This window comes from Elephas maximus, chromosome 11 (assembly GCF_024166365.1).
Source record: "Elephas maximus indicus isolate mEleMax1 chromosome 11, mEleMax1 primary haplotype, whole genome shotgun sequence".
Lineage (NCBI taxonomy): Eukaryota > Metazoa > Chordata > Mammalia > Proboscidea > Elephantidae > Elephas > Elephas maximus.
In genome coordinates, this window is record NC_064829.1 from 13,074,903 (window position 1) to 13,528,507 (window position 453,605).

Below are 453,605 nucleotides of genomic sequence, written 5' to 3' on the forward strand. Positions count from 1 at the left end.
AGAGCACCCTTGGCTTTGTGCCGTGTGCCCACTTCCCCTTACTCAGGTCTCCCAGCTTTTGTGTTGTCCAGCAGTCGGGAGCTCTAAAATACTCCATTAACTGTATTTTCTTCCTACCACTTAAGTAAGCAGAAAAAAAGAAAAATGTAAATTAAAAAAAATCCATAATTCCATGACAAAGATAGCCAATGATAACATTTTATAATGTAGCTTTTCTGCCTTTTATTCAATTTTTAAATAAAATTTGGATCATTTTATTTCATTTATTATTTTAACTTTTTTTTTTTTCTTTCATTTCGCAGTGAATTTGGGAGAGCAAGCCCACTTCTCATCCTGCCCCAACCTCCTGTAAACACTGCCTGGAGGAGGAAGGTCCTCTGCCATATAAGCTCAGAGCTGTGGCAAGGCTTCATGACTGTGCTACCACACCTCACACCTCCAGGAGACAGCCCGCATGGGAACTCAGTAGGCTGTAGCCTTGTGAACTAACTCAACAGTGAATCCACCTTCTTAGTATTGGTAGACCTGTGGGGACAACCTGGGAGAAAGGAGCGAAGCAAGTCTGCTCCACGTGTCCACCACGAAGGACACGGCCTTGCAGATTAAGGGGACAGTTAGGAAAAGGTTCCTGAAGGAAGAAGCTCCTATGGATCAGGCAATCCAGTCCCTGAGAAACGATTATGTTGTGGAAGTGTGCGTATGTGTTCCAACAAGCATGCTTTGGATGATGGGAAAAGCGGCACCTCTATGATTCACATTAGTGGGGGATACCTCAGGGGAGACTGCACTTATACTACCCACCCACACCCCGGCTCTTCATGGAACTCAGACTGCAAAGACTCCAAGCCCTACCCCTCTGGCAGTGGTATTCCAAAACCATTAACTCAGACTTAGGAAGGAAATGCTGTGGGAAGATGACCAATTCTACACAGGACAATTCTTGGGGGTAAGGGTTGTGGATTTCTGGAAAGATGGGTGGAGATAAAGGAGATGCTGTCCCACAGTGTCTGAAGGGCTCGAAGCACAATTAGGAAGTGCAGTGTGCAAAGAAAGGGGTCTCTGTGGAGGGCTTAACTTTTTGGATGGTTTTCTTTTGGACTACAAGGAAATTAAAATTGAGCATGCAGTTTGGCTAGCCCTCAGTTATTCAAATACTCATCTGTTGCTGTAAAAATATTTTGTAAATGTGATTAAAGTCCATAATCAGTTGATTTTAAGTAAGGACTGCATGGTGCCTCACACTTGTATAAACAAAAGAGGACTTGCCGAATTCCAGAAATCAAATTCATTATTCCACAAATCTGCCTCATCACAAGAATCGTCTGGGGATTTTGTTGCAAACAGAGATTCTGGGGCAACGGCCTACAACTACTGAATCAGATTTTTTAAGTATAGAGGCCTATCTGAATCTTTTTCTTCTTCTTTTTTTTATTATACTTTAGATGAAGGTTTATTCTCCCTTCTCAACCTTAGGTTCCCTATTAAGAGCTTTCCTGTCCCCTCCTGCCTTCTAGTCCTTAACCCTGGGCTGTCGTGCCCCTTTAGTCTTGTTTTGTTTTATGGACCTGTCTAATCTTTGGCTGAAGGGTGAACCTAAAAAGTGGCTTCATTACTGAGCTAAAAGGATGCCTGCCGGGGGCCATATTCTCAGGGTTTCTGCAGTCTATGTCAGGCTGGTAAGTCTGGTCCTTTTGGGGGAATTAGAATTTTGTTCTACATTTTTCTCCAGCTCTGTCTGGGACCCTCTATTGTGATCCCTGTCAGAACAGTCGGTGGTGGTAGCCAGGCCCCGTCTAGTTGTACTGTACTCCAGGCTGGTAGATGCCTTGGTAATTGTGGTCCATTAGTTCTTTGGACTAATCTTTCCCTTGTGTCTTTAGTTTTCTTCATTTTTCTTTGCTCCCGAAGGGGTGAGACCAGTGGAATATCTTAGATGGCCGCTCACGAGCTTTTAAGACCCCAGATGCTACTCGCCAAAGTAGAATGTGGAACATTTTCTTTATAAACTGTGTTATGCCTATTCAACTAGATGCTCCCTGAGACAATGGTTCCCACAGCCCGCAGCCCAGTTATTCAGTCTCTCAGGAAGTTTGGATGTATCTGTGGAGCTTCCATGACCTTACCTTGTACATGTTGTGCTGGCTTCCCCAGTATTGTACACTGTCTTACCCTTCACCAAAGTTACCACTTTATTGTCCAGTGTTTTTCCATCCCTACCCTTCCCCTTCCTCATAACCATGAAAGATTGTTTCTTTTTGTGTGTAAATCTTTTCGTGAGTTTTTATAGTAGTAGTCTCATATAATATTCACCGTTTTGTGACCAACTTGTTTCACTCAGCACAGTGCCCTCCAGATTCATTCATGTTGTGAGATGCTTCACAGATTCATCGTTATTCTTTATTGTTATGTAGTACTCCATTGTGTGTATGTACCGTAGTTTGTTTATCCGTTCATTTGTTGATGGGCATCTAGGTTGTTTCCATCTTTTTACTATTGAGAACAATGCTGCAATGAACATGAGTATGCATATGTCTATTCGAGTGACGGCTCTTATTTCTCTAGGATATATTCCTAGGAGTGGGATCACTGGATCATACAGTATTTCTATTTCTAGCTTTTCAAGGAAGTGCCATATCTTTTTCCAAAGTGGTTGTACCATTTTGCATTCCCACCAGCAGTGTATAAGAACTCCAGTCTCCCCGCAGCCTCTCTAACATTTGTTATTTTCTATGTTTTTGATTTGTGCCAGTAATGCTGGGTGAGATGGTATCTCATTGTGGTTTTGACTTACATTTCTCTAATGGCTAGCGAGCTCATGTGCCTGTTGGCTGCTTCAATGTCTTCTTTGGTGAAGTGTCTGTTTACTTCCTTTGCCCATATTTTAATTGAATTTTTTGTCTTTTTGTTGTAGAGGTGTTGGGTTTTCCTGCCGATTTTAGAGATTAGACGTTTGTCGGATTTGTAATAGTCAAAGACTTTTTCCCAGTCTGTAGGTTCTCTTTTTACTCTTTTGGTGAAGTCTTTTGATGAGCATAAGTGTTTACTTTTTAGAAGATCCCGTTAACGCCGTGTATTAGGGCCTCTAGCGTTGATCCTATTTTTTCTCCTATGATCTTTATAGTTTTTGGTTTTATATTTAGGTATTTGATCCATTTTGAGTTAGTTTTTGTGTACTGTGTAAGGTATGGACCCTGTTTCATGTTTCACGCTTTTGCAGATGGACAACCAGTTTTGCCAGCACCATTTGTTAAAAAGACTGTCTTTTCCCCATTTGATGGACTTTGGGTCCTTCCCAAAGATCAGGTGACTATACATGAATGGATTTACATCTGGGTTTTCAATTCTGTTCCATCGGTCAATGTATCTGTTGTTGTACCAGTACCAGGCCATTTTGACTATCATAGCTGTATAGTAGGTTCTGAGGTCAGGTAGTATGAGTCCTCCTACCTTACTCTTCTTCATCAGTAGTGCATTACTTATCCCAGAGGCCTACCTGAATTTTTAACATATACCCCCAAGTAATTTTTGTGACCACAAGCTTGAGAAACACCGATTGAATATAAGTCCTGACCCACCTTGATTTTGTTCACCCCTGTCCTGCAGGGGTGGCAGAGAAGAATGCAACTGACTGCATTCCAGTCCAACAGTGCTTGAGAGGAGTATTAAGTGTGTGAAATGCTGTTTTCCCTGATAGGGGATAGGAAATGTGTAAGGTAAATTTCCTTGGAGAAAAGGATTAGGGAGCAGGGGAAGAAGAGCTTGGTGACTGACCCACGAATCCCTGAGATTCTCTCAACGCAGTAGAACTACTCAGTAAACCTTCCCCAGAGCTTCACTGCATCTGAGGACTTGCTTCGTGCTTCCTCAGTCTATACTTTTTTTTTTTTTAATTGTGCTTTAGGTGAAAGTTTACAGAACAAATTTATTTCCCATTCGAAAGTTTGTACATAAATTGTTTCATGGCATTGGTTGAATTCCCCAGAAAGTGTCACCACTCTTCTCATTTCTGCCCTGGGTTCCTCATTTCCTTTCATCTGGATTTTCTACCCCTTCCTGCCTTCTCTGGCCTATATGAAGAAGAAACTGGGCTATATGAAGAACACAGCACCAGGATTGGAGGAAGACTAATTAACAACCTGAAATATGCAAATAACACAACCTTTCTTGCTGAAAGTGAAAAGGACTCAAAGCACTTACCGATAAAGATCAAAGACTACAGCCTTCAGTATGGATTACACTCCAACATAAAGAAAATGAAAATTCTCACAACTGGACCAATAAACAACATCATGATAAATGGAAAAAACATTGAAGTAGTCAAGGATTTCATTTTACTTGGATCCACAATCAATGCCCATGGAAGCAGCAGTCAAGAAATCAAAGGATGCATTGCCTTAGGCAAATCTGCTGCAAAAGATCTCTTTAAAGTGTTAAAAAGCAAAGATGTCACTTTAAGGACTAAGGTGCACCTGACTCAAGCCATGGTGTTTTCAATATCTCATATGCATGTGAAAGTTGGACAATGAATAAGAAAGACTGAAGAAGAATTGACACCTTTAAATTATGGCGTTGGTGAAGAATATTGAATATACCATGGACTGCCAGAAGAACGAACAAATCTGTCTTGGAAGAAGTACAGCTAGAATGTTCCTTAGAAGCGAGGATGGCGAGACTGTCTCACGTACTTTGGACATGTTATCAGGAGGGACCAGTCCCTGGAGAAGGACATAGTGCTTGGTAATAGAGGATCACCGAAAAAGAGGTAGACCCTCAAGGGGATGGATTGACACAATGGCTACAAGAATGGGCTCAAGCAAAACAATGATTATGAGCATGGTGTTGGACTGGGCAGTGTTTTCTTCTGTTGTACACAGGGTTGCTATGAGTCAGAACCAACTTGACAGCACCCCAGAACAACAACAACAACCTGTCTTCTCATCTTTGCTTTTGAACAAATGGTGTCCTTTTGATCTTCTATAATTGATTGTTCTAAGGAATACTCAGTGTATGCTTAAGGCCTGGAATCAAGGAAGGGTGCAGGCCTCTGGCCCAGGTCTTCTACTGGCCTTTGGAGAAGCCTCCATTTTGACTTTTGAGGCAGAGTCCACAGAGCTCTGAGCATTTGCTTGGACATACAATCCTGATACAGTGACCCAGCAACATCAGAGCCCCTTAATGGCTTTTGAGCCTTCCTTAGGAGTCATTTTCTATGTGCTGCAGCCCCACAGGAGTTTTCAGTCCCAGCCACTGAGCCTCATCTTGAGATAAAGTTTTCAAAGTTGTCTGCCCCTTTGTTACACAATTGTTTTCCAGAAGGGTTTGTAGCAATATAAACTTCTATTGGCAGTACACCAGTGACTATGTTCATATATGCTTGCAACACTACTATCAAAGTCTTGTTGACTTTTGTTTATGTTTCTCTATCCACTCCCTTGGAGTACCTGGGTGGTGCAAATAGTTCAGTGCTCAACTACTGGCCAAAAGTCTAGCAGTTTGAGCACACCCAGACATGCCTCAGAAGATAGGCCTGGTGATCTGCTTCTGAAAGGTCACAGCCTTGGCAACCCAATGGAGCAGATCTACTCTGCACACATGGAGTCGCCATGAGTTGGAACTGATTCAATGGCAACTAACAACAACAACAACAAAATCTGCTCCCTTTAGGAGGTAAGGCCAAGATGGCAGAATAGCCAGATACTTCCTGTGAACACTCTAACAACAAAGATCCCCCAAAACAAGTGAAATGATTATATTTACAACGAGCTAGGAGCCCTGAACATCAAAGGCAAAGTTAGAAAATGGACTGAGCAGCAGGTGGAGAGAGAGAGACGGTTCAGAAATGGAAAGGAGCTGCCAGACGTGAATCACTGGATCCCTCAGGCAGCATTTCTGGAAGTGGCTGCGGAGGGCTGGTAGTAGTGTTTGGCTGCAGTTTCCTCAGGGAGAAGCAGCCAGCTGCACAGCATACTCACACCTCCAGAAAGAGAGAAGAATGGTGCTCTCAGCAAAAGCTGACTACTTGACTATGTTTTACTGCGGCCCCCACCCCCAAGCTGGCTTCAGTGGCTGTTGATTTCCCTGGGCCTGAGATAGGCCCTGTTGAGTGCCTAGAGACATCCTCCTGGCCTTGGAGAAGGAATAAATTTGCAACGGGGGGAAAAGATAATTTGTCAGCTCCACTAACCAGGGGAGCTCAGCACAGAAGTGGCTCCTGTCCAGGCATAAATGGTCTGCGGACTTTGAATACATTTCCCCCCTGCATGGACCTGTGTGGGCCCATTTCAGGATAATAGGTTTTTGTTGGCAGGCTACAACTGTTTTAGCTGTGCAGTGGAGAGGTGGGTGTTTGATATTTGACACTGTTTTACCTATTAAACAGAGTCATCACCTGCCCACATCAGGGGCCTATGGACTGGTTGCTCCACTCAGGTCACCCAGCCAGCTGGAACAGGGGTCCAAGGATAACTGGTACCTCCTAGTCCTTACAACAAAAAACACTCGGTGCCCACGGTCCATCTGCAAAACCCATCCACTTGTACGCCCTAGGGAAGAGGGATGCGCTTTCCTCAGAGACACTTGGGGGATGATTCTCAGCCCCCTGCCATGTTCAGAGCATGACCCTCTGCTGCAACCAGATACCAGTACCTACACAATCACCCCTGCCCCTCTAAGACTGTAGGACAGAGCCTGTACCACACACTTGATGAACAGCTACCTGGACAACTGAGCTGAATTCATACAAGAAAAGTGAATGGACTCCTAGGCTGATATTCCTGATAACAGCTCTAGCCATCTGGTGACAGGACGTCAGAGCTTCAAAGGTGAAAATAATCAAGCTAGCTCACTCAAGGAACCCATTTGGGCATATTGAAACAAAACAAAGTAAGAAGCTAGGATATGGTAAGCAAACATAAAATAAAATAATACAATAACTTATAGATGGCTTGGAGACAACAGTCAATATCAGGTCACATAAAGAAACAGACCATGATCACCTCAACAAGCTCTCAAAACAAAGAATCAACGAATCTTCTGAATTACTGGATGCAGAATTAAAAAGACTAATATACAGAAGTCTTCAAGACATCAGGAGCGAAGTTAGGAAGGAGATTGGGCAATACACAGAACAAGCCAAGGAACACACAGATAAAGTAGTTGAAGAAATTAAGTAGGTTATTCAAGAACATGACGAAAAATCTAATAAGCTGCAAGAATCCATAGAGAGAAAGCAAGCAGAAATTCAGAAGATTAACAATAAAATTACAGAAGTAGACAACTCGATAGGAAGTCAGAGGAGCAAAATTGAGCAAGTGGAAGGCAGAATTGGTGAACCTGAAGATAAAGCACTTCGCACCAATATATGTGAAGAAAAATCAGATAAAAGAATTTTAAAAAATGAAGAAAACTTAAGAATCATGTGGGACTCTATCAAGAGAAATAACCTATGAGTGATTGGAGTACCAGAACAGGGAGGGATAACAGAAAATACAGAGAGAATTGTTGAACATTTGTGGGCAGAAAACCTCCCTGATATTGTGAAAGATGAGAAGATATCTATCCAAGATGCTCATCAACTCCACATAAGTTAGATGTTAAAAGAAAGTCACCAAGACATATTATAATCGAACTTGCCAAAACCAAAGATAAACAGAGAATTTTAAGAGCAGGTGGGGATAAACAAAAAGTCACTTACAAAGGAGACTCAATAGGAATAACCTCGGACTACTTGGCAGAAACCATGCAGGCAAGAAGGCAATGGGATGACTTACATAAAGCATTAAAGGGAAAAAATTGCCAACCAAGAATCATATATCCAGCAAAACTGTCTCTCAAATATGAGGGCGAAATTAGGACATTTCCAGATAAACAGAACTTTCGGGAATTTGCAAAAATGAAACCAATATTACAAGAAATACTAAAGGGAGTTCTTTGGTTAGAAAGCCAAATAATATCAGGCATCAACCCAAGACTAGTGTACTGACAGAGCAATCAGATGTCAACTCAAACAGGGAAATCGCAAAAATAAATCAAGATAAAAAAATCACCAAAAATAGGGAAACAGCAATGTTATTATGTAAAAGAAGACAACATTTAAAGAATAAAGAGGGACTAAGAAATGCAGTCATAGATCTTTCATATGGAGAAAAAGACAGGTGATAAAAAGAAATAAAAGTTAGGTTTAAATTTAGAAAAATAGGGGTAAATAATAAGGTAACCACAAAGGAGACAAACTATCCTACACATCAAAATAAAATACAAGAAAAAAATAGAGACTCAGCACAAAACAATCAACAGCAATGAATAAGAGGAAAAGACAACATATAAACTACTCAGTACAAAAAATTAAGTGGGTAAAAGAAACTGTCAACAACACACAAAAAAAGACATCAAAATGACAGCACTAAACTCATGCCTATCCATAATTACCCTGAATGAAAATGGACTAAATGCACCAATAAAGAGACAGAGAGTGGCAGAATGGATTAAAAAACACCATCCGTCTATATGCTGCCTGCAAGAGACACACCTTAGACTTAGAGACACAAACAAACTGAAACTCAAAAGATGGAAAAAATATATCAAGCAAACAACAATCAAAAAAGAGCAGCAGTGGTAATATTAATTTCTGACAAAATAGACTTTAAAGTTAAATCCACCACAAAGCGTAAGGAAGGACACTATATAATGACTAAAGGGACAATATACCAGGAGGATATAACCATATTAAATATTTATGCACCCAATGACAGGACTGCAAGATACATAAAACAAACTCTAACAGCATTGAAAAATGAGCTAGATAGCCCCAAGTTACAGTAGGAGACTTCAACACACTACTTTCAGTGAAGGACAGAACATCCAGAAAGAAGCTCAATAAAGACATGGAAGATCTAAATGCCACAATCAACCTACGTGACCTCATAGATATATACAGAACACTACACCCAACAGCAGTCAAGTATACTTTCTTTTCTAGTGTACATGTAATATTCTCTAGAATAGGCTGCATATGAGGTCATAAAGCAAGCCTTAGCAGAATCCAAAACATTGAAATATTACAAAGCATCTTCTCTGACCATAAGGCCATAAAAGTGGAAATCAGTAACAGAAAAAGCAGGGAAAAGAAATCAAACATTTGGAAATGGAACAATACCCTGCTCAAAAAAAGACTGGATTATAGAAGACATAAAGGATAGAATAAAGAAATTCATAGAATCCAATGAGAATGAAAACACTTCCTATCAGAGTCTTTGGGACACAGTGAAAGCAGTGCTCAGAGGTCAATTTATATCAATAAATGCACACATACAAAAAGAAGAAAGAGCCAAAATCAAAGAATTATCCCTAAAATTTGAACAAACAGAAAGAGAACAACAAAAGCAAGCTTCAGGCACCAGAAGAAACCAAATAATAAAAATTAGAGCAGAATTAAATGAAACAGAAAACAAAAAACATTGAAAGAATTAACAAGACCAAAAGCTGGTTCTTTGAAAAAATTCACAAAATTGATAACCACTGGCCAAACTGACAAAAGAAAAACAGGAGATGAAGCAAATAACCCAAATAAGAAATGAGATGGGTGATTCTACAACAGACTCAGCTGAAATTAAAAGAATCACATCAGATTACTACGAAAAATTGTACTCTAACAAATTTGAAAACCTAGGTGAAATGGATGAATTCCTAGAAACACACCACCTACCTAAAGTAGCACAAACAGAGATAAAACAACTAAATAGACCCATAACAAAAGAAGAGATTGAAAAGGTAATCAAAATACTCACAACAAAAAAAAGCCCTGGCCCCGACGGCTTCTATGCAGAGTTCTACCAAACTTTCAGAGAAGAGTTAACACCACTATTAATAAAAGTATTTCAGAGCATAGAAAAGGACGGAATAGACCCAAACTCATTCTATGAAGCCAGCATATCCCTGATATCAAAACCAGGTAAAGACACTACAAAAAAAAAAAAAAAATTACAGACCTATACCCCTCATGAACTTAGAGGGAAAAATTCTCAACAAAATTCTAGCCAATAGAATTCAACAATATGTCAAAAAAATAATTCACCATGACCAAGTAGGATTCATACCAGGTATGCAGGGATGGTTCAACATTAGAAAAGCAATTAATGTAATCCACCATATAAATAAAACAAAGACAAGGATCACATGATTTTATCAACTGATGCAGAAAAGGCATTTGAGAAAGTTCAACACCCACTCATGATAAAAACTCTCAGCAAAATAGGAATAGAAGGAATATTCCTCAACATAATAAAGGGCATTTATACGAAGCCAACAGCCAACATCATCCTAAATGGAGAGATTCTGAAAGGATTCCCATTGAGATCGAGAGCCAGACAAGGATGCCCTTTATCACCAGTCTTGTTTAACATTGTACTGGAGGTTGTAGCCAGAGCAATTAGGCTAGATAAAGAAATAAAGTGCATCCAGATTGGCAAGGAAGAAGTAAAAGTATCTCTATTTGCAGATAGCATGATCTTATACACAGAAAATGCTAAGGAATCCTCAAGAAAACTACTAAAACTAATAGAAGAGTTCAGCAGAGAATCAGGATACAAGATAAACATACAAAAATCAGTTGGATTCCTCTACACCAACAAAAAGAACTTCGAAGAGGAAATCACCAAATCAATACCGTTTACAGTAGCCCCCAAGAAGATAAAATACTTAGGAATGAATCTTACCAGATATGTAAAAGACTTATACAATGAAAACTACAAAACACTACTGCAAGAAACCAAAAGAGACTTATATAAATGGAAAAACATACCTTATTCATGGACAGGAAGACTTAACATTGTAAAAATGTCTATTCTACCAAATGCGATCTATAGATACAAGGCAATTCCAATCCAAATTCCAGCGACTTTTTTTTATAAGATGGAGAAACAAATCACCAACTTCATATGGAAGGGAAAAAGGCCCGAATAAGTAAAGCATTACTGAAAAAGAAGAACAAAGTGGGAGGCCTCACTCTACCTGATTTTAGAACCTATTATACCGCCACGGTAGTCAAAACAGGCTGGCACTGGTACAACAGATACATAGACCAATGGAACAGAATTGAGAATCCAGGCGTAAATCCATCCACATATGAGCAGTTGACACTTGACAAAGGCCCAAAGTTAGTTAAATTGGGAAAAGACAGTCTTTTTAACAAACGGTGCTGGCATTAACTGGATATCCATCTGCAAAAAAATGAAACAAGAACCATACCTCACACCATGCAAAAAAAAAGAACTCAAAATGAATCAAAGACCTAAATATAAAGTCTAAAAAGATAAAGATCATGGAAGAAAAAATAGGGGCAACGTTAGGTGCCCTAATACATAGCATAAACAGTATGCACAACATTACTAACAACATAGAAGATAAACTAGATAACTGGAATCGACTCAATGGCACTGGGTTCTGGGTTTCCTAAAAATTAAACACCTATGCTCTTCTAAGACTTCACCAAAAGAATAAAAAGATTACCTACAGACTGGGAAAAAGTATTTCCAATCAATGCCTGATCTCAAAAATCTACATGATACTGCAAAAAAATCAACTACAAAAAGGCAAATAAGCCAATTAAAAATGGGCAAAAGATACGAACAGGCACTTCACTAAAGAAGGCATTCAGGTAGCTAACAGATACATGAGGAAATGCTCACAATGATTAGCCATTAGAGAAATGCAAATCAAAACTACAATGAGATTTCATCTCACTCCAACAAGGCTGGCATTAATCCAAAAAACACAAAATAATAAATGTTGGAAAAGTTGTGGAGAGAGCGGAACACTTACACACTGCTGGTGGGAATGTAAAATGGTACGACCACTTTGGAAATCAATTTGGCACTTCCTTAAAAAGCTAGAAATAGAACTACCATACAATCCAGCAATCCCACTCTTTGGAATATATCCTAGAGAAATACAAGCCTTTACACGAACAGATATACGCACACCCATGTTCACTGCAGCACTGTTTACAATAGCAAAAAGATGGAAGCAACCAAGGTGCTCATCAGTGGTTGAATGGATAAATAAATTATGGCATATTCACACCATGGAATACTATGCATCAATAAAGAACAGTGGTGAATTTGTGAAACATTTCATAACATGGAGGAATCTGGACAGCATTATGCTGAGTGAAATTAATCAGTTTCAATAGGACAAATATTGTATAAGACCACTATTATAAGAACTGAAATAGCTTAAACACAGAAGAAAATGTTCTTTGATGGGTACGAGAGAGGGAAGGGAGGGAAAGAGGGAGGAAAAGGGGTATTCACTAATTAGATAGTAGATAAGAACTATTTTAGGTGAAGGGAAAGACAAAACACAATACAGGAGAGGTCAGCACAACTGGACTAAACCAAAAGCAAAGAAGTTTCCTGAATAAACTGAATGCTTCAAAGGCCAGTATAGCAGAGACAGGGGTTTGGGGATCATGGTTTCAGGGGACATCTAAGTGAACTGGCATAATAAAATCTATTAAGAAAAATTCTGCACCCCACTTTGGAGAGTGGCATCTGGGGTTTTAAACGCCAGCAAGCGGCCATCTAAGATGCATCAATTGGTCTCAAACCACCTGGAGCAAAGAATAAAGAACACCAAAGACTCAAGGTAATTATGAGCCCAAAAGACGGAAAGGGCCACATAAACCATAGACTACATCAGCCTGAGGCCAGAAGAACTAGATGGTCCCTGGCTACAACCGATGACTTTCCTGACAGAGAATGCAACAGAGAACCCCTGAGGGAGCAGGAGAGCAGTGGGATGCAGACCCCAAATTCTCATAAAAAGACCAGACTTAATGGTCTGACTGAGACTAGAAGAGCCCCGGAGGTCATGGTCTCCAGACCTTCTGTTAGCCCAAGACAGGAATCATTCGCAAAGCCAGCTCTTTAGACAGGAATTGGAGTGGACAATGCAATAGAAAATACTGGTGAAGAACAAGCTTCTTGGATCAAGTAGACACATGAGACTATGTTGGCATCTCCTGCCTGGTGGGGAGATGAGAGGGCAGAGGGGGTCAGAAGCTGGCTGAGTGGACACGAAAAGGGAGAGTGGAGGGAAGGAGTGTACTGTCTCATTAGGGGGAGAGCAATTAGGAGTATATAGCAAGGTGTATGGAAACCCTGGTGGTGTAGTGGTTAAGAGCACCGACTGCAAACCAGAAGTTTAACAGTTCAAATCCACCAGGTGCTCCTTGGAAACTCTATGGAGCAGTTCTATCCTGTCCTGTAGGGTTGCTATGAGTCAGAATCGACTCAACGGCAACGGGTTTTCTTACCAAGGTGTATGTAAATTTTTGTATGAGAGACTGACTTGATTTGTAAAGTTTCACTTAAAGCACAACAAAAATTAAAAAAAAAAAAAATCTGCTCCCTTATTTATTAGTGAAAATTTCTGTTCATTGCCAATTTGTATTTATTATGAACTGATTGTGGTTTTTTTGACTATTTTTCTACTGTGATATTCTGTTTTGCTTACCAATTTGTAGAAACATATTTAAAATAAATATATTAAATCCCGTGTTATACATTTGACAAATATTTTTCTGTTTTGTTCATATGTTAGCATAGAAAATTTTAATTTTTTTATATATTCAAATCTATTTAATTGCATTTGCATTTGGAAAGTCCTTTATCCCTCTATGAATCAGATAAATGTTTAAACTTTCTTCAATTTTTTTGTTGTTTATATTTTAAAAATTTTTTTTATTGTGCTTTAAGTGAAAGTTCACAAATCATGTCAGTCTCTCACACAAAAACTTATATACACCTTGCTACATACTCCCAGTTGCTCTCCCCCTAATTAGAAAGCCCGCTCCCTCCCTCCACTCTCTCTTTTCTTATCCATTTTACCAGCTTCTAACCCCCTCTACCCTCTCATCTCCCCTCCAGGCAGGAGATGCCAACATAGTCTCAAGTGTCCACCTGATTCAAGAAGCTCACTCCTCACCAGCATCCCTCTCTATCCCATTGTCCAGTCCAATCCCTGTGTGAAGAGTTGGCTTCAGGAATGGTTCCTGTCCTGAGTCAACAGAAAGTCTAGGGGCCATGACCACCGAGGTCCTTCTAGTCTCAGTCAGACCATTAAGTCTGGTCTTTTTACGAGAATTTGGGGTCTGCATCCCATTGCTCTCCTGCTCCCTCAGGGGTTCCCTGTTGTGTTCCCTGTCAGGAAAGTCATCGGTTGTAGCCAGGCACCATCTAGTTCTTCTGGTCTCAGGCTGATGTAGTCTGTAGTTTATGTGGCCCTTTCTGCCTCTTGGGCTCGTAATTACCTTGTGTCCTGGGTGTTCTTCATTCTCCTTTCGTCCAGGTGGGTTGATGCCCATTGATGCATCTTAGATGGCCACTTGCTAGCTTTTAAGACCCCAATGCCACTCTCCAAAGTGGGATGCAGAATATTTTCTTAATAGATTTTATTATGCCAATTGACTTAGATGTCCCCTGAAACAATGGTCCTGAAACCCCCACCCCTGCTATGCTGGCCTTTGAAGCATTCAGTTCATATCTTTTGCCCATTTTTTAATTGGGTTATTTGTCTTTTTGTAGTTGAGTTTTTGCAGTGTCATGTAGATTTTAGAGATCAGGCGCTGAACAGAAATGTCATGGCTAAAAACTTTTTCCCAGTCTGTAGGTAATCTTTTTACTCTTTTGGTGAAGTCTTTGGATGAGCATAGGTGTTTGATTTTTAGGAGCTCCTAGTTATCGAATGTTTCTTCTGCATTAGTAATGTTTTGTATACTGTTTATGGCATGTATTAGGGCTCCTAACGTTGTCCCTGTTTTTTCTTCCATGATCTTTATCATTTTAGATTTTATATTTAGGTCTTTGACCCATTTTGAGTTCGTTTTTTTTGCATGGTGTGAGGTATGGGTCTTGTTCCATTTTTTGCAGATGGACATCCAGTTATGCCAGCACCATTTGTTAAAAAGACTGTCTTTTCCCAATTTAACTAACTTTGGGCCTTTGTCAAGTATCAACTGCTTATATGTGGATGAATTTATGTCTGGATTCTCAGTTCTGTTCCATTGGTCTACGTATCTGTTGTTGTACCAGTACCAGGCTGTTTTGACTAGTGTGGTGGTATATTTCTTCAATTTTTAAGGGATTTTATATTTTATTCTTTAACTCAAATATCTTAGGCTGGGTTCTCTAGAGAAGCAAAACCAGTGATATGTATAAACATATATAGATAGATTTATATCAAGGAAATAGCTCACGTGCTTGTAGAGGCTGGAAAGTCTCAAGTCTGCGGGTCAGGCTGGAGGCTTATCCTGATTCATGTAGCTGCAGGGGCTGGGGAACCTAAAATCGGCAGGTCAGACAATAGGCTTCTCGTTCACAGGCTGAGGAGGCTGACGAATCTCAAGATCAGCAGACAAGCTGCTAGCTCAAGTCCCACGAACTGGAGGTCAGATGAACAGGAACTAGCTGCAGGATCTAGACCGAGCAAGAGCCAATGAGCTTTGCCAGAAAGTCTACCTATATTGGATGCAGGCCACACCCCCAAGAAAACTCCTTTTCAACTGATTGGCTGCTCTTAACAGATCTCATCATGGAGGTGATTACATTATTACATAGCTACCAAAATATGTCATAACTGCCAAACCACTGAGACTCATGGCCCAGCCAAGTTAACACACAACCTTGACAATTACACTCCCCGTATATATATTTTTTATATTTATTTTGGTGTCTGGCATGGGGATTAAGCTTAAGCTGATATCCCCCCACCCCGCAAATATCACCATCCAAGTTTTTTAAAAAAAAAATCCATGCATACTCCATTAAAATGCTTCCTTTTAAAAAGCTTGTTTGTGGTAAAATATGTATACCAAAAAATTTGCCATTTTAATCATTTTTAAGTATACGATTCAGTGGCATTAACTTCAGTCACAAAGTTGCGCAGCCATCAACACTATGTATTTCCAAAACTTTCTCATCATCTCAAACAGAAACTCAGTGCCCATCAAGTAATCAGTTCCCATTACTTTCTCTTCCCAGTCCCCAGTAACCTTTATGCATTTGCCTATTCTACATATTTCTTGTGTGATCATACAACATTTGTCTTGACTAATGTCACTCAGTATGTTTTCAAGGCTAATCCATGTGGTGTCATGTATCAAAATTTAATTTCTCTTTATGGCTAAATAATATTCCATTATACAAATATACCAAAAATTTTTTTATCCATTGATCTATTTATGAACATGTGGGTTCTTTCCACCTTTTGGCTATCGTGAATAATGCTACAACGAATAGTTTTGTACAAGTATGTTTGAGTCCCTGGTTTCAATTCTTTTCAATTCTTTGGGTATACAGCTAGGAGTGGAATTGCTTGGTCATGTGGTAATTCTATGTTTACCTTTTGAGGGACCACTAAACTGCTTTCCACAGCAGCTGCATGATTTTACATTCCCACTAGCAATGAACAAGGGTTCCATTTTTTCCACATCTCCAACACTTGATACTTTCTTTTTTTTTTTTTTTTAATAATAGTCATCCTAGTGGGTGCGAAGTGGTATCTCAATGTGGTTTTGATTTGCATTTCACTAATAACTAATGGTTTTGAGCATCTTTTCATGTGTGAAGTGCTTCCTTTTTCATGTATTACTACTTGTATACCAAGGTCTGATTCTTGGCTACTATTGTGTTTCATTGCTCCTTTTTTCTGCATCAATACCACAGTCTTATAACTATTGTATTAATTATACATTATCTGATAGGGCAAATTTCTCTTTAGTCCTTATTTAAGACTTTTTCCTACCTATTGTCTATTATTCTCAGTAAATTTTTAATTATTTTTGTCAAGTTCTCCCAATGATCCCATTGTGACATTCAACCCCAGTGCCGTCGAGTTGATTCCGACTCATAGCGACCCTATAGGACAGAGTAGAACTGCCCCATAGAGTTTCCAAGGAGCAACTGACGGATTCAAACTGCCGACCTTTTGGTTAGCAACTGTAGCAGTTAACCACTTACTCCACCAGCGTTTCCATTGTGACATTAGGTGTAATTGTATTAAATCTAATAATTAAGTGGGAAGAATCAATCTTTCCCTCCAATGAGGAAAATGGACCGTCTAACTTTATTCACACTTACTTGTTATATATCTCGCAAAACTTTTAATCTTTTTTTTTTTTTTTTTTGGTTTTAACAAAGAGAAATTTATTTTCTCACAGTCTAGTGGGCTATAAGTCCAAATTCAGAGTGTCAGCTCCAGGGGAAGGCTTTCTCTGTCTGCTCTGGAAAAAGGTCCTTCTCATCAATCTTCCCCTGGACTAGGAGTTTCTCTGCACAGGAACCCCAGGTCCAAAGGACCTGCTCTGCTCCCAGTGCTTCTTTCTTGGTGGTATGAAGTCCCCCCCACTCTGCTTGCTTCCCTTTCCTTTTATCTCTGGTAAGATAAAAGGTGGTGCAGGCCACACCCTGGGGAAACTCCTTTTACCTTTGATCAGGGATGTGACCTGAGCAAGGGTGTTACATCCCACCCTAATCCTCTTTAACCACAGGCAGAGATTATGATTTATAACACATAGGAAAATCCCTAAATGGAGGACAACAACACAGTATGGGGAATCATGGCCTAACCAAGATGACACATATTTTAGGGTGACATAATTCAACCCATGACATTCCACCCTTTGGCCTCCAAAAATTCATGTCCTTGCCACATATAAAACACATTCACCCCATCATATCATAGCAAAAGTCTTAAATCAGCTCCAAGTCTAAAATCCAAACATTTCTCTTCATCTGTGAAATCTAGAATATAAGTTATCTGCTTCCAAAGTACAATGGTAGAACAATTAGGCCCAAGCTAGACATTTTCATTACAAATGGAAGAAATTGCAGGGGAAGAAGGCATAATAGGCACCAAGCAAGCCAGCAGAACACATTACATTAACCCTCAAGGCTTTGAAAATAATCTTCTGTTGTCTAAGACCATTTACACAAGGGCCCTGCCCTCCAGACTCCAGATATTGGCCACACTCTCCAGATTCTGAGTGGAGGCCACTCAGCCCTGGGCCTCAGCTCTGCCTTCTGGGCCAACTCAGACAGCAACTCTGCTCCACTGGTTTTAGGCTCACCATTCTTCTAGTCCATCTGAGTGGCGACTCCACCCTTAGAAACACCACAGGCCTTGGCTCTACCAGCTGAAACACCAGAAGTCAAAGCCATACCTTTTGAGACTAAGGCAGCTTGGCTTCCTGTGTTTCTTGTCTCTTCAGCTTCTGCTTCCTGGTTCCTTGGCCTCTTGGTCCTCAGGCATCATGCCCACATCTGCCCTGCTGGGACAAGTGTTCCCAAGCTCAATAGCTCCACCGATAAGTGCCTGGAGGCACCTCACGCCACCAGGAAGCCTCCTGCGCATAGGCACTCAGCTCTTTTGCTTCATGGGTCAGCAAGCCTAGCTCTACCAATAAGTGCCCAGAGGCACCCCACTCCACCGGGAAGCTTCCTGTGCACAGGCACTCAGCTCTCGCACTCTGTGGGTCAGCTCTGATGCTGTCTGGCACTGGTCTCCTGGTTCTGTTGCTGCCAATTCGCTGCTGCTGCCAGTCCTCTGCTGCTGTTCCCCACCATCTGTGCCTTCTCTAGTGTTAACAGTTCACCTCACTTCCTTCTGAGTCTTCTATCCGTTCACAGTTTCAAAACCTTTTCCACATTTTAGGTATCTGTTAGAGCAGCACCTGACTCTCTTGGTACCAAATTCTTAGTTATCTAGTGTTGCTATAACAGAAATACCACAAGTGGATGGCTTTAACAAAGAGAAATTAATTTTTCTTGCGATCTAGTAGGCTAGAAGTCTAAATTCAGGGTGTCGGCTCCACGGGAAGGCTTTCTTTATCTGTCGGCTCTAGAGAAAGGTCCTTCTCATCAACCTTCCCCTGGACTAGGGGCTTCTCCTTGCAGGAACCCCGGGTCCAAAGAACGTGCTCCACTCCCAGTGCTTCTTTCTTGGTGGTATGAGATCTCTCCTATATTTAGTCTTAATAAATCTTATTTTTATTGTTAGCACTATTGCTAGATATTTTATTTTTTGTGAGTATTATGAATGAGGCCTTTTCTCAAAATATTTTTCAATTATTTGTTACTGAATCATAGGAAAGCTATTTTTAAAATATTTCTCTGCATACTGACACTAGTTGAGTTCTCTTATTAATTCTAACAAGTTTTCCACTGACTTTTACTAAGGTTCTAGTTAGTTTATTATCATTCACAGCCAGTTTGGTTATCTGGAATCTTCTTTCTCATTAGAAAAGCTTCTTATTTCTCCTTCATGTCCTACTGCCATGCCAGAACTTATAGAATAATATTAAGTATTAGCGGTGATAACAATTGCTTGGTTGGTTTTTGTTTGCTTTTTTTTCAGTGCACATTTCTTTTTTAGTCAGCAAAACACTGCTTGTCCTCAAGCTTTCTCCCAGAGAACATAACTTTAACCTGGCTGCTGTTCAACTATTGCCCAGTCAAGAGAAATGGTGTTTACAGGTGATAGTTTGAAGGGTATGAGTCGACCCTCTGGTAGTTTCATTTTTATCCCTGGACAAAACCAGGTCACTAGAGAGCCACATACTTGCTTCACAATGTCTTGGCCCTGCAGAATTACCTTCATACAACAAGTTGTTGCCTTCATTCCTTGAGTTACGTTAGAAATTGTCTTAGTCATCTAGTGCTGCTATAACAGAAATACCACAAGTGGATGGCTTTAACAAAGAGAAATTTATTCTCACAGTCTAGTAGGCTACGAGTCCAAATTCAGGGCATCAGCTCCAGAGGAAGGTTTTCTCTCTCTGTTGGCTCTGGAGGAAGGTCCTTGTCATCAGTCTTCCCTTGGTCTGGGAGCATCTCAGCACAGGTACCTCAGGTCCAAAGGACATGCTCTGTTCTTGGTGCTGCTTTCTTGGTGGTATGAGGTTCCCAACTCTTTGCTTGCTTCCCTTTCATTTTATCTCTTGTAAGATAAATGGTGGTGCAGGCCACACCCTAGGGAAACTCCCTTTACATTGGATAAGGGCTGTGACCTTAGTAAGGGTGCTATAATCCCACCCAAATACTTTTTAACCACAGGTAGAGATTATGATTTATAACACATAGGAAAATCAAAAAATGGAGGACAATCACGCATGGCCTAACCAAGTTGACACATATTTTTGGGGAACACAATTCAATCCATTACAGGAATATTATAAAATAGCCTTTAAAATCTACTGTCATAATTGTTTTTAAGAATGCTTTTGGGTCAATTGTCTGTGACATCACTTAGTAAAAGTATAAAGGAAATTGCACACTAGAAATGTCTTTAGTACTACAGTCCTACGTGAAGTAGTTGGTATAAGTTGCTAAGGTTAGATTTCAGGGTTCCTGTGTCCAAGTTGGAAACCTGGTGGCATAGTGGTTAAATGCTACAGCTGCTAACCAAAAGGTCGGCAGTTTGAATCTGCCAGACACTCCTTGGAAACTCTAAGGGGCAGTTCTACTCTGTCCGATAGTGTCGCTATGAGTCAGAATCGACTCAACAGCAGTGGGTTTGGTTTGGTGGTTTGGTGTCCAAGTTAAGGTCTCTGGGTAGCGCAAATGTTTTACACTTGGCTACTAACTGAAAACTTGACAGTTTAAATCTACCCGGTGGCAGCACAGAAGAAAGTCCTGGCAATTTACTTTGTAAGATTACAGCCATTGAAAACCCTACGGAATACAGTTCTACTCTGAAACACATAGGGTCACCGTGAGTCGGAATCAACTCGACGGCAATGGGTTTGGATTTGTTGGTCTAGTGTCCAAGTTACACAACCTGAGATGTCATGGGTCTCACTAAGTGGCCCAAACAAGGGCTCTGGAGCAGTGAAACCAGGTTAATACATCAAAGTCTGGGCCTAAATGTCTAAGCAGATACTCATGGTCATGTGAAAGCCAGGCATGTGTGATATGGAAACTGGGAACAAATCTGAGTGAAAAAGTCAGAGGAAGTCTCTGGACCAGAGGAAAGGAGCAGGCGGGAAAATGTCCACTGTTAGTAGAGTCCATTTATGTGACACGGGAAAGCTATACACCTATTCTTGAATTCAGAATCCTCTCACTGAAAAGTGCTTTCTGATTACAGCATCAGTTTTTATTAACGATTACTACCTGGAATAGCCATATGAAAATTTTTCTGAATTATAAAAAAAAAATCTTGTCAGTCTCAGGAAACATCTAGCTCAATTTGCATAACATAGTTTGTAAAGAAAATGTTCTACTTTGATGAGTAGCATCTGGGGTTTTAAAAGCTTGTGAGTGGCCATCTAAGATACTCCACTGGTCTCACCCCATCTGGAGCGAGTGAGGATGAAGAAAACCAAAGAAACAAGGGAAAGATTAGTCCAAAGGATTAATGGACCACAACTACCACAGCCTCCACCAGTCTGAGTCCAGTACAACTAGATGGTGCCCGGATACCACTATTGACTGCTCTGACAGGGATCACAATAGAGGGTCCCAGATGAGGTGGAGAAAAATGCAGAACAAGATTCTAACTCACAAACAAAAGACCAGACTTGCTGGTCTGATGGAGACTGGAGAGACCCTGAGAGTATAGCCCCTGGATACCCTTTCAGCTTAGTAGTGAAGTCACTCTTGAGGTTCACCTTTCAGCCAAAGATTAGACAGGCCCATAAAATAAAAAGAGACTAAATGGGCACACCAGCCCAGGGGCAAGGATGAGAAGGGGGCAAGGGACAGGAAAGCTGGTAATGAGAAAACCAAGGTCAAGAAGAGGAGAGTGTTGACATGTCATGGGGTTGGCCACCATTATCACAAAACAATATATGTATTAATTGTTTAATGAGAAACTAGTGTGCTCCATAAACCTTCACCTAAAGTACAATTATGACACACACAAAAAAATCTTGTCAAAGACATCATCCATTATCCAATGTATCAAACTTAAGGTCCCAGGTGAGAAATGAGAAATTATATTCAGTTATTTACTAAAGGAAAAGCTTAGACTCCTTTTTCCAATTCAGATGCTGGCGCTTTTTGGGTAATAGGGAAACAATAATATACTTCTGTATATTTTTGTTTCCCTTTTCTCCTCCACATTGCCAAGAAACTCAGAACAAAATTTGCCCCTTGTCTTAGTTAACTAGTGGTGCTATAACAGAAATACCACAGGTGAATGACTTTAACAAAGAGAAATTTATTTTCTCACAGCTTAGGGGCCTAGAAGTCCAAATTCAGGGTGTCAGCTCCAGGAGAAGGCTTTCTCTCTCTGTTGGGTCTCGGGGAAGGTCCTTGTCCTTAGTCTTTCCCTGGTCTAGGAGCTTCTCAACTCAGGGACCCCAGGTCCAAAGGATGCCAGTACTCCTAGTTCTCATTTGGTGGTAATGAGGTCCCCCGTCTCACTGCTCCCTTCTGTCTTTTGTATCTCAAAGAGATTGATGTAAGACACAACTTAAGGTTGTAGATTGAGTCCTGTCTCATTAACATAACTGCCTCTAATCCTGCCTCTTTAACATCACAGAGGTAGGATTTAAAACACATAGGAAAATCACATCAGATGACAAAATGGTGGACAATCACACAATACTGATAATCACAGCCTAACCAAGCTGACACACATTTTTGGCAGACACAATTCAATCCATGACACCCCTCAATCAGAGGAATTACATGTGCCCTCAGAGTTGACATATTTGTTTCTTATTCATTGTAATGGTTCTAATTTCCTCTTTCTAGCTTATGAGTCTTATCATTAATATTTTTTGTAGGCCATTCCAAACCTCTTTGGAAAAAAGGCTGAGTACATATGGTATTTTGTTTTCTGTTGTTAATGGCTCAATGGGGGCTGTGGCTGAAGATTTACCATAAGGAGACCCAGTGTGGGCACACTATGGAAGGTGATGAGGCAGTCCTACTCCTGCAGTTAACTAAAATAGAGATTGCAATTCACTAGATAAAGAAATGAAAGAAGCCAGCCAGGTTCAGCAACAGAGGCCTAGACAGTGATTCCCCATCTAATGGAGGTAAGTTGCCATTCAGCCCCTAATATTAGACTGGCATGGATTGCTAGATCTTACAATTTTTCAAGAGAAGCTAGACATCTAGATTTTAGTAGGGATTCTAGTTTTATAAATGCTGGCAACTAATTCAAAATATTTAAAAACACTCTGAACCAAGGCACTATCTATGGACCAGCCATAGGCCTTTGCACTATGAGACATCTGGGAACAGGTATCAGACATTCAGTTACCACAGGACAAAGCAGGAACTTTGCCACCAGGGAGCTGATGTCATAATAGCACCAAGAACCACAGTGGCTTAAACCTTAATTATAAAGGAACTGGGTCTGAAGCCAGAAGTTTTGAGCTCTGTCACAGATTTTCTGGGCATGAATTAGTAGAAAGAGCCCTGGACTTGGAATCTGGGAATGCAGCCCTGGGCTCAGCAATGCCACCAATAGATCATGTTCAGGGTTGGAGAACCCATTTAATTTCCCAAGACCTTCAGTATACTCCCTGCATGAGAAGGAGGTTAGATGAGACATATGAATCTTTCAAATTCTTTATTTCTGTAAGTCTCTTAGAAAACCCAAAGACATGTGAACACGAAAAGAAAAAGAAGTTTCTTTTCATCTTTAAGTATTGTATGTCTACAGAAGAATGATCTAAATTTCTAATGTTGCTGTATACACTCTCTAAATGGGCTGAATTTTCAAGAGAAAGTAAAAAAAAAAAAAAAAAACAAGATTGATAAACAAGAGACAGTGGGAATTCAAATCTCCACCAAAGCAAATTCTAATTTCACATCTCCCTGGCCACAAAAACAAGGCCGCAATCTGGGTAACGCTCTATTTTGGGGGAAGGGTAGAATTAATATTTATAATCTACTATCAGGTGATGTGTGGACATATACTCTTGTTATATCTGGTCCATTTTTGTAAATTAAAAAAAAAATAATCACAAGCCATCAACAGCCAACTGTTTACAGTGTTTTCAGAATACATAATTACTTTAATTCTGTAATGGTGGATTCCAGCTCTTCCTTAAGGGCACCACAGAATTCACCCACCTTTTCCTCTTTTCTGTAAAACTGAAAGGTTGGTATGCACACGATTCCACACTCTTGAATCAGCTCCTCGCACTCATCGGCGTCCACTTCCAGGAACAGCACGTCATCGTACTTGAAAGACAGGGCGTTGAACACGGGCTTGATGATCTTGCACGGCCCGCACCACGTGGCCGAGAAGTCCACCACCACCAGCTTCTCCCCAGCCTCTTTGAGCACGGCCTCAAACTCCTCCTTGCTCTGGATCACCATCACCTTGTCGCCTTCCAGGGGCCTGGTCGTTTCTTCCGAGGGCACTGGGGTGTCACCTTCCAGGGACTCGATTGTTTGCTCTGAGGGTTTCACAGCGTCGCCTTCCAGGGCTTCGATGGCTTGTTCCGACGACCTCGGCGCGGCACCTGCTGCGGGCTGGCCTGTGTCTGTGGGCTGCCGGGTGGCGGCTTCCTGCTCGGGCTGCAGCGCTGTGGGCGCCTCGGGCACGGTGGTGACCTTGGGGGCCAAGGCCTTCTCCTGAGCCTGAGGTGGTTCCGAGAGCTCCAGGACCGGGAGAGTGGCGTTGCTGGACTGGACCTGTAACGGACTTTCTAAACAGAAAAGTCATAAAACAAAATTTCAAAGGAAGGAACAAAAAGAATCTGATCATATACTCCTAGGAAGATGATTACGGTGGGTGAATCTTAAAGAAAAAAGTGCTTCATGACAGCTTAGGAAGGTTGATGGCATTTTTAAGAGATCAAGAATGAAGTCGGATAAACGATGTATTAATTTGAATAGTCACATTCAAGAGAAGGTCATGGGGTATGAGATTACATGTAGCTTTATGTAGGGTTTGTTTGTTTGTTTTTAACTACATCTTCTCTGCTGGGCTCAAGGCTGCTGACTACTCCCTAGCATTTAGATCCCAGAGGTGATTCTCTTCCCTCCCCCTTACTGTCAGTGTTGCCTCCATTAGTCTCTTGATCCTCCAGCCTCATTTCCTGTTCTTCCAGGCCTTCAACTGTATCACTCTCCATTTTCAGTTCTCCATCTGTGTCCACTCCTTACACTTCATATATGCTTCATACGCCTCACAGTGAAGACACAGTCATACATACCCTCCAGGTTTTTCCAGCCTAACATCATAATATGAGTGATAACATGCGTTCGTGTAACATTTACACCTGGTCTCCCCTCCTTGCCCTCAAAACAATGACATTTGGGTGCTTCATGACAGCTTCCCTCAGGTGACTACCCTGCACGTGAGGCTGGGCTGAGTGTCCGGTGTTCATTCATAAGTAGTATTTCATGTATCACTCGGAACAATGATGTAAGTACCATCATGATCACCACGTACAAATGAGAAAACTAAGGCTTGGAAAAGTTTATGTAACTTGCTCGAGGTCACAAAGCTAGTATGCACAGCAGATTCCAAAACTCACACCCTTAACTGCTACAGTATACTGCGCTGTTTGCCAAATATCCTGTCCAGGTTTGGTAACTTGAAACCGACTTTCCTACAGTGTCCCTCCAGCATTCTCCAGCTGTAGCTTTCTCCTTTACGACTCATCCACCATAATCATCTACTAAGTATACCCTTTTAACTATGTTATCCTCTGCGAAATCGCACTGGACTGTCAGATGTCCAGCAAATTCAGACCAAGCTCATGTCAGCCTACCCCCCACCTCCCTGCTCTAGGGGCCCCATCTTTGCACACTCCCCTCCCCTCCTGAAATGGCCTCCTGGTGCCTAATCCCAGATCCATCAGCCATATCTATCCGGTGCTGTGGAATCTGAATCCAAATATCTCTTCACTAGGAAAATTTCTTTAATCAGTTCAGGACAATTTACGTGTTTTCCAGTGGTCAATGTACTGATGTGGAATTTTTGCATTTTCCACATATTTTTAGATTGTATGAATTCTCATCTGTTTTAGTTTCACCCCAACAATATAATGGTTGAAATCAAGAGGGCTGTCTAAATATAAGACCTCCATGTTTTCTGTAGGAGGTCCAAAACATCTAATGACTGGCTCAATTATCGGGAAGAAGAGGGGCAAAGGGCATGGGGGGAAGAGACGGTTGGCCTTAGCAACTCCATATTTTTTATTGAAGTGAAAACATACGCAACAAAACCTTTACCAATTCAACAATTTCCACATACACACGTCAGTGACATTGATTACATTCTTCATGTTCTGCAACCTTTATCTCTATCCTTTTCTAAATAATTTCACACCATTAACATAAACTCAGTGTCCCCTAAGCAAAACCTCCCCTTTTCCCCTCTATCCCACCCCTCATAACCATAGTAGTCTTTGGTTTCTATGTATTTGCTTATTTCATATACATGAGATTGTAGGGTATTTGTCCTTTTGTGACTGACTCATTTCACTCAGCATAATGTTTTCTAGGTCGTCCATGTTGTGGCATATATCAGGACTTCCTCTTTAGGGCAGAGTACAAATCCATATTTCTTAATTATGTTAATTCTATTCCAGGGAAGAGCTCATGTTTGTACTTTGCTTCCCCAGATGCTGCCAATGAAGGCTCTGCGTTCTCTCACAGGGAAGCTTTGGACAAAGACTCAGAGCTTTCTGGTTCTCAAGGCAGGAGGTCTTTCTCCTTGTTATGGATTCACTAGTGTCCCCCCAAAATGTCTGTCAATTTGGCTAGTCCATGATTCCCGGTATTGTGTAATTGTCCACCATTTTGGTACCTGATGTGATTTTCCTGTATGTTGTAAATCCTATCTCTATGATGTTAATGAGGTGGGATTAGAGGCAGTTATGTTAATGAAGCAGGACTCAGTCTATAAGATTAGATTGAGTCTTAAGTCAATCTCTTTTGAGATAAGATGGGGACCTCATACCACCAAGAAACAAGGGCCAGGAGAATAGCGCCTCCTTTGGACCCAGGGTCCTTGTACTGAGAAGCTCCTTGACTGGGGAAGATTGATGACAAGGCCTTCCCCCAGAGCCTACACAGAGAGAAAGCCTTTCCCTGGAGCTGGCACCCTGCATTTGGACTTCTAGACTCCTAGACTGTGAGAGAATAAATTTCTCTTTGTTAAAGCCACCCCCTTGCAGCATTTCTGTTATAACAGCACTAGATACCTAAGACACTCTTAAATGCAAAGGACTTCTGCAACCAATGAGACTCTCACTTCATTGTGTTCCATTCTAAAGCAGATGATGGGTGTTGTGGATTGAATGTGCATTCGAATTCTAACCCCTATACCTGTGGATGAATTCCCTTTGTTATGTTAATGAGGCCATGCCAGTGTCAAGTGCATCCTAAACCTAATCACTTCTGAGTCATGAAAAGAGCAGATCAGACACAGAGGTGAGCACACACGGGGAAGACAGATGCTATGTGAGGATCCTCTATAAACCAAGGAACCAAGGAACACCTGATCTACTGACAAGGGAGGAATCGACACAATCAAGATCCTGATTTGAACTTCTAGCCTCTGGAAGTGTGAGAAAATAAAGTTCTGTTCTTTAAAGCCACCTCCTTGTGTTATTTGTGTTACTGCAGCACGAGGGAATTAAGACACTGGGGACAAGACTTGTCCATTCAACATTTCCTTCATCAGTAGAGGTTCAGGGATGGGAACCAAACACTGACGTTAAACATAATCCATGAAAATCCTTATGAGCAGGTTTTATTGGCATAAAAGGGACAATATCTTTAGACTTCGACTTACTGGTAAATCAGTATCTCTCCTTGTACCATGTTCTGTACAGGGCTCCGGCTACTTGGAGGAAGTAGCTTATGACAGAGAGGAACTCCATAACTGAGAGGAAGAAGTAAAAACATCACCCCTCCCATCCTGGGAGAGTGTAGGAAGGGAGGAAGGGCCAAGGTGGGGAGGGAAGCAAGAGGACAGATACACATGTCCTGGCCTGCTCTCTCCAGGTTGAAACCTTGGCATGGAGGCTGTTTAGGTATGTCTCAAGAAAAGGCAGAGGGGTATTTGTGTCATGTTCCATCTGGACGGCCAGGAAAACCACATCAATGGGACTCCAGATTCACATCCTTCCCACACCCAGGCCAGCATAAGCCACTGGCAGGGGGATGGCTGGATACACCTGCCAAAGCTTGCCAGAGACCTGGAAGTCTGCACACCCTGGAGTGGAGCCATGGGTATCCTGAGAAAACCAGGAGCCAGTAGAGGCCTAGAGAAAGAATGAAGGAGGCACAGTGTAGAGGCATCTATGACCAGGAGCCAGGACTAGAACCACAGACCACCTCGTATAACAACATAACACTCCCACCCCTAGAAGGGCTCGGCCCTGCCTCCACAGTCCTTGTCCAGGGACGAGACCAGATTGGTCACTTCATGGAAGAAACCAGTAAGAGGGCAGAAGGCCCGGCCACAACTCGTCCACATCGTCCTGTGCAGCCACATGGGGGAAAAGGACAGAACCTGAGATGGAGCTGCACCAGAATCAAGATGTGTTCTTTAAGCTGCAATTCCACAAACGGGCAAATTTAATCTGGTGCTCCTGCTCCTCACCACCTGTGATGGTTTGGATTGTACTTCTCCCCCCCAAAAATATGTATTGAAGTCCTAGCCCTTAAACCTGGATATCTGATCCTGTTTGGAAATAGGGTTTTTCTTTTGTATGTTAATGAGGTCATAGCAGAGTAGAGTGGGTCCTAAATCTAATCACTTGTGAGTTATAAAAAGATCAGGTTAGACACAGACAACCACAGTGGGGAGGACAGACACCAAGAAACTCCAAGGACGGCCGGCAGCTGCTAGATGCTGAAATGGACAAAGAAGGCCTCCCCTAGAGTCATGCCCTGAACTCAGGCTTCCAGCCTCCCAGTCGCTGAGAAAATAAACTTCTGCTCTTTAAAGCCGTCCACTCGTGGCATTTTTTGTTACGGAAGCACTAGGTCACTGAGACACCACCCCTCCCAAACCCATCGTGAAAGACTCCAGGGAAAGAACAGATCCATTTTAGAACAAATTCTAAGCTACCTTTTGTCTGCACACCTGACTGGCCGTGAGGAAGTCTGTGCCCCGTTACATCTGTAACAGAGACCTTAGTTGTGTCTTAGGGTTGGCAGAGTTGTTCCAATTATTTTTACTCTTCATTCTGCAATTCAGATGAATTCCAGGCAAGTTGAAATCTTGGTGCCTCTGAATAATTTTCATTCAACGTGTCATAAAACGTATTTTTTTCCTTCATTGCATGTCCCCAAATTGCTCATGAACCCTGATGTCAGTCGGGACTCTGCCTTACTACACAGAAACAACCAGCTATTTTAGGCATAGAATGGCTTTAAAAAAAAAAAACAGTTGCTGTCCCTTCGATTCTAACTCATGATGAACCCATGTGTGTCAGAGTAGAGCTGTGCTCCACAGCGTTTTCAAGGCTGATTTTTTTCTTTCTTTCCAGACTCCTATGGGTAGGTATAAACCATCAACCTTTCGGTTAGTAGCTGAGTGCCTAACCATTCACACCACCCAGAAACTCCGTACAATGATTTAGGCGATTATAAAATGGCTGGAAAGGCTGGCTTTTGGCTGGGGTCCAGGAATGACCCAGAAAATGAACAACACTTCAGGGCTGGTGTATGGGGACGGTGGGGAATCTGAAGGTCTTCGCCGTCTTGAACTTTCTGTGATAGCTGCAATCCAGGGCTGGGTCAGCACAGAGCTAGAGGCAAGCTCTGCAATGTGGCTCCAACATGCCCCCACCGGGCCCAGCAACAATGCAGAGTGCAGGACGACAGTCTCCATCTCCTACAGGTCCACCTCATTGGGGGAATTCAATTTACATCCAGAACCCCAGCTGCACGGGAATCAAGAGCTTTCTAGCCTCTGCAGTATGGACAAGCACACTAGAAGGAAATTGGAATAAACACTAAATGGAAATTCATTTCTACCACACCCTTAGAACATTAAGCATTAGTTTTGTATACATTTTACGTGTACCATCTCGTGGTTTTATAGTCATAAAAGTAATATATGTTTATAATAGAAAACACTAATAAGTAAAAAGAAAATAAAAATGACCCATGGTGGCAACCCTCAAGGATCACCCCTATGAATATTGTGATGCAAATATTTTCAAGTGAGACAATTTTCCATAAGAGATACTATTTTGCAATCTTTTCACTTAAGAAAATATTTGAATATTTTCCATGCCAAACATGTTCACTCATAGCTCCCCCCTCCAAAAAAAACCATTGTTGTCAAGTCAATTCCAACTTATAGTGACCCTCTAGGACCAAATAGAACTGCCTCATAGGGTTTCCAAGGCTGTAATCTTTACAGGAGCAGACTGCCACATCTTCCTTCCGTGGAGTGGTTGGTGGGTTCAAACCACTAACCTTTTGGTTAGCAGGTGAGCATTTTAATCACTATGCTAGTGGGGCTCCTTTGCTTATAGCAGGGGTCAGCAAACTTTTGCTGTAAAGGGTGAGACAGTAGCTACTTCAGACTTTGCAGACCACATGGTCTCTGTCCCAACTACGCAGCTCTGCTGTGCTATCGTGAAAGCAGCCACACACAAATATAAACAAATGGGTATGGCTCTATTCCAACAAAACTTTATAAAAACTAGCAGCTGGCCAGGGGCCATCGTTTGCAGACCTTTGACCTACAGAATCCTTTTAAATGACTTCTTGGTGTTCATTCAAAAGGATGAACAATTTATTTAAATAATTTTCTATTAATGGATACATAGGCTGCTTTTGATTTTTTGCTATTACAGTAAAACCTGGGAAAGCTGGAACCTGTGTAAGGCAGAAACTATCAGAAAGGGAAAACTCAAATATCTTCCACTAAAATGAATGATAGAAAAGTGGTAAGACTGCACCCTGTCAAAGGCAGAACACTCGAGAGACCTGGAAAACAAGGCAGTCCTGTCGAGTTCCAGCTGTCACAGTTTTCACTGTATTTACATATTTAAAGAGTAATCTTTCATATATTCTTAATTGTTGTTTTTACAATAAATTTCTAGAAACAGAATCTGTACATCAATTGGTAGACATTTCTAAAGACATTTTGACAGATATTACCAAATTGCTTTTAAGAAAAGCTATTTCAATTTATAACTATCAGCAAGGTATGAAAGTGCAATTTGATGTATAAAAAAGTTATGCCATTAGTATCTTAATTTGCATTTCTTTATTAAGTTGAAATTTTTTATGAACCCATCCAGTGGCTCCATGGAGAAAGACCTGGCAATCAGGTCTCATAAAGATTACAGCCTACAAAACCCTATGGGGCAACTCTACTCTGTCACATGTGTCACATGGGGTCACTATGAGTCAAAATCAACTCGACAGCACCTGACAGTAACCGCATACAAATGCTTCGGTTTTTATATAGCTAAATCTATCAATCTTCTCTTAATGATTCTAACTTCTGATGATACATTTATCCACAAACTTGTAAACTCTTGATTCTGAGGCTGTCTCCTCCATAACCCAAGCCGATAACAACCACTATGAAAGCAATGGTGTTAAAATTTTCCAGGACTTAATACAATGAGGATTCTAATACAATAAGGAAATAGCTTGAAGTGAAGTTGGTTTCTAAGTCATTTGTCATGGATTGAATTGTGTCCCCCAAAATATCTGCCAACTTAGCTGGGCCATGAGTCTCAGTACTGTGTGACTGTCCACCATTTTATGTGATTTTCCTATGTGTTGTAAGTCCTATCATTATGATGTAATAAGGTGGATTAGTGGCAATTATATTGATGAGGTCTACAAGATTAGGTAGTGTCTTGGGTAAATCTCCTTTGAGAAGTAAAAGAGAGAAGCTAGCAGAGAGACATGGGTACCTCACACCACCAAGAAGGCAGCACCAGGAGCAGAGCGTGTCCTTTGGATCTGAGGTTCCTGAAATGATCCAGGACCAAGAGAAGACTGATGACAAGGACCTTCCTCCAGAGCCGACAGAGAGAGAAAACCTTTCCCTGGCGACGGTGCCCTGGATTTGGACTTCTAGCTACTGGACTGTGGGAGAACAAACTTCCCTTTGCTAACGCCATCCACTTACGATATTTCTGTTACAGCAGCACTAGATGACTAAGACATCATTCTTTTTGCTGACCTATTTAAATTCAATCATCTCAGAGGTATAAAGAGATCATGTATGTACATTCAGGGCTTTTATTTTTATATACTATATATATTAAAGAGCTCACCAATTTATTGTGGAATAATGAACACATTTTCTCTAAAATGATAGGCGTAAAATGATTCGGCATAATGGACAAGTTGTTGTTGTTAGTTGCTGGGAAGTCATTTCCAAATCATGGTGATCTCATGTGTGCAGAGCAGAACTGCTCTACAGGGTTTTCAAGGATATGATCTTTCAGAAACAGACTGCCAGGCCTATCTCCCAAGGCATCTCTGGGGTGGGTTTGAACCACCAACTTTTTGGCTAGTAATCGAGTGCTCAACCGTTTGTGCCACCCAGGAACTCCTTAATGGATAGGGAATGGGGGGAATTTAGTATGAATCACCATTAAAACACAAGTAAGACACAAAATGGATATATTTTGTGAAATTTGGAAGAACCCTGGTTGAAATCATATTTCTAATGTAAGATTTGGAGGTTAAAGGATCTTCACCCCAAGCTTTCTATAATAACCCCAGTAATAACTAAAGCAGCAGAGTTTCTCTGCTATACCCCTTACATTCCTTCCAGTCTTTACTCCAGGAAAGAAGAGGGTCTTTAAGCACAACAATCCATTTTTACATAAACTTTTAATTTTAGGATAGTTTTCCATTTACAGAAAAGTTGCAAAGATAGTACTGAGTGTTCCTGTTTACCCTATACCCAGTATCGCCTGTTGTTAACAACCTTACACCACTATAGTGCAGTTGTCACAACTAAGGAGGCAATATTGATACATTAGTATTAACGAAAGTCCACACTTTATTTGGATTTTATTAGGTTTCCCCTGTCTTTTGTTGTGTTGTTTTTTTTATTCTAGGACCTCTTCCAGAATTCCACGTTATACTTAGTTGTCAGGCCTCCTTATGCTTCTCTAGGCTATGGCAGTTTCTAAGCCTTTATTTTGTTTTTGATGACCTTGATGGTTTTCACAAGAACTGGTCAGGTATTTTGTAGACTATCCCTCAACTGGGGTTTATCTGAGAAGCCTTGGTAGCGTAGTCATTAAGCTCTCAGCTGCTAACTGAAAAGTTGGCGGGTCAAAGCAGATGTGGCAATCTGCTGCAGTAAGGATTACAGCTTTGGAAACTCTCTGGGGGCAGTTCTACTCTGTCCTAGAGTGTTGCTATGAGTTGGAATCAATGGCAATGAGTTTTTTGGGGAGAAAGGGGGTTGGGTTTGTCTGATGTGCTTCTCATGATTAAACTAAGGAGCCCTCATGGCTCAATGGTTAAGCCCTTAGCTGCTAATCGAAAGGTTGTTGGTTCGAACCCACTGGTGGCTCTGCAGGAGAAAAGACCTGGCGATCTGCTCCAGTAAAGATTATAGCCTAGGAAACCCTAAGGGGCAGTTCTACTCTGTCATATATGTTTCCTATGAGTCAGAATTGACTCAATGACTAAAAAAAACAAGTGCTTTTGCAAAGAAGATCACAGAGGTAAAGTAATGGAAACATTACATCTTATCAAGGGAGCATACTATCAGCCTCATCACTCACTGATGACGGTAGCCTTGATCACCTGGCTAAGGTACTGTTTCCCAGGTTTCTTCACTGTCGAGTGACTTTCTCCCTGGCCCCTCTTTTCTTACGCTACCCTTTGGAAAGAACTCACTATGCACAGCCCACACTCAAGGGTTAGAGAGTTATGCTTCTATTTGGAATTCTTCTATATGGGAGATGTGTCTCTCCTCCCCCATTTTTCAATTCTTCAATCATTTATATCAGTGTGGACTCAGAGACATTTATTTTATACTTTGGATTATATTACAAAACTACAGTATTATTCTATTGCTCAATGTGTTCCAGCTTTGGCCATTGGGAACTCTTTCTGTTAACTGTTGTGGCCCTTTGACATACTTCCATTGTTCTGGTTTTTGACCACTTCCTTACTTTCTGACACAACAAGATGCTCTGACTCATCTTGTATATTCCTTGCCAGCCCTAGAATCAGCCATTTCTTTAAGGAACTCTAATTTCTTTTATTGGAGAATGGTTCTAGAAACCAAGAGCTGGGCTGGGTGTGCTCATTTATACTGGGTGTCTGTTCTTCTCAGCCTTCTCAGCAAACTAACTAGAAAATATATGTATGTATACTAACCTATGTCTACACAAATATTTATAATTACTCCTTTATCTGTCTATAAGTATCTCTGTCAAGCTAAACATGAGTTCATATAGATGTCTCTGACTCTAATTCAGTGCTACATGGCTCATTGTAACCTTCTCCCCTTGCTTATCTATAACCTCCCACTCCTAAAGTGAAAAACTTGGTTCCTACCACCTGCCACCCATTTACAAATTTGTTCAATCCCAGTATACATGTAGAATGATTTTGGAATTGTTAACCTACACCTCCTTGGAAACATCTTTATCAGTGCTTATGGACAGCTCTTTTAGTCTCTAGTCTCATGGTTTCCAGTCATTTCCAAAGTTACTTAGGTCAGCACCTCTTTATCCACACCCTTTCAGTAAATTGATGTACATATCTGTAATTCTTTTGTCACAAACTGCATTCCATTCTGGGACCTCCTGCCTTTGTGGTTAATTTTTTTTTCAAATTTACATAAAGTTTCACTCTTTGTGCTGTGAAGTTCTATGGGTTTTGACAAGTGGATACTATCGTTAATAATTTTTTTTATACAGTAGTATTACCAATACAGTACCATACAGAATAGTTTCATCACCCTAAAGAAAACCCCTGTGCTTCAGCTGGTCAACCCCCACCCCTCCCAGGCTCCTGGAAACCACTGACTCTTGGTCTCTATGGTTTTGCCTTTTACAGAATGCCATATAAATGGAATCATACAGTACGTAGTCTTCTCAGACTGACTGACTTCTTTCCCTTGGCAGCATGCATTTAAGGTTTACCCTTGTTTTGTGGATTAGTTGTTTATTTTGATGGCTGAAGAAGCAATAATGCATTTTAATTAAGCTATGAGAAGCACATCCTCAGGCGTTTTGGGTGAGTGGTCTGTTTGGGAGACGATTCCAGGAAACACTGGAAGGAGAGTGGGAAAGTAATCAAGTAGGACAGACCTTCAGAGTGATCCCAGCTCCCCTGCCCTGTTAGCTGAGGGCTTTTCCTGGGGCACGGAATCTGCCCTTGGGCTTGCCCTGTGCGTGTGCTCTGCATGATCCCTCACGTTCCCACAAGCCAGGAAAACTGGAGCAGCTCGCAGGTGCTTTCAATAAGCAATCATCTGCCAGCAGAGGCGACTGCTGAGAGCCCGCGCAGAGGCAGGCACCGTGCGGAGGGCCTGTGCACAGAGGAGGGCACCAGCAGTGTCTCCTATGAGAGGGGGGCAGTGAAGGCAGGATGAGGCTTTGCTCAGCTTAAAAATTCTCCACTCTAAAGCATCTGGAAACCTAACTGAGGATCCATGGGCACCCTGCCAGGATGGAGCTGGGAGGGTGGTCCTGCTGTGACCACACAGACTGTAGTGTGAGAAATAGCCAGAACTCTGGGTGGAGAAGAGACCTGGAAGAGGCTCCAAGGCACCCTGCGCAGTCAGATGGTGAGCCAACAACACAAAGCAGGGGGGTCCATGGGAGGGAAAAGAGGTCTCCCTTTTCAGCGCAGTGAGAGCGCCCAGGACTGGCCATGAGCAGGGCCAGCTGGTCCACAGCCAGAGAAATCCTATTTGAACTATAATTGTGATCGGATTGTGTGTGTGTGTGCATGTGCGTGTAGTGTGTGCATGCCCATGAGCACACGCACGATGGGTATTCTGGGAAAATACCAATTACACTACTTCACAGTAATTTTATTACATACTGGCGGATGTTATTCAGTTCAACATTTGTGGAGCATTTACATATGACACAAACAATGTTGCACACCAGGGATAAAGAGGTGACCAGACCCTTTAAATCCACCTGCTTAGATCTTATAATGGGGAAGACGAACATCATAAAATATGGTTTCTATTTATTTATGTCGAAAAAAATTTAAGCGATACCGTTATTTATATATATGTGTGTATATATATATATACACATATGTATACACACATACACACATATATATACACATACACACACACACACACACATATATATATATACAGCCTTGGTGGCGTAATGGTTAAGAGCTGCTTACTCGGGTTCAAATCTACCAGTCACTCTGGAAACCCTATGGGGCAGTTCTACTCTGTCCGATAGGGTCGCTATGAGTCAGAATTGACTTGATGACAAGATATATCTATATATCTATATTTATACGTATATACGCAGTCCCTGACTTGTGTTTGTTAGTTTGTCATACTGTAGTGCCTTCCGTGTTGCTGTGATGCTAGAAGCTATGCCACCAGTATTTCAAATACTAGCAGGGTCACCCATGAGAGACAGGTTTCAACAGAACTTCCAGACTAAGACAGACTAGGAAAAGGAAAAGGAGGTCTACTTCTGAAAAAACTGGCCAGTGAAAACCTTATGGATAGGAGCAGAACACTGTTTGGTACAGTGCTGGAAGATGAGCCCCTCAGTTGGAAGGCACTCAAAATACAACTGAGAAAGAGCTGTCTCCTAAAAGCAGAGTCGACTTTAATGATGTGGATGGAGTCAAGCTTTCGGGACCTTCATTTGCTGATGTGGCATGACTCAAAATGAGAAGAAACAGCTGCAAACATCCATTTATAGAATGTGGAATGCACAAAGTGTAAATCTAAGAAATTTGAAAGTTTTCAAAAATGAAATAGAACACATAAAGATCAATATCTGAGGCATTAGTGAGCTGAAATGGACTGGTATTGTCCATTCTGAATTGGGCAATCGTATGACCTTCTATGCTGGGAATGACAAAATGAAGAGGAATGGTGTCACATTCATCATCAAAATGCACATTTCAAGGTCTATTCTGAAGCACAACACTGTCAGTGATAGGATAATATCCATACACCTACAAGGAAGAACAGTTACTATGACTGTTGTTCAAATTTCCGCACCAACCACTAATACCAAAGATAAGGATATTGAAGATTTTTACCAATTACTGCAGTCTGAAATTGATCAAGTATGCAATCAGAATGTGTTGATAATTACTGGCGATTGTAATGGAAAGTTGGAAACAAAGAAGAAGGATCTGTAATTGGAAAACATGGCCTTGGTGATAGAAATGACACTGGAGATCACATGACAGAATTTTGCAAGACCAATGACTTATTTATTTCAAATACTTTTTTTCAAAAACATAAACGGCGGCCATACACATGGACCTTACCAGATGGAAAACACAGGAATCTAATTGACTACATTTGTAGAAAGAGAAGAAACCCTGGTGGCCTAGTGGATAAGAGCTACGGCTGCTAACTAAAAGGTCGGCAGTTTGAATCCACCAAGCGCTGCTTGGAAGCCCTATTGGGGCAGTTCTACTCTGTCCTATACGGTCACTATGAGCCGGGATCGACTTGACTGCAGCAGGTTTGTTTTTTTTTTTTTTTGGTGGCAAGTGTTGATGGAAAAGCTCAATATCAATCAGAACAAGGCCAGGGGCCGACTACGGAACAGACCATCAATTGCTTATAAGCAAGTTGAAGTTGAAGAGAATTAAAACAAGTCTACAAGAATCAAAATATGACCTTGAGTGTATCCCACCTGAATTTGGAGATCATCTCAAGAATAGATTTGATGCATTGAACACTAATGTTCGAAGACCAGACGAGTTGTGGGATGACACCAATGACATCATACATTAAGAAAGAAAAGAGTCATTAAAAAGACAGGAAAGAAAGAAAAGATCAAAATGGATGTCAGAAGAGACTCTGAATGGAAGAGATGATGAAGTAAAAAGCTGAACAGATTTCAAAGGGCAGCTTAAGAAGACAAAGTAAAGCAGTACAATGAAATATGCAAAGACCTGGAGTTAGAAAATCAAAACACTCAGCATTTCTTAGGCTGAACTGAAGGAAGAATTCAAGCTTTGAGTTGGAATTTTGAAGGATTCTATGGGCAAAATATTGAACGACACAGTAAGCATCAAAAGAAGATGGAAGGAATACACAGTCACTGTACCAAAAAGAATTGGTCAACATTCAACCATTTCGGGAGGTAACATATGATCAAGAACCAATGGTACTGAAGGAAGAAGTCCAAGCTGCACCAAAGGCTATGGCAAAAAACAAGTCTCCAGGAATCGATGGATGTTTCGACAATTAGATACAGTGCTGGAGGTGCTCATTTGTCTATGCCAAGGAATTTGGAAGACAGCTACCTGGCCAACCGACTGAAAGAGATCTGTATATATGCCCATTCCAAAGAAAGGTGATCCAAAAGAATGTGGAATATATCGAACGATATCGTTAATATGACACGCAAGTAAAATTTTGCTGAGGATAATTAAAAAATGGTTGTAGCAACCAAGGCAAAGTCATAGAAGTGTCATAGACACATCCAAACTCCCTGATGGACCAAATTACTGGGCTGAGGGCTGGGAACCATGGTCTCAGGGAACATCTAGCTCAACTGGCATAACATAGTTTATAAAGAAAATGTTCTACCTCCTACTGTGGTGAGTAGTATCTGAGGTCTTAAAAGCTTGTGAGTGGTCATCTAAGATACTCCACTGGTCCCACCCTGACTGGGGCAAGGGAAAATGAAAAAAACCAAAGGCACAGGAAAGGATTAGTCCAAAGGACTAATAGACTACAAGTACCACAGCCTCCGCCAGACTGAGTCCAGCACAACTAGATAATGCCCAGCTACCACCATTGACTCCTCTGACAGGGATCACAAAAGAAGGTCCTGTACGGAGCTGGAAAAAATTGTAGAACAAAATTCTAAGTCACATAAAAAGATCAGACTTATTGGTCTGACAGAGACTGGCGAAATCCTGAGAGTATGGCCCCCAGACACCCTTTTAACACAGGACTGAAGTCACTCTTGAGGGTCCCACTTCAGCCAAAGATTAGACAGGCCCATAAAACAAACAGTAATACATGCAGCTCAACTGTGTATAAGAGACTAAATGGGCACACCCACCCAGGGGCAATGACAAGAAGGCAGGAGGAGACAGGACAGCTGGTCGAATGGGAATAGGGAAATCAAGGCCGAGAAGGGGAAAGTGCTGACATGTTGCAGGGTTGGCAGCCAACATCACAAAACAATATGTGTACTAATTGATTGATGAGAAACGAATTTGGTCTGTAAACCTTCATCTAAAGCACCATAAAATAAATAAATTAATGGTTGCAGCAGTACATCGACAGGGAACTGCCAGTAATTCAAGCTGTATTCAGAAGAGGACATGGAATGAGGGCTATCATTACTGATGTCAGATGGATCCTGGCTGAAAAAAGAGAATACCAGAAAGATGTTTACCTGTGTTTTATTGACTATGCAAAAGCATTTGACTGTGTGGATCATAACAAATTATGGATAACACTGCAAAGGATGGGAATTCCAGAACACTAATTGTACTCATGAGGAACCTGTACATAGATCAAGATGGAGTTCTTTGAACAGAACAAGGGGATACTGAGAGGTTTAAAATCAGGAAAGGTATGCGTCAAGGCTGTATCTTTCACCATACTTATTCGATCTGTATGCTGAGCAAACAATCCGAGAAGCTGGACTCTATGAAGAAGAACACGGCATCGGGATTGGAGGAAGACTCATCAACAACCTGCATTATGCAGATGACACAATCTTGCTTGTTAAGAGCAAAGAGCTTGACACACTTACTGATGAAGATCAAAGACTACAGCCTTCAGAATGGATTACACTTCAACATAAAAAAAATAAAAATCCTCAGAACGGGACCAATAAGGAACATCATGATAAATGGAGAAAATATTGAAGTTGTCAGGGATTTCATTTTACTTGGATCCGCAATCAACACCCATGGAAGCAACAATCAAGAAATCAAACAGCATATTGCATTGGGCATATCTGCGACAAAAGACCTCTTTAAAGTATTGAAAAGCAAAGATATTACTTTGAGGACCAAGGTGCACCTGACCCAAGTATCATATGCATACAAAAGCTTGACAATGAATAAGGAAGACTGAAGAAGAAACGATGTCTTTGAATTATGGTGTTTGCAAAGAATATTGAATGTATCAACTGTTTTAGTCATCTAGTGCTACTATAACAGAAATACAAGTGGATGGTTTTAACAAATACAAGTGGATGGCTTTAACAAAGAGAAATTTATTCTCTCACAGTCTAGCAGGTTATAAGTCCAAATTCAGGGTGTCAGCTCCAGAGGAAGCCTTTCTCTCTCAGTCTGCTCTGGAGGAAGGTCCTTGTTATCCACCTTCTCTTGGGGAGCATCTCAGTGCAGGAACCTCAGGTCCAAAGACGCGCTCTGCTTCTGGTGCTGCTTTCTTGGTGGCTTGAGGTCCCCCCACCTTCACTCACTTCTCTCTTTTATATCTCAAGCAATTGCCTGAAGACACAATCCAATCTTGTAGATTGTGTCCGGCCTCACAAACACAACTGTAGCCCATCCTCCCTCATTAACATCAGAGAGGCAGGATTTACAACACAAAGGAAAATCACACAATACCAGGAATCATGGCCCAGTCAAACTGATACGCACATTTCTGGGAGGACAAAATTCAATCCATGACAACCATGGAGCACCAGAAGAACGAACACATCTGTCTTGGAAGAAGTATAGCCAGAGCGATCCTTGAAAGCAAGGATGGTGAGGCTTCATCTCATGTACTTTGGACATGTTATCAGAAAGGACCAATCACTGAAGAAAGGACATCACCCTTGGTAAGGTAGAGGATCAGCGAAAAAGAGGAAGACCCTCAAGGAGGTGGATTAACACAGGGGCTGCAACAACAGGCTAAAACATAACAACAATTGTGAGGATGATGCAAGACTGGATAGTATTTTGTTCTGCTGTACACGGGGTCGCAATGAGAACCAATTGGATGGCACCTAACAACAACAGTCTCCGATTTACAAAGGAGTTCCATTCCAACTCCATTGTAAGTCAGTTCTGAAGGTAGTAGATTCTCATTTTTTTAGTTTTCATTATTATTGCATTTTATTATCAGTATCTTTATAAATTATAATACTGGACATCTCTGAATGACTATCTGAAATGATGACATCAGCAAATTCTGTGCTGCGACATGGTGTGTCGCACGTATTCTTAAAGATAAGATGGACCAAAAAAAAAAAAAAGATGGTACTAAGTGCAGTTTGTTGTAACTCGAATATGTCTTAAGGATACACACATGCACACACACACACACAGACACGCAACATTCATTACACTAAATGCCTCAGAGCAGGTGATGGAAGAGGTGATATGGGGCCAGGAGAAGATCAAAGAGGACTTCAGTCTTATCTATTACATTCTATTTCTTTTTGCCTTATTAGATATGCATGCATGCACACAATATTTAGAAATTGAATGTTAATGGTTGTTAATTTTGGATGGTGGATACACATAGATTTGTTACGTTAATTTTAAAATGTTATTTATTTTCAAAACTTTCCTCACACGGTGGAAGGGATAGCAGTTGGGGGTTACTGAAACATCCCGATGCAGGGCGACAGAGCCTGAGGAGGAGGTGGTGATGAGGTGACTGCTCCATGTCTACATATATCCCTGGTGAGACGACAGCTTCTGGAGAACAGGTCCTGCTGAAGGATTTAACACAGAGGCTCAACTGCACTTCCAGATAATTCAAGTCATGTGTTCATTAACTGAGAGAAAGCTGCATAGACAGAGAGATGATTAGCATAGAGAATTACTCTTCATTAAGAATGTTTTGTAACCAGATCAACATAGTATTGTTGCTGTGTGCTTCCCACTAGAATAGAAGGACACTTACCGTCAATAAAATTCTTCATTTGCATGCTGGCTGCTCTAAGTGTGAAGTTATCTACATTTCATATGTTCCCATGCCAATTGTTTTCATTGACAGGACTGCAGTTTGTTTTCAGGTAAAGTGATCATTTGGTTTTACTTGGTTTCACTCACCATCCCCTATTTTCCTTTAGAACATTCCCTAAACCTGGAAGATGTTGATGTGAACTCACATAAAGTAAACAAAGCCATAGTTAAACACCTATTAGAGGATTATTTTTTGCCTACTTACTCACTGTCATAATAAAAAGCAGTAGGAAAAATCCTACAACATTCCAGGTTCTTTGATTGTCAGGGTGGACTGGTACATTTTTACTATTCCTTCCACTTTTCTGGATATCTCAAATTTTCAAGAATAGACATTTATAATGGGAAAAAGCATTACTTTTAAAAATTGCCAAATAAATGCTTTTCTTTTCTACCTCCAAATGGCCTGTCATTCAGAGGTTTTTGTCATGAACAATCAGTATGGTACACAAGGTGTGAAACTTGTGCCATTCTACCTGGTTCTCTGGGTTTATTACTCCATTACTCATTAGTTTTGGACACAGTGGTAACTACGTTTTATCCAAGGGAGGATGGACTATTGTCTTTGCTTTTTTGTTCTAATATTTAACTCTCAACATTTTTGTGGTTGGGAAGAATTCTGGTATGCTTCAAGCTCTCCTGTGTGAATATTTACTGGAAAATTCTGTTTGAAACTGCTTTGGTAAGAATCAAGTTATTTGTAAGTTTGTTGATATTTTGATACCGATTGACTACTTAAAAGACTATCTATAGCTCCCAGATAGTGCAAGCACAGTGCTGTCTGTACATTATTCTTTGAATCCACAAGGCCCACCTCCTAAAAGAAGCCCAACAAGTGAGTTAGCAGATTACTACCGACTCTTTCAACGCCTTCAGAACAAATGGAACCCACAGTAGACTACAGCAATTAAAGAAAAGATAATCAACAGACCCCATTAAATACCTCTTGTTTATTGAGTGGAGCTTCAATGTTCAGAGTCACAACGCTGAGCTTACTAGAGAATAAATGCGAGCTTATTCTTACTATACATGAGTGTGACATTCAATAGGCACTTAATGGATGAATTAAGGCGTGAATGGACTGTACTGTGTATAATGGAAAACAGTTGAGGAAGGTTTACACTAAAACGCTCAATTTCTTTTTAAAATTTTTTATTGTGCTTTAGGTGAAAGTTTACATATCAGGTCAGTCTCTCATACAAAAAGCCATACACACTCTGCCAGGCACTCCCAGCTGCTCTCCCCTTAATGAGACAGCATATTCCTCCTCTCCACCCTCTATTCTCCATGTCCATTCAACCAGCTCCTTCTCATCTTGCCACCAGCCAGAAGTCACCCACATAGTCTCATTTGTCTCCTTAAGCCACAAAGTTCACTGCTCACTAAGATCATTGTCTGTGTTACAGTCCAAGCCAATCCCTGTCTGTAGAGTTGGTTTTGGGAATGGTTCCAATTTTGGGCTATCAAGGGGTCTGAGGACCATGACCGTCAGGGTCCCTCCACTCTCAGTCAGACCATTAAGCCTGGTCTTTTTACGAGAATTTAAGATCTGCATCCCACTGTTTTCTTGCTCCATCATGGATTCTCTGTTGTGTTCTCTGTCAGGGCAGTGATCAGTGGTAGCCAGGCACCATCTAGTTCTTCCAGTCTCAGGCTGATGTGGTCTCTGGTTTACGTGGCCCTTTCTGTCTCTTGAGCTCATATTTATCTTGTGTCTTTGGTGTTCTTCATTCTCCTTTGCTCCAGGTGGGTTGAGACCAATTTATGCATCTTAGATGGCTGCTTGCTAGCAGTTTAAGACCCCAGATGTCACTCTCCAAAGTGGAATGCGGAACGTTTTCTTAATACATTTTGTTATGCCAATTGACCTAGATGTCCCCTGAAACCATGGTCCCCAGACCCCCGTCCCTGCTACTCTGCCTTCAAAGCATTTGGTTGTATTCAGGAAACTTCTTTGCTTTTGGTTTGTCCAGTTGTATTGACTATGCCTGTTATGTGTTACCCTTCCCTTCACCTAAAAAAATTTTTGTCTGCTATCTAGTCAGTGAATATTCCTCTCCCTCTCTCCCTTCCTGCCCTCGTAACCATCAAAGAATATTTTCTTCTCTGTTTAAACTGTATCTAGAGTTCTTATAATAGTGGTCTCATACGACATTTGTCCTTTTGCAATTAGATAATTTCAGTCAGCATAATGCCTTCCAGATTCCTCCATGTTGTGAAATGTTTCACAGATTCATCATTGTTCTTAATTGTTGCATAGTGTTTCATTGTGTGAATATACTATAATTTACTTATCCATTCTTCCGTTGATGGGCACCTTCATTGCTTTCATCTTTTCACTATTGTAAACAGTGCTGCAATGGACATGGGTGTGCATATATCTGTTCATGTGAAGGCTCTTATTTCTTTAGGGTATATTCCAAACAGTGGAATTGCTGGGTCGTATGGTAGTTCTATTTCTAGCTTTTTAAGGAAGTGCCAGATTGATTTTCAAAGTGGTTGTACCATTTTACATTCCCACCTGAATTTAGAGACCATCTCAAGAATAGTTTTGACGCATTGAACACTAGTGACCGAAGACCAGATGAGTTGTGGAATGACATCAAGGACATCATCCATGAAGAAAAGCAAGAGGTCATTGGAAAGACAGGAAAGAAAGAAAAGATCAAGATGGATGTCAGAGGAGACTCTGAAACTTGCTCTTGAGTGTCGAGCAGCTAAAGCAAAAGGAAGAATTGATGAAGTAAAAGAACTGTACAGATGATTTCAAAGGGCCTCTCGAGAAGACAAAGTAAAGAATTATAATGACATGTGCAAAGAGCTGGAAATGGAAAACCAGAAGGGAAGAACACGCTCGGTGCTTCTCAAGCTGAAAGAACTGAAGAAAAAATTCAAGCCTCGAGTTGCAATAGTGAAGGATTCCATGGGGAAGATATTAAAAGACATAGGAAGCACCAAAAGAAGATGGAAGGAATACACAGAGTCATCATACCAAAAAGAATTAGTCGATATTCAACCATTTCAAGAGGTGGCATATGAGCAGGAACCAATGGTACTGAAGGAAGAAGTCCAAGCTGCTCTGAAGGCACTGGCGAAAAACAAGGCTCCAGGAATTGATGGAATATCAATTGAGATGTTTCAACAAACAGATGCAGCGCTGGAGGTGCTCACTCATTTATGCCAAGAAATATGGAAGACAGCTTCCCAGCCAACTGACTGGAAGAGATCCATATTTATGCCTATTCCCAAGAAAGGTGATCCAACCGAATGTGGAAGTTATAGAACAATATCATTAATATCACACGCAAGCAAAATTTTGCTGAAGATCACTCAAAAACGGCTGCAGCAGTATATGGACAGGGAACTGCCAGAAATTCAGGCTGGTTTCAGAAGAGGACGTGGAACCAGGGATATCACTGCCGATGTCAGATGGATCCTGGCTGAAAGCAGAGAATACCAGAAGGATGTTTACCTGTGTTTTATTGACTATGCAAAGGCATTCGACTGTGTGGATCATAACAAACTATGGATAACACTGCGAAGAATGGGAATTCCAGAACACTTAATTGTGCTCATGAGGAACCTTTCCGTAGATCAAGAGGCAGTTGTTCAGACAGAACAAGGGGATACTGATTGGTTTAAAGTCAGGAAAGGTGTGCGTCAGGGTTGTATTCTTTCACCACACCTATTGAATCTGTATGATAAACAAATAATACAAGAAGCTGGACCATATGAAGAATGGGGCATCAGGATTGGAGGAAGACTCATTAACAACCTGAGTTATGCAGATGACACAACCTTGCTTGCTGAAAGTGAAGAGGACTTGAAGCACTTACTAATGAAGCACTTACTAATGAAGATCAAAGACCACAGCCTTCAGTATGGATTACGCCTCAATATAAAGAAAACAAAAATCCTCACAACTGGACCAATGAGCAACATTATGATAAACGGAGAAAAGATTGAAGTTGTCAAGGATTTCATTTTACTTGGATCCACAATCAACAGCCATGGAAGCAGCAGTCAAGAAATCAAAGGACGCGTTGCATTGGGCAAATCGGCTGCAAAGGACCTCTTCAAAGTGTTGAAGAGCAAAGATGTCACCCTGAAGACTAAAGTGTGCCTGACCCAAGCCATGGTATTTTCAATCACATCATATGCATGTGAAAGCTGGACAATGAATAAGGAAGACCGAAGAGTTGACGCCTTTGAATTGTGGTGTTAGCGAAGAATATTGAATATACCATGGACTGTCAAAAGAATGAACAAATCTGTCTTGGAAGAAGTGTGGCCAGAATGCTCCTTAAAGGCAAGGATGGCGAGACTGCGTCTTACATACTTTGGACATGTTGTCAGAAGGGATCAGTCCCTGGAGAAGGACATCGTGCTTGGCAGAGTACTGAGTCAGCAGAAAACAGGAATACCCTCAACTAGGTGGACTGACACAGTGGCTGCAGCAATGAGCTCAAGCATAACAACGATTGTAAGGATGGCACAGGACCGGGCAGTGTTTCATTCGGTTGTGCATAGGGTCACTATGAGTCGGAACCGACTCGACAGCATCTAACAACAATATTCCCACCAGCAGTGTATAAGTGTTCCAGTCTCTCCACAACCTCTCAAACATTTATTATTTTGTGTTCTTTGGATTAATGCCAGCCATGTTGGGGTGAGATGGAATCTTATTGTAGTTTTGATATGCATTTCTCTAACAGCTAATGATTGTGAGCATTTCCTCATGTATCTGTTAGCAGCCTGAATGTCTTCTTTGGTAAAGTGCCCGTTCACATCTCTTGTACATTTTTAATTGGGTTATTTGCGTTTTTGTAGTTGAGTTTTTGCAGTGTCATGTAGATTTTTGAGATCAGATGCTGATCAGAAATGTCATAGCTAAAATCTTTTTCCCAATCTATAGGTACTTTTTTTACTCTTTCGGTGAAGTCTTTGGATGAGAATAGGTGTTTGAATTTTAGGAGCTCCCAGTTATCTAATTTCTCTTCTGGTGTTTGTACATTGTTAGTAATGTTTTCTATACTGTTCATGCCATGTATTAGGGCTCCTAGTGTTGTCTGTATTTTTTCTTGCATGATCTTTATCGCTTTAGATTTTATATTTAGTTCTTTGATCTATTTTGAGTTCATTTTTGTGCATGGTGTGAGGTATGGTTCTTGTTTCATTTTTTTGCAGATGGATATCCAGTTATGCCAGCACCATTTGTTAAAGAGACTGTCTTTTCCCCATTTAACAGACTTTGGGCCTTTGTCAAATATCAGCTGCTCATATGTGGATGGATTTATGCCTGGATTCTCAGCTCTGTTCCACTGGTCTATGTATGTGGTGTTGTACCAATACCAGGCTGTTTTGACTACTGTGGCAGTATAATATGTTCTAAAATCAGATAGAGTGAGGCCTCTCACTTTGTTCTTTTTCAGCAAAGCTTTACTCATCTGGGGCCTCTTTCCCTTCCATATGAAGCTGGTGATTTGTTTCTCCATCTCATTAAAAAACGGCACTGGTATTTGGATCAGGATTGCATTGTACCTATAGATCATTTTGGGCAGAATAGACATTTTTACAATGTTAAGTCTTCCTATCCATGATCAAGGTATGTTTTTCCACTTAGGTAGGTCTCTTTTGGTTTCTTGCAGTAGTGTCTTACTGCAAAAAAAAAATGTCTGGTTAGATATATTCCTAAGTATTTTATCTTCTTACGAGCTATTATAAATGGTAATGATTTGGTGATCTCGTCTTTAACGTTCTCTTTGTTGGTATAGAGGAATCCAACTGGTTTATCTTGTATCCTGATACTCTGCTAAACTCTTTTATTAGTTTCAGTAGTTTTCTTGAGGATTCTTTAGGGTTTTCTGTGTATAAGATCATGTCACCTGCAAACAGAGATACCTTTACTTCTCCATTGCCAATTTGGATGCCCTTTATTTCTTTATCTGACAAATAGCTCTAGCTAGGACCTCCAGCACAATGTTGAATAAGAGTGGTGATAAAGTGCATCCTTGTCTGGTTCCCGTTCTCAGGGGGAATGCTGTCAGTCTCTCTCCATTTAGGATGATGTTGTCTGTTGGCTTTGTATAAAAGCCCTTTATTATGTTGAGGAATTTTCCTTCTATTCCAATTTTGCTGAGAGTTTTTATCATGAATCGGTGTTGGACTTTGTCAAATGCCTTTTCTGCATCAATTGATGAGATCATGTGGTTCTTGTCTTTTGTTTTATTTATGTGATGGATTACATTTGTTTTTCTAATGTTGAACCATTCCTTCATACCTGGTATGAATCCTACTTGGTCGTGGTGAATTATTTTTTTGATAAAAAAAAAAATGTTGTCGAATTCTATTGATTAGAATTTTGTTAAGGATTTTTGCATCTAAGTTCATGAGGGATATTGGTCTGTAATTTTCTCTTCTTTTTGTGGCGTCTTTACCTGGTTTTGATATCAGGGTTATGCTGGCTTCATAGAATGAGTTTGGGAGTATTCCATCTTTTTCTATGCTCTGAAATACCTTTAGTAGTAGTGGTGTTAACTCTTCTCTGAAAGTTTGGTAGAATTCTCCAGTAAAGCCGTCCGGGCCAGGGCTTTTCTTTGCTGGGAGTTTTTTAATTACTTTTTCAATCTCTTTTTTGTTATGGGTTTATTTAGTTGTTCTGCCTCTGTTCATGGTAGTTTAGGTAGGTAGTGTGTTTCTAGAAATTTGTCTATTTCCTCTAGGTTTTCAAATTTGTTAGAGTACAATTTTTCACAGTATTCTGTTATGATTCTTTTAATTTCAGTTGGGTGTGTTGTGATACTGCGCATCTCATTTCTTACTCGGGTTATTTGCTTTGTCTCTTGTTTTTATTTTGTCAGTCTAGCCAACAGTTTAATTATTTTGTTAATGTTTTCCAAGAACCAGGTTTTGGTCTTATTAACTCTTTCAGTTATTTTCCTGTTCTCTATTTCATTTAATTCTGCTCTAATTTTTATTATTTGCTTTCTTCTGGTGCCTGAGGGTTTCTTTTGTTGCTCGCTATTTGTTCATTTTTAGGGATAATTCTTTGATTTTGGCCCTTTCTTCTTTTTGGATGTGTGCATTTATTGATATAAATTGACCTCTGAGCACTGCCTTGGCTGTGTCCGAAAGGTTCTGATAGGAAATGTAAAACACTCAATTTTAAAAGTATTTTTTTACTAAATTTATCTTTATTATCATCTGGCATACCACTATCCATACCTTGGCCTTTTAATAAAAAATGGGAGAGAAATAAAAGAAACTCTTCCCATCAGACTTTTCCAAATCATCCACACTAAATGCAAAATCAGAATATTAAAAAGAAAACGTTTAAGCTAAAAGAAAAAAAAAGACTGAAATCACATAGCAACACTTAGTCTTACCCAACCAGTCCTATTCGAAAGGCACTGAACGTTTAGTGGGGTGATGTCACATTTTATAATTGCTCCATAGTATCGCTCTTTCTTACCAGCCAAAATATCTGGAGGAATGATGGCTTAGTGTCTGCAGTCTTTAGCCCAGCATAGAACATACTAGACACTCAATTAAAACATATAGAATAGGATGGAAGTCCTGGCAATTTGAGTTTCTCTTATTTCCTAACCCTCCAAGTTAATACCTAATTAACTTCCTGGTCTTCTCCTATAATAGAGTGTAGAAACGAACAAAAAACATGACAATTTAACCCTAGACTCATTGTGTTCAATGCATAAGAATGTACTATCTCTGATAAGCACTATTTGACCTTAATTCGCAGACTAACTGCTGCCCCAAACTCTACAGTGGTTAGAAGAGGGGCCATCGTTCCCACTGGGGAGATGTGGGAAAGCCTCAGAGAGTTGCTTCACAGCCTCTGCAAGGCTGAAAGGCTGGAAGCCTGGTGGTACGTGGCCAGGGAGAGAAGGAGCGAATGTGGATGGCCTTCCTGGTGGAGAAGGAAGCAACAGCACCTGGAGGTGGGCAGGAGCGGAGACGAAGATGGGCCCAGACAAGAGCAGACTTTTAACCACAGGCTGAGTAGTTGGAATCTAATTTAATTTGCAATGAGAAGTCACAGAAAGTTTTGAGGAAATGACATGATGTGATCTACACTTCAGCAGATTCGCTGTTATCATATTCAGTAATAGATGTGAGGGCCAAAGACAGAATTCAAGGGGACCTGCTAAGACACTATCAAAATAAATGAGACAGAACATATTGAGAATGTAAACTAGGACCATGGAGAGCTGGTTAGAAGGTTCAAGAAGTTCCAGAAATGGAATTTACATGGTTTGGTAGATGCTTGGATGTAGGCAGCAGGAAGAGTTGAAACTGGGAAGTTTGAAGCCCAAGCCACTGGGAGAATACTACACACAGACCCACAGCCTACAAGGTGGGACAGGTTTGGCTGCAGAGATGCGGGAGCACCTGAAGCAGGACACCAGTAGGGTACACCCTTAGGCAGCTGACCATCAAGGTCTGATCTCCAGAAAGAAGTCAGGCAAGACCACAATTTGGAAGGCAAACACCTGGAGGCAATAGTTGGAAACATAAAGTTGGAAGAGATTACTAGGGAGGTCATTTAAATTGAGAAGGATCTGGAACACAAATTTGGGAGATACCTGTGCTTGAACAGGCTTATATCATATTGGATTAGGCCAGCCCTGGGTGGTGCAAATGATTCATGTCCTTGGCTGCTGTTCTGGGTTGAATTGTGTCCTTAAAAATACGTGTTGTAAATCCTAACCTCTATAACTGTGGAAAGGAGCCTTGTTGGCACAATGACTAAGTGCTCAGCTGCTAACCAAAAGGTTGGCTGTTTGAACCCAGCAGCTCTGCCAGAGAAACACCTGGCTATCTGCTTCCATAAAGATTAAAAACCCAAACCCATTGCTGTTAAGTCAATTCCGACTCATAGTGAACCTACAGGGCAGAGTAGAACTACCTCATAGGGTTTCCAAGGTTGTAAATCTTTGTGGAAGCAGATTGCGACATTTTTCTCTCATGGAGTGGCTGGTGGGTTTGAACTACTGCCCTTTCAGTTAGCAGCTGAGCGCTTTAACCACCATACCACAAGGGCCACCATAAAGATTACAGCCAAGAAAACCCTATGGGGCAGTTCTACTCTGGCACATGGGATTGCTATGAGTCAGAATGGACTTGATGGAACCTAACAATATACCCAAGGATGGAATCCCATTTGGGAGTAGGGTTTTCTTTGTTATGTTAACCAATCACTTTTGAGATATTAAGAAAAGCAGATTAGGTATAGAAGCAGCAAGCACAGATGGGGGAAGATAGATACCATGCCACATGAAGGTCTCCAAGGAACGAAGGATCAGAAGCTGAAAAGAGACAAGGACTCTTCCCTAAAGCAGACAGAGACAGACTTCCGCTAGAGCAGAAGCCTCGAATTCAGACTTCTAGCCTCCTGAACTGTGAGAAAATAAATGTCTGTTCATTAAAGACACCCACTTGTGGTATTTCTGTTATAGCAGCACTAAGAAACCAAGACAGCTGCTAACCAAGAAACTGGAGGTTCGAGTTAGCCCAGAAGAACCTCACATGTAAGGCCTGACAATCTACTTCCCAAAAAATCAGCCATCGAAAACCCTATGGAGCACAGTTCTACTCTGACACACACAGGGTCGCTGTGAGTCAGAAGTGACTCGATGACAACTAGTTACTTTGGATGACCTCATGTTAACTGATGGCATCTGCAAAGATCCTATTGCCAAACAAGGTCACAAGGTCACATTCACAGGTACTAGCTGTTAGGACTTGAACGTATGTTTTTGGAGAACAGAGTTCAACCCACAGCAGCCCCATGCTGAGACGTTTCAGGGAGGAAGTAGCCAAAAGCTTCACTCACAGACTTGGAGGGAAGTGGAGGAGGATGAGGTGGGAAGCCAGTGGTTGAGCAGGACGTAAGGCAGTCCCTGGTAATGGCTTGAAGAGCAGAGTGAGCAAAAAGGGCCCGATTCAGGTGCAGAATGAATGAGAAGATCAAGTGTATCACTCAAGAATTCTACTAATGCAAAGGAATGAGAGGGCAGCTTGGCCGGGAAAACAGAGGATATATGCACGATTATAGGTTGGCGAGTGGGAGAAATTAGTGCTGGGGAAATTTTCAGATAGAAGTTTAAAAAAAAAAAAAAAAAAGCTTGAGACAACTGTGCCTTAGACATGGGCTGGGACCCTTTCCCAGAGGAGCAGGAGAGGAGAGAACAGACATGGATCCCAAGAAGCGTGACATGAGGGGAACAGAGGCCTCTCTCAAGTCACTCCGGCCCACTGGAGACACCAGTTGTGGCCCTCCTTCTCAAAAGCTTATTTTGGGGTTTCAGGCCTGACAAAGTCAAGATTGCTGGAAGCTGGAAGCAGGCATTTCAAAAAGCCAGCTAAGAAACTTGAGTCAGCCCTGAGCCATGGTTTGTACATCAAGGTCAGGTATATGGAAAAGATAAGTGGAGCTGACCTGAGCCCCAGGGGTCAAGGAGAGTCACATCAGCAGCTGTGGGTCAGAAAGTGGTTTCAGTCAGGCCAGCCTGTCACCTGGTGATTCAGCTCTTCTGGTCTGAACTGATTAACCCTTGCCTTTCTCCCAGTCAAAGTCTCCTCTTGAGATGCAACGATTTTAGCCTGGGTTTTGGAATACGGAGGACTTGGGTATAAACGCAGGTTGCCCTACTTACCTTACAAAACTGAGAAAGCTATTTACGCTCTCCACGCTCCTGTGAAAACGAGAGCAATTGTGTATTCTTCTCAGATACGTTTTGTGGATCAAAAGAGGTAACACTGAAGGTGTTTAGCTCATGGTATTTCCCTTCCTTCATTCCTTTATTGTCTGTAGTACTTACGAAGAGTCAAAAAGGAGAAAATACTAGTAGCTAACACTTGCACTCTCACAACACTTGCATTCTGTCTCTCTTACTAGTCTATGATCTTGGGCAATTTATTTAACCTCCTGTGCCTCAGTTACCTCATCTGTAAAATGGAGATAATAATAGTATCTACTTTATAAGGGTGGTGTGGAAATAGAAAGAGATAATATAATGTAAAACACTAAGAACAATGCCTGTCACATAGCTGTTAGCTATTACCATTTTGAGCACTTCCCGGGTGCCAGAACTGTAATGAGTACTTTATGTATATAAAATCTGTCTCTACTGACTTGATTTGTAAAGTTTCACTTAAAGCACAATAAAAATTAATAATAATACAAAAAAAAAAAAAAAACCTGTCTCTACCACTCAGAGGCCCCATTCATGTTGTCTTCCAGGCACACAGCCCTCAGGAGCTGCCCGGAGCTTGTCAGGCAGTGGCCTCATTATAGGCAGAACCTCATTTAATCCCTGCCCACCCCGCCCCCTGCCCCAGCCAAACTAGGGAGCCCTGGTGGTCCAGTGGTTAAGAGCTCAGCTGCTAACCGAAAGGTGGGCACTTTGAATCCACCAGTTGCTCCTCGGAAACCCTACAGGGCACTTCTACTCTGTCCCATAGGGTCACCAGGAGTCGGAATCAACGGGTTTGGGTTTTTTTTTTTTTTTTTTTTTAGCAAATCTAGGAAGTAGACCCTGCAGGGCCACAATACGACTTTTGGGGGGCAGACTTTTTCAGAATTCGGAATTTCGCTTGGATTTTATAAGAGTGATACAGTGCATCTATTACAGGACATCCCAGCAGAGTCGGGGGTGGGCAGGCCCCTGTAGTCAAACACAGTAGTATTTCTGCAGGTAAAGGTGCAGCTGTTCACCCCGGTCGGGTGGGTGAGGACCATAGAGAGTATCATGTCAGTTCAGAGCAGGTCTGGCTGACAAAGGAGTTGCACAAAGCTTAGGAAACACTGTTCTACTTATGAAGCTTTTTAGACTTCAGAATTGTGCGTAAGTGTGCACATGAGTTATCTGCATTTCCCTTATGAGGAAATTGAGGTTTGGAGACTAATTTGCCAAAGGCTGTGACCAGCGAATTTCAGAATGGGGGTCTGACTGAGGTGGTCTGGCTCTAGATTTCTTGATCTTAACCTCTATACTATACTGCCTCCCAGGAGAAGGAAAAGGCGGGGCACAAAAAGAGAGTGGCAGGTAGAAGGATGCCGAGGGAAGGCCTCTCAACTCCAGGACGAAGGTGGAAGCCTACAGCACGACATCACATTAAGTTCCCTGTGCTAAGCACCTCACAAACAATAGTTTTACTTAATCTTACCATCAACCCTGTGAAATGTGGATTATCCTCATTTTGCAGGAGGAAACTGAGGCTCAGAGAAACCAAGTAACTTCCTCAGGATCCCATGAAGAAGGAGGGATGGAGCTGGCTCCCAAGCCTCCATTCCTGCCACTATGAACAGACTGCCTCCTCCAGTCAAGCTGCCCTTTCTGGGGCATTGAAGCCACTCCTTTCCCATTCCTGCCATCCTTGGTTCAGTGTCCTTTCCCTTCCCTTTGTTCTCTCCTCTGTAATCTGGGTAACTGCACATGTCTGATGGCGTTACAGAGGTCCTTCAGCCCCTGACTCACAGTTATTGCTGTTAGCTGTGAGAAACGGTTTAATTCTCTGGGAATCCAGATTTCTGGTTTTCACTGAGGTTGGGGTAACCCACCCAGGCCCCTGCCCTTAGATGTCCTTTTGAACCTTGAGCCTTGAAGAAACTGGTTTCTAAGTTACCAGTAAGTCAAACAATGGTCTAGATAAACTAGTAAGACAGTTTTATCTTGGGCATTGTGCTCTTTTGAAGAATTCAGTCAGTTTGAGGAAATAAGACTCCAAAGGTCAGACTAGAGCTAAGTTTTAGGGTAAATCAGTAATTATCCTTGTTTTTTTAACAAAATGCTGTATGAAATCCTTCTGACCACAAATTGTGAGTTCTGTTCCAGCCCTCTTTCCACGGCAGTGCAGATAAGATTGGGTATAAATGTCTTTAGAGGTTCTCTCATCTTCAGAACATTCTTGACTTCCTAGTCAAAATGTTGCCCTGATTTATAAATTGTATATCCAATAAACTTCAATCAATTTCTATTATTGGTGTAATATAATTTCTGTTTTAACAGCTGCCATCAAGCTGGTCCATCTCATGGTGACCCCACGCACAACCGAACGAAACTCTGTCCAGTCCTGCATCAACCCCACAATCAGTTGCAGATGGAACCATTGTTACCCACAGGGTTTTCACTGGGTGATTTTTGGAAGTAGATTGTCAGGTCTTTCTTCCTAATCTCAGTCTGAAAGCTCTGCAGAAACCTGTTCAGCATCACAGCAACACACAAGATATGACAGATGGGCATGTGGGGACGATGTGATCATCTCTGCCCTTGAGAGTTCATGGGGAACAGGTGTAGAGTCAAGTGCCTGACTCTGCTGGGCACAGAGCACTGTTCCTTTAACTCGCCGTGGCAGCAGAATAGCCGTCCTCAGAGAAACAAGTGTCCAAGTCCTCCATGTCTCCTTTCTCCCTTGGAGGGACCCTAGCACACCAAGAAACAGAGTTAAAAACCTGTTCTTCAGGAACCCTCAGGATAGAATCCTTTTCTGAAAAGTAATATTAAAAATACATTTTTAAGTATTATATGTTCATATTTGGAAAACAAGGAAAAAATGAAAGAACATAATCGTATTATCCCCTAACAACCACTTTCCTCCATGTAGAGCTATGCAGCTTTTTCGGTTACATATCACATATTTTTCACAACCTGCTACTAGGCGTTCTAACTCATGATGCAGCAGGATGAATTTTTAGGATATTGCCAGATACACATACACTTTAGATGATTCTGTGATCCTTGGGGGCATTTGTTGGAGGGGGAAAGAGACGAGTCAAATTCTGGCTTTGAAATCCAAAATCGACTCCTGATATTCAGAGAAGGGAACGAAGTCTTAAAAGTCAAACTCCCCGCTGTTGTAAAAGCAGAGGGTTTTGGAACTCAAAAGGGCAAACCCTGAAAAGGCTGGTATAAAGCTACACCCCTCCCCCAAGCAGGGCTGTGGTAAGGTGGCCACTGGAGATGGGGAAGACGACTGGCATGCAGTGGGGTCAGCACCAGCTTCTGTCAGCCTCCTGAAAGGGGCAAGCACTGGCCCCACAGAGGCTGGCACCGTGGACACCAGCTGTTACATGGGGTACTGGCAGAGCCCACCCGAGGAAGCCCCTGCCCTGCCCTAGGCTGTGGACCTGCCAGTCTCTGAGGGCCCCAGCGAGGCTCAGGGTCCATCTAAAACTTCCAGGTATTCTAACTGGGGTGTGGAAGTGGACATGAAGGAGCCAGGTACTTGACAAGGGGCACAGAGACCTCAGTGGCCCTGAGGGCTAGAGGTGGTAGTGGGATTCAGGCACTGCAGTAGGGAGAGAAGGCATGGAGCCATGAACACAGACAAAAGGAAATGTCGGCGATCCACAGAGGTGGAGAGATGCCAGAGGAGGTACAGCAACTAGACATGTCCCCTCCCTGCGGACACAAGAACACTATAGGAGCCTGCCAGCAGCTTGGATGCACCCTCCCCAGCCCTTCACCCACCTGGAGAGACAAAGACGAGGGCTAAACTCTGACAGTAAGTTTTAATCTAAAATGATAGAAACCACGGAGTTCACTCAGTGACACTAAAAAAAGATATGACTAAATTCAGCTTTCTGCATTAGACAGAATGGGGGTTCAAGGTAGAAATTAAGTGGGCACAGAAAAAAGGGTGCATTCCGAGTTTTGTGACGAATAGCACTTATTTCCAATACAATAATTTTTAATTATAGTATTCTATTTTATGAATGTATTATAATTAATTTAACTAAGTTCCTATTGTAGGACATTTAGATTATTCCAACTTTTCATTATTATAAATGACACAGGGTCAAGCAGCATGTGAACATCACTAGTTCTATCTTGTGGTAGCCAGGCTCCAAGATAGCCCTTGCGATCCCTGCCTCCTTGCATTTACATCTTTGTATAATCCCCTCCTGCACTGTATAGGTCTGCCCTGTGTAACTGCTAGAATGTTGTAAAAATGACGGGGTGTGATATCCCAGGCTAGGCCATAAAAGACAGAGTGGCTCTGCCTTGCTCTCTCTTGCATAACTCATTCTGGATGGAGCCAGTGGCCGTGTCAGGAAGTCACTCAAGCAGCCCATGAAGAGGTGCACCTGGCCAGGAACTGAGGCCTCCCGCCAACAGCCATGGGAGGGAGCCACGTGGAAGTGAGCTTCCAGCTCCAGGCAGGTCCTCAGATGACTGCAGCTCCAGCTGACATCTAGACTCAGCCTTACTAGGGACCCTGCCAGAACCACGTGCCTAAGCTGTGTCCCAGCTGCTGCCCACAGAGGCTGTAATAAATGATCACTGTGTGATGCAGCAGTAGGTACTGTTACATACACATTAGTTAAACCCACACATATAATTTAGGATTAATTCCTAGAAATAGAATTACTGAGTCATGGAATAGGATCTTCTTCAAAGTTTTGGATACATGTTGCCAAACTGCTTCCTAGAAAGACGTTAAGAATTTGTACTCTAAGCAGCAATGTATGAGGGTACCTATTTTCAGCATACTTGGTATTATGTTTTTATTTTTTCGACAGGACCCTGGGATTGAGGGGAGAAGATAACTTCAAATATGTACAAAAAGCCAGTTTAACACATTGTTGTAGGAAGCCTTGAAACTTTACAGAGACATTCCTGGAAATGAATGCCAATGAAATCAAGATGAAGTCTCACCATTGTCCAAACAGCAGGTCTTGCTTTCAGGGCAATACCTGAAGAAGAAATGTTTATGGACTAACTAGAGCCCCATGAGTAATGCTGAAGTAGTCAAGCTGGGTGTAGCCCTGGACTCCTCATCCTGGTCTCCCAGGGCCCTTTAATAAACCCGAGGTATTTTGTTAAAAAGTGCAAGTTGCCATGAAGGCCACTGAGGTGGCAGCCTATTAACCCTTCGGACACTGGTTTCCTATTGAGTAAAGGCCCCAAGGTGGGGGGAGAAAGGAGGACTGAGGGATGGAGAGGATGCAGACCCCTGTTCAGGATGCCACTGACCCACAGGGCTGGGAAGATGGCAGGGCTGCTCAAAACTTGCTTGCTGAATCCCATCACGGGTACTGGATTATGTCTAAAAGTATTTGCCAAAGTTGCCACGAATAGGTAGCCACTTCTTAGTAAATTCAAAAGAAAGGCTTGTTTTCTTACAAACCAGAATGTAAGTCTCCTGTCGGTGATGGTGCTAAGTTTACACATTTAGGAGTTTCACAGTTTAAAACAATGGACCCTAGAGCATAAGGTCCTGCTGTCCACCCCTCCCACCCTGCCCTCCAGTCATCTGCACATCACATGAAGCTCTGCCCAGAAAACCTAAGACCCTCCAGTGTGCCTGAGGGAGACTGCATGTGTTCAGGGAGATGGCAGAGGAGAGGGGGCAGGAATAAATGGACTGCATAAAACCTACTGAGTGTGTGAAGCTGGGAATTATCCTTATGAAACCTTCTTAGCATGTTTAAGAAGTCAGCTGAATTCAGTTTGTGTTTTTTTTTCTCCAAACACTCACCTCCTTGATACAAAAATTAACACAGAAAAATACAGAAACCAGTAAGACAAAAAAAAAAAAAAAAGTAAGACAGACACCTTGAAATTACCAAATGCTATCATTTTATCATATGGCTTCAGATCTTTATTTCACAAAATAAAAATGACTGATTTGTTAAATGACCTTTGTTCTCCTCCCCAGTCCTGCTCACTTCTCTCCCTCCCCAGAGGGAAGCACCACCATGAAGTTCATGTGTTCCTAATTCTTTTACTTTACCACACACACACACACATACACATTCATAAACAACACATAGTACAGTTTTGTGTAAGCTTATATGCACTTGTACTTCAACTTGCTTCTCTCAGAGAGGCCCACAGTTCATGGTGTGACTAGGCACAGCTCTGAGGGCTCATCTCCACGCACAGCATGGGGACAGACCTTGCGTTCATTTTAACAGGTGTGTGGCTTGCTACATTGTGTTTCTGTTTCCTTATTGGCTGACAACTTTGTGCTATCGCAAACAGTGCTTCAGTGAGCAACCTTACACATGTCTTTGTATGTACTGCTACACAAGTTTCCCTGGGGAATTGCTGCTCCTTATTCCTAGATGACTGTGATTAAAAAAAAAAAATCTAGTGAACAGTATAATAATAAGATAAACTTGGAACTTGGTAAGACTGAAAATATTTATTAGTATGAATCAGTGTGCGTTAAATCAAAATAACAGATACAACTGGGCGTTGTTGAGTGAACAGCTTTACTATGAAACACAGGAGGAAAGGTCCTGTCTGCAGCGGCGTCTTCTACATGCGTGAACTGGGGCCAGCCCAGGCCGAGCCTTTTAGAATACACAGGAGGAAAAGCAGCGGTTTATACAACATGGTACTGACATTGCATCCTGGGTCTGGTTTAAACAAGGACGGCTAAAAGAGTAAACTACGAACCTCATAGGTCTGAACACAAATCAGTGCCCTTTCACTTACAAGTTAGCTCATTATTCAACTCCCCACCAGCGAGCACTGCACAGCAGAGACGAAGAGCCCGCCAACATGAGCTCAGTTCTGGCCGTCACATGCCACTGTCCTTGATCGTGGTGGGAAACCTCAGTCGCCCACACCTCCCTCAGAAAAGAAATTCAGTCTTCACTGGGGCACAAGCCCCTAATTGTTGGCTAAAGGTTAGTTTTAGGTCTTCAAGCTTTTATAGTCTGCAAGGTAACGTCATATTCAGCACCCTAGTGTACCATTTCTAACTGTAAAATGACAAGTTAACTACGTACCTACATAAAATGGTGGCATGTCTACTGTCATCCTTAGGGATTTCACTGGGAAACAACCCCCGTGAGAACCCATACCTACAGTATGTAACAGACAGCCATGCATCAGAACCAGCCTGCGACACGGGTAACATGTCAGGGTAACAAAGGGAACATCATATTTACATATATATACACCACACATGAAAGGAAAGGAAACGGACAGAAGGTAGCAAGTAAACATGAGGGAAAGAGGCTATACCACATGTAACTATTTGACATTTTAGAGCAATCATAATTTCAGCGTGTTCACATAATATTATGTGGTTATAGTTCAATGATTAGATCAGTCAGAAAGTAATCCCAAGCCAAAAGAAAGGAACATGGCAGAGCCTGAATGATGGACAAGGCCAGGTATTCAGAGAAGACCCCACGTGGAAGCCAATGCCTGTGCGTCCTCAGACTGGCTTGAACAGCTAAGGCAGTACAGAAAAGTAAAAAGTGGCTTTACACCATCACCGGCTTCTGAAATAAAACCATGGGCTCATGAGGTTAACATGTGGTTAAGACTAGCCATTTTATGCAAGATGCTGACCTCTGCAAACCAAGCCCAAAGCTGTGAGGCTCTGCCTGGGAGTGCCTGCCTGCTTTGCTAGGTGACCTGAACTGCTATCTAGAAATAAACCCAAGTTCTCAGGGAGAGCTGGATAATGAAAAGGTCAAAAATAAGCCTGTGTGTCACCTGGAAAGAGGTCACTTCAGTTTTCAATGCTTTTTTTTTTTTTTAAACTTTTAGAAAGAGGCATGACGATTGCTCGGCCTGCAAGCACAATCATGTCAGCTAGTAATGTTGACAACGCAGAGAAAAACCAAAAAAATCTCTGCACACACCCTGTCAAGGCAGCCAGATTCCACTTGCGAACAGTTTTGAGGTACCTGCTTGGGAGAGCTAAGAGGCACTCTTGAACCAAAAATAAGTGTTTTCAGCTTTCACATTCTAAGACTGTCAACCAACTCTTGCAAGTTAGGGGAAGTCTGAACATCCAACTGACAGCATCTTCTGGAATTGAAAAGCATAAATCTGGCCCTGTTTTTTTAGACTACGGTCAACAGAGAGCTGTATTAACAAGAAAACATCAACTGTGAACTTCACTGGTCTCTCAAGGACTGTGCCTTTGGTAGATGACATGACTCTGTCTCCACCCACTAGGAGGCTAGGAGGACAGCAGGCACAGCCACCAGGGGCTCACACGGAGTTACTGACATCTCTAGGTCTCTACATTGTAGGTTTTCAATAAATGTCTGCTGGCCTTGAGGGGCCATGGCAAAGAAGGTGCCAGCTGGCAATTGTTACCATGCTTCATGACTGACCATATCCGAGGACATTCTTGTACAATGTTCCTAGACCCCACAAAAGTCACTGTTCTGAAAAGCCCTGACAGAAAATCAAGTGCTTCTTGATTCTAGGTGTTCATGAAGGTTAGAATGGTAATAGGATTTGAATTCTGAGTGGAAACAGCTTGTCTTCCTTTCCATTTCTTTTCTCCCTGTACTGCCTGTGGCTTTGAACATCTGTGATTAATTGTGCAGGTAGGAAATGAAAAGCAAGGTTTTCACCAAACTCCACCTTCAGTTAATTAGCACTCCAGAATTGGACCTCTGGCTCATCCTAATAACCACCTCCCCGAGTTTGGCAACTTTCAAAATGCTTTCTCTGATTTTGTAGTTTCTTGGGTCTGGGATCTGCAGGGGCTGATACTGCCTGTCTGGTAACCTGCAACCAGTTGCTATTAGAAGTTTGCCTTATGACTTAGATGCAAACATCCTTTATTTCTCCCCTTGATATGACACCATGACATTTTCTCTTGGTAAATACTACTCTGTGCATTAACTTCTCTAACAGAGCAGGGGTTTATGATGGCGGTGGTGATTTATACCACGTGGTCTCTTGAGTACTATTTATATCCCACATCAATTACTGCTTACACACTAACTGCTTCAATGACTCTTTCAAAATGGGCCTCCCAACCCCAACGTTACAGGCAATATTTTAGTCAGATTTGGTGTGTTCGCATGTGACCAAACTTAGAAAAATGCTGATCAATTAAAAGTGTAAGACATAGACCACGGTTTCTAATACATTTTTCTCCTCTTTTTTAATAGTTCAAGTCTCGAAGCTTGAGTGATGGTCCAATTACACTTCTCTGATTTCTTTCCAAAAAGCTGTAAGTAAAGGCTTAGTTACAAAGCCAGCTAAAAACTTACCTTCTAAATTAAATTTACCTCTCAGTGACAGCTGACTCCGTCACACAGGCAGCAGCTCTAAGAAGTTAATGAACTTTGACTGGGTAATCCAGGGAAACAGAATGGAGCACCATGCTGGAATCCCACACACATAATATGCCAGGAAGACTTTTGGACAAACTTAAGGGTTTAAGAAAATTCTTAACAAAAAACTCAACATATATTAATTGCCTAACATCCGTTCCCTGCCTTGTGCGCTTCAGGCATGAAAGGCCATTTTATGCAACGGTGTGGTGGTTTTTTCCCAAGTGTTTTCTAAAATCCTTTTTCAGGGACATTTTCTGCCCCATTCCCTGCCGGCCTTCCAGGATGCAAAGCCAGCATGCTCACTCTTCTTGAGTGGGGCACTGGGGTACCGGGCTGCTGAAAACCAGTAATGCACCGGCTTAATTGTGCTTACTTACTGATCTGTAGTGCACAATTTCGCATGAGTTTCACCACATTATTTGATTGTGCACTACAGGTGAGTGAGCACCAGTAAGCCCAGAGTGCCTCGCTTATTGGGAATCCGCCCCTGAGTCTCCAGCAGTATACACGAGAGGGGTCTGGCTCCTTCAAGGACACTCAGGCGAGTGCCTGGGTCAGCAGCACCGCGGGCTGGCCTGCGAGGGTGGCTTCACGATTTTTATTCCTCCACTGTTTCCATTTTCATGGGGGTCCAAGGGTGGGATCTGGCGACCTGGAACAGAACGAAGGCCAAGTTTGAGTTTGTTTTTCCCCAGTCAACACAGCACACAGAGGTTCTGACCCCGCTTCATCATCGTCTGGGCTGTACAGAAGGTAGACGAACCACAGGAGTGGCTCTTTTCCTTCTTCCCTCATCCTTTCCTTCCTTTCTCCTAGTTCTGCTGCACAAAGTCAAACTCACGTGCAGAAAGGCAAGGAAAAGTAAAAGCAGCTTCCTGAAACCGCTGGTTTCCTTGGATGTGGAACACCTTGCTACAGAGTGGGGCGGGGGTTCCCACTGCCCTTCTCTGCACAAACACCACCCGCCGTTCCTTCCTAGTCTGTCCCTTCCTAGTCTGTCCGTGGCCCCATCGCACTCTAATGAGCTGTTTCACGATACTGTGACTTTAATCATAGTGAGGACGTGTCTTTTCTGCTTCTTAAAATAGAAATAGATTGGGAATCGTAATCTTCCTACTAATACTATGAGCGCCCAGCTTGCCATCCCTCATCCTGCCAATGCACTTAGATTACCAACGGGAAAGCGCTACAGAGACACTCTTCATGGGAAACCGTATTTTAATGTCATCCCCAAGTAATCTTAGTTTACTTAATTGAGTTAAAAAAGCACTGGGTTTTTTTATCCTAGAGTCTGTGTAAATAAACATAAAATAAAAATTTAAAAGGCAATGTATGGGGCTGCGGGTGATAGCTAAAGGGTACATGTTCCTTTTTGAGGTGATGAAAATGTTCTAAAATTGACTGTGGTTATGGCTGCACGCATCTGTGAATTACATACTTTAAATGGGTAAATTGCATTGCACGACCAGTTGCCATCGAACTGAATCCAACTCGTGGCAGCCCCGTGTGTGTCAGAGTAGAGCTGTGCTCGATAGGGTTTTCAGTGGCTACATTTTTGGAAGCAGATCGTCAGGCCTTTCTTTCATGGCACTTCTGGGTGGACTTGAACTGCCAAGCTTTTGGTCAGCAGCAGAGTACATTAACTGTTTGCACCACTCTGGGACTCCACGGTATGAGAATTACCTCTCAAAAAAGCTGTTTTTAAAAAGGCAACAAAAAAAAATAGAGCCTGGAAATAACCAATATTTGCTTAGAAGCTCACAGTTTTCAGAGATGTTCAGACATCGCCCTCACTTAAGCCGGCGTCACGGCTGCCACTGTCACGATCTTCCTGCGGTTCAGAGGGCTTCGGCGATCACGGTCACTGTGAAGCCACTGTCATGGCTGTCACTGTCACCATTTTCCTGCGATTCGGAGGGCTTCTGCGATTCGGAGGGCTTCGGCGATCACGGTCACTGTGAAGCTGGCGTCACGGCTGTCACTGTCACGATCTCCCTGCGGTTCAGAGGGCTTCGGCGATCACGGTCACTGTGAAGCCACTGTCATGGCTGTCACTGTCACCATTTTCCTGCGATTCGGAGGGCTTCGGCGATCACGGTCACTGTGAAGCTGGCGTCACGGCTGTCACTGTCACGATCTCCCTGCGGTTCAGAGGGCTTCGGCGATCACGGTCACTGTGAAGCCACTGTCATGGCTGTCACTGTCACCATTTTCCTGCGATTCGGAGGGCTTCGGCGATCACGGTCACTGTGAAGCTGGCGTCACGGCTGTCACTGTCATGATCTCCCTGCGGTTCAGAGGGCTTCGGCGATCACGGTCACTGTGAAGCTGGCATCACGGCTGTCACTGTGAAGCTGGCGTCACGGCTGTCACTGTCACGATCTCCCTGCGGTTCAGAGGGCTTCGGCGATCACAGTCACTGTGAAGCCAGTGTCATGGCTGTCACTGTCACCATTTTCCTGCGATTCAGAGGGCTTTTGGTGATCACAGTCAGTCATGTATAGGTCATTCTGACACACAGCTTTGTTTCTGATGGACTCAGAGCTGCGTTTTTCTCACTGTACCACATTAGCTCTCCATTCTGATTTTCTGTCCCCTACTGAAAAGGCATAGAACACTAGCTCCAAAACAAGGATTTGTTTTTACCAACTAATTAGCACAATCAATGCCTTTGAATTTTGGTGTTGGTGTAGAATACTGAACACACCGTGGACTGTCAGAAGAACAAACAAATCTGTTTTAGAAGAAGCACAGCCAGAATGCTCCTTAGAAGCAATGACGATGAGACTTCATCTCACATACTTTGGACGTGTTCTCAGGAGGGACCAGTTCCTGGAAAAGGACATCATGCTTGGTAAAGCAGAGGGTCAGCGAAAAGAGGAAGACCCTCAACAAGATGGACTGACACAGTGGCTGCAACAATGGGCTCAAATACAGCAATGATGGTGAGGATGTGCAGGACTGGGCAGTGTTTCCTTCTGTTGTACATGGGGTTGGTGTGAGTCAGAACTGACTTGATGGCACCTAAGAACAATAACAACTAGCACATTAGTTTACTACCCAAACCCCCAAACCCACTGCTTTTGAGTTGATTCTAACTCAGTGACCCTAAGGGCAGAGTAGAACTGCCCCATAGAGTTTCCAAGTTATAAATCTTTATGGAAGCAGACTGCCACATCTTTCTCCCACTGAGCAGCTGCTGTGTTTGAACTGCCGACCTTTTGTGCTTTAACCACTGTGTCACCAGGGCGCCTATTAGTTTACTAAGTAACTAGAAATTAAAATAGAAGGCAAATGAGTTCCAAAGGACAAAGTGCTTCAATGGGAGTAGCTATTATCCAAGGACCATAAGAGTCAAGATACCTGGCAGGGGTTCATTTCAATCAGGACGGCAATAGATGATTTCAAAGGATATTAATGGATTGTGTAGACTGGAAGGTACAAGCATAAAAATTAAGGTCATTGGCAATTGTCCAAAATTAAAAATTAACAGTAGAGCTCTTCATGTAACTATGGAGCAAATAAATAGGTTGTAATACTTCTGCAGTTATTGTTTCTGCCGTATTGTGTGGTCAACAAAGCTACACCAGGCTTTTATAAGTCTCTCTCAATATACTACATCCTAATGCAGAAGAAATGAGAAAGTAAGTATGGATTTTCTGCTATGGACATGAGATGTACACATGTATGTATCACAAGCAAAAGGAAATAAACAAAAATACCTCAATTATTTCATAAATCTGAAAGTGTAACTGGAGGAGAAAGTCCCCAATGATGACCAAGACTCTCTAAAGATTCATTCAAGTCAGGTCTTGCCAATAAAGTGTCATTCCTTGAGATGACGTGGTTGTTTTGGACGGATGACAGTATAAAGTTATATCTTCTGGGGCACTACTCGATTAGGTGCAAAGGCAAAATCCCCTATTATTACATAGCGCCTAACACACTCACGGGAAACCCTGGTGGCGTAGTGGTTAAGTGCTACAGCTGCTAACCAAAAGGTCGGCAGTTCGAATCCGCCAGGCGCTCTTGGAAACTCTATGGGGCAGTTCTACTCTGACCTATAGGGTCGCTATGAGTTGGAATTGACACGACAGCACTGGGTTTGGTTTTTTGGTTTTAAAGGTAACATTCTACATGCCTTGTGTCATAAATTTCCCTATGAAAAGTACCCAAAATATGGAAAAATTTTATACACAAACTACTCATTAAAGTGATAAAATGATGGCGAAAATCTAGAAACAAAAAGCATAGGGAAAGAAGACGGGATGACTGGGAGGCCTGTCACATCTGCCTGGCTCTCCCCCTTTCCAGCCTCTCACTTCTTTTCTTAAGTGGACAAAGAGCCAGACAACTTTTGGGCTGCAAAATTGTTTAAGGCCCAGCCAGACCTCAAGAAGGCTTCGCTCTGACTATTTTAAGCTGTTTGGAACAATTTTGAATCAGTGGTGCTTCCTACAGGTGCCATCTTCAGAATATCCACAATCTCACTTATCAGAACAGAATATTTTTCAAAGACAGAAATTATTTCAGTTTTCTCAGACTTCATTTTTCTCATTTGATAGTAAGAGTTTTGAGATTTGAGAGAGTAGGTGTTCTAGTTAGGTGACCTTGGGTAAGTTATTTTGTATCTCTGAGCCTTCCCTTCCTCACCTATAAAAAGAGTGAGACAAAGTAACTTAATAACTACTACCCAATACATACATGGCTACTACCCCCATGGCGTAGTGGCTAAGTGCTATGGCTGCTAATCCACCAGGCGCTCGTTGGAAACTCTGTGGGGCAGTTCTACTCTGTCCTATATGATTGCTGTAAGTCAGGATCAACCGGACCGCAACATGTTTGGTTTTTACTATAAAATGGGAGGAGGCTCCCCTCCCCCCACCAGCATTCCCAGAGCTCCGGCAGGGCTACCCCCCCCCGCCCCCGCATTCACAGCGCTCCTGCAGGGCTCCCCCCTCCCAGCATTCACAGAGCTTCTGCAGGGCACCCCCCCGCCCCCGCATTCACAGCGCTCCTGCAGGGCTCCCCCCCAGCATTCACAGAGCTTCTGCAGGGCTCTCCCCCCGCCCCCGCATTCACAGCGCTCCTGCAGGGCTCCCCCCCCCCCCCGCGCCCCGACATTCACAGCGCTCCTGCAGGGCTCCCCCCGCCCCCCCGGCATTCACAGAGCTTCTGCAGGGCTTCCCCCCCCCGCCCCCGCATTCACAGCGCTCCTGCAGGGCTCCCCCTCAGCATTCACAGAGCTTCTGCAGGACCCCCCCCCCCCCACCATTCACAGCGCTGTGGCTGGGCTCAGCGGCCTGAGGAGAAAGCACCACCCAGTGCTGCACCTCCACGTGTCAGAACATATTCAGGGGTCAGTTAGGATTAGCAACTACCCTGCTAGTCTGTAAAACACTCCACCTGAGATAAGTCACACACATTCAACTTCAAACAGAGGGAGAAGAAAGGAAGTGCTCCCACTTTAGAGCAGAGAAAGAGGAAAGCCAGATGACAGTAAGGCAAGCAACCTTAAAAAGGGAAGGAAGCAAACAGCACTGTGAACACCAAACGGGAGCTTGGATTTTATGGTCCATGGTATTCAGAATTTTACTGAAAGCTTAAATGCACTTATATAAAAGAATGGATATGGACAATGGCCTTGGTATCGTGCACCAAGGTAATCACCTTGGAAAGCTGCTGAGTCAGTGTTACTTACATGGGCATGGAGTAGGACAAGAAATATGTACACACATCTGAAAAGGTTCTGAGCAATGTTTGCTGGATGTTTGCACTCTTACAAAATATCCTCTAAGTACGCAACCTCCATAACACACTGTCCCTGAGTATCAATTCTAGAATGGAGAGTGTTTTATTTTAGTAAGGCTTTGGATTACGTAAAATGCTGTTTGAAAAAGTTGAAAGAATTTTTTTGAAGTTCAGTTTTTCTGAAAGTTGACAGCCTAGAGAAAAAGCAGGTTTTAGAAATGATTCCTCAGAAATACAATATGTGAAAACAAATCCTAAGCCTACAAATTTGATCATGGCTGTGGACTGGAGGCAGTGGTGGTTTTTTATACAGAACAAAAATAAAACAGCATACTTGGCAGCAGCTGCTCTCTTCCCTTGTGTGGTAGACCAGCCATTTCCTGTGCAAGCTCTGATTCCTCCCTGACAAGTCTGCTGTTTGTATTCTTCCCTCCGGCTCCATTCCAGTTCCAGCATTGACTTGGCTCAGCTATCTTTTGTTTAGTGTTAGTGGTACTGGGAGTTGTGTAACTTCATTTCTTGATCCTGATTTTCTAAATCATCTGAGACTAGTAAAACTCACTGAGCTTACTAGTTTGGCAGTATTTTCTCTTGACAACAACCTCATGCCACTCCATTCAGAAAGGGGTCTCTGTGGACAACTACAGTGGCTCACATCATGGGACAATGCACTAAGAATACAGAAGGGGGGCATGTGCGGAACCTGAAGTTATTCCCTGTAACTGCCCACTTGCTGCCACAGAGAACTCAATATTGGAATTACGAGAAGACCCTGAATACTAGGATAAGGACCATGGACATGAAGAGTGCAGAACATTCTATATAGGACCAGAATGAATTAGGAGGCAGGAAGGGGAGTTAGTCTATAGGTTTGTACAAAATCCAGGTCAGAGATAATGAGAGCCTTAGTGAGGGTGTGGTTCAGGAAAACAGGAAGCAAAGATGGAAAGAGAAGCTGCAGGAAGAAACTTGACAGGATGGGGCAACTGATTGGAAGGGGGAAGGTCAAGAAGGACCAAAAAAACTCAAGATATAAGTCTCAGGATCTAAAGGAATGGCGATGTCACGCATAGAAAGGGAAGACCACCATTGGTTATTGATCCGTCTTCCACATGGATGAGCTACTTTAAAATCTCTAGGCTTTTTTACCATTCAAAGGCATCTTTCCCTTTCATTTTCTTTTTTTATATTAAAAAATTATGACTCAAGCACAAACCATAAAGAAAAAATTTGGTGAACTAAAAAAAAGAAAAACGAAACCCTTGCTGTTGAGTAGAACTGCCCCATAGGGTTTCCATGGATTGGCTGGTGGATTTGAACCGCTGACCTTTTGGTTAGCAGCTGAGCTCCTAACCTCTGCACCACCAGGGCCCCAAAATGAAAGAAGCCAGGTATGAAAGACTATATATTGTATGATTACATTTATATGAAATGTACAGAAAGTCAAATCAATGGAGATAGAAAGCAGATTAGTGGTTGCCTGGGTCTGGGGTAGGAGTGGAGATTGAGTGAAAATGTCAAGAAAGATCTTTTATGGGGTGATGGAAATGGTCTAAAACCGTACTGCGGTGATAGTTGCACAATTTTTTGCATTTACTAAAAATAGGTAAATTGTACACTTAAAATGGGTGGATTTTATGGTATGTAAATTATAACCAAATAGCCTATCAAAAACAAAAGGAGATACAACACACTACCGCTTCAATATTTAAAACTGTACAAGCTGACCACACCCAGGTTTGGTGATGGTGTGGAGCAGCTAGAACTCTCAATCACTGCTGGTGGGAATGTAAAATGGTCAAACCACTCTGGAAAACTGCACCTACCAATTAAAGCAGCCACCTCACTCCTAGTTATTTACCCACACAAAGACTTGTATGTAAATGCTCACAGTAACCTTATTTGTAATCATCAAAAACTACAAATAACCCAAATTGAGGTGAATGATTAACAAATTGTGGTTTATATATGCAATGGAATACTACTTAGCAATAAAAAGGAACGAATCACTAATAAAGGCAACCAGATAGATAAATTTCAGAAATCATTATGCTCAGTGAAAGAGACCAGATCCCGCCTGCCAAAAAAGAGTACATAATGTAGGATTCTGTTTAGATAAAATTCTAGAAAATGGAAGATGGCTGACTAGGTAGAAGCTACCTCAGATCCCTCTTGCAACAAAGACTCAGAAAAACAAGTGAATCGATCACATACACGACAATCTACGAACCCTGACCATCAAACACAGATCTAAAGAGTTGACCTGAGTGACAGAGACTGAGAACAAGCAACCACAGGGAAGCAACGACTGTTTTCGGAGCCTGGAGCCAGCGTCCCAGTCAGAAAACCTTGGCGCCAGGCTTTAGACTGGGCACAGGGGAGCTGAGCACAGTATCCTGAGACGGCGCAAACACGGGACGCACCCCTAGCCCCCAGAAGTGACCTCGGGGGAAGCCCAGCCAGTGCATGTAGGCAGTGCAGCGAAGCGGCTGACAGGAGCAGAAGTCACCGGGAGGCAGCGACTGGTTTTGGAGCCTGCAGTGCGGCATCCCAGCCGGAGAACCTTGGCGCTGGGCTTTGGACTGGAAGCAGAGGAACTGACCACGGCTTCTGATACAGCACAAGCACAGGATGCGGGCCTGACCCTCCGGGGCAATCTCGACCCAGCCAATGCACACAGGCTACACACCCCTCGGGAATCTCAGATAAAACAGTCATCACCAAGCAAGATAAGTAACTTTGTCTATATTCTGGGGTGCTATTCTCTCCTATCTGATCCCTCCCCTCCCCTTCCCAGGCGGCTTCATTAACATTGGAATTTCCTGGGCCAGGGAGTGAAGTGCTCTGTGTTTTCTTTCTGTCTTTCTTTTTTTTTGGTCTTTTCCTAACCCATTCTCCTGGCCTGAGAGAAGCAGCTACAAAAAACCCAGGGACCAAGAATCCTTCCCTGACTTCCCGAAATTGGACTAAAAATACAGAACCAGTTCCAGCCAAGCATATGAGATCCAGTCTTGGGTTTTCATCCCTACAGGGAACAAGGTGGCCATTATAATACAAAGGCAATTCTGATAGAGATCTGACTGTAATTGTTTTAGCGGATTACTGGAAAGACAAGTTTCCTAGGTCTGATATCTCTGTGTATTAAACAGAGCCCTCACTGACCCACAACAGGGAACTGAGGGCTGAAGCTCCCCCCAGACCACCTAGCCTCCTGTCTTAGGGGTCTTAGGAGGGTGACACCTACCAATCTGTAGAGGTACATGCATTGGGTGCCTAAGGTACAGCTGCAGAGCCCACCCACCAAAGTGCTTTAGGAATAGAGACACACCTACCTCACTGGCACTTGGGGGAACCCTATCAGCATCCTGCCCCCCCGGAGTGTGACCCCCTGCTGCTACTAGAATCTGGTGCACCCAACTGTCACCACTACTCCTCTAGGTGGATAGGTGACAGTCTGCACCACACATTGGTGACCCAAAATCAGATTCTACTCAAGAATAGTGAATGGACTCTTAGGCTTATATATAGGACATAAGTGATTCAAGGGCTACAACAATCAAGACAGCATAATCTACTACCCCAACTGCGTATATTGAAAGAAAACAAAACAAGATAAGACTCAGTGAGCAAATATAAATCATTACAATATCTTATAGATGGCTCGGAGATACCAGTCGATATCAAACCACATAAAGAAGCAGACCATGATTGCTTCTACAAATTCCCAAATTAAAGAATCAAAGTCTTTCCCAAATGAAGATACAATCCTGGAATTGCCAGATGCAGAATATAAAAAACGAATTTACAGAATGCTTCAAGACATCAGGGATGACCTCACAAATGAAATAAGGCAATCTATAGAAAAAGCCAAGGAACACACTGATAAAGCAGCTGAAGAAATCAAAAAGATTATTCAAGAACATAGTGGAAAAATTAATAAGCTGCAAGAATCCATAGAGAGACAGCATTCAGAAATCCAAAAGATTAACAGTAAAATCACACAATTAGACAACTCAATAGGAAGTCAGAGGAGCAGAATCGAGCAACTGGAATGCAGAGTGGGGGAGATGGAGGATAAGGGAATTGACACCAATATAGCTGAAAAAAAATCAGATAAAAGAATTAAAAAAAATGAAGAAACCCTAAGAATCACGTGGGACTCTATCAAGAAGAATAACTTGCGTGTGATTCGAGTTCCAGAACAGGGAGGGATAACAGAAAATACAGAGAGAATAGTTGAAGATCTGCTGGCAGAAAACTTCCCTGACATCATGAAAGATGAAAGGATATCTAAGATGCTCATCGAAGCCCATATAAGACTGATCCAAAAAGAAAATGACCAAGACATATTATCATCAAACTTGTCAAAATCAAAGATAAAGAGAAAAATTTAAAAGCAGCCAGGGATAAAAGAAAGGTCTCCTACAAAGGAGAATCAATAAGAGTAAGTTCAGACTACTCAGCAGAAACCATACAGTCAAGAAGGCAATGGGATGACATATATAGAGCACTGAAGGAGAAAAACTGCCAGCCAAGATCATATATCCAGCAAAACTCTCTCTAAAATATGAAGGTGAAATTAAAACATTTACAGATAAACACAAGCTTAGAGAATTTGCAAAACCCAAACCAAAGCTACAAGAAATACTAAAGGAAATTGTTTGGTTAGAAAATCAATAATATCAGATACCAGCACAACACAAGGTCAGAGAACAGGACATCCTGATATCAACTCAAATAGGCAAATCACAAAACAAATTAACATTAATTTTAAAAAGAAAAAAATGCTCAAAACAGGGAATCATTGAAGTCAATATGTAAAAGATCACAATAATCAAAAAGAGGGACTAAATACAGGAGGCACAGAACTGCCATATGGAGAGGAAAACAAGGTAATATAGGACAATACAAGTTAGGTTTTTACTTAGAAAAATAGGGATAAATATTAAGGTAACCACAAAGAGGTATAACAATTCCATAACTCAAAATAAAAACCAAGAAAAACATAAGGACTCAGCAAACATAAATTCAACTACTATGAAAATGAGGAACACACAATTTACAAAGAAAAACGTCTCACCACAAAAAAGTGGAAAAATGAAACTGTCAACAACACACACAAAAAGGCATCAAAACGACAGCATTAAACACATACTTATCTATAATTATGCTGAATGTAAATGGACTAAATGCACCAATAAAGAGACAGAGAGTCTCAGACTGGATAAAGAAACATGATCCGTCTATATGCTGCCTACAAGAGACACACCTTAGACTTAGAGACACAAACAAACTAAAATTCAAAGGATGGGAAAAAAACATATCAAGCAAAAAAGAAAACAAAAACAAACAAACAAAAAAAAAAAACAAGCATAAAAAAAAAAAGACCAGAGTAGCAATATTACTTTTTGACAAAATAGACTTTAAAGTGAAATCCACCACAAAGGATAAAGAAGAACACTACATAATGATTAAAGGGACAATTGACCGGGAAGATATAACCATATTAAATATTTATGCACCCAATGACAGGACTGCAAGATACATAAAACAAACGTTAACAGAACTGAAAAGTGAGATAGACACCTCCACAATTATAGTGGGAGAGTTCAACACATCACTTTCGGAGAAGGATAGGACTTCCAGTAAGAAGCTCAATAGAGACACGGAAGACCTAATTGCTACAATCAACCAACTTGACCTCATAGACTTATACAGAACACTCCACCCAACAGCTGCAAAGTATACTTTTTTTTCTAGTGCACATGGAACATTCTCTAGAATAGACCACATATTAGGTCATAAAACAAACCTTTGCAGAATCCAAAACATCGAAATATTACAAAGCATCTTCTCAGACCACAAGGCCATAAAAGTGGAAATCAATAACAGAAAAATCAGGGAAAAGAAATCAAATACCTGGAAACTGAACAATACCCTGCTCAGAAAAGACTGGGTTACAGAAGACATTAAGGAGGGAATAAAGAAATTCATAGAATGCAACGAGGATGAAAACACTTCCTATCAAAACCTCTGCGACACAGCAAAAGCAGGGCTCAGAGGTCAATTTATGTTGATAAATGCACACATACATAAAGAAGAAAGAGCCAGAGTCAGAGAACTATCCCTACAACTTGAAGAAATAGAAGCGAGCAACAAAAGAATCTATCAGGCACCAGAAGAAAACAAATAATAAAAATTAGAGCTGAACTAAATGAACTAGAGAACAGAAAAACAATTGAAAGAATTAATAAAAACAAAGGCTGGTTCTTTGAAAAAATTAACAAAATTGATAAACCATTGGCCAGGCTGACTAAAGAAATACAGGAAACAACCCAAAGAAGAAACGAGATGGGCCATACCACAACAGACCCAACTGAAATTAAAAGAATCATATCAGATTATTATGAAAAATTGTACTCTAACAAATTTGGAAACCTAGAAGAAATGGATGAATTCCTAGAAAAACACTACCTACCTAAACTAACACAATCAGAAGTAGAACAACTAAATAGACCCATAACAAAAAAAACAGATTGAAAAGGTAATCAAAAACCTCCCAAAAAAAAAAGCCCTGACCCGGATGGCTTCACTGCAGAGTTCTACCAAACTTTCAGAGAAGAGTTAACACCACTACTACTAAAGGTATTTCAAAGCATAGAAAATGACGGAATACTACCTAACTCATTCTATGAAGCCAGCATATCCCTGATACCAAAACCAGGTAAAGACACCACAAAAAAAGAAAATTACACACCTATATCCCTCATGAACATAGATGCAAAAATCCTCAACAAAATTCTAGCCAATAGAATTCAACAACATATCAAAAAAATAATCCACCATGACCAAGTGGGATTTATAGCAGGTGTGCAAGGCTGGTTTAATATTAGAAAAACCATTAATGTAATCCACCATATAAATAAAACAAAAGACAAAAACCAGATGATCTTATCAATTGATGCAGAAAAGGCATTTGACAAAGTCCAACACCCATTCCTGATAAAAACTCTCAGCAAAATAGGAATGGAAGGAGAATTCCTCAACATAATAAAGGGCATCTATACAAAGCCAACAGACAAGTCAACATTATTCTAAATGGAGAGAGCCTGGAAGCACTTCCCTTGAGAACGGGAACCAGACAAGGATGCCCTCTATCACCGCTCTTATTCAACATTGTGCTAGAGGTCCTAGCCAAAGCAATTAGGCTAGACAAAGAAATAAAGGGCATCTGGATTGGCAAGGAAGAAGTAAAATTATCTCTATTTGCAGATGACATGATCTTATACACAGAAAACCCTAAGGAATCCTCCAGAAAACTACTGAAACTAATAGAAGAGTTTGGAAGAGTCTCAAGTTATAAGATAAACGTACAAAAATCACTTGGATTCCTCTACATCAACAAAAAGAACATCGAAGAGGAAATCACCAAATCAATACCATTCACAGTAGCCCCTAAGAAGATAAAATACTTAGGAATAAATCTTACCAAAGATGTAAAAGACCTATACAAAGAAAACTACAAAGTACTAGTGCAAGAAAATAAAAAGGACCTACATAAGTGGAAAAACACACCTTGCTCACGGATAGGAAGACTTAACATAGTAAAAATGTCTATTCTACCAAAAGCCATCTATACATACAATGCACTTCAGATCCAAATTCCAATGACATTTTTTAAAGTGATGGAGAAACAAATCACCAACTTCATATGGAAGGGAAAGAAGCCCCGGATAAGTAAAGAATTACTGAAAAAGAAGAAGAAAGTGGGAGGCCTCACTCTACCTGATTTTACAACATATTATACAGCCACAGTAGTCAAAACAGCCTGGTACTGGTACAACAGCAGGCACATAGACCAATGGAACAGAATTGAGAGCCCAGATATAACTCCATCCACATACGAGCAGCTGATATTTGACAAAGGCCCAGTGTCAGTTAATTGGGGAAAAGATGGTCTTTTTAACAAATGGTGCTGGCATAACTGGATATCCATTTGCAAAAAAATGAAACAGGACCTATACCTCACACCATGCACAAAAACTAACTCCAAGTGGATCAAAAACCTAAACATAAAGACTAAAACGATAAAGATCATGGAAGAAAAAATAGGGACAACCCTAGGAGCCCTAACACAAGGCATAAACAGAATACAAAACATCACCAAAAAAGACGAAGAAAAACCAGATAACTGGGAGCTCCTAAAAATCAAACACCTATGCTCATCTAAAGACTTCACCAAAAGGAGTAAAAAGACCACCTACAGATTTGGAAAGAATTTTCAGCTATGACATCTCCTACCAGCGCCTGATCTCTAAAATCTATATGATTCTGTTAAAACTCAACCACAAAAAGACAAACAACCCAATCAAAAAGTGGGCAAAGGATATGAACACGCACTTCACTAAAGAAGATATTCAGGCAGCTGACAGATACATGAGAAAATGCTTTCAATCATTAGCCGTTAGAGAAATGCAAATTAAAACTACGATGAGATTCCATCTCACTCCAACAAGGCTGGTATTAATCCAAAAAACACAAAATAATAAATGTTGGAGAGGCTGCGGAGAGATTGGAACTCATACACTGCTGGTGGGAATATAAAATGGCACAACCACTTTGGAAATCTCTCTGGCGTTTTCTTAAAAAGTTAGAAATAGAACTACCATACAACCCAGAAATCCCACTCCTCGGAATATATCCTAGAGAAATAAGAGCCTTTACACGAACAGATACATGCACACCCATGTTTATTGCAGCACTGTTTACAATAGCAAAAAGCTGGAAGCAACCGAGGTGTCCATCAACGGATGAATGGATAAATAAATTATGGAATATTTACACAATGGAATACTACGCATCGATAAAGAACAGTGATGAATCTGTGAAACATTTCATAACATGGAGGAACCTGGAAGGCATTATGCTGAGTGAAATTAGTTAGATGCAAAAGGACAAATATTGTATAAGACCACTATGATAAGATCTTGAGAAATAGTATAAACTGAGAAGAACACATACTTTTGTGGTTACGAGGCGGGGAGGGAAGGAGGGTGGGAGAGGGTTATTTACTGATTAGTTAGTAGGTAAGAACTCCTTTAGGTGAAGGGAAGGACAATACTCAATACAGGGAAGGTCAGCTCAACTGGACTGGACCAAAAGCAAAGAAGTTTCCTGGATAAACTGAATGCTTCGAAGGTCAGCGGAGCAAGGGCGGGGGTTTGGGGACTATGGCTTAAGGGGACTTCTAAGTCAATTGGCAAAATAATTCTATTAAGAAAACATTCTGCGTCCCACTCTGAAGTGTGGCATCTGGGGTCTTAAACACTAACAAGCGGCCATCTAAGATGCATCAATTGGTCTCAACTCACCTGGATCAAAGGAGAATGAAGAACACCAAGGTCACACGACAACTATGAGCCCAAGAGACAGAAAGGGCCACATGAACCAGAGACTTACATCATCCTGAGACCAGAAGAACTAGATGGTGCCTGGCCACAACCGATGACTGCCCTGACAGGGAGCACAACAGAGAACCCCTGAGAGAGCAGGAGAACAGTGGGATGCAGACTCCAAATTCTCATAAAAAGACCAGAATTATTGGTCTGACTGAGACTAGAAGAATCCCAGCGGTCATGGTCCCCAAACCTTCTTTTGGCCCAGGACAGGAACCATTCCCAAAGACAACTCATCAGACATGGAAGGGACTGGACAATGGGTTGGGGAGAGATGCTGATGAAGAGTGAGCTACTTGTATCAGGTGGACACTTGAGACTGTGTTGGTGTCTCCTGTCTGGAGGGGAGATGGGAGGGTAGAGAGGGTTAGAAACTGGCAAAACTGTCATGAAAGGAGAGACTGGAAGGATGGAGCGGGCTGACTCATTATGGGGGGAGTAAGTGGGAGTATGGGGTAAGGTGTATATAAGCTTATATGTGAGAGACTGACTTGATTTGTAAACTTTCACTTAAAGCACAATAAAAGTTATTTTAAAAAAATTCTAGAAAACGCCAACTAATTGATAGTTAAAGAAAGCAGATGAGTAATTGCCTTGGGATGGCAGTAGAGGGAGGGGAGAATTGCAAAGGAGCGCAGCAAAACTTTGTGGGTGACAAATTTTTGTTATCTCGATTCTGGTGCAGGTTTGACGGTTTTATGTTAATTGAAACTAATCAAATTGAACACTTTTAAGTGTGCAGGATCATATCTGAAATAAACCTCAATAAAATTGTAAAAAAAAAAAAAAAACCCATCAAGCTGTATATACTAAAAAAGAGGAGTGAATTTTACTGTATGTTCCTTATAACTTAATAAACCTAACTTTATTGTATATATACATGATCATTACGAAAAGATAAAAAATACATCAGTGTAAAATTTAAATAATGAATCTAAGTACCGAGCATCAGTGGCTACTAACATCATAAAGGAGTATCACAATGCCAACTGTGAAGCATTCTTGCCCCACAAAAACTGAACCCAAATCTGACCAAGCCTATAGGTACAATGCAAACCCTGGTGGTGTGGTGGTTAAATGCTAACCAAAGGGTCGGCAGTTCGAATCCGCCAGGCGCTCCTTGGAAACTCTATGGGGCAGTTCTACCCCTTAAGGTCGCTATGAGTCAGAATCAACTCGACAGCACTAGGTGTGGTTTTTTGGTTTTATGGGTACAACTACCAATTTACAGTGTGTACACAGGACAACGTATTAAATTATACGAAGGAAAAGCAAGCAGTAAAATACACACTGCGGGAAGCTCTGCAGGACAATCAATCAAATTTCTTCAATAAATAAATTGCTTGAAAAAAGAGGAATGGAGAGGGAGCCTATCGCTTACCAAAACCAAACCAAATGTGCCATCATCAAGCCAGTTCTGACTCATAGCAACCCTGCAGGACAAAGGAGAGCTGCCCCGTAGGGTTTCCAAGGAGCGGCTGGTGGATTCCAACTGCAGACCTTTTAGTTAGCAGCCGAGCTCTTAACCACTGGGTCACCAGGGCTCCCATCATCACTTAAGAGAGGCTTAAAAGCCATATCAACTCATCATGAAATGTGGAATTTATTTGGGTCCTGATCCAAACAAACCATAAAATGCAATTTATAAAAATCATGAGATTTTTGGAAACATGAACACTGACTGGATATTTGATGATAAAAAAAAAAGTAATTAATATGATAACAGCATTATGGTTATTAATGTGATAACGTAGTTGTCATTATATAAAACAGATACATACTAAAAATGTTTACAGATGAAGTGATAAGATGTGTGAGATGCTCTCTGATGTAACGTAGGCAGGAGAACGTGATAGGAACAAAACAAACCTGGTGCGGGCACACGATGGTCCATTGCATCATTACGTTTACTTGTGTATGTTTGAATTTTCCATAATAAGATTTTTAAAAAATTGTCTGGAATCTCCCACACAAAACAACCACTGCTAACATTTTAATGTGAATTTTTCCAATATTGTCCCAGAAAGATTTTTTTTTACTATAATATATACAAGGAAGGCGCCCTGGCAACATAGCAGGTAAAGCACTCAGCTGCCAACTGAAAGGCTGGTGGTTCCAACCCTCTAGCTGCTCCACGGTAGAAAGATGTGGCCGTCTGCTTCTGTAAAGATTTACAGCCTAGGAAACCCTGTGCGGCAGTTCTACTCTGTCCTATAGGGCCACTGTGAGTCAGAACTGATGCGACGGCAGTGGCTTTGGTAGGTATATAGAATATACAATTCCTATTTTATGAAATCAAGATATTATATAATACATACTGCTCTGTAACTTCTGTTTCACATGCAACAATTTGTTTTAATGTCAGTAAATACAGACTTAAATCGTTTTTAATCACTAGTTCCATGACTGTGTTAAAACTGTTTCTCAATCTTTGGACAGTGAAGTCATTTCCTGTTTTTCACTGACATGAACAATGTTACCATTAACCGGCTTATGCAACAACAACTAATACAAACTACAAGTCGGGCCCACAGGCTCTGTGGCCACCTGCCGGCCTTCTCGTGCTGGCCTATAACCTATTAGCTAAGGAATCAAAGCAAGTTACAAACCTCCCCAAGCCTCAATTTCCTCCTATGTAAAATAGTAATGACAGTGAGTCCCCGGGTAAACATCAGTGTTTAAGTGCTGCACTACTAACTAAAAGGTGCGTGGTTTGAACCCCCTCAGAGGCACCTTGGAAGAAAGGCCTGGCAGTGTGCTTCTGAAAGGTCACAGCCTTGAAAACCCAAGGGAACGCAGCTCTACTCTGACACATGTGGGGTCACCGTGAGTCAGAAAATAGGAATGATGACAGTGCATTAATGAGCTAATATATAGTCAAGCAATTACAACATGGCACAGAATGAGAGCTCACTACATGTTAAATGTTCCTGAGTGGCACAAACAGTTAGGCACTTGACTACTAGCTGAAAGGTTGGCAGTTCAAACCCACCCAGAGGCACTGTGGAAGACAGGCCTGGCAATCTGCTTCCGAAAGGTCACAGCCTGGGAAAATCTATGGAGCAGTTCTACTCTGTACACATGGGGTCGCCATGAGTCAGAATCGACTCAATGGCAACTAACAATGACATATTAAGTACTATTATCACTAAATTTGCACCCCTGACCAATTCCTTCCACAGGGATTGCTGGCTCAAAGGATACACACGTTTGTTACTGTTGTTGTTAGGTGCCTTCGAGGTGGTTTCAAATCAAAGTGATCCTATGTACAACAGAATGAAACACCACCTGGTCTTGCATCAAACTCACAACCATTGTTATGCTTGAGCCCATTGTTACAACCACTGTGTCAATCCATTTCACTGAGGGTCTTCCTCTTTTCCACTGACCCTCTACCAAGCATGATGTCCGTCTCCAGGGACTGATCCCTCCTGACAACATGTCCAAAGAATGTGAGACGCAGTCTCGCCATCCTTGCTTCTAAGGAGCATTCTGGTTGTACTTCTTCTAAGACAGATCTGTTTGTTCTTTCGACAGCCCCTGGTATATTCAATAGTCTTCGCAAACACCACAATTCAAAGGCGTCAGTTCTTCTTTGGTCCTCCTTATTCACTGTCCAGCTTCTGCATGCGTATGAGGTGATTGAAAACACCATGGTTTGGGTTAGGCATACCTTAGCCTTTAAGGTGACATCTTTGCTTTAAAGAGGACTTTTGCAGCCGATTTGCCCAATGCAATTCATCGTTTGATTTCTTGACTGTTGCTTCCATAGGCATTGATTGTGGATCCAAGTAAAATGAAATTCTTGACAAGTTCAACTTTTTCTCTGTTTATCGTGATGTTGCTTACTGGTCCAGTCGTGAGGATTTCTGTTTTCTTTATGTTGAGGTGTAATCCATACTGAAGGCTGTGGTCTTTGATCTTCATTAGTAAGTGCTTCAAGTCCTCTTCAGCAAACCAGGCTGTGTCACCTGCATACGGGAGGTTGTTAATGCATCTTCCTCCAATCCTGCTGCCGTGTTCTTCTTCATAGAGTCCAGCTTCTTCCTTAGGGATTGCGGGCTCAAAGGATACACATGTTTAGAGCTTCTGCTATCCAATTTGCCCATACTCTGAAACCACCTCATTTCACAGTTATCTCCTCTTTTGCATTTGCTAAATTAACTTTTTTAGTGGTAATGAAAGTGAAAAGAAAACAGGCTGTTTCTTTATCCTTCCCTGTCCCCCAGCTGCACAATCAGCTCGCACCTATTGATGATCATGAAAATGGCACAGGACCGGGCAACATAAGGTTGCTATGAGTTGGGGCTGACTCAGTGGGGCTGACTCAGTGGGGCTGACTCAGTGGGGCTGACTCAGTGGGGCTGACTCAGTGGGGCTGACTCAGTGGGGCTGACTCAGTGGCAACTGACAGCAACAACAAACTGCTAAACTTACCTTCATTTGACAGCTCTCTACACTAACTGTCTAGTTTGTACACATTTTTGTTTCATTTTTAAATTTCTTTAACCTGCTGTAAACCAAAAAGAAGCAAGAGTAACTCTCTAGGGAATTTAAAGAACCTGGTGGACTGAGGAGCTAACAGTCCTGTGAAAGCAACGGCTGTAGAACGAGGCATGACCACCGCCCACAAGTCCGAGCTTCTCGTCTCTTGTATTAACAACCTGTTCTGATTTTTCCAACCAATATGCTTGCACCTCCAGTTATATCCACTTTTAAAACAAATACCTGTCACCTTATTCTCAAACTAACAACAAACAAAAAACTCTAGTTTAATGTCTACAATGCCCCCAAGTATGATTTTCAGGAGAAAAGCCTTCTATTCGTCTTCTCTGCAGTCAACATCCAAATTAACTGCAGGAGAAGCACAGCTGTTTGGCCAAGTCCTCATCCCGATGCCGACATTTTTCTGGTGAGCCTGAAGCCCCACCTCTCTGCCCTCAGGACTGAGTGAGAACAACAACAACAAAGACCCCAGGTATTTGAGTTGAATAATTAAGATACTCAAACCAAACCACATGTCCTCGCAATCCAGGATCGAGTCTGATTGGCTCACAAATCTATCCCCAAAAGAACTTGCTCCTGTGCCAACCTTCCCCAGATCAGGCCACAGGACCATGGTCCCCAAAGCTGGGAGAGGTTACTGGCACCGCCTTCTTCCTCAGTCCCCATAGCCAACCCATTACCCAGTGTTGAGGAGTCCCTGGGTGGCGCAAATGGTTAAGTGCTCCACTACTAGCCGAAAGGAGGCACCTGGGAAGACAGGCCTAATGATCTGCTTCCAAAATGTCATAACCTTCCACAATCTCCACCGGACTGAGTCCAGAACAACTAGTTGGTGCCTGGTTACCACAGCCGACTGCTCTGGCAGGGATCACAAGAGAAGGTCCTGGACAGAGTGGGAGAAAAATGTAGAACAAAATTCAAATTCACACACACACACAAAGACTAGGCTTGCTAGTCTGTCAAAAACTAGAGAAACCCTGAGAGTATGGCCTCAGACACCCTTTTAACTCAGTATTAAAACCACTCCTGAGGTTCACCCTTCAGCCAAAGATTAGACCAACATTAACACACGTGAGGAATGTGCTTCGTAGTTCAATCATGTCTACAAAACTAACGGGTACACCGCCCCAAAAGCAAAGATGAGAAGGCAGGAAGGGACATGAAAACTGGATGAATGGAAACAGGAAACCTGGGATGGAGAAGGGGAGAGTGTTGACACATCAAGGCAACCCATGTCTCAAAACAATTTGTGTATTAACTGTTTAATGAGAAACTAATTTCCTCTGTAAATTTTCACCTAAAGCACAATAAACAAAAAACAACAACAAGAAACAAAAAGTTACAGCCTTGAAAACTGTATGGAACAGTTCTACTCTGCACACATGGGGTCACAACCCAATGTTGTGGGTTCTTCAGCCAAAAGATTGCTTCTTTCCACCCCAGTCTAAGCAGACTCTCTCCTCCATTACTGCAATGGTTTCCTAACTGCTTGAGTCATTTCCAACTGTCCTTCTCCCATACATTCCCCAAGGGTGACTGGTGTGTAAACTGGATATGCTGTATCCCTGAGGAATGTCCAATTGTCGTCATAATATCACCCCTTCCTTTCCATCACAAGGCCTGGCTCAAGCCCACGTCTCCCATCTTATCGCCCACCGCTCTCCCCAGAGCTCCTGACCCCCACCACTGGCTGCCTTCTCATCTTTCAATGTACCCCGCTATTTCCTGCCCCAGGGACCTGGCTCACATTATTCAGTCTGCCTGATGGCTCTTCTATAGCCTCTTCTCATATTTCAGGTCCAGTTGAAAATCATTTCCTTGGGGAGGCCTTCCCCACCCAGTCTAAATCTCCACCTGTTCTTATACCTTATACCTTAGGCCTGTTCTTTTCCTTTGATTGTAATTATACAGCTATGTGACTGTCTGTATAAAGCCTGGTTCCCCTACTCCGTTTTCAGTTTGTTTTGTTCCCCAGGATACACCCTGACACATAAAAGAGCACAGTACACATTTGCTGAATAAATGGGAACCAGGCTTGTCCAACCTTGTTGGTATTATTCAATCTTAAGCCCCCATAAAGAAGTAACTACATTTCCCTTGATCTAGTGAACCCTGTGAAATATCATCTCCTGGAATATGATGACAAGGATGAAGATCCAAATCAAAAAACCTGAAGTTAGCGCTATACCTAGTCTGAGCTTTGTGGGGAATATAAACGAATAAAACATCTGCTCCCGGAGAATACACAGTCTCACTAGAAGACAGATACATACCTGAAACGCCTGGAGAATCAGTTAAAGATAAAATGTGTCCAAATATCAAAATGATGGCACAGACCACAAGTATCCTCAAATTAAAGGCCAAGACAGAAACTATCGGCAAAAGCTGGAGCAGATGAAGACTTCACAAAGGAAGGGGACCTAAATAGACTGAACCACGGAGGAGTTGAGGTTTGCAGGGAGGAAGCTTGGAGCATCGCAGTGGGACCACAGTGAGCAAATACACCATGGGGCGAATCAGGCAAAACCTGCCAAGGAGCAATGCTGAAAGCACAGCTCTGTTACCCTGTCTTTCCAGTCACAACGCACAGGGACAGGCAGACAGAGCAGCTCCATATGGAAGACCATCAGGACTTTTTTTTTTAACACTGAAATATGTAAACAGCACAAAATATTCTTTGTGTTTTCATACAACGATTAAAAAAATCAAATATACAAATATTATCTTGGCCAAGAATTTTCCTTCTTGTATTGTTAACTCTAAGAGGAAACCTTCATGTTCAAATTAAAGGCATAAGGAACCAAGAAAGAAGAATAAACAAACCCTGGGTAGAAACGCATGGAAGAGAATCAACTATTTGCAATGGCTGAAAGTAGGCCCGAAGATGTGATTTTGAAAGGAGTATCTGGAAGGGTACCATCAAAGGATGGTACGTTATATACGGACCTTCCAAAATTCAGCTGCACTGACATCTTGTACAGGGTAGCTTTGGTGTTTAAAAAATATGTATTTTGGTAAACAATTTCCAGTTGGCAAATACATTAGCTCATGTTCAGAATGCACAGCTGGCCCGTTTCTGGTTTATAAGGACGTTCTGGGATGTAAGAGAAACGCCTGCCTCTTCACCCAGGTCAGCATCCGTCTCTCTTGTATACGAACGTGTTTTAAAAGGGCTCTGACTCTCACTGCTCACTCTTGACTTTATAGTGCGTGTCTTCTCCCTGGCCTACGAGTCTCCGGAGCACGGCTGTGGGAAGCGAGGTGTCAGCAGGATCTATGTCTATTTTAAGCTCAGAGAGGCAGACATGTAACACAAGGAGGAACAAGGAAAAAAAAAAGTCTGCCACAATGCTGCTGGGTGTTCTTGGTATTGTGTTTTCAGTTAACCTCTAATTAGCCTACAAAACTCCATTTTGAAGAGATTCACCCAAAGCAGTAAAGAGGAGAGAGCTTGTGAGCGTCTGTATAGATACAGGGGTGGCCACGGGCTGTGTCCACAGGCTTTCTTTGTTAAGCACAATAAAAACAGAAACAACGGTTTATTTGACCTAGAAGGTGAGGGGATATAGGTGATCTAATTACTCTGAGGCCATAATTACCCAGGTGCTTTAAGCAAAAACACTTATTTTTTTCTAACTGCTGCAGGCCACCCCAAGTAGAGCAGGGGCTGAGGAGTGAATCACTCCCACTCCCCAGCGCTCTGAGCCTGCCCAAGGCCTCACAGACGGGGACCCCTCCCAAGAAATGACCCTCATTTTTTCCACACGAAGCCGAGAGATGCCTGGCTTCCTACGTGTCTGCAGAGTAGAATAAGTCTGGTCCAAGTTTCCGTCTCCAGTAGATTCTCCTTCAGCCAAAACAAACAAGAAATGCTCTGTGGTGGGCTCTAAGAGTCTAAAGTAAAGAACCCAAAGCAGTTGAAGGGAAGTCAGGTCTGTTCTGGGAAGGGCCTGTCCTCTGGCTCCAAGAGCTCTGCCAACAAAGATTTCAGGCACAGGAAAGATCAAACCCTTCTGGAATCGTCAGGAGCCAAGAGATTTGAAAACAATTGCTAACTGTTTAGGTGCTCAACTTTTCCTAATGTGGGCACCCAAGGGCTCTGAGTTCTAGCACTTAACCAAATGCTGTACTTTCTGCAGCATTCTAAGTTATGCTCTGACTAGGGTTTCCTGAGGGCTCTGCCTCACAGAACGTCTTACAGGAGAACTTGTGAAGGTAAAATCTGACCCTTTTGAAGCCTCACAGGCTGCAGATAGATGTGTTAGTGGGGTCCTCAGCTGAGAGGCAGCTCTTTGATAAAGACTTCTTGTGGAGCACCAGTGTAAAGAATGTGGAGCGTGACACGACCCAGAACTAAGAAGGGACTCCCAGTGTCTAGTAGCCAAAAACCAGCTGCTATGGAGTCGACTCTGAGTCATGGTGACCCCATGTGTGTCAGAGTAGAACTGTGCTCCATAAGCTTTTCAACAGCTGATTTTTCAGAATTAGGTTGCCAGGCCTTTCTTCCGAGGCACCCCGGGTGGAATGAAATGGCCAACCTTTTGGTTAATAGCTAAGTACAGTAACCATTTGCACCACCCAGAGACTCTCACCATCCATTAAAAACCCATTGCCATTGAGTCAATTCCAACTCAGAGTGACCCTATAGGTTACCAAAACTGAAAATCTTTACAAATGAATTCTCCACCCAATTTCCAATTTCAGAACACACGGGTTGGAGATGCTATTTTTTGTTGACAATTTATCAGGCAGAAGAAATTACTAACAGCTCTCTTATTTCGTTTTTCTACAGTCATCCAGTTTAAGGGTGACATCAGTTTTCTACACTTCAACATTGACGATTTTATTTCTCCTCACCTCAACATATTAACATAAACCATTGTGAAATGCATAACTTTTAATTAAAATAAACTTTATCTTGCAACTTCATTTTAATTCACAACACACAGAATCACCTAGCTGACGTACAGAGCTAGGGACATCTAGAACAGGTTGGCACAACAGGAGTCAGTATCATGAAGCGCGTAGTTGTGGATTTTATATCCATTGCATCAGACACCTCTGCACTGAGAAAAAGTTATATTTCAGAGCTCCACAGTTTTATCCTTGAACTTCCAGAATGTAAACATACACGCTAACCTGAAAACACAACTGCAGGTACTTACTGATTCCTTGAAAGAGCTCCTCAATGTTGATCGCGTTCTTTGCACTTGTCTCCACCACAATGGCCCCTATGGACTCCGCGTACTCCTTAGCATCCTTCAAGGGAACCTCTCTGAAAAAGACATCAAACCCATGCAGAGATTAGTGCTCCTTTGGCAAATACAAACACCTAAAGCAAACTGAATAACAGGTCCCTGGGGAATCAGCTCCTTTATTGCTCCTGTACAATAAAAAGGACTCATGCACTCAGCAAGTTATTAAAAACCTAGAACAGGTGGGACCTTTTAAAGTTTGCGACCTCTGCGAAAACAAGACGTGCATATATAAAACAGTGTTCCCCGGGCCCACAGAAGGAGGAATTCCAGAACAGGAGGAAAAATGATGATGAGTATGGCATTATGTACTCTAGCTTCCATTAAAAAAAAAAAAAAAAAACCAAACCCGTTGCCATCGACTCAATTCTGACTCATAGCAACCTTACAGGACAGAGCAGAAATGCCCCATATGGTTTCCAAGGAGCCCCTGGTGGATTTGAACTGCCTACCTTTTGATTAGCAGCCATAGCTCTCAACCACTGCACCACCAGGGCTTCTAGCTTTCATGGTTTGGCTTGATTTCAAATTTTTTCCTTTTTTTTTCCTAATGATGACTCAATTTTCTAAAAAACTGTTTTGTGTGTGTGCTTTTGTAAGTAAGACTTTTAACATATCATCTCTTCCAAATCAGAGAAATATTTTGACAGACCAGGCAACATGACTCGAAGTCTGGAGGTGAACGTGGTTGTAGCTCCAACGGCTACGAGGCAGCATGGTACACTGGGCTCTCAGCTTTAACACCTTGTTCCTGTGGAGGTTTTAGGACATGAACTCCATCGGAATGAACAGTCTAAGAAATATTTACTCATAAATCTTCAATGTGAAGATGCTGTGGTGGATCCAAAGACAAAAAAGACAAGTTCCTATTCTCTGGATGTTTACTCATTTATTCACATTTTTATTGAGCAGCTACTGTATCCCAGACCCTCTTTTAGGTGCTAGGGAAAACAATGGTCCCTGTCTTCTGGAACCTACATTTTAGGGCAAAGACAAACACATCCATGGTCATTCTCATCCACAGCCTTGCAACATTTGCAATATGTAAATAATAAAGTGCTTCAGGAGGACCAAACCCATTGCTGCCAAGTTGAGTCTGACTCATAGCAACCGTATAAGACAGAGTAGAGCTGCTCCAGAGGGTTTCCAAGGAGTGGCTGGTGGATTCAAACTGCTGAAAGTGATGCATTTTGACCAACAGGACTCAGGAAGACACCCTGAGGAGGTTGACTCAAGTGTGTCAAACAGGAAAGACGGACCACGGACAAGAATCTGTGATGGAAGGGCATTCGACACCAGGAAACAGCCTGGGCAAAGGCTTCTAGTCCCAGAGAGCATTAAAAGTTGATTCTGCACCAGACACTGCCTTGAGTGTGACCGTGGACTTGAAAATGAATGTGGTGTCTGCTGGAGGGAAGGTCAGCCTGGAGCTTAGAGGGTGAGGGTCTGCAGGAAGTAGCAGGACACACACAAAGCCTGTCCTGCACCCAGTGACCACTGAAGAACAGGAGAGGGACAGGGTGAGCTCCACACTCTAGGAAGACACTTTGCACAAAATGGACTAGGGAGGGGTAGGGTGAAAAAGGCAGGAACTTGGAAGCTCTTCTAATGCTACAGGCAAAAGATACTGTAATCCTGGAGCAGGAGGATAAAACAACAACAAGAAAAAGCCCACTGCTGTTGAGTCAACTCTGACTCCCCATGACCCCATGGGTTACAGGGTAGAACTCTGATCCACAAAGATTTCTTACACAACTCTGACTCCCCGTGACCCCATGGGTTACAGGGTAGAACTATGAGCCGTACGGTTTCTTAGCTGTAACCTTTACGGAAGCAGATCACCGGGGCTTTCCTCTGCACCACTGCGGGGTAGGTTTGAACGACCGACCTTTCAGGTTAGTAGTCGAGCCCAAGCCATTAGAGTCACCCAGAGCTCCTCACCAGGAGGATTCCTCACCAGGAGGATTCCTCACCAGGAGGATTCCTCACCAGGAGGATTCCTCACCAGGAGGATTCCTCACCAGGAGGATTCCTCACCAGGAGGATTCCTCACCAGGAGGATTCCTCACCAGGAGGATTCCTCACCAGGAGGATTCCTCACCAGGAGGATTCCTCACCAGGAGGATTCCTCACCAGGAGGATTCCTCACCAGGAGGATTCCTCACCAGGAGGATTCCTCACCAGGAGGATTCCTCACCAGGAGGATTCCTCACCAGGAGGATTCCTCACCAGGAGGATTCCTCACCAGGAGGATTCCTCACCAGGAGGATTCCTCACCAGGAGGATTCCTCACCAGGAGGATTCCTCACCAGGAGGATTCCTCACCAGGAGGATTCCTCACCAGGAGGATTCCTCACCAGGAGGATTCCTCACCAGGAGGATTCCTCACCAGGAGGACGGCTACAAGAGAAGAAAAAGGGCAGATATGAAATCAAAGGTGGGAAGAGGGAGTGAAGATTCCTTCTCCTCCACCCATTTCAAGTGCCTCATAAATGCTTCTAACCGACTTAGTTAGCAGAGGGATTCTACACTGGTGTTTAAATCCTTTAGGGACCCCCGATCATATGAGAGGAGGACTTTTCAGGAACTAGCTGGAAAACAGTCTAACTAGAGCCGACCATATTAAAGGCAATTGTCTCGGGATTAAAACCAGAGAGAAAAGAAGTCTCCTAAGACGTGTTAACTGGAATCCGTGCTTCCATCACCATCCTGACTGAAGGCGCGAGGAGAAACGACGGCTCTGTGTCTGCCCTCTTTATTGTTTCTAACAGACGAGCCTCTTGCAGGGATGATTCTTAGGTTTTTTGGTGGCAATAAGTTTCACATTTGAAACATTCTTGAAAAGGGCCTCTTATTTTGTTTAGTTCGGTGTGCACCTTACTTTCTATGTCTTCCAGGCAGTCCTTATCAAGCCATCCATTAGAAGGGTGGGGCTCTGATTTGCCCAAATGTAGGGCAGCTAAGACAGGTGCTAGCCTGCTAATCTCTATTGGGGGTGGGGAGTGCCTGGCAATCAAGGAAGCTGCAGAGTCCTCAGAGCAGAGAAAATTGCACACACATTAAACACTTTCTCAGCCCCTCTCATCAGCCCAAGGATGGGAGCAAAGAGGAGCAGAATACGTTTTACTAGCATTAAAGTGGGAACAAAGGAGTCACTTGAGACAGAGTCCAAAACATCCGTCCTGAGGAAACAGTAACAGAGAGGGGACAGTTACTTTCATAGTCCACAACACAGGACCTTAAAATGGAAAGATCAGAACATGCCCCTGCAGACTTCTTCCATGTTTATAAAGGAGTCTTATTAAACAGCTTGCCTGAGATGACCCGGCTAATCAGAGGTGGAGGCGGGTCTGACCTCAGCCCATCGGGTCTGCTCACAATGACCATGGGCACTAACAACACAACTACCCACCTGGCCCTGGAGGTTGCTGTTTCAACTCCATAGACAAAGAAGATACGGGGTTCAGAATATTGTCAAATTGTCAAGTACACTGGAGTCCAGGCTGGAGTGGGGCAGAGGAAGGTACCAGAAACGTAAAACGCCTCCCCTCCCGCCCCTTCCTAGGCTGCTGGATGTGACAGAAATCACAGGTCCTTACTCTAAGTAAGAGCCTACAGAAGGACGGAGACTAGAAGGACCAACCACTCTTGAGTCCACCAAGCCACGTTTGCACCACAACCTGAAAGAAGAACCTATGGAAGGGGGGGATTTGCTTTCTTGAAAAGCCATCTTGACACCCGGGGACACCTCTAGTCACAGGTATGGGCAGGGGGTGCCCTCCACAGACCATGAGGCTTAAGGCTAACAACACTGGCCTTGGGTAATTACAACTGCATGAGACAATGGCATACACTGAGTGTCCTTCATTTTATCAACAAGTGTTTATTGAGGGCCTGTTATGAGCTGAGAATTGCGCTAGGTATTGAAACAGGTAAACTGAAACCAGTTCACCCAAATCAAGGTATAAACACACAGCTAGTCAATTGTGATGGCAAAGACTATTTTTAGACTTTCCACACCAAGCTAGACACAGAATGGCAGGGCTCCCGGTAATCACCCAGATTATTGCCAACTAACTGGATCCCTTCTTCCCTCAGGCTGCTCCTTCACTCTCTTTCAAGAGCTCATGGTTCTACCTGATCCTTAACTCAGCATTACTGGGGCCTCTTCCTTCATTATCTGGAGTAAAAGCTGTGAGCTGGCAGCATGGCAGGCTGTGGACAGGATGTGGGCTGGACACAGAACCAGGACTGACACCCCCTTGAGCCAGCGGAGGTATGAGGGGCTGGAAAAGCAGGAAAGCTGAGGCCTAAGAGGAGACTGCAGGCCAGTTACCAGGGGCACGCAGAGTTCAAGGGACCACAGAAGAGATCACAGCCACCATCGGCATCAAGAGCTGAGTGACCAGTGGGTAAAGCAGAGCTGGGTCAGGATTGAGGACAGGGCTGCCTCGAGAGCAAAGCACCTCTGTGGGCTTGCATGGTGCAGTCATAGGCTAACAGGCCATGGATGCTACCCTATCTCTCTCTCTCTCTGGACTAAGTGCCCTCCTGAGCTGGCTGACTGCTGTCACTCTGCTGAAGAGCAAGTGAGCTTCACCAGTGTGACTTGTCCAAAGCCTGGCTGACAGCCTTAAACCCACAAATCTGCCCTCTTCTCATAAACCTGCTACTTCCCAAGCCAGATACCCAAGTCACACTCTCACCTTCAAAGCTGAACACTGAAGCCTGTGGACTCTCTGCCCTCCCCCACCTCCGCCCACCCACCTGCCGGCCTTATCTCGGGCCCTCGTCATTTCTCAGACACACACTGCCATTGCCTCTTCCAGTCTCCTACTGTCCATTATCCACATGCCCACTGTAGTGATCTTTCAAAACTGCAGATCTATCAAGTACTCCTGTGAACAGAATGTTTCAGCGCCTTCCGACCGCCCCAGGATAAAATGCAGCCCCTCAGAGCATCTCACCCCGCCCCCCCGCCCACACCCAAGGCTGCAGCCCTTCCACACTGGCTGCCGTTCTGGCCTGGCAGCTGCTGTCACGTGCCAGGTTCCACCTGCCTCCCGGAGCGTGGACAGTGCCTCCCTCCACATGTGCCCACACGGCCTGGAGAAGACGCTCTTCTCTCTCTTTTCTTACTGGCCGGTGTCCTACTGCCTTCGAGTTGATCCTGACTTCTAGGACACTGTAAAACTGGCCCATAGGGTTTCGAAGGCTGTAAATCTTTACAGAAGCAGACTGCCACAACTTTCTCCCGTGGAGTGGCTGGCAGGTTCCAATTGTCAACCTTTCAGTTAGTAGCTGAGCACTTTAACCACTGCACCACCAGGGCTCCTTAATGGCCGGTACACACTTATATTATAACATCAGCATCCTTGTAAAGGAGTTCCTGAGTGGTGAAAACGGTTAACCTGCTTGGTTGCTAACCAAAAGGTTGGAGGTTCCAGCCCAGCCGGAGGCACATCAAAAGAAAGGTCTAGTGATCTACTTCCAAAAATTCAGCCATTGAAAACCCTATGGCGCACACATGACACACATGGAGTTGCCATGAGTCAGAACTAATATGATTTATCCTTGTGAAACTGTGTCTCAAAATAGGCTGTGGGTTTCTTATGATCAAGACCATGGTTTTCCCTTCAGTGTCCTGGACCCCAGCAGTGGCTGGCACACAGCTGGCAATCAGCAGACACTTGTTGAATGGCTGAATGACGGAATCCGCCCCCAGTCATCTCCAGCAGGCGGGGGAGGCCAAAGGAGAGGGTCCTGAAGACTGCTCAGGAAGTGTGCTGGCGCTGGGAAGTATATGGGAAAAGTCCCTGCAGGCGAAGGCCCATCCTCCTCCCAAACAGGCCCGGAAGGAGGCTCAGAGGGTGAAAACGTAAAGGGAGGAGTCTCTGCTCATGCCCAGGCTCTGAGGTTATCAGGTCACATTTCAGTGAGGCCCAGTCCACAACCTGTTCTGCCTCGGACTCGGGCAGAGGCCCAGGGCTGGCCGCTTGGACTTGGAGGGCCTTTAAGCAGAAACGGACAGCAACACAATATTCCTGGGGGGCTCCAGGATTTTCAACAGACCTGGGCTGCCCAGTAAGGGTCTTGTTTTGTTGCTTGTGGGTGTAACGTGGCAACGTGGCAGCTGCCCTCATTCCAATGTCAGGGCTAGCTAAGCCTCCGAGGGCCTCCTCCCGAGACGACAGAGAAAAGCGAAGGCGTGCAGGACCCCACCGCTGGAGGGAGTGTGGAGTCCAAGCGCAGGCTAGAGGTACAAAACCGCTCCTTTCCTAGGGGCTTACCGGGAGCCCCCACCTCCCTGCCCCCTCAGGTAGGGCGTTCTAGCTGAAGGTTTAGGCCAGAATTCTCCACAGGAGCCTGGAGACGTGTCTGATCTGAAAGGCACATACGCTCAGGCGCTCCGCCGCGCTGCCGCTGAGAGAGCTCAGGCGCCCCGCCGCGCTGCCGCTGAGAGAGCTCAGGCGCCCCGCCGCGCTGCCGCTGAGAGAGCTCAGGCGCTCCGCCGCGCTGCTGAGGGAAGTTCTGCTTCAGTTACCAGCTGCTGTGGAGTCAGCCCTGGCTCATGCGACCTCTGGGCGACAGAGCAAAACTGAGCTCCACGGCGTTTTCAGTGACTGACTTTTTAGACGTCGATCACCAGGGCTTTCTCCCAAGGAGCCTCTGGGTGGACTAGAACCTCCAACCTTTCGATTAGTTGCTGGGCGCATGAACCCTTTGCACCATCCAGGGTCTCTCTAAGTTTCTTGTTGGTGTTAAGGTGATGCTGATTCGGTTCCGACTCACAGTGACCCTATGTGTGACAGAACACTGCCCTGTTCTATGCCATCGTCACAACTGTTCCATGACTGAATCCCTATTGTCCACTCCCTACCAGATGGTAAGTACCTTAAAACAACTTTCCATGTTAAGTAAGTAGCTAATTCGTACAGTGATTAGAACAATATCTGGCACACACCCACTGCCTTCCAGTCAATTCCGACTCATAGAGATCCTATAGGGCAGAGCAGAACTGCCCCATAGGGTTTCCAAGACTGTAAATCTTTACAGAAGCAGACTGCCACATCTTTCTCCCAACCTGGCACATAAAAAAAACCAAACCCACTGCCGTCAAGTCGATTCCAACTCATAGCGACCCTATAAGACAGAGTAGAACTGCCCCCTAAGGTTTCCAAAAAGCGGATGGTGGATTCGAACTGCCAACCTTTTGGTTAGCAGGCCAACACTTAACCACTGCACCACCAGGGCTCCAGCTGGCACATAGTGTTATATCAGGGTTTCTTATTGCTAGGTATTGTTGAGTTGGTTCCCACTCACAGTGACCCCATGCACAAAAGAATGTAACACTGCCTAGTCCTGAGCTAGCCTCAAAATTGTTGCTATGTTCGAGCTCTTTGTTGCAGCCACTGTGTCAATCCATCTTACTGCTGGTCCTCCTCTTTTTCGCTCTCTACTTCACCAAGCATCATGTTCTTCTCCAGGGAGTGGGCCCTCCTGATAACAAGTCCGAAGTACTGAGACGAAGTCATGCCACCGTTGCTTCTAAGGGGCATTCTGGCTATACTTCTTCCAAGATAGATATGTTCGTTCTTTTGGCAGTCCATGGTATATTCAATATTCTTCGCCAACACTATAATTTAAGGGCTTCAATTCTTCTTTGGCCTTCCTTATTAATTATCCAGCTTTCGCATGCATATTAGGCAACTGAAAATATCACGGCTTGGGTCAGGTGCACCTTAGTTCTCAGAGAGACATCTTTGCTTTTGAACACTTTAAAGAGGTCTTTTACAGCCAATTTGTGAGATGCAGTATTACATCATTTGATTTCTTGACTGCTGCTTCCATGGGCACTGATTGTGGATCGAAGTAAAATGAAATTCTTGACAACGTCAATATTTCGTCTATTTATCATGATGCTGCTTATTGGTCCAGTTGTGAAGATTTTTGTCTTCTTTATGCTAAGGTGCAAGGAGCCCTGGTGGTACAGTGGTTAAGCGCTTGGCTGCTAACTAAAAGGTCATTGGTTCGAACCCACCAGATGCTCCAAGGGAGAAAGATGTGGCAGTCTGCTCTCCTAAAGATTAAAGCATTGGAAACCTTATAGGGCAGTTCTACTCTGTCCTGTAGGGTTGCTATGAGCCAGAATTGACATGATGTCAATGGATTTATGTTGAGGTGTAACCTATACTGAAGGCTGTAGTCTTTGAGCTTCATCAGTAAGTGCTCCAAGGCCTCTTCACTTTCAGCAAGCAAGGTTGTGTCATCTGTATATACTGCAGGTTGTTAATGAGCCTTTCTCCGATCCTGATCCTGCATTTCTTCATAAAGTCCAGCTTCTCCGGTTATTTGCTCAGAATACAGATTGAGTAGATATGGTAAAAGGATACAGCCCTGTTGCATACCTTTCCTGATTTTAAGCCACACAGTATCCCCTTGTTCTGTTCAAACGACTGCCTCCTGGTCTATATAGAGGCTCCCCATGAGCACAATTAAGTATTCTGGCATTCCCAATCTTCGCGATGTTGTCTGTAATTTGTTATGATCCACACAGTCAAATACTTTAAATATTTTTTTTTAATTTTTATTGTGTTTTAAGTGAAAGTTTGCAAATCAAGTCAGTCTCTCATACAAGAATTTATACACACCTTGCTATATACTCCTAGCTGCTCTCCCCCAATGAGACAGCATACTCCTCCTTTTCACCCTGTATTTCCGTGTCCATTCAGCCAGCTTCTGCCCCCCTCCGCCTTCTCATCTCCCCTCCACACAGGAGCTGCCCACATAGTCTCATGTGTCTACTTGATCCAAGAAGCTCACTCCTCACCAGTATCATTTTCTATCTTATAGTCCAGTCCAATCCCTGTCTGAAGAGTTGGCTTTGCGAATGGTTCCCACAGTCAAATACTTTTGCATAAAAATCAGTAAAATACAGGTAAACATCTTGCTGGTGTTCTCTGCTTTCAGCCAAGATCCATCCGACATCAGCAACGATATCCCTTGTTCCATGTCCTCTTCTGAATTCGGCTTGAATTTCTGGCAGTTCCCTGTCAATATATTGCTGCAACTGTTTTTGAATTATCATTTATTATTGTGTGATATTAATGATATTGTTTAATAATTTCAGCATTCCGTTGGATCACCTTTCTTTTTAATGGGCACAAATATGGATCTCTTCCAGTTGGTTGGCCAAATAGCTGTCTTCCAAATTTCCTGGCAAAGACAAGTGAGAGTTTCCAGGGTTGCATCTGCATGTTGAAACATCTCAGTTGGTATTCCATCCATTCCTGGAGGCTTGATTTTCAGCAATGCCTTCATTGCAGCTCAAACCTCTTCCTTCGATAGCAGTGGTACCTTCTGAAATGGTTAAATGTTCACCCATTTTTATTGGTACACTGACTCTGTGTATTCCTTCCACATTCCTTTGATGCTTCCTGCATCATTCAATATTTTGCCCACAGAATCCTTCAATATTGCAACTCGAGGCTTGAATTTTTTCTTCAGTTCTTTCAGCTTGAGAAATGCCAAGCATGTTCTTTCCTTTTGGTTTTCTAATTCCAGGTCTTTGCACATTTTATTATAATACTTTACTTTGTCTTCTTGAGTCACCCTTTGAAATCGTCTGTTCAGCTCTTTTACTTCATCATTTCTTCCATTCACTTTAGCTGCTCTACATTGAAGGGCAACTTTCAGAGTCTCTTCTGACACCCATTTTCGTTTTTTCCTGTCTTTTTAATGACCCTTTGCTTTCTTCATGTATGATGTCCTTGATGTCATCCCATAACTTGTCTGGTCTATAAGTCATTAGTGTTCAATATGTCACGTCTATTCTTGAGATGGTCTCTAAATTCAGGTGGGATATAATCTAGGTGGTATTTTGGCTCTTGTGGGCTTCCTGTAAATCTTTTCAGCTTCAACCTGAACTTGCATATGAGCAATTGATGGTCTGTTCCGCAGTCAGCCCCTGGCCTTGTTCTGATGATATGGAGCTTCTCCATTGCCTCTCTCCACAGATACAACAGTCAATTTGATTCCTGTATATTCCATCTGGCAAGGTCCGCATGTATAGTCCTTGTTTAAGTTGTTGATAAAAGGTATTTGAAATGAATAAGTTGTTGGTCTTGCCAAATTCTATCACGTGATCTCCGGTATTGTTTCTATTACCAAGGTCATGTTTTCCAATTTCTGTTTCCTCTTGTTTTTTCCAGCTTCTGCATTCCAAACATCAGTAATTATCAATGCACCTTGATTGCATGTTTGATCAATTTTAGACTGCAGAAGTTGGCGAAAATCTTCATTTTCTTCATCTTTGGCATTAGTGGTTGGTACGTAAATTTTAATAACAGCTGTATTAACTGGTCTTCCTTGTAGGCATGTGGATATTATCCTATCACTGACAGCGTTGTACTTCAGGATAGATTTTGAAATGTTCTTTTTGATGGTGAATGTCATGATGTGACTCTTCAATATGTCATTCCCAGCATAGTAGACCATATGATTCTCTGATTCAAAATGGTCAATATCAGCCCGTATCACTAATGCCTAGGATATCTATTTTCAAGCATTCTATTTCATTTTTTATAACTTCCAGTTTTCCTAGATTCATACTTCATACATTCTATGTTCTGATTATTAATGGATGTTTGCAGCTGTTTCTTCTCATTTTGAGTTGTGCCACATTAGCGAATTAAGGTCCTGAAAGCTTTATTCCATCTATGTCACTGAGGTCAACTGTACTTTGGGGAGGCAGCTCTTTACACAGTCATATTCTGAGTGTCTTCCAACCTGATAGGCTCATCTTCTGGCACATATCGGACAATGTTCTGCTTCTATTCATAAGGTTTATACTGGCCAATTTTTAAAAAATAGATCACCAGGTCCTTTTCCTAGTCTACTTAGTCTGGGAGTTCTGCTGAAATCTGTCCACTATGGGTGACTCTGCTGGTATTTGACAGATGAGTGGCATAGCTTCTAGCATCACAGCAACACGAAAGCCACCACAGTATGACAAACTGACAGATGATTAAAAAAAAAAAAATTACACCCACATCAAAAAAAGGTTAGTACTGGTTATTTTAAATTTGTGTTGCCCTTATAAAGAGGGTTTTAACTTCTACTTGATTTTCTACTTCATTATTATTTGTATATGTTAATAATAACTGACATAAAGGCTTATTTCCAAAATCTGAAGATAACTTATATCCCCACTTTCCTACTTCATTATCTGAGACCAGCCACCCATGTGGCACTTTTTTTCTAACTCTAACCACCCAGCGTTGGGTCTTCATGAGTTAGGACTCTGTCCTTCCAGCCCCTGCCAAATAGGCAAACGTCAGCCTCTCTGTTGGTTCTCACTGCCCCTGATGGATTCGATAATTCACTAGAATGACTCAAAAAGCACACAGAGACTACCTATGCTTACAGCTACCCATTTATTATAACCAGAAGGAATATAAGCAAAGACTGGATCAGGCAAGGTCTGGGAAAGGTCACAGCATAAGGCTTCCATTGTCCCCAGGGGCATGCCACCCTTTCCCGTGTATGGAACTCTCACCAATCCAGGAAGCTCAAAAAGAGAAAGTCCAGAGTCCCTCAGTCACTGGGACCTCATGCATATGCATGACCATGACTGGGGCTTCAATGCATAGTTACGACCAATCTAATGAATAAATATATATGACTGCATTATGCCTCCTCCCTTCCTGAGGCTCGTTTGCCAGGTGTGGGGACTGTGTACCCCTATTTGCCTGGATATTTTGGAAAACAAAGTGGACCTTAATTGCTCAGGCTATTCCAAGGTCTATTTTCAGAAAACAACCTTTTGGTTCGCAGCCGACCACTTTAACCACTGTGCCACCTTATATATTAAGGAAGGGTATTATAAAACTGTTAAAAGCTAGTAATTCTGGGATGGGAGAATAGGGAACATGGGAGGGGAGTGGGTCACCTACACGTCTCACCTTTGTGCTATCTTGAACCCATGTTATTTTGTAATTTAAAGAACTTAAACAATGATGACGAGCAAATTGTTCCACCGAGCTCTTGTAAATTCTCCCAGTAGTTTAACACTTATGTCTCGAGTGGACCTTCCAGATACCCTAGCTTGGGAATTTTCAATGACTTTGGCTAAAACTTGTAATCAAACCAAACCTGTTGTCATGGACTCTATTCTGACTCATAGTGATTTTGGCTAAAAAGCCCCTAATCCTGAACTAAGTGGAAAACTTCCAGTTAATTTTGGAACCAAGTCTTAATGTCCATCTTGGCTGTTATTTATTCTCTAAAATATTGCATATATGTTAGTTTTCTTCCTCAGTTGCAGTAATATGCTCCTGTAGGGTATATAATTAATTTTACCCAAAGAATTTAGTTTGTGTCCCTGGTGCCTGGGAAGTAATCTCTAAACCCCTGGCTTTTTCCCAGTGATTGGAGTCTTTGTTATTCATGGAGAGGCTCCAGATCACACCTATCTAACATGTTATACTAATGAAATGACTCTTGTTGGGTAGGAGTTGGCTGTGCCAGAAAGGCCCTCCTCAGAGAAGGGGAACTAAAGGTTGAGTTTAACCATATAGGCAATAATTCAATCAGTCATGCTTATGTAAGGAAACCCCAATATAAACTCTGGGCACTGACACTCAGAGAGCTTCATAGTTGATAAAAGACACTGATGCTTGGGAGAGTGACACGTCCCTTTTTGGGACATGGAAGCACTGCATTAGGAACCCTCCCAGACTTCACTCTGTGTGACTCTTCATTTGTATTCTTTTTGTTGTAATAAAACCGTAATCATAAGTATAGCATTTTTCTGAGTTCTGTGATTCATTCTGGCAGGTTTTCAAACCTGAGGGAGGAGTGGGAGCCAGCAGGTCAAAAGCAAGCGGGAATCTGGAGACCTCTGAGCTTAAGGAACAAACCATCCTGAGGGAGAATGAGAGACCCTTGAATTTGTTGCCAACAGATCAGAAATGAGAGTGTCATGGAGGCTCTCAAACTTGCAGCTGGCATTTGAGGTCATGGGTAGACTTGGCAATCTGGAGGACTATGCTTTAACTTGTGAGCTGTGCCCTGGCTCTGATGGTCAGACCTCAGAAGTGCTGCATGTGTAGCTGGTGTCAGAGAGGATTTTAGAGTTAGAGTTGGCCTCAGAGACACAGTATTAGTTATCTAGTGCTGCTATAACAGAAATACCGCAAGTGGATGGTTTTAACAAACAGAAATTTATTCTCTCACAGTTTAGGAGGCAAGAAGTACAAATTCAGGGTGCCAGTTCCAGGGGAAGGCTATCTCTGTTGGCTCTGGATGAAGGTTCTTGTCATCAATCTTTCCCTGGTCTAGGAGCTTCTCAGCACAGGCACCCTGGGTCCAAAGGATGTACTCCACTTCAGGCTCATCTTTACTGCAGTAGAAGGTCCCTCTCCTTTCTGCTCAACTCTCTCTTTTACATCTCAAAACAGATTGACTCAAGATACAGCCTACAATTGGCATAATAAAATCTATTAACAAAACATTCTGCATCTCACTTTGAAGAGTGGAGTCTGGGGTCTTAAACGCTAGCAAGCAGCCCTCTAAGATGCATCAAATGGTCTCAACCCACCTGGATCAAAGGAGAATAAAGAACACCAAGGACACAAGGTGATTACGAGCCCAAGAGACAGACAGGGCCACATGAACCAGCGACTACATCATCCTGAGACCAGAAGAACTAGATGGTGCCCGGCTACAACCGATGACTGCCCTGACAGGGAACACAACAGAGAACCCCTGAGGGAGCAGGAGAGCAGTGGGATGCAGACCCCAAATTCTCCTAAGACCAGATTTAATGGTCTCACTGAGACTGGAAGGACCCCGGTGGTCATGGATTGGACTGGACAATGGGTTGGAGAGGGATGCTGGTGAGGAGTGAACTTCTTGGATCAGGTGGACACCTGAGACTAAGTTGGCATCTCCTGCCTAGAGGGGAGATGAGAGGGTGGAGGGGTTAGAAGCTGGCGAAAAGGACACGAAAAGAGAGACTGGAGGGAGAGGGCAGGCTGTCTCATTAGGGGGAGCGTAATTGGGAGTGTGTGGCAAGGTGTATATGGGTTTTTGTGTGACTGACTTGATTTGTAAACTTTCACTTAAAGCACAATAAAAATTATTAAAAAAAAAAAAAAAAAGATGCAGCCTAATGCTGTAGATTGAATCCTGCCTCATTAATATAACTGCCTCTAATCTTGCCTCATCAACATCATAGAGGTTAGGCTTTACAATACATAGGATAATAACATCAGGTCACAAAATGGTGGACAACCACACAATACTGAGAATCATGGCCTAGTCAAATTGACACACATTTTCGGGGGACACAATTCAATCCATAGCACACAGAGGCAAACTTTACACTTCTCCAGGGCAGATAATCCTTCTAAAGTCCCTTTGCTCTTCCCCATGGTGGCCAGGACAGGGGTGATCCACAAATACAAGTCAGAAGCAGCTATTTTTATGAACAAACACCTGTCCCCATTCTTTTAAATGCACTGCACAGAGGCCTGGGTACAGCAATAAATGAAAGTCGAGTCCAGGCTTCTAGGTTTGCATATTTTCAATAAGGTCTGATTATTTCGTGCCTAAACCTCTTGCCTACCAACTTCCCCTGAAGGACATCATGAAATTCCAGGCAGTTCATGGGAGGTTAAACGAAGGGCAATTATATCGTCTAAGAAGTTTTCAGGTAGCTGAGAACAGATCTAGAGATGTCCCTGTTCTCCTAGAAAATTAAACACCTCAATTAAAATATCCTAGCTACCAAGAACAAGAAGGTGAAATGAGGACAACCAAGATCCCTGCAACCTTCCTGCTGCATAATACTAGCCTTCTCTAGACATCTCCCAAGGACTACCCAAGGAACAAGGCCATGAATCTTACAGGACATCATTTCTCGAAGTGTGTTCTATGGAGCACTTATTCCAGTGATTATTTGGGGCTTGTTAGAAATGAAGATCCCTGTGCACCAGACCTACTGAACCAGATTCTCTAGTTGGCAGGCCCCCGAACCAAAAACTAAACCTGTTGCTGTTGAGTTGATTCCAATTCATAGCAACCCTATAGGACAGAGTAGAACTGCCCCATAGGGTTTCCAAAGCTGTAATCTTTACGGAAGCAAACGGCCACACCTTTCTCCTTCACAGAGGGTGGTGGGTTTGAATGGCCAACCAGTCAGTTAGCAGCTGGGTTCTTAACCACTGCACCACCAGGGTTCTTAGGGCAGGCCCCAGAAACCTGCATTTTAGCAAGCTTCTTACACATTCTAAAGTTCACTCTTCAGGAAGAGAACTGTAAAATGGTGAGTTTAATATTTTTGTACTCTCTCCACTTCATAATCTGACACTATAAAGTCAAGAGTTTGGAAATCTGTATTAGGATGATTATACCTCAGGCATAATAAAATATTTATTTCTCAGGCACCATTTTAGAGTGCAAAACAGAACAACAGTAGACTCATGAGTATTCCATCTTCCTAAAATAAATCTAGTGGGTCATATGTGTTTTTGCATGCATATTATATTTCTAAAATACTCTTAATGGCAATAACTAAGCATTTTATATTCTGCCAAACTCCTAAAATACAACATTTAATATTAAAAAAATGTTTTCCTATTCTTCTACCCTCTCCCCCTAACACAAGCCCTCTTCCAAGGTCAAGCTTAAAATGCCAGTAAGCATGGCAACGGTAAACAGGAGATGGCTGTGAAATGTCTGGTGGAATTATTTTTTGTCCAAACATCCCACGTATTTAAGGTATTCTAGCCAAAAGCAGTGGAAATTACTCACAACAACATTCCATCACAATCAAGCAGAGGAATGCTGCAGGCTGTTTGCAAAGGCTGTTGTGTGCCATGAAACAGATTCTTATAGCTTTCCTCATTCCCTCAAGCAGCCACTGAAATGAGTAATAGAGTTTGCTATGCTCCCATTAGTTCAGAGTTTCTCTAATTATTCAAGACTTTTGTGTGATACACATATGAGGAAGCCATTTTAACAATAATTAAAGCTGAGTAAAAAATGTCTGCTTTCAGCATTATGCTCTTTTAAGAACTTTCTATATATGCCCCCACATGTCTGTCAGTTTGTCGTACTGTAGGGGCTTGACTGTTCCTATGATGCTGGAAGCTATGCCACTGGTATTCAAATACCAGCAGGGTCACCCATGGTGGATAGGTTTCAGCTGAGCTTCCAGACGAAGACAGACTAAGAAGAAGGACCTGGAAGTCTACTTCTGAAAAGAATTAGCCAGTGAAAACCTTATGAACAGCAGCAGAACATTGTCGGACATAGTGCCGGAAGATGAGCCCCTCAGGTTGGAAGGCACTCAAAATACGACTGGGGAAAAGCTGCCTCCTGATGTGGCATTGCTCAAAATGAGAAGAAATAGCTGCAAACATTCATTAATAATCAGAACTTGGAATATACGAAGTATTAATCTAGGAAAATTGGAAATCATTAAAAATGAAATGGAATGCATAAAGATTGATATCCTACTCATTAGTAAGCTGAAATGGACTAGTAATGGTCATTCTGAATCAGATAATCATATGGTCTACCATATTGGGAAGGACAACTGGAAGAGGAATGGCATTGCATTCATCGTCAAAAAGTACATCTCAAGATCTATCCTGAAGTACAGCGCTGTCAGTGATAGGATAATATCCATATGCCTTCAAGGAAGACCAGGTAATTCGACCATTATTCAAATTTACGCACCAATCACTAAGGCCAAAGATGAGGAAATAGAAGATTTTTACCAACTTCTGCAGTCTGAAATTAATTGAACATGCAATCAGGATGCACTGATGATTACTGGTGATTGGAATGTGAAAGTTGGAAACAAAGAAGGATTGGTAGCTGGGAAATATGCCCTTGGTGACAGAAATGATGCCAGAGATCACATGATCAAATTTTGCAAGACCAATGACTTCTTCACTGCAAATATCTTTTTTCACCAATATAAACGGTGTCTATACAAAAAAAAAAATTTTTTTTTTTATACACATGGACCTTACCAGATGGAATACACAGGAATCCAACAGAGTACATCTATGGAAAGAGAGACTGGAAAAGCTCAATATCATCATTCAGAACAAGGCCAGGGCCCGACTGCAGATCAGACCATCAATTACTCATATACAAGTTCAAGTTAAAACTAAAAAAAAATTAAAACAAGTCCATGAGAGCCAAAGCACAACCTTGAGTATATGCCGCCTGAACTTAGAGACAATCTTAAGAACAGATTTGATGCGTTGAACACTAATGACCAAAGACCAGGCAAACTGTGGAATGACATCAAGGACATCGTACATGAAGAAAGCAAGAGGTCACTAAAAAGACAGGAGAGAAAGAAAAAACCTAAATGGATGTCAGAAGAGACTCTGAAACTTGCTCTTGAACATTGAGTAGCTAAAGGAAATGGAAAAAATGATGAAGAAAAAGCTGAACAGAAGATTTCAAAGGACAGCTCAAGAAGACAAAATAAAGTACTATGATATGTGCACAGTGCTGAAGATAGAAAACCAAATGGGAAGAAAATGCTCAGCATTTCTTAAGCTGAAAGAACTGAAGAAAAAATTCAAGCCTTGAGTTGCAACACTGAAGGATTCTACGGGGAAAATATTAAATGATGCTGGAAGCATCAAAAGAAGATGGAAGGAATACACAGAGTCATTATACCAAAAAGAATTGGTCAATGTTCAACCATTTCAGGAGGTAACATATGATCAGGAACCAATGGTACTGAAGGAAGAAGTCCAAGGTATACTGAAGGCATTGGTGAAAAACAAGGCTCCAGGAACTGACGGAATACCAACTGAGATGTTTCAACAAATGGATGCAGCACTGGAAGTGCTCACTCATCTAGGCCAAAAAATTTGGAAGACGGCTACCTGGCCACCCAACTGGAAGAGATCCATATTTACGCCTATTCCCAAGAAAGGTGATCCAACCAAATGCGGAAATTATGGGACAATACCATTAATATTATACATGCAAGCAAAACTTTGCTGAAGATCATTCAAAAATGGCTGCAGCAGTGTATCAACAGGGAACTGCCAGAAACTCAAACTGGATTTAGAAGAGGATGTGAAACCAGGGATATCATTGCTGATGCCAGATGAATCCTGGCTGAAAGCAGAGAATATCAGAAAGAGGTTTACCTGTGTTTCATTGACTATGCTGAGGTACTCCAATGTGTGGGTCATAACAAATTATGGATAACACTGCGGAAAATGGGAAATCGTTTGAAACACTTAATTATACTCATTAGGAATCTGTACACAGGTCAAGAGGTAGTTGTTTGAACAGAACAAGGGGATACTGCATGGTTTAAAGTCAGGAAAGGTGTGCATCAGAGTTGTATCCTTTCACATACCTATTCAGTCTGTATGCTGAGCAAATAGTCCAAAAAGCTGGACTAGATGAGGAAGAATGGGGTATCAGGATTGGGGGAAGACTCATTAACAAGCCACATTATGCAGATAACACAACCTCACTTATTGAAAGTGAAGAAGACTTGAAGCACTTACTGATGAAGATCAAAGACCACAGCCTTCAGTATGGATTATACCTCAATATAAAAGAAAACAAAAATCCTCACAACTGGACCAATAAGCACCATCACGATAAATGGTGAAAAGATTGAGGTTGTCAAGGATTCCATTTTATTTGAATCCACAATCAACAACCCCGGAAAGAGCAGTCATGAAATCAAAACACGCATTGCATTGGGCAAACAGGCCACAAAAGACCTCTTTAAAGTGTTGAAAAGCAAAGATGTCGCCTTGAGGACTAGGGTGGGCCTGACCCAAGCTTTGGTGTTTTCAATCACCTCATACGCATGCAAAAGCTGGACAATGAATAAGGAAGACCAAAGAACTGACACCTTTGAATTGTGGTGTTGGAGAAGAATATTGACTATGCCGTGGCCTGCCAAAAGAACGAACAAATCTGTCTTGGAAGAAGTACAACCAGAATGCTCCTGAGAAGGAAGGATGGTGAGACTATGTTTCATATACTTCGGACATGTTATCAGGAGGGATCAGTCCCTGGAGAAGGACATCGTGCTTGGTAAAATAAAGGGTCAGCGGGAAAGAGGAAGACCCTCAATGACATGGATTTACGCAGTGGCTACAACAATGGCTTTAAGCATTACAACGATTGTGAGGATGGCACAGGACTGGACAGTGTTTCGTTTTGTTGTGCATAGGGTCGCTATAAGTCAGAACCGACTCGACAGCACCCAACAACAACAATAACATCTATATATGGGATCAAACTGATAGCAGCAACTCAAAAGATTAGATAGGAATCTTAGGGGGCAGTGAGTTTCTATTAATGGAGGAGGAACAACTGGGAAAAGGAGGATGAGAATGGTTGCATAACCAAAGAATATAACCAATGTCACTAAATAGTACGTGCAGAAACTGTTGAATTGGTGTATGTCCTGCTGGGTATATTCTAAACAAGAAGAAAATAAAAATAATTAAAAAAAAAAGCAGTAAATAAAGATTCAATTTTTCTGTTTAAAATGCCTGTTCTTATAGATACCAGATTGATTTACCCATGAGGTGGAACTAAAACTAAAATTAACATTTTAAAAATGAAGACTAATTACCACCTTCACAGCTGGACAATAACACTTTACTTACAGATGAAGCACTTGACATCCGTAGCCTGGGAAGAATTTCTGTTCCCATGTGGCTTTGCCTGCTTAATTATGTATGTCCCCATAACAGCTATTTACCTGAGGCCAAATTCCTGGTGTCAAGTTCAAGCAAGCAGTGTCAGGTTCTCACTATAGACTTAAATGGGATGTTTTCTCACAGAAAACATCAGAATTTGGAATCAGATGACAGGTGACCAGGAAACACAGGTTGTCTAGGGGACTTGGCCTTTCCCTTGCTCATAATACACCTTCCTTGAGGTAGGAATTTTGGCTAGTCCAGAAGGGCTCAGAGATCTTTTTAGACGATGCAGTATGCCGGCTAACATGGCACCATGGACAGAAGCACCACACTGTCCCTGCACAGCAAAGACCTGAAAAACTAAGTAAAATAAAGACAAACATCATTCCTGGAATCTGAAGTGTCAAACAAAGAGATAAAGAACTCAGCCAAAACCAAAAGAATTGCAACAGGGAACCAGAGACATTACTCTGTAAATACAACAATGTCAGAACAATAAAAGAGGGAATAAATGGTGTAGGTATAGCACTTTCTGAAGGAGAGGAAAGCAAGGTGATACCAAGTAATTACAGACTGGTTCAAACCTAGGGAGATAAGGACAAATTTCAAGATAAGCACAAAGAAAGTTAACAAACCTACTCATCAAAATAGAGAAGAAAAACATAAAGTCTCAGTAAAAATAAAATCTGCAAAAACAAAAGAAATGAAAAAGAAATCCACAAACAAAAGGAACTCAGCACAGGAGAGTAAGAGGAACAAAGAAAACATTAGCACCACAAAAAAAAAGCATTACAAAATGACAGCAAAAAATTCACATCTACCAGTAATTACACTTAATGTAAACGGCCTAAATGCATCCATAAAAAGACAGAGTGACAGAATGGATAAAAAACAGGATATATCAATATGCTGTCTACAAGAGAAACACTTTAGAAACAAAGATGCAGATATATTAAAAATCAAAGGATGGAAAAAATATATCAAGCAAATAACTACCAAAAAAGACCAGGAGTAGCAACACTAATCTCAGATAAAATAGACTTTAAAACAAAATTCACCATAAAAGACAAAAAAGGGTACTATATAATGATTAAAGGGACGATCCATCATTAAGACTTAAACACAATAAACACCTAAGCACCCACTGACAGGACTCCAAAATACATAAAACAAACTCTAACAGCACTGAAAAGAGAAACTGACAGCTCCACCATAACAGTAGGAGACTTCAACACACTACTCTCGGTAAAGAACAGAACATCTAGAAAGAAAATCAACAAAGATACAGAAGAGATAAAGAGGTCGATCAGCAAATGTGACCTCATAGACATATACAGAACACTCCACCCAACAGATGCAAAGTACACATTCTTTTGCAATACACACGGAACGTTCTCCAGAATAGACCACACCTTATGTCACAGAGCAACCCTCAACAAAATCCAAAACACTGAGATAATACAAAGTATCTTCTCTGACTACAATGCCATCAGAGTAGAAATAACAGCAGGAAGAGTAAGGAAAAAAAATCCAATTACATGGAAACTGAATGTCATCCTGTTTAAAAACTACTGGGTAATAGAAGAAATCAGAGATGGAATCAAAAAATTCCTAAAATCCAATAAGAATGAAAACACATCATACCAAAACTTTTGGGACACAACAAAGGCAGTCCTCAGAGGTCAATTTATGGCAATAGATGCACACATTGAAAAAGAAAAAAGGGACAAAATCAAAACATTAGCTACACATTTTGAACAAATAGAGAACAGCAAAAGAAGCCCACAGCCACCAGAAGAAAGGAAATAATAAAGATAAGAGCAAAAATAAATAACACAGAAAAACTATAGAAAGAATCAACAAAACCAAAAGTTGGTTCTTTGAAAGGATCAACGAAATCGACAAACCACTGGCCAAAATGACAAAAGAACAACACAAGATGACACAAACAACCCAAATAAGAAATGAAATGGGGGACATTACAACAGACCCAACTGAAATAAAGAGGATCATTACAAAGTACTATGAAAAATTATGTTCCAACAAATTTGAAAATGTAGAGGAAACATACAAATTTCTAGAAACACACTACGTACCCAGACTAACACAAAATGATGTTGAAATTCTGAACAGACCCATAACAGACCCATAATCAAATAACTCCCAACAAAAAAACAGCTCTGGCCCAGATAGCTTTACTGGAGAATTCTACCAAACATACAGAGACAAGCTTACACCAGTACTATTCAAACTATTTCAGAACATAGAAAAGGAAGTAATACTACCGAATTCATTCTATGAAGCCAGCATAACTCTGATACCAAAACCAGGCAAAACCACCACAAAAAAAGAAAATTACATACCAATTATATCTCATGAATATAGCTGCAAGCATTCTCAACAAACTTCTGGCCAACAGAATTCAGCATCATATCAAAAGATAATACACCACGACCAAGTAGGATTCATACCAGGTATATGCAAGGATGGCTCAACATTACAATATCAATCAACGTAATCCACCACATAAATAAAAAATCACATGATCATCTCAATTGATGCATAAAAGGGATCGGACAAAATCCAACACCCATTTCTACAAAAACTCTCAATAAAATAAGTATAGAAAGAAAATTTCTCAACATAATAAATGGAATATATGCAAAACCAACAGCAAACATCATTCTTAATGGAGAGAGGCTGAAAACATTCCCCTTGGGAACAGGAACAAGACAAGGATGCCCTTTATCACCATTCCTATTTAACATTGTGTTGGAAGTCCTAGCTAGAGCAATAAGGCAAGAAACAGAAATAAAGAGCATCAAAATTGGTAATGAAGAAGTTCAACTGTCCCTATTTGAGGATGATATGATACTATTCATAGAAAACCAAAAGACTCCATGAGAAAATGACTGGAACTAACAGAAAGATTCAGCAGAGCAGCAGGGTACAAGATAAACACAAAAATCAGTTGGATTCCTATACGCCAATAAAGAGAATGATGAAAAGGAAATCAGGAAAACAATACAATTTATAATAGCCCCTAAAAAAATAAAATCCTCAGGAAGAACTCTAACCAGGGATGTAAAAGACCTATACAAAGAAAACTACAAAACACTACTGCAAGAAACTAAAAGAGAGCTACATAAATGGAAAAACATACCATGCTCATGGATAGGTAGACTCAACATTGTGAACGTAACAATTCTACTGAAAGTGATTTACAAATACAATGCAATCCTGATCCAAATACCAACAACATTCTTTAAACAGACAAAAAAAACTTATTAACTTTATATGGAAAGGGAAGAAGCCCTGGATAAATAAAACACTGTTGAAGAAGAATAAAGTAGGAGGATTCGAAATACCTGACCTCAGAACCTACTACACAGTTACAGTAGTCAAAACAGCCTGGTACTGGTACAATGACAGATACATTGACCAATGGAACAGAATTGAGAATGCAGATGTAAATCCATCTAACTATGGTCACCCGATCTTCGACAAGGGCACAAAATCCATAAATGGAGGCAAAGACAGTCTTTTTAATGAATGGTGCTTGCAAAACTGGATGTCCATCTGCAAAAAAGATGACACAGGAAGGGCAAGGCCAAGATGGTGGAGTAGTCAGACTTCTGGTGATCCCTCTTACAATAAAGACCCCCCAAACACAAGTGAAATGATTATATATATGACAAGCCAGGAGCCCTGAACATCAAAGGCAAAGTTAGAAAACGGAATGAGCGACAGGGGGAGAAGGAACAATTCAGAAGCGGTGTGGAGTTCCTGGACCTGAATCACTGGGAACTCTCAGGAACCACTCCCTGGAGCAATCACAGCAGGGCTGGCGGTAGTGTTCTGGATGCGGATTCCTCAGGGAGAGACAAAGAGCCACACAGCCTACTCACACCTCCGGAACCAGAGAAGAATGGCACTCTCGGCAAAAACTAAGTACTTGCGTTTATTTTACTGCACCCCCAGGCCCAAGCCGGCTTCAGTGGCTGTTGATTTCCCTGGGCCTGAGATAGCTTCTGCTGCATGCCCTGAGCCATTCTCCTGGCCTTGGAGAAGGAATAAATCCACAATTGAGGGAAAAGATAATCTGCCAGCACCACTAAGCTGGGGAGCTCAAGACAAAAGCAGCTCCTGTCCAAGCACAAACTGTGCACAGACTTTGAATACCTTTCCCCCTGCATGGACCTGTGTGGGCTCCTTTCAGGAGAACAGGCCCTTGTTGGCAGACCGTAACTGCTTCAGCTGTGTGGGGAAGAGGTAGGTGTTTGATGTTTGACGCCTTTTTGCCTCTTATACTGGTCCTCACCTATCCACCTCAGGGGCCTAAGGACTGGTAGCTCTACCTACGTCACCTAGACACTTGTGACAGAGTCCAAGGATAAATGCTACATCTCAGTCTTTACAAACAAAAGCACTGGGTGCCCACAGTCTGCATGCAAAACCCACCCACATGTGTGCTCTAGGGAACAGGAATGTGCTTTCCTCACAGACAATGGGGGATGGTTGTCAGCCCTGCCTTGTTCGGAGAGTGACCCCCTGCTGCAACCAGATAACCAGATACCTGTACCTACACCAATCACTGTGCCCCTTTAAGACTGCAGGACAGTGCCTGTACCACACACTTTATGACCAACTACCTGGACACCTGAGCCGAATGCATACTGGAAAAGTGAATGGATTCCTAGGCTCATACACCTGGTAACAGCTCTAGCCATCTCGTGACAGGACGTTAGAGCTTGAAAGGCAAAAATAATCAAGCTGCCTCACTCAAGCAGCCTATTTCGGCATATCAAAACAAAACAAATCGAGAAGCTAGGATATAGTATGCAAACATAAAATAAACTAATACAACAACTTATAAATGGCTTGGAGACAACAGTCAATATCAAAACACATAAAGAAGCTTCAACAAGCTCTCAGAACAAAGAATCAAGGAATCTTCTGGATGAAGGTTTATTTCTGGAATTACCAGAAGCAGAATACAAAAGATTAATATACAGAACTCTTCAAGACATCAGGGACGAGATCAGGCAAAATGCAAAACAAGGCAAGGAACACACAGATAAAGCAGTTAAAGAAATTAAAAAGGTTATTGAAGAGCATATTGAAAAATTTAATAAGCCGCAAGAATCCATACAGAGACAGTATTCAGAAATTCAGAAGATTAACAATAAAATTACAGAATTAGACAACTCAACAGAAAGTCAGAAGAACAGAACTGAGGAAGTGGAAGGCAGAACTAGTGAGACTTAAGATAAAACACTTGGCACCAATACATTCGAAGAAAAATCAGATAAAAGAATTAAAAAAAATGAAGAAACCTAAGAATCATGTGGGATTCTGTCAAGAGAAATAAACTACGAGTGACTGGAGTACCAGAACGGGGGGGGGGGGGCGGATAAAAGAAAATACAGAGAGAATTGTTGAAGTGTTGTTGGCCGAAAACTTCCCTGATATCATGAAAGAATAGAGGATATCTATCCAAGACGCTCATCAAACTCCACATAAGGTAGGTCTCAAAAGAAAATCACCAAGACATATTATAATCACACTTGCTAAAACCAAAGATAAAGGGAGAATCTTAAGAGCAGCTAGGGAAAAACGAAAAGTCACCTACAAAGGAAAGTCAATAAGAACAAGCTCAGACTACTTGGCAGAAACCATGCAGGCAAGAAGGCAATGGGATGACTTATATAAAACATTGAAGGAAAAAAATTACCAGCCAAGAATCATACACTCAACAAAACTGTCTCTCAAATATGAAGGAGAAATTAGGACATTTCCAGATAAACAGAAGTCTAGGGAATTCATAAAAACCAAACCAAAACTACAAGAAATACTAAACGGAGTTCTCTAGTTAGAAAATCAGTAATATCAGATATCAACCCAAGACTATAACACAGGACAGAGCGACAGATGTTAACCTAAATAGGGAAATTGCAAAAATAAATCAAGATTAAAAAAAAAACAAAAAACACTCAAAACGGGGGTACGGCGATATCATTAAGTAAAAGAAAACAACATTAAAACAACAAACAGGGACTAAGAAGTGCAGTCATAGATCTTTCATATGGAGAGGAAGTCAAGGCGATAAAAAGAAATAAAAGTTATGTTTAAACTTAGAAAAATAGGGGTAAATATTAAGGTATCCACAAAGGAGACTAACAATCTGACTCATCAAAATAAAATACAAGAAAAAAATAAAGACACAGCAAAAACAAAATGACCAGCAATGAATAAGAGGAAAAAACAATATATAAAGACAGAACTACTCAGCACAAAAAATTGAGTGGGAAAAAGAAAATGTCAACGAACAAAAAAAGACATCAAAATGACAGCACTAAACTCATGCCTATCCATAATTCTGCTGAATGTAAATGGACTAAATGCACCAATAAAGAGACAGAGAGTGGCAGAAGGGATAAAAAAAAAAAACACGATCCGTCTATATGCTGCCTACAAGAGACACAGCTGAGACTTAGAGACACAAATTAAAACTCAAAGGATGGAAAAAATATATATTAAGCAAATAACAATCAAAAAAGAGCAGGAGTGGCAATATTCATTTCTGACAAAATAGACTTTAAAGTTAAATCCACCACAAAGGATAAGGAGGGACACTATTTTTTAAACCATATCAAATATTTATGTACCGAAAGACAGGGCTGCATGATACATAAAACAAACTCTAACAGCATTGAAAAGTGAGATAGGCAGCTCCACAACAATAGTAGGAGTCTTCAACACACCACTTTTGGTGAAGGACAGAACATCCAGAAAGTAGCTCAATAAACACACAGAAGATCTAAATGCCACAATCAACCAACTAGACCTCAAAGACATATACAGAACACTCCACCAGGCAATTATACATTCTTTTTCAGTGCACATGGAACATTCTCTAGAATAGACCACATATTAAGTCATAAAGCAAGCCTTAGCAGAGTCCAAAACATCGAAATATTACAAAGTGTCTTTTCTGACCATAAGGCCATAAAAGTAGAAATCAATAACAGAAAAAGCAGAGAAAAGAAATCAAATACTTAGAAACTGAACAACACCCTGCTCAAAAACAGACTGGATTATAGAAGACATTAAGGATGGAATAAAGAAACTCATAGAATCCAATGAGAATGAAACCACTTCCTATCAGAACTTTTGGGTCACAGCAAAAGCAGTGCTCAGAGGTCAATTTACATCAATACATGCACACATCCAAAAGAAGGGCCAAAATTAAAGAATTATCCCTACATCTTGAATGAATGGAAAGAGAGCAACAAAAGAAACCCACAGGCACCAGAAGAAAGCAAATAATAAAAATTAGAGCAGAATTAAATGAAATAGAGAACAGAAACAAAATTGAAAGAGTTAACAAGACCAAAAGCTGGTTCTTGGAAAAAATTAACAAAATTGAAAAACCATTAGCCAAACTGACAAAAGAAAAACAGGAGAAGAAGCAAATAACCTGAGTAAGAAATGAGATGGGCGATATCACAACAGATCCAACTGAAATTAAAAGAATCATATCGGATTACTATGAAAAATTGTATCCTAACAAATTTGAAAACCTAGAATAAATGGAGGAATTTCTAGAAACACACTACCTACCTAAACTAGCACAAACAGAGATAGAACAACTAAATAAACCCATAACAAAAGAAGAGACAGAAAAGGTAATTAAAAAACTCCCAACAAAGAAAAGCCCTGGCCCGGACGGCTTTACTGGAGAATTCTACCAAACTTTCAGAGAAGAGTTAACACCACTACTACTAAAGGTATTTCAGAGCATAGAAAAGGATGGAATGCTCCCAAACACATTCTATGAAGCCAGCAAAACCCTGATACCAAAACCAGGTAAAGACATCACAAAGAAAATTACAGAACTATATCCCTGACGAATTTAGATGCAAAAATCCTCAACGAAATTCTAGACAAAAGAATTCAACAACATAACAAAAAAATAATTTACCATGACCAAGTGGGATTCATACCAGGTATGCAGGGATGGTTCGACATTAGAAAAACAATTAACGTAATCCATCATATAAATAAAACAAACGACAAGAACCACATGATCTTATCAGTTGACACAGAAAAGGCATTTGACAAAGTCCAACACCCATTCATGATAAAAACTCTCAGCAAAATAGGAATAGAAGGAAAATTCCTCAACATAATAAAGGGCATTTATACAAAGCCAACAGCCAACATCATCCTAAATGGAGAGAGTCTGAAATCATTCTCCTTGAGAACAGGAACCAGACAAGGATGCCCTTTATCACCACTTTTATTCAACATTGTGCTGGATATCCTAGCCAGAACAATTAGGCTAGAAAAAGAAAAAGGGGCATCCAGATTGGTAAGGAAGAAGTAAAAGTATCTCTATTTGCAGGTGACATGATCTTATACACAGAAAACTCCAAAGAATCCTCAGGAAAACTACTGAAACTAATAGAAGAGTTCAACAGAATCTCATGATATAAGATAAACATACAAAAATCAGTTGTATTTCTCTACACCAACAAAAAGAACATTGAAGAGGAAATCACCAAGTCAATACCATTTACAGTAGCCCCCAAGAAGATAAAATACTTAGGAATAAATCTTACCAGAGACGTAAAAGACCTAGACAGAGAAAAGTACAAGACACTACAGCAAGAAACCAGAAGAGACCTACACAAGTGGAAAAACATACCTTGCTCATGGAAAGGAAGACTTAACATTGTAAAAATGTCTATTCCACCAAAAGTGATCTATAGATACAATGCAATGCCGATCCACATTCTAACGATGTTTTTTAATGAGATGGAGAAACAAATCACCAACTTCATATGGGAGGGAAAGAGGCCCCGAATAAGTAAAGCATTACTGAAAAAGAACAAAGTGGGAGGCCTCACACTAGCTGATTTTAGAACCTATTATACCACCACACTAGTCAAAACAGGCTAGTACTGGTACAACAACAGATATACAGACCAATGGATCAGAATTGAGAACCCCAACATAAATCCAGCCAAATATGAGCAGCTGATATTTGACAAGGAGGCCCAAAGTCAGTTAAAAGGGGGAAAAGACAGCCTCTTTAACAAATGGTGGTGTCATAACTGGATATCCACCTGCAAAAAAATGAAACAGGACCCATACCTCACACCATGCACAAAAACAAGCTCAAAATGGATCAAAGACCTAAATATAAAATCTAAAATGATAAACGTCATGGAAGAAAAATAGGGACAATGCTAGAAGCCCTAACACATGGCATAAACAGCATAAAAAACATTAATAAAAATGCACAAACACAAGAAGAGAAACTGGATAACTGGGAGCTCCTAAATATCAAACACCTATGCTTAACCAAAGACTTCACCAAAAGAGCAAAAAGGTTACCTACAGACTGGGAAAAAGTTTTTAGGTATGACCTTTCCAATCAGCATCTGATCTCTAAAATCTACATGATACTGTAAAAACTTAACAACAAAAAGACAAATAACCCAATTGAAAAATGGGCAAAGGATACGAACAGACACTTCACTAAAGAAGACATTCAGGTGGCTAACAGATACATGAGGAAATGCTCATGATCATTAGCCATTAAAGAGAAACGCAAATCAAAACTATAATGAGATTTTATCTCACTCCAGAAAAGCTGGCATTAACCCAAGGAACACAATAAATGTTGGAGAGGCTGTGCAAAGACTGGATCACTTTTACCCTGCTGGTGGGAATGCAAAATGGTACAACCACTTTGGAAATCCATTTGGTGCTTAGAAATAGAACTACCATAGGATCCAGCGATCCCATTCCTTGGAATATATCTTAGAGAAATAAGAGCCTTTACACCATCAGATATATGCACACCCATGTTCACTGCAGCACTGTTTACAATAGCAAAAAGATGGAAGCAACCAAGGTGCCCATCAATGGATGAATGGATAAATTACAGTATATTCACCCAATGCAATACTACATATTGATAAAGAACAATGATGAATCTGTGAAACATTTCATAACATGGAGGAATCTGGAATGCATTATGGTGAGTGAAATTAGTCAGATGCAAAAGGACAAATATTATATGAGACCACTATTATAAGAACCCAAGAAATAGTTTAAATAGAGAAGAAAATATTTTTTGATGGTTATGAGACTGGGGAGGGAGGGGCGGAGAGGGGTATTTACTATTTAGATAGTAGACAAGAACTAATTTAGGTGAAGGGAAAGACAACACACAATACAGGAGAGGTCAGCACGACTGGACTGAACCAAAAGCAGTTTTCTGAATAAACCAAACACTTCGAAGGCCAGTGTAGCGGGGGCTGGGGTTTGGGGACCATGGTTTCAGGAGATACCTAGGTCAATTGCCATAACAAAACGTATTAAGAAAATGGTCTTCATCCCAATTTGGAGAGTGGCGTGTGGGGTCTTAAAAGTTAGCAAGCGGCCACCTAAGATGCATCAATTGGTCTCAACCCACCTGGAGCAAAGGAGAATGAAGAACACCAAAGACACAAGGTAAGTATGAGCCCGAGAGGCAGAAAGGACCACATAAATCAGAGACTCCATCAGCCTGAGACCAGAAGAACTAGATGGTGCCCAGCTACAACTGATGATTGCCCTGGCAGGAAACACAACAGGGAATCCCTGAAGGAGCAGGAGAGTAGTGGGATGCAGGTCTCAAATTCTTGTAAAAAGACCAGACTTAATGGTGTGACTGAGACTAGAAGGATCCCAGAGGTCATGGTCCCTAGACCTTCTGTTACCCTGAGACAGGGATCATTTCCAATGGCAACTCTTCAGACAGGGATTGGACTGGACTATAAGATAGAAAATGATACTGGTGAGGAGTGAGCTTCTTGGATCAAACAGACACATGAGCCTATGTGGGCAGCTCCTGTCTGGAGGGGAGATGAGAAGGCAGAGGGGGGCAGAAGCTGGCTGAACGGACACGGAAATACAGGGTGAAGAGAAGGAGTATGCTGTCTCATTGGGGGAGAGCAACTAGGGGTATATAGCAAGGTGTGTATAAATTCTTGTATGAGAGACTGACTTGATTTGCAAACTTTCACTTAAAACACAATAAAAATTAAAAAAAAATATTTAAAGTATTTGACTGTGTGGATCATAACAAATTACAGATAACATTGCAAAGAATGGGAATTCCAGAATACTTAATTGTGCTCATGAGGAGCCCGTATATAGACCAGAAGGCAGTCGTTTGAACAGAACAAGGGGAGACTGACTTGATTTGTAAGCTTTCACTTAAAGCACAATAAAAATTAAAAAAAAAAAAAGGAAACAGGACCCATACCTCCACCATATACAAAAACTAACTCAAAATGGATCAAAGAAACTAAATATAAAGCAAAAACCATGAAGTTCATAGAAGAAAAAATAGGATAAATGTTAGAGGCCCTAATAGATGGCATTAACAGGATACAAACCACAACCACCAACACACAAGCTCCAGAAGATAAAGTAGATAACTGGGATCTTCTAAAAATTAAACACTCATGCGCATCAAAAGACTTCACTGAAAGAGTGAAAAGAGAGAAACTACAGACTGGGAAAGAAATTTTTGGCTATTCCAAATCAGACAAAGGTCTAATCTCTAAAATCTATAAGAAAATTCAACACTTCTACAACAAAAAGACAAATAATCCAATTAAAAAATGGGCAAAGGAAATGAACAGATGCTTCACCAAAGAAGACTCTGAAATGGCCAATAGACACATGAGGAAATGTTCACGATCTCTAGCCATTACAGAAATGCAAATCAAAACCACAATGAGGTACCACCTCACCCGTCATTACTGGCACGAATCAATAAAACAGGAAATAACAGATGTTGGAGATGCTGTGGGGAGACTGGAACTCTTACGTACTGCTGGTGGGAATGCAAAATGATACGACCATATTGGAAAACGATACGACACTTCCTTAGAAAGCTAGATCCAGCAATCCCCCTCCTAGGAATATATCCTAGAGACACAAGAATCATCACACGGACAGACATATGCACACCTATGTTCACTGCATCATTGTTCACAACAGCAAAAAGACAGAAACAAGCTAGATGCCCATCAACAGATGAATGGATAAACCGTGGTACATACACAAAATGAAGTAGTATGCAACGATAAAGAACAATGACCAATCTGTGAAATATCTCATAACATGGATGAATCTGGAGGACATTATGCTGAGTGAAATAAGTCAATCACAAAAGGACTCATGAAATGGTTTACATACAAAAAGAAACAATCTTTGATGGTTAGGGGAGGGGTGGGGATAGAAAAACAATAGACAATAGATAAGTGGGAACTTTGGTGAAGGGTAATACAGTACACAATAATCAGGAAGCCAGCACAACCTGTACAAGGAAAGGTCATGGTAGCTCCACAAACACATCCAAACTCCTTGAGGAACTGAATTGCTGGGCTGAGGGCTGTGGGGGCCATGATCTCGGTGAATATCTAGCTTAACTGGCATTTGGCCTGACAGAGACCGGAGAAACCCTGAGAGTATAGCCCCGGACACCCTTTCAGCTAAGTAATGAGGTCACTCCTGAGATTCACCTTCAGCCAAAGATTGAAGAGTCCCACGGAACAAAAACAAGACTAAAGGGGTACACCAGCCCTGGGGCAGGGACTGGAAGGCAGGAGGAAATAGGAAAGCTGGTAATAGGGAACCCAGGGTTGAGAAGGGAGAGTGTTGACATGTGGTGGGGCTGTTCACCAATGTCACAGAACAAAGTGTACACTGTTTGATAAGGAACTAGTTTGTTTTGTAAACCTTCATCTAAAGTACAATAAAAAAAAAAAGAAGATGCAGTAGTCTTTCCCCTTACACTTCACGTGCTGCCCCCAGTCTCAGAGTCCTGAAACATAACTTCTATTAAGAAGTACAGCTATCTCAGTGATGACTATGAAATGACAGGGTTTTTACTTGTATTCGATCTGCAGACTGTTCACTTAAGCAGTGGACCAAAAGAAGCTTCATCATCATCATTGCCAGGACAAACTGAATGCTAATTATGTGCCAGACAGTGTAAGCAGTTTATGTGAATCCTTACTAATCCTCAGAGCCAAATCAAATCAGCTGCCATTTTCTCCTAGAAGTTTGGAAATTATTCTCCCTCACAGAGATTATTCTCCCTCATGTTCGAGACACAATATAGCATGATGGTCAGGAACACTGGCACTGGAACAGACTGCCTGGGTTTGAAAGCTGGGCCCTTATACCCTTTTAGCTACACGACCTGGGACAAGCTCCTTAACCTGTGTGTCAATTTCCTCGTCTACAAGATGGGAGAATGATAGTAACTTCTTAACAGGATTGTGAGGATTAACAGTCTACAGAATAAATGTAAGTAAAAAGTGTGCCATTTGAAAGTCATCACTGCGATAGCTGTAATTCTTAACAGAAGTTATGTTTTGGAACTCTGAGACTCTGGGCAGCATGTGAAGTGAGAGGGAAAAGATTACTGCATCTTCTAAGAAAGTCTCTTAAAGATTACCATGCTGCTTAATCACACACTAGTTGATGACTTTTAAAAATATCACTCCTTTACCCCCAAAGAAGGCTGGAATGAATCATGTGGTTCTGGATTAGAGTTGGAGATATCAACATGAACTTATGTTTATCTTAATATAAATACAGGTGGATAGATAAGAAAATAATTAGAGATATATATATACACATGGGCTAGGATACATACATATATTTCCTAGCTCTGTTCACTGAATGGCCTAGAAGCAATGACACCCCAGTAGCAAGGGGCACACCCAAAACCCAGATATTGGTTCCTAGTACTGATCTCCAATAAAAGAAATCAGTGCTCCATGGAGAAATGGCTGATAAGGGTTGGAACAGAGAATATACAAGATGAACCTGGAACATCTTGTTGTGCCAAAAAGTAAAACCAAAAAGACAAATCTGTTGCTGTCGAGTTGATTCTGACTCATAGCGACCCTATAGGACAGACTAGAACTGCCCTATAGGGCTTCCGAGAGCACCTGGTGGATTCAAACTGCCAATCTTTTGGTTAGCAGCTGTAGGTCTCAACCACTACGCCACCAGAGTTTCCAAGGAAGTACTAAAAAATCAAAGTGATGGGGGTATGTCAAAGGGCCACAAAAGCCAACAGAAAGAGCTCCCAAAGGCCAAAATGGAACAACTTGAGCAACAAAATTTACGTAATATTGGAATATAACCGAAAGTATAAAATACTGCCCATGAGTCCATACTGACATAAATAAACGATTGAATAAACAAATAAATGGGGGAGAAGAGACAAATCTCTTTAACAGAATAATTACAAATAACTTACATAGTTACTCTAGCCTCAAGGAGATGGCACATAGCACTCCACTTCTTGAGCGTGAGCTGTACAAAGCTACTTCCTTCCAAAGAGGAGTGGGTGGGTAACTTTATAGTGGATAAACCTGACAAACACACTTCAGCCAGGTGACCAAAGGTAATATCATCAGTGATGAGTCATGTTGATAGCATGCGCCCTTGACAAGATGTGATGAAAATGACACTTTGCTTCTGTTGTCCTCCTCCCCAAAACACAAAACCCCAATCTAATCATGAGAAGCACAGCAGAGAAACCTCAAATGAGGCGCAGTCTACAAAATACCTAACCAGTACTCCTCAGAACTGTCAGGTTATCAAAAACAAGGGAAGTCTGAGAAAATGTCACAGCCCAGAGGTGCCTGAGAGACACGACCACTAAATGTCATATGATATTCTGGATGGGATCCTGGAGCCAAAAAAGGACGTTAATGAAATCTCATTTAAGTATGAACTTCAGTCAATAATGGAGTACCAATACCGGTTCCTCAGTTGTGACAAATGTAAGAGGTTAACAAGGGGGAAAATGGGTGGGGGGTATAGTGAGACTCTCTGTACTATTTTTGTAACTTTTCTATAAATATAAATTATTCTAAAATTAAAAGTATTTAAAAAAATTTTTAAATCATGCAGAACCCCTCTGGATCCTCCCCCCTCCCCACATATCCCCCTTCACCAAATGTAGATATGGACACAAACAACCCTCTAATTTCCACCAGCCCACAATACACACATCCACATTCATACTCACACTCTCATAAAATCCTCTCTGGGGCCAAAAAATTGGTTCAAGAGATTCAAGACCACAGCACATTACCAAGACTTGTAATAAAGCTGTCATAATATAGTCAGCGTAGTGCTGGTATAGGACAGATAACCAAGCCAAAGGAACAGAATAGAGAGTCCCAGAACAGCCCCTGCCTATACGACACTTGATATGGGATTGGGATGGTTTGCAGATCACTGAGGAAAGAGTGGACTCTACAGGCAATGATGCTGAGACAATTGGATATCTATATGGGAAAAACTGGGCAACATATATAATAATCAACTCCAAGTTATATAAAGACAGGTGGAAAAAACAAAACTATAAAGCTTTTAAAAGATAATTAATATAAGAGAATATCTTAATAATCTTGAGGGTATGCAAAAACTTCTTAAACAAGACTTCTTTCCAATTAAAAAAAAAACCTATAAAAGAAAAAAATGATAAATTCTGTTACACAGAACTGGGGATTTCTGAGGATGAAAAGACAACATAAAGAGTAAAAAGATAAGATAACTTTTAAGAAGATATTCTCAACACATATATATACAACAAACAGCATTAAATACATATATATATATTTAAATCCTAAGAATAAACAAGATTAAACAATCCAAAAGAAAAACAATGGCCATAGAATTAAACAGGCACTTCACAAAAGATGAAACTTGAATGACCAATAAATATATGAAAAGATGCCAACTTTATCAGTAATTTAGGAAATGCAAACTGAAATAACTATCAGATATCACTACACACAGACCCCTGATGGCACAGTGGTTAAAAGCTACAGGTGCTAATCAAAAGGTCAGCAGTTTGAATCCACCAGCTGCTCCTTGGAACCCATTCGGGGCAGTTCTCCTCTACCTATAAGGGTCACTATGAATCAGAATCGACTTGACAGCAACAGCTTTGGTTCTGGTTTTTGTTATCACTATGCACCCTAAATTTTGACAATACTAAGACTCTGCAAGGCCGTAGAGCCACAGGAATTCTCACTCTATCGGTATCCACTGCAGAAAACATCAGCATTACCTAGTAAAACTGAGTGTGTACACACTGTCACTCAGCAGTTAAACCTTAGCTACCTACCCGAGTCTAAAGAAATGCTTACACATGGCACTATGAGACATGTACGAGAACGTTCAAGATGCAATGTTCATGATAATGTCAACCAGAAATAACCCCAATATCCGTCAATAGTGAGTGAATACAGTGTTACACTCATAAAATGGAACCGTATACAGCAATGAAAACGTGCAAACTACAGCTAAACATTTATGAATCTCGTAAGCATGCTGAGCATGAAAAACAAGTTGTCATATAACACACACAGTGTTATTCCATTTACATCCATATCAAGGTGCAAAAGAGTTGAAACCAAACCATCTATTGTTCAAAAATGCAAACATGAGTAGTAAAGCGTAAGGAAAAGCAAAGAAATGATTACTACACAAGTCAGGTTAGTGGTTCCTTCTGGTAGGACAGAGGGTATACCATTGGGGAGCGAGGCTTCCTGGCATAGCTACGTGGCTGTTCACTGAATTACCATGTTATTCTTCAAAATACGCGTCAACTTTTTATATAGTCTCCTTTAGGGATATTTCATAATTAAAAAGAGAGAGAGATTCCAGATGCCTTCCCGTGGCCCTCTGGGGCGCTCAACTTTCTGTTCCTTCTCTCTGGCTTCAATAACAGCATGCAGACACAGGCCCAGCTACCTGCACATTATCAGAAGGAAAAACACAGGGAGACACGTCTCCGCGTGCACACACACACACACAGCACAGGCTCTGCTCTTCTTGTCTCATATAAAGAGAATGCTATGTGCATTTTAATACTTGCCATGATAATTCCAAGCCTTTTGATGGCTTTTGCTGTGCATTAGCTTTTGTGCTTCCACAATTTGGAGTAACCTGTATTTTTATTTTCCAAATTGTTATTTGGTGTGTATAAATGTTATACCCATTTTTGGCCCACTATCAAGATTGGAATGAGTTTTGGAGTTGCATGTAAGGAAGGAAAGCAATTTAATTTATGCACTCTTAGTAAAAATACACATTTCCAAATATATTTTTTAATCTCCTAAAAGCTTCAACTTTACCCCCAAAATTAAAACAATTCTAGGAGATGTCTGACGGTTTCCAACTTGGTTGGTGTGCACTGCAGGAAGCTGTGGAAGGGACACAGGCTACAAATTCCAACTCCCACCCCAGTTTCTAACTCTAGATTACACAGGACATTTCATGAGTTGCTTACCTTGCTGAAGAACCTAGAATGGTTCTCACAGCCTAACTCAAGGTTGACAAATAGGTTTCATCTCTTTACTGGCCGTGGCTCCTAGAGGCCACAACGCCTACCATAGGTATGGGAGAAGAGGATGTACGAGACACAAGTGTCAGATGTTTGCTATCTTGGCCCAGCACATCAAACCCAAACACTCGGGACACTTTGAAGGCCATTCATAAACTGTCCCCATACCACCCAGCTATCTTTTCCACCACTCCCCAAAGCAAATGATCAGGTAGATATTTTTAATGACTCCTTCCCCCAGAACACACTTTCACTCTCACCTCCATGCCTTGCCCATTGTTTTCCCACTTCCTGGAATTTCTTCCTACCTTTTTCCATCTCTCCAAACTATAAAAAAAAAAAAACCAAACTATACTTATCCTTAAAAGCCCAGCTTGTGACTCATCTCATCCATAAGCCTTTTCAAATCGTTCTAGTTTACAATGGACTTTCCCTTTCCTGGATCCTTTTTTCATTTCTGGACCACACCATACCATTTGGAACTTTTTTCTTGGACTTGCCATAGTACTTTGCTGAACACAAAAGAATCACCAAAAATTATTTGCTAATAAAATAAATGAAAATAGGACAAATTCCCTTTCTCCTACCCCACCCTATGGAGTACAGCCAGATGCTCTTTTCTTGTAGTACAACCTCTATTCCAGGAAAAAGTTCTTGGTTCACCAGCAGCAACCCCACCAATCTCAATGTTTCCTATAGAGATAAGAGGGCACACACAGTCCCTGAGTATCTCCTGTTGTGTTTATGAAGGATGGGAGAGAGGCTGGGAAAAGGAAGCCAGAGACAGGAGAGACATTCCCAGATCACTGCCCCTCACCCCTGAGTATAGAAGGTTCTCCCCATGCACCCACCCCTAATCTGCATCATCCTTTTTTTTGGGTAATTTCCCACTGCTACCACTTGCAAGATGAAATGAATTAAGCCCAAGGGACCTTCTAACACCACTTCTCCTATATGATTCCTCCCTTACCCTTTCCACTTTACTCACAGCCCTAAGGATGCCAGTGATGGGTGAAATCCCAAAGAAAAGCCAACAGGAGACACCTGAGCCTGAAGAGCAGGTCCATGTCCAAACGAGCAAAGACAGGCAGGAAGAACTCGAAATTTGGAGAGACCAAAGAGGATCTGTGTACAGAGTCAAGACTTCAAAATCAGGAAAAGATGATTAAGCAAAGAAAACACATAACTGGAACCTGCTATGGGGAAGCGGTGGGGTGGGAGTAATCTCTCTCAAGAAATTGCTTGCACTGGCTTCAGGTCAAGGCTGATGCAGGAAATGTGAAGGGGGCTAATTCTAGAATAAGGGTCAGGGGCTGGATATCCTTTTCTTCCTCCAACCCTGATGCTTGGAGGATCCTGCCCCCATTGCCAATTAAAGCAGATGGTTTCTGAAACACCCAGCACACCTTGCACCTGCACACCCTTTTCACCAAAGTGCCACTGCCAGGTGACCCTAACACCTTGCCCAAGCCAAAGGCAACCAAGCGTACGCTGGATATAACAGAATCCAACCACCTAGGGGGTGGCTGGGCATCAGATGGTGGCCAAAAGGGGAGTTTCATATTAATTAGATGGTGGCAAACCAACCCAATCACATCTTTTCTCATGATGATTATCAATGTGAGATGCAAAAGAGAGGGAGGCAGAAAGTATCCGGAACTCTTCTGAAGGCATGACAAGATGGTGGGTCAGTGGTGCTACTTCTGGATCCTGAAGGAAGATGAGCTACTGCTTCTGCTCTCCATGAGGCCTGGAGGGTATACAAAAGGCCCAGACACGGCGGCCTGCAGTCAGGGTACCTGGACTCATCCCTACCACAAACTTTTTCATCTAAGGCAATGCTTTTTCCAAGTACAGTCTTTGGACTACTTGTAAGAGAATCACTTAGCAAAATGCATGTATTCCCAGGCTCACCCTACCTGCTGAATCAGAATCTCTGAAGCTGGACCCTGGAACCGGAATTTTTAACAAGTGCTTCAAGTTATTTTTATATACACAAAACTTTTAAAACCACAGAACCAGGGTTACCTCTTGCTCTTCTCTTTTCAAGACTTGTTTACCTAATACTTCTGCTAGGCCTAGGACAAGTTGTGGAGTTTCGGGCTGGCTCCTGAGACTCTTTGAGGAGAAACCTTCTTTTCCATCTAGATCCCGGGTCAAACCTGTTCTCCTTACAGCCACCTGAAACATTGAATTGGCGCACTCTCCTCCGATGCACTTCTTCACTGAGAAGAACGCAAGAGGGACAGGAAAAGAAGGAAAGTAACATCCACTTACTACACGCAAGCCCAGGACAGCGTCCTCCACATACATTCTGACCAATTCCAGTTTGCTTCCACTCATCCAGAAACTAACCCTCACTGAATGCTCAATAATTTGAGGACAGGGAGATTTCGTTTACAATTGTTCAAGACATTCAGGAAAACCTCTCACCAAAATCGGGTTAAATAAATCCAAACTCCCAGTACCCAGTGCCGTCGAGTCGATTCCAACTCATAGCGACCCTATAGGACAGAGTAGAACTTAGAATTTCCAAGGAGTGCCTGGAGGATTCGAACCGCCGACCCTTTGGTTAGCAACCATAGCACTTAACCACTACGCCACCAGGGTTTCCATAAATCCAAACTAGAGGTCCTGAACTTACCTGACCAGATGTCTTTGAACACTGTTCATTCTAGATAGTGTTGTCAGACCTTTATATCACCTTCTGGAACATTCCGGACATGAAACACACTGACTTGCTGAGTGGGCACCTCCTCTGCCAAGCACTTCTGCACACAAATGGCTCAAGTGGGTTGAGTCAAGTTCAAATAGTTAATTCCACTTAAATTTCAGTACACGCTCAAAATATGTCAGGCACAGCTCCTCTTAAGAATTTACACCCTTACACAGCGAAAGACTGTTAGGTGAGACCAGTTCCCACACATACACACATGCCCCAATTTATATTCTGTCCCTCTCCAACCCCCAAATGAAAAATAAAAGATAGTCTTCTGGTAATTACAGGACAGCAAAGTGTTTTAGAACTAGAGTAAAAGATCAAGCCCTGAATAAGGTCTGGGCCTTAGAGATTTGGCTAACTCTCCAGAAAACTCGTGCCAGCAGGCAGAATCTGGAGCAGCCAGACTGGTTGGTTAGGAAAGTGATTTCACTGCCATGAAAGGTGCCAACAATCAGGGACACAGGTCCTATCATTTATCAGACTATTCTTGTATAGTAGGGGACAGTTTATACTCTGGGCAAGGATCAGCACATCAGGCTTCCTCTTTCCCAATGGAAGTTTTTAATATAGTTATCTTGTTTTTCTTTTATAAACTAGGTGTGCAGGGGATGGTTTCATTCATCATTTAGCCCAAGGTGTTTACAAAACTTTAGTCAGTCACATGCTCCTTCACAGCTTTTTTCCATATACATATATAATATATATAATATACACACGTATATTTAGTATACCACTGCTCAGATATTTACTTATTGTTTTACCTAAACCACCTTCTTGTTCATTGAAATTTTTCCTGAGATCACTGTGGATTTACATGCAGTTACAGGAAATAATACTGGGATATCCCTTGTATACTTTGCCTACTTTTCCCAAACAGTAACAGTTTGCCAAACTGTAGTATAATATCACAAACAAGATACTGACATTGATATACTTCATCTATCTTATTCAGATTTCCCCAGTTTTCATATACAAGTGTTTACATATTAAGTTCTATACAAATTTTCTCCCTTCTTCCCTACCCATTCCCATTACCTGGTAATCCCTGGTAACTACTAATCTTTCATCTTGATAAAAAAAAAAATAGATGTGCTTATTCTAGATATTTGATAAAAGTGAAATCATATATATGTGTGTATATACATATCGACAGCAGTGGGTTTTTTAAATATATATATATTTATATTTGGTCTGGCTTATTTCACTTAGCATAATGTTATCAAGGTTCATCTACGTAGTAGCATGTATCAAAACTGAATTCCTTTTTATAGCTGAATAATACTCCATTGTATGCATATACCCAACCCAGTGCCGTCGAGTTGATTCTGACTCATAGTGACCCTACAGGACAGGGTAGGATTGCCCCACAGAGTTTCCAAGGAGCGCCTGGTGGATTCGAACAGCTAACCCTTTGGTTAGCAGCCGTAGCACTTAACCACTATGCATATATCCACATTTATTTATCTATCTGTTGACATTTGGGCTGTTTTTACCTTTTAGCTATTGCGAATAATGCTGCAATGAACATTGGTGCACATGCTTGTACACCCAATGGAATTCCAGTCTGTTTGAGTTCACTGCTTTCAATTATTTTGGGTGTACACCTAGGAGTGTCATATAAGTGTATGTTTAACATTTTGAGGTAACTGTTTTGAGTAAACTGTTCTCCACAGTGGCTGCACCATTCTACATTCCCACAACAAGGCACAAGGGTACAATTTCTTCACATCATCGGAAGACTTCTTATTTTCTGTATTTGTTTGTTTGTTTACCACAGCCATCCTAGTGGGCACGAAGTGGTATCTCATTGTGATTTTCATTTACGTTTACCTAATGACTAATGACGTTGGGCATCTTTTCATATACCTGTTGGTTATTTGCATATCTTCTGTGGAGAACTGTCTTTCAAGTCTTTTGCTATTTTTAAACTGGTTTGTAAGCCTTTTTGCTGTTGAGTTTTAAGAGCTCTTTATATATGTCTGGATATTGAACCCTTATCTTATACATGGTTTCTAAATATTTTCTCCCATTCTGTAGGTTGTCTTTTCACTTTGTTGATAATGTCCCCTGATGCATAAAAGCGTTTTTTTTTTTTTAATTTTTATTGTGCTTTAAGTGAAAGCTTACAAATAAGTCGGACTCTCATACGAAAATTTATAAACACCTTGCTGTATTATATTCTTAATGGCTCTCCCCTAACGAGACAGCACACTCCTTCCCTCCTCTATTTCTTTTTGTGTCCATTCGGCCAGCTTCTGACCCTCTCTACCCTCTCATCTCCCCTTCAGAAGATGCCAACATAGTCTCATGTGTCTCCTTGATCCAAGAAGCTCATTCTTCACCAGTATGATTTTCTGTCCCATAGCCCAGTCCAATCCCTGTCTGAAGAGTTAGCTTCAAGAATGGTTCCTGTCCTGGGCTAACAGAAGGTCTGGGGACCATGACCTCTGGGGTCATTCTAGTCTCAGTCAGACCATTAAGTCCAGTCTTTTTACGAGAATTTGGGATCTGCATCCCACTGCTCTCCTGCTCCCTCAGGGGTTCTCTGTTGTGTTCCCTGTCAGGGTAGTCATCAGTTGCAGCCAGGCACCATCTAGTTCTTCTGGTCTCAGGCTGATGTAGTCTCTGGTTTATGTGGCCCTTTCTGTCTCTTTGGCTCATAATTACTCTGTGTCTTTGGTGCTCTTCATTCTCCTTTCCTCCAGGTGGGTGGAGACCAATTGATGCATCTTAGATGGCTGCTTGCTAAAAAGCTTTTAATTTTGATAAAGTCTAGTTTCTCTATTTTTTTCCCTCATTCTATACAACTTCATCACCTGTGTAGGTTCATGTATCCACAATCACAGATAAGGTTTTGAGTAGTTCCATCACCAAAAGGATCCCTTGGGTCCCCTTTTGTAACCATACTCACTCTCCTTCCCCTTCTCCCTTCCAACCCTAAATCCTGGCAATCATTGATCTGTTCTCCATTTCTAAAATGTTTTCATTTCAAAACTGGTGTATAAATGAAATCATACAGTGTGAAACCTTTTGGAATTAGCTTTTTTCACTCAGTATAATTCACCGGAGATTCATCCAAGTTGTGTGTGTCAATAGTTTGCTTCTTTTTATTGCTTGTAGTATTCTGTGGTATGAATTACCCACAGTCTGTTTAACCATTCTCTTGTTGAAGGACATCCGGAGTTCCAGTTTTGGGAATCTAAGAGCTCTCTGAAAGCTGATGTGAAGAGCGTGAATAAAATAAAGCTGCTATGACCATTCATGTGCAGGCTTCTGTGTGAACATAGGTTTTCATATCTCTGGGATAAATTTCCAAGAATGTAACTGCTGGCTCTTATGGTACTTGCATGTTTAGTTTTATAAGAAAATGCCAAACTATTTTCTAGGATGGCTATACCATTTTACATTCCCACCAGCACTGTATGAGTGATCCAGTTTTTCCACAGCCTCCCAGGATTAGTACTGTCATTCTTTTTCATTTTAGCCATTCTGATAGGAGGTTTTAACACGTATTTCCATAAGGAAACATCTTTTCATGTCCTTTTCACCATCTAGATATTGTCTTGAGTGAAATGTCTGTTCATGTCTTTTGCCCATTTTAGAATCAGATTGTTGTTTACTGTTAAGTTTTGGGAGAGTTCTTTATATAGTCTAGATACTAGTCCTTTATCAGACGTGTGGTTTGCAAATATTTTCTCTCAGTCTGCAGCTTACCTTTTATTCTATTCACATGGGCTTTCAGGGGCAAACATATTTAATTTTCATGAGGTTCAATTAATCAGTTTTTCCTCATATGGATCATGGTTTTGCTGTCAAGTCTAAGAACTTTTTACCTAGTCCTGGATCCTGAGAATTTTTTTGTATATATTTTCTAAAAGTTTTAGAGCTTTACTTTTTACATTTAGTCTACAATTCATTATAAGTTCTTTGTTGTATAAAGCGTGAGGATTAGGTCAAGGTTTTTTTGTTTGCCCATATGTTTTGTGTGTGTGTGTGTGTGTCGTTGTTTTAGGTTTAGTTTTTTTTTTGCCTATGGTTGTCTAATCACCCCAGCACCATTTGTTGAAAAGGCTAGCCTTTCTCCATTGAATTACTTTTGCATCTTTGTCAAAAATCCGTTGAACATATTTGTAAAGGCTAATTTCTGGGCTCTCTATTCTGCCTCATTGATCTATATATCCATCTCACTACCAATAGGTGGGTTTACCAAAACCACACTGTCTTTATTACTGTATTGTACTGTACTACATAGCCAATCAATCAACCAACCAGTTGCTGTTGAGTCGATTTCAACTCATGGCCAACACCATGTATTACAGAATAGAACTGTGCTTCACAGAGTTTGAGAAGGTTTCTTTTGGAAGCAGATCACCAGGCTTTTTTTTCTGAGCAGCCTCTGGGTGGGTTTGAACCGCCAACCTTTCAGTTAGTAGTTGAGCATTTAACCATTTGCACCACCTAGGGACTCCTTATAGCTGTACAGTAAGCCTTGATATAGGGTAGAATGATTCTTCCCACTTTATTCTTCTTTGTAAAAATTGTTTTAGCTATTCCAGTACCTGTGTCTTTCCATATATATTTTAGAATGAGCTTGTTTATGTTATGAAGGTGTTTTGTAGCTATGATTAACATTTGCAGCAAGTTGACTTTAAGTAAAGGAGATTGCCCTAAATAATGTGGATGAGCCTCATCTGATCAACTGAAGGCCTTAAGAGCAAAAACTGAGGTTTCTGAGAGAAAAAGAAAATCTGCCTCAAGACTGTAACAGGAATTCTGCTGAGTTTCCAGCCTGCTGGCCTGCTCTACAGGTTTTGGACTCATGACTGCAATATCAATTCTTACAGGAATTTCCAGACTTTACTTACAGAATTTGGACTTGCCAGCCCCCACAACTGCATGAATTAGTTACTTAAAGTAAATCATAACATAACCTTGCATATATAAAAGCCTAAGGAATTCAGTAAAAGGCTACTAGAGCTAGTAAGTTCTGCAAGGTTGCAGGAAACAAGATCAACACACAAAAACCACTTGTATTTCTGTACACTAGCAATAAATGAACAATCCATAAATGAAATTAAAAAAAAAATCCCATTCAAAATAACCTCGAGAAGAATCAAATACTTAGGAATAACTTTAATAAAATAATGTAAAACTTCCATGTTGCAAACTATAAAACATTGCCGAAAGAAATTGAAGAAGACCTAAATAAATGGAAAGATATCTCAAGTCCATGGACTGGAAGACTAAATATTGTTAAGATGGAAATCACTGTCCAAATTGGTCTAAAGACTCAACACGATTCCTATTAAAATCCCAGTTTCCTTTTTTTTTTTTTTGCAGAAATTGTCGAGCTGATCCTAAAATTGATATGAAAATACAAGGGACTCAGAATAGCCAAAGCAATCTTGAAAAAGGACTAAGTTGGAGGACTTACAATTCCTGATTTCAAATGTAGAAGCTATAGGAATCAATACTATAGCTATACTATACCACCTAACCAACTATACTGCCACAACCACCTATACTGACACCACCACCTATATGGCTTCTACCACCTATATGTCCTCCACCACCTGTACTACCACCCCCACCTGTACTACCACCCCCACCTATACTGCCACCACCACCTATATGTCCTCCACCACCTGTACTACCACCCCCACCTATACTGCCACCCCCACCTGTACTACCACCACCACCACCTATGCTACCACCACTGCCTATACTGCCACCATCACCTATATTACCACCACCTATACTGCCACCACCAGCTGTACTACCACCACCACCTGTAGTGCCAGTACCACCTATACTACCACCACCACCACCTATACTGTCACCACCTATACAGCCTCCACCACCTATACCACCACCACCACCTAGGCCGCCGCCACCACCTATGCTGCCGCCACCACCTATACTGCCATCATCACGTGTATCGCCACTACCACCTACACTACCACTGCCACCTCTACTGACACTACCACCTCTACTACCACCACCATGTGTACTACCACCAGCACCTCTACTGCCACCACCTCCTATACTATCACCACCACCTATACTACCACCAATACCTCTACTGCCACCACCACCTGTACTACCACCACTCGTACTACCACCACCTCTACTAGCAGCATCTACACTGCCACTACAATGTGGTACTGGCATAAGGGCAGACCAATGAAGAGAATTAAGAGCCCCAAAATACGGCTGTACACTTATGGTCAACTGATTTTCAACAAAGTGCCAAAAAATTCAAAAGGAAGGAACAGTCTTTTCCACAGATGTTGCTGGGGCAATGAGATATCCATATACAAAAGATGAATGTGGACCCATATCTCACACCATACACAAAAATTGATCATAGCCCTAAATGCAAGCACTAAAACTATGAAACTCTTAGAAGAAAACACACGAGTAAATCTTCGTGATCTTGAGTAAGCAATCACTTGAACACAAGAGATCAAAGGAAAAAATTGATAAACTGGATATTAAGCTTTTGCACTTCAAGAGGCGCAATCAAGACAGTGAAAACACAACCCACAGAATGGGAGAAAATACTTGTAAATCAAGTATCGGGTAAGGAACTTGTATCTATGATACATAAAGAAAACTTACAACTCAGTAATATATAGACAAATAACCCAATGAAAAAATGGGCAAAGTATCTGAAGATACATTTCTCCCAGGAAGATTTACACATGACCAATAAACACAAATGCATTAGTTATCAGGAAAATGCAAATCAAAAGCATAATGAGACACAACTTCACGTCTATTAGGATGACTATAATAAGAAGATAGATAATAAGTGTTAGTAAGGATGTGGTCCCTGGTGGTGCGGTGGTTAGAGCAATCAACTGCTAACCAAAAGGTCAGTGGTTTGAAATCACCAGCAGCTCCACAGGAGAAAGATGTGGCAGTCTGCTTCCATAGAGTTTTACAGCCTTGGAAACCCTACAGGGTTGCTGTGAGTTGGAATCAACTCAACGGCAGTGGATTTGGTACATTGCTAATGGGTATGTAAAACGGTGCAGCCACTTTGGAAAACCATTTGGCAGTTTCTTAAATTGGTAAACACATGACCCAGGAATGTCACTCTTTGGTAAATTCCCTAGAAAAATTAAAATATATATTGACAAAAAATCTGTACGTAAATGTCCATAGCAGCATTTTCCATAATAGCCAAAAAGTAGAAACAATTCAAATGTCCACCAAAAGACAAACAGATAAACAAAATGTGGCATAACCATACAATGGAATATTATTCAGCAATAAAAAGGCATGAAGTATTAATTCATGCTACAACATGGATGAACTTCAAAAATATCATGTTAAGTGAAAAAGCCAATCACAAAAGATCACATATTGTAGGATTCCATTTATACACAATGTCCAGAAAAGGCGAGTCTACAGAGAGAAAAAGTGGATTGTGGTTGCCTGGGGTTGGAAGGCAGGTAGTAAATGGTAATGAGGTCTGTCACAGCGTCAAAATGTTCTAGAATCAGATGTGGTGATGAATGTACAACTATGTAAATATACTCTAATTCACTGAACTGTACACTTAAAATGGGTGACTTTCATGGCTTATAAATTCTATCTCAATAAAATACAGCGAAACCTGGGAGCACTGGAACTTGCTGGGACTTCTTTATTTTTCTGGAGCTCAAAAGTGTTCTGCCTTTAACAGGGTGCAGTCACCACTTTTCTAGCCTCTCTAAAAAAAAAAAAAAAACCTGCCTTATACAGGTTCCAGCTTTTGCAGGTTTTACTGTACATTAAATGATTAAAAATAAAAAATTTACCAGCAGCAAGCAGTCTTTCTCATTGGCCTAGCCAGAGGTCTGAAGAAGAACTGCAAGGGGAGTCATTTCCTCACTGTGTAATTCAGTAACAAGTACTATCTAATTCTGTGTGTAACAGAAGATACATATTCCAGACTTAAAACCACAATTGTGGGATCTCAAGGCCAAACTGGAAGAGAAAGGATATTACCCAGAGATCCTGGACTCACGGGACAGTGGCCACATGACATCACCACTGGAAATAGTAGCTGGAAGTGACCTTGGAATTGGGGCTGATAGGGGTGGAGGGAGTAGTGAATTTATGGCTAGAAGTGAGATGGATGGATTATGTTAGCTGGGGCGTGTGGCAAACTGTATAAATAGGAATAAGCTGAGCATGGCTGATGAGAATGCTGTTCTGATGCACAAAAGGTCAATTTCACCCTGAGAAATGGCGTGTCTTCAGGTGCTGGTAGCCAGGCCAACACGTCCCAGACACGTTTGTCTGGTCAGGCTGTGCCCCTCCAGGAACTGCCCCTCTTCAAGACTGCCCAGCCTCCCATACTCGTGGTTCTGGTGGGAAAATGATCTTGTAGACCCATACCCACACCCTTGGCCACAGATACCTGGTCACAGGGTAGGCAAGTCCTCCATCCAGGTCAATCTCTCTCCAGAACATATCATATACTAAAGCTAAAGGCAGTTCTGTTTTACACCAAGTGGATACCAATATCCTTCTGACTAATTACTTTTTTGGCTGAAATTTATTTCAGTTGGGTTTCAGTTCCATGTAACCAAGAGCCCTAACTAGCACCACTCAAGTTGAAATCATTTTCCGTTTAAATTCTAGTACATCAGCACTCCCAAAATACACAAGGCTTACGTCCACTGGAAGTTGCACCTTTACTGCAATTAGTGTTAGATGACAGGCCCTTCTCTCAGCAAGCACAGGCTACCCCTCACCCCACCCCCGCCAATGACAAAAGCTGGAGCAATTCTGCTGGGAACAATAGACGAGCAAGCTATTTTAGGATTACGGTAAAGAAAGTAGATATCTGAATTAAGTTCAGCCCCCAGAAAAACAAATGATTATGTGGTGTTTATTGATGTTATTATAAACCAACATAATGTAATTTGATATAAAGCTTTTGAAATCCCAAAGAAACAGAGCAATTTGTCAAGTGCCATGTTAAGAATTTTTACTAGACCCATTTTCATTGCTTATTTAGCTCTGGTTTAATCATATTTGGATTAGCAAAACCTAAAGCATGATGTTGCTGTCTTTATGAAAATCGACAATTGGAATTTCTGAGAATGAAATTAACTATGGAGATAACATAAAATCACTACTTCCTTTTTTATAACATTTATTTAGTAAAAGACCTAAGTGTTAAGAATTATAAATCTCCTTACCACAGGAAAGTGTTATTAAAATGGTGATACTAGTGATATAACAATTATGAAAAAGGTAACAATAAAAACAATAAAGCAATCTAGCCCATAACTCCATTATGATTTGATTTTAATATTGACTAAATCTCCTTACCACATGAAAGTGTTATTAAAATGGTGATACTAGTAATATAGCAATTATGAAAAAGGTAGCAATAAAAACAATAAAGCAATCTAGTCCATAACTCCATTATGATTTGATTTTAATATTGATTAAATCTCCTTACCACATGAAAGTGTTATTAAAATGGTGATACTAGTAATACAGCAATTATGAAAACGGTAACAATAAAAACAATAAAGCAATCTAGCCCATAACTCCATTATGATTTGATTTTAATATTGATTACTTTATGGATAGGAATTTGCATTTCCCTACCATTTTGCCTTAATTCTACTGTGGCTAAAGAAATGCCACATTGACTAGTACAAGTGAGCGGTTATCTATTAAATTATCACGATGAAAGCAGACTTAAAGACACCGGCAAGACAGCTTTTCACACTTCACCCTTCAGGGACAGAGGACAGGGACACAAGGCAATGCTTACAGGGCCTCTTACCTAATATCTGACAGGTCACACTTGTTCCCAGCAATAGCCATTACAATGTTTTCTGGACCATGTTCTTTCAGTTCCTTAACCCATTTCTTCAAGGTATGAAATGAATCCTAAATCAAAAGTGTAAATGAATTATTGGAAAGACCAGTCAGTACAATCCTTCAACCAAGTAGAAACACAAAACCAATACAATTTAGTAGCGAAATAAATTTTCAGAGGATTCATTTAGATTAACATACTATATTGGCATAAAACTTAACATTAACTAGGTCATACTTCATTTCACCACCTGTTATTATCGAGTCGCTTCCGACTCATAGTGACACTATGGGACAGAGTAGAACTGCCCCATAGGGCTTCCAAGGCTGTAAATACGGAAACAGACTGCCACATCTTTCTCCTGTGGAGTGGCTAGTGGGTTTGAACTGCTGACCTTTCGGTTAAGCCAAGCACTTAACCACTACTCCACCAGGGCTCCTAAGTTACACTTAAATAACCTATAAAAGATTACTTTTCTAAAATTAAAACTTGAGCAAGTTAAGACAATCGTATTAGTTTTATAACATTGATTTCCAATTATACCCTTGACTCTGCATAGGAAGATAACAGGACTAAGAGAATGTTCTAATTTTCAGGAAAGAAAGAAATACACACACACACACTTTTGAGTCCTGTTTTCCTTTCTGCCTTTCACTCACAACCTTCCTTCAAGAAACAAGTGGAAGCATACATTACATTTAGGCAGGAAAAAAAAAACCAAACCCATTCCCACTGAGGCGACTGCGCCACTAGGCAGAAGTGGTCAGGAATTCATGGATGGTAACAGTGTGGGTCATTAAACTAAGGGTCTTGTGCACTGAGTCAGCACTGCCAAGCAAAAAGTTAATTCAATTTACATGGGTGGGAAAAAGAATGTCAGCAAACCACTGCAGTTATTTGTCGATGGATACCCTAAAGCCTCAATTTGATAACCTAAAAATATACTCATATAGTGTATACACAAACACACACGTCTTATTTATCTATATACACATAAACATTACCCTGGGCATTTTAAGTAGAGTGACTGAAATGCAAATAGAAATGAAGTATTACAAAACTCACAGAACTTGAAAATAATTTTCCTTTTCTTAAAAAAAGCTGACATTCTTGAGAATAGCGCTAGCAGATGCGGCCTGGTCTCTACAAATAGACAGTTGATTTTAAAAATAGATGGCCATTGTTGTTTATTTATTTTAGCATATACTTCTGAGATGTTTCCTTACAAGGAGGGAAAATAAACTCAATGTATATATATTTTTTTATAGTGTTCACTAACCCTGACCGCTGTACTAGGAGACATCATTCCAGGCTAGTGGCAAGACGCTAGCACTGACATCTCTGCTTCGGTTCCTGCTCACACAGGATCACCACACATGGCACCTTAACTCTAACAGGCTCTGCTCACACAGATCACCACACATGGCACTTTAACTCTGACAGGGCTCTGCTCACACAGATCACCACACACGGCACCTTAACTCTGACAGGGCTCTGCTCACACAGATCACCACACACGGCACCTTAACTCTGACAGGGCTCTGCTCACACAGATCACCACACATGGCACCTTAACTCTGACAGGGCTCTGCTCACACAGATCACCACACAGGGCACCTTAACTCTGACAGGGCTCTGCTCACACAGGATCAACACACAGGGCACCTTAACTCTGACAGGGCTCTGCTCACACAGATCACCACACATGGCACCTTAACTCTGACAGGGCTCTGTTCACACAGATCACCACACAGGGCACCTTAACTCTGACAGGGCTCTGCTCACACAGATCACCACATATGGCACCTTAAATCTAACAGGGCTCTGCTCACACAGATCACCACAGACAGCACCTTAACTCTAACAGGGCTCTGCTCACACAGCATCACCACACATGGCACCTTAACTCTAACAGGGCTCTGCTCACACAGCATCACCACACAGGGCACCTTAACACTAACAGGGCTCTGCTCACACAGGATCACCACACAGGGCACCTTAACTCGGACAGGGCTCTGCTCACACAGATCACCACACATGGCACCTTAACTCTGACAGGGCTCTGCTCACACAGATCACCACACACGGCACCTTAACTCTGACAGGGCTCTGCTCACACAGATCACCACACACGGCACCTTAACTCTGTCAGGGCTCTGCTCACACAGCATCACCACACATGGCACCTTAAATCTAACAGGGCTCTGCTCACACAGCATCACCACACACGGCACCTTAACTCTGACAGGGCTCTGCTCACACAGATCACCACACAGGGCACCTTAACTCTGACAGGGCTCTGCTCACACAGGATCACCACACACGGCACCTTAACTCTGACAGGGCTCTGCTCACACAGATCACCACACAGGGCACCTTAACTCTGACAGGGCTCTGCTCACACAGGATCAACGCAAGGCACCTTAACTCTGACAGGGCTCTGCTCACACAGATCACCACACAGGGCACCTTAACTCTGACAGGGCTCTGTTCACACAGATCACCACACAGGGCACCTTAACTCTGACAGGGCTCTGCTCACACAGATCACCACACAGGGCACCTTAACTCTGACAGGGCTCTGCTCACACAGGATCAACGCAAGGCACCTTAACTCTGACAGGGCTCTGCTCACACAGGATCACCACACAGGGCACCTTAACTCTGACAGGGCTCTGCTCACACAGATCACCACACAGGGCACCTTAACTCTGACAGGGCTCTGCTCACACAGATCACCACATATGGCACCTTAACTCTGACAGGGCTCTGCTCACACAGATCACCACACAGGGCACCTTAACTCTGACAGGGCTCTGCTCACACAGGATCACCACACATGGCACCTTAACTCTGACAGGGCTCTGCTCACACAGATCACCACACATGGCACCTTAACTCTGACAGGGCTCTGTTCACACAGATCACCACACAGGGCACCTTAACTCTGACAGGGCTCTGCTCACACAGATCACCACATATGGCACCTTAACTCTGACAGGGCTCTGCTCACACAGATCACCACACAGCACCTTAACTCTGACAGGGCTCTGCTCACACAGCATCACCACACATGGCATCTTAACTCTGACAGGGCTCTGCTCACACAGATCACCACATATGGCACCTTAACTCTGACTGGGCTCTGCTCACACAGATCACCACACAGGGCACCTTAACTCTAACAGGGCTCTGCTCACACAGCATCACCACACATGGCACCTTAACTCTGACAGGGCTCTGCTCACACAGAATCACCAGACAGGGCACCTTTACTCCAACAGAGCTCTGCTCACACAGCATCACCACACATGGCACCTTAATTCTGACAGGGCTCTGCTGACACAGGATCACCACATACAGCACCTTAACTCTAACAGGGCTCTGCTCACACAGGATCACCACACATGGCACCTTAACTCTGACAGGGCTCTGCTCACACAGGATCACCATACACGGCACCTTAACTCTAACAGGGCTCAGCTCACACAGGATCACCACACATGGCACCTCAACTCTAACAGGGCTCTCTTACCTGTTTGGTAATGTCATATACAATGACAGCTGCAGCAGACCCTCGATAGTACATGGGAGCCAGTGAATGAAACTGTTACAAGAACAATGACGAGCGTGAGGCCAAAGTGAACATATTTTTTACAATTCCAAATTAAATATACAATTTTTATCCCACATCATCTCTTTAAGGCCTTTATAAATTCCCCTATTATTTTCTCAGAGTTTACATTAAAAAATAACGTTTTCTCCCCAAGTATACACACGGTTTATAGGCCACGAAATCTACTCACAGGCAAAGGCCAAAAATAAATTTTATTTCACATGTTGCGGTTCTGTGAGTTTTCCTTTCTCTGCTGCTCATCACTTCTCTAATACAGGCAGTCCTCGGGTTATGAACATCCGACTTACAGAGGACTCATGGTTGCCCTTTAACTTTATGTAAATTTGCCCTGACTTTGAAATGATTGAACGACCCCTGCTCATAATATTCATCACAATCATCTTCACTTGCTGCATGTGCAGCTTTTAAACCACTGAAAAGGCTTCAAGTCTTTTCTTGTACTAACCAAAAACCAAAACTGTTGCCATCAAGTCGATTCTAACTCACAGCAACCCTACAGGACAGAGGAGAACTACCCCACAGGGCTTCCAAAAAGTGGCTGGTGAATTTGAATTGCCGACCTTTTAGTTAGCAGCTGAGCTCTTAACCACTGCACCACCAGGGCTCCTTTTGCACTAAACCAAAAAAAACAAAAAACCCCCGCTGCCCTCAAGTCAAATCCAACTCTTAGCGACCCTATAGGAGAGAGGAGAACTGCTCCATAGGGTTTCCAAGGAATGGCTGGTGGATTCAAACTGCCAACCTTTTGATTAGCAACCGAGCTCTTAATCACCGCCCCATCAGGGCTCCCTTGCACTAAGGTAAGGCTTAAAAAGAACCATACACACCTGTCCTGACTTACCTACAAATTCAGCCTAATGACTTAAAGACACAGTCAGGAATGTCACCCGGGACAAGCCTGTATGACTGACGCAGAGCAATCCCTCATTAGGATTATACAGCAGAAAGAAAGAAAGATGTACGCCAAGGTAAGGAGAATAGGGCGCTGGCAAAGATCACAAAGTCTACTGAGCCAGGAATGGGGAACGCTGCAGCAAAGGTGGCCTTAGCCAGCACTGGCCCTTAGGTCCGGGTGGCCGCCATCTCTCTATGCACAACTTCCATGCCTACCTAAGGTCCCCAGATGACCAGACGCTTCATCCCAAATGTTAACAAAGCAGTGTAACTGGTCACGAGTCATTTATCCCCAGACAAGATGGATAGTTATCCTGAGAATACAAACTTTATATAGATTTTGGAGAAGTGTTTTGTCTCAATTTGCACCCTTTTTTTTTTAATTAAAAAAATATGTTGGAGAGGTTTTGAAAGTCACTAAGAAAAAGATAATCAGCTCAACAAAAAAATGGACAAAGCGTATATACAGATAAATCACACAGGAAGAAATACAAATTTTGTATTTTAATATTTAATAAATATTTTAAACACATTCAATTGTAATAAAAGAAACGGAAATAGAAACAATGGTAGGGTACTTATTAATTTAACAAATATTAAAAACGACTTATAGCATCCAGTGTTGGTATGGATCTGAGAAGCAAGGCACTCTCATACACTACACAGGAGTGTATCCTAATACTATTCCTCAAAGCTACTGTTGGTAATACTAACCAAAAGTTGACATGTGCATACCTTTTCACCCAGCAATTCCATTTATAGGAATATATACTGGAGTGGACATCACACACAAACAAGGATACTCATCCATATACCCAAAACCAAACCAAACCCACTGCTATAGAGTAGATTCCGACTCATAATGACCCTATAGGACAGAGTAGAACTGCCCTATAGAGCTTCCAAGGCGCGCCTGGTGGATTCAAAGTGACGACCTTTTGGTTAGCAGCTGTAGCTCTTAACCACTATGCCACCAGGGTTTCCCTCATCCACATAGGGAGAAAAATTTGAGAACAAGTTAAAGGTCTGCCACAGGAATTGACTCATAATATATGTATAAAGTAGAATATTCCACAACCACTACAATGATGAGGATTTTGATTGGCAGGTACAGTTGTCTCTGACATACTGTTAAACGAAAAACTAGTCTCTAAGCAGTAATCGGCTTGACGGCACTGGGTTTTTTGAAGCAGTGTACTAAAAAGCACAGCATAATTTAGGGTAAAATGTATATAAATGTGTGTTGTGCAGGTATAAAATAATGTTCTTCAAAACGTCAATGGTGAGATGTCTAGTGATTTTACATTTTCCTTATAAGAGTTTAATATAATAAACATTGTATAAATTTTTATAATAAGTTTTAGGTAAAATCATTTTTAAGAAAAAAAAATGCAGCGACTTTTATTGGGGATTTAGGGGAGGGAAGCCGAAGAAAGATGTAGCAGCTGCTTCTGGAAAGATTACAGCCTTGGAACCCTATGGGGCGGTTCTATTCTGTCCTACGGGGTCACTAGGAATCTAAATTGACTCCACAGCAATGGGTTTGGCTTTGGTTTGGTACAGGGAGGGAACAGGAAGTGAAGGAGTGGAGAATCCTGAAGTTTCTCTGGCCAACAAGAGAACAAAAAGTCATTCATTCTTATTTCTCACAAAATATTTGTCATTGTGTAAATGCTTGCCAAATTAAAATGATCATATTTGGAAGTTTTGAGCGCATCTGTTCCCTAGGTTTCCTTTTTATCACACACCAGTGTGACGGGTAACAGGCTACCCTTCACCACTCTACTTCCCTCTATGCAAGTCTCCATCTTGAAGAGGAATTACTCTGGAGTCTCTGTGGGTCTCAAAAAGTAGAGGGCCTGGTGAAGCTCAGGATGACCAGAGGAGTTCAACAGCTGGTCTGTGCAAAGGCAGAATACGACAAAGGGCCATGAGCCGCTGTTCTCCTCTGCCCAGGGAACTCGTGCACACCCACTCACCACGTGTGCCTCCGTACTCACTGGCTGCACAACACTGCATGCCTGCCCGTGAACACGTGCACACCCGTTCACCACGTGTGCCTCTATGCCCACTGACTGCCCAACACTGCCTGTGTGCCCGTGAACACCTGACCCCCCACTCACCATGTGCGCCTCCATACCCACTGACTGCCCAACACTGCCTGTGTGCCGGTGAACGCCTGATCCCCCGTTCACCACGTGTGCCTCCATACCCACTGACTGCCCAACACTGCCTATTTTTTTTAATAATTTTTATTGTGCTTTAAGTGAAAGTTTACAAATCAAGTCAGTCTCTCACATATAAACTTATATACACCTTACTACATACTCCCATTAACTCTCCCCCTAATGAGTCAGCCCGCTCCCTCCTTCCAGTCTCTCCTTTCATGACAGTTTTGCCAGTTTCTAACCCTCTCTACCCTCCCATCTCCCCTCTAGACAAGAGATGCCAACACTGTCTCAAGTGTCCACCTGATACAAGAAGCTCACTCCTCATCAGCATCTCTCTCCAACCCATTGTCCAGTCCAATCCATGTCTGATGAGTTGGCTTCGGGAATGGTTCCTGTCCTGGGCCAACAGAAGGTTTGGGGACCATGACCGCCGGGATTGTTCTAGTCTCAGTCAGATCATTAAGTCTGGTGTTTTTGTGAGAATTTGGGGTCTGCATCCCACTGCCCTCCTGCTCCCTCAGGGGTTCTCTGTTGTGCTCCCTGTCAGGGCAGTCATCGGTTGTGGCCAGGCACCATCTAGTTCTTCTGGTCTCAGGATGATGTAAGTCTCTGGTTCATGTGGCCTTTTCTGTCTCTTGGGTTCATAATTATCTTGTGACCTTGGTGTTCTTCATTCTCCTTTGATCCAGGTGGGTTGAGACCAATTGATGCATCTTAGATGGCCACTTGTTATCATTTAAGACCCCAGACGCCACACTTCAAAGTGGGATGCAGAATGTTTTCTTAATAGAATTTATTTTGCCAATTGACTTAGATGTGCCCTGAAGCCATAGTCCCCAAACCCCCGCCCTTGCTCCGTTGACCTTCGAAGCATTCAGTTTATCCAGGAAACTTCTTTGCTTTTGGTCCAGTCCAGTTGAGCTGACCTTCCCTGTATTGAGTGTTGTCCTTCCCTTCACCTAAAGTAGTTCTTATCTACTAACTAATCAGTAAATAACCCTCTCCCACCCTCCCTCCCTCCCCACTCTGGTAACCACAAAAGAATGTGTTCTTCTCAGTTTAAACTATTTCTCAAGATCTTATAATAGTGGTCTTACACAATATTTGTCCTTTTGCATCTAATTTCACTCAGCATAATGCCTTCCAGGTTCCTCCATGTTATGAAATGTTTCACAGATTCGTCATTGTTCTTTATCGATGCGTAGTATTCCATTGTGTAAATATTCCATAATTTATTTATCCATTCATCCGTTGATGGACACCTCGGTTGCTTCCAGCTTTTTGCTATTGTAAACAGTGCTGCAATAAACATGGGTGTGCATGTATCTGTTCGTGTAAAGGCTCTTATTTCTCTAGGATATATGCCGAGGAGTGGGATTTCTGGGTTGTATGGTAGTTCTATTTCTAACTTTTTAAGAAAACGCCAGAGAGATTTCCAAAGTGGTTGTGCCATTTTATATTCCCACCAGCAGTGTATGAGTTCCAATCTCTCCGCAGCCTCTCCAACATTTATTATTTTGTGTTTTTTGGATTAATACCAGCCTTGTTGGAGTGAGATGGAATCTCATCGTAGTTTTAATTTGCATTTCTCTAACGGCTAATGATTGAGAGCATTTCTTCATGTATCTGTTACCTGCCTGAATATCTTCTTTCGTGAAGTGCGTGTTCATATCCTTTGCCCACTTTTTAATTGGGTTGCTTGCCTTTTTGTGGTTGAGTTTTAACAGGATCATATAGATTTTAGAGATCAGGCGCTGGTAGGAGATGTCATAGCTGAAAATTTTTTCCCAATTTGTAGGTGGTCTTTTTAATCTTTTGGTGAAGCCTTTAGATGAGCATAGGTGTTTGATTTTTAGGAGCTCCCAGTTATCTGGTTTCTCTTCATCTTTTTTGGTGATGTTTTGTATTCTGTTTATGCCTTGTATTAGGGCTCCTAACATTGTCCCTATTTTTTCTTCCATGATCTTTATCGTTTTAGTCTTTATGTTTAGGTCTTTGATCCACTTGGAGTTAGTTTTTGTGCATGGTGTGAGGTATGGGTCCTGTTTCATTTTTTTTTGCAAATGGATATCCAGTTATGCCAGCAGCATTTGTTAAAAAGACTATCTTTTCCCCAATTAACCGACACTGGGCCTTTGTCAAATATCAGCCGCTCATATGTGGATGGATTTATATCTGGGTTCTCAATTCTGTTCCATTGGTCTATGTGCCTGTTGTTGTACCAGTACCAGGGTGTTTTGACTACTGTGGCTGTATAATATGTCTAAACACATGTAGAGTGAGGCCTCCCACTTTCTTCTTCTTTTTCAGTAATGCTTTACTTATCCGGGGCTTCTTTCCCTTCCATATTAAGTTGGTGATTTGTTTCTCCATCACATAAAAAAATGTTGTTGGAATTTGGATTGGAAGTGCATTGTATATATAGATGGCTTTTGGTAGAACAGACATTTTTACTATATTAAGTCTTCCTATCCATGAGCAAGGTATGTTTTTCCACTTATGTAGGTCCCTTTTAGTTTCTTGCACTAGTACTTTGTAGTTTTCTTTGTATAGGTCTTTTACATCTTTGGTAAGATTTATTCCTAAGTATTTTATCTTCTTGGAACACTGCCTATTTTTAACCCACCCTTTGGTGACTGACTGCTCACATGTAGAAAACAAAATCAGAATTCTTGCCCAAAGGGAGGAAAAAGCAATGCATTTATGAAACATTCCTGTTTTGCTAAGGCTAGGGAATGCATCTAAAGTGTCCTTCTAGCCCAATTATACAAATTGCCTACTTTAAAAACATAAACCTCCATATATCCACTTTATCAGCCAAAGGAGAAGAGTCAGTAGAAAATTTATCTTCAAAAATCAAGACCCATGTAGACTCAAGCACAAAAAGTAGGAAATAGTGTACATATTCTACGACAGAGTTCATTTCTATCTCCGAGGACACAAACTGAATCTAAAATGGTCACTGGTGTGCAGGTCTCATGAATTATTGAATGGATTTTTGTATATGATGCATTACTCATTATTTTCTTCCTCTAAATGGAATCACTTTGAAATAAATCTGTTGGTGAAGCCATTTAAAAGACTTTACTGCCAGAGACTTGGGTGTTTTAATGAGTTAAAAGTTCACATCTGGGTTCCAAAACCCAATAATGCATTGACCAAAGGATAATATTTGTGAAGGACAAAAAGATAAAGCACTTCTAGCCTTCAATGTATACACCATCCTCCATACGAATATAATGCAAAGGCACCACAATTAGTCTTAACACCCCACAGGACATAATTCAATAACTGTGGGGAAATAAGTCTGATGGAGCACTCACAGAAAAGATTCTTCTAGAAATAAAGTTCACAATCACAGGACCTTGAAATAACTACGTTTTTTTTTTTTTTTCAATCTCACCTTGAAAGGTTATTTAAAAATTCATATAACAGATGCCAATTCAAAATCCCTTTTTCCCTAACTCTGCAACAAAGTATCCATAAGGCCAAATTAAAAAACTAAAGTGTTCAGATAACTCTCAGATGTCATTTAATTACTCAGAAAAACTCAGGGAATTGTATAAAGCTCATTTGCCTCCCCTGACAAAAAATAAATAATAGCTGGGTCTGTCTTCATGTGTGTGATTGTTTATTTCCTAATTGCTGTACGCCTACATGGTAAAGGGCAAGGGAATGGCCTCCTTCAAGCACTCAGAGCTACTTAGGCTTCTCAGAGCTCACAGATGGATGCCAGCCTTGCCACCACCTCCAGCAACTGGAAGAAGGATAAATGGGTACAATCTTTCTGGGAAGCAACTGAAGGCTGTATTTCAAAAGTCTTGAAAAATGTTCATACACTTTGACTCAACAATTCTGCTTTTTAAAGCAAATAATCAGAGATGGTCACAGAGTAACCAGATTTACTCTAGAACTATTATTTATGCTGGAAAGTTGGAAACAGCTTCAATGTCTAACAATTGGGGAACGGAAACAAGTTTTGGCTTAGTCACGTATTGGGTAGCAATTAAACTTAAGTTTTCGAAGAATTTTAAATGGTATGTAAGACAAGGAGGCAGAGTGGTTTCTCCCCAGTGGAGCCCTGGGTGCTGAATGTGTTTTTTGGAAAAGAGGTTTCCTGGCCAAATAATTTTGAGAAACACTGCATATAATAAGCTCTTCTATAAGTTTCCAAAGAATTATTAGTACATTAAAATAGATAAAGAAACCTATCTATTTTAGCTTTAATTCAGAATTTCCTTTTTTTTTTATTATTATTATTACTTTTTTCAAGTTATGTTAACATCTGGGGACCTACTATGGAGCACTGATGGTGTAGTGGTTGAGAGTTTGGCTGCTAACCAAAAGACTGGCAGTTCAAATCCACCAGCCACTGCTTGGAAACCCTACGGGGCAGTTCTGCTCTGTCCTACAGGGTCACTATGAGTTGGAATCAACTAGATGGCAACATGTGTTTTGATTTTAGGGACCTACTGGGAGCCCTGGTGGCACAGTGGTTAAAAGCTACAGCTGCTAACCAAAAGGTTGGTGGTTTAAATCTACTATTTGCTTCTTGGGAGAATAATGTGGCAGTCTGCTTCCTCGAAGATTACAGCCTTGGAAACCCTATAGGGCAGTCCTACTCTGTCCTATAGGGTTGCTGTGAGTTGGAATCGACTGGATGGCAGTGGGTTTGGTTTTTGGTTTTGGGAGGGACCTATTGTGCTCAGAACCCACCTTAGAGGCACAGTATGAAGAGAACGAGACTGAAGAATATTGGTTCTCATACTTTGTAAAACGAGGGGTAGAGGTGGGGGTAAGGTCAGCAGTGGCAGTAAGGTGTTTCCCCAGCTCTGTGATTCAATGACTATACTCATGGCCAAGGAACATCAGGCTTCTGGACGGAACCTACTCCCCTCGCCCGGCTCCTGATCCTGTTGAATATCTGACCTGTAACACAAGCCTCCCTTGTGTGTACCTTGTGTGCACACACATGTACACACACACACGTATACACACACACACACACACACTACCGAGCAGCACAGTGAAAGGCATTATTCCAGGAAACCTCCTAACTCCCCAGACCACCCAGTATGCTTGAGGCAAAATTTCTTAAAGGCAGGTAGGTGCGTGGCATCATAAATTCCACAGCAGCACAGTGCTACGTGTCAAGAAGGGGGGAGGGGCAATAAACTAGGTATCCAACCCTCAGAGGCTCCCTCGAGGCTCTGCTTCCACATCCTCTGCCCTGGGGCCTGGGATGAGCAGGGGTTGCTCATACACTGTGATGTTTCAGAGAACACGCTGCCCTGGTGAATGCCACTGACGTAGCCACGGGCATCAACGCTGACCTCTGGCCTTTCTCGGGGCCAGGGCACAGTCAGAAGCCCTCACCCTCCCACGGAGCACTGTGGCCATGGAGAGTCAGGGGCAGAAGCCAAGACATGCCCAGAGGCCATCAGGATTCCAACAGAGGGAAGTGGTAGGAGAAAACGCCCGACATTCCCAACATGCTCAGCTGGCAAAAGTTGAATGGAAAAATTCTTTGCCTAATGTTCTTTCATGCCATTCAGAGGAATGTTTCCAATTTATGCACAGACTCTATCCACACAAAAGCAGAGGGCCTTTTTTTTTTTTTATGGATTCTTTCAGTTAATGTGCTTGTTTTTTTTTAATTGTACTTTAGATGAAGGTTTATAGAGCAAACTAGCTTTTCATTAAACAATTAATACACATATTGTTTTGTGACATTGGTTGCCAACTGCACGACACGTCAACACTCTCCCTTTCTCGACCTTAGGTTCCCCATTACCAGCTTTCCTGCCCCTCCTGCCTTCTTGTCCTTGCCCCTGGACTGGTGTGCCCCTTTAGTCTTGTTTTGTTTTATGGGGCTGTCTAATCTTTGGCTGAAGGGTGAACCTTAGGAGTTAATTCACTGCTGAGCTATATGGGTGTCTGGGGGCCATACCATACTCTCGGGGGTTTCTCCAGTCTCTGTCAGACCAGTAATTCTGTTTTTTTGTTTTGTTTTGTGTGTGTGTGACTTAGAATTTTGTTCTACTTTTTTCTCCAGCTCTGTCCAGGGCCCTCTATTGTGATCTCTGTTAGGGCAGTCAGTGGTGGTACCCAGGCACCATCTAGTTGTGCTGGACTCAGTCTGATGGAGGCTGTGGTAGTTGTGGTCCATTAGTACTTTGGACTAATCTTTCCCTTGCATCTTTGGTTTTCTTCATTCTCCCTTGCTCCAGACAGTGGGGTATCTTAGACAGCCATCACAAGCTTTTAAGACCCTAGATGCCACTCACCAAAGTAGAATGTAGAACATTTTCTTTGTAAACTATGTTATGCCAGTTGAGCTAGATGTTCCCAGAGAACATGGTCCCCACAGGTAGAGGGGGGCCTATTTTGTACGGAATCCAACAGTATGTAAATTTGTACAGAAAAAAGGCTAGAAGATCATATGCCAAAGTATTAACAATGGTTATTTCTGAATTATAGGCAGACCACCAATTTTTTTAATATTTCTGAATCATTAAAAAAAAAACTTTAAACATGACACATTACTTTTACGATGAGGGGACAATGTCTTTTTCTTTTCTTTTTCTATTTCCTTCTTAGTCAAAGTGCTTCCTCAGCGTTCAGGGATCAGAGGGTTGAAGAAAAAGCCTCAGGAGGGATCTAGGTTTTAGAGGCATCTGCTATGAGCTTGACTCCTTAGCTGACAAGGTGCGGTGCAAATCTTCATTAAGTACCAAGATGACACAACACAAATAAAAACATCTTTCTCCAAAAAAGGTGTTGGTGGGGGGGTGAGGCTGTTATGGATTGAATTGTGCCCCCCAGAAATATGTGTTATAAATCCTAACCCCTATAGCTGTGGTTATCGTCCCATTTGGGGTGGGTTTTCTTTGTTTTGTTAATGTGTCAGTATTAAGGTGGTCTTCAATCACTCTCTTCTGAGATAGAAAAGAGCAGCAAAAGAGGAAGAGATGGGGAAGACATACGCCGAGCCACAGGGAGATCACTGAGAGCAAGGCCCTTCCTCCAGAGCCCACAGAGAGAGAAAGCCTTCCTCCAGGGAGCCGGCAATGGGTGTTCTAGCCTCCTAACTGTGACGGAATAAACTTTTGTTTGTTAAAGCCACCCACTTGTGGTATTTCTGTCTTAGCAGCACTAGATCACTAAGACGGGCTTACAGATTGGTGTCTTTTAAAAGGCAAGGAAACAAACTTGAATAGCACGTGAAACAGAAGTGGGCTTTTGTGATGCAGTGGAAATGGTACTCCGCAGCTTTTGTCCCACCCATGAAGCACCCAACTGCAGTGACCTCAGCTCACATTCCTGTCTCTGGTGGCAGGCAGATGCAGCTCCTGCAGCCAGAGAACTCAGCACCACTCCATCTCTAATCACTGCTTTGTGCATCTGAAGACAACGCCGTGATACCAGCACGGGGGTCAGTGTGGCCGGACCTTGCCACTCAGCTGGTTGAGTCTCTCCCGTCCCTGGCTCTCACATCCGAGATAAGACTCACTGCACAGAGGGCAGGAAGCAAACACAGCCCAGGACTGTGCGTAGGCCAGGAGGAAAAGGCCAGGGCCAGGGTGCCCCAGCTGGCATTGCCCCAACCCGGTGCTCCCTGGGTGGGCCACGCCTGGGCTCACCCACAGCTGCTCCGCACCTCTGCACAGCTGTGGGCAGGGGTCTGCCCTGTGGAGCGGGCCTGCAGAGGATGCTTTCCTGAGTCCACTGACAAGCACGTGCGGGTTCGTTCACTCCCAGGCGCTCACACCCTCATACTCTGGCCCTTTGGTTTGGCCTCTGCCCCTCGCCCCCATGCTGTCTGGCACCATCCACAGGGCCTTCAGGCCCAGATGAATGTCACACCCCCATGGAGTTCATCTCTTCTTGACTGGTGGTCCCAAAGTGTCCACTGGAGCAGTTAGATACTGCAATATCCAGAGGGGCCCTGCTTCTAACTTCTCAACTAGGATATTTATTTACCATAGAATTTATTTATTTGTAACTTTTTGTTGTGGACATTTCCAAGCATGCACAGGAGATGAGAGCACGGTGTAATGAACTTCCATGTTCCCACCACCTCGCTCCAAAGTCCTTACTGACACACCAGCCAGCCTCCTTTCTACCCTCGCCTCACGTATCCCACCCTGAAGTAGAGAAAATACATTTTCTCCAGTGTTTTAATATTAGACAGGATATATTTCCTTGTTTGTTTTAGTATAGCTGTATAAGCTGTGATTAATCTCTAGTCTTCAGAAAATGGCACAGATTCTGTTCAAGATATGGCTGAGCAGCCTATTCCACTCTTAACAAACACCCTAATACCTTACGGCATGTTTTCTCCTGTTCACAATGGGTGATTGAGAGCTTGACATAACTAATGCCATAACGATGCTCTAAGTAATCTCTAAAATCATTTTATATTGTACCAGCTGCAGGGGTCTCTTCCAAAGGGGTGCGGAGCTCTCTCAGCTCCTGTGGCCTTGGTCTCTCAGTTGCCTTGAGAAATGGCCTTCAGCCTGCAAGACAGCAGCTAGAAAAGCTGCCTGACACTTTTGATCTGCAATTTTCTTTCTTGCGCCTTATCTCAGTCAGAGTGGACTTGGCAGAGCAGTTCCACGAGCCGAGAGATTCTTATTTGTCAGCCTGTTACAAACATACAGATTAGAGTCAGATGTCTGACATGCATATCTTTAGTTTAATAAAGAGTTTCTTGTAGTTGTTTTGTGATGTATAAGACCATCTGTGGGCTACGTACTCAAAAACATTAGGTAACCCTGACCTTCCCCCTATAAAACTCTCCTGCTGGCTCTTTAGAATTAGATAGAATTTGGGAGAAATTTAACCCCTCTGTCTCTTGTACACTGGTGTTCAATAAAGCCCTCTTGCTGCTTACCTCCTCCTATCTCATTATTGGCTTTGCGGCGGGTGGCTTGAATCCGCAATTTGCAGTAACAACCCTACCACCACAGCAGTCTCTTGAAGCAAATACTTGGCATTACATTGCGTTCGCTGTAAATCAGGGTGATCTTTCCTTATAATGTAAGTCAACCTGTGTCACTTTCCTGTTCCTTCTAACTTATTAAGTATACAATCCACACTCCACACTATGGTCTCCAAGGCACTAGTTGCTCGGGCCCTGTCCCCTCTCTGCTAGCCCCCCGGCCCCCCAATTGTCAATCACACTGAACATGGAAGCCTTCGCACGTGCTTTCTTTGGCCTGAGCCCTCTTCCACTGGACACCCAGAGGCACACACCCTCACTTCATCCATGCCTTTGCTCAACTGCCACCTCCTCCAAGGATCCTTCCTTGAACGCTAACTGGCCATAGCAGGAACTCAACCAATATTCAATAACTGAACACATTTGATAAACCAATAACTCTGTGAGGGCAGGTAGAGTAGATTGGATTGTTTTCACTTTATAGAAGAGAAAACTGAGGCTCAGAATGGTTAGGTGAATTGCCCAAAGACACACAGCTCTTAAATGGGAGAGCCAGACCTTGAAACAGGTCTTTTGACTCCAAATTCCATGCTTCTTCCACTTCCATGTGGCTTCTCTGAAATAAAACATTGCTCAAGTTGATGTAATTAAGGTACGTTAAGTTGATTCACTCATTCAACAGGTATCTCCTGAACACTCAGTGTGTGACAGGAACTGTTCTAGGCAATGGGGAACCAGGTTGTGGTAGTGAGAATAATGGGCCCCCAAAGATGTCCAGGTGACAGTGGTGGTTCAGTGGGTGAATATTCACCTTCCATGCAGGAGACCTGGGTTTGAGTCCCGGCCAGTGCACCTCACGTGCAGCCTATACCCATCAGTCAGTGGAGGCTTGTGTTGCTATGATGCTGAATAGGTTAACCTCCAGACTAAGACAGACTAGGAAGAAAGTCATGGAGGTCTGCCTCCAAATATCAGCCAGTGAAAACCCTATGGATCATAACAGTCGGCTCAGCAACTGATCGTGGGGATGGCACAGAACTGGGCACAGTGTTTTCTTCTGCTGTGCATGGGGTTGCCACAAGTCAAGGGCCAACTCAATGGCACCTAACAACAACCACAACGAAGATGTCCACATCCTAATGCCCAGAGCCTATGAATATGTTACGGTGCATAGCAGTTGTTAATCAGCAGACCTTGAGATGGGGAGATTATCCTGGATTATCCAGGTGGGCCCAATGTAGTCACAAGGGTCTTTATAAGTGGAAGAGGAAGACATGAGGGCAAGAGTCAGAAAGAGACTGGAAGATGCCAAGTATTGCCAGTAGCAGCTGGCTTTGAAGACAGAGGAAGGGGCCATAAGTCAAAGTTTGCAGGTGGCTTCTAAAAGATGGAAAAGGCAAGGAAGTGGGTTCTCCCTTAGAAACACCAGAAAGGAAAGCAGCCCTGCCAACACCTTGATTTTTGCCCGGTGAGACCCATTTTGGACTTCTGGCCTCCAGAACACTAAGAGAGTGAGTTTGGGTTGTTTTAAGCACTAAGTCTGTGGTGATGTGTTTCAGCAGACACAGAAAACTGATGGAGAGGATGAAGACGGTAAACACAATCCAGCCCTCACCAGTGCCCATTCTAGGAGTGAGGATGAGTTAGGCTCCTTCAGAAGGCTGCTCTGGCTACAGAATGCCTTCAAATCATGAGGCCTGTGTTCTGAGGGGACCCCAGCTGCTCCTTTTTAGATGTGGCCCTCAGCACCCCGGGAGCACTGCTCTTTTACTCCACAAAGTCTACTCGCCTAACTTCCTATCCAAGAATGACATTCATAGGCTGCAAGCTTCACAGGCCCTTTCACCTGTACTTAAGTAGACTTAGGAGATGACCTGAAGTCAGTTCCAGAGAGAGGGAGAGGAAAACAGAAGTAGATAAGGGGCTTCTTAGAGTCCTAATAAAAGTATACGTGTGCCCCCTGAAGCTCTGCCTGCCCCCTTTGCCATGACATTCTCTGAGAGTTGGCAGATAGAAAACTGGCAACGGCCCAGGAGGCACCCATAAAGCCTCCTAAGTAGAAGCTACTTAGGGTGTCCCGGCTAAGACACACACTACAAAAAGTCATTGCCCTGCTTGTAGAGAAACTCATCTGGAGGGCCCAAGCCAGCCCTGGGAAGATCAGGGAAAAGGAGACCCAGGGAAAGGAACTAGGAGAACCTCAGCTGCCGGGAACAAAGAAAACAGCAGAATCCTTTCTGACAGTGAGCAAACACAGAAAAGGCAAGGGGCTGGAATCTATTTTGAAGCAACAGAAGCTCATATTTGCTTTTCAAAATCAACTCACTGATGGAGATGTTTCTATCTGCTGTGCAAGAGATCTGTCTCCTGCTCCCTCCGCCTCTCCATTTTCCTTCACTCTCAGCTTTCCTGTCTGCTATGGATTAAGTTGTGTCCCCCCAAAATACATGTTGGAATCCTAAACCCCACACCTGTGGATGTAATCCTGTTTGAGAATATGGTCGTCTTTGTTATGGTGATTAGATCATACCCGGGTAGGGTAGGTTCTAAATCTAATCACTTACGAGTTATAAAAAGAGCAGATCAGGCACAGAGGTGCACACACGGAAGACAGATGCAACGTGAGGGTTGTCTACAAGCCAAGGAACCACGGGGCTACTGGGAAGGAAGGAATCGACAAGGCCAATACCCCTATTTGGAATTTTAGCCTCCAGAACTATGAGAAAATAAATTTCTGTTCTTTAAAGCCACCCTCTTGTGGTATTTGTGTTACAGCAGCACTAGGAAGGAGTCCTGGTGGCACAGTGGTTAAGAGCTCGGCTGCTAACCAAAAGATGGGCAGTTCAAATCCACCAGCTGCTCCTTGGAAACCCCATGCAGCAGTTCTACTGTGTCCTCTAGGGTCGCTATAAGTCGGAATCCACTTGATGGCAACAGGCACAGGTAGCATTAGGAAACTAAGACACTGTCTCCCAGGCTGATGTCAGAAATGTTTAACATGGTTCTCTAAGGATGTCCTAAACTGATTTTAACGTATCGACACGGACTTCTTCTTTCTTTATAAGGGACTTTCTGACACTCAAGAGGGCAACTCTACACCTAGTCTCCTACTGTCCTAAATGACATCCAGCCTTTCCTCCCTACCCCTGCGCCAGCACAGCCACCCTGGGGCTCCTGTCTTCTCCTATCCGGGTTCCACCACTCCCTCCCCTGACACCTGAGGGCTCCAGTTTCTTCTATCACCAACTTTTAAGTATTACTGAACCTCTTCAGCTGTAACTCTCTCAGCCAAATGGATCCTGAGGTCTCCGTGGAGGCCTCTTTAGAAAATGGCACTTCTAAAAGTGATAAGGCAGTCGGCCCTAATGACAACCATCTACCTTGTTTTTAGTAGCATAAACTCATCCATGAAGAGAAATGAAGTCCTGGTACCTGATACAACATAGATGAACCTCGAAAACGTCATGCTGAGTGAAATAAGCATGATAAAAGGACAAATATTGTATGATCCCACTTACATGAAATACCTAGAATAGGCAGATGTATAGAGTTCGAAGTTCATTAGTGGTTACCAGGGGTGGGTGGGAGACTTACAGCTGAAGCGGAGTTATAGTTGAAGGGGTGCTGAGTTTCTGTTTGGGGCGATGGGAGGCTTTTGGAGATGGATAGTGGTGACGGTTGTAAAACACGGTCAATGCAATTAATGTCACTGAGTTATATACTCGAAAATGATTAAAATGGCAAATTTTTGGTTATATATATGTTACCACAAAAAGACTTTTTAAAAATAGATAATAAACTCTATTTTAGCTTCTGTTCTTTATTATATAATTTCATTCAGTTTTTCCTTTGGGGAAGGTTACTGGGGGATGAAGGGAGGAAATATTTCCCTTATCAGGATCTCAATGGGCACTTGTCAAAAGCACCATTGTTCCATGAAGAGGGGAGGGGGAGCAAAAACCTGTTTACTCTCCCTTTCCCACGGGAAGGGTCTGGCTGTGAAAGGCTGATGAAAAGAGTTGGTGGGTTTGTGAGAAGGTGTGACAGGGTGAAGCTATTCCTCTTCAAAATCAGGTTTAAAAAACTCTTTGCCATTGAGCTGATTCAACTCCTAGCCACCCTACAGGGCAGAGCAGAACTGCCCCCACAGGGTTTCCAGTGCTGTAGCCTTTACGGAAGCAGACTGCTGCATCTCCTCCCAAGCTACTGGCGAGTTCCAACCACCAACCATTCAGTTAGCAGCCGAGTCCTTAACCACTGCGCCACCAAGGCTCTTTACATTGGGTTAGGAGGAGGCTTTTAAGTGCGTGTAGTTTGCGGCTGTTGTTTGTAGCTGGGGCCTCAGGGAGAAAGTAAACAGCAACTCATTCCAGGGGCATAAGAGGCCCCATTCTTCAAGACCTTCAAAAGGCCAAAATTTCCTGACTTTAGCAGCCTCTGAAGAGTGAACTACTTCCCTGACCACAGACTCTGGGGCCCTGAAGAAAGAAGGAAAGAGAGCAGAAAAGGTTCTTTTGATGTTTGTACGGCCGGAACTTGACCTTAGATATTTGCTGGTCTTCAGTTCCCTTGGCGACCTCAAATCCCCATTCAGACTGATTCCCGGCATCTAAGCACACGTTCTCCAATCATTGCAGACTGGTAGCCACTTCAAACGCTAGCCCAGTGCAGGCAGCAGGCAGTATGGCCCACCAGCACTGAGGCCCAAGCCTTACTACTGCCACCAGGACGCTGTCAGCTCGTGGAAGGCATGCACAGGCCTCTTTCTTCTTTGGGTACAGAAAGAACAAATAAGGATTAAACAAACCTAGGTGGGGCATACATTAATTTTATTACATTATTTTCTGTGTCCTTCTGAAATGCTTGAAACATTCCACAATTGAAAAAAGATTCTTTTTTTCCTAATTTTTTTTTTATTTTGTTGCTGTTGTTGAGAATATACACAGCAAAACATATACCAATTCAAAACTTTCTACTTGTACAATTTAGTGACACTGATTACATTCTTCAGGTTGTGTGACCATTCTCATCCTCCTTTTCTGAATTGTTCTTCCCTCATTAGCATCAACTCACTGTCCCCTAATGTTCCTATCCAATCTTCAAGTCGCTGTTGTCATTCGATCCTACAGATGTAGTTCTTAAGAGAGCATGATGCTCAAGGCAGAAATTTTTAATAGTTAAGCTAAATTATTGTTTTTAAGAAGACTTCAGGGGATATTTCTGGTTCAGGGTTCAAAGATTATCTCAGGGCAATAGTTTCAGGTTTTCATGCACCCTCCATGGCTACAGAAAGTTTAGAGTCCATGAGAATTTAAAATTCTGTTCTGTAATTTCCCTCTTTTGATAAAGATTCTTTTATGGAATCTTTGATCAAAATGTTCAGTAATGGTAGCCAGGCAGCATCCAGTTCTTCTGGTCTCATAACAAAGGAGTCAGTTGTTTATGGAGGCAATTAGCCACACATTCCATATTCTCCTCTTATTCCTGACTCTCCTTGTTTGTCTGTTGCTTCAGGTAAATAGAGACAAATTGTTGTGCCTTGGATGGCCACTTGCAGATGTTTAAGACCCCAGGCACTGGGCAACCAACTAGGAAATAGATCAGAATCACTAAACACGTTGTTAGGCCAATTAAATGGGATATCCCATGAAAACACGACCCTAAACCTGCACACCGAGGAACCAAATCCCATGAGGTTTTAGGTTGTACATAAGCAGCCTCAGCAGATACTTTTTTTTTGGTTGTTGGTTGCTGTAAATATATCTATCACACAAGTTTCGCCAATTCAACTTTTTACAGGTGTACAAATTACTGACAACAATTAATCAGCCTTGTAAACCTGCCCTTAATCAAAGCAATTTTTCCATCACTGTTAACACCCCTTTCCCCCTTCCTCCTGCCCCTGGTAACCACTAATAAACTTTGGTCTCTGTACATTGGCCTTTTCTTGTCTTTTTATATAAGTGAGGTCATGTGATATTTGTCCTTTTGTAATTGGCTTATATTGCTCTGCATAACATCTTCAAGCTCCATCTATGCTGCAGCGTGTATCAAGGCTTCATTTGAACACTACTGACTGAGTAGTATTCCGTTGTATGTATGTATCACATTTTGTTTATCCATTCATCCGTTGATGGGCACTTAGGTTATTTCCATCTTCTGGGTATTATGAATAGTGCTGCAATGAACACTGGTATACAAGTCTCCTTTTCAGTCTCTGCTTTCAAGTCTTTTGTGTATATGTACCTACGAGTGGAACTGCTGGGTCACACAGTAGTTCTATTTTTCATTTTTTTGAGGAACCGCCACACTGTTTTCCACAACAGCTGTATCATTTTGCATTCCCACCAGCAATGGAAAAGGGTTCCAATCTCCCCACATCCTCATCAACACTGGTTATTTTGGGTTTTTTAATCTCAGCCATCATACTGGGAGTGAAATGGTATCTCAGTGTGGTTTTCGTTTGCATCTCTCTGATGGCTAATGACACTGAGCATCTTTTCATGTGTTCAATGGTCATCTGAATGTCCATTTTGGTGAAATGTCTATTCAAGTCCTTTGCCCATGATTGGTTATTTGTCTCTTTGTTATTAAGCTACTGAAGTTTTATATACATTTTGGTTATTAGATTCTTATCAAATACATAGTTTCCATAGATATTATCCCAGTCAGTAGATTGTTTTTTCACTTTTTTGTCAAAGTCTTTTGCTGAACAAAACTTTTTAATTTTTATGAGGTCCCATTTATTTATTTTGTCTTTTGCTGTTTGTGCTTTTGCTATTAGATAATCCATTGTTAAAAGCTAGGCCTGACAGTACTGCCCCTGCTTGTCCTTCTAATAATTGTATGGTTTTAGTTTCCATATTTAGGTCATTAATCCATTTTGAATTTGTTTTTGTTTCTGGTGTGAGGCATGTAACCTGTTTCATTTTTCTGCATGTGAAAATGCAATTTTTCCTAGCACCATTTATTAAAGAGACTTTTTTTCTTCCATCAAATGGACTTAGCACCCTTATCAAACATCAGTTGACCATAAACGTGTGGGTTTATTTCTGAACTGTCAATTCTACTCCACTGGTCTATGTGTCTATTGTCACAGTAGTACCAGGCTGTTTTGATTACTGTAGCTGTATAATATGTTTAAAATCAGGAAGTGTAAGTCCTACTTTGTTCTCTTTCAAAACTGTTTTATTTATTCGTGGCCTCTTGCCATTCCATAAAAAGTTGAGGATTGGTTTCTCCATTTCTGTAAAGAAGGCTGTTGGAATTTTGATCAACATCATGTCGAACCTATAGATTGCTTTAGGTAGAACTGACATCTTAATACTGTTACGTCTTCCAATCCATAAACACGGAACATATTTTCACTTATTTAAGTCTTCTTTAATCTCTTTTAGCAGTCTTTTATAATTTTCATGGTATAAGTCTTTCACACCCCTGGTTAAATTTATTCCTAGGTATTTTATTCTCTTAGGTGCTATTATAAATGGAATTTTTTCCCTAATTTCCCTTTCAGATTTCTCATTGCTGGTGTATAGATAACAAACCAGTTTTTGTTTGTTGACCTTGTAACCTGTAACTTTGCTAAATTACTAGCTCTAGAAACTTTCTTGTGGACTCTTTGGGATTTTCTATATATAGGAACATGTCATCTGCTAATAGAGATTATTTTACTTCTCTTCCTGTCTGGATACCTTTCACTTCTTTTTCTTGTCTTACTGCTCTGGCTAGTACTTCTAATACAATATTGAATAGACGTGGTGAGAGAAGATACCCAAGTTTTTTTCTTGATTTCACGGGGAAAGCTCTCGATCTTTCTCTGTTAAGTATAATGTTGGCTGTTGGCTTTTTATATATGTTCTGAATCATATTGAGGAATTTCCCTTCTATTCCATTTCATCTAGGTTATACAGTTGGTTGCCTTACAATTGTTCACAATCTTCTGTCATCATTCTCTTTATTTCTATTGGATCAGTTGTAATATCTCCTCTTTCATTTTTAATTTTGGTTATTTGTATCTTTTCTCTTCTTTCCTTTGTCAGCCTATCTAAAGGTTTGTCAGTTTTATTGATATTTTCAAAGAACCAGCTTCTGGTTTTACTGATTCTCTCTATTGTTTTTGTGTTTTCGATTTTATTTATTTATGCTCTGATCTTTGTTATTTCCTTTCTTCTGGTAGGTTTAGCCTTAGTTTGCTCTTCTCTTTCTAGTTCCAGGAGTTGTCAAATTAGGCTGTTGATTTAAGATCTCTCTTCTTTTTCCACGGAGGCATTTATTGCTGTAAGTTTCCCTCTGAGTACTAGCTTTGCTACATCCTGTAAGTTTTGGTATGTTGTGCTTTTATTTTCACTTGACTCTAAGAAATTTGTGATTTCTTCCTTGACCCACTGGTATTTTAATAGTGTGTTGTTTAATTTCCATATCTTTGTTTTTTCCAGGCTTTTCTCTCTAATTAATTTCTAGCTTCACTCCATTGTAGTCAGAGAAAAAATTTTGTATGATTACAATCTTTCAAATTCATCAAAACGAGCTTTGGTACCTAACATGTGGTCTATCCCGGAAGATGATCCATGTGCACTGGAGTTGAATGTATATTGTGCTCTTTTGGGGGTGGAGTGTTCTACATATGCCTGTTAACTTTAGTTGGTTTACAGTGTCATTGTAGTCCTCTGTTTCCTCTCCTGTCCAATATTGAAAGTGGTGTAGTGAAGTCTCCGACTATTATTGCAGTACTATCTATTTCTTCCCTCAATTCTATCAGTGTTTACTTTACATATTTAGGTGTTGGGTGCACATATATTTATGATTGTTAAATCTTCTTGGCTGACCCTTTTATGGCTATATAATGTGCATCTTTACCTCTTCTGACAGATTTTGTCTTAAAGTCTACTTTCTCTGATATTAAGATTGCCACCAGCTCTCTTTGGTTATTGTTTGCATGGAATTTTTTTGCCATCCTTTCAGTTTCAACCTATTTATGTCCTTGAGTTTAATGTACATCTCTTGTAAACAGCATAGAGTTGGATCATGTTTGTTCATTTGTTTTTAATCCGTTCTGCCACTTTTTTGCCTTTTGACTGGAGTATTTAGTCCATTTACATTCACTGTAATTACTGGTAAGAAGTGACTGATTTCTACCACTTTGTTATTTCTTTTTTGTGTGTCTTAAGCCTTCTTTGTCTTTATCCTTTAGTACTGCTTGCTTTCATGCTTTGTTGGCTTATTATAGTGAGACTTTTTGGTTCCCTTTTGTGTATGTTTTATACATATTTTCTTAGTGGCTACCAGGAATACTACATTTAAGAGCTTATATCTATAATATTCTAGGGTAAACTGGTACCAACTTAACTTCAGTGACATACAAGAATTTCTATATCTATACCATTCCTCTCCTCCTTTTTGTTATTATCACTAATTACATCTTTATATTTCACATGCCTTGTAACATCATTTTATCCTTGCTTTTTATATATTTGTTATTAAAAAAATGAAGGACAAAACATTTAGAATTATCAAGCATGACTACCTTATCATTAGCCCTTATATTTGTCCGCACGTTTCCCTTTACCGGGGATCTTTCTTTTTATGTATAACTTTGAATCATTTTCTACTGTCTTTTCCCTTCCATCTACAGAACTCTCATTAGTATTTTTTGTAGGACCACTCTGGTGGATATGAACTCTCTCAGCTTCTGTTTGTCTACCAATGCTTTAATTTCACCCTCATTCTTGGCTTTGCTGGGTATAGTATTCTCGGTTGATAGTTTCTTTCAGCACTTTAAATATACCATTCCATTGCCTTCTGGCCTTCAATGTATCTGAGGAAAAACTGGCATTTAATCTTACTGGTGATCCTTTGTATGTGACTGTTTGCTTCTATCTCACTGCTTTCAGGATTCCCTATCTTTAATTTTCGAGAGCCTAACTATCATGTGTCTTGGTGTATATCTCTTTGGGTTTATCCTGCTTGGGGTTCTTTGAGAGTCTTGGATCTATAGATTTATGTCTTTCATTAGTTTGGGGTAATTTTCTGTCATTATTTCTTCAAATATTCTTTCCATCCCTTTCTCTTTCTCATCTCCCTCTGGAATTCCCATGATATATATATTAGGTCTCTTGTTGTTTTCCCATAATTCCATTAAACTGTACTCAGCCTTTTCGATCCTCTGTTCTTGTTGCTCTTCAGCCACAGTAATTTTTACTGCTTTATCTTCTAATTCGCTGATTCTTTCTTCTGCCTGATTAAATCTGTTAAGTCCTTCTAATGTGCTTCTCATTTCAGTTATTGTTCCTTTCAGTTGCAGTATCTCTTTTTGTAGATCCTCATTTTGTTCTTGGATTGTTTTTCTTACTTCTTTTAGCTCTTTGTCTATGCCTTCCCTTAGTTCTTTGTTGTTGTTGTTGTTGTTGTTAGGTGCTGTCAAGTTGGTTCTGACTCATAGTGAGTGACCCTATGTATAAAAGAATGAAACGCTGCCTGGTCCTGTGCCAGCTTCACAATCATTACTATGTCTGAGCCCATTTTTGCAGCCGCTGTGTCAGTCCATCTCATTGAGGAGTTTCCTCTTTTTCGCTGACCCACTACTTTACCAAGAATAATGTCCTTCTCCAGGGACTGGTCCCTCCTGATAACATGTCCAAAGTACATAAGATGAAGTATTGCCATCCTTGCTTCTAAGGAGTATTCCGGCTGTACTTCTTCCAAGAATCTTAAACCTTAGTTCTCTGGTTATGTTTAATATTGTTGTATTATATTCTTCCATTTTTTTTCATTATTTGGTCATTCCTAGATGAACTTTCACTCCCTTTGTCATGTTTATTTGGATGGGCCATTGTTTCTCTGTTCTTTGTGTGTCCTGTGATTTTTTTTGTTGGAGCACTGGCATGTTTCGAGGGTGTTAACGTTTTCAGTTTTCCCCAGTATTTGGTGTTTTTGCCTGCACTACTTTCTGCAAGAAACTGTTAGGCAGGCAGAGCCTTCGGTCTTTGCTTACTGCTTCTTCTCACTCTCTGTGATAGGTCCTTCTCTGTCCCTGGTTTAATTGTCATTTGTAAGTTCCAGGTCTCGTTTTTCAACTATCAATCCCTCCCAAACACAGCAGAGACCATGCTGTGGTCAGTCTGAGCACCAGCAGGCAGATATTGTGTACTAATCAATCTGTCCACCAGGGGGCGAGGTCCCCTCTCTGTGGTTATTACTCCTTTCCCTTCTCTGTTTCTGCAATCATGTTTTTAGTTGGAAAACCTACACCCAGCAAGCCTCTTCAGGGCTAGGTGTTGCCCTCCCTTTTTGCCCAAGGTTTTCTCCCTGCTCTATGGGGGATGCTTAGTCTCAGCTGGCATTGAGGGGATGCACAGGCAGACTTTCTTCCATTTCAGGAGAAGGAGGGGCTGGCACTCCCCAGAAGGACCTCTGAGAGATCTGTCTGGTTGGTTTCAGAGCATCAGTGGCCCTGTGGTGGTTGTGGGAGCAGTCTTCACTTAGGTGACCTACCTCCTGACTCCACTGTAGGGAGTCTTCTGTAGGAGTTCGTATCAGTCCAGCAGCCAACAGTTACACCAGTTGGAGAAGGGCAGTCACACTCTGAATGGACCTCCAAGGAGGTCTGCCTTGTTGCTATCAGAGCTCTTCCTGTAAAATGTTGGCTATGGGTATAGCCTTCACTAAAGATGCCTGCTTCTTAAGTATACAGCAGCTTCAGTCAGCAGTCCCCATTACAGACCAAAAGAGAAAGAGACAGACCTGAACTGACTCCCCGGGAATTTTGTCCTGTTGGTTTCAGAGGCCTGAGCTATGTGGTGTGCAGGGAGGCTAGTAGAGTGTTTCCTGGGAGCAGACTCCACCGTATGGGCCTTTTGTAGCAATTCGCAGTAGGCTTGCAACCAACAGTGTCCATATGGGGGAGTTTCTGGCACACTCCAAATGGACCCCCAGGGAGGTCTGCCTTGTTGCTATCAGAGCCCCTGCTGGAGTACGTTGGCTGAAGTGCATCATCCACTAAAGATGCCTGCTTCTTAGCACACAGCAGCCTCAGTCAGCAAAAAAAAAAAAAAAAAAAAGATGATTCTACGTTAACTAGGAAAGTGGCTGTAAGCCTTTTGAACCACTGGATTTTAGAACATTATCACATTACTATCTTTAGCATTATGTATGACTGTAATAAAGTAGGGTCCTACGTTAAATAACATTGCTGGAAAATCTTTATCATCTACAAATAGTACTATCCTGAAGGTATATTCCTTCTTTTAAAAAAAAAAACAAAAACTTAATTTACTGAAATATAAATTTCAAGTTTAATAAGGGTTTCGTAAATTTTAAGTGATAACTTCACAAACGTAACCTTGTTTATGGTTCTATATGAATTCACTAGAGATAACACATTTAAACAACTAAAAGATTTAAATCTTCAGTCAGAATTTTTTCTTTAGGTACCACTTTAAGCTCAACACCACATTTCCAATCCACCATAATCTCTAGAGAGATGAAAGACAGCTTGCAACTCGCTTATCACTTACAATTTAAAGGTGAAAAGAGCAGGTAACCCCAAATTCATCTACAGATTCAGCACAATCCCTAACAAATTCCTAGTTGAATTTTTTGCAGAAATGGATAAGCTGGTGTTAAAATTCATATGGAATTGCAAGGGACCCAGAATAGCCAAAACAATCTTGAAAAAGAAGAACAAAGCTGGAGGACTCACTGTTCTCAACTGCAAAGCTTACTACAAAGCTACAGCAATCAATACAGTGTGATACTGGCATAAGGATAGAAATATAGATCAAAAGAATAGAAATGAGAGCCCATAAATAAATCCTTCCATTTATAGTTAACTAGTTTTCAACAAGGGTACCAAGACACTTCGGGGGGGCGGGGGGGGGAATAGTCTTTTCAACAAATTGTGATGTGACACCTAGACATCCACAGAGAGAGCAAGAATGGTACAAAACGTGAAGGATGTAACCCATGTCATTGAACTGTACATGTAGAAATCAGTGAATGAGTGTATGATTTGCTGGGTGTATTTTCCCCAAAAATAAATACAAAAAAAAAAAAAAAAAGAAAGGAGTAAATCTTCAGGACCTTGGGCTAGACAAAATCTTAGATACAACATTAAAAGTAGAAGCAATAAAACACTCAAAGAAGGCAAGGGACACACAAGCATCAAAAGAAAAAATTATTGTTCAGCATGAAAAAGAGTGAAGCTCTGATACATGCTACAACTCAGATAAAACTTGAAAACATTACGCTAAGTTAGAGAAGTCAGAAAGTATCCTAGAACTGAGGGTTGGGAGGAAATGGGGAGTGTCTTAGTTATCTAGTGCTGCTATAACAGAAATACCACAAGTGGATGGTTTTAACAAAGAGAAATTTATTCTCTCACAGCCTAGTAGGCTCCAAGTCCAAATTCAGGGCGTCAGCTCCAGGGGAAGGCTTTCTCTCTCTGTTGGCTCTGGAGGAAGGTCCTTGTGATGCATCAGTCTTCCCTTGGTCTAGGAGCATCTCAGTGCAGGAATCTCAGGTCCAAAGGATGCGCTCTGCTCCCGGTGCTGCTTTCTTGATGGTATGAGGTCCCCAACTCTCTGCTAGCCTCCTTTCCTTTTATTTCTTAATGGTTAAAAGGTATTGCAGGCCACACCCTGGGGAAATTCCCTTTACATTGGATCAGGGAGGTGACCTGAGCAAGAGTGTTACATCTCACCCTAATATTTTTAACCACAGGCAGAGATTAGGGTTTATAACACACAGGAAAATCACAAAATGGAGGACAACTACACATCACCTAACCAAGCTGACACATTTTGGGGGGACATAATTCAATCCATTACAGGGAGTGACAACAAATGGGTATGGGCTTTCTCTGTGAGGGGGTGAAAATGTTGCAAAATTGATTGTGTGATGGTTGCACAACCCCGAATATAGTAGAACCCACTGAATCATATGGCTTAAATGGGTATGGTATGTGAATTACATCTCAAAAAATTGTACGGTATGTGAATTATACCTCAATAAACCTTTTTTCTATCTTTTTTAAAACAAAGTGGTTAACACTACATATGCTGACAGCAAGCACAGAAACAAAAGCATCTATCAGTTAATGTGAGTTCCGGCCACTAAAACTCCGGGATGGATTATCCAGAAGGCATGAAAGCATGGCTCAGCTGCTGTAGAGGTGAAGCAGGGAATGAAGGCAAAAAGCTCCCAAGGCCAACTTCCAGCCAACATGGTGCTACAGATGGAAGCACCATGCCATCCCTCCACAGCAGAGAAAGACTCAACAAACTATGTAAAACAGAGACAAACGTCAGTCCTAGAACCCTGAACTTCAAATGAAGAGATAAAGAACTCAGCCAAGCACTGAATGGAATAAGAACTTGACAGAGAACAGAGAGCAAGAAGAGATACATGCAGAGGTCCCCATCAGCTAACGCAGCACACATTCACCATCTTGGAGATCAGTGGACAGGGAGTAGGGGAAAGCAGCTTCGTGGAGCTCCCAGCAGAAGGAATACCAGGTAACCAGCCATAGACACTTTCCGACCCCCCATCCTTCACCCGCCCTGCTCGACCTCCCCCAATTCATAGCTGGCTGCAGTCACTTGGACAGCTGGGAAGTATAGGGTCTGTGTCGCTTGGATTCACCCTGCCCACATCGGAGATCAGTAGATGGGGAATACGCGGAAGCAGCTTCAAGGAGCTCCCAGCAGAAGACAGAGCACCCAGTAACCAGTGATACATGCTTTCCCACACTTCTATCCTTCTCCCCCTAGCTCAGCCTCCTCTGCTTCCCACTGGCCACAGTCTCTTGGCCAGGAGGCACTGGCTTTGGCCCCTTGCCACTTAAATTTGACCCACCCACACTGACTGGCTCCCAGAGTGCCATTTTTTTGTTGCTGATGTTGCTTTTTTCCACTTCTTCAGGTTTCTTCTGTGCCTCTCACCACCTCCTCCTCTTTTCTTTTGAACACCTGGCTCCATGTGCCATCTTTGATTCTTCTTGAAAGGCTGTGAAGTGCCACTCGACTGGGAAACTGTTCCCCAGCCCGCACCGCCACACTGGTGGGATCCCTGGGGCTTTTTTTTTGTTGTTGTTCTGTTTGTTTGTTTTCTTTTTATTTTCATGGCTTGGGAGCCCCGTCTAGAGGGGCTGTACTGCGCAACTTGGGAGCCACTTCCCCAGTCTGTGCAACAGCACTGGCGGGATCCCTGTGGGCATTTCTTTTCTCCTTTTTGTCTTTCTTCATTTCTCAGTTTCTCGTCTCTCTATATTTACCTTCTTTTCCTGTCTCCTGAAACCTGGCACTGTGTGACATCTCTACGCCTTCTAGCCAGGCTGTACTGCACAGCCTGGGAGCCACTTCCCCGGTCTTCACAGCCGCACCAGTGGGATCCCTGGAGGTTATGCTTTTTTTTCTTCTTAATTTTATTTTCTTTTTTCACTCTTTTTGTTTTTCTCCGTTTCTTGGTTTCTCATCTCTCCACTCCAACAGCAAGTTCCCTTAGCACTTTTGTTTGGTTTTGGCTCCTGTTTCTCTCTCCTCTCTCCCATACCCATTTTAGCTCCACACATCACAACCTCCCCCCTCCTTCCTGCCTACCTGCACTGTGTGCTGAACATCACATGCCTGAGCAGCACAGGCACAGCCTACTGGAACTTTCCCTGCACTGATTCCTCGCTCGCCCTGTTGTCCCTAGTATGTGCCACAAATAACCCATCCCAGCCCCTCCCCTTCAGCTGGACCTGCTCTGCTGCACCATAGCTGAGTGACTGGCCCTGCCCATTGGACAAGGAGGTGAAAACTATCATGCCCACAGACGACCAAACAACAAAGAATGTGCAGCGTGCCTGCTCAGACATAAGCAAATAAAACAAAAAAGCAGGATGAAACAAACAAATCTACAATCAATAAATGAAGAAAATAACTGCTGAATGTCCTGAGAGCAGACAATATCAAAACATTAAAAAAAAAAAAAAAGGACAGGATGGTTCCAGTAGATATCCAAAATAAAACACCAGATGACTTTCTAGGAGAAGAAAAGGCACTAGAACTACCTGATAAGGAATTCAAATCTCTAATATTCAGAGCTATCCAAGAGTTGAAGCAAAAAGCAGACAAAAATGAGGAAAAACAGATAAATTTATGGAAAAGGCAGACAAATTCATGGAAAATACAGACCAAACGATGGAAGAATTCAGGAAAATAATACAGGAACAATATGCCAAAATAAATTCACAACTAGAAATCAAACAAAAACAACAATTAGAAATCCAAACGATAAACATGATTTCAGAAATAGATGGTGTCATAAAAGGGCTGAAGAGCAGGTTTGAAAAAATGGAAGACAGGAACAATAAGTTTGTCTTCTAAGTTGAAGACAAACACTTAGATAGAACTTTGAGGAAAAATCAGAAAAAAGAATGAAGAAAAATGAAGAAACCCTGAGAATTATGTGGGATACAATCAAAACCAAAAATCTGCAAGTGACTGGAGTTCCAGAACAGGGGGAGAAAACAGAAAACACAGAGAGGCTCGTTGAAGAACTGCTGACAGAAAACTTCCCTAATATCATGAATGATGAAAAGCTGACCATCCAAGAAGCTCAACGAACCCCACATAGGATAGACCCCCCCCAAAATCACCAAGACATATCATAATCACACTCACTAAAACCAAAGACAAAGAAAAAATACTGAGAACAGCTCTAGAAAAATGAAAAATCTTTTTTTTTTTTTTTTTTTTAGAGGAGGAACAATAAAACTAAGCTCTGATTATTCAGCAGAAACCATGCAGGCAAGAAGGCAATGGGATGACATATACAAACCCTTGAAAGAAAAAAACTGTCAACTAAGAATAACATATCCTGCAAAACTCTTGTTCACATATGATGGTGAAAGTAGGACATTTCCAGATAAGCAGAAATTAAGGGACTAGGTATAAACCAAACCAAACTTTCAAGAATTATTAAAGCGAGGCCTTCGGTTTGAGAACAAACAACATCAGACCACAGCCTGCATCTAGGACACAAGATTGTACCATTCAGATACCAACCTAGGAAATGAACTCTCAAAGACTATTCAAAACCAAAAGAATTACAACAGAGAACCAAAGAAGTTAATCTGTAAATGACATTAACGTTAGACCAATAAAAGAGGGAATAAATGGTGTAGGTATAGAACTTTCCAATGGAAAGGAAGGTAAGGTAAGGTGATAAAAAAAAAAGAAAAAAAAGGTGATACCAAGTAATAATAGATGAGTTCAAACCTAGGAAGATAGGGGTAAATTTCAAGGTAACCACAAAGATAACAAACCTACTCATCTAAATGAAGAAAACCATAAAGTCTCAGTAAAAACAAAATCTATAAAAACAAAAGGAAAAAAAATCCACAAACAAAAGGAACTCAGCACAGGAGAGTAAGAGGAACAAAAAAAAATCCCCCCAAAAAACCATCAGCACCACAAAAAAAAAGCACTACAAAATGACGGCAATAAACTCACACCTATCAATAACAATACTGAATGTAAATCGCCTAAATGCACCCATAAAGAGATAGAGAGTAACAGAATGGATTTTAAAAAACAGGATGCATCAATATGCTGTCTACAAGAGACACACCTTAAAAACAAAGACATAAATTTATTAAAAATCAAAGAATGGAAAAAAATACATCAAGCAAGCAGCTACCAAAAGAGAGCAGGAGTGGCAATACTAATCTCAGATAAAATAGACTTTAAAACAAAATCCACCATAAAAGACAAAGGAGGGCAACATATAATGATTAAAGGAATGATCTATCATGAAGACTTAACCAAAATAAACATCTATGCACACAATGACAGGGGTCCAAAATACATATAACAAACTCTAACAGCACCAAAAAGAGAAACTGACAGTTCCACAATAATAGTAGGAGGCTTCAACACACCACACTCAGTAAAGAACAGAACATCTACAGAGAAACTCAACGAAGACACAGAAAAGCTAAAGAGCACAATCAGCCAACTTGATCTCATAGACATATTTAGAACTCTCCACCCAACAGCTGCAAAGTACACATTGTTTCCCAGCGCACATGGAACGTTCTCAAGAATAGACCACATCTTAGGCCACAGAGCAACCCTCAACAAAATCCTAAACACTGAGATAATACGAAGTATCTTCTCTGACCACACTGCCATCAAGGTAGAAATTAACAACAGGAAGAGCAAGGAAACAAAATCGATTACATGGAAACTGAATAACATCCTGCTTAAAAACCACTGGGAAAAAGAAAAAAATCAGAGATGGAATCAAAAAATTCCTAGAATCAAACGAAAATGAAAACACACCTTTGGGATACAGCAAAGGCAGCCTTCAGAGGTCGATTTATACCAGTAGATGAAGAAAGGGACAGTTGAGGGGGCCAAGATGGCTGACTAGGTAGAAGCTACCTCGGATCCCTCTTGTAACAGAGACTTGGAAAAACAAGTGAATCGATCACGTACATGACAATCTACGAACCCAGACCATCACACACAGATCTAAAGAGTTGACCTGAGTGACAGGTGAGCGAAAAGCTGCGCCCTGAACCAGCGGCCGCTTCTGAAACCTGTGACCTGCTCCACAGCCTTGAGCCCCCCTGGTTCCCTGGAGCCGAGTGGAGGGGCTGATTGCAGCTTGCTGAGGCAGGACAGGCATGGGACACAGCCCTAACCCCTAGCCCCCTGGGGTAACCTCTGTAGAGACTCAGCCAGCGCAAGCAGGCTGCACACTGACGGGGCTCACGAGAGAACGAACAACCACAGGGAAGCAGCAACTTTTTTCAGAGCCTGGAGCCAGCGTCCCAGTCAGAAAACCTTGGCGCCGGGCTTTGGACTGGGCGCAGGGTAGCTGAGCATGGCATCCCGAGACGGAGCAAACCTGGGACTCAGCCCTAGCCCCCAGAAGGGACCTCGGAGGAAGCCCAGCCAGTGCACGCAGGCAGCGCAGTGACACAGCTGACAGGTGTAGAAGTCACCGGGAGGCAGCAATTGGTTTTGGAGCCTGGAGTGCAGCGTCCCAGCCAGAGAACCTTGGTGCTGGGCTTTGGACTGGGAGCGGAAAAACCGACGAAGGCTTCTGGGACAGCACAAGCACAGAACGTGGGCCTGACCCCCGGGGGCAATCTCAACCCAGCCAGTGCACACAGGCTACACGCCCCTCAGGAATCTCAGATAAAACAGTCATCATCAAGCAACATAAGTAACTTTGTCTATATTCTTGGGTGCTACTATGTGATACCTAACTACCTATCTGATACCTCCCCCCATTTCCCAGGCGGGGACATTAACATTGGAATTTCCTGGGCCAGGAAGTGAAGTGCTCTGCATTTTTTTTTCGTTTTGTTTTGTTTTTTGTCTTTTCCTAACGAATTCTCCTGGCCTGAGAGAAGCAGCTACAAAAAACCCAGGGACCAAAAATCCTTCCCTGACTTCCTGAAATTGGACTAAAAATACAGAACCAGCTCCAGCCAAGCATATGAGATCCACAGTCTTGGGCTTTCATCCCTACAGGGAACAAGGTGGCTATTATAATGCAAAGGCAATTCTCATACTGATCTGACTGTAATTGTTTTAGCAGATTACTGGCAAGACAAGTTTCCCAGGTTTGATATCTCTACCTATTAAACAGAGCCCTCACTGATCCACAACTGGGAACTGAGGGCTGAAGCTCCCCCCAAACCACCTAGCCTCCTGCCATAGGGGTCTGAGGATAGTGACACCTACCAATCTGTAGAGGTACATGCATTGGGTGCCTAAGGTACACCTGCAAAAGCCCACCCACCAAAGTGCTTTAGGAATAGAGACACACCTACCTCACTGGCACAGGGGGGAAGCCTGTCAACATCCTGCCCTCCCCTGGAGTGTGACCCCCTGCTGCTACTAGAATCTGGTGCACACAACTATCACCACTACTCCTCTAACTTAACAGGTGACAGTCTACACCACACACTTGGTGACCGAAAATCAGATTCTACTCAAGAATACTGAATGGACTCTTAGGCTTATATTTCTGATAACAGCACAAACCAGCTGGTAATAGGACATAAGTGATTCAAAGGCAACAACAATCAAGACAGAGCAATCTAGCAGCCCATGTGCATATATTGAAAGAAAACAAAACAAGATAAGACTCAGCGAGCAAATATAAAATAAATCATTACAATATCTTATACATGGCTCGGAGATACCAGTCGATATCAAACCACATAAAGAAGCAGACCATGATTGCTTCTACAAATCTCCAAATTAAAGGATCAAGATCTTCCCCAAATGAAGATACAATCCTGGAATTGCCAGATGCAGAATACAAAAACCTAATTTACAGAATGCTTCAAGACTTCAGGGATGACCTCAAAAATGAAATAAGGCAATCTACAGAAAAAGCCAAGGAACACACTGATAAAACAGCTGAAGAAATCAAAAAGATTACTCAAGAACATAGTGGAAAAATTAATAAGCTGCAAGAATCCATAGAGAGACAGCATTCAGATATCCAAAAGATTAACAGTGAAATTACAAAATTAGACAACTCAATAGGAAGTCAGAGGAGCAGAATCGAGCAACTGGAATGCAGAGTGGGGGAGTTGGAGGATAAGGGAACTGACACCAATATAGTTGAAGAAAAATCAAAGAATTAAAAAAATGAAGAAACCCTAAGAATCACGTGGGACTCTATCAAGAAGTATAGCTTGCGTATGATTGGAGTTCCAGACCAGGGAGGGATAACAGAAAATACAGAGAGAATAGTTGAAGATCTGCTGGCAGAAAACTTCCCTGACATCATGAAAGACGAAAGGATATCTATCCAAGATGCTCATCAAAGCCCATATAGGACTGATCCAAAAAGAAAATGACCAAGACATATTATCATCAAACTTGCCAAAATCAAAGATAAAGAGAAAAATTTAAAAGCAGCCAGGGAGAAAAGAAAGGTCTCCTACAAAGGAGGATCAATAAGTACAGGCTACTCAGCAGAAACCATGCAGTCAAGAAGGCAATGGGATCACATATATAGAGCACTGAAGGAGAAAAACTGCCAGCCAAGGATCATATAACCAGCAAAACTCTCTCTCAAATATGAACGTGAAATTGAAACATTTACAGATAAACACAAACTTAGAGAATTTGCAAAAACCAAACCAAAGCGACAAGAATTACTAAAGGAAATTGTTTCATCAGAAAATCAATAACATCAGATACCAACACAACACAAGGTCACAGAACAGAACTTCCTGATACCAACTCAAATAGGGAAATCACAAAAACAAATCAACATTAATTTAAAAAGAAAAAAATGCTCAAAACAGGGAATCATTGAAGTCAATATGTAAAAGATCACAATAATCAAAAAGAGGGACTAAATACAGGAGGCACAGAACTGCCATATGGAGAGGAAAACAAGGCGATATAGGACGATACAAGTTAGGTTTTTACTTAGAAAAACAGGGGTAAATATTAAGGTAACCACAAAGAGGTCTAACGATTCCATAATTCAAAATAAAAACCAAGAAAAACGTAACGACTCAGCAAACATAAATTCAACTACTATGAAAATGAGGCACACACAATTTACAAAGAAAAACGTCTCAGCACAAAAAAGTAAGTGGAAAAATGAAATTGTCAACAACACACACAAAAAGGCATAAAAATGACACCACTAAACACATACTTATCAATAATTACGCTGAATGTAAATGGACTGAATGCACCAATAAAGAGACAGAGAGACTCAGACTGGATAAAGAAACACGATCCGTCTATAAGCTGCCTACAAGAGACACACCTTAGACTTAGAGACACCAACAAACAAAAACCCAAAGGATGGAAAAAAATATATCAAGCAAACAACAATCAAAAAAGAGCAGGAGTAGCAATATTAGTTTCTGACAAAATAGACTTTAAAGTGAAATCCACCACAAAGGATAAAGAAGGACACTACATAATGATTAAAGGGACAATTGACCAGGAAGATATAACCATATTAAATATTTATGCACCCAGTGACAGGGCTCCAAGATACATAAAACAAACTTTAACAGAACTGAAAAGTGAGATAGACACCTCCACAATTATAGTAGGAGACTTCAACACACCACTTTCGGAGAAGGACAGGACTTCCAGTAAGAAGCTCAATAGAGACAGGGAAGACCTAATTGCTACAATCAACCAACTTGACCTCATAGACTTATACAGAACACTCCACCCAACACCTGCAAAGAATACCTTTTTTTCTAGTGCACATGGAACATTCTCTAGAATAGGTCACATATTACGTCATAAAACAAACGTTTGCAGAATCCAAAACATCGAAATATTACAAAGCATCTTCTCAGACCACAAGGTCATAAAAGTAGAAATCAGCAAGAGAAAAACCAGGGAAAAGAAATCAAATACTTAGAAACTGAGCAATACCCTGCTCAAAAAAGACTGGGTTACAGAAGACATTAAGGAGGGAATAAAGAAATTCATAGACTACAACGAGAATGAAAACACTTCCTATCAAAACCTCTGGGACATAGCAAAAGCAGTGCTCTGAGGTCAATTTATATCAATAAATGCACACATACATAAAGAATAAAGAGCCAGAATCAGAGAACTGTCCCTACAATGTGAACAAATAGAAAGCGAGCAACAAAAGAATCTATCAGGCACCAGAAGAAAACAAATCATAAAAATTAGAGCTGAACTAAATGAATTAGAGAACAGAAAAACAATTGAAAGAATTAACAAAGCCAAAAGCTGGTCCTTTGAAAAAATTTAAAAATTGATAAACCATTGGCCAGACTGACTAAAGAAATACAGGAAAGGAAACAAATAACCCGAAGAAACGAGATGGGCCAGATCACAACAGACCGAACTTCAATTAAAAGAATCATATCAGATTATTACAAAAAACTGTACTCTAACAAATTTGCAAACCTAGAGGAAAGGGATGAATTCCTAGAAAAACACTACCTACCTAAACTAACACATTCAGAAGTAGAACAAATAAATAGACCCATAACAAAAAAAGAGATTGAAAAGGTAATCAAAAACCTCCCAAGAAACAAAAAGCCCTAGCCCAGACGGCTTCACCACAGAGATCTACCAAACTTTCAAAGAAGAGTTAACACCACTACTACGAAAGGTATTTCAAAGCATAGAAAATGACGGAATACTACCTAACTCATTCTATGAAGCCACCATATCCCTGATACCAAAACCAGGTAAAGACACCACAAAAAAAGAAAATTCTAGACCTATATCCCTCATGAACATAGATGCAAAAATCCTCAACAAAATTCTGACCAATAGAATTCAACAACGTATCAAAAAAATAACCCACCACGACCAAGTGGGATTTATAGCAGGTGTGCAAGGCTGGTTTATTAGAAAAACCACTAATGTAATCCACCATATAAATAAAACAAAAGACAAGAATCACATGATCTTATCAATTGATGCAGAAAAGGCATTTGACAAAGTCCAACACCCATTCATGATAAAAACTCTCAGCAAAATAGGAATTGAAGGAAAATTCCTCACATAATAAAGGGCATCTATGCAAAGCCAACAGCCAACATCATTCTAAATGGACAGAGCCTGAAAGCATTTCCCTTAAGAACGGGAACCAGACAAGGATGCCCTTTATCACCACTCTTATTCAACACTGTGCTAGAGGTCCTAGCCACAGCAATTAGGCTAGACAAAGAAATAAAGGGCATCTGGATTGGCAAGGAAGAAGCAAAATTATCTCTATTTGCAGATGACATGATCTTATAACACAGAAAACCCTAAGGAATCCTCCAGAAAACTACTGAAACTAATAGAAGAGTTTGGAAGAGTCTCAAGTTATAAAATAAACGTACAAAAATCACTTGGATTCCTCTACATGAACAAAAAGAACATCAAAGAGGAAATCACCAAATCGATAACATTCATAGTAGCCCCCAAGAAGATAAAACACTTAGGAATAAATCTTACCAAAGATGTAAAAGACCTATACAAAGAAAACTTCAAAGTACTAGTGCAAGAAACTAAAAAGGACCTACATAAGTGGAAAAACATACCTTGCTCATGGATAGGAAGACTTAACATAGTAAAAATGTCTATTCTACCAAAAGCCATCTATACATACGATGCACTTCTGATCCAAATTCCAATGACATTTTTTAAAGTGATGGAGAAACAAATCACCAACTTCATATGGAAGGGAAAGAAGCCCCGGACAAGTAAAGAATTACTGAAAAAGAAGAAGAAAGTGGGAGGCCTCACCCTACCTGATTTTACAACATATTATACAGCCACAGTAGTCAAAACACCCTGGTACTGGTACAACAACAGGCACATAGACCAATGGAACAGAATTGAGAACCCAGATATAAATCCATCCACATATGAGCAGCTGATATTTGACAAAGGCCCAGTGTCAGTTAATTGGGGAAAAGATGGTCTTTTTTTACAAATGGTGCTGGCATAACTGGATATCCATTTGCAAAAAAAATGAAACAGGACCCATACCTCACACCATGCACAAAAACTAACTCCAAGTGGATCAAAAACCTAAACATAAAGACTAAAACGATAAAGATCATGGAAGAAAAAACAGGGACAATGTTAGGAGCCCTAATACAAGGCATAAACAGAATACAAAACATCACCAAAAAAGACGAAGAAAAACCAGATAACTGGGAGCTCCCAAAAATCAAACACCTATGCTCATCTAAAGACTTCACCAAAAGAGTAAAAAGACCACCTATAGATTGGGAAAAAATTTTCAGCTATGACATCTCCAACCAGGGCCTGATCTCTAAAATCTGTATGATTCTGTTAAAACTCAACCACAAAAAGACAAACAACCCAATCAAAAAGTGGGCAAAGGATATGAACAAGCACTTCACTAAAGAAGATATTCAGGCAGCTGACAGATACATGAGAAAATGCTTTTGATCATTAGCCATTAGAGAAATGCAAATTAAAACTACGATGAGATTCCATCTCACTCCAACAAGGCTGGCATTAATCCAAAAAACATAAAATAATAAATGTTGGAGAGGCTGCAGAGAGGTTGGAACTCTTATACAGTGCTGGTGGGAATGTAAAATGGTCAACCACTTTGGAAATCTCTCTGGCGTTTTCTTAAAAAGTTAGAAATAGAACTACCATACAACCCAGAAATCCCACTCCTTGGAATATATCCTAGAGAAATAAGAGCCTTTACACGAACAGATACATGCACACCCATGTTTATTGCAGCACTGTTTACAATAGCAAAAAGCTGGAAGCAACCAAGGTGTCCATCAACGGATGAATGGATAAATAAATTATGGAATACTTACACAATGGAATACTACGCATCGATAAAGAACAGTGATGAATCTGTGAAACATTTCATAACATGGAGGAACCTGGAAGGCATTATGCTGAGTGAAATTAGTTAGATGCAAAAGGACAAATATTGTGTAAGACCACTATTATAAGATCTTGAGAAACAGTATAAACTGAGAAGAACACATTCTTTGTGGCTACAAGAGTGGGGAGGGAGGGAGGGAGGGTGGGAGAGGGTTATTTACTGATTAATTAGTAGATAAGAACTACTTTAGGTCAAGGGAAGAACAATACTCAATACAGGGAAGGTCAGCTCAATTGGACTGGACCAAAAGCAAAGAAGTTTCTGGGATAAACTGAATGCTTCGAAGGTGAGCGAAGCAAGGGCGGGGGTTTGGCAACTATGGCTTAAGATGACTTCTAAGTCAATTGGCAAAATAATTCTATTATGAAAACACTCTGCATCCCACTCTAGAGTGTGGCGTCTGGAGTCTTAAATGCTAACAAGTGGCCATCTAAGATGCATCAATTGGTTTCAACCTGCCTGGATCACAGGAGAATGAAGAACACCAAGGTCACACGATAACTATGACCCCGAAATAGAAAGGGCCACATGAACTAGAGACTTACATCACTCTGAGACCAGAAGAACTAGATGGTGCCTGGCCACAACCAATGACTGCCCTGACAGGGAGCACAACAGAGAAGCCCTGAGGGAGCAGGAGAACAGTGGGATGCAGACCCCAAATTCTCATAAAAAGACCAGACTTAATGGTCTGCCTGAGACTAGAAGAATCCCGGCGGTCATGGTCCCCAAACCTTCTGTTGGCCCGGGACAGGAACCATTCCCGAAGACAACTCATCAGACATGGAAGGGACTGGACTATGGGTTGGAGAGAGATGCCGATGAAGAGTGAGCCACTTGTATCAGGTAGACACTCAAGACTGTATTGGTATCTCCTGTCTGGAGGGGAGATGGGAGGGTAGAGAGGGTTAGAAACTGCCAAAACGGTCACAAAGGGAGAGACTGGAAAGAGGGAGCGGGCTGACTCATTGGGGGAGAGTAAGTGGGAGTATGGAGTAAGGTGTATATAAGCTTATATGTGAGAGACTGACTTGATTTGTAAACTTTCAGTTAAAACACAATAAAAATTATTAAAAAAAAAAGAAGAAGAAAAGGACAAAATCAAAACATTAGCTACACAACTTGAACAAATAGAAAGAGAACAGCAAAAGAAGCCTACAGCCACCAGAAGAAAGGAAATAATAAAGATCAGGCAGAAATAAATGAAATAGAGAATAGAAAAACAATAGAAAGAATCAACAAAACTAAAAGTTGGTTCTTTGAAAGGATCAACAAAATCGACAAACCACTGGCCAAACTGACAAAAGAAAAATAGGAGAAGACATAAATAACCCAAATAAGAAATAAAATGGGGGACATTACAACAGACTCAACTGAAATAAAAAGGATCATAACAGAGTATTATGAAAACATATATTCCAACAAATTTAAAAACCCAGAGGAAATGGACAAATTTTTATAAACACATTACCTACTCAAACTAACACATAATGATGATGAAAATCTGAACAGACCCATATCAAGAGATTGAAAAGGTAATTAGAAAGAAAAAAAACGACAACAAAAAAAAGCCCTGGCCCAGACGGTTTCACTGGAGAATTCTACCGAACATTCAGACAAAAGCTTATGCAATGATAAAGAACAATGATGAATCCGTGAAGCATCTCATAACATGGATGAATCTGGAGGGCATTATGCTTAATGAAATAAGTCAATCACAAAAGGACAAATATTGTATGAGACCACTACTGTAAACACTCATGAGGTTTGCACACAAAAAGAAATGGTCTTTGATGGTTACAAGGGAGCTGAGGGGTGGGGATGGAAAAACACTAAATAGACAACTGATGGGTGGTGGCTTTGGTGAAGAGTAAAACAGTATACAATACTGAGGAAGCCAGCACAACATGTACAAGGCAGGGTCATGGAAGCTCCATAAACACATCCAAACTTCTTGAGGGGCCGAACTGCTGGGCTGAGGGCTGTGGGGACCATGGTCTCTGGGAACATCTGGCTCAATTGGCATTACATAGTTTACAGAGAAAGTGTTCTACATTCTACTTTGGTGAGTAGCATCTGGGGTCTTAAAGGCCTGTGAGCAGCCACCTAAGACCCTTCAGTGGTCTCACCCCTTCAGGAGCAAGGGAGAATGAAGAAAACTAAAGACACAAGGGAAAGATTAGTCCAAAGGACTAATGGGCCACATCTACCACTGCCTCCACGAGACTGAGTCTAGTACAACTAGATGGTACCCAGCTACCACTGACTGCTCTGACAGGGATCACAATAGAGGGTCCCGGGCAGAGCTGGAGAAAAGTGTAGAACAAAATTCTAACTCAAAAAGAAAGATCTGACTTGCTGGCCTGAGAGAGACTGGAGAAACTCTGAGAGTATGACTCCTGGACACCCTTTTAGCTCAATACTGAAGTCACTCCCAAGGTTCACCCTTCAGCTGGGAATTCGACAGGCCCATAAAACAAAACGAGGCTAAAGGGGCACACCAGCCCGGGGGCAAGGACTGGAAGGCAGGAGGGGACAAGAGAGCTGGTAATGGGAATCCAAGGTCAAGGGAGAGTGTTGACATATGGTGGGGCTGTTAGCCAATGTCATAAAACAATATGTGTACTAACTTTAATGAAGAACTAGTTTGCTCTGTACACTTTTATCTAAAGTGCAATTAAAAAAAAAAAAAAGCTCACAAGTCCAAAGCTTTGTCTAGAATGGGTGAGGACATGAACAGGAAAGAGTTCCCTTGCCAAGGAAAAAGGAAAGACTAAATTCCACAACTATAGCTACTTCGTTGGGATCTTTTTATAAACCATTTTCCAACATGGAGAGGGATCCACCTCAGTCAAGAGGTAGTAATTAAGTAGAAAGTCAAACATTACCTCAACAACAACAACAACAACAAAACCCGTTGCCTCAAGTCGATTCTGGCTCAGAGAGACCCTACAGGACAGAGTAGAACTGCCCCATAGGGTTTCCAAGGCACAGTTGGTGGATTCAAACTGCCCACCTTTCTGTCAGCAACAGAACTCTTAACCACTGGGCCACCAGGGCTCCAATCTGTACAGTTTCAGGTTTTTAAAAAGGTAAATCAGGAATTTGGCTTTGGCTGGAATTTCATAGACTGTGTAAAAGCAAAGCTCGGTGGGGAAAGATGGAGGCGAGATGTCTGAAAAAGTCTCACGGTGGAAGAAGTTGGCCCTCCAAGTAAGAGAAGCCCAACAGGGGCCTGCAGACTGAACTCTTAGCACCAGTCCTTCCCTCTTGCATGAATCCATGCCCTATTTAGGTCAATACAACTTTTCAGTTCCTCTCACTAAAGGTCAAGTGTCTTTTCCACCTCTTGACTTTGAGCTCAGTCATGTAATTTGCTTTGGCCAATGGAATGTAGGTGGAAGTGCTCTTCTAAACCTAGGCCTTGAGAGACCTCCTGTCGCTCCCTTGCCCTCTTGTGTTTCTGCACCGCCATGAGAAGAGCATTCCCCAGAGAGCTGCCGCTCCAGCCCCAGAATGAACACATAAGGAGCAGAGCCCCACAAGCCAACGTACAGTTCCCAGGCTGAAGCACCTCAACTAGAGTCCCTGAGCCATGTTTGCAACTTTTCTGTACACATACGATTATTTAAAATAAAAAGAATGAACATACTCAGCCATATGCCAATTTTCAAGATGAAAGGTTCTGAATTCTAAATAAAATCTTGTTTATTTAAGATGGTACTTAGAATTTTAAGCTAGTTCAATCTTATATGGATAAAATCAGCTTACTCAGTCCTGCGGTGTAGTTGTCATTGAGGGGTGCCGTCAAGTCGAATTTTGACTCATTGCAACCCCACGTAACAGAGCAGACTGACCCATAGGGTTTTCTGTGCTGTTATCTTCATGGGAGCAGATCACTAGGTCTTTCTTCCATGGAGCTGCTGAGTGAGTTCAATTCGCCAACCTTTTGGTTAACAGCCAAGCGCTTAACCTTTACATCACCAGGACTCCTTGTCAGTCCCACATAGTGTCATTCAATTGTTCATACTTCGCATTTCTTTCATTTTCAATGTTTTACCAAATTAAAAAACAGAAAAAGGATAGTAGTAGTAAATTATATCATTTGCTACGTGACTCTTTTCCATAATGTCATTTTTACCATTATGTTCAATGCCACATAATTCCTGCTAGATACTGGGGACAGGGAAGGCTATTTTTCAGTCTATACACATATTCTTCAATTTCATCTGTATAAAGTATAAAATAGTGAGTTTGATTTCAGAAGTTAATCTGTTCAACTCAGATGTGTTTGTCCAGTAACACCGAGTTTTTATCCTAATAACAAAACCATCATTTAGCCTTTGTGGAATTGGTGACTATGGTTCATTTGAAACCACAATTTAAAATGCACAACCACCATGATTTAGGCAGTCTGTTAGGAGAGACAGACAGTTATAACACTTACTTCAAGCAACATGAAAGGTTAAGATTATATTAGCACATAAGAAAATCCTTCAATGTTAGATTCTTAGAATGATGTTGCTCTGATGAATCAGAACAAGATAATGACGCCTAGAATTCCTCCAAGATATTGACATTTTCAATGTAGCTATCCTATGGATTGTGATTGTGTTTAAAGAAGAAACTGAGCGATTTGAAAGCACACATACACAGAAGATGATTCCATTTCCTATAAGACATTTTTAATAGTATATTAAATAGATAAATAAAACAGGTATTATTTTCCTCAATTTAAGTCGAAAAACACAGAAGGAAATCAAAAGGAATCTTGGTGGAAAAGAATGATTTGTTGATATATTAGGACATAAGTCTTCCCTACCCATCACAAACACTGACCTACAGGAGACAGGAGGAAGGAGCTGGGCAGATAAATTCCTTTCTCTTCCATGGACTACTACGGGGTGCAGTTCCTGCTTACACGCCTCCAAAGGTGTCTCCTTTAGAAGGTGTTTTAAAAGGGGATTTACAGGACATGAAACTTACATAGGTAAACACTTGATTAGTCAGGGGCTGCTAATTAAAATTATGAATTATCCTAAACTCTGGATTCTCACTTCTTGGAGAGACAGACAAGGAACAGAATCACTAAATAAATTAAACAGTAGATTAGAAGGTGAGCGAGCGATGGGAGGACCCACTGTGTTTTCTTCCTAGCTCAGTGTCAAGCAGAAACCGGAATAACGGCCTTCACAGAGAACAGGATAACAATCCCACACAGCCTGCACTGACGCTACAACATGGCAAACCAATGGATCTTGTTCCTCTCACATCCCTCTGCAGAGCCACAACAAACTGAATACACAAATTTTGAAAATGTTAAGCTTCTAACAAATTGAATTTAACATCGATTGGAAAATGGTTAAACAAAAACAAATTTTTTAACACAGGCACTCTATGGATTACATATAACCACTGAAAGTATGAGACCACATACATACGTCCACCATATATGGTTGAATGAATGCCAAATTCAAACAGCATGTCAAGAATGAGTCCTCGCTCATACACAGAGAGGAAGGAGGAGGAGGAGGATGCTTTTATATTTCCAGTGCTCAGAGGGAAAGTAGTTTTTCAAAAGTATGAATTGGTACAACCAACAAAATATAGAATTAGTACTGGGCAATGAATAGGGCATTAACTGGAATGCTGTGTGCTAGGCAGAACTTGGTTCAATCAGCCTAGAAACAAATACATACTGAGTAACTAATACATGCAACACAGTATCCCCCTTTGAGGACACAAAAATATGTGCCTTTATATTGTCAAATCATAAATCCAAAGAGATTGCTCAAAATTATGAAAACTAAAGCAAACAGGAGCAGACTTCTACAAAGATAAGGAGGGACAATAAAATCCAAGACTCCAGTAATTAATGAGACAGAATAAACTGAAATAGGCAGAAAAACAGCAGGGGGTCTTATTTTTAGCTCAAACATTAGGCGACATCATTCCAAGCACAATTAAGGCTGGTGACAAGTTGCCCAAATGACTGAAAAACTGCCATTGCTGAAGAGATTACTGGAGACTCAGACAAGGACAACCTGAGGATCGCTAACCCAGTACTTCAAGGATTAGAGGTCAGACGGCCAAAAGGCCTTGTAAATATTGCTCCACAATCGCCATAATCATCACCTAGGTTCTCAATAGCATTTACCTGAAAGTGTTTTCCAAAACTAAATCTCTCTTTTCCAGAAACATAAAGAAAAAGTATCACTACAATGGAGTTACACCTTGTACATATAATACTAGTGCTTTTAAAAATTACAGACAGGTCAAATTTTTGGAAAAGCAATAAAAATAATTTGCTTTGAGATGATAAGTGGGTCAAACTGCAAAGTACAATAGTCATTTTAGCACAGTACCAAATTTCTTCTAAAGGAGTCAATCCCTTGAAAGCTAAGTTGGAATAGGTAAGTGACAAATACTCTGTTTAGATCACAAAGAAGCTGCCCCTTATCAACACTGTGTTATCAAGTGAAAATACCCTGTGCCGTGGAGTCGATTCTGACTCACAGTGACCGTATAGGACAGAATAGAACTGCCCCATAGAGTTTCCAAGGAGTGCCTGGCGGATTCAAACTGCTGACCCTTTGGTTAGCAGCCATGGCACTTAACCACTATGCCACCAGGGTTTCCCAAGTGAAAACAGCAGATTATAAAAGTATCATGATCCCATTGATACACAATTATCAACACACATAGATATCTGAAGAATGACCATCTATTGTCAATAGTGGAAATACCTGGGTGATGGGATTTAGAATGATCGACTGTATGGCTTCTGTTTTATTTTTCTTATCAGAACACAACTATGAAGCTCAGGATCCAGACGGCTGGATTCAGATCTCAGCTTAACGCCTTATTAGGTGTGTAATCTTGAGCAAGTTACTCACCACTCTGTGGCTCAGTGAATTCGTCTGTACCTGGGGATAATGACAGTCCCTACTTCGTGTTGTTGCTGAGAAGAATATGACACACATAAGGCGCTCGGAACAGCAGACGGAAAAGCACGCACTCAGGAAACACCAGTGGGTAGTATCGCTGCTACTGATGCTAAGTCAGCTACTTGCAAATTGATGTATTATGCTCATTAAAAGCAGCTGAAAACCAACTAGTTTTGTGGCCAGAAGTAAAAAGGGGAGCAAGAAAATCTCTCTGCCTAAGTGTAAATAAAAAAATCAGCAGAACAATTACAAGCAGATCAACTACAAGTATGTCCAGATGTAAAATCCCTAAACATTGTCTTCCTTGAATCTGTCATATTTCCAAAGGTAGACCCAGGTAAAAAGTTGCTCCAGGCAGTGACTTTATGTGTGAAAACGTCTGTCTTTCAATTTAGCAGCAAGATAGGAGGCATTGTAACCACGTTAGCATCTGTAAGCCAAAAGATTCATCCTATTTAAAATAAAAAATTCTTTAAAATGTTTTAATCTGCAAATGCTGGAACTTGTCAAAGTTTTATTTAGAAGGGGATTTATATGAAATGAAAATTATATAAGCAAACACTTGATGAGTTAGGAGCTGATAATTAAAATTACTAATTATCCTGAACCCCGGACTCTTTCTTCTTGGAGAGACAGACAAGAAACAGAACCACTAAATGAATTAAACAGTATATTAGAAGGTGAGAGAGTGATGAAGAAAAATGAGGCTGCTAGGAGGACAGGAAGTAAGTAGAGTAGGGTGGGAAAACAAAGGAGTGCTGAAATTCTAAAAGGGTCACTAAAGAAAGTGGCATTTGAGCTTGCCTCAGAGGAGAGGAAGTTCAACCAATTCTACATAGTTACCAGCTCTGATAAAAGTTTGGATGAGGCTGAAAACTCTTTGTGAAGACAAGTGTTGGTTATGTGCCTCCTTCATCCTAGCCATCCCTCCCCATCCTGATGATGTCTACTCTAGTTATGCAAATACCCTGATACAGTTTGTGTTGGTATGCATTATTCCACTTTTTAAAATCTGAAGACACAGGTTTCTTAAATAAATATCTTCTGCATATTTCCAGCATATAAAATGAATTAAGAAGAGAGAAGTCATCTGTTGTTCCTGGTAATCCATCATCCATTCTCATCTTCTAGTTAGAGAACTAAGGTTTTCCTTGGAGACTAAGCTGACCTTCCGCCACTGTGGTCCAGGTGGGGCTGATACTGCCCCCTACCTCTAGGGGTCAGCATACTACCCAGCACACTCAGGTGGAGCGCCAGGTTCCCCCGAAACCTTGTATAGCATTAAGTTTAAGGGCGAGCACGTGACACAAACTAGGCCAATGAAAACCCAAAAGTGCTGAGACTTGTGCTGCAACATGTGGGAAAGAGGTACTCTCCTTTGTGGGGCTGCTAAGGTGGCAGAACACAGCCTGGAGCTGCTCATGGGGCCATCCTTGGCACCTGTGGGGAGCAGGGAGCGGGCCTGCCTAAAATGGAGCCAATCTAGAAGCAAGCAAGCAAAGAGATAGGAATAAAGAGACAGGTGCCTCTGACAATATAGTCTGAGGACTTGAACTCAGCCCTGACTCGATAGGTACCCCTTAGATCTTCATATAGCTGAAGAATACATTTCCTTTTTCGCTTAATTTATTTTAACCTGGGTCTCTGTCACTTGCAACCAATAATCTTGCATAACACAAGGAGATCTTCAGAAACTGAACTCCGTATTTTCTCTAGAAAGCCAACGTGGGCATGTACTTACCCGCTCCTGGCCGGCAGTGTCCCAGATGAGGAACTTATGAAGCTCATTTCCACAAGGCACAGTTTTAGTCATAAAAGATGCCCTGAAAAAGAGTCAACAGCTCCGTATTACTAGTTACTACCTACAGTCATCACAAAGATCCCTGTTCAAACAAGTTAACTTTATGCTTCAGCGGGACTCCGAAATCTCTTATTCTCAGAGAGCCACTAAGAGAAAGAAGGGCTGACAAAGTCATGTCACCCAAAAAAAACAAAACACAAAAAAAACTCTGGATTTTCTGTTAGTCCAACTGAAGGTTTAGGAAAAAAAGCAAAGATACTTCGAGAAAACATCTCCAAATACATTTAGCTTTAATTGTTCTAATACTCCCCAGATGTCAGGAAAGAATATGTCCTTAGGTTTTGAAAAGTTATTCCAACAGTTAAGAGTACGAAGGACAGCTGGTAGGTTTAGGTGTTCCGGTTTTGGCTTCAGAATGCCACAAACAGAACACAGCCTTACATATTTCCCAGGTTATTTTTGTTTGGGCGATAAAAAACCAATACGTAAAGCAACTAGCAGAATGCTGTAATTCCCAGCCTACTTTTATAAACGCAGGGATAAAGACTGGCAACTGAACAAATATTTATGCTTTCTCCATAAAAAAGGAAGGATTTGAGATTCTCAGAAGATCATGAAATACTTGATGACATTTTATTTTTTGCCTTTATCCTCTTAATAAGCCTATTCTTTGTGCGCATGAAACATGTAAAAAGTCCAGTAAAAGGAACGTTTAATATCCTGAAATTTTCTTCTGTGAGACTGAGCTTCCCATTCATTAAAAATAACAAGCATCTTCCAAGAGTGAGATAATCTGATAATACAGTGAAACCTGTGAGATCGGAACTCGACGGCACTGCCTTGTTTTCCCAGGTCTTGCATGTTTTCCACTGTTGACAGGGTGCAGTCTTACCACTTCTCTATCGCTCTCTATTAGTGGAAAATATTTGAGTTTTCCTCCTCTGACAGATTTCCACCTTACACAGGTCCCAGCTTCTACAGGTTTCCTCGTATAAGCCCTGTGATGTGATGGTTAGGGAACATAGGCCACCTGTGCAGCATTCTTGCCACAATGTTTAATTGGAACTTAACCATGAGGAAACAACCAGGCAGATCTAGAATGCAGAACATTCTATAAGACAGCTAGCCTGAATGCTTCAAATAAGTCAATGCTGTGAAAAACAGAACAAAAGGCAGGGAGATTGTTCTAGAATCTAGATTAAGAGAGAGGAAAGAGACAAAACAACCAAATGCAATGGATGAACCTTGACTGGATCCTGGACTAGCGGAGGGGGTAAGCTTTTAAGAGACATTTTGAGGTGGTGGTTGTGTTAGTTGCTGTCAAGTTGATTCCGACTCACAGCAAACCCATGTGTGCAGAACAGAACTGTTCCACAGGGTTTTCAAGCTGTGGCCTTTAGGAAGCAGATCACCAGGACTTTCTTCCAAGGGGCCTTAAGGTAGGTTCAAACCGCCAACCTTTCAGCTAGTAGTTGAGTGTTTAATCATTTCTGCCACCCAGGGACTCCACATTTTGAGGACAATTGGGGAAACTTAAACTTGGACTGTATGTCAGATAATATCATCAAGTCAAAATTGATTTTCCAGGTGTAATAATGTTTTTATTCTCAGGAGATGCATACTGAAGTTTTTAGGGGTAAAGTTCCCACACCAACACCACCACACGCACCAAATATTCATAACCAGAAAGTTCAAATAATCAGCCTACACTTGCACTAAGCAGAAATTCTAAGTATTTTTCTACGTGATATTATCCAATATTATCAAAACCACATCTGCTCCGTGATTTTTTTTTCTTTTTAAAATTTTATTGTGGTACAATACAGATGACAAAAATTTGCTATTTTAGCCATTTTAAAGCATGCAATCAGATTGATCTTGGCAGAAAGAATACCAGAAAGTTTACTTGTGTCTCATTGACTACGCAAAGGCATTTGACTGTGTGGATCATAACAAATTACGGATAGCGTTGCAAAAAATGGGAATTTCAGAACACTTAATTGTGTTCATGAGGAACCTGTAGATAGACCACGAGGCAGTCATTCGAACAGAACAAGGGGATACTGCATGGTTTAAAATCAGGAAAGGTGTGTGTCGGGGTTGTATGTTTTCACCATACTTATTCAGTCTGTATGCTGAGCAAATAATCCCCAAAGCTGGACTATATGAAGAAGAACATGGCATCAGGATTGGAGGAAGACTCGTTAACAACCTGTGAAACGCAGATGACACAGCCTTGCTTGCTGAAAGTGAACAGGATTGGAGGCACTTACTCAGGTCAAAGACCACACCTCAACATGAAGAAAAAAATCCTCACAACTGGACCAATAAACAACATCATGATAAATGGAGAAAATACTGAAGTTGTCAAGGGTTTCATTTTACTTGTATCCATAATCAACACCTATGGAACCAGCAGTCAAGAAATCAAGTGACATAGAGCATTGGGCAGGCAAATCTGCTGCAAAAGAACTCTTTGAAGTGTTAAAAAGCAAAGATGTCACTTTGAGGACTAAGGTGCACCTGACCCAAGCCATGGTATTTTCAATCGACTCATATGCATGCAAAAAATGGACAATTACCAAGGAAGACCGAAGAAGAGTCGATGCCTTTGAATTACAGTGTTGATGGAGAATATTGAATATACCATGGACTCAGAAAAACGAACAATGTGTCTTCGAAGAAGTACTGCCAGAATGCTCCTTAGAAGCAAGGATGGCAAGACTTCATCTCAAGTACTTTGGACATGTTATCAGGAGAGACCAGTCCCTGGAGATGGACAGCATGCTTGGTACTGTCAGCAAAAAAAAGAGGAAGCCCCTCAATGAGATGGACTGACTCAGTGGTTGCAACAATGGGCTCAAACATAGCAAGGATTTTGAGGATGGCACAGGACCAGGCAGTGTTTTGTTCTGTTGTACATAGGGTCACTATCAGTCAGAACCAACTCAACGGCACCTAACAACAACAAAGTGTACAATACAGTCACATTAATCACATTCAGAATAACATTTTTAAATGCATAAAATTAAATACACAGGGCTGCAAAGGAAACCAATTATCTTGAAGTGCAACTATCAAGTATTAACAAATAAATCTATGATATACTGAGAGATGTGTGTCTTTATTAAGCCGTTAATTAATTAGCAAGAGCCAATGGTAGGTCTGATGGTGACCATCATTTCCCACAGAGAGGAGCTCAGACTTCTCTCCGAGCTGGCTCGGCACCGTAACATGATCAGAAAGTGCCTCTGATTCATTGGCTGTGGCTTGTCACCTCCCTTCATGGAGGAAGAAAATGCTGAATTTCCGTTAAGGTCAGGCACAATCAGCATGTAACTGTTTTCTCATCCAAGTCTGCGTACCCCTGAATTTCACCAATGGGTGTTCCATGACATTTTATTTCTTTAAAAGTGATATAAATCTCAGACTACTGATAAGTGCAAACATACTACTTTTACCATTATAAAAGCAACATATGTACTTCACAAAAGAGATATTGAAAATAAACAAAACAAGCAAAAATCATTCATAATTTCATCTAGTCAGTTACTGCTAATAAGTTGGTATATGTCCTTTTAAATAATTTCTATACAGCTTTAACCCCCAAAATTTATTGTACTATGCATGAATTCTGCATTTTCCCCAATTAATATATCATGGACATCTTTCCATTTCTATCAAAGTAGCTCAATATCATTATCTAAAATGGCTTGATATTATATACCACCTTTTGGATTTATTCAACACCCTGTTGAAAGACATTTTGGTTACCTATGTTTCACTATTATGACAAAGATTCAATGAATATTCTTGCACTTAAATCTTTTTGTCCTTGTACAACTATGTTACAGACTGAATTGTGCTCCACAAATATACGTCATAAATCCTAACCTCTATGCCTGTGGTTATAATCCCATTTGAGAATGGGTTGTCTTTGTTACGTTAATGAGTCAGGATTAGTGTAGGGTGTGTCTTGAGTCTATCTCTTTTGAGCAAGTGAGCAGAGATGGGGAAAGACTGATGCTAAGCCACATGGAGATCTCCAAGGAACCAGAAAACAAGCTGAAGAGACAAGGACCTTTCCCCAGAGCCGAAAGAGAGAGAAAACCCTCCCGTAGAGCCAGTGTCCCGAATTTGGACTTCTAGCATCCTAAACAGTGAGAAAATAAATTTCTGTTTGTTAAAGGCATCCACTTGTGGTATTTCTGTTACAGCAGCACTAGATGACTAAGACTATTTCCTCAAGCTCAGTTCTTAGAAGCAGACTGTTCCGTATGCTCTCAAATCCCAAAAGGTATGTCACTATTATGCTTTCAAAATACATATGTATAAGCATTCATAATATGAACTTAGAAACAGAAATAAGTGCATCTTTGTGAGGCCCTCTAACATTAACTATAAATCATTAGAGACCTGTAAGCCATTAGAAAGTTATTTTCAAAACTTAGGAACTTAGACATAGAAGCACGTGAAGTATGTGAAGAATGTGGTCAACAACCTTTAAGATTACTTTGACCTAGCATTCTGTGATAAAAGAAGACATAACATAGTTAATCTTTGTAAACTAGCCTTAAGACATAAGTCTGAACAACCTCCCTAATGTCTAAGCTTGAAGAAAAAATGTGATACTTGGCTAATCTATAACCCAGGAGAAAAGACATAAAATACTAGTCTTTGACGTCACAGTGGACCTTACACCGTGTGAGGCCAAGGTGAGAATTTCATATATAAACCCTGAAGTTTTGCTCACTCTCTGAGAGAATGCAGGCGCGAAGGGATCTTTCTCTAATCTCTTACTCTCTCTGAACACCGACAGCCTGCTGAGCCTCTGCTGCTGGTCACCGGAGTCAAGCCTTCCTCCCCAAACTTCTGGTTAAATGGAAGTGCCTGAAATCTAAAGATCTGGACTCTAACCATTGAGCAACACTGTAATTGTAATTGTGTATGCTGAGTCTCTGGTTCTAAATGAATGTTGTGAAGTCTGATTTGGGTGACTTGCCATGACTACCTTGCAATAAACTAAATGAGCTTACTCATGACAAATCTGAGTATCTCTCTATTATTTTTCTAAGATGAAACTGTACATCACACAGACATGCTCCCCTTTTGCTATAAATGCCAAGTAGTAAGTTGTACCAACCTACTCACTCCTGGCAGCGAATGAGACAGCCTTTTCCCCAACCAATCTTTCCAACTTTTTCCAATATGATAGGTATAAGTGATATCTCATTTCTGTTTTTATTTATTTTGTTTATTTTACATTTGAGCATCTTTTTAGTACATATTCTTCACGTGTATTTTTCTTTTGTAAATCTCTACCTCATGATCTTTGCCCACTTTTCTATTGGGGTATTCATCCTTTTCTTATTTCTTAAGAATATTTTAAACTCTTTGTAAAAACATATTTTAAATAATATTTTTCCAGTTTAACATTTGCCCTTTAGTAACTTCGTTTAAAAAAAAATAACTTTGTTTACCCCACTTTTTTTTTTTGTTTGTTTACCCCCACGTGTCTCTCAGTTTGACATACTGTGGTGGCTTGCATGTTGCTGTGATGCTGGAAGCTACGTCACCAGTATTCAGATACCAGCAGGGTCACCCATGGATGATGGGCTTCAGCTGAGCCTCCAGACTAAGACAGACTAGGTAGAAGGACCTGGCAGTCTACTTCTGAAAAAGAATTATCCAGTGAAAACCTTATGAATAGGAGAAGAACACTGATATAGTGCCAAGAGACGAGCCCCCCAGGTTGGAAGGCACTTAAAACATGACTGGGGAAGAGCTGCCTCCTCAAAATAGAGTAGACCTTAATGATGTGGGTGAGTAAAGCTTTCGGGACCTTCATTTACTGATGTGGCACGACTCAAAATGAGAAGAAACAGCTGCAAACATCCATTAATAATCAGAACCTGGAATGCACAAAGTATGAATCTAGGAAAATTACAAATTGTCAAAAATGAAATGGAATGCGTAAACATCAATATCCTAGGCATTAATGAGCTGAAATGGACTGGTGTTGGCCATTTTGAATAGAACAATCATACAGTCTACTATACTGGGAATGACAACTTGAAGAGGAACGGAGTTGCATTCATCATCAACAAGAACATTTCAAGGTCTATCCCGAAGTACAACATAGTCAGTGATAGGATAACATCCATACACCTACAAGGAAGACCAGTTCATACAACTATTATTCAAATTTACACCCCAACCACGAAGGCCAAAGATGGACAAACTGAAGATTTTTATCAGCTTATGCAGTCTGAAATTGGTCAAACGTGCAGTCAGGATGCATTGATAACTACTGGTGACTGGAATGGGAAAGTTGGAAACAAAGAAGAAGGACCGGTAGTTGGAAAACATGACCTTGGTGTTAGAAATAATGCCAGAGATCAAAGGATAGAATTTTGCAAGACCAGCGACTTCTTCATTTCACCAACATAAATGGTGAGTATACACGTGGACCTTATCAGATGGAATACACAGGAGTCAAATTGACTACGTCTATGGAAAGAGACGATGGAAAAGCTCAATATCATCAGTCAGAGCAAGGCCAGGGACGACTCTGGAACAGACCATCAACTGCTCATATGCAAGTTCAAGCTGAAACTGAAGAAAATCAGAGCAAGTCCACGAGAGCCAAAATATGACCTTGATTGAGTATATCCCACCTGAATTTAGAGACCATCTCAAGAATAGTTTTGATGCATTGAACACTAGTGACCGAAGACCAGATGAGTTGTGGAATGACATCAAGGACATCATCCATGAAGAAAGCAAGAGGTCATTGGAAAGACAGGAAAGAAAGAAAAGACCAAGATGGATGTCAGAGGAGATTCTGAAACTTGCCCTCGAACGTCGAACAGCTAAAGCAAAAGGAAGAAATGATGAAGTAAAAGAACTGAACAGATGATTTCAAAGGGCGGCTTGAGAAGACAAAGTATTATAATGACATGTGCAAAGACCTGGAGAAGGAAAATCAAAAGGCAGAACATGCTCGGCGTTTCTCAAGCTGAAAGAACCAAAGATAAAATTCAAGCCTCCAGTTGCAATAGTGAAGGATTCTATGAGGAAAACATTAAACGACGCAGCAAGTATCAAAAGAAGATGGAAGAAATATACAGAGTCAGTATACCAACAAGAATTAGTTGACTTTCAACCATTTCAAGAGGTAGCATATGATCAGGAACCGACAGTGCTAAGGGAGGAAGTACAAGCTGCACTGAAGGCACTGGCGAAGAGCAAGGCTCCAGGCATTGATGGACTATCAATTGAGATGTTTCAAAAAATGGATGCAATGCTGGAAGTGCTCACTAGTCTATGCCAAGAAATTTGGAAGACCCAGCCAACTGACTGGAAGAGATCCATATTTATGCCTGTTCCCAAGAAAGGTGATCCAACCGAATGTGGGAATTATTGATCAATATCATTAATACCACACACAAGCAAAATTTTGCTGAAGATCACTCAAAAGTGGCTGCAGCAGTATATCGACAGAGAACTGCCAGAAACTCAGGCTGGATTCGGAAGATGAAGTGGAACCAGGGATATCATTGCTGATGTCAGATGGATGGATCCTGGCTGAAAGCAGAGGATACCAGAAAGATATTTACCTGTGTTTTATCAACTATGCAAAGGTATTCATTCGACTCTGTGGATCATAACAAATTATGGATAACACTGCGAAGAATGGGAATTACAGAACACTTAATTGTGCTCGTGAGGAACCCGTATATAGATCAAGAGGCAGTTGTTCAGACAGAACAAGGGGATACTGAGTGGTTTAAAGTCAGGAAAGGCATGTGTCAGGGTTGTATCCTTTCACCATACCTATTCAATCTGTATGCTGAGCAAATAATCTGAGAAGCTGGACTAGATGAACAATAACAGGGTATCAGGATTGGAAGAAGACTCATTAACAACCTGTGTTATGCAGATGACATGACCTTGCTTGCCGAAAGTGAAGAGAACTTGAAGCACTTACTGATGAAGATCAAAGACTACAGCCTTCAGCATGGATTACACCTCAACATAAAGAAAACAAAAATCCTCACAACTGGACCAGTGAGCAACATCACTATAAACAGAAAAGGTTGAAGTTGTCAAGGATTTCATTTTACTTGGATCCACAATCAATGCCCATGGAAGCAGCAGTCAAGAAATCAAAAGATGCACTGCATTGGGCAAATCAGCTGCAAAAGACCTCTTAAAAGTGTTGAAAAGCAAAGGTGTCACCTTGAGGACTAAGGTGGGCCTGACTCAAGCCATGGTATTTTCAATCGACTCATATCATGCAAAAGCCGGACACTGAATAAGGAAAACCAAAGAAGAATTGACGCCTTTGAACTGTGGTGTTGGAGAAGAATATTGAATATACATACCATGGACTGCCAAAAGAATGAACAAATCTGTCTTGGATGAATGCTCCTTAGAAGCAAGGATGGCGAGGCTGCGTCTTACACACTTTGGACATGTTATCAGGAGGGATCAGTCCCTGGAGAAGGACATCATGCTTGGCAGAGTACAGGGTCAGCAGAAAAGAGGAAGACCCTCAAAGAGATGGATTGGCACAGTGGCTGCAACAATGGGCTCAAGCATAACAACAATTTTAAGGATGGCACAGGACTGGGCAGTGTTTCGTTCTTTGGTACAGAGGGTGGCTAAGAGTCACAATCGACTTGAGGGTACCTAACAACAAATTTGTTTATGGTGTTTTCCATTAAAGATGTCTTTAAATTTTATGTAGACAATTATATCAGTATTTTCTTTGTTTGTTTATTTGTTTTTGTTTTTACCTTGATCTAAGCCACATTTTCACTCATTCCCCGAAACATTCTAGGGGTAAATAAGACAACAGCCCTGCCCTTAAAAAGTTCTCCTCAGGCCTAAAAAATAAGGTTCATGCTTTTAAAGTCAAAAAACCAAGCACAGGAGATACCTAGTCCAACTCTTTCACTTTACAAACGAGGGGAAAAAACCTGAAACCCCAAAAGACTGCCTGTCCCTGATCAAAGGAAATACTAGTGACATGGTCAGGAATAGAGTCCAGCGGCCCACACTGTCAATCTGAATAGAAGGACACTTACAAAGTCCTTTAGTGTCCTCACCTATAAAGCAGGGCCAATGCCTACTGTGTATGCTCTAGGGGGTTGTCGTAGGGTCAAAGGAGGAAATGGATGCCTGTCAAATTTCCCTTAGTAACAGTGGTACTGTTTTTCAAGCGTGTGTGTGTGTGTGCGTGTGTGTGTGTGTATGTGTGTACACCTTGTCTGTTCCTGATTCCTTTCCACTAGGGGAAAGACTACCAATTTTTGAAATCTTTTGGTTGGCTGGGCTTTTTTTTTTTTACAGCTTGAGAACCTTGGGCCTCTTTTTTCCAGTATATTTTACCTTCTGGAGAGGTGGAGGGAGGCAGCATCTGCAATGGTAAACTGACCTCATCAACTGTGGAATCCAAAATCTGGCAGAAAAGTAACACAATTTCCTTGCTAAAGTGGAACTACACAGAGACAGACACATATATTTCAACATGCCAACAAAATCTGTTTGAGTAGCAGAGCTAAGATTTTTCAGTGAGTCACAGAAGATGCTAAGAATTAACCCGTTAGTCTTTTCCCAATGGCCTGTGATTATAGTGGGAAGAAGAGGTGGACTTTAAGATTAGACTCACTTGGTATGAATCAAGTTTGCTTCTCAATGGCTGCGTACAGCTAAAATAAGCCACTAACTGCTCTGACCATGAGAGGCCAACAACGCTGCTATGAAAAGGCAGGAAATGAAAGGTCTACAGTACCAGGCAGAGAATTTACAGAGGTAAAGTGGGCTAGGTATAAAATTAATACTGATAAAAATTAGAGTAACAATAAATAGTAGAAACTGTGATAGAGTGGAGGGGCCTGCCCGCTCGAATGGAGCAGCTGCTCCACTGCAGCTGGTTACTGCCATGTGGGTCTACCGGCCCAGTGCTGCCAGAAAGGCTGATTTTTCAAGGGAAGTGAAAAATGCAAGTTTATTATATGAAAATCTCCTGATTCCTCAATATTGGCTTAAAATTTTTAAAACACTCTGCAGGCTAAACAAAACATGTCTATAAGCCAGATTCCACCCATCAAATACACACCAGCTTTAAGATAACCACTCAACTTTTCCTAAGTACTCCATTTATGCTGTCTTCCCCAAAATTTATATGTTTCACTTAGAAAGTGGTCCTGGTAGATTTACGTTTCTGAAGCTGGGATTTGGAGAAGGGCTTGAGAACATTTCCTCAAAATTCCAGAAAGGAGAAATTTTTTGAGAGATTTTTATATTGGGAAATCAAACTATATCAGGAAAAGCAATACATAAGAATGGAAGAGCTGAGCATAATATCGACTCCAGAGGAAAAAAGCAAGGAATGAAGTGAGTAAAAAGCAGAACATACAATATAATATTACGGTCATCTAAAATTGAATTTCTGAAAAAAAAATTAAGGTATGAGAAAATACTTATGTTTGATGTTTAGAGAAAAAATGAATATCATATATATACAATTTCTAAAAATAATACCTATAGCTGGTGAGTTCATAGGAAAATAGGGACAAGTTTTCTGAAAAACAATTAGGCAATATCCAGCAAGAGCCTTAAACATGTTTTTATCCTTTAACTAAGCGCAGGTAGTCCCCAACTCACAACGGAGTTCGGTTCCAATGACTCTGTTTTAAATTGGTTCTGACCTAAGTTGAATATCTCTCTCTCTCTCTTTTTTTTTTTTTTTTATTTTTCAGCATTATTGTCTTTTATTATCAGTTGTCTTTATAAATCCAATCTTTGTCTTTGGGGGTTAGAAACATTACATATAAACTTTCAGGTATATTTTAATATATACATACATAAAAAAAATTGGTTGAATGATGTTGGCATTTTGTCAGCTGCAGTAATAACTCCATTTGCGGAAGGTTCTGGATCATATGGATTATACTTCTGAATGGGGACAGCCTTTCTAGTCAGGAAATTAGTGAGAGTTGTCTTATGGTCCTTTTCTTTTTTTCTTCATATATTGCATCATAACACCTCACTACTTCTCAAATCTGCCTACCAACTTTAGCAAAAGGATCAGCGTTTGGTCCATGTTTCCAAGTAATTGAAGCTGCTGCTTTAGTTTAGAAAACTAAATCTATATGGTAGTGTTTAGAATAATAAATCATAAAATTGAACATCTGCAAGTGAACATCTGAGAATGATAACATCAGCAAATTATGCAATGCAACTTTATATGTAGTGCATATTAATAACAACAAGATGTACAAGAAAAGGGACAGTCTTAAGCACGGTTTGTTACACAGCGAATACACCGTATGTAGGGAACTACCCGTAATTCCATTCCTAGAAATTTAGCCTTTCATAAAGGAATAACCAGATATATACACAAGTATATTTGCCTGAGGATGAAACCATAGCATTATTTATAAAAGTGAAAAGTTTTAAACAACCTAACTGCCTTAAAAAGGAAAACAGCCATTAAAAATGATTACTTTTGGTTTCAGGGGACATCTAAGTCAATTGGCATAATAAAATCTACTAAGAAAACATTCTGCATCCCACCTTGGAGTGAGGCGCCTGGGGTCTTAAACACTAGCAAGCGGCCTTCTTAGATGCATCAATTGGTCTCAACCCACCTGGATCAAAGGAGAATGAAGAACACCAAGGACACAAGGTAATTACGAGCCCAAGAGGCAGAAAAGGCCACATAAACCAGAGGCTACATCAGCCTGAGGCCAGAAGAGCTAGATGGTGCCCAGCTACAACCAATGACTGCCCTGACAGGGAACACAACAGAGAACCCCTGAGGGAGCAGGAGAGCAGTGGGATGCAGACCCCAAATTCTCGTAAAAAGACCAGACTTAATGGTCTGACTGAGACTAGAGGGACACCACAGGCCATGGCCCCCAGACTCTCTGTTAGCCCAAAACTAAAATCATTCCCAAAGCCAACTCTTCAGACAAAGATTAGACGGACTGTAAGACATAAAATTATACTGGTGAAGAGTGTGCTTCTTAGCTCAAGCAGACACTTGAGATTATGTGGGCAACTCCTGTCCGGAGGTGAGATGGTAAGAAGAGGGGGACAGGAGCTAGTTGAATGGACACGGGAAATGCAGGATGGTGAGAGGGAGTGTGCAGTCACATTGTAGGGAGAACAAGTAGGGTCACATAACAATGTGTGTATAAGTTTTTGTATGAGAAACTGACTTGAACTGTAAACTTTCACTTAAAGCACAATACAAAAAAAAAAAAGATTGCTTTCAACATCATTGATGCAAATCAAAACTACAGTAAGATGCCACCTCATTCCTATTGGAATGGCAATGATCAAAAAAACAGGTGTTGGCGAGGCTGTGGAGAAACTGGAACCCTCATCCATTGCTGATGGGAACGTAAAATGGTATAGCCACTGTGGAAAACAATTTGGAGGTTCTTTAAAAAGTTGAACACAGAACTGACATATGACCCAGCAATCCCAGTCCTAGGTATGCACCCAGAAGAAATGAAGGCAGGAACACAGACAGACACCTGTACACCAGTGTTCACTACAGCACTTTTCACAACAGCCAAAATCTTTAAAAACTGAAATGTCCATCTACAGATAAATGGGTAAACAAAATGTGGTGTAGACACATAATGGAATGCTACACAGCCATAAAGAAAAATGAAGTCCTGAGGCATGCCACTATATGGATGAACCTTGAAAACATCATGCTGAGTGAAATAAGTCAGTCACAAAATGACAAATATTGAATGATATCTCACTTATGTGAAATAAGCAAATCTATAGAAACCAAAGATTAGTAGTAGTTATCAGAGGTGGGACAGAGCCGGGAAAAGGGTGTTTTTGCATAGGGGACACTGAATTTATGTTAACGGTGGTGAAATGATTTAGAAAAGTATAGCAAGAATCGTTGCACACCTTGAAGAATGTAATTAATCTCACTGAATTGCACATGAAGAAATTGTTGAGATGATTTTTGTATATTTTCACCACAAAAATTTTTTTTTAAATCACTGTTTTAAAGACCATTTAGGGGTCAGGGCCAAGAAGGAGGAATAGCCAAACACTTCCTACAAACCCTCTTATGACAAAGATCTGAAAAAACAAGTGAAACAATTATATTTAAGACAAACTAAGGGCCCTGAACATCAAAGTCAAAGTTAGAAAATGGACTGAGAAGCAGGGGGATGAAGAGATGGTTCAGAAGCGGAAAGGAGTTACCGGACCTGAATTGCCGGGCGCCCTCAGCACCATTCCAAGGAGTGGCTGCGGCAGGTTGGTACTAGCGTTCAGCCGAACATTCCACAGGCAGAAGCAGCCAGCCGCATAGCCTACCCACACCTCCGGAACCAGAGAACAGCGGTCTCAGAAAAAGCTAAGTATTTGCACGTATTTTACCGCACCCACCCCCTGCCCCCTAGCCGGCTTCAGTGGCTGTTGATTTCCCTGGGCCTGAGATAGGCCCTGCTGAGAACCTGGAGTTAATTGGGGGAAAAGATAATTTACCAGCTCCACTTACCTGGGGAGCTAAGGACAGAAGTGGCTCCTGTCCAGGCATAAACGGTCCGTGGCCTTTGAATACATTTCCCTACTGCATGGACCTGTGTGGGCCTATTTCAGGAGAATAGGCCCTTGTTGACAGACTATAACTGTTTCAGCTGTGAGGTGCAGAGGTGGATGTTTGATGTTTCACACCACTTTGCCTATTAAACAGGGTCCTCACCTGCCCACATCAGGGGCCTAAGGACTGGTGGCTCCACTCAGGTTACCCTGCCACCCGAGACAAGGGTTCAAGGATAACTGTATCTCCTAGTCCTTACAACCAAAAACATTGGGTGCCCATGGCCCATCTGCAGAACCACCCCCCTACCTGTACACTCTACAGAAGAGGGGCGCACTTTCCTCGGAGACACTTGGGGGACGATTCTCAGCCCCTTGCCTTGTTCAGAGCGTGAACCCATGCTGCAACAAGATACTGCTACCTACACCAAACACCCCTGCCTCTCTAAGACTGTAAGACAGAGCCTGTACCACACACTTGATCAGCTATCTGGACACCTGAGCTGAATTCATACAAGAAAAGTGAATGGACTCCTAGACTGATATACCCAATAACAGCTCTAGCCATCTGGTGACAGGACGTCAAAGCTTCAAAAGTGAAAATAATACAGCTAGCTCACTCAAGCAACGTATTTGGGCATATCAAAACAAAACAAAGCAAGAAGCTAGGAAACAGTAAGCAAACATAAAATAAACAAAAACAATAACTTATAGATGGCTCAGAGAAAACAGCCAGTATCAAGTCACATAAAGGAAAAAGACCATGATCGCCTCAACAAGCTCTCAAAACGAAGAATCAAGGGAACTTCTGGATGAAGGTGCCTTCCTGGAATTATCAGGCGCAGAATTCAAAATATTAATATACAGAACTCTTCAACACATCAGGAAGGAAATTAGAAAGGAGATCAGGCAATACACAGAGCAAGCCAAGTAACTAACAGATAAGGCAGTTGAAGAAATTAAAAAGGTTATTCAAGAAAATAATGAAAAACATAATAAGCTGCAAGAATCCATAGACAGACAGCAATCAGAAATACAGGAGATTAACAATAAAATTACAGAATTAGACAACTCAATAAAAAGTCAGAGGAGCAGAACTGAGCAAGTGGAACGCAGCATTGGTGACCTTGAAGATAAAGCACTTGACACCAATATATTTGAAGAAAAATCAATATATTTGAAGAAAAATCGTTCAAAAAAATGAAGAAACCTTAAGAATCATTTGGGACTCTATCAAAAGAAATAACCTACGAGTGATTGGAGTACCAGAACAGGGAGGAATAACAGAAAATACAGAGTGAATTGTTGAAGATTTGTTGGCAGAAAACTTCCCTGATATCGTGGAAGATAAGAAGACATCTATCCAAGATGCTCATAGAGCTCCACATAAGGTATATTTAAAAGAACGTCACCAAGACATATTATAATCAAACTTGCCAAAACCAAAGATAAAGAGAGAATTTTAAGAGCAGCTAGGGATAAACGAAAAGTTACCTACAAAGGAGACTCAATAAGAATAAGCTTAGGCTACTTGGCAGAAACCATGCGGGCAAGAAGGCAATGGCATGACTTATATAAAGTACTGAAGGAAAAAACTGCCAACCAAGAATCATATATCCAACAAAACCATCTCTCAAATATGAAGGTGAAATTAGGACATTTCCAGATAAACAAAAGTTTAGGGAATTTGAAAAAACCAAACTAAAACTACAAGAAACACTAAAGGGAGTTCTTTGGTTAGAAAATCAATATCAGGTATTGACCCAAGACTAGAACACTGGACAGAGCAATCAGATGTCAACCCAGACATGGAAATCACAAAAATAAGTCAAGGAAAAAAAATGCTCAAAACAGGGAAACAGCGACGTTACTATGTAAAAGAAGACAATATTAAAACAATCAAGAGGGACTAAAAAATGTAGTCATAGATCTTTCAGATGGAGAGGAAGACAAGGTGATACAAAGAAATAAAAGTTATGTTTAAATTCAGAAAAACAGGAGTAAATAGTAAGGTAACCACAAAGGAGACAAACTATCCTACACATCAAAATAAAATGCAAGAACAAAATAGGGACTCAACAGAAAAAAAAATCAACAACAAAGAATATGAGGAAAAGAAAATATATATAAACTAATTAGCACAAAAAATTAAGTGGGAAAAAGAAACTGTCAACAACACACAAAAAAGATACCAAAATGACAGCACTAAATTCATACCTATCCATAATTATGCTGAATGTACATGGATTAAATGCACCAATAAAGAGAGAGTGGCAGAATGGATTAAAAAACAAGATCCGTCTATATGCTGCCTACAAGAGACACACCTTAGACTTAGAGACACAAACAAACTAAAACTCAAAGGATGGAAAAAAATATATCAAGGAAACAACAATCAAAAAAGACCAGGAGCGGCAATATTAATTTTTGACAAAAAAGATCTTAAAGTTAAATCCACGACAAAGGATAAGGAAGGACACTATATAATGATTAAATGGACAATATACCACGAGGATATAACCGTATGAAATATTCATGAACCCAATGACAGGGCTACAAGATACATAAAACAAACTCTAACAGCATTGAAAAGCGAGAAAGACAGCTCCACGATTACAGAACGAGACAAAAACACAACACTTCAGGTGAAGGACAGGACATCCAGAAAGAAGCTCAATAAAGACAAAGAAGATCTAAATGCCACAATCAACCAAGCCGAATTTACAGACATACACAGCACACTCAACAGCAGTCAAATATACTTTCTTTTCTAGTGCACATGGAACATTCTCTAGAATAGACTACATATTAGGTCATAAAACAAGACTTAGCAGAAAACGAAACACTGAAATATTACAAAGTGTCTTCTCTGACCACAAGGAAATAAAAGTAGAAATCAATTACAGAAAAAGCAGAGAAAAGAAATCAAATACTTGGAAGCTGAACAATACCTTGCTCAAAAGAGACAGGATTATAGAAGACATTAAAGAAATTCATAGAACCCAATGAGAATGAAAACATTTCCTATCAGAAACTTTGGGACACAGCGAAAGCAGTGCTCAGAGGTCAATTTATATCAATAAATGCACACATCCAAAAAGAAGAAAGGGCCAAAATCAAAGAATTATCCCTACAACTTGAACCAATAGAAAGAGAGCAACAAAAGAAATCCTCAAGCACCTCAAGAAAGCAAATAACAAAAATTAGAGCAGAATTAAATGAAATAGAAAACAAAAAAACAATTCAAGGAGTTAATAAGACCAAAAGCTGGTTCTTTGAAAAAATTAACAAAATTGATAAACCATTAGCCAAAACGACAAAAGAAAAACAGTAGAGGAAGCAAATAACCCAAATAAGAAATGAGATTGGCGATATTACAACAGACCCAACTGAAATTAAAAGAATCATACCAGATTACTATGAAAAATTGTAGTCTAACAAATTTGAAAATCTAGACGAAATAGATGAATTCCTAGAAATATACTACCTACCAAAACTAACAAAAACATAGGTACAACAACTAAATAGACCCATAACAAAAGAAGAGATTGAAAAGGTAATCAAAAAACTCCCAACAACAACAAAAAAAAAGCCCTGGGCAAGATGGCTTCACTGCAGAGTTCTGCCGAACTTCCAGAAAAGAGTTAACACCACTATTAATAAAGGTATTTCGGAGCATAGAAAAGGACGGAATACTACCAAACCCATTCTATTAAGCCACCATATCCCTGACCAAAACCAGGTAAGGACAGCACAAAAAAAGAAAATTACACACCTATATCCCTCATGAACTTAGATGCAAAAATCCTCAACAAATTCTAGTCAATAGAATTCAACAGCCCATCAAAAAAATAATTCACCATGACCAAGTGGGATTCATACCAGGTGTGCAGGGATGGTTCAACATTAAAAAAAAAACAATTAATGTAATCCATCACATAAATAAAACAAAAGACAAGAATCACATGATTTTATCAACTGATACAGAAAAGGCATTTGGCAAAGTTCAACACCCGTTCATGACACAAACTCTCAGCAAAACAGGAATAGAAGGAAAATTCCTCAACATAATAAAGGGCATTTATACAAAGCCAATAGCCAACATCACCCTAAATGGAGACAGCCTGAAAGCATTCCCCTTTAGATCAGGAACCAGACAAAGATGCCCTTTATCACCACTCTTATTCAGCATTGTGCTGGAGGTCCTAGCCAGAGCAATTAGGATAGATAAAGAAATAAAGGGCAGCCACTTTGGCAAGGAAGGGGTAAAAGCATCTCTACTTGCAGATGACACGATCTTATACACAGAAAAACCCTATGGAATCCTCAAGAAAACTACTGAAACTAATAGAAGAGTTCAGCAGAGTGTCAGAATACAAAATAAGCATACAAAAATCGTTTGGATTCCTCTACACCAACAAAAAGAACATCAAAGAAGAAATCACCAAATCAATACTATTTACAGTAGCCCCCAAGAAGATAAAATACTTAAGAATAAATCTTACGAGAGATGTAAAAGACTTATACAAAGAAAACTACAAAACACTCCTGCAAGAAACCAAAACAGACCTACATAAGTGGAAAAACATACCTAGCTCATAGATAGGAAGACTTCACAGTGTAAAAATGTTTAATCCACCAAAAGAGATCTATAGATACAATACAATTCTGATACAAATTCCAAGGACATTTTTTAATGAGATGGAGAAACAAATCACTAACTTCATATGGAAGGGAAAGAGGCCCCGGAGAAGTAAAGCATTATTGAGAAAGAAGAACAAAGTGGGAGGCCTCACTCTACCTGATTTTAGAACCTATTATACCGCCATGGTAGTGAAAACAGGCTGGTACTGATACAACAGATACACAGACCAATGGAACAGAATTGAGAATCCAGACATAAATCCATCCACATACGAGCCAGTTGATATTTCACAATGGCCCAAAATCAGTTGAATGGGGGAAAGACAGTCTTTTTAACAAACGGTGCTGGCATAACTTGATATCCATCCACAAGAAAAATTAAACAAGACCCATACTTCACACCATGCAAAAAAACTAACTCAAAATGGATCAAAGACCTAAATACAAATCTAAGACAATAAAGATTATGGAAGAAAAAAAAAGACAATGTTAGGAGCCCTGATACATGGTATAAACAGTATACAGAACATTACTAACGATGCACAAACACCAGAAGAGAAACTAGATAACTGGGAGTTCCTAAAAATGAAACACCTATGCACATCCAAAGACTTCACCAAAAGAGTAAAAAGATTACATACAGACTGGGAAAAAGTTTTTAGCTATGACATTTCCAATCACCACCTGAACTCTAAAATCTACACGATACTGCAAAAAGTTTTTAGCTATGACATTTCCAATCACCACCTGAACTCTAAAATCTACACGATACTGCAAAGACTCAACTGCAAAAAGACAAATAACCTAATTAACAAATGGGCAAAAGATATGAACAGACACTTCACTAGAGAAGACATTCAGGTACCTAACAGATACATGAGGAGATGCTCAGGATCATTAGCCATTACAGAAATGCAAATCAGAACTACAATGAGATTTCATCTCACTCCAAGAAGTCTGGCATTAATCCAAAAAACAAAACAATAAATGTTGGAGAGGCTGTGGAGAGACTGGAACACTTATACACTGCTGGTGGGAATGTAAAATGATAGAACCACTTTGGAAGTCGATTTGGCGCTTCCCTAAACAGCTAGAAATAGAACTACCATATGATCCAGCAATCCCACTCCTTGGAATATATCCTAGAGAAATAAGAGCCTTTACATGAACAGATATATGCACACCTATGTTCCTTGCAGCACTGTTTACAATAGCAAAAAGATGGAAGCAACCAAGATGCCCATCAACGGATAAATGGATAAATAAATTATTGTATATTCACACAGTGGAATACTGCGCATCAATAAAGAACAGTGATGAATCTGTGAAACATTTCATAACATGAAGGAATATAGAAGGCATTATCCTGAGTGAAATTAGTTGCAAAAGGACAAATATTGTATAAGACCACTATTGTAAGAACTCGAGAAATAGTTTAAACAGGGAAGAATGTATCCTTTGATGGTTACAAGGCGGGGAGGGAGGGGAGCAGTGAGAGGGGTTTTCACTAATTAGATAGTAGATAAGTACTTTAGGTGACGGGAAAGACAACACATAATATAGGAGAGGTCAGCACAACTGGACTCAACCAAAAGGAAAGAGGTTTCCTGAATAAACTGAATGCTTCAAAGGCCAGCATAGCACGGGCAGGGGTTTGGGGAGCACGGTCTCAGGGGACATCTAAGTCAATTGGCATAATAAAATCTATTAAGAAAACATTCTGCATCCCAGTTTGGAGAGTGGCTTCTGGGGTTTTAAATGCTAGCAAGTAGCCATCTAAGATGCATCAATGGGTCTCAACCCCCCTAGAGCAAAGGAGAATGAAGAACACCAAAGACTCAAGGTAATTATGAGGCCGAGAGACAGAAAGGGCCACATATCTAGAAACTACATCAGCCTGAGACCAGAAGAACTACATGGTGCCCTGCTACAACCAATGACTGCCCTGACAGGGAACACAACAGAGAACCCTTGAGGGACCAGGAGAGCAGTGGGATGCAGATCCCAAGTTCTTGTAAAAAGACCAGACTTAATGGTCTGACTGAGACTGGAAGGATCCCAGTGCTTATGGTCCCCAGGCCTTCTGTTAGCCCAAGACAGGAACCATTCCCAAAGCCAACTCTTCAGACAGGGATTGGACGGGACAATGGGATAGAAAATGATGTTAGTAAGAATGAGCTTCTTGGATGAAGTATACACATGAGACTATGTTGGCACGTCCCATCTGGAGGGGAGATGAAAGGATAGAGGGGGTCAGAAGCTGGAATGAACACGAAAAGAGACAGTGGAGGGAAGGAGTGTGCTGTCTCGTTGAGGGGAGAGCAATTAGGTGTATAAAGCAAAGTGCATATAAATTTTTGTATGAGAGACTGACTTGATTTGTAAACTTTCACTTAAAGCAAAATAAAAATTAAAAAAATAAAAAGACCATTTAATAGATTGAAATTCACAACATAATGCTGAATAATAATAAAAAGATACCAAATTATGTATACTGTGTCACCTGAATTATAAATCTGTATATTTTATACACAGAGGAAAAAGTATGAAAGAAAATACACTAAATGTTTACAGTAGTTACCTCTGGGAGGCAGATAATGGGTAATTTTTTATTGTATAATTTTATTTTTTTTGTGGTTTTCTTCACTTTTCAACCTCTTTATGATGAGTACATAATACTTTTATAATCAGGAAAAATATTATTTTGTCCTGTTGATTGAGAGTATATGATAAAATATTCAAATATATTAAGTGGAAAATATAGGATACAAAACAATGCATATAGTATGATTCCTATTTTTATAAACTTATAAAATAAAAATTTCATTTTTTAAGAATTAGAAAAATTAGCCTTTTATCTTGACTCTGTCAAGGAAATGCACAGATAATCATGAAAAGAATAAGGAAGATCTATGTGGACTGGAAATGTATGCTGTACCATGTTATATACAGCATGACAGAAATCATTTGCATATCTGCATATACACAGAAGCTAGTTATAACAAATACAGTTGGAAGGGTATTCTGTGAGGCCCCTGTGACTCACCTGGACCGCCTAATCACACGTCTTGGACCAGGAGCACTCCCTGATAATCGCACACCTTGGACCAGAAGCATTCCCTGATAATCGCACACCTCGGACCAGGAGCATTCCCTGATAATCGCACACCTTGGACCAGGAGCATTCCCTGATAATGAAGACAGAAAGTCTCTGTCTCTCTCCCAGTTTCTTCTCCTTATCAGGGAAACTGCCCCGTTCTGGGTCCACAGTTAACAATTTCTCTGCTCTCCTTATGCATGCGCATCATACGGCACTTAGCCGACCCCCCTTCTGTATTTGTTTCCGATGGGGAAGGAACAGTATCCCTTCATTGCTGCACCAAAGAGCCCTGCACTGGCTGTGGAGTGAGACCTGCTGACCCTGGCAAATCAACATCCGCCACTGAAGTTGGCTTTGTTCTCTCTCTTCTTTACGTGAGTTAAGCATTGTTCCAACCAATGCCTTGTGTAAGCTGTGTCTTTCTTGGTGACCTCAGACCTTGGCTCAACAAATACATTAAATATGCTCTTTCCACTCCAAATACTAGTTATTACATAAGTTGAAGAATATGGGATTGGAGAGCTAGTAAAACCCTCTGATTTCATTTCTTACCTTATATATTTCTGTATTGCTCTGAGTTTTCTCATGAGCATAAAATCAATTTTTTAAAAAAGACCCAATACGTATATTTTTTAAATTCCAAAACCACCAAAATGCATTTACTAGACCAAATACTGTCAACAGTGCTTGACTGGTTCTCTCCAAAGATGGCTGCCAACTGCCCAGCTCCTCCTGTGTGTGCATACCGCCCCCCCCACCAAGGGTGGGGTTTATTTCCCTCCCTGAACTCTGGAAACTTGCTCTGACCAAGAAATTGTGGCCAAAATATGCCTATTAGAAATAATTTCTCCTAATGTTGAACACTTCAATGTATTTATCATGGTATTTCTTTTTTTAATTGTTACAATAGGAATACAATTTGGTCATAAAAATTTTTTCAAAAGTTTAAAAAGTAGGTGAAAGTCTTTTCTAAATCTTCTAGAACCATCCTTCAGAGTTAATCATTCTTACAGCGTTTACTTTTATTATCAAAAAATACAAAGCAAAAAAATAAGGAGAAAAAAATTATATTACAGAGAAGAGTGAAAAGAATTTCCTCTATAAAAATTGTACTAACATACGGAGCGCACATATTCGGAGACAACTCTCCACTGGTCTCTTGTGTTATGTGCATCTTGCAAGCAGAGGCACTTGCAGCTTTTCTTCAGACCATCTTTTTCAGGATGTTTGTTTAGGGAACAGCCTTGGACGACAGGGACAGGGTATCCCGCTGGAACAAAGACTGACATGCATATTGTCCAGCAGAAAAGACTCCAGTTGCCTGAGCTCGGGGCTCCTCTCCTTTTAACGCAACCCATTATCGTATTTAATGTAAATAACCTGTGCCTTCTACTTTTGTTTGCCAACCAACCCCTCCTTCTGCAAGGTATTTTCAGAAGCACCACTATGCCAATATTTTTTTTCTCACATATTGCTGTAAAAAAAAATTATCATAGCATGCTTATGAAAATACCTCATGGGGCAGGGGGGCAGGAGTGGGGAGCATTTGGCAAACAAACATAAAAGGCCTGAGTTGTTTGCATAAAAATACCGTGCATGTGAGACAGGGCCAAGATGGTTGACTAGGTAGAAGCTACTGCAGATCCCTCTTGCAACAAAGACTTGGAAAAACAAGTGAATTGATCACATACATGACAATCTGCGAATCCTAACCATCAGACACAGATCTAAAGAGTTGACCTGAGTGACAGGGGAGCGAAAAGCTGCACCCTGAAGCACCGACAGTCTCTGGAACCAGCATCCCACTCCACAGTCTTGAGCCCTCACGGTTCCCTGGTACCGAGTGGAGGGCCTGATTGAGGTTTGCTGAGATGGGGAAGTCACAGGACACAGCCCTAACCCCTAACCCCTAACCCCCTGGGGTAACCTCGGTAGAGACTCAGCCAGTGCAAACAGGCTGCACATTGACGCAGCTAACCAGAGAATGACCAACCACGGGGAAGTAGCGACTGTTTTCGAAGCCTGGAGCCAGTGTCCCAGTCAGAAAACCTTGGTGCTGGGCTTGGACTGGGCACGGGGAGCTGAGCACAGCTCCCTGAGATGGCGGAAACACAGGACGCAGCCCTAGCCCCCGAAGTGACCTCGGGGAACCCCAGCCAACACATGCAGGCAGCGCAACGACGCGACTGACAGGAGGAGAAGTCAGCGGGAGGCAGCGACTGGTTTTGGAGCCTGGAGTGCGGCGTCCCAGCAGGGGAACCTTGGTGCTGGGCTTTGGACTGGGAGCAGAGGAGCTGACCACGGCTTCTGAGCCTGTACAAGCACTGGATGCAGCCCTGACCCTCGGGGGCAATCTCTACCCAGCCAGCGCACACAGCCTATACACGCCCCTCGGGAATCTCAGATAAAACAGTCATCACCAAGCAGGATAAGTAACTTTGTCTATATTCCTGGGTGCTACTGGCTCCTATCTATCTGATCCCTCCCCTCCCTGCCCCAGGCGGCTTCATTAACATTAGAATTTCCTGGGCCAGGGAGTGAAGTGCTCTAGTTTGTTTGTTTCTTTTCTTTTCTGAACCCATTCTCCTAGCCTAAGAGAAGCAGCTACTAAAAACAAAAAATCCTTCCCTGACTTCCCTGAATTGGAATAAAAATACAGAACAATCTCCAGCCAAGCATATGAGATCCAGTCTTGGGCTTTCATCCCTACAGGGAACAAAGTGGCTATTATAATGCAAAGGCAATTCTGATACAGATCTGACTGTAATTGCTTCAGCAGATCACTGGAAAGACAAGTTTTCCAGGTCTGATATCTCTACCTATTAAACAGAGCCCTCACTGATCCACAACTGGGAACTGAGGGCTGGAGCTCCACCCAAACCACCTAGCAACCTGCCAAAGGGGTCTGAGGATACTGACACCTACCAGTCTTTAGAGGTACATCCATTGGGTGCCTAAGGTACAGCTGCAGAGCCCACCCACCAAAGTGCTTTAGGAATAGAGACACACCTACCTCACTGGCACGTGGGGGAAGGCTGTCAGCATCCTACCCGCCCCCCTGGAGTGTGATTCCCTGCTGCTACTAGAATCTAGTGCACACAACTATCACCACTACTCCTCTAACTTAATAGGTGACAGTCTACACCACACACTTGGTGACCGAAAATCAGAACAGCTAAGCTGATTCTACTCAAGAATAGTGAATGAACGCTTAGGCTCATGTATCTGGTAACAGCCCAAACCAGCTGGTAATAAGACATAAGTGATTCAAAGGCTACAACAATCAAGACACTGCAATCTAGTAGCCCAACTGCACATATTGAAAGAAAACAAAACAAGATAAGACTCAGCGAGCAAATATAAAATAAATCATTACAATATCTTATACATGGCTCGGAGACAGCAGTCAATATCAAACCACATAAAGAAGCAGACCATGATTGCTTCTACAAATTCCCAAATTAAAGGCTCAAAACCTTTCCCAAATGAAGATACAATCCTGGAATTGCCAGATACAGAATATAAAAAACTAATATACAGAACGCTTCAAGACATCAGGGATGACCTCAAAAATGAAATAAGGCAATCTACAGAAAAAGCCAAGGAACACACTGATAAAGCAGCTGAAGAAATCAAAAAGATTACTCAAGAACATAGTGGAAAAATTAATAAGCTGCAAGAATCCATAGAGAGACAGCATTCAGAAATCCAAAAGATTAACAGTAAAATTACAGAATTAGACAAGTCAATAGGCAGTCAGAGGAGCAGAATCGAGCAATCGGAATGCAGAGTAGGGGAGATGGAGGATAAGGCAATTAACACCAATATAGTTGAAGAAAAATCAGATAAAAGAATTAAAAAAAATAAAGAAACCCTAAGAATCATGTGGGACTCTATCAAGAAGAATAACTTGCGTGTGATTCGAGTTCCAGAACAGGAAGGGATAACAGAAAATACAGAGAAAATAGTTGAAGATCTGTTGGCAGAAAACTTCTCTGGCACCATGAAAGACGAAAGGATATCTATCCAAGATGCTCATCAAAACCCATATAAGATTGAGCCAAAAAGAAAATCACCAAGGCATATTATCATCAAACTTGCCAAAACCAAAGATAAAGAGAAAATTTTTAAAGCAGCCAGAGGTAAAAGAAAAGTCTCGTACAAAGGAGAATAAATAAAAGTAAGTTCAGACTACTCAGCAGAAACCACGCAGGCAAGAAGGCAATGGGATGACGTATATTGAGAGCACTGAAGGAGAAAAGCTCCCAATCAAGGATCATATATCCAGCAAAACTCTCTCTCAAATATAAAGGTGAAACTAAAACATTTATAGATAAACACAAGCTTAAAGAATTTGCAAAAACCAAACCAAAGCTACAATAATTACTAAAGGAAATTCTTTCGTTAAAAAAAAAAAATAGAAAATCAATAATATCAGATACCAACATAACAACTCAAATAGGGAAATCACAAAAACAAATTAAGATTAATTTTAAAAAGAAAAAAATGCTCAAAACAGGGAATCATTGAAGTCATGTGTAAAAGCTCACAATAATCAAAACGAGGGACTAAATACAGGAGGCATAGATCTTCCACATAGAGAGGAAAACAAGGCGATATAGGACGATACAAGTTCGGTCTTTACTTAGAAAAATAGGGGTAAATATTAAGGTAACCACAAAGAGGTCTAACGATTCCATAATTCAAAATGAAAACCAAGAAAAACATAACTACTCAGCAAACATAAATTCAACTACTATGAAAATGAGGAACACATAATTTACAAAGAAAAACGTCTCAGCACAAAAAAGTAAGTGGAAAAATGAAACTGTCAACAACACACACAAAAAGGCATCAAAATGACAGCACTAAACTCATACTTATCTGTAATTACGCTGAATGTAAGTGGACTAAATGCACCAATAAAGAGACAGAGAGTCTCAGACTGGATAAAGAAACACAATCCGTCTATACGCTGCCTACAAGAGACACACCTTAGAAGTAGAGACACAAACAAACTAAAACCCAAAGGATGGAAAAAAATATATCAAGCAAACAAAAATCAAAAAAGAGCAGGAGTAGCAATATTAATTTCTGACAAAATAGACTTTAAAGTGAAATCCACCACAAAGGATAAAGAAGGACACTACATAATGATTAAAGGGACAATTGACCAGGAAGACATAACCATATTAAATATTTACACACCCAATGACAGGGCTGCAAGATACATAAAACAAACTTTAACAGAACTGAAAAGTGAGATAGACACCTCCACAATTATACTAGGAGACTTCAACACCCCACTTTCGGAGAAGGATAGGACTTCCAGTAAGAAGCTCAATGGAGACACGGAAGACCTAATTGCTACAATCAATCAACTTGGCCTCATAGACTTATACAGAACACTCCACCCAAGAGCTGCAAAGCATACTTTTTTTTCTAGTGCACATGGAACATTCTTTAGAATAGATCACATATTAGGTCATAAAACAAACCTTTGCAGAATCCAAAACATCGAAATATTACAAAGCATCTTCTCAGACCACAAGGCCATAAAAGGAGAAATCAATAACAGAAAAATCAGGGAAAAGAAATGAAATACTTGGAAACTGAACAATAAGCTGCTCAAAAAAGACTGGGTTACATAAGACATTAAGGACAGAATAAAGAAATTCATAGACTGCAACAAGAATGAAAACACTTTCTATCAAAACCTCTGGGACAGGTAAATTTATATCGGTAAATGCACACACACATAAAGAAGAAAGAGTCAAAATCAGAGAACTGTCCCTACAACTTGACCAAAAAGAAAGCGAGCAACAAAGGAATCCATCACGCATCAGAAGAAAACAAATAATAAAAATTAGACCTGAACTAAATGAATTAGACAACAGAAAAACAATTAAAAGAGTTAACAAAGCCAAAAGCTGGTTCTTTGAAAAAATTAACAAAATTGATAAACCATTGGCCAGGCTGACTAAAGAAATACAGCAAAGGAAACAAATAACCCAAATAAGAAATGAGATGGGCCATATCACAACAGACCCAACTGCAATTAAAAGAATCATATCAGATTATTATTAAAAACTGTACTCTAACAAATTTGCAAACCTGGAAGAAATGGATGAATTTCTAGAAAAAACACTACCTACCTTTTTACCTAAACTAACACAATCAGAAGTAGAACAAATAAATAGACCCATAACAAAAAAAAGATTGAAAAAGGTAATCAAAAAACTCCCAAGAAAAAGAAAGCCCTGGCCCGGATGGCTTCACTGCACAGTTCTACCAAATTTCCAGAGAAGAGTTAACACCACTACTACGAAAGGTATTTCAAAGTATATAAAACGATGGAATACTACCTAACTCATTCTATGAAGCCACCATATCCCTGATACCAAAACCAGGTAAAGACACCACAAAAAAAGAAAATTACATACCTATATCCCTCATGAACATAGATGCAAAAATCCTCAACAAAATTCTAGCCAATAGAATTCAACAACATATCAAAAAAATAATCCACCATGACCAAGTGGGATTTATACCAGGTATGCAAGCTTGATTCAATATTAGAAAAACCATTAATGTAATCCACCATATAAATAAAACAAAAGACAAAATCCACATGATCTTATTAATTGATGCAGAAAAGGCATTTGACAAAGTCCAACACCCATTTATGATAAAAACTCTCCCCGAAATAGGAATTGAAGGAAAATTCCTCAACATAATAAAGGGCATCTATACAAAGCCAATAGCCAACATCATTCTAAATGGAGAGAGCCTGAAAGCATTTCCCTTGAGAACAGGAACCAGACAAGGATGCCCTTTACCACCACTCTTATTCAACATTGTGCTGGAGGTCCTAGCCAGAGCAATTAGGCTAGACAAAGAAATAAAGGGCATCTGGATTGGCAAGGAAGAAGTAAAATTATCTCTATTTGCAGACGACATGATCATATACACAGAAAACCCTAAGGAATCCTCCAGAAAACTACTGAAACTAATAGAAGAGTTTGGAAGAGTCTCAAGTTATAAGATAAACATACAAAAATCACCTGGATTTATCTACTTCAACAAAAAGAACATCGAAGAGGAAATCACCAAATAAATACCATTCACAGTAGCCCCTAAGAAGATAAAATACTTAGGAATAAATCTTACCAAAGATGTAAAAGACCTATACAAAGAAAACTACAAAGTACTAGCGCAAGAAACTAAAAGGGACCCACACAAGTGGAAAAACATACCTTGCTCACGGATAGGAAGAATTAACATAGTAAAAATGTCTATTCTACCAAAAGCCATCTATACATACAATGCACTTCCAATCCTAATTCTAACGACATTTTTTAAAGTGATGGAGAAACAAATCACCAACTTCATATGGAAGGGAAAGAAGCCCTGGATAAGTAAAGAATTACTGAAAAAGAAGAAGAAAGTGGGAGGCCTCACTCTACCTGATTTTACAACATATTATACAGCCAGAGTAGTCAAAACAGCCTGGTACTGGTACAACAACAGGCACATAGACCAATGGAACAGAACTGAGAATCCAGATATAAATCCATCCACATATGAGCAGTTGATATTTGACAAAGGCCCAGTGTCAGTTAATTGGGGAAAAGATAGTCTTTTTAACAAATGGTGCTGGCATAACTGGATATCCATTTGCAAAAAAATGAAACAGGACCCATACCTCACACCATGCACAAAAACTAACTCCAAGTGGATCAAAGACCTAAACATAAAGACTAAAACGATAAAGATCATGGAAGAAAAAACAGGGACAATGTTAGGAGCCCTAATACAAGGCATAAACACAACACAAAACAATAGTAAAAATGACAAAGAGAAACCAGATAACTGGGAGCTCCTAAAAATCAAACACCTATGCTCATCTAAAGACTTTACCAAAAGAGTAAAAAGACCACCTACAGATTGGGAAAAAATTTTCAGCTACGACATCTCCTACCAGCACCTGATCTCTAAACTCTATATCATTCTGTTAAAACTCAACCACAAAAAGACAAACAACCCAATCAAAAAGTGGGCAAAGGATATGAACACGCACTTCACTAAAGAAGATATTCAGGCAGCTAACAGATACATGAGGAAATGCTCTCAATCATTAGCCATTAGAGAAATGCAAATTAAAACTACAATGAGATTCCATCTCACTCCAACAAGGCTGGCATTAATGCAAAAAACACAAAATAATAAATGTTGGAGAGGCTGTGGAGAGATTGGAACACTTATACACTGCTGGTGGGAATGTAAAATGGTACAAACACTTTGGAAATCGATTTGGGGTTTCCTTAAAAAGTTAGAAATAGAACTACCATTAAAAAAAAAAAAAACTTTTTTTTTTTCTACCATACAACCCAGAAATTCCGCTCCTCAGAATATATCCTAGAGAAATAAGAGCCTTTACATGAACAGATATATACACACCCATGTTCACTGCAGCACTGTTTACAATAGCAAAAAGCTGGAAGCAACCAAGGTGTCCATCAACAGATGAATGGATAAATAAATTATGGTATATCCACACAATGGAATACCATGCATCAATAAAGAACAGTGATGAATCTGTGAAACATTTCATAACATGGAGGAACCTGGAAGGCATTATGCTGAGTGAAATTCATCAGATGCAAAAGGACAAATATTGTATAAGACCACTATTATAAGACCTTGAGAAATAGTTTAAAATGAGAAGAACACATTCTTTTGTGGTTATGAGAGGGGAGGAGGGAGGAAGGGTGGGAGAGGGTTATTTACTGATTAGATAGTAGATAAGAACTCCTTTAGGTGAAGGGAAGGACAATACTCAACACAGGGAAGGTCAGCTCAACTGGACCAGACCAAAAGCAAAGAAGTTTCCTGGATAAACTGAATGCTTCGAAGGTCAACGGAGCAAGGGCGGGGGTTTGGGGACTACGGCTTCAGGGCACATCTAAGTCAATTGGCAAAATAAATTCTATTAAGAAAACATTCTGCATCCCACTTTGAAGTGTGGCGTCTGGGGTCTTAAATGATAACAAGTGGCCATCTAAGATGCATCAATTGGTCTCAACCCACCTGGATCAAAGGAGAATGAAGAACACCAAGGTCACAAGTTAACTATGAGCCCAAGAGACAGAAGGGGCCACATGAACTAGAGACTTATGTCATCCTGAGACCAGAAGAACTAGATGGTGCCCCGCCACAACCGATGACTGCCCTGACAGGGAGCACAACAGAGAACCCCTGAGGGAGCAGAAGAACAGTGGGATGCAGACCCCAAATTCTCATAAAAAGACCAGACTTAATGGTCTCACTGAGACTGGAAGAATCCCAGTGGTCACGGTCCCCAAACCTTCTGTTGGCCCAGGATAGGAACCACTCCCGAAGACAATTCATCAGACATGGATTGGACCGGACAATGGGTTGGAGAGAGATGCTGATGAGGAGTGAGCTACTTGTATCAGGTGGATGGATACTTGAGACTGTGTTTGCATCTCCTGTCTGGAGGGGAGATGGGAGGGTAGAGAGGGTTAGAAACTGGCAAAACAGTTGCGAAAGGAGAGACTGGAAGGAGGGAGCGGGCTGACTCATTAGGGGGAGAGTAAATGGGAGTATGTAGTAAGGTGTATATAAGTGTATATGTGAGAGACTGACTTGATTTGTAAACTTTCACTTAAAGCACAGTAAAAATTATTTAAAAAAGAAAATACTGTACATGTGGAGCTGTCACATCACCCTAAGGAGCTCACTGTATGTTGTATGCCAACATACAATGATAACACTGTGAGTATTGGCACTTCCTTTGTCTCTGATCCAGATGTCTCATGTCTTCTGCCAGCATCCATGAAACTGTGACCAGTTCACTTGTTACCTTGCAAATAGGGTAAAATCTCAGACCCTACGTATTTCTTGACACATATTTTTGTGAACATGTTTCTTAAGCCATTTTTAAAAAATAAAATGTGGTGGATTCTCTCCCCTGTACAGCTCCAACCACTAGCCAACTGGTCTTGATGATCTGCTTATTTCCTACCATAAATTTTCTCCACCTTCCCCTGACAGAAACAATCTCCCCTGTCCTGACCAATCCTACAGGGGTTCCCTCTGAAGGGAGGTAAAAGCTTGCTCTCTGCAAAGAGCATATCTTCAGGGCAAAAAATAATGGGATCGATGTCTAAAAGCACGAAAAGCAACCACCTGCAAAACAGCACTGCAAAAGCATATCCAGCCAAAGAATCCAACAGAAAGGAGATGATAACTAGGAAAACCCTCCAACATTCCAAGGTCCAGTTCTGAGAACTAAACAGCCCACCACCGCCCCTCCTCAATCATCAGAAGAGCAGTAGCAAAAGGCTTAGATCAATCCAGAAAGGTAAATGAATCTGCCCCACAGACTGTTTGGACAACTGTGATGTGTGAGTAGATGGCATCTCCTACACTCAGTAGGCAAGTTAAAGCAGAACCTTTGGGGATTTGTCCTGTGGATCATCTTCCATCTGGAAATACAACAGACATAGTTTGCAAAACAGCGCTCTTGAGGATAAAAGAAATAGCATTCAGTTGCAGCATGAGGAAGGCTGGCCAAGGAAAACAATAATTGAGAAGGATGATAAGCCCAGGCACTTTGCTTGGAAGTCCCTGAATCTCTGTCTGCCAAAGTCTCACAGCTGGGACTGATTTTCACTGGCTGGGATGAAAACTATGCCCTGCCTAAAGGCTCAGACAGAGACAAGGAGACCTCCCGAGGTCTCTGAAAAGAAAAACCATGAAGGAGAATAAATAACATACAGAACTTACCCAATAGTTGGGCTGATGTTGTGGTCAAAGTGATCCTGGACAAAGCGGCACACAATGCTTGATTTCCCAACGCCGGTGTCCTGGAAAGGAATGAGGACACAACCATGAGGATCAAGGAGCCAAATTTTGACCCAGTGTAAACGCATAACAGGATGAGAAGGGTTTTCTGGTTGATGGATTCAGAGGAGAGGAAATTCTATTTCCTACAGTATTTTTTATAATAAAATTGTATTGCTTTCATAGAAAAGAGATATGGTAAAATAAGCTTTAGGAACATGTTCCACATATAGGCAATAATTCACCCAGAACTAGCATGTTCACAATAAATGTATCTCCAGAAATTTGGAGATTTTTAGAAAGGTCTAGAGAAGAAGTATAGTAACATACCACATTGTTTTGATAGAACTGATTTTGTTCAAAACTTTAGCAATCAAAAAATACATAATCTAGTTCTCTAAATATCACCCTACAAGACGATGAATTTCTATATTTCTAACATTTTCTCTCTAGAATCTGATGGCTGCATAATAAACTCCATTTTGCTTAATTATGTAAAGGTCTCTTCTCAGATCTTTCTCTATGAATTAATTCTTTAACGCTGATTAGGATAGAGGTCTGGTTACACACTGGAAATTGTGCACATGCTTTTATAGCCACCCATTCCAAATGCCTTGTAAAAGAGTTTAAGGAATAAAGACATAAATTCACAAGGTCAAGGAGATAGAGGAGACAACACCAGACGAGTAGTATCAACAAATCCAGGGAATGAAAAGCAGTCGGACAAGTGGTGATGGAGAAAGAAAGAGCTGAACCCTCAGTGCCTGCAGTGAGGAAAGGCAATGGGAAGCAAGCCAAATTGAGCCACAGACTCCCAGGGAATCGGAAGACCTAGAGAGGGCAAGGCTGAAAACAGGGCCAGATGAAAGGCCGCACAAAAACATACCCCTGGAGTCCCTAGCCACATAACCAGGGGAGACAGGTGCGTGACTCTCCCAGAATCCCGAATCAGATTCTGATGGAGCCTTTTAGCAGTAGCTTGGGAAGTGCAGTGTGTTCTGAAGCCATGTAAGCGAAATGCTATACAGTTAAGGGTGAGAACCACGACAGCCCTTTCCCCCAGTACCTCCCAGACAGCCAGCTTATATAGCCCTGGGCTCCAGGTAAGATCCTGACATTTGAGGTCCCCCTCCCTGAGGCCCTTGTGCATTGTCAGCAAGCCCCAGTGCAGAGCTTCAAATGTGCATTTTAATCTCAGTTAAAGAGTACCAAGCATTTGTACCCGCATGAAAAGAACAGAATGCTATTGCAAAAGATTATTCAGAGAATAAGACCATAAAAATATGGTGATGGAAATTAAAATTTCAAAGGGAGAATTAGAAGATAAAATCAAGAAGCTACCCATAAAGTATAACAGAGAGCAATCGCCTTCTGTTGCTAGCATCTTCTGAGAGATGGCAAGCCAGGAGGAAGGAAGGTTCACCAAAGGCAGCACCTTCAACACAAAAGTCATGTCAATGTGTTCTTATTCAGAAGGATCATGGAGACATTTTGAGGTCTCAAAGTGAAAGGGGAACAAGACATATGTAGTCCAAAAAGGGAAAAATACTAATAAAACTTCCTAGAAGGTGTAAATTAAAAAGCCAAGATCAAGGAGAAAACGTTGAAACTGAGAGAACTGTGTTTCTCTTCAGACATTGCAATGAGGTCTGAAATACCAACTGGTTTTCAATCTGAATTATTTCTATTCCATTTCCTGTCTATGTGTGTGTGGCAGGGGTGGGGCGGAGATGATTCCAGCCAGCCTCGGGCAAGAGGGGCCTTGACTTGTGGCATTCATCAGAACATCATTCTTCAGAGAGCATGGCCTTCCCCTGGCTCCGGAGCCATGATGAAGCACGGCACCCAAAGCTGCCTGTCTGCAGTCTGCAAATCGATGCCCAGAGTTCAGGGAGGTGACCACAGAATTAAAACATCAGCTGCTACAGCTCCAAATCAATGCTGCTATTTCTGAGCTGCACCGCAGTGTGGATTCCGGCTAATGTTCCCCCACAATCCACCAAACCACAACCCAGTACTTCTTCGCTCGGTTGTTTTTAAAATCCTTTGTGGATGGGCAGGTCCTTGCTGGATATCCACGCAATGCCATGGAAGATAACATTGAGGACTGTGACACCCTATCATGCCATCGAAGACAACAAAAATGCCCCTGCTGGCAGCACTCTGTTCCAAGGAGGACTGTTCTTTACAAGCTGTTGAGTAGGTGGGGCGGGGTCTCTCCCCAGCACTGGCCACGCTAGTTTTTATTTTTACGTCACCACGTTCATGGGATGCAGAGCCCCCCACCGCCCACCCCGCCCCAGAACCTTCTAATGTATTTCCCTGTGAGGAATGCTAACTGATGAACTCCTGCCCTGCCTGTCTGGCAAAGGTGGGTCAACTGTACATGCACCTTCTTCCCAGAACCTGTCTGCCCCCCTGTGCATCTCTCGCTCACAGTTTAGGAATCTTCTTTCTTAGGGTCCAGACAGTCACTCATTTTTTATTCACCCAAGAAGCGTTATTCACTGAGCTCATCCTCCCACAGGCCACAGTGTGCTAGACCTACTGACAGAGACAGCTGCTTGCCTGAGAAGCTCTGGGGCAGCGACAGGTACCCAGCACAGGTAAGACCAGAGCATGGCACATGGAGGCAAGGGTCACCAGAGCTCAGGGGACCAGTCTTTACCTCCCAGCCTTCGGGCCCACTTTGCCTTCTTTGGTATCCTTCAGCTCATCCCTAGCCTCTCCCTGCTACCAAGTTCAGGAAACCACTCCTCCCCAACGCCTCAGCCTGAGAGGCCCTTCCTCCTATCAGCTCTAGGCCCGCACTCTGCACTCTCAGCTGGCCCCTCCTGGGTGTGGTTTTTGATAAGATTGTGCATCTTAACAGCTGGGACTCTGCTCTAGGAAGCACTGCTTTTTAGTCTATTCATTTACTCTACCCAAGGACTGTGCTCAAGGCAATTGATCACAAATCCTCAAAGCAGCCAACAAACAAATCCTAACCCGCCCCCCACCCCGCATTCAAAATGCTCTTGAAGATGAAAAATTAAAAAGTCATCTTAAAATTATTCAATGCTTCTTATTATCTTCTATAACTGATTGTCTTTGTTATCTAGTGCTGCTATAACAGAAATACCACAAGTGGATGGCTTTAACAAAGAAATTTATTCTCTCACACTCTAGTGGGTTACAAGTCCAAATTCAGGGAGTCAGCTCCAGGGGGTGGCTTTCTCTCTCTGTTGGCTCTGGAAGAAGATTTCTTGTTATCACCCTTCCCCTGGTCAAGGAGCTTCCCAGGTGCAGCGACCCCAGGTCCAAAGGACGCGCTCTGTTCCGGACACTGCTTTCTTGGTGGTATAAGGTCCCCAAGCTCTGCTTGCTTCCCTTTCCTTTTATCTCTCAAGAGATAAAAGGTGGTACAGGCCACATCTCAGGGAAAATCCCTTTACATTGGATCAGGGATGTGGCCTGAGCAAGGGTGTTACATCCCACCCTAATCCTCTTCAACCACAGGCACAGATTATGATTGATAACACATACGAAAATCACAAAATGGAAGACAACCACACATGGCCTGACCAAGCTGACACACATTTTGGGGGGGACACAATTTAATCCATTACAATGATTGAAGCTAATCTGCCCACTTTTCTGAATAGATAAAGCAGCAAGGCCCACTTGAATTCAGACTTAATTCTTCAGCCAAATACATTCAGTGCTTCTTTTTTTTTTTTCACAAATTTAACTCTTAACGTTTTTCTCTCTTACACATTTGATAGAACAAAAGGCCAGAGAAACTTCTAGTTTGTCTCAGAAGAGAAACTATTCTCACACACAAAAAAAACTGCACCAGAGAACCCTGGTTCTCTGGCCAGGGAAGGCTTGGCGGCAGCTCCAGAAGCCAGCTGCGGCTCCTACCTCAGGCTGCTTTCTCCCGGTGACGGCCTGCCTTTCCTTGGCCGGCCACGAGGGGAAGGCCCTGCACAAGGTTTGCTAATCTGTGGGCTCTGGACAGCCTGCAGCCAGGACACCCTGCAGTTTCCATGAACCACTCAGCTCTGTGATTTCCTTTTCCTAAAGGAGCCTTATGCAGGCTGTAACACACAGAAAACCGAGGAACACACCAGGCGATCCACCACGCTCACCCATGATGACGCAAAGGCTACAGCAGGAAAGGGGAAGAGGGTCTACAGGACGAAGGAACGTCTGTTAAAAGAGAAGAATGAGAGGGGAAGGCCAGGCTGCCCAGCACTCTTTCAAGCCACGTTCCTTTTTGCGGACTGACTGATAGAAACATGCACATGTATATATATATTTCCACTTCCTAAGATTCTGGGAATGCCAACGCCCATCTTATCCAAGCCCCTGGTTTGGCAAAAGAGGAAGCCGTGTGACTCCCTCAAGGTCACAAAGCTGGCTGGTAGAGTCGGAAACAAATGTTCTGAGTCCCAGTCAAGTCCTCCTAAGATGCGCACAGGTTAAACCAGCCTCCCTGCCAAATGTAAACGGTTTTCAAAACAAAGGTCAGTTTCCTAAGACTCACAAGAAATACTTCTATCATGGCTTTCTAGTTTCACATCCAGAGTCCTGGGTGGCGCGAACCGCTACACACTCAAGTACTAGCCAAAGGGTTAGCAGTTTGAACCCACCCAGAGGCTCCTCAGAAGACAGGCCTGGTGATCTATTGCCAAAAGGTCACAGCCTTGAAAACCCTATGGAGCAGTTCTACTCTGCACACACGGGGTCGTCATGAATTGGAATCGACCCGTCAGCAATTAACAAGAAGAGTTTCACGTCACATTATTCAAATTACTCAGTAAAAAAAAAGACCAAACCCGTTGTTGTCGAGTCAATTCCAACTCATAGTGACCCTATAGGACAGGGCAGAACTGCCTCATAGAGTTTCCAAGAGCGCCTAGTGGATCTGAACTGCCGACTTTTTGGTTAGCAGCTATAGCTCTTAACCACTACGCCACCAGGGTTTCCAAATTACTCAGTCAAAAACAAAACCAAACCCAGTGCCGTCGAGTCGATTCCAAAATTACTCAGTAGCATCATGGAATCTAAGGATGTCCACTGCTGTTTGCCAGTGATGAAAGGGGGACATGCTACTGACTGCTGGGGAGCCATCAGGTTAAAACCAATTCTGATTCCACCAACCAGGAAGCAAGTTTAGTAAAAACCTCCCTGTGGGATAATCAGTGTTCCATTCTTATTTGTATGGTTGAAATCAGGCATGTGTTGAGGCCTAGCAATATGTGGACTATCTACTTATTCAGAAATAGATCTCCATTTGATACTCCTCCCATATAAGTTATTATTTTATGCTAATAACAATTCTGAGAAAAAACACTCACTCTGAGAAGACAACCTTTGAGGTTGGAACTGTCACATTAATTAATCATACGTAAATCTGTAATTACAACATCACAAACCAAAATCTTTAGGCTGCTATTAAGTAAAGCTCTAGGCACAACCAATCTGTAGAAACCGAGACTAAATTACTTAATTTGCCCATGAACTGCTATAATGGCCTTCAAGTAGGGTTTCCTACTCTTTAAAAAAAATAATAAATAAAAAAAACCTACTGCTGTCCAGTCGGTTCCGACTCATAGTGACCCTATAGGTAAACTTCCCCCACAAAAAAAAAAAAAAAAAAAGCCCACTGCCATCAAGTCGATTCCGACTCACGGTGACCCCTATAGGACAGAGTAGACCTGCCCCACAGAGTTTCCAAGAAGCACCTGGTGGATTTGAACTGCCATCCTTTACGGTTAGCAGATGTAGCTCTCAATCACTATGCCACCAGGGTTTCCACCTATAGGTAACTCAGAACCCAGTAAAGGTAAGGAATAGTAAATCTTAGGCAAGTGTATTACAACCACCTCATCCTGCTCTCAGGGCCCTGGTGGTACAGTGGCTGAAAGCCTGGCTGCTAACCAAAAGGCTGGCAGTTCAAATCCACCAGGTGCTTCTTGGAAACTCTGTGGGGCAGTTCTACTCTGTCCTATAGGGTCGCTATGAGTCAGAATCGAGTTTCTTTTTTTTTTTTTCAAATCCTGCTCTCAGAGTCTAGGGGTGGTACAAACGGCTGCTAGCCAAAATGTTGGAGGTTTAAGTCCACCCAGAAGCACCTCAGAAGAAAGGCCTGGTGATCTACTTCAGAAAAACTAAAGTCACTGAAAATCCTACGACACGCAGTTCTACTCTTCCATGGGGTCGCCATGCGTGGGGGAGTTGACTCCACTGCAGCTCGTAATCCTTTTCCCATGGCTGACATCACTAATCAACGCCATAGTGGGGGATTTGACTCCACTGCAGCTCGTAATCCTTTTCCCATGGCAGACATCACTAATCAATGCCATGAGTGGGGGAGTTGACTCCACTGCAGCTGGTAATCCCTTTCCCATGGCAGACATCACTAATCAACGCCATAGTGGGGGATTTGACTCCACTGCAGCTGGTAATCCTTTTCCCATGGCAGACATCACTAATCAATGCCATAGTGGGGGAGTTGACTCCACTGCAGCTGGTAATCCTTTTCCCATGGCTGACATCACTAATCAACGCCATAGTGGGGGATTTGACTCCACTGCAGCTGGTAATCCTTTTCCCATGGCAGACATCACTAATCAATGCCATGAGTGGGGGAGTTGACTCCACTGCAGCTGGTAATCCCTTTCCCATGGCAGACATCACTAATCAATGCCATGAGTGGGGGAGTTGACTCCACTGCAGCTGGTAATCCCTTTCCCATGGCAGACATCACTAATCAACGCCATAGTGGGGGATTTGACTCCACTGCAGCTGGTAATCCCTTTCCCATGGCAGACATCACTAATCAATGCCATGAGTGGGGGAGTTGACTCCACTGCAGCTGGTAATCCCTTTCCCATGGCAGACATCACTAATCAACGCCATAGTGGGGGATTTGACTCCACTGCAGCTGGTAATCCTTTTCCCATGGCAGACATCACTAATCAACGCCATAGTGGGGGAGTTGACTCCACTGCAGCTGGTAATCCCTTTCCCATGGCTGACATCACTAATCAACGCCATAGTGGGGGAGTTGACTCCACTGCAGCTGGTAATCCTTTTCCCATGGCAGACATCACTAATCAATTCAGGACACACTGATGGGGCCTCCAGTTTTTTTTCAATCCAGCTCCACGGAGAACCACCACAAATCAAATCAATCAAAGTAGGTGTCAGAGGAGAAGCAATTGCTCCCTCTGGTCCCTGCACTCTGCAAGTCATTCAACACATTCCAGGGATTTCTCCACTCCAAACTGACTGAGCTTTGGCCTGCGAACATTTCTTTAAAATCTTCACAAATGGTAAGGCTTTTCAGGAAACGAACAGAGAATATACATTGTTGATAACATTCTAAGTCAATGTGCCTCTTATGAAAAGGAAATTACAAACTATAACAAGGTACCAAGACTCAGGAATTCTATCCTAAGAATACAGTTAAAGAAGGAAAAAATGAGCACAAAAAAGTTCACTGCAATATTATTTATAAAAAATTGAAACTGTCTAAATAAATGAACTATAAATTAAATAAATTATGGCTCATTCCTATCAAACTGGTGAAAAGGCAGGATACGATCTGCCCAGACTATGTGCTACCGAAAGGGTCCGGAGCATCATCCCATTTGCAAGGCAATGCTGCATCTCTCTCTGGCATAGGAATCAGAGGTAGCCCATATGGCAAGGATTTCTGCATTTGCTTTTTTATTCATCTGTTTACTTGTTTAAAAGCTTAGACTTTAATGCTTCTAAAAAGTCTTAAGTGTCTTAAGCATTCCTGAGGAGTTGGGAAATTTAGGAGAGTCTGAACAGGTCAGCCAGACCTTGTGGGTTGAGGGAAAACACGGAGAACCATGGGATGGTCTGGATTCTTCTGACCTCAAAAGTGAGAGAAGCCAAGAGCACTAGAGGAACGTGACCAAGTAGAGTAAAGGTCTCCATCAAGGCACACTGAGAACACTCCACCCACCTTATACGAGCAAGACCTTGTATGGAGAAAACCACAGCAAGGAGTGAGCAGTAATTAGAGGTGGGGCCAGACATAGTGGGGAGAAGATGAAGGGAGAAACGTTAGGATAAAGTGTGTGCTGCCGTTGAGATGAGGCTGTGGGGGAAGAATTTAAGTTTCTTCCATCAGGGCTAAAGAGCCAGCAGCTGTAGGGAGCCTGGCCCACTGCTTCTTCCCAGGTCCTAAGAGCCCTGTTCAGAAGAGCCAAGGTTCACTCTCCTGGTGCCCTGGATACCAAACAGGGGCTTATCCGACACATAGATTTAATGGATCCATGTGCCTCCTGCCCTAAATAACATCTTTCTAGTATGAAATCATTCCTATGTATCCCAAGCACTGAACTTTTCGACAGAGTTATTTTTGCACTAAAGAGAAAAGGGGTCAATATTTATAAATTACAGTTAGTACTACTACAAAAAAAGTACCATAAAAGCAGAAAACATTACTAAACTCAAGTCCATAATATGCTTGTTTTATTACCACACATTCTACAAGCCTTCCTCCAGCTGTAGTGGAGAATCTATCCAAGCAGAGTCAATCTCAACCTTTACATTTAGTTCCAGGAATATCTGAGCTGGCAGTGCAAGAAAATCCAAACCTATGCAGCTTGCTGTATTTAGGAAACCACACCACAAGATTATTTGAGGAAAACACAATATACATAAAAGGCTTCTGACCATTCACAGAAACAATACTGCCATTCTTTATTTGTGGTTATTTCCAAACACGTCAATGGTATGTGTTATAACAAACATCTCAAAATCCATTTATAAAGGGAAGCTAACTACATTTATGATAAAAATAGAATTTAATTGTCTCGTATTAAAAAAGAAGGGTGGGTTCTACCTGAGTCTGAGAGCCACTAGACTTTGTTTTCTCTATCTCTTGGGGGGAAAAATTGCTTCCATATCTAATCTTAAACCTATAAAGAGCATAAATGAATTTTAGTATTTAGATTAATGCCTGTGGACATTAACAGACATAGCATGGAAATGTCCACAATTCTCTAAATTTAAGCAAGAAATCCAAAGCCCACACACAGAGAATAAAGTGCCATGTCTGAAGACGTGTAAAAAATGCACCACGAGAAATGGGGAAAAAAAGAATCCTACTAGAAAATACGAAGAAAGGAGCAGAAGCAGCGAGCATGAAAGCCCAAGGAAGGGGTGCGTGGCTGACCCAAAGGGGAATAAATGACATAAGCACTGGCACACATGTTATCTCATTTGGTCCGCACAACAGCCCTCTGTAAAGGGGTGGGACCGCCAGCACTATCCACATTTTCCAGGTAAGAAAACTGTGGGTCTATAAGTTTAGGTGAATTGTTCAAGGCCCTGTAACTAGTAAAAGAGTCCAGACTCAGACTTTGCTTTCTCCACATCCAGTGGTCTGCTCACCAGCCAAACGACCTCTCCAGAAGGCAAGCATGCACACACTTACTCATTTATTCGGCGTATGTATGGTCAGCAATATGCTACGGACAGAGGGATAAAAAGATTAAGACCTGAAATATGCAGTCAGGACACTTACAAACCAGACATAAAACTTCACAAAGGCAGAAGGGGCAGAGTGACAGTGACTGAAACAACTGCACAGGCAGCCCCCAACATATCATCTGGATTGCAGACGACTGTGTTCAAAAATCCCATTTGCTGGCTAACATTTGAAACTCAAAAATGCGTTCTTCCACTGTAACAACACTATAAATAAATGATTACTTCCTAGGCTTGCCACTGAACTACAGCCTCTACAGTGGCACATGATGTCCATTTCTAACACTGTTTCCAAAAGGAAAACTTGCTACAATTTCAACTGAGGGTTTCCGTCAGTGCAAATCAGACTCCAGGCCTTTAATACAAGCAGAATGCCTCAGGGTGTAAGCAGGTCTCTGGCGGACAAACAGTCCAGCAGATTTGGACTCCAGTGATACTGCCAGTTGTATAAATCTTTCACAGCAGTAGGGGTGGGAAAAATAAGAATATTAACGATGATAATAGTTAACATTTATGGAGCACATAAAAGGTTTCAAGCACTAAACTAGGCACTTTACATGGAAAAAAGTATCAGGTGTTATCTCTTCAGGGCCCCTTGATGGCGTAAGCAGTTAAGCACTCAACCAGTAGCTGAAAGGTTGGCAATTTGAACCCACTGAGAGGCACCTGGGAAGACAGGCCTGGGGACCTGCTTCCAAGAGGTCACAGCCTTGAAAACCCTATGGAACACAGCTCTACTCTGCACACAGAGTGAACTCACTGGCCACTAACAACACTATCTCTTCAAGTACTGTTTCTGTTCTATTACCCCTAGGCTGTTCTTCTGGGGTTCCAGTTAGGCCCGTGTTAAACTCTTTTACCTCCTCATATATACTTTTCTTTATTTTCCTTTTGGTTTCTCTAAGCTTCAGTTTAGAAATTTTCTTATGATCTATCTTCCATTCCTCTCCAGATATTATTCAAACCCATTTACTGATTTCCTGATATCAGTTATTGTATTTTTCCCGCTATAAAATTTTCACTTGATTCACTTTTATAGTTTTCAATTCCTTACCAAATTTTTAATCTTGACCTTTATTTCCTTTAACATATTAAAATAGATGTTTTAAAGTCCATGTCTGATAATTCCATTATCTAGATCCTCTGTGGGGCCATTTCTCATTGTCTGTTGTTTCTCCTGGTTTTCAGTCAAGTTGCCTCCTCTCCTCATATCTGGTGATTTTTGATTTGAGTATCAAACACTGTATGAAAAAGTGAGGAGTCATTTAAGGCTCCAGACAATGTTATCTTCCTCCAGGAAGAATTAACCTTTGTTAAGTAGTTAGGGGCACTGGTAATCCTAGATGGCTTCAGTTGGAGACAGATTATTTAAAATTGAATCCAGGTTCCATCTATTTCTCCTAGGGCATACATCTTTGACTTCCCAACACAGAGCATGGGAAGAGAGTGTCACCAGATTACCTCTTGCCTTGGTAGGCTCCCAATCAATTTTTGCCCTTAGTTTTAGGAGTCTATTTAAAAACTGCAATCATCTTCTTGGCCTTCCATTTTAAGAATTACAATCCTCCTGTGGGTAAAACCAAAAAAAAAAAAAATCAAACCCAGTGCCGTTGAGTTGATTCTGACTCATAGCGACCCTATAGGACGGAGTAGAACTGCTCCATAGTGTTTCCAAGGAGCGCCTGGCAGATTGGAACTGCTGACCCTTTGGTTAGCAGCTATAGTGTTTAACCACTATGCCACCAGGGTTTCCCTTGTGGGTAAAAGTGACTCCAAATCAGGGTATACCTCCCTGAATTTCCTTCTCCTGGATCTTGGCCTTGTAATTGTTCCATTTTCCTCATTGTTCTCAGCAGGACTATTGACTGAATTACCAGAAATGAAAGTCTCGTTACCTCTTTTTACCTTCTCTACGTGCTTTCTTTCCATCTTTGAAAGAAGAATTAAGTACCTAGGAGGCCACAAAAAAAAAACCCAAATCCACTGCCTTTGGGTCGATTCCAACTCATAGTGACCGTCCAGGACAGAGAAGAACTGCTGCACAGGGTTTCCAAGGAGTAGCTGGTAGATGAGAACTGCCGAAACTTTTGGTTAGCAGAGGAATGCTTAACCACTGTGCCACCAGGGCTCACCTAAGAAGCAGGTACTAAAATTATCTCCACTTTAAAATTGAGGAAATAAATATTTAGAGATTCAAGGCTCAGCAATCGGACAAAATAGGACCCCCCTTACAGTAGTGGGGGCATTCACTGGTGGTTCAGAGGTAGAATTCTCACCTTTCACGCAGGAGAGCCGGGTTCGACTCCAGGACAACACACCTCATCCACAGCCACCACCCGTCTGTCAGCCATGATGCTGAAGTAGAGCTTCCAGACTGAGACTAGGAAGAAAGGCCCAGCGATCTACTTCTGAAAATCAGCCAATGAAAACCCTATGGATCACACTGACCTGATCCCTGACTGATCATGCGGATGACCCAGGACCGTCAGCATTTCCTTCTGCTGCTCGTGGGGTTGCATGAGTCAAGGGATGACTCAGCAGCAGCTAACAGCATAACAACTTGAGATAGTAATAGTGGCAAGAGAAGAACAGAAAGCAAGGGGCAGAGGGTGCACAGGGATCTGCCGCAGGCAGACGTGGGAGGGGTCTCATGAGTGTCAAAGCTAGGGCCTACTCCAGGTCCTCACTGACTCCTTGATGAATGTTTAAAAACAACAGATGGTTCTAGGACACCATTCCCCAAAGACCCTGGGCCTCAGTTGGGGCCTGAGGAAATAAGTATTTTAGAGATTCAAGGCCCAGCAATCTGGCAAAATAGCACCCGCTCTTATAGTAATGGAGGCAGTCATGGTTCGGCAGTAGCGTTCTAGCCTTCCATGAGGGAGACTCAGGTTGAATTCTCAGCCAATGTTCCTCATATGCGGCAAGTTCCCAGGTAAATCACATTTTGAGAACCACTGGTTTAAACCAATGGTTATTCATCCTGGCTGCTTATCACCTGGAAGACTGACAAAGCCCTCCCTCAGCTTCCTCAATAGTATACCACTTAATAAAGTACTGCCCTGTACATAATGTATTTAATTCTTACAAAAATTCCACCAGTGAATATTAGCATCATCATTTTAGATGATGAAATTAGAGCCTAGAAAGTTAAAGTGACTTGTCCAAACATGGGAGTGTGAAAGTCAGGTCTCCATCCAGGTCTCTGACTCTCAGGTGAATGTTCAAAAAGAACAGATGCTCTTAGTCCTGGGACAATCATCCACCCCAAAGAAACTGTTTCTAGCAAGAAAACACTTACAATACTTAGAACATAGTTCCTTTCCTACTCTTGTTAAACTTATTTGCCTCTCATTACTCCGGAGCTGGCAGAGCTGGAGGAATTCCCAGCTCAGCAGTTCGGTTGTTCAGTCTTCGGCTAAGGAAAGTCGCACCACTGAGTTCTTTCCAGGAAAGCCAGAGTCGCTGGAATATCCAGGCGAGGAAATTCCAGTGCTGGAGACTCCATCTCTCTCCTAGTCCCGGCTCCAAAGAGGACCTCCCTGTCACCATCTCCCCTCCCTTCCTGATTTTCCAGATACGGTAAAGAAGGGCTGCTCTAATAAATGAGGAAGAAAGCAAGTTCCTAACTCCTTCACTTCTGTTTTTTCTTAGAATAGCCTTCGGTGCTTCTTAGCATTTTCAGAGAGCAGTTTGTCCCAATGTACAAACCGTGTGTAGCTAAGCAGAAATTTCAGTTTATCTAATGAGTCTTACTCAGAAAGTGTGACGTTAACTGTTTAAAAAAAAAATTTTTTTTTTCTTAAATTGTACTTCCTGCCAAAGGAACCAACTGTTCCTTTGCCACCTTTCTTTCTTCACAAGCAACACGTGTGTGGGCTCTTAGTTGAGCAAGATGGGTCACTCAATGACACAGGCTCCTCACTCCTGGAGAACACACTGACTGAATGAAACACTGGTCCTACGGAGGCACCAAGAAGTCCCTGGGTGGTACAAACGGTTAACACGCTTGACTGCTAACCGAAAGGCTGGAGGTTCAAGTCCACCCAGAGGTGCCATGGAAGAAAGGCCTGGTGACCTACTTCTGAGAAATCAGCCATGGAAAACTCTGTGGAGCACAGTTCTGCTCTGACACAGAAGGGGTCCCCATGAGTTGCGGTCAACTCAACAGCAACTGGTTTTTGGTAGGCGCCAACTCCAAACTTTGGGTTTTTATTATCGCATTCTGTAATATTTTACAAGACACAATATTTACCACTCCTTAGTCTGCAGATCTAGCAAGTGAGGATATGAAACAGTGATCATAACTGAGGGGGCAGCTTCTACAAAGGCCCCAGCGACCCCTCCCTAGTTAACTCCCCTCGTGTGTGGCCTAGGCCAAACGAGGTGACGGTGCCACTCCCAGGGCTGGGCCATAAAGGACTGTGGCTGCCTCTTCCTCACACTCCCTCCATGGTCAGCTTCAGGGCCAGCAGGACACGCGAAGGAGCGTCCACCTGAGAGTGCTGGCATGGGAAGAGGGTAGGGAGAAGGGAATATACACATCCCAGGAGCTCTTCCTCAGCTCAGCTTTAGGTTATGCTCTTAACCTACCTCAAGACTGCTCTACAGACCGGCAAAGTAAATCGATCCTAAAGCACTCTGGAGAAAATTCTTAACAGGGAGTCCCAGATGAAAGGCTGGGCAAGACAACAACCTAACAGTTGCCTACCCTGACACTTCCTTACAATGTGCTCTTCCAGATCCCTGCTTTCCAGCTCCCTTTCTCACCACGCCCTCCCCTCTCTGGCCAGATGGTGCCATTAACAGATCAGAGCCACAGCACCCAGAGGGTCACACAGACCCTGGCCCACTATCAGGATGTGAAGCTATGGCTATAATTTCTACCACCACCATAGGCAAGCAAACTAAAACTCTGCATTCACTGAGAGGCCAGGCTGTGGTCTGAAAAAGCTCTGGAACTGGAAAGCAGGAGACCACATCTCCCCTACCGTCTCCTCTGTCTCTACTAGAGGTACAGCTCCAGGCAAGTCACAGCCCCTCTTTAGTCCTCGGCCACCCATCTGAGATCAAGGCCAGACTGGACTATATATTTTACAACATCTGATAGCCCGTAAAATCATAGATAAGCCTTTGTGGGTAAGTAATTTTTTCAACCTAGTCGGTCCTTCATCAAATTCTCAATGTAATCTATGCCCTAACGATCTTTAAGACCAGCTGAAGCAGACAGAGGACCTCTAAGTTCTTCCACTCTAAAGATGCACGCTTCTGTATCTCAGGTTACTTCTGCTCTCTAATGTTCACGTTCACGGCCACACTGGTCCACAGCCCAGAGAGGACTCAGCTAGTGCTGCTTTCCATCTCAAATCCACACGCACAGATCTCCAAGATAAAAAATTCTGCCTAATCTTTTACTGCCCTGTTTCCCGTTCCCAGCCACCAGGGGCAATCCGCGGATGCGCACTGCCCTGCTTCCCGTTCCCAGCCACCAGGGGCAATCCGTGGATTCGCACTGCCCTGCTTCCCGTTCCCAGCCACCGGGGGCAATCCGTGGATTCGCACTGCCCTGCTTCCCGTTCCCAGCCACCGGGGGCAATCCGTGGATTCGCACTGCCCTGCTTCCCGTTCCCAGCCACCGGGGGCAATCCGTGGATTCGCACTGCCCTGCTTCCCGTTCCCAGCCACCGGGGGCAATCCGTGGATTCGCACTGCCCTGCTTCCCGTTCCCAGCCAGCAGGGGCAATCCGCGGATTCGCACTGCCCTGCTTCCCCTTCCCAGCCACCGGGGGCAATCCGCGGATTCGCACTGCCCTGCTTCCCGTTCCCAGCCACCGGGGGCAATTCGCGGATTCGCACTGCCCTGCTTCCCGTTCCCAGCCACCGGGGGCAATCCGTGGATTCGCACTGCCCTGGTTCCCGTTTACAGCCACCGGGGACAATCCGCGGATTCGCACTGCCCTGCTTCCCGTTCCCAGCCACCAGGGGCAATCCGCGGATTCGCACTGCCCTGCTTCCCGTTCCCAGCCACCGGGGGCAATCCGCGGATTCGCACTGCCCTGCTTCCCGTTCCCAGCCACCGGGGGCAATTCGCAGATTCGCACTGCCCTGCTTCCCGTTCCCAGCCACCGGGGACAATCCGCGGATTCGCACTGCCCTGCTTCCCGTTCCCAGCCACCGGGGGCAATCCGCGGATTCGCACTGCCCTGCTTCCCGTTCCCAGCAAGCGGGGGCAATCCGCGGATTCGCACTGCCCTGCTTCCCGTTCCCAGCCACCGGGGGCAATCCGCGCATTCGCACTGCCCTGCTTCCCGTTCCCAGCCAGCGGGGACAATCCGCGGATTCGCACTGCCCTGCTTCCCGTTCCCAGCCACCGGGGGGGGGGGCAATCCGTGGATTCGCACTGCCCTGCTTCCCGTTCCCAGCGACCGGGGACAATCCGTGGATTCGCACTGCCCTGCTTCCCGTTCCCAGCCACCGGGGGCAATCCGTGGATTCGCACTGCCCTGCTTCCCGTTCCCAGCCACCGGGGGCAATCCGTGGATCGCACTGCCCTGCTTCCTGTTCCCAGCAAGCGGGGGCAATCCGTGGATTCGCACTGCCCTGCTTCCCGTTCCCAGCCACCGGGGGCAATCCGTGGATTCGCACTGCCCTGCTTCCCGTTCCCAGCCACCGGGGGCAATCCGTGGATTCGCACTGCCCTGCTTCCCGTTCCCAGCCACCGGGGGCAATCCGTGGATTCGCACTGCCCTGCTTCCCGTTCCCAGCCAGCAGGGGCAATCCGCGGATTCGCACTGCCCTGCTTCCCCTTCCCAGCCACCGGGGGCAATCCGCGGATTCGCACTGCCCTGCTTCCCGTTCCCAGCCACCGGGGGCAATTCGCGGATTCGCACTGCCCTGCTTCCCGTTCCCAGCCACCGGGGGCAATCCGTGGATTCGCACTGCCCTGGTTCCCGTTTACAGCCACCGGGGACAATCCGCGGATTCGCACTGCCCTGCTTCCCGTTCCCAGCCACCGGGGGCAATCCGCGCATTCGCACTGCCCTGCTTCCCGTTCCCAGCCAGCGGGGACAATCCGCGGATTCGCACTGCCCTGCTTCCCGTTCCCAGCCACCAGGGGCAATCCGTGGATTCGCACTGCCCTGCTTCCCGTTCCCAGCCACCGGGGGGGGGGGGCAATCCGTGGATTCGCACTGCCCTGCTTCCCGTTCCCAGCGACCGGGGACAATCCGTGGATTCGCACTGCCCTGCTTCCCGTTCCCAGCCACCGGGGGCAATCCGTGGATTCGCACTGCCCTGCTTCCCGTTCCCAGCCACCGGGGGCAATCCGTGGATCGCACTGCCCTGCTTCCTGTTCCCAGCCACCGGGGGCAATCCGTGGATTCGCACTGCCCTGCTTCCCGTTCCCAGCCACCGGGGGCAATCCGTGGATTCGCACTGCCCTGCTTCCCGTTCCCAGCCACCGGGGGCAATCCGTGGATTCGCACTGCCCTGCTTCCCGTTCCCAGCCACCGGGGGCAATCCGTGGATTCGCACTGCCCTGCTTCCCGTTCCCAGCCAGCAGGGGCAATCCGCGGATTCGCACTGCCCTGCTTCCCCTTCCCAGCCACCGGGGGCAATCCGCGGATTCGCACTGCCCTGCTTCCCGTTCCCAGCCACCGGGGGCAATTCGCGGATTCGCACTGCCCTGCTTCCCGTTCCCAGCCACCGGGGGCAATCCGTGGATTCGCACTGCCCTGGTTCCCGTTTACAGCCACCGGGGACAATCCGCGGATTCGCACTGCCATGCTTCCCGTTCCCAGCCACCAGGGGCAATCCGCGGATTCGCACTGCCCTGCTTCCCGTTCCCAGCGACCGGGGACAATCCGTGGATTCGCACTGCCCTGCTTCCCGTTCCCAGCCACCGGGGGCAATCCGTGGATTCGCACTGCCCTGCTTCCCGTTCCCAGCCACCGGGGGCAATCCGTGGATCGCACTGCCCTGCTTCCTGTTCCCAGCAAGCGGGGGCAATCCGTGGATTCGCACTGCCCTGCTTCCCGTCCCAGCCAGCGGGGGCAAACCGTGGATTCGCACTGCCCTGCTTCCCGTTCCCAGCCACCGGGGGCAATCCGTGGATTCCCACTGCCCTGCTTCACGTTCCCAGCCAGCGGGGGCAATCCGCGGATTCGCACTGCCCTGCTTCCCGTTCCCTGCCACCGGGGGCAATCCGCGGATTCGCACTGCCCTGCTTCCCGTTCCCAGCCACCGGGGGCAATCCGCGCATTCGCACTGCCCTGCTTCCCGTTCCCAGCCAGCGGGGACAATCCGCGGATTCGCACTGCCCTGCTTCCCGTTCCCAGCCACCGGGGGCAAACCGTGGATTCGCACTGCCCTGCTTCCCGTTCCCAGCCACCGGGGGGGGGGCAATCCGTGGATTCGCACTGCCCTGCTTCCCGTTCCCAGCGACCGGGGACAATCCGTGGATTCGCACTGCCCTGCTTCCCGTTCCCAGCCACCGGGGGCAATCCGTGGATTCGCACTGCCCTGCTTCCCGTTCCCAGCCAGCGGGAGCAATCCGTGGATCGCACTGCCCTGCTTCCCGTTCCCAGCCACCGGGGGCAATCCGCGGATTCGCACTGCCCTGCTTCCCGTTCCCAGCCAGCGGGGGCAATCCCCTGATTCGCACTGCCCTGCTTCCCGTTCCCAGCCACCAGGGGCAATCCGCGGATTCGCACTGCCCTGCTTCCCGTTCCCATCCACCAGGGGCAATCCGTGGATTCGCACTGCCCTGGTTCCCGTTTCCAGCCACCAGGGGCAATCCGCGAATTCGCACTGCCCTGCTTCCCGTTCCCAGCCACCGGGGGCAATCCGCGGATTCGCACTGCCCTGCTTCCCGTTCCCAGCAAGCGGGGGCAATCCGCGGATTCGCACTGCCCTGCTTCCCGTTCCCAGCCACCGGGGGCAATCCGTGGATTCGCACTGCCCTGCTTCCCGTTCCCAGCCACCGGGGGGGGGGGGGGCAATCCGTGGATTCGCACTGCCCTGCTTCCCGTTCCCAGCGACCGGGGACAATCCGTGGATTCGCACTGCCCTGCTTCCCGTTCCCAGCCACCGGGGGCAATCCGTGGATTCGCACTGCCCTGCTTCCCGTTCCCAGCCAGCGGGGGCAATCCGTGGATCGCACTGCCCGCCTTCCCGTTCCCAGCCAGCGGGGGCAATCCGTGGATTCGCACTGCCCTGCTTCCCGTCCCAGCCAGGGGGGCAATCCGTGGATTCGCACTGCCCTGCTTCCCGTTCCCAGCCAGCGGGGGCAATCCGTGGATTCGCACTGCCCTGCTTCCCGTTCCCAGCCAGCGGGGGCAATCCGCGGCTTCGCACTGCCCTGCTTCCCGTTCCCTGCCACCGGGGGCAATCCGCGGATTCGCACTGCCCTGCTTCCCGTTCCCAGCCACCGGGGGCAATCCGCGGATTCTCACTGCCCTGCTTCCCGTTCCCAGCCACCGGGGGCAATCCGCGGATTCGCACTGCCCTGCTTCCCGTACCCAGCCACCGGGGGCAATCCGCGGATTCGCACTGCCCTGCTTCCCGTTCCCAGCCAGCGGGGACCACCCGTGGATTCGCACTGCCCTGCTTCCCGTTCCCAGCGACCGGGGGCAATCCGTGGATTCGCACTGCCCTGCTTCCCGTTCCCAGCCAAAGGGGGCAATCCGCGGATTCGCACTGCCCTGCTTCCCGTTCCCAGCCAGCGGGGGCAAACCGCGGATTCGCACTGCCCTGCTTCCCTTTCCCAGCCACCGGGGACAATCCGCGGATGCGCACTGCCGTGCTTCCCTTTCCCAGCCACCGGGGGCAATCCGTGGATTCGCACTGCCCTGCTTCCCGTTCCCAGCCACCGGGGGCCATCCGCGGATTCGCACTGCCCTGCTTCCCGTTCCCAACCAGCGGGGGCCATCCGCGGATTCGCACTGCCCTGCTTCCCGTTCCCAGCCAGCGGGGGCAATCCGCGGATTCGCACTGCCCTGCTTCCCGTTCCCAGCCAGCGGGGACAATCCGCGAATTAGCACTGCCCTGCTTCCCGTTCCCAGCCACCGGGGGCCATCCGTGGATTCGCACTGCCCTGCTTCCCGTTCCCAGCCACCGGGGGCCATCCGCGGATTCGCACTGCCCTGCTTCCGGTTCCCAGCCAGCGGGGGCAATCCGCGGATTCGCACTGCCCTGCTTCCCGTTCCCAGCCACCGAGGGCAATCCGTGGATTCGCACTGCCCTGCTTCGCGTTCCCAGCAAGCGGGGGCAATCCGCGGATTCGCACTGCCCTGCTTCCCGTTCCCAGCCACCGGGGGCAATCCGCGGATTCGCACTGCCCTGCTTCCCGTTCCCATCCACCAGGGGCAATCCGTGGATTCGCACTGCCCTGGTTCCCGTTTCCAGCCACCGGGGGCAATCCGCGGATTCGCACTGCCCTGCTTCCCGTTCCCAGCCACCGGGGGCAATCCGCGGATTCGCACTGCCCTGCTTCCCGTTCCCAGCCACCGGGGGCAATCCGTGGATTCGCACTGCCCTGCTTCCCGTTCCCAGCCAAAGGGGACAATCCGTGGATTCGCACTGCCCTGCTTCCCGTTCCCAGCCAAAGGGGGCAATCCGTGGATTCGCACTGCCCTGCTTCCCGTTCCCAGCCAAAGGGGGCAATCCGTGGATTCGCACTGCCCTGCTTCCCGTTCCCTGACACCAGGGGCAACCCGCGGATTCGCACTGCCCTGCTTCCCGTACCCAGCCACCAGGGGCAATCCGCGGATTCGCACTGCCCTGCTTCCCGTTCCCTGACACCAGGGGCAACCCGCGGATTCGCACTGCCCTGCTTCCCGTACCCAGCCACCAGGGGCAATCCGCGGATTCGCACTCCCCTGCTTCCCGTTCCCAGCCAGCGGGGGCAATCCGCGGATTCCCACTGCCCTGCTTCCCGTTCCCAGCCAGCGGGGGCAATCCGCGGATTCGCACTGCCCTGCTTCCCGTTCCCAGCCAGCGGGGGCAATCCGTGGATTCGCACTGCCCTGCTTCCCGTTCCCAGCCACCGGGGGCAATCCGTGGATTCGCACTGCCCTGCTTCCCGTTCCCAGCCAAAGGGGGCAATCCGTGGATTCGCACTGCCCTGCTTCCCGTTCCCAGCCACCGGGGGCAATCCGTGGATTCGCACTGCCCTGCTTCCCGTTCCCAGCCAGTGGGGGCAATCCGTGGATTCGCACTGCCCTGCTTCCCGTTCCCAGCCACCGGGGGCAATCCGTGGATTCGCAGATGCTGCCCTGCTTCCCGTTCCCAGCCAGCGGGGGCAATCCGCGGATTCGCAGATGCTTCCCTGCTTCCCGTTCCCAGCCAGCGGGGGCAATCCGTGGATTCGCACTGCCCTGCTTCCCGTTCCCAGCCACCGGGGGCAATCCGTGGATTCGCACTGCCCTGCTTCCCGTTCCCAGCCACCGGGGGCAATCCGTGGATTCGCACTGCCCTGCTTCCCGTTCCCAGCCACCGGAGGCAATCCGCGGATTCGCAGATGCTGCCGTGCTTCCCGTTCCCAGCCACCGGGGGCAATCCGTGGATTCGCACTGCCCTGGTTCCCGTTCCGAGCCACCGGGGGCAATCCGCGGATTCGCACTGCCCTGCTTCCCGTTCCCAGCCACCAGGGGCAATCCGCGGATTCGCACTGCCCTGCTTCCCGTTCCCACCCAGCGGGGGCAATCCGTGGATTCGCACTGCCCTGCTTCCCGTACCCATCCACCAGGGGCAATCCGCGGATTCACACTGCCCTGCTGCCCGTTCCCAGGCAGCGGGGGCAATCCGTGGATTCGCACTGCCCTGCTTCCCGTACCCAGCCACCAGGGGCAATCCGCGGATTCGCACTGCCCTGCTTCCCGTACCCAGCCACCGGGGGCAATCCGCGGATTCGCACTGCCCTGCTTCCCGTTCCCATCCACCAGGGGCAATCCGCGGATTCGCACTGCCCTGCTTCCCGTTCCCAGCCACCGGGGGCAATCCGCGGATTCGCACTACCCTGCTTCCCGTTCCCAGCCAGCGGGGGCAATCCGCGGATTCGCACTGCCCTGCTTCCCGTTCCCAGCCACCGGGGGCAATCCGTGGATTCGCACTGCCCTGCTTCCCGTTCCCAGCCACCAGGGGCAATCCGTGGATTCGCACTGCCCTGCTTCCCGTTCCAGCCAGCGGGGGCAATCCGTGGATTCGCACTGCCCTGCTTCCCGTTCCAGCCAGCGGGGGCAATCCGTGGATTCGCACTGCCCTGCTTCCCGTTCCCAGCCAGCGGGAGCAATCCGTGGATTCGCACTGCCCTGCTTCCCGTTCCCAGCCAAAGGGGGCAATCCGTGGATTCGCACTGCCCTGCTTCCCGTTCCCAGCCACCGGGGGCAATCCGTGGATTCGCACTGCCCTGCTTCCCGTTCCCAGCCAAAGGGGGCAATCCGTGGATTCGCACTGCCCTGCTTCCCGTTCCCAGCCATCGGGGGCAATCCGTGGATTCGCACTGCCCTGCTTCCCGTTCCCAGCCACCGGGGGCAATGCGTGGATTCGCAGATGCTGCCCTGCTTCCCGTTCCCAGCCAGCGGGGGCAATCCGCGGATTCGCAGATGCTGCCCTGCTTCCCGTTCCCAGCCACCGGGGGCAATCCGCGGATTCGCAGATGCTGCCCTGCTTCCCGTTCCCAGCCAGCGGGGGCAATCCGCGGATTCGCACTGCCCTGCTTCCCGTTCCCTGCCACCGGGGGCAATCCGTGGATTCGCACTGCCCTGCTTCCCCTACCCAGCCACCAGGGGCAATCCGCGGTTTCGCACTGCCCTGCTTCCCGATCCCATCCACCAGGGGCAATCCGCGGATTCGCACTGCCCTGCTTCCCGTTCCCAGGCAGCGGGGGCAATCCGCGGATTCGCACTGCCCTGCTTCCCGTACCCAGCCAGCGGGGGCAATCCGTGGATTCGCACTGCCCTGCTTCCGGTTCCCAGCCACCGGGGGCAATCCGTGGATTTGCACTGCCCTGCTTCCCGTTCCCATCCACCGGGGGCAATCCGCGGATTCGCACTGCCCTGCTTCCCGTTCCCAGGCAGCGGGGGCAATCCGCGGATTCGCACTGCCCTGCTTCCCGTTCCCAGCCACCGGGGGCAATCCGTGGATTCGCACTGCCCTGCTTCCCGTTCCCAGCCAAAGGGGGCAATCCGTGGATTCGCACTGCCCTGCTTCCCGTTCCCAGCCAAAGGGGGCAATCCGTGGATTCGCACTCCCCTGCTTCCCGTTCCCTGACACCAGGGGCAACCCGCGGATTCGCACTGCCCTGCTTCCCGTACCCAGCCACCAGGGGCAATCCGCGGATTCGCACTGCCCTGCTTCCCGTTCCCTGACACCAGGGGCAACCCGCGGATTCGCACTGCCCTGCTTCCCGTACGCAGCCACCAGGGGCAATCCGCGGATTCGCACTGCCCTGCTTCCCGTTCCCAGCCACCAGGGGCAATCCGCGGATTCGCACTGCCCTGCTTCCCGTTCCCAGCCACCGGGGGCAATCCGCGGATTCGCACTGCCCTGCTTCCCGTTCCCAGCAAGCGGGGGCAATCCGCGGATTCGCACTGCCCTGCTTCCCGTTCCCAGCCACCGGGGGCAATCCGCGCATTCGCACTGCCCTGCTTCCCGTTCCCAGCCAGCGGGGACAATCCGCGGATTCGCACTGCCCTGCTTCCCGTTCCCAGCCACCGGGGGCAATCCGTGGATTCGCACTGCCCTGCTTCCCGTTCCCAGCCACCGGGGGGGGGGCAATCCGTGGATTCGCACTGCCCTGCTTCCCGTTCCCAGCGACCGGGGACAATCCGTGGATTCGCACTGCCCTGCTTCCCGTTCCCAGCCACCGGGGGCAATCCGTGGATTCGCACTGCCCTGCTTCCCGTTCCCAGCCAGCGGGGGCAATCCGTGGATCGCACTGCCCTGCTTCCTGTTCCCAGCAAGCGGGGGCAATCCGTGGATTCGCACTGCCCTGCTTCCCGTCCCAGCCAGCGGGGGCAATCCGTGGATTCGCACTGCCCTGCTTCCCGTTCCCAGCCACCGGGGGCAATCCGCGGATTCGCACTGCCCTGCTTCCCGTTCCCAGCCACCGGGGGCAATCCGTGGATTCGCACTGCCCTGCTTCCCGTTCCCAGCCACCGGGGGCAATCCGTGGATTCGCAGATGCTGCCCTGCTTCCCGTTCCCAGCCAGCGGGGGCAATCCGCGGATTCGCAGATGCTTCCCTGCTTCCCGTTCCCAGCCAGCGGGGGCAATCCGTGGATTCGCACTGCCCTGCTTCCCGTTCCCAGCCACCGGGGGCAATCCGTGGATTCGCACTGCCCTGCTTCCCGTTCCCAGCCACCGGGGGCAATCCGTGGATTCGCACTGCCCTGCTTCCCGTTCCCAGCCACCGGAGGCAATCCGCGGATTCGCAGATGCTGCCGTGCTTCCCGTTCCCAGCCACCGGGGGCAATCCGTGGATTCGCACTGCCCTGGTTCCCGTTCCGAGCCACCGGGGGCAATCCGCGGATTCGCACTGCCCTGCTTCCCGTTCCCAGCCACCAGGGGCAATCCGCGGATTCGCACTGCCCTGCTTCCCGTTCCCACCCAGCGGGGGCAATCCGTGGATTCGCACTGCCCTGCTTCCCGTACCCATCCACCAGGGGCAATCCGCGGATTCACACTGCCCTGCTGCCCGTTCCCAGGCAGCGGGGGCAATCCGTGGATTCGCACTGCCCTGCTTCCCGTACCCAGCCACCAGGGGCAATCCGCGGATTCGCACTGCCCTGCTTCCCGTACCCAGCCACCGGGGGCAATCCGCGGATTCGCACTGCCCTGCTTCCCGTTCCCATCCACCAGGGGCAATCCGCGGATTCGCACTGCCCTGCTTCCCGTTCCCAGCCACCGGGGGCAATCCGCGGATTCGCACTACCCTGCTTCCCGTTCCCAGCCAGCGGGGGCAATCCGCGGATTCGCACTGCCCTGCTTCCCGTTCCCAGCCACCGGGGGCAATCCGTGGATTCGCACTGCCCTGCTTCCCGTTCCCAGCCACCGGGGGCAATCCGTGGATTCGCACTGCCCTGCTTCCCGTTCCAGCCAGCGGGGGCAATCCGTGGATTCGCACTGCCCTGCTTCCCGTTCCAGCCAGCGGGGGCAATCCGTGGATTCGCACTGCCCTGCTTCCCGTTCCCAGCCAGCGGGAGCAATCCGTGGATTCGCACTGCCCTGCTTCCCGTTCCCAGCCAAAGGGGGCAATCCGTGGATTCGCACTGCCCTGCTTCCCGTTCCCAGCCACCGGGGGCAATCCGTGGATTCGCACTGCCCTGCTTCCCGTTCCCAGCCAAAGGGGGCAATCCGTGGATTCGCACTGCCCTGCTTCCCGTTCCCAGCCATCGGGGGCAATCCGTGGATTCGCACTGCCCTGCTTCCCGTTCCCAGCCACCGGGGGCAATGCGTGGATTCGCAGATGCTGCCCTGCTTCCCGTTCCCAGCCAGCGGGGGCAATCCGCGGATTCGCAGATGCTGCCCTGCTTCCCGTTCCCAGCCACCGGGGGCAATCCGCGGATTCGCAGATGCTGCCCTGCTTCCCGTTCCCAGCCAGCGGGGGCAATCCGCGGATTCGCACTGCCCTGCTTCCCGTTCCCTGCCACCGGGGGCAATCCGTGGATTCGCACTGCCCTGCTTCCCCTACCCAGCCACCAGGGGCAATCCGCGGTTTCGCACTGCCCTGCTTCCCGTTCCCATCCACCAGGGGCAATCCGCGGATTCGCACTGCCCTGCTTCCCGTTCCCAGGCAGCGGGGGCAATCCGCGGATTCGCACTGCCCTGCTTCCCGTACCCAGCCAGCGGGGGCAATCCGTGGATTCGCACTGCCCTGCTTCCGGTTCCCAGCCACCGGGGGCAATCCGTGGATTTGCACTGCCCTGCTTCCCGTTCCCATCCACCGGGGGCAATCCGCGGATTCGCACTACCCTGCTTCCCGTTCCCAGGCAGCGGGGGCAATCCGCGGATTCGCACTGCCCTGCTTCCCGTTCCCAGCCACCGGGGGCAATCCGTGGATTCGCACTGCCCTGCTTCCCGTTCCCAGCCAAAGGGGGCAATCCGTGGATTCGCACTGCCCTGCTTCCCGTTCCCAGCCAAAGGGGGCAATCCGTGGATTCGCACTCCCCTGCTTCCCGTTCCCTGACACCAGGGGCAACCCGCGGATTCGCACTGCCCTGCTTCCCGTACCCAGCCACCAGGGGCAATCCGCGGATTCGCACTGCCCTGCTTCCCGTTCCCAGCCACCGGGGGCAATCCGCGGATTCGCACTGCCCTGCTTCCCGTTCCCAGCCACCGGGGGCAATTCGCAGATTCGCACTGCCCTGCTTCCCGTTCCCAGCCACCGGGGACAATCCGCGGATTCGCACTGCCCTGCTTCCCGTTCCCAGCCACCGGGGGCAATCCGCGGATTCGCACTGCCCTGCTTCCCGTTCCCAGCAAGCGGGGGCAATCCGCGGATTCGCACTGCCCTGCTTCCCGTTCCCAGCCACCGGGGGCAATCCGCGCATTCGCACTGCCCTGCTTCCCGTTCCCAGCCAGCGGGGACAATCCGCGGATTCGCACTGCCCTGCTTCCCGTTCCCAGCCACCGGGGGGGGGGGGCAATCCGTGGATTCGCACTGCCCTGCTTCCCGTTCCCAGCGACCGGGGACAATCCGTGGATTCGCACTGCCCTGCTTCCCGTTCCCAGCCACCGGGGGCAATCCGTGGATTCGCACTGCCCTGCTTCCCGTTCCCAGCCACCGGGGGCAATCCGTGGATCGCACTGCCCTGCTTCCTGTTCCCAGCAAGCGGGGGCAATCCGTGGATTCGCACTGCCCTGCTTCCCGTTCCCAGCCACCGGGGGCAATCCGTGGATTCGCACTGCCCTGCTTCCCGTTCCCAGCCACCGGGGGCAATCCGTGGATTCGCACTGCCCTGCTTCCCGTTCCCAGCCACCGGGGGCAATCCGTGGATTCGCACTGCCCTGCTTCCCGTTCCCAGCCAGCAGGGGCAATCCGCGGATTCGCACTGCCCTGCTTCCCCTTCCCAGCCACCGGGGGCAATCCGCGGATTCGCACTGCCCTGCTTCCCGTTCCCAGCCACCGGGGGCAATTCGCGGATTCGCACTGCCCTGCTTCCCGTTCCCAGCCACCGGGGGCAATCCGTGGATTCGCACTGCCCTGGTTCCCGTTTACAGCCACCGGGGACAATCCGCGGATTCGCACTGCCCTGCTTCCCGTTCCCAGCCAGTGGGGGCAATCCGTGGATTCGCACTGCCCTGCTTCCCGTTCCCAGCCACCGGGGGCAATCCGTGGATTCGCAGATGCTGCCCTGCTTCCCGTTCCCAGCCAGCGGGGGCAATCCGCGGATTCGCAGATGCTTCCCTGCTTCCCGTTCCCAGCCAGCGGGGGCAATCCGTGGATTCGCACTGCCCTGCTTCCCGTTCCCAGCCACCGGGGGCAATCCGTGGATTCGCACTGCCCTGCTTCCCGTTCCCAGCCACCGGGGGCAATCCGTGGATTCGCACTGCCCTGCTTCCCGTTCCCAGCCACCGGAGGCAATCCGCGGATTCGCAGATGCTGCCGTGCTTCCCGTTCCCAGCCACCGGGGGCAATCCGTGGATTCGCACTGCCCTGGTTCCCGTTCCGAGCCACCGGGGGCAATCCGCGGATTCGCACTGCCCTGCTTCCCGTTCCCAGCCACCAGGGGCAATCCGCGGATTCGCACTGCCCTGCTTCCCGTTCCCACCCAGCGGGGGCAATCCGTGGATTCGCACTGCCCTGCTTCCCGTACCCATCCACCAGGGGCAATCCGCGGATTCACACTGCCCTGCTGCCCGTTCCCAGGCAGCGGGGGCAATCCGTGGATTCGCACTGCCCTGCTTCCCGTACCCAGCCACCAGGGGCAATCCGCGGATTCGCACTGCCCTGCTTCCCGTACCCAGCCACCGGGGGCAATCCGCGGATTCGCACTGCCCTGCTTCCCGTTCCCATCCACCAGGGGCAATCCGCGGATTCGCACTGCCCTGCTTCCCGTTCCCAGCCACCGGGGGCAATCCGCGGATTCGCACTACCCTGCTTCCCGTTCCCAGCCAGCGGGGGCAATCCGCGGATTCGCACTGCCCTGCTTCCCGTTCCCAGCCACCGGGGGCAATCCGTGGATTCGCACTGCCCTGCTTCCCGTTCCCAGCCACCAGGGGCAATCCGTGGATTCGCACTGCCCTGCTTCCCGTTCCAGCCAGCGGGGGCAATCCGTGGATTCGCACTGCCCTGCTTCCCGTTCCAGCCAGCGGGGGCAATCCGTGGATTCGCACTGCCCTGCTTCCCGTTCCCAGCCAGCGGGAGCAATCCGTGGATTCGCACTGCCCTGCTTCCCGTTCCCAGCCAAAGGGGGCAATCCGTGGATTCGCACTGCCCTGCTTCCCGTTCCCAGCCACCGGGGGCAATCCGTGGATTCGCACTGCCCTGCTTCCCGTTCCCAGCCAAAGGGGGCAATCCGTGGATTCGCACTGCCCTGCTTCCCGTTCCCAGCCATCGGGGGCAATCCGTGGATTCGCACTGCCCTGCTTCCCGTTCCCAGCCACCGGGGGCAATGCGTGGATTCGCAGATGCTGCCCTGCTTCCCGTTCCCAGCCAGCGGGGGCAATCCGCGGATTCGCAGATGCTGCCCTGCTTCCCGTTCCCAGCCACCGGGGGCAATCCGCGGATTCGCAGATGCTGCCCTGCTTCCCGTTCCCAGCCAGCGGGGGCAATCCGCGGATTCGCACTGCCCTGCTTCCCGTTCCCTGCCACCGGGGGCAATCCGTGGATTCGCACTGCCCTGCTTCCCCTACCCAGCCACCAGGGGCAATCCGCGGTTTCGCACTGCCCTGCTTCCCGATCCCATCCACCAGGGGCAATCCGCGGATTCGCACTGCCCTGCTTCCCGTTCCCAGGCAGCGGGGGCAATCCGCGGATTCGCACTGCCCTGCTTCCCGTACCCAGCCAGCGGGGGCAATCCGTGGATTCGCACTGCGCTGCTTCCGGTTCCCAGCCACCGGGGGCAATCCGTGGATTTGCACTGCCCTGCTTCCCGTTCCCATCCACCGGGGGCAATCCGCGGATTCGCACTGCCCTGCTTCCCGTTCCCAGGCAGCGGGGGCAATCCGCGGATTCGCACTGCCCTGCTTCCCGTTCCCAGCCACCGGGGGCAATCCGTGGATTCGCACTGCCCTGCTTCCCGTTCCCAGCCAAAGGGGGCAATCCGTGGATTCGCACTGCCCTGCTTCCCGTTCCCAGCCAAAGGGGGCAATCCGTGGATTCGCACTCCCCTGCTTCCCGTTCCCTGACACCAGGGGCAACCCGCGGATTCGCACTGCCCTGCTTCCCGTACCCAGCCACCAGGGGCAATCCGCGGATTCGCACTGCCCTGCTTCCCGTTCCCTGACACCAGGGGCAACCCGCGGATTCGCACTGCCCTGCTTCCCGTACGCAGCCACCAGGGGCAATCCGCGGATTCGCACTGCCCTGCTTCCCGTTCCCAGCCACCAGGGGCAATCCGCGGATTCGCACTGCCCTGCTTCCCGTTCCCAGCCACCGGGGGCAATCCGCGGATTCGCACTGCCCTGCTTCCCGTTCCCAGCAAGCGGGGGCAATCCGCGGATTCGCACTGCCCTACTTCCCGTTCCCAGCCACCGGGGGCAATCCGCGCATTCGCACTGCCCTGCTTCCCGTTCCCAGCCAGCGGGGACAATCCGCGGATTCGCACTGCCCTGCTTCCCGTTCCCAGCCACCGGGGGCAATCCGTGGATTCGCACTGCCCTGCTTCCCGTTCCCAGCCACCGGGGGGGGGGGCAATCCGTGGATTCGCACTGCCCTGCTTCCCGTTCCCAGCGACCGGGGACAATCCGTGGATTCGCACTGCCCTGCTTCCCGTTCCCAGCCACCGGGGGCAATCCGTGGATTCGCACTGCCCTGCTTCCCGTTCCCAGCCAGCGGGGGCAATCCGTGGATCGCACTGCCCTGCTTCCTGTTCCCAGCAAGCGGGGGCAATCCGTGGATTCGCACTGCCCTGCTTCCCGTCCCAGCCAGCGGGGGCAATCCGTGGATTCGCACTGCCCTGCTTCCCGTTCCCAGCCACCGGGGGCAATCCGCGGATTCGCACTGCCCTGCTTCCCGTTCCCAGCCACCGGGGGCAATCCGTGGATTCGCACTGCCCTGCTTCCCGTTCCCAGCCACCGGGGGCAATCCGTGGATTCGCAGATGCTGCCCTGCTTCCCGTTCCCAGCCAGCGGGGGCAATCCGCGGATTCGCAGATGCTTCCCTGCTTCCCGTTCCCAGCCAGCGGGGGCAATCCGTGGATTCGCACTGCCCTGCTTCCCGTTCCCAGCCACCGGGGGCAATCCGTGGATTCGCACTGCCCTGCTTCCCGTTCCCAGCCACCGGGGGCAATCCGTGGATTCGCACTGCCCTGCTTCCCGTTCCCAGCCACCGGAGGCAATCCGCGGATTCGCAGATGCTGCCGTGCTTCCCGTTCCCAGCCACCGGGGGCAATCCGTGGATTCGCACTGCCCTGGTTCCCGTTCCGAGCCACCGGGGGCAATCCGCGGATTCGCACTGCCCTGCTTCCCGTTCCCAGCCACCAGGGGCAATCCGCGGATTCGCACTGCCCTGCTTCCCGTTCCCACCCAGCGGGGGCAATCCGTGGATTCGCACTGCCCTGCTTCCCGTACCCATCCACCAGGGGCAATCCGCGGATTCACACTGCCCTGCTGCCCGTTCCCAGGCAGCGGGGGCAATCCGTGGATTCGCACTGCCCTGCTTCCCGTACCCAGCCACCAGGGGCAATCCGCGGATTCGCACTGCCCTGCTTCCCGTACCCAGCCACCGGGGGCAATCCGCGGATTCGCACTGCCCTGCTTCCCGTTCCCATCCACCAGGGGCAATCCGCGGATTCGCACTGCCCTGCTTCCCGTTCCCAGCCACCGGGGGCAATCCGCGGATTCGCACTACCCTGCTTCCCGTTCCCAGCCAGCGGGGGCAATCCGCGGATTCGCACTGCCCTGCTTCCCGTTCCCAGCCACCGGGGGCAATCCGTGGATTCGCACTGCCCTGCTTCCCGTTCCCAGCCACCGGGGGCAATCCGTGGATTCGCACTGCCCTGCTTCCCGTTCCAGCCAGCGGGGGCAATCCGTGGATTCGCACTGCCCTGCTTCCCGTTCCAGCCAGCGGGGGCAATCCGTGGATTCGCACTGCCCTGCTTCCCGTTCCCAGCCAGCGGGAGCAATCCGTGGATTCGCACTGCCCTGCTTCCCGTTCCCAGCCAAAGGGGGCAATCCGTGGATTCGCACTGCCCTGCTTCCCGTTCCCAGCCACCGGGGGCAATCCGTGGATTCGCACTGCCCTGCTTCCCGTTCCCAGCCAAAGGGGGCAATCCGTGGATTCGCACTGCCCTGCTTCCCGTTCCCAGCCATCGGGGGCAATCCGTGGATTCGCACTGCCCTGCTTCCCGTTCCCAGCCACCGGGGGCAATGCGTGGATTCGCAGATGCTGCCCTGCTTCCCGTTCCCAGCCAGCGGGGGCAATCCGCGGATTCGCAGATGCTGCCCTGCTTCCCGTTCCCAGCCACCGGGGGCAATCCGCGGATTCGCAGATGCTGCCCTGCTTCCCGTTCCCAGCCAGCGGGGGCAATCCGCGGATTCGCACTGCCCTGCTTCCCGTTCCCTGCCACCGGGGGCAATCCGTGGATTCGCACTGCCCTGCTTCCCCTACCCAGCCACCAGGGGCAATCCGCGGTTTCGCACTGCCCTGCTTCCCGTTCCCATCCACCAGGGGCAATCCGCGGATTCGCACTGCCCTGCTTCCCGTTCCCAGGCAGCGGGGGCAATCCGCGGATTCGCACTGCCCTGCTTCCCGTACCCAGCCAGCGGGGGCAATCCGTGGATTCGCACTGCCCTGCTTCCGGTTCCCAGCCACCGGGGGCAATCCGTGGATTTGCACTGCCCTGCTTCCCGTTCCCATCCACCGGGGGCAATCCGCGGATTCGCACTGCCCTGCTTCCCGTTCCCAGGCAGCGGGGGCAATCCGCGGATTCGCACTGCCCTGCTTCCCGTTCCCAGCCACCGGGGGCAATCCGTGGATTCGCACTGCCCTGCTTCCCGTTCCCAGCCAAAGGGGGCAATCCGTGGATTCGCACTGCCCTGCTTCCCGTTCCCAGCCAAAGGGGGCAATCCGTGGATTCGCACTCCCCTGCTTCCCGTTCCCTGACACCAGGGGCAACCCGCGGATTCGCACTGCCCTGCTTCCCGTACCCAGCCACCAGGGGCAATCCGCGGATTCGCACTGCCCTGCTTCCCGTTCCCAGCCACCGGGGGCAATCCGCGGATTCGCACTGCCCTGCTTCCCGTTCCCAGCCACCGGGGGCAATTCGCAGATTCGCACTGCCCTGCTTCCCGTTCCCAGCCACCGGGGACAATCCGCGGATTCGCACTGCCCTGCTTCCCGTTCCCAGCCACCGGGGGCAATCCGCGGATTCGCACTGCCCTGCTTCCCGTTCCCAGCAAGCGGGGGCAATCCGCGGATTCGCACTGCCCTGCTTCCCGTTCCCAGCCACCGGGGGCAATCCGCGCATTCGCACTGCCCTGCTTCCCGTTCCCAGCCAGCGGGGACAATCCGCGGATTCGCACTGCCCTGCTTCCCGTTCCCAGCCACCGGGGGGGGGGGCAATCCGTGGATTCGCACTGCCCTGCTTCCCGTTCCCAGCGACCGGGGACAATCCGTGGATTCGCACTGCCCTGCTTCCCGTTCCCAGCCACCGGGGGCAATCCGTGGATTCGCACTGCCCTGCTTCCCGTTCCCAGCCACCGGGGGCAATCCGTGGATCGCACTGCCCTGCTTCCTGTTCCCAGCAAGCGGGGGCAATCCGTGGATTCGCACTGCCCTGCTTCCCGTTCCCAGCCACCGGGGGCAATCCGTGGATTCGCACTGCCCTGCTTCCCGTTCCCAGCCACCGGGGGCAATCCGTGGATTCGCACTGCCCTGCTTCCCGTTCCCAGCCACCGGGGGCAATCCGTGGATTCGCACTGCCCTGCTTCCCGTTCCCAGCCAGCAGGGGCAATCCGCGGATTCGCACTGCCCTGCTTCCCCTTCCCAGCCACCGGGGGCAATCCGCGGATTCGCACTGCCCTGCTTCCCGTTCCCAGCCACCGGGGGCAATTCGCGGATTCGCACTGCCCTGCTTCCCGTTCCCAGCCACCGGGGGCAATCCGTGGATTCGCACTGCCCTGGTTCCCGTTTACAGCCACCGGGGACAATCCGCGGATTCGCACTGCCCTGCTTCCCGTTCCCAGCCACCGGGGGCAATCCGCGCATTCGCACTGCCCTGCTTCCCGTTCCCAGCCAGCGGGGACAATCCGCGGATTCGCACTGCCCTGCTTCCCGTTCCCAGCCACCAGGGGCAATCCGTGGATTCGCACTGCCCTGCTTCCCGTTCCCAGCCACCGGGGGGGGGGGCAATCCGTGGATTCGCACTGCCCTGCTTCCCGTTCCCAGCGACCGGGGACAATCCGTGGATTCGCACTGCCCTGCTTCCCGTTCCCAGCCACCGGGGGCAATCCGTGGATTCGCACTGCCCTGCTTCCCGTTCCCAGCCACCGGGGGCAATCCGTGGATCGCACTGCCCTGCTTCCTGTTCCCAGCCACCGGGGGCAATCCGTGGATTCGCACTGCCCTGCTTCCCGTTCCCAGCCACCGGGGGCAATCCGTGGATTCGCACTGCCCTGCTTCCCGTTCCCAGCCACCGGGGGCAATCCGTGGATTCGCACTGCCCTGCTTCCCGTTCCCAGCCACCGGGGGCAATCCGTGGATTCGCACTGCCCTGCTTCCCGTTCCCAGCCAGCAGGGGCAATCCGCGGATTCGCACTGCCCTGCTTCCCCTTCCCAGCCACCGGGGGCAATCCGCGGATTCGCACTGCCCTGCTTCCCGTTCCCAGCCACCGGGGGCAATTCGCGGATTCGCACTGCCCTGCTTCCCGTTCCCAGCCACCGGGGGCAATCCGTGGATTCGCACTGCCCTGGTTCCCGTTTACAGCCACCGGGGACAATCCGCGGATTCGCACTGCCCTGCTTCCCGTTCCCAGCCACCAGGGGCAATCCGCGGATTCGCACTGCCCTGCTTCCCGTTCCCAGCCACCGGGGGCAATCCGCGGATTCGCACTGCCCTGCTTCCCGTTCCCAGCCACCGGGGGCAATTCGCAGATTCGCACTGCCCTGCTTCCCGTTCCCAGCCACCGGGGACAATCCGCGGATTCGCACTGCCCTGCTTCCCGTTCCCAGCCACCGGGGGCAATCCGCGGATTCGCACTGCCCTGCTTCCCGTTCCCAGCAAGCGGGGGCAATCCGCGGATTCGCACTGCCCTGCTTCCCGTTCCCAGCCACCGGGGGCAATCCGCGCATTCGCACTGCCCTGCTTCCCGTTCCCAGCCAGCGGGGACAATCCGCGGATTCGCACTGCCCTGCTTCCCGTTCCCAGCCACCAGGGGCAATCCGTGGATTCGCACTGCCCTGCTTCCCGTTCCCAGCCACCGGGGGGGGGGCAATCCGTGGATTCGCACTGCCCTGCTTCCCGTTCCCAGCGACCGGGGACAATCCGTGGATTCGCACTGCCCTGCTTCCCGTTCCCAGCCACCGGGGGCAATCCGTGGATTCGCACTGCCCTGCTTCCCGTTCCCAGCCACCGGGGGCAATCCGTGGATCGCACTGCCCTGCTTCCTGTTCCCAGCAAGCGGGGGCAATCCGTGGATTCGCACTGCCCTGCTTCCCGTTCCCTGCCACCGGGGGCAATCCGCGGATTCGCACTGCCCTGCTTCCCGTTCCCAGCCACCGGGGGCAATCCGCGCATTCGCACTGCCCTGCTTCCCGTTCCCAGCCAGCGGGGACAATCCGCGGATTCGCACTGCCCTGCTTCCCGTTCCCAGCCACCGGGGGCAAACCGTGGATTCGCACTGCCCTGCTTCCCGTTCCCAGCCACCGGGGGGGGGGCAATCCGTGGATTCGCACTGCCCTGCTTCCCGTTCCCAGCGACCGGGGACAATCCGTGGATTCGCACTGCCCTGCTTCCCGTTCCCAGCCACCGGGGGCAATCCGTGGATTCGCACTGCCCTGCTTCCCGTTCCCAGCCAGCGGGAGCAATCCGTGGATCGCACTGCCCTGCTTCCCGTTCCCAGCCACCGGGGGCAATCCGCGGATTCGCACTGCCCTGCTTCCCGTTCCCAGCCAGCGGGGGCAATCCCCTGATTCGCACTGCCCTGCTTCCCGTTCCCAGCCACCAGGGGCAATCCGCGGATTCGCACTGCCCTGCTTCCCGTTCCCATCCACCAGGGGCAATCCGTGGATTCGCACTGCCCTGGTTCCCGTTTCCAGCCACCAGGGGCAATCCGCGAATTCGCACTGCCCTGCTTCCCGTTCCCAGCCACCGGGGGCAATCCGCGGATTCGCACTGCCCTGCTTCCCGTTCCCAGCAAGCGGGGGCAATCCGCGGATTCGCACTGCCCTGCTTCCCGTTCCCAGCCACCGGGGGCAATCCGTGGATTCGCACTGCCCTGCTTCCCGTTCCCAGCCACCGGGGGGGGGGGGGCAATCCGTGGATTCGCACTGCCCTGCTTCCCGTTCCCAGCGACCGGGGACAATCCGTGGATTCGCACTGCCCTGCTTCCCGTTCCCAGCCACCGGGGGCAATCCGTGGATTCGCACTGCCCTGCTTCCCGTTCCCAGCCAGCGGGGGCAATCCGTGGATCGCACTGCCCGCCTTCCCGTTCCCAGCCAGCGGGGGCAATCCGTGGATTCGCACTGCCCTGCTTCCCGTCCCAGCCAGGGGGGCAATCCGTGGATTCGCACTGCCCTGCTTCCCGTTCCCAGCCAGCGGGGGCAATCCGTGGATTCGCACTGCCCTGCTTCCCGTTCCCAGCCAGCGGGGGCAATCCGCGGCTTCGCACTGCCCTGCTTCCCGTTCCCTGCCACCGGGGGCAATCCGCGGATTCGCACTGCCCTGCTTCCCGTTCCCAGCCACCGGGGGCAATCCGCGGATTCTCACTGCCCTGCTTCCCGTTCCCAGCCACCGGGGGCAATCCGCGGATTCGCACTGCCCTGCTTCCCGTACCCAGCCACCGGGGGCAATCCGCGGATTCGCACTGCCCTGCTTCCCGTTCCCAGCCAGCGGGGACCACCCGTGGATTCGCACTGCCCTGCTTCCCGTTCCCAGCGACCGGGGGCAATCCGTGGATTCGCACTGCCCTGCTTCCCGTTCCCAGCCAAAGGGGGCAATCCGCGGATTCGCACTGCCCTGCTTCCCGTTCCCAGCCAGCGGGGGCAAACCGCGGATTCGCACTGCCCTGCTTCCCTTTCCCAGCCACCGGGGACAATCCGCGGATGCGCACTGCCGTGCTTCCCTTTCCCAGCCACCGGGGGCAATCCGTGGATTCGCACTGCCCTGCTTCCCGTTCCCAGCCACCGGGGGCCATCCGCGGATTCGCACTGCCCTGCTTCCCGTTCCCAACCAGCGGGGGCCATCCGCGGATTCGCACTGCCCTGCTTCCCGTTCCCAGCCAGCGGGGGCAATCCGCGGATTCGCACTGCCCTGCTTCCCGTTCCCAGCCAGCGGGGACAATCCGCGAATTAGCACTGCCCTGCTTCCCGTTCCCAGCCACCGGGGGCCATCCGTGGATTCGCACTGCCCTGCTTCCCGTTCCCAGCCACCGGGGGCCATCCGCGGATTCGCACTGCCCTGCTTCCGGTTCCCAGCCAGCGGGGGCAATCCGCGGATTCGCACTGCCCTGCTTCCCGTTCCCAGCCACCGAGGGCAATCCGTGGATTCGCACTGCCCTGCTTCGCGTTCCCAGCAAGCGGGGGCAATCCGCGGATTCGCACTGCCCTGCTTCCCGTTCCCAGCCACCGGGGGCAATCCGCGGATTCGCACTGCCCTGCTTCCCGTTCCCATCCACCAGGGGCAATCCGTGGATTCGCACTGCCCTGGTTCCCGTTTCCAGCCACCGGGGGCAATCCGCGGATTCGCACTGCCCTGCTTCCCGTTCCCAGCCACCGGGGGCAATCCGCGGATTCGCACTGCCCTGCTTCCCGTTCCCAGCCACCGGGGGCAATCCGTGGATTCCCACTGCCCTGCTTCCCGTTCCCAGCCAAAGGGGACAATCCGTGGATTCGCACTGCCCTGCTTCCCGTTCCCAGCCAAAGGGGGCAATCCGTGGATTCGCACTGCCCTGCTTCCCGTTCCCAGCCAAAGGGGGCAATCCGTGGATTCGCACTGCCCTGCTTCCCGTTCCCTGACACCAGGGGCAACCCGCGGATTCGCACTGCCCTGCTTCCCGTACCCAGCCACCAGGGGCAATCCGCGGATTCGCACTGCCCTGCTTCCCGTTCCCTGACACCAGGGGCAACCCGCGGATTCGCACTGCCCTGCTTCCCGTACCCAGCCACCAGGGGCAATCCGCGGATTCGCACTCCCCTGCTTCCCGTTCCCAGCCAGCGGGGGCAATCCGCGGATTCGCACTGCCCTGCTTCCCGTTCCCAGCCAGCGGGGGCAATCCGTGGATTCGCACTGCCCTGCTTCCCGTTCCCAGCCACCGGGGGCAATCCGTGGATTCGCACTGCCCTGCTTCCCGTTCCCAGCCAAAGGGGGCAATCCGTGGATTCGCACTGCCCTGCTTCCCGTTCCCAGCCACCGGGGGCAATCCGTGGATTCGCACTGCCCTGCTTCCCGTTCCCAGCCAGTGGGGGCAATCCGTGGATTCGCACTGCCCTGCTTCCCGTTCCCAGCCACCGGGGGCAATCCGTGGATTCGCAGATGCTGCCCTGCTTCCCGTTCCCAGCCAGCGGGGGCAATCCGCGGATTCGCAGATGCTTCCCTGCTTCCCGTTCCCAGCCAGCGGGGGCAATCCGTGGATTCGCACTGCCCTGCTTCCCGTTCCCAGCCACCGGGGGCAATCCGTGGATTCGCACTGCCCTGCTTCCCGTTCCCAGCCACCGGGGGCAATCCGTGGATTCGCACTGCCCTGCTTCCCGTTCCCAGCCACCGGAGGCAATCCGCGGATTCGCAGATGCTGCCGTGCTTCCCGTTCCCAGCCACCGGGGGCAATCCGTGGATTCGCACTGCCCTGGTTCCCGTTCCGAGCCACCGGGGGCAATCCGCGGATTCGCACTGCCCTGCTTCCCGTTCCCAGCCACCAGGGGCAATCCGCGGATTCGCACTGCCCTGCTTCCCGTTCCCACCCAGCGGGGGCAATCCGTGGATTCGCACTGCCCTGCTTCCCGTACCCATCCACCAGGGGCAATCCGCGGATTCACACTGCCCTGCTGCCCGTTCCCAGGCAGCGGGGGCAATCCGTGGATTCGCACTGCCCTGCTTCCCGTACCCAGCCACCAGGGGCAATCCGCGGATTCGCACTGCCCTGCTTCCCGTACCCAGCCACCGGGGGCAATCCGCGGATTCGCACTGCCCTGCTTCCCGTTCCCATCCACCAGGGGCAATCCGCGGATTCGCACTGCCCTGCTTCCCGTTCCCAGCCACCGGGGGCAATCCGCGGATTCGCACTACCCTGCTTCCCGTTCCCAGCCAGCGGGGGCAATCCGCGGATTCGCACTGCCCTGCTTCCCGTTCCCAGCCACCGGGGGCAATCCGTGGATTCGCACTGCCCTGCTTCCCGTTCCCAGCCACCAGGGGCAATCCGTGGATTCGCACTGCCCTGCTTCCCGTTCCAGCCAGCGGGGGCAATCCGTGGATTCGCACTGCCCTGCTTCCCGTTCCAGCCAGCGGGGGCAATCCGTGGATTCGCACTGCCCTGCTTCCCGTTCCCAGCCAGCGGGAGCAATCCGTGGATTCGCACTGCCCTGCTTCCCGTTCCCAGCCAAAGGGGGCAATCCGTGGATTCGCACTGCCCTGCTTCCCGTTCCCAGCCACCGGGGGCAATCCGTGGATTCGCACTGCCCTGCTTCCCGTTCCCAGCCAAAGGGGGCAATCCGTGGATTCGCACTGCCCTGCTTCCCGTTCCCAGCCATCGGGGGCAATCCGTGGATTCGCACTGCCCTGCTTCCCGTTCCCAGCCACCGGGGGCAATGCGTGGATTCGCAGATGCTGCCCTGCTTCCCGTTCCCAGCCAGCGGGGGCAATCCGCGGATTCGCAGATGCTGCCCTGCTTCCCGTTCCCAGCCACCGGGGGCAATCCGCGGATTCGCAGATGCTGCCCTGCTTCCCGTTCCCAGCCAGCGGGGGCAATCCGCGGATTCGCACTGCCCTGCTTCCCGTTCCCTGCCACCGGGGGCAATCCGTGGATTCGCACTGCCCTGCTTCCCCTACCCAGCCACCAGGGGCAATCCGCGGTTTCGCACTGCCCTGCTTCCCGATCCCATCCACCAGGGGCAATCCGCGGATTCGCACTGCCCTGCTTCCCGTTCCCAGGCAGCGGGGGCAATCCGCGGATTCGCACTGCCCTGCTTCCCGTACCCAGCCAGCGGGGGCAATCCGTGGATTCGCACTGCCCTGCTTCCGGTTCCCAGCCACCGGGGGCAATCCGTGGATTTGCACTGCCCTGCTTCCCGTTCCCATCCACCGGGGGCAATCCGCGGATTCGCACTGCCCTGCTTCCCGTTCCCAGGCAGCGGGGGCAATCCGCGGATTCGCACTGCCCTGCTTCCCGTTCCCAGCCACCGGGGGCAATCCGTGGATTCGCACTGCCCTGCTTCCCGTTCCCAGCCAAAGGGGGCAATCCGTGGATTCGCACTGCCCTGCTTCCCGTTCCCAGCCAAAGGGGGCAATCCGTGGATTCGCACTCCCCTGCTTCCCGTTCCCTGACACCAGGGGCAACCCGCGGATTCGCACTGCCCTGCTTCCCGTACCCAGCCACCAGGGGCAATCCGCGGATTCGCACTGCCCTGCTTCCCGTTCCCTGACACCAGGGGCAACCCGCGGATTCGCACTGCCCTGCTTCCCGTACCCAGCCACCAGGGGCAATCCGCGGATTCGCACTGCCCTGCTTCCCGTTCCCAGCCACCAGGGGCAATCCGCGGATTCGCACTGCCCTGCTTCCCGTTCCCAGCCACCGGGGGCAATCCGCGGATTCGCACTGCCCTGCTTCCCGTTCCCAGCAAGCGGGGGCAATCCGCGGATTCGCACTGCCCTGCTTCCCGTTCCCAGCCACCGGGGGCAATCCGCGCATTCGCACTGCCCTGCTTCCCGTTCCCAGCCAGCGGGGACAATCCGCGGATTCGCACTGCCCTGCTTCCCGTTCCCAGCCACCGGGGGCAATCCGTGGATTCGCACTGCCCTGCTTCCCGTTCCCAGCCACCGGGGGGGGGGGCAATCCGTGGATTCGCACTGCCCTGCTTCCCGTTCCCAGCGACCGGGGACAATCCGTGGATTCGCACTGCCCTGCTTCCCGTTCCCAGCCACCGGGGGCAATCCGTGGATTCGCACTGCCCTGCTTCCCGTTCCCAGCCAGCGGGGGCAATCCGTGGATCGCACTGCCCTGCTTCCTGTTCCCAGCAAGCGGGGGCAATCCGTGGATTCGCACTGCCCTGCTTCCCGTCCCAGCCAGCGGGGGCAATCCGTGGATTCGCACTGCCCTGCTTCCCGTTCCCAGCCACCGGGGGCAATCCGCGGATTCGCACTGCCCTGCTTCCCGTTCCCAGCCACCGGGGGCAATCCGTGGATTCGCACTGCCCTGCTTCCCGTTCCCAGCCACCGGGGGCAATCCGTGGATTCGCAGATGCTGCCCTGCTTCCCGTTCCCAGCCAGCGGGGGCAATCCGCGGATTCGCAGATGCTTCCCTGCTTCCCGTTCCCAGCCAGCGGGGGCAATCCGTGGATTCGCACTGCCCTGCTTCCCGTTCCCAGCCACCGGGGGCAATCCGTGGATTCGCACTGCCCTGCTTCCCGTTCCCAGCCACCGGGGGCAATCCGTGGATTCGCACTGCCCTGCTTCCCGTTCCCAGCCACCGGAGGCAATCCGCGGATTCGCAGATGCTGCCGTGCTTCCCGTTCCCAGCCACCGGGGGCAATCCGTGGATTCGCACTGCCCTGGTTCCCGTTCCGAGCCACCGGGGGCAATCCGCGGATTCGCACTGCCCTGCTTCCCGTTCCCAGCCACCAGGGGCAATCCGCGGATTCGCACTGCCCTGCTTCCCGTTCCCACCCAGCGGGGGCAATCCGTGGATTCGCACTGCCCTGCTTCCCGTACCCATCCACCAGGGGCAATCCGCGGATTCACACTGCCCTGCTGCCCGTTCCCAGGCAGCGGGGGCAATCCGTGGATTCGCACTGCCCTGCTTCCCGTACCCAGCCACCAGGGGCAATCCGCGGATTCGCACTGCCCTGCTTCCCGTACCCAGCCACCGGGGGCAATCCGCGGATTCGCACTGCCCTGCTTCCCGTTCCCATCCACCAGGGGCAATCCGCGGATTCGCACTGCCCTGCTTCCCGTTCCCAGCCACCGGGGGCAATCCGCGGATTCGCACTACCCTGCTTCCCGTTCCCAGCCAGCGGGGGCAATCCGCGGATTCGCACTGCCCTGCTTCCCGTTCCCAGCCACCGGGGGCAATCCGTGGATTCGCACTGCCCTGCTTCCCGTTCCCAGCCACCGGGGGCAATCCGTGGATTCGCACTGCCCTGCTTCCCGTTCCAGCCAGCGGGGGCAATCCGTGGATTCGCACTGCCCTGCTTCCCGTTCCAGCCAGCGGGGGCAATCCGTGGATTCGCACTGCCCTGCTCCCGTTCCCAGCCAGCGGGAGCAATCCGTGGATTCGCACTGCCCTGCTTCCCGTTCCCAGCCAAAGGGGGCAATCCGTGGATTCGCACTGCCCTGCTTCCCGTTCCCAGCCACCGGGGGCAATCCGTGGATTCGCACTGCCCTGCTTCCCGTTCCCAGCCAAAGGGGGCAATCCGTGGATTCGCACTGCCCTGCTTCCCGTTCCCAGCCATCGGGGGCAATCCGTGGATTCGCACTGCCCTGCTTCCCGTTCCCAGCCACCGGGGGCAATGCGTGGATTCGCAGATGCTGCCCTGCTTCCCGTTCCCAGCCAGCGGGGGCAATCCGCGGATTCGCAGATGCTGCCCTGCTTCCCGTTCCCAGCCACCGGGGGCAATCCGCGGATTCGCAGATGCTGCCCTGCTTCCCGTTCCCAGCCAGCGGGGGCAATCCGCGGATTCGCACTGCCCTGCTTATCGTTCCCTGCCACCGGGGGCAATCCGTGGATTCGCACTGCCCTGCTTCCCCTACCCAGCCACCAGGGGCAATCCGCGGTTTCGCACTGCCCTGCTTCCCGTTCCCATCCACCAGGGGCAATCCGCGGATTCGCACTGCCCTGCTTCCCGTTCCCAGGCAGCGGGGGCAATCCGCGGATTCGCACTGCCCTGCTTCCCGTACCCAGCCAGCGGGGGCAATCCGTGGATTCGCACTGCCCTGCTTCCGGTTCCCAGCCACCGGGGGCAATCCGTGGATTTGCACTGCCCTGCTTCCCGTTCCCATCCACCGGGGGCAATCCGCGGATTCGCACTGCCCTGCTTCCCGTTCCCAGGCAGCGGGGGCAATCCGCGGATTCGCACTGCCCTGCTTCCCGTTCCCAGCCACCGGGGGCAATCCGTGGATTCGCACTGCCCTGCTTCCCGTTCCCAGCCAAAGGGGGCAATCCGTGGATTCGCACTGCCCTGCTTCCCGTTCCCAGCCAAAGGGGGCAATCCGTGGATTCGCACTCCCCTGCTTCCCGTTCCCTGACACCAGGGGCAACCCGCGGATTCGCACTGCCCTGCTTCCCGTACCCAGCCACCAGGGGCAATCCGCGGATTCGCACTGCCCTGCTTCCCGTTCCCTGACACCAGGGGCAACCCGCGGATTCGCACTGCCCTGCTTCCCGTACGCAGCCACCAGGGGCAATCCGCGGATTCGCACTGCCCTGCTTCCCGTTCCCAGCCACCAGGGGCAATCCGCGGATTCGCACTGCCCTGCTTCCCGTTCCCAGCCACCGGGGGCAATCCGCGGATTCGCACTGCCCTGCTTCCCGTTCCCAGCAAGCGGGGGCAATCCGCGGATTCGCACTGCCCTGCTTCCCGTTCCCAGCCACCGGGGGCAATCCGCGCATTCGCACTGCCCTGCTTCCCGTTCCCAGCCAGCGGGGACAATCCGCGGATTCGCACTGCCCTGCTTCCCGTTCCCAGCCACCGGGGGCAATCCGTGGATTCGCACTGCCCTGCTTCCCGTTCCCAGCCACCGGGGGGGGGGGCAATCCGTGGATTCGCACTGCCCTGCTTCCCGTTCCCAGCGACCGGGGACAATCCGTGGATTCGCACTGCCCTGCTTCCCGTTCCCAGCCACCGGGGGCAATCCGTGGATTCGCACTGCCCTGCTTCCCGTTCCCAGCCAGCGGGGGCAATCCGTGGATCGCACTGCCCTGCTTCCTGTTCCCAGCAAGCGGGGGCAATCCGTGGATTCGCACTGCCCTGCTTCCCGTCCCAGCCAGCGGGGGCAATCCGTGGATTCGCACTGCCCTGCTTCCCGTTCCCAGCCACCGGGGGCAATCCGCGGATTCGCACTGCCCTGCTTCCCGTTCCCAGCCACCGGGGGCAATCCGTGGATTCGCACTGCCCTGCTTCCCGTTCCCAGCCACCGGGGGCAATCCGTGGATTCGCACTGCCCTGCTTCCCGTTCCGAGCCACCGGGGGCAATTCGCGGATTCGCAGATGCTGCCCTGCTTCCCGTTCCCAGCCACCGGGGGCAATCCGCGGATTCGCAGATGCTGCCCTGCTTCCCGTTCCCAGCCAGCGGGGGCAATCCGCGGATTCGCAGATGCTGCCCTGCTTCCCGTTCCCAGCCACCGGGGGCAATCCGCGGATTCGCAGATGCTGCCCTGCTTCCCGTTCCCAGCCAGCGGGTGCAATCCGCGGATTCGCACTGCCCTGCTTCCCGTTCCCAGCCAGCGGGGGCAATCCGTGGATTCGCACTGCCCTGCTTCCCGTTCCCAGCCACCGGGGGCAATCCGCGGATTCGCACTGCCCTGCTTCCCGTACCCAGCCACCGGGGGCAATCCGCGGATTCGCACTGCCCTGCTTCCCGTTCCCAGGCAGCGGGGGCAATCCGTGGATTCGCACTGCCCTGCTTCCCGTACCCAGCCACCAGGGGCAATCCGCGGATTCGCACTGCCCTGCTTCCCGTACCCAGCCACCGGGGGAAATCCGCGGATTCGCACTGCCCTGCTTCCCGTTCCCATCCACCAGGGGCAATCCGCTGATTCGCACTGCCCTGCATCCCGTTCCCAGCCACCGGGGGCAATCCGCGGATTCGCACTACCCTGCTTCCCGTTCCCAGCCAGCGGGGGCAATCCGTGGATTCGCACTGCCCTGCTTCCCGTTCCCAGCCAGCGGGGGCAATCCGTGGATTCGCACTGCCCTGCTTCCCGTTCCCATCCACCAGGGGCAATCCGCGGATTCGCACTGCCCTGCTTCCCGTTCCCAGGCAGCGGGGGCAATCCGCGGATTCGCACTGCCCTGCTTCCCGTACCCAGCCAGCGGGGGCAATCCGTGGATTCGCACTCCCCTGCTTCCCGTTCCCTGACACCAGGGGCAACCCGCGGATTCGCACTGCCCTGCTTCCCGTTCCCAGCCAAAGGGGGCAATCCGTGGATTCGCACTGCCCTGCTTCCCGTTCCCAGCCAAAGGGGGCAATCCGTGGATTCGCACTCCCCTGCTTCCCGTTCCCTGACACCAGGGGCAACCCGCGGATTCGCACTGCCCTGCTTCCCGTACCCAGCCACCAGGGGCAATCCGCGGATTCGCACTGCCCTGCTTCCCGTTCCCTGACCCCAGGGGCAACCCGCGGATTCGCACTGCCCTGCTTCCCGTACCCAGCCACCAGGGGCAATCCGCGGATTCGCACTGCCCTGCTTCCCGTTCCCAGCCACCAGGGGCAATCCGCGGATTCGCACTGCCCTGCTTCCCGTTCCCAGCCACCGGGGGCAATCCGCGGATTCGCACTGCCCTGCTTCCCGTTCCCAGCAAGCGGGGGCAATCCGCGGATTCGCACTGCCCTGCTTCCCGTTCCCAGCCACCGGGGGCAATCCGCGCATTCGCACTGCCCTGCTTCCCGTTCCCAGCCAGCGGGGACAATCCGCGGATTCGCACGGCCCTGCTTCCCGTTCCCAGCCACCGGGGGCAATCCGTGGATTCGCACTGCCCTGCTTCCCGTTCCCAGCCAAAGGGGGCAATCCGTGGATTCGCACTGCCCTGCTTCCCGTTCCCTGACACCAGGGGCAACCCGCGGATTCGCACTGCCCTGCTTCCCGTACCGAGCCACCAGGGGCAATCCGCGGATTCGCACTGCCCTGCTTCCCGTTCCCTGACACCAGGGGCAACCCGCGGATTCGCACTGCCCTGCTTACCGTACGCAGCCACCAGGGGCAATCCGCGGATTCGCACTGCCCTGCTTCCCGTTCCCAGCCACCAGGGGCAATCCGCGGATTCGCACTGCCCTGCTTCCCGTTCCCAGCCACCGGGGGCAATCCGCGGATTCGCACTGCCCTGCTTCCCGTTCCCAGCAAGCGGGGGCAATCCGCGGATTCGCACTGCCCTGCTTCCCGTTCCCAGCCACCGGGGGCAATCCGCGCATTCGCACTGCCCTGCTTCCCGTTCCCAGCCAGCGGGGACAATCCGCGGATTCGCACTGCCCTGCTTCCCGTTCCCAGCCACCGGGGGCAATCCGTGGATTCGCACTGCCCTGCTTCCCGTTCCCAGCCACCGGGGGGGGGGGCAATCCGTGGATTCGCACTGCCCTGCTTCCCGTTCCCAGCGACCGGGGACAATCCGTGGATTCGCACTGCCCTGCTTCCCGTTCCCAGCCACCGGGGGCAATCCGTGGATTCGCACTGCCCTGCTTCCCGTTCCCAGCCAGCGGGGGCAATCCGTGGATCGCACTGCCCTGCTTCCTGTTCCCAGCAAGCGGGGGCAATCCGTGGATTCGCACTGCCCTGCTTCCCGTCCCAGCCAGCGGGGGCAATCCGTGGATTCGCACTGCCCTGCTTCCCGTTCCCAGCCACCGGGGGCAATCCGCGGATTCGCACTGCCCTGCTTCCCGTTCCCAGCCACCGGGGGCAATCCGTGGATTCGCACTGCCCTGCTTCCCGTTCCCAGCCACCGGGGGCAATCCGTGGATTCGCACTGCCCTGCTTCCCGTTCCGAGCCACCGGGGGCAATTCGCGGATTCGCAGATGCTGCCCTGCTTCCCGTTCCCAGCCACCGGGGGCAATCCGCGGATTCGCAGATGCTGCCCAGCTTCCCGTTCCCAGCCAGCGGGGGCAATCCGCGGATTCGCAGATGCTGCCCTGCTTCCCGTTCCCAGCCACCGGGGGCAATCCGCGGATTCGCAGATGCTGCCCTGCTTCCCGTTCCCAGCCAGCGGGTGCAATCCGCGGATTCGCACTGCCCTGCTTCCCGTTCCCAGCCAGCGGGGTCAATCCGTGGATTCGCACTGCCCTGCTTCCCGTTCCCAGCCACCGGGGGCAATCCGCGGATTCGCACTGCCCTGCTTCCCGTACCCAGCCACCGGGGGCAATCCGCGGATTCGCACTGCCCTGCTTCCCGTTCCCAGGCAGCGGGGGCAATCCGTGGATTCGCACTGCCCTGCTTCCCGTACCCAGCCACCAGGGGCAATCCGCGGATTCGCACTGCCCTGCTTCCCGTACCCAGCCACCGGGGGCAATCCGCGGATTCGCACTGCCCTGCTTCCCGTTCCCATCCACCAGGGGCAATCCGCTGATTCGCACTGCCCTGCTTCCCGTTCCCAGCCACCGGGGGCAATCCGCGGATTCGCACTACCCTGCTTCCCGTTCCCAGCCAGCGGGGGCAATCCGTGGATTCGCACTGCCCTGCTTCCCGTTCCCAGCCAGCGGGGGCAATCCGTGGATTCGCACTGCCCTGCTTCCCGTTCCCAGCCAGCGGGGGCAATCCGTGGATTCGCACTGCCCTGCTTCCCGTTCCAGCCAGCGGGGGCAATCCGTGGATTCGCACTGCCCTGCTTCCCGTTCCAGCCAGCGGGGGCAATCCGTGGATTCGCACTGCCCTGCTTCCCGTTCCCAGCCAGCGGGAGCAATCCCTGGATTCGCACTGCCCTGCTTCCCGTTCCCAGCCAAAGGGGGCAATCCGTGGATTCGCACTGCCCTGCTTCCCGTTCCCAGCCACCGGGAGCAATCCGTGGATTCGCACTGCCCTGCTTCCCGTTCCCAGCCAAAGGGGGCAATCCGTGGATTCGCACTGCCCTGCTTCCCGTTCCCAGCCATCGGGGGCAATCCGTGGATTCGCACTGCCCTGCTTCCCGTTCCCAGCCACCGGGGGCAATGCGTGGATTCGCAGATGCTGCCCTGCTTCCCGTTCCCAGCCAGCGGGGGCAATCCGCGGATTCGCAGATGCTGCCCTGCTTCCCGTTCCCAGCCACCGGGGGCAATCCGCGGATTCGCAGATGCTGCCCTGCTTCCCGTTCCCAGCCAGCGGGGGCAATCCGCGGATTCGCACTGCCCTGCTTCCCGTTCCCAGGCAGCGGGGGCAATCCGTGGATTCGCACTGCCCTGCTTCCCGTACCCAGCCAGCGGGGGCAATCCGTGGATTCGCACTGCCCTGCTTCCCGTTCCCAGCCACCGGGGGCAATCCGTGGATTCGCACTGCCCTGCTTCCCGTTCCCATCCACCGGGGGCAATCCGCGGATTCGCACTGCCCTGCTTCCCGTTCCCAGGCAGCGGGGGCAATCCGCGGATTCGCACTGCCCTGCTTCCCGTTCCCAGCCACCGGGGGCAATCCGTGGATTCGCACTGCCCTGCTTCCCGTTCCCAGCGAAAGGGGGCAATCCGTGGATTCGCACTGCCCTGCTTCCCGTTCCCAGCCAAAGGGGGCAATCCGTGGATTCGCACTGCCCTGCTTCCCGTTCCCTGACACCAGGGGCAACCCGCGGATTCGCACTGCCCTGCTTCCCGTACCCAGCCACCAGGGGCAATCCGCGGATTCGCACTGCCCTGCTTCCCGTTCCCTGACACCAGGGGCAACCCGCGGATTCGCACTGCCCTGCTTCCCGTACCCAGCCACCAGGGGCAATCCGCGGATTCGCACTGCCCTGCTTCCCGTTCCCAGGCAGCGGGGGCAATCCGTGGATTCGAACTGCCCTGCTTCCCGTACCCAGCCACCAGGGGCAATCCGCGGATTCGCACTGCCCTGCTTCCCGTACCCAGCCACCGGGGGCAATCCGCGGATTCGCACTGCCCTGCTTCCCGTTCCCATCCACCAGGGGCAATCCGCTGATTCGCACTGCCCTGCTTCCCGTTCCCAGCCACCGGGGGCAATCCGCGGATTCGCACTACCCTGCTTCCCGTTCCCAGCCAGCGGGGGCAATCCGTGGATTCGCACTGCCCTGCTTCCCGTTCCCAGCCAGCGGGGGCAATCCGTGGATTCGCACTGCCCTGCTTCCCGTTCCCAGCCAGCGGGGGCAATCCGTGGATTCGCACTGCCCTGCTTCCCGTTCCAGCCAGCGGGGGCAATCCGTGGATTCGCACTGCCCTGCTTCCCGTTCCAGCCAGCGGGGGCAATCCGTGGATTCGCACTGCCCTGCTTCCCGTTCCCAGCCAGCGGGAGCAATCCGCGGTTTCGCACTGCCCTGCTTCCCGTTCCCATCCACCAGGGGCAATCCGCGGATTCGCACTGCCCTGCTTCCCGTTCCCAGGCAGCGGGGGCAATCCGTGGATTCGCACTGCCCTGCTTCCCGTTCCCAGGCAGCGGGGGCAATCCGCGGATTCGCACTGCCCTGCTTCCCGTTCCCATCCACCGGGGGCAATCCGTGGATTCGCACTGCCCTGCTTCCCGTTCCCAGCCAAAGGGGGCAATCCGTGGATTCGCACTGCCCTGCTTCCCGTTCCCAGCCAAAGGGGGCAATCCGTGGATTCGCACTGCCCTGCTTCCCGTTCCCTGACACCAGGGGCAACCCGCGGATTCGCACTGCCCTGCTTCCCGTACCCAGCCACCAGGGGCAATCCGCGGATTCGCACTGCCCTGCTTCCCGTTCCCTGACACCAGGGGCAACCCGCGGATTCGCACTGCCCTGCTTCCCGTACCCAGCCACCAGGGGCAATCCGCGGATTCGCACTGCCCTGCTTCCCGTTCCCAGCCACCAGGGGCAATCCGCGGATTCGCACTGCCCTGCTTCCCGTTCCCAGCCACCGGGGGCAATCCGCGGATTCGCACTGCCCTGCTTCCCGTTCCCAGCAAGCGGGGGCAATCCGCGGATTCGCACTGCCCTGCTTCCCGTTCCCAGCCACCGGGGGCAATCCGCGCATTCGCACTGCCCTGCTTCCCGTTCCCAGCCAGCGGGGACAATCCGCGGATTCGCACTGCCCTGCTTCCCGTTCCCAGCCACCGGGGGCAATCCGTGGATTCGCACTGCCCTGCTTCCCGTTCCCAGCCAAAGGGGGCAATCCGTGGATTCGCACTGCCCTGCTTCCCGTTCCCTGACACCAGGGGCAACCCGCGGATTCGCACTGCCCTGCTTCCCGTACCCAGCCACCAGGGGCAATCCGCGGATTCGCACTGCCCTGCTTCCGGTTCCCTGACACCAGGGGCAACCCGCGGATTCGCACTGCCCTGCTTCCCGTACGCAGCCACCAGGGGCAATCCGCGGATTCGCACTGCCCTGCTTCCCGTTCCCAGCCACCAGGGGCAATCCGCGGATTCGCACTGCCCTGCTTCCCGTTCCCAGCCACCGGGGGCAATCCGCGGATTCGCACTGCCCTGCTTCCCGTTCCCAGCAAGCGGGGGCAATCCGCGGATTCGCACTGCCCTGCTTCCCGTTCCCAGCCACCGGGGGCAATCCGCGCATTCGCACTGCCCTGCTTCCCGTTCCCAGCCAGCGGGGACAATCCGCGGATTCGCACTGCCCTGCTTCCCGTTCCCAGCCACCGGGGGCAATCCGTGGATTCGCACTGCCCTGCTTCCCGTTCCCAGCCACCGGGGGGGGGCAATCCGTGGATTCGCACTGCCCTGCTTCCCGTTCCCAGCGACCGGGGACAATCCGTGGATTCGCACTGCCCTGCTTCCCGTTCCCAGCCACCGGGGGCAATCCGTGGATTCGCACTGCCCTGCTTCCCGTTCCCAGCCAGCGGGGGCAATCCGTGGATCGCACTGCCCTGCTTCCTGTTCCCAGCAAGCGGGGGCAATCCGTGGATTCGCACTGCCCTGCTTCCCGTCCCAGCCAGCGGGGGCAATCCGTGGATTCGCACTGCCCTGCTTCCCGTTCCCAGCCACCGGGGGCAAGCCGCGGATTCGCACTGCCCTGCTTCCCCTTCCCAGCCACCGGGGGCAATCCGCGGATTCGCACTGCCCTGCTTCCCGTTCCCAGCCACCGGGGGCAATCCGTGGATTCGCACTGCCCTGCTTCCCGTTCCGAGCCACCGGGGGCAATTCGCGAATTCGCAGATGCTGCCCTGCTTCCCGTTCCCAGCCACCGGGGGCAATCCGCGGATTCGCAGATGCTGCCCTGCTTCCCGTTCCCAGCCAGCGGGGGCAATCCGCGGATTCGCAGATGCTGCCCTGCTTCCCGTTCCCAGCCACCGGGGGCAATCCGCGGATTCGCAGATGCTGCCCTGCTTCCCGTTCCCAGCCAGCGGGTGCAATCCGCGGATTCGCACTGCCCTGCTTCCCGTTCCCAGCCAGCGGGGGCAATCCGTGGATTCGCACTGCCCTGCTTCCCGTTCCCAGCCACCGGGGGCAATCCGCGGATTCGCACTGCCCTGCTTCCCGTACCCAGCCACCGGGGGCAATCCGCGGATTCGCACTGCCCTGCTTCCCGTTCCCAGGCAGCGGGGGCAATCCGTGGATTCGCACTGCCCTGCTTCCCGTTCCCAGCCACCGGGGGCAATCCGCGGATTCGCACTGCCCTGCTTCCCGTACCCAGCCACCGGGGGCAATCCGTGGATTCGCACTGCCCTGCTTCCCGTTCCCAGCCACCGGGGGCAATCCGCGGATTCGCACTGCCCTGCTTCCCGTTCCCATCCACCGGGGGCAATCCGTGGATTCGCACTGCCCTGCTTCCCGTTCCCATCCACCGGGGGCAATCCGCGGGTTCGCACTGCCCTGCTTCCCGTTCCCAACCACCGGGGGCAATCCGTGGATTCGCACTGCCCTGCTTCCCGTTCCGAGCCACCAGGGGCAATCCGTGGATTCGCACTGCCCTGCTTCCGGTTCCCAGCCACGGGGGGCAATCCGCGGATTCGCAGATGCTGCCCATCAGTGAGAATGCCTCGCCGTCCCACCCTCTGTGCTGCACTTTCAGAGAGAGATCACGGCAGCAGTGGTAACCCTAGTGGCACAGTCAGGACAGACTGTCACACATACACACACTCTTACACACTCAGGTACACACATATTTATACACCCACACACGCTCTCACACTCACATACTCACGCATACAGTCACACATGCACCCACGCACAGCTTAAACCTTGGAATCTGAAGTTCCAGATGGCTTATCACTTGGATGGCATTGGGAAGATAAGGAAATGGCTATTGTTAGTACAAGTCCCAGCAAGTTCTTAGGTCCGTACCCTCAAAGAACTCCTGGTGCAGTGAGGAGCGTGGACAAGTAAACTGGAGATTCCAGTACTCAGGAGCAAGAACTGCAAGTATAAGAAACAAAGGGACACCAAACCCACATTTGCAGTATCAGGGGAGGCTTCACAAAACCCAAAGGAAGCATTAGCCAGGTGAGGTGGGGAGCAGGACTGCAGGAGTGAAGGACCAGCAGGAGGGAATCCCAAGCAAAGCGGACGACATGAACAAAGGCCAGCAGAGCAGCAAAGTCTGTCTGAGCAGTTCAGCTTAGTTGGAGGTTTGGTTGGAGGCTTTTCTACCTGGGAGACAAAGATGCCAGCATCTCCCCACAAGCACATGGATGGCGGGACATGAGCTGGCAGATGCCCAGCCCCTTCTAACCCTTCCTCTCTCTCCCCCACCTTCTACTGATCCCACCCTGGCCAGCATGACCTGTCCTTGAAGAATGCCTCTCACTTTCTGCACGTGCCCCTGCAGGGGAGATGGACTGCACAAGCACACACATACACACTGTACACACTCACAGACCCACATTCAGACACAGACATACTTGTACATTCACACAGACTCACACACTCACGCACACTCTCATACACGCACACACACATACTTAGACATGCACACAGACACACTCATACAGACTCACACACACAGGTTCACACTCAGACCCACTCACACACACTTGCACACTTGTACACACACACATACACAGACTGATACATGCACACACACACTTAGGCACACTTATAATCTCAGATACACTCATATTTCACATACACACACTCAGAGACAGACTCATACTCACAGACCCACTCACATTCACACAGATATGCATACACACTCAGACACACACTTAGACATGCACACACTCATACACACTCAGACACACAGACGCACACTCACAGACCCACTCATGCACACTCACATGCATGCAGACATGCATGCACAGACACACACATACTTAGACATGCAGACACACACTGTGCAGACACCACCATGGTGACCCTGTTGTCACTATGCTGGGTTATCCTACTCACAACTTGGCTAAAGCTGGGGACTACACTTCCCACGATTCAGCTTCTCTGTAGGGTTCTGTTGAGACTTGCCAAAAGAGGGTGTACAGGAGCTCAGGAGGCTGACGGTCCTCCAGCGCTCAGATACGGGTAGACTCTCTTTCCCAGCAGCCGCCCCAGGCCCACCACTGTGGGCCATTACAGAGGAGGTAGTAGCTGCAAGCATGATGTCCCCACAGACCCTCCACGGCTCCCGCAGGCGCCTCACCACTGGGCGTGGCTGGTCCTCAGCAGCTCCAATCTGCCCGCCTAGCCCACCTAACCAGGGCTCTTCTGGTTAGTCCCTGTCTCTCCAACCCTCCAGCTCCTTCTTCTGACCTGTCCTGCCCTCACCTTCCTCACCTGTATAAAGTACAATCACTGTAATAAATCCCTCTTTCCCCGCATTCACAGTCTTTCTGCCTCCCTGACTGAGCCTGAACAGATACACCCACCAAGGAGAAACATACCAGAAACAAAAGAGGAAGAGGATGCAGAACTAACTGCAAGGGGTCAGATGGCAGACGCCGTGGGAGGGCTGCCCAACGACCAGCACAGAAAGGACATCCATCTGGCAGCAGACACCAGGGTCAACCGTCTGGGCCCCAACCAAGGTTTGTGTAGACCACTTAGTAGGGAGTTTGGCCTTTGCCCTGAGGGCAATGGGAACCAATGGGCCCACTCAGTTATGTAACATTAAGAGGATTGGAGGGAAACAAAACTGGAAACAGAGGCAATTTAGAAGGCTCTCCATATAGTCACTACATTTTTATTGAGCACCTACTATGTGCCAAGCATTATCACAGATGATGATGGCCTGATTTAAGTCTCCCATACTTAGAGCTTGGCTTACACTCAACGTTCAGTTCCGTAGGGCAGGCAAAAAAAAAACCAAAAAAAACCCAAGCCTGTTGCTGTGGAGTCAATTCTGACTCATAGCGACCCACAGGACAGAGTAGAACTGCTCCATGGAGTTTTCAAGGAACGTCTGTTGGATTCGAACTGCCAACCTTTTGGTTAGCAGCTGTAATTCTTAACCACTGTGCCACCAGGCCTCCTAATATTAGATCTATGGAAATACAGTCTCCAGTTCCGAGGCAATATCCTCAACTGCTCCCCAGGTAAAGGCTAGCTGAAGGTCTAAGAGGAAACCACAGGTGTCTTGTAACTGCTGTGCTACTAAATTGTAAATCTAACAGCATGTCATGAATCCAAATGCACAAGTCTGGTTTAACATAAAAATCTCAGCAACCTCCAGCGTGCAAAACTAATCAGAAACCTTGCAAGAGGGTAGGAAGTTTTGACAGAGAATAAGAACAAGGGCACTGAGGTGAACTTGGTCTAAAAAGTAAGTCCATGTGGCCAGTTAGGTTGAAACTGTAATTTAAAAAAAATGACTAAGGGAAAATTAAAGAGAAGGAAGTCAAGGACATCAAGGCAAAATGGAGCAATAAACGTCTAGTTTCTCTATCGTGACTGGAGTCCCTGGGTGGTGCAAATCGTTAATGTAATTGGCTGTTAACCAAAAGGTTGGAGGCCTGAGTCCACAGGGCGGGGCCTAAAAGAAAGGCCTGCCAATCTACTTCAAAAAATCAGTCACTGAAAACTCTATGGAGCACAATTCTACTGTGACACACGCAGGGTCACCATGAGTCAGAGTCCACTCAACAGCAGCAGTTGTTTTTGGTATCATGATTACCAATGCACTATTAATAATATTAACTATGCTGTTAATAGTGATGGCAACGATAGCTAACATATTATTAAGCTTTACTGCACGTGAGGCTCTGTGTTAACTTATATCATCTCATTTAATCTTCAACCCAGTCCTATGAGAGATGTTCTATTAACACTCGTGACAGGAAAACAGTTAAGCAACTGAACCTGGTCTGTGCCTCGGGAGCTGGAACTCCTGACCTCCAGATTCTACCTGTTGCCTGCTCGTGAACTCTGTCCTATTACAACACCGCCAAACCCCTTTCCACTGGGCACCTTCCCACTGCCGTTACTGTATCACATGCAGCCTTGTACACACGCACTAAGTCAGGTGATGTCTGCCATAAGTACGATTTATTGTATCCAAAAAATAAACGTAACACTGCGCTGCTCTACCGCTGTGGCTGGACAGTGATACATCAAAACAATGACTTCTCCTACCTAGAAAACAGTCGGCACACACAGCCTGGGAAAGATCATTCATGTCTGCCATCAGGGCAGGGCTGACATCAAACCCGTCTGTCTCTAGCAAAAACATCAGGAGCACTCATTCCACCATATTTCGCATTTGAGCTCATAATCTGCGTCATGAGGCCAACGTCACGGTCTAAAGGCACTGCTACACGTACACTCCCGACTTAACTCACAGAAAGCTATGTATACATCTCTGGGGGCACAGCTGATTTTCCAGGGTTCACTCCAGTTTTTCAAAAATACAACTTTGTTAATTGAAAAACAAGAAGAAAGACAGATAAATGTTATAAAAGACAATTACTTGTTCCAGGAGTGAAGTCATCATTTTGGTTTCAATTTGGACCCTTTTGTCTGTTTGACTCTGGGGAGCGACAACATACTAGCCCCCCGCCCCCTTTCTCTCTCAAGCAGGCAGGAAGATTGCAGTTAGACTGAGGCAACCAGGCCAAGAGTTTACAGATAATAACTTAGTCAGACGACCCAAAGGAAGTATGTTTCCTCACTTAGTGGTCTGGCCGAGAAAGAGACTGCTGGCCTTCTCTAAACTCACAGCGCAAACTTTAGCTCTACCATGATCTGACCGTAAGACTTCAGCAGCTAACTTCAAATTTTGGTTTCCCACTCATAAATCTGGTGTCTTACCCACACAAGCACAAAAGAGACTTTCCAAAGTGTCTGACGCACATGAAAACATTCTGGTAAATCCGCCTACAATAATCCCCTATTTTGTGGGAAACTGCCTGCCCCTCCCCCAAAAAAGCATTAGGATTTAGAAGAACAAGCTCCCAGAGTCTCAGTATAGGCCAAGCCTGTGTTTTTACCAGGAGACAGGATCCTCCCACTTGAGCAACCTTCTCTGCTAAATGGATCTAAATGGCAGGCCGCTGAGCAGCAGCCAGGAATGCCAGTTCGGTGGACACAGCCGGCCGCAGCAGCACCCTGTCGCTCTGCTGACCAGAGGGAAAAATCTCTGGTGCTGGAGGGTAGCATCACATTTCATCTCAGGTCTACAGCCAAGCCAACTAGCTGTTCATGCTTCCTCAGAACAGCAGCAGCCGGCTGCTCTGCACCCCTCTGCTGTCTGCGGCTTCCTTCTTCAAAACGCCAAAACACATATCCCCAGTATACAACTCTTTTCCAGAACGGCCACTCATCTGACACTGTGCCCCACCTCCCCAAGTACCCTGACTCCGTGCCCTCTGACCTGTCCCAGGGAAGCCTGTTTATGAGCTGGGCCTTCCAGCTTCATTTCAATTTGGAGTTCAGTTCAGGGAGATACAAAGACCTAGAGGGAGGGAACGGAAAAAAATCAACAAGCACAGGGTCCACCAGCCAGAGCGTCATGAAGTTGGCTCCCTCATCTCAGCTTCTTATTCTGGGATGCACTGAGTGGCTGGGTGGGCAGAGAAGACCCGTAAATTTTCCATGTGTTTTATAACTAGACAACAGAGAAACGGTAACTATGATGAAGGCTGAGACAGTACACAATACTGGGAAAGTCAGCACAACTTGACCAAGGCAAGGTCACGGAAGCTCCATAGACACATCCAAACTCCTTGAGGGACTGAATTACTGGGCTGCGTGCTGGGGACCATGGTCTCAGGGGACATCTAGCTCAACTGGCATAACATGGTTTATAAAGAAAATGGTCTACATCCTACATTGGTGAGTAGTGTCTGGGGCCTTAAAAGCTTGCAAGTAGCCGTCTAAGATACTTCACTAGTTCCACCCCATCTGGAGCAAGGGAGAAGGAAGAAAACCAAAGACACATGGAAAACATTAGTCCAAAGGACAAATGGAACACAACTAGCACAGACTCCACCAGACTGAGTCCAGCACACGGTGCCCAGCTACCACCACCAACTGCTCTGACGGGGATCACAATAGACGGTCCTGGACAGAGCTAGAGAAAAATGTAGAACAAAATTCTAACTCCCTAAAACGATCAGACTTAACGGGTCTCACAGAGACTGGAGAAACCTCGAGAGTGTGGCCCCCAGATACTCTTTTAAGTCAGTACCGAAGTCACTCCTGAGGTTTAGACAGGCTCATAAAACAAGACAAGATAAAATGGGCACACCAGCCCAGGAGCAAGGGTGAGGAGGCAGGAGGGGACAGGAAAGTTGGTAAAGGGGAACCCAAGGTCGAGAAGGGTAGAGCAATGGTTAAAGTGAACGGCTGCTAACCAGAAGGTCAGCGGTTCAAAACCAGCAGCAGCTCTCCGAGAGAAAGATGTGGCAGCCTGCTTCGGCAGAGATTTATAGCCTCGGAAACCCTGTGGGGGTCACTATGAGTAGGAACTGACTCAAGGCAGTGGGGATAGGGTCAACAATAACACACGTAAGGGACATGCTTCATAGTTCAATCATGTATACAAAACTAATAAACACACCAGCCCAGAGCCAAAGAAGGCAGGAAGGGACAGGAAAAATGGATGAATGGAAACATGGAACCTGGAAAGAAAAAAAAAAAAAAAAAACTACAGACACTCTCTGTTCTAAGCTAACAGAGCAAGATTTGGTACCCAGGCTTGGGAACGAATTTTCAAACTTTAATCAAAATAATTTTACTCTTATTAGTTACTCCCAGCCTCTTCTAATCTGAGGGCATCACAGAGAACCCCAACAGAGCGGAGAGGCGGCGAGGGCTGCCAGGAGCGTGAGGCAGACAAGTATCTGAGAGAACACGGACCAAACAGGGACAGAAAACACAATCAAAAGGTAGAAGGTATATCAACTTTAAATGGCAGACCCGCTCTACCACCGACTCATTGGCAGGGAATCAGAATTGTGTGATGGTTAGAACACAGGGTCTGGGCTCCGGTGGACTAGATTTGAGCCTCTTCCTGAGTCCGTTTCCTCGTCTGTAAAACCCAGGGCAGTAACAGCACCCATCTCATCGGGTTGCTCTGAAGATTAAGTAAGATCGTGTGTCTAAAGCACACAGAGCAGAGAGTCAAAAAATGCTAATTATCACCATGATGATTATGGAGCAAATAAAAGAAAAAAGTACCTCTGTAGGTACCAATAACTGTGGAAAGAGCTCCAAAGTACGGTGAGTGAAAAAAGCCATGTGCGAATCTATAATGACTTCTTTAAAACAAAAACAAAAAAAAACAATTATGTACGTGAGCACAAGCACACCAGAATAAAACATTTTCTTAAAAAAAAAAATCACAAGGCTATTAACAGTATTTTTACTCTAGGTAGAGAGGCCTTGCTTTTCATTCTGTACTTTTCTGTGCTATTTGAGTTTTCTAACCTTATAAAAAGTACCACTTTTACATACTTCTAAATATCAACAGATGGGATCTGGGTGTGAGCATAAGGGTAGAAGTTTTATGTTCTTCTTAAAGCTTATTTACATAAATGCAACTTTGTACACTAACAGTTTCTCTCCACATGCCTGCTCAAACTTCATGGTATCCAAGTTTAAAAGGACCACCACCTGGATCACTGGTTCTTGCCTCAGTAAGCCAGGCAGGAGCAAGTGGTTGTTCATCAGAGCGGGCGTGGAGGGCGGGGAGGCGGCACTCCGCGGAGCTCCTGGAACTGCCACGCCTGGGGGTGTTTCCTATGGGGTGCAGCTGGCCCCTTGTGCTACTGTGTCCTGTGCGCTTTGGTGGAAAAGATTCAGTCCTGCTGACCTAAACCCTCTTCTTCTGAGGAGTCACTACTCATTTAAACCACAGCAAACATGTAGCTGTCTACACTCATTCCTTTTTAATTGAGGGGAAACCCACCTAACCTCAACAGTAACCATTTAAAGTGAACAGTCAGTGGCGTTTAGTATGCGCGCACTGGTGTGCAACCACCGCCTCCATCTAGTTCCAAAACATTTCCTTCACCCTCCAAAAAACTCCATAATAACAGGGACCATAAAATGTTATGCTGAAGAACCATTTTCAAAAATAAAACCATGACTCTCATACAGCTATAAAACGAACACGTGTTAAAGATTTTACTGAACTCATCCTGGATGAGGGTATCAGTAAGAAGTTACGACCAGTTCAAAGAAGTCAGAGAAGGACAAATTTATATGAATGCTGAAATGAGGTTACAAGTAGACAGGGAAGTGGCTTTTTCCATGGTTAGGAGGGAGGTCATCTGAACCACTCAGGCAGATTTTTTTGTTTTGTTTTGTTTTTCTGAATGTCCAGGGACAACAATTACTGTGCACTGCTATCAGTTATCTACAACTTAAAAAAAAAAACGTTACCTCGAGTCCACCCTGACTCACGGCAATGCCATGTGTGTCAGGGGAGAGCTATACTCCGCAAGGTTTTCAATGACTGTAAGTTGTAGAAAAAGGATTGCCAGGCGTTCCTTCCGAGACACCTCTGGGTGAACTAGAACCGCCATCCTTTTGGTTAGTAGCCAAGCAAAACTCAGTCAGCCTATCTACAACTTACAGAGAAGTAAAGTTGAAAGAAGGAGCCCTGTTGGTGCAACAGTTAAGTGCTCTGCTGCCAACCCAAAGCTTGGTGGTTCAAACCCACCAGATGCTCCATGGGAGAAAGATGTGGCAGTCTGCTCCCATAAAGATTATAGCCTAGGAAACCCTATGGGGCAGTTCTACTCTGTCCTATAGGGTCGCTATGAGTTGGGATCAACTAGATGGCACACAACAACAAAATGTAAAGGCGCTGAAAGGCTAGAATCAGATACCTTAGAAGGGTATGCTCTAAACAATGTACACTTTTCCACTGGAGAGAGTAGTTTCTTCTTATTCCAAACTTCCTTACAACATGACATCGAAAGCAAAAATAGAAAAACTAAAGCTGTGGATGGAAAAGGAATTATCCAGGCAACCTGTGAGGTGTAGAATCACCTTGCAAAAAGCAGTTTGGCCTTTTGTTCTCGGTTCTTTCTACTCAGACCAACGCCTGAGGCATGAAGGACTACCTGAGGACCGACACTGATTAAGCCTCAAGTGGCGCCATGGCCACTTGGGGAGGCTGATAAGAGCCCTAGGCACAGAGGCAGAGATAGAACTTCCTGGCTGTGACCACACATAGGAGAGGCATAAGCTGACCCAATTCTGGGTGGCTAGGGTCAAGAGAGAGTGGCAAAGAAGTTGGAGAAGTGGACGGTGAAGATGGGATCCATTTCTGCTCTGGGAATTGGATTCATGCTGATCCTTCTCACACACCTGGCAACGGAGGTGGGTGTGACCACTGTGCCCCTAGCCTAGTCACAACTTCAGCACTAAATGAAAAATGAGAGGAGATTAGCCAGCCTGCAGGCACCATGAGGCCTCAGCACCAATCCCACCTGGCACTCAGGGGAGGAAGAGAGAGAAGCTGACTGAAGGGAGGCGAGTCAGCTGTCCCATCTGCACCTCAGGCACCACCACACCAAGGATGTCCACTGCTGTGGAATCTGGGAGCTAACATGGAGATCTCTCTGCAAATGGAGACCCAGGCCGAAAAGAGGGGGCCCCAAGGTATCACACACAGGACAAACAAGCAGATCTGGGCTGGCCCAAGGTCTCCTTTGCTGCCACCTGAGGGGCTGTGGTGACTCACTTGTGTGTCAGGGAGGGACTGACAGAGCTCTGCTTGGCGGCTGGAAGCACTTCTGGCAGCTGGACCCCAGTTTTCCCAAACCCACAAGAATCTGGGGGATGTGAGGAGTAGGCTCAGGCGCTAATTTCCTGCCTAATTAGTCCTAATAGAAACCCGGTAGAAATTGAATAGAAATCTAGCAGTAAGTTTAAACAGCTCACAGAAAGCTATCATATAAACATTCAGTTACTATCATGCAACTTAAGGCAATACTTTATTTTCAGCTAGTCAAAAACTCATTGCCATCAAGTCAATTTCGACTCGTAGTGACCCTACAGGACAGAGGAGAACTGCCCCACAGGGTTTCCACAGAGCAGCTGGTGGATCCCAACTGCGGACCTCTTGGTTAGCAGCTGAGCTCACCATGGCTCTCAACCACTGTGCCAACTGGTCAAGCTATGTGTAATTCAGATATTAACAGTGCTTTTTGTTTATCTCTTAATCATTCTACCTCCTATGTCAGTAATGCCTGCACAGGCAAGGTTACACACACGACTAAAAAATAAACTATTTTGATTAAAAGTAGATTGAGGAACTAGATTGTTAACAAGAGTTGTCTCTGGTCTTCGTTTCATTTTGGTAAACATTTCAGAGTCTGTTATGTCGCTTTTTAAGTGGGCATTTTCCCATTTACAACAATTAATGGTAAAATCATCTCGGCTGGAAGACAGAAAGCTGGGAAGAAGGAATCACTTAGGACCTCCTTGTAAGGTGGGAGTGGCCCCGCACCACCGACTTTGCTAAGCCTGTCCTCGTGAGCATTCTTTACTCTTCCAGGCCTGTCCTGCCCAGACAAGTGGGACGATTGTTCAGGACAGGAACTCCCCAGCAGCCCCAGATGCATCAATGGAAAGCAGGCACAGGGACTTTTCTCTGGAACCCTCATCTCCAAGGTTTCACCTTGCTGTTTTCTCCCACCATGGACTGTGCCTGGGGATCCTCACCCAATCCCAGCCAAGCCCCTGCTTGGAAAACCCGCTTGGATCAAACTTTCAATTCTCAACATACCCTGTCCTTGCCCTTGGGCTTTCACCCTACCTGTAGGCCATGCTGGTGGGGTGTGGGGAGCCGGCTGTTAAGAGGACATGGAGCTGAGATGGGGGCCTACCCTGCTGTGGGCCTGAAGGCCACTGGCTCATGTTACTGCTGCCACCAGGACTCACCTGGCACTTCAAGACACCTGTGGGCACTGAACAAGGGATCTCTCTAACTCACAGGAGACAAAGAAGCACGTGTAAAAACAAGGAAAGCATTTCCAAATGAAATGCATCCACCCAGCTAAAAATAAAACAGACTGCTAAAAAAGTCATTCAGAACAACAACCCCCAAACGGCAATCCTGGGGTTTATATATAAGAAATAACCAAACTTGGAAGTTATGATGTACCTGTAGCTCCCCGAACTGGAAGGGCACAGGACTGGCACAGCCAACCAATGTGTAACGTGAGGCTGCTGGGGCAGGTGGGGGGGACTGAGGATGGAAGGGCGTGGACCTCCCACTCACTCACATAGCCCCCAGAAAGCAGGCAAAGCTCCTGAGACCCACATGTGTGCATGGGTGTGTGGGCAGGTGTGTGCACAGGTATGTGAGCAGGTGTGTGTGCAGGTGTGTGCACAGGTATGTGAGCAAGTATGTATGCAGGTATGTGCTTGTGCACTAGCAAATGTGCATGGTGAGGCGACGATGGGCAGAATACAGGCTCCCATGCCAAGCCTGATCTCGGCCTGCTTGGCAGCAGGCAGGACTGCTGAGCTGGCTCCGTGTGGGTGGAAACGCAAGTTCTGAGAGACAAACGCTTGTCGTCAGCAGGAAAGCCTCTTCAGTTCCACCCCCACTGCTTCAGTCTTGCCATCACTCAGCATTGATTTCCTTTCTTTGTCACTCCATGCTGGCCCACAATTCAAAAGCTGCCTCACTTACAGCCATCCGTGCCCCGGGTGGCACATCCCGGGGGTACCCAGAAGTGGCAGCTCACAGTTTGTAATTCTTGATGCCCCAGGGAAAAGCCTCAGCTTCCTCCCACCAGCATCTCTCCGTGGCTGGCAAAGTCCAGCACCTTACATAACAGACTCAGGGCTCAAGCCTCAGGTCCCCATGCAAAAGGCCAGAAGACATCGGCACTGCAACGCACACTGCATGTCAAACTGCATCGAAGCTCCCACTTTCTAATAAAATGTCTCCTTGGGGGCCGCTTGCTGCCCCTGAAGACTCTGTGAGGCAGTTGATATGCGTCACTGCCCAAGGCAGCCTGGTTCTTCTGTTGGCCCACTTTTTTCCAGCATGACGTAAAATGGCCAGAAGCAGGTGTGTGGTCAGCCTCTTGGTGAACATCAGACAATCAACAGAATTTTAAAATTCGCTTATGGAGAAGTAGAAATACTTATACTGTAAATTTTTTTTTTTTTAAAGTGATATAATTCTGGTGCAGTAATGCAAATTAAATCAGGTTTCTCAGTCAATCAACCTGTTTCTCTAGGCATGTTAGGGAAGTGGATGACTTCTACAATCCTTCCAGGAGTGGAAGGAGCAAGCCAACTGCTACTGGGAACTTATCACATGATATGTACTCTCCTGGATGTTTCCATATTGTTTATGCTACTGAATGGTTACAACAACTCTCTGGAGTAGATATTATTATTCACACCCACTGCCGTCAAGTTGATTCCAACTCACAGTGACCCTATAGGACAGAGTAGAACTGCCCCATAGGGTTTCCAAGACTGCAATCTTTATAGGAGCAGACGGCCACAGCTCTCACCAGCCGAGCAGCTGGTGAGTTCAAACTGCCAGCTTTCAGCGCTTTAACGACTGTGCCACCAGAGCTCCTCAACTTTCTACAAATGAGGAATTTAAGTCTGAAAGAGGTTCAATAACCCAACTTAGGGTCATGTGAATCTCAAGTGATAGAGTCAAGATTCGAAGTCCGGTTGGTCTAACTAGAATCATGATACTCTTCCCTCAATACCATGTTGCTTCTTTCTTTCTAAGTCCGTAGAGGAAGACAAGGATTGCCCCTAACTTTGCATATCAAAGCACTGCTGGCCTCCCTATGATCTTGACTGACCACAAAGAGCGCTTATGAGCATGACAGCAGGCAGTTCCCAACTCCCACTGTCCCCTTCATCAATGACAAAAAGAACCCTGAATTTTAGCTGGGCACCTGGTCCCCTAGCTAAAGATAACACTTCCCCATCTCCGTTCCAGGTAGTGTGGCCATGTGACGACCCCAGAAGCCATTAAAACCAGTCCTGAACCAGCTACTACAACTGTTAAAGAAGAAAGAAGTGAGTTCTACCTTGTAGAAATCTCGTTTCAGCAGCTTAGCCTACGGATATCCTAGTGAAGCAGAGGGTCAGCGATAGAGTGGAAAACCCTCAACAAGATGGACTGACATAGTGGCTGCAATGATGGGCTCAAACATAGCAACAATTGTGAGGATGGTGCAGGACTGGGTAGTGTTTCATTTTATTGTACTTATGGGTACTATGGGTTGGAACCGACTCGATGGCACTTTAACAACAACAAGACACTTACACAGTCCCTGGGTGGTGGAAATGGTTAACTTGATCAGCTGCTAAAAGAAAGGCTGGAGATTCGAGTTCACCCAGAGGGGCTTTGGAAGAAAGGCCTGGTAAATCTACTTACGAAAAATCAGCCACTGAAAACCCTATGGAGCACAGTTCTACTCCGACACACATGGGATCACCAAGAGTCAGAGTGACTCAATGGCAATTGGCTTTTTTTAAGAAACTTAGAAACCTGTATATTCCTCTCAATGTGCTAAGAATTGTCCTTATACTTTGTCCAACCTATTTATTTGCTTAGTGCACCATTTCTTCAGAAGTACACAGGTAAATTCATCCCAGGCCCTGTGTCTTAATGCTCACGAATTCTTTACAGCAGTAAAATCTAGATTTATGACATCTACTTGTACAGACCACTACACCAGGCATTATAGCCCATTTTTAAACATTCGTGTTTTCCCACAGCCCAGTCACCCATCTTTAGCTACTGGGCTGGTGGCCAATCTGCCCCCGGGGCTGGTGCCCCATCTGCCCTCAGGGCTGGCGCCTCATCTCTTACACCCAGCACTATGGTCACTTCCTGCCGTCCCTCCAGTCAGCACTTGTCCTTCTTCAACAGCTGCTGCATTTCCTGTAGTCGCTTTTCACAGTGTGAGCCCAGTGGGGTTGCCACAGCAGCCAGCATCATTCAAATGCCGGCACCTGGCTGCCTGCCAGACCACACTGTTGGTAATCCCGCCATGTTGGTTAGCATGAGGCAGATAAAACTCTTTTTATAGCCAGTAGGTAAAAAAGAGCTTTTAGGAGAAGGGGAAGGGGGCACAGTGTCTCCTAGAGTCCTCCTACCCATTTAGAGGTCCCTCCTGGGTTTCCTTATGTTACGGAGCATCTCAGTCCTGGGCGCCCAGTCAACAACCATTATTTAACATTATATAATAGATGCAGGACAATTTGTTCTAGCCTACAATTTTCTGCCTTCATGACAACCAAGCCAAGACTGATTTGTTGTGACACCTGGTGCTATCCCAAGACCAGAATAATAAACACCAGCAATTCCCTTTGGCCACGATACTTCTGTAGGAGGGCCACAGTAGAGGGCCGCACACGTCTGCTCATTAGCAGCAGCAGCACAGAACTAACAGCGCTGCTTACCCACCCAAAGCCAAGCAGTACATGGAAAAGAAATCGTCTCACAAAGAGAAGCCAGCATTTAGTGTACACGTCAAATCACAGATGCTATCTTCTACCACCCACTCAGCCTCTACTCCCACCTAAATAAATAAATTTGTTAAATTGCTAATATAAGGAAACCATGCGTGCGTGCGTGTGTGTGCGTGTGTGTGTGTGTGTGTGTGTGTGTGTGTGTGTGTGTGATCCCAGATTGGGGCTAATCTTAAATTGAAACAGATGGAATCGCCAGTTATGCTGACAAAAAGACTTCCAAAATTACATTGGCATATGTGTACGTGCTATGCTTTTTATGGTATTGGATTGAAATTTTTGTGTTCTTGACCCTGTTGCAGTAGCAGAATCCATCATCTGTGGAAAACCAGAAAGCCAAGGGTGTCACCTTGACACACTGTTCAAAACCAATCAACCGATCTATGTCAGACAATAAATCTATTGGTCCATTCTCAAAACTGGTATATAAAGCTTATGAGTGCAAAAATGTAATAAATTCTAATAGATATCTGAGAGTAAACCAGAGAAAGCACAAATTTAAAAACAAAACTAAGGAGCCCTTGCCCTCTCCTACAACAATATCTTAAAACACTGGCACCAAAACCACACCGAGTATGAAGGGAAAATTTACCGGAAGAGCAGTGTGCTTTTAAAATAAATGAGTATTTTCTAATACAAATCATACACAATTTTCAAAGTAAATTATTACCACCAGTCTTACGGCTTTTCAGACTGAAAGCATAACCACTTACGACTTCTCTCGCCTTTGGCAAACGTAATTATTAATAAGCACTTACTCAATGGCTTTGGATGTATCACATTAGCAGAATCAGCAAGTGTTTACAAAAAAATTCCCAGGATAAATGCAACTATTTTGATGTTACTGAGTTGTTGAGGAATGTATAAATGAACATATACAAACCCACACACAATGGAAAATTTCACACCTACCAATCAAAATAAAGAACCAGCATTTGGGAGGCGGTTGTTGTTGTTAGGTGCCACGGAGTCGATTTTGACTCATAGTGACCCCCACGTGACACAGTAGAACCGCCACATAGGATTTTCCAGACTGTTTTTTAATCATTACAGGAATAGATTGTCAGGTTTTTCTCCTGCAGAGCTGCTCTGTGTGTTCAAACCGCCACCTTTTCAGTTAGCAGCCAAACACTTAACCGTTGTACCACCAGGGCTCCTTTTTTTGGGTGGAGTGATCAGTAAAGCAAATTATTTAAAAATGTACATATATTATTTCAAAGTAAATTCTTATTTCTTGTACTTCTACTAACAAAAATAGGTGAATTTTGCTGGACATCTGTCTAATTTCCCTAACCATAAAGATGGTTGTTATTAGCTGCCAACCAGTTTGCGTTGAGCCTCCAGACAGAAAGGAGGAATTAGAATTCTGGGCTGAGCGGTTAATCAGGATTATGGGGGAGAACATAGGCTCCTGGAATCCCTGTCGGTGCTGAACAGTGGGACAGCTCTGGGGACTGAAGTGCTCTATTCCTGGGAGCAGCCTTGTCCTACTGCTGGCAATAAGAAGGCAGGTAGCACAGCCTGGAAAACCTTAGAGGGCAGTTCTGCTTTGCCACATGGGCTCACTACGAGTCAAAAATCAACTCAAGAGCAGCTAAGGACAACAAAAAGTCATTGGAAAGTTATTCAGAAAATTTCTGAACTTAGACATAGAAGCATGTGAAGTATGTGAAGGATGTAAACAACCCTGAAGTTGACTTTGCCCAGTGTGTTATGATATGAAAACATAGCACAGTTAAGCTTTGTAAACTAACCTTGAAACAGAAATCTAAAAACCTCCCTAATCTCTAACCTTGAAGAAAAGATGTGACATTTGGCTAATCTCTAACCCTGGGGAAGAAACAAAACATACTAGTCCTAGTCTTCAATGTCACACTGGCCCTTACCATATGAAGCCAAGGTGAGAAATTCACATATAAACCCTGAATTTCTGCTCATTCGCTGAGAGAAGGCAGAGGCGACATATCGTCCTCTTGACTCTGACAGTCTCCAAAGAGAAGGCCCCGCCAGAGGCGTAGGCTGAGACTCTGCCCACCTCTGCCAACCTTGGACCCTAGCTGCCGAGTCTGAGCCATGGTCAAGACTTCCTCGCAAGACCATTTGTAAAAGGTAAAGCCTGAAATCTAAAGAGCTGGACTCTAACCACTGACCAACGTTGTGATTGTAATTGTTAATTTTGATTCTCCAGCTCTAAAAAGAATATCGTGAGGTCTTACTTTTGTGCCTCACAATGACTACTCTGCAATAACTAAATGAGTTTAAGTAAATAAATAAAGATGTAGCACCACTGTCAAAAAAAGAAGGCAGGTAGCCCTGTGGGACTCCACTGCTTCCTTCCCTGGGTCTCCTGGGAACCAATGATAGAGTGTATGCCATATATTTCACATAGAGCACACATTCCAAATGTCTAATGATGTGCAGAATTACCCCAGTGCTGCTTATACCAGGGGGTTAGGAGCAAGGGTCGTTTTAAATAGACTGTATTACCTGTTAAGCTCAATTTATCCCTAGCTCACCATTCCCACTGACTTAGCAATTTCTGGCCTAACTCTGATGGAAGTGATTCCACTCACAAGAAAAAAAAAAATTTTTTTTTTTTTCTTTAAAGTGGAAAATACTCATGTAGCATCAGTGGTGGACCCTGAGTAATTCCTCATTCTGCTTGTCTGTTTTCACCACTGATTCACACACATCACATGTCAGAGCTGGGACCCACCTCAGCTAAGAGAGCTCACAACACCACTTTCCCTTCAGCTACCCTGACATTTTTCACTCATTGAAGTGCCCACAGTCCCCACCAAGTGAACGCTACATGCAGTTTTCCAGATTATTATCCTCAGTAGGTCGAACATTGTCACGAGCCATGAAAACCTGCCACACACTCAGCACCGTGCTAACATGAAAACCTGCCACACACTCAGCACCATGCTAACATGAAAACCTGCCACACACTCGGCACCGTGCTAACATGAAAACCTGCCACACACTCGGCACCGTGCTAACATGAAAACCTGCCACACACTCGGCACCGTGCTAACATGAAAACCTGCCACACACTCGGCACCGTGCTAACATGAAAACCTGCCACACACTCGGCACCGTGCTAACATGAAAACCTGCCACACACTCACACACTCGGCACCGTGCTAACAGTGACTCACTGAATGGGTGCCGAACGTGCAAACAAATTCGCTGGCTCAGACTGGCACCTCCCAGAGCCGACTCCTTTGTGGGCATTCTGAAGTCGCCTGCAACTCTGCCACCTCACCAGGACAACTAAGGGGAGGAGGAAGAGAAAGCCCCGCTGTAGCATCCAAGCACTCACTCCCCCCACACTAGCAGAGGGCAAAGAGAAGAGGGCTGCAGTCTCAGCTGGCCACCTCGTCGCTGTGTGTGGGCACCTGAGGCCAGGCAGCGCAGGTGCCAGATGACACCTAGGGCAGGCCTGCTGACCAGGGTCACTGCTGTCTGGTTGAGGAGGGCGGATTCTGCCACCTGCTCACCCAGTGCCAGCCCTGCCTCAGTGGGCCACAGGGCTGGGGCCTCCACCCTGAGGAGGGCTCTCTGGGGTGGATGACTCAGAGCTCTGCTGCCCCCCCAGGTGGCCCAGCCTCCCTGATGGTAGCTCTGCCCTCCTGTTGCCTGCGTGAGTGTCCCTCCCAGTGCAGACCTGACAGGGCCAACCTGACAAGGCCAAGTCAGCCTCAGTGCGCCTGCAGCTCCGAGAGACCACAGAAGACTAGTGGCTTCCGGAGAGGAGAGGGAGCTGAGGGCTGAGGGGGAGCAAGTGGAAACCAGCTCTCACTGTGTATGCTTTGGTATCGTCTGCATTCGGTACCGCATCTTCTGTACGCCTAAATACAGCAGTCCCCGGACAGCACAAACTGTTAAGCACTTAGCTACCAACTGGAAGTTTGGGGGTTTGAGTCCACCCAAAGACTCCTTGGAAGAAGGCCCTGGTAATCTACTTCCAAAAAGTCACAGTCACTGAAGACTCTATGGAACGCAGTTCTGCTCTGTACACATGGGGTTGTCGTGAGTTGGAGTCAACTCAACGGCAACTGGTTCTTGGTTTTGGTACATTTAATACATACAAAAAGAAAATAAATTAAAATCTTCAGCCTGCCTTCACAAATGTGTGTATATTAAAACTTGTTGCCTTTCAATTCACAGAGCTTATTATCCTAGATTAAAAACAAATTCTCAGAAAGGTCACCATCTTTACACCCTCATGTGGCCCTGTCCTGTGAGACTGACTAACAAGAACAGGCTCCGAACACAGTTGTTACACGTGGGCTCACAACCAGCAACGCCAGCGTGTATCACCAGAGAGCAGAGGGGACTTCATATCACCTTGCACAAGTTAAGTTAGCTCAGGATTGCTAACAACTAATAAAATTTTCTGATACAATCGCCCCCTCTCTTACTTTATCCTCCTCATCCCCTGGTAGAGGTAATAAATGATTTATTCGAATTCGAAAAAGTCCCCTGAGGAAAGAAAAGACCAGGGAAAACATCAAAGAACCCCTGCAAATGCCAACTGGCTAAACTGCCCTGAATTAAAAAAGCACCGGCTGTATCTGCAGCTGTGTAAAGCTGCAAGTGCCCGTAAGCCAAGCAGGCAGGAAGCCAGAGGCAGCGGGAAAGCATTCATTCATCCCGTGGTCCTGGTTTCGGTTCCAGTGAGGTTCCCATGGAACTCTCCACATCCAGAGTTATCAGCTCACTACCCTGCAAGCTCAACGCATGGGGTGATAACCGCCTTCCTTCTCTCCACCCAATGCAGAGCAGGGCGTAAAATGAAATGCTTCTCCCTAAACGCCTCACGTACCACAACACCAGGAGCAAGAAAAAGAGGGACAAGACTGATGCCTGCTCTCCTGTCTGTGCCCAACACTCTGCCAGGCATTTCACACTACCGGAGCACAGGGCGCAGTAAACGCTGATCGCTGAGGTCTTCCCTGCCCCACCTGTCACCTCAGCTGCTCTGTATCAGGATGTGTATCAGAAAACAGAACTGAAATCTTAGAATCTGGGGTTCTCCAGATGCAATTAATCTTGTAACCACTTTTTTGAAAACACAGCAGAGCTCAAAGGACTTTGTTGAAGGCTAAATTTCTAAAATACTAAAACACAAAATACTCATTTAAAATTTTCCTGTTAAGCTTTTAGCTGGTTGAGAAATTAGGTAAAAAAATATTTCCAAATAACATGTAGAAGTTCTGTTTTCAAGTTTATGATGTCACATTTTAGCTACATTCACACAGGTAACACAGAGAACGGAATTTTATCAGTTTACCTCAATCATTCAAATTATGTTTCCCCCAAACAGACCTTTTTACCTGAAACATAAAGAAAATTACCCAGGATACCACACACTTACTTTGTAGACTAACATCCTTCTTTAGACGTGCAATTGAAAACTAAGTTATCGCATTTGTACCACAGAACACACCGGGTGTGTCAAGAGAGGAGTAAAAAGAGTGATGAGCAGTGTTATGGGTTGAATTGTGTCCCCCCCAAAAAGTCCTAGCCCTGTACCTGTGAATGTGACCTTGTCTGGAAACAGTTTTTCTTTTGTTCCACTTAAATTAAACAGGGTTGTAGGGAGTAGGGTGGGTCCTCACTCTAATTCCTTTTGAGTGGCATCTAATGAAAAGAAGCTCTCAGTTATTTGCCATGAAAGAAACACAAATCAGAACAGGCTATTATTTTTGGCCTATGATTCTGATGAAGACGACAAAGTCCGATGACATTCAGCATTGGTAATTGCGTGGAAAGCTACACTCTCACACTTTGTTTTGTTGTCACCTGCCATCGATCTGGCATGGACTCATGGTGACCCCATGTACAGTGGTTTTGGGTTTTTTTTTTTTTTTAATTGTTGTAAATGTATATATAACACATTTGCCCAGTCGATGTTTTTTACATGTGCAGTTTAGTGGTATTAACTACACTAATCATGTTGTGCAACATAACCAATAATCACTGCCAAATTTCCCATCACCATAAACAGAAACACACTGCTTCCCTCCCGCCCCTGGTAACCACTAACAACTTTGCTCTCTATACATTTGCCTATTCTAACCCCCTCAGCTTCAGTTTCCTCATCAGTAAAATGGGGGTGACAACAGAACTCACCCTTACAGGTTCATCATTGCCCTTACAAGCCATTTAATGTCATAATGTATGTAAAGCCCTTCTTCAGTGGGATACATTAAAGATGGCCACAAATTCCTGCTACTCCTAACATGAAGAGGTGGAGTCCAAATCTTCTCCCTCTGAATCTGGGCTGGCTTTAGAGACTTGCTGATCAGTAAATGTTGCAGAAATGATATGCTGGGATTTTTGAGACTAGGTTATGAGAAGCCATTTAGCTTCCACTAGGCTTCTCAGAAACACTCGCTCTGGAAACAACCAACCATGTAATAAGTCTGACCACCCTGAGACTTCCATGCCAGGAGGAAGCACAATTAACCATGTGGAGAGCCCACATGGAGAGAGATGCCTAAGCAGCCCCAGAGGATCCAGCCACCCAGGCTAGGCACCAGATGTGTAAGTGGAGGAGCCTCAGACAACTGCGGCCCCAGCCACCATCTGACTGAAACCAGATGAGAAACCCCAAGCGAGAGCTGCCCATCTGAGCCCAGTCAGCTCACAGAACTGTGAGAAATAATCACAGGTATTTTAAGGCACTAAGTTTGGGTTGCTTTGTATAACAAAACAGGTAACTGAGACGCTTGACATAGTACCTGACCCGTCAGTTATACTCAGTACATATCAGTGGTTATGATTATGGTGCTATTACCTTTTTTCAAATGTTCCACTGCTATTAATAATGTTTTCACTGGCCAGTTTGTTCAGAAGTTGACCACCAGGTCCTTCTTCCCAGTCTGGAAGCTCCACTGAAACCTGCCCACCCCGGGTGACCATGCCGATATCTGAAATACCAGTGACATAGCTTCCAGCATCACAGCAACATGCAAGCCACCACAGGACGTCAGGGTTGTATCTCTCATCTATCCAATCTGGGTGGTGAGCAACTAATCCAGAAGCTGAACTATGTGAAGAAGAATACAACATTAGGATTGGAAGAAAACTCACTAACAACCTGCAATATGCAGATGACACAACCCTGCTTGCTGAAAGCAAAGGGGAGTTGAAGTACTTATGATGAAGATCAAAAACTACACCCTTCAATATGGATTACACAGAACATAAAGAAAACAAAAATCCTCACAACTGGGCCAATAAACAACATCACAATAAACAGAGAAAATATTGAAGTTGTCAAGGATTTCATTTTACTTGGATCCACAATCAACACCCACGGAAGCAGCAGTCAAGAAATCAAAAGACATACTGCATTGGGCAAGTCTGCTGCAAAAGACCTCCTGAAAGTGTTAAAAAAGCAAAGATGTCACCTTGAGGACTAAGGTGCACCTGACCCAAGCCAGGGTATTTTCAATCGCCTCGTGTGCATGCAAAAGCTAGGCAATGAATAAGGAAGCCCAAAAAATTGATGCATTTGAATTATGGCTTGGTGTAGAATACTGAATATACCACAGACTGTCAGAAGAATGAACAAATCTGTTTTCGAAGAAATACAGCCAGAATGCTCCTTAGAAGTATGGCTGGTGAGCTTATCTGTATAATGGTAAGTGCTTTTCTGATTAGGAAAGTGGTAAGTTTTGACTTATATTCCAGGGCTCTACACCGACCCTTCTCACTGTTCCCATGTCCTGCAATTTGGCGGGGGTGGGGGTGGGGGTGGGGGTGGTTACAAACTGTTATAGTGCTTGCGAGTTCATAATTATAGTGGCCTTCTTCTCTACTTTTGCCTGTGGATATTTTTTTTTTAATTAATTTTTATTAAGATTCAAGTGAACATTTACCATTCCAATCAGTCTGTCACATGTAGGTTTACATACATCTTACTCCCTTCTCCCACTTGCTCTCCCCCTATTGAGTCAGCCCTTTCAGTCTCTCGTTTCGTGCCACTTTTGCCATCTTCCCTCTCTCTCTATCTTCCCATCCCCCCTCCAGTCAAGAGTTGCCAACACACTCTCCAGTGTCCACCTGATTTAATTAGCTCACTCTTCATCAGCATCTCCCTCCCTGCCACTGACCAGTCCTTTTCATGCCTGATGATTTGTCTTCGGGGATGGTTCCTGTCCTGTGCCATCAGAAGTTCTGGGGAGCATTGTCTCTGGGATTCCTCTAGTCGCAGTCATACCATTAGGTATGGTCTTTTCATGAGAATTTGGGGTCTGTATCCCATTGGTCTCCTGCTCCCTCAGGAGTTGTCTGTTGTGCTCCCTGACAGGGCAGACATTGATTGTGGCCGGGCACCAACTAGTTCTTCTGGTCTCAGGGTAATGTAGGTCTCTGGTTCATGTGGCCCTTTCTGTCTCTTGGGTTCTTAGTTGTCGTGTGACCTTGGTGTTCTTCCTTTGCCTTTGCTCCAGGTGGGTTGAGACCAATTGATGTATCTTAGATGGCCGCTTGTTGGCATTTAGGACCCCAGGCGCCACAATTCAAAGTGGGATGCAGAATGTTTCCCTAATAGAATTATTTTGCCCATTGACTTAGAAGTCCCCTCAAACCAAGTTCCCGAGACCCCAGCCCCTGCTCCGCTGACCTTTGAAGCTTTCATTTTATCCCGGAAACCTCTTTGCTTTTAGTCCAGTCCAATTAGGCTGACCTTCCTTGTATTGAGTGTGGTCTTTCCCTTCACCCAAAGCAGTTCTTATCTACAGATTGATCAATAAAAAGCCCTCTCCCTCCCTCCCTCCCTCCCCCCTTTGTAACCACAAAAGTATGTGTTCTTCTCCGTTTTTTCTATTTCTCAAGATCTTATAATAGTGGTCTTATACAATATTTGTCCTTTTGCAACTGACTCATTTCGCTCAGCATAATGTCTTCCAGATTCCTCCATGTTATGAAATGTTTCAGAGATTCGTCACTGTTCTATATCGATGCGTAGTATTCCATTGTGTGAATATCCCACAATTTATTTACCCATTCATCCGTTGACGGACATCTTGGTTGCTTCCAGCTTTTTGCTATTGTAAACAGAGCTGCAATAAACATGGGTGTGCATATATCTGTTTGTGTGAAGGCTCTTGTATCTCTAGGGTATATTCCGAGGAGTGGGATTTCTGGGTTGTATGGTAGTTCTATTTCTAACTGTTTAAGATAACGCCAGATGGATTTCCAAAGTGGTTGTACCATTTTACAATCCCACCCGCAGTGTATGAGAGTTCCAATCTCTCCGCAGCCTCTCCAACATTTATTATTTTGTGTTTTTTGGATTAATGCCAGTCTAGTTGGTGTGAGATGGAATCTCATCGTAGTTTTAATTTGCATTTCTCTAATGGCTAATGATCGGGAGCATTTTCTCCTGTATCTGTTGGCTGCCTGAATATCTTCTTTAGTGAAATGTGTGTTCATACCCTTTGCCCACTTCTTGATTGGGGTGTTTGTCTTTTTGTGGTTGAGTTTTGACAGAATCATGTAGATTTTAGAGATCAGGCGCTGGTCGGAGATGTCATAGCTGAATATTCTTTCCCAGTCTGTAGGTGGTCTTTTTACTCTTTTGGTGAAGTCTTTAGATGAGCATAGGTGTTTGATTTTTAGGAGCTCCCAGTTATCTGGTTTCTCTTCATCATTTTTGGTAATGTTTTGTATTCTGTTTATGCCCTGTATTAGGGCTCCTAGGGTTGATCCTATTTTTTCTTCCATGATCTTTATCGTTTTAGTCTTTATGTCTAGGTCTTCGATCCACTTGGAGTTAGTTTTTGTGCATGGTGTGAGGTATGGGTCCTGTTTCATTTTTTTTTGCAAGTGGATATCCAGTTATGCCAGCACCATTTGTTTAAAAGACTATCTTTTCCCCAATTAACTGACACTCGGCCTTTGTCAAATATCAGCTGCTCATACATGGATGGATTTATATCTGGGTTCTCAATTCTGTTCCATTGGTCTATGTTCCTGTTGTTGTACCAGTACCAGGCTGTTTTGACTACTGTAGCTGTATAATAGGTTCTGAAATCAGGTAGAGTGAGGCCTCCCACTTTCTTCTTCTTTTTCAGTAATGCTTTGCTTATCCGGGGGTTCTTTCCCTTCCATATGAAATTAGTGATTTGTTTCTCTATCCCCTTAAAATATGACATTGGTATTTGGATTGGAAGTGCGTTATATGTATAGATGGCTTTTGGTAGAATAGACATTTTTACTATGTTAAGTCTTCCTATCCATGAGCAGGGTATGTTTTTCCACTTAAGTATGTCCTTTTGAATTTCTTGTAGCAGAGTTTTATAGTTTTCTTTGTATAGGTCTTTTACATCCTTGGTAAGATTTATTCCTAAGTATTTTATCTTCTTGGGGGCTACTGGGAATGCTATTGATTTGGTTATTTCCTCTTCGGTGTTCTTCTTGTTGATGTAGAGGAATCCAAGTGATTTTTGTACGTTTATTTTATAACCTGAGACTCTTCCAAACTCTTCTATTAGTTTCAGTAGTTTTCTGGAGGATTCCTTAGGGTTTTCCATGTATACGATCATGTCATCTGCAAATAGTGATAGCTTTACTTCCTCCTTACCAATCTGGATACCCTTTATTTCTTTGTCTAGCCTAATTGCCCTGGCTAGGACTTCGAGTACGATGTTGAATAAGAGCAGTTATAAAGGGCATCCTTGTCTGGTTCCCGTTCTCAAGGGAAATGCTTTCAGGTTCTCTCCATTTAGAGTGATATTGGCTGTTGGCTTTGCATAGATGCCCTCTATTATGTTGAGGAATTTTCCTTCAATTCCTATTTTGGTAAGAGTTTTTATCATAAATGGGTGTTGAACTTTGTCAAATGCCTTTTCTGCATCTATTGATAAGATCATGTGGTTTTTATCTTTTGTTTTATTTATGTGCTGGATTACATTAACGGTTTTTCTGATATTAAACCAGCCTTGCATACCTGGTATAAATCCCACTTGATCAGGGTGAATTATTTTTTTGATGTGTTGTTGGATTCTATTGGCTAGAATTTTGTTGAGGATTTTTGCATCTATGTTCATGAGGGATATAGGTCTAAAATTTTCTTTTTTTGTAATGTCTTTACCTGGTTTTGGTATCAGGAGATGGTAGCTTCATAGAATGAGTTGGGGTAGTATTCCGTCTTTTTCTATGCTTTGAAATACCTTCAGTAGTAGTGGTGTTAAGTCTTCTCTGAAGGTTTGGTAGAACTCTGCAGTGAAGCCGTCTGGGCCAGGACTTTTTTTTGTTGGAAGTTTTTTGATTACCGTTTCAATCTCTTTTTTTGTTATGGGTCTATTTAGTTGTTCTACTTCTGAATGTGTTAGTTTAGGTAGGTAGTATTGTTCCAAGAATTTATCTATTTCTTCTAGGTTTTCAAATTTGTTAGAGTACAATTTTACATAGTGATCTGAAATGATTCTTTTAATTTCATTTGGCTCTGTTGTGATGTGGTCCTTCTCCTTTCTTATTCGGGTTATTTGTTTCCTTTCCTGTATTTCTTTAGTCAGTCTAGCCAATGGTTTATCAATTTTGTTAATTTTTTCAAAGAACCAGCTTTTGGCTTTGTTAATTCTTTCAATTGTTTTTCTGTTCTCTAATTCATTTAGTTCAGCTCTAATTTTTATTATTTGTTTTCTTCTGGTGCCTGATGGGTTCTTTTGTTGCTCACTTTCTATTTGTTCAAGTTGTCGGGACAGTTCTCTGATTTTGTCTCTTTCTTCTTTTTGTATGTGTGCATTTATCGATATAAATTGGCCTCTGAGCACTGCTTTTGCTGTGTCCCAGAGGTTTTGATAGGAAGTATTTTCATTCTCGTTGCTTTCAAAGAATTTCCTTATTCCCTCCTTGATGTCTTCTATAACCCAGTCTTTTTTCAGGAGGGTATTGTTCATTTTCCAAGTATTTGATTTCTTTTCCCTAGTTTTTCTGTTATTGATTTCTAGCTTCATTGCCTTGTGGTCTGAGAAGATGCTTTGTAATATTTCGATGTTTTGGATTCTGCAAAGATTTGTTTTATGACCTAATATGTGGCCTATTCTAGAGAATGTTCCATGTGCACTAGAAAAAAAAGTATATTTTGCAGCAGTTGGGTGGAGAGTTCTGTATAAGTCAATGAGGTCAAGTTGGTTGATTGTTGTAAGTAGGTCTTCCGTGTCTCTATTGAGCTTCTTACTGGATGTCCTGTCCTTCTCTGAAAGCGGTGTGTTGAAGTCTCCTACTATAAATGTGGAGGTGTCTATCTCACTTTTCAATTCTGTTAAAATTTAATTTATGTATCTTGCAGCCCTGTCATTGGGTGCATAAATATTTAATATGGTTATGTCTTCCTGATCAATTGTCCCTTTTATCATTATATAGTGTCCTTCTTTATCCTTTGTGGCGGATTTAAGTCTAAAGTCTACTTTGTCAGAAATTAATATTGCTACTCCTCTTCTTTTTTGCTTATTGTTTGCTTGATATATTTTTTTCCATCCTTTGAGTTTTAGTTTGTTTGTGTCTCTAAGTCTAAGGTGTGTCTCTTGTAGGCAGCATATGGATGGATCGTGTTTCTTTATCCAGTCCGTGACTCTCTGTCTCTTTATTGGTGCATTTAGTCCATTTACATTCAGCGTAATTATAGATAAATAAGTTTTTAGTGCTGTCATTTTGATGCCTTTTCATGTGAGTTGTTGGCCATTTCATTTTTCCACATGCTTTTTTGTGCTGAGACGTTTTTCTGAGTAGCTTGTGAGATCCTCATTTGCATAATGTTTAACTTTGTGGTTGTTGAGTCGTTACGTTTTTCTTGGCTTTTTTCTTGAGTTATGGAATTGATATTCCTTCTTGTGGTTACCTTATTATTTACCCCTATTTTTCTAAGTAAAAACCTAACTTGTATCGTTCTATATCGCCTTGTATCACTCTCCATCTGGCAGTTCAATGCCTCCTATATTTAGTCCCTCTTTTTGATTATTGTGATCATTTATCTATTGATTTCCATGATTTCCTGTTATGTGTATTATTTTGTTTATTTATTTATTTTTTAGAATTAGTCTTAATTTGTTTGTTTTTGTGCTTTCCCTATTTGAGTTGCGTTGATATCAGGGCGTTCTGTTTTGTGACCTTGTATTGTGCTGGTACCTGATATTATTGGTTATCAGGCCAAACAATCTCCTTTAGCATTTCTTGCAGTCTTGGTTTAGTTTTTGCAAATTCTCTAAATTTGTGTTTATCTGTAAATATCTTAATTTCTCCTTCATATTTCAGAGAGAGTTTTGCTGGATATATGATCCTTGGTTGGCAGTTTTTCTCCTTCAGTGCTCTGTATACGTCGTCCCATTCCTTTCTTGCCTGCATGGTTTCTGCTGAGTAGTCTGAACTTATTCTTATTGATTCTCCCTTGAAGGAAACCTTTCTTTTCTCCCTGGCTGCTTTTAAAATTTTCTGTTTGTCTTTGGTTTTGGCAAGTTTGATGATAATATGTCTTGGTGTTTTTCTTTTTGGATCAATCTTAAATGGGATTCGATGAGCATCTTGGATAGATATCCTTTCATCTTTCATGATGTCAGGGAAGTTTTGTGTCAGGAGTTCTTCAACTATTTTCTCTGTGTTTTCTGTCCCCCCTCCCTGTTCTGGGACTCCAATCGCTCGCAAGTTATCCTTCTTGATAGAGTCCCACATGATTCTTAGGGTTTCTTCATTTTTTTAAATTCTTTTATCTGATTTTTTTTCAGCTATGTTGGTGTTGATTCCCTGGTCGTCCAGAATTCCCAGTCTACATTCTAATTGCTCGAGTCCGCTCCTCTGACTTTCTATTGCGTTGTCAAATTCAGTAATTTTATTGTTAATCTTTTGGATTTCTACATGCTGTCTCTCTATGGATTCTTGCAACTTATTAATTTTTCCACTATGTTCTTGAATAATCTTTTTGAGTTCTTCAACAGTTTTATCAGTGTGTTCCTTGGCTTTTTCTGCATTTATCCTAACTTCATTTGTGATATCTTTAAGCATTCTGTAAATTAGTTTTTTATATTCTGTATCTGATAATTCCAGGATTGTATCTTCATTTGGGAAAGATTTTGATTCTTTTGTTTGGGGGGTTGGAGAAGCTGTCATGGTCTGTTTCTTTATGCGGTTTGATATGGACTGCTGTCTCCGAGCCATCACTGGGAAACTAGATTTTCCAGGTAATCAGCTTAAAAAAATGCAGTCAGCTCCCTATCTGAATTCTCCCTCTGGCTCAGGGTATTCGGATGTTAATGGAGCCGCCTGGGGAGGGTGGGGGAGGGATCAGAGAGCTAGGAGTGTAGCACCACAGAATATAGAGCTGATCACCGCATTCACGCTCCGCCCCCGTCCGCCAAAATCCGGGCCGGACGGCTCCCCGGTTGGGATGCTACTCTCCCCACTCCGAGACCTGTCACTTCCTCCCGGGGACTTCTCCCTCCGGTGCACGGCACCGCTCGCGCGAACTGGGTGGGCGTCTCCCGCACGACCAGGTGGGCCCGCCCCCAGGGTCTATTCAGGAGAATATAATTGCCTGTGGATATTTTTGATAAGGAAGAAGGCAAAGATATATGAAGAAGCACAAGAACAGTATCTATAACTACAGTGTTCATAACCAAACACGAGGTTGTGTTGTGCCCATTGTTAGCTGTGGCACAACAGTTATGATTAACAAATCAGAAGCAAAGGGTTGACAAAAGTGCAATAATGCAATTCACATTAATGCAGCAATATAGGGAAAGTAGTAAATTACATAAACTAAGATTTTAACAATATTTTTAAGATATTTGTATTTTGGCCTGAGACTGGAAGAACTAGATGGTGCCCGGCTACCACCAATCACTGCCCTGACAGGGAACACAACAGAGAATCCCTGATGGAGCACGAAAACAGTGGGATGCAGATCTCAAATTTCTGTAAAAAGATTAGGCTTAATGGTCTGACTGAAACCATGATCCTGACGGTCACGGTCCCTGGACCCTTTGTTAGCCCAAGACTGGAACCATTCCGAAAGCCAACTCTACAGACAGGATTGGACTAAACTATAAGAGAGACAAGGACACTGGTGAGGAGTGAGCTTCCAGGCTCAAGCAGACACTTGAGGCTATGTGGACAGCTCCTGTCCAGTGGCAAGATGAGAAGGAAGGGGGGGACAGGAGCTGGTTGAATGGACATGGGGAATACAGGGTGTGTATAACTTTTTGTATGAGAGACTGACTTGATTTGTAAACGTTCACCTAAAGCACAATAACTAATTTAAAAAAAAAAAGGATATTTGAAGGCCGTGGGGGCTGAGGTGGAGCCCTGGTGCACCCAGGTGGCCTCCGCAGGGGAGGAGGTGAAGCCACGGAAGATCCCAGGAGTTTCCTCGGGGTGTGGCCTGCATCTAGTGCAGACTGATGTTCTGCTGGCAAAGCTCAACTGCTGTGGATCCTGCATCTGGCTGGTCATCCTCTGATCTCCTATTCTTGGGATGTCAGCTTTCTGCCCGATCTGCCAATTCGGGATTCGTCAACCCCTTCAATCACATGAATCAGGAAAAGCCTCCATCCTGATGCCTGACTCACAAATTTGGGACTTGCCAGTGTCCACAACTACATGAGCCATTTCCTTGAAATAAATCTCTGTACATATTTATATGTATATGCCTCACTGGTTTTAATCCTCTGTAGAACTCAGCCTAAGACACTCAGTAATATGGGACCTGGGGTCAGATATTGTAGGATTTGTAATAAAAACCTTCAAGTTGTAAATTTCACATTTCATCTTATTTCAGGAATAATTTTTGCATATGCTACATATCCCTTTCTGAATTGATTTTAATCATACCTGTGGTACATTTGCAGAAATCAGTTGATAAAAAAATACTGTTTTTTCTTGGTCTGAGAAATTAGTTGTTTCTACTGTGTTGCTAGCTTAATTTCTCCTACAAATTCTTCTTTACACTTTTCCTTTACTTGCTTACATTTTCTGTCCACCTCACCCTGCATATTGGCTACAGCTTTATTTACAGCTTGTCTTTTTTTCTTCTTCCATTTCAGAACGCAACTGAAATTTAAAAAGTTAAACCACAAAAAAAAAGATATTTATATTTGATTGTATAATCTTACATAGTAAATTAACTTAATAAGGTGGAGGTTTAGAAATAACATAGCTCATCTTTTTAAATAGAGCCCTTTGTTAAAAAAACTGATTTGCCATACTTATTAATAGTATCCTGGTAGCACAGTACGGAGCCCTGGTGGTGCAGTGGTTATGAACTCGGCTACTAACCATAAGGTTAGTAGTTCGAATCCACTAGCTGCTCCCTGGGAACTCTATGGGGCAGTTCTACTCAGTCCTATAGGGTCGCTATGAGTCGGAATCGGCTTGAGGGCAATGGGGTTTTTTTTCGTGGTGCAGTGGTTAAAGCAACAGACTGCTAACTAAAAAGTCGGTGGCTGGCAACTAGCAGCAGCCTGAAAGGAGAAAGATGTGGCAGCCTGCTTCCATAGAGACTTACAGCCTTGGAAACCCTACGGGGTCGCTATGAGTTGGAATCGACTTGACTGGACAGCAGTGGGTTTTTTTTTTGGGGGGGGGGTGTGGTTTAAAAATGAATTGTTTTGGAAGATCTTTAAATGACTGAGTCATTGCTCACATGTTTATAAAAATGCTTTTATGAGCAAAGCATTAAAAAAAAAACTAATGCATTATTTGCTGTATTTTGCCACATACATTTTGAGGTTTTACATAATCTGTGTATACCCATGAAGTCTCTAGGATCTTGAAGGACATCTGTCAGATGTGTCACTACAGAAAAAGCAGTAAGACTCTAGAGCTGGGCCTCCTTCTGCAGACACACTTGGTGTTCCTCTGGACACACCTCCGCATTCCACCTGGGGCTGCCGGGTCCCTGGAACCCAGCCTTCCTGGTCCCAGTATCCTGCCAACGCTTAATTAGGGAATAGAAAGAGTTCTACTAGTCCAGGGCCAACTGTAGTGGTTAGAACAGTGTTTCTCAGACCCTTTTAAGACCACAGACTTTTTAAGGTGGGGGAAAGAAAAATATCCCATGGATCCTAATGCAGGCATTATTTTATTATGTTAATATACACAAACCCTGGTGGCGTAGTGGTTAAGTGCTACGGCTGCGAACCCAAGGGTTAGCAGTTCAAATCCACCAGGCGCTCCTTGGAAACTCTATGGGGCAGTTCTACTCTGTCCTCTAGGGTCGCTGTGAGTCGGAATCGACTCATCGGCACTGGGTTTGGTTTTTTTGGTTTTATACATGTAATAAGACTATACATAAACAGCTTATGAATTCTAAAATTTCAAAATAAAAATCAATTTATAAATTAAATACAATTAAACTATAAAACCAGTTACATTCAGATTAGCAGCGGTAGTTTACCAGGGTGGACAATGGTGCCTGCTCAACGGAAACTGCCCCTGAAATAGAACAGGCACTGACGGCTCTGGCTGGATTCTGAGCTCAGCACGTGCCACAGGACGATTTCTCTCCTTCACAGGCCACAGACAATCCGTCAGCAATTTCGTCAGTTCTCCCTTCGAACCACAGCCCGCGCGTGACGCTCCCCCACCCCCACTACCACAGTGGCTGGAGTGATCACTACCTGCCCCAGGCTGCCAGCTGCAGCCTCCCGCCTGGCCTGTCGTCTCCTCTGCACAGCTGCGAGGGTGACCCTTAGACAGGGAGGTCAGGAGGGTGAAGGACATATGGAAACAGCGGCAACGGTGGCACAGCACGGTGGACGTAATCTACGTCACTTAAAGAAGGTTAAATGGCAAATGTTTGTTACGTATACTTTACCACACAAAAAAGTAACAGCCTAACTAAAATTCATTACAATGTAGAATTTGGTATAAAATAGTTATTTTTAAGTGTGTATGGATGGTTCGTGGTAACAGTACTTGGTTGCCCGTAATAAAATTAAGACAGAAAAAAAATAAATTAACCAGGGAAGTTGGGTCTTGCTGCTCTGCACAAATCCTTCAGTGGCTTCCCATTTCATCCCAAGTAAGGGCCAAAGCTCCCACACAAGCCCCCAAAGCCCATACCACCAGGCTCCAAACCTCCCTGGCCTATGCTCCTTCCACTGTCTCCCACTCATAGCTCTGCTCCAGCCATGCTGGCCTTCCTGCTGCTCCTCCAACTCCCCAGGCGGGCCACCTGCAGCCCTGCTGTCCCCTGCTTGGGCTCTCATGGAGCTGCTCTTTGGTCTTCACTCAAAAGCCACCTTTTCAGCGAGGCCTTTCTTGCCCCAATTTAACACCACGGCCGACCCTAACCCACCCTCTCAGTGCTCCTCCTTGGCTCTCTCTCCCTGGCACATCTCACCACAGACACACACCCCATGTAAGCTGTCTGTCTCCCTGCTAGGGTGTGGGCCCCACCAGGCCAGGGCCCACATGCGGCTTTGTCACCTGTGCATCCAGCACCTAGGGTGGGCACTCAGTGAACAGGATACCCTGAGCCGTGAAACCACGTTGTCTTTTCGTGGCCGGAGTGTGCTTTCTGTCCCAGCTCCGCCTCCCTTCTTTCCTCATCAGTCAGTTTTAATGGGTGTGGAAGCTGTGGCAGAGTTCTGTCATAGGATGATCATGGAGAAGGCCCAGGATGTAAGCTATGCATTTGTCAGACAGCCCCACTGAAAAGAGCACACACAGAAAGCCTGCAGACTCGTGACTTTCCTGGACCCCGTGTGAGAAACAGTAGGTTAAAGAAAGGTGGGAAAGCCAAAGAACCACTCCAGAAGATATCGGTGTCTGTACCCCAAGTGGAGGGGGCTGCTCTCCCAGGACACAACAGGGAGACAAATAAAAGCATGTCAAAATAAATAAAAAACAGTTGCTGTTGAGTCAATTCCGACGCATGGCAACCCCACGTGTGTCAGAGTAGAACTGTGTTCCATAGGGTATTGTCATGGATTAAATTACGTCCCGCCCAAAATGTGTGTATCAACTTGGTTACCCCAGATTCCCAGTAGTCTGTGGTTAGTCTCCATTTTGTGATTATAATTTTATGTTAAAGAGGATTAGGATGGGATTGTAACACCCTTACTCAGGTCACATCCCTGATCCAATGTAAAGGGAGTTTTCAAGAGATAAAAAGTAAAGGGAAGCAAGCAGAGAGTTGGGAACCTCATACCAACCAAGAAAGAAGCACTGGGAGCAGAGCGCATCCTTTGGACCCAGAATTCCTGCGCAGAGAAGTTCCTAGTCCGGGGAAGATTGACAAGAAAGACCTTTCTCCGGAGCTGAGAGAGAAAGAAAACCTTCCCCTGGAGCTGACACCCTGAAGGCTAGAAGTTCAAATTCAGGGTGTCAGCTCCAGGGGTAGCCTACTAGACTGTGAGCAAATAAACTTCTCTCTGTTAAAGCCATCCACTTGTGGTATTTCCGTTTTAGCAGCGCTTGATGACTAAGACAGGTGAACAATGGCTGAACGTTTAGAAGATCGCCAGGCCTTTCTCCCAAGTTTGCAACACTCCATGACCTCATAAAGGCCAGACCAGTAACTTCACTGGCCAAATGGAGAAGCTTTTGAGCTGCAAGGCTCTTTTACAATCTGACCCAAATATACCTCCAATTTTATCATCAATTATTTCTAGTAAGAACCAAACTGGCCTGTACAAGTCAAACATCTCCATGGGCCCTGCAGTAAATTTTTGCAGGTTTTAATTTAGTTACAAAAGTGACGCATGCTCACTAGACAAACAACTAAAGAGAAGCAAAAGGGAATATTTAAAGTCCAAATCTGCCTACCCACACAGGTAACCCCAGTGACATTCGAGTCGCATGGCACTCAGAACCTTTTTCCGTATGTGTCTGCATAACGTACGCAGAGCCAGGCTATCCCCTCCCAGATGTCTCCTCCTCTGCCCTAACCCAGCATTACCCACCCTCCCAGCTCACAGGCAGACAGTCACGGGCCCTCCCTGGCCACTCGCAAACAGCTCTTGCTCCTGAACCACCATCTGGGAATCGGCATTTGGGGAACATGCCCCTGGTTGCTGCTGTTAACTGATTTTTCCCATTTATGCTCCATCAAACCAAGTGCACTGCCCAAGCAGAAACCTCAAGGACAGAGGCCCCTCCCTTCCAGGAGATGGTCACATGTGCCCATTACATCGTAGTATATGAATAAATATTTCTACCCATCCCTCATAGCGCCTAACCCACTAGCTGTTAGTTACACCTTCATTTACTTTAGATAGTGCCCCTTTTGGTGTGTTTAGAAGTAAAACCACGAAACTCCTAAAATGCCTGCATTGTTCTCTGAAGGGTGAGTGTGGCCAGGTCTCGATAGGTCCACTGCCAGCAAAGCTCTGGAGTCCCTGGGTGGTGCAAACGGTTAACTCGCTCAGCTGCTAACAGAAAGGACAGCAGTCAAATCCACCAAAGGTGCCTTGGAAGAAAGCCCTGGAGATCTACGTCTGAAAAATCAGCCACTGAAGGTCCTCAGGAGCAGTTCCACCTGAAGCACACGGGGTCAGCTCCACCACGACCGGCTGCGGGAGCTCTGCAGAGCGGAAGGCCACTCAGCTCCGATGCCCTCCTCAGAGCGAGACAGGGTTAGAAACACTCTCCTATAAGAGCTAAGCCCCAGATGTGTCTTTACATGAGGACGAACTGATGACTCATGCCAAGAGAAGAGACGAAGGAAACATAGTAAAAATGCTTGAAGGAAAGGATCCTGTGTGGGCAGAAAAGAAAGAGACACAACAGAAGGAACAGATGTGGAGCTGATGCTGATGATACAACGAAACTAGTCCCTCATCTGAGTGTAGGACAGTAGGCAGGGAAAAGAGGAGCTATGAGAAGGGGAGTCAGAAAGACAGGAGAAGGGGCAGGAAGGTTGCTTTGTAGCTGCAGGATTTTGGACTAAGAGGAAAACTGTAAAAATGGCACGGCAGCAGCGTCAGATCTGCTGCCAGACCTCCTCATCTAACTTCACTAGGGGGAAGGAGACCAAGATTAGCATCAGCACAGCCCAAAGCTGGCTGCTATGAGGCGGAGGTCAGACGTACTTCCAACCTCCAACCTTTTTAGCAATTCTGACACCAACAGTCCCACCCACGACACTCTCTACTTCTCTGCTGGGTTCAATAATTCATTGCAATGGCTACACAGAACTCACAGACAATATTTACGATTATGGGGTTTATTAGGGAAGTAAGAGTTTACAATTCAGGATCAGGGATGACTCAGGAAACAGTTCTTTGATCAGGACCGCCTCTTCTCAGCCATGCCGCAGGCAGGCCTCTCTCTGGCCCTTGGCCCCTCGGCCCCTCAGTCCCTTGGCCCCTTGGCCCCTCAGCCAGGCCTCTGCCCTGCTCTAGCAAGTGTTACAAAGCTCTTTAACTCACCAGTAAGTGCTTGGAGGCACCCCACTCCAACAGTAAGCCTCGGCCTGAAGGTGCTCAGGTCTCTCTCTCCATGAACTGGTAAGTCTAGCTCTACTGACAAGTGTCCAGAGGCACCCCACTCTGCCAGGAAGCCTCCTGCCCAAAGGCACTCAGTTCTTTTGCTCTGTGGGTTGGTACACACACTGTAGCCACCTCGCTCCATGGGCCAGGAAGCCCACCACGCTATCTTGCGCCTGTCTCCTCGTTCTGCTGCTGCCAGTTCTCTGCCGCACTTGCCACTGCTTCTCGCCATCTTGCACCATCTCCAGTGTTCTAGCTCTCTGTCTCCCAGGTCTAGAAGGCTCTCAGTGCAGGGATCCCAGGTCCAAAGGACATGCTCCACTCCTAGCTCTTCTTCTTGGTGGTAGTGGGTCCCCCATCTCTGCTCATTTCTCTGTCCTTTTATCTCTTGTAAGATAAAAGTTGTGACTCAAGTAAGGCCATGGTAAGGGTGGTGACTGGGGTAAGGGTGGTGACTTCAGTCACCTTCTAATAAGGCAGTGAATCAAGATACATCCCTATCTAACCTTGCCTCATTAACATAACAGACAACTCACTCCCAAATGGGACCATAACCACAGGTATAGAGGCTAGGAGTTACAACACATCACAAAATGGAGGATAATTACATCAGATGACAAAATGCAGGATGACTACATCATTACATAGCTGCCTAATTACATCATTTCCTAACTGCTAAACCACTGAAAATCATGCCCCAGCCAAGCTGACACAAAAGTTAACCATCACAGGTTCCACACACCTTATTTGCATATTTCCACCCAATCGCTGCATGGGAGTCACAAAGACTATGGCTAAAATGGCTAGAAGAGCCATATTAAGTAATTCACTGAACCTCAAAAACAAATAGGATATCCACAAGTTAGCATAGTCACACTGGCATCAGAAAAAAGTGAAGTTAAAGGCACAATCCTGTATTCCTCTTTGTACTCTAAAACTAAAATCCAACACTTATCATTTCACTACTTATTTCCTCTATCTCATAATTAGATTCAAAATTCTATTAAGATGAGCATGTATTGCTTTAATAATGTGAAACATCAGCTTTTTAGAAGTTTATTATGAAAAAGTTTAGAAAACAGTTCAGCTCCTAAAATGAAAAATAACTATTAAGCATGTAGTACTGATGCTATGAGACGCTCTTTAAAAAAAAAAAAAAAAAAAACTTTCTTAATTCAACTTTCAATAAATGTAAAAAAAAAACAGAAATACCTTGTTCTTTCTTTCCCCTTACCAGCAGAAGGCAAGTTTTATGTGATACGTCTCTTTTTCTCTTCTCTCCTTCTCTTCCTCACTCCCTCCCTTCCTTGGTCTTTAGTTAAGGGACTTTTTTGGGTCACACATAATTACTTACAGATCCTAGTTAAAGTAGTGATTCCATGAGGGCAGAAAGCAAGTAATACCGAAAAATTCAGGTACCTTTTCTTCCAGAGAAATAGACACCATTGACACACACAGGCCCAGGTCTCTGGGGACCTTGCTCAAAATAGAGAAATGAGGTGGGAAATTATTTCTACCCTATTCTATTTGCTCTCCTGAAGGGCCCATTCAATTTTTTTATAACTAAAATCTTCTGCACACCCCTAGGGAAACTGAGAGTAACCTAAGATATCTTCTGGGTTAAATCCCGAGCAAGGAGAAGCAAAATCCATGCCTCCCAGAGAAGTCGGAGCAGGATGGAGGCATCAAGAGCAAGGAAATATATCAGAAAAATATTCACCAAATCAAAACACTCCACAGTGTGAAACCTATTCATCGAGCCAATGTTAAATCTCACTACTCTTTCCTTACTTCTGCTGACACTAAAGCATCAAGAAAGATGAAAACTGCTCCTCAGGACCGAGGTCACTCTCACCGCCACCCACCACTGACCACCCCTGACCACCCACTACGGACCACCTGCCACTGACCACCCCTGACCACCCACTACCGACCACCTGCCACTGACCACCCCACCACTACCACCCACCCACCACTGACCACATCATCACTGCTCACCACTTCACTTCCCACCACTGGCCATTCACTACCAACCATCCCACTATCACCGACCACCCCATCACAACCAACCACTTACCACTGACCACCCACCAAAACCTGCACTGACCACCTACCACCACCCACCACTGACCACCCCACTACCCTCCCACTGACCACCCACCACCACCCACCACTGACCACCCCACTACCCTCCCACTGACCACCCACCACCACCCACCACCGACCATTCTATCACTGATCACCCCACCACTGATCACCCCATCACTGACTGCCCCACCACTGACCACCTACCACTGACTACCTCACCACTACTCACTACCAACTATCTACAACTGACCACCCCACCTACCACCAACCACCTACCACTGGCCATCCACAACCAACCATCCCACTACCACCGACCACCCCACCACTACCAACCACCTACCACTGACCACCCCACCACAACCTGCACTGACCACCTACCACCACCCACCACTGACCACCCCACTACCCTCCCACTGACCACCCACCACCACCCACCACTGACCACCCCACTACCCTCCCACTGACCACCCACCACCACCCACCACCGACCATTCTATCATTGATCACCCCACCACTGATCACCCCATTACTGACTGCCCCACCACTGACCACCTACCACTGACTACCTCACCACTACTCACTACCAACTATCTACAACTGACCACCCCACCTACCACCAACCACCTACCACTGGCCATCCACAACCAACCATCCCACTACCACCGACCACCCCACCACTACCAACCACCTACCACTGACCACCCCACCACAACCTGCACTGACCACCTACCACCACCCACCACTGACCACCCCACTACCCTCCCACTGACCACCCACCACCACCCACCACTGACCACCCCACTACCCTCCCACTGACCACCCACCACCACCCACCACTGACCATTCTATCACTGATCACCCCACCACTGATCACCCCATCACTGACCGCCTACCACCGACTGCCTCACCACTACTCACTACCAACTATCTACGACTGACCACCCCACCTACCACCAGCCATCCACTAGCAATCATCCACCACCGACCACCCACCACCCACCACCACTGACTGCCCCACCACCAACCACCCAGCACCACTAACCACCCAACCACTGACCACCCCACCACTAACCACTCCGCCACCACCACAACCCAAACACTGATCACCCCACCACCAACTACTCACCATCACCATTTACCCACCACCACCGACCACCCCACCACTGACCACCCCACCACCAATCACCCCCCCCCACCACCACCACTGCTGGCCACCTCCCACCACTCGTCTCATCCTGGATCTCTTGTGCCCCCACTCTGCTCTATTTTCTCCACGTAGTACTTCCCACCTACTAACAGACAGCACAATTCATTATAATTCACTAGGACCTGCAAGTAATTACTCAAGAGTCCTAAAAAGTGCCTTTACTGAAGACCAAGGAAGGGAGGGAGGGAGGGAGAATGGAGGTGAATTAATTTTTCCCACCTTCCTGGTAAAATGTAAGCTCCACAAGGGCAAAGTCCTGTATCTGTTTTCTTCAGACACAAAAGTTCCTGACACTTGTAGAAGCTAATAAATAGAGATAAGAGGGAAAGAGCATTTTAATTATTACATATGATTACATATAAAGTATGTCCATTCAACATCTCTCAGGCTATATTCTCAGCAAAACATTTGGCCCAAAACTGGCAATGAGGAAATGACCAGACAAATCCAGATTTTGGGATTTTTTTTTCTACAAGCAGCTGGCCTGGATTCTTCAAAAATGCCAACATCATAGGGAAGAAAAGGGGGAGCTGTTCTAGATTACAGGTGACTGAAAGGATATCAGACGGTGGATTTTTAAACAACTGCAAAGGATATCTTCTAGACAACAGGAAACACTTGAATATGAACTATATGTCTGATACTGTTATTGTATCTGTGTTAAATTTGGGGGGCAAAATAACAGGACTGTGGTGACAGAGGAAAGTGTCTTTTTTCCTAAAAGATACAAACTGAAGTATTTGGGGGTAAAGTGTCATGATGTCTGTAACTTTCTTGAAAATGGTTCTGAAAAAAAAAATGTTTTTGTATTATTTATAGACACTAGAGACAAAGAAAGAGAAAGAAAGCAAGAGTGGCAAAATATTACACCTCCTGGATCTAGGTGAAGTGTGTACGGATATTCAGCATACTGTTCTTTCAATTTTGTGTAAGTCTGAAAAATAAGCTTCCACGTTTTTCAAAATAAAACACGGGGGAGGTTTACAAATGAAAGCGCACACAGTAAGGCACCAGCGGAGTCAACGGGAGAGTAGTCAGACAGGGAGCAGAGAGACTGTGACCCCCCACCCCACCCCCGCCCATCTCTGCCACCTCTAGAACATGCCACAATGCTGCCCCATGCCTGCCAAAGCCCTACTCATCCTTCGAGGCACTGTTCAAATCCTTCTCACTCCAAGCGACCTCCCAGTCTCCCCTTCTCAGCCTCACTGTATTTCACCTAATTACCACTATCGCCTACTATGGGAGTCCCTGGGTGCTGCAAAGAGATAGCAGCTCAGCTGCTAACTGAAAGGTTGGAGGTTCAAATCCACCCAGAGGCACTGTGGAAGAAAGGCCTGGCAATCTACTTTAAAAAAATCAGCCATTGAAAACCCTATGGAATGAATTTCTACTCTGACACACATGAGGTCACCGTGAGTCAGAGCTGACTCAACGGCAACTAGTTACTGGTTCTCCCCTGCTGTGCTGTGGGTCCCACTGAGCAGCGTACTCATCAATTCCTCAGAGACAGTCTCTTCTGCCAGAAGAGGCTCCTCCCTACCAGCCGGGCCCAGGACTGGCCTGTCCTACTTAGCATCTGCAGCAGACCTGGCACAGCACTGGGCCCGTGGTGCACGCTGGAAACAGACAGAGCCAGAACCTTTCTGTCTCAAATGCTTGCGTGTAGGATAAGGTGGACGCCAGTCAGGGCTTATTACCTTCACATTACGCTGCTTCTAGGTCTCCATGGCACTCTCTGAGAAGTGCCACAAGAGGAACGTAAGCCCTGCCTTGCACTGTGCCCTGCAGCCAAACACAGCTCCTGGCATGAAAGAAGCACTCGGTAAATGGTAAGAGAATGGACCAATATCTATCCATTCTTAAACACATGTTATAAATTATGAGGACTAAAGCAAAAGAAAATGCACTATTTCCACACGCATACACGCACCAAAATCAGTTTAACCTATTGGACACATGAAATTTAAAGACCTTTTCTAGCTTGTGAGCTTAAAATGTTTTTATGCCCTCACATCCTATAACGTAAAGTTTTCTGTCTTGCCATTGCCTTAGAATAACTAGCTGCAGCACCCCAGGGGTACAGTACACTCCTGCAACAGTGGTATCGGGGCATGGTGCTAAGAGCTGCGCACAACAGATGGGGACAGGGACACAAGAAGGTGGAAAAAGATCCACAAACAGTTCCGATATGCACACCAGAGACGCACCGAGCTCCTAACGCAGAGGGAGAAAGGCACAAAGCTGACCCTGAACAAAGAGACACACAGGTACTCTAAGGTTATGATCACCTTCGCCGGTGTTATGGATTAAATTGTGTCCCCCCAAAATATGTGCTGGAATTCTAAGTGTTTATACCTGCAGACCACCACATGTCTGTCAGCTTGTCATACTGTGGTGGCTTGTGTGTTGCTGTGATACTGGAAGCTTTGCCATCAATATTTCAAATACCAGCAGGATCACCATTGCTGGACAGGTTTCAGCAGAGCTTCCACACTAAGACATACTAGGAAGAAGGACCCAGCAGTCTATATCTGAAAAAAATAGCCAGTGAAAACCTTAGGAATAGCAGCAGAAGACTGTCAGACACAGTGTCAGAAGATGAGCCCCTCAGGTTGGAAGGTACTCAAAGTACAATAAGGAAAGAGCTGACTCCTCGAAATACAGTCGACCTTAATGATGTGGATGGAGTCAAGCTTTCAGGGCCTTCATTTGCTGATGTGGCACAACTTAAAATGAGAAGAAACAGCTGCAAACATCCATTACATCCATTAATAACTGGAATGTGGAGGCATCGGAAAAGTAAAGCATTACTGAAAAAGAAGAACAAAGTGGGAGGCCTTATACTATCTGATTTTAGAACATATCATACCGCCACAGTAGTCAAAACAGCCTGGTACTGGTACAACAACAGATACATAGATCAATGGAACAGAACTGAGAATCCAGACGTAAATTCATCCACACATGAGCAGCTGATATTTGACAAAGGCCCAAAGTCCATTAAATGGGGAAAAGACAGTCTCTTTAACAAATGGTGCTGGCAAAACTGGACATCCATCTGCAAAAAAATGAAACAAGATCCATACCGCATACCATGTACAAAAACTAACTCAAAATGGATCAAAGACCTAAATATAAAATCTAAAACAATAAAGATCATGGATGAAAAAAACGGACAAAGCTAGGAGCCCTAATACATGGCATAAACAGAATACAAACCATAACTACCAATGCACAAACACCAGAAGAGAAACTAGATAACTGGGAGCTCCTAAAAAGTGAACACTTAAGCTCAGCAAAAGACTTCACCAAAAGACTAAAAACAGAACCAACGGACTGGGAAAATATTTTTGGCTAAAACATATCCGATCAGGGTCTAATCTCTAAAATCTACAAGATACTGCAAAACCTCAACAACAAAAAGACAAAAAACACAATTTAAAAACAGGCAAAGGTGAAGGGAAGGACAATACTCAATATACGGAAGGTCAGCTCAACTGGACTGCACCAAAAGCAAAGAAGTTTCCGGGATAAACTGAATGCTTCAAAGGTCAGCGGAGCAAGGGCAGGGGTTTGGGGACTATGGCTTAAGAGGACTTCTAAGTCAATTGGCAAAATAATTCTATTATGAAAACACTCTGCATCCCACTGTTAAATGTGGCGTCTGGGGTCTTAAATGCTAACAAGCGGCCATCTAAGATGCATCAATTGGTCTCAACCCACCTGGATCAAAGGAGAATGAAGAACACCAAGGTCACAAGATAATTATGAACCCAAGAGACAGAAAAGGCCACATGAACCAGAGACTTACATCATCCTGAGACCAGAAGAACTAGATGGTGCCTGGCCACAACCGATGACTGCCCTGACAGGGAGCACAACAGAGAACCCCTGAGGGAGCAGGAGAACAGTGGGATGCAGACCCCAAATTCTCATAAAAAGACCAGACTTAATGGTCTGCCTGAGACTAGAAGAATCCCAGCAGTCATGGTCCCCAAACCTTCTGTTGGCCCAGGACAGGAACCATTCCCGAAGACAACTCATCAGACATGGAAGGGACTGGACAATGGGTTGGAGAGAGACGCTGACAAAGAGTGAGCTACTTGTATCAGGTGGACACTTGAGACTGTGTTGGTATCTCCTGTCTGGAGGGGAGACAGGAGGGTAGAGAGGGTCAGAAACTGGCAAAATCGTCACGAAAGGAGAGACTGGAAGGAGGGAGCAGGCTGACTCATTAGGGGAAGAGTAAGTGGGAGTATGGAGTAAGGTGTATATAAGCTTATATGTGACAGACTGACGTGATTTGTAAACTTTCACTTAAAGCACAATAAACATGATTTAAAAAAAAAAAAGTTAACAAATAATAAATGTACATAGTTTAAAAAAAACGGGCAAAGGATAGGAACTTCGCCAAAGAAGACATTCAGGAAGCTGACAGATAGATACATGAGGAAATGCTCACAACCATTTGCCATTAGAGAAATGTAAATCAAAACTACAATGAGATACCATCTCACCCAACAAGGCTGGCACTAATCCAAAAAACACAAAATAATAAATTTTGGAGAGGTTGTGGAGATACTGGCACACTTATTCACTGCTGGTGCGAATGCAAAATGGTACAACCACTTTGGAAATCAATTTGGCGCTTCCTAAAAAGCTAGAAATAGAAATTCCGTATGATCCAGCAATCCCTCTCCTTGGAATATGTCCCAGAGAAATAAGAGCTGACACACGAATGCACACCCATGTTCATTGCAGATAGCAAAAAGATGGAAACAACCTACGTGCCCATCAACAGACGAATGGATAAACAAATTATGGTACATACACACAATGGAATACTATGCAACGGTAAAGAACATGATAAATCCTCAAAACATCTCACAACATTGATGAATCTGGAGGGCATTAGGCTGAGTGAAATTAGTCAGGCCCAAAAGGACAAATATCATATGAGACCACTATTATAGGAACTCAAGAAAAGGTTTAAACACAGAAGAAAACATTTTTCGATGGTTACAAGGGTAGGGAGGGTGGGAGAGGGGTATTCACTAACTAGATACTAGACAAGAATTATCTTGGGTGAAGGGAAGAACAACACACAATACAGAGGAAATCGGCATAACTGGACTAATCCAAAAGCTAAGAAGCTTCCCGAATACAACCAAATACTTCTAGGGACAAAGTTGCCAGGCCAGGGGTCTGGGGACCATGGTTTCAGGGGACATCTAGGTCAATTGGTATAAAAAAGTTCATAAAGAAAATATATGCATCCCCCTTTGAAGTGGTGTCTGGGGCTTAAAAGCTAGCGAGCAGCCATCTAAGATACATCAATTGGTCCCAGCACACCTGGAGCAAAGGAGAATGAAGAACACTAAAGAACACAAGGAAAATACCAGCCTAAGAGACAAAAATGGCCACATAAACCAGAGGCTCCATCAGCCTGAGACCAGAAGAACTAGATGGTGCCTGGCTACCACCAATGACTGCCCTGACAGGGAACAGAGAGTCCCTGACTAAACGGAGAAAAGTGTGATGCAGAGCTCAAATTCCAGTAAAAAGACCAGACTTAATGGTCTGACTGAGACTGGAGGAACCCTGGACACTCTGTTAAGCCCGAACTTAAAACCATTCCCAAAGCTCACGCTTCAGACAAAGATTAGGTGGGACTATAAAACATAAAATAATACTCGTGAAGAGTGTGCTTCTTAGTTCAAGCAGATACACGCGACCAAATGGGTGGCTCCTATGTGGAGGCAGGATAAGAAGGCAGGAAGGGACAGAAACTGGTTGAAGGGACACAAGCAACCCAGAAGAAACAGAAACTGGTTGAATGGACACAAGAAACCTAGGGTGGAAATTGGGAGTATGCTGTCACATTATAAGGACTGCAACTAATGTCACATAACAATATGTGTATAAATTTTTGTATGAGAAATTAACTTGAAGTGTAAATTTTCACCTAAAGCACTATTAAAAAAAAAAGAGAGAGAGAGAGAGAGAAAGACTTGTAAAAAATAAAATAAATGGAAGGTGGAATGTAGGAAGTATGAATCTAGGAAAATTGGAAGTCATCAAAAATGAAATGGAACACATAAACGTCAATATCCGAGGCATTAGTGAGCTGAAATGGACTGGTATTGGCCATTCTGAATCAGGCAACCGCATGGTCTATTATGCCAGGAATGACAAATTGAAGAGGAAAGGCATCATATTCATCATTAAAAAGAGTATTTCCAGATCTATACAGAAGTACAACACTGTCAGTGATAGGATAATATCCATATGCCTAAAAGAAAGACAAGTTAATGACTATTATTCAAACTTAACAAACCACTAAAGTCAAAGATGAAGAAACTGAAAATTTTTGTCAGCTTCTGCAGTCTGAAATTGATCAAACATGCAATCAAGACACATTGATAATTACTTGAGATTGGAATGTAAAAGGTGGAAACAAAGAAGAAATCATATTTGGAAAACATGGCCTTGGTGATAAAAACGACACTGGCGATCTCATAACAGAATTTTGCAAGACCAACGACTTCCTCATTGCAAATACCATTTTTCAACAACATAAATGGCAATCACACATGTGGACCTCACCTGATGGAATACATAGGAATCAAATCAACTACATCTGTGAAAAGAGACAATGGAAAAGCTCAATATTATCAGTCAGGACAAGGCCAGGGGCCGACTGGGGAACAGACCATCAATTGCTCATATGCAAGTTCAAGCTCAAGTTGAAGAAAATTAGAACAAATTCACAAGAAACAAAGTACAACCTTGAGTATAATCCACCTGAATTTAGAGACCATCTCAAAAACAGGTTTGACACATAGAAGATTAATGACCAAAGACCAGAATAGTTGTGGAATGACATCAACATCATACCCGAAGAAAGCAAGAGGTCATTAAAAAGGCAGGAAAGAAAGAAAATACCAAAATGGATGTCAGACGAGACTCTGAAACTTGGTCTTGAACAGAGAGTAGCTAAAGCAAAAGGAAGAAATGATGAAGTAAAAGCTAAACAAAAGATTTTGAAGGGCAGCTTGAGAAGACAAAGTATTATAATGAAATATGCAAAGACCTGGAGTTAGGAAACCAAAAGAGAAGAACATGCTCAGCATTTCTCAAGCTGAAAAAAAATGAAAAAATTCAAGCATCACATTGCAATATTGAAAGATTCTATGGAGAAAATATTAAACGATGCAGGAAGCGTCAAAAGAAGATGGAAGGAATACACAGAGTGACTGTACCAAAAAGAATTCGTTGACGTTCAATCATTTCAGTAGGCAGCATATGATCAAGAACCGATGGTACTTATCCAAGCTGCACTGAAGGCACTGGCAAAGAACAGAACTCCAGGAATTGACGGGATACCAATTGAGATGTTTCAACAAACCCGATGCAGTACTGCAGGTGCTCACTCATCTATGCCAAGAAATTTGGAAGACAGCTACCTGGTCAACCAAGTGGAAGAGATTCATATTTGTACCCACTCCAAAGAAACATGATCTAATGGAATGCAGAAATTTTCAAACAATGTCATTAATACCACATGCAAGGAAAATTTTGCTGAAGATCATTCAAAAGCGACTGCAGCAGTATTATTGACAGGGAACTGTCAAAAATTCAAGCCAGGTTCAGAAGAGGGTGTGGAACCAGGGATAACACTGCTGATGTCAGATGGATCCTGGCTGAAAGCAGAGAATACCAGAAAGATGTTTACCTGTGTTTTATTGACTATGCAAAGGCATTCAACTGTGTGAATCGTAACAAATTATGGATAACGTTGAAAAGAATGGGAATTCAGAACACTTAATTATGCTCATGAGGAACCTGTTCATAGACCATAAGGCAGTCGTTAGAACAGAACAAGGAGATACCTCATGGTTTAAAGTCAAGAAAGGTGTGTGTCAAGGTTGTATCCTTTCACCATACTTATTCAATCTGTATGCTGAGCAAATAATCCTAGAAGCTGGATTACATGAAGAAAAATATGGTATCAGGATTGGAGGAAGACTTATTAACAACCTGCATTATGCAGATGACACAACCTTGCTTGCTCAAAGTAAAGAGGGCTTGATGCACTTGCTGATGAAGATCAAAGACCACAGCCTTCAGTATGGATTGCACCTCAATCAACATAAAGAAAACAAAAATCCTCACAACTGGACCAGTGAGCAGCATCATGATAAATGGAGAAAAGATTGAAGTTGTCAAGGATTTCATTTTACTTGGATCCACAATCAATGCCCATGGAAGCAGCAGTCAAGAAATCAAATGGCACGTTGCATTGGGCAAATCTGGAGCAAAGGCCCTTTTTAAAATGTTAAAAAACAAAGACGGCACTTTAAGGACTAAGGTGCGCCTGACCCGAGCCATACTGTTTTCAATTCCTCATATGCATGTGAAAGCTGGACAATGAATAAGAAAGACTGAAGAATTGAGGCCTTTGAATTATGCTGTTGGTGTAGAGTACTGGGAAACCCTGGTGACATAGTGGTTAAGTGCTATGGCTGCTAACCAAAGGATCGGCAGTTCGAATCCACCAGGTGTTCCTTGGAAACTCTATGGGGCAGTTCTACTCTGTCCTATAGGGTCGCTATGAGTCGGAATCAACTCGGCGGCATTGGGTTTGATTCGGTAGAATACTGAATATACCATGGACTGCCAGAAGAACAAACAAATCTGTCTTTGAAGAAGTACAGCCAGAATGCTCCTTAGAAGCAAGAATGGTGAGACTTTGTCTCACATACTTTGGACATGTTATCAGGAGGGACCAGTCCCTGAAGAAGGACATCATGCTTGGTAAAGTAGAGGGTCAGCGGAAAAGAGGAAGACTCTTAAACAGACAGATTGACACAGTGGCTGCAACAATGGGATCAAGCGTAAAAGTGATTGTGAGGATCATCTACAAGCCAAAGAACCAAGGAACACATGGGACTATTCACAAGAAAGGAACTGACATGGCAGAGATGCAGATTTGGGCTTTTAGCCTCCAAAACTGTGAGAAAACAAATTTCTGTTATTTAAAGCCACTCACTTGTGGTATCTGGACTATAGGAAGAAGAAAGGGGCATCAGGATCGGAGGAAAACTCATTAACAACCTGCATTATGCAAATGACACAACCTTTCTTGCTGAAAGTAAAGAGGGCTTGATGCACTTGCTGATGAAGATCAAAGACCACAGACTTCAGTATGGATTGCACCTCAACATAAAGAAAACAAAAATCCTCACAACTGGACCAGTGAGCAGCATCATGATAAATGGAGAAAAGATTGAAGTTGTCAAGGATTTCATTTTACTTGGATCCACAATCAACAGCCACGGAAGCAGCAGCCAAGAAATCAAAAGACGCATTGCATTGGGCAAATCTGCTGCAAAGGACCTCTTCAAAGTGTTGAAGAACAAGGATGTCACCTTGGAGACTAAGGTGCACCTGACCCAAGCCATGGTATTTTCAATCACATCATACGCATGTGAAAGCTGGACAATGAATAAGGAAGACCGAAGAAGAACTGACACCTTTGAATTGTGGTGTTGGTGAAGAACATTGAATATAATACGATGGACTGCCAAAACAGCAAACAAATCTGTCTTGGAAGAAGTACAGGCAGAATGCTCCTTAGAAGCAAGGATGGTGAGATTGGGTCTTACATACTTTGGACATGTTGTCAGGAGGGATCAGTCCCTGCAGAAGGACATCATACTGGGCAAAGTACAGGGTCAGCAGAAAAGAGGAAGACCCTCAGCAAGGTGGATTGACACAGTGGCTGCAACAGTGAGCTCAAGCGTAACAAGGACTGTAAGGATGGCGCAGGACCAGGCAGTGTTTTGTTCTGTTGTGTATAGGGTCGCTATGAGTCGGAGCCGACTCGACGGCACCTAACAACAACACTTGTGGTATTTCTATTACAACAGCACTAGGAAACTAGGACAGCTGGGTACAATGTTACTATAAGCCAGGCACCACCAGGGAGACATCCTCCCCCATATCATTTATACTTATTCTCTTGAGACACAGAAGCTATCCAGAGTGACCAAGTATGTGGAACCTTAGTTTTCCCAAAGGGTTCCATGTAATAGAGGAAGCAGGTATGGTAAGAAATAAATGTTATTGTGCCCACTCTCATCACTTCTGTTGAATACTGCATTAGAAGTCCTAGCCAGAGCAATAATATAAGAAAAATAAATGAAATGTATACAGATTGGAAAAGAAGAAATGAAATTATCTCTATTGGTGGATGATATGAACCTATACATATAGAAAATCCCAAAGAGACCACAAGGAAACTTGTAGAGCTAATGGAGGAATTTAGCAAAGCTGCAAGGTACAAGGTCAACAAACAAAACACAGCTGGGTTTCTACACATAAGCAGTGAGAAATTTGAAAGGGAAACTAGGGTAAAAATTCTATTTACAATAGCACCTAAGAGAATACCTAGGAATAAATCTAACCAGGGACATGAAGGACTTATACAATGAAAACTACAAAACATTGCTGAAAAAATGAAAGAAGGCTTAAATAAAGGGAAATATGTTCCATGTTCATTGATTAGAAGACTTAATATTGTTAAGATGTCAATACTACCCAAAGAGATCTATATTATTCAGTGCAATCCCAATAAAACTCCAACAGCCTTCTCTACAGAAACAGAAAAACAAATCTTCAATTTTATATGGAATGGCAAGAGGCCCCAAAGACCTAAAACAGTGCTGAAAGAGAAGGACAAGACAGGAGAACTCACGCTTCCTGACTTTAAAACATACCCTGGTGGCCCAGTGGGTATGCACTTAGCTGATTACCAAGTGGTCAGCAGTTCAAATCCACCAGCTGCTCCTTGGAAACCCTATGAGGCAGTTCTACTCTGTCCTATTGGGTCGCCATGAATCGGAATCGACTCGATGGCAATGGCTTTTATACAGCTACAGTAATCAGAACAGCCTGGTACTGGCATAACAATAGACACATACACCAATGGAACAAAATTGAAAGTCTAAAAATAAGTCCACACGTCTATGGTCAACTGATTTTTGGCAAGGGTGCTAAGTCCATTTAATAAGGAAAGAATAGTGTCTTCAATAAATGGTGCTGGGAAAATTGGATTTCCACATGCAGAAAAATGAAATAGGATGCTTGCCTCACACCATACACCAAAACAAATTCAAAATGGATTTTGAATGTGCAAACTAAAACCACAAAATTCTCGAAAGAACAAGCAGGGGCAACATTGTCAGGCCTAGCTTTCAATAATGGATTCTCTAATATAATAACATATAAAAAAGGGTCGCTATGAGTCGGAATCGACTCCACAGCACTGGGTTTTGGTTTCTGGGTAATATAATAACAAAGCACAAACAGCAAAAGAGGAAATAAATAAATGGAATCTCATAAAAATTAAAACTTTTGTTAATCAAAAGACTTTGCCAAAAAAAGTGGGAAAAAAATCTACTGACTGGGAGAATATCTATGGAAACTATATATTTGATAAGAATCTAATAGCCAAAATATATATAAAACTGCAACAACTTAATAACAAAAGACAAATAATAAAATGGGCCCAATGATAAAATGGGCAAAAAAAACATTTCACTAAAGAGGACATTCGAATGGCCACCAAACACATAAAAAGATGTTCAATGACATTAGCCATGAGAGAGATGCAAATCAAAACCACAATGAGATGCTTTACACTCCCGCTAGGATGGCTAAGATTAAAAAAAAAACAGAAAATAACAAATGTTGGTGAGGGTGTAAGGAAACTGGAACCCTTATCCACTGCCGGTGGGAATGCAAAATGGTACAGCCACTGAGGAAAAGAGTGTGGTGGTTCCTCACGAAACTAAAACGAGAACTGCCATATAACCCAGCGGTTCCATTCCTAGGGATATAACCTAAAGCAAAGACTCAAAAAGAGACTTGTATGACAATGTTCAATACAATACTACTCACAACAGCCAAACAGTGAAAACAACCTCAAAAGACGAATGGATAAACAAAATGTGGTATATACACACAATGGAATACTATCAGCCAGTAGAAAAATGAAATCTTGATAAATGCTACAGTATGGATGCAGCGTGAAACAGTATGTCAAGGGAAAGAAGCCAATCACAAAAGGACAAATGTTATGTGGCCTTACTTTTATAAAAAGAGAAGGCAAATATATACAGACAAAAGTTTATTGGTGGTTACTAGGGGTGGAGGGAGGGGGAAAAAGGGAGTTAACAGTAATAGAAAAATCTCATTGATTAAGGGTAGGGTTGCGCAGCCAATTACTGTAATTGCTGACAATAAGCTGTACACCTGTAAAAAGCTGAATTGGCAAAAGCTGTGTAATATATTTATAACAATGACAAAAAAATTTTTTTAAGAGTAGCTGCTGAGGTTGCTTATGTACAACCAAATACCTCATGGGATTTGGTACTTTGCTTTAGAGGTTCAGCTTCATGGTTTCATGGGACATTCCTGTTAATTGGGTAATAACATGTTTAGTGCTTCTGTTTTACCTCCTAGTTTGTTTCTTAATGGCTGGGGTCTTAAAAGCTTTCAAGCGGCCATCCAAGGCACAATTGGTCTCTATTCAACTGGAGCAACAGAGACAAAGGAGAGTCAGGAATAGGGGGAGGATATGGAATGTGTGGCTAACTGCCTCCATGAACAACTGCCTCCTTTGCCATGAGGCCAGAAGAACTAGACGGAATCCAGCTACCATTACTGACGTTTTGATCAAAGATTCCAAAGAAGAATCCTAATCAAAAGGGGGGAAATGCAGAACAGAATTTCAAATTTTCATGGACTCTAGACTTTGTGGAGCCATGGAGGATGGATGAACCCCCAAAACTACTGCCCTGAGATAATCTTTGAAGCCTTTAACCAAAAATATCCCCTGAAGTCTTCTTAAAACTGAACATTAGTTTAGCTTAACTAGTAAAAAAGGTCTGCCTTGAGCATTATGCACTCTTAAAAACTATCCATATGGGATGGAATTGAAAACAACAACTTGAAAGACTGGAAGGGAGCTTTAGTGGGCAGTGAGTTTATGCTAATAGAAAGGGACAACTCAGAAAAGGAAGGTGACAATGATTGTACAACTCAAAGAATATAATCAATGAAACTAAATTTTACATGTAAAAATTGTTGAATTGGTGTATGTTTTGTTTTATATATTCTGAACAACAACAAAATAAATAAAACTTAAAGAAAAAAACTGACAACAGCAACTGGAAAGATTAGATAGGAACTTTAGGGGAGAGTAAAAAAAAAAAAAATTTTTTTTTGAAGTCTATGTTAATGGGGGAGGAACAATTCAGAAAAGGACAGTGAGCATGGTTGCACAACTCGCAAAATGTAATCAAAGTCACTGAACTGTACATGCAGAAACTGTTGAACTAGTGTATGTTTTGCTGTGTATATTCTCAACAACAACAACAAAATAAGTTTTTTAAAAAAGAAAATAAATAAATGCTGTTGCTAGCCTCTCTTCCCACACATGAGAAATGCTACTTTCAGGGAAATAATAAATAAAAAAGAATATGTTAATAGAATCTCAGACTTGAAAACCAGATTTGAAGGTTATCTGGCCACATATGTCATCCTAAGCCTTCAGTTCTTCTGAAGCGGCCAGGCCAGACTGACACAGCCTCACTGAGCTCTGGGGAAGAGGAGCTCCACATCACTCCCAACAGCCCACCTGTGGGTCCACAGCTCGGACCGGTCTGTCTGATTCTGGGCAGAAACCTGTTCCACTCTTGGGCCCCAGCAGGTCCTGAGATCACAGAGCCTATTTCCCATGAAGGCCCTTTAGGTATCTGAAGTCCCCTAGGCCCAGATGTCAGAGGTCTTTGACTGCTCTTTGATAAACCACCACATAGATGTTAACAAAGACCAAAAGGAGATGCTTCCACCGCGCCTTCCCTCAAGCAGGGAAGCCCTCAGTTGTCTTATAACCACTCATTCAGCATAAGGAAGTGACAGAAATCTCTAAACTGTTGTCAAGACAACTAAAGCCCAAATATAAATCTCCCTGGGATTCCATCCGGAAGCAGTTTTTCAGCGCGCACACACACACACACACAGGAAACTATAAAAGATCCTCTCCTCCTCCAGCTTCTCCTCCCCCTGTTCCCCCTTCTCTCTGTCTCCTGCTTTTTGCCACGTGGTGATGTGTGTTAAAAATGCATACTGGGAAGCTTTCCACCTTTGAGGTTTAAACAGCTGCTGCCTGAATGTTGTTTTTTTGTTAGTTTTTTTTTTTTTTTAAACATACTTTTCTGTTTTTAAGGGTGTTCTTTTTAAGCTACATGTTTCGTAACACTAGTTCAGACTACAAAGTGGGAATGATATTGGCAGGAAGGATACTCACAGGGTGTCTAATAAGTGTGCTCTCCTACCAAGCACAGCCTCCTGTGGAGCGAGCCCACTGACAGCCAGCTCATCCCAGAAAACAACATTCACAAAGGCCTGCTGAGCTGAGGCCACGTGTAATAAACATGAGGAAGTTCACACATGAAAAAAATGAGAGCCAATAATTAGTAACAGGTAACACAGACCAATGCTCTTGAGTCATTGGTTTTCCAAGAGCGCAATGCATTCACCAATTGTTCCACGGACCAACGTCAATCCCATCGGGGAGCACTCAACAGAAGAAGTAAGACTAGACACACCTAACTTCCCAGAAAATAAGGAGAAAGAAACATCAGGGCTCTGAACAACCCTGGTATGAGTAAAGAAGACAGGCCATCTGACCCACTCTCACTTCCAACTTTTGAAACTAACCCTAATGTCAGAAGGCAGAGCCTCCATCCCACTGAAGAGGAGGAGACTACAGCTAAGAGGCACCAACATACAGCCTGGGATAAAAGTCAGGACTGCCCATGCCTTGTACAATGGGAAGCATGTCCCCAAATAATCACTGAGGAATCTGCGCAAGTGCCCAGGCACAAAAGAACAGGCCCTCAGCCTCTCCACTGAGATAGTGAAACTTGGACTACTGGACCAATAAGGGCCACATTCTCTATCACCTTCTAAAGTAGGGCCAAGGAGAAAGTGATCTCAACAGGGCATTTTAGGGTGTGGCTGCCAGGATCTTGGCCACACTCAGACTTCAGGGAGATGTGGTGGCTAAAAAAAACAGGAAGCGGAGGGCTAGCCACATGTAAGACTTCACCCTAAAAGGAGAGGCCTCCCTACACAAAGAACAAAGAAGCTCGGGGTTTCTGCTGAAAATCTGAGAAGACTTTTGACTCCCTCTTCCATCCACTGACCCACAGGATTCTCTCTCAAATCAAGAGTAAACGCATGGCAAGTAAAATGGCTTTGACCTCGCCCAAGTCATCTCACCCAGAAAACCACCCTGTTTGGATGAGCAATGAGGAATAAGGTCAGTCACACACCTCTTGCCCAGGAAAGGACCAGCCAAGCCAGGACACTTGGCAAACATTACTCCATGTGGATAATACGGTTGTTTGCCCTTTCAGATAAGACAGCCTCTGACCTAAGTAAGACTGAAAATTACAGCCACTGTCAAACAAAAGAGGCCACAGATATGATGTGACATGATTGATGCTTCAAAGCCTCCATCTGCCCAGACATACCTCCTTGGTCTGCTTTGGCACTGTTCAAATTCCTATCAACAGAGCCCCAGAAAGAAATAGCAAACAAAGATGAGGCATTGTCTCCAAGAAGCCACCAAAACTGTGTTTCATTCTTGAAGAGAAAAAGAACAGGGATTCCCTCCAGCTTTTTCCTCTCCCAGGTTTGCTAACTGCCACCCTGGAATCAGAGGTTAGCAGGAGCTGGTACTGTGTATCTCAGGAGATCATCTTGCAGAGCCCTTTGCCTTACAGGGAAAATGGTATCATGTCCACTTTGTAGATGAGGCAACTCAGTGACTTGTCCAAAACTGCACAGCTAGTTAGTGGGGAAGGATAAGGACCAGGCTTCCTATCTCCTGATACACGGCCCTTTCCACTCGATCAGTTTCCTTGTAGAAGGACAGAGACTCATCCCTGAATGCTGAAATGGAAGACAGCGAGTACATATGATGGGGCAGGGCCTGTGCTGCCTAAGCAGACAGCAAGGGAGAAGGATGTGTTAAAAAATAAGAATAAAAGGCCAAAACATTTCCTACTTTATTCCTCCCACACACACAACACACTCCAAAGTGACCCCTTGATTCCCATTCCTTCTAAGTCTCTGAAGGTCTCTCCTGAGGCTGAGGTGGGCTTTCACAAGGAAGCCTGGGATTCCTGGAGTTTATGTCTGGACTATATTAGAGAGCCTGGCAGACAGCAAAACCTGTCTGCACCCCTGACAAAGGTCAACAGAGAAAGTCCAGAAGCATCGTGTTCCGGGATGCTGGGCTGAGCAACTGGAGGCAGGGAGTACTGGGTGCTCTGGGCTAGGGGGTAACAAGGACGGGGTCCTTGGCCCCTGGAATTCTAGGCGAACTGGACAACCCAGTGTAAGGGCAGTTCTGGCAGAGGGCAGTGACCGGAGAGCCGAGAGGCGCGGGGCGGGCCGGAGCCCAGACCGTGGTTTGGTACAATTCAACCCTAACCCTAACCGCGGACAGCTAGCGCTGCCCGACTGGACTCAGGTTCATTTTCTCTTTATACGCTTCTCGTACGTCCACTTTGACAGCCTGTAAGCATTTCTTTCTTCTAGGAAATGGTTTTCTTGGGAGTCCAGATGTGCCAACTGGAAGGGCGGTGCGTCACAGAAGGACGCGAAAGCCTGCTCAGAATCCGGTTGAAAACCAGCTTTCTTTCACAATGAGCAGTTCTGAGATGTGACGTGGGCAGTGCCTGAGTTACCCGGGGGCTTCTAGGTGCTGCCCCGCGTCACCCACAGGCCTGCCAGTGTTGTCGGTTTGTTTGTGGCACTTTGACGTTTCTTCAGGCTAGGAAGACCCACTCTGAGGGAGGGGAGGTGGTGCCGGCGAGGCCTTTCTGGGCCTGCCTCTCTTTACCAGGAGATCAAGTTTTCCAGACGCACCCTCCACGGCACCCTCTCCTCGCCCCCACCGCCATCGCTGCTGCTCTAACTCGGGGTGGACTTTAAAGGAAGGGAACCCACAGCGGCCCGGGGAGGCCAGGAGGGCTCGGCCCTCCGCAGAGAAACCTAAACTTTCCGCGGGAAGGAAAGTATCCAAGGCGCCGGCCCGGGCCCCCGGGCCCCACCCGGCCCCAAGCGAGGCAGACCGGGTCCCGGGCGCAGCGGGACCGGGGGCGCGCGGGGGCAGCGGCCGCGGGAAAGCCAGGGCGCGCGGCGGCCGGGTGCGCGGGTCTCCCCAGCGGAGCCGGGCCGGGACTCACCCCGAGAAGACACACTTTCAGCTCCCGGATCGCCATCATTTGCTGGGGACTGGGCCGGGGCCGGGGCTCAGCATCCTCGGCGTCCGGTCTGCGCCGCGCCCTCGAGCGCGCGTCCTAGCGTCGCCCGTCCCCTCGCAGCCCGGCGGCGGAAACCCGCGCTATTTCTGGGCAGCCCAGCCCAGCGCCGGCCCGGCCCCGGGCGGTCACGTGGCGGCCCGCCTCCCGGCTCCGCGGGCCCGCCCCCTCGGCCGCCCCCATCCCGGGAACGCCTCCGCCCGGGCCGCGGTACCCTCGGACCGCTGCCCTAGAAAGGCCCTCGGCCGGGTCTGCCCCGCTCCGGCAGGAACGTCCCCCGCTCCCCAGATCCCAGGAACGCGCGCGGACCGCGTCGGCCGCCTCCTGAAGCCGCCCCCGAGACGGTGGCGTCCTGGACAAACTGCCTCCTCCTTCAGACCAGCTGGGCGCTGGGCCGGGGTCCACACGGCGCCCTCAGCCTGAGCCTCTCCAGCCCCACCCAGCAGAGGTGCCCGGCGGGCGGGAGGAGGACTGGACCGGCAGGAGAAGACCCGGCCCCACCACCGGCTGTCATTAAAAGCGCATGGTGTCAGCCGAGGTCGTGCAGAGTGAAGCCCGTCCGTGTACGGTCTCATCCTGAAGTGACACTCTGGGCTCCTGGCAGAAACCACCACTGGGGCATCGCAGAGAGGAGGGGGTCAGGAGCAGGAGGGATCCACTTCGCAGCTGCTGGCGCCGGCCCCTTCGCTCTCAGCCGTTAGTGCGTTTTTCAGTATGTAACTGAGTATGGTTCTAGGAACACTCGTCCTAATCCTCCCACCAAAACAGGCGTGCCAATGTCTGAAAAAAGACTCGCGTGTTCTGGAGACAAAGCCCCTTGCTCAGTGTGGGAAATCCTACAACTAGCGGGAACCCAGCCCCAGAACTGTCCTGGAAACGTGGCCTCCCAGCGATCATACAGAAGGACTTGCATCTTTCCCTAACTAGGAAATGAAGGACACTCGGACTTCAAACTGCCCAAGGGAGGCTTGTTATTATGCTGGCTTTCTTTCTCCGTGTATGTATTCCTCGGCCGCATCCATTTGGTGACTTCACTTATTGCTGCTATAGAAATCTCAGCCATAGAAATCTCAGCCTTTTCAGGATATCTACCCAAGGAATTCACTTTCAGATGGGAAATAAGCTTTAAAAAAAAAATTTTTTTTTTAAACCTCACCCCTGTACCAAGCTCTCAAGCCTCCTTTGCACTCCAACTTTAATAAATGACACTCCATTTTCCCAGCAAACCACCCGCCTTGACTACCTGCTTTGTCCTGTTTCACCACCCCACACCCAGGTAGCCCATACAATGAGGACTTCCAAATTGAGGCCTCCAGAGGGAAAAACCCTAGAAGCCTGGACTCAAAAAAGTCCCAGTGTGCAGACAGACTCTGACCTTAAGTGACCTGTGTCAGGGTAGACTGTGCTCCATAGGGACCCTCGGTGACCTCCTGTGTCAGGGTAGACTGTGCTCCATAGGGACCCTCGGTGACCTCCTGTGTCAGGGTAGACTGTGCTCCATAGGGGCCCTCGGTGACCTCCTGCGTCAGAGTAGACTGTGCTCCATAGGGGCCCTCGGTGACCTCCTGTGTCAGTAGACTGTGCTCCATAGGGGCCCTCGGTGACCTCCTGCGTCAGTAGACTGTGCTCCATGGGGGCCCTCGGTGACCTCCTGCATCAGTAGACTGTGCTCCACAGGGGCCCTCAGTGACCTCCTGTGTCAGAGTAGACTGTGCTCCACAGGGGCCCTCAGTGACCTCCTGCGTCAGAGTAGACTGTGCTCCATAGGGGCCCTCGGTGACCTCCTGCGTCAGAGTAGACTGTGCTCCATAGGGGCCCTCGGTGACCTCCTGCGTCAGAGTAGAGTGTGCTCCATAGGGGCCCTCGGTGACCTCCTGCGTCAGAGTAGACTGTGCTCCATAGGGGCCCTCGGTGACCTCCTGCGTCAGGGTAGACTGTGCTCCATAGGGGCCCTCGGTGACCTCCTGCGTCAGGGTAGACTGTGCTCCATAGGGGCCCTCGGTGACCTCCTGCGTCAGGGTAGACTGTGCTCCATAGGGGCCCTCGGTGACCTCCTGCGTCAGAGTAGACTGTGCTCCATAGGGGCCCTCAGTGACTTCCTGTCTCTGTAGACTGTGCTCCACAGAGTTTTTGATGACGATTTTTCACAAGTAGATTGCCATGTCTTTCTTCTGAGGCACTTCTGGGTGGTCTTGATCCGCCAACATTCTGGTTAGCAGCAGAGGGTATTTACCATTTACGCCAGCCAGGGCCTACATACAGACAATAACAAGAAAATAACCCGTTGCTATTGGGTCGGTTCTGACTCATAGAGAACCTGCAGGGTTTCCAAGGCTGTAAATCTTTTAGGTAAGCAGACCACCACATCTTTCTCCTAAGGAATGCCTGGGGGTTTGAACCACAACCTTTTGGTTAGCAGCAGCCAGCACTTAACCACTGCACCACCAGGGCACCTCATACAGACGACAGGCAATTAAAGTCTCCTCCAGAGCAGCAGAAGCCCCTACTTGAGGTGCAGAATTGAGGAGGGTATTTACTCACAGAGTTCTGTCCTAAATTGTTCAAAAAGTAGCCGCAGATAAGTTACACATCCTATTCAACATCCTTTTCTAGTTGTTAGATTCAAGATTATTGTGTCAGTTTCTGTCCTTGGCTTAGTATCCAAAGTACAGAGACTCTTCTATGTGGACAGGGTGGAAAGAGGCCTGCCCAGAAGTCTCTAGCCCTGGCCACAGTGCCTCATTGTCCTCCGGTGTGCAGGGGCAGACAGACACTGGCGCCCACCCACAGGGACACATCCTGGGCCAGCATACCTCCCCCAGCACCATAGGGATTTCAGCACCTGGGGGCCCGGTTGGCAGTGTCATCTGAGTCTCTGTGTATAAGCATGTCCTGTTGGCTTTTCCTAAAGCCGGTCAAACTACAGAGGAAACCTTTTCCATTTCCATACCTTATGGACAAAGTGGGATTCGTAAGATTGCAATAGGTCACCGAGGGCAGGACCATCCCCAAAGATGAGTAGACAAAATTTCTGTTCCCTTAAGCTTTCTCATGATTCCTCTCATTCCACTCTCTTCTCTATGAGCCTAGGTGTCTGGCAGGCTTGTGTGGTTTCTTGGCTCTCCACACATCGTCTCCTATCCAGGCCCGTCCTCCCTGAGAATCACCCCAGTCTGTTTGTCCTTCTCCCCACTCCCAGACCCACTACAGATTACCTCATTTCTGTCTCATCCCCATAAGGCCTTGCACCATGCTTTAAAAAGGGCAATTCTCATCTGTTGACTGAACCATGTGCATGTGTTCGTACCTTCTCATCAGCCAGGTAACCCTGTAGACAGTGGCCTTATGAAGAACCAGGTCTCTGTGATCAACACAAGGTGACACATAAAGGTTCCACACCAGGAAGAGGGGAAGATGACTGCTACAAGGCGTATTTGGGAGTGGCAGGTCTGGGTCTCCTCTTTAAAGGTATAATGTTCTCCGTGAATGCTGTTATTATACTCTCTGATTACTATCAAGCAGCTGTACTAAAGTACCTCCTGACTCCTCTGCAATTTTCAGCAAATATGAAGAAGTTTGGGTATAAAAGAAAAAAATTTTTTTTTTTTTACAAAAATCAGTGGATACAAAAATTTGATAAATTGAGAATTTAACCAAAAAAAAAAAAAATCCAACATGCAAATTTTTCACGAGACCTTTATAAAGAAAAAGGTCAGTGTAGTAATTCAGACTTCAGCTTTTCTACTGCTTTAAAGTTTTCAGTGGCACCGTTCCATTTTTAGGATGAGGCCCAAACTCCTTAGCCCATCTTGCTCAGAGTAGCCTCTTCTTAGCCCATCTGGTGAGACCCCATGTCCTTCAAGGGCCTGCTCAAATTCCACCTCCTCCCCCAAGTCTTCCCCTGTGCTTGCACAGCACTGTCATACCTCTCGAAGCATTTATTCAACACAAATAAGGTCAAGAGCTACTAACATTCTTCTACAAATAAGGTCTTAGTTATCTAAACACACACCCAAAAGAACCAAACCTATTGCCATCGAGTCAATTCCAACTGACAGTGACCCCACAGAACAGAGAGTAGAACTGCCCCGTAGGTTTTCCAAGGAGCAGTTGGTGGATCTGAACTGCTGACCTCTTGGTTAGCAGCCAAGCTCCTAACCACTGCACCAGCAGGGCTCCTCTTACTTACCTAGTGCTGCTTTAACAGAAATACCACAAATGCGTGGCTTTAATGAGCAGAAATTTATTCTCTCACAGTTTAGGAGCCCAGAAGTCCAAATTCAGGGTGACAGCTCTAGGGTGAAGTCTTTCTCTTTCTGTCAGCTCTGGAGGAAGGTCTTTGTTTCTTTTAGCTTCTGCTCCTGGGCAATCTCCATGTGACTTGACATCTCTCTTCCACCATCTCTGCATGCCTAATCTGCTCCTTTTATATTTTGTAAGAAATTGACTCAGAACACACCCTCCACTAATCCTGCCTCATAACAAAGACAACCCATTCCCAAATGAGATTATAACCACAAACACAGAGGTTAGGATTTACAGATTTTGGGGGACGCAGCTCAATCCATAACAGGATCAAACAGATACACAAGTGTAATTATCTACCTATATGAGAGGTATCCATAGATTAAACAAGGGTTGTCTCTGTATCACCAGGGTTTAAAAATGAGTGGAAATTTAAAAAAAGAAAAAGATTGACTAGAAATGATCTTTTTTGTGGTAAATATATATGTAACAGAACATTTGCCGTTTCAACAATCTTCACGTGTATAGTTCAGTAACAGTAATTATGTTCATCATGTTATTCAACCATCACCCTTATTGTTCCCCAATTTTTCCATTGCCATTAACAGAAACTCAGTACCCCCTAAGCAATGATGCCCCCCTTTCCCCTCCTCTACACCTGATAACCACACACTTTAGTCTCCTCACACTTTCCTATTCTAGATATTTCATAGAAGTCTGATCACATTTGTCCTTTTGTGACTGACTTATTTCACTCAGCATAACGTTTTCAAGGTTCATCCGTGTTGTAGCCTGTATCAGGACTTCATTTCTCTTTATGGCTGAGTAGTAATCCATTGTATGCACATACCGCATTTTGTTTATTAATTTGTCTGTTGATGAACACGTAGGCTGTTTTCGCCTCTTGGCCATTGTGAATAGTGCTGCAACGAACACTGGTGCACAAGTATCTGTTTGCATTCTTGCTTTCAGTTCTTTTGGGCATATACCTAGGAGTGAAATGTCTGGATCATGTGGTAATTCTGTGTTTAACTTTTTGAGGAACTGCCAAACTGTTTTTCACAGTGGCTGTACTGTTTTATATTCTCACAAGCAACAGATGACGGTTAGAAAGGAATTCTTTTGTCTGCAGTGTTATCTTTTTTTTTTTTTGACCTCTCTTTGCTCATCAAACAAGACTAAGATTCTATGGGCTTCTAGGGTCACTATGAGTTGGAACGAACTCCACAGCAACAGGTTTGGTTTTTTTTTTTGGTAGGGTCTGAGACTACCACCCATCTGTCAGTTTGTCGTACTGTGGTCGCTTGTGTGTTGCAATGATACTGGAGGCTATGCAAGCAGTATTGCGAATACAGCAGAGTCACCCATAGTGGACAGGTTTCAGCAGAGCTTCCAGAATAAGACAGACTAGGAAGAAAGGCCTAGCGATCTACTTCTGAAATTTAACCAATGAAAACCCTGTGAATCACAACAGAACACTGTCCACTACAGTGCTGGAAGAAGAGCCCCCTAGGGTGGAAGACACTCAAAACACACAGTGGCCACAGCAATGGAGCTGAGCACACAGATGATCATGAAGATGACACAGGACCCAGCAACATTTCATTCTGTTGTGCATGAGGTCGCCATAAGTCAGAGCTAACATGGCAGCAACTAACAACAAGGAAGGGGCTGGGATCCCACAGAATTATCATGATACAGTCCCAGAATCCGGTCCCCGCACCAGGGAGTAGCCAAGTAATAGGATTGTTGAGCCTGAAAGATGCTCCTTATTCTTGGAAGATACCCTTCATCTCAGAAAATTCTTTACAGGGACTTTGTCTAAAAGAGCAAAGTGACTTTATACCTGGAAAACAGTTCCATTGTTTTTTTTTTAAATCTGGAAAAGTCAGTAACACAGATCGTGTTTTCTGACCCAGAAAATCCTTTTTTGGACAATAACATAGAAACAAAGAGGAAAAAAAAAACTAAACAAAACCTTCCTGATTGTGGGCAAATACACGTGCACACAAAGAAATAAAGAGCCGCATTAGAGAAACAAAAATCATCCGTATTGAGGTAAAGGGACTGTAACTATATTAGGTGTAGCATTACAGGGGTGAAAACAACTCAAATCTCTGAACAACTGAGGAACGATTAAGCAAATTATGCTGTCTTTACTAAAAAAAAAAAAAAAACCTAGGGTGTATTTAATGGTGTACAATGGTATATCACTTAGGTGTTAAATGAAACGTGCATACTATGTAGATTTACAGGTAAATAAGGTTCGGTGAAAATAATGACACAATATTGGGTCTGCACGTCAAACGGGAAAAGCAAGACATATTTATTACGCACCCTAGCGTGCAGGTGGTCCCGAGATGAGGCATCAAGGGCCAATTAAGGAAAAAATTAAAATGGTCATGAACCTTGTTTTTAATAATTACATCTTTTCTGTGGAGCTGCGTTGTTGTTTTTAGTCGCCACATAGTCAGCCCCGCCTCCCGGTGGCCTTCTGTGGGACAGAGTGAAGCAGTGCCCAGTCCTGCAGCATCGTCATGATTGTTGATACGTTTGAGCCCGTTGCCATGGCCACCGTGGCTAGCCGTTTCACTGGGGGTTTCCCTCATTTTTGATGACCCTCTAGTTGACCGAACATGATGTCCTTTTCTAGGGCTTGGTCTTTCCTGATGACTCGTCCAAAGTAAGCAAGTCAATGTCTCTCCGTCTGTGCTTCTAAGGAATATTTTGGTTGAAACTCTTCTTTTTGGCTGTCATCAAGGGCCAGTTAAGGAAAAATACAAATGTTTATTAACTTTGTTTTTAATAATTATATCTTTTTTATGGAACTGTGTTGTCGTTAGTTGCCATACAGTCCGCTACCTATTCAGTATTCTTCACCAGCACCATAATTCAAATGCATCAGTTCTTCTTCCATCATCCTCTTTTATTTTCCAGTTTCCCATGCGTATGAAGCAATCGAAATGACCATGGCTTGGGTCAGGCATACCTTAGTCATCAAAGTGACATCTTGGCTTTTTAAAACTTTAACAAGGTCTTCTGCAGAAGATTCACTCAATATCAAATACATTGTTTTTTATTATTTCTCCTTACTGAAAACTCCCTTTCTTTCTCCCTCTCCTCTTCCTTCTTCCTGCCCTCCCTCCTTTCTTCCTTCCTCCCTCCCTTCCTCCCCTGTGTCCCTCCCTCTCCCCCTTCTTCCCTTCCTCCTTCCCATCCTTTCTTCCTGCCTCCTTCCTCAAGTTTCAGAAACCTTCTAAGTAGCTTGTGCTACATTACCATGTTTGTGACTGGAACCCTTTAAACCAATCTGGGGGAGATGAGTTCTGGGATTCTACGGCAGGATTTAGAAACACAGAGTAAATGGACACCACAACTCACTCAGATTTGAAAAAAGACAAAGTAGCCCATAGAAGCAATCCCTAGTGCTAAGGAAGCAAACTTGTAGAGCCTCCATGTGTGAGGAAGGGGGGCGTTTCCCGAGAAGCCCTAGGAGTGTAGCAGTCTGGCAGAGGTGGGGTAAGTGGACGCAGACCCTCTGCAAATGGCCAGCCTCCCTTCCACTCACTCGTCTTGGTCTTCATGTGGAAAGGACGTGACATCTCTTAGAACTCCTGGAGCAGCTGTCCCAGTCAGGGCACTCCCAGCACTCTGGAAGGCAGCGATGAGGGTGGGGACCTTCACCATTTCACGCTGAGAACTAAGAGTGCTGAGCAGTGTTCAAGAGCAAACAGCCTGTCACAAAAGACTGGTGTCAGCTGATAAGTTTTAAATTTTCCAAACATACCTTCCTGAGTTCTAGCACTGGGCAATTTAAGACACCCTCACCATCTAACGCCCTCTCTGTGGGCACAGATGCGCATTGAACTCAACTGTCTTTTGAATCCCTGGGTGATCTCAAAGTGTTAAGTTAAAAGAGGTAAAATATAAGATACTTATTGAAATTTCCCCAAAAATGTAGATGAATTGATCCAGCTGTGACAACATTCCAAAAGCCCTCTGTAATGTGTATCCCAGTTGGTTCTGTTCATTGTCACTGCTAACTTGTAAAACTGGGAGACTGAACTTCAGTTACACAGACCAAAGTCAACCCAGCCCCAGTTTCTTTGCTTAGACCATCAACAGGTTGCTCCTTCTGGCTAGTCCTGGTAGTTTTACTACAGTTGCTCAGAGTAATACTCTGGAGTTTAGGATTTACTTTTCCTTAGAAGTGGTTATGTTTAACATTTTTTGTACTTTAACATATTTGTTATCAAATTAGAAAATCTAGTTAATTTTCAACATTGGCAATGATTCTCTCCTTTTTAGGCATTTCTTTTGTTGATCGTTTACACACCCACTCAGCAAAGGGCAGATGCTGACTCTGGGAGAGACCCTGCCCTGGATACTGGTGTACAACCAAATGAGGAGATACGCTGATTCGGGGCCTACACAGGAGAGACTAACAAGTAAACAGGCAACCGTGACCTGCTGCTGCTTGTCTGAGACTCTGTATATTTTTTTCATTTTTCTTACTCCTTCCATTAAGAAAATAAGTATAACTTGCAGAGTCAGCAAGCCTTAAATGCAACCCAGCGTAGCCCTCAAGTGAAGGGGAAGATGACCAAGATGGCCGAGTTCGAATCTCATCAACCACGAGCTGCGTGTGTGTGCAAGCATGTGTTTCGTGTGTGTGAATGTGTATGTGAGATCTTCTCTTTGGCCTGTCTGGATTCCCAAGACTGCACCAGACTAGGAAGAGGCCATTGGTAACTGTCCCCTAATTCAATGTGCCTTCTCAGAAGATCTAAGTAAATTTAGTGGTTAACCAAGTTGCCTTCAGGCTCCAATGACACTAGAAATTGTATTTCTATTCTTGTGGCTACTATTATTGGACTGTTATTCTTGTTGTTATTCACTGACTTTTAAACTTACCAGTGTGACAGAGTCAGTTTCAAATCATCCAGAATCTAGTTCTTGGTACAGCAGATATTCTGTGTGGATGTGAGAGTGAGTCCCAGGCAGAACTAATATATCACAGGTGTCATGGAGTAGAAAGGGCACTTTGACATCAGGCAGAACCCAGTTTAAATCAAGGCTCATTCATGCCCAGTTTATGTGAACTTAAGGCAGTTCCTGAATCTTTTAAATCTGCAATTTCATCCTCTGTCGAAAGTGGACATAAAGAGCCTGTTGCTTTATCCTGGGGAGGATTACATGCAGTTCGTCCGTGTGTGGCAAACCATCTAAGTGACTGACTGTCCTGGTTTGCCTAGGACTGTCCTGTTTTTGAGTCTCTGGGTGATGGAAATGGTTAAGCACTTGACTGCTAACCAAAAGAGTGGAGGTTCAAGTCTACCCAGAGGCACCTTGGAAGAAAGGCCTGGTGATCTACTCCTGAAAGATCAGTCATTGAAAACCCTGTGGAGCACAGTTCAACACTGGCATGCGTAGGGTCTCCACGAGTCAGAGTTGACTCATTAGCAAGTGTTTTTTGTTTGTTTGTTTAGTGGTTCTGTTTTTTTGTTTTGTTTTGTTTTGTTTTAAATATTGGAAGTCCTGCATCCAGAGGAAGCTCAGTCCCGTGTAAACTGGAAAAGCTGGCCACCCTGCTCCCTTCCCTAAGCCTATAAAACTGTTGGCGGGATTGCTAATATCCATTAAAAAAGAAGTGTTAACTTCCAAACATCCTCACTTCCTTCCTCAATTTTTTTGAACATATAAATGACTCCAGGCTCAGGCAACAGCATCAATACTTTGTATATAATTATAAACATCTGAATGACCTATCATTTTTCTCACCATCTTATTCTCAGTTCTCATAGAAGACTTTAATATGCAAATTCAAACTTCAGCTAAATATCAACTGATTTACTGAAAAGCATACCAGACTTAAAGAGAAAAGAAGAAAGGATTGCCTAGTTTTCCAGTCCCCTGGTAAGGCACCTTCCCCCTCTGGCAGTTCTTAATCTCCTGTAACTCCAGCAAGTACCTCCCTCACTTGATGTCTATAAAAACAGCTTGGGGGCAATGTCTGACCTCTTCCAACCCTACAATGAGGGAAGGGGAAACAAGATCAACAGCGAAAGGCTGACTCCTATGAGGTGGAGGCCAGACAAGCCTCCTCTCTCCGCCATCATTACTAATTCTGACATCAACTGTCCTTCACACAGAACTCTCTACTTCTTTTCCGGGTTCCGTTATTCATTGCAATGGCCACAAAGACCTCACAGAACATACTCACAATTATGGGGCTTATTATAAGGGAAGTAACAGTTACAGTTAAGACTCAGGAACATTCAAGATACAGTTCTTCCATCAGGATATGCTCTTCCTGGCTCTCAGTCTCTGCCCAAAAGCATTCAGCTTTCTCTCTCCCTGGGCCAGGAAGCCCACTACACCATCTCCTGCTGCCAAGTCTCTGCCCTTTCTACCCCATGACACCTGTGATATATCAGTTCTGCCTGGGACTTACTCTCACATCCACACAGAATATCTGCTGTGCCAAGAACTAGATTCTGGGTCTCTCCTGCTGATCTCTCTTTCCTTGGTGGTGGCGGGCTCCTCCCCTCCGCTCTGGAAATGGCTCTCTTTTAAGGCAAAACTGACCAATACCCTTGGTAGGCCACAATTACCCTACCACACAATCCTCTGGGTGAGAGTTACAAGACCATGGCTAGAAAGGCCACACATAAAAGTAATTTATCCACCACAACGCCACCTGGCCCCCTCCCAGACACATACATGTGTTCAATGTCACACCCATCAGCAGAACCCACCCATCAACAGCTCAGATAGAGAAGATTTTGAGTCGGAACCCTTTCTTGAGTAAAAATTTCTGGGACGCTAGCCTTCCTCCAAACAATTCTTCCTTAGCCTACATGTTTACATACCCCAAGTTCTGTGAACAATAATCAAAACTCAATGAAATTTCAACATAAGGTTTATTCTGAGCAGTAATTCTATACACATATCCAAAAAGATAAAAAATAAAACAATTTTGATTCCAGAAAAAGCAAACAGCTCAAAGAAGCTAGGCACAATGGCACTTATAAAGAGAAGACCAGACCAAAACCAAATCTGTTGCTGTCACGTCGCCTCCAAGTCACAGCGACCCTACAGGCAGAGTAGAACTGCCCTAATGGCGTTTCCGAGGAACGGCTGGCGTGTTTGAACCGCTAACCTTTTGTTTAGCGGCTGAGCATTTAACCACTGCACCACCAGGGCTCCGAAAGAACTAATAGATTAATTTTAAAAAAAGCAGGCAAATCGCAAGTAGGAAATGAGTATATGAAGTACTCAACATCACTAGTAAGTAAAAAGAAATTGAAACATCAAAAAACAGTTTTTCACTTACCAAGTTGTATTAAATAATGTTTCGTGCCTCTGTGAGGGGGTTGAAATGGGAATGCTTGTTCAGGCTGCTCAGAGAATAAACTATCTGGACTTCTTCTAGTCACACATTCTTTCTTTATGTATGTTAATATCTGTATGGCCATCTTGGATCATTTGAATATCTTTACAAATCCTCTCTCTAATGCAATATTTGTTTGTTGTATATTTTACTGTCTATCAGCAAATTTATCCTCTAGCCTTACCAAGTTTAATTCTGCATTCTGGGGATGGTGGGGATAGAGAATCTGAACATTCTCTGCTCTTCCCCAAATATACAATCTCTGCATGCAGAAGATAAGAGGAAGCAGAGGAAGAAAAGCAACCCTGAACATTTAGGTCCGGTTAACTGGTAATACTCTTCTCTTTTGAATGTGGAAATTTGGAAGGGAGACTGATTAGAGCAACAGTAAGAGCTAACCCTTATTGAGTGCTAATTGCTAGCCAGGTACCACACACTACCCTGCCAAGAATTTCATTTTGACTAAGTTGCTGTTCTCCTTCTTCCTGGAGGAAGGTGTTACTATTAATGAAACTGAACAAAGGGCCAAGATTCAGCCCCAAACACTGTCACTATCAGGGAGAAACCATTTTAATCCTCCTGGAATCCAGATTTCTAGGTCCATGGAGTTGGGGTGACCCGCCCAGACCACTTACCCTTAGACGTCCTTTTGAACTTTGAACCTTTAAGGAACTGGTTTGCCTGGGGTCACCTTCAAGTCAAACAATAGCCTAGTGAGCAGCTTAGTGGAGACCACTTTGCCTTAGGCACTGGGTTCTTTTGGGGCATTAAAATGACCTTCAGGAAGGACCCTGCCCGAACCCCTGTTTCACTATCCCTTCTTTGGAGCGCTGTACTGATACTTTCGGATTGATGCTGCCCGATTCATATCATACCTACTCACAATAAATATATTCTGTTACACTAATTTCTGGGTTTCTCTGGGCTGCATTCAGGTTTTTAACATCAGTAAGCGTGATAACTACCCCCTGACAGATTTAATTTCAGCTAGCTTTAGTTCGAGGTGCTGAGCAAAGTGGGAAATAAAATACCAAAGCTAGCTGTAGAGAATCAGGAGCTAGCTGCAAAGATGTAAGACTTGGTGCTGGGTGGCGTAATCACACACACAATGCTATTAGTATATGTCATATTTCTACTGACTGGAAGGAAGCTTCTACGGGTCCAGAACAGCACCCAGAGCATTGTTGCCCTTTGCAGGGCCGAGGAGTCCCTCAAGGAGTAAAAATAATATTTGTTGAATAAATGAGACCATGTCTATCAAAGACAACACATTCCCTCCCAACTGTATTATTTTTAATGCCCCAGAGTTCTTACCAAGGAGCCCTGGTGGCACAGTGGTTAAGCACTTGGCTGCTAACCAAAAGGTCAGCGGTTCAAACCAACCAAATGCTCCACAGGAGGAAGATGTGGCAATCTGCTCCCGTATAGTTTACAGCCTAGGAAACCCTATGGGATAGTTCTACCCTATCCTATAGGGTCGATATGGGTTGGCATCCACTCGATGGCAAACAACAAGAGTTCTTACCTAAAGAGCAAATAATAAACGCAACGATAATATTTAACTGATGTTTTCCTTGCATGAATCCACCACCCAATGTGCATACATACTGATCCTACCATGACGGGACACAATGCCAGGAGCTAGAGAGGGAAAAGGTTGACACGGAGCCCTGCCGTAAGGAGCTTATGTCTGAGCCTATCTCTAGATGTTTGAAGAAATAGACCTCTGCCCCAAACCTCTGTTGCTATAGCTGCAATGCAAGGTGAGAATTCAAGAATACAAATATGGGTCTGGGCCACATTAATGCTGAGAGGTGAGAGCAGTGGCAATTAAAAAATAAAAATTGGAGATAATAGGTTTAGGTCCAAAGCAAAAACAGCATGCAGCATGATCCACAAGGTTTAAGCTATGATCCCGTACCCATTGCTGTCAAGTCGATTCTGACTCATAGTGACCCTACAGGACAGAGTTTCCAAGGAGCTGCTGGTGGATTCAACCTGCTGACCTTTTGGTTAGCAGCCGAGTTCTTAACCACTGCGCCACCAGGGCTCTAGAGAAAAGAAGCAGAGACAGCCTGAATTGAAGCCTGTGGTCAGAAGAGATAGCAAGGCTCCAGAGTGAGGGCTGCAGGCCCAGAGGGAAGCAGGCAGCTCCTGGGAAAGACTCACATTCAGGATGTCCAGGAGCTCATCCGGGCTGCAATCTTTAGCCTAACTCAGAGGCCAGATCCAGACAAATGAGATAGAAAAGGCATTACTTCCTTACTGTCCAAAGGCATTGAGAGAGAGGACTGTAGCTCAGACCAGGAATCAAAGGCAGAGTGTAGCTAGAAAATGAAAGAGAAATAATATAAAGGTCCACTGCGTTAAGCCACCCCAGCTGGCCAGAGTCACAGGCTGTGTGCTTGCACTTTGGCTACATGGATACAGGTGGTACACAGGTCACAGAGCAGGTGCTCAACTAAGGATTGCTGAAAAAATGGATGGAAGGTGGATAAAGTCCCAGGGCACGCTGACTGCCCAATGAAGGAGAAGCCAGAGAGACAGAAAAGACAAACAGAGGGTGCGGGTGCGTAGGAGGAGGTTTTCAGAAGAAACCATGAGCCTTGGGTGAGTGGTGGAAAGTTACCCTTTGTGCTCAGGGATGCCTCCTCCCTCCTGCTGGTGCCCCCTAGTCTCTCCTGTCAGCCTGGCCTCTCCAACCCCAGCATCCAAGACACAGGCCACCCCGTGCTCAGGACAAGGCGCAGTTATCCTTGGGGAAGTTATGCCACAGCCATTTCTCTCCTCCTCCTTTCTCTTTTAAAACATTTTTAAAAAATTATATAAGTAACATCTGGTTATTAATTGAAAGTTAAGAAAAACTCTAACAGGTAGAGGAAAATCACATATTTTATCATGCCAAAACAAACAAAACAGCTAACATTTATTACAGTAAGCTATTTCTGGTCTTTTTTCTACATATAAAGTTGAGTCTTGATATGGTTATAGCCATCTTACATACATAATTTTGCATTTTTATCCCTTAACATTATATCCTAAGTATTTTCTTATATTATAACATAATCTTTGTAAAGGGCTGTGATACTGTTTATTTTTCATTGTGATAAAAGACACAAAAGAAAATTTACAAAAGGCAAAGGATTTGTTACTCATGTATTTACCACAAAAAAAGAGAAAATGTTACCGTTAGTGACATTTACTACAGTGTTATGTGACCATCACCACTAACTAGTCTCAGAAAATTTTCATCACCCCAAAGAGAGACCATGAAGCCATTAGGAGTCCCCACTTCCAATCCCACACACTCCTAACTGCTTGTTGTTGTTGTCAAGTGCCATCGAGTTGGTTCGGACTCACAGCAACCATACGCACAACAGCACGAAACACTGCCCGGTCCTGCGCCATCCTCACAATTGTTGTGCTTGAGCTGCTGTTGCAGCCACTGTGTCAATGCATCTCATTGAGGGTCTTCCTCTTTTTCTCTGACCTCCTGCTCTACCAAGCATAATGTCCTTCTCCAGGAACTGATTTCTCCAGATAACATGTCCAAAGTATGTGAGATGTAGTCTCACCATCCTTGCTTCTAAGGAGCATTCTGGCTGTACTTCCTCCAAGACAGATTTGTTCATTCTTTTGGCAGGCCATAGTATGTTCAACATTCTTTGCCAACACCATAATTTAAAAGTGTCAATTCTTATAAGTTTTCCTTATTCATTGCCCAGCTTTCACATGTATATGAGGCGTTTGAAAACATCATGGCTTGGGTCAGGCGTACCTTAGTCTTCAAGGTGACATCTTTGCTTTTTAACACTTTAGAGAGGTCTTTTGCAGTAGATTTACCCAATGCAATATGTTGTTTGATTTCTTGACTGCTGCATCCATGGGTGTTGACTATAGAGTCAAGTAAAATGAAATCTTTAGCAACTTTGTTCTTTTCTCCATTTATCATGATGCTCTTTATTGGTTCAGCTGTGAGAATTTTTGTTTTCTTTATGTTGAGATGTAATCCATAAGTAAGTGCTTCAAATCCTCTTTACTTTCAACAAGCAAGGTTGTGTCATTTGCATATGGTAGGTTGTTAATGAGTCTTCCTCCAATTTGGATGCCCTGTTCTTCTTCATATAGTCCAGCTTCTCAGATTATTTGCTCAGCATACAGATTGAATAAGTATGATGAAAAGATACAGCCCCGACACATACCTTTCCTGACTTGAAACCACGTAGTATCTACTTATGTTCAAATGGCTGCTTCTTGATCTATGTACATGTTCCCCATGAGCACAACTGAGCATTCTGTAGTTAGCAGTCTTCACAGTGTTATCCATAGTTTGTTATGATCCACACAGTTGGATGCCTTTGCATAGTCATAAAACACAGGTAAGCATCTTTCTGGTATTCTCTGCTTTCAGCCAGGATCCATCTCACCTCAGCAATGATATTCCTGGTTCCAACTCCTCTTCTGAATCCAGCCTGAATTTCTGGCAGTCCCTCGTCAAGGCACTGCTGCAGCTGCTTTTGAATGATCTTCAGCAACATTTTACTTGCGTGTGATATTAATGATATTGTTCAATAATTTCCACATTCAGATGGATCACTTTTCTTGGGAATAGGCATAAATATGGATCTCTTCTGGTCAGTTGGCCAGGAAGCTGTCTTCCAGATTTCTTGGCATAGATGAGCAAACACTTCCAGTGCTGGATCCATTTGTTGAAACATCTCAATTGGTAGTCCATCAATTCCTCGCGCCTTGTTTTTCCCCAATGCCTTTAGCGCAGCTTAGACCTCTTCCTTCAATACCATCAGTTCCTGAAATGGTTGAACATCAGCCGATTTTGGGGGGCATAGTGCCTCTGTGTATTCTTTCCATCTTCTTTTGATCCTTCCTGCGTCATTTAATATTTTGCCCATAGAATCCCTTCAATATTGCAACTCAAGGCTTAAATTTTTTCTTCAGTTCTTTCAGCCTGAGAAATGCCAAGCACTTTCTTCCCTTTTGGTTTTCTAACTCCAGGCCTTTGCACATGTAATTATAATACTGTACTTTGTCTTCTCAAACTGCCCTTTGAAATCTTCTCTTCGGCTCTTTTACTTCATCATTTTTTCTGTTTGCTTTAGCTACTCTATGTTCAAGAGCAAGTTTCAGAGTCTCTTCTGACATGCATTTTGGTCTTTTCTTCCTTTCTTGTCTTTTTAATGACCTCTTGCTTTCTTTGTGTATGATGTCCTTGATGTCATTCCACAACTCATCTGGTCTTCGGTCATTAGCTTTCAATGCATCAAATCTATTCTTGAGATGGTCTCTAAACTCAGGTGGAATATACGCAAGGTCATATGGTGGCTATTGTGGACCTGTTCTCATTTTCTTCAGCTTCAACTTGAACTTGCGTATGAGCTATTGATAAATAAACCCAAAATACAAATAAATAAAATAAACCCCTGTCAACCACTAGTCTGTCTTCTGTCTCTATGGATTTGCCTATTCAGGATATTTCATATAAATAGAATCATTCAACATGTGCCCTTTTGTGTCTATCTTCTTTCACTTAGGATGATGCTTTCCAGGTTCATTCAAGTCATAGAATGTATCAGTACTTCATTTCTTATATGATACTGTTTTAAATACCACTCTTCTGCTCAACAATGTTGTTTGGCATCCCGCTGCCTATCCAAATAAAGTTCATGCTCTTTCGTCTTTAGTATGGCATTAACTATTCTACATAATCCTGGCTACCCATCTTATGAGCACCCACCTACTCTTTACTTTCTTGCATCTGTAACTTTGCTCAAGTCCCAAATCTCTGAGTGCCTCCATCAGTGGTTCCCAAAGCCTAGTCCCCAGACCAGTGGCATCAACATCACCTGGGAAATTGTTATAAATGCAAGTTCTCAGATGCACCACTTCCCCCCTCACCCCCACCCACACCTCTGCCTGCCCCTGCCCAACTAAATCAAAACAGAATCCAGTTTTTTAACACGCCTTCCAGGTGATTGTAATGGACACTAAATATGAGAACCACTGGTCAAAATCACACCACTCCTTCAGAGTCTAGTTAATATTTTACCTCCATGAGCTTTCCCTGCTACTTCCCACTGAACATAACCATAACTCTTTGAGAGAATCTCTCACATTTTACACCACGTTATAGTCATATCTCCTTCGTCGACCTCACCTATATAATCTATTTCTGTGAACAATGAGGAGCCTGGACAGATGACTTTGTGAGTTGTTACCAGCTAAGATTCTGGGGTGAGCTCCCTAAAGACACGGGTTTTACTTCTTATCTTCCATTGCACATGGTAGCCTAAAGCAGTGGCTCCCAAATTATCTATGACAAACTTCCCTCAAACAAGAGGAAAAGAAAAGCAAGGTGACAAGCTTTCCATTATCCTAAATATATCTAATTATATTATTCTGAGATTCTGACTTTCCTGCTTTGTGGGTAATAAAATGTCCTTTCTTTTACACATGGTAGTGGTAATAGAGGGAAGGTTTGGAATTTTTTTTTGTTTTATTAATTTTTTCATGTTTCTTTCAAGCCTATTTTCAGCTATTCCTGTGTGGAAACCCTGGTGGCATAGTGGTTAAGAGCTAAGGCTGCTAACCAAAAAGATTGGCAGTTTGAATCCACCAGGCACTCTCTGTGGGGCAGTTCTACTCTGTCCTTTAGGGTTGCTATGAGTCAGAACTGACTCAGTGGCAACAGGTTTGGTTTTTTTGGTTTTTATGTGTAGGAGTCACTGGCCTGTAAAGACAGCAGACTAAGGATGGTTTCATAGAAAAGCCCCAGAGGCTGCAATATCAATCAGGAGCCATTGTTAGGCCATATTCAACTTCAGAGCCTGTTGTAAACTGCCTCAGAGCCACAGCACAGAGAAGATCGGAGAGTGCTCAGATAAGAAAGAGAAAACGAGAGCATGGCAGGAGGGAGGCTAAGAAACTCCCCTTAGGGGCAATGAGGATCTGCAGCCTGCCATGGGCAGGGCACTGTGAAGGACAGCAAGCCTCCTCAGACTCCAGCCTTGTGATTTTACTTACACACACATGAACTCAATAACTAGAACAATAGAAACAACCATTGAACACTCCCCGTCTGAACTTTGAGAAATTAGAGGCCTATGAAGCCCCTGAGATGAGCAAAAACCTAACCAATGGGGCCATTCCTTGAGAGATCAGCGTATTACCCCCACCAGAGACTAAGCAGGCAAGAGAAAAGGACAGGATGAGGCAGAACAGATACAATTCTCCCAGCAGCAATGAGGCGGAGAGGGTCCAGATTGTTTACAGTGGATTGCGTATATGTGTTTAGGTTTAAGTTAACTTTTTGATAAACTCAACAGAGCTCACTTCAAAGTGTGAGTTCAGTTTTTCTCATTTATTCCTATTGCTATATTGCAAGTTAAAGAACCTTATAGCAGATGCTTGTTTAGAAGCTCTGCCAAGTTCAACAAGGCCTCTTCTTCTGAGGAATGCTCCTCTGACTAAAAACAAAAACAAGAAAAGGAAGGCCAGGTAGTGATTGGTTTACTCCAGGCCCCAGGTGCCTGGGCACCACTGACTTGGCCAGGCTTGGAAAGCTGATGAGAGAGATAGCAATCAAATCATCTCACAGGAATTTGGAACTGAGGCACTGAGATCTGACCCAGTTTCTGTGTGTGACTGGGATGAAGGTCACATGAACTCGGGTGTAGAGAGAGAAACCAGTTTTGACCTTATCTCAAGAGGGAGAGAGAAAATCTGAGGAAACGGCTGTCATAGCTCCAGTCAGCCTTCCAGTTCCTGGTTTTGGCCCCTGTGAGGACAGCCACACTCCCTGCCTTGGGATCCTTGAGCTACCCATAAAACCTCCTGTGATGGTTAGTGCTGTGTGCTAACTTGGCTAGGCCATGATCCTCAGTGGCTTGGCAAACAATTATGTACTCATCCTCTGTTTTGCGATCTGATGTGAGCAGCCAAGCAGTTGGAAGGGGAGTTTCCTTGGGGGTGTGGCCTGCATCCAATATTTATGGATGTTCAGGGAAAGCTTTCGTTCTCTTTCTCAATCCTGCATTCATCTTGTCATCCTCTGAGGATGAAGATTACCCAGGAGCAGAAGCTCAAAAGAGGCGAGGATCTTCCTCCAGAGCCAACAGAGAAAGAAAATCTTCCCCTAGAGCAAGTACTAGCCTCCTAAACTGTGAGAAAATAAATTTCTGTTTGTTAAAGCCACCCACTTGTGATATTTCTGTTATAGCAGCACTAGATGACTAAGGCAGGGGCCCAATGCTTGTCCAGTGACGCAAGTTAGCCGGCCACCACTTGCACTTGTTCATCGTGGAAAAAGAACTATGTAGGCTTTCACATAGTTAAATGTACTCAATTAAAAAACAAAACAATAAAAAACTGTTTTCATTCTGAGAGAATAATAGACTGCCTTCTTCTTTGAGGTAAAAATGACATTTTTAATGACTTAAGTACAATAAGAGATGAAATAAAGGATGAGTATTTTTGATTTTTTAACGTCAGTCGTTACTAAGCAAAATACAGAGCTAGCAAATTTGAGTCATTCCCCTGTTTTTTGTTGTTGTTGTTCTGTACATGTTTGTTTTTTAATATGGGCCCACGAGATCCAAGCACCCAGAACTACTGAACTATCTGATTTTAAGCACCCTTCCAACTCTGGATTCCAGACTCTAGGATTCAGCTTAATTTCCAAAAAACTTTACAATCTGTCTTAAAATCTTAAGTGGAAAGAAGCAGAAAACAACATAGCCTCTCTCTAGAACCTCTCCTCACTTGATCTAATGTGGCTGCTGCCAGAGAAGGGGATTTTTAGGTCTACGCTGGAAGTTAACACTGGAGTTTTGCCACAAGTTTTTTATTTTGAAAAATGTCAAACCAACAGAAAAGTTGAAAGAAGAGAACAAACCATTCAGATACTGTAAGATTTACAATTAAGTTTACCTGAAGAATTTGGTCTTTGTCCTTGGTTCCTGAGAGACAACCTGTAAAACTTCAGAATTTCCTCAGTGATTGAAGTGTCTTTGATGAAGCCTCCAGGCTACACCTGAAGGTTGATACTAATGAAGTGTCTCTTGGGTGGGTGCTGGCCAGGCCAGAAAAACCTTCCACAGGATATCAGCCCGACCTCAGGTTGAGTTTAATCAATGAGGCCCCAATAAAGGCCCTGGACACAGAAGCTCAATGGGCTTCCTGGTCGGAGGGTCTGCATCCCTTTCTCGGACATGGAAGCTTTACACTGAGAGCTCTCCTGGACCTTGCTCTGGGTATCTGCATTTGTATCTTTTTTTTTTTTTTTTTTTCTGTAACAGCAAAGCTATAATCATAAGTAGAGTTCTCTCCCAAGTTCTGTGAGGTATTTTAGAGAATTATCAAACCCAAGGGAGTAGTGGGACCCAGCAGGTCAGAAGTAACAGGAGCTCTGGGGACCCTTGAGCTTAAGGCTGCTATCCTGAGGGGCTAGAGGGACCCTCGAGTTTATAGCAAGAAGGTTAGAAGTGAGGATCTTAGGCTGGCATTGTGAAGGAGTAGTGGGAAAACATTGAATCTGTAGCCAGTGGGTCAGAAGTGAGGGTGTGAGGGTGTCATGGAGACCACCAAGCCTGTAGCTGGCATCTGATGTCTTGGGCAGACTCGGCAGTCTGGAAGATATTGTCCTTTAACTTGTGAGGTCTGACCTAGCTCTAGGTGGTTAGGGTAGAGGAAGAAGTGTTACACATGCAACTGGTGTCAGAACAGAACTGATAATAAATTGATTTTGATTTCCACACAGTTTGATGTCAGAGGAGTGGGATTTTATTTTCCACGTAGACGCCATTCACCTAGATTTACCAAGAGATAACATTTTGTCACGTTTGCTTTCTTTCTCTCTCTCTATAGATGTAGAGATATATAAATGCACACATAACTTTATATTTAATTTACGTATAAATTGGAACCCTGGTGACACACTGGTTAAGAGCTAAGGCTCTATTTAATTTACATATAAATATAATAATTTTACTCTATCTATTTTTACATATATGCATAAATATATATATATATATGTCCCCCACGTGTCTGTCAGTTTGTCATACTGTGGGGGCATGTGTGTTGCTGTGATGCTGGAAGCTATGCCACCAGTATTCAGATACCAACAGGGTCACCCATGGAGGACAGGTTTCAGCTGAGCTTCCAGACTAAGACAGACTAGGAAGAAGGATCCGGCAGTCTACTTCTGAAAAGCATTAGCCAGTGAAAACCTTGTGAATAGCAGCGGAACATTGTCTGATATAGTGCTGGAAGATGAGCCCCCCAGGTTGGAAGGCACTCAAAGATGACTGGGGAAGAGCTACCTCCTCAAAGTAGAGTTGACCTTAATGATGTGGATGGAGTAAAGCTTTCGGGACCTTCATTTGCTGATGTGGCACAATTCAAAATGAGAAGAAACAACTGCAAACATACATTAATAATTGGAACCTGGAATGTACAAAGTATGAATCTAGTAAAATTGGAAATCATCAAAAATGAAATGGAACGCATAAACATCGATGTCCTAGGCATTAGTGAGCTGAAACGGACTGGTATTGGCCATTTTGAATTGGACAATCATAAAAAAATTTAAAAAATTAAAAAATAATTTTTTTTTTTTTTTTATAGTCTACTATTTTACTATGCTGGGAGTGACAGCTCGAAGAGGAATGGTGTTGCATTCATCATCGAAAAGAACGTTTCAAGATCTATCCTGAAGTACAATGCTGTCAGTGATAGGATAATATCCATACGCCTACAAAGAAGACCAGTTAATACAACTATTATTCAAATTTACACACCAACCACTAGGGCCAAAGATGAAGAAATAGAAGATTTTTATCAGCTGCTGCGGTCTGAAATTGATCAAATATGCAATCAAGACGCATTGATAATTACTAATGATTGGAATGCGAAAGTTGGAAACAAAGAAGAAGGATCAGTAGTTGGCAAATATGGCCTTGGTGATAGAAACAATGCCAGAGATCGAATGATAGGATCTTGCAAGACCAACAACTTCTTCATTGCAAATACCTTCTTTCACCAACACAGTGACCTTGCCAGATGGAACAGACAGAAATCAAATTGACTACATCTGTGGAAAGAGACGATGGAAAAGCTCAATGTCATTAGTCAGAACAAGGCCAGGGGCTGACTGTGGAACAGACCATCAATTGGTCATATGCAAGTTCAAGCTGAAACTGAAGAAAATCAGAGCAAGTCCACAAGAGCCAAAATACGACAATGAGTATATCTCACCTGAATTTAGAGACCATCTCAAGAATAGGTTTGATGCATTGAACACTAGTGACCAAAGACCAGACAAGTTGTAGAATGACATCAAGGACATCATCCATGAAGAAAGCAAGAGGTCATTGAAAAGCCAGGAAAGAAAGAAAAGACCAAGATGGATGTCAGAGGAGACTCTGAAACTTGCTCTTGAGTGTTGAGCAGCTAAAGCAAAAAGAAGAATTGGTGAAGTAAAAGAACTGAACAGAAGATTTCAAATGGCCTCTCGAGAAGACAAAGTAAAGTATTATAATGACATGTGGCAAAGAGCTGGAGATGGAAAACCAAAAGGGAAGAACATGCTTGGCATTTCTCAAGCTGAAAGAACTGAAGAAAAAACTCAAGCCCAGAGTTGCAATAGTGAATGATTCCATGGGGAAAATATTAAACGACGCAGGAAGCATCCAAAGACGATGGAAGGAATACACAGAGTCATTATACCAAAAAGAATTAGTCAATATTTAACCATTACAAGAGGTGGCATATGATCAGGAACCGATGGTACTGAAGGAAGAAGTCCAAGCTGCTCTGAAGGCACTGGCAAAAAACAAGGCTCCAGGAATTGATGGAATATCAATTGAGATGTTTCAACAAACAGATGCAGCGTTGGAGGTGCTCACTCATCTATGCCAAGAAATATGGAAGACAGCTTCCTGGCCAACTGACTGGAAGAGATCCATATTTATGCCTATTCCCAAGAAAGGTGATCCAACGAATGTGGAAATTACAGAACAATATCATTAATATTACACGTAAGCAAAATTTTGCTGCAAGATCATTCAAAAACGGCTGCAGCAGTATATGGACAGGGAATTGCCAGAAATTCAGGCCAGTTTCAGAAGAGGACGTGGAACCAGGGATATCATTGCTTATGTCAGATGAATCCTGGCTGAAAGCAGGGAATACCAGAAGGATGTTTGCCTGTGTTTTATTGACTATGCAAAGGTATTCGACTGTGTGGATCACAACAAACTATCAATAACACTATGAAGAATGGGAATTTCAGAACACTTAATTGTGCTCATGAGGAACCTTTACATAGATCAAGAGGCAGTTTTTCAGACAGAACAAGGGGATACTGATTGGTTTCAAGTCAGGAAAGGTGTGCATCAGGGTTGTATTTTTTCACTATACCTATTTAATCTGTATGCTGAACAAATAATCTGAGAAACTGGACTATATGAAGAAGAATGGGGCATCAGGATTGGAGGAAGACTCATTAACAACCTGAGTTATGCAGATGACACAACCTTGCTTCCTGAAAGTGAAGAGGACTTGAAGCACTTACTAATGAACATCAAATACCACAGCCTTCAGTATGGATTGCACCTCAACATAAAGAAAACAAAAATCCTCACAACTGGACCAATGAGCAACATCATGATAAGCAGAGAAAAGATTGAAGTTGTCAAGGATTTCATTTTACTTGGATCCACAATCAACAGCCATGGAAGCAGCAGTCAAGAAATCAAAAGACACATTGCACTGGGCAAATCTGCTGCAAAGGACCTCTTCAAAGTGTTGACCAGCAAAGATGTCACCCTGAAGACTAAGGTGCACCTGACCCAAGCCATGGTATTTTCAATCGCATCATATGCATGTGAAAGCTGGACAATGAATAAGGAGGACCAAAGAAGAGTTGGCGCCTTTGAATTGTGGTGTTGGTGAAGAATATTGAATATACCATGGGCTGTCAGAAGAACGAACAAATCTGTCTTGAAGAAGTGCGGCCAAAAGAACGAACAAATCTGTCTTGGAAGAAGTGTGGCCAGAATGCTTCTTAGAGGCAAGGATGGTGAGGCCGCGTCTTACCTACTTTGGACATGTTGTCAGGAGGGATCAGTCCCTGGAGAAGGACATCATACTTGGCAGAGTACAGGGTCAGCAGAAAAGAGGAAGACCCTCAACGAGGTGGATTGACACAGTGGCTGCAACAATGAGCTCTAGCGTAACAACGATTGTAGGGATGGCTCAGGACCGGGCAGTGTTTCGTTCTGTTGGTGCATAGGGTCGCTATGAGTCGGAACTGACCCGACAGCACCTAACAACAACAACATATCTATATGCATACATATATATAAAATATTTGACTGAACCAGTTTAAAGTAAATTAGTCATCATCACACTTCACCCCAAGTACATCAGAATATATCTCCCATGAACTAAGACATATCATATAAAACTACAATAACATTATCACACCCCAGATATTTAATTATATATATTAATATCATTTAATATATACTTCATATTCAAATTTCTCCAATTGTCCCAATGTTGTTAGTTGCCGTTGAGTAGATTCTGACTCGTGGCCACCCTATGTGTCAGAGTAGAACTACTGCATAGGGTTCAAGGCTGTGACCTTTTGGAAGCAGATTTCCAGGCCTGTCTTCCAAGGTGCCTCTGGGTGAGTTCGAACCACCAACCTTTCTGCTAGTAGTTGAGCGCGTCATTATTTGTGCCACCCAAGACTTCCAATAGTGTTCTTTAAAGTTGTTTTGCTGTTGTTATTGCTGATTCAAGATCCAGTCGAGGACCCACCATTGCGTTCAGTTGTCATGTCTCTGAATCTCTTTTAATCTGCAACTGTTCCATGTTTTGTTTTAGCTCTCAAAATTTTTGACATTTTGGAGGAGTCAGTTGTCTTAGAGAACATACCACGAACTGAACTGTTCTGTTTTCTACTGATTAGATCCAGGTTAAACACTTTGGCAAGAATTCTTCAACAGTGATATTGTTATCTGTCCCATCGCATTATAACAGGAGGCACAAATGTAAATTTATCCCATTGTTGGTGACGCTAAGTTTGATCACCTGGTTAAAGTGTCATCCATCAGATTGCTCCACTTTAGAGATATTTTTCCCTTTGTGTTTAATAAGTAATCTGACACAATAAGGGTGTCAGACTCATCTTTTACTTTACCTGCCCCAGACCTGCTGGCAGCTTTTTCTCCAAGGAGCCCTGATTTTTAAACAGAGAAATGGTGTTCAGACACAAAGATTTTGGTACTAGGTGTTTTAGTGACATTGGAATGGATATATAAAAAACCAAAAACAAACCCACTACCATCATGTCGATTCCAACTCATAGAGACCCTATAGGACAGAGTAGAACTGCCCCATAGAGCTTCCAAGGAGCGCCTGGCAGATTCGAACTACTGACCTTTTAGCTAACAGCCATAGCACTTAACCACTACGCCACCAGGGTTTCCATAGGCCCTTTCAATTGATAAGATAAAAGCAAAAAAAAAGCATTCTTTCTAATACAATTACAGCTCTTCTGTCTCACCTTCCCCCATTACTAATTTTTATTTCCCTTTTTCCTCAGTGAGAACCCTGGTTCCCAATAAGACATAACACATTTATCTTGCAATGCACAGAAAGTAGTTCCAATATCACCAACAAACACTACTTCCAACAACAAAACTACTAAGTAAACTCAAGATTTCTTTACAATTCTTTTTCTTTCCTCATATCTGCTAAGGGTATGCAATCAGAGCACTGGGTACGAAAGCTAATTGAGTTAATTCTTTTGTCTGTGCCGTCATGTGATCATCTGATGTATACTTAGGTTTATTAGTTTCTCTTTCTAGTTTTTTAATTTTGTTCTTTTACATATTATTGATTTATTATAGGAGTTTAGTACTCCTATTCTCTAGAGGACTAGAGTCCTGGCCAGGATGAAAGTAAAAATAAATAGATAAACAAAAAGGAGCAAATGTGTACCAGATGTTTCTGCATAAATTATGGTTATTAATACCTCATATGACTGTTGGCATAAACGAGACAAAATATGAAATAATTCTGTGGGGAAACCAGGCCTAAGAGAAAGATTAACCTGAAATATCAGATGGTCAGTGACGAAACCAGGATTGAATGTCACATTTTTTCCTAGCTCTATTTCTAAAGCTTATGCTTTTAAATACCATAATATACTGTAAGGAATACAGATAAACTGTTTTAAGTAAATTTAAGTTTCAGCTCTTTATATTCAGTGCATGTACATTCATTATAATTAAATATATATCTATGTTGTTGTTGTTATTGGTAGGTACTGTCGAGTGAGTTCCGACTCATAGCGACCCTATGCACCAACAGAACGAAACACTGCCTGGTCCTGAGCCATCCTTACAATCGTTGTTATGCTTGAGCTCATTGTTGCAGCCACTGTGTCAATCCACCTCGTTGAGGGTCTTCCTCTTTTCTGCTGACCCTGTACTCTGCCAAGCATGATGTCCTTCTCCAGGGACTGATCCCTCCTGACAACGTGTCCAAAGTAGGTAAGACGCAGTCTCACCATCCTTGCCTCTAAGGAGCATTCTGGCCACACTTCCTCCAAGACAGATTTGTTCATTCTTTTGGCAGCCCATGGTATGTTCAATATTCTTCACCAATACCACAATTCAAAGGCGCCAACTCTTCTTTGGTCTTCCCTATTCATTGACCAGCTTTCACATGCATATGATGCGATTGAAAATACCATGGCTTGCGTCAGGTGCACCTTAGTCTTCAGGGTGACATCTTTGCTGGTCAACACTTTGAAGAGGTCCTTTGCAGCAGATTTGCCCAGTGCAATGTGTCTTTTGATTTCTTGACTGCTGCTTCCATGGCTGTTGATTGTGGATCCAAGTAAAATGAAATCCTTGACAACTTCAATCATTTCTCTGCTTATCATGATGTTGCTCATTGGTCCAGTTGTGAGGATTTTTGTTTTCTTTATGTTGAGGTGCAATCCATACTGAAGGCTGTGGTATTTGATGTTCATTAGTAAGTGCTTCAAGTTCTCTTCACTTTCAGCAAGCAAGGTTGTGTCATCTATATATGTACATATATGTACATGTATATATTTTTTTCTCATGTGCATAAAGAAAAATGAACAGGCCGACTGAGATTTGTCTGCATAAGGAGAGAGCATGCCTGAATGCATTGAGAGTGACAATCTCGAATATCAAGACCTCCCTCCCACCAAGGTGTTCCTTACCTTAGTCTCCCAGCAATGTATATATTGAGGAAGGAACTCATTCTCAACACCTTGGCTTGGTTCTCCTCCAAGTCATTGCTCTTTCCAGAGATAATGACTATCCTGGCTTCTAATATCATAGATTAGTTCTGCCTACTTTTGAATTTTGTGTGAATAGAATAATGTTTTTCTGTATGTTCCTAGGTCATAAAATGTGAATTTTTTAGCTTTAGTTGATACCACCAAGCAGTTTTTAAAATTGGTTGTATGAATTTACACTCTCCCTAGTAGAATATATGAGCATTCCAGTTGCTCCACATCCTTATCAACAGTTGATATTGTCCACCCTTTCAAGAATTTTAGCCATTGGTGGCATGAGACTGGTATTATCTCATTGTGATTTTAATCTGTATTTCTCTGATGACTAATATGGCTGAGTCCTTTTCTTTATGTTCAGTGACCATTTGGCTATTTTATCTAGCCATTAAATGAAGGAAATCCTCAGTCTTGGTCCTAGATATTCTTTCCTCATTTCATCCTTATACTCCCTATGTAGAGAGCTAATCTTTATTCACGGCTTCAGTTATCTCCTTCTTACTCATTCACTTAGTATATACTTACTGAGTTTCTACTGAGTGCCAAGTATAATGCTAGACACAGGATATACAATGGTGAACAAAAATAGACTTGATTCTGTTCTTATGTATTTACATTCTAGTGACTGAGACAGCTGCTAACCAAAAAACGATGCAAATAAATGTAAAACTGCAATTGGTGATTGCTTCCAAATGCCACAAAGGTGAGATACATTGTTGTGAGGGTTTATTATATTGAGGGAGGTCATAAAACATAACCCTGAGGAAGCGAAAATTGATCTTGAATCTGAGGTATAAGTAGGGGCTTACTAGGCAAAAGAGAGAAGGATTTTAAGCAGATAGAGCAATATGTTCAAAGGCACTCAGCTTGACATTTCTGAGAAACTGAAAGGCCGGGATGGCCCAGTAAATGAGTATAGTTAGTCCCTGACTTAGGATACACTGGAGTTTCAAAGAACCACACTTATGACTGTCTTTTTTTTGTGTGTGTGTATCTGATCACTAGTAATATGTACTACATACAATGTTACAGCATGTAATTTGTTGATGTTATTATTCTTAGATGTTCACTCACAGATGATCAATGTTGTGATTTATAAAGATACTGATAATAAAATGCAATAATAATGAAAACTAAAAGAAATGAGGTATTTGACATGTCAGAACCAACTTATGACAGAGTCATTGGAACGGAACCACGTCTTAAGTTGGGGACTACCTGTATACGCAGATGATTTCAAAAGTTTTATCTTCAGTTTTGGCCTTTCCTGAGCTCTGGATTCTTGTCTTTATCTACCTGACGTGTCCACCTTGGATGTCTGTTGAGCCCTAAAACTATACATGATCCTCACCTCCAAATCTGGTCATTTTGCTTTCTCCAGCACAATGATTGGATCCATCTCCTACCTCCCTCAACAAGGACCTGTCTCTTATACCTTTACGCTATTTCTCAAAGCCGTCTGTTCTATCCATTTCTACAGCCCTCGTTGTAGTGCCGGCTACCACTGTCTGTTGTTGAGATTTCTTCTCTAGTATCCTGGCTGGTCTGCACAAAAATCTTTCACCCTCCTCAGGCCGTTTTCTAAACTGTAGTCAGAAGAGTCTTCAAAACGGAGATCTGATTACATCATCTCCCTTGCATAAAACCCACAATGGTTTCCCACTGCTCTTGGCATAAAAACAAAAATTTGTAACTGACCTAATACACTTGGCATGATCTGACCCTTGCCTAAAGGCAGCCACTGCTGTACCTCCCTCTCTGCATCCTGGTCCTAGAGGTCTTCTTTCAGGTCCCGAACATGTCACGCTTTCTCCTGCCTCTGCAAGTAACTTTCCTGTCCTCTTTCTTGTCAGAATCAATTCCACAGTAATGGGTTTGGTTTCTTTCTTTCTTTCTTTTTTGTACTGTAAGCACATATGCACCTTTCAAAACTCAGCTAACATTCCTCCCCACCCCAACCAGGGAAGCTTTCCCTAAACTCTAGACTAAATTTAGTCCCTAGGATCTGCTCTTATCACACTGAGTATGTTTCCTCTATAATACTTAGAACATTTATTTGTGTCCTTCTGGCAAATATTTCTCTCCCTTAAGAGACACTAATCTCCATGGATGCAGAAAATGTTCTATTTTTATAATCTTCACTCTTAGCTGTCCTAGCTAATAGACTTTGATTGATATTTGCTGGATCAATAATGAATGCCTTCATCTCTGTCATCAGGTATCTTCTTAGCTTTAAATATGTCCCTCCTCATCACGGGTGAGAATCATGGTGTCTTCCTTAATAGTATGGTTTCATATGAAAGTTACTATAAGACCCTCTTCTCCTAAAATAATTTTTACCACTTTGCTCTGGCATTTTATATTCTCACTACTAAAATTGCTTCTGTTAGTTACGGCCCAGCCACTAGAACTGTGCTGTCCAGTAGCCGTCAGCCAAAGGTGGCCCTTGAGCACCTGAAATACATCCAAACTGAAGTGCTGTAAGTGTAAAACATACCAGGTTTTGAAGACTTAGTATGAAAAGAAAAATGCCAAGTATCTCATTAATATTTTATTAATTACATGTTGAAATGATATCTTGGATACATTGGGTTACATAAAATATGTTTAAATGAATTTAGCTTATTTTCATTTTTTTAGGAGCCCTGGTGACACAGTGATTAAGCTCTTGGCTGCTAACTAAAGGTCAGCGGTTCAAACACACCAGCGGCTCTGCAGGAGAAAGATGTGGCAGTCTGCTTCCGTAAAGATTTACAGCCTTGGAAACCCCGTGGGGCAGTTCTACTCTGTCCCATAGGGTTGCTATGAGTTGGGATCAACTCAAAGGCAATGGGTATGGGTCTTACTTTTTTAAATGTAGCTACTAGAAAATGTAAAATTACATATGTGGTTCACATGATATTTCCATTGGACAGAGCTTCTCTAGAACATAACCTTCAAAATATAAAAATTATTACATCATTAACATTACCCCCAAAATTAGCATAGATTTTAAATGTTTTAATAATCCAGGATCACACGGAAGTGAAGCAGGCCTAGGAGCTCCTTTTGTTCCATGTAATAGAAACTAACTCAGGAGTTGCGTAGGCCAGAAAAAGTGGTAGCTAGGGAAGATATCTATTGAACAGCTTCAGGGATATCTCCTAAAGTCTAGACGGGGAGCACAGCTGGGACTCAGGAAGGGACTGGTACTTAGAAGAGACCTTCCTTCTTGCTTCTGTCTGCCCATGGAGTTTGCTCTCCTTTCTGCCCGTAGACTGGCCTTCTCTGCGTCCCCTGTCCACGTGACCACATGACCAAAATGCCACTCCTGAAACCCACCTACTATACATACAGCCACACACACACTCCGAGTCTCTGGACCTCAACTTCAGCTCCACTGTGAGTGGACTGTTCTAAGAGGGCATCCTCTAGAGCAGGGCATGATATCGGAAAGCACTGTTGTTAACAATGACAGAAAACCGTTGAGAGTAGAACTGCCCCAGGGGGGTTTCCAAGGAGAGGCTGGTGGATTCAAATTGCTGACCATTTGGTTAGCATCTGAGCTCTTAACCACTGTGCCACCAGGGCCCCTTTTGAGAGGAGTCCCACAATATAACAGGAAGGCAACACTTGGCCTACTTAACAGTTTCGATTCTGGTTGAGCCTCTGTCTTGGCCTGGATCAAATCATCATGGAAAGAAACCAGGGAGACCCAGTTTTTTCACACCTAGTTGGGAAGGGATAAGGAGCCAGAGAAAGGCCTCCAGAAATCCAAGCAGACCACCGAAAACCCAGAAACACAATCAGAACAGAGAAAGGCTGGGAACAGGACATGTCAGACACTATCTCTGAGGAAGAGGACCAGACCAAGGACCATGAACAAAGAGCGATAGTTAAATGTGACTCCCAAGGCTTTTTTTCTCCAGGAACTGACATAAATTCTGTTTGTCTGCCTACATGGACTTGTGGTTAGGAACATATTTCTTAGGGACTGGTTTGGTTTCAATGTTTTCCAGTGTCTGGTAAAAACAGAAATATGAAAGTTTAGTGTTCAAAGACTTTTGCTTTGAAACAGGAATACTTTGAAAAACTTATTCTTTAGTATGTTATTTTACTTGAAGTACTCCTAAATAAACCCATGTTTGCACTAACATGAACACTTTAACTAGAATTTCTTGTTGCCCTAAAGTCAGTTTCAGAGAGTGGAGCTTTAGAAAGGGAGAGAACACACACCACAAATGAAGAGGAAGTTTAAGACAATTAGGGTGGCTCCCTGAAAGTTCCAGTGATCAAAACATCCCTTTTCTCCCTTTGGCTGTGGAGATCTCCTAGAGAGCACAACCTACCGGAAAAGGATAGAATTTTAGAGGAGTAGCCATTTGCATTTGGTTTTTGACATCTGGAACTAAGGCACGTCCAGGTGCTTTTCATTTTTATGCACAGAACATTACTATGCATTTTTTTTATTTTCTTACTAGCATGTACATCTTATATCGTCTCCTTCACTGGCTTCAGAGAGAAATGTAGACTTTAAAAAAGGGTTATAGGCTTCTGCTTCAGGCCAAGATGAAGTAACAGGTACCAGATTTACGTTCCTGTCTGAAACAACCTAACAAAAAAAAACCTTTATTAAAGAAAAAAAAACCAGTTTTCAAGATACTGGATTTAGGCAACAAAGGTTAGTGATTCCTAGAGATGAGAAACCAGTGTGGTGAGCCTCATGATGGCCCCATCTTACCTTAAGAGAGTTTCCAGGCTGTGGTGCAGAGTCACCAGCACAGGCAAAGCCGGGTGGATTCCTTAAACTGAGGAGGTGAAGGAGACAGCCTGGGAAACAAGGCATCTAGCATTTACAAGCATGGCAACCAGACAAAGAGTTTCACAGGGAGAACTCTGGAGAGCTGCAGAGGTGCCCCCTCAAATGTTCAGCAGAGTACTGATCAGCCCATTCCTTTGAGGAAATTATCTGAGGCCCAGAAAAAAGCACCTAAAAGAATTAGAGGTAACAGCGCTGGGTGCTCACGCAGGGTTAGGAATAGAGCTTATCCCCACAAGCCAGACTGGAAAACTTCATAATTCATGGGACTCTGGAGAGTGTGATCAGTTGATAGTTACCTTAGCATTGGCTTCTACTCATGGCCACCGTGTGCATAACCAGTGGAGTCACGAGGGAGTTGCGGGGGCTGTGGACGCACCTGGGGACACTGTCAGAGGGGTGACACCAACCACCCTTGAGCTGGCTGTGGGGTGTACACACCTCCCCTACACTCAGCCCCGCGCCAGCATACTGACCGCCTGCGGGACACACGCATGCACACACCTCCTCTGGAGTTTGGGAAAACAGGGACACAGCCCGAGAGGGAAAAAGACTCCCAACAACATCTGAGTCAGCCCAACTTGGAGAACAATTCCCCCCTTCCCTCCCTCCCTCCGGATCCCAGGACCTTCTTGCTAGTAGAAACCCTCCAAGAGAGGAGAGTTTGATTTAAAATTTTTAAAAGTCCTCTCAAGTGGTTAAAAGTAATCAGACTTAAAAATAAGTAAATAAATAAGTCGTCAGTACCAACCTGGGTAGCAGGAACAGACAGGAGAAGGCCTATGACCCGAGAGCTGAAACCCTTGGTCAGATTCGATGCTCAGATCGCAGGGCTTGCTCTGTCTTGCTCTCAGTCCAGCTTTCCAAACCTAATCCATTAATGTATCTCATGTAACAGTAAAGTTCAGCATCAAAACAAACATATTCTTCATGTAGTTCTTAAATGTTTTTACTTCAAATTCTATTGGTTAGTTACCGAATTTTCACTTTAACTACAGGAAACTATGTAAATGTAAATACATTTAGGTCGTGCATATGATATTGTAATTTTGCTAGCCCTGGTGGTGTAGTGATTAAGTATTCCGTTCTTAACCAAAAGGTTGGCAGTTCAAATCCACCAGCCACTCCTTGGAAACACTACAGCCCTAAAAGGCAGTTCTACTCTGTCCTATAGGGTCGCTATGAGTCAGAATTGACTCCAGGGCAATAAGTTTGTTTGGTTTTTTTTGTTAATGTCATTACTATTGCCATTACATTCAGTGATATATGGGAATGACGATTTATGAGTGACATTAGTCCAAAAAACATTACTAAGGATTCCGTATGGCCTGGTATGGCAGGAAGTCCATGGGGTGGGGGTGGGGGGACGGTGATACCATGAGTTACTGCACAGGGTGACATCAACCCTAGTGAAGCGAGCAGATAGAGCTTGTGTTGAAATCTGTAGATTTGCTACAATATATTATCTAAATGTTAAGGTTTCATCAAAAAATTGTATGACATGCAAGGAAACAGTAAAGTACAAACCATACGTGGGGGTGCAGGGGAGCAGTCAATAGAACTACCTGTGAGAAGGCCCAGATATCAGATTTAATAGGCAAAGCCTTCAAAGTAGCCCTCATAAATATGTTCAATGAATGAAAAGAAACCATGCTTAAAGAAGTAAAGGAAAGTAGGACAATAATGTCTCATCAAATAGAGAATATAAATATATAGAAATTATGTTTTTTAAAAACAGCAATCAATCTACAGATTCAACACAATCTCTATCAAAATACCAGCTGGCCTCTTTGGAGAAAATTACAAGCCAATCCTAAAATCCGTATGTATGTTTAAAAAAAATGTTTAAGGGGCCCCAAAATGGCCAAAACAATCTTGGAAAAAAAGAGCAAACTTGGAGGAATCTCACTTTCTGATTTCAAAACTTACTACAGTCCTACAAAAATCAAGACATTGTGTTACTAGCGTAAGGATGGTTGTATAAATCAATTGATTAGAATTCGGAGTCCAGAAATAAACCCTCACAGTTACAATCAATTGATTTTAGACAAGAGTGCTAAGACAATTCAATGGGGAAAGAATATTCTTTTCAACAAATAGTGCTGAAACAACTGGCTATCCAAATGCAAAACAATGAAATTGGTCCCTTCTTCACACCATACACAAAAACTAACTCAAAATGTATAATTGACCTAAATGGAAGAGTTAAAAATATAAGACTCTTAGAAGAAAATATAGGCTTAAATTTTCATGATCTTGGGTTAAGAAATGGTTTCTTTGCTATGATGCCAACAGCACAAGTGATAAAAGAAAAAATAGATATTTTGAACTTCATCAAAATTTAAAAAACCTTTTTGCTTCCTTACGATACCACCAAGAAAGTGAAAAGGAAATTCAGAAAACATTTGTAAATGGAGCCCTGGTGGCACAGTGGTTAAGAGCTTCGACAAGCTACGGCTGCTAACCAAAAGGTCAGCAGTTCAAATCCACCAGCTGCTCCTTGGAAACAATATAGGGCAGTTCTACTCTGTCCTATAGGGTTGGTATCAGTCAGAATTAACTCGATGGCAACAGGTTTGATTTGGTTTTTTATTGGTAAATGATACATCTGATATGGAACTTGTGTCTAGAAAAACATATGTATATATAAACCCATACAACTCAAAAATAAGACAAATAGCCCAATTAAAAAATGGACAAATTATATGAATACACATTTATCCAAAGAAGATATACAAATGGCCAGTAAACACATGGAAAGATGTTCAATATCATTAATCATTAGGGAAACACAAATCAAACCACAATGTAATACTATTCCAAACCACTGGGATGGCTATAACCAAAGTGACGAGAATTGGCAAAGATGAGGATATACTGGAACCTCATACACTGTTGACGAGATTGTAGAATGTTACAGCAATTGTGTCAAACGGTCCGGCAGTTTCTCAAAATGTTAAGCATTGAGTTACCATATGACCCAGTAATTCTACTCCTAGGTATATACCTGAAGGAAAGGAAAACAAATGTTCACACAAGAATTTATGCAAGAATGTTCATATAACATCATTCATGAATATAAATATAATATAAATAGCCAAAAAATGGAAACAGCCTGAATGTCTATCAACTAATGTATGGATAAATAAAATGTGGTATAATCGTACACTGGAATATTATTTAGCATAAAGTGGAATGAGGTACCGATACATGCTACAACACAGATGAATCTTAAAAACACTATGCTAAATGAAAGAAGGCAATCTCATAAGACTGCATATTGTATGGCTCCATTTATATAAAGTGTCCAGAATAGGCAAATATATAGAGACAGAAAAATTAGTGGTTGTCTAAGGTTGAGGGGGTTGGGAGAAATGCTAATGAGTATGGGTTTCTTTTAGGGGTGAGAAGAATGGTCTAAAATTGATCACAGTGATGATTGCACAACTCTGTGGATATTCTAAAACCATCGAATTTATGCATTTCTAAACAGGTGAATTGTGTGATACGTGAATTGCACCTTAATAAGCTGTTAATATTATTTAAAAAATGAACACACATCAGTGCATTGTAGACAACTTCAAGAGACATTTGTGCAACTGCAGTTCCCAAAAGAGGGGAGGAAGAAAAAATACATTTGTAAAATTCTGGCTGAAAATTTTCCAAATTTGATGTAAACTATAAACCACAGGTCTGAGCTTAATGAAATCCAAACACAAGAAAAACGAAGAAAACTACACCAAGGCATATCATAATCAAATTGGTCAGAAACAGAGGTAAAGAGCAAAACTTAAAAGCAGCTGGGGAGGGGAGACATCCCATACAGAGAAGCAAAGATAAGAACAAGAGCAAATTACTGGTGGTGAATAATGTAAGCAAGAAAAAAGTGGAGTAACTATCAACTTAGTATTCTATACCCAGTGATAATATCTTTCAAAGCTGATGGTGAAATAAAGACATTTTTAGACATACCAAAACTGAAAGATGTCATCACTAGCCCATCTGTAACACAAGAAATTAAAAGAACTCCTTCAGGCAGAAGGAAAAGATAGCTGGTGGAAATCCAGATTACACAAAGATATGAAGAGCCCCAGGTATGGTTTATTACATGAGTAACTATGTTTTTCCTTATTATTTAGATATAATTGACTATTTAAAAAACAATAACAATGTAGTTTAGGGAATATGACACGTAAGAGCAAAATGCATGAAACAATGGCACAAAGGCTGAGAGGGGAGAAACGAAAGCATACTGTTGAAAGGTTTTTATGCTATATATGAAGTGCTATAATATCACTTGAAGGTAGAGTGCTGCAGTGTAGTTACCTACTTAATATGGCCCTTCTAGCCATGGTCTTTGTGACTCACACACAATGATTTAGTGGGACTATGCAAATAAGGTATATGGAACCTATTATGTGTCAACTTGCCTGGGTTGTGATTCCCAACATTGTTCGGTTGCCCTCCATTTTGTGTTGTGGATTCTGACCTCTATACACAGATGAGGTAGGATTGGTGTAGGGTGTGTCTTATCCGACCCTTACTCATGTTATGCGCTTCCCTGGGGTGTGGACCACACCTAAGATATATGTGTGTGTCCTGGCAGGGCTCTCTCTCTCTACATCTGGACCCCAAGTCCAGCTCGTGATCAATTGACCTGCTGATTCTAGGATTCACCAGCCACCACAGCCCCAAGGGCCAGTGGACTATTGTCTGTCCTCATTTGCCAGCTTTCGCAGCCTTGTGAGCTAGCAGCATGTGGTCTGAACTGCCTGTTTGGGTTCTTCAGCCCTTGCAGCCATGTGGGTCAGGAAAAGCCTACACATGACCCACAGACAGAGAGAGAGGATCCCACCACCACCAGTGAAAAACATCTTTTGGACCCAGGGTCCCTGTGCTGAGAAGCTCCTGCAACCAGGAGAGAGAGAGAGAAAGAGCTGTAACATGGAAAACAGTGGGAAGCAGTGGCAGAGAAACAATGGCTGGAGAGACAAGTAGCGGGAGACAGCACGGAGGGCTTCCCGGCTCAGAGTGAGAAAGCTAAGCGCCTTTGGGCAGGAGGCTTCCTAGCAGAGAAAGGTGCGTCCAGGCACTCAGTGGAGCTAGGTTTGCCGACCCACAGAACTAGAGCTGAACCCTTCAGGTGGAGGCTTACTGGAGGAGTGGGGTGCCTCTGGGCGCTTATCAGCAGACCTAGGAGAGTTTTATAACACTTGCCCGACCAGGGCAGAGGCCAAGGGTCAGAGAGAGGCATTCCTGCAAGCACAGCTGGGAAGAAGCTGTTCTGATGGAAGAACTGTATCCTGAGTGTTCCTGAACCTGAATTGTAACCTGTTACTTCCCTAATGAACCGCATAATCATCGGTATTGTCTGTGAGTTCTGTGTGGCCATTGCAATGGATTATCAAACCCAGCAGTGCAGTAGAGAGTGCCATGGGAGGGAAGGTTGATGTCAGAATTGGTAAAGATGGCAGAGAGAGGAGTCATATCTGACCTCCGCCTCATAGGAATCAGCCTTGGGCTGTTGATCTTGATTCTCCTTCTCAATGCTGCCATTCTTACAGCTGTGATGAGTTAAATACGTATACTATAAACCCTAAAACAACCACTTAAATAGCACAACAAAGAGTTTTAGCTACTATGCTGACAATGGAGATAAAACAGAATCACAAAAAATACTAAAGTAATCCAAAAAAGGCAGAAAAAAGAAACAAATAAAAATGGGTCAAATAGAAAACAAATAGCAAAATGATAAATTTAACCAAACCATTTCAATTATCAAATTATATATAAATAACCCATTGCCATTGAGTCAATTCAGACTCATAGCAACCCAGTAGGACAGGATAGAACTGCCCCATAGGGTTTCCAAAGAGCGGCTGGTAGGTCCAAACTGCTGACCTTTTGGTTAGCAGCCATAGCTCTTAACCTCTGCACCGCCAGTTCTCTGTGTGTAGTAATATCTGATAGTAATTGGACTTTATCAAAATTAAAAATTTCTGCTCTCCAAAAGACATTTTCAAGCGAGTGAAAAGACAATCCACAGACTGGGAGAAAATGTTTGCAAATCATATACCTGATAAAGGACTTGTATCTAGAATATAAAAAAAAAAACTCTCAAAACTCAATAATAAGAAAACAAACAGCTCAATTTAAAAATGGGAAAAACATTTCAACAAACTCCCCAAAGAAGATATGAATGGCAAATAAGTACATGAAAAGATACTTAATATCATTAGTTATTACAGCAATGCAAATTAAAACCCAGTAACATACCACTGCACATCTATTAGAATGGCTAAATTTAAGACTGGCCATTCCAAGTGTTGACAGGGATGAGGAGCAACTGGAACTTCTTGTGGGACTATAAAATGTTACAATCACTTTGGAAAAGAATTTGGCAGTTTTTTAAAAAGTTAAACATTCACCTACCACATAATAGAGCTATTTCACTCCTACATATTTGCCAAGAGAAATAAAAGCATGTGTTCATAGTATCTGTAATTGCCCAAATGTCCATTAACAGATGAATGGATAAACAAATTGTGGCATACCTGCCAAATCCACTGACTATTTCTGCCCCAAATCCAAGCAACCAAGAGTATTCATCTGGCTGTTATATGGAGGAGCAGACATTGTCCATTCACACCACACATGAATGGCGAGCTCTTTTGGAGTCTCTATGCAGAGGGTTTTTGGGTATGCAGAAAAAGAGTATATTCAAATGGACTCAGGGTGAGCTGTACTGGGTAACCACTTTAAGGAATAGAAATTGATAGTCTAAAGATATTTCAAGGCCCCTAGGCCAGTATTCCACGTCTTATCATTTGCAGGACAGGACTTGCATCCCTTTCTAGCATCTAACATTCTATTTTTAACCAAAAATTGTTCATTTTCTCCCATGTTTTTTGGATAGTTCTTGCCCTTATCTATTATTTTGGAAGAGGTAAACTCCCCAGCACCAGGAAGTCCACAGTTCCTTAGTTCAGATAGGAGGTTTCAAATGCTGACTGTCAAATATTGAAAGGTCACCCAAAACCAAACCCAAACCGGTTGCCATCGAGTCAATTCCAACTCATAGCAGCCCTATAGGACAGAGTAGAACTGCCCCATAGGGTTTCCAAGGAGTAGCTACTGGATTTGAGCTGCCAACCTTTTGGTTAGCAGCCGTAGCTCTTAACTACTACGCCACCAGGGTTTCAAAAGGTCACCAGTATGCACATTAAAAAAAAAAAAATCCATTGCCATCGAATTGCAACTACAGGGCAGAGTAGAATTGCCCCATAGGGTTTCCAAGGCTGTAATCTTTATGGAAGGAGACTGCCACACATTTTCCTGAGAAGTGGCTGATGGATTCAACTGCTGATTAGCAGCTGAGTGCTTAAACACTTTGCCACCAGGGCTCTCAGCATCTCCAAGATAAAAACTCTATCAACTTTATATTGAAATTCTCTCGCCGAACTGATGTGGGAGATGGGGAGAAATATGGAAAACAAATTTTAAAATGGACCAGGGCTCAATTTATATAAACCTTTGGTTAAAAACAACTTTGCTTCGAAATGGTACAGCCACTGTGGAAAACAGTTTGGCAGTTCCGCAAAAGACTGAGCATAGAACTACCATGTAGTTGTTGTTGTTGTGTGTCGTCCAGTTGATTCCAACTCAACGACCCTATCTGACAGAGTAGAACTGCCCCATAGAGTTTCCCAGGCTATAATCTTTATGGAAGCAGATCACCAGGTCTTTTCTTCTACAGAGCGACTGGTGGGTTGAACCTATGACATTTCTGTTAGCATCTGAGGGCTAACCATCATGCAACCAGGGCTGCTAGCACTACCATAAACACCCCAAACGACCAAACCCGTTGCTGTCAAGTCAACATGACTCAGCAATCCCACTCTTGGGTATATACCCAAGGGACCTGAAAGCAGCAGTGAACACACATATGTACGCCAATGTTTATTGCAGCACTATTCACAATAGCAAAAGGTGAACACGATGGAAATGTTCATCAGCTGATGAATGGTGCATACATACAATGGAATATTACTCAGCATAATGAGGAATGAGGCTCTGAAGCATGCCACAACACAGATGAACCTTGAGGACATTACATTAAGGGAAATAAATCAGACACCAAAGAACAAATATTGTATGATAGTGCTCATATGAAATAATCAAATACATGAAAACCAAAAGTAATTAGTGGTTACCAAGTGCAAGAGGGAGGTGGTTTTTGCTTAGAGTGCACCGAAGTCGTGTTGAGGTGGTGGGACAATTTGGAAAAAGTGAGCACAATGGGTCGCACTGCTAGAAGAATGTAATCTATATCACTGAGGAGTACATGTAGAAATTAATGAAATGTTTTTTGTGTTGTATGTATATTACAACAATAAAAATAAGCTTGCTTCTTTGAACTGTTTTAAAAGAAATCACAAAGATGATATTCAATGGTGGAGACAAGGAGTTGACGGGGAGGGTTTTAACTACCCTATATTTTCATACCATTCTCATAGCCATTGGAGCCCTGGTGGCACAGTGGTTAAGAGTTTGGCTGCTAACCAAAAGGTCAGCAGTTCGAATCCACCAGCTACTCCTTGGGAACCCTATGGGTCAGTTCTACTCTGTCCTATAGGGTCGCTATGAGTCACAATCAACTTGATAGCAATGGGTTTGGTTTTTTGTTGTTATTTTTCATAGCCATTAACCCACAAAATAATTATAGTTTTATATGAAAAATTGACCTGTTCTTCTATTATGTAAATTTGATAAAATCTATGCCATTTTAAAGGGTACGCAATAGGTAATCTAAGCAAAAGCTGTAGGTTTGCTACAAAGTACAACTTTGATTGCAACCAGATAGCTACGTCTAAATCTTTCTTATGCAGAGATATTGCAGCCAGACCATCAGTTTCATAAGTTAAAAGTATCTGAAATTCTAGAAGCGCTCTATTTTCTTTACCACCTAATACTTGGAATGAAAGGACATTATCGCTATTAAAAAAATAGAGTGTTAAAAATTCCAGGTATCTGTAGGATGTTTAAAAAATAATAATAATAATAAGCCTACACTTATTAACTGCTATGTACCAGTTACTGTATTAATATTTTCCCTGTAGAATCCTTCAGTATTACAACTTGAGGCTTGAATTTTTTCTTCAGTTCCTTCAGCTTGAGAAATGTTGAGTGTGTTCTTCCCTTTTGGTTTTCTGTCTCCAGGTCTTTGCACATGTCATCATAATATTTTGTCTTCTCGAGTAGCCCTTTGAAATCTTCTGTTCAGCTCTTTTACTTCATCATTTTTTCCTTTTCCTTTAGCTACTCAATGTTCAAGAGCAAGTTTCAGAGTTTCTTCTGACATGCATTTAGGTCTTTTCTTTGTCTCCTGTCTTTTTGATGACCTCTTGCTTTCTTCACGTATGGTATCATTCCACAATTAGTCTGGTCTTTGATCATTAGCGTTCAAGGCGTCAAATCTATTCTTGAGATGGTCTCTAAATTCAAGTGGGATATGCTCAAGGTTGTACTTTGGCTTTGGTGGACTTCTAATTTTCTTCCTAATGCCTAGGATATCAATGTTTATGCATTCCATTTCATTTTTGATGGCTTTCTATTTTCCTAGATTCATGCTTTGTACGTTCCAGGTTCCAGTTATTAATGGATGTTTGCAGCTGTTTCTTCTCATTCTGAGTCATGCCACATCAGCAGATGAAGGTCCCAAAAGCTTTATTCCATCCACATCACTAAGGTCAACTCTACTTTGAGGAGGCAGCTCTTCCCCAGTCATCTTTTAAGTGCCTTCCAACCTGAGGGGGCTCATCTTCCGGCACTATATCAGACAATGTTCCACTGCTATTCACAAGGTTTTCGCAGTCCAGTTCTTTTCAGAAGTAGACCTCCAGGTTGTTCTTCCTGGTCTTAGTCTGGAAGCTCAGCTGAAACCTCCCCACCATGGGTGGCCCTGCTGGTATTTGAATACCAGTAGCATTTTTTTTTTTTTAGCATAGCTTCCAGCATCACAGCAACACGCAAGCCCCCACAGTATGACAAACTGACACTTGCAGAAATTCAAGCCGGATTTAGAAGAGGACATGGAACCAGGGATATCATTGCTTATGTCAGATGGACCCTGGCTGAAAGCAGACAATACCAGAAAGATGTTTACCTGTGTTTTATTGACTATGCTAAGGCATTTGACTGTGTGAATCATAACAAATTATGAATAACGTTGCACAAAATGGGAATTCCAGAACACTTAATTGCGCTCATGAGGAACCTGTACATGGATTCATTGAGAGGCAGTCACTTGAACAGAACAAGGGGATACTGCATGGTTTAAAGTTAGGAAACATGTGTGTCAGTGTTGTATCCTTTCACCATACCTATTTGATCTGTATACTGAGCAAATAATCTGAGAAATTGTACCATATGAAGAAGAATGGGGCATCAGGATCAGAGGAAGACTCATTATCAACCTGCGTCATGCAGATGACACAAACTTGCTTGCTGAAAGTGAAAAGGACTTGAAGCACTTACTGGTGAAGATCAAAGACCACAACCTTCAGTATGGATTACACATCCACATAAAGAAAACAAAATTCCTCACAACTGGACCAATGGGCAACACCATGATAAATGGAAAGGAGACTGAGGTTGTCAAGGATTTCATTTTACTTGGATCCGCAATCAACACCCAGGCAAGCAGAATCCAAGAAATCAAAAGACGCGTTGCATTGGGCAAATCAGCTGCAAAAGACCTCTTTGAAGTGTTAAAAAGTAAAGCTGTCACCCTGAGGACTAAGGTGCGCCTGACTCTAGCCAGGGTGTTTTCAATCACCTCTTATAAAAGTGAAAGCTGGACAAGGAATAAGGAAGACTGAAGGAGAATTGATGCCTTTGAATTGTGGTGTTAGTGAAGAGTATTAAATATGCCACGGACCGCCAAAAGAATGAAGAAATCTGTCTCGGAGGAAGTACAACCAGAATGCTCCTTAAAAGCAAGGATGGTGAGACTGCGTCTCACATACTTTGGACATGCTCTCAGGAGGAATCAGTCTCTGAAAAAGAACAGCATGCTTGGTAAAGTAGAGGGTCAGCGAAAAAGAGGAAGACCCTCAATGAAATGGACTGACACAGTGGCTGCAACAATGGGCTCAAGCATAACAATAATTGGCACATGACCAGGCGGTGTTTACTTCTGTTGTACATGGGGTCACTGTGAGTCGGAACCTAACAATGACCACCAGTTACTACACTAAGCACTTTATGTATTATCTCCTTTTGCCCTCACAATAGTAGTAGCTACCAATGCTATTACCAACACTACTCTGATTTTACAGATGAGGAAGCTGAGGTATGGTGGGAAGGGCAGGGATTGGAGATTTCGATCTAGAACCACCTTCTTCCACTAACTCCTTATGTCCTTGGGCAAGTCACTTGATCTTTGCAGCCTAGGAAACCCCATGGGGCAGTTCTGCTCTGCCCTATAGGGTCACTATGAGTCAGAATCGACTCAACAGCAGTGAGCTTGGTTTTTCTTTTTTTTTTTCAAAGTAAGGGGATGGACTAGCCTCTGGGTAATTTCTCACCTCTAAAAAAAAAAAAAAATTTTTTTTAACATGAAGTGACAGTGACTACAAGCTAAGCTGCCCCTGTAGGGTCCTCCATGCTCATGTTAAGTGATGAAGAGAAGGCATCCGTGTTACATAACCTCATACACTGCTGGAATTTGAAGTTTTATTTCTGGTTGACATCCATTTACTACACATAGGAAGTATAAACTGAAATAGCATGATACCTGCACAGATGGGAGTGAATGTCATTGAGATGTTTCTATTTTCAGTATCTAATTACCTTTCCTTGGTAGCTAGAGAACCACATGACTCATTGACTCAAAGTTCTCTTACCTCACTAGGGAGTGTTCTCAGAAGTTGTGCAGGTCTGCAGAAACCAGTGTGAGACAGCTGTGACTAAGGCATCTCAGTACAATACATGTAATTTATTAACTCCAGTCTAAGAACTCTGTTATTTCTTTAAGGGTAGAAAGGAAACCATCCAGGTGATAATAAATGGAGCCAGAGAAAAGCTAGAGCCTACCAATTCAGGTTACAAATGTTCCAGAAAAACATTCCTGCAACTTTGACAGTATTTACATGCTGGAATAATTTCTATTTCCCTTTAAAATGAATATTTTTATTTTCCCATTGGCTAGTACCGAGTTCAGAACATAACAGGCATCCATTCAGTGAAAGGATGAAAAAAAGCCTTTCTTAAATTGAAAACAGGCATTTCTCATACACAATCACCTTTTCTTCTAATTCCTTCTTCCCTAAGGAGAAAAAAGGAAAGAAACAATAATGTCAAAAGCAAAAAAATTAATGGATAAATTAGAAAACATAAAACAATACATTTGATAGATAAATCCAAGGGCTGGTTCTTTGAAAGAAATGGACAATTTATTGGAAAACATAAGCTGGGAAAGAAAAAGAAAATCAACACACATGACATTAGTAAAGGAGCCTGGGTGGCGCAAGCGGTTTGTAATCTGCTGCTAACTGAGAGGTTGACATTTCAAACCTACCCAGTGGCTCCAGGGAAGAAAAGGCCTGAAGATCTGCTTCCATTAAGATTACAACCAAGAAAAAGCTATGGGGCAATTTTATTCTGTAACACATGGGGTTACCGTGAGTTGAGGGCTGACTCAACTACAGCTAACAATGACAGAAACAGGAGAATATAACCACAGTTTGATTTAATAAAATTAAAAGTTTTTTAAATGTGCATGGAATAGATGATTTTCTAAGAAAACAAATAATCAAAACTGATATAACCAATAAAAATATTAACAGAATATTTCTAGGTAAACTGGCTGAATTTAAATTTCATGGGAAAGATAAAATGATAACAGTCAAGAAAAATCTGAAAAATAATAATAATAAGAGGAGAATGGCTCTACTAGATGTTAAAATATATTTTAAAAAAGCTACAGCAATGAAAACTGTGTGGTACTGACACTTGAGTAGAGAGATCAATGAACTGGGACACAATGAAAACCAGAATGGACTCAAATAATATGAAAAGTTAATATAAGAGACAATGGCATTTTGAATCACGAAGGAAAATATTTTACCCAGTACATAATGTTAGGGACAAAAATAATCACAAAGGAACTTTGAGCAAAATAGATATTGATAGTAATAATCTTATCTTAAAATTATCTAATATTGTGGTACAGTGAATTACTTAATCTTGTCCTTCTTTTAGCCATAGTTTTTGTAACTCCCACCAAACGACTGGGTGGGACTATGCAAATGAGGTGTTTGTGGCTTACCAAGGAAATTGGATAACTTGCTAATAACGTAAATAAGGTGCATGACACTCTTTTGGGGGTGGGATGATGCAAATAAGGTATATGAAACCCTAACAATGGGACTGGTCAGTTTTGCCATCCTGCTAGGCTTAAAGGGAGACGAGGAGAGAAAGAGGAGCTGTAACAGAGACGACAACAAGAGACAGCAACACAAAAGTAGCAAGAGTGATAGTGGTGCAAGACAGCCGTGGTGGGACTTGCCAATTCACAAAGCCAACGGTTGAAACACTTGCATGATAAAGACCCCAGTAGGGCCCAGTGGGAGAGGGGGAGAAGTTGTCTTCATCAAGGAATTGTGTCCTGAGTTGTTCCTATTACTTCCAGGTTGATCCCAATCCTAAATTGTACTCCATTACTTTCCTAACAAATCACTTAACTGTAAGTTCTGTGAGACATTGTAGTGAGTTAGCGAACCCAAAGAGGAGACGGGGAGTAGTTGATGTCAGAGATGGTGGAGAGGTACAGCAGTTTGGAAAAGTTGGACATTTGTTGTCTTTGTTGTTGTTGTTAGATGCCATCGAGTCAGTTTTGACTCATAGCAACCCTATGCACCGCAGAACGAAACACTGCCCAGTCCTGTACCATCCTTACAATAGTTGCTTGAGCCCATTGTTGCAGCCTCTGTAACAATTCATCTTGTTGAGGGTCTTCCTCTCTTTCCCTGACCCTCTATCTTACCAAGTATGATAAGGTGTATGGTCCCTCCTGATAATATGTCTAAAGTACATGAAATGGAGTCTCACCATCCTCGCTTCTAAGGAGCATTTTGGCTGTACTTCCTCCCAGACAGATTTCTTCGTTCTTCCGGAAGGCCATGGTATATTCAATATTCTTTGGCAACACCATGATTCAAAGGTATCAATTCTTTTTTGGTTTTCCTTGTTCGTTGTCCAGCTTTCATATGCATATGACGTTTGGGACATCTTTAACCCCCACCTTATAGGAACCAGCTTTCTACTGATCCTTATAAAGGAAATTGTTCATTTAGTTGGTGTCAGATTGGTGAGGTTCCCAGGCTCACTGGAATACGTTTTTTGTTTGTTTTATTTCATTTTATTGTGCTTTAGGTGAAATTTTACAGTGCAAATTAGTTTCTCATTCAAAAATTTATACACAAATTGTTTTGTGACTTCCATTGCAATCCCTGCAATATAACACTCTCCCCCTTTCTATTCCAGGTTCCCTGTGTCAATTCATCCAGTTTTCCTGTCCCTTCCTGCCTTCTTGTCTTGCCTTTGTGCAGGATTTGCCCATTTGGTCTCATATATTTGATTGAACTAAGAAGCATGTTCCTCACATGTGTTGTTTGTTTTATAGACCTGCCTAATCTTTGTCTGAAAAGTGGGCTTCAGGAGTGGCTTCAGTTCTGAGTTAGCAGCATGTCCAGGGACCATAATCTCAGCAGTACCTCCAGTCTCTGTCAGACCAGTAAGTCTGGTCTTTTTTTATGAATTTGGATTTTGTTCTACCTTTTCCTCCTACTCTGCCTGGGACTCTCTATTGTGATCCTTCTCAGCAGTAGATGATGGTAGCCGGGCACCATCTAGTTATTCTGTGTTCAAGCTGATGGAGGCTGTGGGGAACATGTGGTTTTGGAAGAAAAGGGGATAAATAGGATAATGAGGAATCTTTGGTTTCTGGATGGGATAAAAAACACCCATGGATTGAAGCAGCTGTTATGTTGCAGTCCTTACCCAATGTAAAAGCTATTCATGGGAAGTAGGAGTGGTGGATCTAACTCCTGAGGAATTGGCTAGTTGGATGTATAAGAAAATAGAGTGATAAGGAGAGGGGGAGACATACAATTCCTTGGTTGCCCTTATCAGTAATAGCTGCAAGGGCAGGGAAAAAGAACATAGCAGGAGAGTGTAGTACTGAACCAAGCCCAGATACAGTCAGAACTATGACTGCTAGTCTCAGAGCTGACCTGGGAAGGATAAATTGTGTTGGAACAACAGGAAGTACCCCTAGGACCACTGTTCAACAAGAAGGTAGTCCAGGAGGGGAATCGGGCAAAACCAAGAAGCTATTGAAGCTATTGAAGCCAGGAGTTCAATAAAAGAGTTGCTTCAATTTGTAGATCCATATCGTCAGCTTCCTGAGGTACCATTATTAAAATGGATTGTGACAGCAACACGTTTATGGGCAGTGTCTTTAGTTTTGAATGCTGCAGAATGGAAGAGTGCGTTTGAGTTGATGCAAGACCCACAACCCACTATGGAACAGTCACGAATGATGATACAAGATCCAGTCATACAGCAGGTTTACCTAGAGAGGATGGCCAACCTGGTGGATTGGATAAAATTTGCAGTGAGATTTGTTTATCCTGAGAAGGGATGGATTTATGGCTATCAGGATATTCAACAAATGAGTATGCCCCTTATACAAGTCATGGCAGATATGATAATCAAGTGAGGCGTTTCTGCATGGGCACCCCATATAACCTTGCTAGTGAAACAAAGCAACAATCTGAGAAGCCTTGTCAGATTTGTTGGCACAGCTTCCCTGCATGGGTCTTACAGATGCAAGAAACATGGGGATGATTCATAGGAGAATAGGAAGAGGCAATGGTGAAAGCACTTATCCCAGCAGATCAGAAATTTTTAAATGTTGCTAAAAAATGGGATGAATATAGTGGACATTGATGGATTTGAGACAAAGGTTCTAATGCAGCACTACAGGAGGGAGGGTGGACCAATGAAAACTCCTGCTGGTCCCCCAGTTTTAAAGAGGCCTAAACAAGTCTGTTCTATTCACCCCAGTCAGGAGGAATTTAATAATGGGAAGTCCCATCTGGCACCATTTGAAGCAGAGGCTTAGCTAGTCAATCAAGATAAGGATTGATGAAAGGGGCAGGGTCCTCTTGTCCAACCCCTACCAGGGCAGCTGAGGCCATATACACACACGTGAGTGAAATGGCCTGGGGGTGGGGGAGAGACCTTCTTGGGGCTCCTGGACACAGGAGGCCAATGTACACTAATCCTAAAACCTGCCAATAAAATCTCGAAGGGGTCTAAGTTTAGATAAGGGGGATATGGTGACACAACAGTTGATGGGACTAAGGTGAAAGTCTGGACGATGCCTTAGTTGCCTGGTGCTGCTATAACAGAAATACCATAAGTGGGTGGCTTTAACAAAGAGTTTATTCTCTCACAATCTAGTAGGCTAGAAACCCGAATTCAGGGCATCAGCTCTAGGGGAAGCCTTTCTCTCTGTCTGCTGTGGAGTAAGGTGTTTTTTGTCAATCTTCCCCTGATCTAGGAGCTTCTCTGCACAGGAACCTCGGATCCAAAGGGCGCACTCTTCTCCTGGCTCTGCTTTCTTGGTGGTATGAGGCCCCATGTCTCCCTGCTTGCTTCTCTCTTTTATATCTCAAAGGAGATTGGCTTAAACTCTTCAGACAAGGACTGGACTGGACTATGGGATAGAGGATGATGCTGGTGAGGAGTGGGCTTCTTGGATCAGGTGGACACATGAGACTGTGTGGGTAGCTCCTGTCTGGAGGGGAGATGCGGGGATGGAGGGGGTCAGAAGCTGGCTAAATGGACACGAAAGTAAAGGGTGGGGAGAAGGAGTGTGCTGTCTCATTGTGGGGAGAGCAGCTAGGAGTATATAGCAGGCTGTGTGTAGGTTTTTGAGTGAGAGACTGACTTGGTTTGTGGACTTTCACTTAAAGCACACTAAAAACTTTTTTTAAAAAAGAGGTTGGCTTAAGAAACAATCTGACCTTGTAGATCTCATCAATATAACTGCCACTGATCCATTTCATTAACATCATAGTGATACGATTTACAACACATAGGAAAATCACATCAGGTGACAAAATGGTGGACAATCACACAATACTGGGAATCATGGCCCAGCCAAATTGATACACATATTTGGGGGGGGGGGCACAATGCAATCCATGACAGATGAGAATTGTAAGGTGTAAACAGATCTTGTATGAAGTAGTTGCATCTCTTTTACCTGAAAGTATTATTAGTATGGATATTATGTTCCCCTACCTAATATTGTAAAATTGAAGGTGTGTAACTCTGCCCTTATGCCAGTATGGATTGGCCATGCTAAATGGGAACCATTAGAATTGCCCAAACCCACTAAGGTTGCTAATTTGAAACAGAACTGGATAGATACCTGGTGGACAAAAGGGCATTACTGCTTTGATAAAAGACATGCTGTAACTGGAGTGTTAGTGCCAATAAATTCTCTGTATAATAGCCCTGTATGGCCTGTGAAAAAGGTAGATGGCTCATGGAGGCTGACAGTAGACTATTGAGGCCTAAATAAAGTAGTGCTACAAATGGCTTCAGCTGCTCCAGACATAGTATCAACAGTGCAGAAAATAAGGCAGCCTAAAGGAGACTGATACTCGGTGACTGATCTTGCAAATGCCTTTTTCTTGATCTCAATCTCAGAAAAGAACGAGCCGCAGTTTGCTTTCACATGGGAAGGATCCCAATTTACTTTCACTGTATTGCCACAGAGTTACTTGAATTTACCAGCTTACTGTCATAGCTTGGTTAGAACAGACTTGGACTTGGAGCAGACCTCAAGTGTAATGATACATTACATTGATGATATTATCTTAATATCAAGCACCAAGGAACAGACTAGGGCTGATTTGAACACAGTGGTAACCCACACAACCAACAGAAGCTGGTTAATAAATCCAACAAAAATCCAGAGCCCTGCCCAAAAGATGAAGTTCTTGGGAATAAATTTGGCAGGAGCTATCCATGACATTCTACAAGCAGCCAAGAATAAGTTGCTGTCACTACCTACCCCCAATACTAAGCAGGAGGCCCAACATTTGATTGGTCTGTTTGGATATTGGAGAACACATATTCCACATCTGGGAATATTGCTGGCTTCCGTCCATAAAACCACTCAGAAGAAAATTGCATTTGAATGGGGGTCAGAGCAACAGCAGGCTATGTCTGAATTACAGAAAGCGTTTTCACTCTTCCTGCCTCTAGGCCCTTATGATCCACATGCAGACATGATTTTGGAGGTGTCTGCCGCACATGCTCATGCAGACTGGAGTTTATGGCAAAAATCTGAGAACGCCGCTCTATGCTGACCATTGAGATTCTGGACTAGTAAGTTTTCAGATGCTGCAGCATGATATGTGCCATTTGAAAGGCAATTACTCACCTGCTTTTGGGTGTTGATTGAGACTGCCTCAATGACAGGACATAAAATCATCATGAGACCTGAAATACCCATAATGTCTTCAGTAATGTCAGAGAAACACTCTAATAAGGAAGGTGGTGCCCAAAATTTTTCCAAAATAAATGGTAGTTGTTCGTACAAGAACACGCTACCGGGGGGACGTAGGGAAGCACCCCCTGGAGCCAGAAACAGGTAGCCTTTTAGAACCACCTGAGAAGCTGCCAGAGTCCATTGCTACATGGACAATGCCCTGTGAACAACTTTCTGCTGACCAGCAGAAGGCTGCTTGGTTCACAGATAGCAGTTCCAGGATACATGGACAACATTTGATTTGAAAAGCTGCTGCATTAAGACCAGTGGATGGAAAGGCCCCGACTGAAAAAGGTAAAAACAAGTCAGCTCAATGGGCCAAACTGCATGCTGTCTTCCTAGCCATGATGGAAGAACTGGGCAATGGTAAAAGCCCAGATGTTTGGATTTTTACTGATTCACAGGCAGTGGCCAACAGCCTGGCTACATGGTCAGGCAAATGAGTGATGGAAAATTGGACTATTAAGAGGACACCTGTGTGAGGCATGGACCTATGGAAAGCACTTTGGGGACTTAGAGGGCACATTAGAGTAGCATATGTTGATGGCCATCAGAAGAACTCCCTTCCTGATTTGTAAGGTCATTGGAATCAGCAAATAGACCTGTTGGTACGTTCACTTGAGATGGCCAATTGAATCCATGAAATGAGCAGAGATGGGGTGCTTCAGCAATGCAGAGATGGGCTGAATCTAGATACATCCCTCTTGTATTCTCTGGGGAACAAAATGCCAATAAAAACTGCTCTGTCTGCCAGCAAGAAAGACACAAGTTGCAGATGGCTATGGGGCAGATTCCCTGGGGGAAAGGCCCTGCACATAGGTGGCAAGTTGATTATATTGGACCAATGACGCGGGTGATACCAGCTGGCTATAAATGGGTCCTTACAGGAATAGATACTCTGGACTGGGCTTTGTATATCTCATGACAGATACAAATGCCAAAAATACCATTAAGGAATTGGAACAAAAGATACTATACCAATTTGGGCCACTGAGTTATATTTCATCAGATCAAGGAACACACTTTACAGCCCACAGGGTGCAGCAATGCACCAAGAAACATCATATTAAATGGACATACCGTGTTGCATACTACCGTCAGATTAATAGTTTGATAGAGAATTGGAATGGGCAATTGAAACATTTGTTATTCTAAAATGGAGGGAGATAAAGGCATAAAAGCCTGGCTCACATGCCTTCATGAGTGTGTTCTCACACTCAACATGAGGGGGACAAAAGGAGGGTCACCACTGGACAGTATCCTATGCTTCTCTGGGGGATCTGGGGAAGAGGGGGTGGGGGAGGATGCTGGTGCCCCTGTACAGTTCTTGCCCACGTCACCTAAAATTGCTTTTTTTCCTGCTGGATGGTGCAGTCCTAGGACCAGGGAGGCAGCTGTGGGTGCCAGAAGCTGAGGTGATCCCTAAGCAAGAGACTGTAACTATACCTCTGAATCTGTATCCCAGAACTCCCAAGGGCCAAAACTGGGGTTGACAGTGAATACTGCCGTATTGTGTAGTGAGCAAGATAGCCCACTAGTGCTGTAGCTATGTAACCGTACCCAAGCCGCATAGGAATAGACTGAGTGGGAAGCACTTGCTAAACTGGTCTTGCTACCAGCAATCAGGACTAGCACAGCAGCTGAACCTGATGTTTCTTCCCAAGGTGGAAAAATTTGGATAAAAGTAAGTGACAAATGGAAGTAAGGAGAAACAATAGATTAAGGTAAGGGAATGAATAAATGGGTTATGCAGCTGGGGAAATCTAGTAAGGCCCCAACACATCTGGCGGAAGAAGACTCTGAGCAGGGCCTGGTGACAGCAAGGCCCCAACAGGACCCAGCAGTAGAGAGCAAAAGAAGCTGTCCTAATGAAGGAACTGTGTCCTGAGTTGTTTCTCTGCCTCTAAAGTTGATCCTGATCCTGAGTTGTGCCCCATTCCTTCCCTAATAAAGCATTTTATTGTAAGTACGTTTCTTGAGTTATGTGAGATGTTGCAGACGAATTACTGAACCCAAAGAGTAGACAGGGAGCCATTGATGTTAGAGATGGTAGAGAGGTACAGTAGTTTGGAAAGGTTGGATATTCGGAGCCCTTGTGGCTCAGTGGTTAACAGCTCAGCTGCTAACCAAAAACTTATCAGTTCAAACCCACCAGTCGCTCCTTGGAAAACTTATGGGGCAGTTCTACTCTGTCCTATAGGGTTGTTATGAGGTGGAATCAACTCAATGGCAACAGGTTTGGATCTTTTTTTTTTTTTTTTTTTGTATCACAGGAAAAAGTCTTGTGCTAATCCTTATAAAAGAAATTATTCATTTAATATACATAGTAGAATATATAGAGAGATAGATGCATATACATATATGTGTATGTTTATACATATATTCATGCATGTGTATATATATAGATAGAAGCTGGACAATGGATAAGGAAGACTGAAGAAGATTGATGCATTTGAATTATGGTGTTGGCAAAGAATTTTGAATATAACATGGGCTACCAGAAGAATGAACAAATCTCTCTCGGAAGAAGTACAGCCAGAATGCTCCTTAGAAACAAGGATGGCGAGATTTCGACTCATGTACTGTGGACATGTTATCAGGAGGTACCAGTCCCTGGAGAAGGATGTCATGCTTGGTAAAAGGTCAGAGAAAGAGAGGCAGACTATCAATGAGACAGACTGACACAGTGGCTGCAACAATGGACTTAAACACAGCAATGATTGTGAGGATGGCACAGGACCAGGCAATGTTTTGTTCTGTTGTACGTAGATAGGGTCACTATGAGTCAGAACCAACATGACGGCACCTAACAACAACGACATATATGTATACCACCAGCCATCTATCATCGTGCTGTATTGTAGTGTCTCGCATGCTACTGTGATGCTGGAAGCTGTGCCACCAGGACTTCAAACATCAGCAACGTCATCCATGGTGGACAAGTTTCCTCAGAGCTTCCAGACTAAGCAGACTAAGAAGAAAGGCCTGGTGATTTACTCTGAAAATTTAGCCAGCGAACACCCAATGGATCACAACAGAACGTTGCCAGATACGGGGCTGAAAGATGAGTCCCGTAGGCTGGAAGGCACTCAAAGTACACAGTGGCCACAACAAAGGTCTCGAGCAGACCAATGATTGTGAAGATGACACAGGACTGGGCAATGTCTCCTTCTGTTGTACACGGGGTCACCATGAGTCAGAGCCAACTAGACAGTGGCTAAAAACAACAACATACCAAATAGAAGAAAGAAATATAAGAAAAATATGATAACTTATTTTAAAAAGGGAAAAGAATAATAATTAGTTCACTCTGTCAGTAAGTGGTAAAATACAAATGGAAGCCCCCACTGTTTCTTCCCCCAATGCCCTTGGCCCTTTTAATTCCTGTTCTTCTCCCAAAGTCCCTGCCTCCCCCATTTCTTGATACCATTACAAGGCCCCAAACTTCCTCTGGTGTCTTAGAAATTTTCCCAGCCTCCTTTTTGAGTTGTAAATCAAAGCTATTTTCACCTCTGCCTCTACCTACTACCCAGTACACACTCGGGGGCCCAGGACTAGATGGGGTGGGGAGGAAGGGCTTCAGGGTGATCCTCCACTCCCTGAATGTAGCCTTTCTTTTGTTTTTCTTTGGTTGTTTCCAGATTTTTTTTTTAATTATTATTAGACATAGGTCACAAGGGAAGATTTAATCTCTTTATGATTGCCTTCTTTGGATCTTCATAACTCAAGTTTCCACTCCAGCCCTGGCTAGCATAAGAGCTTGGCTGCTAACCAAAAAGTCGGCAGTTCAAATCCACCAGCCGCTCCTTGGAAACCCTATGGCAGTCTACTCTGTCCTATAGGGTCACTATGAGTCAGAATCAACTCAGTGGCAACGGGTTTGTTTTTTGTTTTTGTATGATAAGGGAGCATTAGTTCCACTCTGACGTTGAATTACAATACAAAGCCTCTTTCATTAATTTGACTTTGGTAGGAGCCAGGCCAATTTGTTGTTGTTGTTTTTAGGTGCTGAAGAGTTGACTCCAACTCATAGCGACCCTGTGTACAACAGGACAAAACACTGCCCAGTACCACGCCATCCTCATAATCATTGTTATGCTTGAACCCATTGTTGCAGCCACTGTGTCAACCCATCTTGTTGAGGGTCTTCCTCTTTTTCAATGTTCCTGTACTTTACCAAACATGATGTCCTTCTCCAGAAACTTATCCCTCCTGATAACATGTCCAAAGTATGTAAGACGAAGTCTCGCCATCCTTGCTTCTAATGAGCATTCTGGCTATACATCTTTCAAGACACATTTGTTCATTCTTTTGGCAGTCCATTGTACAGTCAACATTCTTCATCAACACCATAATTCAGAGGCATCGATTCTCCTTTGGTCTTCCTTATTCATTGCACAGCTTTCCCTGAGTAATTCAACCATATATTTCTTATCTCATCTATACAGTTTCACAGAAAGACACACGCTTTCTCACTTCTTCTCACCCTCATCGTTCACTCCCTTGGCTATCTGCTGTCTAAGTATGTGGAGTGAAGTGACTGGGGCAGTGGTCTCAGGACCCACATATTTAGAGAGATGGGTAAAAGCCTATTCAAGGAAGAACAGAAAAGCCCTCGTTGAGGCACTATGGCACCTTCCTGGGAAAGTTTCAACATATTTTTGGCAATCCTGTTAAATAGTAACTGCCTCCACATTATCTGACAAAAGCATGACTCAGGGCACCATTACACCAATACCTTCAGCATTCTTCTCCAAGACCCAAAGAAAACTTCCTTATCTACCCTCAGTTTAGGCAGTGACATTGAATAAAATATCAAGTCTTATATAACCTTTGTTGGAAAATCTCATGGACTTGATCACCCTGGGTGTTTGCTTGGTGGGCAGGCTCAGTATAAGGACCCGAAACCCAGTGCCTGCTTTCTCCAGGATATTGCCCAATCCCCAGAAATATTTTGCCTAAGGGCAAGACAGAGTAGCTAGAGTGATTCAGCAGGTCCTCACCCTGGGTGGAGGCCCATTAGTGCTGCTATGAAGGTCTCCCTACCAAAACATCACTGGACTGGTGAATACGATCTTGTGGTGGAGACCACTGGTAGTCAATCACCCCTTCTTCCATATTAATAGGTTTAAATGAAACACACGGTTGCCCAGCTAGAGACTACATACTCCAGATACCCTTGAGGCTGAGTGTGGCCAAATGCGTAAGTCACTAAGTGACTAAGCCATGAGCAGATTCTACCTGATTGCTTCAAACAAAATTGCTTGTACTGAACTTCTGCTCATGGTCCTTCCCTTGAGTTAGAAAATTGAAGTTCCTTGCTTTGATCGCACATATGAGGACTAGGATCTAATGAAAATTTCTTAAAATTTTTATGCCATGAGTCAGAATCGACTAAATTGCAATTAACAACAGGACCCAGATTGTCCTTCAATAGACCCATGTAGCTGGATGGACAATGAGAAAGGACAGCCTTCCCAATCCCTAAACCAAAAAGAGGACCAAGGGATGCCATTTGTTATCTGCAGTTACTCACACTGGCTTCTCAAGGCTTAGGACTGAAACTTTTCAGGAAGAATTGATGCCTTTGAAATATGGTGTTGACAAATATTGAATATACTGCATACCACGGACTGCCAGAAGAATGAACAAATCTGTCTTAGAAGAAGTACAGCCAGAATGCTCCTTAGAAGCAAGGATGGCGAGACTGAGTCTTACATACTTTGGATGCGTTGTCAGGAGGGATCAGTCCCTGGAGAAGGACATCAGGCTTGGTAAGGTAGAGGGTCAGCAAAAAATAGAAAGACCCTCAACGAGATGGGTCGACACAGTGGCTGCAACAATGGGCTCAAGCATAACAATGATTGTGAGGATGGTGCAGTACAGGACTGTAGTTCCTTCTATTGTACATGGGGTTGCTACGAGTCGGAACTGACTCAACAGCACCTAACAACAACAATTAGACTGGCACATTGTCATGATCCTGAATTATATGTAATTTATTCTCATGACTCTGCCTTTCCTAACCATCTTTTTCAGGTTATCAGTGATATAACAGAGGGTGTTCCTTCCAGACAGGAAGAATTAAAAATAAAAACAAACAAAAGAATAGAATTCTGTCCATTTCAAAGTTCTGTAAAAATATTTAAAAATATGTTTAACCTTTTAAATCAAACGCTGTAACCATCTTAGAAGCAATTACAGATGCTAATTTTCATGTTAGGTAAAATTAGGTAGTATTACAGCCAGAGTTTAAGAAAGTTGAGTCAATGGCCATCTCCTTCTGTAGGTGATGCGATCACTGACACAGCAACTAAAAGTAATGCTCAGCATGTCCCATCCAGAAGCGTCACTTCCTAAATCTCTGAAATTCTCTCCCTGGGAAGATTTAGAATTAAGTATAGAAATGTTTAAGAAAATCAAATCTGTAGAATTCAATAAAATGTAGTTTTGTGCTATGGAATTTGTGAATTTAAGTGTTGTATTTTTTTTTATACTTGCAAAGGAAACACTGGTAGCATAGTGGTTAAGTGCTACAACTCCTAGCCAAAGGGTTGGCAGTTCGAATCTGCCAGGCGCTCCTTGGAAACACTATGTGGCAGTTCTACTCTGTCCTATGGGGCCGCTCTGAGTTGCAAGTGACTTGATGGCCCTGTGTTTTTGTTTTTTTTTTAATACTTGCAAGATATATAATTGTGTTATTCAGTCAGAGGTTAGTATTGTGATTCATATTTAAAAGATGTAACTTTATTCGACTGGCAATTTAGTTGAAATCTCACCAAGCCTTTATATTATTAGAATACTGAAGAGAATATAAATTTAATGTTTAAGTTTTATTAGCTCTTTAAGAATTTGAGAGGCAGGGCCAAGATGGCAGAATAGACAGACATTTCTGGAGAGCCCTCTTACAACAAAGACAAAAAAAAAACAAGTGAAATGAGTATATTTATGACAAGCTAGGAACCCTGAACATAAAAGGCAAGGTTAAAAAATAATCTGAGGGGCAGGGAAAAGAAGAAGAGACAGTTCAGAAGCAGAGAGGAGTTACCGGACCTGAATCACCAGGAGACCTCAGGCACCATCCCTGGGAGTGGCAACGGTGGGCTGGTACTAGCATTGGGCTACAGTTTCCTCAGGGAGAAGCAGCAAGCCACACAGCCTACACACACCTCCAGAACCAGAGAAGAACAGCGCTCTAAGTACTTTCATATATATTACCTTCCCCCCCCCACCACAGCTCCCAGGCCAACTTCAGTGGCTGATTTCCCTGGGCCTGAGATAGGCCCTGTTGAGTGCATAGAACCATCCTCCTGGCGTTGGAGAAGGAATAAATTTGTAGTTGGAGGAAAAGATAATTTGCCAGCTCCACTAACCAGGGGAGCTCAGGACAGAAGTGGCTCCTGTCCAGGCATAAATGGCCCGTGGACTTTGAGTACATTTCCCCTCTGCATGGACCTGTGTGGGCCTATTTCAGGAGAATAGGCCCTTGTTGGCAGACTCCAACCATTTCAGCTGTGTGGCAGAGAGGTGGATGTTTGATGTTTGACATTGCTTTGCCTATTAAACAGGGTCCTGACCTATCTACATCAGGGACCTAAGGACTGGTAGCTCCACTCAGTTCACCCAGCCACCCATGACAGGGATCCAAGGATAACTTGTACCTCCCAGTCCTCACAACCCAAAACTTTGGGTGCCCATGGTCCATCTGCAGAACCCACCTACCTGCACTCTCTAGGGAACAGGGACACACTTTCCTCAGAGACACATGGGAGATGATTCTATGCCCCCTGCCTTGTTCAGAGGGTGACCACCTGCTGCAACCAGATACCGGTGCCTACACCAATCACCCCTGCCCCACTAAGACTGTAGGACAGAGCCTGTACCACACTCTTGATGATCAGTGGACACCTGAACTGAATTCATACAAGAAAAATGAATGGACTCCTATACTAATATACCTGATAACAGCTTTAGCCATCTGGGGACAGTACGTCAGAGCTCCAAAGGCGAAAATAATCAAGCTGGTTCACTCAAGCAACCCATTTGGGCATATCAAAAAATAAATAAATACAGCAAGAAGCTACAACACAGTAAGCAAATGTAAAATAAACTAATACAATAACTTATAGATGGTTTGGAGACAACAGTCAATATCAAGTCCCATAAAGAAACAGATCATGATCGCCTTAACAAGCTCACAGAACAAAGAATCAAGGGATCTTCTAGATGAAAGTGCATTGCTGGAATTACCAGAGTCAGAATACAAAAGATTAATATACAGAACCCTTCAAGACATCAGGAGGGAAATGAAGCAATACACAGAACAAGCCAAGGAACACACAGATAATACAATTGAAGAAATTAAAAAGGTTTTTCAGGAACATAATGAAAAATCTAATATGCTGGAGAAATCCATAGACAGACAGCAATCAGAAATTCAGAAGATTAACAATAAAATTACAGAATTAAACAACTCAATAGAAAGTCAGAGGAGCACAACTGAGCAACTGGACAGCAGAATTGGTGAGCTTGAAGATAAAGCACTTGGCACTAATATATTTGAAGAAAAATCAGATAAGAGAATTTTGAAAAATGAAAAAATCTGGTCTCTCAAATATGAAGGTGAAATTAGGACATTTCCAGATAAATAGAACTTTAGGGAATTCATAAAAACCAAAACAACAAGAAATACTAAAGGGAGTTCTTTGGTTAGAAAATCAATAATATCAGGTTTCAACCCAAGACTAGAACACTGGGCAGAGCAATCAGAAGTCAACCCAGTCAGGGAAATCAAAAAAATAAATCAAGGTAAAGAAATGCTCAAAACAGGGAAACAGCGATGTTATTATGTAAAAGAAGACAACATTAAAACAAGAAAGAGGAACTAAGAAACGTAGTCATAGATCTTCCATATGGAGAGGAAGACAAGTAGATACAAAGAAATAAAAGTTAGGTTTATATTTAGAAAAATGGAGGTAAATAATAAGGTAACCACAAAGGAGAGAAACTACACATCAAAATAAAATACAAGGAAAAAATAGAGACTCAGCAGAAACAAAATTAACAACAACGAATATGAGGAAAGAACAATACATAAAGATAACCTACTCGGCTCATAAAATTAAGTGGGAAAAAGAAACTGACAACAACACACAAAGACATCAAAATGATAGCACTAAATTCACACCTATCCATAATTACGCTGAATGTAAATGGACTAAATGCACCAATTGACAGAGAGTGGCAGAATGGATTAAAAAACATGATCTGTCTATATGCTGTCTACAACAGACACACCTAAGACTTAGAGACACAAACAAACTAAAACTCAAAGGATGGAAAAAATATATCAAGCATACACCCATCAAAAAAGACCAGGAGTGGCAATATTAATTTCTGACAAAGTAGACTTTAAAGTGAAATCCAACACAAAGGATAACGAAGGACACTATATAATGATTAAAGGGACAATATATCAAGAAGATATAACCGTATTAAATATTTATGCACCCAATGACAGGGCTGCAATATACATAAAACAAACTCTATCAGCATTGAAAAGTGAGGTAGACAGCTCCACAATAGTAGGAGATGTCAACACACCACTTTCGGTGAAGGACAGAACATCCAGAAAGAAGCTCAGTAAAGTCACAGAAGATCTAAACGCCACAATCAACCAGTCTGACCTTTTAGACATATACAGAACACTCCACCCAACAGCAGCCAAGTATACTTTCTTTTCTAGTGCACATGGAATATTCTCTAGAATAGACCGCATATTAGGACATAAAGCAAGCCTTAGCAGAATCCAAAACATTGAAATATTACAAAGCATCTTCTCTGACCATAAGGCCATAAAAGTAGAAATCAATAACAGAAAAAGCAGGGAAAAGAAATCAAACACTTGGAAACTGAACAATACTCTGCTCAAAAAAGATTGGGTTATAGAAGACATTAAGGATGGAATTAAGATATTCATAGAATCCAATGAGAATGAAAACACTTCCTATCAGAACCTTTGGGACACAGCAAAAGCAGTGGTCAGAGGTCAATTTATATGAATAAATGCACACGTCCAAAAAGAAGAAAGGGCCAAAATCAAGAATTATCCCTACAACTTGAACAAATAGAGCAACAAAAGAAACCCACTGGCACCAGAAGAAAACAAATAATAAAAATTAGAGCTGAACTAAATGAAATAGAAAAACTATTGAAAGAATTAACAAGACCAAAAGCTGGTTCTTTGAAAAAATCATCAAAATTGATAAACCATTGGCCAAACTGACAAAAGAAAAACAGGAGAGGAAGCAAATAACCTGAGTAAGAAATGAGATGGGCAATATTACAACAGACCCAACTGAAATTAAAAGAATCATACCAGATTACTAAGAAAAACTGTACTCTAACAAATTCAAACACCTAGAAGAAACGGATGAATTCCTAGAAAGAGACTACCTACCTAAGCTAACACAAACAGAGGTACAACAACTAAATAGACCTATAATGGAAGAAGAGATTGAAAAGTTAATAAAAAAAAAAAAACTCCCAACAAAAAAAAAAGGCCTGGCCTGGACAGCTTCACTGCAGAGTTCTACCAAACTTTCAGAGAAGAGTTAACACCACTACTACTGAAGGTATTTCAGAGCATAGAAAAGACAGAATGCTCCCAAACTCATTCTATGAAGCCAGCATATCCCTGATACCAAAACCAGGTAAAGACACCACACAAAAAAAGAAAACTACAAACCTATATCCCTCATGAACTTAGACGCAAAAATCCTCAACAAAATTCTAGCCAATAGAATTCAACAACATATCAAAAAAATAATTTACCATCATCAAGTGGGATTCATACCAGGTATGCAGGGATGGTTCATCACTAGAACAACAATTAATGTAATCCATCATAATCACATGATTTTATCAACTGATGCAAAAAAGGCATTTGACAAAGTCCAACACCCATTCAGGATAAAAACTCTCAGCAAAATCGGAACAGGAAGAAAATTCCTCAACATAATAAAGGGCATTTATACAAAGCCAACAGCCAACATCATCCTACAATGGAAAGAGTCTAAAAGCATTCCCCTTGAGATCAGGAACCAGACAAGGATGCCCTTTTTCACCACTCTATTCAACATTGTGCTGGAGGTCCTAGCCAGAGCAATAAGTCTAGATAAAGAAATAATGGGCATCCAGATTGGCAAGGAAGAAGTCAAAGTATCTCTATTTGCAGATGACATGATCTTATATACAGAAAACCCTAAGGAATCCTCCAGAAAACTAATGAAACTGATAGAAGAGTTCAGCAGAGTATCGGGATACAAGATGAACATACAAAAATCAGTTGGATTCCTCTACACCAACAAAAAGAACATCGAAGAGGAAATCACCAAATCAATGCCATTTACAGTAGCCCCCAAGAAGATAAAATACTTTGGAATAAATCTTGCCAGAGATGTAAAAGACTTATACAAAGGAAACTATAAAACACTTCTGCAAGAAACCAAAAGAGACCTACCTAAGTGGAAAAACATACCTTGCTCATGGATAGGAAGACTTAACCTTATAGAAATGTCTATCCTACCAAAAGCGATCTATAGATTTAATGCAATTCTGATCCAAATTCCAATGGCATTTTTTAATGAGATGCAGAAACAAATCATCAACTTCATATGGAAGGGAAAGAGGCCCCGGATAAGTAAAGTATTACTGAAAAAGAAGAAGAAAGTGGGAGGCCTCACTCTACCTGATTTTAGAACCTATTATAGTACCACAGTAGTCAAAACAGCCTGGTACTGGTTCAGCAACAGATACATGCACCAATGGAACAGAATTGTGAATCCAGACATAAACCCATCCACATATGAGCAGTTGATATTTGACAAAGGCCCCAAAGCAGTTAATGGGGAAAAGACAGTCTTTTAAACAAGCAGTGCTGGCATAACTGGATATCCATCTGCAAGAAAAATGAAACAAGACCTGTATCTCATACCATGCACAAAAACAAACTCAAAATGGATCAAAGTCCTAAATATAAAATCAAAAATCATAAAGATCATGGAAGAAAAAGTGGGGACAATGGTAGGAGCCCTAGTACATGGCATAAACAGTATAGAAAACATTACTAACAATGCAGAAGAAAAAGTAGATAACTGGGAGCTCTTAAAAATCAAACACCTAAGCTCATCCAAAGACTTCACCAAAAGAGTAAAAAAATTACCTATAGACTGGGAAAAAGTTTTTAGCTATGACATTTCTGATCAGTGCCTGATCTCTAAAACCTACATGATACTGCAAAAAATCAACTACAAAAAGACAAATACGCCAATGGAAAAATGGGCAAAAGATATGAACAGACACTTCACTAAAGAAGACATTCAGGTAGCTAACAGATACATGAGGAAATGCTCACGATCATTAGCCATTAGAGAAATGCAAATCAAAACTGCAAGAAGATCCCTTTTCACTCCAACAAGGCGGGCATTAATCCAAAAAACACAAAATAATAAATGTTGGCAAGGTTGTGGAGAGAGTAGAACACTTATACACTGCTGGTGGGAATGTAAAATGGTACAACCACTTTGGAAATCTATTTGGCGCTTCCTTAAAAAGCTAAAAATAGAACTACCATACAATCCAGCAATCCCACTCCTTAGAATACACCCTAGAGAAATAAGAACGTTTACGTGAATAGATATATACACACCCACGTTCATTGCAGCACTGTTTACAATAGCAAAAAGATGGAAGCAACCAAGGTGTCCATCAATGGATGAAAGGATAAATAAATTATGGTATATTCACACAATAGACTAGTAGGAATCCAGAAAGAATGGTGATGAATCCGTGAAACATTTCATGACATGGAGGAATCTGGAAGACTTGATGCTGAGTGAAATTAGTCCATTACAAAAGGACAAATATTGTATAAGACCTTTATTATAAGAACTGGAGAAATGGTTTAAACAGGGAAGAAAATATTCTTTGATAGTTATGAAAGGGAGTGTGGGAGAGGTGTATTCACTAATTAGACAGTAGATAAGAAGTACTTTAGGTGAAGGGAAAGACAACACACAATACAGGGGAGGTCAGCACAACTGGACTAAACCAAAACCAAAGAAGTTTCCTGAATAAACTGAATGCTTCGAAGGCCAGCGTAGCAGGGGCGGGGGTTTGGGGACCATGGTCTCCAGGAACATCTCGGTCAATTGGCATAACAAAATCTATTAAGAAAACATTCTGTATCCCATTTTGGAGAGCGGCGTCTGGGGTCTTAAACGCTAGCAAGAGGCCATCTAAGATGCATCAGTTGGTCTCATCCTAGCTGGACCAAAGGAGAATGAAGAACACCAAGCACAGAAGGTAATTACGAGCCCAAGAGACAGAGAGGGCCACATAAACCACAGACGACATCAGCCTGAGACCAGAAGAACTAGATGGTGCCCAGCTACAACCGATGACTGCCCTGACAAGAAACACAACAGAGAACCCCTGAGGGAGCAGGAGATAAGTAGGATGTAGACCCCAAATTCTCATAAAAAAGATCAGACTTAATGGTCTGATTGAGACTAGAAGGACCCCGGTGGTCATGGCCCCCAGATCTTCTGTTGGCCCAGGACAGGAACCATTCTCAAAGCCAGCTCTTCAGACAGGGTTTGGACTGGACAATGGGATGAAGAGGTATGCTGGCGAGGAGTGAGCTTCTTGGTTCAGGTGGACACTTGAGACTATGTTGGCGTCTCCTCCCTGGAGGGGAGATGAGCAGGTAGAGGGGGTTAGAAGCTGGTGGAATGGACATGAAAAGAGAGAGTGGAGGGAGGGAGTGGGCTGTCTCATTATGGGGAGAGCAATTGGGGGTATGTAGCAAGGTGTATATGAGTTTTTGTGTGAGAGACTGACTTGATTTGTAAACTTTCACTTAAAGCACAATAAAAATTAAAAAAAAAAAGAATTTGAGAAAGCTTTGTTTGAGGAAAGTTTGGGTTGAAGTACTTAAAAAGAAATTAGTTATGTGATAATTATATAAACAGTTTGAAATATTTAAAGGAATTATGTTGTAAGAGCCCTTTCAAAACATGTCAGATTTGTAAATAGAATAAAATACATGAATCAATCTTAGATGCTTAAGAACAAGTTAATTGAATATTAATTTTTAAACTGAACGTAAACCCCTGAGAGATCAACAAAAACTCTTTTTAATAAAGAAAATCTAGGGCCCCATTACTGATGACTAACATCACAGAAGTTCCTGTTCATAGTACAGGGACAATTCTCTTGGTGCACTGGACCTGAGCTGCCTGACAAGCTGGCTAAGACACAGACCTCTGCCTCCACTCCAAACTGAAGCAACAATCTGCGGGGGAAAGGCCAGGAACTGCGCTTTCCTCCGCACGTGTGTACCAGGGATGAGGTGCCTTTTGGAGCACTGATTACGTTTTATATTGTTCATCAATATGCTTTCGGCAACGACCTTCGAATGCTCTATATACGGTATCCAATCCACAGGAATATCTGAATCTAGGTAATAATAATTCCAGGCATAGAGAACTCACAAGTGTCTCCATGGTAACAATTCACTCTCTGGTCTCCATGGTGCGGTTTATAAGGACCCTCAAATATACTTCATTTAAAATTTTAAATTATTCTGCTGTTGATCAGACACACATAAAGAACTGCGTTTTTAAAATAACTCTCTTGTACTATTTCAGGAATGCTATAAAGAAGGAAAGGGAAAGAGGAAATAGGAAGAAATGTAATAAGTCAGTCCCTCTCATGAAAGCTCATTTAAATGGTTCAGAATGGCAATGAATTAGAATACCAAGGTCAAATGATGTAAAACTAAATTAAAGAGCATATATAATTTATTTATCTGACTCCTATTTGTCAGAATTCATTTTTGTATTGTTTAATATACAGAATAAATCACTGCTCAATAAGGTATCACTTTTATGAATTAGAAATGTGTGAATCATCTGGATATTCCTTGTTCAGGAACATATTTCACACAGCTTGCTCAAATGTCTGATCATGGGAGAACCACCTGAGAAATAAATGTTGTTGAGTCAAACTGTCTTTCCCTAACAGGCAGAATGCCCCGCAGTTACGTACAGTATTGAAAAAGAAAAGTTGTAACACTAATTGCCATTTCTGAAATGTCACAAAGTGTATCATTTCTTCCCTTTTGTTAAGACTTAGGTCAGTTTCCAAATTGAATTGTTAAGCACTTAGTATGGCCCTTCTAGCTATAGTTTTTGTAACTCCCACCAAATGACTGGGTGGGACTATGCAAATGAGGTGATTGTGGCCCACCAAGGGGATTGGATAGCTTGGTAATAATATAAATAAGGTGCTTGGCACTCTTGTGGAGATGGGACCATGCAAATAGTGTGTATGGAACCATAATGAGAGGATTGGTCTGTTTTGCCATCCCTCTAGGTTTAAAATCAGCCATCCTAGAGGCGGACAGGTAGGACCTCACTACCAAGAAGAGACAGGAGTAGAATGTATCCTTTGGACCTGGGATCTATGTGCTGAGACCCTTCTAGACCCAGGATACAGAGAGAGAGAGAGCTGTAATATCAGAGATGGCAGGGCAGCAAGAAGCAGCGGCACAGAAATGGCAGCAGCAGAGGCAGCAGAACCAGGAGACCAGCAGATGATGTGGTGAGCTTCCTGGCCCACACACGGAGCGAGAGAACTGAATATCTTCAGGCAGGAGGTTTGCTGGTGGAGTAAGGTGGTTCTGGGCATTTGTTGGGGGAGCTTGGCCTTTGGGCCAAGGCTTACTGGCAGAGTGGGGTGCCCCCAGGCACTTATTGGCAGAGCTAAAGTGCTTTGTAACACTTGCCTGAGCAGAGCAGAGGCCAGGCAGAATTGTTGAGGGCCAAAGAGAGGCCTACCTGCAGGCACAGCTGAGAAGAGGCTGTCCTGATTGAAGAACTGTATACCGATTCCTTTCTAATTCTGAGTTATAACCTGTTACTTCCCTAATAAACCCCACAACTGGGAATGTAGTCTGTGAGTTCTGTGTGGCCATTGTGACAAATTATTGAATCCAGCAGAGAAGTAGAGAGTGCCGTGGGAGAGATGGCTGGTGTCAGAATTAGTAAAAAGGTTGAAGGGCGGAGGTATGTTTAACTTCTGCCTCATAGGAAACAGCCCTGGGCCGTTGATCTTGATTATCCTTCCCTCTTGTGAAGTTAGAGGAGGTCAGATGCCTCCACCATGCCATTTTTACATGACATAAGGGGCCCACCTGTATACCTGCACCTCAGTGCTCAATGTGGCAATGAGCCTGTGTTTGTCAATTGCTTGACGGAAGGTTGGCAGATCTACTCCCTAGAAAGACAGGAATGAGCAGATTACGAGTTGTCGGGTGAGTTATAACAATCACATTTCAGGGATGATAAAATGACCCTGAGCAGCCTGACAAACTCACACTTGGCTTTAACAATTTGACCCAGCTCCACTGCTGATGATGTGATTTGCTAGACACAGACTCCCTCAGGGAGCATGTGCCCAGTATTGTCCTCTTTCTGCATTTGCCCTCAGGATGGCGTTCTGCAAACTCAGATGTTTCTAACCACAGTACATCCTGGGATTGTGTTCCTTCCATGAATTGTCTGATGGAACTCAGTTACATGAGAGTTTATACTGTTGAAGATCTCTACTATACAGGAGGCTCCTTAAAGTCGATGCTCACGTAGTTGTTCCATTCTTCATTCTCTCCAGTCTCTGCTGGCCTAACTCACAGAGCAAGTACTTAAAAAAAAAAACAAAAAAAACCTATTTATTGACTGAGTGAGTGAATGAATGAATGGAGGCAGCATGAGCAAGGACATGGGGGTGAAGTGTTCAGGTACCCTTCCCTCAAGTAAGGAGCCTGCATGCCATTTTTTCCTCTGCCAGGGGGTTGGAGGCAGTGACGGGGATGCGACTGCCCTCTGGAGTCATTCCCCTTGTGTCAGGGTCTAAGGGGAGGGGCGCACCTCTTTTTGGCCCCACTTTTTTTACTACTCTGGGGAGTCTCTGGGTGGAGTAAACAGTTAAGCCGTGGACTATGAGCCTAGGGGCGGCTCAGAAGGCAGTGTTGGTGATCTGCTTCTGAAAGGTCCCAGTCTTAAAAGTCCTATGGAGCAGTTCTCTGCACACGTGGGGTTGCCATGATTCAGAATTGACTGCACAACAATTGACAACACGAACTGCTTGTGGGAAAGCTGTTAGTACCACCTTTCTAAGCTTGGCCTGAACACTTGAAAGTAGCTTATTCTGCATGCAGGCTGAACAGTGATCTCCACTGTGTTACTTTGTTTTATTTTACTATGTTTTATCTCAGTTGTACTTTGGGAACAAAGAACTTTCATTCTTCTATCATCGTGAGGCTTTAGTCTTACAATACTTAAAAGGCATTGACCTTCTGGTTAAAAACAACTCCTCGGTCTAAAAGCGTTATAAATGTTACCAGTGGTGACTTAGAAGGAAACCAGGGTACATTCCATTTGGCCCATCAAAGGTCTGGTTCTGGTTTCTAGCACAACTTAGATGTCTTTAAAGTCACTGAGCATCCCAAGACCTCATTTTCATCATCTATAAGATGAAAAACTAGAGAAAAAGAAAAAGCTGATTTCTAGGTTCCCTTCCAGCTTCAAAATTCATTCTCTGCCTGTGGGTCTCCTGCACCCATAACACTGGCAGTTGGCATGTTTGTGCGGACACCAAGGCCACATCCCTGGGACTCACACCCTGTGAGCCCCAGCTGGCGCCCTGGGACTGAGCAGAAAGCAAGCCTGGGGCCGTGCTGGCCAACAGCAATAAGCTCTAAGTGTGTGTCATTTAGTCTGTTATCTCAGAGACAGCATTACAGGGATCAGGAGTCCACCTGCAATCACCAAGAACTCTTTCTGACTAGTCAGAAATCCAGAGCTCACGGAAGAGCTGAATAGAAAAAAGGAGGGTGTTGGGAGCCTGAGCGGTTCAATCACCAGTTTACTTAGACAAATTCTATGAACACTTTGTCACCTGTATGGTTTTTGCTCCAAGTTTCCTTAAAGGTGATATTCCGTTCCTAATGTGGTTTTTAATGTGGTATATGGTAGGCAGAATCATGGCCCCCAAAGCTGTCCACATCCTACTCTTTGGAACCTATGAATATGTTGTGGTGCGTAGCAAGGGGGAATTAATTTTGCAAATGGGTTAAGGTGGCTAATCAGCTGACCTTAAAATAGGGAGATTATCCTGAATCATCCAAGTGGGACCAATGTCATCACAAGGACCCTCATAAGTAGAAGAAGGAGGTTAAAAGTCAGAGTTAGAGATTGGAAAATGGTATGCTGCTGACTTTTAAAGATGAAGGAAGAGGCCACCAGTCAAGGAATGTGGGTGGTCTCTAGAAACTGGAAAAGGCAAGGAAACAGATTTCCCCTAGAGTCTTCAGAAGGAACGTAGCTCTGCTGACACCCTGAGTTTAGCCTAGCGAGACCTTTTTAGGAATGTAAGGTAATAAATTTGTATTGTTTCAAGTCAGTAAGTTTGTGGTGATTTGTTACAACAGCCACAGGAAACTAGTAGATGGTGTACATTCTGATGCTTCAGAGATTTACTGTAGTGATTTCACTAAGATGGCTTAAGCTTGATAAATTTAAAGAAAAAAAATTAATTCCAGAATACGATTTCAAGGAAATGAAATGCACGTTACTCTTTTGAGTTAAATAGACACAATTGCACCTTCTTTTAATGTCTCTATCTGCTGTGAGCAGCAATTGATCTTAGAGAATAGGTAAAATACCAAGCTGAGAGGCAGGGAAAAAAGGCACTAGGGGTGGAATTCAGTTGAACTTGGGAGTTGCCCAAACACCAGGTTCCAGACTTAAGAGAGAAGCCAGAAGCCTGGAAACACGTAGGTAGTGGAGATCTCACCGAGACAGCCGGCCAAGCAGGTGTCAGAGGCCAGCTGAAGGCCAGCTGTGAGTCAGCAGACAGATAGTACAGAAGTACTGAAGGCCAAGGCAGGGCCAGAGCTAGGAGAAAGGTAATGACAGCAGGCACAGGGCACTACACACAAGGACAACAAAAGACATAGATTGACATTTGCTCGATAATTTTACTTACCTGAGTTTCGTTTTAATAGACTTAATTTTTTAGAGCAGTTTTTTGGGTTTACAGAGAAATGCGGCAGAAAGTACAGAGTGTTCCCGTATATCCCTTTTCCCACCTGTACTCTGTTTCTCCTGTTATTAACATCTTGCATTCCTGTGGTACATTTGCTACAATTGATGAAGCAATATTAATACATTATTATTAACCAGAGCCCAAAGTTTACATTACAGCTCACTCTGTGTTTTAACAAATGGATAAAGTTTGTGTCCACCTTACAGCATCACGAGGAATCTGAATCGTTACACTGCCCTGAAAATGCCCTTTGCTTCATCTATTCATCCCTCCCCTCCTTCCCTTGAACTTCTGGCAACCACTGATCTTTTTACTCTCTCTATAGTTTTGCCCTTTGTAGAACGTAACATAGTTGGTATCTTAGGCTGGGTTCTATAGAGAAGCAAAACCAGTGAAAAATGTATGCATGTATGTATATATATATATACATACATACATGCATATATATAGAGAGAGAGATTTATCTCAAGGAAATGGCTCACACAGTTGTAGAGGCTGGCAAGTCCCAAGTCCATGGGTCAGGCACCAGGCTGGAGGATTCTCCTGACTTATGTAGCTGCAGGGGCTGACAAGCCCAAGATCGGCAGGTCAGACCACAGGCCACTGGCTCATAGGCTGCAGAGGCTGATGAATCCCGAAATGGGCAGGTAAGCTAACTCAAGTCCCAAGAGCCAAAGGTCAGATGATGACAAGCCGGGTGCAGGATCCAGAGCGAGCGTCTTGCTAGATCATCCATATACATACTAGAGGCAGGCCACACCCCCAAGGAAACTGTTTCAACTGATTGGCTGCTCATAGCAGATCTCATTATGGAGTTGGTTACATCATTACATAACTGCTGGTATTTGTGACATTGGTTGTCAACCATGTGATGTGTCAACACTGCCAAATTACATCATAACTTCCTAACCACTGGGAATCATAGCCCATCCAGGTTGACATCCAACCTTAACCATCACAGTTGGTATCATACAGTAAATAGCTTTTTCAGACTGACTTCTTCCATTTATTATTGTTGTAAGCTGCCATCAAATAACCTCCAACTCACAGTGACCTAGCACAACAAAACAAAACACTGCCCAATCCTGCGTCATTCTCATAATTACCAGCACGTCTGAGTCCATTGTTGTGGCTGTTGTGTCAATCCATATCAGTGAGGGTTTCCCACGCTCTCGTTGGCCCCACTTCAACAAACATGATGTCCTCTTCCAGTGATTTACCACTCCCAGTGGCATGTCCAAAGCAAGTGAGTCAGATAATGATCTGTTGTGATCCGTAAGGTTTTCACTGGCTAATTTTCAGAAGTAGATCACCAGGCCTTTCTTTCTTTCTTAATTTGGAAGCTCGAATGAAACTTGTCCACCATGGATCATCCTGTTGGTATTTGAAATAATGACGGTTTAGCTTCCAGCATCATAGCAACATGCAAGCCATCACAGTGTGACAAATTGACAAATGGATGGTACTCTTTCACTCAGCAATACACATTTAAAGTTCCTCCATGTTTTTTCATTGTTTGAAAGTTCAATTCTTTTAATCACTAAATAATCTTCCAGTTGTCTGGATGTACCACAATTTGCCCATTCAAAGGACATCTTGGTTGCTTCCAACTTTTGGCAGCATTCAAAGGACATCTTGGTTGCTTCCAACTTTTGGCAGACATATACGATAGGAGAAAGCACAACTGCTCTGACAGGAATCATAGTAGAGGGTCCCAGACAGAGCTGGACAACAAAATTCAAACTCACAAAAAAGACTGGACTTAATAGTCTGGCGAAGACTGGAGAAACCCCAAGAGTATGGCCCCCAGACACCCTTTTAACTCAGTACTGGAATCACTCCTGGGGTTGACCCTTCAGCCAAAGATTAGATAGGCCCATAAAACAATAATACACATAGCTCAGCCATGTATATGAGACTAAATGGGCACACCAGGGAAGGGGCAGGACGGGACAGGAAAGCTGGATGAATGGAAACGGGGAATTCGAGATAGAGAGGGGAGAGTGTTGACAAGTCATGTGGTTGACAACCAATGTCACAAAACAATATGTGTATTAATTGTTTAATGAGAAATTAATTTGCTCTGTAAATCTTCACCTAAAGCACAATTTAAAAAGGGGGGGGGGGGTGGGGATCTCAACTACTTGCCCTCAGGGAAGCAAATCTCATACATCATATTGCTTTATCTGTAAATATTTCAGTATTTCTCTCTAAAAGTTAAGGACTCTACTTCACCAATTTTGAATAAAAATAGCTATGCTAAATTCTTTCAAGTCTCTAACCCAACCTGCTTCTCCAGTTCCTGCTTTCCCAGCAACTCAACCTACCTTCATCCTTTGGGAAACACTGTATTGGCTGGGGACTGGGCCATCTATGCGCCTGGCTGGGGACTGGGCCATCTATGCGCCTGGCTGGGGACTGGGCCATCTATGCGCCTGGCTGGGGACTGGGCCATCTATGCGCCATCTCTGACAGTCAAGCTAATATCAACATCGGCTCACATCTGCACTGGATTTTGCAGTTTACAAAGGACTTACACATATTTCTACCCATCCTGCCCAGAATGCCTTACGTCCTCACTGACACTGGCAACATCTCTTGTAGTCCCTTCTTCAGTTCAGGGGTAGAGGCAAATGTACTAAAGTGATAGGCAGAGAAGTGGGTTTTTTGCAAAGCTGTTTTGAATAGGTAGAATCACAACTTCCCAGCTGACCTGTCTCTACATGTTGTTAGACACAGTTGTTTTGTGTTCCTGCTGGCAGTGAGCCAGGTAAGCCAGGGACCATGCTAGGTACTTCAGGCCCATTGTCTCATCCAAACAACCCTTTGAAGTTGGTGTTACTATTTCCTGTGTACAAGTGAGAAGCCTCAGGCTCAAAGGGGTAGACTCATTTGTCTAAGATCGGTTCTGGAAAAAGTGGGCTGGGATTCCAGCCCAGGTTTGTCTGGGTCCTAGCCTGTGCTGTGAACTGCCAATCAGGCCTCACCCTTCCCAGTCCCCCTCCGTTCCCCTCACCCCTGCGTTCCCTTTACCCCAGGGGCAGCGAAGGAGTTGACTAGGAGAACTCTTAGTCACTTTCCCCCTTAGTAGAAAACACTTAGGGAGTGTCGGGGGACAGCCCCAGCAAGGAAAGACCCTCACTGTGCGTCCTGGCAGACAATCCGAAGAACTGACACATAGCCCTTTCCAGATTCATTTGTTCAGGGAAACTTACTGACATGGGCAAGCAGCTGCTCTCCAGTGGCAGCCGGCTGGAGTATTTTTCACTACCACCTAGCGAGGGACCCAAGCTTATACACCATTCCAGCTGGGACCAAGGCTCATCGTTTTTCTCCCACGTCCTTGGGGAGCCAGTGTTCCCAGGGACTTCGCGTCCAGGCCCAGGTGTTTTCCTTCTTGTTGCTAAGGCATTCTTCAGCCTTGGCCACGGGCCCAGTCGTGCCACTCCCGGCCTCATACCTTAGTCTGAGTCCATCCCAAATTCATCCCCAGCATGCTTCGGGGAAGAGCAATGCTGATTCCGTTAGGGAGGGGATGCATATAGCTGAATAGCATTACCCTACAGGGAGTCACCACATTTTAGTGAAGAATAGAGAATAAACAGTCCTGGTTACCAAGTATTTCAAAACACAGAGGTGGATTAGCCAGGAAGCCAATGAAGCTGAAGCTTCAGGGCCTCTTACTTGTTAAGACCCTTCCAAGACCCTGGGAAGGGCCCTAGCGATATGTGCACAAAGCCTTACATTTTTGTAAAGTTGGCAAAAGTAAGTTATATTAAAATTATTTTTCTTAAATTCAGGACCCCCAGAGTTGTATAAGCTTCAGGCCCCACAGCCTGGTTCCCCCCTTTGGGAATCTCCCTGTCACAGACGCCTCCACTCCTTGTGCCTACTCCAAGGTGAGAATCGCTGAGCTCTGGAATTCCAGCACATTGATGTCTGCCTCTGTTGTGGCACGTACCGCCTCCCACCTTGAATTACAGTTATTTATGTACACGACATAGCTTGTTTACTTCACATCCAAGAGGAAGGCCCCTTTCTTGCTTATCTTGAAATCTCATGTAACCCTTAAACACAGTGCCTTATATATATTGTTGTTGTTAGCTTCTGTCAAGTGGACCCCCAATCCATGATGACCCCATGCACGACTTTGGCCATTGTGATCCTTTGGGTTTTCACTGGCTGATTTTCAGAAGTAGGTTGCCAGGTATTTCTTCCTAGTCTGCCTTAGTCTGAAAGCTCCACTGAAATGTGTTCAACATCATTGTAAACATAAGCCTTTACTGACAATGGGTGGTAACCACACTTGAGGTGCATTCACCAGAAATTGACCCTGGAATATGGAAGGTGAGAATTCTACTGCTGAGCTACCGCTTCCCCGTTTACACGCAGTGAAACCTGTGACAGCCAGAGCTCAATGGGACTGCCTTGTTTTTCCAGGTCTCATAAGTTTTCTGCTCTTGAAACGGTGCAGTCTTACTACTTTTCTATCTCTTGTTTTTGTGGAAAATATCTGAGTTTTCCTTCTCTAACAGGTTTCCTCCTTACAGGGGTTCTAGCTTTTGCAGGTTTTACTGTACATTCAAAAAAAAACCCAAATCCCTTGCTGTTGAGTAAATTCTGACTCATGGTGACAGTATAGGACAGAGTAGAACTGCCCCATAGGGTTTCCAAGGCTGTGTGTAGGAATACTCCAAATTGACGCACCTGGTTGGAACAAGATCGTTAACCCTGGCTTGAATCAAACTCCGTGTTGTTAACTAGACTCCGTTTTAAATGAGACTTTAGCTTGACCGCAACCTCTGCCTTCCTTAGAAGGTGGCCGTGACTTCCCTAAACCTGGGTCAGGGTTAGAAAGTAGCTGTTCAGGAAGCCTCTGCTGATGTCAAGAGAGAGAATGACGTTGGTGGTTTCTTGCTGCCCCTCCCCACTTGGCTGAGTTAAAACAGATTATGGCTTTGATGGTCTCTGGCTACTCCACCCCATTTTACTGTCAGTCATGCACTGTCACATGTTTATCCTCCATCTTACCATAGAAAAGACTCACCTCTCCCTCAGAAGAGGGGAGCATCTGGTAGATTCCTGTCTGCCCTGTGTTCCCCAGTTTGACAACTGTATTACCCTCAATAAATCTCTTTGTTTTTACTTAAACAGCATGAGAGTTCCTATGCTTAAAAAAAATGCTTAGAGGCCTGTAATCTTTATGGAAGCAGACTGCTACATCTTTCTCCTGCTGGGAGGTTCCAGCCATCCACCTTTCAGTTAGCAGCCAGGGCTCCTTCTACTGTATATTACAAGCAAAAACCAAACTCCTTGCCATCAAGTTGATTTCAACCCATAGAGACCCTATAAGACAGAGTAGAACTGCCCCATAGGGTTTCCAAGGAGCGGCTGGTGGATTCCAACTGCAAACTTCTGGTTGGCAGCTGAGCTCTTAACCACTGTGCCAACACTGATTGGTTGAAGGAATGAACCAATGAATGAATGAACTAACGAACAAAATGGTGATTGAACAGTTGAAATCTGTTAGGAATCCATGTCTCTTCTGAACTTGTAAATCACTTGTTTGCATCTTCCCTTACATATTACGTATTCCCTATGACAGCTTTTATTTACTGCGTCATCTTCCCTGCAGAAATTAAGCTTCTTTAGGATGAAATTGTGGCCCCTTTTTTTGTATACTCCAAAGTGATGAGCACTAGGGCGTGCTCAAGGTAGGAGCTAAGTAAATAGTGCTTGGCTGAATGATTAGTCTTCAGGCAAAAGAACTTCAGAATATGTAGGGTCACAAATTATTAAACAAAAACAGGCCTTGATGTATGACATTCGTTCACTCAGGAAAACTGAGCTACAGAGGGCTAGAACTGATGAGCACAACTGGCAGTACTCCCATCTCACTCAAGCATCTTTACAGCCAACTCTGGAGTAAGGCTGCCCCAGAGCTCCGTGAACTGCTGGGAGTAACTGAGTAACTCCTTTAACTTTAAAAATGATATAGATGGAAAGTTAAAAAAAAAAAAATCCAACATCAAAAAAAAACTCAAAAACTAAAGTGCATTTATGTTGGTCTGTGTCATTGTCTGGAGTCTCTCAGTGGCTCAATTGGTTAAATGCTCAACTACTAACTGAAAGGTTGGGGTTCAAACCCACCCAGAGGCACCTCAGAAGAAAGGCCTATCGAGCAAGTCCGCTCTAACACTCACGGGGTTGCCATGAGTCAGAGTTCGCACATCGGTAATGGGTTTATGATGTCGTTTTCTTAGGTTGGAAAATTTTCTTATAGGGAATTTGTACCCTGAGTTTTCATTCCCCCAGACATGGTGAGGAGTTGGCTGAATTAATTTCCTTTCCATGCCTTGGTAGCAAACTTCGGCCACAACAGACCAGGAGAGTTCCAGTCCCTGGCCGAGGCCCCTTCTAGTACTGTTTGGGGTCATTAGCAAGGATAGGTGTGGTTTGGGGATAGTTACAATGCCAGGATAGGGGCGTTGCTCAGCTCAGGATCACAGGGCCACATCACTCTGTCTCTACACCACTATCAGAATATTCTTTTGTTTCAAACTGCTCTGAAACAAAATAGCACTTTTCTTGTGTGTGTGCCATTATTTTCTTTACTAAAATCTACTGTGGAGAAGAATCCAAAATGTAAGGGAAGTTATACATGTAGAGGGGTTTGTTTCAAAATGATTTAAAACAGAAATATTCTATACTACCTAGAGGTTAATCTGTACAAAAATACTTAGATAAATTATGGTACATCTACATAGAATGTTGCATACCAAAAACAAACAGACAAAAAAAAATTGCCATCCAGTCAATTCCGACTCATCATGATCCTGTAGGACTGAGTAGAACTGCCCCACAGGGTTTCCAAGGAGCTGCTGGTGTATTCAAACTTTTAAAAGCAAAAATAATTCTAATAATGCATTTTCCAAGAAAATCTTAAATATGTATGAATGTAAAAATCAAAATAACTAATGCAAATATTTCAGTTATATAAATATCACTCTAGTGTTTCAACTCAGCCAATTCCTGGGACAATAAGTAGTCTCCTGAGCTTACAGAAAGTGTAATACCTGCGTGACCAGGAACCGCTGACAGCAATGAAGACAACTGTCTATTCCTCCACGTTATGATTCCCATCATACTATTAAATAGACTAAATATAGGAGAGCTCAAGGTAAAAACAAATAAAAAACATGGCTCTCACATGATTATATTTCACGATTTTAGAGAGACAAAATATCTCTGCACTTTGTCACAAGATTCAGTCCTGAGATGTTTGTTTTGCAACATGCAAATCAAAATTTGAATAGTCAATATTTATTATTGCCCTTTTTTAAAAGCATAGCTTGTTCAGCTTAACTGATATCGCTAAACTTTAAACAGTGTTCTTTTTGAAAAGAAAACAGCACTTTTTAAAGAAGAAATTCCATACATTTTTTAAAAACAAGAGCTAGATAAACAACTATCCAGTTCAAATTATAGGGTATTCCAGGAGGTAAAAGTTTACAAGTTAGTGACTCAAGAGAGGGGTCCTATAAAGTCAAATCAGAATACGAAAGGCTGAGTCGGTGCCTCAGAGAGTGTAAGCTCCTCCACACCAACCCAAGATGTGGGCAAGCCCATCATGGCTGCTTACATTTGGGTGGTAAAGAAGGCACAAGAGGAATCCAGCAACTTAATGGACTCGACAGCAGTGGGTTAATTGTCCTTGGTGCCCAAGCTCTGTATGTCAACAACAAAAACTTTTGTAGTCTTAGTTTCTGTTATCAATGTAATTGAAGTTCCTAATTATTCACACAATTATGCCAAGAATCACTACCAACCTGGGTTTAAAAGCCATGAAGGTGCATAAGGAAGTGCAATAGGTCAAAGGAAAAATGTAACTCAGAGGGCAAATCAGGGAAGATAATTGTGAATTCCAATGCTATCACACTTTTCAAGGGGATAAAAGTTCATATCCTTTTATGCACAACAGAAATACTTGTTTTTGGTGCCCTGAGTCTACTATGTGTGAAGGTGCCCAAAAGTCATACTACAGAAGCAGAGACACAGTGGTATCTCGCTAAACTTCTGTTATTTGAGAGAATCCCATATAGGAACTCCCATTTCTGAACATTCTAAATGATGAGCATCTTGAAATTACCTAGGTAACTACCAACAAGAACAGTTCTGACATTGTTGGCCCTGAATTCTGGGAGCAGAGGTTGGAGGCCGGTCAGTGAGAAACAGCAGTCATTCGTGAAAGGGAGGGCTGATAGCTCAGCGTCTTCATAAAGGAGGCAAAACCATATTGGCCAATAGGGTTCCAGACATTTACTTAGTGAAATGAATTGTTATGAGACCAGACTGGGTGTTTGAAACATCATACATCCAACAGGACAGAGCCTCACCGAAAATTTACTCTAAAAGGAAGTGTGAAAAGAAAACTGCAAAGGGCCAGAGATTTCCTCAGACATCGGTGGTTTTGTGTAAGTATGAATATACGGCAATATTCTACTTTAAAATTGTTCAACATTTTTAAAGAAAATCTTATTGACTTACAATTGATACATAATTCTGTGAGTGATTCGTTAGACTTCCAAAATGCATTATTTCCTAAAACAACTGAGTATCAGCTTAGAGGAGAAACTCGTTTGTATTTCTGCACAGCAAACAACATCTGGTGTACTAATTACAGGCACATTTGATTTCTAGATGTGCCTTTGAACATGTAACGTACACTGTGCTCTTCACCTTGAGAAAGGGGAGCCATACATGGTTTTCACGCTAGAGGCTGAGTTCAGCAAGGTTGGAACTTGTGAGAAGGAGGAGGAAAAGGCTTCCATTCTCTTCATAGAAAACTTTTTAGTCAGACTTGATTTGACTTATGATATAGACATAGGAAAACTATTCGACTTGTAATAGCAGAATCTTGCCTGATTCATAAAAATTTCTGTTCATATAACCAGTCCATTTTCAACTGTTCCTTGTGCAAATTTAAGATCCCTTAGAATAAATAATGGAAACTAGTATTTGGAGAGTAACTACAATCTGCCAGGTATTTTGCTGGAAACTATAATGCACTGTTCCATTTCATTCTCACTCTATGAGCTATGTGGTAGGACCTGCAACAGAGTATGTTACTGTACTGCTTCTAATTCTATAAAAGATAAGGTAGTAGTTTCCAGCTATCTGTTTCCAATATTCCTATTACCAAAAAAAAAAAAACCTTAGGGAATGGAAATTCTTTCCTCAGAGCATATGACTTTATCACTGTTAAGCCGTTTGTATTCTTACGTGATTCTAAAACTAATATAATATTGCAAGGAGCCCTGGTAGCACAGTGGTTAAGAGCTTGGCTGCTAACCAAAAGGTTGGCTGTTCAGATCCACCAGCTGCTCCTTGGAAGCCCTACGAGGCAGTTCTACTCTGTCCTATAGGGTCACTATGAGTCAGAATCAAGTTGATGACAACTGGTTTGGTTATAATATTGTAAAATTTTATCTGAGGGAGGGAATCGAACGACAGTTTTTCTAGTCAAAATGCAATTTTTTGTATGTCATCCTGAGGTTGTAACTTGAACAACGGACATTATGAGGTAGATACATTCATAATAGACTTTAATGAAAAACAGGGAACTTTGAAGTGTTCTTATAGGCTTTTGGCTTATTTATTTTTAAAATAAGCATTTCCCAGTGTAATATTTGCTCTAATGATAATATTCTATCAGAATCCAGCAATATAACTATGAATGTATATAATAAACATTTCTTGGTCACTTTTTGTGTTAAATGCATGGTTTTGACTTTTGAAGACCTGACAACAGAAAAATCTGATAGGTTTGTGAAATGCTCACCGAACACCTGCAGTATGCGTGCTGGTTCTCCACCCCGCAGGCTTTTGTTATGTAAGTCTACAGATATATGGGAGAGGGCCCTGGCAACCACAAGAACACACCGACAGAGAACACACTGACAGAGACTGCCAGCAGCATTCCAGGGCCATTAGTCGTCTCTAAGTGCCAGGCAAGCTTGGAACGCTGCTCTTCTCTTTCATAAATGTGAAAACAGATTATTTCTAAAGTAATCTAAATGTATGAGTAGAGGAAAAAAAAATGACTATAAACCCCATTGCTTTCGTCAGATTTGATTCCTCTCCAGTTATAAGAGCAGACTTGATTATGGATATTTCTGAATTATCAAAACTGAAAAGAAGTACAAAGGAAAAGACATATGGGGCATCTATCACCTGATGGATGAGTTAGTCAGTTACTCCAGGGTTTGGTATGTCATTCCATGCACATGAAAGGGTACATGCAGAATATAGTTGGATGGCATCCTCATATTTTATTTAATAATTGCTACTTCAATAAACCTGACCTTCAAAATCCGTGGAAGAAGTGGAGTGTTTCAGATTACACCGAAATGGAATTTCTCCTGTGCATGCTGACCAGTGCTCAATTTTGTCATAGAAAATGTACATGTGGTATCTTGATCACACTTTCTTAATTGCGCTTTCAATCTCTGCTCAGTTGCATCATCGTGAATTCATGCATTCACGAACATCTATCGAGTGCCCCATATTTGCCAGGCACCACACTAGCTACCAGGACAGCAGCAGTAGAGGGGTAGAGAGATCCTTGTTTTCAGGGTCTGACATTCTTGTCATCATGGAAAATAAGGATTTTAACTATACACTGATCAAGGATAAAGTTTAGAAAGCAAGTTACAGGAACGACACCAATAAAATATAGTTGGATTTTTTTTTTTTTTTAACCCTAAATATTCCTTTAGGAAGAAAAGCCTGGAGATCTACTTCCAAAAATCAGCCAGTAAAAACCCTATGACAACAGACATTAGTTCAATTGCATTGTGCATGGGGTTGCCATGAGTCGGGGGTCAAGAGACAGCAGCTAACAACAACAACAACAAATACACCCTGCTGGTTGGGAAGCTGTGACATCAAGCAATTGGCACAAATAGCCCATCACTTTTGTGCACAGAATCCTGCAGAGTGAGACAGCAGCCACTTATCAAGCACCTGCATTACTGTGAGAGAATTTCTCTTTGCAATCCAGAGTTTATTTCAAGACTTTAAAAAGTCATGTTCAAACGAGGAGTGAGAGTTGTGAGCTTTACATGTTGGTGAAGCATTTTCACAAACATATCATTAAATCTTCACACAACATGGCATTTATTGTTATCATCACCAATTCACAAAGGAGGAATCAGAGATCAGAGAATGTAAAGGACTTGCCCATGTTCATACAGCTGATGAATGAGGAAGTCAAGACACTTTTTAAACATGAATTTGAAATCTATGTTTAAACCTTTATCTTGAAAAATTTCAAACATCAGAAAAGCAGAGAGAACAATACAATGAAATCTACCCATCACCTAGATTTAACAACTAAGATTTCAACACATTTTCTTTTCCTTTTTTTTCTGAAAAGTTTTATAGTCATGTCATTTCATCCTTAAATATTTCAGAATGCACCCCAGAAAAATAAAGGTTTTTTTTTTTAACCTAACTATAGTAAAATTTTTTTTTATAGTAAAATTATCACACCAAACCTAATTAGCAGTAATTCCTGTCTTATTTACTAATATCCAGATATCTTAGGCATCTAGTGCTGCTATAACAGAGATACACAAGTGGATGGTTTTAACAAAGAGAAATTTATTCTCTCACAGTCGAGTAGGTTACAAGTGCAAATTCAGGTGTCAGCTCCAGGGGAAGGCTGTCTCTCTCTGTCGGCTCTGGAGGAAGATTCTCAGATGCAGGGACCCTGGTGCTGCTTTCTTGGTGGTATGAGGTCCCCCTCTCTGCTGGCTTCCCTTTCCTTTTATCTCTTAAGAGATAAAAGGTGGTGCAGGCCACACCCCAGGGAAACTCCCTTTACATTGCATCAGAGAGAAGAGACCTGGGTAAGGGTGGTGTTACTATCCCACCCTAATCCTCTTTAACATAAAATTACAATCACAAAATGGAGGACAACCACACACTACTGGGAGTCACAGCCTAACCAAGTCGACACACATTCTGGGGGGACAAAATTCAATCCATAACACCAACCTACATTCAAATTTCCCCAATTGCACCAAAAGTGTCTTTGACAGCTGCTTTCTTGAAACCAGAAGTCAATTTAATCTAGAACAGTACTCCTCTCCCCTTTTTTAAACCACGATACTGACCGTGAGGGGTCCTGCTATGCTGTGTGATCTCCCACTCTCTACAACTGCCTATTTCTTGAACAGTGGTTTAACTTGCTCCTTTGTCCTATAGGGTCACTGTGGGTAGGAATTGACACGATGGCGATGGGTTTGTTTGTTTGTTTGTTTTCTCTTGGTTTTATCCTCTGTATTTCCAGTCAACTGGAAGTTAGATTTTAAGACTTGATTATATTCAGGTTAAACATGTTGGCAAGGATATTTCATTAGGGAAACGTCCAAGACACTCTTGATCCTAAGAGCGACATTCTTTCTCAGTGATATCGCCCTAATTTCTCTAGAAGCATCTTACTCATCATCATTATCCATTTAGCTTTGTCAGTGACTGAGTGTGGGAAGTTGAGACACCAGGAAATGCATTATTGTAAGGATTTTAGGCATGCTACAGCAAGTTTTTTTTTGTTTTTTTTTTTTACAGCAAGTTTTAGTACCCATGTAGATTCACATCCCAAGGACTCTGCCTTGGGCAGCACTGTGTATAATGCTGGAAAAGCTATGATTTCAAGACTACTTCTGTCCTAATCACCTATATAACAAAAGAATGAGGCTCCTCTTAAAGGTACAAAGAGAGAGTGCTACTAATCTGCCACCAGAAGGAACTTTGGTCCTTTTTCAAAACATTCATGGTAGATCTGCATGGCTGCAGCCCTGAGTTCTTGTCTGGGCCCTTGGAGACAATCCGCTGCTTGGGTTAAAAGGCCTCCGTGGCCTAGCGTGGCCTGGCCTGCCCAGGGGTTAGACCTGTGCTCTGGCTTCCTCCTCACTACCCTCCCACCTGCTGAGTCGGCCGCTGTGGCCTTTCCAACCTTTCTCCGTAATTGTACCTCTACGGATGTGTTCTTTTCTGTGGAAATAAACCATCATTTCATCTCACGGAGTCAGCATGAGATGAAAAATGTTCGTTTCCCCATTAATTCAAGAGACTTTTTTGTTTTAAAAATCAGGGGAGGAGAGTAAGCCGGGGGAGAGAAGGTTATTAGATAGTTCTTTAAAACAGCTGCAAATGCCTTTTGACAACAACTTCTTGAAAGCATGAGATTGGAGAGTGCGTGGTTCAATCCGGTTCAATTCAAAGTGCAAGGTACTTCGTTAAGAGACTTTGTGGGGACAAAGAATTTTGATTTTGTAATAATGCCAAGTGATTCAGCGCAAAAAGCAAGGTGGGGATTAAATAAGGTGGTGTGTTCCCCATGCCTACTGCTGCATGTGGTGCTGTGGGCACAGAAAGTTCCTTAAAAACGCCTTCACACCTTTGGTGCCTTAGAGCTGGAGAAGTATCTCATCTGATTCTCAAAACCCCCTGAAGTTGGGAGGGCTCACCTAAAGGCCAGGAGCAGCAGGACACTGTGTGGAATAAGCTGAGCACCACAGTGGGGCTCTACACAGGGTGACAGGTCAGAGGACAGAGAGAGGTCCACCAAGCTCCCCGATATCCCAAGCACACGACCCTCAACAAAGCAGAGGGGAGGTTAGCATGACCCCTGCTTTGCAAAAGAAGACCCTACTGTCCTTTTTATAACCCAGGTGCCTGGCAGATAGCCAGCCCTCCTAAACTGTTTTCTAAATTAATGAATAAGTGAAGTGAAGGGGGCAGAGGTAGGGTTGGGTCCCAGGTGCTCTTCCAACGCCATTTTCATGTGGGGAACAGAAAACTTCTGTCTATACTCTGAACAGGTTAGTAGGCAGCTTATTTTATTCAAAGAGCAAATAACTCCGCCCCAGGCCTTGACTTGTAGGTCTCTGAGGAAATGGCCCTTCCTGGGAATTTTCTCCCTCCCCTGACTTAAGCATCCTACAATGGTTGATTCAGTTCAGGTGATGTGCCCCTCACCTGAACCGGAAAGACCAACATTATCGCTCTTTAATTTAAAATATATTAATGTTTCCTTTTTTTTTAGCCCTTCGCTGTCAGTCAGGAGACACTGAAGTAGAAGTTCAGGGTCACAGAGGCCATATTCTAGATGTCACCTAGGCATTTCCAAAGGTTTAGATGCTTTTTAGGATCATAACTCAGGGTATTTCATTGCTGTCTTTTTCACCTATTTTGCATTTCTTTTTTACAGTTTTTTTTTTTTTTTTAGCTTTTTTGTTTTGCCATTTTAGCCATTTTTTTAAATTAATTTTTATTAAGCTTCAAGTGAACATTTACCATTCCAATCAGTCTGTCACATGTAAGTTTACATACATCTTACTCCCTTCTCCCACTTGCTCTCCCCCTATTGAGTCAGCCCTTTCAGTCTCTCCTTTCTTGACAATTTTGCCGGCTTCCCTCTCTCTCTATCTTCCCATCCCCCCTCCAGTCAAGAGTTGCCAACACACTCTCCAGTGTCCACCTGATTTAATTAGCTCACTCTTCATCAGCATCTCTCTCCCCTCCACTGACCAGTCCTTTTCATGCCTGTTGAGTTCTCTTCGGGGATGGTTCCTGTCCTGTGCCATCAGAAGTTCTGGGGAGCATTGTCTCCGGGATTCCTCTAGTCGCAATCATACCATTAAGTATGGTCTTTTTATGAGAATTTGGGGTCTGCATCCCATTGGTCTCCTGCTCCCTCAGGAGTTCTCTGTTGTGTTCCCTAACAGGGCAGACATTGATTGTGGCTGGGCACCAACTAGTTCTTCTGGTCTCAGGATAATGTAGGTCTCTGGTTCATGTGGCCCTTTCTGTCTCTTGGGTTCTTAGTTGTCGTGTGACCTTGGTGTTCTTCCTTTGCCTTTGCTCCAGGTGGGTTGAGACCAATTGATGTATCTTAGATGGCCCCTTGTTCGCATTTAGGACCCCAGACACCACATTTCAAATTGGGATGCAGAATGTTTTCATAATAGAATTGTTTTGCCCACTGACTTAGAAGTCCCCTCAAACCATGTTCCCCATACCCCAGCCCCTGCTCCGCTGACCTTTGAAGCTTTCATTTTATCCCGGAAACCTCTTTGCTTTTAGTCCAGTCCAGTTAGGCTGACCTTCCTTGTATTGAGTGTGGTCTTTCCCTTCACCCAAAGCAGTTCTTATCTACTGATTGATCAGTAAAAAACCCTCTCCCTCCCTCCCCGCTTTGTAACCACAAAAGTATGTGTTCTTCTCCGTTTTTTCTATTTCTCAAGATCTTATAATAGTGGTCTTATACAATATTTGTCCTTTTGCCTCTGACTCATTTCACTCAGCATAATGCCTTCCAGAGTCCTCCATGTTATGAAATGTTTCAGAGATTCGTCACTGTTCTTTATCGATGCGTAGTATTCCATTGTGTGAATATACCACAATTTATTTACCCATTCATCCATTGATGGACACCTTGGTTGCTTCCAGCTTTTTGCTATTGTAAACAGAGCTGCAATAAACATGGGTGTGCATATATCTGTTTGTGTGAAGGCTCTTGTATCTCTAGGGTATATTCCGAGGAGTGGTATTTCTGGGTTGTATGGTAGTTCTATTTCTAACTGTTTAAGATAACGCCAGATGGATTTCCAAAGTAGTTGTACCATTTTACAATCCCACGCGCAGTGTATGAGAGTTCCAATCTCTCCGCAGCCTCTCCAACATTTATTATTTTGTGTTTTTTGTATTAATGCCAGTCTAGTTGGTGTGAGATGGAATCTCATCGTAGTTTTAATTTGCATTTCTCTAATGGCTAATGATCGGGAGCATTTTCTCATGTGTCTGTTGGCTGCCTGAATATCTTCTTTAGTGAAATGTGTGTTCATATCCTTTGCCCACTTCTTGATTGGGGTGTTTGTCTTTTTGTGGTTGAGTTTTGACAGAATCATGTAGATTTTAGAGATCAGGCGCTGGTCTGAGATGTCATAGCTGAATATTCTTTCCCAGTCTGTAGGTGGTCTTTTTACTCTTTTGGTGAAGTCTTTAGATGAGCATAGGTGTTTGATTTTTAGGAGCTCCCAGTTATCTGGTTTCTCTTCATCATTTTTGGTAATGTTTTGTATTCTGTTTATGCCCTGTATTAGGGCTCCTAGGGTTGTCCCTATTTTTTCTTCCATGATCTTTATCGTTTTACTCTTTATGTTTAGGTCTTTGATCCACTTGGAGTTAGGTTTTGTGCATGGTGTGAGGTATGGGTCCTGTTTCATTCTTTTGCAAATGGATATCCAGTTATGCCAGCACCATTTGTTTAAAAGACTATCATTTCCCCAATTGACTGACACTGGTCCTTTGTCAAATATCAGCTGCTCATACGTGGATGGATTTATATCTGGGTTCTCAATTTTGTTCCATTGGTCTATGTGCCTCTTGTTGTACCAGTACCAGGCCGTTTTGACTACTGTAGCTGTATAATAGGTTCTGAAATCAGGTAGAGTGAGGCCTCCCACTTTCTTCTTCTTTTTCAGTAATGCTTTGCTTATCCGGGGGTTCTTTCCCTTCCATATGAAATTAGTGATTTATTTCTCTATCCCCTTAAAATATGACATTGGTATTTGGATTGGAAGTGCGTTATATGCAGAGATGGCTTTTGGTAGAATAGACATTTTTACTATGTTAAGTCTTCCTATCCATGAGCAGGGTATGTTTTTCCACTTAAGTATGTCCTTTTGAATTTCTTGTAGCAGAGTTTTATAGTTTTCTTTGTATAGGTCTTTTACATCCTTGGTAAGATTTATTCCTAAGTATTTTATCTTCTTGGGGGCTACTGTGAATGGTATTGATTTGGTGATTTCCTCTTCGGTGTTCTTTTTGTTGATGTAGAGGAATCCAAGTGATTTTTGTATGTTTATTTTATAACCTGAGACTCTTCCAAAGTCTTCTATTAGTTTCAGTAGTTTTCTGGAGGATTCCTTAGGGTTTTCCATGTATACGATCATGTCATCTGCAAATAGTGATAGCTTTACTTCCTCCTTGCCAATCTGGATACCCTTTATTTCTTTGTCTAGCCTAATTGCCCTGGCTAGGACTTCAAGTACGATGTTGAATAAGAGCGGTGATAAAGGGCATCCTTGTCTGGTTCCCGTTCTCAAGGGAAATGCTTTCAGGTTCTCTCCATTTAGAGTGATATTGGCTGTTGGCTTTGCATAGATGCCCTCTATTATGTTGAGGAATTTTCCTTCAATTCCTATTTTGGTAAGAGTTTTTATCATAAATGGGTGTTGAACTTTGTCAAATGCCTTTTCTGCATCTATTGATAAGATCATGTGGTTTTTATCTTTTGTTTTATTTATGTGCTGGATTACATTAACGGTTTTTCTGATATTAAACCAGCCTTGCATACCTGGTATAAATCCCACTTGATCAGGGTGAATTATTTTTTTGATGTGTTGTTGGATTCTATTGGCTAGAATTTTGTTGAGGATTTTTGCATCTATGTTCATGAGGGATATAGGTCTGTAATTTTCTTTTTTTGTAATGTCTTTACCTGGTTTTGGTATCAGGGAGATGGTAGCTTCATAGAATGAGTTGGGTAGTATTCCGTCTTTTTCTATGCTTTGAAATACCTTCAGTAGTAGTGGTGTTAAGTTTTCTCTGAAGGTTTGGTAGAACTCTGCAGTGAAGCCGTCCGGGCCAGGACTTTTTTTTGTTGGAAGTTTTTTGATTACCGTTTCAATCTCTTTTTTTGTTATGGGTCTATTTAGTTGTTCTACTTCTGAATGTGTTAGTTTAGGTAGGTAGTATTTTTCCAAGAATTTACCCATTTCTTCTAGGTTTTCAAATTTGTTAGAGTACAATTTTTTGTAGTAATCTGAAATGATTCTTTTAATTTCATTTGGCTCTGTTGTGATGTGGTCCTTCTCGTTTCTTATTCGGGTTATTTGTTTCCTTTCCTGTATTTCTTTAGTCAGTCTAGCCAATGGTTTATCAATTTTGTTAATTTTTTCAAAGAACCAGCTTTTGGCTTTGTTAATTCTTTCAATTGTTTTTCTGTTCTCTAATTCATTTAGTTCAGCTCTAATTTTTATTATTTGTTTTCTTCTGGTGCCTGATGGGTTCTTTTGTTGCTCACTTTCTATTTGTTCAAGTTGTCGGGACAGTTCTCTGATTTTGTCTTTCTTCTTTTTGTATGTGTGCATTTATCGATATAAATTGGCCTCTGAGCACTGCTTTTGCTGTGTCCCAGAGGTTTTGATAGGAAGTATTTTCATTCTCGTTGCTTTCTAAGAATTTCCTTATTCCCTCCTTGATGTCTTCTATAACCCAGTCTTTTTTCAGGAGGGTATTGTTCATTTTCCAAGTATTTGATTTCTTTTCCCTAGTTTTTCTGTTATTGATTTCTAGCTTCATTGCCTTGTGGTCTGAGAAGATGCTTTGTAATATTTTGATGTTTTGGATTCTGCAAAGATTTGTTTTGTGACCTAATATGTGGTCTATTCTAGAGAATGTTCCATGTGCACTAGAAAAGAAAGTATATTTTGCAGCAGTTGGGTGGAGAGTTCTGTATAAGTCAATGAGGTCAAGTTGGTTGATTGTTGTAAGTAGGTCTTCCGTGTCTCTATTGAGCTTCTTACTGGATGTCCTGTCCTTCTCCGAAAGTGGTGTGTTGAAGTCTCCTACTATAAATGTGGAGGTGTCTATCTCACTTTTCAATTCTGTTAAAATTTAATTTATGTATCTTGCAGCCCTGTCATTGGGTGCATAAATATTTAATATGGTTATGTCTTCCTGATCAATTGTCCCTTTTATCATTATATAGTGTCCTTCTTTATCCTTTGTGGCGGATTTAAGTCTAAAGTCTACTTTGTCAGAAATTAATATTGCTACTCCTCTTCTTTTCTGCTTATTGTTTCCTTGATATATTTTTTTCCATCCTTTGAGTTTTAGTTTGTTTGTGTCTCTAAGTCTAAGGTGTGTCTCTTGTAGGCAGCATATAGATGGATCGTGTTTCTTTATCCAGTCCGTGACTCTCTGTCTCTTTATTGGTGCATTTAGTCCATTTACATTCAGCGTAATTATAGATAAATAAGTTTTTAGTGCTGTCATTTTGATGCCTTTTCATGTGAGTTGTTGGCCATTTCATTTTTCCACATACTTTTTTGTGCTGAGACGTTTTTCTTAGTAGACTGTGAGATCCTCATTTTCATAATGTTTAACTTTATGTTAGTTGAGTCGTTATGTTTTTCTTGGCTTTTTTCTTGAGTTATAGAATTGATATTCCTTTTTGTGGTTACCTTATTATTTACCCCTATTTTTCTAAGTAAAAACCTAACTTGTATCGTTCTATATCGCCTTGTATCACTCTCCATCTGGCAGTTCAATGCCTCCTGTATTTAGTCCCTCTTTTTGATTATTGTGATCGTTTATCTATTGATTTCCATGATTCCCTGTTATGTGTATTATTTTGTTTATTTATTTATTTTTTAGAATTAATCTTAATTTGTTTTTGTGCTTTCCCTACTTGAGTTGCGTTGATATCAGGGCGTTCTGTTTTGTGACCTTGTATTGTGCTGGTACCTGATATTATTGGTCATCAGGCCAAACAATCTCCTTCAGCATTTCTTGCAGTCTTGGTTTAGTTTTTGCAAATTCTCTAAACTTGTGTTTATCTGTAAATATCTTAATTTCGCCTTCATATTTCAGAGAGAGTTTTGCTGGATATATGATCCTTGGTTGGCAGTTTTTCTCCTTCAGTGCTCTGTGTACGTCGTCCCATTCCCTTCTTGCCTGCATGGTTTCTGCTGAGTAGTGTGAATTTATTCTTATTGATTCTCCCTTGAAGGAAACCTTTCTTTTCTCCCTGGCTGCTTTTAAAATTTTCTGTTTGTCTTTGGTTTTGGCAAGTTTGATGATAATATGTCTTGGTGTTTTTCTTTTTGGATCAATCTTAAATGGGATTCGATGAGGATCTTGGATAGATATCCTTTCGTCTTTCATGATGTCAGGGAAGTTTTGTGTCAGGAGTTCTTCAGCTATTTTCTCTGTGTTTTCTGTCCCCCCTCCCTGTTCTGGGACTCCAATCACTCGCAAGTTATCCTTCTTGATAGAGTCCCACATGATTCTTAGGGTTTCTTCATTTTTTTTAATTCTTTTATCTGATTTTTTTTTCAGCTATGTTGGTGTTGATTCCCTGGTCGTCCAGAAGTCCCAGTCTACATTCTAATTGCTCGAGTCTGCTCCTCTGACTTCCTATTGCGTTCTCTAATTCTGTAATTTTATTGTTAATCTTTTGGATTTCTACATGCTGTCTTTCTATGGATTCTTGCAACTTATTAATTTTTCCACTATGTTCTTGAATAATCTTTTTGAGTTCTTCAACAGTTTTATCAGTGTGTTCCTTGGCTTTTTCTGCAGTTAGCCTAATTTCATTTGTGATGTCTTTAAGCATTCTGTAAATTAGTCTTTTATATTCTGTATCTGATAATTCCAGGATTGTATCTTCATTTGGGAAAGATTTTGATTCTTTTGTTTGGGGGGTTGGAGAAGCTGTCATGGTCTGTTTCTTTATGTGGTTTGATATGGACTGCTGTCTCTGAGCCATCACTGGGAAACTAGTTTTTCCAGGTAATCAGCTGAAAAAAAATGCAGTCAGACCCCTATCTGAATTCTCCCTCTGGCTCAGGGTATTCGGATGTTAATGGAGTCGCCTGGGGAGGGTGGGGGAGGGATCAGAGAGGTAGGAGTGTAGCACCTCAGAATATAGAGCTGATCCCCGCGTTCATGCTCCGCCCACGCCCGCCAAAATCCCGGCGGAACGGCTCCCTGGCTGGGACGCTGCTCTCCCCGCTCCGAGACCTGTCACTTCCTCCCGGGGACTTCTCCCTCCGGTGCGCCGCACCGCTCGCGCGAACTGGGTGGGCGTCGCCTGCACGAACGGCTGGGCCCGCCCCCGGGGTCGCTTTAGGGAATATAGCTGATCCCCACGCTCGCGCCATGCCCGCTTCCCGCCAAACTCCCGGCTGGATGGCTCCCCGGCTGGGACGCTGCTCTTCCCGCTCCAAGATCAGTCACTGCCTCCCAGGTGCTTCTCCCACCGGCTGCGCCGCTACGCCGCCCGCGCCAACCGGCTAGGCTCCCTCCTGGGATGAGTTCAGCGGGTAGGGCTGGGCCCCTTGTCTGTGCCGTCTGCCCCCCTGGGCTCTGCCACAGATCTGGCTCCGAAGGTCACCTGCCTGATACGCTGGCTCCTGGTTCTGAAAACGATCGCTGACTGCCCATATTTGTTCGTTCTCCGTCTCTAAGTCTGTTTTTGTTCTTCAGAGTTCGTAGATTGTTATGTATGTGATCGATTCACTTGTTTTTCTGAGTCTTTGTTGCAAGAGGGATCCGCGGTAGCGTCCACCTAGTCCGCCATCTTGGCCCCTCCTCCATTTTAGCCATTTTTAAGCGTACAATTCAGTGACAATTATATTCGCCATGATGTGGTGCCATCAACATTATCTATTTCCAATAGTTTTCATCAACCCAAACAGATGCTCCGTGCCCCTTCAGTGTAACTCTCCATCCCCCTCTTTCCCCAGCTCCTGGTATCCACTAACAACCCTTTGTCTCTGCATTTACCTATTCTGGGCATTTCATATAAATGGGATTATACAAGATTTGTCCTTTTATCTCTGACTTACTTTACGTAGCATCGTGTTTTCAAGATTCATTCATGTCACAGCATGCATCAGAACTTCGTTTCTCTTTATGGCTGAGTAACACTCCACTGTATGAATAGACCACATTTTGTCTGTCTGTCCATCTCTTGATAGATATATCTTGCATTCTTAGCATAATGTTTTAAATGCTGTTGATAGTTAGAGAAAGAGAAGCAAACTGGTTATGTTGCCTCTGATCAGATCCCACAGAGCCCTCTTTCAGCCTTGTGCAATTCTAATCAGCTACATCCATCCAATCAAACAACCAACCGGTTCCCATTGAGTCAATTTCAACTCATGGCAACCCCATGTACGTCAGAGGAGAATTGTGCTCCAGAGGTTTTCAATGACTGATTTTTTAAAAATAGATCATCAGACTTCTTCTGAGTTGCCTCTGGGTATTCTTGAATTAGCAACCTTTTGGTTAGTGTTGTTCGCCTTGGAGTCAATTCCGATGCATAGCAATACTACATGAGAGAGAACTGCCCCATAGCATTTCCTAGGCTATAATCCTAGGTCTCCTGGAGCAGATAGCCAGGTCTTTTCTCCTGCAGAGCCATCGGTGGGGTAGGTTAGCAGCTGAGCACTTAACCATTGTGGTACCAGGGCTCCTTTTTGGTTAGTAGCCGAGTGTTCACACCACTCAGGAACTCCCGTCTGCTTTGTAGCAGAGTCTTAAAAGATTTGGAACAAGGGCCTCCTAGCCCACTGCTCTTTTCTTTCAATACAAAGATATCTTCTATGGAAACAACCCTATACTCTTGCACAGGAAATTTTGATGGTATCACTGAGGGGGGCATCGTGTCTATTTTTTAACTTTTTCATTGATGTGTAATACGTGTTCTGTTTACAAAGAGGACATTTGAAAAGAAGCAATTGTTATTTAATATCAATTTGCAAGATTAGTGCATGCTTTCCGCACAAGGTTACATATGTCCCTGGTTCTCAAAGTGTGGTCTCTGGACCCCCAGCTTCAGCATCAGCTGAGAATGCATCAGAAAGGCAATTCTTGGGCCTCACCCCAGACCCACTGAATCAGAAACTGTGTAGCAGGCCCAGAATCTGTGCTTTCCAAAGCCGTCTGGGTGATTCCGAAGCCTGCCACACTTCTCAGCCACTGATCCTACAGCTAGCTCAGCAGGCACCTAAGCTCCCCAACCCCGGGGGAATAACTAAATTCACAATACACTAAAGCATGGCAGGTATGTAATTTCCTTGTTGAAACTTGTTGAAACATATTATGTCCTTGAATAAGCATCCTTTTAGTCAACAAATACGGTCTCAATAAACATGCTGTAGAAATGGCTCAAACATTCTTCTGCTAGTCTTCTAGACTGAGCTGATGTGACAGAATGGTTAGCGCTGGAGTTGCGGCAGAGGAAAGGCCACCACAGGAAACACAAGCACCAAACCAGGCTAGGTAACTGCTGGGGACAGAGCTGCAGACAATCACCAGGTGTGCTGTTTCAACAGCCTTTTCACAATAAGGTGTTATTGTGTGTCGGTGTCTGTGGATTAAATTAGATACATTTACAGGAAATCTGTTCATTCCGTTTAACTAGGTTTCCTTACAAGAAATTGGGCCCTCAGTGAATGCCATTCAAAGAAATCTCCTTAAATTGGCTTACATGAAAATGTTTATGTAAAATAAAAGCAAAAACGGAATAAAATGAAGATCACACTAAGAAAAAATATTCACCAATAGGTCTATGTACATTAGCACAGATTAAAAGTAAATTTGAAATGATGAGAAATATTTAAAATTCAAGGTTTATTAGGTTCTTGAACACCTGGATTTTAGTCCTGAATCTGCCACGTGCTAACCACATTGTTCGAAATGAGTCTGTAACCATTTGAAGCTTCTGTTCCATCATTGGTAATACACCTGCCCTTTGATCTCACACAGCTGTTTTGATTAACAAATGAGATAACTTATAAAGGTCTTTATAAACTGTGAAACAAAAAAAATTATTGTATTGGTGCTTGGCAGTCACAAACGCAGTTAGTCATATTTCTTAGCAGTCTTTCACAGTGTTAAAAATAACTGAAACACAAATAAAATATAAGGTTTTTTCTGAGCAGCCATTCTGTATGCAGGCAGGGAGATCATTTGGATTCTAAGAGCTAGTGACTCAGACCAGGCTGGTTACAGTTGCTAAATAAATAAGAAATAAACCTTTGGATTAGCTCAAAACAATAATATAATATTTGATTGTTTCATGATTTAGTAAACAATTTGCCAATTGGAGGAGTGCACAAAGAAAACTAAAGAAAAAGCTCTCTCAAGAGTTGGAGATTTCACAGAAGCTTAAGTCTTTTTTTCTTAATGAATGTAGATTTCCGTGGTATAAGTACTTAACGGTTACTGAGATAACATTAAAAAGTAACTTCCGAAAATTTGGACATTTACCCATTTGTAGCTGTGAGACCTCTTGAAATTAAAATTAGGGAAGCACACAGTCTTTTTCATTACTGGCTATACTTTTCTATCCAGAAAAGGCAACTTTACAGTGCTGCAGAGCCGTTTCTGGTGGGAAAAAGAAAGTGAATACTTTTGCAGTTTAGGTCAGGCTTTTTACAGTTAATTTTTGGACTTGTGGGTAAGAAGAACTCCTTGAAACCAAAGTAAGATGTCTGTTATTCATTTTTTTCTTTCGCAACAATCAGTACCCAGCGGTGAGCAGCCACCAGGCAACAGCCATGTTGGCCTGGGCTCCACTCACTGGGTGCTGGGTAACAGGGTGATACCGTTCTGGGGTACAGAAGGAACAGACATGAGACTAACATGCTTTGAGCATTTAACATGTGCCAGGCACCATGGGCTGTTTTCATAAATCAGGTCATCTAATCATCACAGAAGGAGCCCTGGTGATGCAGTGGTTAAGACACTCAGCTGCTAACTGAAAGGTCGACAGTTCAAACCCACCAGCTGCTCTGAAGGAGAAGGATGTGGCAGTCTGCTTCTGTAAATATTTACAGCCTTGGAAATCCTATGGGGCAATTCTACTCTGTGCTAGATGGTTGCTTGGCGATTTAGGCAAATACTATAATATACAATTTTGCAACAAGAAAAACAGCCAAAAATATGTGTGCAGTTACATGGATAGATATGGATGCATATGTGTGTCTAGGATGGCACATGCAAGTAAATGCACATGGATATATAGATGTACCTGTAGACATACGTAGGTACACATTTGTGTGTGCTACATGTATATCCACATATATAACAAACCACAAAAGGGGCACAGTTATGGAGGCTCACAGACATATCCAACCAACCTGCAGGATTGGTTTGCTGTGTTAGAAGGCCTGGGACCATAGTCCTGGGGGACAACTTAGTCAATTGACATAAAATAGTTCACAATACATTCTACAGTGGTGAGTAGCATCTGGGGCCTTAAAAGCTTGCAAGCAGCAGTCTAAGATACAATTATTGGTCTCTACTCGTACAGAGCAAAAGAGAAAGAAGGAAATCAAAGCCTCAGAGAAGAAACTAGTCCATGGGACTAACAGCCCATAAAAACCACAGCCTCCTCTAACCTGGGGCTGAAAGAACTAGATGGCACCCAGCTACCACTACTGATCAGTCTGACCAGGGACACAATAGAAAGTCCCAGACAGAATGGGAGAAAAATTTAGAACAAAACTCAAATTGCAAAAAAGGCCAGATCTACTGGACTGATAGAAACTAGAGGAACCCCCAAGACTATCACCTTAAGACAAGCTTCGAGTTTGAATTTGAAGTTTATTTCTGTAGGTCACTGTCATGGATTGAATTGTGTTTCCAAAAAATATGTGTCAGCTTGGCTGGCCCATGATTCTCAGTGCTTTCACAGTTATGTAATGATGTAATCATCCCGCATGATGTGATCTGATGTGATCAGTCAATCAGTTGTGAGGGGCTTAGGGTGGGGTGCAACACCTTTACTCAGGTCACAGCCCTGATCTGATGTAAAGGGAGTTTCCATGGGGTGTGGCCTGCACCAACTTTTATCTTACAAGAGATGAAAGAAGAGAGAAATTAGCAGAGAGGGAGGGAAACTTAGTACCTCCAGTAAAGAAGAGCCAGGAGCGGAGCACTTCCTTTGAACCAGAGGTTCCTGCCCTGACAACCTCCTAGACCCAGGGGAAGATTGATGCTAAGACACATTGAAATCTCCAAGGACTGCTGGGCCCACAGATGTTGAAAGGAGACAAGGACCTTTCTCCAGAGCCAACAGAGAAAGAAAGCCTTCCTCTAGAACTGGCACCCTGAATTTGGGCTTCTAAACCGTGAGAAAATAAATTTTTGTTTGTTAAAGTCATCCACTTGTGGTACTTCATGTTTTCCAACTACTGATCTTTCTTGTTTTTTGTTTCCAACTTTCACATTCCAATTACCACTAATTATCAATGCATCTTGATTGCATGTTTAATCAATTTCAGACTGCAGAAGTTGGTAAAAATCTTCAGCTTGTTCATCTTTCGCCTTGTATTCCTGCGCTGCACAGTATACATACTATGGCCAAATGCTAAATAACCAAGTCATAAAAACCACATTTAGCCAGAGCTGGGCGAGGTGTCTCTCAAAAGTCATGCAGACTGTCCAAATTCAAAGGTGAAGCAGAAGCTGAATATCATAGAGTAAGCTTTGGAGTATAAAAATAAATGACATGTTATTAAAATTTTAATTAGGATTATAATTTTACCCTTAAGTATTTTAGTAATCAATGTTTTAAAATTTGACATTATAGTATACAAACAAAATTTTTCAATGCCGTCAGCTGTGAAATCACTTCTGTAATCTCTTGACCACACATTTATGAGACTGAATTGACACTGTCACGTTGAGCAATGGCACTGATCTTTTTGTGCATAACAGAATATAGTTCAGGAAAATTGTTTTCAGTACCTTATTTTCTAGAAGGAACTGGGCACCTAGAATTCATGGTCTGGGAAAATCTAAAAAAAAATTAAAAATCCCTTTACCTTTGTGAAAAAAAAACTAAAAACAGACATTTTACTTTGATTTCAAGGGATTTCTCTTACCCACGATTCATGGGCAACAAACCCAAAATTAACAGCAAAAGACTGACCCAAAATTGAAAAACTATTGACTCAGTCTTTTAAACCAGAAAACACTAACTACTCAGCAACATTGTCAATTTGCCTTTTCTGGTTCAGAAAGGGTAGTCAATAACAAACCCATTGTCACATGACTTAATGGAAAAGACTGTGTACTCTCTTAATTTTAAGAGTTCTCATAGCTAGAAATAGGTAAGAGGCCAAATTTTCAAGAATTACTTTTTTTTCCCTAATAATTTTTGCTGTTGTTGAGAATATACACAGCAAAAACATACACCAATTCAAGTTTCTACATGTACAATTCAGTGATGTTGATTACAGTCTTCAAGTATGCCAGTACTCTATAAGCAATAACCCCTCCTGACCCCTCCCACCCATCCCTGGTAACCACTAATAAACTTTGGTCTCTATATATTTGCCTGTTCTTGTCTTTTTGTATAAGTGAGACCATGCAATATTTGTTCTTTTGTGGTTGATTTATTTCACTCAACATAATGTCTTCAAACTTCATTCATATTGTAGTATGTATCAAGACTTCATTTCACATACTGGCCTAGTAGTGTTTCGTTATATGTATGTACCACATTTTGTTTATCCACTCATCTGTTGATGGACGTTTAGGTTGTTTCGACATTTTGAATAGTGTTGCAATGAACATTGGTGTACAAGTCTCTGTTCAAGTTTCTTTTTTCAAGTCTTTTGGGTATATACCTAGAAGTACAATTGTTGGGTCATATGGAGGTTCTACTTTCAGTTTTTTGAGGAATTGTCACGCTGTTTTCCACAACAGCTGCACTGTTTTGCGTTTCCACCAGCAATGGATAAGGGTTCCAATTTCCCCATATCCTCACCAACACTTGCTATTTTCTGCATTTGTGGTGTTTTGTTTTTAATCTTAGCCATCCTCCAAAAAAAAAAAAAAAAACCCCACTGCCATCGAGTAGATTCCAACTCATAGCGACACTATAGGACAGAGTAGAACTGCCCCATAGGGTTTCCAAGGAACACCTGGTGGATTTGAACTGCTGACCTTTTGGTTAGCAGCTGAATTCTTAACCACTATGCCACCAGGGATTCCCTTAGCTATCCTAATGGGAGTGAAATGGTACCTCATTGTAGTTTTGATTTGCATATCTCTGGTGGCTAATAACACTGAGCAGTTATTGGTGGCCATTTGAATGTCTTCTTTGGTGAAAAGTCTATTCAAGCCTTTTGTCTATTTTATGACTGGTTTGTCTTTTTCTAGTTAAGTTGTCAAAGTTTTGTATTTTGCTTATTAGATTCTTATCAGATATATCGTTTCCAAAGATATTTCCCACTTGGTAGCTTGTCTTTTCAGTGTTTTGGTAACGTCTTTTGATGAACAAAAGTTTTTAATTTTTATGAGGTCCCATTTATTTATTTCGTCTCTTGTTGTTTATGCTTTTAAGTTAAATAATCCATTTTTAAAAGCTAGGCCCAAAAGCATTGCTCCTGCATTTTTACCTAAGAATTTTACGGTTTTAGTTTGCACAGTTAGGTCCTTGATCCACTTTGAATTTGTTTTTTAGTATGGTGTCAGACATGGATTCTGTTTCATCTTTCTGCATGTGGAAATCTAATTTTCACAGGACCACTTATTGAAGAGACTATTCTTTCCTCATCAAATGGACATAGCACCCTTGTCAAAAATGAGTTGACCATAGATGTATGGGTTTATTTCTGGACTTTCAATTCTAGTTACTTGTTCTACTTGTCTATTATTATACCAGTACCAGGCTGTTCTGTTTACTGTAGTTGTCTAGTATGTTTTAAAATCAGGAAGCACGAATCCTCCGACTTTGTTCTTCTCCTTCAATACTGCTTTAACTTCAGGACCTCTTGCTATTCTCTATAAAGCTGAGGATTTCTGTAAAGAAGACTGTTGGAATTTTGATTAGGACTGCGTTGAATCTATAGATCACTTTCAGTAGTGTCATGGATTGAATTGTGTCCCCTCAAAATATCTGTCGACTTGGCTAGGTCATGATTCCCAGTATCGTATGATTGTCCACCATTTTATGTGATTTCCCTTTGTGTTGTAAATCCCATCACTACAATGTAATAAGGTGGATTAGCAGCAGTTATATTGATGAGGTCTACAAGATTAGATAGTGTCTTAAACTAATCTCTTTTGAGACATAAAAGAGAGAAGTGAGCAGAGAGACATGGGGGACTTCATGCCACCAAGAAAGCAGTGCTGGAAGCAGAGTGAGTCCTTTGGGCCTGAGGTTCCTGTGCTGAGATGCTCCCACACGGAGGGAAGACTGATAACAAGGACGTTCCTCCAGAGCCAACAGAGAAAGCCATCCGCTGGAGCTTACATCCTGAATTTGGACTTGTAGCCTACTAGACTATGAGAGAATAAATTTCTCTTTGAGGTATTTCTGTTATAGCAGCACTAGATGACCACTTGGTCATCATTTGGTCCCCAATCACTTGGTTATCTCGTGTTGCTATAACAGAAATACCACAAGTGGATGGCTTTAACAAAGAGAAATTTATTCTCTTACAGTCTAGTAGGCTACAAGTCCAAATTCAGGCCACCAGATCCAGGGGAAGGCTTTCTTTCTCTGTCAGTTCTAGGGGAAGGTCCTTCTCATCAAGCTTCCCCTGGCCTAGGAGCTTCTCCACACAGGAACCCCAGGTGAAAGGACATACTCTTCTCCTGCCGCTGCTTTCTTGGTGGTATGAGATCCCCAACTCTCTGCCTGCTTTCCTCTCCTTTTATCTCTTGTAAGATAAAAGGAGATGAGGGCCACACCCAAGGGAAACTCCCTTTACATAGGCTCAGGGATGTGACCTGAGTAAGGCTGTTACATCCCAACCTAATCCTTTTAAGCATAACCCAATCTGGCCTCATTAACCACAGGCAGAAATTAGGGTTTACAACGCATAGGAAAATCACATCAATCATGAAATGGAGGACAACCACACAATCATGGCCTCACCAAGTTGACACATACTTTTCGGGGACACAATTTAATCTGTAACAAGTAGCATTGACATCTTAACAATATTAAGTCTTCCAACTGATTTTTGTTTGTTACTGTTGTGCCCCGAGACTTTGCTAAATTCCTTTGTTAGCACTAATAATTTTCTTGTGGACTCTTTGGGATTTTCAATATATAGGATCATGTCATCTGTGGCTAGAGATTATTTTATGTCTTCTTTTCTAATCTAGATACCTTTTATTTCTTTTTGTTATCTTTTTGCTCTGACTAGAACTTGTAACACAATATTGGAAAGAAGCGATGAGAGCAGGCACCCTTGTTTCATTCCCAATTTCAAGGGGAAAGCTCTCAGTTTTTCTACACAAAAAGTAATATTGGCTGTTGGCTTTTCATATACATTCTGAATCATATTGAGGGATTACCCTTCTATTTCAATCTTCTTGAGGATTTCATCAAGAAAGGGTGTTGAATTTTATCAGATGATTCTTCTGTATCCATAGAGATGATCAGAAGTTACTTTTTTAATGTTAACTGAATAACCTATAAGTACTTTATCATCATAGAAATTTGTTTCATTAAGAAAAAAAAATAAAAAGATAACCTGTATTTACACTTCTGTAAAATCTCTGGTCTGGGGGAGCATTTTTCTTCTTACAGGGAGAGGTGCTTCCCCAATTTGTAAATTGTTTATTAAATCAGAGGGCAGTAAAATATTGTGTTACTGTTTTGAACTAATTCAAAGTTTTTTTTTTTTTAACAATTATAACTAGCCTACTTTGAGCCACTTGTTTTTAGAAACAAATGATCTGTCTGCATCCATACACAATGACTGGTCAGAATAAACCCTGTGCTTTAATTTCCTTGTGTTTTGATTATTTTTAATATCTTCAACCACTGAAAAATAGCAGACCACTGCAAACATTTTGATAAGCTTTTTATAATAATGTTTAGTTTCTATGGATTCAAATCTATAAGGAATTACTTTCTTTAAGTATTCTGTGACATCTGTATTTTTAAGCTTATTAGAAGGAATAAAATGTATTTAGGATACCTAATATTTTTCCAACAGTTTTTTCCCCCTCTGTTTGCATTCTTTAGTGTATCTACAAGAATTAATTATGGATTTATTCTGTCTTGATTTGGATTTGTTTTCCTCCTTATTAAATTGAGATGGCAAAGTTGACATTATGCTTTTAATTCATTTTCATGAGATACAAAGAATTTTCAAATAGGACTTTTTTTGAAAGACTTTTGACTTAAGATCAAATACAATTCTTTAAAATCTTTATTTTTCTTTTTATTATTATTTTTTATTGTACTTTAGATGAAAGTTTACAGAAAAAACTACCTTCTCATTAAACAGTTAGTACACATATTGTTTTATGACATTGGTTAACAACCCCACAACATGTTAACACTCTCCCTTCTCGACCTTGGGTTCCCTATTACCAGCTTTCCTGTCCCTTCCTGCCTTCTCGTCCTTGCCGCAGGGCTGGTGCGCCCCTTTAGTCTTGTTTTGTTTTATGGACCTGTCTAATCCTTGGCTGAAAGGTGAACCTCAGGAATGACTTCATTACTGAGCTAAAAGGGTGTCCGGGGGCCATACACTCAGGGTTTCTCCAGTCTCTGTCAGGCCAGTAAGTCAGGCCTTTTTTTGTGAGTTAGAATTTTGTTCTATATTTTTCTCCAGCTCTGTCTGGGACCCTCTATTGTGATCTCTGTCAGAGCAGTCAGTGGTGGTAGCCAGGCGCCATCTAGTTGTACTGGACTCAGCCTGGTGGAGGCCGTGGTAGTTGTGGTCCATTAGTCCTTTGGCCAAATACACTTTTTAAAGATTATTTTGTTCAGTGTTAGAAATGCTGGTAATTATATCATGATTCCAATGTTTACACAATTGTATATTATGTAAAGATTGGAATCATTATTTTACCTTATGATAGTAATTAAATTTTTATAAAAATTTATTGGTTCCAAAAGGAAAAAATGTTCATGAATATAGATGTGAAAATCATCAACAAAATGCTAGCAAACTAAATCCAAAAACATATTAAGATTATTATATGCTGTGATCAAGTGGGATTTACCCCAGGAATGCAAGTTTGGTTTAACCTCCAAAAAATCAGATATATATATATATAAATATACACTCAATGGAAGAAAAAACAAAAATGACATGATCATCTCAATAGACTGATAAAAAGCATTTGACCAAATTCAACACCCTTTCATGATAAAACACTCAACAAACCAGGAATATAAAAGAACTTCCTCATTGTGATAAAGGGCATCTATGAAAAACCCACAGCTAACATTATACTCAGTGGTGAAAGAATTGTTGCTTTCCCTCTACAATCAGTAGCAAGACAAGGAAGTCTGCTCTTGCCACTGGGGGTAGGAGAGTGACAGCTAAAGGATACAGGAGTTCTTCCTGAGGTGATAGAGATGTTCTAAAAGCAGCTGTGGTAATGGTTGCATATACCTGTGAATATACTAAAAACCATTGAATTGTATACTTTACATGATCGAATTGTATATTTTAAATGATTGAATTGTATAGTATGTCAATTATATCAATAATGTCATTGATAAAAGGCTATAATGTCTTTCTAAAATTGTCTATCTAAAACACTCTCTTTAAATTAACAGCTCTCACAATTTTCATTAATATTGCAGCATTTTACCCTGGTCATTATAAATACACATATATGCATAACTATATTTGACAGGGAGCCCCTGGGTGGTACAAATGGTTAATGCTCGTGGCTGCTAATGGAAAGGTTGAAAGTTTGAGCCCACCCAGAGGTGCCTTAGAAGAAAGCCCTGACCATCTACTTCCTCCCCAAAACAGCCACTGAAAACTCTATGGAGCACAGTTCTACTCTGACATATATGGGATTGCCATGAGTCGGAATCGACTTAATGGCTACCGGTTTTGTTTGTTTGTTTGTTCTTTAAGTGACAGAATCTCAACATATGAAGCACAGAAGGAGATTTTCACTTCAAGTTATATTTTGAATGGGTATCTTTGAAAAGGTATTTTCAGATATTAATAATAAATAGTCCACGGCATAGCTTATTCCTATTATTGACATTGTCGCACTGATTAGCTATGCTGACAACTTATACACTCATATGGTCACCGATCACCGTAATTTCAGGGACATTAGGAATGATGCCAAAGCAAGCACTGGGGTGTTTGGCTTTCCAAAGGCTGAAGTCAAAACTGAAGCTAAATAGCAGATTCTGGCTGAACACCAAAGGTGAGGTTGATTGTCATTATATCCCTAGTATATGATTTTATTCTAAGGAGGTACCATAATAGGAATGGGAGCTTTGTGGGCATGTGAATTCCAGTCCCTCGCTACTCTCATTAAAAGCCATTAAATTTGGGGGACTTAGATAAAAATAGAAAGTAATCAGAGACAAAGTTAATTGAAATTAGGTTAGGACTGTAATGTTGCTCCTTATACCAGCAGTGCTAGATGCTCAGAATGAATGGTTATTTAACAAGTTCCCTATTGAGTTTGTTGCTGAGCTCTTAAAGTGTGCTAGCTGCTGTCTCAGCACTCACAGGCACTAACTCGTCTACTCTCATGGGAGCCCTGTGAGAAGGGCACTTTTGTTTTCTTGTCTCCAGCTCACAAATGGGGAAACCAAATCACAAAGAGATGAAGCAACTGCTCAAGGGCCCTAAACACTAAGTGGCAAGGGTAGGAGCCACACCTGGCTGCCAGGCTGCAAAGGCCACACCCCTGCTCACAGCACCACATGGCCCTATATGTGTTTGTGAATCAGACTCATAACTGACACTCAGGATCTCATCTTCTCTCCAGTTTCTGCATGGGGCACAATAGTTAACAGACTCGATTCACCACTGGTTTCTACCCTCAGAGATGAAGGTTCAAGGAGAACCAAAATCCTCAACTTTCACCTGCAGAAATGGGTTGAAGACTTTGAGGGGATGACAGAAATGAATGCTAAGAGAGAAATAAGTGAATAGGAATAAAAGAAAGGATACTCACTGATTTCCCTAATTTGGCTAAGGAAAGGCAAAATTTACCTCACATGTATAAGAACACTTTGTTTTACGAAACCAAAATAATTAATTATTAAGTAATCAAATGAATTAAGTCGGTAAAACTTTGATTTTCCTTCTGCTCTCCACTCTTTTCTCCTTTTTTTTTTTTTCATTTTTCCTTAAAATGATATGGAGAAAAATTCAGAATGTTTGAAATTTCAGTAGTACCAGAACTGGGATATATTTTGTCAGGCAAGCTTTTCTGAAAGAGGCAAATTCTTATTTATCTTAAATAATATTTCATCATGTTTTCAGTGAAAGTTTACATAGCAAATTAGTTTCCTATTTAACAATTACTACATAAATTGTTCAGTGACATTGGTTACATTTTTCACAATGTGTCAACATTCTCATTAATTCCGTTCAGGATGTGCTTTTTCCAGTAATCTAGTTTCCTTGGCCCCTTACAATCTCATCTTTGTTTTAAAGTAGTTGTTGACCATTTGGTTTCCTATAGATGATTTTTTAAAGGAGCACAGTTCTCACATGTGTATTCATTATTTTATGAGCCAATTATTATTTAGCTAAAAGATGACCTCAGGGATAGTTTCAGTTCAAGGTTTAAAGAGTATCTCAAGGCAATAGTCTCGGGGAGTTCTCTAGTCTCAACCAGTCCAGTAAGTCTGGACTTTTTAGGAATCTGAGTTCTATTCTACAATTTTCTACCGTTCTATCAGAGTCTATCTATTGTGGCCCTGATCAGAGTGTCCATTAGTGGTAGCTGGGCACCATCTAGTCCTCTTGGTCTCAGGGTAGATGAGGCTGAGGTCTGTATAGACAGTCTTGTAGGCTAGTTTCTTCTTTGAGTCTTTGGTTTTCTTCTTTCTTTTTTGCTCCTGATGAGTGCTAACCAATAGTTGTATCTTACATGGCTGCTTGCAACCTTATAAGACCCCAGATACTACTCCCCAAACTAGGATGTAGAACATAAATTTTATGAACTATATTATGCCAACTGACTGAGCTGTCCCATGAGACTATGGTCCTCAGCATTCAAACCCAGAAAACCAATCTCATAAGGTGTTTGGTTATATCAAAGAAGTAGCCATAACTGTGCTTTCTATGTGGCTTATTACATATAAAAATATACATGTATGCACACACATAGATGTATACACACATACATATAAATACATCTATACGTGCACACATATATACTCATACTCATAGATGCATATATACATATATAGATAACCACACACATATTTGGTTGTTGTCGATGCTCTTGCAACATCATATATATCATACTCTGTAGCAAAAACATCCTTTTCTATCTACCTATGGTCCCCTGATCTTTGATGAAGGCCCAAGGTCCATTAAATGGGGAAAAAGACAGATGCTGGCAGAACTGGATGCCCATCTGTAAAAAAATGAAATATGACCCATGGTTCACACCATACACAAAAACTAATACAAAATGGATCAAAGACCTAAATATAAAATCAAAACCTATAAATATCATGGAAGAAAAAATAGGGTCAATGCTAGGGGCTCTAATATACACCATAAATTTTTTAAAAAATGATAACTAACAATATACAAACACCAGAAGATAAGCTAGATAACTGAGGTCTTCTAAAAATTAAACACTTATGCTCATCAAAAGAGTAAAAAGAGAACCTACAGACTAGGAAAAAAATTTTGGCTATGACATTCAGCAAATGTCTAATCTCTAAAATCTATGAGAAAATCCAACACCTCTACAAAAAAAAGACAATCCAATTAAAAAACAGGCAAAGGATAAGAACAGACACTTCACAAAAGAAGCCATTCAGATGCTAACAGACATGTGAGAAGATTCTCGAATCACTAGTCACTAGAGGAATGCAAATCAAAACTACATAGAGATACCATCTCATCCCAACATTACTGGCATGAATAAAAAAAAAAAAAAAACAAACAAATGACAAATGTTGGAGAGGCTGCAGGGAGATTGGAACTCTTATGCATTGCTGGTGGGAATGTAAAATAATACAACCATTTTGGAAAACAGTATGGTGCTTTCTTAAAAAACTAGAAATAGAAATACCATATGATTCAGCAATTCCACTCCTAGGAATATATCCTAGAGAAATAAGATCCATCACACGAATAGACATTGCAGCATTATTCACAATAGCAAAAAGATGGAAACAGACTTCCGGCCAAAACAGTGCCATAGAGAGAAGCACCACATCGTCCCTGCACAGCAAAGACCCAAAAAACTAAGTAAAACAGAAACAAACGCCATTCCGGAAACTTGAAGTGTCAAATGAAGAGATAAAGAACTCAGCGAAACACCAAATGGAATAAGAAACTGACAGAAAACAGAGAGCGAAGACAGACACATGCAGAGGTCCCATATCAGCTAACGTAGAACGGATTCACCATCTTGGATTCCTGTTGGAGATTGGCAGACAGGGAGCACCGGAAAGCAGCTTCACAGAGCTCACAGCAGGAGACAGAGCACCTAGTAACCAGTGATACACAGTTTCCCACCCCCATCCTCTCCCTGCTGCTCTAACTCCATGGTTCCTGGCTGGCCAGGAAGTTCGGTATCTGTGCCGCTTGGATTTGCCCCTTCCACATCAGAGATCAGCGGAGAGGGAGTATACAGCTTCACGTAGTTTCCAACGGGAAACAGTGCACCCGGTAACCAGCAATATATGCTTTCCTAACCTTCACCCTACTCCCCCCACCCCTTCAACCTCCTCTCTTTTCCACCTGCTACAGTCTCTTGGCTGAAAGGCAACTGCTTCAGCCTTGAGCCACTTGGATTTACTTCTCCCACAATGGCCAGCTCCTGACTGCCATTTGTCTGTTCTGATGTTGCTTTTTTTCCATTTCTTTTGGTTTCTTCTATGCCTCCCACCACCTCCCTCTCCCTTCTCTTGAACACCTGGCTCCATGTGCCATCTTTACTTCTTCTTGAAAGGCTGTGAAGCACCATTTGACTGGGGAACCACTCCCCTGGGCTGCAGTACCACACTGGTAGGATCCCTGGGGCTTTTTTTTTTTTTTTTTTTGCTTTGTATTGTTTGTTTTTTTCTTTTTGCAGCATGGGAGCCCCTTCTAGCCAGGCTGCGTTGCACAGCATAGGAGCCACTTATCCAGTCTGTGCAGCCCCTGGGGCATGACTTTTTTCTTTCTTTTTTCTCTCTTTCCTTTCTGTTTTTCTTCATATCTCAGTTCTCATCTCTCTACACTTACCTTCTTTTTCTGTCTCCAGATACCTGGTATTGTGTGACATCTATACACCCCTGCCAGGCTACATTGTACAGCCTGGGTGCCACTTCCCTGGTCTTCACAGTTGCACCAATGGGACCTCTTGGGGCTTTTCTTTTCTTTTCCTTCAAATTTTCATCTAGTTATTTTTTTCTTTCTTTTTTCTCCATTTCTCAGTTTCTCATCTCTCCACTCCCATGGCAAGCTCCCTTAGCACTCTTTTTTGTTGTTGTTGTTGTTTGGTTGGTTGATTTTGGCTCCTGTTCCTCTATCCTCTCTCAACTTTCCCGTACGCATATTAGCTCCAGACATCACAACCTCCCCCCGACTTCCTGCCTACCTGCACTGTGCACTGAACATCACATTGCCAAGCAGCACAGGCACGACCTACCAGAGCCTGCCCAGCACTGATTCCCAGCCTGCCCTGTCAGCTCTAGTATACGCCATAAACAACCCATCCCAGCCTCTCCCCTTCAGCTGGACCTGCCCTGCTGCATCATACCTGAGCAACTGGCCCTGCCCATCAGACAAGGAGGTGAAAAGTATCATGACCACAGACAAGCAAACAACAAAGAATGCACAGCCTGTCTGCTCAGACATAACCAAATAAATCAAGAAAGCAGGACAAAACAAACAGATCTACAATCAATAAACAAAGGAAATAACTACTGAATGTCCCAAAGACAATATCAAAACATATTTAAAAAACAGGACAGGATGGTTCCAGTAAGCATCCAAAATAAAACAGCAGATGAATATCCAGTAGAAGAAAAGGCACTAGAACTACCTGACAGGGAATTCAAATCTCTACTATTCAGAGCTATCCAAGAGTTGAAGCAAAAAGCAGACAATAATAGGAAAAAATAGACAAATTCATGGAAAATACAGACAAAAGAAATGGAAGAATTCCAGAAAATAATACAGGAAAAAAATGCCAAAATATATTCACAACTAGAAATCATACAAAAACAACAACTAGAAATCCAAAAGATAAACAATAAGATTTCAGAAATGGAGAGGGTCATAGAAGGGCTAAAGAGCAGGTTTGAAATGCCGGAAGACAGGACCAGCAAAATCAAAGACAAATACTTGGATACAACTCTGAGGAAAAATCTGAAAAAGAATGAAGAAAAATGAGGAAACTCTCAGAATTATGTGGGATACAATCAAAAACAGGAAAAGAAAACGGAAAACACAGAGAGGATCATTGAAGAATTGCTGACAGAAAACTTCCCTAATATCATGAATGATGGAAAGCTGACCATCCAAGAAACCTAAGGAACCTCTATAGGATAGACCCCAAAAGAAAAACACAAAGGCATATCATAATCACATTCACTAAAACCAAAGACAAAAAAAAAAATCCTGAAAGCAGCTTGAGAAAAACAAAAAGTCACATACAGAGGAGACACAATATTCGGCAGAAACCATGCAGGCAAGAAGGCAATGGGATGACATGTATAAAACTTTGAAAGAAAAAAATTGCCAACCAAGAATAACATATCCTGCAAAACTCTCAGTCAAATATGATAGTGAAATTAGGACATTTCCAGATAAACAGAAATTAAGGGAATATGTAAAAACCAAACCAAACTTGCAAGAATTATTAAAGGGAGTCCTTCGGTCTGAGAACAAACAACATCAGACCACATCCTGAATCCAGGAAGCAAGATTGTACCAGGCAGATACCAACCTAGGAAATGAACTCTCAAGGACTATCCAAAACCAAAAGAATTGCACCAGGGAACCAGAGAGGTTACTCTGTAAAAGACAACAATGTCAGATCAATAAAAGAGGGAATAAAAGGTGTAGGTATAGAATGTTCTAATGGAGTGGAAGGCAAGGTGATACCAAGTAATAATAGACTGGTTCAAACCTAGGAAAATAAGGGTAAATTTCAAGATAACCACAAAGAAAGTTAACAAAACTACTCATCAAAATAAAGGAGAAAAACATAGTCTCAATAAAAACAAAACCTACAAAAACAAAAGAAATCCACAAACAAAAGTAATTCTGCACAAGAAGAACAAAAAAATGTCAGCACTACAAAATGACAGCAATAAACTCAGAACTATCAATAATTATACTGAATGTAAATGGCCTAAAGGCACCCACAAAGAGACACAGAGTGACAGAATGGATAAAAAAACAGGATCCATCAATATGCTGTCAACAAGAGACATGCTTTAGAAACAAACATGTAAATTTATTAAAAAATCAAAGGATGGAAAAAAATATATCAAGCAAATAACTACCAAAAAAGACCAGGAGTGGCAATAATAATCTCAGATAAAATAGACTTTAAAACAAAATTCACCATAAAAGACAAAGAAGGGCACTATATAATGATTAAAAGCACAATCCATCATGAAGAGTTAACCATAATAAACATCTACGCACCCAATGACAGGGCTCCAAAATACATAAAACAAACTCTAAAAGCACTGAAAGGAGAAACTGACGGTTCCACAAGAATAGTAGGAGACTTCAACACACCACTCTTGGTAAAAGGACAGACATCTAGAAAAGAAACTCAGCAAAGATCCACAAGACCTAAAGGACACAATGAGCCAACTTGACTTCATAGACATATACAGAACAATCCACCCAACAGTTGCAAAGTACACATTCCTTTCCAATGCACAAGGAACATTTTCCAGAATGTACCACATCTTAGGCCACAGAGTAAAAAGTAACCCTCTATAAAATCCAAAACATTAAGATAATACAAAGTATCTTCTCTGACTACAGTGCTATCAAAGTAGAAATTAATAACAGGAAGAGCAAGAGAAAAAATCAATTTCATGGAAACTGAATAACACCTGCTTAAAAACCACTGGGTAACAGAAGAAATCAGAGATGGAATCAAAAACTTACGAGAATGAAAACACATCATACCAAAACCTTTGGGACACAGCAAAGGCAGTCCTCAGAGGTCAATTTATAGCAATAGATGCACACATCAAAAAAGAAAAAAGGGACAAAATCAAAACATTAGTACACAACTTTAACAAATGGAAAGAGAACAGCAAAAAAAAAAAAAAAAAAAAAAAAAAAAAACCCACAGCCACCAGAAGAAAGGAAATAATCAAGATCAGAGCAGAAATAAATGAAACAGAAAATAGAAAAGCAATAGAAAGAACCAACAAAACCAAAAGTTCGTTCTTTGAAAAGATCAACAAAATCAACAAACCACTGGCCAAATTAACAAAAGAAAAACAGGAGAGGATGCAAATAACCCAAATAAGAAACAAAATGGGGAACATTAAGCAGACCCAACTGAAATAAAAAGGATCATAACAGAGTACTATGAAAAACTATAGTCCAACAAATTTGAAAACCTAGAGGAAATCTACAAATCTCTACAGACACACTACCTACCCAAACTAACTCAAAATGATGTTGAAAATCTAAACAGACCCACAACAAGGGATGGAAAAGGTAATTAAAAAAAAAAAAAAACTCCCAACAAAAAAAAGCCCTGGCCCAGATGGCTTCACTGGAGAATTCTACCAAACATTCAGAGAAGAACTTACACCAGTACTACTTAAAATTTCAGAACATAGAAAAGGAAGCAATACTACCAAATTCATTCTATGAAGCCAGCATAATAACCCTGATACCAAAACCAGCCAAAGACACCAGAAAAAAAGAAAATTACAGACCAATATCTCTCATGAATATAGATGCAAAAATTCTCAACAAAATTCTAGCCAATAGAATTCAGCATCATATCAAAAAAATAATACACCATGACCAAGTAGGACCCATAACAGGTATGCAAGGATGGTTCAACATTAGAAAACCAATCAACGTAATCCACCACATAATTAAAAAGAAAATAATCACACGATCATCTCAATCAACTCAGAAAAGGCATTTGACAAAGTCCAACACCCATTCCTGATAAAAAGTCTCAATAAAATAGGTATAGAAAGCAAATTTCTCAACATAATAAAGGGCATCTATGCAAAACCAAAGGCCAACATCACTCTAAATGGAGAGAGGGTGAGAACATTACCCTTGAGAACAGGAATACGACAAGGATGCCCTTTATCACCACTCCTATTTAACATTGTGCTGGAAGTCCTAGCTAGAGCAATAAGGCAAGAAAAAGAACTAAAGGGCATCCAAATTGGTAATGAAGAACTTAAACTGCCCATATTTGCGGATGATATACTATACATAGAAAACCCAAAAGACTCCACAAGAAAACTACTGGTACTAATAGCTAATTCAGCAGATTAGCAGGATACAAGATAAACATACAAAAATCAGTTAGATTCCTATACAACAATAAAAAGAATGATGAGAAGGAAATCAGGAAAACAATACCATTTATAATAGTACCTAGAAATATAAAATACTTAGGAATAAATCTAACCAAGGATGTAAAAGACCTATACAAAGAAAACCGCAAAACGCTAGTGTAAGAGACCAAAAGAGATCTACGTAAATGGAAAAACATACCATGCCCATGGATAGGTAGACTCAACATTGTGAAAATGGCAATTCTATCCAAAGTGATTTACAAATACAATGCAATCCCAATCCAAATACCAAAAACATTCTTTAAAGAGATGGAAAAGCTTATTAACTTTATATGGAAAGGGAAGAAGACCCAGATAAGTAAAACACTATTGAAGAAGATGAATAAGTAAGAGGGCTCGCACTACCTGAACTTAGAACCTGCTATACAGCTACAGTAGTCAAAACAGCCTGGTACTTGTACAATGACAGATACTTTGACCAATGGAAAAGAATTGAGAACCCCGATGTCAATCCATCCATCTATGGTCACCTGATCTTTGGCAAGTGTCCAAAATCCATCAAATGGGAGAAAAGACAGTCTTTTTAAGAAATGGTGCTGGCAAAAATGGATGTCCATCTTCAAAAAAAAAAAAAAATAGAACCCATAACTCACACCAAATAGAAAAACTAATTCAAAATGGATTAAAGATCTAAAAATAGAGCCAAAAACTATGAAGTTCATAGAAGAAAAAATAGGATCAACCCTAGAGGCCCTAATATACGACATTAAGAGGATACAGAACACAACCAACAACACACAAACTCCAGAAGGTAAATAAGCTAGATAACTGGGATCTTCTAAAAATTAAACACTTAAGTGCTCATGAAGAAACTTCACCAAAAGTGTAAAAATAGAACCTACAGACTGGGGGAAAAAAATTTGGCTATTACAAATCAGATAAAGTTCTAATCTCTAAATCTACAATAAAATCCAACACCTCTACAACAAAAAGACAAATAATCCAATTAAAAAATAGGCAAAGGAAATGAACAGACACTTCACCAAAGAAGACATTCAAGCAGCCAACAGACACATGTGGAAATACTCGCGATCACTAGCCGCTAGAGAAATGCAAATCAAAACCACAATGATATACCATCTTTGGCATTACTGGCATGAATCAAAAAAACGGGAAATAACAAATGTTGGAGAGGCTGTGGGGAGATCAGAACTCTTATGCACTGCTGGTGGGAATGCAAAATGATACAACCATTTCAGAAAAAGATATGGTGCTTCATTAGATAGCTAGAAATAGAAATACCATATGATCCAGCAATTCCTCTCCTAATAATATACCCTAGCGAAATAAGAGCCGTCACACAAATAGACATATGCACACCCATGTTCATTGCAGCATTGTTCACAATACCAAAAAGATGGAAACCACCTAGATGCCTATCAGACAGATGAATGGATAAACTAACTGTGGTACGTACACACAATGGAGTATTATGCAACAATAAAGAACAACAATGAATTTGTGAAGCATTTCGTAACGTGGATGAATCTGGAGGGCATTATGCTGAGTGAAATAAGTCAATCACAAAAGGACAAATATTCTATGAGACCACTACTGTACTGAAAAGGCTTATATACAAAAAGGAACAATCTTTGATGGTTATGAGGGAGGGAAAGGGTGGAATGGAAAAACACAAAATAGACAATAGATAAGAGGTAACTTTGGTAAAGGGTAAGACAGTACATAATACTGGGGAAGCCAACACAACTTGTACAAGGCATGGTCATGGGAGCTCCACAGACATCCAAACTCCCTGAGGGACTGAATTGCTGGGCTGAGGGCTGTGGGTACCATGGTCCTGGGAAACATCTAGCTCAATTGGCATAATAGAGTTTATAGAGAAAATGTTCTACATTCTACTTTGGTGAGTAGCATCTGGGGTCTTAAAAGCCTATGAGAGACCATCTAGGATACTCCACTGGTCTCACCCCTTTGGGAGCAAGGAAGAATGAAGAAAACTAAAGATACATGGGAAAGATTAGTCCAAAGAACTAATGGACCACATCTACCGAGGCCTCCACCAGACTCAGTCCAGTACAACTAGATGGTGCCCAGCTACCACCACTGACTGCTCTGACAGGAATCACAATAGAGGGTCCTGGACAGAACTGGAGAAAAACGTAAAGCAAAATTCTAACTCAAAAAGAAAGAGCAGACCTACTGGTCTGACAGAGACTGGAGAAACCCAAGAGTATGGCCCCTGGACACCCTTTTAACTTAGTACTGAAGTCACTCCTGAGATTCACCCTTCAGACACAGATTAGACAGGCCTATAAAACAACACACGGGAGTAACAAGACTAAATGGGCACGAAAGCCCAAAAGCAAAGACGAGAAGGCAGGAAGGGACAGGAAAACTGGACGAATGAAAATGGGGAACCCACAGTGGAGAAGTTGAGAGTGTTGGCACATCACGGGGTTGGCAACCAATGTCACAAAACTGGAAACTCTGGTGGCGTAGTGGTTAAGTGCTACGGCTACTAACCAAAGGATCGGCAGTTCACATCCGCCAGGCGCTCCTTGGAAACTCTATGGAGCAGTTCTATTCTGTCCTATAGGGTCGCTATGAGTCGGAATCGACTCAACAGCACTGGGTTTGGTTTGTTTTTGTTTTTAATGAGAAACTAATTCGCTCTGTAAACTTTCACCTAAAGCACAATAAAAAACAAAACAAAAACATCCTTTTCCTGTGCACTTCTTAGTACTTTGTTTACCTTGGTCAAGCTATGCACTCTTGAACCACATTTCGTGCTAGCTTTCCCATCACATACACACACACACACACACACACACAGCAAATACATATATAAAAAAGTGTCTACCACCTAGAGAATGATTCCCCCTCTCCCCACCCACCTCCCCCCACATCCCCAGTAACCACAATGAACTTTGGTCCCTGTTTATATACCTATTCCTGTCTTCTTATGAAAGCAAGGTCACACAATATTTGCCCATTTGTGATGGAATTATTTCACTCAGCATAATGTTCTCCAGATTCATCCACTTTATAATGTGTTTTGAGAACTCATCATTCTTCTTTATGGCTATGTAATATTTCATTGTCTTGTCTTGTTTATCCATTTTGTTTATCCATTCATTCGTTGATGGTCACGTACGTTATTTTCACCTTTTTGCTATTGTGAATAATGCTACAATGAACATAGGTGTGCATATGTCTGCTCGTGTCTTTATTATTAGATCTCTATTTTTCATTTTTAAATAAACTTTTAATAATTAAAATAAAGCATGCATACAGAAAAAAATGCCCAAATGCAGAGTTTCAGTTGGATTCCTCTACATCAACAAAAAGAACATCGAAGAGGAAATCACCAAATCAATATCATTCACAGTAGCCCCCAAGAAGATAAAATACTTAGGAATAAATCTTACCAAAGATGCAAAAGACCTATACAAAGAAAACTACAAGGTAATACTACAAGAAGCTAAAAGGGACCTACATAAGTGGAAAAACATACCTTGCTCATGGATAGGAAGACTTAACATAGTAAAAATGTCTATTCTACCAAAAGCCATCTATATACACAATGCACTTCCGATCCAAATTCCAACAACATTTTTTAATGTGATGGAGAAACAAATCACCAACTTCATATGGAAGGGAAAAAGCCCCGGATAAGTAAAGTGTTACTGGAAAAGAAGAACAAAGTGGGAGGTCTCGCTCTACCTGATTTTAGAACATATTATCAGCCACAGTAGTCAAAACAGCCTGGTACTGGTACAACAACAGGCACATAGACCAGTGGAACAGAATTGAGAACCCAGATACAAATCCATCCACATATGAGCGGCTGATATTTGACAAAGGCCCAGTGTCAGTTAACTGGGGAAAAGATAGCCTTTTTAACAAATGGTGCTGGCATAACTGGATATCCATTTGCAAAAAAATGAAACAGGACCCATACCTCACACCATGCACAAAAACTAACTCCAAGTGGATCAAAGACCTAAACATAAAGACTAAAACGATAAAGATCATGGAAGAAAAAATAGAGACAAGGTTAGGAGCCCTAATACAAGGCATAAACAGAATACAAAACAATACTAAAAATGACGAAGAGAAACCAGGTAACTGGGAAACTCCTAAAAATCAAACACCTATGCTCATCTAAAAAAAAAAGACTTCACCAAAAGAATAAAAAGACCACCTACAGACTTGGAAAAAATTTTCAGCTATGACATCTCCGACCAGCGCCTGATCTCTAAAATCTACATGATTCTGTTAAAACTCAACCACAAAAAGGCAAACAACCCAAATAAAAATTGGGCAGAGGATATGAACACGCACTTCACTAAAGAAGATATTCAGGTGGCTAACAGATACATGAGGAAATGCTCTCGATCATTAGCCATTAGAGAAATTAAAACTACGATGAAATTCCGTCTCACTCCAACAAGGCTGGCATTAATCCAAAAAACACAAAATAATAAATGTTGGAGAGGCTGTGGAGAGATTGGAACACTTATACACCGCTGGTGGGAATGTAAAATGGTACAAACACTTTGGAAATCGATTTGAGGTTTCCTTAAAAAGTTAGAAATAGAACTACCATACAACCCAGAAATCCCACTCCTCAGAATATATCCTAGAGAAATAAGAGCCTTTACACGAACAGATATATGCACATCCATGTTTATTGCAGCACTGTTTACAATAGCAAAAAGTGGGAAGCAACCAAGGTGTGCATCAGCGGATGAACGGAGAAATAAATTATGGTATATCCACACAATGGAATACTACGCATCGATAAAGAACAGTGACAAATCTGTGAAACATTTCATAACATGGAGGAATCTGAAAGGCACTATGCTGAGTGAAATTAGTCAGAGGCAAAAGGACAAATATTGTATACAACCACTATTATAAGATCTTGAGAAATAGTATAAACTGAGAAGAACACATACTTTTGCAGTTACGAGGAGGGGAGGGAGGGAGGGTGGGAGAGGGTTATTTACTGATTAGTTAGTAGCTAAGAACTACTTTAGGTGAAAGGAAGGACAACACTCAATACAGGGTAGGTCAGCACAACTGGACTGGACCAAAAGCAAAGAAGATTCCTGAACAAACTGAATGCTTCCAAGGTCAGTGGAGCAGGGGCGGGGGTTTGGGGGCTATGGCTTCAGGGCACATCTAAGTCAATTGGCAAAATAAATTCTATTAAGAAAACATATCTGCATCCCACTTTGAAGTGTGGCGCCTGGGGTCTTAAACGCTAGCAAGCGGCCATCTAAGATGCATCAATTGGTCTCAACCCACCTGGATCAAAGGAGAATGAAGAATACCAAGGTCACACGATAACTAAGAGCCCAAGAGACAGAAAGGGCTATATGAACTAAAGACTACATCATCCTGAGACCAGAAGAACTGGATGGTGCCCGGCCACAACCGATGACTGCCCTGACAGGGAGCACAACAGAGAACCCCTGAGGGAGCAGGAGAACAGTGGGATGCAGACCCCAAATTCTCATAAAAAGACCAGACTTAATGGTCTGGCTAAGACTAGAAGAATCCCGGCAGTCATGGTCCCCAAACCTTCTGTTGGCCCAGGACAGGAACCATTCCCCAAGCCAACTCATCAGACATGGATTAGACTGGACAATGGGTTGGAGAGAGATGCTGTTGAGGAGTGAGCTACTTGTATCAGGTGGACACTTGAGGCTATGTTGGCATCTCTTGTCTGGAGGAGAGATGGGAGGGTAGAGAGGGTTAGAAACTGACAAAACGGTCACGAAAGGAAAGACTGGAAGGAGGGAGCGGGCTGGCTCATTAGGGGGAGAGTAAGTGGGAGTATGTAGTAAGGTGTATATAAGTTTATATGCGAGAGACTGACTTGATTTGTAAACTTTCATTTAAAGCACAATAAAAATTGTTAAAAAAAAAAAATGCCCAAATGCCACACAAAAACTTCTCACACAGTACGCAATCTCCCCTCAGGAACATCACCCAGAAGCCTTGCTCAGGTCTGCTTCCAGTCAGTCATGCTCCCTCCCAAAGGCAACAACCTCTAGACTGACTTCTAAACATCCAGGATTAGTTTTTCCTGTTTTTAAAATTTGAATAGATGGAATTATACAGAATGTATTCTTCACCATCTGTTTTCTTTCAGTTAGTATTACATTTGCAGATTCATACATTTTATAGTGTGTGGCAGTAGTTCGTCATTTTTGTTGATTTATGGTATTCCATAATACGAATATATTACAATTTTATTTATTCATTCTAAATGTTAATGATCACTTGGGTTTTTTTCTAGTTTTGGGGTTTTTACAAATAATGGTGATATATATGAATCAAAGGGTTTACATGTGTTGGGTGTTAGTAGATGTTGTTGTTGTTAGGTGCTGTCGAGTTGATTCCCTGGGTACAGAAGAACGAAACACTGCCCGGTCCTCCACCATCCTCACAATTGTTATGCTTGAGCCCATTGTTGCAGTCACTGTGTCAATCCATCTGGTTGAGTGTCTTCCTCTTTTTTGCTGACACTTTACCAAGCATGATGCCTTTCTCCAGGGACTGGTCCCTCCTGATAACATCTCCAAAGTATGTGAGATATTAAATATTGCCAAATATTTTCTAAAGTGTAAGTCCCAATTTGCATTTCCAAGAGCACTGTATGAAAGTTGTGTTGCCTCATTTGGTAGGCAGTATAATGGCCCCCCAAAAATGTCTGTGTCCTAATCCCTGGAACCTGTGAAGATGTTACCTTACATTGCAAAAGAGACTTTATAGATTGATTAATCAATTATCCTGTATTATTCAGGTTAGTCCAATGTAATTACAAGAGTCCTGAAAAGTAGAAGAGAGAAGCCGAAGAGGGTCAGAGAGAGATGTGACTCTAGAGGAATGGACAGAGATACAAGGTTGCTGGCTTTGAAGATGAAGGAAGGAGGCCACAGACAAGGAGTGTGAGCAGTCTTTAGCTAGGAAAGGCAAGGAAACTTTCTCCTTTAGAGCCTCCAGAAAGGAACACAGATCTGCTGACACCTTGATATTAGCCCAGTGAGGCCCATGTCAGACTTCTTGTGCACAGAAATGTAAGATAATAAATTTGAGTTATTTCACACTGCTGAGTTTGTTAATTTGTTATAGCCTCAATACAAAAGTAATGTACTTCAACATTCTCAGTACTATCTATTCTTTTAATTTTTGCTATTCTGGTAGGTGTGTTATGGTAACTTGTTATGGTTTTAATTTAGTCCCCTGATAAGAAATGAAGTTGAACACGTGGGTATTCTATTTTATGCAGTGCCTATTCACACATACTGCAGATTTTTCTATCGGGTTGTCTGTCCTTTTCTCATTGATGCCTAGGAATTCTTTGTATGTTCTGAACATAAACCTTTTCTAGTAATGTGTGTTGCAAATATCTTCCACTTTGTGGCTTCTGTTTTCACTCTCTTCTGCCCACCCTCCCCCCCGCCCCCTTTTTTTAAATCATGCTTTAAGGCACTGGGTTTTTAAGGGAAAGTTTACAAATCAAGTCAGTCTCTCATAAAAAATTTATATATACCTTGCTATTTACTCCTGGCTGCTCTACCCCTAATGAGACAGGACACTCCTTCTCCCTACCCTGTACTCCCCATGTCCATTCAGCCAGCTCCTGTCCCCCTCTGCCTTCTCATCTCACCTCCAGACAGGAGCTGGCCACATAGTCTCATGTGTCTACTTGAGCCAAGAAGCTCACATCTCACCAATATCATTTTCTATTTTATAGTACAGTGCAATCCCTGTCTAAAGAGTTGGCTTTGGGAAAGGTACCAGTCTTGGGCTAACAAAACATCTGGAGACCATGACCTACGGGGTCCATCTAGTATCAGCCAGACCATTAACTCTGGACTTTTTAGGAGAATTTGAGGTCTGCATCCCACAGCTCTCCTTCTCCATCAGGGATTCTCTCTGGTGTTCCCTGTCACAGCAGTCATCGGTGGTAGCTGGGCACCATCTAGTTCTTCTGGTCTCAGGCTGATGTAGTCTCTGGTTTATGTGGCCCTTTCTGTCTCTTGGGCTCATAATTACCTTGTGTCTTTTGTGTTCTTCATTCTCCTTTGATCCAGGTGGGTTGAGACCAATTGCTGCATATTAGATGGCCACTTGCTAGGGTTTAAGACCCCAGATGCCACTCTCCGAAGTAAGATGCAAGATGTTTTCTTAATAGATTTTATTATGCCAATTGACCTAGATGTCCCTGGAAACCATGGTCCCCAGACCCCCACCTCTGCTACTCTGGCGTTCAAAGTGTTTGGTTTATTAAGGAAACTTCTTTGCTTTTGGTTTAGTCCAGTTGTGCTGACCTCTCCTGTGTCGTGTGTTGTCTTCCCCTTCACCTAAAACAGTTCTTGTCTACTATCTAATTAGTGAATACTGCTCTCCCTCTCTCCCTCCGCACCCTCGTAACCATCAAAGAATATTTTCTTCTGAGTTTAAACTATTTCTTGAGTTCTTATAATAGTGGTCTCATACAACATTTGTCCTTTGGAAGCTGACTAATTTCACTCAGCATAATGCCTTCCAGGTTCCTCCATGTTATGAAATGTTTCATGGATTCATCATTGTTCTTTATCGATGCATACATAGTATTCCATTGTGTGGACATACCATAATTTATTTATCCATTCATCTGTTGATGGGCACCTTGGTTGCTTCCATCTTTTTCCTATTGTAAACAGCACTGCAATGAACATGGGTGTGCATACATCTGTTGGTGTAAAGGCTCTTATTTCTCTAGGATACATTCCAAGGAGTGGGATTACTGAATCATATGGTAGTTCTATTTTAGCTTTTTAAGGAAGTGCCAAATCGATTTCCAAAGCGTTTGTACCATTTTACATTCCCACCAGCAGTGTGTAAGTGTTCCAGTCTCTCCACAACCTCTCCAACATTTATTATTTTGTGTTTTTTGCATTAATGGCAGCCTTGTTGGAGTGGGATGGAAACTCATTGCAGTTTCGATTTGCATTTCTCTAATGGCTAATGATTGTGAGCATTTCCTCATGTATCTGTTAGTGACCTGAATATCTTCTTTGGTGAACTGGCTGTTCATATCCTTTGCCCATTTTTTAATTCTGTTATTTGTCTTTCTAGTGTTGAGTTTTTGCAGTATTATGTAGATTTTAGAGATCAGGCACTGATCAGAAATGTCATAGCTAAAAACTTTTTCCCAGTCTCTAGGTAATCTTTTTACTCTTGGTGAAGTCTTTGGGTGAGCATAGGTATCTGATTTTTAGGAGCTCATAGTTATCTAGTTTCTCTTTTGGAGTTTGTGCATTGTTAGTAATGTTTTGTATATTGTTTATGCCATGTATCAGGGCTCCTAGCATTGCCCCTAATTTTTCTTCCATGATCATTATCATTTTAGATTTTATATTTAGGTCTTTGATCCATTTAGAGTTAGTTTTTGTGCATGGTGTGAGGTATGGGTCCTGTTTCATTTTTTTGCAGATGGATATCCAGTTATGCCAGCACCATTTGTTGAACAGACACTCCTTTCCCCATTTAACTGACTTTGGGCCTTTGTCATATATTAGCTGGTCATATGTGGATGGATTTATGTCTGGATTCTCAATTCTGTTCCATTTGTCTATCTGTTGTTGTACCAGTACCAGGCTGTTTTGACTACTGTGGCTGTATACTAGGTTCTAAAATTAGGTAGTGTGGGGCCTCCCACTTTGTTCTTCTTTTTCAGTAATGCTTTGCTTATCTGGGACCTCTTTCCCTTCCATATGAAGGTGGTGATTCGTTTCTCCATCTCATAAAAAATGTTGTTGGAATTTGGATTGGAATTGCATTGTATCCATAGATTGCTTTTGGTAGAATGTTAAATCTTCCTATCCACGAGCAAGGTATGTTTTTCCTCTTATGTAGGTCTCTTGGTTTCTTGCAGTACTGTCTTGTAGTTTTCTTTGCATAGGTCTTTCACATCTCTGGTAAGATTTATTCCTAAGTATTTTATCATCTTGGGGGCTACTGTAAATGTTATTGATTGGGTGATTTCCTCTTCGATGTTCTTTTTGTTGGTGTAGAGGAATCCAACTGATTTTTGTATGTTTATCCTGATACTCTGCTGAACTCTTCTTTTAGTTTCAGTAGTTTTCTTGAGGATTCTTTAGGGTTTTCTGTGTATAAGATCATGTCATCCGCAAATAGAGATACTTTTACTTCTTCCTTACCAATCTGGATGCCCTTTATTCCTTTATCTAGCCTAATAGCTCTGATTAGGACCTCCAGCACAGGTTGAATAAGAGTGGTAATAAAGGGCATCTTTGGTTCCTGATCTCAAGGGGAATGCATTCAGACTCTCTCCATTTAGGATGATGTTGGCTGTTGGCTTTGTATAAAGTCCCTTTATTATATTGAGGACTTTTCCTTTTACTCTTTTTTTGCTGAGACTTTTTATCACGAATGGGTATTGAACTTTGTCAGATGCCTTTTCTACATCAATTGATAAAATCATGTTGTTCTTGTCTTTTATTTATGTGATAAAAATTGTTTTTCTAATGTTGAACCATCCTGCATACCTAGTATGAATCCCACTTGGTCATGGTAAATCATTTTTTTTTTTTGGTATGTTGTTGAATTCTATTGGCTAGAATTTTGTTGAAGATTTTTGCATCTTAGTTCATGAGGGATATGGGTCTGTAATTTTCTTCTTTTGTGGTGTCTTTATCTGGTTTTGGTATCAGGGATACGCTGGCTTCATAGAATGAGTTTGGGAGTATTCTGTCCTTTTCCATGCTCTGAAATACCTTTAGTACTCGTGGTGTTAACTCTTCTCTGAAAGTTTGGTAGAACTCTGCCGTGAAGCCATCTGTGCCAGGGCTTTTTTTTTTGTTGGGAGTTTTTTTTTTTTTTTATTATCTTTTCAATCTCTTGTTTTGTTATGGGTTTATTTAGTTGTTCTACCTCTGTTTGTGTTAGTTTAGGTAGGTAGTGTGTTTCTAGAAATTCATCCATTTCTTCTAGGTTTTCAAATTGGTTAGAGTACACTTTCTTGTAGTAATCTGACATGATTCTTTTAATCAGAGCTAGGTCTGTTGTAATATCGCCCACCTCATTTCTTATTCGAGTTATTTGCTTCCTCTCCTGTTTTTCTTTTGTGAGTTTGGCCGATGGCTTATCAATTTTGTTAATTTTTTCAAAGAATCAGCTTTTTGTCTTGTTAACTCTTTCAGTTGTTTTTCTGTTCTCTGTTGGATTAGTTCATTTAATTCTGCTCTAATTTTCATTATTTGCTTTCTTCTGGGGCCTGAGGGTTTCTTTTGTTGCTCTCTTTCTATTTGTTCAAGTTGTAGGGATAACTCTTTGATTTTGGCCCTTTCTTCTTTTTGTATGTGTACATTCATTGATATATATTGACCTCTGAGCACTGCTTTAGCTGTCTCTCAAAAGTTCTGATGGAAAGCACTTTCATTCTCTTTGGATTCTATGAATTTCTTTATTCCATCCTTGATGTCTTCTATAACCCACTCGTGTTTGAGCTGGGTATTGTTCAGTTTCCAAGTGTTTGATTTCTTTTCCCTGCTTTTTCTGTTATTTACTTTCATGTCCTTATGGTCAGAGAAGATCCTTTGTAATATTTCAATGTTTTGGATTCTGCTATGGCTTGCTTTATAATGTAATATGTGGTCTATTCTAGAGAATGTTCCACGCGCACTCGAAAAGAAAGTATACGTGGCTGCCATTGGGTGGAGTGTTCTGTATATGTCTATGAGGTCAAGTTGGTTGATTTTGGCATTTAGGTCTTCCATGTCTTTATTGAACTTCTTTCTGGATGTTCTGTCTTTCACTGAAAGTGGTGTGTTGGACTCTTCTACAATAATTGTGGCACTGTCTCTTTTACTTTTCAGTGTTGTTAATGTTTCCTTTATGTGTCTTGCAGCCCTGTCATTGGGTGCATAAATATTTAATATGGTTGTAACCTCCTAGTATAAAAAAATATTGTCCCTTTAATCATTATATAGTGTTCTTCCTGATCCTTTATGGTGGATTTAACTTTAAAGTCTCTTTTTTCAGAAATTCATATTGCCACTCCTGCTCTTTTTTGATTGCTGTTTGCTTAATGTATTTTTTTCCATCCTTTGAGTTTTAGTTTGCTTTTGTCTCTAAGTCTAAGGTGTGTCTCTTGTAGGCAGCATATAGACAGAACCTTTTTTTTTAATGTATCCTTCCACTTTCTGTGTTTTTATTGGTGCATTTAGTCCACTTATATTCAGCATAATTATGGATAGATTTTATGAGTTTAGTGCTGTCATTTTGATGTCTTGTTTTGTGTGTTGTTGACAGTTTCTTTTTCCCACTTAATTTTTTGTGCTGTGTAGTTTTTCTTTGTATATTGTCTTTTCCTCTTATTTGTAGTTGTTGATTTTGTTTCTGCTGAGTCTCCAATTTTTTCCTGTATTTTGTTTTGATGAGTAGGATTGTTGTTCTCCTTTTTGGTTACCTTAATATTTAACCCATTTTTCCTATGTTTAAACCTAACTTTTATTTCTTTATATCATTTTTTCTTCCTCTCCATATGAAAGATCTATGACTATATTTCTTAGTCCCTCCTTATTGTTTTAATGTTGTCTTCTCTTATATAATGACATCACTGTTTCCCTGTTTTGAGCATTTTTTTTTTTTAATCTTGATTTAGTTTTGTGATTTCCCTGTCTGGGTTGACATCTGATTGCTCTCTCCAGTGTTCAAATCTTGTGTTGATATCTGTTCTTATTGATTTTCTAAACAGAGAAATCCCTTTAGTATGTCTTGGAGTTTTGGTTTGGTTTTTTTCCGTATTCCCTAAGCTTCTGTTTATCTAGAAATGTCCTAATTTTGTCTTCATATTTGAGACACAGCTTTGCTGGATATGTGATTCTTGGCTAGTAATTTTTTCCCTTCAATGCTTTATATAAGTCTTCCCATGCCTTCTTGCCTACATAGTTTCTGCCGAGTAGTCTGAGCTTATTCTTATTGACTCTCCTTTTAGGTGACTTTTCGTTTATCCCTAGCTGCTCTTAAAATTCTGTCTTTGTCTTTGGTTTTGGCAAGTTTGATAATGTCTTGGTGACTTTCTTACAAGATCTACTTATATGGAGTTCGATGAGCATCTTGGATAAATATCTTCTCATCTTTCACTATATTAGGGAAGTTTTCTGCCAACAAATCTTCAGCAATTCTCTCTGTATTTTCTGTTATCCCTTCCTGTTCTGATACTCCAATCATTCGTAGGTTATTTCTCTTTCTAGAGTCTGGCATGATTCTTAGGATTTCTTCATTTTTTTTAATTCTTTGATCTTATTTTTCTTCATATATATTGGTGCCAAATGCTTTATGTTCAATCTCACTTATTACGCCTTCCACTTGCTCAATTCTGTTCCTCTGACTTTCTATTGAGTTGTCTAATTCTGTAATTTTATTGTTAATCTTCTCAATTTCTGATTGCTGTCTCTCTATGGATTCTTGCAGCGTATTAAATTTTTCATTATGTTCTTGAATAACCTTTTTAATTTCTTCAACTACTTTAGCCATATGTTCCTTGGCTTGTTCTGAGTATTGCCTGATCCACTTCCTGACCTCATTCCTGATGTCTTGAAGAGTTCTGTATATTCAATCTTTTGTATTCTGGATCTGGTAATTCCAAGAAGGCACCTTCATCCAGAAGATCCCTTGTTTTGATAGCTTGTTGAAGCAGTCATGGACTGCTTCTTTATGTGATTTGACATTGACTGTTGTCTCCAAGCCATGTATAAGTTATTGTATTAGTTTATTTTATGTTGCTTACTGTATCCTAGCTTCTTGCTTTATTTTGATATGTCCAAATAGGTTCCTTGAGTAAGCTTGCTTGATTATTTTTGCCTTTGAAACTCTATTGTCCTCTCACCAGATGGCTAGAGCTGTTATCATGTATATGAGCCTAGGAGTCCATTCATTTTTCTTGTACGGTTTCAGCTCAGGTGTCCAGGTAGTTGGTCGTCAAGTGTGTGGTATAGGCTCTGCCCTACAGTCTTAGAGGGGCAGGATGATTGGTGTAGGTATAGATATCTGGTTGTGGCAGGGGGTCACACACTGAACAAGGCAGGGGGCTGATAACTGTCCCTGAGTGTCTGTAATGAAACCATGTCCCTGTTCCCTAGAGCACACAGGTGGGTGTGTTCTGCAGATGAACCGTGGGCACCCAATGCTTTTGTTTGTAAGGATTGGGAGGTACCAGTTATCCTTGGACCCGTGTCGTGGGTGGCTGGGTGGCCTGAGTGGAGCCACCAGTCCTTAGGTGTCTGATGTGGGTAGGTGAGGATGCTGTTTAATAGGTAATGTGGTGTCAAACATCAAACACCCACCTCTCCACCGCACAGCTGAAACAGTTGCAGTCTGCCAACAAGGGCCTATTCTCCTGAGATAGGCCTACACAGGTCCATGTAGGGGGAATGGTATTCAAAGTTCATGGATCGTTTATGCCTGGACAGGAGACGCTTCTGTCCTGAGCTCCCCAGGTTAGTGGAGCTGGCAGATTATCTTTTCCCCAGCTGTGATTTTATTCATTCTGCAGGGCCAGGAGAATGGCTCAGGACCGGCAGCAGGACCTATCTCGGGTCCAGGGAAATAGACGAACACTGAAGGTGGCTTTGCCACTGGGGGTGTGGTAAAATATATGCAAGTACTTAGCTTTTGTCAGGAGTGTTCTTCTTTTCTGGTTTTGGAGGTGTGAGTAGGCTGTGTGCCTAGCTGTTTCTCCCTGAAGAAACTGCGGCTGAGTGCTACCACTAGCCCACCACAGCCTGAGGGTTCCTGGCGAGTCAGGCCTGCCAATACCCCTCCGCTTCTGAACTGTCCCTCCTCCGCCACTCAGTCCATTTTCTAGCTTTGCCTTTGATGTTCAGGGCTCCTAGCTTGTCATAAATATAATTGCTTCACTTGTTTTTTTGGATGTTTGTCATAAGCGGGTTCACCAGAAGCATCTGACTACTCCGCCATCTTGGCCCCGCCTCCTCAGGGAAGTTTTCTACCAACAAGTCTTCAACAATTCTCTCTGTATTTTCTTTTATCCCTCCCTGTTCTGGTACTCCAATCACTCGTAGGCAATTTCTCTTGATACAGTCCCATATAATTCTTAGGGTTTCTTCACTTTTTCAAATTCTTTTATCTGATTTTTCTTCAAATATATTGGTGGCAAGTGTTTTATCTTCTTTCTCACTTATTATGCCTTCCATTTCCTCAATTCTGCTCCTCTGACTTTCTATTGAGTTGTCTAATTCTGTAATTTTATTGTTAATCTTCTGATTGCTGCCTCTGTATGGATTCTTGCAGCCTATTAAATTTTTCATTATGTTCTTGAATAACTTTTTTCATTTCTTCAACTCCTTTATCTGTTTGTTCCTTGGCTTGTTCTGGGTTTTGCCTGATCTCCTTCCTGATCTTTTGAAGATTTCTGTACATTAATCTTCTGTATTCTACATATGCTAATTCCAGGAGACATCTTCATTTGGAAGATTTCTTGAATCTTTGTTTTGAGAGCTTGTTGAAGCGATTGTGGTCTGCTTCTTTATATGACTTGATATTGACTGTTGTCTTGGAGCCATCTATAAGTTACTGTATTAATTTATTTTATGTTTGCTTACTGTATCCTAGGTTCTTTCTTTGTTTTGTTTTGATGTGCCCAAATAGGCTGCTTGAGTGAGCAAGCTTATTTTCGCCTTTGAAGCTCTAACGTCCTGTTGCCAGGTGGCTAGAGCTGTTGCCAGGTATATGAGCCTAGGAGTTCATTCACTTTTCTTGTATGGGATCAGCTCAAGTGTCCAGGTAGTTGGTCATCAAGTGTGTGGTACAGGCTCTGTTCTACAGTCTTACAGGGGCAGGTGTGATTGGTGTAGGCACAAGTATCTTGTTGCTGCAGGGGGTCACATTCTGAACAAGGCAGGGGGCTGCCAATTGTCCCCCAAGTATCCGTGAGGAAAGTGTGC

The 453,605-nt window shown here is 43.8% G+C and overlaps 2 protein-coding genes across 2 annotated transcripts; both read right to left on the reverse strand.

Annotated features, from left to right (window-relative positions):
• Positions 1 to 24,023: 24,023 nt before the first annotated feature.
• TXNDC2 (thioredoxin domain containing 2) lies at positions 24,024 to 24,741 on the reverse strand. Its single transcript, XM_049901269.1, has one exon. It carries the CDS (start codon positions 24,333 to 24,335, stop codon positions 24,024 to 24,026), a length of 312 nt encoding a protein of 103 aa, XP_049757226.1. The 5' UTR covers positions 24,336 to 24,741.
• A 34,481-nt stretch (positions 24,742 to 59,222) lies between these two features.
• On the reverse strand, positions 59,223 to 325,772 carry RAB31 (RAB31, member RAS oncogene family). The gene is made up of 7 exons (XM_049900176.1): positions 325,607 to 325,772; positions 218,778 to 218,857; positions 186,572 to 186,653; positions 140,363 to 140,434; positions 136,792 to 136,898; positions 87,014 to 87,123; positions 59,223 to 62,788 (listed from the first exon to the last, which is right to left on the reverse strand). Exons 1-7 carry the CDS (start codon positions 325,643 to 325,645, stop codon positions 62,691 to 62,693), a joined length of 588 nt encoding a protein of 195 aa, XP_049756133.1. The 5' UTR covers positions 325,646 to 325,772; the 3' UTR covers positions 59,223 to 62,690.
• Positions 325,773 to 453,605: the final 127,833 nt, after the last annotated feature.

Excerpts from the sequence above, each read along its gene's own strand:
- TXNDC2 (XM_049901269.1), bottom strand. The coding sequence starts at position 24,335 with ATGGTGATCCAGAGCAAGGAGGAGTTTGAGGCCGTGCTCAAAGAGGCT.
- RAB31 (XM_049900176.1), bottom strand. The coding sequence starts at position 325,645 with ATGATGGCGATCCGGGAGCTGAAAGTGTGTCTTCTCGGG. Across the intron at positions 218,858-325,606 it reads TGAAAGTGTGTCTTCTCGGG|GACACCGGCGTTGGGAAATC; the intron begins GTGAGTCCCGGC and ends ATTCCTTTCCAG. Across the intron at positions 186,654-218,777 it reads AACATCAGCCCAACTATTGG|GGCATCTTTTATGACTAAAA; the intron begins GTAAGTTCTGTA and ends ACTCTTTTTCAG.